Source organism: Sorex fumeus, unplaced genomic scaffold (genome assembly GCF_029834395.1).
Source record: "Sorex fumeus unplaced genomic scaffold, SorFum_2.1 ptg000061l, whole genome shotgun sequence".
Taxonomy (NCBI): Eukaryota; Metazoa; Chordata; class Mammalia; order Eulipotyphla; family Soricidae; genus Sorex; species Sorex fumeus.
In genome coordinates, this window is record NW_026606118.1 from 6,312,480 (window position 1) to 6,889,195 (window position 576,716).

The following is a 576,716-nucleotide window of genomic DNA, read 5'->3' on the forward strand; positions in this document are numbered from 1 at the left end:
CAGAAGGAACAAAAAGGCTGTTTGTAAGAGGCTGAAGGGCAGGCATCTGGCATGCTCAGGTGGACCCTGGTTCCATTCCGGGACTGCTCCGGCGCGTCTGAGCCTCGCGGGGTGGGGTATGCGTGTGTGTGGGGGTGGGGTCGGGGTGGGGGTGGGGGGGGGGGGAGGTGGTCACTTTTGCAAACTGCACCGCCGCTTTGCAGCCAGGCTCCGGGGAAGCGTTCGCAGGGGGCTCTGTGTCGGGGGCGCCTCCTCTCCCCTGCAGGCTCGACCCTCTTGCACCCCGTTCCGGCCAGCCTTAGCTGGTGCATCAGACCGCGGGAGCCAAACCCTTAAGGACGGGCAGGAACCGCGGCTCCTGGTTTTGCAAACTCTGGGCCGCGACCTCGCGGCCTCCCGCAGTCGGGCCGGGCCGAGCGTGGTCTGCGGCCGGGGGGGGGTCCCGGGCCGCGGGCAGAGCGGGGCGGACCCCCGCGAGGGTCGGACCCGTCCCCGGGTGCACCGCGGCGGAACCTTCGCGCCCGGCTCGTGTCGCTCACCCGGACGCGGCGGCGCGCGCGGGGCGGGCCCGGGCGGGACATGGAGGCGGCGGGCGGCGGGGCGGAGCGGGGGCTGCGGGCCGCGGGGACCCCCGAGGACCGGCTCTTCCTGGTGAAAGGTGCGCGGGGAGGGTGGGCTGCACCGGGCGCGCCCCGCTGCCCCCCGCCCCGGCCCACGGCACGTCCTGATGCTCGGGCGCGTCCCGCTGCCCACTCCTTGCCCACGGCGGGTCCCGGTGCCCGACCCCGGTGTCTGCACCCCGAGTCCCCAGCTCGGGGGCTGCAGGGAGACCCCGGACCCCGGGTTCTGGCAGTTTCTCGGCTTTCAGAGCCGGTTCTGAAACTGCAGCTAAGCAGCCTCTGAAACGCACGTGTGCGCTTGCATCGGTTGGGGGGTTTGGTTGGTTGGTTTGTGCTTTTTGGGGGTCCCCCTCCCCGGCGATGCACAGAGGGGTCACTCTGGGCTCTGCACTCCTGGCGGTGCTGTGGGGTGGGGGGACCCTGCGGGATGCTGGGGATCGAACCCGGGTCGGCCTCCCGCTGCACTCTCGCTCCTCCCGGCGGCGTGCCCGTAACCTGCGCCCCGCGCGCCCCATCTCTCGGCAGGTGGCCTCTTCCTGGGCTCCGTGGCCGCGGCGGGGATGCTGGCGGGATTCGCCACGACGCTGTCGGTGGCCAAGAAGAAAAGCCCCGAGTGGTTCAATAAGGTTTGTGACGCCCAGTTCCCTGCCGAGCGTTGCCTGTGCTTGCAGAGAGATGAAAGCCGATTGTTTGTTCTGGGACCAAGGACCAAAGATGATGAGATGCCGGGGGTCTGTCTTACTGCTTTCAAGAGTTGAGTTAACGGCACATCATCATCGATTCAAGACACGTATCAGTTGGGCTAGTGGCCATGTCAAGGCAATAGTGGCCTTTGGCCTTCTCACCAGTTTAACTTTCCTCTCATCGGTACACAGACTCTGAATCTCGCTTGTGCAGTTGGGTTTTTTGTTTGTTCTGAGTTTAGTTTTGTTGTCTTTTTTTTTTTTTTTTGAGGGGGGTCACAGCTGGCGATGCTCAGGGCATACTCCTGGCTCTGCACTCAGGAATGAACTCCTGGTGGTGCCCGAGGACCATATGGGATGCCGGGGGTCAAACCCAGGTGGGGCACATACCATGCCAGAGTCCTACTGCTGTTCTGTATCTCTGGCATTACCACTTGGGTCGTTTTAACCAGAAAACACCAGATACAGAAAAATAGCTTGCCACGTCCATAAAAATCTAACCACACTTTTTTGTTATTATTTTGGGTTTTTTTGTTGTTGTTGCTTATTTGTTTTGGGGTCACACTCATTCCGCAGTGATATATATATATATATATATATATATATATATATATATATATATCTCACAGTGGGTAGGGCACTTGCCTTGCACATGGCCAAGCCAGGTTCGATCCTCGACAACCCCTATGGTTCCCCGAGCCCTGCCAGGAGTAAGCCCTGAGCACAACTGGGTGTGGCTGAAATATTAGTTTTAATGCTTTTTTAAAAAATTATTTTCTGCACACTTGGTTGTTTGAAACAACCTAGTTTGTTGGTCTATCTAAACCCCCAAGTCCTCTGTGGGGAGTGGAATTACCCCAGAGCCCGACCTTTTCTGAGGTGGGGGGAGCCTGTCGGTGAGCGACTTTCAGCATCTGCCTCCGGACCCCCCCAATCCCATCTGGCCTTCCTCGCCTGCCCCACGTGCCCCAGTGGGGCTAACTCACATCTCCCCTGCCTGCCCCTGGGGTGACAATATACCTGGTGTCCTCAGAAGAGAAGCAGCCGGAGCAGATGGCTTAACGGGGTGGACACCAGGTCCAGTACCACGCAGCATCGCCCAGAACTGGGCCTGCAGTTGCCCCTGACCTCCGGGGAAGGGGACCACAAACTGGTGGGGTGTGCTGGGGGCATGGGGCGACGGGGTGTCTGGAGACCCATGCTGCGTGGGGTGCTATACACGCCTCCTGTTGTTCCGTGCCCACCGCAGGAAGCTGACGTTAGAGCTTACTCTGCCTCCCTGTGTGGGCCCAACCTGCCTCTCTGGCCTGACCCACCCGTGTCCTTCCTTTTTCTCCCACAGGGCAGCATGGCCTCGGCTGCCTTACCGGAGAGCGGGTCTGCCCTCGCCCTACGAGCACTGGGCTGGGGCTCACTGTGCGCCTGGTGCGGGGTCGGCCTCATCAGCTTCACTGTCTGGAAAGCACTGGGAGTTCATAGTGTAAGTAGCCACCGTCCCCGTGTGTGTCCCGAATGTCCTTCCCACTTCCTGTGGCCCAATGCCCTGGCTTTCTGATTTGCCCGTAGTTGTAAACTAGGAATCTGATGGCAGCGCATGGCACTAAGGTCATACTGGTTAACTGCGCCACTGCGTTCCTTGGCGGTCAGGTGTCCAGTGCGAATTGTTGAAGGTGGTGAATCTTCTAGTAGAATAAAATAATGACGGTTCATTGAGAATGTTTGTTGTCTGTAAAGCGGCATTAGTGACCACTCAGTAGAAGTGTTTCATTCGAAATAGTACTCTGTGCTGTTGACATCCATATGCATATAAACATCCGTCGAAAAATATAGTACCCAGATGTAGAAAGTACCACTAAGGAATCTTCCCCAAACAAATTTAAATTATTGAGATGATTTATGTGTAAATGCATTAGGTGTATGTGTCAGGGGGGAATTTGAAAAGCCCACGTGTGTACAATCTATACTTTGAGCTAAAACTCCCCATACTCACAGTGTCACCAAGACTCCTGGTGGGAAGGCCAGTGGCCAGATGTATAGGTTAGGGGGCGGCAGGGGAACCTGGATGGAGGTCTGGGTATGTCATGGGTGAGGGGACAGGGCTGAGGTAGACCCAAAGTGAGGCGACAGAAGGGGTCAGGCTCTCCTGGCTTGTGGCAGGGCAGTGGGTGTTGGGGGAATGGGCAGAGTGTGGTCACTGGGGACTGCTAACCACCAGGAGAACCTGGTCAGCGGGTTTCATAGACTTTGGGGAGAGGCTCAAGGGCTTTATCCGCCGCACACTGGGGGTCCCTAAAGCAGGAGCCCTGATGAGTTCTGCAAGACAGTGAGCCTCACACAGGGGTCCCGGAAAGGGCGTGTGTTCAGAGATGGGGAGGAAAAGGCAGCAGTGCCCTGGGAAGAGGGAGGCAAACCAGGTGACAGTGGGGGCCATGGGGACGCAGGTGAAGGATGTATTGGAGGCTCATGGCGGGGGTGGGGGGGAGAGTGGGCAGGGGGACACGCTACGCTGGCTGTGAGGAAGGGGAAGGGAAGTGGAGCCCAGTGCCTGGGAGAACAGGCAACTAGGCCTGAGGCTGGAGAGGGACAGGAAGGCGGGAGGGGGGATGGGGAGAGGGGGGAGAATGAACAGCATGTGAGCGTGCCCTTGGCGACATTTATAAAGACGGAAAGCGATCGGGGTGGGGGCAACTTCAGGGGGAGGTATTATCTTAAATGATTGACATTTCTACATAATTGGTTTAATGGTCGTATTTTTCCACTCCAGATATATTGATCGATGTTCTCTCCCAGTCTAAACTTTTATAGTAATACTGTCTGCCAATCATTGATTATAACAATAAAGTAGGAATTACTTAGAAAAGTTAGAAAACTGGTAACTGAAGGTTTGTGATTTTTTTTTGAAATTTTTTATTAGTGAATTACTGTGAAGTGCAGTTACAAACTTATGAACTTTTGTGTTTGCATTACAGTCATACAATGATCGTTTACCCATCCCTACACCACCACTGGTGGTTTGTGCTTTTTATTGTTAATCTCAGTTTTCACTTTGGACCAATATAAAAATCTCTTCCATTTGAGACACTGTACCTCCTCTTTTTTTTGACATCCAAAAATTATTTACTGTACTACCTTTACCACAAATAAGTTTTTTTTTTAAATGTAGGAGGACAGCTATTTATTCAGCCAGATTAAGTTGACTGAATTGAGCATGAACTCCACTTTTACTTTTTTTTTTATTGAATCACCGTGAGATACAGTTACAAAGCTTTCATGTTCCAGATTCTGCCGTACAATGATCGAACACCCGTCCTTCCACCAGTGCGCACTTTCCACCACCAGTGTCCCCAGTATATCCATCCCCCACCCCCCATCCCAGCCCTCTCCTGCCTCCATAGCAGAAAATTTCCCCAATACTCTCTACTTTGGGGCATTATGTTTTGCTCAAATTTTCCCACCACCATTCAAGCCTGCCTGCCAGAGGCAGATGCTCAATCATTTATTGTCCGTTGCTTATTCTGAATATCATGGGTGCCGCAGCCACGCGCTTCTGGAATCCTAGATTGTAGGTGGTTGGATTCCAGAGACATCTCTGTAGGGCACTAATTCATTTTGGGATTCAATTGGGCATCTCTGGACCAGGGCTGTTGGCGTGCTAAGATGGCGCCTGGAGGCACATTGTGGGGGTGACAGCCAGGCTGATGAGCAGGTGGGGAGCTAGGGAGGGACAGCCTGGTGCCTCTGCCCCCATGCAACACGGAGATTTAGTCCTGGAACCCGCATACCTGGGCCTTGCTTGTGGAAGTTCTTGGTCGCTGGGATTCCATGTGGAGTATATCCTCTATTATCAGTGAGAGATTGGCACTCAGAGAGGGTGAGTCACTCGCTCTAGATTACACAGCTTGAAACTGGCAGAGTTAAAATTTGAATCCAGGTCTAACAGTCTTTGGAACCAAGACATTCCTCCAACCTTACTCCCTTTAGCTGAGGTGGGAAATCAAGAAGATGGAAGGGGTGAGGATAAGTCAAAAGAGGTAGTGAGTCTGGTTTTGGCTGTGCTATGGCCATGTCGGTTCTTGATAACTTGGCAAGATTTTAGTGTGGGCATAATCATCAATTATGATTTCTCCTGGAATCATAATTGATGTCCCTCTGGCATTGACGCCAGCCTTCCTTTATCATAGACTATTTCATCTGTGATCTACAGGCAGAAAAAGGCTCTGGATTTAAACAATATATGAAAATCAGCATTATGTGGCGCAGTCCGTTATTTTAAAATAAATGGGGGGAAACTGGCAGGAAATGCACTTGGTAGAAATTGTGAGTGAATTCCGAGGAGATGGATGGACTTTTCGTTTTAGTCTTCTGTGTCCTAAATTCCTTTAACCAAACAGTGCTCTTCAGAATAGTGCTCTGTCGTTTTATTTATGTTGAAGATGAAGCACATATCGGAATTGTACTTGAGGGGCATGTGATACTTAATTAAGTTATTAAAAGCTTTTTCCTTCTACGAAGCGACAGTCTGTTAGCACTTGATGTTGACTGCACAGAACCCAAAGGTGCTGTTGCCAGAACTTAGTAATGAACGCTCAGGTCTCAGTGAGCCGTGTAGCCACAGCTCTATTTGAGAGGGATGCCAGGGAGGGAGCCCCGGCCTCAGACACGCCAGGCACGTGCTGTACCGCCGAGCTTCATTCATGTCCCTGAGCAGGGCGTTTTGAGGTACTTGAAGATATGAATAGTCTCGAGTGTCATAATGAATCTATCCAAATTGTCACAGGCCAATAAAATTAGGTTTATTTACATTCAATGATATGTGTGAGTTCTTGGGCTTCATGGGCGAGGCCCCTGGTTGTTAATCTTTTTGCGCCTGTGGACTGTCCTCAACCCACAGACATTCGATCAAATGCCCTGGAGAATGGATGTATTTATTTTACCGCACTGGGCAGAGTAAATGACGGGGAGAAAAATGATTTCCCAGTTGGCACTATTGGTCATAAAGATTCCGACAATCTTTTTGTGCTATGTACTTAAATAGAAAGAAAGACAGACTCTAGGGGCCAGAAAGAAAGAGAACAGGAGTTATGACACGTGCCTTGCAGCCTGTATGATCCCCTATGCCCTGCCAGGAGTGAGCCCTGAGCACAGACAGGAATAAGCCCTGAGCACTCCTAGGTTTGGCTCCAAACCCAAAAACTAATTAAAAAATAGAATTAAATAATAAAGGCTGATGTGATAGTACGGTAGAGCGTTTGCCTTGCACACGGCCAACCCAGGTTCCATCCCCAGTATTCCATATGGTAACAAGCCCCACCAGGAATAAGTCCTGAGTGCAGAGCCGGGAGTAACCCCTGAGCATCACCAGGTGTGACTCAAAAAAGTCCCCCTACCACCCCCCCTCAAAAAAATAATGAAAACAAAAGCCTGAGGTGGGGAAGAAGAGACTGCAGATATATTTCCTGCCTGTGATCCTGGACACACATTGATTGCTCAGCTGAGAAGTGTCAGAAAATGAGCCCCCAGATCCTTTTTCAGGGGCTCATCTTTGAAAAGCAGTGGTGTTTATTAGTTTGTTCAAAAGACATTTGTGCCTACCCCGAGGCAAGTTCCGGGCTGGACAGGCACCACTAGATCTGTCCGTGGCAGGCTTTGTCTGACGGGAGTTGCTTGCCGACCCTATGTAGATTCTTCCATGGTCCAGTCCTGAGGCTGGCCGGGAGCAATAAGGGTCCTTTTCAGCTCTTCACATAGCCAGGGTGCCCGGGATCTAGCGATGAACTTTCATCTTTCCCTGATAGGAAAAACAATCTGAAAATATTGAAAAGAAACAGACCAGGAGTATGTACTCAATAAACTCAGATCATTCTGCATGAGTTGTAAGTAAATCAGATCAATTCGTGTCAGACAACTGTTGGTTGTATATTGAGCTGTGTTAAATCACTAGAGCGCTAGTATAGTGGATAGGATGTTTACCTTGTATGCCCTGGGTCCAACCCCCAGCTTCCCATATGGTCCATTCAAGCACTGCCAGCAGTGATTTCTGAGTACAGAGCCAGGAGTAATCCCTGAGTACCTCCAGGTGTGGCACCCAAAAATCAACCTCCAGAATAAACTCAGTTCACACACACATCCAAAAGGGTACCCTCTACTGGCCGTCCAGGAGCTGCTTCCGTTCCCGTCTGTTAATCCACAGCGCCATCTGCTGATGTAACAGTCACATGTTTAAAATGCTTCAAGAAAACTGCATTTTCTTAGAGATGGTTTGGATTTTTACTCCATGTTTCTTTGTAATTATGGAATTTGTTTCACAAATAACTTGCATAGTACACTGGATATGAATCTTCATTTTAAACAGTGGTGTCTTGTTTAATCAGAGGTCCCAGAGAACGGACCGCTATTGACCCAAAGCAACTAAATGTCCCTGGGGTTGACACGGGATCCCCTTGCCTTGTGCACAAGTCCCTGATGGTGTTTCTGCTTCATCTAAGACTTTGGTGACACCATGCAGTCATGAACGTGGCAGCTTAAGCTTGAAAAGATTGAACATTTATTGAGTCGTGGCCCCTAAGGCCGCTGTCCAGATGTTCATGTCCTGTATCGGTGAACACAGGGCAGGGCAGAGTGAGGTCGTTTCACAGTTTCCAGTCTAGGGAAGCCTGAGTAGCAGCCCGTTGGTTGATACCAAACAACCATTCCGTGTGCCAAAGGAAAACTCTGCCCCCTGCTGTTCATAATGTGGTACTGTCGCTCCCCCAGCAATGACCTGTTAGTATTTTCCACCTCTTATTTATAGCCGGTATTGACGCTTGAAGGATTTCTAAAGAGGCAGAGCATGTTTGTGGTTAGACTAGGTTATTTTTTCCTCTCCTTAGTAGAAATGCCTTCAGGTGTATAAAAAGTTCCTATGTGATGGGAAGCATCCTCGCTCTCCGTACGTGTGGAGTGTGCTCTGTTGTTTGAGGCTGTCACCCCTAGCACCAGTCAGAAGCACCTACTGAGGACACCGACTGTGGCTTGCATCTACATGGAGAGAGATTTATGACGCCTGGTATAGTTAGGATTTGTAGGTAATAGACAGATGTTGCTTCGTAGGATCATACAATCTGTTATTATGAAATATTTCCATTTCTCCAGACACTTGAACTTAATAGCCAATTAGAAATAGAGGGATCTGCTCTCTGGAAAGAAAGATGGTGGCCACATGGGAGCCTGATGGAGAGCAGGTCTGAGCCGGGGGTGGGGGCGCGAGGATACCTCATGGGACGGGGGGCGCTCCGGCCCGTCCTTCATGCCCGACCGAGGTCACCAGTTGCCCCCCACGAGCAGCTCTCCGGCACGGCCACGGCCCCAGAAGCACAGAGACCAATCTCTTAATTATCTGACTCTCAGTAGAAATACTTGCAGGGTTAATAAATAAAATAGCAGAAATCCAAAACCATCATTTAATTCTTGAACCCAGCTGTAGAAAGCAGATCATTTCACAATGCTTTTTCAGCATGGCTGAGTTGGGGGGGGGGGGTAAAGTCTAAATAATAATGGTGCAACTTTTATCAAAACAATGAAGCTAGTCAAAGTAGACAGAGTGTTAACTAGAATTCATCTACCCCACAGACATTGGGGGGGTTGGGGGTGGGGGTTTATTGGGGTCCTTCGTGGTGAAAAAATAAGTATTGGTAAAGGGAATTGTGATTGATATTTGCATGACTGAGACCTAAACTTGAAAGCTTTGTAATTTTTCCCACAGCGATTCAATAAATAAATAAATTTTTTTAAAAAGAGAGAAAGACTAGAAATAGAGGGATCTGGGGCCAGAGCAATAGACTGGAGGGAAAATATTTGCCTTGCACACGGCTGACCCAGGTTTGAATCCTGGCATTCCATATGATCCCCTGAGCACCGCCAGGAGGAATTCTTGAGTGCAGAGCCAGGAGTAACCTCTGAGCGTTGCTGGGCATGGCCAAAAAAACCTAATACTTTTTAATTGAGGTAATTTTTTGTTGATTTTACCAGGGATAAGACATATATACACATATATGTGTGCATACACATTTTTTTAAAGAATGAAAATTTTACACTGTGTTAACAAAGATGACATTAATTTTTATGAGAATAGGTATTCACTATTAAATTTTAAAATCAATATAGAAAATTATGAAGTAGGGAAGTTTTTTCAAAATTCACAAAAATCTCACTAAGTTGTGATCACTTCCGTTCTCTTTTGAGAGCCACAGGCAAGCTGGTATGTAAACATGGCTTTGTTGTACTGCCCAGGTCCGAGCAGAGGAGCCTGTTTGCGGAATCTCCACTGCATGGCCATGTAGTTCCCTGCTGTCTATACGATTCCCTCAGTCTCCTGCCAATGGCATGCAGACAGTAAGTTGTCTTTTGTTTGGGGGCCACACCCAGCGGTGCTCAGAGCTTACTCCTGGCTCTCCGCTCAGAGATCTCTCCTAGTAGTGCTTGGGGGACCATATGGAATGCTGGGAACTGAACCCAGGGAGGGCAAGCACCCTACCTCTGTATGATGGCTGTGGCCCCAGTGATTTTTCACTCTAAAACCTAACAGTGAAGTCCAAAGCATTCCTTCCGTGTATTTTTGTCACGGAATCAGTGCTCAAGACAGGAAACATCCTTGCTGAGTCAGTGCATTTTCATGTTTCCATGTCACTGACCAGCCTCCAGAGGAAGTTCAGACAGTTTTGCTGATACCCATAACACACACTCTTCCGAGAGCCCCCTGCCCGTGGCTTCTGTGACTCTGGAATTGTTGCCTGTTGGTTAGATGGAATCAATTCTCCTTCCCTTACCGAGACTGAAGTTCCTGCTGCTGCCAGAAATTTGCAAACTGGGTCTTGCCTTCCCCCTGGGCCATCTCGCTTCCTGATTCAATCTGCTGATTTTTCAAGTGCCCCTTTTCTTTAATAACAAGATGTGTAGCTAAGACTCATGTATACTTTTCTATTTTTATTTTTATAAAGTTGTTCACAATAGTTCATTACAAATAATGTTAACACCAATTCCACCACCGTGCACTTTCCCACCACCACAAGAGGAAAGTGTGTTAAGATTGTTGTATTTCACCCTGGAGCCATCTAAGCCCTTATATAAGAGATTACAAGCGTGTATATCAAAATCCAACAAATGTGTGCTACTTTTGGTGCATCAGTGGGCTAGAGTGTAAGAGGACTTCGCGGCCGTTCTCCAGAACGTTCTGTGTTGCTCTCTTCTGGGAGCTTTATTTCACAGTCTCTGGATCTTGGCCGTTGATGAGATTATATGGCGCCGGGGGCAGTTTGTGGCGTGACTGCCAAGCTACTGGAAAACTGGGGAGCTGCAGGGAGGAGGCCAAGTCCCGTTCTGAGTGGGCTTGGGGATCTCAGTCACGGGTCCCGCATACTTGGGTTTTTCTGCAGGTTTCCCTGTAGGTGAGGCTTGTCCAAGCTCGTGGAGAGTGGCCTTGAGGATGGCTGCGGTTGGGTTCTGGAGGTTTTCGGCTACTGGGGTGCTGCTTGGGGTGGGGAGGGAAACTCAACCTGTCCTCCTCCTCCAAGGTGCCCCAGTGAAGACAGCCTGGCTCGGAGTCAGGATGTTCTGTGTTGCTCTCTTCCGGGAGCTTTATTTGATCATCTCTGGGTCTTGGCCGTTGATGAGATTATATCGTGCTGGGGGCAGTTTGTGGGTGTGATTGTCAAGCTACTGGATATACGTACTTTTCTAGAACTTGCCACTTGACCTTCCTGGCTGTCGGGTCCTAGCCAGTCGACCCTGGCACTCTGGAGTACGATCCCCCTGGTCGCCGGACTTCATCCCTATAGGAGAGGGAGTGGGAAGGGGAGAAGCCTCTGCGGACTCCTGCTGCCACCGAGAAAGAACCACGTGGAGGGGGGGAAAGCTGGTGGTCAAATCAGCAATCCGTTTATTAGCTCTCAGGGATTTTTATGCATACATTTCAGGGGCATCACATTACCCTGTCAGGCTCAATGCAGATGTTAATGATTTACATCTCCTGCTCTCAGGGCCAGGTGTATTAGCTCAGGTAGATGGTAACTATTACATCCCTCATCCTTAACAAGAGTGCCTATGTGTGTGTGGAGTGCTGAAGCCAGCCCCGGGGCCCCTGTAAACAGGGCCAGCTCTTTCTTCCAGGGGCAGGGGATTTGGTCAAAGTCTCAGGCTGGCTACTGAGACCCCAACACCTGGCCAAAGAAGGGTCCTGTCAGAGAGGTGATTTTCCTAGCCTTTCCTCTAGGACAGTAGTGGATCCCCTCTAACGAAGGTTCTCTTCTCCAGCCCTTTTGTGGTAGCTGCTGCAAGCATACTGTTGGTGTTAATATTCAGACCCACTTCCCAGTTACCTTGTGAGCGGCTTGGAGGCTTCTACTAATTATGGTCCAGTCTTTTTGACTTTTTGTTTCTTTTGGATTCACTAACTTTCCTGTATATTTCATAATAAGCACTTCCGTTCCTCCACTTTTTTTCTTACCCATTTGATCAGTGAAATAGCAGAGTAGGGTGAATGTTAGAATAAGTGAAGTAAAATTAGAAACGCTCGGAAGTTTTTTAGTTTTGAGATCTTTGCAAAGCAACTGGAGTTCACACTTTGTTCATTGGTCCCGGCCAAAGATGAAGCATAAGCCTAAGTCTCTGGAAGATTCTTTCACAGTCGTGGCAAGTCAGCGATCTGCAGGGAAGTGGGAAAGGAGGCTGGAAGGGTTCCCCGTGTCCTCACTGATCTCATCGCACTCTTGCACAGATCTCACCAGCTTCCTTCCGTGGCTTCCTCTGGTTGTCACAGCCAACCAACCCCTCCTCGCCACCCCTTACAAATAGTACTTTCTAGAATACTCAGAACGCAAGTCAGTATGCTTCTTGCCAAAACAGCCTTCAAACAGCTTTAAGCAGCGAAAAATACTTCCCTCCATCATTTTAAAAGCAACTGGAAACGGCACCCGGCATCCATTAAATTGAGGTGACAGGTGACAAGAACATCTAAGCCTTAACTCCCTGTTCCTTTGCAGCGCTCATGGGCTTGGCATGCATGTGAATGGTGGGGGGACAGTTTGGTGACAGATGACTCCCAGGGACTGTTTAAAATGGGAGAGGATGACCAATGCACTTTTTTTTTTTAAAGGAAGAATTGGGGGTTGGGACATTGTTTGGCCTGTTGCTCAGATACCTCTGACACCTACTGGTTTCAAGAGGTAAAGCAGGGTCCCTGCGTCTTTTTTCTTTCTTCTTCACTTTTTTTTTTTTATTAGTGAAACACCATGAGGTACAGTTGTAGACTTACAAACTTTTGTGTTTGGGTTTCAGTTATACAGTGATCAAGTACCCATCCCTCCACCAGTGCCCATTCTCCACCACCAATGAACCCAGTAGCCCTCCCACCCCCCATCCTCCCACCCCACCTCTATGGCAGGGCATTTCTTTTTGCTCTCTCTTTCCTTTAGGGTATTGTGGTTTGCAATAGAGGTATTGAGTGGCCATTGTGTTCCGTCTATAGTCTATTTTCAGCACGCATCTCGCATCCCGAGCAAGTCCTCCAAACATCCTTTACTTGGTGTTCCCTTCTCTGTCTGAGCTGCGTTTTCCCCCAGCACGTGCTGCCGGCTTCCAAGCCATGGAGCAGACCTCCTGGTACTTATCTCATCTATTTTTGGGTATTCATCTCCCATTCTGTTATTTTATATTCCCCAGATGAGTGCAGTCTTTCTATGTCTATCCCTTTCTTTCTGACTCATTTCACTTAGCATGATACTTTCCATGTAGAACCACTTGTTTGCAAATTTCATGACTTCATTCTTTCTAACTGCTGCATAGTATTCCACTGTGTAGATGTAGCTCTCATCTATACAATCAGTCATCTGTTCTCGGGCACTCAGGTTTCTTCCAGATTTTGGCTGTTGTGAACAGTGCAGCAATGAACATACAGGTGCAGATGTCATTTCGACTACTTTTTTGCCTCTCCAGGTCTTAAACAGTTTCTGGCAGATAAGACCTGTGTGATGCTTTCTTGTTCCCAGGCCTGACACCAGTCAGGGGTGTCCTGGGGGAAGGTCCCAGCCTTCCTCCATGGGAGGGTCACCGTCAGCGTGGTCACTGGGTCTGCCTCTTGGTCCTGGTTCTCACAGTGAGCCGAGACTGAGCTGAGCCTGGCAGCCTCCCGGGCAGCTCCCTGCAGCTTGGGGGGGCAAAGGGTCAGTGGGGTGCGGAGCCTTCCCTGGTGCTGCACCTGCTGCCTCTCGAGTGCCCTGGGAAACACTGCCCAGGCCTGCGGTGCAGGTTTTCAACCACTATTCACTTCCTACTGGGCCTGGAAATACAGTGTTTCTCCGAGGGCGTTTGACTGACAGGCCAGCAGTGGTCAGGAAGCTTTCCTGAAGCTGACCCTAACGTTACTTTCTCGTGACTCCATTGTTGGTTTTTTGCCTCGTGTGCTACCACAGCCTGGAACCGAGTTTTCCTTCTTTCTTTGCAGTTTTCCTCAATCCTAGACCTTCCCGCTCTCCCCATCCTGATCCGCTGCTCCCCACTCATACTCAGGTCTCGTCCTGCAAGGCACTCCCTCCTGGCCCCCTCACTCCCAGACTTCCCTCATGTGCATCTGCAGCCCTGCGGGGGTGTCCACTCCGGACCCCAAAGTTCCTGGCCCACCTGACTGGACACTGGCGCCTAGCTCTCCTGCAGGCCACACGTGTGCCCACCTGCATTTACCCCAGCCTTGTCCTGGGTCACTCACGGTGAACAGCAGAAGTTGCGTTAGTCACCCTCCTAAAGAGGCCCTGGTCTGGGTCCGAGCCCCAAATCATCAGACTAATTGGTTCTCCCTGCCGTGCCCCTGCAGCTCACAGCTCAGTGCTCCTCTCCATCTTCCCCATCCCTCCCTCCTCTCTTCCTGCCGCTACCCCGGGTGTTTGGGCTCCCTGGTGTCTGTGAGGACCTCACTCCTGAAACGTCTTTCAGCCTTGCTGCAGCCTGGGGGAACCTGCATCTGTTTCCCCCCCCACACACCCATGTCCACTCCTGGGCCTGGGAGAGGTGTCTGATCAGGGTGCCCACAGGCACCGTCTCCTCGTGCTGACCTCCACGATGCAGCTGCTTCCCCAGCACCTCCAAAACTGCAGCCCAGGGTCATTCCTGTTGTCCTGGTGTCCAGACCCAAGTCTTGGCTCTGTTGTCTTCCTTGGACCCCACTGAGCGCTTCCTCCGGCACCTGCTGCTGGTTACTTGCCCGAGGCTACAGTTCCCCCACGCCCCGTGTACGGTCTTGCTGCCACCAGTTCCCAGTCTCGGATGACTCCATCCAGCCCCTCTCTGGACGCTGACCTGAAGCCGAGGCAACCCGCTGGTCACTCTCACACTACCCCTTCCCTTCTCTCTGACCCGCCTCCCGCCCAAGCCCCAGCCCAGCACCATCTTCCATCCAGTCCCGCTTTCCTGCGTTCCAGCCAGGCCTGCTCGGGGTACTTCTGCTCACCAGCCCTTCTCCCCGCCCCGCTGCTCCCAGTGGATGGAGCCTGGCCTTACCCGGGAAGGTGTCTCACTCCTTGATTTAAAACCAGAGACGCCTCACAAGCCCGCCCTCCTCCCTCCACCAGACTCCTCTTGATGTCAAGAGAGGGGTTAGGCAGGGTGATACCATTTCACCGAAACTCTTCAGTGCCACCCTCGAGAACATCATGTGACGACTGGAATGGGAAGGAATGGGAGTGAAGATCGATGGTCGGCAACTACACCACCTCCGCTTTGCTGATGACATTGTTTTGATAATACCAAACATTAGCCAAGCGACACAAATGCTGGCCGACTTCGACCGTGAGTGTGGAAAGGTTGGACTACAGCTGAATCTTACGAAGACAATGTTTATGAGAAACAGCCTCATTCCTGATGCCCCATTCGCTCTCAACAGAACCACCATCTCCGAATGCAACAGTCAAGTCCTCTAGGGCCAGTATGCACTTTGCCCAGGGAGCTCCACGCCCTGCCAGTGTCCATTAGGCTTCCTCTCGCATCCAGAGAAGCTTCTCCAAACCTTCAGGACTAAGAGATGCGCCTCTTCTCTCCCCAGCTCCACTCCACTCGGGATTTTGCAACCCCCCCCCATTCCCAACCCCTGATATTCCTTTTTCTCAGCACTGTTGCTTCTGTGTAGGCCGCCAAAGGGAAGGACACTAACCACGTGTCTTTCACTAGTCAGAGACCAGCGCAGAGGGTCAGGGGAAACACACTGGGTCACATCTCACCTTCCATCCCTGAGCCCGTGACCAGGCACCAACTTAACTTCTTGTACCCAGCCTCCCCACCTTCGCAGAGATCATTTTGGTTGCTTCAACTGCAGGGATGCAACTGGCATCTAGTGGACAAAGGCCAGAGACACTACTGGATCTTCCCAGGCCGGGGCTCGTGAGACCGAGTCCAGGCCAGAGTCCGAGGTGCTGTGGCTGAGTCCGGTGTGGCCTCCTGCAAGCATCTGTCCTGCCGCGTTCTTCTGCTTCGAGCCCTGATCGGAACATGCTTCCTCTTCCCGCTGCCCACTCTCTTCTCAGTGGGCAAATGAATGTTTAACTTTCATAACCACTGCAACTGTTTTGAGTTTATAAAGGTGACATTAGTAGGGTTGCCACCTCACATTAGAAACAGGTTCTGTATATGAGTAGATCCTGTATGCCACGTTTTTTGATGAATAAAGAAGTCGCTAATCGAGAACAGTATTGGTTCCGCTGGTTAATTCTAGAGAATTAACCTATGCAGTGAGAGCCTACAACAGTAGTCAGACGCTCTTGATTCTTTTATCAGTTAGGGACATTGAAATATGCACTCATTTCATGTTTTATATTTATACTGCACATTAAAATATTTCCCTTCCCCCTTCTGAATGATTAATACAAGCATCTGTTTTACACTGCCTCAAAAGTTACAGTGCCTTTAAAGTGAAATTTCAGTTTACTGGAGCCTGCCAATTTCTCTCATACAGGTATTCGAATATCATGACTAGGATGTTAGATCCAGTACTGCTGTTGGGACGGGCGTTCTGCCTTCATTTCTACCAAGACAAAGCTCTGTGTACCTGCTCACGTCCTTTCCCAGCATTCCTTGTACTGCCAACAGAGATAAGTAATTTCAGAGGCTGGGGTGGATAAAGACCCCCACATAACGATCACAAAATTGTACAGATTATATCAGTGAGCAGTAGAACCACAGCCCACTATTTTGTTTTAAAACTATATTTTGCCTTTCAAATCACAAAGCCTTTAAACATGATTATATCCATATATGCATGCTGGCAGGTTTAAAGACTATTTCAGATCAGCTTGTCTTACCACTTTCTTTTTATTTATTATTTTGCAGATCAGGGGTTTCGTGCATCAGTTGTTTTTTAAAGCTTTCCTAAGAACAAAGCATTTAAAATAACTTGAAAGGATAAAAATATTCTGCCTCTGAGCATTTTATTGTGTTCATGGTACTGTAGTTTTTTAACATGTTATGAGGTGGAGGTAGGTATGTGTTATAAAAATAAGAAATCTTTTCATATTCATAGGTTTGTTTTTTTTTTAACACATACTTCAAGCTTGCTAAGAAACCCCAAGTGGATACCCACATTCTCCACCTCATTCAGCATTCTGGGACCATCCCTGTCTCCCATCTTTCATTTTTTCACGCTCTTTCTTTACTCAACTCAGTTTCATAGTTGCTCTCCCACCCCACAGGGGTTTACTGAATAGCCCTTTCCTGTACAAGACATGTCTTACAGGACAAGGGCACACTGGCAGATGAATGATGATGCCTTGTATGCTGAAAAAGTCCTTCATGTAATCACACGTAAACCCTGTCATGGAGAAAGGTACAGGGTCCCTCCTCACACAGGAATTTAAAACATCACTACTTGGGGGGGGGGGGGGGGGCTGTGATTCTGAAGGAAAGGGTGGCCTCTTTGAACTGGAGCCAGGGGAGCTGGAGATGGTTGAAGGAGCAGAATGACTCAGCCGAATCCTTCTTTCTTGGTCTGGAGACTTGGTCATGGTCAGCTACTGCTTCCTTTTTTCTTGGTGGTGTGACCAACAGTAGGATGGGATGGCATCAGCTTTGACAGTGCACTTTGAACCAGTCATCTGACTACAGTCTATTCCTGATGAAGAATAGGCATGGCAAGGGGAGACAGCACCAGACGGTCATTCTGCCTTTATTCTATGAGAGAGCAAGGATCTATGTTTGGCATTTCGCACTGTTGAGCGGCCCGTCTACTCTGGAGGGCCCGTGTGTCTCTTCATCTTTGTTGCCTTTTCCCTTCGGATCTGGATCTCAAGACTTACTGTAAATGAAAAGCAGCTTTGTTTGAGGTATTTTTATTTTGGATTGTGTGTGTCCTTCCCCCCCACCCCTCCAAAGTTGATTTAGTTGTGACTCAGGGGAAAGCCTGAAGAGGCAGCTGCCAGAGAGATTATATTTCTCAAGATGTTAAGGCTCTAGGAAGAAAATCTGAAGCAAGAAGGTAAGAGTATTTTGGTCCTTGAATTCCAGCCTCAAGAACACTTGTGTTAGAAAATGACTTCAACGGTCAGAGGAGTCATTATAGGAACGGCGAGCCAGGCAGCACGTGAAAACGTGCCCTGTCAGGACCAGGATCAAGGAAATGACAACTGTCCGTGTGGCTCTTGTTAACGAACCCCTCGGCCAGGGTTCATTTAAGAGTGTCCCTTATTTGAATTCCATTATATCCTGCGGCCTGGCCCAGACCGACTGCTGGAGGAGGCCACTTTCAAATCCTCAACGGAAAACCGTGTCAAGGCCCAAGTCCAGGATCCAGAGATAGTACAGGAGTGAGGCCTGGTCTTGCACGCGGCTGACCTGGTGGGTTCACTGCACAGAGCATCCCGAACTCTCCAGGAGTGATTTCGGAGCACAGAGCTGGGAGTTAGCCCTGAGCATGTGGTCCCAACCCCCGACTCCAAATTCGAAAGTGGAGGGAGAGCTCCAAATACCTGAGCCCCAGGTTAGACTTATCCGCACCTCCCTCACCCCCGCCAGACCCATCCACCCCCACACTTGCACTCCCCAATCCCCGCTAAGGTTCGTAGTCTAAAGCAGAGCTCTGTTGTGTGCTGGCTGAGGTCGCCGTTCCAGAAGGGTCGGGGCTGGGGTGGGGTGTTCTGCAGGTGGAGAGAATTCCCACCTCCCACGAGCTCATCACGGGGTCTCAGGAAAGGGCTCCCGACAGTGGTGGGCTCCAACAGCACCGGCCTGGGCCGGACTCCGGACGCACTATACGCTCTGCCCACAGGATCCAACGCTTCCCGCGTCTCTAGGGACCACGCCTGCTAGGGCTCCTGCGCATGCCCGGAGAGAAGGTTCTCGAACTGCTTACCCCTGAAGCCAGGAGCCCCCGTTTCTCTCGGCAGGAGAACGGTGCTGGAGAACGCCCTTGGCCCAGCACGAGCTGCTCGCTTCCCCTCCCCCCGCCCACCCAGGAGCTGGGGGTCCCTCCAGAGGGTGGAACCCCATTCTTCTTGAAACACTGAAAACAGGGCAACCCAGGGGCCCGGACAGACTCCTCACACGTCAGAGTTATTGACACGAATCGTGTTCAGGAACACCGTGGAATTCACTTACCAGAGGACGCCATCCATCCGCCCAGCCGCTGCCCGAGGAGAGCCCCATGCGGCCCCGACGAGGCCACGCACGCAACCGACGCCACCGGAAGCCGTCGGGGAGGCGGAAGTGACGTCTAAACGCCCAGTGCGCAGGCGCGCGAGAGCCAGCCGACCGGAAGTCCCGAGCGCAACGGCTCCTCGCCCACCCAGGAACTCGTTGGCGGGGCGGGGGCTGATATATTTTCTCCCGTGGTCTCAGCAGCTAGGGGCCATGAGCCGGGCAGCGGGAGTTGTGCGGGCTGCTGGGAGAGTGGGCACTGCGAGTGCTCGTTTCCCGACCCCCAGGATGGGCCCGGGGCCCCGCTCGCCGGCAGGTGCCCCACGCAGGGCCGCCTGGCCCAGCAGCCCCGCCCGCCAGATGTCCATCCAGTCCGAGTTCTTCAAGACGTTTGCCCGCGAGGAGGCCGAGTGTCACAGTAAAATCTCCATCATAGGCACGGGGTCGGTGGGCATGGCCTGTGCCATCGGCATCCTCCTCAAAGGCCTGGGGGACGAGCTGGCCCTGGTGGACGCCAACGCCCAGCTGGTGCAGGGCGAGACCATGGACCTGCAGCACGGCAGCCCCTTCGCGAGGATGCCCAGCATCGTGTCCGGCACCGACTACGCGCTCACCGCCCACTCGAGCCTCGTGGTCATCACGGCCGGCGCGCGCCAGAAGGAGGGGGAGTCGCGCCTGGACCTGGTCCAGCGGAACGTGGACATCTTCAAGCCGATCATCTCCAGCATCGTCCGCTACAGCCCCCACTGCAAGATGCTCATCGTGTCCAACCCCGTGGACGTCCTGACCTACGTGGCCTGGAAGCTGAGCGACCTCCCCCCGAACCGCGTCTTGGGCAGCGGCTGCAACCTGGACACGGCGCGCTTCCGCGTGCTGCTGGGGCAGCGGCTGGGCGTGCACTCGGAGAGCTGCCACGGCTGGGTCCTGGGCGAGCACGGGGACTCGAGCGTGCCCGTGTGGAGTGGCGTCACCGTGGCGGGCGTCCCGCTCCGCAGCCTGAACAAGCACCTGGGGACCAAGGACGACCCAGAAGCCTGGGGCCGCGTCCACCAGGACGTGGTGGCCAGCGCCTACCAGATCATCCGCATGAAGGGCTACACCTCGTGGGCCATCGGCCTGTCCATCGCCGACCTGACGGAGAGCATCCTCCGCAACCTGCGGCGCGTGCACCCCATCTCCACCCGAGTGAAGGGCCTTTATGGCATCAGCGAGGACGTCTTCCTCAGCATCCCCTGCGTCCTTGGGGAGAATGGCGTCACCGAGCACGTCCGAGTGCCACTCAGCACTGAGGAGGAGGCAGGCCTCCAAAAGAGTGCCAACGCGCTGTGGGGCATTCAGAAGGACCTCCAGCTCTGAACCTGCCGCCCCAAGGCCTTGGCGAAGAGACTTTGGGATAAGCTAAAATTCTAAAAGCTGGAAACAAGAAAGAGGGAAGAGTCAACCACAAAGAGAAAAGCCTCCTACCTCTATTAGCACTCAGATGCTGGGCAGTACTTTTTTTTTTCTTTGTAGTTCTCATATTACTGTTCTCTAAGAAGGTCTTTGGGGTCTGTAGTTTTGCCTTGTTTCATGTGTCTATGTGGCAATTGCCATTTGGTCTGCTATGCACTATGGGAATTCTGGTTCCTTTCATTAAATGTTACTTTACTTGTTGTTAACATAAGTATATTCATTTGATAGACTATTTATTTTATTGAATCAGTGAGAAATACAGTTACGGAGTTGTTCCTGGTTGGGTTTCAGTCACACAAGAACAATGTTCCAACAGCCAGCCTTTCTTCAGTGTATGTTTCCACCACCCATGTCCCTAGTTTTCCTCCCACCCATCCCAGCCCATCTCTGTGCTCCATGACAGAACCCCCCCTCCCCCACCCCCCTAGGCACTGTGGTTTACAAAACTGTTACAGAAAGGGTATTATATGACTTTACCTCCTCAGCTGGAGCAGTAGCACAGGGCTGGAGCGATAGCACAGCGGGTAGGGCGTTCGCCTTACAAGCGGCCAACATGGCCGACCCGAGTTCGATTCCTCCGCCCCTCTCGGAGAGCCCGGCAAGCCACCGAGAGTATTCGATATGCCAGACACAGTAACAACAAAGTCTCCAATGGAGACGTTACTGGGCCCGCTCGAGCAAATCGACGATCAACGGGAGGGCCTTTACCTTTTTTACCTTTACCTCCTCAGCACTCAGTTCTTGTTCAAAACAATCATTTCCAACTATCATTTCTAACTATTGTTGACATAGTGGTCCTTTCTCTGTTTTAACTGCATTCCCTCCACCCTTGTGGCAAACTTCCTACCATGGACCAGTCGTCTTGGCCTTCATTTTATTGTTTTGGGTATTAGTCTCATACTGTGTTTTTTTGTATCCCACAAATGATTGTGATCATTCTATGTCTGCCTCTCTTCCCCTGACTCATTTCACTCAGCATGATACTCTTCATGTCCATCTGTGTATAAGCAAATTTCATAACTTCATTTTTTCTGGAGGCTACATGGCATTTCATTGTGTAGATGTGCCATAGTTTCTTTATCCACTCAGCTGACCTCGGATACTTAGGTTGTTTCCAGATTCTGGCTCTTGTGAATAGTGCTTTAATGAACATAGGAGTGCAGATGACTTTTCTGCGTTGTGTCTTAGGATCCCTAGAGCATATTCCCAGGAGTAGTATTGCTGGTTTTATGGAAGCTCAATTTCTGGTTTTTTGAGGAATGTCCACACTATTTTCCAAAAAACCTGGAACAGTCAGCATTCCCACTAGCAATAAATGAGAGTCGCTTTCTCCCCACATCTGTGCCATCACTGATTGTTATTCTTTTTGATGTGTGTGAGTCTCTCTGGTGTGAGATGGTATCTGTTTTGATTTGCATCTCCCTGATGATTCGAGATGTAGAGCATATTTTCATGTGCCCTTTGGCCATTTATATTTTTTCTTTGAGGAAGTTTCTGTTCATCTCTTCTCATTTTTTGATGGGTTTTGATTTGTGTGTGTCTATATTTGTAGTTCTACTAGTGCTTTATATATTTTGGACATTAACCCTTTATCAGAGGAGTCTTTTTGTATCCCAGTCATCATTTTCCTTTGGGGTGCAGAAGCTTCTTAATTCAATGTAGTCCCATTTGTGTACCTTTCCTTCCACTTACTTGAAGTGTCAGTGGTATTTCATTCTTGAAAATGCCCTTAGCTTCAATGTCATTCTAAACCCAGAATTGACAACAGCCCTCCACATGTACATGAGGAAATTGAAACCAAATGAACCAGTCAGTGGTAATGACATTTCAAAATCTAGAACTTTCCATTCCAGTCACTGCCTATTAGAATCAATACAGTAAGGATTTTCTAAAATTTAACTGAAGACATACCCAGAAGCTTAAAAGTACTACTTCTGCTCACCACATATTTGACCAAAATTTTTTATGTACCAGAATGGTAGATGTCACTTGCCTTAACGTGTGAAGCCCTGAGTTTCATTCCTGGCACGACATTGCACCCTGAGCATGGCCAGATATGACTGTGGTGGCTCCCCAGCACTGCTAGGTCTCACCAAATACACAGGCACCATCGTGCTGAGAATCTCTGGGAGTGGTCTGTATTTAAAAAAATTTAAAAAAAAAAAACTTTTCAGGTACTTTCTTTTGGCAAGACAAGCATGGCAATTGTATAGAAATATCCCCTGCTTCACTTCTGCTTAGTGACTGTTGGCCCTTCCAGAAGCCCTTTTGAAATGTGAATGTGAGTCACCTCATTAGATAGATGCTCTAGAGTGTGTTGGAATTTCTAACAAATAAATCCTTTCTAATCTCCAGAACACCTGATTAATGATAAGGTACTTGGTATCCATTTCCTAGCCCTGAGATGGTCCGATTTGAGTACAGCTATGGTAGACACTGGCACTTCCTGAGCCTGAGGTCCACCATTGCTGGATATCAACACTGGGACTGGACATGGGGTTCTACAGCAGGATTCAGTACTGGGACACACTAGTCATGACTGGCTCTTTGTGGAGAGTAGTTTCTGGAATTGAGCTCTACACACCAGCCCTGCTTAGGAGGATAACCTATTCATTGCCACAGAAGTTCTCCCAGGTCAGAGGATATAGGGAAAAAGGGATTGCAGGGAAGAGAGCCCCAAGTTTGAAGAATGCTTCAGACTGAAACTGAGTTAGCTGCTGTCCAGAACCTCTTACTGCCACTGTGTCCCCTCTTTACCACCTTTGAGATCCGGTGAAGGATGGTTCACTGGCAGATAGCTGGGCTCACTGTCATGGTATCCTATGCTTTTACAAACAAGTTTCCTTCAGTGAATTCAACCTCTAATAGTTTTTCCAAGCATGTTTTTAAGCAGGGAAAAAGTTCTAATGGCCTTTGTATAGAGTATCATGATTGAGAAGCCAATACCTTCTCCAGCTTGCAGATTGAAAACCGAGAGGTGAAAAAACCAAGTTTTCATTTGTTGTCTATATAAGTGGTACCAGCTTTAAAACCTTCCATGAAACTCCTGGTTTAAAGCAACTGGGGTGGGGTTGTGGGTGGGAGAGTGACTCAAGTGATAGAGCCACTCTCAAGTTCCGGGTTGGATCCCCAACACCATCTGGCAAACCTGAGCACTCCCAGGAGTGACCCTGTAGGATAGCATAGCCTTGCTGCAGGCAACTTAGTTTACCTTAAAGCAATGTCCTTTCTGTATGGACACAGGAAGACAGTTAATATTATGTTTTGTAATATTTGATTTGACTTTGACTCCAAATATATTTACCCTTGGGCATCTGACTTAGTTGCCCTTAGTTCCTAGCACCCCAAAAGCAGGGTCCCGACGAGGGACTCAGTGGAACCAGGGCAAGCTGTGAGCTACCCTGGCATCGAAATGGGCCAGGCCAAAGCGCCACAATACTCAACTATAAGTTGAGAGCATGATCATGGACAAATGTTGTCATGATCCAGAAGTAACGATGAGATTAGGACCCTGCTGGGGTTAGGAAGACTAACCTGGCCTGAGGACTGTGGTCTGGAATATATAGTGAGATGTCCTTAGGAAGAACCAAACTTTAAATTGATATATCTCTTACTGTACTCATACAGAATGACATTGCTAGAAATATTAGAAGTAGATTTACTACAACTATTGAAGTAGATTATTAGCTGAGGAAAGAAGAAAGCGACACACCCTGTATGGGATCCCACCCATAAGTGGATCTCCTAGTAATCTGGAGTAATCTCAGTAGATGATATTTTGTCCTTGAGTTAATCTCCTGGAGGAGTGGTCTTTCCCCCTCTTTTTTGATTTGTTAATGTTCAACCCACCTTTGTATCACCACCCTATATGATCGCTATATAAACTAAGACTGTAATATCAGAAGGGGAGTGAGAAATCAGGAGAGGAAGAATCAGGGGGTCAGAGGCAGAGGCAGACAAAGAGAGTCAGGGAGTCGTTGGAGCAGGAAGCAGGCGAGGGAGCTCCAGAGAGAGAAGCAGAAGGGAAATCAGAGGAGAATGGAGAGGAGATTGGAATAAACTGCAATTGGTACCAGCCAGCCTGGCCTGGCCCTCGTTCCTTCACCTGCCCATCGCCAACAGCTGTCCAACCCAGTCCATACACAGTGGCTTGAGAGCACCGAAGATGGACGGTGAGAGAGCTGCCAGGAGAGCCTGCAAACACACAACACACATCATCATTCCTTCCGTGTGCATATAATATTTTTACATGGCCCCACAACCAAAATAAAGATGAAGGGCAACTTCCATTCCCTATTAAAACTCAAGTGTAGGTCTCTAGGCTGTAAAATCAAAGAAGATGACAGTGTATTTCTTTATCTCCCCCTCTCCAGCCTCCACCCTTCACTAACTAAATGAAACTTTGCTTGTTCCTATTAACTCTCTCCCTCTACTGTGATTCCTGATGGTGGTTCAATTACACCCTGGGAACACCCAAGTGGCTCAATTACACCTTAGGAACAAGTGAAACAGAAGAGTTGGGGAATAACATAAAAAAAAAATAGTGATGTTGAGGGCAATGCCAGATGGAGGCAGGATAGTCTCCTGGAGTCATCCCACCTCTCCCTTCTCAGCCCCTGACCAGGTTCTGGATGACTACAGAGGTGGAATGTGGATGAGTCTATTCACTTCCCAACTCTGGCTCTTCACTTACAAAGCACTAACACTAGTTCTTTGAGCCATCTCCCTGGACTTCTTTTCCCTTGTCATTTGATGACTTTTCTTTTTTCCAGTTGGAAGACTTTCGAAGTAAAATGCAATCAATATTTCCAGCAATTCCGAAGAACTCTGAATCGCCTGTTGAGTGGGAAGAAGCATGGAAATCCAAATGAGATGAGGCTGGCGAAGGTATTCCAAAAGAGCTACTACGAAAAGTGTGGCTTTGTAGACACCATAGCAGAGGACTCGGGCTGATTTCTCCATTGGTAACCTTGCAGACTTGACTGTTTCAGTGGGACACTAGAATTCCGTGTCTTGTGTTATGTGTGTGTAATTTCTGGGATGTGTAAAGTTGTTCCAAAGTTAGGAAAGCTGTTTTCAAATAACTGCTTTTCTATGTGGAGGACATTCTGGGGAAAATACTTCCATTTATGACTAACACAGATGAAACCAGGTTTTGTATCTGAAAATAATGCATAATGCATGATGGAAAATCTTTATAAACAGATTCCAAACAGCTTTAGTTCTTCAATGTGTCCACTTATATGAATTTCTTTATATTTTGGACGGTATTTTATGATTTTTTTGTATTAAAGTTTCGGTAACAATAGTGTTAACATTTATTACTGGTGTTGATGCGCAAAGGGGCTGGAGCGATAGCACAGCGGGTAGGGCGTTCGCCTTACAAGCGGCCAACATGGCCGACCCAAGTTCGATTCCTCCGCCCCTCTCGGAGAGCCCAGCAAGCTACTGAGAGTATTCGATATGCCAGACACAGTTGATGCGCAAAGTTACTGTTCATCACCAGTAGCAGAGTGCCCAGGACCTTCCACCATTGTCATGTGTTTAGTCAATCTCGTCACTGCCCCTGTCCTAACACCCCTGCCCTCCCTCCACTACTTGACAATCTGAGTTTTGTAATCCAAACCCAAAGGTTTGTCATTTTGATACTATTTCTTTGTTTTGTTTCTCTGTATACCACAGATGAGAGAGAGGCAGAATTTACCGATCTTCCTCAGGCTTATTCCACCTAGCATGACACCCTCCAGTTCTAAGTTTCCGTGAACTGTCAGATCTTATCTCTTCGTATAGCTGAAGTAGTATTCACACTTCAACCACCTTTCTTCTCAGCCTGTATTTGTCAGAACCCAGACACCTTGGTCTGATTGGTCTGCTCCAAAGTACCAGGTTCTTGGGTCAGTTCTCTAGGTTGGGCAGTGGGCGTGGCTCTGGGTTCCTGGGAAAGCTGTAAGTCAAGCAGTAGAGAGAGGTGTTCTTCCAAGCTCATCCTTTGATCCCTTATGCTCACTAGTTACTTGATGATCTCACCTTTAAATCCTGAAAAAATGCTTAGACAAGAGACCAGTTGCTTATTACCATAGTTTGAAAATGCACAGCCATGCTAAAATATATCATCGATATAAAGATACACTTTTCTGATATGTTGGCCCTGTTCCTTACTGATTAACAGTAATAGCTTTGTCTCAGTTATCACCTTTCTCTCCCTCTCTTCTTCTCTCTCTTTCTCTCCCTCTCTCCCACTCTCCTCTCCTTTCTCTCTCCTACTCTTTTCTACTTTCTTTCTCCTTTCTCTGTCTCCCTCTACCCCTTCCTCCCTCTCTCTCCTCTGTCACCTCTCTTTCTCCTTTATCTCTCTCTCTCTCTCTCTCTCTCTCTCACACACACACACACACACACACACACACACACACACACACAGTCTCATGTTGGGAAGGAGTTGGGCCACTACCAACAGTGCAGTGCCAGACATGGAACTAGGGTTGGCTGCAAGTTAAGCACGTTCATCCTTGTATTGTCTCCAGCCTCAGCTTGTGTTAAATATTTTTTACCAAGAAGTTACCAGAATATTGAGTCTCAGCACTAAGGACTCAGTCCCACCCTCCTAATGAGACTGCTGACGATGAATTCTTACCCTCATACCTATCCTTCCCTGTACCCATGATCTCTTCCAGAAAACAGAATAATTTTTACATCCAATTATACTTACTGAAGGTTAAATTTTCTTAAAGATTAGAAATACTTTAATATGATAATATGTCCAGAAAAATAACCCCTGGTCATTTTAGTATCAATTGTGCAATTTCTTTATAATTGCTTAGGCTCTAATTAGCAATCAAGTTTAATAAAGTACATTTGAAATTTATCTGTAATAATGAAACCTTTTAGTTCTAAGGAAATTTTTTAAATGAAATGTCAAGTGCATAATGTAACATTTTTCTCTGGACTGTGTTACCCTTTTTAAATTGCTGCATTGTTAATTAAACAGGTGTAATCAGCGTCTGGGGTTCATATTTAACTTGCTAAAAATCCAAGATTCAAAGAAAGGAGGTAACCAAAACTCTTGAACAATCTTTCATTTTTTTTTTAACTCAGTCTTTGCTGAGCAGAGATTTCCAACATTTGAATGAAATGAAGAAAAGAAAGCCAAAATAAACCAATTTTGTTTCCTATTATTAGCTCTAGGTTCCCCTTTATACTAGGATGGAAGCTGCTAAAACAATTTATAGCTGGAGTCTAGATGGAGGAAACCTATTGATTTTGTAAAAAATCTCCAATAGATGGGTGGAATGAGAATTTCAGCTGGCCTGGGACACTGAAGGAAGAAAGCACGGCTTTGCTTACTCACGCCAGGCTCTGCACAGAACTCAAGTTCAAAGACTCCACTTGGTGCCCTGGAAGCCTGGCTGCAGGGACAGCGAGGCACTCCCAGGGCGCCACATGGGTGTCCCCTCTCCACAGGGCTGGCACCAAAGGGCCTGAGGAGATCTGAAGACACACCTGAGTGTAGTGCCCAGCTCTCTCCAGACCCTCCGAGACGTGTCTGTCAGTCCATCTCTGCCCTTCCTTCCTGTCAGGGACAGATAATCAAGCATATTCTTCAGTCAGCTGCAGAGGGAGTGTGGAGAGAAACAAGCTCCCCAAGAACAGGCACAAGCAGGGGCTCCAGTCACGTGGTAAGAAGCAGAAATGAGATACCCAAGGTGAACATTTAAAGGAAAACAAGTGATTTGACACAAGGTGTTCTTCTATAGCCAGATACCAGTGGGTGCTGTCATTTGCCGATTCCTTTCATGCTAGAGGCATATTGTTAAATTGGTTAATGGAAAGGAAAAATGTTTAACAGATAATGTTATTCTTTATGTGAAGAGCCATCTGTGTATTGAGTTCTGAATGTTCCTGGATATGGAAGAGGGGAAGCTTTATGGAATTTCAAGTTTGCCTTCCTCACTGTCTTTATCTTGGGTAGAGTATGACAAACATAATCACATTTATCTCCTAGAGCATAAAGAGTTTTAATCACCCTATTAACCAGGATGACATTTTTCACAGACTTAAAAAGGAATAGAACAGACATTATCTCCCCATAAGCAATCCATTTCATGGAGGCTGAGCACTAGGGATTCTTTAAGGGATGGATAACACGAGCCGTTTCCAATTCCCGCAGAACCCGGCATGAAGACGGCTTTGTGAGGAGGTTGCTGCGTACTCTGCTTTACACATTTAGAACCTCAGCGTCAAAAAAAAAATGTTATTAAAGAAAGCATTGTAGAGAAAACGGGATGGGCAGGGGTGGGCAGCCTCTGAGATCTCGATTTGTTCGGGGGGGGGGGGGCATACTTATTGATGTCCTTAAGGACATATCTATGGACTCCTATTTCCAGAACCCAAAAATTGGATTTCTGAGGGGCCAGAGAGATAGAGTGCTTGCTTGCACAGGGCTGGCCCTGGCTCCATCCCGGCACCACCTGTGGTCCCCCAAGGACCACCAAGAGTGAACCCAGAGCGCAGAGCCAGGAATAAGCCCTGAGCACAGCTAGGTGTGGCGCGTGCGTGCGCACACACACACACACACACACACACACACACTGATTTCTGCACAGCCTGACCACATTGCATCACAGTCTCCATAGACACATGAAAATGAACAGTGCAGAGGTTGAGATGTGGCTCTAGGGCCCTCCTTCTGGGAAGAGGTGGCGCCAGCCACTCATTTGCTCATTTCATGTCCTCTGCCCCCTTGGTCCTCCCTCTCTCCAGCCCGTTCCTCCAGCTGATGCAGGGGAGCTTTGGGGTGTGGGCAGACACGGTGATGGGGGTCACATTTAAGTGCAGAGGCAGCAGGGAGAGCCGCTGTGACCCAGGTTCAGCCCCTTGCCCCATTAGGACCCAACTCACCTGGGGTGGGCATGCAGCCTGCAGACCCAGACCCCCACAAGCTGCCCAGGCCACTCCTCAGGCCCAGGGTCATGCCTGGTGGACAAGATGTGTCTGGGCAGAGCTAGGAGGTTCAGGCTGTTCCTCTTACAGCCTCTGTGGGGAAGGGCTCCCGGGTCCTGCAGGGGCACGCGCCTCTCCCCTCAGGCACAAGAACTGGACCATCCACCCCCAGAACCCCAGAGGCCCTGCCATGTCACTGCACAGACTTGAGCCACCCAGGCCCTTGTGCTCTGGAAACCGAACACCATGCTTGTAATTTGATTTTCTGCCTTCGTCTTCAAATAGAACCAGACCAGCCAGGCACCCTGAGTCCCCTCGGTGCTTTGGGGGCAGAAACTGCTCCCTGTTTCCCTGGGCCCCTGGAGTGCCCTTCCCAGCCCCTGTTCACTAGTCTCCCGGGGAGAAGCAGAGTGGGTGTCCCTGGTGGAGAAAAAGCCACTGACGTGGGGTGGAATAGAATTGGAATGGCAATTGAAATGGAATATAATTGAAATGGGCTGAGATGGAACAGAACACAATAGAAATGGAATGGAACAGAATGGAATTGGAATGGAACAGTCCAAAAGAAGCTGGGAAGGGCTCGGTGGAGCCCTGCATTCCAGAGGTGGAGAGTGTTCAACCCCCGGCACTGCCCCACCTTTCTGAGTGGGGTCGCCAGAACCAGGGCCCAGGGTCCTGGGGTCTCCAGCACCATGGCCTAGAGTCTTGGGTCTCCAGCACTACAGCCCAGTGTACTGGCATATCACAGGCAAGGGTGTAGCCTCCAGACTTGCAGCAGCGATCAAGGGAGAGGAGGAGGCATAAGCACCCCCTGCTCACCGCACCCCTGCTCTCTGCATCCTGCACAATGCAGGGGTCGGCCCTGGAGAGCACCCACCATCGGGAAATGGAGTTGAGTGCTTACCGGCTGATCTAGCTGAGTTCTGCCCCTTGTTCAAGCCTAGTCTCCCACACCCCACCACCTGCACTTCACTCGAACTTGGCCTTCCTTGCCTCGGCCCCAGGACTACTGGCCGGGTGAGTCCCCCAGTCCCCCAGGCTGCCCTAGGTCTGGCGCATCGTCTTCCAGGCCCAGCGTCCTCATCTGCTGGGCCGGATTCTGAGGGTGCCCCGATCAAAGGATGCCACAAAAGGACACTTCTACAGCTGGCAGGAGCCCAGCCCTCTGAACTGGACGACATGCCCTAATTCTCCCTGTGGGTGGGCAGAATCATGGGCCCCTGGTATGTGTCCATGTCAACATTTTATATACATAAGGCATCATGTGCCCAGTGGACGCCTCCATTGCAGCAGGCATCCTGGGACATCCTGTGACGGTCACACCTTTGCCCTTTTCCATCCCATCTTGTTTGCTTCCCGGGAACCCTAGTCATTCTTCTAAGCAGGAAAGATAACCGAGCACTCTTCAATTTTGAGAATAAAATCCATTTCCTGGGGCTGGAGCAATAGCACAGTGGGTAGGGCATTTGCCTTACACGTGGGTGGCCGGCCTGGGTTTGATTCCCAGCATCCCATATCGTTCCCTGAGCACCACCAGGGGTAATTCCTGAGCGCAGAGCCAGGGGTGACCCCTGAGCATCACCGGCTGTGACCCAAAAAGAAAAAAAAATCATTTCCTGGTGGCTGGAGATTTAGCCCAGTGGGTAGGGCACTTGCCTTTCATGTGGCCAAGTCAGGTTCACCCCGGATAAACCCTATGGTTCCCCCCAGCCCTGCTAGGAGTGATCCCCGAGTACAGAGCCAGGATAAAGCCCTGAGCACAACTGGGTGTGGCTGAAAAATTCTTTTTAAATGTTTATTATTATTATTTTCTACACACTTAATAGTTTAAAACAACCTGGTTTGTTGGTTTATCTAAACCCCCAAGTCCTCCGTGAGGAGAATTACCCCAGAGCCTGACCTTTTCTGAGGCGGGGGAGCCTCTCGGTGAGAGACTTTCAGCCTCAGAACCCCCAGTCCTCGCCTGCCCCACACCTTCCCCCCACCACCCCCCCACCCGGGGGGCTGAATCGCATCTCCCCTGCCTGCCCCTGTGGGGTGACAATATGCCTTGTGTCCTCAGAAGAGATGTGGCCGGGGAAAAGGCTGAACAAGTTGGACCCCCAAGTCCAGTACCACGCGGTATCCCCAAGAACTGGGCCTGAGGTCGCCCCTGACCTCCGGGAAGGGACCCACAAACTGGATGGGGGTCCCTGGGCCCGCTCCCGCTCCGCACGCTGAGGATGCTCTGCTCCGACTGCGCAGGCGCCCCATCCTGGGCCACCGCTGTGTCCCTCTGCAGAGGTGGCAGCGGCTCGGGGCCGTGCGGTGCGGACATCGGCTCTCTGCGGGAGCCGGACAGGCTCGGACCTTGTAGGCACAGTGGACACTCCTCCCGGTGGCTCCGTGTCATCCTCCAGCGGAGAGGACCGCGCAGAGCACAGGCTTCGGCACTTCCCGCTCTGTCCAGCAGAGGGCGGCCAAGCCGCGGGCCGGCGGAACCCAGTGCCCCGGGTCGCGGGGCTGGCCGCGGGCTCAGGGTCCCAGCGGTAGGGCCGGCCGCATCAGACACGGTGCCTGCAGCGCGGACTCCTCAGCCAGGTTGACCCGGAAGGGCCCTGATCACCGTGATTAGAGGTGCACAGCCCAGCTTCCAGCTTCTCCTGGGCCCGCCCGCCTGGCCACGCCCACACACTGGGAGGCCGTCCAGTGGCCACGTGGATGTAGCTCCGCAGGGCCGCAGGGGCCAGCAGGTCCCACCCAGGCGCTCAAAGCCCTGTAGGGTCTGTGCCTTCTGCAGACCCGGGACAGGGGCGGGGGCTTCTGGGGACTGGACCTGCGCCCACTGTCTCTCCGGGGTGTTATGACAACATTTTTTAGAAATGGGTTTTCTGGGCCTCTCTCAAATATTTCCTTTTTTATTTTTTCGATTGTTTAGAATGGTTTTTCCCTTCTTCCAAATAGTGTCAGGGGGCAAAGGGGAAAACAGATCAGTGACTGAGCAGAAAAAGTTCCCTGAATTCAGTTTCTGCCCCTGAGCGTCATCTCACCTGATCCCACCTCACTGGTCCCTTGTCAATGCTGAAACCCTTCCCCGCCCGACTCACCATCCCAGAGGACACAACAGCCACATACATGTTATGCACACATAGCACACATGTATGCACACCATACTCACGTACACCCAGATACAAACACCCTACACACACAGCACGCATAGATGCACATACATACACACAACAACATTCATGCTATACACACATACATCACACGTCCATATGTACACACTACACAAGCCCACCTGCACATATGAATATCATACCCATAATCATATAATGCATGTACACATAAGTACACACATCACACCCCCAGACACATGCACACACATAACACCATCCACACATTCCCAGTACAGACACTTCACACACATACACGCACACACATACTTATTCATACATGCAAACCAGATACACGCATGCAGGTATATGTACCTGCCTGCTCCCACATGCGTGCTCACACCACACACATACACAAACACACAGCCTAAGGTCCTGGTGTGTTTTCTCGGCGGCAGTGAGGTCTCTACCACAGCTGGCCTAGAGACTCCGCCTGATTCCATGGACCGGCAGGGGGACCCTTCCGATGAACTCCACTGCCTCGGAAGCCCTGGGCAAAGCCAATGGCAGTCTGTCTGTAGTAAGGAGTTGGCGTGAAGTTTGGTCCAAGGCCAGGAGTAGGCACCACAAGGGTCTGTTCTGGAGGGAGATGGGTGGGCTGTGGGCGGGGAGCACAGGGAGCCTGAAAGTTCTGCTTGAATGGCCAGTTGGGAATCTGGACAGGCCACTGTGTCAGGGAGTCCCAAGGAGCCCCCTCCCAGCTCAACTCCAGTGCCCCTGCTTGCAAGGAGACCTCCCCAAGCAGGTGCGGGAGGCAAACCCTTACCCACGAGAACCCACAACAAGCTGTGGAGTGGCCACTATCCAAACCCTCCCTGTCCCCAGCAGTGCAGACATTCTGCCCTCCGCTTTCACAAATGCCGGTCAGTCAGTCGGGGCCAAGTGCCTCCAGACATCACAGCCTCCGTGCAGCAAACCCCGCTGTCGGTTCCCGAGTCAGAGGACCTGCTCACCCAAGCCAGGCCCTCTCCTGTCCCCAGGGCTGTGGGTGATTCAAGTGGTTCTGAGTTGAGTTTTTAATTTGGGGATCACACCGGTGATGCTCAGGGATTACTCCTGGCAGAGCTCAGGGGATCGTATGGGATGCTGGGGGTTGAACCCAGGTTGACTGAGTGCAAGGCACGTATGTTTCCCCTGTCTCCACACACACACACACACACACACACACACACACACACACACACACAATCTATCCAGCCTCTGGTCCAGATGGTTTTACTGGTCCTCGTGGTGGGTTTACTCACATTTCTGACGTCATGAGGTCGCAGGCTGGTCTAGGTTGCTGGCTGAAGTCACACCCAGGGGAGCCTGCTCTCCTCCACTTTCTTCTCTGGGGGTCTTGGCAATGGCAGATCAACTGAGCCTAAACATTTAAAAGCTTTCCCAGACGGAGGCGGTTCCCCTCTGCCAATATCTCATTGGTCAAAGCAAGTCACATGATCAGCCTCTGCGTGGGCAGGCACCGTGGAATTGGAATTAGGTGTGTGAATTCACACAGGATTCAAGGGGGGATAAGGAATTGCACTCACTTTCAATCTACCACACCTTGAAAGCCTCCACCTGCCCTTCTGCCCCAGAAATAAGTTGTCAAGGAAAGCGGGTTTACTCCCAGGATTTAGACCTCTCACCCTTAGACATGGAATTCCAGAGAAAGAGAAGGCTTAATTGTGAACTTTCTCCTCCTGTGATCTTGGGGCTGCAATTTGTTTGCAGGGTATTCTTTAAGCCAAATTGCCATACTCATCAAAACAAAGGAAAGCGATCTGAAACTCTCTCTCTCTCTCTCTCTGGGTGGGCACTCTCTGGCAGAGCTGTGAACCACACTGCTTGAGAAGCCATGCAGTGCCACATATCAGAGCCAGGCATATGCCAGCCATGTGCTCCAGCCATTTGCACTATCTCCCCAGCTTCTAGAAGCCAGTTTTTTTTTAAACTTCCCACCAACCAGGAAATGACACCCAAAGTTGGAGAGAAGATTAAAACTTCTGAGTTGGTGGGCTACATAGTACAAAGTACCTATCCAGCATGTGGTCGACCCCAGTTCCATCCCCAGCACCACATGGTACCCCAAGTGTCACCCAGGAGGTCCCTGAGCACTGCTGGGATGGCTCTGGGTGATTGTGGACATGGCAGCACCACATCCTCAACTGTCACATTGATTTGCTTGTCTGGTTGGCCATGAATTGCCAGGAAGGGGCCCCAGCCCTCGTAAGCACTTCTCTGGGAGGCCTCCCTCCCCCAACAGCCCCAACTCCCAAGTTGGCCTACAACTGGGGATTCTGGAAATGTTCAGAAGCCTCTGACACTCCTCCTAGAACACCACCTTTCCAAATGACAGCCATTTCTCTAATTGCAACAATAATTGCTTCAAATGTAAAATAGCACTTATCTCCATAGAAGATCCGCCTGGGTCAGGGCAAAAAATTGCAAGCGGTGACTTATTGTCAAATGAATAGTGTTACGGTCATCAAGCCAGATCTAGGGTCTGACCCAGTGCGTGGTGGGGGCCAATTTTAAATGAGATTGGACATTAGACTCTAAACAGAAACATTTGCTATCATACGCCAGAGCTTCTGTCTGCAATTTGCGGAAGTATCTAAAGAAAAGGGTTGAGGCCCAGTTGTCGCTGGTGGAGGCGGGTTCCATGGGTCTTAACAATGGGTCTCCAGACCAGGATTTCACAAGGTTTTCGGGAGATGGAGAGGGATGAAGAACTTTTTTCTCCCCCTTTTCAAAGTCACTAAAGTATACTTATCTGCCATGTCCTGTCCTTTATTTACGTGTGCTCTGTTCCAGGAATCAAAAATTTGGCTTTAAAGAACAAAGTGTTCGTGCCCCTTTTCTGGGCAGGACTACGGGAGGGAGGGAAGAAACGTTGGTCAGACTCATCTTTTTGTCCTGCTCTTTCCTCCTGAGTTGCTGTAGTTACAGAGGAAATGAGGAGAGGAGGCCACTGAACAAGACATCGGATTGGTCCCTAGTCACAGGTACCATCCAATTGGCCAGGTCCACAAACCCTTACTGGTCCATTTACATAAGACCTAACCAATCAGAAGGGTGTTGGGGTGCGAGGGGAGATCCATAATCTATATAAACCCAGGTGACAGTGTGGGTGAGGTTGGGGATTAGGGGGTGGGTGTCATTGGGGGCACGACCTCAGGCGTGGAAGTTGCTGTTGGAGCCAAAGAGTTTTGACACTGAAGCTATCCAGGGGAGAACCACATTCCCAGTCCCAAGACCCTCGAGGAAGTCAATCTGCTGGCAGTCACCCTCCTTCCTGCAGCTTCTCAGGAGTTGTCCTGGGAAACCCTCTTTCCTCTCTGGGGTTGCCCTGGCAACAGCCCAACATTCCTGCCACAGACCCCGCCCAGAGCCAGAGACACTCTGTGATTGGCCCATGCAGAAGCACGTGCTACTCTCCCCGGCAGTGATTGGTTAGCAGAGGGCACGTGATCCAGCAAGCCCGGATGTCCTGGCTTCCGCTTAGAAAGACCTTGAGATTCCCCTCCAGAGCTGGTGTGTTAGTGGGAGAGCCCGAAGGGGCCCCAGGACTCCCGGGACCTCCCAACAGCCAGAGTCAGTCACGTATTGCCTCAGAACCCCCTCACCAGTCAGCCTGGCCTGCTGGAAACTTCCTCTTTGCTCCCCGAGGTGGGAGTCAGTCACGCATCGCCTCAGACCCCCTCACCAGTCAGCCCGGCCTGCTGGAAGCTTCCCCTCTGCTCCCTGAGGTGGGAGTCAGTCACGCATTGAGTCAGGCCGCCTCACCAGTCAGCCTGGCCTGCTGGAAGCTTCCTCTCTGCTCCCTGAGGTGGGAGTCAGTCACGCATTGCGTCAGGCCCCCTCACCAGTCAGCCTGGCCTGCTGGAAGCTTCCTCTCTGCTCCCTGAGGTGGGAGTCAGTCACGCATCGCCTCAGACCCCCTCACCAGTCAGCCCGGCCTGCTGGAAGCTTCCTCTCTGCTCCCTGAGGCGGCAGGTGCTGAAAACTCCTCCCGACCCTCCTGGAGGCCTGTTTGAGTTTGGCCACTTCTCACGCGGGGCACACCCTGCCCCTCCTCATCTGCGTAGTTTTTGGCTCTTCTCTAGCCACCACTTGTTTGGGTGAGAATGAGCATCTTTCCGCTTACCACAGTGTCCCCCACCACACAGGGACAGCCAGAAAATGCGACCCTGTCCTGCCTCGCGCTAGGGGTCAGGGGCTTACTCATGCTCTCCCAAAGGGCCACCGTTATTCTGATTTTACCTGAATGTCACAAAAGCCCAGAGAGGCCAAGAGGCTGTTCGCAAGCTGGAGAGTGACAGAAGCAGAAACTCAAACCCTCTGTGGACAACCCTGTCACACGTGGGCTGTTTCACACCGCAGCCAACCGTCCGCACTGTCCAGCCCGTCTCCCCTCTCTTTCCCTCGTGGTCCTGAGCTGGCATTGCTGCAGAGGAACCAGGGCACTCAGGGCTGCCGCAGCTGGGAGGGCAAGGAGGACTTCTGGTATCCTTGTCTCATACTGTGCCAGGCGCCACCAAAATCATCAGTGGCAGGTGACACTGAACTGGGCTTCCCTGCCCCGCTTGCCTCCAGATTTGTTCTGTTACTCACTTTAACCGGTGGCACCTTTAAAAGGAGGGGGGGTGCCTGTCACAGAGGCAGGAGGGGTGGTGGGTGGCGGGGCAAGAAGAAAACTAGGGGGGCTGGAGAGATAGCACAGCGGGTAGGGCGTTTGCCTTGCACGTGGCTGACCCAGGTTCGATTCTCAGCATCCCATATGGTCCCCTGCGCACCGCCAGGAGTAACTCCTGAGTGCAGAGCCAGGAAGTAACCCCTGTGCATAGCCAGGTGTGACCCAAAAAGAAAAAGAAAAAGAAGAAGAAAACTGGGTCATTGATGGTGGAAAATATATACTGGTGAAGGTGTTAGAAAATTATATGACTGAAAACCAATCATTAACAACCGTATAATATTACCGTATCTCACTGTGATTCAATTTTTTAAAACTTTAAAGAAAGAAAAGAAAAGAAAAAAGAAAACCAAAAATCTGGTGGCACCTGTTCCCAGGAAGAATCTTCTTGGTTCATTTTCCTGCATGTCTGTTATCATAGAGAGAAAAGAGTTCTCTTTTCTTTTGTTCTCCTCAGTAAGAACAAACCTGGAATGCGGGTTTGGTAAGTACAGTAATATTATTAGCGATAGTGATGGTGGTGGTTGATGCTGGTGTGATGGTGATGGAGTGATGCAAGTGATGATATTGCTGATGACAATGGTGTTGATGGCAGTGGTGATGGTGGTAGTTTTGTGTGGCACTGGGTACAACCCTAGTCACTTATGGCTACCCCTAAGCTTCCCACTCCTCTAACCACAGGAGAACCTTTCCGGAAAGAGTGATGCCAAGAGAGCCACAGGCTTGCCATCCCAGTAGCACCTCCTAAATCTTACTCCCATTATGCAGCAGCTGGACCAGGCCTGAGTACTCTCTCTAATGGTATTTACCAGCCCTGGGCATTTTAGCTGATAAACACAGAAGATAACGCTTCAAAAATTAATGAGATTATTATGGAAAGGAATCATCCATTGTGGCATTGTGGAGAAGTGTGGATTCAAAGGAGATGCTGAAATAGAATTTTTCATTGCACTATTTCTGGGAGAAGACTGGGTCCTGGTAAGGGACAGAGGGGCAACAAGGAACGAGAAGCCACCACCCTTCTCTGGCCTGGGGTTCCTTGGGCAGGCTCAGGCATCTCTTCTCTGCCACAGTGGTTTTCCTGCCGAGCCAGGGCTTCTCTCCCCTCAGAAGAGGGGGCCTGGTTGCAGAGACGCCTCTACACCCCATGCCAGGCTGAATTCATCTGGGGCACTGTGGAGGGGACAGGGTGAGCCCAGCCCTGTCCCAACAGAGCCCCGGCAGCCAAAAACCTCCAGAACCTGATCACTGCCATGCTCACGGTCAATCTCCACGGGCTCAGGATGAGCCCCTCATAACTGCACTGTAGCACTGTCCTCCCATTGTTCATAGATTTGCTCAAGCGGGCCCAATAATGTCTCCATTGTGAGACTTGTTGTTATTGTGTTTGGCATATCGAATACATCACGGGTAGCTTGCCAGGCTTTGCCATGCAGGAGAGATACTCTCGGTAGCTTGCCAGGCTCTCTGAGTGGGGCAGAGGAATCGAACCTGGGTTGGTCAGGTCAGCAGCATGCAAGGAAAACGCCCTACTGCTGTGCTATCGCTATCTGTTATATGTAAAATATATAAAATATATAAATCATCTAAATCACATTTTATGCCAATACAACAGAAACATGAAGCTATCAAAATTATAGCACTAGGGTCAGAGGGATAATACAGTGGATAAAGCACTTGCCTTGCACGCAGCTGACCCAAGCTCTAGCCACAACACCCCAAAGAGGCCTGAGCCCCTCATAACATGAGAATGAATCTGCTGAGAACCTCAAGAATGCAGGTTTTCTGACCGAAATCTCCAGGCTCGCATGGAGTCAGGAATGGCTGACCTCCCCACATGTCCCTGTGCTTCCACCAGCCTGGCAGTCGGGCCCATGAACTGCCTCTGGCGCCGTATAAGTTCATTAACAGCCATGATCCAGAGACTTACAAATAAATCTCAGAAGAGAGCCACCAGCTTCAGAGATGCCTCCAAACCCCAAAGTCACCCAGTTAGAAATTTAACTCCAACTCTATCACTCTATTAAAAATTTTAGAATTCCTGTGGTGTGCGGCCGCATTTGCATCTGTGCAACATCTCATACTCTGTGCCACTGATGTACCAAGAGTAGCACACCACATTTGATGGGTTGTAAAGTAAAGGCAGCCTATCTTCATCAAATACACACACACACACACACACACACACACACACACACAAGGCTCAACCTGTAACAACATGTTAGTAATCTCTTATACAAGGGCTTAATTGCTCCAAGGTGAGAGACAACAATTTTTACACACTTTCCTCAAAGGAAATATTTTTGGATCATTTTTAGAGTATTATTCATAACAAGCAATGCAAAATATATTAGTTAGCATATGCCTTTGGGGCAGGCTTGGGTGGCGGTGGGAAAATTTGAAATAATGGGGGAGGGAAGGTGTAATGATGGTGGATTGATGTTGGAATATTGAATGTAATAAATTATTATGAACTGTCACTGTCACCCCGTTGTTCATTGATTTGCTTGAGCGGGCCCAGTAACATTGTGAGACTTGTTACTGTATTTGGCATATTGAATATATTATGGGGAGCTTGCCAGGCTTTGCCGTGCAGGCGAGATACTCTTGGTAGCTTGCTGGGCTCTCCTAGAGGGGCAGAGGAATCGAACCCGGGTCAGCAATGTTGGCTGCGTGCAAGGCAAACGCCCTACCACTGCACTATCGCTCCAGCCCAAATTATTGTGAACAACTTTATAAAAATAAAATTTAAGTAAAAAGACGGTGTTTGGGGGTGCTGAAGCAGGGATGGGGTGGGCATCAAGAGGCCCAGGCAGGAGGGTGACTCACTAGCTCCCAGACCCCCAGGAGAGGTGCCCATCTTTATAGAGATTTCATTCTCCACTGTACCCCCTGCCACACTGGGAGTTAGACTTGGGACTGGAGATGTAGAAGCCCATGCGCTTCTGCTGTTTAGCCCAGTCTGGGCTGTCACTGGGGCCACATGGGCTCATCCAGCAAGGGGACTGGACTCGGACGGGACGTGCAGAGAGACAGGGGGAGGAGAAGGAGCAGGGGCAGGGAACAGAGAGGCCAGGACCTATAGGGAGCTGCAGAGCCAGCATCGAGGACAGGAGAGGGCTGAGATGGGGGGGGGGGGTGCCCTGTAAAGTGGGAGGGGGGCAGAACAGGAAGTGAGGGCTGCCTCCTGTGAGTTGTGAGCAGGAGTGCCGAGGTCTTAGAGGCACGGTGTGCTGAATTGGATCTGAAATTGAGGTGCAATCGCTAGGTGTGTGGGATTCAGGCTCCGGCAAAGTCGAGGACCCAAAGGGTTACTGTCTGTGCTTGTGCGTTGAGGGGTGTCTGTGAGTAGAGGGGGTGTGGGAGGGTGGGCTCCTCGGAGAGTGTGGCTGCACACAGAAGGACCAGAGGAATGGGAGTTTGGTCTGAGGTAGAAATGGGTGTTGAGCTTATCAAGAGCGTCAGGGCCCTCACTGGGCCTGGGGCGGAGTGGAGAAGACAACTGTCCATTTCAGAAGAGATGGACACAGTTTGGACAGACTCCGGACAGCTGCCCAGTGCCATCTTGCTATAGCCATGACAAGGCAAGTAAGCTTGGCCGGGACAGTGTGGCGTTCCCATCGTTTCACAGCACGGTTGGCCCCTGCTCTGCTGGGCCTGGTTCCACGAGTTCCTCATTGCAGGGAAACCAGCCAGGCTCTTGTCATGGTCCTCTCTGGGCAGTCGGCCTGGGGCAGCCACGGGAGCAGAGGCCACCAGGGCTATCTGAGAACTTCCCCTTCTGCTTCTTGTCCAGGCAGATTGGACCTTCCACTCAATTATTTTTCGGTGGCGGGGGCGGGAGGGAGGGGAGAGGAATACCTAGAAGTCTCAGGACTTATTCCTGATTCTGTGAGCACGGGTTTCTCCTGGTGGGGCTCGGAGGACCATGTGCAGTACCGGGAATTGAACCCAGGTGAGTAGTGAGCAAGGAGAGTGCTTCTCCTGCTGTCCTTATCTCTCCAGTCCCCAGCCAGTTGTTGACTAGAAGGTTCCCCTGCTGTCCCGGCATCCAGGGAAAGGAAACGGGCTCTCACACTGAACCGTTGGCCTGACTCAGAATCATCATGCCCTCATGATGTCCCTGGGTCTCCTGAGCACCATCTGGGAGCCACCACCCCCAAAAGAAAATGTTTGGGGACAGAAGGAAGCTCTCTGGGAAGAAATGTGGTTTGGGGGAGAATTTTCTAGGACAGTTTTTTTTTTCTTTGCTGCACTGAACCAGAGCAGAAAACCATTCAACAACTGACTCTTGAGAAATGTCCAGGCTTGTGCAAGCTGATGTCTAGGGGGCCATCAGGAGCTACAGCAAATGACCAAGTATGCTAGAAACGTTTTCCCTGGTCAGGGTTGGCCTGGAGCCTTCTAGAGGTGTTGCATGTGTTGATGCTGGAAGACGTCCTTGGCCAGTCTCCCAACATCATCCAACCCAGCTCAGAGAGGCTCCCTCACAGGCTTCCAGCATGCAGCTCTGAGGAGACAGAGCTGGGACTGAAACCCAGCTGGATGCTTTCAGTGCACATGGCCCTGGCTCCTTCATCAGATTGGAGTGGACACGTATTTGACAGGTAGGATGGACAAGCACATCCTCCACCTCCCTCAGCCTTGCTCCAAGGACAGAAACCTCAAACGTGCTTATTGACAACTCCATCCCCCTAGAGTGGGGTTCATCTCACCTTGGGGGGACCTCTAGGACTGGAGGTGGGGTGCGTGGGCTTCAACCTGTCTTGATGGACCGGGAAGCAGAGCACAGCACCAGTGGGTGGCTTCATCCTGGGCATGGTGCACACCTGGAACATGTCTGCTGCAGTTTCAGCTCCATAGCCCCTGGCATCTCCTTTGTGTCACTGTCACAACCGTGCACTGCACAGAGACACTTGTTGACTGAGCATCACCACCCCACGGACAGACTTCCAAAGTGTTCTGGTTTTTTCTTTTCTATCTTTCAGAGTGACACCTAGCGGTATTCAGGGCTTACTCCTCATGAATCATTCCTGGTGGATCCCAGGGATCGAACCCAGAGCAGCTGAGTGCAAGACACTTGCCCTACCCGCTGTCTAGCTCTCCAGCACCCCTAACAAAAGGAATTTGGGATTCTAGAAGAAGCCTTTGGATTTGAGGGTTTTTATTTGCGGGGTGGGAATCGTTTGGTTTTGGAACTATATCCAGTGATGCTCAGGGTTTACTCCTGGCTCTGCACTCAGGGATAACTCTTGGTGGTGCTCAGGGGAACACACTAGATGCCGGGCACCGAACCTGGGTTAGCTAGGTGCAATAGCAAGTGGCCTACCCGCCATACTATCTCCTGGGAACTACAAGGACTTTTGGGAATTGTTTCTAGACCATAGTGCCACCTTAGCAAACAGAAAAGGGGGCACACACTCTGCAGTATCTGTGAGTTGGGGGATCCCCTGAAGGAAGGCAAGCTGCCACTTCCTTTTGAGCCCCACTCAAGTGAATTCAATCACTTCAAATGGAACTTAAAAATACTTTTAAAAAGCTTCTTTGTTTTTGCATTTGGGGGGGTCCACACCCAACTGTGTTCAGCGCTTACCCCTGGCTCTGCTCAGGGATCAATCCTGGGGGGTCACATCAGGTACCGGGGATCAAGACCCATTTGGCTGTGAGCAAGACAAGCACCTTAACCCCTGGTCTATCTTTCCAGTTCTGGAATTTCACAATGTTGATGTGGAGCCCAATTGCCATTTCTGATTTTGTTCTGGGCATTACACACACACACACACACACACACACACACACACACACACACTCTCAGACTTCAGAAGAGATCTCAGAATCCAAATATCCTGGTTCCCTCCTGAGTCGAGATTTCTGGAATACATGATCCCCCAGGCTGGTCTGTGCCTCCTGCAACTCCATCCTCTTCCTCACAGATGCATGAGTCTTGTCCTTTGCAAAGTGCTTCTTTCATGTCAAAATTTATTATATTTCCCCATTGGTCCAGAAGTGAATTACCATTTTTTTTTAAATTGAAGGAGAGTTAAGCTGTTTTTGGACTTAATCAAGGATGCTTAATATTTCCCATCCAAGGCCACGTAGTATGTTCTTAGATAGTCCACAGAAATTTAATTTAAAATTTGCAATTGCCAAAGAGATAGTACAGCGGGCATGGCACTTGCCTTGTATGCAGTCATCTGGGTTCAATCCCTGACTCCCTACATTGTCCTCCTAGATCTTGCCAGAAGTGATCTCTTAGAACAGAGCCAGTAGTAAGCTCTGAGCATATCTGGGTGTGGTCCCCAAACCAAAAAAATATACAGAAATAAGTGGCTGGAGTGATAGTACAGCAGGTAGGGCACTTGCCTTGCACATGACTGTCCTGGGTTCAATCCCATGTGTTCCCCTGGGCACTGCCAGGAGTGATTCCTGAGCCAGGAGGAACCGCTGAACACTGCCAGTGTGACCCAAAAACAGAGAGAGAGAGAGAGAGAGAGAGAGAGAGAGAGGAGAAAGAGAAGAGAAGAGAACCTTGGATTGGATCTGTTTTTGCCAAAAGTGCAATTTAAAAAGGCAAGTGTGATCGGGAAATCCTTGTCTCCATGGTGTGGGGACATGGTGCGAGATGGCGCGGCTCCCTCATAGACAGAGAATTGTGAATTCTCTGCTTTACTCTTGACCGGAGGAAGACTATCTGTGCTCATGCACTGACTCATGAGAGCACCAGGCAGCAGGCAAGGACGTGGGCATGAAGGGAACCGGGACTCCTGTCCATTGAACAATGACATGCCCCCATGGGACCAGAGCTCCCACAGGCCTGAAAGACACCTTATGGAGAAGCCACTCCAAGGGGCTGAGCCAGAGCTGCAGATGGCCTCAGCGCAGTGCCAGGGGCTGGTGTGCAGGTAGGCGGGAAGAAAAGGAAGCAGGAGAGGCAGATGCCTGTGGGCCCAGCAGGAGGTGTCCTGCTCTCTGGGCATCTGGAGGGTCCCGGCTGACTGACTGCTTTGCTATTAACTACCCATATGGGCTTATTTGGGCAAATGGGGACAACTGTCCTTTGCTTACGAAATCCGAGAAGGGGAAGATGACCACTTGTAGACAGGTTACTTAACAAGGTGGTGGGAGTTTGGATGGTGGCAGGGTAACTGTGGCGCTGGCCCAAATGATGACAGGGAAGGCAGAAGTGACTGCTGGTGGTTGTCACGGGAAGGATGGAAGAGATCGTGGTGGCCGAAGTCATGATCATGGTGGAAATGATCACGGTGCCGGTGATGATGGTGACGGTGGAAGTGATGATGGTGGTGACGTCATGGGGGGTGGAGGGGAGAAGTGATTGTGGTGGTGACGGTTACACCAAGAGTGGCCATGAATGTGGTGGAGCTGTCCGTCCTGATGGCGGAAGTGATTACGGGAGTGGTAGGTAACAACGCTGCATCTGATGCAGGCGAGGGTGCCAGTGATACGGGTGTTGATCACAGCAATGCTGTGTGTGTTTGTGGTGGTGAGGATGTCTTTATGGCGGTGGTGGTGGATGGCAGCGCTGGCGAACCTGTCCTTAATGCAGAGATGTCCGGGTCAGGCTTCAGGACCGTTCCCAGGGCTCCTCAGCCAAAGACACCAGCACGTGGTAAGGAATCGGTTACGCTGGTGAGCTGGTGGTGGGGACCGTGTTAGGGGATTTGAGCTTGGGTTGGATGGTCCGGGGGACAGTTGCTCCAGGCTGGGTATCAGAACATTGGAGCTGGGCACGACAGGAAATCACCGACTGACACTGGGCTGGAGCAGTGGAATGGGTCAAGAGGGGAGGGTCCTCACTCATCCTGGGTGGAGGAAGGACACCGGGGCCTTCAGCAGTGCACTTCAGTTTTGTCTGCATCCAGACAAGATTCTAGAGTGTCCCCGACGGGCCCCCTCCGTGCGGGTCCCAGAGTGACCTTGCTGAGTGTCCGTATGCAGAGAAATCGTGTTTTTTTTTTTCAACAAAAGGACACCACAGTCCAGCTGCCAGCCACTGGGCCTGCCTTTCTGAGATTCATTCTCGAGCCCCAGGGTCCGGGCTCCGGTTCATCACTCACCAGGCACCTCTTTGATTATAATTGGGCTTTCCACATAAGGGGCCTATGGTGGGGGGGGATGATTGTGGCTGGACACACCCTAGTGCTCCAGATCCCTGCCGCGGGGTTAACGCTGAACCACAGGAAGTCTCTGTGCGCGGGTGAGTCCATACAGGAATCCTCCCTGTAGCAAACATCACTGTGGGTTAATCAATTGTCATTCTGGAGCCCCCCACTGTCCCTGGGAGCCCCTGGGAGAAGAGGGACTCTGAGTTATTGTGGTCTTCCAAGCCTTTCTTTCACTTTTTTCAATTTTTTGGTTTGGTTTGATTTGGGGGGCTATACACAAGAGTGCCCAGGGGCTCTTCCTGGCCTGGTCCTTGGGGAGCAGAAGCATCTCAACCTCCTCAGGACAAGTACATGTGCACCCGCCCTTTGTGCCAGCTCCCCGCTCCTGGCTTTCGGGTGCATTAAGGCAGAGCGTTGCAACCTTGGACCACATTCAAAATGGAAGAAGAAGAAAAAAGGATTTTTTTTTTTCCAAGATCAACCTGAGGTTTATAAGGATATCAGATCGCCCGGCCCAGGGCACCTTCCTGGATCTGTCGAAGGGAACGTGCCTACCTCTGGACATCTGCCAAGTGGTATGTCAGACCCAGTGACCTGCCTGCAAGTCGCCAGGCTTAGGGCCCTGCTGCTGGGTGGAAGGACACAGTCAGGAATCAAGATACAATCAAGGCAGACTAAACACCTCACCCGGGTGTGCCGGGCACCCAGACAAGGGGATAATGCAGGGCAACTGCCAAAGCCATGCTGGCTGTTACAGCGCCTGTCTGGCTGGCCATATAGCGCCCATCCTACTGGCCATCACGGCACCTTTCCCCTTGGCCATCACAGCGCTCATCTAGCTGACCCACCCTGCTGTCCCCTCTGCTGACCATCACAGTGTCCATCCTGCTGGCCATCACAGTGCCCAACCCTCTTGCGGCCTGGGGAAAATGCCCATGGGAACCTGGCACTTGTGCTTCCATTGTGCTCGCAGCTGGCAGGAGCCGTGGCATCCTGACAGGTTCATCAGCTCAGGGGTACCCCTCCCCGCTCCTCCCACCCTGCATCTTGTCCTTAGGCCAAACTCCTGTGGGGGCCTGGGCTATCTCAGCACCTGCTGGGCTGGAGAGAAAAGCACCGACTGGCCAGCAGCGGCTGCTGGAGCAGGGCGAGCCCCTGCCTTTCCCGGCTCCGTGAAGGCGGGAACTAGAGGTGTGAGACGCACAGGCTCTCATCTTCAGAGGCTGGGGGTGGGGGCCAAGGCTGGAGACAGGGGGGGCAATCCTGCTCCATGCCCCTCCCAGCGCTGGCACTTCCCGGTGTGGAGGCCCCTCCTGCTCTCCCTGTCTGACCCGCCCTGCTGGTCGCTGCTCTCACCAGAGTCAGAGGCTGCAGGAAACTCAGGGCCAGACCCTCAGCTCAGGAGCCTTCACTGAATTACATCGGCAAGGACACCCCCTTTCTCCCCCAAATAAGGCCGTGTTCACAGGTTCCAGAGGTTTAGGACATAGGTGTGGTGATGGGGCGGGGGTGGAGGACCTCCAGGCCAAGAGCCCCGGACTAGCCGAGCCCCAGGCTGCTCCTGCCGGGTCCTGACATGTCTCCCAGCTGCTCCTACAAACGGCTTCTCCAAGGCCTGTGATGGACTCCCAGCCGCCCCCAAGAGGCGCCTCCCAGGCTGTCTCTCCAGAGAGGGCCGGCCTCCTCCCGGAGAAACAAACCCCAGGCCACACTGTCCCTTTTCTGTGGCCTTACACACACACACACACACACACACACACACACACACACACACACACACACCACATTCTCTCTCTCTCATACACATACCAATCACAGACACACACCCCCACTTTCTCACACACACACTCACACCCCACTCTCACACACACACATACCAATCACACACACCCCACTCACACACACACCACTCACACACCACACACTTACCACTCACATACACCATATATACAGTACTGATACTGTACACACCCCACTCACGCCATATACACCACACACACCACTCACATACACCACATATACACCACTCATACCCCCCATTCACACAATGTACCATTCACACATACACACCACACACATCTACATACCACACACACCCCACTCACACATACCACATGTGCCCCACTCACATACCCCACACATACACACACACCACTCACACACACCACTCACACACCACACGTACGCACCACGCACCACTCACACACACACACTACTCACACATACATGCACAGCTCACAAATGCACCACACACACACACCACTAACACACGACTCACACACACACCCCACACACTCACATACACACACCAACCCCCCACCCAACACCCGCCCTCTGTTCCCCTCCTAATCCCGTGGGCAGTGACGACGCGCTGCTGGCCCGGGCGGCCCTGAGTCCTGCCTTCCCGCAGTGCTGCGGCTGTCCCCGCAGCCATTGATTTAAGAGACAATATCACTGGCTTCCAAGTTTATGAGGCAATAAACAGCCCTCGCATATTGATGCGGGCGAGGTGTTTGCTCAGCACATTTGCTGTGTGCATTTATTACCGAGAGGCAACTGTTTGCATTGCCTTGGGGGGGCGGGGGGGGCGGCCTCCCCGACAGCTGTCTGCATTCGATCCCCGCCCGCCGACCCAGCGGAGCCGGGCCAGAGGTGACCCCTCGAGTCCTGGACACGTGTCCTTCCCACCCTCTTGGGTCTCAAGGGCACCCCGCACCCCAGCCCCAGCCCCGCATGCAGAGGGGTGCGGAGAGGACGGTGTTCCCCTGGGGCCCGCCTCCCTCCTGCACACACCGCCCTCACAACAGCCGCAGCCACCCGACGCACCCAATAAAATTCCTTTTCATCTGGAGAAGCCGCCGCGATGCTCCAGCCTGAGTTGGCGCGTCATGACGATGAATCTCAGCAGCGTTTACTAGCTGGAATGCCCCGTGAATCCAAACTAGTTTATGTATAAAATATTAGGCGGGTCTGGAGGAGGTGGCCAGGCCAGTGGGGAGCGGGCGGGGGAGATTGATGGCAAACTTTGTGCCAGGCGGGCAGTCGCGGGCGCGCCAGACGGCGGAGAACAACACTTGAAAAATGTATTAGATTATCCAGGGCACAAAGCTGATTTATGGGCGCGGTAATCCCCGGCTTGCCATCCATTTCCGTAATAGAGAGAGATTAGGATGGGGGTGGTGCCGGGTGGGGGATTTTCCAGCCCAAACCCTCCCCCTCCCCCCCTCACCAGCCCCCCCACCCTCCAACCCATGATGAATCACACATTGAAATCAAGACTTAGCACATCTCACCAGACATTCTGATGCGGAGGGGGTTTGGGGTTTTGAAGGATTACCGAGTTTGGAAGCCAAACTGACTGGATGAGGAATCTGCTATTTAAATTAAAAAAAAAAAATCTAATACCACTGATCACTTAGAATCAGTTTCCTGGTGAGGAGGGGCAGGATGTCCTGGGAGATCTTCTGGGTCGGGTTTAGGACGGGAGGCACATGGGCCTGGGCATGTAGGAGCCTGGGGTTCAGCCCCTGATGCTGGTACCTGCAGCCCTTCCCGGAACAGCCCTCTCAAGGGCCGCTGGCTGTGTCCCAAAATAAAAGAAATCAACAGAAAGACAACAGGAGATGCATGTTAAAACTGGGGGCAGGGAGCTGGAGAGAGAGCACAGAGAGTAGGGTGTTTGCCTTGCACACGGCGCCAACTTGGGTTCGATTCCCAGCATCCCATATGGTCCCCCGAGCACCGCCAGGAGTAACTCCTGAGTGCAGAGCCAGGAGTCACCCCTGTGCATCGCTGGGTGTAACCCAAAAAGAAAAGAAAGTGGGGTGGGTTTCATTCTGGAAATGGCTTGGGGGCAGCTCTCAGTGGTCCGGGATACAGGGCCCTGGGGGTCCCCCCTGCTGTAAGGAACAGAGAGGCGGGGCGGGGCGGTGCTTGCACCATTGTTACTGTCCCCGGCCTGTCAGCTTGGCAGGTGTCAGCCAGCATCAGCAGGTGCCGAGTGCCAAGTGAATTGGGGGGGTGCCCTGTGCTGTCCTGGCCTTCATGAGATTTTTAAAGGAGCCTCTTGAGGTCCCCGTTTTCTGGAGCCTGCCCATTCCAGCTGCAACTGGAGCTTAGGAGCCAGAGGAAGCAGGTGCCCAGGGACCCAGCTCCCAAAGCACAGGCTGGCATCGTGCTCAGCAGGGGAAGGGAGCGGGGTGGAGAGCTGGGGGCTTTGTTTGTTTGTTTTTTGCTTTTTGGGTCATACCCAGCGATGCACAGGGGTTACTCCTGGCTCTGCACTCAGGAATCACCCCTGGCGGTGCTCAGGGGACCACATGGGATGCTGGGAATCGAACCCTGGTTGGCCACGTGCAAGGCAAACGCCCTACCCGCTGTGCTATTGCTCCAGCCCCGAGCTGGGGGCTTTGCCTTCTGTGCAAGGGGTTCCGGGGAAGTGGTCACCTGCAGGGACTGCCCCCCCACCCAGTATTTTCAACCTCTCTGGGAGGCCTGTGCCCCTTGCCAAGCCTCCTGGCAAGAGGAAGCCTGAGCCCCGCACTTGCTCAGAGCACGGCGTGGGAGAACCCTGGCTTCCCTCCCATCACTCGCCCCCCTGCAAGGTGAAGGAACTCCTTCCAGCCCTCCCTCCTTCCCTCCTTCCAGCAGGGTGTGGCACAGGCAGGGAACTCCTGTCAAGGTCCATCCGCTTCAGCATGAGAGAATGACCCAGCCTCACCTGCAAAATGCCAGCTGTCACCTTCCTGTGGGCGAGGGTGGACACACAGGGAGCAGGTGCAGAATAGGACGAGATGAGATGACAGGAGACAGAGACCCCAGAGATCTGGGGGAGAGCCTCGAACCCCCAACTGCAACAGGAGACCTCATGTAGTGCCTGCTGCCATCAGCCTCAGCACCACCCCCTGGGGCCCTCCAGTACATCCACAGCTATTTCCAGCAGCAGCTGACACCACCCTCACCATCGGCACCAACGCCCCCCTTTTCCACCATCACTGTTTGTTCCAGAAGCTGCCTGTGGGCCAAGGCCCCCTTGCTCTGGGCTTCACCATCCTCGGGTGATTCCTCATGTGAAACCGTCAGAGGCCGTCATCGACGAAAGGCCCAGGGAGGAGCATGATGCACACCAAGGGAATAAATGGCAGCACTGGGATCCAATCCAGCAGCCTGGGGTCCAGCCTCTTGACCCAGAGAGTTGGGAAAGACGGATTCCTCAGTGCAGGGCCAGAGGCAGGTATGTACACAACATGGAGGTGAGACACAGCTGGTCATTGCTGCAGGGGACACGAAACAACAAGGCAGCTCGTCCTCCTGGAGGTGTCATTCAGGACTTATATGCAGGCCACTTGCTACCCTTGACCAGAGGAACGGGGTCCCCATGCATGCCAAAACCCTGCCCCAGGGCCGTGTGGTGGGGACCCCATGCCCCTTTTCTCTGCTCTGCAACCCGAACGTGATGTGGGCACTAAAAAAACCAGGGGCTGGAGTGATAGCACAGCAGGTAGGGCATTTACCTTGCACACGGCCCGACCTGGGTTCGATTCCCAGCATTCCATATGGTCCTCCAGCACAGCTAGGAGTAATTCCTGAGTGCATGAACCAGAAGTAGCCCCTGGGCATCGCTGGGTGTGCTCCCCCCCCAAAAAAAGCAAAAATAAAATAAAAACTGAAGCAAATGACCCACCCTAGAGAAAACCCCAATCCATCTCCCCAAAGGCATTCCCGTTTTTTTATTGAAAACCTGGTGTAACTCAAGGGCTGAGTAATTCACGTGTCTGTGTTTAAACCATCAAGGCGCTTTTAGAAGAGCTATTTGAAATCTCTGTTGCTTACGAAGCTTTAAAGTTCTCCCCATGAAACGTGGAAATTGCTCACTGCCGAGGAAAAGGCAAGTCAGAGACCAAAGGCCCAGGGTGCGTCTGCGGCTCTCTGGCCCCGACATTTCACTCTACAGAACGGAACCTCTCAGCTTTTGCGTCTACTTGCAATCAGGTCTGGGGGTCCACACATATACCTCTGCCTGTCCCCTCCCCGTCAACGAATCCCAGATCTCTGGTATCAGCCTGTACCCAGGGTGCAAGGCAGTACCCCCCCAGGCACCAGTGTTCCAGAATATGGTGGTGTAGGGGGCACAACTGTCCCTGCACACCAGAGCCACGAGCCTGAGGCAGGAGTCTAGAAGGGGTGGACCCACACATTCCCTGAGCCCTGCCATGAGTGATCACTGAGCACAGAGCCAGGAGTAACCTTCAGCACCACTGGGTGTGGCCTAATGCCCCCAATTAATAATATTAGCTACATAAATAAAATGGTCAAGTATCTGATCTCTGCCCACTTTCTGCCCACTTGGCCTCCATTGATGCCTGCTTGCCTGCCCAGTCCAACTGCCCCAGTCTAGAAGGTCAAGGGGTTAAAAGGTATAGCTGCTTGACACCCATGTACCCCACTTATGATAGTAGCAGGCCCCGCCCTCTGAGACTGTCCCAGCAGCCAATGAGGGAGAGTGACCCAGCAGCCAATGAGGGAGAGTGGCTCTCCCGGGTGGGTGTGGCCTGCTCCTCCCAGGTGTCAAGGTAATTGAGGATCCAGAGGAAATAACTCAAAGGCACGGTACTTGCTTTGCAGGTGGGGTCCCGGGTTGGATCCCTGATACTGCAAGCTTCCTCTGGCACTGCTGCGGGGGATACCTCAAAAGGCACAGAGCCCTGTTCCGTTGGTCAACAGCTCCGCCGTTGTTCCAGTACCATGCTGTTTTAATTATTACTGCTTTGTAGTAGAGTTTGAGGTTAGGGAGGTTGATTCCTCCCATTTTCTTTTCCCCAAGAATTGCTTTAACTATTCGTGGGGGCTTATTGTTCCATATAAATTTCAGGAGTGTTTGCTCCATTTCTTTGAAGAATGGCATGGGTATCCTAATAGGGATCGTGTTGAATTTGTACAGTGCTTTGGGAAGTATTGCCATTGGGGGATGGGGGGGTGGGAGCGATACTGGGATCCGTGGTGGTGGGAAATGGGCACAGGTGGAGGGATGGGTATTTGATCACTGTATAACTGAAACCCAAGCACAAACATCTGTAAGTCTACAACTGTACCTCATGGTGTCTCAATAATAAAAATTAAAAAAAAAAAGGCACAGAGCCAGGAGTAGCCACTGAACATTGCTGAGTATCACTCCCTGGAGGGCCAAAAATCAGTGTCACTGTAACTTTCCTCCCATTGTTCATCGATTTGCTCAACAAGCAGGCCCAGTAACGTCTCCATTGTGACACTTGTTACTGTGTTTGGCATATCAAATACATCATGGGTAGCTTGCCAGACTTTGCCGTGCAGGCGAGATGCTCTCGGTAGCTTGCCGGGCTCTCCGAGAGGGGCGGAGGAATCAAACCTGGGTCGGCCAGGTTGGCCAGGTTGGCCAAGTGCAAGGCAAATGCCCTACCCGCTGTGCTATATCGCTCTAACTCAGGCCAAAAATAAAAGTTGAAAAACACCACAGGGACTGGCACACATAAAAAAGAACAAGAACAACCAGTGCTGGCACAGATGTGGGGAGAAAGGGATTCTCATTCATTGTTGGTGGGAATACCAATTGGTCCAGCCCTTCTGGAAAATAATACAATATAGGCATTACTCAAAAGACTAGAAATTGAGTTTCCATATGACCCAGCAATACTACTTCTGGGGCTATAACCCCGGATTGTGAAAATATGTAGCAGAAATAACACCTACACCTGTATATTTATTGCAGCACTGTTCACAATAGCCAGATTCTGGAAACAACCTGTGTTTGTTTGAGAACATACGGCTGATGAAAGAAACTATGGTACATCTACACAATGGAATACTATACAGCTGTCCTCCCGTTGTTCATCGATTTGCTCAAGCGGGCCCCGTAACGTTTCCATTGGAAACTTTGTTGTTACTGTGTTTGGCATATAGAATACATCACGGGGAGCTTGCCAGGCTCTGCCGTGCAGGCGAGATACTCTCGGTAGCTTGCCGGGCTCTTCGAGAGGGGCGGAGGAATCGAACTCGGGTCGGCCATGTTGGCTGCATGCAAGGCAAGTGCCCTACCGTTGTGCTATCGCTCCAGCCCACGGCCATACCATCCTGATCACGCCCGATCTCGTCTGCCACCATATAGCTATTAGGAAAAAAATGAAATCATAAGATTCGCTTATAAGTGGATGGAAATGGAGAGTATCGTGCTAAGTGAAATCAGTCAGAAGGAGAGGGACATACATAGAATTACTGTACTCATTTGTGGGATAAAGAAAAAAGCAACAACACGTAGTAAGAGACTAACACTCAAGGACAGTAGAAACAAGGGTCAGGACAAATGGTCCATGGTTGGAAGCCTGCCTCAAGGGCTGGAGAAGAGGGCAGTTGGGATAGAGAAGGGACCATTATGACAATGATGGTTGGAAGGGATCGTCAGATTAGGGATGTGTGCTGAAAGTAGCTAAATGACCAAACACGATGGCTTCTCAGTATCTGTATTATAAACCGTAATGCCCAAAAGGGAACGGAGGGGGAGGAGAGAGAGGGTGGGAGGGAGGGAGAGAGAGAGAGAGAGGAGAGACAGAGAGAGGGAGGAGAGAGAGTGGGAGACAAAGAGAGTAGGGAGAGAGGAGAGAGGAGGAGAGAGAGGGAGAGAGGAGAGAGAGAGGAGAGAGAGGGAGGGAAGGGGGAGAGAAGAGAGAGATAGAGGAGAGAGAGGGAGAGAGAAGAGAGAGGAAAGAGAGATATGTGCCTGCCACAGAGGCAGGCTGGGGGGGGGGGCAGTGGGTGGCGGGAGGGATACGGGGGATATTGGTGGTGGGAAATGTGCACTGGTGGAGGGGTGAGTGTTGGAGCATTGTATGACTAAAGCTCAATCAAGAAAGCTTTGTAACTGTATCTCTCAGTGACACAGTGATTCAAAAATAATAATTTTTAAAAAGGTGAGATAAGGTGAGTTAAGGCGACTTTTGATTCTAAAGCACTCTACAAAGATCAATGATCATTATGCCCCCGACTTCCTGACAATCCCAGGGACTAGGCTATGAGCCAGAAATTCGAGAAGAGCAAAAGCAATGATGGAGGATCAGGAGGTGCTGCTCTGTGGAGCCGTCCTTACGTGGATGCTGGGCGGGTACCATCATCAGCCTCTTTGCAGGTAAGGAGAATGGGCTTCACTGGCATGAGTTGTCCTCAGTGGTGGTCAGCCTGCGCGAACATGGCCACACTACCCCGTGGACACAGGCCATCTTTACGTGGCTGTGTGTGCACATGGGCTGGCCACACGTGTCTCCGTGTACGCTTCTGTCCACTTCAGCTTAACTGGCTGGGGAGACATTTCCCATCCATCCACATCCACCAACTCCCACCCCCCGCCTGGCGCCATGTAATCCCATCAACGGCCAAGACCCAGAGACTATAAAACCCAGCTCCCGGAAGAGAACAGCACAGAGTCTCCTGCCCCCGCACCTGGCTGTCCTCGCCAGGCCCCTTGGAGGGGGGCGGGTTGAGTTTCCCTCCCCGCCCCGACCAGGGCTCCAGCAGCCAAAGACCTCCAGAACCAGCCACAATCATGCTGAGACCACTCTCTACACGCATGAAGGTACCAGCAGAGGAACAAAGGCATGTGGGTCCCGGGGCTGATATCTCCAAGTCTGCTCGGATCGGGACTGAGCATCCTCCACCCAGATCCTCCAAACTCCAGTAGGCAAGGGTCACACCCACCAACTGGCCCCCTGGCGCCGTGTAATCCCATCAACGGCCAAGACCCAGAGACTATAAAACCCAGCTCCCAGAAGCGACTTCTTATTATCTCATTTTTGCTATGGACAACTTGGCAGGCTACCGAATGTAACCTGCCCACATGGCAGAGTCTGGCAAACTCCCCGTGGCGTATTCAATATGCCAGATACCAGTAACAATGATGGGTCTCATTCCTAACCCTGAAAGAGCCTTGAATATGGCACATTTTAAAATCTTAGGGCTAGGACGAAGGAGACATTACTGGGGCCTGCTTGAGGCAATCGACGAACAACAGGATGATAGTGACCACATCCTTGCAAGTCCTGCTCTGAGGCCTGGAAATAAGGCCCCTTCCGAGATGGCTGAGGGGACACGGGCATGGACAGCCATGACTGTCCCATGTGACCCTGGTCTCTGGCTTCTTCTGGGTATTGGGGGTATCTCCTGCCATCATCCCAAATTTCTGGGGAGTCCCCAGACCTTTGGGGTGTGGAGTCTGGGGCCCCTCTGTGGCCCCTGAGTTTACAGAGGATGATGGTGAGGGTGTGGCTAACGCCCCACAGACCCCATTCTGCGTGCAGCGTGGGCCAGGCTGCCTCCCACTGCACCCATTGGGGTCATCCCTGGCTTCTGCCACTCGCCACCACCCTCCAGTCTCCCGAGCGGGTGGCTCTGGTCTGTGCCCGGGTACCCCGCATCGAGTCTGTCTCCTCCTAAGCTTGTTCTGTTCCTCCCCAAGGCCAAGGTCAATGTGAGCTCCGCGTGCAGAGACACTGAAGACGCTCTCGAAGGGCTTCCAGAAACTTCTGTGACTGAAGGGCGGTACTGTGAAAGGCCCTGGTGGTCTCACACCTTCCCACCACCCCCACAGCCCCACCTCGGATGCACGCTGGTATGGAAATTTTAGGGAGGAACACAGCCACGTCACCGAAACCAGGCCTCACGACACCCTTCTCTGTGGGAGCTCATCTGGGGGAGCTAATTCTAGTACTCAGCGGCTCCCTTTAAAATATACATATCCATGGATTTTGTGTGGGGTTTTTAATTAGGCCCCGAGGAATAGACTTTCAATTTTTGGTACACTTCATTTGTTATATTAATGAGAAGCTACTTTAAATCAAGTTTCATGTTGATATTTCATTATGTATGCGGTGCGCCCACATCCCTAAAAGAGATTTACGTTCCAGGTAGTAACCACAAATACTGGCAGTGGGCATGTCGCACAGCGAAAGTGGGAAGTTTTCTTTGGAAGGAGGCAAAAAAAAAAAAAAATAGAGTTCCTCTCTCCAACAGTGCAGTTGCTGAAGGGGCTGCTTCCAGGTTTCTCCGGAGAGGCCCTGCCCGGCCCTCATCCTCCCCCTGCCCTGTGACCTTTGTACTTCGTGCCCATGGACAGGGCAGAGGCCGGCGCCACATCAGAGCTGCCTCCACCTGCTGGGTCCCAGCAATCGGGAAGGAAAGGATTTCTGCAGCTTTGGGAACTGCTGTCGTGTGGGCTCACTTGAGGATCGTACAGCCTACACATGTGCACATGCACATACACATGCTTATACACACAACTCCTACTGGCACAGAGGTGCACTCACAAGGCTCGGAGACACAGACTTACGGTGCGCCTGCATAAGCACAGTTCCATGTGTGTACTCACGCATGCACAGCGAAACAAGGCACACACATGTGAACCCACCAGGAATGCACAAGCACCCATGCAGTCATTCCTGTGCGCACACACACGCACACCCACACTCACACAGAGCACTGCTGCACACTTGACACACTCTGTACATGGACCATGTTGGGATCACGTGATTTAAACTTGATTTAAAGTAGCTTCTCATTAATATAACAAATGAAGTGTACCAAAAATTGAAAGTCTATTCCTCGGGGCCTAATTAAAAACCCCACACAAAATCCATGGATATGTATATTTTAAAGGGAGCCGCTGAGTACTAGAATTAGCTCCCTCAGATGAGCTCCCACAGAGAAGGGTGTCGTGAGGCCTGGTTTCGGTGACGTGGCTGTGTTCCTCCCTAAGGAGGAGCACCCAAGTACATGTACACGCGTGCGGGCTCACACAACACACATAAGTGCACGAGGCAGCCTACTGCATATGCGCGTGTACACGAGGAACACAGAACACACATCCACGCTCCACATCCATGGTACATACCTGCATGCCCCCGTGCTCAGAGCATCTACAAGCACACATGTGCACACGTACGTTGGCCATGGTGATGGGTCACCTCGCATGGATCCAGTCACGTGACATTTCGGCGGGTGCAGGGGGTTGGGGGTTGGGGAGTGGGGGTGGCTGCCCTGTCCTGCCCTGCCCTGTGTCTTCTGGGTCAGGCTCCATGTGGGGGGCATGGAACGGCTGTTCCCAGGAGGGAAGCACCGTCACCAACAGCAGGCAGCCAGGAATCTTTTCTGAGACACCAAATAGGTGGGGTCTGGAGACAGCCTCGACCTTGCCTGCTCGGTCCTCCAGAAGGCCACCCCCCTGGGTGCCCCATTCCCAGCTGGCAGCAGTCCAGACTCCAGAGAGTAACAGAGGCCCTGCAAACCGTCTCCAGCTGCTGCATCCTGGGCTCAAGAGAGGAGGCCTGGGGCTGAAACTAGTCCGTCAGGAACTGGACGCGATGAGATGTGCCATGGTGTGTCAGGCCGCAGGGCTGACTATTCGCGTGGGTCTCTGGCACTGGTCGAAGCCAAGCAGAGTTAGATGCACCTGAGAGGGCAGAGTGAGGGCAGGAAAGGGCCCACGGTCTGGAGCACACAGGGTTCAGGGCCAGAGGCAGAGAGGAAAGAAAGAAGGTTCTAGATGGAAGCCATGTTCCATTGCCCTCAGGCTCCCGCCCTCCTCTCAGGGAGACTGTCTTGTCCTCACTCTCCAGCCCAGTCCCCACAATCCCTTCAGACCTGTCCCCTCCGCCCTGGGACCCTCCAGCACCAGGTCCTCCACACCTCAGGGGCCCCTGTTCTTCTCCAGAGAACTGAGAAGTTGTCTCCAAGGAGAAAATTCTTCCTGAGGGAATGCTCCATCTGGGAACGCAGCCTTAGGGGCCAGTTTTCCAGAGCTGACATGGCCTGTCATGGCCCAACAGGCCTGACAGACTTGACCTGGTGTGACCTGACATGGCCCAGCATGGCCTGACATGACTGACTTGTGACCTGACATGGCCCAGCATGTCAGGTCATGACTCCACATGACCCCGTGTGACCTGACATGACCCAACATGGCCTGACATGATGGACTGTGACCTGACATGACCCAAGATGACCTCCACATGACCTGGTATGACCCGTGCAGTGTGCAGAGGTCCCCAGCCCCCTGAAACTAAAGAGGCCCCTGCAGGAGGCGACTTTGCCCTGGAGGCCACAGCTGAGAGCGGTGGACGGCAGGCCTCCCCAAAGGACAGCCACACACCGCAGCTCACATTGTCTCTGCATGCTCCTGTGAGGTATGAAGGGGGCTTTCTGGAATATTCTCTCACTTCTGAATCCTTTTTCCCTGGACTGGAAGATGGCTGACGCGCTAGGCTGAGCTTGATCCTGGCACCGCAGTGCCCCAGGCCCATCTCCACCCACATGGATCCTGTAAAGACAAACCAGTTCTTTCCTGTCATGAAATTCATACTGATCCCTAAGTTCATCATCCGGAGGCATCATTATTGCTCAGCCTGTAAGTGAATGTGTGTGTTCATGTGTGTGTGAGCGTATGTGCATGTGTGTGCATGTGTGAGTGTGAGCATGTGTGTGAGCACGTGTGCATGAACATGTGTGAGCATGTGTGCATGTGTGTGAACATATGTGGACATGTTCATGATCATGTGTGCACACGCGTGCACGAGCATGTGTGAGTACACACGTGGGCGTGTGTACATGTGTACATGCATGTGCACGAGCATAGCATGTGTACGAATGTGTGTGCATGCATGTGTGAACATGCGTGTGCACGTGTGTGCAGGTGTGCGTGAGCATGTATACACATGTGCGTGCAGTTATGCACAAGAATGTGTGCATATGTACATGAGCATGTGTGTGTGTAACTGGGTCCCTTTGTACATTTCTGTGGCAGTTTGAGCTGCTCCAGGCTGTAGCTCCCCACCGACTGCCACACACACACACACACACACACACATACACACACATACACACACACACACACAGAGCATATCCCAGAGATGCCTTCCCTGGAACCCCAACCAGTGCAGCTAATTTGATGATTCAGGCATGATACTCAGCCCTGGCAGACATGTGCAGCTGAGGAGGGCTTGGGGGAGCTGGGCGGGGCTGGTGGCCGACAAGGCCGTTTCCACAGATGAAGGGGTGAGCGCTCTGAAGCTGGGGCACGTGGGGGCATTTGGCTCATGACATTCATTTGCAGGAAAAGGGACTGGGGTCAGAAACGCAGGCAGCAGGGGAAAGGGGGAAAGTGACAGATGTGTGTTCTGTTGATATGACGATTACGGATTCATCTTTCATAAAAGGTTAATATTCCAAGATGAATTTTTTTCTGTCAAAAGAATCAGAGGATACAAACACAAACTTCCCAAAGGACAAAATATAGGTGTGTTAGGAACAGAAATGTAGGACCAGAGGGTAGGACAAGGAGGGGGGCACTTGCCTTGCACACAGCTGACCTGGGTTCTATTCCCGGCCCCCCAGGTGATCCCCCAAGTCCTTCCAGACACAATCCCTGAGCTCATATCCATAAGTAAACCCCTGAGTACTGCTGGATGTGGCCCAGAAACAAAACAACACCCACCCCTCCAAAAAAAGCAACACAACATATTCATTCTTGCTGACAAGGTATCAAACAAAACAACAGAACGAGTCTAGTGCTTGAATTTGGTGGGAAGAGCTTCCGGAAGCCTCCTGGTTGTGACTCAGAGAGCCGGTCCCCCATGGCTGAGCCTTGGTGATGTGTCCAAAGAGCTTTAAACCTTAATTAAATGCCGTCTTCCCATCCGATGCACTGCGAGGACAGATTCGTGCCCCAGGACTCGACTTTGCAAATTCACCGGACAGTCCCAAAGATTTATCCTCAAGGATGCTCACCGCAGCCATTTTTACGATAGTGAAAATTTGGAAAAGACATAAATGTCCAGCAATCAGGGACTGGTGAAATAAATGAAGCCCCAGGCAGCCACTAAGATTTAAATGTTAGTAAAATTAACGATAGGAAAAGGTTCATGATATATTTCAGAATTCACGTTACACATTGCCTATTTTATTTAAGGTGAACCTTTCTGAGTGCCGAGCTCTATGTAAATTTTTATTCTTAATTTCTAATCTCTATGCTCTGATTCTTAAAAAAAAAAAAAAAGGAAATCTGCATTGGAGGATGAGAGAAAGCAGAGCTGAACCTGCGCCCCTCACAGAGAGTCCCGAGCCACATGGTTCCCTGAGCGCCACGGGGAATGACCCCATCCCTGAGCTGGTGTGACCCCTAGACATCTGCTGGGGTGTCCGGCAGTGCGCAGGAGCTATTCCTGGCTTTGTGCTCAGGAGTGACCCCTGGTGGTGCTCGGTGACTTACACCCCTCTGTGCCCTTGCCCCGTCCACAGCCTTGTGATGCTACTTGCTGGGAAGCACCGGGCTGTGGTGGTCCCAGGGCGGGAGTGGGGCTAGGCCTTCGTGATCACAGCAGATGACCCTCCCCCGGCCCCGCGATCTGCTCCTTGGGTGGCAGAAGCTGGGCGGTAGGCAGAGGGCTTGCTGGCTCCCCACACACCCAGCACCATCCCGGGGCTCGCCGCGGCCTCATACTTGCAAGAAAGAGCTTCTGGCCACGGAGTCATGTCCAGGGCTCACCCTGCTGGCCCTACTCCCGGCTCATGTTCCTCCCAGGACACTGCAAGGTCAGCCAGGCCTCGGTGCGTTTGGCCCAACGCTGCATCTCCGAGCCTGGTGCAGATGTGGGCACGGTGCATGGCCAGGTGCCAGTTGTCCCCGCTGGGCAGACCTCCTGGAGGCCTTCCTGGAGGAGCAGGAAGAGGAGCAGGTTAGAGGCTGGCTTGCCTCTGGCATTTAAGATGGCTCAGATTTAGGGAGAACTTGCCGGTGGGGGTGGGAGATCGAACCCACTGGAACATTCCCCGCTCTGCTGCTTCTTGGGGTGGCTCCAGTCAAAGCCCAGGAAGGGGAACCCCAAGGCCTGAGGACCTGCCCGGACTGTGGGCGCCCCCCCGCCTGAGCACTGCACAAAGAGGGGGAGTGTTTTCCAGGTACCCGGGCACCAGCTCCACATAGGGGCATCCTAGGGGGGGCCTAAGTGTAGACCCCAGAGGGATAGGAGAGTCTGAGGCCATCACCGGCTTCTCCCTCTCTCTTCAACTGCCACCTTTCTGCTCTCCTCCTCCCCACCTGGTGCTAATCACCTGCTCCTTGCTCAGTACTCCTTGCTCAGGACTCCATGCTTGGTGCTCCTTGCTCAGTACAGCATGCTAGGCGCTCTTGCTCAGTACTCCCCACGCAGCAAACTTGGAGCAAGGTGTCCAGGTGCTGCAGGCTGGCAACGACCCAGGAGGGGTGGACGGTCTTACCAAGCACCCAGAGCGGGAGGCAAAAAGGAAGGCCCCGCACTTGGCAGGGTGAGGCAGAGAGCCAGGCGCAGACTGGGGGGCACCTCAGGGCCCGGCACCCCCACAGTAACCCTGAGCCCTGGGCCAGGGGAGGGCAGAGCCAGCAGGACGGACGTGGGTGTTAGGGCCGCCCCTCCTGGGTTGTTGCCAGCCTGCAGCACCCGGACACCTTGCTCCAACTTTGCTGCGTGGGGAGTACTGAGCAAGAGCGCCTAGCATGCCGTACTGAGCAAGGAGCACTGAGCAAGGAGCAGGTGATTAGCACCAGGTGGGGAGGAGGAGAGCAGAAAGGTGGCAGTTGAAGAGAGAGCGAGAAGCCGGTGATGGCCTCAGACTCTCCTATCCCTCTGGGGTCTACACTTAGGCCCCCCCTAGGATGCCCCTATGTGGAGCTGGTGCCCGGGTACCTGGAAAACACTCCCCCTCTTTGTGCAGTGCTCAGGCGGGGGGGTGCCCACAGTCCGGGCAGGTCCTCGGGCCTTGGGGTTCCCCTTCCTGGGCTTTGACTGGAGCCACCCCAAGAAGCAGCAGAGCGGGGAATGTTCCAGTGGGTTCGATCTCCCACCCCCACCGGCAAGTTCTCCCTAAATCTGAGCCATCTTAAATGCCAGAGGCAAGCCAGCCCCTAACCTGCTCCGCCAGGAAGGCCTCCAGGAGGTCTGCCCAGCGGGGACAACTGGCACCTGGCCATGCACCGTGCCCACATCTGCACCAGGCTCGGAGATGCAGCGTTGGGCCAAACGCACCGAGGCCTGGCTGACCTTGCAGTGTCCTGGGAGGAACATGAGCTGGGAGTAGGGCCAGCAGGGTGAGCCCTGGACATGTCTCCGTGGCCAGAAGCTCTTCCTTGCAAGTATGAAGCTGTGGTGAGCCGCGGGATGGTGCTGGGTGTGTGGGGGCACTCGCGAGCCCTGTGGGCAGCGATGCGAGTCCTGGTATGTGTGTGTGACCAGCCTGGCACATCGGCCTCCCCCACCACGGGAAGGGGCGTGGGGGTGTTCTCAGGGGGAAGGACGAGAGGGGCTGAGTGGACGCTGGACAGATGCAGGAACACCACCGTGAGCACTGTGGGGCTGAGCTCAGCCAGAGGTGGGGACGCAGCTGGCCGGCCAGAGGGTTCTGTCCACTTGTGTCCACTCCATCTGTTTAAAGCTGCCAAACAGCTCTAGAAAATTCCAGCCATGGCCCTTGACTGACCTCTGGATGCTAATTAGTCCCAGACCCCGAGTGAGAGGGGGGCCAGGGTTGGGGGGAATTAGGCAGGGGACGGCCTGCTAATGGCTTTTTTATTTTTTTGATTTAAAAAAAATTTTTTTAATGAATTACCATGAGGTACAGTTACAGACTTACAAACTTTCAGGGTTACGTTTCAATCATACAGTGATCAAGTACCGGGGCTAGAGATAGCACAGCGCATAGGGCGTTTGCCTTGCACACAGCTGACCCGGGTTCGATTCCCAGCATCCCATATGGTCCCCTGAGCACTGCCAGGAGTAATTTCTGAGCGCAGAGCCAGGAGTTACCCCTGTGCATCACCGGGTGTGACCAAAAAAGCAAAAAACAAACAAACAAAAACAAGCAATGATCAAGTACCCATCCCTTCCCCAGTGCCCATTCTCCACCACCAATGATCCAGTATCTCTCCCACCACCCCCACGCCATCCCCTCCAACCTACCCCACCTCTTTGGCAGGGCATTGCATTTTGTTCTCTCTCTCCTTTTGGGTTCTGTGGTTTGCAATACAGGTACTGAGTGGCAATCACGTTCGGTCTATAGTCTACTTTCGGCACGCATCTCCCATCCCGAGCGGGCTCTCTTAGCATCCTTTACTTGGTGGTCCCTTCTCTATCTGGGCTCTTTTCCCCCAGCATGTGAGGCCAGCTTCCAAGCCGTGGAGCAATCCTGGTACCCTTGTCTAACTAATCTTGGATGTAAGTCTCCCATTCTGTTACTTTATATTCCACAAATGAGTGCAATCTTTCTACGTCTGTCCCTCTCTCTCTGACTCATTTCACTTGACATGATACTTTCCATGTTGATCCATCTATAGGCAAATTTCATGACTTGATCTTTTCTAAAGGCTGCAAGTATTCCATTGTGTAGATATACCAAAGTTTCTTTAGCCAGTCGTCTGTTCTTGGGCACTCGGGATTCTGGCTATTGTAAACAGTGCTGCTGCAATGAGCATACAAGTGCAGATGTCATTTCTACTATACTTTTTTAATATATATATCTCTCTGGAATATATTCCCAGAAGTGGTATGGCTGGGTCAAATGGGAGCTCAATTTCTAAGTTTTTTGAGAAGCCTCCATACCGTTTTCCAAAAGGGCTGAAAGCTGCTGTGTGTTGGGGTGAGTCTCTCGGAGTCTCCCTGCACCCGTTCTCGTGTTTGACTCAGTGCAGCAAGGGTGGGCCTGCTGCAGAGGCAGAAGGACTCAAAGCTGCGTGCACCTGGCTGTCTCCTCTGGGGCACCCCAGAGGGGGGTGGGTGAGTCCCCCTCCCCGCCCTGACAGAGCCCTGGCAGCCAAAAAGCTCCAGAACTAAGTCACCACCATGCTCATGGCCGCTCTCCACAGGCTCAGACCAGCCTCATGCCTGAGTGAATCTGCTGAAAAACCCAAGTACGTGGGACCCATGACTGAAATCTCCAGGCTTTCGCGGGTTCGGGAATGGGTGAATTCCCCCATCTCCCTGTGCTTCCGGGAGCCTGGCAGTCACGTCCAGGAATGGCCTCTGGTGCCACTTAAGTTCGTTAATGGCCATGATCTAGAGACGCACAAATAAATCTCTCGGAAGAGAGCAAGAGGCTGCAGAGATGCCTCTGACCCCAAAGTCACCACCCAGTTAAAAAAAAAATAAAAAAAAAAACAGCTGCATGCAGGCCACATTCGACAGCGTGGGGGCCAGGGCTCTCCCGTGGGGACTGGACACACTAGAAAGGCCCTGCCCTCGGGCCCCAGCACCCAGGGCCACTGCAAACTCAGCCCTGGGTCCCTGGGGCCAGGCGGGAGGCATTTCACCCTCACCCTAAAGCCCAGCCCTGCGGGTCCCCCCGTCTCCAGCACACTGGGTCTCCTCATCTCCGGGCAGCTCTGAAGTATGTCCGTAGTATCTGGGGGCTCCCAGGAGGGGGCTGCTTCCTCCCGGGGGTCCCTGCCAACTGGAAGGGCTGTGGGAGCTTTGGGGGAGTGGGCAGAGGCCTGGCCCGGCTCCGGGCAGCTGAGCCTCCTCCTGGCCTGTACATGGGCAGCCCCAGCCCGGGCCCCCCGGGACACACAAGGTCTCCCAGGCATGGGCAGCGCTTGCCCCGCTCTCTCCTCCAGACTCCCCTTTCGCCTGAGAGCTGGATGCAGGCTGGCGTCTGGGGGAGGGCAGGGGGCACTGTGGGTCAGAGAGGTAGGTCAGCACTGGGCACACACTTGACCACACAGACGTGCACGGATACACACGCCAGATACACAGACACAGACACACACAGAGACACATCCCACATAGACAAACATAGACATGTACATACCACACAGACACACACAGACACACATGCCACATAGACACACATGCCACACAGACATATGCACGCACCACACAGACACATAGATATACACACGCAGCATACAGACACACACAGATACACAACATACCACATGGACACACAGACACACACACACACACACACACATGCACCACACAGACATATATACACGCCATAGACACCAGATACACAGAGACACATGCACACACACCACACAGACACACACCAGATACACAGACACACACCAGGTGGACACACAAAGATACACATAGACACAGAGACATACACAAACACATACACAGACACACCACAGACACACATCCCACACCACACAGACCCACAGAGATATGCCCACACCGCACAGACACACACAGTAACACATACACCACACAGGTACATACGGTGACTCCCTCCCCCACCCAGACACACCACGTGGACACACAAAGATACACAAACAGACGCAGACACAGAGGCATGCACAAACACATACACATACTGCATACCACAGACACATCCCACACCACACAGACCCCCAGAGATATGCCCACACCACAGATACATACACAGTAACACCCACACCACACACTCTCACACAGGCCCCCAGCCCCGGGTACTGCCCTCCACTGCTCGTCCTCTCCAGGTAGCTCCTCTGGGTGTCTCGGGGTCCCCTACCTGCTGCAGAGGCCCAGGCCGGGGGATGGCCAGAGGCAGTCTGAGCCCTGCCCCCTCCCTACACCCTCCGGTACCCGCCTTCCGGCCTCCTGCGCACTCAGGCAGGATGCTGGTGCTGTCCTCCCATTTACACATTGTGTCCCGGGGCTTCCCTGGGAGACTGTTGGGTTGGGGGCCTCTGTGCTTGCCAGGGGCCCACCCGCCCGCTCGGCACCTGCAGTCATACCCAAGCCCCCAGGCACCGTTTCCGAGGCTGGCCCCCCACTCTGTTCCATGTGCCGAGGCCGCCAGGCACTGCGTCTCAGGCCTTCTCTCCAAGGCCAGGAACTGCCCGGGCACCTCTGGGGTGAGTGTGTCTGTGGGAGGGACACGGGGTCTGACCTCACCCCTGCGTCCTCGCTGCGCAGCCCAGCCTGTCGGAATCCTGCCCAGGGACAATCAGGACTTTCTCTGTCCGGATCCCGGAATGCCCAGGCAGTCGTCCCAGCTGGACCCCCGGACAGGGCACATGCGCCTGGGCCAGAAACATCCCTTCCCCTTCCCTCGGCCTCTCCCCAACTCAGGCGGTCTCTTCCGGGAAGCCTTCCCAGGTCGCCCTTCCAGGTCAGGCTGGGTTCCTCTCTGGCACGGCCGGCCGGCTGCCTGTCTCACCGGTGGAGCCATGGTCCTGGGTGGGCCCACGCATGGCACTGGGCATCTGGGCATCAGGAAGTGCCATTGTGGAGTCTGCGCTGGGGGTGGCTGGACAGTGCTCAGGCCAAGCCCGGCTCGGGGAGGTGAGGCGCCCGGTGAGGGCAGGAGGCCCCTCTGAGGACGGACCCCTGCAGGCCCCTGCTTGGGTTCCCGGTACGCCTTGTTGGGGCGGTGCTGCCCAGGGCTGACTCTGGGCCCTGTGCTCAGGGCTCACCCTCAGTGGTGCTCTCGGGGCAGTGTGGTGCCGGGCATGGGACCTGGGGCCTCAGGCGTGCAGAGTCGACTCCCCTGCTCCTGAACCCTCTCTGGCCCCCGTGGGTGTTGGTCCGGGAGGTCTGTGTTGGGGACACCCCCCGGGGTGCTCAGGGCTTACTCCCGGCTCCGTGCTCATGAATCACTCCACGTGGTGCTCAGCGGACCCTTTGGGGCTCAAACCCAGGAGAGGTGCATGAAGGGCAGATGCTATGAGACCTGTCCTATGTGTCTGGCCCCTCTGGGCTTCAACCCCCAGGAAACAGCTGCTGGGCACATGGCCACAGAGGAAGCCAAGGGCTGGAGATTTGGGAGGGCGTAGATGCCCAGCAGACAGCAGCTCCACAGCGCCCCCTGCAGGGCCCTGTGCACGCTCAGGTGGCTGGGTGGGTGGTGGGACCCTGGGTGGGGGGCGTGAGCCCCACCTAGCTCAAGCCTTCATTTCATCCCCCACCAAGACGAGACGCTGCTGGCCCCTGGGGGCTACGAGGGAGGCCCCATGATCAGTCCCCTTTGTATGGTGAACTGGGGTGGGGGGCTAGTCCTTCGTTCTGACCTCATGGCCAAGAGACGTGGTGACCCGTACGTATGTCCACGGGGAGCAGAAGGCTCGTGAGCAGAAGTCTCCCTCCTCAGGAGATGCTCGGGTCCAAACAGTAGCAACCAGTCCCCTGAGATGCGCCCTCTCACCCCATAGCCTGAGGGCGCTTCTTTGGGGGGAGACTGGCAGAGTGGGAGAGATGGTGTGGATGAGGACCCCTGGTCGTCATCCGAGCAAGTTCCCTTTCATGGCGTAGAACATTCTGGAAGGCCCCGGCGGCACTGATGTCAACAGGACGGGCAGGTCAGAAGCCACAGCCGGGGTGGCTGGGGACCCCCCTTTCCCAAAGCCAGTCGGAATCTGGGGTGCTCGATGAAGGATTCCAGTGTGTCGCACAAGTCCTCTGGTCCGTGTGGAGAACTCGGACTCTGGGATCTCAGGATGTGTGGGGAGGGCCTGGTAGGAGGCACTCAGACACGTGGGTGCTCGTCCACCCTGATGGGACTTGGGGGCCCGGGGGGATTGGGAAGAACCTGTCCGGACGGATGGTGCCCCGATGGCCCCGAGCTTTCGGGGTCCTTGAGGAGAGGCCGAGACGTCTCTCGGTGAGCCCAGAATTGGCATCTCCAGGGTGACGGTCACAGAAGTCCTGCACCCTCCCCTCTGCAAGGCTGGCCAAGGGCAGAGCTGTGGGCAAACATTCCTCGGACACTGTTGGACACTCGAGGCCCATCTGGTTCCCGCTCGGGCCCCTCTGGAATTCCTCTCCACCCTGAGGGGTCTTGGGAAGCTGCTGTAAACATCCCAGGGGTCTTGCGTGAAGAAACTCTCTGGGCCAAGATATCTCCAAGGAGCAGAGTCCATGCTGGGCTTCCTCAGATTTTCAGGGAAAACCTCCAGGTCAGACGCCCCAGAGCTCCTGGGTGCGACCGTGTGGATGGCATGGGCCAGCTGGCAGGGAGACGAGGACCCTCCCGAGTCCCACAGCCAGGCCCCCTGCCCCCAGCGAAGCCCTGACACCTTGCCCCCGGGAACACAGCCGATGGAAAAGGGAGCAGAGACACAGGGCAGGGCTGACTGCCTGCCACGGGTCACCCAGAGATGCATACCCCAGGCCTGCAGAAGGAAAGACGAGGTTCCCGACCCCTCTGTGGGGACACTCCCGAAAGATGTCCGTCTGCAACATCTCCTAGATTCACCCAAGGCCATCCAGAGACCCCAAACTAAAACCCGCCAGAGTGTGGTTATGAAAACGGAAAAAAAATCTTCCCTCTGGCCAGATCCTGTAAGGGGCGGAATGCCTGTTAGAGCACCGTGTGTGTGTGTGTGTGTGTGTGTGTGTGTGTGTGTGTGTGTGTGTGCGTGCATTTGGGTCGTACGCATCCCTCCCCAAGCCCAGGAGAGGTATTGAGCTCATGCTTGGCTCAGGTCAGGGAGCCCTGGGCAGCTCCCCTCTTCCAGGCAGGCCATCTGGGTTTCAGTTCAGGGAGCACTGTAAGGGGGAGGAGCAGAAAGGAGAAAAGTCACGGGACCCTTGGCGAAGGCAGGATATTCTTCAAGAGTGGAACGTTTCTAAGAACCAAGGAAAAGCGAGCCGGTGCCAGGGCTGCTGGGAGATCCTGGGGTGGACGGGCTTCCTCGGCTGAATTCTCATCTCTGCCACAACGTGGGGCAGAGACAAGGGTTCAGGGCTCGAGTCCGTCAGTTTGCTGAGATGCTGGACACGGGGGTGTCCGGTCCCTACCATCAGAATCAGAAAGGAGCCTCATGGCGGGGGCGGGGGTGCACAAGGATCGTCTCTTGCTTCTTGGGGTTCCTCCATCTCAGCGCTAGTCCCGACCTCTGAGGTACCTCACAGGAAACGGCCAGTTCCCGCCCTTAGAGCGTGAGCGCGAGAGGGACAGTGGACCTAGACGGCGTCCCCAGTGACGTCAACTCAGCAGCAGCAGTGGGGCCCCGTGGATGGGAGCCGCGGCAGCGCCTGGGGATGGGCTGGGCTTGGGCAGCCTGTGGGACATGCTCTGCCAGTTCCTAAGTGTCTGGTCACTCTGAAGGGCCGGCATCGTGGGGGCCCAGGCAGCCTCGGTGTTTCTCTCCGGGTGCGTAGGTCCCGAGACAAGTTTGGGTGGAGAGACCTGCCAAAACCAGCCTGCAGAGTGCATGGAAGTTTCCAGAAGCTTCTGGAAAGGTCACTTTTGAGATATGACCAAGCCTTTTTTTTTTTTTTTTTTTTGCCACACCTGGCAATGCTTGGGAATTTCTAGTACTATACTCAGGTACTTGAGGGACCATATGGGATACTGGGACTCGAACCTGGGCTGGCCAAGTGCAAGGCAAGCGTCCTACCCACGGTACTGCCTCTCTAACCCAGGCTGACCAAGCATTTTTTTTTTTTTTGCCTTTTGGGTCACACCTGGCGATGCACAGGGATTCCTCCTGGCTCTGCACTCAGGAATCACTCCTGGAGGTGCTCAGGGGACCATATGGGATGCTGGGAATTGAACCTGGGTCGGCCGCGTGCAAGGCAAACGCCCTACCCGCTGTGCTATCTCTCCAGCCCGTGACCAAGCATTCTTAACTTTTAGTCCAGCGCTGTCCTCCACACACCCCAAGTGAACAAAGTTGGGTTGTATGATAACATCTTGGTCAAAAAAAATGTACTGTGTCCTGGTGTCAAACCCTCTCGTTGGTGCTGGCAAGGGAAAACAACACGGGACTAGCGGGAGGAACTTGTAGAAGCCAGCGCTCAGTGATCAGATAAAGACGAACAAAACTGGCTGGGAAAGCTGTTCTGGTGGTCGGAGCTTGCCCCGGATACTTTCTCTGCTTCCCTCAGGCGACCGGGGGTCAGAAATGGTACTTTGGGTTTAACGGGAGATGGAAGATTTCCGACGGTTTTCCCACAGGTGAATTTCAGACCCAGGCCATTTTCTGTTCACGTCAGGGCTCACGGACTCAAGGGTCACAGACTCCCCACACCCCACTTAAACAAATCATTGTTATGTGTAAAACCCAGCAAGTTTAGAAGAGTTGCCATTCACCCAACTCAAAAACAGTTTTCTATCCTCCTCAACCTCCAACACATCAGCCGTTTCGGTCGATTCACCAGCTGACCCTCGTGACTGGCAAAGTGACATTTTAAAGAAATCCAGTGCTGACAGACTCAACTTGAGAACACCATTTTAACGTACTAAAGTTTTTTTGCAACTCTGCCCGTTTTCTCTCTGTGGTGGTGGTGGTGGGGGGGGGGGAGTCCATATTTAAAGCCTGGGAATCATGTGCATTTCGGGAAAAACTCATGGAATCAAGCCCGGCTAATTTTCAGGACAAAGCAGGAGCGCGGTGTGCAAGCAGAGGCGAGGTCTGTGGGGCGCAGGGGCGGGGGGCTGTCAGTTCTTGGGCCTCTGTGGTTGTGGTTCTGGGCTGAACGTCAGGACATCGAAGCTCAGGGCTCGAGGGGGTAAACTTGGGGCAGCGACCCCAGCTCAGACCCTGATGAAAAACAACAGCCTTTCATGACGGTGTCACTCTGGACTGACCAAAGAACTGGGCTAGGTGAGCACTTCGGAGTTTGGATACACCGTTTATTCACATGTTGCCAGAGAAACTGGGATCATACTGAATTCCCTCTTACAAATCTCCAGATGTGAAGCCTAGAGCAGTAAGAGCTGTTCTCACAAGCAAGTGTATTTGAAGCATCACCAAGGGGGTTCTGATCCAGCATGTGTGTTTGGCTGCTCGGCTATGTCAGGGGACTAAGGGGCAGGAGGCTGAAGGCACCCCCTTGGGGAGCGTGGAAGGGAGAATGGTTTTCTGGGGACCAGGGGGGCTGCCTGGCTCGTGCTAACTCTCCCTCAGGCCCCTGTGAGCTCTGGGTCCCCGGCTCTCAGGGGCGGCTGAGGCACTCAGCACCCCCGAGGGGAACAGGGTGGGTTTGAGGGGGGTCTGCAGCCGTGTCAAAGAAATCCATTGTCACAGGGGGCCAGTCAGTGACCCGGGGAGGAACCGGACCTGAGGGAGGAAAGCGGAGGACGTTCATATGCCCTGAAATAGAAACGTTTGCAGTAGGCACACCACATACAATAGAACAGAATTTTTTTTTGACACCGCACAATAGAAGTATCGTACAGGGTGGAGTGAACTCAACGCAGGTTAGCTCTGAGGCACACAGAAGACAAACAGGCTAGGTCGCGCCGCTCCAGGAGGCCCGCAGGAGGGGATGCCACAGCGGGGAACGGTGCTGCCCAAGTGAGCTCAGTCACTGGAGAAAAGCCAGGGTGGCCGCCCATGCCACGGGAGGTGACCCCGACAGGACCCCCCACCTGAGGGGCTCCCACCTCATCAATAATTCAGTTGACTCTAAGACCACCCGAAGGAGACCAGAACAGGATTCAAGAACACCCGTCACAGTGCTTAACAAGATTTAATGTACATTTATTCTTAACATGTGGAACATATAAAGATTTTATACTGAATAAATGATATTCATTAAGCCAGAGGAAAAGGAGGAATTTACATCAAGTTTTTTCTTTTTCTTTTTTTTTTTAAACTACATTATCTTGAAATACAAATGTGGATTCTCTTCACTGAAAAATCTTTGAAGTTGTGTTTCTTCCTTTTAGCTGTATTTTTTTTCTTTTTTTCTTTTTTTTTTTCTTTTTTTTGTCTGGACTGGTAACCATTCCTAAATCAATCCATATGCAACCATTCCCACACCTGGATTCATGGAGCTGCTCTCCCGAAATAGAACATGACTTTATACATACAGAAACTTGTACATTACCCTCTCTTTTTTTTTTGTTTTTGATTTTTGTATTTTTTGTATTTTTTTGAGATATGGCCCTAATGAAAAAATATATAAAATAAAAATAAAAAATTATTTAAATCTACCATCACTTCGTAGTTACCACATCATGAAAAAAACCCCTAAAACTTCTGTACTAAAAAAAAAAAAAAACCAAAAAAAAAAAAAAAAACACCAAAAAGAAAAAAGGAAAAAAAGAAAAAAAAAAAAAACAACGAGGGTATGTTTCATGTACAACTTCTATATACATCACAGCCCACAGGCAGTAAAAAAAAATATTTAAAAAATGATGAAAGGAATTGTGAAGAGCTGTCATGTGGAAGGTCAAAGGGCAGACAGCAGACATGGCGGAGGTGGTCAGGAAGCAACTTCCGGCTGATCCCAGTCAGGGACGTTTTTCTCTGAGCTCAGCGCTGCACAGTTGCCGCGCCTGGCCTCGGGCAACCAAGTCCCCTCGGAGACCCCAGGGTCACTCCCCAGCTGACCGATGCGTCCCCTGGCCCCCTCTCCCTACGTCTCTAGAGGTTTCTATTGCACGGAGCTTTGGGTGATGGGATACAGTTTTTACTCTTTCATTATCTGGAGAATCACACACCTAAGAAATGAATATATATATATATTTTTTGTTTCGTTTCATTTCGTTTCTCTCTTCGCTTTTTGGCCTCAGTATGGTGACGTCCCCCCCCATCTGAGCATCTTTTTACCATGACTTTCAAGTCAATTTGCTCCCTCCCCCCACCCCAAATGCAATACAACATGGAAAAGAACATTAAAAAGGAAAAAAAAAATCCGTGAAAAACAAAAAGTGACCTTTGAATGCACTAGACAGCAACTTTGGTTAAAAAAACAAAACAAAACAAAACACCCCCCCAAAAAAAAACAGAAACAAACAAACAAAAAAAAACACCCCCCCTCCCCCGCCAAATAAAAACAACAAACCCAAAAGGATGTACTTATACACACAGACGGCAAATAGTAATTTCATCACTGTTCGAATTATTTCTTTAATTCCCAATTGGTAAATAGTGAATGGGGCAGAGGAGCAAAGATTCTTTGTTGTTGTTTTTTGTTTTTTTTTTGTAGTTGTTGTTGCTGTTGTTGTTTTTTCTCTTCCTTCTTTCTACGCTGGATGAACGAGAACAGAAAAGAGCCAGGGACCCGGGAGCCCGGGCCTCCACCGCACATGCGCCTCCTCACGGGGGTCATAACTGCCCGATCTGAAAGAGAACGTCACACACCACCGAGGCCACCAGCGAGTTCAGCACGGCCGAGATGGAGATGTCCAGCAGGCGGCCCTCGTGCAGCAGGAACTCGGAGCGGTTCTCGTCCACGCGCGCCATGGCCAGCAGCGCCTTGGCCGCCCGGCACATCATGTCCACGCTGGGCGGCTCGAGGGGCGGCGGCTGCATGTGCAGGAGGTTGTGCTGACCCTGCTGGTACTGGGCCATGGTGACCCCGTCCTCCAGGAAGCTGATCAGGCTGCCGATGCTGCCCTTCTGCACGGCTATGGCCCGGGCCGCCAGCGCGTCCCCCTGGGCCAGGTTCGACAAGAGCGCCATGGACATCTCCCGGCACACCGGGTTCTTGCGGTCCCCCACGTACCGGACGAGCGTGGCGTAGAACTTCTCCTGCCGGCTGAAGGGCGGCGTGGCCAGGATCAGGTCCACGTTATTGTCCTGGATGCTGAGCTTACAGAGGGTCTCCAGCACGAGTCTCTGCGGGGACAGCACGGAGTTGGGCCCCACCGTCGGGAAGGGGTCCTGGGCCTCGGCCGACGGGCACACCATCCAGTGCAGCAGCCCGTCCAGGACCGGCAAGCAGATGCTCTCCGTGTACGCGGACAGGTCCAGCTGCCCCGAGATGTTGGCGAGCGTCACCAGCGTGTTGTCCCGCAAGACCTCGAGGCAGTCCCACCACCACTCGCCCTTGCTGCAGGCCAACCCCTTGTCCTCGTCGTCCTCCTTCTCGTAGGTCTGCGGGGCCCGCTTCCTCTCGGGGTGCTCGTGGTGGAGGAGGATCAGCTTGCCCAGGATCAGCACCAAGCCCGGGTGTTTGGACATCTCGGCGTCGTTGCCAGGCACGAAGGACAGGCTGCGGACGATGTTGGACACGCAGATGCAGCGCTTGGCCAGGGAGTCCTGCCAGTGGGCCACGGTGCACAGCGGCGCCTCGTCCCGGCTGCGGGGCTCGTCCTCCAGCAGCCGGATGTTCCGGTGGCTCTTGGCCTGGTGGATGCCGAAGGGGGGGCCCGGCGGGGCGTCTTCGGGCAGGGCCCCCGGGCGCGCCGACAGCACGTCGTCGATGGTGGCCACGATGCCCCTCTCGGGGGCCGGCGGCGGCGGGTCGGTGCCGCTCTCGCCTCCCCCGGCCGGCTCTCTCTTCCTGCCCGCGGGGCCCGGCGGGGCAGGGGGCGGCCGCCGCCGAGGGGGGATCTCCATCTTGCTCTCGAAGTGCGTCTGGATGTGCTCGGTGGTGTCCCCGCCGCCCAGCTGCCAGTGCAGGAGCCCGCTGTCGAACTCCTGCACGCGGCCCAGCCGGGCCGAGCGGTCCACCACGAACAGGTTGTTCTTCTTGACGATCTTGATGGGCAGCTTGTCGAACTTGCTGGCTTGCCGGGGCTTCTCGGTGGTGGTGGCTGTGGCGGCGGCCTCGGGCGAGGGCGGGGTCCCCGTGCCCTTCTCCTCGCCCGGGGCCGGCTTCTCCTGGTCTTCCTCCTCGTCCTCTTCGTCCTCGTCCTCCTCGTCCAGGCAGCCCGCGTCGTCGTCCTCCCGCCCGGAAGCCTCGGCCTGACCCTCCTCTTTCCTCGCCGCGTGGTCAAGTGCTTTTTGGCTGGGGTCGCCCACTTCATACTCCATCAGGATTCCAAAAATGTCAATCAGGCATTTCCTAAAGTACTCTACTAAAAGTTCGAGAAATCCAGACAACTGGAGGGGGGGGGGTGGGAAGAACAAGAAAAAGGACAATGTCATCACGGCCAGCGTGACAGGAAAGGCTAAAAACCCCCAATCCTGGCGGCTTGGCATTGCACAGCCAGGATCACTTCCTGACATCTTAATTTTTTTGGGTTTTGGTTCGATCCGGAGAGACACACCAGGGGACGGATGTGACAGGAACTCAACCCACGGTGGCATACTTCTCACCCGCAGCTTACCTCCTACACTGTCAACCAACCCTGAAACTTGCTGGATTTTTTTTTTCACCCTTGTTTGCTCTGAGGCCACACTGTGCAGCGGTGCTCAGGGCTGACTCCTGGCTCTGTGCGCGGGGACCCTTCCTGGCAGGCTCAGGAAGATGGATGGACCCGTATGGGGTGTCGGGGACTGACTCCGGGTCGGCCGCACTTAAGGCAAGTGCCTTCTCCGGTATATACTATCGCTCTGGCACCATAAACTTGCTGGACATTTTCAGATATTACTGATAAGCTGGAGGGTTTTTTTTTTGGGGGGGGGGTGTCACACTTGGCGATGCACAGGGTTTAGTCCCTGGCTCTGCACTCGGGAATTACTCCTGGAGGTGCACAGGGGACCATTTGGGATGCTGGGAACTGAACCTGGGTCGGATGCATGCAAGGCAAGTACTGCTGTACTATCGCTCCAGCCCCTAAGCTGGAGATTTGCTCTCTGCCTCTCCCCTCTAGCCAAGTGAGGATATAGTGGTTAGGATGCCGTGGGGACATGGATTGTAGAAACTCATTTGCCCCCAGGAGTGTGTCCTATCATACAGCCGAGACTCCCTTGTCCAGACTTTATGGTTTTTATCCCGGAAGTCACAGGTTACTCCAATTTACATTCTCCATATCTCTTTGGGAGAAGATAATTCCGGTCACACAGTTGTTTAGAAACACAGAAAAACGAAAGATCAATCAGTTTAGTGCCTGACAAATGAATTAGGTTTCCGAAAATGTGATCTTACATTTCACTGCTTCACAACTCCACCTGAAAGGCCTCCCCCCACCAAAAACCAACCAACCAACAAAACCCAAAGTTGCTACTATGAAAATCAGGAATCAGCTTTTTTTTCTTAAACACGTGTTTGGTTTTAAAAACCCAATGAACAAAGAGCAAACCGACCCAACTGTGTGTGGTTGGGAGCGGTCCAGACCGTCCTAGGATGCTCAGGAGGACAGGGGGTGACTATGCTGTGATGGGGGCTCTCAGTGGTGACTCACGACTCGCCCCTCCCCACCCCAAGGCTGCCAACCTCCAGAGGGGCTTCGAAAGACTAAGGAATGCGGGGGCCCATTCTGCATACTTTTTCACAAGGAGGGATCTGTCTTTACTCTCCCCACTGAAAGTTACTTTTCCCTGCAAAGGGGCAGCTGGGGAGGCAACTGGGGCTGTGACTCACACTTCAACCTGACACAGGGTGAAGGTTTTCATGCTCCCGGTGCACCTCCCAAGGCGGGTTTTCTGTCAGAGCAGCCCGTCTGCTCAGCTCTGTGAGCTGAGCGTGATCTCCTGGGTGCTGACAAAGCCGGGGGGGCTGGTCACGGGGATGGACCCAGCCCTGGCCTCAGTGGGACCCGGGGCAGCTTCTTCACCACCAGCAGCCCAGCTAGACAGACACATGGGGGCCGTGACGGCGCTGGCTTTTGGGTTCTGACGCTTCCTTTGAAATTCTGCGACTCGGTTGACTCTTGAGCATTTTCCCTACAAGCTGGCAAGCTGGTCCCCACTTCCTATTCCCAGTGGCCAGGCAACAACCGTGGCTCCCAGAGTGGGTGTCACGGCTCCAACCCGGGAGAGACTGGGACGGCTGGGGGGTGGAGGTGGAGTGCCACAGCCTCGGGAGCACAGGGAGGCTGGTGCTGTCCCCCCCCCACCAACTCCCCCACTTAGGGCAGGCGGCTTCCGGGGGCTGGTGAGTGATTCTGTTTCTGAAACGGTGGCAGCCGGCTACGGAGCTGGGGGCGTGTGGGCGAGGAGTGTCTCTGAGCATCAAGTGGAGCAGGGGGAGGGTCTTTAAAGGGGGGCTGCAAAGGCATGTGCGGGGGAGGCAGGCTCTGGGCCTGCAGTCACTGTTTCAGCAGCTGGGGGCCAGCGGCGGGCGCTGGCCGTGAAGATCACGCTATTCTCTGGCACGCACACGCTTCTGCGGGCACACAGGTGAGCCCTGTCTGCACTCCGAGGCCCTAACCTCAGACTCCAGACGGGTCCCCGCTGGTCGGACTGCTGAGATTCCTCACGGTTGCTGTCTGCTGCACACACGGACACGGTTTCCCCACAGAGACTCTGGCACGGAGCAAGCCAGCATGCTCCACGGAGCCCCTGCCGGCCCATGACGCCCACCCCGCCCCCTCCCTTGCCCTGGCTGGCCCGTGGCTGTGGGGGCGGGGTCCAGGCTTACCTGGGAGAGGTTGAAGGTCGCGACAGTGCTGTCGTCATACAGGAGGATATTAATAGTGTCCAGAGCCCACGTACTCTCGGCCAGAAGACCTGACTTGAGCGACATCATCACACGCCAGGCCTCAGGGGTAACTGAACAGGGAGAACGGGGGCGCGTGGTGAATCGGGATGCAAAGACAGGAAATAACAGGAAAGAGAAGCGTGTAAGCGCGCGTGTGCGTGTGTGCGTGTGTGTGTGAGATGGGAAATAACAGGAAAGAGAAGTGTGTGTGTGTGTGTGTGTGTGTGTGTGTAACGGGGCCCTCAGGTCTAACACGGGTTCCGAGGAGCAGTCAGGTGCGATCTCCTGCCAGCACCCCCCTGGCTCCGCTCGCTCGGCAGATGACACTGGTGGGCACCAAGGCCAGCCTGGTGGGGCCTGGGCTGGGCGCAGGCAGAACCTCGGGGCTGGGCACCATCACGGAACATTCCGGGCCCCGCTCTTCTCCAGGTGAGCATCTCCCCCACCCCCGCACCCCACACCCCACACCGGACCGCTGTCCAGTCCACACCAGGGTCCCCGCGCACCGTGGGCGTGTGGGCGCCCGGCGGAGACGGTGGGCACGCGCTTACCGATGTCTTTTGAGGTAATCTTTCGCCTTGGTTTCAGGACAGGCTGCGAGGCCTCCACCGAGCCGGGGGGGAAGGTGATCTCCCGCCGGATGGGCGGCGGCTGCGGGGGCGGCCCCGAGACCTGGGCCGAGGGCGCCGTGGCCATGACCTTCTGCATCTTCATGGACGGCAGGAACGGGGACTTGCTCGGGGAGACGCGGCTATCCAGGGAGCGCTGGAAGGAGGCGGGGCTGGGCGCCCGGGAGATGTGGTTTGGCAGTGACGGCGGGTTCTGGTAGGGGGGCTGTGGGGGCCGCGTGATGGGCGGCATGGAGGCGGACGACGACATGTAAGGCTGACGCTGGCTGACGTGGGAAGGCCACTGGCTCTCGTGGTTGATCCTCTGATCGGGGACCATCATCTCATCGGTGCGGTTCATGCCTGGGTAGGGGGGGGCCTGTGCGGGGCCGCCGGGGCCCTGCCGGTTCTGGTAGGGGTAAGGCATATCATTGCGTGCTGCCCACATGCCCTGCTGTGGCCCGTCGCCCGAGGATGAGGGCAGGGGGCCGCCCAGCATCTGTGGCGGGAGCCCGTGCGGCTGCATCTGGCCCGGGCCGGCCATGCGCTCCCGGCCGTAGGGGTAGGGGTACTGGCCCTGCAGCGGCCGCCGCTCGGGCCCCGGGAAGGAGCCCCCGTACTGGTTGTAGAGCTCCGGCTGCTGGCCGCCGTACTGCACGCCGAACACGTCTCCCTCGTGGCGCTTGGCCGGGGGCCCGTACATGCCGTCCATGTGGCGCTTGTAGTTCTGAAACCCACAGATGCACGCGTGAGATGGGGGCGCGGGGCCGGGGGCACCACCCACGTCGGGGGCTGGTGGCTCACGCAGAACCTGCAGAACCTCCCCGAACCAGGGCCCCAGGGCTGTGCTCGCGTGCGGGGGGCACGTGGGGCTGGGGGGGGGGGGGGGAGGATTCCGGCACAGACTCGGCCTCTCCTCCGGTGTGGCCGGGCCTACAGGTGGGCACGTGGCTGGTGCTCCCCCCGGCTGAGAAGGTTCTGGATTCCAGCACCTGCCTCGTGCCCTGATGCGGGGAGGGGTCCCCAGGTGGAGTCTCGCACCCCCGCACCCCCTCCCTCCGCCCTCCCACCCCCCCGGCACACAGCCTGTTCGGGACCCACTGTCCCCGCTGGCTGGCGATTGGGAGAATCTGAGGGGTGCGCCTTGGGCCCCAGGAAGCAAGATTCCCACTTCAGAGCGCCTGTGTTGTGAGGAGTGGGACCCCTCTCCCCAGACCAAAAGCCCATTTCTTTTTTTTGTAGTCACACCTGGCCAAGCTCAGGACTCACTCCAGGCAGGGCCAGGGTGGGCCGACTGGGTGCGGGGCACGGAGCCCGGGCCCGCGGTGCGCAGGCTAGCTCACGGCCCTCTCTCCGGCCCCTCTCACTGATTTTCTTCAGGAATCTTCGCAGACCTGCCCACCCGTGTAGAAACAGCCACGCCCTGGGGGCCCGACACACATTCCTCCATCCCCGTCTTCGCCCCCCAGTCGGGCCCACCCCATGGCCTGCTTGCAGGGCCACCCTCCTGCGAGGCCACACAGTCTGCTGACCTGTGCCGGCATCCGCCACGACACAGGTTGGCAGAGGCGCTCCCCTAGATCTGGCCGTCACTTGGTCCCCCGAGCCCAGCCGCTCTGCAACACTGCCCGGGCGAAATGCTCCTTTCAAACGGCAGTTTCAGGGCTCGAGACTGGGAGCCCCAGGCAGTCAAGTGAGTCCTGGCTGAGCGCCCGGCCCTGGGCCCCATCCGTCGGAGTCTGTGTCCCACCCGGAGGGCTGGTGCCAGCCGCCTGCCACCCACTCACCTGCTGAGGGTACAGGCCAGGCTGGTGCCCTCCATATGGCGGCTGTCCTGAGGGGGGGCCTTGGCCCGGGTACTGCTGCCCGTAGGGTTCATGCCTAGAGAGAGGCATCCAAAGGGAACTTCATTTACCCAGGGCCCCTGGGGCTGGGGTGGGGGGGTCAGAGGCAGAAAGACTGACAGACAGAGAGACAGACAGACAGGGCCTCTTCCTGGGAACCGGCCAGCGAACCCATCCAACCTGGCGGGCAGGTGAGCAGGAGTCCCTGTGCCTTTGAGCCCGGCCCCACCCAGCGCTGAGCGTGCCCAGACCGCGCCCGGCCGCATTGTTCCGTGGGGTATTCACGGGCGCCAGCCGCCACTGGGGGAGTGGAAGACCCATGTTCCACAATGCTCACCCTTTTCGTGGAAGTAACTTCTCCTTTCTTTCTCATCATGAAAAAAAATGCTCGTTCTATTTTTTTTTTTTTGGAGTGGGGTGTGTTTGTGTGTGTCGGTGGGGGGGGGGGGGGGGGGATATCAGTCCATACCCAGCAGTGCTCAGAGGACCATGCGGTGCTGGGGAATGAAACCAGGCCTCCTGTGGGAGAAGCTGCATCCTCTACGGACCTCGCTCTCCAAGCCCTTGAATTTCAGTTTTTAAATCTATACATCAGGGAGGGGCCGGAGCAATAGTACAGCGGGTAGGGCATTTGCCTTGCACGCAGCTGGCCTGGGTTCAATCCCTGGCATCCCATATGGTCCCCTGAGCACCGCCAGGAGTAATTCCTGAGTGCAGAGCCAGGAAGAACCCCTGATCATCACTGTGTGTGACCCCAAAAGACCAAAAAAACAAAAAAAACAAACTTCACGGGCTGGAGCGACAGAGCCATGAATCCACCCTGAGCACCACCTAGAGTGTCCCCCCCCCAAATAAAAAAGTTTCAAACCAGGAACCACAGGGACGATGCATCTATATTTTGGACTTCAGGTGGGCCACAACTGGCAGTGTTCAGGGGCTGGACCCAGGCCTTCCGCACGCAGAGCCTGTGCCCGGCTCACTGGACTCTTCCTCCAGCCCAGAACAGCGACGATCCAAATGTGCCTCCACAAACTCGCGTCCAGGGGACAGACAGGGCACCTGTGTCCCCTGCACGAGACCCGGGAACCAGCGTGTTCCAGAGAGGACAGGGCTCAGGGATGGGCCGGGTGGTACGGTGCCCGCCTTGTGTGTGTGAGCACCTGGGTTTGAGCCCACAACTGCCCCCCCCTTGGGGCTCTCTAACAATGAAAAAAATACATTAAATGTGAAAAAAGGGTGATGGATTTAAAACAAGAACTATCTGAGTTTGGTGAGTCCACTGAACCTGGCAAGAGAGAGGATTCTTGGACTTGCTGCATTTCTAAACGGTGAGAAACAGAGAGACACAGAGTTTGACAGTCACGCGTCCAACAGCGCTGGGACATGCTGACTCTTCACAGCTAGAAGACTCTTCACTAGCTAGAAGTTTCCTTCCCTGGAGAGCAGGGAAGGAACCTGACTACCTGGATACAATCAAGGCCTAACCAGAACGCTCGCTTTTCTTTTTCTGTTTTTTGGTTTTGTTTTGGGGTCACACCCGGCGGTGCTCAGGGTCTACTCATGGCCCTGGTGGTGCTCAGAGGGACCATATGGGATGCTGGGGATCAAGCCCGGGGCCAGCCACGTGCAAGCACTCTCCCCCCCTGTGCTATGGCTCCGACTCACAAGAACGTTCTCTGGGAATGTAACCAGGGGACGGGGGCAGAGTCGCAGCCTCCCTCAGGGAAGGCTGGACACGCTGCCCTAACGGAGGGCCGGTTCTGCTCAGAGAAAGTTCTAGAGAGCTCTTCTGATGGACCTGGGAGAGATCTTCCCTGGGACCAGCCCAGAGGAATCTGTCCGTGCCCGGCGGGCAGCTCTGAACCTTTGCCCTGAGGAAAGCGAGCAACAGCCTCACCCAGCTGGTCCCCTCCGGGGGTCAGCCTGGGGGTCCAGCCAGGGCCTGCAAGCCCTGGCTGCTCCCAGGGGACGGCGAGGTCATCGCGAGCACCCAAGAACCAGGGGGCTCCTGCCACAGCACGCCCTAAGGAAGTAGCAAGGCGGTGCCTAGGAAGAGACCCCTGTGCTGGCTGGCACTGCCCGCCCACCCTGCAGAACATATCCCAGTACTCAGGTTCAGCGGGTGCGGCCCCAGTCATGGCTCCCCGTCTCCGCCCACGTTCTGGAGTTGCGGACCAACACAGCTGCCCCAGGGGCACCGGGCTCCTGGATGCCACACACAGCGGCCACCCAGGCCCCTGCTCTGAGTTACAGGAGCACCCGAGACCGCTGTCCCTGGATGTGGCCGGGGGTGAGCAGGCTGCCCGCGTTCTCCTGAGGTGTGCGTGTGTGTGCACGTGTGGTGTGTGTGCGCGCTCACCTCCGGTCGTAACTGGCTCCGTAGGGAAACTGCTGCCGCTGCCCCATGCCCAGGGCAGACATGGCCCCCGAGGGACTCTGGTTGTACACGTCCTGCATGCTGCTGGCGGGCATCTGTCCCTGCGCCAGGAAGGCCTCACTACTGCCAGGCACTGTGGACGGGAAGGGCAGGGCAGGGGGTCAGGCGCTCCCCAGGTCCAGGCCTCCGCTCACGCCCCTGCCCCCACAAGGGCCGCAGCCACGCCCTCCCTTCGCACCTCGACACAAGAGCCAGAAGGGAGACGCGGCCCCCCTACTGGCTCAAGTTAGACACGGCGGCCATGGTCATAACCCGTCAGACCTGGGAGGTGGCCAGGTGCCCAGGGTTGGAGGGTCTGACATGTGTGACCTCGTGCAAGCACAGTGGGGCCCCCAAGGACAGCTGGGGCGGCGGCAACCTCGTCACAGAGCTGCCAGGAGCCCAATCAGCCACACCGAGAAGGGGTCCTGCAGCCAGCCCCCTCCTACAGAGGATCGACACCATATACCCCCATGACCGCAGATCAGTAGCCACACCCCATGCCCGGGGAGAGCCCTGCAGTCCTGTGCCAGTCAACACCCCCAGAGCCCCATGACAAGGGCGACCCCCGTTAACTACAGCTCACCAGCTGCCGCAGAGCAACTAAGAACCTGGTCTCCAAAGGTGCTGGTCACTAGGGACAGTCAGAGTGTGACCAGGCCAGCTGAGAGAACTCAACTAACAGGCACAGGAACCTGAATCTGTTTCACATGCATGTCCGTGGACATGCTCTGGTCTGGGACCAAGCCCATCAGCATGGTGAGGCAGGAAGGGCCAGAACAGAGCAAGGGTAAGGCAGGAGGGGACTGGGACTCAGCAGGGGTGAGGCAGAAGGGGCTGGGATGCAGCAGGGTTGAGGCAGGAGGGGCTGGGACAGAGCAGAGGTGAGGCAGGAGGGGCCGGGACAGAGCAGGGGTAAGGCAGGAGGGGACTGGGACTCAGCAGGGGTGAGGCAGGAGGGGCTGGGACAGAGCAGGGGTGAGGCAGGAGGGGCTGGGGTGCAGCAGGGGTGAGGCAGGAGGGGCTGGGGTGCAGCAGGGGTGAGGCAGGAGGGGCTGGGGTGCAGCAGGGGTGAGGCAGGAGGGGCCAGGGCGCAGCAGGGGTGAGGCAGGAGGGGCCGGGACAGAGCAGAGGTGAGGCAGGAGGGGCCAGGACAGAGCAAGGGTAAGGCAGGAGGGGACTGGGACTCAGCAGGGGTGAGGCAGGAGGGACTGGGACAGAGCAGCGTTGAGGCAGGAGGGCCCGGGCGCAGCAGGGGTGAGGCAGGAGGGGCTGGGGTGCAGCAGGGGTGAGGCAGGAGGGGCTGGGGTGCAGCAGGGGTGAGGCAGGAGGGGCTGGGGTGCAGCAGGGGTGAGGCAGGAGGGGCTGGGGTGCAGCAGGGGTGAGGCAGGAGGGGCTGGGGTGCAGCAGGGGTGAGGCAGGAGGGGCTGGGGTGCAGCAGGGGTGAGGCAGGAGGGGCCAGGGCGCAGCAGGGATGAGGCAGGAGGGGCTGGGACAGAGCAGAGGTGAGGCAGGAGGGGCCAGGACAGAGCAAGGGTAAGGCAGGAGGGGACTGGGACTCAGCAGGGGTGAGGCAGGAGGGACTGGGACAGAGCAGCGTTGAGGCAGGAGGGCCCGGGCGCAGCAGGGGTGAGGCAGGAGGGGCTGGGGTGCAGCAGGGGTGAGGCAGGAGGGGCTGGGGTGCAGCAGGGGTGAGGCAGGAGGGGCTGGGGTGCAGCAGGGGTGAGGCAGGAGGGGCCAGGGCGCAGCAGGGGTGAGGCAGGAGGGGCCGGGACAGAGCAGAGGTGAGGCAGGAGGGGCCAGGACAGAGCAAGGGTAAGGCAGGAGGGGACTGGGACTCAGCAGGGGTGAGGCAGGAGGGACTGGGACAGAGCAGCGTTGAGGCAGGAGGGCCCGGGCGCAGCAGGGGTGAGGCAGGAGGGGCTGGGGTGCAGCAGGGGTGAGGCAGGAGGGGCTGGGGTGCAGCAGGGGTGAGGCAGGAGGGGCTGGGGTGCAGCAGGGGTGAGGCAGGAGGGGCTGGGGTGCAGCAGGGGTGAGGCAGGAGGGGCCAGGGCGCAGCAGGGATGAGGCAGGAGGGGCTAGGACAGAGCAGAGGTGAGGCAGGAGGGGCCAGGACAGAGCAAGGGTAAGGCAGGAGGGGACTGGGACTCAGCAGGGGTGAGGCAGGAGGGACTGGGACAGAGCAGCGTTGAGGCAGGAGGGCCCGGGCGCAGCAGGGGTGAGGCAGGAGGGGCTGGGGTGCAGCAGAGGTGAGGCAGGAGGGGCCAGGGCACAGCAGGGGTGAGGCAGGAGGGGCTGGGATGCAGCAGGGGTGAGGCAGGACGAACTTCTAGAGTCTGGCAGGGGAGCCCACAACCTCCGCTCCCTGAAGAATCACTAGTTTTTGGTTTTGTTTTGTTTTTGGGCCACAGTGCTGGCAGTGCTCGGGGCTCCCTCCTGGTGGGGCCTGGTGTGGGGTGCGAGGCCAGCGCCTGACTCACTGTACCATCGGTCTGGCTCGAGAACTCATTTCCGTACCAGGGAACAGTGCAGGTCAAAGGGAGTGAGGAAGGCTCTGGCTGCCAGGGGCGCCGGCCACGGAGCGGCTCAGGGTCACGCTCAACTCAGATTCCAACCGCGAATCACCCCCCACACGATCGCCCTACTTTCAGAGTCTGAACACGGACCCCCACACCCCACACCCCACCCATCACACAGGGCGCACCGGGAACGTTTCTCTCCAGCATCTGCTACAGCCTCGGCCTTCACCGAGCTTTGGAACCTGAGCTCCAGTGCGCCCGGAATTCCTGAGATTTCCCGGCACCATCTTTCCTAACCACAAGCAGCGCCCCACGGAGACGGTGGGTCACAGGGCTGGACTTGGCCCTAAACTGTGACATCAGGCGAAAGCCTGAAATCCAATCCCTTCTGCTAGCAATCCCTTCTGCAGAGGCCACAAACCCACATTTCTGAGCCACTTCTTACTTGCACGGGTCCGTGACACGTGGGAACACCGGAGTTTTGGGCTTCCAGTCCCTCCCCACCCTCGAACGCTTCCCCTCCCTGGGGCTATGGCCAGGCTGCCCCTGGGGATCTCTGAGGGCTCCTCCCGCCCTCTGCCACCTCATAAACCCTGCTCGGCCCTCGAGCCTGCATGCAAGCTCGGCCCTGACTCCCTCCTCCCCATGCTCACGCCCAGCCACTGACCTTCGGCTCCTACCAAGCCCCCCACCCCCGCCCAGAGCACCCCCGACTGCCCAAGGCCTCTTCCCCTCCACATGTTGGGCGGTTTGTTTCCCAAAGCGCCGAGCTGGGTAGACAGGAGACGCGTGGCTTGGGGCCGAGAACCATCAGTGACTTGCCCATGACGTGCCGGGCCTGGGCCTGGGCGTGGACCCCCCCCCCCCCGCCCCCACGTCCTCCCGCTGAGTCTATCTGCTGCTCACTCCCCAAACACACTGGGAGACCCCTGCCTGGCTGCCCTGCCATCCCCTCCAGCTCCCTAGACGGCCGGGGGGCACCCCCAGCGCCAAGCCCACGTCTGGCCGTGTGCTGACGGCAGCGACCCGCGGCGGGGGCTGTCGGTGGGGGAATCCCCACTGCCCTCGGCCTGGCCCTTCTTCTGTGCCTGAGTGCCCCCACAACGGTCCGGCCGCAGAGGGGGAGACTGAGGCCGAGAGTGGGGGTCCCAGAACTCACCTTTCCGCATCCCGCCAAAGGGGTCCTTGTTGGGCTCGTAGGGCACCCTGCCCATCACGTCTGGCATGCCCAGGCCCTGCTGGTAGGGGGCGCTCGGGGTCATGGAGTTCCGCTTGGGGAAAGACGACTCGCTGGCGTCGGAGAAGGGGTCGTGCACGCTGACGGTGCTGCTTCTTGGGAGACGAGGAACCGCGGCATGAGGCCCACCCCACACCCGCGAATGCAAGAGGCGTACCCCCAACTCCTGCAAACGCCCCCGTGGCAGGGAGACCCCCTCCCCCGCCGTCGCCACGCACCCCGTCGCGGGGCCTACCTGCCCCCTTGCATCGGGGTAATCTGTCCGTGCGGCGTGGACGCCGGCGTGGGCGGCTTCAGGTCGCCTGGGACCTCGGCCATCGAGTTGCTGCCCGTCGACTGGGGGGTCTGGGGGCCTTGCAGAGATCCTGAGTTGGCTGCGGGGGAGCGCACATGGAGAGAAAACAGGGACCTGCGGTCACCACGGGAGACCCTGGGAAGGGTGACACCGGCCACACTGGGCAGGGCCGAGCCAGGGAATTCCGGCGAGACCATCTGGAGCCCGGCTTGACCAGGGGCTCGAGAAACGGCTTCGCCGACATATTCTGAGCGGGTGTTTATCTTGGGAAGCGAGCAACAGGCAGTGGGACGTAAAGAGGGCACCAGGCCCATACACGTGCCCACGCTGCCCACCAGGGAGGGGACAAGTGTCGGCAGTCAGAGGGGGCCCGGGAGTGAGCAGGGGCACAGCACCGTCAGACCACCCACTGTGCTGTTTCAGGGGAAAGCGCAGAAACCTCGGCTCCGGGTCCGAGGCACTGAGTAGTGGAGTTGAAATCCAACGCTACAAATCGACCGAGCCTGGGGCCTTTGGACATCCTGAGGTCACCGGGTGCCAGCTGCGATGGGCATGGCACTACCCTGACAGCACCGCCGGTCACTGTGATGGCCTGCCTGTGGTCTCTGAGGGCCGTCCTCCCCGGGGCCACGGAACACGAGTCTTGGGGGCGGCCCGCGGGCTCTGTTTCTACTGCAACTCCCTCACACGGGCTTGGAAGCCAATGGCCTCTTCTTCCCACGGAAGTGCCGTTCTGGGGTGCCCCCGCTGGGAGAAACTGGCCCTCGCAGGCCTCTGGTCCTCCTGGATGGGGCTGGGCGCTGCCAAGTGCCCCGAAAATGCCCCTCATCCGGCTCTCTGCTGTGCTGGAGGCGGGAGGCCCAGACACACACCCACCCATTGCCCAGAGCAGGAGAAGCACTGGGGAAGGCCTACCGCCAGCCCGTCCTTCCCCACGCTGCCTCCCAGGGACCACCGGGATGCGCGACCCTCAATGGGGCGGAGACAGAAACTGGTTGCCCCCCTGGGCAAGGCTGGACTCTGTCCCAGGATGGGCTCCGGACCCCAGGAGATGGAACCTCACTGTAGACCCCTTGATGGAAGGCCGTGTGTGAGCCAGGTGTGGCTGACAGCTTGGGGAGGGGATTTCAAAGAGGGTTCTGGGATGGCACCGTGAGGGCATCCAGGCGGGGCAGGGGATGAGGCCACCCCAGGGCCTTTGTTCCCTTCGCATCCGCTCAGGATGCCCTACTTGGATCCTCTGGTGCCAGGCTCTGTGGGCCGGCAAGGACTGTTGGCTCGGTGGAGACTAGCCTGGGGGCCACGGCTACCCCTCTGCTCCCCCCAGCTCCCTGGGTGCCCGGGGAAGTCTCCAGACCCATTTCACAGCCCCGAGTGCCAGGCTGTTTGGGGGCCTGCACGTGGGACAGCGTCCTCCTCCCTGAGTTTTGTCATCCTCCCCCAGCCCACAGTGAGGCCGGTAGGGCTGGGCTCTGATGCTGGGGTGTGTGTGTGTGTGCGCGCGCGCGTGTGTGAGAGAGAGAGAGACACACACACACACACTCCTGTGGGGGCTCCAAGGGTCCGGCCGGGCTCCAACGCTGGTGTGTGTGTTTGTGTGTGTGTGTGTGAGACACACCTGTGGCGAGCTGAGCTCTGACACTGGTGTGTGTGTGTATGTATGTGGGTGCATGTGTGTGTGTGTGTGTGTGCGCGCAAGACACCCCTGTGGGGGCACCGAGGGGCTAGCTGGGCTCTGACGTTGGTGTGTGTGCGTGTGTGTGTGTGGTGTGTGTGTGCATGTGTGTGTGCAAGACACACCCATGGGGGACCGAGCTCTGATGCTGGTGTGTGTGTGTGCGGGACACCCCTGTGGGGGCTCCGAGGGGCCAGGGTTGGCCAGGCTCAGGGGAGGGGGCCCCGATGACCTGTCTCTGCAGGGGCTCTGCAGGCATGGGGGAGACCGGCAGCCAGGGCACCATGTTCGCCCGAAGCAGCCCTGCCCCAGGGGCGAGGGAAGGGGGTCGCGACCCACCAACAAACCCACGGCTGGCCACGGCCACTCATGAACGCCGGCAGCAGGCCGTGAACTCGCCGTCCAGTGCTCCAGAAGCGCTGGCCGTGGGGGCCGGGCGTCTGGCGGTGGTGGTAGTGGGGGTGGGGGGCCCGGGCACTTACCGGGCGAGGGCGGCTGCAGTTTGGGCTGCTTCTTGGTGTCGCCCGAGCTGAAGACCTCGGGCGGTGGCTCCTCCCCGCGCTCGATCTTGCACTCGAAGGCGAACAGGTACTGGATGTACTGCTTCTTCAGGGAGCTGGCCGCGCTGCTGGACGTGCCCACGCTCAAGCTGGTGGCCAGCTCCCGCCACTTCTTGTTCTTGTTGACCTGGGGCGGGGAGGGGGCACAGTCACGCTCCACGGCCGAGACCCCAACGACAAGGGAGCGGAAACTCCGGGGTCTGCTCCGCCCCCCACCCCCATCCCCCACGCCCTCCTCAGCCTTTACAGGGGCGAAACCCATGACATCCAAAGGCTCCCAGCAGCTCGGGCCCCCTGCTGTCCCCTCACGGCTCCCAGCCACCTCCCTGAGCCAGACGATGAACACCCTGGAGGGTGGCCACGCATGTGACCCACGTCCCCCGGACACTCAGGGCCAGTGGGACTGGGCACGAGTGCAGAGAAAGAGGAAAGGGGAGAGGGGTCCAGTGGGGCACTTGGGGTTCTGAACCCCGCCTCAGGAATGGGCTCCGCGGGCAGGCACGTGATGCCCGGTGGCACTGATTGAGCACGAGCAGCTGGCACAGCAGCAGGCTGAGGGCCCTGGCACGGGCAGGGGAGCAGGCTGGCGGCAGAGGCACCCCAAGGCCCTGCCGAGCCCCAGCAGCAGGGAGCCCCAGGCTCTGCTCACCGAGCACCGAGAGCCAGAGCAAAGTCCCAGACCGTCCACCGCAGAGATGGGGCACTCTGCGCCCGGCCCCCGGGGCGGGGAGAGAGTCAGAGAGAGTCTGTGCCAAGGACTCAGCGGGGGGGGGGGGGGGGGGTGGAGGGGTCCAGGTGCAGGGGAACGGGGAGACGGAGGGGCCTGGGTGCTGGCTGGGGAGAGGAGAGAGATCTGGGTGCAGGGGAGAGGAAAGGTGTGGGGGGGAAGTCTGGGTGCGGAGAAGAGGGGAGAGGAGGGGGAGAAAGGAGAGGTCCAGCTGCAGGGGCGAGGGGAGGAGGGGCCCAGGTGCAGGGAGAGTGGAGAAGGGAAAAGTCTGGGTGCAGGGGAGAGGGGAGAGGTGGGGGGTCCAGGCACAAGGGGGGAGGTTGGGGTCTTGGTGCAGGGGAGAAGGGTGTGGATGGCATGAAGAAGGGAGGGGGTCCGGGTCAAGCGCCCCGAAGTCCCCTCTGCTGACCCAGGCTGGCGTTGGCAGGGGTGTGGGGGCACCCTGGGCAGGGCGGCGGGGGTGAGAGCCCCGGAGCTTCCAGTGGGCCGTGCAGGCCGAGGGGTCCTGTGGGCCTGCCCATGGCACTGGACAGATGCAAGCGGGCACTGGGAGATGGAGTCTTAACTGCCGCCCGGAAGTGGCAGGGGACAGAGTAATGTCTGGCCGCTGCCTTCCCGTCCCCCCCCCCCACCCAAAGCCCTCCAGCACCGCCTACCTGGGCCAAGCCCCCGATCTCCTTGACACAGACATAGAGGCGGAACAGGTCCAGGGGCTTCTTGCCCACGGCGGGCAGGCTGGCCACGGGCGAGCCCCGCTCCTCCATGAAGCTCAGGTAGCGGTCCACCCACAGCTTCCGCTCCGGCTCGTTGCCCAGCTCGTACACCTTGGTGATCTTGTCCCCCGTGGTGGTGGATGAGCTGGACTTCTGGGGGGAGGGGCAAGGGGGGACAGGGGAGAGGCGAGAGGAGAGCTGTGAGCGGCCACGGGCCAGGAGCCGTGCACACGTTACCGCGATCACACCGTGCACACGGCATGAGGACGACGACGGGACCATGCGAGCCTGTTGACAGATTCTCCAAGGCCCATGTGCGTGACAGAGCAAACAGCGAGGAAGAGCATCTTTCCGTGACGGGGCATCGAGCCCCAGAGGCCAGGCCCGGCCATGCCCCAAGCCTTGCCCAGTCCCGCTGCCTGTCCTTGGCTTGGCCTGGGGGGGGGGGGGGCAGCATGTGTGACACAGGCTCAAAGGATCTGGGTGCGGGGGGCCAGTTTCCATGCCGGGTCTGTCCCTGGGCCCAGGGAAGGGCTCAAGGTGGTGACGGTTTTGGTTCCGTGGCAGTGTCCTAGCCGACGTCCCAGCTCTGCTGCCAAGGTGGTCCAGTCGGTACCTTTCCTCTCAGTCCCTCTCATCCACGAGGAAAGACGCTTTAGAGATGCGGGGAGGCATCCTCCCGACAAGGACCCCGGGCATAGACAGCCCGGCTCTGGGCATGGTGCCTCCAGGCCTCTGGGCCATGTCTCACAGGGCCCCAGGGGGCTGTGAGGACCCTCGGTCTCTCCTTCATTCTCTGAGACGGAAATATCCAAAGTGGCCCCATTTGGGGGCCTCACCTGGACTCGCAGGACCGGCCCCACCGCCAAACCCTCCACCCGGCTCTGCTCAGGACAGCGAGTCCCACCCCCGACTCGTGTTCTGCCGCTGGGTTTCTTTCGCGTCACTCCGGCTTTTCGTGGCGTTCTTCTGAACTCCTTCCCCTCAGACTTGCAGCTGAACGTGACTCTGCTTGCTACTGTGACGATGGCTCCTGGTCTCAGCGGCCCGGGCTCTGGGGCCAGCCGAGAAGGGGCCCAGGAGACGGGGCGCGTCCTCCGGGCCCAGGAACTCTGAGACTCCCAACTGGTTTGGTGGAAACTTGAAATTTTCCGCTTCAGAATCGCGTAAGGTGTTAACAGCTCGACCTCAACCACCTAAATAAAGGCGGCCCATGGGGTTGATGCTGATAAAGACGCAGAACAGCCGCACGAAAGAGGTGAGACCCTTCAGAGCTCATGTACGAGAGTACAACAGAGGATCCCAGCAAAGCACTGTTGGCACCGGGGTGCCCCCACATCCACGCAGAACACAAGGGGACGCCCGCCCGGGAGGCCTCACGCTTCTGTTTTCCTCCTCCTGAACCCGAGGCACGGCTGACGATGCAGAAACTGTTCTCAGTACGTTTCCATGCCAGTCTTAGACCAGGCACGACCCTGAAACTTTGTCACCGAGGGCGGCTCCTGGTACCGAAATGAACTTTCTCTGGGGGAGATGCGCGAATGGCATGTGTGTGTGGGGGGGGGAAACCGATGTCTTTCCCCCAGAGAAGAATTTGCAATAAGAACAGGAGGGGCAAGAAAAGAGTTCACACATAAAACCAGCAAAAAAAGGAAAAAAAAAAGCCAACTTTCCCTTTGCATTTCATTTGTGGAAAATCTTTGAGACGTAAAAATGAGATGTTACGTCATGGGAAAGAGCTATGAAAGAGAACAGCTACAATCGGGAGTTTTGCTTTTTTTTTTTTAGGAGACACATGCAGAGATGCTCAGGGCTGACTCCTGGCTCTGTGCTCAGGGATCACTCCCGGTGGGGCAGGGGACCATATGAGGAGCTGGGGAATCAAACCCGGGTCGGCCCTGGGCAAGGCCAGAGCCCTCATGGCTGCACTGTTGCTCCAGCCCGACAGGTTCAATTGGAAACGACCGAACAGCTCCATGGGGAGCCCCGACAGGTGGTGCCCCCCCACGGCGCCGCCCTGGACCCCGCAATCCCAAGCAGGTATACAGAGACGCTACCTGCAGCTGGACGAGGGCACAGCCTCCCTCCCACCCCGCTGACCAGCCCCACTGCATCGCCTCCACGGGGGAACCACAGGACATTTCCACGTCCGGCTTTCTTGGCTAAAGTGCATTTAGGGTGTGGTGAGCTTGCGTGGGCCTCGGGCTGCCTCGTCCCCCTAGGAAACGGCAGCCGGGAGAACAGACCCAACGAGACTCGCCACCCTTCTCGCCGTTCCCTGTGTCTCCACGCATTTGATGTCTGCGTGTTGCATGCCAGCCTCGAGACCCTGCCCTATCCTGGTGCTCAGCGGGCTGATGGGGCCTGTGGGCACCTGGAACATCCAGTTTATGTGGGGCTGTCTGTCTGTCCCCAGGGGGCAGCACCTAGCAGGCAGCTGCTATCTCTGAACAAAATCTCACCGGGACAGAAAGCCTTTGCCCAAGGTGGGGCCCCGTGGACACGCTGCATGGGGGGCGGGGGCCGGACGAGGGCAGGCCACCCGCACACACCCCCTCCATGCCCGGTGTCCAGGGCCTCGGAGGGCTCCAGCCTGGAGAAGCGGTTCAGCGTCTCTGCGTGTCCCTGTGCTGCGGGCAGCGCAGAACTGCGGCCGGAGGAGGCTGTCACGTCCTGCGCGTGAGCCTTGACCGGGCCGGAGGGTCACTCCACAGGCTGCGGGGACAGGGAAGGGGGCTTTGGAAAGTCCGGATGAGGGCGGCGAGCGTGTTCAGCCCGCGTCTTCCTAAGCTGTGCCCCCGTTTCCCGCAGAGACGTGCCAGTGCCAGTGTGCTCTGCCGGCAAACGGAGTGTCTGACTTTGGGCCCGGCTCCTGGTCACTCGCGACTTCCCCAGGGAGACTGGGCGGGGCCTTTGACGTGAGGACCAAGGGCATATCGGGAGGCTCGGCCTGAGCTCTCAGCATCCCTGTCCGCAGGAGCGTGGCGGGCTGCGGAGCCGCTCTGCTTCTCTTCCCGAGTGGAACCACATTGTTCCTGGCATGGTCGCTTGCTCCTGGCAGGCCAAGGGCCCCCCACCGTGGCTGCCGCAGACAGTCCCCGAAAAAGGTCACCGCCGCCCCACTCGTGGTCTGTCTGGGTCACACTCGCCGCAGCACCGTCGTCAGTGATGAGACGGGAACACACCCGGCGTGGCTTTTATTTCTGCCTCGGAGCCTGGATCCCGGAATCAGTTCTCCTCTCGTCTCCAGTCTGAAAACCTCAGCCGGAGAGATTCCTTTTCCGGTCGGAGCTTTTCTACCCAGAAGCTTGCCTGTCAGTTCTGAGACTTGAGGGCTGGAGCGACAGTTCAGCGAGGAGGGCGTTTGCCTTGCACGCGGTGGACCCGGGTTCGATCCCTGGCACCCCATATGGTCCCCTGAGCACCACCAGGAGTAATTCCTGAGGGCAGAGCCAGGAGGAACTCCTGAGCATCGTCGGGTGTGACCCAAAAAGCAAAACAAATAAATCATTTAAAAAAAAAAAACAACAAGTTCTGAGACTTAAGCCAGTTTACATACAGGGAAGAGAATATGGAAAAATTTGGACAAAAAAGGTAAATTAGTCATGCAATTTTAAGTATAACTCTATTGCCGAAAGATTGAAAAAAAAATGCAGTCAACAATTCATTTCTTTTCTCCCTTCTATTTAAGTAGACAGTGATGAAAGTTTCCTGGAGCTTAGCTTCTGAAACTTTGGGCTGTGACCCTATTTTTGGTTGCATAAGAGAATATGGGGGAGTCATTTAAATTTTCTTTCTAGGAACTGCTACCAGAAAATATGTGATTCATTTATCTCACGTACCTGTATGCCCAGGTTCACATAAAGATTCTCAGCTGGACAGAGGTCCTGAGTGGATGATAATCACGCGCCCTCCCTGTCCCGTTAGTCTCTGGACAGGCGCCATTTACCATTTAACCAGGGAGTCCGTGTTCCATAAACACCTCAGTCAGCGAGGAGGAATCCTAAACAATGGTCCTTTTTTTTTTTTTTTTTTTGCTTTTTGGGTGACACCCAGCGATGCACAGGGGTTACTCCTGGCTCATGCACTCAGGAACCACTCCTGGCGGTGCTCAGGGGACCATATGGGATGCTGGGAATTGAACCCGGGTCAGGTTGTGTGCAAGGCAAACGCCCTACCTGCTGTGCTATCACTCCAGCCCCCAATGGACAGAGGAATATTAAGGCCGACAGAATTTCCTTGCGTTTCTCTGATTACAGAATCTCCTTTGCGTTTCTCTGATACAGCCTACGGAAACCAACACTTAAGTTCATGAGCAGGTGTGCAGGGCAGAGTCCTTCTGTTTCTGTGGTGCGGGGGAACGGAGCCCAGGGGCTTCCCACACACGGGACCAATGCTCCCCCGCCGAGTGTCCGCCCATGATGTCATCTCCCCGTCTCCATGCTCTGGGGGTGCTAGGGGGGGAGACTCAATCTTCACAAAGCATTTCTCCGACTTTCCTGTTAACTTCCTGGGCAACATCAGGGCTGACCACGCTGGCCCAGGGCGGGTGGCCGACAGCGCCGAGTCACCGGCAGGCGGTGTGAGTGCAGATGGAGATTGCGACCCAACTTGCCTCCTCCTCCGTGGCTGCTATTGGAGCCCATGAGAGCTGCGTAGCGCCCGGCTGACAGACCTGTTCTAAGTCCCCAATGGCTTGGACATCCGAACATGGCCACGGGGGGAAGGACGGAGTTTGGGCCCAAGAATCCGACCTCAGGCATTGAGAGGTTGCCACGGGGGTTTCGTGGGCCCAAATCACTACGGCCGAATGTTGTGCACTGTGCCCCTTGCATTGATTATCAACGAGGCCCCTTTCCCGGACGAACCATAAAGTCACAGTCTTAGTTATCGGGTGTTATTAAGAAAAGTAATCAATCCCCACCCCCACCCCACCCCCGACCCCCTGAAGAAATACCCGGAAACCTGGAGCACTTACGGGGCTGGAGGGGGTCTTGGGCCAGCCCGGGCTGCTGATGCTGTCGCTCTCGTCCCCGTGGAAGGAGGAGATGCTGGCGGAGCTGGGCGACATCGGGGACGGGACGGGCAGGTTGCCAGGGGTGGGGGGCTGCGAGACCCCTTGCGAGCTGTAGCTATCCTGTGGCAGAGGAAGAGACAAGGACAGCCTGCCTTAGCGGGACAGACCATTTCTACAGACACAGGGGGTTTGGGGGGAGGGCAACGGGCAGGGCCGGGGCTGGCACACTGACACCCTGGCTGGCGGCTGGAGGAGGGCACCAGGGCCCAGGCTGACTTTCGGGGTGTAGGGGAGGCAAAGCAAGGGTGACCCCTTGTGAGAAAGAAAGAGGACGGGGCAGGGTTGGTGGCGAGGCTGGGGACCTCGTTGAGCAAATAAGGCGGGAAAGCAAAGAATTAATATGCCGTGACGGAAACGGACCAAGGCTAACCCGAAGGCGGGGCACACAAACCCAGGCGAGGCCCCTTCCGGGCCCCGCATCCCCAAAGCGGCTGTTCCTTGGGCCTGCACCCACCTGACCACTGAGCTTCTAACGTTCAGAGCCACACCATGCGGGGGGTGGGGGACGGGGTGCGGGGGGAGGCGGGCGCTGACGACACCCCACCCAGAGGCGCAGACGGGACATACCTTGGCCTTGCTGTCGGCCGGGGTGGCGCCTTCCTCCTTGCCGTCGGCCTTGAGGGTCATGGGCAACTTGGATTCCCCCGGAGACATCATATCTGCAAGACCCATAGAGGCTGAGCGAAAACAGGAGAGAAGGTTGAGGGTTAACCGCCAGCTCCCACGGAGACCAGCTATGGGGTGCTTCAGGGGACCCGCCGTTTTCCCTCGAGGGGAAAGAAGGATACGGGGATCGAGACTCCCAGCCGGCCAGCGCCTGAATTTGGGGGCACGCCACAGCCTCGCAACCCCTTTTGATGGTAGGAAGAGAAAAACCAATCATAGACTCGAGGGCCAACACAGCGACGGACGGGCCACCGGGATTAGACGCGTAACTATTCAGAATCACGCTGGCATCCAAGGCGGAGGTGCCGGTGAGGACAAGCCCAGGGGTCTGGCTGCCCCGCAGGGGTGAAGCCGGCGGCCAGGCCGGACCTGAAGCCCACCCAGGCCCTCTCTGGAGCACGTGCCTCGCTTGTCTCCACTTTTCTTTATTTTATTTTATTTTAATTTTTATTAGTCAAACACCATGACTTACAGTTGTAGACTTACAAATTTTTGTGCTTGGGTTTCAGTTATACAATGATCGAATACCCATCCCTCCACCAGTGCCCATTCTCCACCACCACCGGTCCCAGTGTCCCTCCCACCTCCCCATACCCCCCACCCTACCCCGCCTCTGTGGCAGGGCATTCCCTTTTGTTCTCTCTCTCCTTTTGGGTGCTGTGGTTTGCAAAAGAGGCATTGAGGGGAATGCTGAACGGTTCAGCCCTTTTGGAAAACAGTATGGACGATTCTCACAAAGTTAGAAACTGAGCTCCCATTGGACCCAGCAATACCAATCCTGGGAATATACCCCGGAGAGGCAAAAAAGTATAGTCGAAGTGACATCTGCACTTGTTTGTTCATTGCAGCACTCTTTACAATAGCCAGAAACCGGAAGAAACCTGAATGCCCAAGAACAGATGACTGGTTAAAGAAACTTTGGTACATCTACACAGTGGAGTACTATGTAGCTGCTAGAAAAAATGAAGTCATGAAATTTACATACAAGTGGTACTACAGGGAAAGTATCATGCTAAGCGAAATGAGTCTCAAGCTTCTTTGCTTGCCCCGGGGAAGCCCGTGATCTGCCTCAGACACGGACTTCTTTCTCTCTCCTCGCACCTTTCCAAGTAAGTTTCAATAAAAACCACCTTGCATCACACACACACACACACACACACACACACACACACACACACACACACACACAATAACCAATCACCACAGTGGCCGGGATACACCTGGCCCTTTGCCTGCTTAGAGTGAACGGGGGCTTTCCTGAGTCACAGCCTGGATTTCTGCAGAATCACTCGCCACGGTGCCCTTTTCACCGGAAACCCTTCTCTGCCGCGTGGGGAGTCATCTTCACGGGCAACTGCAGACTCGGCAACACGAACGCCGCGCTGAAGGAGGGCGCCTGGCTCTGCCCGGCCGGTACCCTCTCTGCCAGCGCAGCACAGACGCCAATCAATTCTCTGGGTCACACCGGCAGCGCTCAGGGGTTCATCCCGGGAGTCCCCCCCAGGGAGGCTGGGGACTGGAGATCCCACCTGGGCCTCCAGCATGTAACGCACGTGTTCAGCCCCTCCAAAGATCAACTCTCCTCTCTGGTTTGTGTTTTTGAGCCTCAGCTGGTGGCGCTGTACCCAGGATGGCTCTTGGCAGTGCCTGGGGGACCTCAGGGTAGCAGGGACGGAACCTGGGCCCCTGGCAGGCATGCAGTCTCACTCAGCCTGTTCAACTGTCACCCAACAACCACTGAGTCTCCGCCAACACCTTCAGGAGTGAACCCTCCACCCGGGCAAGACGCCTGCTCTTGCTGTATGCTTCCGCCAAGGGCCAACAGACACTTTCCGGGTTACAGGTTGGGGACGCACGAGGTCACAGCGGGGGCTCGGAGGGACTTCCCAGGACTGGACGCTGGACCCCCACACGGCCCTGGGGAGAGAGAGCCCATGCAACATGCCCGGAGATGTCACACGCAGATGTTTGAGGACGCAGCATGGGGAAGGGTACTCGGTAAAAGCAGGAAGCAGCCTCTGGTGTTGGGCCCCCTCCCGACCCCCGGACTCGAGTTGGCTCAGCCCAGCCACTGCCCACGCACACACAGAGCAGCTTGTGCCAGGAAAAGAGAGAGAAAGGTGCGTGCAAAGGGCCCCGCAGAGCGGCCACTCCAAATCGATTACGGCACATATTCATGCATTACTGTTGTTTTAGGAAATAATTAGCTTGAATTACAGCAGGGAGAGGCGAGAGGGCTCGGGCGACGTGGCTGGCAAGCTCGGCGGTGCTAATCTGCTAATAGCGTTAGCGCCGCTGCAGGCTGAGACCAGGCGCCCCCGCCAGGAGAGGCGGCCCGGCCGTGCCCACGAAGCCCGGCACCCTCGGGTCCTGGCTGCACGCAGCTCCCGGAGGGCCGCGGTCCTTCCTCTCCTGGTGCTTTCCCCCCCTCTGCAAGTTATTCTCAATACTTGGACTTGAAGGAACTGGAACAAAAAGCTTTTTTCAAGTGATGCAGCTGCAGAGAAAAAAAAAAAAAAAACCTCCCCTATTTGGATCAGCTGAAAGTGCTGTTATTTTTGCGAATGTGTGAAACCGAGAGAGGTCAGGGGCAGAGGTGCTTGCTCCGAAAGGAGGCTGCGTCCCTGGGCAGCGGGAAGCCGAGCACTGGGACATGCCCTCTGCAGACACCACAGGGCCTGCATGTGGTGGACCCTGGTCCCTGAGCCCCACCATGAGTGACCCTTAGGCCGGAGCCAACAACAGCCCCTGCTGGGTATAGCCCTCTCCCTCAAAAAACAAACAAACAAACAAACAAATCCCCCCCCTGCCCCCCTAGGGGGCCCCACCAAGGCCCCTCTGGCTATTCACAGTGAGGCCCGAGGGTCCTGTCAGTCCCATGACTGCAAAGAAAGCCTCCGAGTCCCAGGCCTGTGGCTTCTGGAACCCTCCTCAGTATGTGTAAGGAATCATGCCTTGCTCTGATTCTGGAAGGCGGGGGTGGGGGGTGGGCAGTGTCCTGCTCGACGCACCAGGCATGTCCGTGGACAAGGAAGCAGTCCAGAGCCTAACTGGGTCCATCTGTGTTCCTGTGATTAATGTTGGTATTTTCACCGCCTTCCAAAGCCCGCCCAGATGGACACAGCATCCACGCCCGACAGTTTCCCCAGACTTCTGCGTTCTCCTCGGCATGACACGATGATAGCAGTCCGGAGTTGGTGCCTTCAGCGTTTTGAGAGCTCAGCAAGGGGTGGAGGGCCGAGCTCTTGCACTCCCGCCCTCCTGGTGGGAACCCCATTTGCCAAGTGGTCTTGTACGTTTTTACTCTTGAAGAGAATTCTCAGTGGAGGGCTGCAGGGGGCCACAGGCCACCCCGGGCAACGGGGGCGCGAGGACTTCCTGTTTCCCAAGAGAAAGGCCAGCTCTAAGGGTGTACTTTTGCCACCTTCATCTTTGCCATCATCACTGCCGCCCTCCTCCTCCTCCTGCCCTCTGGCAGGTGCCTCCCTGTCTGGTCAGAGAGGGCAGGACAGGCCGGGGGCCACCTGGGTACAGGTGGCATGCGGGGACAGGGTGCTTGGCAGTGCCAGCCCTGGATGGCCGAGCTCTTGGGGCTCACACACTCCAAAGGCGTAGGAGGGTCTCCTGGTGTGCTGAGAGCCGGGCGCTGTCCCCCTGCTTGTCCTCGAGCCCTGCGCCCCCTTTCCTGGAGATGAGCTCGGATCCACTGAGACAAGCCCACAGCCTTTTCCTCATGCCCGTGAAGGCAGCCCGTACTCTGCAAACCGCCCCTGGTTTCTGAAGACAGACGCACACCTGTGGATGCTCACGGCGGCCGGCCCACATCAAGGGCGACGTAAAGAGGTCTCCGTCCACGCGCTACAGGCTCCAGACACAGAACAGTTCTCACGGAGTCAGGAGGAAGAAGGCCCGAAGTGCCCCGATGCCAACATGGCTTCAGGGGGCAGGGTGGCAGGTTGCGTGGACCCCACCCAGTTCACCGCACCCCGTGGGACAGCCAGCCCAGGAAACAGCTGGCGTCTGTCCTGGTGCTGCAGTGGCCGCAGATGGCTGTCCCTCTGTGGCTGCGCCTCTGCTGTCCTCTGAGACCACAGCGAGAATCAACTGCAGCCAGCAAGCCGGGGTGTGGCTGGCCTGGGCTCCAATCCTTGGCCCCCCGGAAGGGCGCCCTGAGTGCAGAGCCAGGAGCAGACTCAGCACTGCGGGCTGTGGTCCCCAGACTGGGGACAGTGCCACAGACCCCAAAAGTCCCTGGTGATGGTGCCTCGGTCTCAGCACGCAGAGCGGCCGCTCAGGGCAGTTTCCGGGATCTTTCCAAATTCCCCAATGGTGCGGCACCTGGTCAGGGCTTGTGCCATGTGCTCTAGGTGGTGGGGCCCGGCCAGCATGGCCGGACGGGCCAGCACGAGGTGCTTCAAGCGGTGCTGCTCCAGCTGTAGGAAATGCGCTGAGGAAATGACCAGGAGTTATGAGAGTGACCCAGAAGCTGGGAAGACCGTGGACTTGGGGTCCTTCTTGGGGATTCCAGACAGGGGCCAAGAATCTGGAGTATCCGCAGCCGTTCCAGACTTCTGTGCCCTTGAAAGAGGCTCCAGCCTCCCGTCTACGCAGGGCACGAGCCCGGGGCTGGCAATGACGGGAGGAAGAGGTGGTGTCCTTGCAGCCGTGCCCACGGGCTGACTGACGGGCACAAGGCAATTCTCCTTCTCCGACATGGGCACCGGGTAGCAGTACCGGGCGCAGGGCCTGTGTGAGAGGCTTCCCAGAAAGTCCCGATTGGCATAGGCAAGTGAACGCGAGGCTCCTCTGGCCAGAAGACACCCCCGGAGCAGCCCTCTTGCCCGCCCATGAAGGGAAGGGGCCGCCACCAGCAGATCCCTGGGCACGAGGATGCAGGGACAGGAGCTGGTGACAAGTCGCCAGCTCTGGCCCCTGCATGTGTTCATAGCACAAAGGGGTGCCAGGAGGCCAGTTATGGGTTCTGGCCGGCACCGCACCTCATCACCTAATGCCTGCGGTCATCAGGGATGGCATGTCCGGGTCCCAGTGGATGAGACGGACACAGTGGGTGGGAGGGGCACCGTGATGGAGGGGACAGTGCAGGATGACCCACAGACAAATCGACATGGCACATGCGCTGACTGCTCCCGCTGGCTACCGGCACGAACCCCGACCCTGCCCGCTCCCACGTTCTCCCCGTTGGAGTGAGACGCGGTGGGCAGGACGGCCCTATCGGAGGTCTTTCGCTGTGCACACGGCTGAACCAGGCCCATCCCCACAGTCGCATGCGGCCCCTGGGGCACGGCCAGCAGTGATCCCTGGGCACGGTCAGGAGTCAGCCACTGGCGCAGCTGGTGTGGCCCTGAAGCCAAAACTAACAACAGCCATACCGGAAGAGCTCTGGGGTCCCCACCCACCCCGAGCTCCATCGCCGCGAGTCCCGAGAACCGCCGGGACGGACTGGCAGGGGCACGGCGGGCATGTGGGTCGCAGCCTGGCCAGGTGGGCCGTCTCCTGCCCCCCGCTTACCTGTGGAGCTGTTGACCATGTTGGACGCCATGCTGTAGGGGGGCGCCTGGGCGTTCACCAGGCCGGCGCTGTTGTTGACGGGCTGGCTGTAGGGCGAGCCGGAGCCCATGAGTCCGCCCTGGTTCAGGCCGGGGAAGCTGCCTTGCCTGCGGAGAGAGCAGAGATGTCCATGGCACTCGGCGGTGCCCCAGCCCCGTCTGCCTCAAGCAAACCGCGCTTCAGAGCCACGGCCGGGGGCGTCCAGCTACAATTCATGGTGAGGCATGGGGGGTTGGAGGGAAGAACAATCACAAAAGCAAGCAAAACTTTTTTTTTCTTTTTGGGTCACACCCAGAGATGCACGGGATTCCTCCTGGCTCTGCACTCAGGAATTACTCCTGGAGGTGCTCGGGGGACCGTATGGGATGCTGGGAATCGAACCCGGGTTGGCCATGTGCAAATGCCCCACCCACCCACTGTGCTATCACTCTAGCTCCCCCCCATTTTTTTTTTTTTTTGCAAAACTGACTTCTAATGCTTGGAGAGGCCCGACTCCTTTCTGACATTACTAAGCATCGTTATCAAAATTGAAATTTAAAAAAAAAAACAAACTGTGGTCAAGAAATGTAACTCAAACTGGTGTGCTTGGGGGCGCTATTTAGAAACATCCCTTCTAATAAGTGTCTGTGGAAGCTCTCCCGGGCCCCCTCAGCCCCGGCCCTCAGTGTGGGGGAACCGGGTACTATGGAGCAGGCCTGACTCCCTGCACCCACACGCACAGCCCTTCTTGGGGGGGAAGGGGGACCAACGGCAAGCCCGCCCACAGCCCAGGACCCTCTTCAACATCTATTCACTCCTGCAAAGAAGTGAAAGGTCTTTCCTGCCAGGTGGGGGACACGTGTGTCAGGGATGTGCCTGGCCTGGTTGCTCCCCAGGAAACTGCACAATGAGAGAGCGAGGCGGGTGACCCCCACGAGGACCCCCGCGTGACCCGACTTAGGAGGAAAAGCCAGACACTGCTTATCTGCTCCCCATTAACGCGGATTAAGACTCCCTCTACCTCCATCAAAATGCCCTTTGACAGCTCCTGAAGTGTAACGGTGGAGGGGAAAAAAAAAATAAAGCCCTTTTGGCCCTCCCGTTGATGTCGATTTGCTCGAGCGGGCCCAGTAACGTCTCCATTGGAGACTTTGTTGTTACTGTGTCTGGCATATCGAATACTCTCGGTAGCTTGCCGGGCTCTCCGAGAGGGGCGGAGGAATCGAACTCGGGTCGGCCATGTTGGCCGCTTGTAAGGCGAATGCCCTACCGCTGTGCTATTGCTCCAGCCTTTTTGAAAGGCAGTAAAATAAACGGCATGCTGCTCTTTGGTGGAGCCGTTTTCAATGCACTCACAGCTTTCAGGGTCCAGGCTGGGCTTGCGGGGGCCTGATTCCCACCCTGGGGGTCAGCGTGGCCTGCAGGCCCCCTCCCCCAGCACCCAAAAGTACTGCTCAGGCACACTCCCACCCCCGACCAAAAAAAAAAAAAAGTTCTCAGTGCTTCAAGGCTGGAGCATTTATTTCTCTCTTCGTGCACATTCCAGGACTGTTCAGAGAGATTCTATACGACCACACAGGCCACGAAGGCTGAGAAGGAACATTCCAGAATGTGAGAGTGGGCCAGGGAAGGGGCACGGCTGTCCCCAAGGCCATTCTCTGGGTGTCTGTATCACACCACTTGCCGCTCCTGCAGGGCAGGTGATCGCTGGAAGGATGGGTGGGGGGTAGGTCTGGGTGTAGCCTGAGGGGAGGGGGCTCTGCCCTCCGTCTCCCAGGAGTGCCCTGGCCCCCGAGAAGGTGAGCGTGGGTGCTGGGCTCAGATGAGGCCCTGCCCAGTGACGGTAAGCACCAGTGAGGACTCGGACGCCTGTGGAGACCCCAAGCACCCACAAAACTCACGGAACTCTCCGGAGGAATGGGGGCCCTGTGGGGACAGGCTTTGGGTAGCCGAGAGCCATGGCCTAGATCCCCTCCACGAGGCTGCCCGTCTGTCCTTCCCCATCCCCTTGCCTGGGGCCTGCCTCTCAGAGCAGTGTCCTACGTTCCAGAAGGTCCCCCGGGTGTCTCGTCTCATCTGCGCGGGCTCAGCTGAATGGGAGCCGTGTTCGCTGACAGTGACGTGCCACCTGAGTGCGCAGAGGCCGGGCCATGGAGGCCACTGGGGTCCTGGAGGCGGGTGATGGCCACCGTTCCCAGCACACCTGCTTGTGTCTCGGGTGGAAAGGCAAACCCTGCCGGGCAGACGGCCAGCCCGGTCAGTGCCGGCCCCCAGAGATGCCCTGTGCATCACGGGAAGACCAGGGCCCACGGGCTGGGGAGACCAGCTGCCATCACGACCCCCGCGTGGGGAGGGATGACCCTGACCGGGCTCCATGCGGCCTGACTGGGCTACGTCGGGGGCTGGCACTGTGCCCGGCCAGGCTGGCCGCAGACTGACTCGAGGGACACCGGGGAAACCGGAGTCAGCGGGGACTAGACCAGCGGCAAAAACTACACGCTCAGAGAGAGGGAGGAGGACCCGGCGGCGCCCGAGAGCTCGCCTCACCCCTGCCTCCTGGGCTACACGGGTACTGTCACTAGGGAAATTCCCCCTTGACTCGCTCCGGAGATTTCTCTCTTGTTACAGGGTTCGTGGGCTGAGCACGGTGGGGAGAGGTGGGTGTGTTCTCTCCATGCCAGAACCCGGGGCGGAGACTCGACGGCCCCCATTCCTACAGCTCGGACACACGAGCATCCCACGGAACTCAGGGGCTCTGTGCAAATCTCCAGGAAGCGCCATTTATCCGTCTGCATCGGCCCTGAAGGCCAAGGCCTGGTCGCGCGGCCAATCTCCCGGGACCACGCGGTCCCCTGGCAGCTCCTCGCTGAAAAGAGAAAAAGCCGGATGCTGCTGACACGCCCCGACCCGGAGATCATCTGGGTCTGGCAGAAATGCCAACGGGAGGACGCTGCCAGGGTCGGCGAGAGTGGGTGAATGGCTGCGGGGAGAGCCCACAGCTGAGGACGCCTCCCTTCCTGGCCTGCTCTGCCGCGCCGGAGACACGGAAAGTTCTGGGGCCCAGACAGTGCCTCGAAGGGCTGGGCAGAGGCTTTGCAAACCGGAAACTGGGGGTGGGTCTCTGGTGCTGCCCGGCCCGCTGGAGTGACACTGGGAGTGAACTCTGTGCACCGGGTGAGGCCCCCAAGCCAATAGACAAACAAAACTCTTCAGCAAGCCGGGCCTGGGCTGGAGAGGGGCCCCGACCTCCCGAGCAGCGCCAGGGCGGGAGGACACGGCCACCAGTGCCTGCGGGACCCCACCAGGGCGCGGACGTCACCGCCACGGGTCGGGTAAGCGTGCGGCTGGCCCAGAGTCGGCCGCTCCTTCTTCCCAGGGAAGGAAGCTCGGCAGCTATGGCCCAGCAGGGCCAGCAAGGCCTAAGGACAGACACAGGCGCGTTTCTGGGTAGAGAGCACCTGGGTGCCAGGGGGAGGGTCCTGGGTGGGCCTGCCGGCAAAGCACACTCAGATGCCGGGGCTCGATCACCGGCGACCCCAGCACTAAACACGGCACCTGGGGCGGCCAGTGCTGTGAGTGGATGCAGGGAAAGGGAGACAGGCTCTCCAAGGGGCTCTCCCGACAGCACCCCCTCCCCGCCACCCTCCCCCTACCTTCCTACACAGGGGCGCAGGGACTGGGGACAGCAGGGCCTGACCAGCGAGCCCTGGGCTTCCACTGCCACACACTCTGCCCTTCTCGGAGAGCTGCGGGTGTCTTCTACACACACGGACACACACATGGACACACACATACACATACACACACACAGGAACTGTCACGCTTTTTGCTCTTCTGAGAGAGCTGCAGGTGTCTCCTGTACACACACACACACACACAGACACACACACACACAAACACAGGCTGCCACCCTTATCAGAGAGCTGTGGGTGTCTCCTGCACACACACACAGATACACAAACACAGGCTGCCACCCTTGTCAGAGAGCTGTGGGTGTCTCCTGCACACATACACACACACACACACACACAGACACAGACACACGGACACATACATACAAATACACACATACAGGGGCTGCCACACTTTCTGCCCTTCTGAGAGAGCTGCAGGTATCTTCTGTACACACAGACACACAGACACACACACACACACTTCTGTGCTCCCCTCTCAGCTGATTCTGCCTGCTGTCTCTCCTGCACCACCCGTCCATCAGGGTGAACGTCTCTGTCTATCTCCGAGTCCTGCAGCACCTCTCGGCCTGGTGGGGAGATGGAGTCTGAGGCCAAGCCCGTGAGCGCTGCGTTTCTGCAAGGCCCTGTCCCCCTCTCACAGAGACAGAGGCAGCCCCACCAAGCCAGCTTCCAACGTGCCCAACAGGACCTGACACAACCAGCAGTGCGGGGACACTCCTGTCACAGATGAACCGTTCAGAAAGGCACGCTGGGGGGGAGGATTAAAACCTCGTCTCCTAAGCCAGAGCTCTAAGCCCCGGGACACACATGGCTTCTCAGAGCACAGCTTCCGCGGAAGAACAACAAAACCTAAACAAGGTACAACGGGGTCTGGGCATGGCCACGTGCCAAAGAAAGAAGGTTTAAACCATGAAGGGGGGCTGGAGAGATAGCACAGCGGGTAGGGCATTTGCCTTGCACGCGGCCGACCCGGGTTCGATTCCCAGCATCCCATATGGTCCCCCGAGCACCGCCAGGAGTGATTCCTGAGCGCAGAGCCAGGAGTAACCCCTGTGCATTGCCAGGTGTGACCCAAAAAGCAAAAAAAAAAAACAAAAAACAAAAAACAAAAAACAAAACCCACGAACGAAACTTCATTCTCTCCTTTCCCGACAGAACCCTGTGCACACGGGGGCAGAACTCTGAGCTCTGGGCCCGTGCCACAGAGCTGAGCCGCCGCCCAGGGTCTTGGTAAGATTTACGCGGACACGGCGCCGGCCGCCTTCAAAGGGGGCGATCTGGGCGCTGCTGGCTGAAGCGCAGCTCAGAGCTGTTCGTGCTGGTGAGCTAACATTGATTTTCTGCCCCAGTGGAGGAGATTTCACTCTGATGAACGCCATTTAAATTCATTTTACACAGCTGCTTAATGTGGCTTGGCAAGGCAGCGGCCAGCGAGCTCTGTGGGGCTAAACAGGGCTCCTGTGCCCGAGGAGGGCAGGCCCGTGGCTTAGCAGCCGGCCAACTCTCACCCCCCACAGCCAGCGCCCCTCCCAGATGCGGGGGTCGCACAAGGAAGGAAGAGGAGAAAGAGACAACCCCCTCACCCCCCCCAGCAACCCCCATGGCCTGGTTCTCAGATTCCTTCACGTGTAGTGTAGGTTGTCGCTGTCACCGTCACTGTCCTCCCGTTGTTCATCGATTTGCTCGAGCGGGCCCAGTAACGTCTCCATCGTGAGACTTGTTACTGTGTTTGGCATATTGAATATGTCACGGGGAGCTTGCCAGGATTTGCCATGTGGGTGAGATACTCTTGGTATCTTGCCGGGCTCTCTGAGAGGGGCGGAGGAATCGAACCTGGGCTGGCCAGGTCGGCCGCGTGCAAGGCAAACGCCCTACCCGCTGTGCTATCGCTCCAACCCAACGTGTAGGTTGATGTTGGCAAAATTGTGTCCGTGGGTTCCCGTCCAGGACTGGGTCTGCAGGACCGAGCACGCGGGGGCTGCTCAGATGAACATGTGCGAACGTTCAGATGACTGAAAAGCTGCTCCTGGGCCACGCGCTGGTGACGAGCAGTGAACACACAGTTCTTCACAGGAGCCTCGGCGGCTGCTCCCCGTTTTATCTTAACCAAAAAAAACGCGGTCCGTTTCTACTAAGAAGGAAGCCCAGACAGGAAGCCCATACACTGATCCCATCCTTTATATATGCAAAGTGAGATCAAGGTGTGGGTTTTTTTTCTACTACTAAGCCACTCAATAATAATATATTCTGAACGATTATCACCTGAAAAAAGTGACAGCCTGATATTATGTGCCTCCCTCCCACCCCCCCCCCCCCCCCCCGGCAGGAAACAGAGCACAGAGATACCTTTGGGTGCTGTAAGTAATTCCTGTGCTGGAAACTGCTGATAATAAAGAGCAAAACACACACACACACACACACACACACACACACACACACACACACACTTGCAGAGAAAAGCTGGATGATCTGCTTGTATTTCGGGGTGCTGGGAGAGGGGGGTGGAGGGGTCTGGGCGGTGCTTGTTTAGCGCTGGCCGGGTGGAACCCTCAGGACCCTCATGGGCCCTGTGGACGGCTGCGAAGGGGGTGGCCAGTGACGTGGTTTCAATGCGTGTTGGAGAGGGGCGGAAGCTTCCTGTTCCCTGAGTATGTGGGGCTCTGCCCATGGGACCTAGCACTGTGCCTCTCGCCCCCCTGAAGTGGCATCCCGGGGTCGCAGGGGTGTGGGGGGTAGGGGTTTCACTTCCAGGTCGGGGTGGTCCGGGTAGCCAGATGCCCGCCCCGTGACAGCTCCCAGCAAAGGCCTGAATCCTGCGGCACTCTGCGACCTGCACGTTGCGATCTGCCTGTACTGGTCAGGCTGGTCCTGTCATGGGAGGCTGAGAGCTGCCAGAGTTGGGGTGCTGGCAAGAAAACGGGGGGGAGGGGAGCCACCTGCCTGCCCCAGACAGGCTGGGAGAAGTGGGCGACTTAAGGCATGGTAGCCTGGAGGGGAACAGAAGGACCTTTCCTGGATTTGTTCTATAACCCAGGACGAGGCCCCCATCCGGTGGGGTTCTGCACTCAGCATCGGGGCTAAGGGTCGGAGCAGACTTGGGGCCACGCGGCTGCCCGCGCGTGCAATTCTCAAAAAATAAAATAAAATAAAAAATAAAAACCAAAGAAGCAAGAGCATGGGGGCAGAGGCGAGGGAAATAAGAGCCTTGGATCTCAACTTGTTTGGGCGGAGGGAGCTAAAACATTTGACAGCCCCCTTCTTAGTCGCCCCGGCCCCCAGAGGAGAGAGCCGGTGGGCAGGATGCGGAAGGTCAGGCTTGGGACCCAGCCACGCTCCTGGCGGGCAAGGGGAGAGGCGGGGTGGGGGTGGAGGGCCGCCCCTCGCGGTCACTGATACACGAGACCACCTCAACGGCTTAAAAAGGGAGCGGCACAAGACGTTCTAATCAAATAGAATTATGCTTTAATCTCCATGGTTATCTTCTTTCCAGATTGCTATCCGAGGCTTCGTGTCAAATGCAATCAAGCACTTTCTACTTACACAGAAAATAACTTGCGCTTTATGAGTTGCAACAATGGACAATTCATTTACGCCTAAATTAGAACTTCAATTGGACCAGCCAAACCAGCCTCGCCGACAGGTTTATTAAAACATTCCCTCCAGCCCGGAGAGGTTCCCCGTTCGGAGGTGCGGCGTGGGAGTTCAGGCGCTCTTAAGTAACTGGAACGTCGGGGAGCGGAGGGGGCGGGAGAGGGGGAGAAAGATTGATTTTCACTTTTAATTCCTCAAGGGAAATTTATCACTATTCGGAGCAACCAGTGATTTTGGAGGGGTCCCTGACATTCCCCAAATAGCAGGGTCACCGGAAATGAAAACAAAAGGATTCATTTACACACACACACACACACACACACACACACACACGCGGGCGCATGCTTTTCCCTTTGACAGGTCGGAACTTTTCAGCTTTCCTTCTGCAGATACTGTATCTCTCATGTGCTTTGTTTTAAAGCACTTTCACATAGATTCAACACCTCTGAAAGTATTTTTACACGCTTCTCTTAAAACAGGCTCTCTGCCTCTCAGTGTCAGGTATGTCACTTTTAAACAGGCCAAGCCTGGGCTTTCTGGAGCTGATGTTCCAAGCCAGGATCAAACCCACACGGGGCACCCTGCCAGCCCCAGCCAGGCCTCCCACGGAAACGTTGAGACAAGCACACGGTACACACGGTCCGTGTATGTGCACACACAATGATCCTGATTCAGAAAGTTTTTTCAGGAAGGGTTTATAAAAGGCCCTCCCGTTGATCGTCGATTTGCTCGAGCGGGCCCAGTAACGTCTCCATTGGAGACTTTGTTGTTACTGTGTCTGGCATATCGAATACTCTCGGTAGCTTGCCGGGCTCTCTGAGAGGGGCGGAGGAATCGAACTCGGGTCGGCCATGTTGGCTGCGTGCAAGGCAGACGCCCTACCCACTGTGCTATCGCTCCAGGAAGGGTTTATAAATTTAAAAAAAAGGGTCGGGTGCTGTACAGTGGGGAGGGCATTTGTCTTGCATGCGGCCGACCCGGGTTCGATTCCCAGCATCCCATATGGTCCCTTGAGCACCGCCAGGAGTAATTCTGAGTGCAAAGCCAGGAGGAACCCCTGTGCATCGCTGGGTGTGACCCAAAAAGCAAAAAAAAAAAAGAAAAAAAAAAAAAAAAAGGGTTTGGGGCTGGGGGATCCTTTTTTAACTTGTTTCAGGTTTCAGCGCTGCAGAATTTTCTGTCTTAACTCGCTGTTCCTGGCATGGGCCTGCAACCATGACTTTCAGACCACCTCCACACCCTGTGCCCGTGTGGCTGTCCCCACCCCCACTGCTCTGCCTCCCATGGGTGTGGCCCCACGCAACCCCACCCCCATGGGCGTGGCCACGGCACTACCCCAACTCCCAGCCTCCCGGGCCCTGGCCAGCCTTGGCAGGAGGGAAGGTGCTCCCCAAGACCCAGTCCAGGAGCCTCCTCGTGGGAGACCCCGGGGTACCTGCAGACACCCTCCTGCCCCTCTTGCCCGCCGCACCGGCATACCTGCTCTGGGCCGAGTTGGCAGCGGCTTGCATCACCGCGGCGGCTGCCTCCTGCGCCTTCCGGTTCACGGTCGGCATGGGTGGTCCCATTCCTGGCCCCCCTTGCTGGGACATGCCGGGCGAACCGGGGGTCATGCTGCCCATGTTGCCGGTAAATGGCCTGTTCTGCATCCCGGCGGGTGGCATCCGGCCCAGGGGCATAGCACCGCACGGCTGGCTTGGCCCTTGTCCATGCATCTGGTTGTTGGCATTGATGCCCATGCCAGGCCCCGGGCCGCTGTAGCTTGCGCTGGGCACCCCGCTATATGTTGGGGGCCTGGAGTAGTTACCTAGACGAGAGAGAGAAAACCACCAATTAAAGCCTTTCACTTCACACTGGGGCTCGCGAAAATGCCTCCCCAGAAACGTGTCTGGCCCCCGCTGGGGTTGGCGCCGGGCTGCGGCTCATCCTGCCCATGGCCCCTTCCCCAGTGGGCGTTCACCAGGTGGGCAGCTCCAAACGTGCCCCTGCACCTTCCCCCAGCCAAGAACCGCCTGGGGCCCCGGCTCCACGGCAGAGAAAGGCCCGTGTGGTCCCGCGAGGTCCCACGCCCCCAGCCCGCCAGTGGGACCACACGAGCACAGTGCCCAGTCCACAGAGGGGCCCCTCTCGGAGGCTACCACACGCAGACAAGGCACCAAACAAAGGCAAGGGCGGAGGACGACAGACTCGGGAACTTGCTGGTGTCTCTGCAGTTTTCTCACCAAGTCCCTGTGATGGGTGGGACACACACACACACACACACACACACACACATATACACGAAGAGAAGCAAAGATCATCTCGCGTGCAAGCAGCTCCTGCCTGAGCACTTGTGTGTATGTGAGATGGTGCATGAGTGAGTGTGTGGCCGTGAGTGTGTGTGTGTGTGTGTGTGCACGTGGGCAGGTGCCTGCCTCCTCCCTGAGAGGCTTTTCCTTTGGGAACAACCTGCCCAGAGGGTAAAGCTTGGCCTCTCTGGTCCCTGAGGGGCAGTTCCAAGCCTCTACCTCAGTGGGCAGCGCAAGCAGACTTCACGCAGGGCCTTAACGCAGGCCCTCACCGAGCTGAGCAGCCTATACCCAGGCAGAGGGCAAAGGGCCGGTACACACACACACATACACACACAGACACACACAGACATACATACTCACACCTACGCTTTCTCTCAGAGACACTCTTTCTGATGTACACTCAGAGAGACACACACACACACAGACACACAGAGTGGAGTCAGCGAGCACCAGGGCGCCCAAGTCCCAATAAAGCATCACTTACAGTCCCAGATGGGTCCCTGTAACGTGGAGGTGGTCATAGTGCCTCCTGGCAAACTCACTCCCCGGGCAGGAAGCTGGCCCTGCCCGGTGCCCCCCACTGTCCCCATGAGCCTGATGGCACCAGGACACATGCTCTGTGGTGACTGTCCAGAGCCAGAGCCGCGGGGGTGCGTCCACCTCCGGGACCCAGACTTGGGCTTCTGCAGGGTGGAGGGGGAGGTCACAGGCGCAAGCACCCCCACCTCCGGACACGGTCCTCTAGAGCTGGGGTGCCTCCAACAGGGCCACCCGCAGACTCCGGACACCTTCAAACTCCGGCTAAAAACCCCTTGGCACACGGCGCAGCTGATTCTGGATGAAAGTCGTGGTCACTGCGGCCGTGGGTGACCCGTCACTGCAGTCAGACATTTTGCCACCTTCATACCCTGTGTGGGTCCCGCATGGGTGGCCACCTTGTGTCTGAGCAGAGACAGACTAGGTCAGGGGGCGGAAGGGAAAGGGGGTGCCGGAATTGAGGGTTCCATGACCGACGGGAGCCCACCTGAGCGGGCATGGGGAGAAGGGGCCCGGGCCTGGGGGGGGGGTGTCTGTGGACACGCTAGGTGAGGGGCAGCGCCTGATCTGCGGTGGGGCGCAGGGAGCCCCACCCCTGTGCCCGCCATGCGGCTCAAAGGAGGATGCTGGGCCCCTGTGGGCCCCTTGCCGTCGGCCAGGCAGCAAAGTCACGAGTGAGGGAAGCGTCTGAGTCCATGACAGCACAGAGTTTCCCCGTTCCCCTCTGGAAACCCGAACGACTCACGGGCGGCGGCTGAGAACCTGGGCTGGACGGCGGCCGGGGCCCTCACCCCTCGGAACACAGGCTTGGCCGGCGGGGACACAGGGACCTGGCAGGAAGCGCCCGTGCAGGGGCCAGGCCGAGCCACGGCAAAGGGCAGCCCACCACCACCTCGGCCGGCAACAGGGGCGTGAGACGCGACCTTCCACCTGCCTCTCCCATCACGGTGGGCCAAGACGCCCGCGTCCCGGCCCCCACCCAGGCCTACGGCAAGATCTTTCGCCTCCAGATAAACAGAAACCAAGCAAGGACGCCAGGAGCCACCAGAGAGGAGCAGCACGCTGGGAAGCACAATCCGTATACCGTGTTTCTCACGGCTTAGTCATATGCTGGCAGAGGCTGCAACAGGAAGCAGATGGACCCATGTGCGCGAGTCCGAGGCAGCTGTCCACCCACCTCAGCTGGCCGCGGCCTGGCCGCCAAGCGCGAGAACCCTGTTTCCCAGTGGGCCCCTCTTGGCATGGCCGCCTTGGCAACTGGTCACCGCGTGAACTTCAGGTTTTGAGTCGCCAGGTGTGATGCTCTGGGGACCCCCAGGGTCGAGACCCTTCTTCCAGGAGGGCGGCGGGGAAGGAGACCCCCGAATGGGCAACCGCAAAACCAGGGATCCCAGCTTGCCACCCACCTCGGGCTCCCAAACACTGCCCCTCCCGCGGGGAATTCTGCTGCATTCAACGGTGATGAGGAGAGTGAATGCAGCCCGGCCCGGCATTACGGAAGAAGGGTAGAAAGGCACGTGAACCACAGGACAGGCACTTTATGGGGGCGGGCCGGTGGGCTGCACGTGGCGGGGAGCATGGGTGTGTGTGCCACCTTGTCGTTTAGCCAACGGCACTCGCCTCTTTCCATCTCCCTGCGCCGTTGTGCCGTTCTGCCAGGACACTGAGCGACAGAACCAGCATAAGCTTCCTCCCGCCCTCCCTAGCCAGCCAGGACCCAGGCTGCTCACCGGGTCCACGGTCCCCCCCCTCCTGCGCTCTTGTTCCTGGTGTCCCCACTTTGAGGGCTGTGCTGACGGCTCACGAAAAGGGTGGCCCCAGCCCAGTCGCTGGGCACCGTGTGCCTGGACGCCATCCACGCAGGCGCATGAGCCGAGACTGCCTGCCTTGCATGCCTGAGGCCGGGTGCGATACGGGGGGCCTTTACGCGGGCATCTGTTTGATTTCTTCTGGCCAGAGAAAGGAGGAGAGGGGGGCGCTCACGTGAGGCAGGTTTAAGAGGAAGAAGCCCTGCCCGAGCCTCGAGCCTCCTGAAGATGTCCATCTGTCCAGCCAGGCACCGGACGTCACTAACCAGCTGCACATTCCCACAGGTGCAGGTGTGAGCGTGGCAGTCACTTCGCCAACACACAGGTCACATGGTGCTCCAAGGAAGTCCAAGCATGGAGATTTGTGAGCGGGCTGAGACCCCGAGGGAACGGTGTCCAGGCCTTTCTTCTGGGCGCTTCCGGGCAGTTGCTATAAAGGTGAGCTCCCCCACGGTCTGATTTCAGAGCAACGCAGACTCAGGGCAGGAAGTCGAGACGTACCATGATCCTTAGTTCTACTGCCCAGAGATAACCACTCACTTTATAAAAGAGGGGGTCACTCTTAGCGGCGGCTGGGGCCCAGCAAGGCAGGGGAGTGGCATGCAGTGCTGGGGATGAAATCTAGGGCTCAGCACACGTGAGGCATGAGCACTATCCCTTGAGCCATCTTTCTGGCTACCAAAGATAATTCTTCTTCCTCTTTTCTTTCTTTTTTTTTTTTTTTTTTTGGTCGCACGCAGCAAAACTCAAGGGTTGTTCCTGGCTCTGTCCTTAGGCATCACTCCTGATAATGCTTGGGGGACCATATCGGGATGCCGGGGATCGAACCTGGATGGACTTTATGCAAGGCAAGTGCCCTTCTCACTGGTCTATTTCTCTGGCCCCCAAAATAATTTTTGAGCTCTGAGGAGCAAGTCTGGTGCCATCAAGCTTCACGGAGCTCTTGGGCACCCCCTTTTCTCCCTTCCCTGGTCAGCTCTGTGTTGGGGGCTGGGCTTTTGGCAGTCAATGAGGAAAAGCAAAGTTCTTGGTTGGGAGGGCAGAGGGCAGATATGGCCATGCGAGAGCAGCAGCACAGAGCACAAAGCAGAGAGGTCCCAGGGCCATGACAGAAGACCCTGGACTTCGGGTCTCCAGCTCTCTTTCCGCTTGAAGCTTTTAGGATGATTCATGTCATTTCCCTCTCACTTCTTTCCCAATTTTTCAGGTTTGGATAAAACAGCAGGTTTTTTTTTCCCCCCTTTTTTGGGTCACACCCAGCGATGCACAGGAGTTACTCCTGGTTCATGCACTCAGGAATTACTCCTGGCGGTGCTCGGGGGACCATATGGGATGCTGGGAATCGAACCTAGGTTGGCTGCGTGCAAGGCAAACACCCTACCTGCTGTGCTATTGCTCCAGCCCCTAAAACAGCAGTTTTTAAAAGCAAAATTCACACTAAATTTTGTATCCCGATGGTTCAAACTGAGCACAAAAAGACGGTCTCAATGTATGTGTTCCTACTTCACTTTTTTCCCTGATGCTAGCAAGACAGGAACTTAGTGGTCTTTTTTTTCTTTTTTTTTGCATTTTGGGGCACAGCTGGCAACGCTCAGGTGTTACTCCTTGCTCTGTGCTCAGGAATTACTCCTGGTGGTGCTCGAGAGACCATCTGGGGTGTTGGGGATCAAACTCAGGTTGGCCGTGCAAGGCCTGTGCCCGCCCCGCTGCCTGTCACTCCGGCCCTGGTACTTAGTGTATGTCTTTAATAACTGACCAGTGTGGACTGGCATGAGCACTTCTGCGCTGGACTGTGAATCTGACTTTAAAATCAGGAGAGGGGAACCGTGAAGAAGTCGCAAACACATCAAGCGTATCACAACCTGCATCGTGGAAAGTGGCAAAAACCTGGCTGCACGCCTGCCAGGCTCATAGGGAGACACAAGCTAACAAGTGACGGGAAACCGGCACCGGCGGGTGGGTCCAGTATGCGCCACCTAACGTCTCTTGTCAGTGATGTCTGCAGACAGTCCGGGGACAGAGAGAGGGAAGACAAGCCGTGAGGACAGTCGTGGGGGGATGTGACCGGAAGCCCCTCTCTCAGGGCTCCCGCAGGGCTGGCCTGGGCGGTCACTGCTTTCGTACCCCACCGCTCCGTGGCCTCACCCTGCGCACACCCTATGAAAGGGAGCGGATCTGCTGTGTGCTGGAAAGCAGGAAAAACCCCACTCTTCAATGAAATGGCCTTTGTACGTTTACACTGTTCACAGAGTCAGTGATTCGGATCCTTCGAGGCTAAACGCAGTCTGGAGAGTTTCTGCTCGGTTCCTGGGGTCTCTGTGAGGGTCTCTGAGGCCACCTGGTGGTGCCCCCGGACCGGAGTCACATGTGTTCTGCCCCGGCAAATCTCAACGAGTGACTGGGGGCGTGAGTGATGTGGGGGAAGGCACCCGGCTACCACTGCCCCTGCCCCAGCCCTGACAGTGTGAGGAGGTGGGCATGAGCGTGCATGTGAGTGTGTGAATGTGCGTGCATGTGTGCATATGTACATGTATGAATGTGTGTATATGTAGAACACATGTGAGCTCATAAACGTGTGTAGACATGAGCGTGTGTATGCATGCTCATTCATGAGTGTGCATAAGCTTGCGTGTGTTTATGTGAATGCATGTATTTGGCACCTCTGTCAAAGTCGGATGGTCGGGGCAGCACTGATGGGCCAGTCTCTTCTGGGACCTTCAAAGGCCACGAGCACCAAGGCCACGGCACCTCACAGCTCAGACAGCATCCAGTGTTCTCACAGGTTAGACAGCGTCCAGTATACTGACAGCTCAGTGTCCAGTGTCCTGACAGCTGACAGCATCCAGTGTCCTGATAGCTCAGACAGTATCCAGTGTCCTGACAGCTGACAGCATCCAGTGTCCTTATAGTGAGGCCTCCTCGGGCCTCACTGGCTGGCTGAGTGCCTCCACGGAGCCATCTGCAGAACACACGTGAAGGCCCTCCCGGTCGTGCATTCTCTGGGCTCCTGCCTTCTCCGGAGAGCCGACTCAGGGCCGTGCGGCTGGGCTCACCTTGTCGGCTCCAGACTCGAAGCAGGCGCCACATTCATTCAGACGCCTGATCGCCAAGCGTGACTTGGGAGCTAGGCCCAGCGGCAGGTGAAAAAACCCCCTGGCCGAGAGGGTCTGACACATTGGCGACAGGAACTCTTGCGGCTCCCAGGCGGTTCGGCCCCCTTCTCCTGGAGGGGGTGCTAGCCTCCCGCGCATGAGAGGGGTGACGCGGCCCTGGGCCCGTGGAGTCCCCCTCTGTGAAGGGGACGCACAAAGCCACCTCCGAGCCTCAGACCACAGGCCCACCCTGAGGTGCTGCCCAAAGGCAGCCTGGTGATTGCCTGGCATGGGGCACCCTTGGTTTGGTCCCCGGGACCCCAGAGGGTCCCTCGAGCACCGCCAGGAGTGAGGCCCGAGCACCACAGGGTGTGGCCCCCAAACAGAAAACCCAAATAACACCAACCAGGCCGCGTGGGGCGGGGCTGGAGCGTTACCTTGGGGTCCGTACTGGCCCATCTGGGGACCGTAAGTGCCGCTGGAGTTGCTCTGTGGGAAGCCGCTGATCCCGGGGTGCAGCTGGCCGCCGGGAGAAGGGTGGGACGCCATGGACGGCCCGGCCTGCTGGGGGCCGTACTGAGCCATCGGAGCGTTTCTCTGGGAGCCAGCCATGAACCCTGCGAGGAGAAAAGGGGCAGCGGTCAGCGCGGGGCCGCGGGGAGGCAGAGTCGGGGTCCCTAAGGAGGCCTCTCCAGGGGCCGGAGCGATAGCACAGCGGGGAGGGCGTTTGCCTTGCATGTGGCTGACCTGGGTTCGATTCCCAGCATCCCATATGGTCCCCCGAGTACCACCAGGAGTAGTTCCTGAGTGCAGAGCCAGGAGTAATCGCTGAGCATCGCCGGGTGTGACCCAAAAAGAAAGAAAAAAAAAGAAAAAGAAAGAACCATCTCTAGATCCTTATCCCTGGTGTGCGTGGGGCCCTGTGTCCTCACTGAATTCTCACTAGCACCTGGGACCCTCAGGGGAGGGCCGACTGGAAGCGGGAAAGGAGAAAAGGAGTGCGGGGAGGCACCCCCAGACCCAGCCGAGTCCCCCTGAGCTGCCCCTTCCCCAAGCGACCAGGGGGCCCAAGGGCAGAGCAGGCCCCTGTGTGGTCATGAGTCTTCTGGGGGTGCCCCCGCTGCCTTGCCTGCGGCACCCCCAGTTTCCCCTGGGCACTTCCTCTCTTTTGTACCACTCTCCACACCCTTCCAGCAGCTTCTACAAGGTCCCACTGGGCTCATCCCTGGACAAAGCCTCCCTGGGGCTCGTCCAGGCCACCCCCCAGGGGGACAGTCTCACCTCCCTCTTGGCACTTGTCATAACCTCTATGCACGGCCCAGGACGGGGCGAACAGGTCATCTCCCTCCCAGAGCTTTATCCCCGGATGGCCGTGAGGGCACCTGTGCCACTGGGCCTCCTTGGGGCCCGGCAGAAGCCCCTTCCACCTGCCCACCTCAAACACCGCCTTTAGAGGGTCGGGAAACTTCTTGCACGCCCCGTGACACTGAGCATGATCCAAGGGGAGGGGGCGCTTGCAGGAGTTTATTCCCAAGGAAAGAGGAACCCCATCATGGCCCCAAGTGGGGGCAGGCCGAGAGGTCCACCACTCTGCCCATCACCAGCATGCAAACGAATGTGACTGTCTGCTTGATGCGCAGACATACAGTGGGGCAGGGAGCCCCCAAACCAGACGTATACCGGGCAGGGAGCCCCCAAATCACAGACATACACTGGAGCAGGGAGCCCCCAAACCACAGACATACACTGGGGCAGGGAGCCCCCAAACCACAGACATACACTGAGCAGGGAGCCCCCAAACCACAGACATACACTGGGGCAGGGAGCCCCCAAACCACAGACATATGACCCAAAGTACACCCCAATCTGTGCCCCTCAGCCCAGGGAGAGCTAGAACCCTCTGAAGGCCTGTCGGTACTCAGAACCTGGAGTCGGATGGGGGTATCGCCGTGTTGGGGAAGGCTCTAGGAGGATGGAGGAGGCAGGTGGGGTGGGAGTCAGCCGAGGGCCAGACGTGGTCCGGGTCACGGGCATGACCCAGGCCAGGCCCCTCAGCCCTGCTGGAGCCTGGAGAGAGGCGGGCGGGAAAAGGAAGCGGGGCTGCTCCCTTTTAGCCGCCTTCATTCATTTGTTAAGGAGAAGCCTCGTGAAATTGGCCTCGATTGGCAGCTCCCAGATAGAAATCATCAGAGAAAATGTTTGCTTTCTCAAATCTGAAAACAAACAGAAATCAGAGCACTAAAATTACTATAAATGATTGCATCTTAAGATGTTACATGAAATATTTATCTAAGGTTTACTGTGAAATTCTCAAGAGTTCCCTACAAAGTTCTATTTAATAATAAAAAAAAAAACCTCCAAAAAAACCCACTCTTGTTTCCATTCCATACAGACGGTGCGGGTTGGTCTCTTTTGGAAAACGATTGCTTTCTTCTTTTTTAGTTCAAGAGACTGATCAGAGTCTTTTAATTTACAATTTTACTTTGGCCAGCACATGCCTGGGCTGAAGGACGGTTAGAGCACTGATAACAGTCAACACAGCACATCTTTCTGTTGCGACTGTTCAATTGAATTCCAACAATTTTTTTTTTTTTTTTTTTTTTGCTTTTTGGTCACACCCGGTGATGCACAGGGGTTACTCCTGGCTCATGCACTCAGGAATTACTCCTGGGGGTGCTCAGGGGACCATATGGGATGCTGGGAATCGAACCCAGGCTGACGGCATGCAAGGCAAACACCCTACCTGCTGTGCTATTGCTCCAGTCCCGATTTCTAACAATTCTATCCTTGTGTTTGGGGCCACATCCGGTGGTGCTCAGGGCTTACTCCTGCCTTTGTGCTCCTGGGCCACTCCCGGCCTTGCTGAGGCTCACGCCCAGGTGGCCTTGTGCAATGTCAGCGTTTACCAGCTGTGTGGTAAACACACATATCTTCACACTCCCACTAACCACACAGTTTCACCCGGATTATGTGGAATGCACTTGAATATTTCACAAACTAACAAACAAGCAAGCAAGCCTGCCTACGAAGGGGAGAAGGCTGGAGGCAAATATTAGACGGGACCCGCTCCAGAGGGCCAGCCGGGGACGCAGCTGACCTCGCTGGCATGGTGATGCCCCACCCTGTCCCAACGGTTCCGTCTCCTGCTCCCGTCCACGGCATCCGTGGCCTTCCCTGGAGCTGGCCTGCATCGGGGAAGCGGGTCAGCTGAGCTGAGCTGGCCATGTGGCCCAGGCCAGGGGCACTGGGCCTTTATCGCACCGTCCTGGGGCCAAACGAGGCGTCTGGCGTGGAGCCGAGACCAGCTCTGAGCACACAAGCTTTAAAGTGGACCAGAGAACATCTCCTCGAGGGGTATGGCTGTTCTCACGTTCCAAAATCCGTTTTATAAACGGGATGGGCCGGGCTCCTCACGTCACAGCATTTCTGAAGACTCACTCTTGGGGAACGTTCACAGCGGTAGGGAGTTTGTCTTGCGCGCAGCCGGCCCGGCCAAACCGGGTTTGATTCCTCGCCCTTCTCGGAGAACCAGGCAAGCTACGGAGAGTATTTCGTCTGCACGGCAAAGCCTGGCAAGCTCCCCGTGACTTATTTGATATGCCAAACACAGTAACAACAAGACTCACAATGGAGACGTTACTGGACCCGCTCCATCGATGAACAACACAACAGGAGGACAGTGCTACATTCTTGGGGATGGGAGGGCAATTATTTAGGGACGGAGAAATGACGGCTGAGCACAGGGGAAAGAAGGAAGGCAGAGTCGGTGGGAGGGCAGCACTGGCCAGCACACAGTGGCCTCGCTTCTGCGGGAGGCCGACATCACACAAGTCTCTTCTTGAAATTCTTTTATTAAAAAAAATTGTTTTAAGCGCCATGATTTATAGTACTGTCACTGGGAGGAGCGCCCTCCCTGCTGCCCTGGGCGCTTCCAGTTACTGGCTGAGTTGGTGGCAACAATGTTTCTGCACCACACCGCCCCAGGGCCCGTCTCCTGCAGCATCCTCCCACCCATACCCGAGCAACCACCAGGAGCGATTCCTGAGAGCAGAGCCAGGAGTAACCCCTGAGCATTGCCGGGTGTGACCCAAGAAGGAAAAAAAAAGAAAAATCTCCCTTCTCCCTGCTGAGGGAGCTGGGGCAGGTGGAACGTGGCTTCCCGAGCACAGAGTGGAGGAACCCCGCAGGGCTGGGCTGCTGCTGGCGGGGTCTGGCTGTGGTCAGTGGCGGGCGAGGCTGCTCTGTCTGAGTCAGCGTCTACCTCGGGAGCCCTCCGTGGTCTCCCTCGACATTAGGAAGGAAGAGAACGCGTCCCCTCAAAGCGGCTAGGAGGCGGCTAGGACAGCCGGTGAGGAATCCCACTTGGCCTCTGAGGCGGAAAACAATAGCCCCGTTGGGCAGTTGGGGGAGTAAAGTACCCACAGGGCACTGAACACTTGGGGCTGATGGCAGGAGAGAGTAAGAAGGAAGACTTTGGAAAGCATCCTACTCAAGCGATGAGGGCATCGTGCGTTAGAAAGTGGCAGGCCCTCATCAAGTCTGCCGGAGGGGAAAGGGTGTTGCCCCATTCGCCCTCTCCTCTCTGGAAAGAAAGATGGCGGCCACATGGGAGCCTTGTGGACAGCAGGTATGAGCCGGGAGTGTGGGGGCGACTAAAACCTCATGGGAAGGGGGGCGTTCCGGTCCGTCCTTCACGCCCTACCGAGGTCACCAGTTGCCCCCCACGAGCGGCTCTCCAGCACGGCCACAGCCCCAGAAGCACAAGGGCTTAATGCAGAACCCAGCAGCTTGGAGCAGAAAAGTGAAAGGACTATGCGTTAATCCAGGCCATCATGTCTGCCCAGAGGGGAAAGGGTGTTGCTCCCTTCCGCCCTCCTCCCTCTGGAAAGAAAGATGGCGGCCACATGGGAGCCTTGTGGACAGCAGGTATGAGCCAGGGGTGTGGGAGCGACTAAAACCTCATGGGAAGGGGGGCGTTCCGGTCCGTCCTTCACGCCCTACCGAGGTCACAAGTCGCCCCCCCGCGAGCGGCTCTCCAGCACGGCCACGGCCCCAGAAGCACAAGGACTTAATGCAGAACCCAGCAGCTTGGAGCAGAAAAGTGAACGGACTCTGCATTGATCCAGGCCATCAAGTCTGCCGGAGGGGAAAGGGTGTTGCCCCATTCGCCCTCTCCTCTCTGGAAAGAAAGATGGCGGCCACATGGGAGCCTTGTGGACAGCAGGTATGAGCCGGGAGTGTGGGGGCGACTAAAACCTCATGGGAAGGGGGGCGTTTCGCTCCGCCCTTCACGCCCTACCGAGGCCACCGGTTGCCCCCCGCGAGCAGCTCTCCAGCACGGCCACGACTCCAGAACACAGAAACCAATTTCTTAACTATCTGACTTTCAGTAGAAATACTTCCAGGGTCAATAGGTAAAATAGCAGAAATCCAAAACCAACATTTAATTCTTGAACCCAGCTGTAGAAAGCAAATCACTTCACAATGCTTTTTCAGCATGTCTGATTTGGGGGGGGGGGGTAAACTCTAAATAATAGTGGTGAATCTTTTATTGAACCAATGAATCTAATCAAAGCAGATAGAGTGTTAACTAGAATTCATCTGCCTCACAGGGACGGGGAGGGGTGGGGGGCGGGGTTTTATTGGGGTTCTTCATGGTAAAAAATAAGTATTGGTAAAGGGAAATGTGTTTGATATTTACATGACTGAGACATAAACCTGAAAGCTTTGTAACCTTTCCCACAGTGATTCAATAAATAAATTAAAAAAAAAAAAAAAAAAAAAAAAGAAAGTGGCAGGCCTGGTGTGCGGAAACTGCTTCCCTCTCCGTGGAGGCGTGAGGAGGCTGTGTGCGCACCGGGCCCGCGGTCACCACGCGGCTAGCCTGGCGGACAGCACCGCTGGTTACGGGTGGAGCTCTCGGCGATAGGAGGGTCCAGAGAGGGGGTCCCCGTGGCCCTGCAACCACCAGCAGGCCCCGGGGGCTGGAGAGGATGTTGGAGACGCACAGAACTGCAGCTTTGGGTCATGTTCTCCTGGCCCTGCCACTGGCTACTGCAGCTCTGGCCCAGAGACGCAGTTGGGGCCACTCTCAGGGGCTGCCCGGATGCCTGCACAGCAGCAAGAGGAAAAGGTCTTGCCACGGGCGAGAGTGAGGGGGACAGTGGGGCGGGGGCTCTGCGGGCAGTGCCCTGGGCTCCATCCCTCCATCCTTCCTGTGCAGGCAGAGGTCGGGCGGTGGCTACAGCTAATGGCCTGTGGCAGCTCTGCTGGGCCCTGTGTCTGAAAGGGAAAGTGCTCAGGGTTTTGCTTCCACCCAGCCTGAAGACTAATGAAATCCTTGCGGCCACCGGCTAATCATTCGGCTACTACGGGCGCAGGCTAAGGGAGTCTCGGCTGGTGCAAGGCGCAGAAAGGGTTAAAGGGTCCGCTGTTGATCTGGAAAACGCTCGTTCAGACCTTCAGAAAACCACCAGCATTATTAGCATGAATATTTAACTAGGCACCACTGTGAAAATTAAAAGGGAATTCAATTAAAAGGTTTCTAAAAAAATATATATTAATTCTGACCTCTCTACATCTGTCCAAATAAATAAGCCTCCTTGAAACATTTTCACCTAATTGCTAATCCAATAAACTAGGAGGGCATTTGCGAGTTTCATTAAGCGTCACACTTTGCAGGGGTTAAAAATGCAATCATTTTCCTGTTAATAATAACGATGCTTACTTATCTGCTCGACGACTACTCCGCGCTCCCTCCAAGCCCTCTGGAAACCAGGCCGCACGTTAGCGGGAGCTATTTCCTCGGGCTCATCTTAAACTTAAGATCTTACAGAGGTGAAGAAACGAGGACAAACTGACACTTGTTAGCGACGGTTACTGTGAAATTTATTTCAGAGTTTCAGGATTATCTTAACTGTCGCTCAGCGCCTTGGGTCAAATTGACCTGCACTACTGGTTCTTCTTGGGGGAAGCGGCTTAATCGTCATTCTGCCTGCCATGACCTTATGCCCACAGAGAAAGGATCTGGGTTAAATTACAACTCTAGCACCCCCCTCAGCAAATATATTAGAGAGCTGAGCTTTTAGAAATGTTTCCACTCACAACCTGTTCCTGCCAAAGAAATGCGAGATGGGTGAGCACTTGACAGAAACCCTTGAGTGAGGGTGGTGGCCGTGTGGCCGGACACTGCTCCCACCCGCCCACGCCCGGCAGCTGGTGGAGGGCGGAGGTGAGGGAATACTCAGTGCCGGCACGGCTGTGGGCCGTGCAACATGTTGGAGAGATGGAGAAGTTGAGACGGAAGCGATGAAGGTGCGGGTGCAGGTCCCGAATCACCCACCAGGCAAACGCACGGCCCAGCCTGGCTTGCTACTGGCCGAGGCAGAGGACCGCCCAGGGAGGAGGGGGAGCGCGACGTGGAGAGCACCCCCCTCGAAGACCCTCGGTGCTCTATAGGACACGTGACATTCCAGGGTGCGGCGTTAGACTTTCTTGAGGAAGGGGGACTGGGTTCCCCTCCTCCTATATGGGGGGCTTTGGGCACATAATGGAGATGATGGTGTAGTGAATGATGTCTTGTAAGACACGACACGTGGCTTCATTATATTCTCAGAGCAACGAAACGACTGCTGTGATTTCCACTAAGGCAACGATCCACAGTCATCAGACTCTGACCTTTCTACCCAGACTGTGTGAAAGAGCCAAACTTATCCAACACAGGCCCGCTCTCCAGACGTCCGAGCGTGGGCAGCTGCCTCGCGGCCACTGTTAACGCACCGATCTCCTTCTCAGGGAACCATTCTAGGTGCACTCTGACCTCTGAACCATAAAGCGTCGATGTGCCTTTGGCGGGAGCGGTTGGGCCTCTGTGGGCCCGGGATGTGCGGCCAGAGCTGGAGGGACACAGGGAGCGAGGTGGGCAGTCCGCGGGTCCCATGGGAAAGGCCTCCCTCTGCTGTGACTCTGAGACCAGGCCAAGTGGCCAAGCTCCGCATGAGAACCCTGGCCCAGGCTTGACCTTCCCAAGTGTCCCAACCTGGCGGGCAGCTTTATAAACAGCTGTGGGGGGCTTTGGGGAGCTCTCCAGTCCAGTTCCATGCCTCAAGGCCCTAAAGGTCAGGCCTGTGTGAGTGACCCCAGCCACCTCCCCATGTCTCTCAGCCCTGGAAAACACTCAGAGTGGGCTCAGTAGGAATTGGGGGGGGGTGCTTGTGCCCATGGGGGCCCTGCAGGGCAGGCGGGGGTCTGTCCTCTTCCCCACACTTCCCCTAGCCCCACAGCACAATGCGTGCGTGGGTCCTGACCTGGAGGCGGTGTTGGTTCAGACTGGTGGGTCGCCACTGGTTTTGTGCAGTATTTTCCAGGTGGCCAGCAGGGGACAGGTCCACCCAGAACTGGGAATGCATGGGGGGCCCTGGAAGACCTGGGGTCCTCAGGGGTGGCAGAGAAGCGCACGCATGTGCCACTGGGTCGCGGTCATGCCAGCAGCCCATGACACATGCCTCTGAGTGGGCAGCGCACAGTGGGAGAGCTGGGGGCTGGGCGGGGGGGCGGCACACTCTCCGGGGGGGTCCTCAGTTACCACCAGGTTGTAAACCAGAAACTATTCCACTGTGGAAAGATAGTGCAGGGGGCCTGGGAAAAGGCACCAGGAGCGGCTCTGCCTCCTTCGTGGCCAAGAAGCTGCGGGTGGGACACGTTCTCGGCCCTGCGCCTCTCCACGTCCCACGAGGCACCCATGTGGGTCGGCCAGCGCTTCAGGGCACCGTTTTCCAGTCAGGTGCTGCTGGGACTTGGGAGTGTAAAATAACTCGGATCTCCTGTCCCTGGGACTGAACTTACATAAAGGGTTGGGGGAGGGGAGGGCCCCTGCACAAAGTTTTGAAATAATGCGTCCATGGAAAGTGAGTAACAGTACTGTAGATCCCAGTGCCTCCTGAACAGTGGTTTTAAGAATATAGCTCAATCTTGGCAGAGAAGAAAGGCCGCTGGGCGGCTCCACAGCTCCCGGAGAATGCACCAGGTCCCAAAGAGAGCCGAGATCACCGGGAAGTCCCAGATGGGGTAGGTGCCGCATCCCGCCTCCTCCAGATGGAACCCTGGTGACCATGAGCCTCTACAAGCATAGCTCGAGCATGCGGGAACCAGGACTTTTACTCCAAACCTTATACACAAAGTGATCAATGGGAAGTAAATCATCCAACGTTTCTCCCTGAAAATCAGGCTTAACTCTTATACAAACCACAACACCCAATAGGAGAGAGAGAACAAAAGGGAATGCCCTGCCACAGAGGCAGAGTGGAATGGGGGGGCGGGGTGGGTGGGAGGGATATTGGGATCCGTGGTGGTGGGAAATGGTCACTGGTGGAGGGATGGGTATTCAAAATAAATAAATAAATTAATTAATAATTAAAAAAGAATACAGCTCAATCTCTCTCTCTCTCACACACACACACACACACACACACACACACACACACACATATTTTTGGGTTTTTTTTTGCTTTTTTGGGTCACACCCGGCAATGCACAGGGGTTACTCCTGGCTCTGCACTCAGGAATGATCCCTGACGGTGCTCAGGGGACCACATGGGATGCTGGGAATCGAACCTGGGTCGGCCTCTTGCAAGGCAAACGCCCTACCTGCTGTGCTATCGCTCCGGCCCCCACACACCCGTTCTTAAGGACTATGGTTTTCAATACAGATACTGAAAGGTTAGCATGTATATGCCTTTACCGACTTTCAACACTCCGTTCTTAACCAGTGTGAGCATTTCCAACTATCATCAGCAGACTGGTCCCTTCTCTATCTTACCTACCCTCCACCCCACATGCTTGCGGTAGATTCCAACCACAGACCAGTGCTCCTGGTCTCTGGAGAAAGAGAGAAGGAGAGTGTCTACTATAGAGGAGGGCTGGTGGGGGGGGGGCGTCGTGGGAGGGAAACGGGACACCGGTGCTGGGAAATATACACGGGACAGATACTGGGACACTGTATGACTGAAACCCAACCACGAACAGGCTCTCTCCTGGTGGTTCAATAGAAAAAGGAAAGTAATCAAGTAATCACTCCTTTTAGTGGTCAGGGTTCCTGGCCCCTGTCACTGAGAGGGGGATTCTGCGTGACCGGCACGGGCTCCAGGGGTCTGGACGCCAACTGAGGCAGCACCAGGATCAGACAGAACCTAGGAGGGCCCAGTGGACACCACACTCCTGCCTGCTGGCTCAGGCTGGCTGCGGACATGGGATGTCCCTCACGACCTCAGTGGCGGGCGGGACTCTGCTCATCTGCAAACCTGAAGCGACTCCAGAGCCATCTTCTAGCTGGAAGGTCCTGGGGCTCCCAACAGAAGACCAATACTCGCCATACAATGCTATGAAACAATGAACCGATCAAACGGTCATACACACAACCGGCCATTTCTCCGTTAGGGTCCCAATCCAGATAGAACTGTGAACGGTCATTTTAACAGCTGGACCCGGGTGGGGACCCCAGTCATGGCCAGGCGTGCCTAGGGGGAGGGGGGTACTGCCTCCACACAGGTGGGCCTAGACCTTTCCAGGTCTTGAAGTGCATTTGGGTCAGATTTCACCCAATCTGCAAGAAAGAAAAGCCATCCCTTGTCACCGTTACTGTCACACGGGGGATTTTTCCAATTCCCCTGTCTGATGAGGAGACATCTTAGGCCCTTTAAAAGACGCTCATTCAGGAGACGCATAGGTACACGGCATAGGTACATGGCCCCAGGAGCACAAAGGTTGTGGCGCAGACTCACCTCTTTCCTGTGGCATTGGCGACTGACTCAAGGCGGGATGGGAACTGGGCTCGGACTGGCTCCCGGGAGGCTGAGGGGGCAGCTGGCTCCCTGCAAGACACAGAAGCAGGAGGGGACACACATCCGTTACTGCTGCAATTAACTGTGCCCAGCCACGACACAGACACACGCCGTCTTCATGACACAAAAGACACAATCCCCAGAGCCAAGACAGAGCCTGAGAGTGGAGCATGTTGGCGGGGGGTCTAGTGTGAAAGGTGCCGTGCAGGCCTGGCCTGTGTGAGGTCTGCAGGGGGGGTGGGTTCCCTGTCCCCGACTGGGCAATGCCGTGTTGCAGGGCTGTGGCCAGGAGTGGACCCGGGCACTGAGTCCACTTAGAAGGTGCCACCCATGCCCTCCCTCCCCAACGCACAACCTAGTGTGATCTTTTACCCTTCCTAGTAAAACAGAGATACGCGTAAACTGATTCATTAGCAGATGACCTGCTGCCAAGTTCAACTGCTCTCTGAGTGAGATCTCAAAACGCACGAGCGAGTCAACTGGAAGCTGGCATCTCCCGGCACGCGCTCCTTAGGCGCCTCTACCAAGACTAACGCTCGGGGCCGCTCAGAGCGGGCAGCACGCTTCTGTCAGCAATGTTTGCTCGGCTGGGAAGACAGTCCACCTCTCCAACACATCTTCATAAGCGAAGGGCTCGCCTACACTCAGGCCCCCCCCAGGAAACAAGCCGCTTCACTCCACACGCGGCGTCATTCCAGAAGGAAATAATCCGGCAGCCCCCGCGTCTTTCTCGCTAATACAGCCAGAGCATCTATTTAGCATCTATTTGATTTCCATTTATTCAGTGTTTGCTCAGTTTGCCTTTTCAAACTCCAATGTAAGCTCCCCGGGACGGGAATCATGTCTTTGACTCCTTTAATCCCTGTATTAGCATAACAAATATTTAATAAATCTCTGTTATGGCATGGCCCTTAAGCTGAGAATAAGCATGAAAGGAAAAGACACTTATTTAATTATAAGCTGAGACAGGTGTCACGTGAAGGCAGGAGACAGGACTGGGAAATTTCCCAAGGTTCTCGGCGGCGACCCTGCCCACTTCCCCCGCTCACAGGTTTGCCTGCATTTCTAGAATTAAAATATGCTTGTGTGTGTGTGTGTGTGTGTGTGTGTGTGTGTGTGTGTGTGTGAGAGAGAGAGAGAGAGAGAGAGAGAGAGAGAGAGAGAGAGAGAGAGAGAGAGAAAGGGCAGCAGAGATGGAACACAGTCCTCAAGGATGTCCTGGCACGAGGAACACACAGTGCTGTGGTCCAAACCTCTCCTGGGCTGAAGCAAGTTGTGAAGGAGAAATACACACAGGATAAGTAAGCTAGGCACACGGACATGGGGCGGGGAGTGAGGCATGCCAAGATCACACGTGCCGCAAACTCTCCCAGTGGCCAGAGGGCCGGGGATCTTCTGCTGCCCAGACGCTAGGCAAAGATGGTTCTTCCACATCCCTATGGACACTCCCAAGCAGCACAGATGGACAGGACCGCGGGTGAGACTCCTGCCCTGCATGCAGTCAGCCTGGGTTCAATCCCCAGCACCACACCTGGACTCCTGAGCCTGGAATCGCCCCGGAGCACTGCTGCATGTCTACAAAACCACCCCACGCCCAAATAGATAAATTCTTCCTCTTTTTTTTTAAATTAATTTTTTTGGCTTATTCTCAGATGCGGAAATGTTGAATAGTGAAGCATGTACTCTCAACAGAGTCAGAACAGGTAGGGAAGGACAACCGGGAGACTGACCTCGACCAGCAGGAGCAGACATATGTGTGCTTCCACACATGTGTTTCCACACATACACGTATGCTTTACCAAGCTTGTTTCAGGGGTCAACATTGGTGACCCATTTGGCGACGGACACACAAAAGGCTCTTTTGTCCACTCAGGGTCACGGGCTTCCTAGGAACCACTCGGATCTCAAGTCCGTTTAGAAAATTTACAGCGCTCCACGGCCAATACCGACTTTAAAATGTCACCCAATACCGACTTTAAAACGTCACCGGGGACTCAGCAAGTGCTCACACTGTAACCATTGTTTCTGCACGCCAGCCTGAATTCATTAGGGCCCTGAGAGCCCCCCAAAATAGTAATTCTACGTGAATACAGGACCCCAGACTTACACCCTGCCTGCCCCAGGCACTGTTCTTATGTACATTATTTCAAGTGGCAGGAAGGAAGCAGTGAGAGACGCATCTCATGAATCCCTACAGCACTGTCATGTCCAAGGAGCGTGACGGGCTGCCTGGTGCGAGTCTCAGACAATTCTTTAGAGCAGAGAGGAGACTCACTCAGTCCTCCCTGCAATCCACAAACCAGAGTTTCCGTAAGGCTGAGAGAGGTCTGCTCAAACTGTCTAGAACTCTCTGCATGCTTCCATCCCTAGTTTTACAATAAGCCATGACCTCCTTCCTCCCCAAACGCACAGGGAGAAGCACGGTCAGAGCCGGTGATGTGTCAGAAGAGGGGTTGGGGAACATAAAGTAACAAAATAGGAGACTAACACCCAAGAATGGCCGAGGTTACTACCAGGAATTTTGCTCCATGGCTTGGAGGCCAGCCACACGTGCTAGGGGAAAAGGCAGTTCAGATAGAGAAGGGAGCACCTGTATTGCATGTACTGTATGGGGTTACCGTGACTAGTGGCTTGTTGCAATGCTTCGAGCTCGTGGGGCTGTCCAGTCCTGGCCTCTCATCTCTTTCCCCACACACCCTGCACCCTTTCCTAGCATGTCTTTGGTTTCCCCCATGTAAATTCTGGTATCAAGTCACTGTTTTAGAATAGCTTACATTTAATAGTTTTTACGAGGATCACAATGCTACAAGAAGAACCAATGACTTCAATTCTATTCATCTCTTGGAGTTTTCTTGGCCCACACCCGCAGTGCTCGGGGTTGGCGCCTGACTCTGAGGTCAGGGATCATTCCTGAAGGGGCTCGTGGGACCATGTCCGGTGCTGGGGATCGAACCTGGCTCAGGGATGTAAGGCAAACGCCCTCCCGGCTATACTAGGTAACAAGTGCTCTAGCACCTTTTGTTCAGGTTTTATTTCCCGGTGGGCAAATGAAAATTTTGCACATTTTGTGTAAAATTTATTTCTAAGCATTTTATCTTTGCTACTATCATAAATGAGATTTTTTGTCCATCATGACTGATTATAAGCAAAACATTATAAGCCTTACTGTATATAAGGCTAGATTATTCTGTGTGTGTGTCACACCCCACAGTGCTCAGAGTACCTTGGGATGCAGGGGGTCAAACTAGAGCCTCTGACACGCAAAACAGACAACCATGTACCGGCTCGTCCTTCACGCCCTACCAAGGTCATGAGTTGCCCCCCACAAGCGGCTCTCTGGCATGGCCATGGCTCCAGACGCAAAAGGACTTAGTCCAGAGCCCAGCAGCTTGCAGAAGAAAAGTGAATGGACCATGCGTTAAACTACGGCACCATGCCTTCCCAGGAGGGAAAGGGTGTTGCTCCCTTCCGCCTTTTCCCCCCCTGACAGCAGGGTGGCCGCTGCCCCAGAGCTTATAGAAAAGCCAGGTATGCGCCCGCGGTGACGGGGCAACTGCAGTCTCATGGGAAGGGGGGGTGGTACTGGCACGTCCTTCACGCCCTACTGAGGTCACGAGTTACCCCCCCATGAGCGGCTCTCCAGCACCGCCATAACACCAGACACACAGAAACCAATCTCGTAATTATCTGGCTTTTTGCAGAAATCCAAAATCGCGTGACATTATATGATTCTCATAACCAGCTATAGAAAACAAAATATTTCACAGTGCCATTTCAGCAATTCTGATGGTTTGGAGGGAAATTCTAAACAATAATGTTGCATCTTTTGTCGAAATAATGAATGTAATCAATGTAGAGAAGAGTTAAGTAGAAATCATCTGCCTCACAGGCATTGGGAGGAGTGGGAGGCGGGTATATTGGGGTCTTGGTGGTGAAGAATGAGTACTGGTGAAGGGAAAGGTGTTTGATCATTGTATGACCGAGACTTAAATCTGAAAGCTTAGAAACTTTTCCCACAGTGACTCAATAAATAAATATAAAAAGGAAAAAAAATTAAGGTGGAGTTCATACCCAATTCAATTAGCTAATCAGTGGCTGAATAAATAGCAGTACTCCTACAAAAAAAAAAAAACAAAAACAAACAAACAAAAAAACCAGACAACCATGCTTCTGGTCTCAGTTATTGGGTTAGTTTTTTTGTCTGTTAAATTCATCTCTGGCTGCTGCAAAGAATTCCTTTACCATCTGAGTTAATTTATCAATGATTCTCTGGGGTATTTCAGATTACTACTATATCAATTAGAGAGCTAGCGTCATTTCTTCTGTGTCCATTCATATTTCTTGGAGTTGTCTAACTGTCCTGGCTGATATCTCAACGCTGCTGAAAAGAAGTAGAAGTCATCCTTGCCTTGTTTGCATATAATTTTTAAAAAAACAAATTCTAATGATTTCCCACCTTCTAAGATACTGCCTTTACCACAACGAGAAAGAACCATTCAAATCTATATCCTTGTTTTGTTTAGATCATAACCAGATATTGAATTTTACTGAGGGAGATGGTTTTCCTTAAATTTAGCATATGGTATATAACATTAATGGAGTTAATATTGAACCAACCTTGTATTCTTGTAATAAATCTCCCTTAGTCGTGGTACATTATTCTCTTAATGTACTGTTAAGTTTTTATTTGCTAATATTTCTATAGACTATGCTAGGATAAGGGTGAGGAAAATTTTTCTAACCAAAAAAATAATAACTTTAGGAACTGGATCAAAAAAAAAAAAAAGCCCCATCAAACTAGAGATTTTCAGGATTAAAAAAACACTGTGATTTAAGTGTTTTATATATAATAGAACTAGGGAAAAACTGGGCTACTGTGTAAATTAGCCAGTACCCAAATAATCTGAGAAATCAGCACATATCCAAGTCACACATAACATGCAGTGCGTAGACTGAGACGTAAATTATAGCTCTCTGTAATTGATAGAGTGAGGTGGTTTGGCCGTCAGTGCTGAGAGGGAACGAGGATTAGACCTCGCACCCCGCACACAAGGCCGGCCTGTAAATTCCTGAGAGAAGACGCAAGGCAAATGTAGCCCAGCCCAGACCTTCTTCAGGGAGAGCTCGTCAGACTTTCTGAGATTAGAGACTCCCCTGAAACCCTGCAGGGGAATTACCTAACACGGACACTATAGGGCCTTTGTGGAACACAGCCATGAGCAGCTCTGCCCCCTTGGGTCACGTGACAGGGAGCAACTCTGCTACCTTGGGCCATGTGACAGGGAGCAGCTCTGCCAACTCGGGTCACGTGACAGGGAGCTTCTCAGTCTCCGAACGGAATGCGCTCCCTGTCCCACATGAATGGTGCTTATCCTACAGGTGCAGAAGAGCATCCAGATGAAGTTTCTGGAGTACGAGTGCAACATCTCCTAGCAACGAGTCACTCGATGGCACAGAAGAATCTGAATCTCAGGTGCCAGAGCTTCAGATCTCTGTCCCCTCAGGAACCCTTCCCCAACCGACACCGGCTGTTTCGGGAACTTTCATTCCTCAAGAGCCAAAGAACAATGGGCTTCTCACCCATTATACGGACAAGAGCCAAGTTCCATATTTCTTCCTGCAAAACAAGTGTTAACAGTTCTTTCTCACTTCTCTATTTTTATGGGTTAACTCATCTCAAGAGAATGAATGTATGTTCCACAAGGAGAGAGAATTTTGTTTTGTTTCCTGCTTGATCTGCCAAACCAGACGTAGAGTTAGCAATATTTGTTGAGTAAATAAATGTGTGACTGATTACTCCAGAAACCAAGTCCAGATTAACAGATCCTTCTAAGTTATCAGCAATCATGTGATGTTATCATATGATTTTAGACCGGGAACATGCAAACTTTTTCTGTAAATTGGCAGACAGTAAATATTTTAGGTTTTGTAGGCCATATGTTCGCTGTCACAACTATTCAACTCAGCTGTTGTAGTGCAAAAGCTGTCCTAGACCACACATAAACAAAATAGCATAAGTAAAACTTTATTTACACAGACAGGTGGTGAGCTGGATTTGGCCCACAGGTGGTCGTTTCCTGATCCCTATTCTAAAATGACATTTTGAGGGGCCTTTACTCAAAAAAGTCAAACGGGATGTAGATGCCACAATGACCAAAACCTGACATAGGGCCTAGAAAACAGGCCAGTAATTACGGTAACATGTTCACCAGGACCCTGGCCGAGGGGGTTTGACCCCTGGTACCGCACTGCCCCCAGGTACTGCTGGAACATTCTGGCATCAGGAGGCCCTGACACTGAACCTACAACCTGCAGCCTGGCCGGCTGAGTTAGCAGTGGGGTCTGTGGGGTCCCTGGGCCTCCCTCCCGAGCGCGGGTTGGGAGGCTCCCATCAAGACTCCCAACATCAGCACATGTATTTAATCTTTTTTTCCCCAAAAAAGAGCTTATGTAAATAAACACCAGTAACAAAACTGGCTCACATCTTCAGAGCAGACCTTGTGTTGGGTGCTTCGTAGCCCTCAGTTCTTCTGTCTAAGCAGAACTCTAAGACAGAAAGAACAAGCACATTTGCAATCTTTTATATCAGTCATTGTCTTATTTCCCAACTTTTGGAGGCCAGGTCAAAAACCAACAGAACTTGGGATCTGACCAACTGTGTGGGTGACGTCCTAGCACCACTGAACGGGGGACAATCAACACGGGGTGAGAAGAATCCCCACGCCAATTCTTCACTGGGGCTGGAATTTCCCTGGATCAGATCCTTTCTAAATCACTACGGAAGAAAACCACATGGACTTTTCTATCAACAACAACAACAAAAATCAGCTCTGAATTACAACAGCCTGTGGCAGGACTATCTGTTCCTCTGTCCATCATACTGGACCAATCTCTATGTGACACTAGTAGGCAACGAAACACCCAGAAACTCACATTTGAAAGTGAGTGGTCAGAGAGTGAAGCTTCTCTCCCTTCCTCAGTGCTGCAGTTAAAACCTCACCCAGGACGCCTTCCAGGTTGGAATATTGCTGTAGCCTGATGGGGGAAAATCTGGAGTTTAAAGGGCAGACGCTAACCTCAATTTTTCCTATCAATAATCTATTATTTCCTTTCCTCCCGGCTTGCTACATCAGCTGCCTTTGGGCCAAGGGGGCCATGCGTGGCCTGCATGATACATCTTCTTCTAAAGGAAACGGGAGCCTGATTTACTCGAACATAAAAAAAAAAATTGAAGTAAAACAACACTGAGCACTTCATGATTTTTTTTCTGTAAGCAATTCACAACAACTGGCTTTTGCAGATTAGCATGAAAATGCGTTAGACCCTAGGAAAGCCAGAGTCTGGCGCTCGACTTCCTCTCAGTAAGGAATCCCAGGCAGGGAACCACGCACTGCTGCTCAGTGAGGACTCAGGCTGGGGACCGCCCAGGGCTCCCTCCTCCTGTCTAGGCTCTTTACTGGGAAACTGGGCCTGTGAATTTGTGTCCAGCAAAATGACCAGCCATGACTGTTGAATCTTGAGACGAGGAATCCGTCATCACTTTGCCAATAGTTCTACTGTGGCACGGTAGCCCTGTCCTCCTGCTGTTCATCGATTTGCTCGAGCAGGCCCAGTAACATCTCCATTGTGAGACTTTGTTGTTACCGTGTCTGACATATCGAATATGTCATAGGGAGCTCGCCAGGCTCTGCTGTGCGGGCGGGATACTCTCGGTAGCTTGCCGGGCTCTCCGAGAGGGGTGGAGGAATTGAACCCGGGTTGGCCTGGCCAGCTGCATGCAAGGCAAACACCCTACCGCTGTGCTATCGCTCCAACCCCATTCAAAGCCAAAATGAAAAATAAATAAATAAATAAACTGCACCCAACAATGCTTGGAGAACCAGGTGATGCTGTTTTTCCTTTTTTTTTTTTTTCCTTTTTGGGTCACACCCGGTGATGCTCAGGGGTTCCTCCTGGCTCTGCACTCAGGAATTACTCCTGGTGGTGCTCAGGGGACCCTATGGGATGCTGGGAATTGAACCTGGGTTGGCCGTGCGCAAGGCAAATGCTCTTCCCGCTGTGCTATCGCTCCAGCCCCAAACCAGGTGATGCTGGGGACCAAACTTGGGGCCCCGCAGTAGAGTGGCATTTGCTTCAGTCCTTTGATCACAGTTCTACTGTAAACAAGATATTTTTCTAAAATGCTGCCACAAAATCAATTTTTCCTTTTTCAGTTCTTTTCCAGCAATTAGCAACTGAACTGTCCTAACCATTCAAGAATTCTTGGTGATGTTCTAACTTAAATGAGGACTTAAAAAGTACAGTGTAGGGCTGGCTGGAGAGACAGAACAGCGAGCAGACTGGCTCACCTTGTGTGTGGCCAACCTGGGTTTGATCCTGCTAAGGCCCGGCAGCACAGCCCTCGAGTGAGCGGCTCTGACGGTACAAAGGGGAGATGGGAGAAGGGCCGTGAGCAGGGCGCGCGCTGTTCCCATGGGGACCCCCGGCAGCACAAGTAGCTGAAGAGGGGCCCCCCACCCTCCCGGGAGAGGCCTCAGACAGCCACATGCATGACGAGGACACCTTTTCGGCCCACAGGTGAGCGGGAAAGGTGGGGGTGGGATGGGCAGACCACACAGACGTTCGGACCAGGCCCACCTGGTGCAGTGTGGAATGAGGTGAGAGTCGGGGATCTAACATTAGGAACAGTTTTCTTAAAAATAAAAGAGAAAGGCTTTAAAATGCCTCGATTTTTGGTTGGCATAGAACCTATTTTGTTGTTGTTGTTATTATTATTATTACTGGCAGGCTTGGAGGACCACATGGGGTGCCCGGGATCGAACCTACATGCAAGGCAAGTGCCCTACCTGCTGGACGACTGCTCCGGCCCAGATGTTTTTAAGCTTTGGTTCACACCTGGTGATGCTCTGGGGTTACTCCTGGCTCTGCACTCAGGAATCACCTCTGGCAGTGCTTGGGGGAACCATTCGGGATGCCAGGGATCAAACCCGGGCTGGCTGCATGCAAGGCAAATGTCCTGTCTGCTGTACTACCTCTCCAGTCTCTAGTCTTGGGGCCACACCCGGCTGGTGCTCAGGGCTTGTGTCCTGCTCTGTGCGCAGCAGGCTTGGGGACGGTTTGGGGTGTTGGGGATTGAACCGGGTTCGGCTGCGTGCACAGCAAGTACCACACCTGCTATACGCCCTACCCCTGGCCCCTTAAGAAGTACTTCAGAAGGTAATGAAAACTAAACGTGCCCTATTTGCTTAAAATCTTCCCAGTCACAGGGCTCTGAGGTGTGGCATCAGAATGTGGATGTTTTGTCCAGGGGTGGGTGGGAGGGGGGGTCGGTTGGGGGCAGCTCCAGAGGCAACCCGGGAGCTGGCCCAGAGGGAGGGAGGGAGGGAGCCGTATCCACAGCATGTGCGTCCCTGTGGGCACACAGTTTTAAGAGTTGCTGCTCACCACCGGGCTTTCACTCTTGATTCTCTGGTGCACTCTCTCCCAGGGCTGGAGTACAAACTCAGTGCTGAGGAATTCCTGGGGTGGGGTTCCCGGCAACCCAGGAATGCTCTCAACAATGCAGGATGTGACCCCCCCCATCTTCTTCACACCCACCCCGTTCTTAGAAACGGCTAGCCTGTTTCTGTGAAGACAGGATGGGTTATTAACGGTTCCTTAGAGAGAGGCACCAGGCGCTCTGAGTCCGCTCCCTTCCTAGGCTCGGGGAGGGAGGGGGGGAATCCTATGGGTGGGTTCCCTGCTGCTGACATCTCCGGCCACAGTTTTTAAGGGAAAGATGGACAAATGAGCAGTCTCAGGGGTGTGTCTTCCCAAGAAGGATGGAGGCGCCCTCAGCCTGTGCAGGAAGGGGAGGGGAGCCCTCCGCCTCATTATTATAAACGCCCGTTTATATATTATAAACGCCCGTTTATTTCAAGGCAACGCGGGGCCTTGGCATCTGACTTGCCGACTTCCCCCTCGGCGCCCCCGAGTGGCAGACAGACATCCTCTTTGGGCTCATCGCGCGCCCACTTCCGGTCTGAATATCCTCATAGGGGCGTTCGCTGCAGCCACCAGGGTGGATGGGAAGGGGCGACAAGCACGCGGCGGGGGGGTGATGAGTGAGCCCAGCCCCTGTGTCCCGTCTCCCACCAGGCACTTGTTCTTGGCCCCCAGGACACTTAGGACTGGAGGACACACGGCAGAGAGGAGGAAGGGAGGGAGCCCGCCCGCTCGCTCGCTCTCCTTATTTCCCCGGCAGCGGAGGGGCCACCTGCGAGGTCCCAAAGGGCCGCTGATGGAATGGACACCTTCGCTGTCTCTCGCAAGGTCACACTCCTGGGGCTCCGGGCAGCCTTCGAGCACCAGCTCCAATGTCACTTTCTGTCGGGGAGGGGGACTGTCACCACGCGCGGTCGTCGGTGACGGCATTTATGAACATGCAGATGTGGCTGATTAGAGATTAATGCCTTTCAGGCTTGGCGCCGGCATTCCGTTTGTCTCGTGCCGAGACCAATCCTGCTCTTCATTAGTCAATGACAAGCCGCATCACCCCGACGTGGCGGAGACGGGCAAGGGTCAAGGGTGTGGACCGAGAGTAAGCGATGGGGCTGATTAGCGAGCGATAGGGTGGCTATAATCAATCAACACATCATCATAACCCCTGGCCGCGGGGCGGTTGGGGGCCGAGGAAATAAACACATCACTCCGGGGAAAACGGTTTGGCTCCTTTACTCAGGAGAGCACACAGAGGTGCGAGTCCACCTTAGGGAGGCCCGGCATGATGGCCACGGCATGCACTCCTTATTCCACATCTTTTCCCAAAGCAGAGTCAAAGGGTTCCTGGGCCTGACACGTGAGACCAGGTCTAGCTGGCGAAGCTGTGGGCCCCTCTGTCCCATCTCCTCCCCGGGAAGCTGGCCAGCTGCGCCCAGGGGAGTCACGACCTCAGGGCCTGGCCACCACCCAGTGGGGTCGCATCACGAGAGTCAGCAGGCCCGCTGTGTGTGTGGACACGTGTCGTGTGGACAAGGGCCCCAAGAGGGTCACCAATGCGGACACTGGGGCACAGAGAGCTGGGCCCAGGCCACATAGCTGGTCAGCAGGGACAACGCCTTTAGCTCCCGAGTGACACATCTGTCCAGACAGACACTCAACCCATCCCCTGAGCTGTGACCTGCTCCCCGGCCATAAGGGCTCTGCTGGCCACGGGAGCCAGATCAGGCCTTGCAGACAGCCACTGGCACAGGGTCACGCCTCTCAACCCCTCCCACCTCTGCCCCGGGCACCAAGCGCTGGCAGGAGAGCAGAGCGGGATGCCTAGGGGCAAGGGGAAAGGAAAACGCAGCCAGTCCTTGCACTGAGGCTGTGTGTGAACGCTCTCGGGCAGGCGGAGGGCTGGCGCTCCCAAACGCACAGGGCCTGCACCGACCAGGGCACGACGGCCTCCACTGGAGAGGACGTCACCCTGAACCGAATCATCAACATACACTCTTGGTATGAAGTTAGAGTAAAAGTCTCTGACCCTCCACCGATAAGAAGTGACTTTAGTAAAATACTAAAAACAAAAACAAAAACCAACAACCAAACCCTCTAGGGCATCAAGTCAGAGGAGGTTAGAGGGCTAGGAAGGAAACATAAATACAAAATACAGGCATGGATCCACATCCTAACGCGGGTGGTGGGCGTACGTGGATTCCTCGCCCTGTTACGCGTCCCAGCCACCACGCTGCATGTGTCCATGTACATGGCTATAAACACTCCACAACAAACTCTCAACGTAAGTGGAGGAAACGGCTGGCCATGCTTTCCAGCGAATCAACGGTCAGAAAACCGGGGAGCAATTCAGAGTTGGTTCTGAGAGCCAAAGGTGCTCCCCGGGAGCGGCCCGCGTGAACTCAGCACGAGTCCCATGGAGGGGAGAGCCGCGTCCCGTCTGCCGACCATGGAGGGGCTTCCTGGTGGGCCTGCAGGGATGAAGACTGAGGGACAAAAGCCAGCGGACTGGTCAGTCTTCTCCCGCTCCTTGGGAAGAAGGCAGGGGACCCACTGCGGGACAGGAGCGAGTCAGCTGGCCACATGATCCCCCAGGGGGCACAAGAGTGTTAAACCCAGAAGGTGCAGGTCCCAGGAGTGGGGCCGCGGGGCTGCCAACAGGGCTCAGGTGGGCAGAGGCCCTGGACTATGTCAGGAAGCGGCACGGCAGTCCGAGCTACAGGTTTGGGGCGGGCGTCCAGCCTGGGGCGCGTTTCAGGGACTCGTTACGCGGTGCCCGCTAAAAGGCTGCATGGGGGGTGGGGGGGCCAAGGCAGACACGCAGGCGGGTGCATGGGAGGCGGGCTGGGGTCAGCGTGACCGCGAGGAGGGCGTACCTGGAATACTGGCAGGAGAGATGGGGCCGGAGCGCGACTGGGTGCTTCCCACGGGCGAGCCGACGGGGGACGGCGACGGGCCCCCGGGGATGCCCGACAGGTGGGGGGACGCGTGAGGCGAGAACGGCGACTGGGCCGGGTTGCTCTGGTCCCCTTGGCTGCTCGTGGACCCGGAGGCACTCACGGCTGAGCTCAGCGTGGCTTCCGTCCCCGTGGGCAGGTCGTCGATGGAGCCAGACAGGTCCTGGGAGAGACAGAAACGGCAGGTGTTTATAGAGCAACCAAAGCACCACGGGCCCCGCCCAGGGCCTGCGGAAGGCGCCCCCAACTTGGAACTTGCGGCCTGGCCACCGTGGGCCTCCACGCGGCCCCCTGAGACCCTCTTCCCGGGAGCAGCCACGGGAAACGCATGGCGCGTCAGGGGCCAGCCCTCTCCCCGGCCAACCCAGAGGGCTGCAGGTGCTAGACCCCTCTCAGGCGGAGTTACAAGGGAGGGCAGTGCAGGGGCAAACCAGGATATTCCAGGGGAAGAACAGTCAAAACTCCAGCTGAACCCCGTGGTCAGAAATTCCTGCATTTTAAGCAACAGCTCGAGCGTCCTGGCCGCGAGAGGGTCACACTCCCACCGGACACTCCTCTCCCTGCAGCAAGCGCCCGGGCCCCCGGCAGCACGTCCAGCCCAGCAAGTGACTCTGACTGTGGTCAAACTGGATGCCCGCGGAACAGATGGATGCAGACGTGGCGGTCACACAGAGGTCCAGGGTCCAGGTCTCGAACCAGGACAGGGAGAGAGGGCGGTGAGAGGCAGGGGAGGAGGAGAAGGGGCCCTCTCCCTGCAGTGGACCCGGGGCCCGGAAGGGGGCGCCCTTCTGGGAAACAGATGCAGGCCTGCAGAGCACGCCAGGAACACCCAGGTACACGGCCGGGGGCGATCCGTTCCATGTGTGTCCAATGGTGCCTCGGAGGCTGAGGCTGGGACTGAGCTCCACAGCGGGGGCTGCAGGATGTGGTGAGGGAACAGACCTGGGTCTGCAGCCTGGCCCAGGGAGGGAAGCGAGGAGCAGGGAGGCCCCCGGGGGACCCCCAGCCACGCTGCAGACTGAGGGCTGGGCTCCCACCCTGCAGAGCTGGCCTGTTTACAGCAGGTGAGCAAAGGCTTCCACTGCCACTGCATCCTTTTGAAAAACAAAACAGAACAAAACAACCCATTATACAGGACAGTGGAGGGAATCTCCCCAGCGAAATGAGTGCTTCCTGAAAACACAGGAAGCTGGAAGTATTGCCCCCCCCCCCCCCCCCACGCTCAGGAAGTAGGGTCCTCAGAGCTCCCATACGAATGCAAAGATGCTCAAACTTCAGAAAGTAAAAAAACGGGACCTCCTCCACGACCCAGAAAAGACACATCAACTGGCAGCAGTTTGAGGGGACTGTGCAGCCCAGGGTGGAGAGGAGGGAAAGGCAGGGACGGGCCAGGTAAGGGCTGGGCTGACCACAGGAGGCCCTTGTAAGTTCCTTGCCCCTTCCTTATCTCCTCAGGTCCAAGGGACAGGCCAGCAGAGGCCACCAGCTGTGGCCTGCGGGTCCAAAAGAGACCCTGCCCACTTCCGCTCTGCCCGCCAGGAAGACCTCTGTAAAGGACGGCGGTGGTGGGTGCAGGGCAAGTTGTCTTTTGGGCTTCGCACAGCAATGTGCCCGGGCCTTAGGGTGGGGCCAGGCCAACCATCTCTTCGTGTACCACCTCTGGCTGCTTTGAGAGGGGCCGCCCCCTGCGAACCAAGCCTAACACCCTGATGACAGGCCCGAGAACGGCGCCCACTGGGGGGAGGGTGGCCTGGGACAGTCCTGTCGAGGGCAGCGAGGACTGGCCCACACATGAAACCGGAGGGGCATACTCACGCGGCAGGCATCAGAATAACCAGGACTACCCTCCCGCCCATGGGTGTGAGCACTGGGCCCAGGCGTACCCTTGAACCCCCAACAAATGGGCGTCGCTCATGGATAAACAGAGGGTCAGTCAGAGAAAAACTGCCAGGAGCAAAAAAAAAAATACCCTTCCTGGGACCAAAAAGATAAGAGGGTGAGAGGCAAACCTGTTTTCTCTTCAGTGATACCACACACACAGAAAAAAGCCCCAGGGAAGACAACGGAGGTGCAGCTTAGGAAATCAGGACGGAAGTTAAATAATTTTATGCTCGACATCATTAATTATCAGGGAGATGCAAATCAAAACAACAACGAGATCTCAGCGCACGCCACAGAGACTGGCACACAGCAAAAACAACCACCGGTGCTGGTGTGCATGCGGGGAGGAAGGGACTCTCGTTCCCAAATGCCGACGGGCCCAGGCTTTCTGGAAAACACTATCGGCATTCCTCAGAATACCAGAGGCCGAGCTTCCATATGACCCAGCAGTACCGCTCCTGGGAATATACCCTGGTGGCCCCCCCACAAGCACGCAGTAGAAACACTCTCCGCATGCCTATGTTCACAGCAGCACTATCCACAACAGCTAGAATCTGGAAAACAGCCCGAGTGCCCAGATCAGACGACTGGATGAAAAAAAAAAAAAAAGGAAAAAATTAGGCCCATCTACACGATGGAATATTACGCAGCTCTTAGGAAAAACGAAGTCATGAAATTGGCTTCTGCGGAGATGGACGTGGAGAGTATCCTGCTGAATGACATGAGTCAGAGCGAGAGGGAGACGAGAATGATCGTGGCTCGTTTGCAGTGCAGGAGTGGGAGGGAACTGGGGGACACTGGTGGTGGGGAAAATGTGCCCTGGTGGCAGGATGGGTACTGAGGCGCGGTATGACTGAAACTCAACCACGAACAACTTTCTGAAGTGTATCTCATGGTGATAGTTTTTTTTAATTTTTATTAGTGAGACACCATGAGGTACAGTTGTAGACTTATAAATTTTTGTGCTTGGGTTTCAGTTATACAATGATCAAATACCCATCCCTCCACCAGTGCCCATTTCCCACCACCACGGGTCCCAGCATCCCTCCCACCCCCCATCCCCCCCCATCCCACCCTGCCTCTGTGGCAGGGCATTCCCTTTTGTTCTCTCTCTCCTATTGGGTGTTGTGGTTTGCAAAAAATGACATTGAATGGCAATCATGTTCTGTCTATAGTCTACTTTCAGCATGCTTCTCCCATCCTGGGAGGATCCTCCCAACACCCTTTATTTGGTGCTCCCTTCTCTATCTGAGCTGCCTTTTCCCCTAGCATATGTGGCTGGCCTCCAACCCATGGAGCAAAATTCCTGGTACTAATCTCGGCGATAGTTTGTGTGGCAGTTTTCATGGAAGGTCAAGGTTGGAAAACTTCAAAATCCCTCTGGGATCACCAATCAGCTCCTTCCCTCTTCTCCCTTCCGACACCTCGTTCCGGCAAAGCCCACGACAGGGCAAGGAGGGTTCCTGCCGTTCCACAAGCTGCTCAGGACACAACCACGAGAACCCTACGGAACCAGCGGCTGCTTCTCGCTGCCGAGTCATCAGAACTTCACAGCCGAAGCGACGGCGAGGGAACAGGGGAGCGAGGAAAGAAGGGTCTAATTTCCCTATCACCGGGAGACACACACGAAACTTTTCCGTGCAAATGAAAGGGGAACAGTTTGCTCCGGAGACGCTCAGGGTTCCCACAAGTACAGCCTGTGAAAAACAGGTTCATAAAGGAGGAGGCTTCAGCCGGTGGCTCACACACCCGGGCTCTTTAACAAAGAAACTCTGGAACTAATACTCCTCCGGAGGACAATTCAGGCAGCGGGGTACCATGGCGATGCTTCTCTCGTAGTGCTTGCAGACCGATGAGGCCTGCGAGAAGCAGAGACCCGGGCGCAGCCCCTTTCGTCGGAGGCACCTTCACGCTACATGGCTGCCACTTATCAGAGAGCCAACAGGTCACTGCAGAGAGGCTCCCCCCAACTTTCCCGACCTGCTTCCTGCCTCCTCCTTCCAGAAGGTGGAAGGTGGCGGCTTCACACACGTCTGGGCAGCACGGAGTCCACCCTGCATCCTAGGGTCAGGAGTCCGGCCCGGATGCACGGAGCCCACCATCCTGGGCCTGAGTCTAGCCTGGACAGCACGGTGTCCATACTGCATTCCAGCAGTGCTCCCCCGGCCCCATCCTTGGCCAATGGATACCCCGGGGGTCCAGAGTCAGCTGCACAGACGTAGCGCGCTTGGGAAGTCAGTCCCCTCTAGTGCCCTGGTCGTGGTTTAGAACCGTCACCTGACATGGGAGACAAACACCGCGAGAGTGACGGGGTCGGAGCCAGTCACTGGACTGACACGGGTCCACAGACGAAGCGCCATGAAGGACGGGCTAGTTTCCTTGTCTGTAGGAACCTGTGTGGAGCGGAGTATTTCGAGCCACCCACCCAAGGCCCTGTTCTTTCATCTGTCTAGACAGCAAATGAGCTGAAAGCAGAGACTTCCTGTCTAAGTGAATTAAGTGATGCCCAGGCTGAGGGAGATGGGATGGACGGAGGGAATTCTTCCAAGCACTAACTTTTAGGATCAAAAAGTTATCTTTGTTCCAAGTTATGTGTTTCTTACTTTCGATTCAGACATGTCCAAATCACAAATCTTTACCTCTCCATAACATGTGACGCTATATATGACACCTGGCCATGAGATGTGTGAGGTCAATTGGGGAAAAAAAAATGCTTTGAGGTTAGTGTGAAATTGCTTCCTTCGTGAATGACAAAACTCTGCCCAAAGCCAGGGGGACACAAGGAAATTATTGAGTCAAAGTCCATTTCCAAAGGTTGCCAAGAACCACTTTCGGGGGGAAATAAACTTGCATCTGATTCCCTGAACTCTCTCTCCCTCCAGCAGACACTGGGAAGAAGCATTCGAAGGAGGAGTTTCAACTAATTTCACTGTACAAAATAGGCCAGACCCACAGAAAAAGCCATGTGAGCATCTGACTGCGAGCCCTTCTAAAGGAAATACTCTAATATACTTTTTCGATTGTTTATTTGTTTATTTATTTATTTGGGGTGGGGGGCGGGGGGCTAGGTCACTCCCGCAGTGCTTAGGGCTGCCACCAGGTTCTGCACTCAGGGGTCGCTCCTGGTCGTGCTCCAGGAACCAATGTTGTGCCTGGGATGGAACCCGGGTCAGCCGCATGCAAGGCACCTTCCCTGCTGCACCGTCTCTAGCCCCTAAAGATCGGACTTGCGGACACAAACGGAGGGCTGCTGCATTGAAGCTGTAGGGTAAGGAGAAGAGGGTCAAGCTGGGGGTCCTTTGGACTGAGGGGGAGGGAGACACGGCCCAGAGAGCGTGCCACCTGCAGGGAGGGGAGGGGAGGCCACCAAGGGCTGCCCACGTGTCCAGGCACCAGCTATTTTCTGGAACAGGAATCTGTGGGCATGCGGAAGGTGCAGCATTTTCAAAGATTAAAAACAGACAAACAAACAAAAAAAACACCCCAAAATACAAAGCCCAACAAACCAAGCATTAAAAAAAGCATAGAAATCTAAATCAGGAAGGCCAAACATCATAAAGAAAAAGTATGGAGAAAGAATGCGTTAGACACGACGGAAATGACAGGTGCCACTTAAGAAATTAGTAAATTTCTAAAATATATTATTTTTCAAATTTGAAAAGTGCTGAAATAACTATGGAAAAGATTTCCATAGTTATTTACAAAGATATGAGCTGGAGTGACAGCACAGTGGGTAGGGTGTTTGCTTTGCACGCGGCCAACCCGGGTCCAATTCCTCTGCCCCTCTCGGAGAGCCCAGGCAAGCTACTGAGAGTATCCCATCCGCACAGCCAAGCCTGGCAAGCTCCCCATGGTGTATTCGATATGCCAAAAACAGTAACAACAAATCTCATAACGGACACGTTACTGGTGCCCGCTCAAGCAAATCGATGAACAACGGGAGGACAGTGCGTCAGGACAGTGACAGTGCTATTTACAAAGGCATAACTATTAAGGATTTATTAAATTCTGATTATAATGATCTCACAAGTTGACTGAGTCTTCCCACTGACCAGTTATCTATCTATCTATCTATCTATCTATCTATCTAAACAAAGTGAGTTGAAGGGTATTTCTCTTAGCCTTAAAGTAGCAAACATGCCCGGAAATAAGTGGCTTGGAGTGTGAGGACCTGGGCGTGAACCCATCACAACCAACAAAAACCTGATTAGGAGCAACATTTGCCCTTAAGAAATAAATTCTTTAACTACAGATTCTTCACAGAACTTGTTGACCATGACCCTGCATTTCATCCTAAAGGGGAAAATTGCTAATTACAGAGGAGAGAGGCGGGTTCTGGGGGTTTACGGGAAGGCGCTTCACAAGACTTAATGCGGGGTATGAAACTATAAGTACGAAAGCAACTGACGAACTAACAAGATGTATAAAGATGTTGGGTTTGGAATCTGTCTCCTGGTCCCCGTTTTTATCTCTGAACGCGTCTCATAAATCTCTTACCACAGAGAAGCAATCCGTCGTCCCTTTACATCTCTCCTGGTAAAGGAAGTCCTGTTTATCTTAGAATCACAATGCTTCGCACGTACGATTTTTGAAAATAAAACTTAAAAACGAATAGGCATGAACCCTCAGGAGACATTTATTTCTTCAGTATAGGGAAATAAAATATTTTAAAATAGAGACCTGCAAATAAATTAGCAACAAAAAAAAGAGAAAGAAAGAAAAGCCAAACTAAAAAAAAAAAAAAACTCATCATTTATAAAATATATGGCATCTACATGGAATACAGGAAAGCAGGATAAATAGCAAAACTTGGTCTTTCTTTCCTTCCTTCCTTCCTTCCTTCCTTCCTTCCTTCCTTCCTTCCTTCCTTCTTTCCATTCCGTTTCACATGAACTGCAGGCACAGGCTCATTCTACAACTTTCCCCACGATTTAAAACCCTCTTCACTTTGAACTGAGTCTACACATACGCAAAAGCAAGGGAGAGGGAGAGGGGGAGAGGGAGAGGGAGAGAGAGACAGAGACACAGAGAGCGAGAGGGAGGGGGGAGAGAGTTCGTTCCCACTGCCTGTGCCAGTCTCTTCCTATTCCTGTTGACGTTTTCCCAGAATCATGGCAAAACCCACGAAATCCTTACATTACATTACAGGAAGAGAATCCTCCCTGTGACTACGCCCCTCGCTGCCTTACAGCATGTCCTTGGGCCGCCCGCCCGCACCAGGACCAGGAGCCACCCGGCCACTGACCCAGCACTCTCCTGTCCCCGCCTCTCCTGTGAGCATGACCCATCGGCCCTGATGTTACTGGGCGGGTCTCCTGGGCGCGCTCCCGGTGTACATGTGTGGGGGTCTTCTCTCGGGCTCCATCAGGGCACCGGGCCCGCCGGAGCGTCCTTTGGAGCCAGGTACCCTTTACCCTGCATCACCTCGTGCTTGATTCCCAGTGCTGTGACCGGTCAAGGGGGTTTCTGCCGGTTCCCCTGCTCACCAGCAGTCCTGGCCCAGAGCCAGTCAGAGGAGAGCAGCCGGCACAGCCCCCACCAGAGGGACGGCATCGAGCTCGTGGGCATCTCTAAAGCCACACGGCGGCAAGGACGAGGGGGCTGGACCCGCAGCCAGGAGAGCACCCTGCTTCTCTTTAGACACCTGCGTGGTAACTTTAGCCCAGGCCAGCCACGGTCACTGTGGTGTCCCGGTATGGTGTTCCTGACGTCTAGCAATCCTCTGACGTTCGTCTGGATTTCTGGAAGGAAGGGCTCTTCCGGGTCCATTCCCTTTAACACAGTCGAGGCAGCAACAAGCAGAGGCCTGGAAAGACGGTACGGGGACCAAGGCGCTTGCTTGCACGTGGCCAACGCAGGTTTGATCTACGGCACCACATACGGTTCTTCCCAAGAACCGCCAGGACTTATCCCTGAGTGCAGAGCCAGGAGTCAGCCCTGAGCACTGCTGGCGATGGCGCCCAAACCAAACAAAACGCATGACCACTGCGCCCCCCCCCCCCCCCCCCCCCCACACACACACACACGCAGAGTAGCATCTCTGCAGTGCGGGCTAGCAGAACTTGAGTTCCTCGAAGAATTAGTGACGGTCATCCCAGCACTAAATGACGGCATGGCTGCCACAGAGAGCTCGCGTCTAGGAAACAGTCGAGAAAGAAACTCCAAGCTTCACGCTTTTCTGACACAGCTGGTGGAGAGAGGCTTAGCAGAGAAAGAGTTGGGGCCAACGATCTGTGAGCATCTTACAAAGCAGAAGACGTATTTACGCTGTGAGCCAAGCCAGATCCCCCCCCCCCCCTTCCTCCAGCCCCTCTGGGCACAAGCAGCCTGGAGCCCTGCTTTGCTATGAGACAGGCAAAATGTGGAGAAAATGGGATTTTCTACCAGTGCGAAACAAACGCACTGAGATGTGCTTAAAAAAAAAAGGTGGGGGGGGTGTGCAGCAGCATCAGAACGGAGCGGGTGATGACTCAAGCATCCCTGAGAACATCGCAGATCATGCAGAGAGAAGGTAGGAGAGCGCGGTGGGCGGTGCAGGGAATGGGAAGCCGTTCCCAGCCGTGGCAGAGATGCGCGGCTGGGCTGGGCGGCCTCACCACCGTCATGTCAGCCCTGTGCACTGTCCCTGGGCCCGGAGCTCCCGTAAGCGGCAGAAGTGACCTTCAGTGGCCCGTGCCCGCCCCCTGCCTCCCCCCGCCCCAGGTGGCATGTGCAGGAACACGGAGACCCTGAGTGACGCCCATCTCTGCTCCTTATAGCCACCCACTGTGGATGACACCCCAAAACCCTCTGGGTGCATTTTCCCAAGGATGAAACGGGAGAAACACCCGCCGTGGAGAGGGAGAGTGAGGGTGAGTGAAAGGTCCCCATATGCACCCGGGGCGGGGGGGGGGGGGGACAGGGAAAACCCCCTAGGCTGAGAGAGAAACAGGGCTGAGATTCTCCAGGGGTTAGAACCGGGCCTGGGAGTAGAATCCCGGGTCCTGGCAGCCCACGAGGGAGAATTTGTGTTCCAGAGACAGTTCTGGGTGCCCGCTGTCTGGGGGTGTGGGGAAGGAGGGCTCGGGACTCGAACCCGGGTCCAGCCACTTCCCTGGTGTGGGCGCAGCAGCTCTGTCTGCCTGGCCCCGAGCTCGGGCTGCGGTGGGAACCCATCCACAAGGGACTCCCTGCTCAAGCGTCACCGTGTGAGAAGCTGCTATGGAGACCCGCCTTGTGGGGGCTGGGGGGTTGGGTGCAGGTCGGTCGGCCTCTACCAGTCAAGGGGTTCAGGCTGCCAACTGGGCCAGTGGCCCCTGAGCCAAGGATGTGATTTGGCAACTGTGATGCCTCCCCCAGCATTTGAGAAACGCAAGCTAGTAGCCTCTGCTGCAGTGCCATCAGACAGAGAAGCCAGCGTCCACTCTGCCCAAGGCGAAGGCAGAAACCCAACGGGAATGAAGTAAGTCCGACGACCACAGGAATTCAAAGCCCAGTCTCGCTCCGTAAAAGCCTCAGCCCCTAAAGAAGTCAGGTTGCCAACAACCTACAGAGCAGTTGCTTCATTTCTTCGGCACTTAAAACATTAGGTTAGTTTGCGATGCTTTTGTTAACAATCGTCTAAATGGGTTCAAATAACCAAAAAAAAAAAAAAGTTTCATATTTTCAGATTTTTGACAGGAAGGCAGAGAATCCAGATTGTTTCTTTTCCCTGGTCCAGTCCCCCTCAGTCACAGATGGAAATGCTTTGTGAAGACAACTTTTGAACTTTCAAATAAAATTCGAGGCCTGAAGACTCGTTTCCCTGAGAGTCAACAGAAGAGCCCTCGTTGTTCTTTATTTTTTTTTCTTTTTGGGTCACACCCAGCAATGCTCAGGGATTACTCCTGGCTCTGCACTCAGGAATTACTCCTGGCGGTGCTCAGGGGACCATATGGGATGCTGGGATTCGAACCCAGGTTGGCCGCGTGCAAGGCAAACGCCCTCCCCGCTATGCTATCGCTTCAGCCCCCGAGCCCGCGTTGTTCTGATTTCTGATTGTGAGATGACTGATGGAGCTGTCTAAATTCCGTGCAGGGGTGGCTTGGGGTGAACCCTCGAGCTACTGGACACATTTTTCCCTGAGAGTATGGCCCCATCTTCCAACAGGATACTCGGACAATTATTTCTCAAGAGGACTTGAGGGTCCCACCTCCCCAGCGCTTTCCAGAAACATTCACCCTAGTTACGGTGAAGATGGTGGCGAAGATGGCAGGGCGGGCAAGGTGGGCGTGTCTCCCCCTCGGCTGTGGCCCCGCTTCCAGGGCCAGCTACGGGGCCCCCCGGCGAGGCGCCACACTTCCAAGGGACATTCCGGGGCTGGAGTTTGCTCTCGGGCCCATGAGGATGGGCTTCTTCTGCCGGTCACCATGGCCCACCCAAGTGAACCACTGTGAGAAGCAGTTTCAAAGACAACATAAACTGACACGTGGGGCCCAAAAGGTTAAGATTGCACAACGATATCTTGCTCGCACGGCCAAGCCTGGCCAAGCTCCCCATGACGTATTCGATAAGCCAAACACAGTAACAAGTGTTACGGTGGAGATGTTACTGGGCCCGCTCGAGCAAATCGATGAACAATGGGAGGACAGTGACAGTGACAGTGATGTATATATATATATATATATATATATATATATATATATGTGTGTGTGTGTGTGTGTGTGTGTGTACATACATATACACATACAGTTGCAAAAGTCCCTCATTTCCCCTTCTATACCTCAATGGGAAGAGGAGGAAGTGAACTGGGCAGTGGAAACCCCGTATTGTCTAATTCCTGGAGATCCCGATCAATCTTAGGTTTGGAAACCCACCTGACTCAGATCCTGGCCACCGTTCTATAAGTGGTGGGCAGGGCTGTGGTGCCATCCTGGCCTCCTATGGGCTTCTCCATCCCTCAGAAATGGCCATGTTCCTGCTCAGCCCATACTGTGTCATAATTAGTGTTCTCTTTGGATTGGAGGGGGAGAGGCTGGAGAATCTGGGTTGGCACCACAGCCCACCCCGCTCAGCGCAGAGCCCGCAGGCCCTGGGCCCACACACCCGGGGGAGAAGGGCCTGGAAGCGTCTCCCCTCGAGGGCCAGCCGAGGAGCTGGACCCTGACCCCCGCCCCGCGCCCCCTCCCTGCTTCCTGACAGAGAATTCCTTAGCCCCGACAGGCTGACAGCAGTGCTGGGCCTCTCCTCTCGTCTCTCAGTCCTGGGCGAGACTCACTGTCCCCAAATGGAGACAATACAGTCCTGGGGAGTACTCAGCACAGCTCCAAGAAGCACCACGCGAACTGCAAGTCATCTGCTCGGCGCTCCACAGGGACGCGTGCAGCCAGTAAGTTCAGCCCCACCGCGCTCTGCGCTTGGGGCAACATGCGACGTGCAGAAACCCATGGCACGTGCAAGAGGGGTGATCAAGCAGCTGTGGCACAAACACATCTTCCTGTTCGTTCGGGGGGATTCACCAGACACTCGGGCGTTGGGCAAAAGGCACGTGAGTGATCAGTACTGGACTACGTGAAGAGCCTTGGTGGGGCCTTGAAAGGGAGGGCCACCCACACCGGCCGGCCCTCACCACAGACACTGGTCTGACCGGGCCAGCCGGGGGCATGGTGCGGCGTTCCAAGTCTCTGCTGTCACTGCAGACTTGGTGTGAAGTGAGGCTGGAGGATTCACCGTCCAGCCGCAGTTCCTTCACCCATAAAACTGATCCGTTCTCCAAGAGGCTGGGAGGGCTAAATGAGCTAAGAATTCCGTTTAATAAATATTACCTATCCTGCTTTTGACTCTGAATGTCACATAATGCGAAGATAAGTTTAGAACAGGAAGTAATGTGAAAACTCGGCATTAACAAGGCAGAAAATGAGAGCCCATCAGAATGTCAACTTAGTGGGGGGGGGTGGGGAGGGCGATGGGAGACTTAAAATTTAAAATGAGGTGATCGCCACTGAGATTTGGGGGGGAAACCAAGCCCAAGCGGAACACATGCAGGATTGAGTTAATATAAAACAGTGCCCATAGAAACGTGTGAAACTGCATCGTTTTCGTATCGGCGAGGGGTTGGGTTGATGAGCGTTCAAGAAAAATGTTAATGGCGCTTATTTTGGGGGATGATCTGGGAACTTTCTTCACTTTCACTAAACGCTGAGCGCTTTTTAGTAAAAGAAATCAAACAAAAGGGACCCCGGGGATTCTACAGAGCCACACGGCACAACTTAATGAGTAAAGTATTAATTTATTCCCTCTTTAGGCAAACAGCAAATGAACTCCTAAAAAAAAAAAAGGTGGGAAACAATCATGGCAAAATTGTATTAGCCTTTTCAGAAGAGCACGAGAACTGCACACAGAAGCACGGAAGCAAAGGGGAGACCAGCTGAGGAGGACCGAGGCACAGCCAGGCCCACACCCCTCAGATTACACACCTTACTGGGCTGAGAGTCTTAACAAAAATTTCCTCTGGTCTCCATCAGCAAGTCTATTTTTGTATATCCATTAGTGAGAATGGCTGAAGGGGAAAAAAAAAAGTTATACGCCTATTTGAGGCAAGGCAAAACGATCCATGCAGATCTTAATAATCGGTGTTTTAACTGTAACACCCAAACGGACAGAGAGAGTGAGAGGAACTGTGCCTGCCACAGAGGCAGGGGGTAGGGAGCGGAGGGGGTGGCGGGATGGGTACTTGAACATTGTAGGACTGAAACGCAATCATGAAAGTTTTTAAGTCTGTAACTGCATCTCATGGTGATTCATTTTTTTTTTTAAAAAAAACAAACATAAATTTAAAAAAAATTAGAAAAAAAATGGTGCTTTGTTAGTCAGGACCTGGCCGGGCTGATGAGCTCACAGCAAGTTCGGATGGAGAACCCGCCCTGTGTGAGCGTGGACTCCCCTCCTAATTGGTTTCTGGTACCCAAAAGTTCTGGAGGAGGGGGAAGTCCCGTGCCTGAGAAGCCTCACACAGCATCTCCAGAGTCCCTCCACGGGGCTCTCCACGCCTGACCCTCCCTCCCTGCCTCTGCCCCAAGTGACGCACCGACGCCGTCCTCTGCTTCCCCAAGGAGACGCCTCTTGCTAATACGATTCTCGACGTGAGCACATGTTCACTGGCTCCTCAATGGCAGGGGAGAGCAGAGCAGGACAGAAACTGAGCTAAGTCCGAGTGCCAGGAAAGGGCTCCGCTGTGGTTCTCTGGAGTCCCCGGGGCGAGGCCCCGCGTGCCACAGGGCGCGGGAGACAGCGGCCGTCTGCGGGCCGGGCTGTGCCTTCCCCGATCAGTCCTCAACAGAGGACAGACTTGTCTCTCCCCGCCTCCCGGCATCCCGCGCTCCTTCCTGGGACCCTCCCTCCATATCGGCCGTGGGTGAGACGCCCTGGTAAGACGAAAGGGGGACTTGGGCTCGGAGAGATAAAAGCGTGTACGCAGAGACTGGCGAGAATACCCCCACGTGAAGCAAAGGGCACAGGGGGCGACGTGGCAATCTGCTCCGAGCTGACGGAGGCCCGGCTGCGGGCCTCGGGGCCCCGCAGGGTCTCTCCGTACAGTGCCAAACTCCGCCAGTATTGTTCTGGTTAGGAAGGCGTCTCTCCCAGGAGCCCACGGAGGCAGAAGGTCATAAATAAACCCAGCAGGAGCGCCTTGTCAGTTCTCATTATTAGCGCTGCGGGCACCTGCTTGCCGGCGCGCGGCTTGCAGGCTCATTGGAGTCCGACTTCCTCCTTGAAAATCCACATGCTCATAAATAAAACGGTTCTTAACCTGGCAGAGCAGAAATACCTGGAAAGTCGGTCACAATATCTACAAGCGGGTGCGTCAACAAATGCAGGCCAAGCGGCTGCGCCCGGGCCCCAGGCCGAAGGGTGGGGTGGGGGGTGGGGGTGGTCTCGGCCCCCCACGTGCTCGCAGCCTGCAGAATCCGATCTGGGCAGGAAATAGGGCTGGGCTCCCGGCCCCCCGCCTCCATGTGCTGGAGACGAGGGGAGCACAGCTGTGTGATCATTACTGCAATTAGGAAGTGACATTCAGTGTTAACTTAATTTTGCTGAAGGTTTTTTAACTAGTAACAAAAAAAATAAAAAAAGGGAAGGCCCAAGTCAACTGGTAAGAGGAAGGGGTGTGGGCCTTCAGCCGTTCCACATGGTGACTGTGCCCGGGCGTTTGAAGACGGGCATGACCGTTGGCACAGGGGCTAATCTGCAGCTCTGAGTGCTTTGATCAAAGCCCGAGAGAGAGTGAGGTTCCGAACGGCTACAAAACAGATTTCAGTTCTCTCTCTCTCTTTTTTTTTTTTGGTCTCAGAACAGTCACTATCCCGATACTGATATAAATTCAAAAGAGGAAAGATCTGATAAAGTTCATTTTATCTACTACTAACTCCAAGCAAAATTGCACTTTTCTTCGGCAGTAAGAAAAATATACTTCCTGGCATCATCGTTTTTCTTTCTTTTTCCTTCTTTAGCAAAAGGAGGACAAAGTGATAGCCTCATTCTTAAAAAAAAAAAAATGAAAAATTCAGAAAACAAAATAGGAAATCAAAGTCCTCAGGAGTACCGCTTATCGAGACGAATCCAATTCTAGCATCACGTTGTTATTACTGCCTTCCTATTTTTTTCCTGTAACTGTAGCAGAAAGGACTGCTTTAAGCACAGCGCGAAGGAAAACCGAATCAAGTAGCAATGAACTGCCGACCATCCACCACGAAGGAAATGGACGTGCTGTTTCCTAGATAACCTTCTGCATTATCCTGGTTTTTTTTTTTTATGTAATTGCAAATTAGAAGGAAATTAAAGGAAGCTTCCTATACCATCCCCAGGAGAGAACAATGGAAGATTCCAGAGTAGAATGTGTTCTCCGGACTACGAGAGGCTAGGATCCCGTTTGTGCAGTTACTCAGGGTCCGTCACAGAATCCGGGTGAGAGGGTGCCGGTGAGTCACGGAAACAGGGGTTTCTGGAATGACTTTCCCAGTTCGCAGCCTCTCACCGGCCCCCATTCAGGGGTACCAGCGCCCCACCGCTGGGCTCTTGGCAGGGAAGATGCGACATGTTTGCTCTAGCTACTGGCAAGTGGTCTCCATCTCCGCTTGCAAACAGGACTGCCCGCAAGGAACAAAACATTAGTGGTAGAAGGAAAGAGAATCAGTGCTCAAAAAAGAGGGAATTTAAATGCCCAGAGTGGCAAGAAACTTAACCTTGGTTGGGGTGGGGAGGAGAGGGTGATTTTTCAGAGATCACTTCTTGGAAGCAGCCAAGTCCGTCACCCCATCTCCCCGCGGGTTCTATTTGCTGTGGCTACCAGTGGCCCGTCACATGGCGTGGCTTTGGTACCAAGTGGCCCAAGGCTGACCTCTGAGTCCAGTGTGAGTCCCCAGACCCTCTGCCAAGCCGGCACAGTATTGCTCCAACACGCTGGGCCCTAGTGGAGGAGGACATGAACTCCCTGGATCCCCAGACCCGACGGGTGCCGGTCCCAAACTCACCAGTGTTCCTTTTCTGCCTCCAGCAGATGTGAGGGGCTCCCATGCACCGGGGTTCCAGGGAGAACTGAATCCGGAGAGGACACAGGGGTGGGGGTGGGGGTCGCGGGCAGGGGAGAAGCTGGGCACCCCTTGAGGACAAACATGGTGAACGGCTGGGAACGGCTGAGCCAGAGCCAAGAGAAGTGCTCCCCCGTACCTTGCCTTCAAAGGGGACACTGAGGCTCTGTGCACACCAGCCCGGGCTGTGTGGTCAGAGATGGTGACCGGATATAGTTTCCTCAGTGCTAGCCTTGTCCGAGGGAGAGCACGGGGTGGGGGGGCAACACGCCCCGCGTGTGCCGGCTGCGTGTGCCGTGTGTGCAGCTGCCGTGAACGGACGTCTCTCCCCACGGTTATCATCTTGGGGTGTGCCTCGCATGTGACCCCGTCTCCAGATCCCGGGGACGGAAACAACCTCTGCACGTGTGAGCAACGGAGGTGGGGGCAGGGGGTCGAAAAACGGATCGTTCACGCTCTAGTTCCCCAGCTCCCGGGACTGCCAAGCCTGCTCTCCTCGCTCTCGTGGGCGAGGTCAGTCACGTGGGGCCCATCGGGAGGCAAGACGGTCACCCTCAGGGGCCCTGGGACACAGGTGTTCGTGGCCTGGCCGGGCAGGATGCCCTCGTCACCGAGGCCCGGGCAGTCGACCGGATCCAAAGAGAAGGCAGAAGGCAGAAGGCAGGGCGCTGGCGTGGACGCTAACTGGCGCTACATCCAACCACGAACTGAGCAAGAACAGCAAACTGCAGAGACAAGCTAGAGAAATTCTAACCCACGAGGCTAGTGCAGTGGCCTGGCTCCATGGGGCTTGCTGACGCCCGGGGGCTCTGCGCTTCCAACTCGGGAACCGTGGCATGACTAACCATGCCCACGGGAAGGCTGGGCTGGGCCAGCACGAGGCACCTTTACAGGCAGGGATGCACGGGGATCAGGGAAGAGGGGAGAGAGGAGACCAAGGAACTGGGGAGGAGTCAGACGGGAATAAAACGGGCAGGGCACCCCCGAGCGGGAAGCAGTTTCTAGACAAAGGATGGACCAGACCAACGGCCACACGCAAGAACAAAGCCGGGAGGGTGGGCCACGCCCCGGGCAGACACAGCAAATGAGCCACGGTGGGCCCGACCTGAGCCTCTCACTGGGAACGCAACTGGACGGGATCACGGGGCAGGAAGTCACCTTCGAGGGTGGCAGGGGAGTCCTCCCAGAGCCTCCTTGGAAATCCATGACAAACACCCCGCCAGGTCCCTCACCAGAGGACCCGAGTGACGCGGGTCCTCTGGAACGGGACACTTGGGATGTCCGTGAAAGTCCAAGGCCACACCGTAAGGACAAGGGGAAAGCTGGCGGCCGGGGCCTAAACGTGCCATCAGGATTAAGGCTTCACCGAGGCACTGGGAGTCTTCACTGAAAACATGATTCAGTGGAAGTTGCTTGGAAACAAATGTGCACTGGGCAGGGATGCGGCTGAGTGGTGGGCACCTTAGCTCTGGCCCCCCGCGGGGCTCCCCCAGCATGATCAGGAATGAGGGAGCAGCCCCGGAGCACTGGCCAGGGAAGTGTAAACACAATCACATCCCCTCCCCAAAGCATCCCCCAACACCCCCACCTCCAACGTCCATTCTCTGACCATGGGAGAGATTTCAGGCTATTTGCAGTCACTGGAAAACAACGACAGTAAGAAAACGAGGGCGGAGGAAGAACCTAGCGACAGCTCCAGGGGCCACTCGAGTGCTTCGAAGCCAGCCTCTGCCGTGATGGCCGTGATTCCTAAAATGTTCTCAAATAAAGAGGACGGAAATAAAGGGCTTTAGAGGCCAAGTCCTGGGACGCGGTGCCCCATGTCTGTGAGGGGGAGCCTGACTCCCCAGGGCACCCACGCGGGTGGGCCCCTGGCTCCCTGGCACCCGCCTAGTCCCCCCAGCCACACACAGTCATCGGGCCAGACGGGGGCAGACCAGAGAGCTGCTGAGCTTAAAGGGGGGCCCCACAAGGATGCAGGGGAGGGGAGGGCCTGGGCCCTCAGGGTCCTGGGACCAGATCGTGAAGGTAGAAGGGTGGTGGGGTTGTGCAGGCGAGGAGCAGCTAAGGAAGCTTCCGGAAGTCTTTTCTAGGAATCCACTCACTCTCCACGCTTTGGACTGGAAGCACTCGTGAAGGAGGAGCTTTGGAAGAATGAAACTAAATCAAATCAAATCTTCACTGTGAGCCGTGATACTTTCAGATGAAATGCTACAAAGAGTGTTTCTTTAGGAGAAAAACAGATCAAAGCCTCATGTTTTCTTTCTTCTTCTTCTTCTTCTTCTTTTTTTGTTTGCATAAAGGGACCCAGCTAAATCCATTTTCAGAGGAAAAAGAAGCCCTACAGATTCTGATAGCCATGAATATAAAAGCACTTATCAGAAATATGCAGCATTCGCCAAGAGAACAGGGTTAGCGCCCAGGCCGGCAGTGCAGGGCGATACCCAGCCCGGATGCATGACTGTTGGAGGAACAAATCTTTCCAGTCAAAGCTGGAGCTAATTCAGAGTCTAGACAGACGACCTCTCAGGGCAGTGACAGGGCAGAGCTGGAGAGGGAGAGAGACGTCGGGCCAGAGTGACCGTGGCCAGTCTCCCTGCCCACACCCCAGTCCCCGGGAAGTTCTGGAAGGAAGGAAGAGTGAGTCTGCCCGAGGTGCTGCTCCAGACCCCCGACCTGTTGTAAACGGGGAGCTGATGTTGCCAGATACATCTCACAGCTGAGTGTTCCACAGTGGATCCTCACTCGACTTTGTTCCCTCGTGCCGGCCTGGTGAGCTACTCACTGTCCTCACTCACATCTCACGGGAAGGTGGAACGAGTCACTTCCCACAGACACGTCACTCACGGCTGAGCCAACGGGAACAGGAGGAAACGCCTGCGATAAAGAGCGCCTTGGTGCTGTGGCAAAGGCACTGGGTGTTTTGCTAGGTGCCACATAGGTGTTTTCTCATACCAACCACAGAAGCCTGGGCCCGCGTCCTCACTGGGACCAGCGTGTCCAGGGAACCACCACGGCACGCGGTGGGCCTGAGTCTCCTCTTGGCTTGGGGGATGCCGGCTCCCTCGCACCCAGCACCGCGGGCTGACATGACAACACCCTCCACGGCTCACTCGCCCGCACCTGCAAATGCCGTCTGGGAGCATGCAGGGGACTGTTAAGATTCAAACACTTGGACAAAAATAAGCCCGGGGAAAGTCACCACGCAGTCTTGATGCGCAATGGGATCCTACACAGCTGCAGGAAGGACGTCTAGCAGCTGTCTGCAGCCACGGGGCTGGAACTGGAGGTGAGCAGGTCGCGGAAAGAAAGCCAGAAGAGGGCAAACAGGATGGTCTCGCTCACCTGTGGGCCACAGGACACCGGGCGAGGAATGTACTGTAGTGAAGGCGGGGCCTAGATCACCCCGGACTCCAGTGTTTAGAGAGAAGAGCAGAGGAGGGAAGAAATCAAGGGGCCAAGAAGAGACCCGGAAGACGTGGGGGAGCAGGCATCAGGGCCTCGGTGATCCTGGTGGCGCGGGTGAGAGGTACCGCTTCATATCCAACACATAGACAACAACACTCAACACATGAGACCCGAGATGCAGTAACTGGAACTCTGTAAGGTGCCTGTCACAGTGACACGGGGTGGGGAGGATCTGGGACCCCTGGTCGGTGGAGGGAAGTTCCCCCGGTGGCGAGATTGTCCTCCAAACTCCGAGAAGGGTCCGGCTGCATCCCAGCCTCCTTCTAAAGTGGAATCTCTTCCCCAAATCGCACTGAAAACACAGTTGAATCGCAGGCCCTGCGCAACCACAGCCCAGCTCCCAGGAAGAGCCGGAGGGAAGGATGAGGACCCCCCCCCCCCCACCAGCATCCGTTTCTCCCGGTGCCCCTCACAGACTCCCAGGGTCAGCAACTGAGACAAGGCCATGGCGTCGCAGGTGACCTACAAAGGCCAGCAGGATGGGGATGGATGGGGAGGAGGAGAGCGAGGACGGAGGGCAGCTGGGCAGCCAGGAGACTGGATGGGTCCCCCGGGGGGGGAGGCACACAGCCGAGCCATCAGGGAGACCCCCTGGGGCATCTCTCCACCTATGGGGCAAGTCTGGGAAGAATACAGACCAGAAACTTCGGCTCAGCTGTCCTCGGACAAAAGCAGATTTTACAGGCTCTGGCCGCGTCCAGAGGAGTCTGGCGGGGCGCTGTGAAATATCTGGCATCTCTTCTGAGGCCTGGCACAGACTGCACCCTGTGTTCGTCTGACCAGAAGAGGCAGGATCCGGCTGAACTTGTCTCGGGACCCACAAGAAGGGATCTGTTCCTCAGGCATGTGCCCGGCGCGCGGGCAGATTCCCACCATCTCGGGCCTTGTCTCGCTGACATTCCAGCCCCACTGAAACGCCGCGTTTCCCTCCCCTGGCTCTCCGGAGTGAATGGGCGGAGAAGACCTAGGGACTCGGAGTCACGATATAAAAGGCCAGTGTCCACACGCGCCGCTGGCCCCGGGTGGGGAGTGGGGGCCGGCAAAAGCAGCCCCCGTGGGTGCCAGGTCCGTGCCGGAGAGCCGAAAGGTGACTGGTTCCCTCTTCACCACTTTTGAGGCTTTTACTGTTATTATCCCCATTTAAAATTTTACTGTGGTCCCATTATTCCAACAGCTGTAAATTCAAACCGGGTGAATTCAAACTGCCAGGCTCCAGTGTGGAGGCTCTGAATTTACTGCTGGAAAAGTAAAACTATGAGGAAGCACGTGCAAAGAGATGCGGCCACAGGGTTAAGACACAGAAGGGCTCAGAGCAGAGAGGAGCCAGGAGCACCGCCGGGGCCAGGAAGGTAGATGCAGTCCAGAAACTTCCAAAAACAGAGCGTGTCTATGTGTGCGTGTGTGTGTGTGTGTGTGTGTGTATGTGTGTGTGTGTGTGTGTGTTTGGGGGGGGGGGCGGGTAGGGGGAGTAAGGGGGAGGGGAGAAGGTGTAGGCACCCTAACGAGGGGTGTTTTTCAAAGGAAAGCCGAAAATGCAAAGCCACGAGGCTGCTGGGAAAGGAACCCGTGCCCACTGGTGAACCACCTGAGCAGAGACGGGCAGAATTAACCTTCCTGCATACGGGTAGGTGCTGAGCCTACGCCTGAGGAACACAGGAGAGCCTGCTAGCGGGGGGTCCGGCCGGAATCCACAATGTGTCCAAGAAGCCAAGAGTGAGTGTGAGTATCCCATCACGGGATCTGGGATCTGAGCTGAGGCAGCAGGTAGGGTAAGGCCACGGGGAGGGCAGAAAACCGAGACACAACGGAAATGGAAGGGGCTCGGGTCTCTCCTTAGAGGTTTGGGGGACATGCCTGGGGGGCTCGGTTGGGCTCTGTGGGCTGCTTCCGGCTGTGCCCAGGGAACCAAGCGGCGCTGGGGTCTACCAGGGCCCCACATGGCAAAGCCTCCTGCATCTCCCCGGCCCTAAAAGTGCTCTGACAGCAAGTTTAAATCCAAGCTGGCAAACAGGACATGACCTTCTCACTGTGTGTGTGAATTTGTTTTCAATGAAAAGTACTAAAGAGACGTAACTATTGAGAGCAACTCAACAGTAGAAAATGGTATTTTTTTCTTCTTTCCCTACCAATGACCACGGATCTGGAAGCTTTATGCTTTTGTTAACCCCAGCATGTAAAGCACAAAGAAAAAGTAGCCGGCATGTCTGTGAGGATGAGCGCTCAGGCACACAGCCCGCCCCGAGAAGCCAGAGGGAAAGAAAGTTCTCCGCCAACGTCAGCCCTGCTCCCAAATCCAGAACCAGCCGTCCCATACCGGCCCGACGCAAGGACCCCCACCAACGCCACCTGTCCTGCTAGATGTGAACTTATCATGACTCTGTTTTGTGTGTAGCTAGACAAGGAGCTGCCAGCAAAGTTCCTGTTTCACTAATTACATTCTTTCCCAAAAGTTCACCCTGCCTGGATGTCCAGGTAATTGCAATTAAGTCAGGAATCTGGTAATTAGAAATTCAAGTGCCCTGCCAGGATCAATCCACATCCTCTTGACGGCTGCCCACAGGACCTAATTCCCTTGGAAAGGACAGAGGCTGATGGGAAGTGGCAGTGAAAATGCTGAGGAAGCAACAAGCACACGAATAAATTCCTCCCCCATCGCTCCTCCTCAGACCCCCCGTGTTGTATCTCGCTTAACTCCGACAGAGCCTTGTGAAGGTTATAAAACACAGAAGCAAAAGCAGATTCACTGATCCTCAAAAAAATTGTGCTCTCTCTTCCTCTGTACGCACAACACACACACACACACACACACACACACACACGCGCACGCGCCACTTTCAGGCCGGGAAGGGGCCTTGGTGGTCGGCAGGCGACCTAGGCAGCCGCGTGGGGTGCAAAAGGAAATTAAGAGTCACTTGTGTATTACTAATCATGCATCTGGCCCATGTAGTAATTATTCATCAATGATACCAAATGGAGCGATAGCACAGCGGTAGGGCGTTTGCCTTGCACGCAGCCAACATGGCCAACCTGAGTTCGATTCCTCCGCCCTTCTCGGAGAGCCCGGCAAGCTACCGAGAGTATCTCACCCACGTGGCAAAGCCTGGCAAGCTCCCCGTGACGTATTTGATATGCCAAACACAGTAACAACAAGTCTCACAATTTGTTGTGAGATGTTACTGGTGCCCGCTCGAGCAAATCGATGAACAACGGGAGGACCGTGACCGTGACCAATATCAAATGATAAATGAAGTCAATGATAAATCAGCCATGGAATACGCCAATACTCCAGTCTGGGGAAACTTCTGGTGAAGTCTAAGAACATAACTGGAGAGTGACCCTGGACTCAGCGCGCACTGTGATGCGGTGACTCTGGGGGTGCCTGGACACTGATGGTGCAGAAGGGAGCACCCCCAGCAGCGCCGGCCAGAGACAAAAAACAAGTTAAAAACACACACACACACACACACACACACACACACACACACACAGTAAATCATAAAAAAAAAAAAAGAATAAACATTTCCTTCTCATACAAGCTAATCTCCATTAAACTAACCATACTCTCAAACCTCACATTTTATGACATCATACTAAATATTTACAAACTCATCTGCTATGTACACAGCACAGTTCCTTCCACTCCAGAGAGGAAAACAAAAAACAAAACAAAAAAAAACCAAGCGCGTATGTACCCTTTAAACTCGCTCTAAAAAGCAACAACTCACACTGCGTTGCATTTGAAGCTGAGTCATTTCCCAGCTAATGGAGTCATTTCAGCAGTTTCTTTTTATTTCTGATATCACATCAATCTAGTAGATAACAAGCCGCTATAACGGATCACGTCAAACTCCAGCTTGTGGAACAATTTCTCATTCTCCATGCGTGCTCATGCCGTCTCATTGGACTCGAGAAAGCTACCACTGATCAATACACCCTTTGCCAAATCCAGTCTCCTCGCCAAGAGAGACTGTTGACAAATGAATCTCGGTCTGAAATGCAAACAAACAAAAGCCCCTTCCCAAGCACCTGTAGTTCTCCCTCTTGGTGTTGGAACAGGCTGATGCGTGGAGACGGTGTTCCAGCCTCTTTGCTATCGAAGCCAAGGGCCAGCGGCCTCGTCCTGCAGCCTTTCTTCCCCTCCAGACACCAAATGTCCTTTGAAGTCCCACACCCCAGACCCTTCCAGAGCCCCGGGTACCCTTGTGTGCCTCTCGACCCTTTAGGTCCTCACCAAGGATGCTAGTACATCACTGAGGGCCGCAGAGGCTTGGTCTCCTGCATCCTGGTGAGTCCAGGACATGGCACCTCTGGGCACCGACTTTCTCCTGCCCATCGCCACACCTGCTGGGAGGCACCTCACTAGCAAAGGGGGCGGGGGGGGGGGTCGGCGTCAGAGGGGCAGAAACGGATAACCTAGCCCAGGACGGGGAGGGCATCCTTCAAGACACAGGAGCTGACAGGGCTTTAGAGAAACCCGGGGATCTGCTCACACAGCCACACGGTACCCCAAAGCATGAATCCATAAATTTCAGTCTGCGAAAATGCAGGAAGTTCTGCAGAAGGAACAGAGTCAGTCATCTTCTCGGGCGGGGGCCCTCGGGCTCCCTCTGGAACGTGAGACGGCTCTTCCAGCGAGTCGTGGATTCCATGTGAGAGCATTCACTACTATCTGTGATTGGTCCTTCCAAGCTTCCCTTTGATTCTAAGCTCTAGTGCAATAAATATTTATTGCTTTTTGAAACTACAGCATTCGTCGTGTTTTCAAAATATGGGTAAGCTTCAGCCACCACTTACGTACCCATTTGTATTTGCTTTTATATCTGCTTGTTGGAAATTTTAATGCCCTGGAATTCCTCCTCTAAAAGGGCTCAAAAAATCGAGTCATAGAAATCCTAAAATAAACAATTTCCTCTACACTGTAGGTCAAAGACCCAACTCTGAATAACTTTGTAAGTCACAGAGCTTTAACAAAATTTTTGAAAGGAAAAAAAAATATGATTGCTTCTAAAGTAATTTGGAAAGAAAAACCAGTGTTAAAAAGACAAATTCAAAATACCTTTATGCAGGTATGTCATTTTAAGAGGATAAAAGAGATTTTGTTTTTAAAGGAGAACAAAACATCATTTGGATTTGTGTACATTTAATCGGGGACTTGCCCCCTCCCCCCCAGTGAATAGAAAAAAAATAAAACAAACTACTCTTTAAAAATGACGCACCAAAAAATTCCTGAGCTTCGTAAGTCACATTTCTCCTAAATATTCTCCCAAATGATTAGTCAATATTGAATGCCAAAATGACCGCTACAAAAAAAAAAAAAATACTGACTGGAGAATACTTTTCTGAGCATTTTTGTCTGCAGAGCCGCCAGGAATCAACAGACTTGACTTTCTGAACAGGCGAGCCTGGGGAAATCCCAGTGACTGGAAACCGTCCCCCCGGAAGAGCCATTCCCCCCTCCGCCCTCATGGCACACGCAGCAAGGTGCCAGCCCTCACGCAGAGCCTGGCCCAGAGACCCTCCTCTAGAGCAGAGCCTCAGGCTGGGAAAGCTCTGCTCATCACCTTCCTACCCCGCCTTCATTTTTCCTAGAACTGTGTTTTTCTCAAAAATTCAACCGAGTCGATGGAGAGAAAACCCTGAAAACCATCCCCCTGCTGATTCCAATGGTCACTGAGCCACTGGGGACACACACACACACACACACACACACACACACACACACACACACACACGCACACACACACACACACACACACACGCCCAAGAGTGTGAAGCTGTCAATGTGGCAGGTAAGAGGTTCTGCAACTGGTGTCACGGGGTAGAGGGATTCTGCAGATGTGATTAAGAGCCCAACACAGCTAACTGGACCTACAAAAGGAGGGGGGGGGGGGGGTTGCAGGGTGGGCCTGCCCTAATCAGCAGACCCCTCCGGGCTGACCTGAAGCCAAGCTGCAGGCTGGGATCCTGTAGAAAGAAGAGGGGTCTGAGTGGCAGGGAAGGGCCCGGTGTGACATCAGCTAGAAAGGCGACCGTGGGATGAGGGCTGCAGCTGTGCCCACCTGACCATGGTCCCTGATCTCACTGGCCCAGGCCCAGCCCAGGGTGGTCGGCCCCTGGGAGTGGGGACAGCACAGGGCTGGGCCGTGGTTCAGCAGAACAGAAACGCTATTGACAGCCCCTTTTCCTTCCAAAAGGAACATTCTCCTCTTTTGTTGTTGTTTATTTTGGTTTTTGTTTTTGGGTCTCACCTGGCTGTGCTCAGGGTTTATCCTGGTTCTGTATTCAGGGATCTCGGTGCTGGGTGGAACCCAGGTCAGTTGCATCCCAGGCAAGCACCTCAGCCCTGGGCTATCTCTGTCCCCCCCCCCACCCCCAAACAAATCCATTCCTAAGGCACCAGCCGGCCAGGTCCGTTGGATCCTCTGCTCCTCAAAGTTAGCTTAGCTCCTTTTATTTTTTTCCCTCTTTGGGTCACACCCTGTGATGCTAAGGGGTTATTCCTGGCTCTGCACTCAGGAATTACTCCTGGCAGTGCTTGGGGGGACCATATGGAATGCCAGGGATCGAACCCGGGTCGGCCGCATGCAAGGCAAACGCCCGCCCCGCTGTGCTATCGCTCCAGCCCCAGATTGGTTCCCTTAAGAGTCTCATCATCACAGATCAGACGGAAGGATCGTCGGGAGCACCAAAGGGCTGGAGGAGTTCATTCTCCAGGTCTAAAGCCTAAAAAAAAAAAAAAAAAAAAAGGGAGCTGTGTGCCATTCCCCTCCCCCCCGCCCCCGATGAAACGGGGCTTGGGCAGGTGAAATGGGGGACGGTTGGGCAAGACAGATGTGCATGTGTGTGTGTGCGTGTGTCTCTCCATGTGTGCCCCAGGCAGCATTCGTAGCCGATTCTGGCCCACCAGCGTGGCCCTCAGTCCCTCATGAGTAACAGGGGTGATGGGGACCCTGGTCAGGAGCAGGAGTCCCGGGCCCGGCCGGCCGTCTCCCCTCCCCGATCCTCACTTCCTTCCTTGCTGGCACGCAGGAAATGGGCTTCGTCATTTTTCACATCTCCCGTGGCAGTAATTCCGTAATCATATTCACATTTTTATTAGAGAATAACCACATTATTAAAAAACACTATAAATCAACCCCATTCAAAAAAAAAAAAGACAAGGCCCTCCCCTCGGGCAGTAGGGGTCTTAAGAGAAGCTCAAGAAAGGTCAGGAAGTTTTGGGGTGGGCCCCAGGGGCATCTCACCGCGCCCAGACGCCAGCGGGGGGAGGTACAACCGTGCCAGCACCAACCCCATCCCGTGAGGCACGTCACAGCGGGGAGACGACACGCAGAAACGCTGTCTTTTCCGTGACGCCACCTACAGCCACGCCTCCCAAACCAGGGGTCCAAGAGAAAGAACCCTTCTCAGGGACAGAACCAGCAGCAAAGGCCCGGCACAAAGCCTCACGCTTGGCTGGTGTGGGAAGGAAAAATGATACACTGCTTGTATTTCAAAAAAAAAAAAAAAACACGGCATAAGCTTAAGTAGGTGTGTCCCCGGGAATACTTCTGATGAGGGGCACCAAGACAGTGTGCACTGGTGCTGCTGCCGTCTCTCATTCCAAACCCATGGAACATTCTACTACTACTACTACTATTATTATTAATGTGATGCTTAGGGGTTATAATTATTTATTATTATTATTACTATTATTGTGATGCTCAGGGGTTCCTCCTGGCTCTGCACTCAGGAATTACTCCCGGTGATGCTCGGGGGACCACATGGGATGCCGGGGATGGATCCCAGGTCGGCCGCGTGCAAGGCAAATGCCCTCCCCACTGTACTATTGCTCCGGCCCCCCAGGGAACATTCTAGAACGTGCCAGCTCAGCACGGGAGAGCTGAACCCTGTGAAACTGCTCCCGAGTTCTTTCGATCTACGTTGCTCTGATCGTATTTATGCTCCTCTGCGACGTCTCTTTTCCTTCTTGGGAGTTCCTGCCCTCAGCGGCCTTTCCAGGCTCAGTAGCAGTCCTGGGGGTGGTCAGGGACAACTGGCCGGCTGCTAGTCGCCGTGGGTGTTTCCAGAGGGACACGAGCGTGTGTTGTGTTGAGAGGAGCCACTCCTGGAGACCGCACCCGAGGAAGACACCCGCCGGCGGCGGAGAAGCTGGAGTGTCCGGAGCCTATACACAGAGGCCACTTTCTCCATGACAGACACACACCCCGAGAGCCAACCTGGGCTGTTCCACCTGCGCGCCTTCGTTCCTTCTGCCTCACCTCCAAGCACAGCTGGGGATGAGGCTTCTGGATTGTTCCCTGGGAAAGGATGAGGAGCCTGCGGACCAGGTTCCTACGCCCGTCAAAGGGATCACCCAGTGAACACATAAAAAATCAAGATCAAGCAAAAGACTGGCAGCGGGTCATGCACGCCCCACGAGGATTCCAAGGATGCATTTTTAAATGCTTCTGTGAAAGAGACTTCCAAGGCTGCCGGTAGGTGTGGAAGGAAACCCCCCTCCCCGCTACTGCCCAGAAACCTCTCACTACCTGTCCCAGCCTCCCTGACAGCGGCAGCTTCTGTCATGAGTCACTGACACACTCTCCCTTGTTTTATCGCCCCAAATTCTCCAAGCATCAGGAATCATTTTTCTGTGATTATTAAAGAGAAACATCCAGACGCCTCTAAGCTCGTAGTCTAAGCAGATGCAGAAGCCGGAGATTCGGAGTAGCTAAGCGCTACGTGTCGGAAGAACCAAAAATACAGTATGAATTTAGGAGGCCACGAGTGATAAATACTGTTGTCTCCGATAAAAACAATTTTTTTGGCTTAACATAGAAACTATTATATATATATATATATATATTCTCCTTCTGATTATTATTTACTGAACTCTCGGCCGCATTTTTCCGTGAATATTTAAACCGATCAAGCAAGCTGCCGGGATCTCATTTCCTGGGGCTCGTGGCTCTTGGCTTGCTTTAGTCTAAGGCACATTTTCCCTTTCTTTCACTTTTCCACAAGCCATAAAAAAAAGCTCATTTCTAATTCATCCGTTCGTTCAGCTTAACCTCTCTTCTCGGCAATTAAAGCACTCGGCGCATGCCCCATCCATCACACACCCAGCTAAATAATGCATCGCGTCCCGCGCTCATCTTTTATCATCCCAAATGACAGGTATTAGCATATCTCCCCAGTCAATTACAGTGCAGCGGAATAATCACAGCATAATTGGGCGAAAGCCACTCTAATCACCAATCCCGCAAAGTCGCAGAATCAAATCTGAGTGGCAGTTCAGACAGGCCCTGCTCCTGCCCGCGACTCCAGCCAACGGGGCTGGCACAGTTCCATTTCCTTCCCCTTGAACCTTCTCCTTCGGGGAGGTCAGTGGCTCCGCGCGTCCAGCAGAGAAGGACGCAAGTGTGCGCACACGCGTGCACGGCGGGACCAGGCGGCCACGGCCAATCAGGGCACACAGCGGCCATTTCACGGCGGTGATGTCACGGCACGTGGCGAGCAGGGCTCACAGCGGGATAACACAAAGTCCTAAATGTTTTATAAAGGGTACCTTCTTGCTCCCCGAATGACGGAACTTCAAATGCCCTCAACAGGCAAGAAACAGCTTCTGAATCTCAAAATTCAGGGCCTCTCTGCTCCTTTTCAAATGACTTATTTATCACAGGAATGATTTTTTTTTTTAAATAGAATGTCTGTTGCTGGATGCTTATGCTGCCAACGCCAAGTTAAAAAAAAATACACGATGATGTTTAAGTACAGGTTAACGTAGTATACGATGAAAGAAAATGAGCTTATCCTTTTGTAGGGACGTTTAAAAATTACATAAGGCAAAAGCAGAAATATAATGCAGGAAACTGAGAAGATAACGACACACCGAAGAAACAAAAATTCACTCTTGGCGGTGCTTGGGAGGAACTATACGGGATGCTGGGGATCGAACCCGGGTCGGCTGCGTGTAAGGCAAACTTTTCCTTAGCCTCTGTACTCTCTCTCTCCCTGCTCCACCAAATTCTTTTGCTATGTAAAGGATATTCCAATTATTTTTAAGATATCCTTTTCTTTGGGGGGGATAAGTTTACTGCTTATGTCATGATACTTAATGTGTAAAGTAATAATATCGAGCCGAGGCCTCTGTCCCATTCCTGGTTTAATAAACTGCATTCTCCGGCTCCTCTCCGCTCCGCTCCCTGCAGTGTGTATGAGACCTGGGCATGTGAGGCGGGTGGAGGGGTGAGGGCGGGCGTCGGTCCCCGCAGGGCTGAGCTTCCTCCAGCCCCTCAGCGTACCCCAATAGGTGCGTCTGGAACCCCATCATGGCTCCTTTGCACGGACCCCCTACCTCCTGGTTCCAGGACAGCCCGCATGCATGCCAGGGCTGCTCAGGCCCCTCACCGGGGTCACGCAGTGCCGTGGCCTCTCTGGGCTAAGTGCGAAGCGTGTCAACGAGGACCTGTCACCGCCCCCATGGCACAAGCGAACACATTGCTGAGGGCAAAGCCTCCGCTCGGTAAGCCAACAGGCAGCGACTGGGACCCCAACCGAAGTTTGGGAGGTGCGAGAAGAGACCATTATTAGCACCGAGCAGGCAAGGCAGGGCAGGGCAGGCGCTGACTTTATTGGGAGGATTTCTCGGTTGGCAAGAACTCGGCCAGGCAATTTGGCTTGCCTTTCCCTTGTTCTTTCTGGGGGCCCCGCCCAGGGGTGCTGTAAGGGCCGTGATGCCAGGGCTCCCCACCCAGGGTTCCCATACGCAGAGCCAGCGCCCGGGCCCTTTGGACCGTCTCCCGGGCCCTGATAAACTGGTCTTCCAATACCGGCGCAAAGGCAAATTACCCGACGTCAAAAAGCCAACTGTCAAAAGCCCAGAGAAGAAGCAGCGCTTCAGACACAACAAACAGTGTCCCAGCCGCAGACTTGCTTCCAACCCCTGTTATTTTAAAATTATAATCTGGAATGTTCTATTTGCATTATTACTTCAAGAACTCTGCATATATTTTTGTTGGCATATCTCCGCAAATGTACCCACAGGATACATTACTTCACTTGTAAAATGGTAATTTTATTGCTTATTTGGGAATATCTGTTACAAGTATTTATCAGAGATACATCTGGTATGCAAGGACCAATTCAACAGGTTTTTTTTTTCCCCCCTCTTCCCCAAATGTGATTTTTTAGAAGTCATCTGCTAATAGAGTCTCTAATTCATATAAATGTGCGGCTTGGCGCTCGGCGCCCTGCACCATATTGGCACTTTCAACACCAGCCACGCTGACACTCCCGACGGCTCGCCGGCGCTGACGCGGCTTGGGTGGACGCCAGCGCGAGGCGGGCGTGGGGATGGGGATGGGGGTGGGGGTGGGGGTAGGGGGGCCTGCAGCGTCTAAAGGATGGATCAGAGCGAGGATCTGGCGGTGGAGAGACCCAAAGCGCATGCACCGGCCTCGCTGGGTGGGGCCCGGGGCCTGGTGCCCGGCTCCCCCACCCCCTGCAGCTGGGCAGGAACTGGCTCGGGCCGGCAGCTCTGACTCTGCACTGGATGTCAGGCCGCTCCCGATCCCCACCAGCCCCCAACACGGCACACCGGCCCCCCACCCAGCACGGCAAGGAAAGCCCGTGCTCATGACGGAATGCTGATCCACAGTGAAGGCGGGAGCCCCAACACGCTACACTGAAATCTCCAGCAACTGGTCAACTTCCAGGTGTTAAAAAGGACAATTCTTTAACCTCTTCACCTAACTGGCAGTTTCTGGGCTGGACCCGCAGCAGCGCCAGCCGACAGCCCTGGGGGGCAACGGGACCCCAAGGCGGGAAGCCGGGAGGTTTCCTCTCACCACTAAAGGGCATCTAAAACACGTACTGCACCTTCCTCACCTGTACTCAGGTGGAAGAGCAAGGGCGGGAAGCAAGATTACCTAACTCCTGAGAGAGAGAGAGAGAGAGAGAGAGAGAGAGAGAGAGAGAGAGAGAGAGAGAGAAAGGGAGAGAGGGAGGAAGAGAGAGATGGAGAGAGAGATGGAGGGAGAGAGAAATGAGAGATGAGAGAGAGGGAGGGAGGGAAGAGAGAGGGAAGGAGATAGAGTGATATTAATATTTTGAGTTAAACTTTTTCCTCTTCGACACAAGGATGAACAAGTAACTTAGCCATGCATGCAAGTCCCCAGGATTTATTAAGGCAGCTCTAAATGAAATGAGAAAAGGAGATTAAAGATGACAGAAAAAAAGAATTTCTCTATCTCGTCCTCCTTTTAAAAATGTTCCCTGGCCCTATTCCATGGGACGATCCGTTTGTGCAGAAAGATATGCCCGCTTTTCCCGGCCTGAGGACAACAGCGGCAGAATGAGAAGGAGAAAAAAACAAACAAACAAACAAACACAAACAAAAGAACAACTGGAAAATGGAGAGGAGCTGAGGGTTCTGAGCGACTGATACAGGAACACCCGCAGCCCGAACATGAGGTCACTGTCCACCTCAGAGCAGGGCTCGCGGCGGAAGGTCTGCAGCTGCCGGTCAGGTTCTGAGCCAAGGTGGACACGCCCCGCCCTTGGCCAAGCCAGAGTCTAGGACAGGTCCCGGCAGGCCCTCAGGAGCACTGCTGGCACCTGACCGCTGGACTCCCCTCCCCTCCCCTCCTCTCCCCTCCCCTCCTCCTCTCTCTGTCTGTGTCTCTCTCTCTCTCTCCACCACACCCAGTGGTGCTCAGGGATCCCTCCTGGCAGGGCCTGGGGCACCATATGTGTTGCTGGGGATGGGACCTGGGTTGGCCACATGCGAGGCAAGCGCACAGCTTAAGTACTGGCTCGCCAGGCCTTCTCTCTCACCTCCTTTCCCCTCGCTCCTCCTTCGCTCCCTCTCTCTCTCTCTCCCCGGCCTCTTTCCTCCTTCCCGCCTTCCCTCTGCAGGGGGCCACAACCAGGGAGCTTCTCTCAGCTCAGTTCTTGGGTGCTGTGGGTTCTCGGGGGACCCTGCGGTGCTCCTGGGCCCCTACACCTGCTCCCCGCCCACCGAGTCATCTGGCCCGGCCCACCCCACCCTGGGCCTTGGGGGCCGGCACCTGGGCCCTCGCTTGCTCCCGACTTTTTGGAATGTCACAGTCACGCCTCTAAAGACAGAAACTGGAAAGTGGACCGAGAGTGGACTGAGAAAGATACTTCAATGTAACAAAGAAAAACCACGTGAAACCGTTAACGGGAACAGTTTCCCCAATTCTCACCCGAATCAAACTGGCTTGTTTCACAAGCAATGCAAGAGCTGGAGCTGCCAGCAGATGGCAGGAAGAGGAGGAGGAGGAGGAGGAGGAGGAGGAGGAGGAGGAGGAGGAGGAGGAGGAAGAGGAGGAGGAGGAGGAGGAGGAGGAGGAGGAGGAGGAGGAGGAGGAGGAGGAGGAGGGAGAGAACTAACAAAATGGACCATCCCTGAGGCCCAGGCCAGCGGGAGGGCCCAGCTCAGAGCTCCCTGATCAGGCCTCCTCCTTCGTAGGACAGGAAATCCCCCCGAGGGACCGGGACCCACTCGGTAATCTTAACTTAGATTCAAGGGCTGCAACGGCATAGTATGAAGTGGGCATCCACTTTTCCAAGAATTTCAAACATCTTCATGCTACAGCTTAAAAATACAAAAATAAACCCAGGGTATTAGGAAAAGCAACAGGATTCAATATGTTGCCTTGAGGCTCACAAAGTCACCGTGGGCAGGGTTGGTGTTCTGGGCACTACTGCCCTCCATGGACGCCCACAGAGAGACAAGTAGAGTCACCACACACGGACAGGACCACAGCGGGCCAGGGAGACGGGGCTGGACGGAGCTTAGCAGGGGGGAAAAATAAAAACAAAAACAAAAGACCCACACAGGCATTTTAAAACCTAAGACGTGGGGCGTTTTACCCGGGGCAGGCCGAGCCCGCGAGACTCACTAAGGCTCAACTCTGGAACACGGCTGGTTACCGGCAGGTCCAGCCCAGGTAGAAAGCAAGGGAGAGGACCAGCAGGAGTGGGCGCCGAATCGCTGATTCCCTCCGACCAGAGACAAGCCGCCTTCCTCCACGCACCCTGGACGGACCCCTCGACGGGACCAGCCCCTTCCCCTCACTCTGTCTTGGTGCGGGGGGGGGGGGGGTGCGGGCGGGACGGGCTCTCGGCACATGGGCATCCCCATCCGCTCACGGAGCATTGGCTGCAGCTGGGAGCTGCACTGTGCAGAGATGCGCCATGCCTTGGGGCCTGGAACCTTCCTTTTGAGGTTGCCATGGCTGATGGACCCTTCTTCCCAGTGGCCATTTCTCCGTCTGTTATGCAGGAGGAGCTGCGGGTGGTGGTCAGTGCGGCCGAGGGGGGCCTCTGGGATGGGGCCGCGACCCATCTCCTGGCATGCAGAGACCTTAGTGACCAGGAAGCCCAGGAAGGGGCCACCTCAGAAAGGAACAAGAGCCGGAGCCGCCCACCTTCTCCAGGGTCACTCCTGTCTGGTGTGGAGGAGGAGGAGGAGGAGGAGGAGGAGGAGGAGGAGGAGGAGGAGGAGGAGGAGGAGGAGATGGAGGAAGAGAAGGAGGGGGGAAGAGGAGGAGGGAGAGGAGGAGGAGGAGGAGGAGGAGGAGATGGAGGAAGAGAAGGAGGGGGGAAGAGGAGGAGGAAGAGGAGGAGGGAGGAAGAGGAGGAGGAGGAGGAGGAGGAGGAGGAGGGAGGAGGAGGAGGAGGAGGCGCACAAGGTGATTTTCACAATGGCCAGATTTTACAGCGATGAGCCCAAATGGGACTTAAGTCACTGTCGCATCAACTGTCATTTCCCAGCTGTACAATGTCTCCATTAGTCCAGGCACCTTACGTGAAAACGCACCAACTTCTCGCTTATTTTATTCGAAGTTTTATCTACAGCTGACAAATCCCTTCATTTCCCGCCAGCTTTATCCGGCAGGTGAGAAGACTACTGCATTGTGTGGGGCACAAAGGATTCAAGTGGAGCGATTTTACCCAGAGGAGGACAAGGTCACATGCGAAAGGAGAAGAGACGTTCGCACCTGCTGACCCTGCCGGCATACAGTTGCCCCCGAGCTGGGCGAGGACCCAGGCCCAGGGAGCACCCGGCTGCGAGCACAGCGGCAGGTCCTGCGGGCAGGGAAGGGTGGTCAGGCGGCAGCCGAGATGGACAGCAGTGACAGCGGGACTCACGGAGCAAAGATACTAGCAGGTAAATCTGAACCAACCGGTTCTCCGTGTCAAACGGAACCACTTAAAACCTTCAGCAAATATGAACGAATTTGTCTGCCTTGCTTTGGCTCTACAGAGCTTCAGTAGAAACTGCCAAGTTGGCCACATTAGCCCAGATAATGGGGCATCAGAAAGAAGGTCCAAGCAAAGGAAAAGCGACGCTATGTGCAGCTCTCCCAGGGTTTTCTTTTCTGGAGGGGCCAGTGACGATCACACTTCTTCTGTCACCTATAGCACTGGAAGCACTCAGCCACACTCTTCACTGCTGACCAAGTCAAATGAACAAAGGGGACCAGGAAGGGACCAGGAGGGGACCAGGAGGGGTCTCTGAGCCTACAACTTTGCTGGTGCCACAGTCCCAAGCCGAGCTGGGGTCACGGAGCAGAACACGGAGGTATTTTCCTCCGACACACTTAACCGACCCCGGGTGACAAGTCCCACGTGGAAAGGAAGTCTGGTGTTTGCCGGATTATCTGCCTTTTAAGCCGAGACTTGCCCACAGCTAGGGTTCCTAGAAGAAGGACCCGTGTCACCGGCCACGGGACCTATAACAAATACGAGACCATCTACCGAACAAGATGAAGAGGTGCGCAATGCGGGGCGCTAAGAAGACAGCTACACTTCCGGTGGGGACCCCCGGAGGGGAGCGAGACTGGCCGGCGGGACAGACAGAGGTGGAGAAAGGGGAGACGCAGGAAGGGCAGGTCCAGTGCAGAGAGGGGTCTGCAGCGGGGCCAGGGAGAGGGTCTTCCTGGGCTCCGAACCCCCTGCCCACTCCCAGACTGCACAGAGACCCAACATGTCCCAAGTGGGCCCCCCAAGGTCTCCGTGTACCCTAGATGTGCCCCAGGGTTCACGTAAAACCACCTCCCCGTGACGCCAGGGCGACGTCCGAGGGCTGGAGAAATGCGGGCAAGCTCAGCGCACCAGCACTCGGCTGTGGCGCCAAACACAGGAACACGAGACAACACAAGGGAGCCCCCCCCACACACACACACTTTCACACATGTACGCACCACAGATCTATCTTTTGGAAAGGGAAGGGGGGTCACTCTCTAAAAGATGGACAGGAAAACCAGCACACTGTCCTGCACATGTGCTGGTCAGAACCGAAGCAAATTATATCTCATCTGTGAAACCGTAACATCCATTCAAAACAGGAAAGTCATCGAACCGCTGGTGCAGAAACATCTATTTTGAACACTGGCCTCTCAAAAGGTTTGCAGACCAAACACGAGAGGCGCATCAGAAATCCAAACAGTGATGGAAAGTTACCTCACAGTCACGAGTAGGTGGCCACCCCAGGAAATTCTCAGCTTTCAGGACATCCTTCCTGAAGGGTCCCTGATCTCTCTCAAACTCTATGAACTTCAAAAACGGGGGGCAAGAGGGCACACCCTCAAAAATCTTTTCACACACCAGCATTATCTCATACCCAAATCAAGGAGAAGAAAACTGAAGGCCAGTATAGCCGATGAAAAAGATGCAAAAATCCTCCACAAAATCTTCATACACCGAATCCAACGATTATACACATTAAAGAATAACACATCCCGACTCCTGAAATTTATATAAATGTTACACTGCAATTATTAGCTCAATGAAATAAACCTGAAAAATAAAATGAACAAATCGGAACGAAGGGAAGTTTTAAAGATTTTGCTGCTGACGGATTTACGGGGCACGAAGAGCCGTCCGGGCGGGGGTGCGCTGGCCCTCGGTGTAGCTGCACTTCCATCTGCTCTGCGTCCGCATCCTCTGGATGTCACAAGGAGCAGGGCAGCACAGCTCTCCTGGAAGGCGCGGGACAGAGCTCAGAGGGAAGAGGAGGTGGAGGCAAACACGGCAGAGACACGCCATCTCCCAGGGCCGTCCTGCTGTGTGAGACCAGGGGACCCAACGCAAGTCTTTGTGACTCCCGCGTTCACCGTGCATAAATGAGAAGGCGGAGGTGACCCGGGTCATCACATTCGGAGCCTTCAATTTGGTAAGAGCTCGTGAGAAACTGACGTGGCCCACCTCCTGCTGCTGCAGGCCCACGGGTACCTGCCTCAGTTCTTTTTATTTCTCCGCATCCGTTTCTTTGCAGGACTCACGAGAAACAAAGTCCGTCGTGGGGTGGGGGTGGGGGTTGGAGGGAGATTTCATTTTTCTGCTTAACTGTTATGACTGATGGATCTACTTTCTTGGTTGGTTTACCATCTCATCACCACATTAGTGACCCAGGACAAACGTTTATTTTGTAAAAAAACGGAAAAAACCGCAATCACACCAAACACCCTCTTGCTTGCCCCTGTACTCTCGATTTTCAACTCGTAAAAAACAGACATTTTAGTATATTTGAGCCCTCACTGAAACACAATTCGAGGGGCCAGAGAGATGGTGCAGTGGGTAGGGTGCTTGCCAAGCCTGAGCGGCCCAGGTCCAACCCCCCGACACCACCTATGGTCCCTGGAGCCCAGCCACTGAGTGACCCCTGAAACAGCCAGGAGTACGCCCTCAGCACTGTGTATGTGATCCCCCAAAACCAAACAACAACTCTAACAAACAAACCAAACAAAAACTCACTTCAAGACTGGTACTCGGCAGAACTTCCCTAACGAATCAGCCCATCCCTGACTTTGCTGTGCTGCTGCTATTCACTGTGAGTCTTGCTTTTCGAAGTGCACTTGTACCAAATTACTTAGGCACTGACCTCTATGCATAGAATCCATTTAAAAAATATATATCATTGTCACTGTCACTGTCCTCCTGTTGTTCATCCATTTGCTCGAGTGGACCCAGTAACATTGTGAGACTTGTTGTTACTGTGTTTGGCATATCGAATACGTCACGGGGAGCTTGCCAGGCTCTGCCCTGTGGACGAGATACTCTCGGTAACTTGCCGGGCTTTCCGAGAGGGGCGGAGGAATCGAACCCGGGTCGGCCCCGTTGGCCACATGCAAGGCAAACGCCCTACCGGCGGTGCTATCACTCCAGCCCCCTAAAAAAAAAAAATCAATACTACTTAAATTCAGAAAAAATTCCTGAACTGATGGAGAAAGCCGGTGTGCCTGACAGACCACCAACGCCACCAAAGATCTCCCGGAATTCCCGAGTTCAGGCCGCCCTGAGATGAGGGACCTGGCGAGGCAGTGGCATGTGTCGGGAATCAGGTCGGGTGTCGGGACAAGCATGTCCCCTTCTGGACGCTTTCACACTGAAGCCAGAACAGCGGCCACTGCTGGGGCATCCTGGGGGCTACTGCCGGCAACCTCAGTGGCTCTCTGGATGCACTCACACCCCACCAACAGGCGGCCCAACTGTCCCAAACTGTCACTTTCCCAGTGAGACCGACAAGTCCAGGCTTCCTTCTTGGGAAAATATTAAGCTTCTAGACTTGGGTGGGCGTAGGAGGAGTCAGACAAGCGTCCCCGAGGCACAGGACGACCCGCCACGGGGGTGGGACCCACAGATGCGCTGCCAACATGCCCCTTACCCCCGTCTGTGCTGCCCCAGCGCTGCGCCCGGGCTGGGCTGTCTTTGCTGAATTCCCATAGACAAGAGTTCTCAGAATGCCCCAGGCCCTCATCTTGGAGCAGATCTGCGGAACTAAAAAGAATTGAACACGCTGGAAGCCGCCAAATTACGAGGGGGGTAATTCCAATACTTTTTTTTAAGCAGTCAGACTGCTCCAGAAGCCACCGAGGTTGGTTGCACACCAAAGGTAAAGTCCCCCACAAGGGGTGGTGGCCGAGCCCGCTGACGGTGCGGTGACTCTCCTGCCTGCCTGCACACTCGACACAGGGGGCAGTTGGGAGGGGGGCGCACAGGAAGTGACCCGACCCCTCAGGCTTACTTCATACGCAATGGATGTGTTCTGCACGCAAGCTGGACACACAATGAAAAATAAAAAAATTCACAAGATCACCGGATGTTCATCCATTTGCTCGAGCGGGCCCAGTAATGTCTCCATTGTGACACTTGTTACTGTGTTTGGCATATCGAGTATGTCACAGGGAGCTTGCCAGGCTTTGTACCAAATGTTCAAAGACTACTAATAATTAGTTCCATTTATGATTTAAAATTTCTTTATGTATATTTTTAGCAGACATCCGAACATAAATAACACACGGAAGGCATAATACACGAGCTCGTCCGCCAAATAATCAGTGCTAATTTATGTGTTTACTTTTAACGGGTACTTAGGTATGATGTAAAACCTCTCGGAGCTCATACTTTCAGAACACCTTTGTTTTTCTTTCAATATTACAATGTCACTGACTTGTAACCACAGCCTTAAGACTGTAATCGTAAAATGCTAAATGGCTAAAATGGAAAGTAGTGGGGCTGGAGCGATAGCACAGCGGGTAGGTCGTTTGCCTTGCACGCGGCCAGCCCGGGTTCGATTCCCAGCATCCCATATGGTCCTCTGAGCACTGAGTGCAGAGCCAGGAGTCGCCCCTGTGCATTGCTGGGTGTGACCTCCCCCAACCCCCTCCCCCCACAATAAATAAAATAAATAAATAAATAAAAAGTAGTGGCAGAACTAGAGGGGGAAAAAAAAAACAACCCTGCAAATACTGAGTTCCGTATTTTGCAGATAAAGATGCAGTGCCTCTGGGTCAGCCAGCAAGCTCCTGGCACACAGTGCTCACGGCCCCTGCACACACCACCAAACTCTGACTTCTCAAGAAACAGAAGCGACAACCCCAACCACCCAGACCCAGGCGTGCCAGCCGCACTGAAACCAGCCTCCCGAGAAGTGCCAGGCACAGCTACCGGCAGGGTGCCACTCATGGGGACTGACGCAGAGGAGGGAAATGCCAGTGAGGAGTGTCCGTCCTCCCCTCCCCCAGCACCGCCCCTTGGCCCAGACAGCCTCCTCCACCCCCGGGGGGTCACCGGGTCCCGCTGCTGCCAGCGCCCCGGCAGCCCCAGCAGCCCCAGGCCCTCAAGAGCCCGGCAGCAGAGACGGCACGACCTGGGCCAGCCATGGAGCTGCAGCTGAGGCAGGCAGAGCACTCTGGCATCACCCATGGTGATGGGACCCCACCCCACACACACCAGGGCGAGGACTGAGTCTAGCAAACTCAGTCTCCCTCCAGGGATGTTCCTATTGAAATACAAATGTTGATTTCTGGTTCTTGCTCACATCTTCCCCAACAAAGGGAAAGAGAATACGGTCACAGAGGGGTCTTCACAGTGGTACATGTGAAACTTCTGAGGGTCTCAAAGCATCCACACAGGGAAGGGAAGGAGGGAGGGAGGGAGGGGGGGAGGGAGGAAGAGAGGGAGAAGGGGAAGGAAGGAGGAAAGGGAAGGAGGGAGAGAGAGGGGGAAGGAAGGAAGGAAGGAAGGAAGAGAAAAAAGAAAGAGAAAGAGAGAAAAAAAGAAAAAGGAAGGAAGGAGGGAGGGAAGAAGGAAGGAAAGAAGGAGGTAGGAAGGAAGGAAGGAAGGAAGGAAGAAAAAGGAAAGAAAAGAAAGACAGGAAGGAAGGAAGGAAGGAAGGAAGGGGAAAAGGAGGGAAGGGAGAGAAGAGAAGGAGGAAGAAAGGAAAGGAGGGAGGGAGGGAAGGAGGGAGAGAGAGGGGGAAGGAAGGAAGGAAGGAAGGAAGAGAAAAAAGAAAGAGAAAGAGAGAAAGAAAGAAAAAGGAAGGAAGGAGGGAGGGAAGAAGGAAGGAAAGAAGGAGGTAGGAAGGAAGGAACGAAGGAAGGAAGGAAGGAAGGAAGGAAGGAAGGAAGAAAAAGGAAAGAAAAGAAAGACAGGAAGGAAGGAAGGAAGGAAGGAAGGAAGGGGAAAAGGAGGGAAGGGAGAGAAGAGAAGGAGGAAGAAAGGAAAGGAGGGAGGGAGGGAAGGAGGGAAGGGGGAAGGAAGGAAAGAGGAAGAGGAGGGAAAAAGAAAGAAGAAAAGAAAAAGAGGGAGAGAGGGAGGAAGGGAGAGAAGAAAGGAAGGGAGGAGGGGAGGAAGGAAGGAAGGGAGGGCGGGAGAGTGACGGGAACACTGGCAGGCGGGGGTGGGGGGCTTCTCCTGCACGGGGGAGCGGGCCGAGGCCGAGCTCCGGCTACACACCTTGAGTCCGAAGGCAGTCTCCTCCGAAGCCAAGACTTCCCCCTGCAATCATAAGGAGAACAGGATTTAGGCACCGTCACAACCCCGGGGGCCCAGCCGCAGAGCCAGGGGCCAGCTGGCAGCCCAAAGAGCACTGAAGGCGCGAGCACTCACTGGGCGTCTGTGGAGTCCGGGGGGACCCACGGTCCCTGGAGGGCAGGTGTGAGCCCGGGGCCTTGATGTGTGCCATGCATGGGGCGGAGGCGGGGCCTAGGGGCCAGTACCGTGGGGGAGGCGGGGGGGGGGGGGCAAGCAGGTCTGTGCGCTTCCTGAGGGCCGGAAGTGACCATGCCACTGCTGCTGGTCGCTCCCCGCTTGCTTGGCCGGCCTTAGCGCTGGAATGTGGCGAAACGAGAGTCCCCGACACCCAGGGAAGGGCCGGTCAGGTCCGCAGAGGGCTGGGAAATCCTGGCCTCGCAGACAGCGTGCAGTCACGCAGTCACAGAAACAGTCAAGGCGCCGCGAGGGGCACATCCCAAACACAGTTACTCGTCTGGGCGACAAGGTGTGACATCCACAGCGATGCAGAGCCCATCAGCAAGGAACCCGGTATGTATGTCCCGCCCGGGGTGGGGAGGCCCAGCACAGAGGCCCGTCCCAGGTCTCTTCTGCCCAAGAGGAGTCTCCTGGGGGAAGGGAGGATGGGGAGGGGGTTCTTTCTGGCACGACCCTAACTTAGGGGGTCTGATGGTGGAAGAGGAGCCGGCTACACTCGCCCAACCTACACCACGTGGCGTGGACACAGCACTCGAGGCCAGGGAGTGCAGCTACAGTCCCCAACGCTGCCCACCGAGGCCACGGGGCACCCCAAGGTCGGCACCGCTCTTCGATCGTTACATTCAGGAACAAGAAGGTTTGCAAGCCTTCTGTTTCAGCAGGGGAAGCAAGGCCGCGTTTCTGCTGTGCCTTCATCCAGACAGATCAGCAAGGCCTTGGCTCAGCCCTCGGGTAGCAGCCTCCCACGTTCCGATCCTCCAACCTCAACTCCACGTCGAGGGATTTTGTGAGAAGGAGAACGCAGATGCAACCACAGTCCCCAGGGGTCCCCAGGGGTACGCGGGCCACCGTGTCGGGACAGGCACCTCTGATAGTGCTATTTTTAGCACATAAACAGTCTTTTCAGAATAAATATAATTCTATATGTGCAAAAAATCATCGCCAGGGGCTGGAGCAATAGCACAGCGGGTGAGGCGTTTGCCTTGTACGCGTCTGACCCGGGTTCAATTCCCAGCATCTCATATGTTCCACCAAGCACCACCAGGAGTAATTCCTGAGTGCAGAGCCAGGCGTAACCCCGGAGCGTTGCTGAGGGTGATCCAAAAAGAAAAAAAAAATCATCGCCAGAGTGAGTTCTGCATTTGCTTAGCAGACAAAAAGTGTCAACGTGGTGAAACAACATAGCCGATACTTAAAGGCAGATTTACCATCTCTGGCAACATAGTCACAGCAAGGCAAGGCAGGTGGGGAGAAAGACGGACAGGCCCTGGGCATGGGAGGGAATGGGCAGCTCCGCTAGAGAAAGGCCAGTTTCTCCTTCCACCCAATTCTCTCCAGAGAGAGCCTTGAAATCCCCATTAGCCAACGTAATTAAAGCGACTTACAAAATGCGCCCCAGCCCCCGGCACCACGGTTTAAATGCACGTGTCACTGAGTTGCGTTCCCTCGCGCTTTTCTGTTTCTGTAAGATGTCACTTTCATGCCCCGGGAAAAAGCAGCTGGTCCCCGGCAGGCAGGAGAGTGACCTCCGGCCAGGGAGAAGCAGCCCTGGCCGCGCTGGACAGGCGCCCTCTAGCGGGCACAGTGAGGAACTCCAGCCGCCGCGCCGCCGTCAGGCTGAATCTCTCCACGGACAAGGTATTTATTCCTAGGACTCACGGTTAACCAAGCTGCCGCTTGGGGCTCCTGGTGGGACGCCAGTGCACCAAGAAAACATCAGAATGACAAGAGATTTTTTTTGCCTCTGCTTCCAGGTAAGGATGGGAAAAGGAAAATTATCTGCGAGGCTTTCGATCCAAAGGATTGTGGAAATGATGGGAACGGATAGCTGCTGGCCAGGAGGAAAGAACCCGGCTGGACTTGCGGTCTAAAACGTCTGTCCACAAGCTAAATATTAAAAAAATCAGATGCTCCTGTGAAAGGTAAGTGTGGCCTAGACTGGTGGAAGAGGAACACAAATATTATTCGACTTACGAAGCCTGCTGTGTCTACCTTGACTGAGCCAAGGCGAAAACAAAACATAATAACCCCAAACAAAAAAACAATATGACGAGCAGAACCTGTTCCGCGAAGCTACAGTAGGAGAAAGCAGACACCGGCCCGGACCATCGGGGCTTAAAGGACAATCGATCTCTCCCTCCACACCCCGCCCCCCCCCCAACACGCACACAGAGCTCCACTGGTTACAAAGTTTTAATTTTATAAAACATGGAAGTTGTTTTTTCATTATCATTTTATATATTTATTTATTTTTAGTAATGGTCACTATGATCATTATCTTTTGGTAACCGGTTGGAAAAAGGAACGCTTGGGGAAAAAACAAAATCCACGCCAACCTTGGCAGCGCTCCCGTTATTATCAATTCCCCTCGTTCCCTTTATTAGCAGGCTCAGGCCGCCCGCCAGCTCAAGGACAGGCGGGCAAGGGTGGCCTGGAGCAGTGGGGGGGACACCCACAGCATCTTCCCGTGCTCCACGCTGCTCCAGCAGACTCCAAACTCACCAAGAGCCCACCTCCGTGTTCAGACCCGATAAACAGCCATGACCAATTTCACCTCAGTGTTCCAAATCGCTGTTATTCTCTCTCTTTGTTTCTTTCTTTCTTTCTTTTTTTACTTTTTGGGTAGGGCTGGAGTGATAGCACAGTGGGTAGGGTGTTTGTTTGCCTTGCACGCGGCCGACCTGGTCGGCCCAGGTTCGATTCCTCCATCCCTCTCGGAGAGCCCGGCAAGCTACAGAGAGTATCGTGCCCGCATGGCAGAACCTGGCAAGCTCCCCGTGGCGTATTCGATATGCCAAACACAGTAACATCAAGTCTCACGACGGAGACGTTACTGGTCCCACTCAAGCAAATCAATAAACAACGGGAGGACAGTGCTAACTTTTTGGGTCATACCTGGCGATACACAGGGGTTACTCCTGGCTCTGCACTCAGGAATTACCCTGGTAGTGCTCAGGGGACCATATGGGATGCTGGGAATCGAACCCAGGTCAGCCACATGCGAGGCAAACGTCCTCCCCACTGTGCTATCGCTCCGGCCTCACTTCTGTTATTCTTAATAAGTTGCGAGAATGTGATTTCAAGGTACACAGTGTGTGAAGTCATAAGGACGCTTTCCGGTGCGGTGTCCGGCCAGAGCCCAGGTGACCACCTACAAGCTGGGGACACTAGTCCAGCTGCTGGGCTGCAGTCAAGGCTGCGGCCTTTGTGTCAGCTCCTCCCTGGGGCACGGTCCCACCCAGGCAGCCAAGAGCAGGTGGGAGCTCGAGGTCTGCACAGAGCCTGCAGGAGGCCATCTGACATGCTGGTCCCTGTCCCCCGAGGTGGCCGCCGTCCCTCGTGCCTTCCATCTGGGCTGGGCCTGTGGCCTCTGGGGACTGACAGGGCGCAGCCAGCCACGCTGGGCGCCTTCCCAGGCTGGGCCCAAGAAGGGAAGCCCACACTGAGTCTCTCGGAAATGAGCAGTCCAGGAGAAGTCACTGACATGGGCCTGGGGCCCGCTCATGCGCCGGGTAGCAGCAGGTCCAAAATCACAGGGACGGCTCGGGGACTCGAGAAGGACAGGGCAAACATGGGCCCCGCAGTTCAGGACGCGGCCAGGGCTGCTGGGTCACACAGTGCCACCAACTGGGCAGGGGCGAGTCTCATGGGAAACTCAAGGCGGTCCCAGGCTGCCGGAGAGTCCTGGGGAGAAAAACTGTGACCTTAAAAAGCCCCCTCTTGGGATCACTAAGGATGGGAGATGTGCACTGAAAGCAGATAAAGGACCAAACGCGACGGCCTCTCAGTATCTGTATTGCAGACCATAATGCCCCAAAGTAGAGAGAGAGTCTGGGGGAAATTGTCTGCCATGGAGGCAGGGGGAGGGTTGGGAAGGGGGGGATACTGGGGGCATTGGTGGTGGAGTATGTGCTCTGGTGGAGGGATGAGCGTTTGATCATTGTATGACTGAAACGCCAATGTGAAAGCTTGTAACTGTATCTCATGGTGATTCAATTAAAAAAACAATTTTTTAAAATGCCCCTTCTCATGGCAAGTGGGGCCTGGGGGCTCATGGGGTGGCTCTCCCAGACCCTGCTCAGAGAGCTGCACTGGCTTTCGGGGCCCACGGCAGGACCTGGGGTCTCTCTGTCACTAGTGCGCAGGGCTCACCCAGCACAGTGCTCAGCGCACACAGACCAGCGTGAAGGAAGGAATGAGTGAAGAGTGTGCAATCGCTGGGGAGCCTGCCGGGCACCACAGTGATGCAAATAAAAACCAAGATATGCTTGTGACCCCAACTTTGATAAAGCTCATCAGGGCGCAGATGCAGACAACGAGATTTAAAAAGTCTCCACCCGGGGCTGGAGCAATAGCACAGCGGGTAGGGCGTTTGCCTTGCACGTGGTCAACCCGGGTTCGATTCCCAGCATCCCCTATGGTCCCCCGAGCACCGCCAGGAGTAACTCCTGAGTGCAGAGCCGGGAGGAACCCCTGTGCATCGCCGGGTGTGACCCAAAAAGCAAAAACAAATAAATAAATAAAAAGTCTCCACCTAATCTGACTCTTTAAAATAGCGAGATGCACGCATACACACCTGCTTCCCACACTGCTTGTTTGGAAAAAAAAAAAATCCAGAAAACAAAACCCAGCTTTAATGTATACAAGGAGGAAATGAGGACACATTAGCATTTGATGTGTAGGTTCCTCTGCTCAGATTCTTTCAAGAAGGGTTAGGTTTTTGGAATTTATGACAATGAACGAAGCGAGGCGCAGTGCTCCCACACAGACCTCTTCCTCCCTATCCCTGAGTTAAGATGTAATGATTGTTTCTCGAGTTGTATTGTACCAAGAAATGAGGACAGTAAATATTTCATCAAGAACACGCTCCATCCAGACTCAAATTTACCAAAGTGATTCTCAGAAAGATTGCAGCGTTGTGTCTGGGCTGCCCGGGGAAGTAGAAGGGAAGGCGCTGACTCTGGCCGTGGGGGTCCTGCGGGCACCAGGCCCTCCCACGAAGACCGAGGGACGGGGGCGGGGGGGGGGGCGTGAGTCTGCATACCCGGCACCCAGGAAATCACACATGAGAAAGTCAATCATTTCTACACCCCCAGTGTTTACCGAGGAAGATGACTTATGGAATCATGAAAAACAGAAAAACATGAAAAGGTGATTATTCTTTAAATAAAAGCAATGCTTTCGTATTTACCTTGATGGCATTCCATAAATCAAGTAGAAAATATATGTACTGTAAAACATTGGCAGTTGTTCATTATATACTGTCATTTTTCATGTGATTGCTTTTGGGGGGTATATTTCAAGTTAACAACCTGTTTCTTTTTAAGAGAGTCTACACTTATTCAATAAGTTCTGAAAGGCCTGATTAAAGAAATTCAAGTTTTGGTCCAGGACGTGAGGGGAGGAAAAAGAACTTCGAAGAGTACTCAGGTGGTGATTTATCTAAATTCATAGAATTGGAGATAAATAACCTCATCTTCCATTTTAACATATTCTTTTTAAGTCTATCCTTACTCAAAACTATTTCAATAAATACCTTATTATTAACTCATCGACTCAATATATAAATGGACGTAAAAGAGGTTGATTCATTCTACTGACAAAGGAATGGTCCTACACAGTTCGAAACATTCAATGCCTTAAAATAACAAGCCAATAATATAACTCATTTCTTTTTAAATGTAATTAATTCCCTTTGGGGAGAGGGAAGGGCACGCTCAGTGGTGCTCAGGGATCAGTCTTGGGTGGGATCGAACCCAGGCCAGTTGCACGCAAGGCAAGGTCATTACCCCTGTAATTTCATGAAGAAGAAATTGCTAGGTTTAACATTAACTGGACATCGCTACAGCACCCTAAAAGTTCAAAGTTGCTCAGAGGGTTTGTGTGTGCACGGCACGTGGGAAGTCCAGACTCAAACCTCATCAGGTACCATACCCTGGGCATCCCTGGGGCACCCCTGGGTGTGGTCCCTAAAGCAAACTAGCTCCAGTTCATTTGGACTCAACATATTCCTCCTCTGACACCCACAGATCAGGCCCAACTCAGAAAAAAACAAGCTGAGAACTGGCCTCTGATCTCCGGTGGGAGAGACTCGATCCCCAGAGGCCACGCCCCCCCGCCCCCCCCCCCCCCCCCACACACACACACAGGCCAGTGGGTGGAGCAGAGGGACCTGGTTTGGAGGAGGATGACAAGGCATGAAGACAAAAGGACATCTGACTTCCTGCAGAAGGAAGGATGCTCTGGGCTGCTTTCTGGACAAGCGTCACCTGCGTTGATTCCTGCCGCCCTGTCCCCTGTCTGGTTCTACATCCTGTGGCCCCCAACTCTGTCACCAAGGTCTGATGATAACAGAAACTTCATCTAATATCCTGAACCACTTCTATCAAAAGAAACGGGTTCAAACACACCGAAACCACGCATGCAGCAGGGTCTAACTCCACTGGACCAAACTGGCATGGACAGACAGACGGAGAAATAAGAACATGCAGTTGCTGTCACGAACCTTTCCCTTCCCCTAGAACTGAGTCTTGTTTCTGATGGAGTTTCTTGTTTAAACTAAGACAAAACAACCCACCTCCCCCCCCCCCAAAGCAAACAAAAAATGATTTAATTAGGTAAACTGGTAAGTGGGAAGCTAAGGAACAAGTATCAAGGGAGATTCTTAGTTTCTAGTGCTATTCATGGAGACGTTACTGGTGCCTGCTCGAGCAAATTGACGAACAATGGGAGGACAGTGCTATTCATCCAAAGAACCCAAACACCACAAATACCATGATACACCTTTGTTCCTGGCTGGAGCGATAACACAGCGGTAGGGTGTTTGCCTTGCGTGCAGCCAGCCCAGCTGAGCCGGGTTCGATTCCTCCACCCCTCTCGGAGAGCCTGGCAAGCTACCGAGAGTATCTCGCCCGCACGTCAATGCCTGGCAAGCTACCCGTGACATATTCGATATGCCAAACACAGTAACAACAAGTCTCAAAATGGAGACGTTACTGGGCCCGCTTGAGCAAACTGATGACCAATGGGAGGACAGTGTTTGTTTGACCTCTGTTCCCAATCGAAGATTGTCATATCTGCTATCCTAATCACAAAAAAATTAAAACCAAGAGCTTTTGCGTGTGCTAAGGGAAAGGGGGCCAGTGCAGGAAGTTCTGGAAAATGGAGTTGATTGCCAATAGGTAAATTAGTACATGAACCCCAAAGGCCCTGTGTCAGGATGCTACACTCGAAAATTGTTACCAGGCAGTCCCGGGTCCCATCTCAGGCGTCTAGAGAGGCACAGCCCCTGGGCAAGCTGGTCGCCAGTGCTGTGTGCAGGGAGGGCTGCCGCAAAAACAAGGGGAAGCTTACTAGGGTGGGAAAAAGTTCCAGCAGGAAATTTTCAAGGTTCCCTTAGAACAAAGTGTACGTATTGTCATGCATTTCACAACATGGCGCTTTGATGACGCTACCTATTACAAAAACACAGACGAGCACACAAGGTCACCGTTTCCATCTTCAAAATGCCTCCATTTAGAGCATATGGAATGCCCCATGTACATTTTGGTGATGCGCTCTATAGGGAAATGAAATTTTCAACAGAATTTAGCACCTGATTTTTCTTTAAAGATTTAGGCTTTTAAATAATTGGGGAGGGGCTGCAGAGATAGCATAGCGGGTAGGGTGTTTGCCTTGCATGCGGCCGACCCGGGTTCAATTCCCAGCATCCCATATGGTCCCCTGAGCACTGCCAGGAGTAACTCCTGAGTGCAGAGCCAGGAGTAACCCCTGTGCACATCTAGGTGTGACCCAAAAAGCAAAAAAAATAAATAATCGGGGAGAGGGTTTTTACGATCTGTGGGTTGGGGGTGATGGGTACTTGGGCCACGCCTGGCAATGCTCGTGGGAGAACAGATACGATGAATCAGCTCGCAAGCAAGGCAAGCACCTCGCTGTCTGTGCTCTCTCTCTGGGTTCTGTCATCGTCAGTATCATGATTATCACTATTCGTTTGGAGGGGGCTATTTTTTGAGCCACAGCCAGCAGTACACCCGAGTAGGGGCCTGGAGGGTCAGTCCTGGTGAAGCTCAGGGGACTAGAGAGTGTGGGAGACCAAACTGTGGTTGCCCATGTGTTAAGCGTGTGCCCTAGACCTCTGAGCGGTCCTCAACGCCACAGCTAGTTTTTGTTTGGTTTCTGGTTTGCTTTGGGCCCCGCTCTGGTCCTGAGGACTGAACCAACAGCTCCAGCATCGAAATCTGCGCTTCGGTAGTTTGTCAGTCCTCCAGTCTTGCATAGGTTGTGTCTGCTTTGAAGCTAAAGAGGGATCTGAGCCCAACCAAAAAAAAAATCTGTTATTTAATACACTTACATATGAATTTGGATTTGACATGAAAACCTGCAACCCAGCTTAAAATATCAAAGCTGCAGCCACTGCCAACGTGAAGAGTAGTCATACTGGTTCGGACACGAAAACGCCTAATCTTCAGATCGAAACCCCAGCCCGTACTGAGCTCAAAGTACACGCGCAAGCTCAGGCAAGAAAATATTACGCAATTTTTGGCCTGTGAAGCAGAATACCTCTTCCAGCACTACCTTCGGATACATTTAAAACCTTCTGAGTGTAGTTTCTGCAATCAGCCTAAGCAGAGCTCTGAAAAGGACCGAGTTACAGTTGTTCAGTACGTCAGCTCCAACAGCTGAAAGTTACACACGACATTTCAGTTCCTGAGCTGAGACCATATGATTTTCTAGTGGTTAAGTAGCGGGGAAAAAAAAAAAAAAGCTTGATTTTTAAGGCTGAAATATCTACTCCCAGGTCCTTGCGACACTCTCAGATAAAGCGGACCCAGTTGGAACATTCATGGAAATTCTTTCTCGATTATTTTCTTAAAGAAGTTTCTGAAGTAAACAATGTACACCCACACTTAAAAACAAACCACCTGCTTGGCAATAAAGGCGATTTAGGTCGTGATTTAAAAACAATGCTGGACAAGGATTTTCCTGTGGATAGCAGGAACAAATTCTCACCCCACCCTTTCATCCCACGGGTTTCTACTAGATAGTAATACCGCATGGAGGTGGACCTCTTTATAAAAAGAAACTGGGGGGCCCCCAAATTGAGAAACCCAGGTTTAGAAGGGGGAAATTCCTGCTCCTAATATTCAATAGCCTCAAGGCCCTGGGAGATCTTGACTCAAATCACTTTATTAATAAGAGCAACAGTGGAAAAGAAAGCATTTCAGTGCCAGAAGCTACAGTGTAACTGCTGGTGCCTGGGGTCGTGGTCAAAGGGCCACAGAACCAAGTTTCACGAGGCGGCAGCTTAGCACTGTGGACGGAGGCGGAAGGCCGTGAGATCAAGTCTTCCTGCAAGAAGCTCTTGTGTTGTGGGAGAACTCTGCGTGAGCAGACAAATCTACTCACGGAAACGTGGAGGCTGAGTGTGGGCCCCTCACAAGACAAAAATTAAGTTGAAAATTAATTCTAAAACCAAACACACAAATGTGGGAAGGTGCCATTACAAATGTACCAATTTCAATTCCTACAAATATTCTATTTTTGAAATGGGGAAACAGATAGAAGTCTTCAATAGGGAAATAACAGGTAAGTCTTAAATTAAAAAGCGAAACTAGCCTTTGAGAGAATCAGTGCCTGCGAACAGAGACACATCTTAGTTCCACTGACAACCTCAATGCAAAAATCAGTCACATCGAATATTGGCTTGAAATTATACTTAAATCTAAGAGACTTCAAGATTCCCTTGGGAAAAAAACTGTAGGAATCACATGTGATGACATCAGACAGGCAAAATAGAACTTGGAAATTTGCTATAAACCAGGCAAATACTTAAGAGAAGAAAGAATCTGCTAGGGAGGAGGGAGGGAGGGAGGGAGAGAGAGAGAGATATTACTACCCAAATAGGAGTGTCTTTCGCACATTTATTTGGGTAAAATTTCAAAAACCCCAAACTTTACAGATGTGTCTTGGTGAAGCCCGAATGTAGCCCGAGGTACCCACAGTGGCGCATTTTCACTGGGAAGCTGAGACCTGGAATTGGTTTTCCTCTAATTCATGCTATTGGGTTTGCACATTCTTCCAGGGTCGGGGAGGGCTGTGGTAATGGGACCAACAGTGACATCAGAGCACGGGTGGAGTGTCATGGGTGCTCTGGAGGTATTATGCAGTACTTTTATCAATACTAGAAACTTAAAATCCTACAGTAATCATATTATCTCAGCTATAATTAAAAAAATGAAGCTTCACATAATGGTCACATCCCACTTTGAGGCACAAACGTCGGTCATAAAATCTGCACCAAATATGCAGTGAAATGTGGTTAAGGGTCACTGAGGTTACCCGAGTTGGTTTTTCCAGCTAGTTCAAAAATAAAGCCTGGAGATGGGCCTAAAATCGCATTCAGTGTCCCATCAGTATGCTAAAGAATGCCTTCTCTTTCAATTATACATAGAATTTCTGAAACAGAAAATGAAGGTTTTCCATTCATTCAATATTCACAAAGCTAGGGAGTACAGAGAGTGGCATCTCCAAACTCAGTGACCTGAATCAACTAACAAGGCTTAGCAGAGACTGGCTGGGAGAAGCCCAGGGCTCCTGCTGTGCGGGCCCTGACCCTTCCGGGAACTACACAGGATAGGGAGGAGCGCAGGTGTGGGTCCTGGGACATGACAAACACCTTCTGAAAAAAACATCTCAAAGAACTTCGGACTTAAATGTAAAAATTTACACTGACAAGTAAGAGAACAACGATAATCCAGGTTGGAAATGTCCAGACTATATGTGAAAAACATCTTATTCGCCTATACAGGAGCAAAAATACTATACATGTTCGTCTACACTGCAAATCTAATTTTCTCTGGCACAAGCACAGAGAATTAACATTAACGTTCAAAGCCCTTATGCAGGGCCCATTTTCTAACGCTATTGGAAACGGCGGCACTGATTGATAAACTGCATTCAGAACTCGAATCCCTCTGAAAGAGCACAGACAGAAATTTCGAGAGTCTGAAATTTAAGTTGGTAAGAGCAGTGAGAGAGGAAAGGGATCTCACAGATAATACTGTCTTGTTTCGTTTTGGGGGGGGGGGCTCACACCAAGGCAGGGCCCAGGAGATGGAAGGGTCAGCCAGGTGCAAGCCAGCACCCTACCCAGACCCGGTGATGGGGTTCTTCAGGTAAGCAGAATCAACAACAGCCAGAGGGAGGGCCCTCGGAACCACAGCCCAGAGAACACAGCAAGAATATACAATCAAAGCCAAGAGGCGGGGGCCGACGGCTGCCAGCAGCAGCACGTCTCGCCTGTCTTCAGAAAGTTTTGTGCTGTTCAGCACTCTTCAAACTGTCCGCAAAGTTCTCTCCACTGTAACATTCGACTTTAAACAGATCCTAAGGTCTCATGAGAGGGAGAAAAGAAAAGGGCCAATTTTTTTTTCCCAACAGGCTCTTGGGCAATTCAGTGCACGTGGAGGAGATGCAACTCGACCAGCTCAGGCTTCTCTCGGTTTAGAAAGGGAAAAATGTGCGGCGTCGGTTTTCCCGCCAAAGAGGCCCGGGGAGCAAGCACTGGGTTCCAAGAACCAGTGAGTACACACAAGGACACCCAGAACCAGCCCAGGCAGCCCCAGGAACCGCCAGAGCGTGGCCCCGCCCCGCACCCGGCCGTCCCAGCGGGCTTCCGGGTCCGGGACTTGGGCCCCGCCCCTCACCCAGCCGCCCCAATGGGCTTCCGGGTCCGGGACTTGGGCCCCGCCCCTCACCCAGCCGCCCCCAATGGGCTTCCGGGTCCGGGACGCGGCCCCGCCCCTCCCCCTGCCGCCCCGCTGGGCTTCCGGGTCTGGGTTTCGGCCCCGCCCCTCTCCCAGCCGCCCCGCGGGGCTTCCGGGGCCTGGGATTCGAGCCCCGCCCTAAGTCCCGCCCCTCACCCGGCAGCCCCGCTGAGCTTCCGGGGCCTGGGATTCGCCTCCCGCTTCCAAGCCCCGCCCCTCACCCAGCAGCCCCGCTGAGCTTCCGGGGCCTGGGACGCGGGGCCCCGCCCCTCGGCCCGCCCCGCCCCCAGCCGCCCAGCTGCGCTTCCGGGGCCTGGGACTCGGGCCCCGCCCACTCACCCCCGCGGCCCCGCCCACCCCCGCTAGTTGCCCAGCAGCGATTGTGAGACCGGGACGCGGGCCCGCCCCCCGCGCGGCCTCCGCGCGGCCCCCGCCTGGCCCTGGGCGATCGCCTGGACCGCGGCTCAGATGGGAGTCACTCCTCCCCGATTTTGGCCCAGCTTTCCCACCAGCTGGCACTCGTTTTAATTATGCAAAACGGCTGCAACAACTCATCCAGCCTGGCAGTTGGGGGGCGATGAGCCTGGGGGGGGGGGTTGGGGGGAGGGGTGCAAAGAAAGACGCACCAAAGACGTCGAGGGAAATGTCAGCAGGCCCAAGTCTGGCAAGCGAAAGGGAGGAGGCATTTGGGGGCCAAGCCCAGGAGCTCCCGGGAGGCGGCCAGCAGCGGCCGCAGCAGCCTGCTGGCCTGGGCACGTGGCCTCTGGCCTCTAGCTCACGCCGAGTTTCAGAGGGCTTCCCGGAGGGGCCAGCCACGGCATGGAGCGAGGACCAGGGCTTGGCCTCGGGGGCAAGAGACGGTTCCCGGGGAGGGTTTGCCAGGAAGGCTAAACGGGGGTTGCCTGCTCCGCACTTTGTTCCGAGAGCACAGCCCACCCGAGCACGGTGGGATTCATCCGGGGGTGCTGCCTGGTGGGAGCCCCAGCTGCCAGGAGCTCTGCCCCGAGCTCACACGCCCTTTCACCTGCCTTCAGGGGGGCCTGCAGGCCACGGCCTGGCCTTCGTTCACAGGGGAGGGCCGGGGAAGCTAGGGGATTTCTGAGTTTGCTTCATGTTCCAGCCCCACACCCCTAACATACCCTCGCAGGGTGCTTTGTATTTCCTTCCTAGAGGTTTGTTTCTTCCTTAAACGCCTGCCAAATCAAAGCACGGGGCGTCCCACTGTTCAAGACATCCTGGTGATGGCAACTAGGAAAAACCAACGGATTGTGTTTAAGGGACACAGAACAAAAGTGGCGGCCTTGGGGCTGGAGGCTAGCGAAGGGGCCCTCTGCTCCGCTTTCAAAGATTCAGCGCTTTGGCAGGGAATGGAAATACACTGTTTGGATGACTAGTGATTAACTCAGGAGCTGGCGGCGGGGCCGGCCAGCGCAGAGCAGCACAGGGAGCACAGGCTAGTGGCACGGGCAAGTGCCAGCAAGGGGCCCGGCAGGCCCGAGCTCGAGATCGGCTACAAACACGCGTGGTTGTTTCATTTACTTGAAATAGTTCAAGTCCCGTTTTTCCAATACATAGTTATACATTTTCCCACTAAAAAAAATTTTTTTTTGTTCACGTACCATTTAAATTAAGACTAAAACTGAGGGAGGGGGGGTTAAGGCTTAAGGCTGTCTGGCGCTCAGCTGACCCGGGTTCAATGCCTGGCACCGAATATGGTCTTCAGAGGCCTGCCAGGATGGATCTCAGAGCAGAGCGTGGTGAAACCCCCGAGCATGGCCAGGGGTGGCCCCCAAACCACCCACCCAAAATATTTAAATTATACTCCTTAGGAAGTGCTGAATTTGAGTATAAAATAATAGTATTTAAAAAAAATGAAGCATGAGGAGACCCCTTTCCCGGCTCTGCACTCAGGGACCACCTCCTGGGAGGCTCGGGAGACCCTCTGGGTACTGGGGATCAAACACCGGTCAGCTGCTTGCAAAGCAGGCGCCTCACCCGCTGTATAATCTCTCTGGCCCTGAGAATGAAGCTTGTTAGAGCTTAAAAAGCAAGACTAAAGGAGAGCCTTCAAAATCCATTCTAATGGATTCAAAATCCATCAGCCAAAGGAAGCCCCAAAATTCACACTTTCACACAATTATTCTCTAAAAATTACATATTTCCTTAAAAACAAATAAGCTGTTTACTTGAGAGCTTGATGTTTTGCTACTTTTTTTTTTTTCCAAACAGAAAATTCTCTCTCAAGAGCAAATGCCTGTTATCTCCCCTCGTCCACTTGAAGTGATCCCTTTCCCCTCACGGCAACTTTCTGATCTTTGGCTGCCCCTTTGTCGCCGTCTCACTCCAGCAATTAGAGGGCAGGGAGGGACGTGGGCGCACGTGTCCCCACTGCGGCACACACGGCTGCAGAAAGGGGCAGGGAGCCCCGAACCAGGGGCCGAGCGGCATTCGCAGCAGGGTCCTGGCCAGGAAGGTAGTGGCCTTGTGAGAGGCAGCAAGATGACAGCCGGGTTCTCCACCCGGCGTGAGGAGCAGCATGAGTCGGGGACCTGCTGGTGGCACCACCAAGGAGGGGAAGGGCAGCCGGCAGCTGGACATCCTGGCCAGGGGCCTTGCCCCCAGGCTGGGGGAGAAGGGGGGGACAGTGCCGAGGATGGCAGGGGACAGATGAGCAGCTCAAGGGAGGGTGGGAGGGCTGGGTTGGGCACAGAAGGGTCGCAGGGGTGCTGTGGGGCAGAGCACTGGCGGCTCCTTCCTTCCCACCACGGGGGAACCAGAAAGGACACACTTGGGCGGCAGGCAACTCATTCTGCACCCCGGAGAGGTTCGTGGGAGGGTGGTGTCCCACCAGCCACTATTTTTTTTTTTTTTTTGCTTTTTGGTTTACACTCAGCGATGCTCAGAAGTTACTCCTGGCTCTGCACCCAGGAATCACTTCTGGCGGTGCTTGGGGAACCAAATGGGGGGCCGGGGATCGAACCCGGGTTGATCGCATGCAAGGCAAATACCCTACCTGCTGTGCTATCGCTCGGACCCCTCCACCAGCCACTTCTGAGGGGTGCTCCCGAGGACTGGGTGAGGCCCACCGAGTGCTCACCTCGGAATGGACTGGGGACAGAGCTCCAAACACCGTGTGTTCGCGCGGGAGGTATGGACCCCCACCCCCACCAGCTCCATCCTTGCCACTGACCCCTAACACTGTGAGGTCCCCCATGGGGGCAGTGCAGGGAGATAGCCCAGGCACCACTGCCCAGAATAACAACAAAACCAAAGCGACCCCCAAGTCCCGTTGTGCAAACCATCCTCTCTCCGCTCCCTCACTGTAGTGGGGGACGAGGGGCGTCAGACCTTTCGACCTAGACACGGGCAGGGGTCCCTCGGGTCCAGGCATCCCCACCCACTGATTCTCCCAGCCTCAGCACAATATTCAGCAATTCGAGATGGGAGTAACGAGGCTCTCCTTAAAACCCTCCAAACACCAGGAACCACACATCTGCTCGCATCAGCTCTGGGCTTTCCTCTCCCCGACTGCAAACTCCTTCTTTTAATTGTCCTCTTCTGTGACTGGTTGCAGAGTCTGTAACTTATATCTCTATATTCTTTCCTCAAACCTGTATCTGGGTACAGCCATTCCCCTCCTCTGTGAGTCTGCCCTTCTGAAATCCCCGTGCTTCGGTGTGGGAAGACTCGGCCCATCCTGTCAATAGAATGCACTGCCCCCGGGGTCTTACAGAGCCCAACTGGAATCGCGGTATTATTTGATGTAACTGGACCAGTGTCCACAGTCCTCAGATGGGTGCGGGAACACCACTGTGCCTTGATGTATGCCCCTCCCCCACCGAGAAAGGGAGATCTATTTGGGTAGGTGCTCAATCTTGAAGGAGGCCTCTTTTTTTTTTTTTTTTTTTTTTGCAAAAAGATAAATGCTGGAAACGGGGCATCCTACTGCGCTCTGGGCGGGACCCACTAAACAGCAGAGAAGGGAGCCCCTGAGGTCCGCTTTCCCAGGGCACAGGCGAGCACTGTCCCCTGCATCTGGCGGGCCTCTCCGGGAAGCGGAGCATTTTCTTTATCATCCGAAAAGGGGGGCAGCTATTTTTAAACTTTTACAACTTATTTTGGAATCTTTTCCCTCACTGGAAAGGTTAGTTTCCACTCTGGAGGTGGGGGGGGGGGGGGGTCTGCGGGCGGCTGACCGGCCTCTGTGCTGGGCCTCGTTTTCAGGTGCAGGAGGCTGATCTCGCGAGACCAACTGGGAGGAGGGTAAGGAGAAGAGATGATCTAGGGCAGATTCTCAGCCTCTCTCCATGCCCGGACCCCCGCCCACGGACAGGCTTCTTGTCTGGTGCTGTGGTCACCCCATGGCAAGATTTCACCTTGTGGGCCCCCTGGAATACCCTGGGGGTACACAGGCGCCCATATAGAGACCCTGAGGGAGAAATGCTCATATAGTGAAACATGAAATTTTCTTTTAGGGGAATTTTCGTTTTTGAGTCAACAAGTTTTTCAAATCATTTTGATATAATGCTATTACATGAGGTTGGTGATGGTATTGGAAAAACTATTCGATACTTTTGTGAAATGCTGGACAATGTACCGATTTGCAGCAAAAATTACAGAGCTTTCTAAACTCTTATTTATCATTTACATTTTAGGACAGTTATTTTGTTAAATATTTTGTATTTGGAACAGGCAACACATTTCTTAGCAGACCAGATATCATCCTTTGACAGATGCACTCCTCAAATAGGTGCTACCTAATTATAGGACTATTTTGGAACAACAAAAAAAAGAACTTACTTTATAAACCCCAGTTATTTTATTACTTTATTTCAGTGTGTGTGTGTGTCGCATGTGTATTTGTGTAGGTAGTGTTTGGCACTGAACCCAAGGCCTTACAAGGCAAATGTCAATGGTCATTTTGTTTGTTTGGGGCCACACCTGGCTCAGCTCTCAGGGGTCACTCCTGGAGGGGCTGTGCCAGGGACTGAGCCCCGGACATCGACATGCAAAGCAAACGCTTTACCCACTGGACAGTCTCCAGCTACCTGTAGTCATTTTAATAGAATTCACAGCCCAAAGGACCCGCATCTGTGGTTTACAGTAGCTGTTTCACTACTTGGAAGTTATTACTTTGGGGTTGCTCGACAAACGTGAAGCAGTTTCCCATCTGTCCTTTGCAAAATCTGCCATCGCCAACAGAGGTGGCCTCAAAACAGCCACATGACCTGTGGGGTTTCCACGGGCTTCTGAAGCTGGGCTGTGACATCGTATGTTTTCTGTTTGGCCCAATCTACTCCAATTAACATGAACTCAAAACAAAACTTTCGGAGGAAGGGCTGGGGGCATCTGGCGACAGTGACATGCTGGGGGCATGTGGCTAAACTTTCTATAATTTTAAAAAGAAAAACAAGGAGATTTTTTTTTTTGCTTCATAAAACATGTTTTCAAATTTTCACGTGTATTTTATAGTTGCCCCACAGCTGAGTGTGGACGGGCCAGCGTCACATGAGATGGGTTTAGGTACGGGGGGGGGGGGGAGAGCAATTTAGAACAGGGGGTGCCACTTTAATCTCTATGGGGGAGAAAGAAAGAGAAAAAAGGAAATAGAAAGAAGAGAAAGAGAATGAAAAGAAAGAGAATGAAAAGAATGGAAAGAGAAAGAAAGAAGAAAAGAAAGAGAAAGAAAAGGAGAGAAAAGAAAGAAAGAAAGAAAGAAAGAAAGAAAGGAAGAAAAGAAAGAAAGAAAGAAAGAAAGAAAGAAAGAAAGGCCATTCTTGCGTAGACAGGGGTCAGAGACAGCTTACTGAAAAGGAAGAAAGGTGCCCCATGTGGTAAGACCTCTGAGGACCGTCACTGCTCCTAAGAGTGACTCCAAAGAGTGGCCACTTGTCGGGGACATACACACTAGCCACATGTTTTCTGAGAGAAGTGATAAACTACTTTTACACCCCCTTCCTGCCGTGAGAGAGGGGAAAGCTTCCCCGGCGGGATCCATCGCCACAAAGACGAGAGCTGGAGCAGGCGGCCCTCCTGGTGTCCTGAGGGCTGCACAACTGGCCTAGTAGGACCCCCAGAGTCACCCAGAGAGGTGTCCAGTGAGGCAAGACACAACAGCAGCAAACACCCACGAAACGTGTCATCAAGACAACGAACTGCTCGCAGCTGAGGTGGGCAGTGCTGACAGAACTGGCCCCTCAGAGCAGATCTCCGCAGCTCTAGGAGTGTCTGCCTACAATGGCCCCTTCACGCACTGCCCTTCCTCTTCAGCCCACCAAGCTCTCAATGGACCCAACCACGATGAACTGACGTTCTCTGCCCTGGCCTGCAAGGTCCCCAGAGACAGAAGACGGTGTCCCCGTTTCTATGTGGCAGAGACCAGCACAGTTTTCACTCCGCAGGGGCCACCGACACCCGCTGCCAGGCGAGGGCAAGTCCACCTGGACAGCTGGCAACATGGCTCACTAACAGCTCCCTTGGCAGGGCGGGGGCTCCTATTCACTGAAGGCAAATCACTGCCCTCGGATTCGGTACTCAGTCGGTCACCCTTCTGTCTAAGGGCCATTTGGTCACTGGAGTTGAAAGCATGAAAGGGCTGGAACTGGAAACAGGCCTGGGAAGATTTCCATCTTGAAAGCCCGGCAGCTGGTTTATACTCCACGGCAAGATGATTACTAACCAAGCTTGGGGATACTCGCTACTGACCACCTCTTACCACGTGAGCCAGCAGGACCCATGTTACTCGTGACAGACCATCCGCTTCACTTACAGCTGCTGGGGGACTTGACTGATGCGGCCAATCGGAGTTCCTCAGTGACGGAAATAGAGGGCGACTGACTTATCCCAGAGAGAAATGCCATGACTGCATATTGGGTTAATGATGAGGGGGGTATGGAGCAACAGGAGTGGAACCAGAAACGCCACATTTGCCCAGAATGTCACCGGTTTGTCGTGCACGAGGGTCTGCGCTTGCTTCAATGCTGACAAACCCCAAGCTCAGACTTGGGGGCTGGGGGGGGAGGGGAAGGAAGGGAAGGGCGGCGCGTCCATCAGGCAGAGCTTAGGAAGGGCCTAGCAGTCACAACACTCCCTCAGCAGCTTCTAAAAGCCCATGTCTTCAGGATCCAGGGATGGAGAAATCAAGACTCTTCCCCTGCAGTCTCCACCTTGGGAGACCAGCACCAGCAGGCAGCTTGGGTTTCCACGGGAAGCCACGCAAAGCAAATGCCCCACACTATTGGGGAGGCCGTGATGGCACAGTGGCACGGCACGGAGCCCACACAGTTCTCTCAAGCATGGGCAGCGTTTATGATTCCTGCTGCATGATTCTGGGCTACTGATTCCACCCATGCACCTGGCTCCTTGAAGTGATTTTCTCTTGGCTTGTCACTCCTGTCAAGGTTTGTCGCTGACTTCCCTTTGTGCTGACACTCACCTTGGCTATGATGCAATCATTCTCTGGCCAGCAGAGAAAAAAGTCAGTTCACGAGAGTCCGTGCAAGTACCCCTCAACCTTCCATACACACGCAACCAAAACCTTGGGGCGATGTTTAATGGGTGCACGCACCCGTGGATGACGACACATCCTGTCTCCAATGCCAGGTCCTTCGTCTGCAAACGCCTTCTGGCCAACCACACGAAGGGCAGTGAGGATGTGCCTGCATTCATTTTTTATCATTAGGCTCAACAGAGACCTCGGCGTCAGGGCGGAAGCGATGTAATACTGAATTATGTCCCTGCCATTCCTTCCCTATGAAATGAATAATGCTGAGTCAATGTAATTCGCAAAGTATTGGATCTAAATCTTCAGGAATTGAGTTTCCGGCTCCTGGGATCAGCTGGGAAGACAAGTCACTTAGGCTGAGATCAAGCCGTGGAGGCACCAGGCACTTCTACAAGGTTATCGTCGTCTCAGGCAATGTCAGAACAGAAACCGGATGAGCCCCAGAGCTCCAAACCCTATTTAAAACGCTCACTCTCCGTCCGGGCTTCCTACTGTACACAGGCACTTACGCACGGGCGTGCTCTCTGCGCTGCGGTGCAGTGACACTCTGCGGGCTGCGGGAACTCGGGACGGGGTGTTCTTATCTCACAGGAGAGGAAAACGGAAAGACGGGTAAGCCCAGAGACGTGGCGAAAGCCACAAAGTGGTACTCTGAGAAAATGAGAACTCGGGTCTGCCCGCCCCAGGTCAGCGCTCCTGGTACAACTCGGGGCCACTCCAATTTGTATCTCCACTGGGGCCTGGTTCTACAATGGAACACTGAGGCTCGTGATAAGCAGGTCAGTGGTAGCGGGGCAGCCTGGCCCCGTGGTGGCCATCCGCTCCCAGGCCACGAGACTCCACTCATTCCCGGTTCCCACCCCGCGAATCTGCAGACAACAGAGCAGAAGCTCCCGATCTGCTGTGTCCCCAAGGCTGCCAGGCAGCCTGAGACCTCTGACCGGGCCCCGCGGGGAAACCAGATCGGGGACTGGCCACCTGGGTCAGAAGCCGTTGGTACACACTCCCCCCGTCCTCATCCCGAATCCCACATTCCTGACAACGTGCACTTGAAAATTTCACTCCCGAAGAGGTCTCTCGGGTGGAGCCCACTCTGAAGGAAGCCCCCCAGCACAGAAGGACAGGACAGCGGGCAGGGTGCTTGCCCTGCACGCACCTGACATGGGCTCAACCCCCAGCCGTCTGAATGGTCCCCTCGAGCACCGCCAGGAGTGATCCCTGAATGCACAGGAAGGACTAAGCCCTGAGCACCACCAGGAGTCCCCCAAACAAACAAACAAACAAACAAATAAAAAGGGCAAATCCATGAACTCTTCCGGTTCTAGCTCAGTGGAACCTCTCTGCAGGGCCACGAGAAACCCCACAGCCTCCTCCCCTTCCCTTCTGCAGAGTGAAGAACACCATCACCCATTTCGATGAGGTCAGGCTTCGCTCTGAGGAAAGCACCACGTGCTAAGGAGGGAAACTGTGACACAAGGGCACTGGGTTGAACATGAGCCTCGGTCAGCACCATCACGGGGCTGAAAAGTGCTGAGAGGGTGGAGAGCTGAGGGTTCCCGGGGTGCGTGAGTCACGGCGCTGAGGTCACAGAGCATGTCCGGAGCCTCCATGGCAACTGGGTGCCATGTGACCAGGTCACACTCAACTCTCAGCTGAGGCAAAGATGAGCAGACGTGGCTGGGAGCATGTTCCGTCCCGCGGCCAATCCAACGGAAACGCCAGCCACAGACTGACCTGGATGGCTGAGACGAAGTTTCCCGCAGCGTATGACAAGTTCTTCAAAAGCAGAAATAATTTTATTTATGTACTTTGTCTGATTCCATACACTCAAAAGACCGACTGAACATGCAATCTAAATCAACGACCTACGAACGGAATCTTTCACGTTTGGTTTCTAAACACCAACGTGAAATTTAAACCAGCTCTGTGCGGCTGCGGGAAACTTTAAGAAAAATTACGGATTTGGAGGTAGAACGTGGACGAGAGACATCTCGGGGCTCACCCGGGGCGAGGGACATGCTCCAAGAGCAGCAGGCGTGTCCTGAGGCTGGGGACTGCACTGACACCTCCGTGACCCTGGAATGAGCGAGGCCCCGGCCCTCAGAGGGGCGTCGGAGGCGTCCCCCATCAGCCTGGGGCCTGACCGCCAGGCAACCCGTGGGCACCCAGGCTTCATTGGTTCTCCCACACTGGAAGTGACCAGGCATCCGCGGGGCCTCCAGGGACATGAAAGGCAGCCAGCTGGGCCCTGTCTCTGTCGCCAGGCGCCTCATCGACTGACCCTCTTTGGTCACCCCGGTGCTGTGGGCTCACAGCGGGGAAGTTGGGCGGGCTCAGCTTCGGGCGGCCCCTCTGCTCTCAGACGCTCCCTCCCCGGGAGCAGCCACACGAGGCCAGCACCCCGGCCTCATTGCGGCACCCAGGAATCAGGGAGCAAGAACGTTATTCCATTTTCCAAGGAGAAAACAGCGAGATGAAAGCCACATACAGGCAGACGGAAACAGCAGTGCTCCGGCAGGCTACCTGCGCGCCAAGTTTCACCTTAACCGCCGAGGTCCTGAGTGAACCATCCGGTGGTCCCGTGACGGCCAGCAAGCCTTGACGGCATCAAAAGCGCACTGACCACGGGCCAGGCTCGGCCACACCAAGCTCCAGACCTCTGGGATGAGTCTGATCATAAAACTCTTCCCAAGTTAATCGTACTGTGAACAAAACCCCCCAAAAGAGAGAAATTAAGTTACGCAGCACGTGAAGCTAAGCCACAAGGCAGAGATCAGGTGCCTGCCTGATCAGGAGGTGTGGGCTGAGAACGAAAGGCCAAGAGCCCCCACCTCGCCTTCCCGAAAAGGGGTGACGCCCTGAGGGGTTCCATGCCCAGGTCCGGGAGCTGTTCTGCGAGGCTGGCAGCGGCTCTGTTGGCACCGGGCACAGTCCCGTGTACTGGCAAAGGGTCTGAGCCAGGTGCGTGCTCACAGAACCCAGGCAGCGGGGGAAACGGTCCCGCCCTGCTCAGAGGTAGGTGTGTGTGTGTGTGTGTGTGTGTGTGTGTGTGTGTGTGTGTCCACCATCACTGCGGGCACAAACTTCATCTCAGACAAGCCCCCACTCCAAGCACTCCCGCGCCCTTTAGCTGAGGAAGAGGAGAATTACCACAGGAAGCGGGAGAGAGAGCACAGAAGGGGGGGCACGCACCTTGCACTTGGCTGATCTGGGACCCCGTGTGGTCCCTGAATGGCAGGAGTGATCCTTGAGCTCGGAGCACGGCTGGGTGGGCCCCAAACAAGCGCCAAGGGCTTGCTCCGTGGACACCACATGGCACCCACCGTACCAGCCGGCGACTGCCACCCCGCAGCACAAAGTGAGCCCACACCGAAGCTAATGCCTCAGTTTCCACTTTCTGAAGAGATGTAGTGTGGGTGGCTGTGAGGGCTGGACCAACCCCCATGGATACGGTGACGCCCCCAAGGAGAGCACGCGGGTGCAGACTCAATCAGGGCCACCCACCAAGCCAAGGGAAGCAGGCCCTGGGCAGAGGCGGGCCCGCCCCCCAGAGCTCACAGTTCCCCATCTGCTCCGGCCTGCTCTTCTATTTCCTCCCCCTGCACAAGCCACACGTGTGTGCAGGGCCCAGCCTGCCTCAGGGTGCCCGAGAGCGTCCCCAGATGAAGCAGGAGCCCCTTGCTGCCCCCAAAGGGGGCCCAGAGCAGTCCTCGGGACAGATGCCCAGAGCCGGTGAGACCGCGGGGTGAGACCCAGGGGGACCCCTCGTGGCCGTCCTGAGTCAGGGTCACTCCGAGGCCCAGCGCCAATGCTGGGGGCGCCCCGCTGTGGTCCTCTCGTGCTGGCCCACTGGACCACGGCCTGTCTTGGGCCTCAAGAACCATCCCAGCTCTTTGCCTTCTGAAACGAGACGCGTGGTCCCCACCTGTACTCAACACGCGCAGGGCTGGACTCTAATTAGACTCATTAATCCACACTCGGTGAATTCACTCATTACTTCAAGGCCTGAGACTCAGCCTGCCAGTGAGACTCTGAACACCCAGACAGAAGGACGTCCCGGGGAATGCAACCAGGTCCCCAGAACACAGCCTGCAGCAGGGGGCCCAGAAGGGTCCACCTGGCAATGGGGAGATGGCCCATGTTAGGTTGGTGGCTTCTTTGTCACATGCCGTCAAAGTGAAGGGAGCTAGAAGCCTAGCTTCTAGCAGCCAGAAGGGCACATGCCTTGGGTTTGGGCCCCGGCAGGGCCCTCACGTATCCCTGGGGACAGCCCGGGAAGGCCCAGAACTGCTGCATGTCCCTCCTGACCCCACCGGTCACAGCCGTGGGACCTCACGCAGCTGGCCGGGAAGCAAAGTAGAGACCTGAGGGACCCACCATCACCCCCAAATCACAAGGGAGGAAAAAAATGGTACAAAGCAAAGAAGGGTGGGGGAAAAGATCAATATGTCCCTTGTTAGTAATGCTGATCTCCCAAGTGAAAGTTCATTCATAAACTCTTTGCAGAGTTTACAACCAACATTTCCTAAGCTTAGGTAGGTGTTCCTTAACTGTCACTGCAAGCCTGGTCTGGGAACTTCTGAGGTACCGTGCTCCAGAAGTACTTTGCAATTCTCCTCTTGGTTTTGTTAGGCAGGGGAAGAAGGAGTCTGGGCTTGCGGATCCCACCCAACAGTGCTCGGGGGCTACTCCTGACAAGTGCTCAGGGGACCCCGTGCAGTGCCAGGAATCAAACCAGACTCGAGAAGTGCCTTAACCCCTGTACTATCTCTCAGGTCCCACGATTCTCTAGAAAGAACTAGTCAGAATCAACTGAACTAGAAAATATACGTTTAATTCTAAAACCTGTAGGAGCTAAATGATCCCCATCAAACAAAATACTGAGACTGTCCAATGGCACGGTGGGGTGGTGGCTCAGAGATGTGCCCGGCTGCTGTGGCTGGTCAAAGCCCCAATGGACAGTGTCCCGCAGACGCCATGGGTGACCTTGGAGCCACAGGCCACTTTCTGCCGCACCATGGACACCCCAGTGAGGACGGAGCCAGGAACAAGGGGAGGCCGAGGAGAGCCCTGTGGGCACGGCGAGGAGGCGGTGCAGCCCTAGGGGCAGAAGCAAGCCACAGTGGTGGCCGGGAACGCGCAGTGACTTGAGGCTCGAGGGAGGTTGGCCCCAGTGCAAACCCTGGGGACATGCGTGCGGGCACTGCGACTCACAGAGGGCAAACCCCGGTGAGCACCGAGGCTGAGCGTACGAGCACCCACATCTCACTGACAACACGAGGGACGAGGGGGAGGAAGAGAGAGCACTAATATTAACAAAAATGAAAACCGTGGGAGAAAAATACTCCGGGAACATATCAAAACCATAATGTGTTTAATGAAAATAAAAGCGTTAGATCCCGAAACCACGGACTCTCGTCTCGCCGTCGTCTCTGATATTTATTTAAAAAATTCCAGAGCTGAGAAGCACATGTTTGGGGATTCTTTTCTCCCCTTCGTTACGAAATTAATATAAATGCAAATACAGAAAAATTGAAAGACCGGGAAAGGCGTGATAATCATTATCTTTAGCCGGAAATCCCCAGCAGAGGCAAGTAGGAAAACTCGATAATCTGAGGCCCTGCTCTGGATCCCTTCGACCCCCGCTTCTCAGACTGTGCGGGGGACAGGAGAGCGCAAAAACTTTGTTTTAAAATAAATCTGTGACTAGTTACCAATAACTGCTCATCGAGCGCACTTGTTTTCTGCGCCCAGGGCAAGAGTTCCTCAGACAGCAGAGTGTGAGCTGGAGCGATCGTGAAGCCCTGCTCCAGACGAATTCCACGTCTTGGTGAGTTTAAATAAAACACGAGGTGGGCCAGAGGGACAGGACAGCGGGGAGGGCGTTTGCCCGCCACACAGCTGAACCGGGGTTCGATCCCCGGCACCCTGCCTAGTCCCCCCAAGCACCGCCAGGAGTCAGCCTAGAGCCCTGACACAGACGCTCGCGCGCACGCTGTCTCCTGCACCCCCAAGTGTGGCCTTGGAGCCTCCGGAGTCGGCCACCCGTGAGTCAGGCTCAGGGAATGCACGCCTTTCTCGAGAGGACTCACAACGGTTCCTGTGAGACAGGAAATAACTTAGGATTCTTTTAAACATTAGCAAACGACCCAAAGAAGGCCCACCCAGTCATCCCTGGACACACAGGTCTTGGGCCGGCCACACGGGCTGGGCTGGGACATACAGGGCAGCCGCCCCGAGGGGCCACGGCCACTCGAGCTGGCCTGGCCGCCACACGTGGCTGTGAAGCCACTGCTCAGAACACAGTCCTGCCCCACCAGGAAACCTCGCTGATCGTGCCTCGCTGATTCGGGAAAGCCCAGGGCAACGGCGGGGCCTGGCGGGGCCTGCGGGTCTCAGGACCATGGCATGGTCGGGTACTGATGGTGGGCAGCTGTGGGGAGTGCCAAGGGTCCACAGAACCAGGCAGGACAGCAGGAGAAGCAGGAAGGGAGTGGGGCAGGAGACGGGCAGGAGGGATGCGGCTTCGGTCACTGGGGTCCTGAAATGCCCCTGAGAGACTGGTCAGGCACAGCCAAAAGGCAGGAGATGCCGGGAGCTCAGGGTGGCAGAGAAGGGAAACTGGGAACGGTCAGATGCGAGCCCGGCAAGCTACCGAGAGTATTCGATATGCCAGATACAGTAACAACAAAAGTCTCCAATGGAGACGTTACTGGGCCCGCTCGAGCAAATCGACGATCAACGGGAGGGCCTTTACCTTAAAAAATAATAATACATAAATAAAAGGTCTGACAAGTGACTGCTGCTCGTTTCTGCACCCAAAATGCAGGTGTCGGACGGAGCGAGGAGAGAGAGGGTGCAGAGAAGGGGGTGCTAGGCCGCCCCTAGCCCCGGGGACGCTGGAATAGCTCCCCCTCTGAGAGGTCCTGCCCCTTACTGCCTGTCCTGGGCTCTCCCTGGCGGTCACCCTGAGCTTGGTCCTTCATGCCTCTCAGAAACTGCAGATCGTCATTCTCGTTGGAGATAAATTTTGATATCAGAAGTATCAGGGAGTGGGGGAGACAGCTTAAAGGGTGGTGGGTGGGGATGCCCCCTGCCTATGAGGGGTGTCAGGGCCAATCCCCATTACCACATGGGCCCCCAAACACCACCTGGGGAGGCCCCTGACTACTGACTGGGGGTGGGGAGACCCCAACCACGTGCAGAGTGGCCCAAATAAAGACATCTGGGCACTGCCACTCGACTTTTATTTATTTGTGGTTTGGGGTCACACCCAGGGGTGCTCGGGGCTTACTCCTGGCTCTGCACTCAATACTCCTGGAGGTACTCAGGGGCAATATGGGATGCTGGGGATGGAACCCGGGTTGGCCACGTGTCAGGCAAACACTGTCCCTGCTGTGCTATCGCTCCAGCTCGCCACTGGGATTTAAACGAGGAACAGCAGGCCCCTGAGCGAACACTGTTGCCGTAAATTGATGAGGGACACTCTTCTTAATGAATTAGACCTTCTCCAATATCTGCTGTAGAAGAACAACAAAATTCCGTCAGTGAAACGGGACAGCGCAAACGGTCTCCTGAAGACACAAGGCAGAATTACTCTCCCGCCGGCAAAAGGGTGCTCGACGCACAAAGCCGAGCCAAGCGTACGCTGTAAGTTTCCGGGTTTAAGGGAACGATCATTTTTTTTTTTCTGCGAGCTTTTAAAAGACCATTTTTATCTTCTAAATTACAACTTAGGCTTTAAAATTTCAAAATCTGTGAAATAAAATTAATATTTAATCTCCGTAGTTGGTCTCAGTGTTCCTTTAAGCCTTTATGTCAAGAAATTACACTTCATTAGATCAAACAAAATTATGGTATTTTATCACTTAAATCTGTTTCTAATATTTGCTCGTGGGAGGGACAAAATGGCTTCGCTTCGCATTGCGGGAGCACGGTGGGATGATCCCACGTGCTCCCACACTGGGGAAACAGGCCTCTGGCGGGGCCGGGCGGTGCTCAGCAACTCTGGGTGTGCCCTGGGCTTCCCGAGGGCTGGGGCCATGAGTGCCAGGTCTGGCCAAAGGCAGCAGGCAGGGAAGGCACTGGCGGCCCCTCCAGGGCTGGCCCCAGCAGACCCCTCCCTTGGCAGGGTCCCTCCACCCGAGGCTGGGTTCCTCTTTCCACGGCCGCCGCAGTCACTGCCCAGTGGGACCCGGAGGCCTCCAGTGCGGATCGCTGCCCTCTCTGTGTGACAAACGACACGTTCACTGGATGCCGCCAGGCTGGTCACACCCGGGGCTCCTGCCCACACTGTCCCGTCCAGGCTGTAGCAGAACCTCGTGGCCTCCTGCTGCCCTCAGAGCCCGGCTGAGGTCCAGGAAAGCACGGGAAGCGTGAGGCTGCCCCACGGGTCCACCTGCCGGCACGGCTGCCTGCCCAGGAGAAGACGCCTGCCCCCACCTCAGCCCACGCGAGAATGTGGCTCCATGCTCTGGCCCTTGTCGCGGCTTCTCTGCACACAGGGCAGGGAGTGACCGTCCGGGAGAGCACTTCCAGGCGGACAGACAGACTTCAGCCACGGCCTCGCAATCCCAACCCACAAAAGGCCCGCAGAAGAGATTTTCAGATTTTACTGCAAGTGCTGGAGCGATAGTGGGTAGGGCACTTGCCTTGCATGCAGCTTACCGGGCCAACCCAGGTTCGATTCCTCCGCCCCTCTCGGAGAGCCCGGCAAGCTACCGAGAGAATCTCGCCCGCACTGCAAAACCTGGCAAGCTCCCCGTGACGTAGTCGATATGCCAAACACGGTAACAAGTGTCACAATGGAGACGTTACTGGGCCCGCTCGAGCAAATCGATGAACAACGGGAGGACAGTGACAGTGACTGCAAGGTGTATGAAAAGGAGGACACCTCAGGACTCGGAAGCGCACCAGATGGGATAGTGATCCGGCCCCAGGGGTGATGGTGGCAGCTGTGTGACGGAGGGGATGGTGATCTCGAGCGGGGGTGACCGTGGTACCTATGTTCTGCCCACACCAGCAAGCAGAACTTTGCAAAACAACAATTTCCGCTCTTCTGTGGCACCTTGGGAAACAACCCAAGGGGCAAGATGGGATCGATTAATAACAAGCCCCGGTGCCGGGACGGTGGGGGTTTCTGAGGGGCCTGGATGGGAATCTGGGAGCACTTTGGTGATAAGGGGAGTTACCTGTGACCACCAGACCATAGATGCCAAACGCCCACCACTGCAAACACAAGACCTCACTGTAACAAAATAAATACTGCTCAAGGTAAAAAAAAAATGTATGCTAGAAAACACAATGTATTGTTATGTGATAAAACGTAGCTTTCCAATAGCTACATTTGACATGACTTAAATTTTAATAGATTTATGTATGTTTATGTATCTCTGTGCCCAGATGAGAGAAGTTTAAAGGCAAATTAAACTATGAATTGTTCATCAAAACAGCGAAATTTAACGTGGAATTGTTTGAGAGCCAAAAGTAAAAGAAAAAGAGTTAAAAAAAAAACACTGGAAAACAGTTGAGGGATTAAATGAAACCTACCACTTTTTTCAAAATTGATATTTTGCTACATAGGGAAAATGATCTACAAATGATCATAAAATATCAAAATTTCAAAGTCACATGTTGATTAGACAGAGTTAAACATTTAACTTATGTGTCACAAGTATGAAAGAATTCCTCATTCCAATCTGGCAGGAAGAAGCTTTCCTTTGATCTGCTTCAGAGAGTGTCACATTTCCTACAGTGCAGGAGGCTCTCTGTCCCCGAAAACACAGGGTCCGGGGGAGGGAAAGGCAGGGCCTGTGTGGACTCGCTTTCCTTCACGCACACACCTGCATGGTCCAGAGGCAGCTCTGTCTGGGGGGAGTGGGAAACAGGGGGTCGAGTCTGGACGGATCAGAAAGATACTGAAAATGTCTTCTTAGTGACTGAAAATGCCATGGAGTTTTGCCGTTCACTCACTCCTAACCTGGGCATGCCCAAATAGAAATGGGTGACTGGGAAGAGGGCAAACCCACCCTAATTACTGGGGGAAAGCCCACCCAAAACCATGTTTCACAATGGTGGGAAGACTTAAGACTATGGAAATCCCTAGCAAGTAACTATGGGCAGAATCAGAATAGGGGCAACACAGGCAGTATTATTTTAGTGCTCGAAAATAAGAATCACACGGTATTTATTTTCTGTGTGACGCAACAGGAAGTTTTCCGTATACTTTCTTTACTGCACACAGAGCGGTCTCACAGAGAACACGAAAACATCTATCTACCCATGACCTTGGAAAAGCAGCCGGAGACAAGCAGGCACCGGATGCTGTGTGCCCTGAGCCACGGCATGGAAGCTCTCACGGATTTGCTCCGTCAGAGCCTCTGCAAGGGGAGGGACACACTCTGCAGCCTGGTCCCCTCCACTGGGGTCCCCGGGCCTCGTCCTCAGGGGCCTGCACTGGAGTACAGCCCATCCCATGAGCCTGCACCTTGACTTTGTCCCATTTCCTCGGAGAGGTCCTCGCCAACCTGGGCAGCCTTCTGCTTACAGCTCAGTGGGAGGCTTTGATTCTGCAAGCATCCATCCATCTGTCCATCCATCCATCATCCATCCATCCACCAATGTATCCACCCAGTGATCCATGCATCCATCCACCCACCCATCCACTCATCCACACTCACCCATCCATCCATCCATCCATCCATCCATTAATCTACCCATCTATCCATCCATCCATTCATCTACCAATCAACCATCCATCCATCCACCTATCTCTCCATCCATCCATCCATCCATCCACCCACCCATCCATCCATCCATCATCCATCCATCCATCCATCCATCTCTCCATCCCTCCCTCCCTCCCTCCCTCCCTCCCTCCCTCCCTCCATCCATCTACTCAGCCACCCACCCACCCACCCACCCACCCAGGCAACTTGGCCCCATGTAGCTCTTGGGCCGCACTTCAAGTCCCACATGTCGCAGAGCCGCTGCCCTGTGCTGGGAGGGTCACAGACACACGTGGACCATGCCCCCGAGCACGGACATCACAGCTAAGCCCATATGCGCCTTTCTGCAATGGCACCAGCCTCTGAAGGCCTTGCCTGAAGCACAGGGTCCCTTCAGACGCTGCTGGATGAGCCACACTGATGGTAACAGTGACATGTGGTGAGGAGGCCAGTGTGAATGCTAGGATCAGCCCCTCCGCATAGACGCTGCCTGGCCTGGACTTCACAGAGGCAGAACTGGAAGCTCTCCAATCCGTGTCATGCGCGAGAGTACAGGGCCAGGTGAAGAGCGGTCACTGGGCTCCGGCAGCCACTGGCCCGGGAACTCCGTGGATCTGTCATGAGGTAGATGGCCGGGAGTGACACAGATGACACGGTGTCCCGCTGCCACCCCAGACTCCCCGGCAGCGCTCAGTCCCACATGGAGAGATGGCCACCACCGTGCACAGCTGGGGGACCACCCTGGTGTGCTGAGGTACCTCAACTACTAGAAGCTTCTTTCTGAAGAGAAAGAGGCCACCACAGAAAATGCAGGTCCTGCTCAGACTGCCCTGTCTCCTGCTACGTGTTAAGTGGTGGCAATCCTTAGGATGACATAGTTTCTTTAGGTAGACAGAAAAAGACTAAACCCTCCCCCCCGAATATGCCCTATTTTCCTAGAGTGCTCGCGCTCTCTCTCTCTCTCTCTCTCTCTCTCTCTCTCTCTCTCTCTCTCTCTCTCCCCCTCCCTTCCTCCCAACCCCCCTCATGTGGTGCTAGGGAAGGAACCCAGGTCAATTGCATGCAAATGCCTTAACCCTGGTACTATCTCTTCAGGGGAATTAATTCACACCTTCAGATAAAACCTTTCCTGGGATAATGATGCCTTTACACTTAGCAGAAATAGTCCAGAGTCAAATAAGTTTATACCAATTTTCAGCAAGAGAATTTTGAGAATGAAAATCATTCCTTGGGGCGGTGGCTGCAGTTCAGCAGTGGAGCGCTTGGAGAGGGCCTGGACTTAATCCCCAGCACACACACGCGCGCGCACACACACACACACACACACGTACACATACACGCTGAGACGTAAACACACAAAAGACAGGAAACAAAGTAATAAAATGCATTCCTCGATGTTAATGCAAACATAAATGCCAGGCTCCAGAAAGAGGGGGGAGGGTTTGTGGGAAGCACACCCCGCACTGGCTCCGCCCCTGCCTCTGAACGCAGACACGGACGCTTCTCGCTCCTGGGCCCTGCTGTCGAGTCCCCATACCCGCCCTGTGCGCCTGTAGTGATCAGGAAAACTTGCCAGGAATGGAGCAGAACGTTCTGCGCGTCGGCCGAGGGCAGAGCTGGCCATGGGACGGTGACGGAGGTGCAGAGGGGCACTGCGGGCTCGATAAAGGCAGCTCATGGCCAGCCAGGACCAGGACCGGACAGGGACTGGCGGGGTGTGGCAGCCTGTGGGGCTCGTGCCCCAACGAACACAAACTCCCCTCTTCAGCCTCGAGACGCTGTGAGAGAGAGCAAGGTCATGGGCCCAAGAGGGCCACTCTCGTGGGCAGCCCCCCGGGCTCCCCTGCCGGGCTGGGAGACACAACCGTGGTCCCAGGCCAAAGTGGCGCAGAGGTGCTTGGGTGGGCGGGTGGTGATCTGCATTTGGGGCCCACAGCAGTGCTTCTCGGGGGGCTCCTCTGGCTCTGGGCTCAGGAGTGACCCCGGCAGTGGGGCCGGGATGGAACCAGGCTCAGCTGCGAGCCAGGCGGGCGCCTGTCCCCATCCCACCTCTCCGGCCTATCTCTGCTCCGGAGGGTCAATGCCAACAGTCCAGCTCCGAGGGCGGAAGGGGGGGGAGCACTTTGCCGCCCCCCACCCCTGCTCTGTCGCACCGTCAACAGATGGGAGTGCCCTAGCCCGCGGGATCACCCAGAACCCTCTGACAGGCATGGTGTGGTCACTATGAGTGACCACCGCTGTTCCCAGAGCTGCACAGCTCTGCGGCCACACTCGGATCCAACCCGAGGCAGGGACAGGCTGCAGCTTGGGACAGTGGGTCGGTGCGACGCCCCAACCCAGAAAGCTGGGCACGCACACACCAGTGGTCTCCTCCTGACCACACGACCTGTGCTGGGCTGTTCCCGAACGCTGCTGCCTCCCCGGCGGGTCTGACCTCTCTGGTCAGTCACAGCCACACGCCCTCCCCCTCCCTGCCAGCCCACCAAGACAACCAAAGCTCTTCTGGGCGAGAACATAGGGAAAAGGAGGCAGGGAAGTCACGTCGCAGGAAACTGCGTGTCAGCCTTCTCCACAGGCCCCCGAAGGCACCGTGGCCTCTTCCTGCACCCTGAGTTACAGGACACCCCAAACACGGCCCCGCTCACAGTCCCGCACAGCCCAGGCCCGACCAGGGGCTCTGCACGGGACCACCAGCCCGAGAAGAGGACATGTCGCCCCCGCACTGGCAGCAGCCCCCCACCGTGCCTCAGGGTCACGTGGCTGGGGCAGGACACGGAGTCTGAGGGCTGATGCAAGAGAGGGAGACTAGGATTCTGGCACAGGAGGAAAGACCACCTGTGGGGAGGGCGGGGGGCGGGGAGAGGGGCGAGAGGGAGGGTATGAGTATGATGTGGCCGTCGGCATGAGTGAGTGCGAGTGTGAGCAGGAGACAGCGACTGCGGAAGTCAGGGTGAGTGACACAGTGTGTGATCGAGTCTAGGTATGTATGGGTGGGAGAGTGTGAGTGTGAATGAGTGTGGAAGGCCTATGAGAGTGAGTACAGGTGTGTGTGAGTGTGTGTATGGATGAGAAAGTGATTGTGGGAGTCAGGGTGAATGAGAGTGTGGGAGTGAGTATATATGAGTGTGAGAGTATGAAAGTCTGTGTATGTGAAGGTGTGGGGGTGTGGGACTGTGTGTGTGTGTGTGTGTATGTGTATGTGTGTGTGTGTGTGCATGCGCAGCCCGGCTGGGACGCCCAGCAGAGACGCTCCAGCACCAAGCCGAGCACAATCCCAGGTCCAGCGTGACCTGGGAGCAATCACACCACCAACTCACGGAGAAGCTGGTCTGAGCGTCACCATATTGTCCACGGCCACCCTGTCCAAAATTCTCAAACCATCCCTTCCGAAAAAGCCACCAAATTCACCAACAGAAAGTCCCCTCAGAGTGACAAATGTACAACTCCACTCCCTCACGCCAAAGTTCACGTTCCTACATCACCTCCGTGGGCATTCCTTGTACGTGGCCCTTGTCAACCAGAGGCATCCAGCCAATGTTCACTTCGTAACTTAAGTGCCGCTCAACAATTGCATCAGCTATTCAGAACATGTTTGGTACAGTGTATTCTAGCTAACGGAGAACATCTGGAATTCACATGATTTTATACATTTCAGAATGTTTTACCCATATGTTTATCAACAGAAGTTCAAGTTAATCATCACAACTCAAAAAAAAAAAAAGATGACTATTTTATTTCTGGCCTTGAGGAGAGAGCCATGTTCCCATCTCTGGTTGTTTAAGGAGTAAATATTCTCACGGGTTCAAAAAAGAAAAAAAAAATGCCTACAGTCGGGAAAATCGTGATAAAGCTGCACTTTGGTACTGCTCTTAGCTTCCATGTCAGCCACTCAGAAGAATCAACATTTCTGAGGATCTTGAATAATATACTGTGATTAGGGCTTTAAGTTCCTCAAACATTTTCTTATCTGAGCATCAGGCAAACTCACATAAAATGAGGTACCGGCATCTCCCAGAACAGGAACCACTATCACCCGGAAGAGAAAGGAAATGTTCCCTGTCCCCCTATAGTGAGAACCCCAGGGCGACTCCGGCTTCCCCAGTTGCCTGCCGAGCTGCAGGGTCAGAACAGAGGCTGCAGACTCAGTGGGCCACGGCAGGGGCTGCACTCTGACCTCTGGACAAGGCTCCAGTCCACTGAGTCGCTGCTGCACCTGGCCGCTGGGTGTGTCCCCACGACCTGGGGGCACTGGGCGGGGCTCGTGTGGCTACAGCGGCTTCCGGGCATCCAGGGGAAGCTGCAGAAATGGGCGCTTCTGGACAGGAGCCACGACAGCTGCCACAAGTGTCATCAGCCCCCAGGCCAACAGATGGGCCCATTCTGAGCCGCCCGCCCCAACGGGCAAGGCCTGGAGTCCGCCGTCTGTCCGGGCGGGCGCTGGGTTCCCGTTTGGAGGAGGAAAACAAACAGAACTCACAAAGACACGCTGCAACGGACAGCCCACAGCTAGAACAAAGATGTCAAAGTCCCTGAAAACAAATGAAGCCTCTGCACAGCCAATGCCTGTGGAAAAAGACCCACAAGGAACTGTTGTGTTTTTTTTTTTTTTTTTGGTAATCATGATGAGGATGACATAAGATCACGTTCACGCTTACCAACAAGCTGGCAAGGGCATGACCACGGGGCTGAGACGCTGCGGGGAAAGACCTTCGTCTTCCGTCCTGCTTCCCTGGGAACCTGCGTCTCAGGAAGGGGCTTCAGACCCGGAGACGGAGCACAGGGTTCTCCCACATCCACGGGGTCTGTACCACGGCCCCGGCCCAGGCCTCTGTGCCCCTTACCGTAATCCCGTCACAGCGGGGCTCAGAGATGCGATTCTGGGGACTGTCCACCCTGAGTTTAGGCCTGTCAACTACATGCATGACATGCATACAGGGTCTAGGCCACACACCACACGTGCAAGGCTGCTACTGTGCAAAGAAAGTGAGGCTTAATGTTAAATGTCTGTGCTGAGGTTCCGACTCCTGGCAAGGACATAGCTTTGCAGATTTGATGCTTCTCTTAGAAGCTTTTTGTTAGACACTTTGGATTAAAATCCGCGGGTGGGCCACACACATTCTTGGCACGATACCGAGGTTTACTCTTAGCAGTGCTTCTAGGACCGTAAGTGATGCCATGAGGGATTTTTAAAGGGAGTCAGGGGGATACAACGTGGGGGCCTTACCTCCAACCCCTTAGGGTGGCAGTTTTGCCACACTCCTTCAGACACTACTTCATATTAAGAACTTGAGAGAATACACTTAAATAATCGTGTCCTTGAGAAGCAAATTAAGATTCAAAATGAGGAGCAGTTTACAAATGCCGCATCTAATTCCCAACAGAACTTCTGAGGTGCCCCAAAATGTCTTTTTTTGGGTGAAAACAGGAAATAAAGAATAATCATTATTAAAATTTCTAAAGATTGGGCCTTAATTTATTCTTGATTAAAATCAACGAAGGATCAATATTCTGGGGCGAGAGAGGACAGGGGTTAAGGTGTCTGTCTTGTACGTGGCAGGTCACAGTGCTATCCCCAACACCCCAGATGGTCCCCCAAGCCCTGCCAAGAGTGATCCCTGACCACAGAACCAAGACTGATCCCTGAGCACAGAGCCAGGAGCGATCCCTGAGCAGAACCGAGTGTGGGCCCTTAACAAACGATCCATATCCTGACAATGTAGTCATAAAATTGCCCTTCACGGTTCTAGAGCTCAAAGGAGAAGAGGAAGAGACATTCTCTGGGGCCAGAGACCCCGTCCTTAATGGCTGGCCCGAGAGGGAAAGTGCGGCAAGTCCTGTGGGCAGATGTGGGCCAGGCCTGCAGGGGGCCTGAGGCAGGGTAGGGCAGCAGCCCTCACGGGGGACTGGGGAGGGAGCTGTTGGGGGGGGGGGTCGCAGTGCTGGGTTGGGGTGCGAGCACAGCTGCAATGTGCCCAGTCCCCAGGAAAGCCCCAGTTCGTGCGAGTTGTTGTTATCTTTGTAATTATTAATCACTTCGGCTGTAAAATATGATTAGCCATGAAAAACCACTTATGACACGTAATTATGGTTAGCAAGTGCAATAGAGCAAAACCATAAAATAAAACAAAAAGTAAAGAGAACTGCCTTGGGCCCTCTAGCCAACCCATGCGCACCATGGTTGCTGTGTGCCTGTGTGTGTGTGTGTGTGTAGGGTGCAGGGGAGGGAAAGGGACATCCTGGTAATGTTCACACTCACGAAGCAGGAAGCTCAGGACCTGCCGAGCCTGCATGAACCCCGGCACCACTCAGCAAATTCCCATCACACCCTCGGCAGGCTTAAGCTCCAAACCAACGGGCAGAATCATCCCAGAAAAGATGATCAACAAGCTTAGATGTTCCAGATTACATAGTCACACACACAGGCACGCATGCGCACACACGCGCGCGCACACACACACACACACACATGCGTGAACAAGAGTCACATCACGTGGGATATGACAAAGCTCGCTGGCGTGGGGCTGGGGTCTCCACGTGTGGCGGGAGGGAGGGAGGGACGGGCCCGGCCTCTGGGCCGGGCAGCCCCTTCGCAGGAGCCATGAGACAAGTGCGTCATCTGGCCAAACGCACAGCACGACCAAGCGGGCTGGCGGGTGAAATGGCGCGCTCTGGCCAGGGCGCCTCAGCGCACCATCCAAGGAGACCTGGGGGCACGGGCAGGGGACTCGACTCTCAAGAGCTCACGGATAGCATCAGGGGACACCAAGACAGGCCGGGGAAGTCGGGCGGCCACCGCGCAGCGGCCAGAAAACGTGCAAACGACGGGGAGGCTCTTCCTATCCCCTGGACGCGGCAGCCAGTCGCTCTCACGTAGGGGGACCCGCACCCCCACGTGTGTGGGGAGCCCAGGCAGCTCTGCCGGGCCGGCAGGGCGCTTGCCCACCCCCTCCCCCTGGGCCACTCGCACTGGAGCCCCACAGTCAGCAGAGAGGACATGGTCCCGGGTGCAAGTAGAACTAAGGGCCACAAATTGGCCTTGCGCAAAGTGGCCACCGGCCCACCAGCTCGCACCAGAGCAGATGGCGTTGGCTCCCTCTTATCTGGTCCCGAGTGATGCGGGAAACCCCGCCACCGCCCTCAGCCCTCACAAGCGTCCCCGTGGGTGGAGACTGACCACGTGGGGCATCTTCTTGGCAAAGAAGGAGCCGGGAAGACAGGAGCCAAGCGGCTCTCTGGGTTGAGAGGAAAGCGGGCGTCCCCGTGTTATTTCGTTCTTACGGAGCTGACCCTGAACGATCGGTTTGAGGCTCTTCGTGTTCCTAGAGCGAGCAGACGCCACTGGGCTACACTAGCACGCGACAGGGACGAATGGAGACGTTACTGGTGCCCACTCGAGCAAATTGATGAGTAACGGGATGTCAAGTGATGAAGTGATCAAGCGATAATGCTGACATGTGTGTTTCACCGGGTCAAGGATGCTGCGAGTGCATCTGAAAGGCGGATCCCGGGGGCTTGAACCGGGATGGAGCTGTCGGAGCAGGAGGCCAGCACCTGTGGGGTCACTGGGTGTGTGAGGACGCCTGGCTGGCTCCTGGCACGGGAAGGGACCGGCAGCACCAAGCACCGAGCAGTGCCCGGCTGCCTGCCTGGGGAGCCCAATGTCAGCTCCACTCCCTCCTATCGACACCAGCCTATTGGGTGGCTCACACGCTTGAATGACGTTCAGAAATAACTAGTGAAATTTGGGAAAGTAAAAGAAAACAAACAAACAACAACACAACAACTATGTATTCAGCAAATATTAGCACTGAAAAAGTATTTTGTGCTTAATAAAAGCCAGTGAAGGGTGAGCCTGTAGGAGAGGACACCTCCGCTTCAATCGTCGGAACTATCAGCATCACCCGCACGGGCCCCTGTTAAACGGGGCTGGGGTAGGGGGGCCGTGAGGCACTTGCCTGGCACCCCAATTCTAGCTCCAATCCTCAGCACTGAGCTCTGCCACGGGTCACTCCCGAGCACAGTGCCCGGGGAGCTCCTCAGCACTGCTGTGTGTGCCTCAAAAAAGACAAACCAATAAAACAACCCCCCCCCCCCCCCGCCCCGCAGATGCACAAAAGGACAAAAGCAGAGCAGCTCTGGAGGCCTGGCCCCTGGGTGAGGGACGTAACAGGGCTTGGCTCCCGCCTCCGTAGGCAGCCCTGGGCCCCTCACAGTCACTGAAGCAGACTCAGACAGATGCTGGAAAGGGCCGGGCATGGGGGGGCACACACAGCGAAGGCCCACCTTTGGCTTGGCTTGGCTGACCCTGTGGACTGGGCTGAGCACGATGGAACTCCTGAGGACGAGGCCAGGGAGATGGGGCAGCAGGCAGGGCAGCCCGGGTTCCACCCCACACAGGCTCCCCCAAGCCCTACAGCAGAGAACCCTGAGCACCGAGTCAGGAGTCAACCCTGGCACACCGCCCGGCACGGCACAAAACCAAACCAAACCGACAGATTCTCAGGATGGTTTGTAGAGTGTGAAGACACTTAGGTATGATTTCTCTCGAGCAGTTAAGTTCTGCAACAATCTCGTGCAGATGTTTCAAGCTTTATCATCAATATGGTTTGTGTTTTTAGGCCATAAAATGTATATGCAATTAAACCTCAATGTGTGTAAGTTCTCAAACTAAAAAGAGATTCAAGACTTTGGTGGCTGTTTATATCTATAAAGCAGAAAAACTTAATGTATAGGAAACAGACCAATAAAATAGATTAACAACGAAATAACAGTCAATGTAATATAAAAATGAGTTGGCTGAGGCCATTAATGTCAATTAAACCAGCAAATGATTCATTGCAACCCACGTGCAGACACGGGGCAGACGGTTCGCTACTGGGCTTAAAGGTTTCTCTTGATTTCTTCCTGATTTATCTGCCGTCTCTGGAACGCGAACATTTCCCCCGAATTGAAAGCCCTTCTGGAAGCCCTATCCACAGACAGTAAAAAGAAGATTTTTGCCAATTAAGATCAGCAAATAGCAGGGGATGCTGCTGCATTGATTTTAGAGAGGGACCATGCAAAACCTATCACCAAGCCCGAATCATCTGAGCGACTCTCACAAAACCGCCCTCTATTCTCACTTCTCGGCAGTTCCTCTCTCTCCAAACAACTGCTGCTGCTACTAAAATTTATGTTATGGGCATCTCCGAAGAGCCACAAGCCTGAAAGCCTCCCAGAATGCTTATCAGATATAGAAGCTTTCTTCTTCCCCGCACGGTCTGCTAAAGTGGCATTTAATGAAAGTGCACTGTATTTATTCGGAAGAGAGAGAGAGAGAGAGAGAGGCGTGAACTCAGAGACACCGTCAGTTCTGACGCCGCTGCGGCCCAGCCAAGCGCCTGGCTCCCCTCCAGGGCTGGCGAGGCTGGCCCGCCCCGCGGGGCATCAGTTTCCCCCCACTTGCCTCTTCCCGGCAACACGCGTCACCGTCACGCACCCGCCCAGACTGCTGAGAAGCAAGCGGGGGCCACCGAAGCCGAGGAGGCCCAACCCTCGACGCAGGGAACAAGCGTGGTGGGGCCTGGTGGGGGTGGGGTGCAGCTCTCACCACGCCCGAATGTGCTTCCTTTCCACAGGGATGCTTGGGTACCTTCGAAGGGCAAGGACAAGAGCAGAGAGGGAGACACACAGGGATGTGGAAATCGTCTGGGGAGACTTACCCCAAGATTGGGCCACGGGCACGTGGGATCCACATAGATCCCTGCCCACCTTAGAGTGCCGCTGCTATTTTCTGCCGCCACCCACGGTACCCGTCACGGGGCCACCACGCCATGCTCCTCCGCCGCGAGTACAAGGCTGAGGTGACCAGCCCACCCCCGGCCCTTCCCAAGGTCCCAACCCAGGGAAACAGAGAGAGCTTGCGATGAGCAGGGGAGACTGAGGCAGAGCCCGGCCCAGGGGCACAGACAGAGAAGTACAGGGAGAGAAGGGAACCGTAGCAGAGACAAGGCAGGCCCAGCTCGTTAGCTGTCGCTGTGGGGCACCCAAAGTCAGTGTCGTCTGTACACCCGACATACTCAGAAACTGGGCGGAACAGGTGGAAAGTGTGGGGACTGAGGCCAGAGCGGCTGCCTGTGGTCCCCACGGCCCTCCTGGGGACAGGGCACTTGAGTGCCGGTGCACGTGGGGCAGGCCCGGGCCTTTCTGGGGAGATGACTCTCCACACTCACCAGAGGGATGCCCCTGCTCAGCTCCCCCCGCCAACAACTCCCGTCTCCCCCGAAGATACAGGTGATGCTCGAACCCGAGACGAGCCGTGGCACTGAATGCCACTCCAGAGGGTACAGCAACAATGAAGAAATGGAAGCAGGCGGGGCCCGGTGAACTGGGTGGAGACTGATGGCCCCGGGCGGATCTGATGAAACAAGTCAGCAGGGGTGGGCAAACTCCACAGAGGGGGCGTGGCACCCCTGCACTGACCTGTGTATTAGGGTAGCCACCGAGAGCGTGACCCGGGCACAGGCCCATATTAGCACCTCCGGTGAGAGTGCCAACCCTCCGTGCCCAGCGAGCGTCACAGGCTTGGGAGTGAGCCCCCGACCTGCCCTCCCTGGGGTCGCTGCAGCATCAGCAGTGGGGACGGGGAAGATGGCGGGAAACAAAAATAAGTTAAATTTTTTCTTTTTGGGTCACACCCGGCGATGCACAGGGGTTCTTCCTGGCTCTGCACCCAGGAATTACTCCTGGCGGTGCTCGGGGGACCCTAAGGGATGCTGGGAACCGAACCCAGGTCGGCCGAGTGCAAGGCAAACGCCCTACCCGCTGTGCTACTGCTCCAGCCCTACCAAGTTAAAAATTTTTTTAAAAAGAAAAGGAGTTGGAAAAGCACTAGGGGGAAAGAAAAGGCCAATTAATCCAGTGTCAGATGGAGCCAACAGGCATCCTGGAACGAAAGCAGAAATGATCACACGAGGATTCCCAGGTGCTTTCTCCCACGGCGAGTGCAGGGAAGACCAAGGCTGACCCTCGGACACAAGGCGTCACTCTGTAGCAGAGATGAAAACCCACCCGCTGGGGGTGGGAGAGGGGTCAGGCGGAAAGCCCATCAGGGTGGCACCATCTAGCAGGAAACAGCTGCAGGCATGGGGACCAGAAAGGAGAAGGCTCTGGTCTGAGACGTACTCCCGTCCTCTCTCACCAAGCCGAAGAGACTCTTGATTTACATGGAAAGGCGTGACAAAGGTATTTTTTCAAAATACAAGGTCTGAAAACTTTCCCTCCTGTTGTTCACACATTTTTGCGAAGCTACTGAAAGACGCGCACAGTGATAATGACAAGAGCTGCGGGAAGCCGGGAGAGGCAGACACATGGGCCCGGAGCCGTGGGGAAGAGGAGGAGCGGCGGGTCTCTGGAGGCAGCGGGATCCTTGGAAGGCAACAACGGTGGGTGCAGACGGGGTGAGGGACTGGAAATGCGGCGAGTGTCTCTGCGGAGGAAAGCCAGAAGGGAACCGAGAGAAGCGATCGGAGAGGCAGGTCCCAGCAGGAACGCGGCGTGGAGCTGCCGAGGAAGCGGAAGGCGCTCGTTAGATGCTCAAAGGAAGCACCAGGAGAGAGAACCGGGCAAACTTCCACTGCAGGCAAAAACAGAGAGATCCAAGAAAGGAAACGCAGAACGGGGCTCCGAGCTGTAACGAGGAAAACCCACGTGGTCTTTCTTAGCTGGGGTGGAGGTGCCCGTGGGCAGACGGAGGGTAGCGAGGGCCTCGGGGTGGGCAGAAGCCAGAGCTATGACCCTTAGCCTGCCACGGGGACTATCCTCACGATGCTCCCGTGCTTTTTTTTCCCTTTGTGACTTTTGGGCACCGCATGGCGGTGCTCAGAGCTTACTTACTCCTGGCCCTGTGCTCAGAAATCACCCCGTGGCGGGTGCTGGGGCTTGAACCCCAGGTTGGCCACGTGTGAGGCCAAGACCCTCCACGCTGCGCTATGGCTCCGGCCCGTGCTGGGTTGGTCGGCAGGGGTGTGCGGACTCAGGAGACAGCTAAGGGCTGTGGCACAAACTCGGCACACAGGACCTCCACCTGCTGCCCAGGGCACTGTTGGGCACGGAACCCCATGCAGCCCCGAAGGGTGAGTCCACGGGTACCATCAGGGCCATGCGAGAGAGCGTGTACGACTCGCTGGCTGGGGATCCCCAGCGCTTGTTCCTGACGCCCACACTTCCTGGAGCAGTTAGCCAGGCCTGGGAGCCCTCCTTTTGCTCCCACCCTCCCCCCAAACTCACCTCCCCATGGAGGCAACCACAGACAGTGTGCCCACCACCGACAGGCACGGACCTGCCCCCCACTGGAACAGCTCTGCACCACAGAGAGGGCTGGGGTAGGAGCAGGCTGCTCGCTGGAAGGGCTAGGGGTGCTCTCTGGAAAAATCCACACAGCAGAGACCTGACAGGCCATCCCCCACACAGGGGCCACACAGCAGAGTCCCCGCAGACCATCTCCCTGGGACGGGGTCCCTCGGCCAACACCACAGATGCTACGCGGCAGTGTCGCTGGGTGGCCACCGAGCTGAGGCCGGGCACCTCCACAGGAAAAGCGCTGTGGATTCCAGGGAGCACAGCACCTGGAGCACCTGGCCAGCCCCAGCAGGACGGCGACCTCGCTGTGACATGGGAAATTCTGAAGCAGGCAGCACGAGACTCTGAACTTCCAGGGTTGCTTCCTTCAAGTCTTCCCCGTGGGCACCAAGAAAGGCTCCGCTGCTGTCCCACCGGGAAAGAAGCACCGAGCGGCTAAGACCTATGGATGCAGGTACTGCCCCACAAATCTCCACGCTTCCTGCAGCACCGCCAGGCTCAGCTCAGGGAGAGCCAGGAACAACGGCCACTATCTGTGGGCGCAAAGAATGCGAGGGACACCCTCTGGTTCCCCCCCAGCCACACCTGTCACCAGGCAGGTGACTTCTCCCGCGCAGGCTCTGGAGAACTGAGAGTTGAGACCATGTGCCCAGGGCATCTCTGGACCAGCTAGAAGTGCAGCGTGGACCAGGAGAGAACCTTCTAGATCCCGGGGTGCATCGGGACCACCCGGCTCTCGGAGGCCCGCAGCTCCTCCACCAGCAAGGGTCTTGCGTGATGCAAGCAATGCTACTGCAGGGTTGGGCGCAGCCACTGAGGACCCTCCGGTATTGCCGCACACACAGATAAACACAGAAGCGTGATGAGAAACGTGAAAGTTTTCGGTCGCTCGGGTAATAAATGCACTACGGGGACTCGCGGAATTGCTCGGCTTACACACTGACACACCAGCGCTGGAGGCATTTAAATCTTCCACTCGTTAAGCCGTTCGATAACACTGAAATGGGTTTATTACTTTTGACTTTAAAAATGTAAATGTATTATCATGTGCACTTGAGTCAGCTGCCATCTGGACAGAAAAAAAAAAGAAGAGAAATTTGGAACAAACAGAGTAACAGTTTGATTCTGCTATTATAAGGAGGCCTGGGGAAAAAAACTCAGCGACAAAAAAGTGATAGATCACATTTCAGTACACCCTACTGAAAGGTACGCTTTGAGTCTCCGTAAGTGTTTCTCTTTACGCTTAAATAGAAAAAATACATAATAATTCTCTTTTGTATTATTGACCCTGTGTCCAGCCAGCAAGGGCGCAACAGAATTTGAAGCGAAGACCCAAGTCCCAGAGAAACACATGAGAGACAGAGACCCTCCCCCGACCCCTACCCCCACCCCCCACCCCCGCCCCTCGCTGTAGGATCACACAAGAACGAGTCTGCATTATCCTGGTAGACAGATGGGTACCTGATGCCAGACTAGGACCTTCCCTCTCTGTCCACGACGTGAAGACCACATGAGCACTGGGCCAACCTCACCACCCAGCAAACCGTGCATGTGGAAAAGTACACCGAGGAGATTCGTGGAAATGTGACCTTTGAGAGGTGAGCGGCAGTGTCTGACACCCCCAGGTGCTGCTCAGAGTGACCTAGAGCACCATGCTGAGAGCAGCCCTGAGCACTGCAGAGGGCAGCCCCCAACCCCCTCGGCCCCCGCTCCCCAAAGCCCATAGAGAAGAAATCTGGAGACACAATGCAGAAAGAAAAGCCCTGAGAACTTTCTGGAACTCTCCGACATACATGGTTGGATACTATGAAAAGAGCAGAGAAAAACCTGGGAGTAAAACCGACAGGGCAAAAATGGCTGAACCTTTGCAAACCCGATGAACCGAACATCCCCAGACCCCAATACGGCAGAACAGCGGGCAAACACCCGGAGCCCAGAGCTGCACATCAGCCAGTCCAGACCAACTCTCTAGAGGCCACGAGCAGGAAGACCCCGAGAAGCCGTGGGGTACACGCGCCCCAGGAAGGACAAGAAAGGGAGAAAGACTCGTCAGACCCAAGGACAGTAGGAAAATGCAAACCAAGGTTCTACAGTGAAAACATTTCTCAACTATGAAGCAATCCTGAATTTCTTACCAAAAGAACGATGATTTTGAAAAATTTATCATTTTTACAATGAAAGAATTTTAGGAAAATGGAAGAATTTAAAAAAAAACCACCTTTAAAAGACATCTGTAAGAAAGTGAGGGAAAAAAAGCAGCCAAAATCTCCAAGAGAAAAAAAACCTGCCAATCATATCTGATAAAGGATATAAAAAGAACTCTTCAAACTCAATTAGAAGAAGACATCATAATGCAATTAAAAACGAGAAACAGATTTGAACAGACAGTTCACTGAAGCAGGTATGCAGATGGCGGGCAGAGTAAAAAGATGCTCAACATCACCACCATCCGGGCAACACAGGTGGAGGCCAATGGCAGTCGCAGAACGGTCACAGAGGCGAGGGGACCCGTCCCCGGGGCCCATCTCGGTGGCAGCCTCGCCAAATCCCACCTGTTCCCTCACGAGGCAGGAAACAGCGTGTCTAAGACGGACTTGCACACGGCTGTCCCAGGCAGAACCAGACACAAAACCAACATCCATCCGAAGGCTGGGCATGCACGTGGTCTGTGATCAGTGGACACCACCACTGGACCTGGCCGTGGCGGGAGGGTGGGAAGAGCAGGGGCCCTGCCTGTCCATGCTGTCCGCTGGACACTGCAGAGTGAGGGGCACAGCCAAACATCTGAAAGAAATCATCCAGTTACGGCTCCCACGACGACGCAAGGAGACCTGACCCGTGCTTTTGTTTCCGGGATGCTACCCACCGGCTTCACACCAACCTGCCAATCCCCAGCAGAAGCGGAAAGACAGGAGATGTCTGACTGCACGTCGCCGGGGCGTCGTAATGATCCGAATTTCGCTGGCATAATGATACGCCTCGTGGAAGGAAGGTGGCAGGGAGGGAGAGTGGGAGCCGGCTGGCGTTCTGTGATGCTGGGTTTTCAAGGAACACTCTCAAAGAATTTAACCTTTATCCTCTATGATTAGGCTAAATTACAACTTCCTGTTCTCATCCAAACAGTTTGTCTTTCACATACATTAGCGAAGCAGGACTCTTTCCCTGCAAAACCACTGGATATCCAGACCCCTCGGTGCCTCTCCCGGGAAGGCTGCTACCAAGAGTGCAAACCCGGAGAAAGCAAGGAAGAAGGACGCCACCAGGACCCACGCAGCTCGGTCACCAGGAGGCTGAGAATCCAGACGCGCTTACGTGCTTTTAAAATTCCAAACCACAGACGATCCGAACCTCAGACTGCAGATCTCTGAATGATTAAAAAATGAAAGTACTCGGATGAAACTGGAATTCATTCACAGTTACAAGTGCAATATTCAAAACCTGTGTCAAGTATTTGCTCCACTTTTTGCTGTTGTTTTCATAAAATCTTGGGCTGTCAGTCCCTGAATGCACAACATCATTTCTTCAAGTCAAGTACCCTTTGGGAAATCACTTCTAAATTAGCCCAGCAAAGCGCTGGAACACCACAAAAATGTTCTATCAAAAAACTTTCAGCTAGAACCTGTGCTCAGAGCCCAGAAACTAAGTGCAACGGCCTGTCTGGGGGTTGAAAACCATAGCAAGACCAACACACCTTGCCACCAGAGCTAAAAGCTTGCTTCTCACTGTTTCTTGTGCCCGACACACCACAGAGTTAAATCTGTGAACTAATGGCCATGGAGGAAATCTGAAATAAAGCTGATGCTTTAACTACTGAAAGCTGGCAGCGGAGGCAGAACCAAAAATCAGTGGGACGGGGCCTCATTCAAGACAAACAGAAAACATGGGGCTATTCTGGAAAGTCCGAATGTGAACCAAATGGAGCATTCTTTGCTGCCCTCTGTCTCTAGTCTCTAACAGTGGGAATTCTAGGAGCCATAAGAACTAAGGTAAGTTTAAAATCAACAATAAAAAGAAACTGGTTTCACTGAATGGAAAGTAAAATGTCTAGGGAGGAAGATGAGCGACTCAGAAACTGACTAATAAAATTAACCTAGAAATTTTCCTAAAAGGCATCTCAAAGCACCAAGTAGTAAACAAGGCCAGACTCTGGAGGCAGGCTCCAGAGGCAGGCTTATTACCAGAACTTACCCAGCCCTGTATTCACCGCAGGACTGTCTGCTCAAAAGAAGTAGCTGCGACAAGAGGAACATTCTAGACTCCGCGCTAACAGGAATCACTAACCGCATGGCGATACTTTGACTTAACTTCGTTAGAAATGGATGCAGCTTGGAATTCTGGGGCTCTGGCCCACAGGTTGTGGAGCCCGGGGGGGGGGGGGGGCGCTTTCTAGAACTTTTAAAGGAACACAGTTCCTTTACAGATGCAAAACGCAGACACACTCCTGCGTTAAAATACCCCCCTCTTATGTGAGGCCCAGAATTCCCAGACACAGCGTCCGTCCGGGGCCCTCAGGAGAGGCCGTCTCGCTGCACCGCGACCAATCCTGGTTCTAACTGCCAGAGCCTGGCCACAGGACAGTGATGCCTGTGAATCAGTGACCGAGTCACCGCTGAGGGCAAAGATCAGGGGATCGCTCTGCAGGAGAGCCTCAGGGCCACTCACCTGGCCAGAGTGATCATTTTGCACCCAAGGGACCAGGTTCAAGCCACGGCACAGTATCCCCAGGAATGGCCCCTAAGAACGGAGCCAGGAGGGGGCCTTAAGTACCCGAGTGTGGCCCCAACACGAAAGAGGGGGATGAGGATGAAACTGATGATGAGCTAACCAGACAGGCGATGTCTGGCCCGGGTGAATCTGGTCTCCACAAGCGGCATTTTTCACTAGAGAAAGAGGGCCTTGGAGGAGAATCTGAGAGAGGCCCCCACGCCTCAGGTGACCCCCTAACCATCGGCCTCAGGACCTGGTGAGACCTATGTGACTCCCGACTCTCCTGACCGCTGAATGGGCTGCGGCAAAGCTCAGTGGCGGGGGACAGTTCACGTGCCCAGCGCTGCCTTCTGCTGGACACACCCTTTGGAAAACCTGAGCGTCAACACCCCAACACTGGCATGATCTGTGGTGATGTTCCTGATGTCTGCCCGGGAGCCTGGAGTTCAGTCACAGGCTCTGCTGGCCCAAAGCACAGTGGCCATGTCCACGCGAAGTGAACGCCTGGCGGAGGCTCTCAAAAACCAACAGAGGCGCGTTGGACCCAGCACCCAGTGCTTTTAAACCATTTCCCTGAGGTCAGAAAGCGAGTGCAAGTCGGAACAGTCCAGTCTGGACTCACGCCGACCGGAGCCACGGCCACTACCCAGTGCCCTGCTCACTTCCTGCCAATTACTGGTTTCCATATTTCATTACTTGTTCCTTTGGGGGCCACACTGGGCGGCAGGAATCAAGACCAGGGCAGTGCCCCACCCACTGTCCCATCTCCTCCAGCCCCAGTGATCACTGTCTGTAGGAAACCACGACTAACTAGCGGCGGGGCCATGGGCCGCCGAATCCACCAGCAGAGCCAACGGGGCTCTCCGAGGTGACACGGCAGTCATGGTGGGTGACTCAGGCTTCTTGCCCCGGACCCCAGAGGAGCCAGGCGGGAGGGCAGAAGCGAGGCCAAGGGAGAGTCTGCCTCCCCGGGCCCGACTGTCTCGGGCCAGGCACAGCACCTGCTGTGGTGGAGCCAGAGCAAGACCCGAGTGACACCCAGCACGGGCTGCGGACAAGCGCACATGCCCCCGAAATAGCCACCCTGCTCGGAGCAGGAACGGCCGCCCCGCCGAGCAAGTTCTCACCATTAGGTACGACAGATGTTCTATAACCCCAAAGGACAGCTCTTTTCAATGTTGTTTATGAATCACAGAAACTTGGCAGCGTTAATGAAATGGGATTAAAATAGTTTAGAACAAATTGTTGTTAATATTCCAAAATTTACAACATCATAGCAGATTTGCTGAGCAATCTTGATGAAAATAGTCAAAGCATATTTCAATTGCTAAAGAATGAACTGTTACATAAAACTCAAAAGTAACGCTGAGCATTTGAAATTTTCACTAATAACTGAAGAGCACGAAGCTACCTGACTAGAGTCTACCGTTTGCTACTTGACACTGAAAAATAAACATGAATTTTCTTTACAAAGTCTGAAAACTTGTGTAAACTCAGTGTCTGAAACTAGACAGTGCAAATGGCAGAAGGAAAAGACAGAGGAAAGCAGAACAAGACTACCGAGCTTTCTATGACGACAAGACGCTGTCTGCTCCACGGAAAGCCAGAATGTACCGTTAAAAGTGTGCTTTCTGAACTGTTTTAATAACGATTCCCCCCAGCCCCGGGAAGCTCGGGTGTATTAAGCTCTACCTACAGAGCTGAAGATTAAGTTGTAAAACTAGAACCACCGGAACAAGGCTCCACGAGACAAATTAACTTGCCTTTTGGGTCACCACTGTATTAAAGCAATGGCTGGATAATTATGGAATCTTACAGCCCCCCCCCCCCCCCATGTATCTTTCAATGAATGCAGAACATTCTGGCTTACATGCCTACTCGGTAGCTAAAACAAAGTGAATTCAAACTACACTGTGTTCTCTAGCTCAGTGAGTCTGAGCCTGCTGACTGGTACGAAGTTGGAAAACACTGTTCTGGCGGGCTGGAGTGTGTGTGTGTGTGTTTGTGTATTGTGGGGTGGTATTACACACCAGGCAGTGTGATGCGCAACACAGCAGGGCTTACTCCGGGCAGAGCTCAAAGAACCAGATGTGGTGCCGTGGGTGAAACCCAGGCCAGCCCGCTGTACTATCACTCCGGCCCCCCCGCTGTCTTTTGAAACTGTCCACCTTGGGGGTCAGAGCAATAGTGCAATGGGTCGGCGCTTGCCTTGCACACGGCCAACCTGGGTTGAGTCCCCAGCATCCCATATGCTGCCCGCAGCGCCGCCAGGAGTAATTCCTGAGAATTGTGGGCCACGGCTCAAAGACGGAAACCCAACGCAACCAACCAACCAACAAGACAGCATCATCCAGCGCTCAGAGGATGCAAAGCCAGAGGTGAGACTGGACCCAGCCGTGGCCCAGGCCGACAAGCGGTTCTTAGCAACAAGTGGCACCCAAACACCTTCCTGGGGGGAACTTTTTTTTTTAATGGACAAATAAAATCAACTGAGATATTAGTGAAAAAAACCGGGCATGTTTTCCCTTGGAGTCCATTTTCGATAGTAATACACAGTGAAGTCACCCTCTCCGAGCGCCCTGCAGACAGAGACCCCCATCAGAGGAGCAAACTGGCCAGCTGCGTGCATGCTTCTCCCGGGCAGTGAGGGACCCTCGCGTCCCTGGGCCCCCTCCCAGGAGACCAGCTCGAGGCACCATGACAAGAACCTCCCCTTCAGGGAGTTCTGGGGCCGCTCAGATGCCCACTTGGCCCGGTGCATGACAGGTGCAACAGGGGGTCCCCCACGAGGCCAGGAAGCCAGGGCGGGGGGCACACACTGCCTGGCCCTCAACACAAGCGCTCGCGCTGACGGGGCCCTGCCCAGGAGCACTAGCGGCCCTGGGCCCAGCATCTCCTCCTCTGGGCTTGATTTCCGATGCGGCTTCTCGCCTCGGACAGCATCATGCAAGCTTCCACTCCCCTCATTTTTGGGCCAAGGAAGCTAATACTGAAATCGCGGGGCTGTGTCCGCCCCGGGAGCACCAGGCCCGCTGGTGCTGAGGCAGAGGAGGCCCAGGCCCTGTCTCCAAACCGTTGCCCCAGAGGGAAGGCCGGGGACCCACTGAGGCGGGTGTCTCTCTGCAGGCTTGGGGGCTGCGGAGGGGCTGGTGCTGGCTGACAGGCACAAAGGGGACAGGTGACAGGGCAAAGGCCATTGGTGTTCCCGGGCCGGAAGACCCACCCAGAGGCCCAAGCACCACCGTCGAGAGCAAAGGGCCCCTCCTCTCGCTGCAAGCACGATAAATTTAGAAACTGAGCCCCCAGTTGGCTGTGAATCTTGTTTCCGCCACGCTCAAAATAGCCACAATACAATTATAAGCCAAGGTTCTCAGGAAAAGAGGGAGAGTTACATTCCCTGATCAATTCAAACAATGTTAAGGACATTCAGAAAGATAAAAAAAAAAAAATTAAATTCCACTGAACTAACAATAATGAATATTAGATATGCTTTAACCCATAACATTGGAAATTTTTATTTCATAAGTTATGAGGAAATCTAATAATATTATATTTTAAAAGGGTTAAAACAAATTTTATGTACCAAATGCATAGCTACATATTCTCTCCTTTCTCCCTTCCTTCTTACCATTCAGAAAGCAATGATAAATCAGTCAGGCGAGGGAAGGAAGCAAGGAGAGGGGGAAAAAAAAATCCTACTTCCAAATTAATCATTAGCCACTGATAAGGGACAGCTGATTTATCTTCATGACTTTTTCATACCTATTTAATGACATTTCCTACAGTGATTAGTGTCTTAATGCTGTGAATATTCTTACTGAAAAAGAGCATGTCAGTTTGTACATATGTATGTGGAAATTAGTTCCAAGTACCTTCAAAGTCTCAAGTATGAAGTACATTTTGAACAACAACAAAAATACTCTATGAGCTGCCCAACAAAAATTTTATATAAATCCCTACTATAGTTGAAGGGCCCGAGCGATAGCATAGCGGGTAGGGGGGGTAAGGCGTTTGCCTTGCACGTGGCCGACCTGGGTTCAATTTCTCCGCCCCTCTCGGAGAGCCCGGCAAGCTACCGAGAGTATTCCGCCCACATGGCAAAGCCTGGCAAGCTACCCATGATTGTATTCGATATGCCAAAAACAGTGACAACAAGTCTCACAGTGGAGTTGTTACTGGTGCCCGCTGGAGCAAATCGATGAACAACTGGAGGACACTGCTACTAAAGAGTTGAAATAAAGTCTCCCATCAAAGCAATTAATTAATTAATTAAGGGTATCATCTATATTAACAAAGAAATGGAAATGAACTAAGAGCGAAAGAAAAACAGGCCATTGAAAGTTATTTGTACTGTAACAAAATCCCCCCCCCCCCAATTTGAGCTACATACCTAAACACTTTAATGAATACTTCATTAAAGTGTTTAGGTATGTAGATCAACAAGATCAACAAGATGATCAACAGATCAACAAGATTTTTAAGAATGTCTTCTTAGAACTTGGTACATGCTGTGGGTATAACATATTACTAGAGCAATGGGACTCATAGTACCGTGGGTAGGGAGTGTCTGCCTTGCACACAGCCAACCCAGGAATGATTCCCGGCATCCTAGAGGGTCCCCTGAGCACTGCTGGGAGTGATCTCTGAGTACTAAGTGAGGAGTAACCTCTGAGCACCGGTGGGTGTACCCTTCCACCACCACAAAAAAATATGCTTCCTTAAAGCCATAAGGTAAAATTTCAAGTGAAGCCAAGAAATGGGCACTCGCATCTATCTGGCTGTGGAGCTGGCCTGCTGATGACGAATTCACAGGCACCACATGGACATGCCTCCTCTGCTCGGGGAAGCCACCCAACAGCGTACCCCAACTCCCTCTGTGTAATACAGCAAGACTTGTCGTCCTGACGCTGAAGCCAGTCAGCAAAATCACCCACTTCTGCTAGTACTGCACCAACAATCAATCATAAAAGCAGTGAACAGGAATACACGAAGAACTCACTCGGAAATGAAGACCCAAAAAAAGAATACGCACTGACCAAATCAAATCGGTCTAATCTGAGAACAATCAGAATTTAGAAAAGGGTTATGGAATTTTTTTTTTTGCATGACCTGCATTAAGCTGCACATGTGCCTTTTAAATATGGGTTTGTTTTGTTTTGCTTTTGGGGTCACACCTGGCAATGCACAGGGGTTACTCCTGGCTCTGCACTCAGAAATTACTCCTGGCGGTGCTCAGGGGACCATATGGGATGCTGGGAATCGAACCCGGGTCGGCCACATACAAGGCAAATGCCCTAACCACTATACTATCAATCCAGCCCCAAATATGTGTTGGCTAATTCAGCCAACATGAAAATTTTACTGTTCACAAACTCCCCTTCCCCAAAGGCAATCACTGAGAAATTAATTCTAATTCATGCTACTAGAAAGCTTCAGTTACAATTCATAAGAGAGAGAAAAGAAAGCTTTCCCAAGTTTGCCTTGCAATCGCTTTTGCTCTAAATTGAAGCCACTAGTTTTCTTGATGAGGACAAGGATATGCTGATCAAACCCAGTGCCCTCACCTGAGCTCAACTCTGTCATCTTCCTAAAGCTTGTATCTTACATTTAAGCTCACTCTAAGTTTTTCTGCAACTATTAATATGTATTCATAAACTGAAGCACAAAAATATTTTTACTTTTTTTTCTATTAATCCCTGCAAAACTGCCATGGAATGATCAACCGTAATTTCTCTTAATGACACACTTTGTACCATTAAGATAAAGGGAAGGCGGATGAGGCCGAAAGATAGCCGCTCAAGAAAACCAACCGTTTTTTTTTTTTTTTTTTGCAGAGGATAAACTGTCTTTGCAAGGTAGAAAACAGTGGGCTCATACTTCCCAGCGAGGTGAAGTTGAGATGAAATTTAGAAAGCAAACTGAGTAGTCACCTTTTATAATGCAACAAACAACAGAGTAAAGGTAGGAAGAGCTCCATTACTTTGAACCTTAAAATACATTTTTTTAAAAGCAGTTTTTTAAAATTTATTTTTAAATTTTATTTATTTATTTATGCCTTTTTGGGCCACACCCGTCAATACACAGTGGTTACTCCTGGCTCTGCACTCAGGAATGACTCCTGGCGGTGCTCAAGGGACCATATGGGATGCTTGGAATCGAACCCGGGTCGGCCGCGTGCAAGGCAAACGCCTGACCCACTGTGCTATCGCTATGCTCCAGCCCCCTTAAAATATATTTTAAAAATAAAAACAAGAAACTTGATTGCAGGGCCAGAGAGCTAGCACAGAGGGTAGAGCACCTGCTCGTGCATGGCTGATTCGGGTTTGACCACCTCCCCACCTTCCCTCTCCTCCTCCCATTTGACCCCCCCAGCACCAGCGGAAGTGATCCCTGAGCAGAGAGCCAGGAGTAAACGCTGAGCCCTGCTAGGTGTGGCCCCCAAAAAAAACAAAGCAAAAAAGAAAGAAGCTCGACCGCCCTTGCTTCATGAGAAAATTTAAAAACCAAACAGGGGGAATGAGCAGAGGCACTTCGGGGGTGAGGGGTGGGAGGGCAGAAGAATTGGGGGGGGGGCGGAGAAACAGGGCCGATTACACACCCGCAGAGGCATGAAGCCAAACCCTAAAATTCCACTAGACCACGTGACAGTGAAAGAATCACAACTGTCAAAATGAAAGTAAAAGTCCCACCAGAATAAATGGGGAGGAGGGAGGTGTGTGGAATGCAGGTATGGAAAACCAAAAAAAGGGGGGAGGGGAGAGAGAGAGAGAGAGAGAGAGAGAACTGGCTGACAGGGCACTGGGGACAGCCAGGGACACCCACGGGGAGAGGGCGCGAGTGTAGACGCAGAGCCAATGAGCAGACTGGACCGGTTATGAAATATTCACTTGAAAAGGAACGGAGACTTGCAAGGGAAAAACTGACCTTTCACCACACAAAACTCCTCGCATAGCTTTGAGATGAGCACGTTCCTATGTCCTCGGGTCCTGGCCGCCTCCTGCTTACTAGCACCTCCCTCAGACACCGCCTGAGTCCTCCTCAGCGCCTCCCCTCCCGGCTGACCCGCGGACCGTTTGTGCGGAGTGCACTCGCTACAGGCTGAACTCAGACAGAGCCGAAAGAAAGGTTCTCCCCCCAAGCTCTCAAAGGAAATCTTTATAGAAGCCCCCTCCCACACACACACACGGCATAAATACAACCTTATACATTTTTCCTGAAATATTTATGAAAAATAAACCTGTTCAAGGCAGAGGAGCCGTACTTCCAATTTTGGTTAAGCTGTTTAAAAAAGACGGTGTTAAAAAAAATGCATCCTCTTTTATTGCAAAATCAATAACATCAAACTAACCGTTTTTTTTTTTTTTGCATAATAGAGACAAAAGAAAAAAACACCAACACACACACACCATTTCCCATCTCCTATGGCCTACATCAGTCCGTGTGCGAAGACTATACCGGCCTGAGAATGTAAAGCCACAAATCTTCCGTGCGACCTGATCCTAATATTCCCACATCAATACCTCGGCTGGCTGGAGTCTCAGCACACGGTATAAAAGAGGTGTTTGGGGTTTTTTGGTTAGGGAAAAAAAATTAGTAAGGTTTCGGCTTCAAGAGCCAAAACAGACTCTCGGCTTCCATTTGGCTATTAGTCAAAGAAGCTGGGCGGCCTCTCCAGTGCCACCAAGGAACAGCAATAAATTCTCGACAGGAGCCCTCGCGCCTGTTCCTCGGGTGTGAAGGGAGTGGAAAGGGCTGACTCAGCACGTGCCATCCATCCATCCAAGTCACAGCCACGGCCGGCACGGGCGCTGTGACGGCTCCGAGTCTGGAGAAGCCGAAGGTCTGGAGATGAGCTAATCAGGCCGGCAGCTGCGCCCCACCCTCCCGGGGACAGCGCACCCCAGGATGGCGTGCTGGAAGGAGGCGCCTCCGCTAGGGCTTCTGAGGATGAAATCAGAGAGCGGTGGGTGCCCGGACGCGTCCTTCCACACGCCAGCGTCCCTGACTCTGCAGAAATCCGCTGGAGTTGTGGCCACCGCATCCTCCTCCTTCACACACTCCCCTCCCGCCAGCCACCAGGCAAACGTCCACTTGGGGGTTAATGTGACACCATTTCTGCAAATGAAGGAGAATTCCAAATAGATACATTGTTTTGAGGAGTCTTCCAAAACTAACAAACTCTCCCAGGGTTCTGATCTAATTTGTTTGATCATTCTTAGTAAATGCTACACAGTTTTTCTAGGTTCTAAGAACCATTTTATTTTGAACACTCAGGATCAAAAGAGCAAGAGGACAACTCAAAAATGCAGTGCTTGGGGGCTGGAGCGATAGCACAGCGGGTAGGGCGTTTGCCTTGCACGCGGCCAACCCAGGTTCGATTCCCAGCGTCCCAAATGGTCCCCCAGTAAGCCAGGAGTAATTCCTGAGTGCGGAGCCAGGAGTAAGAGCATCGCTGGGTGTGACCCAAAAAGCAAAAAAAGAAAAAAGCAGTGCTTAATTACAGGGTGGATTTAGATGTATTATTTTCTCAATCAGCAGGCTTATTCCTCGTGGATACTATACAATCACGTAAAATGATGACATACACATTCTGCTTGATAAGAAATTAGGTTTTCTTCTTTAGTTTTTGGCTTCTGGGCCACAGGCGGCTAGGCTCAGGGCTTACTCCTGACTCTGCACTCAGGGGACAGTATGTGGTGCCGGGAATTGAACCCGAAAGACCAGCACGGTAAGCTGTGCCCCAACTCCTTAGCCGGAGGTTAAGTTTCCTAAGCAAAATATAAAACAGTACACACCAGTGAGAGTCCTGTCCCTTACGAAAAATTATTCATAAATATATGTAAGGGCTGGAGCAATAGCAGAGCAGGTAGGGCGTTTGCCTTGCAAGCAGCCAACATGGCCGACCCAAGTTCGATTCCTCCGCCCCTCTCGGAGAGCCCGGCAAGCTACCGAGAGTATTCGATATGCCAGACACAGTAACAACAAAGTCTCCAATGGAGACGTTACTGGGCCCGCTCGAGCAAATCGACGATCAACGGGAGGGCCTTTACCTTTACCTTTACCTTTATATGTAAGGGAGAGATATAAGAATACTTTCTGCATAGTCTGTACGTTAATCTCAACTTTGTAAGGAATGCATATTACCTGCATGATTAAAATAACCAATAAAGCTATTTTTTATAATATCAAAACACGTGCTCATTTATTTTTATTATCAACTGCCGTATTCTAGTTAAAACCACCAAAGCTGAAATACATACGGGACATAAATTGTCATGATGGTTAAGAGCCCAGAAGTGAAGACAATTATCGGATGGTTTCACACATACACGAAACGTGAATTATTGGAGCTATTTTTAAAAGAGAAAACTTTACACGAGCAGTAGGCTTTGTCTCTCTTACTTTCTAATCCAACTCTACACTCTTTATTTGGTGCAAGAATACAACACAAGGGCTACTGACAGGTTGCAATGAACTTCTGGTTCACCTGGTCAAGAATTACGGGGTGACCCCCCCAAAAAAAAGAATGTAACAGCGAAATAAAGAGAGTGATTTTCAGACACTAAACAACGTATCAAAACGAAGTCATGTCAGCTCTGTAATGGTGGAAAGCAATGACAAAGGCAGAGCCTTTTAAAAAGTTGCTCTCTAAACCGAAAAAAAAAAAAATACAAACCAAACTAGGCAACCTTCATTTCTCCCTGGCATCATTTGAAAAGTTTAGGGGCCGGACAGATAGTTCAGCAGGCACGGCACTTTTCCTTGCTCGGCCAACCCAAGATTGATCCCTGGTGCCCAGTATGGTCCCCTGAGCACCCGCAGGAGAGATTCCTGAGTGCAGAGCTGGGAGCAAGCCCTGAGCATCGCAGAGGGTGACCCCAAACAAAACAAAACAAAACAAAACAAAGAAATGATTTGAGACAATTGCTGAAATCATTCAGACCTGGGCCTACACCTCAAGGTGGGTGCATGGGGTAGGTTGGGGTGGGGGGGGAGAGGGCAGGTGCTCTGGTCCTTGTGGGGAGCAGGGCTGCCCTGGGGAGTGGGGAGGGACTTGCAGTCTTCACTTCTTAAGGCGCCAATTTCTTAGCCTTTTCCTGGCGGAACACAGAACTTCAAACAGAGAAACTGAAGTTGCACTTCACAATTCTTTAAAGCTTTTCAACAAAGTCCAAAGGCAACCCCTTCTGCAATGAGCCTTCAAACTGGCTTTCAGCCCAGCTCAGTGAAATTCCCGCCCTCTATTCAGAAAATGTCCCCGGAGCAATTCTACTCCTGCACGGAACAGATCACCTAAATCCAAAACATGCAGGGAAGTTGGGGTGCAGCCCAGGAACCAAGTGCTTGCCCCATGCAGGAGGCCTCAGGCTCCACCCCCATCACCCCCAACCCACCCAGTCCCATCTCTGTCAGGAGAATGTGTACAGTTCCAGAACTCCAGGACTTCTCTCTCATCCAAATTCTAGTCTATCAGCACCTCTCTTGCTCCAAGGATAACTTGGGGTGCTCCCTAATTTGACAATTGCACTTCAAACACATAACATAAATGCAAAATCCAGCGGTGAAATTACTGCACTAATAGCCAAGGCTTGTTGCAAACAGCTGCCCGAGGGAAACTGACCATGGGAAACCCACCCAAATTCACGCCAAGTGCTCCTTTGGGGGCTCAGGGTATTGCTCAGCACCTGCCCCGCATCACCCCACACTGCGGGCCACACAAGCATGACCCCCACGCCCCCAACACTGTAACAGCACACACCCATGCGCACACACACACACACGCACGCACACACACACACACACGCAGGCACGTGAAAGGTCATTCCACGCAAACTTATTTTTTTTTTTTGTAAAATCAGTGCTTAATTTATGGACAAAACTCTGCCAATAAACCAAAGTTTACAGACAACATTTTTTCCTGATTGAACTAACAGAATTATCAAATGAGAATGCAATTCTCATTTACTCTGAATTAGGTTAAATCACTTTAAGAACAATCATCCATGACATGGAGGGGAATCACCAGGAATCCATCAAGGACATCTGTCACAGAGGCACCTGCCACTGTATACACACACACACACACACACACACACACACAGCCCTACTCCTGTCAGGAAAGAGAAATCTGGGCAAAGAACCTTAGGAACTGCAAAGGAAAATGCACCACTGAATCGCCCCTCCTGCCCCGCCCCCCCAAAAAAACCCTCGCAGCAGTCCTTGTGTTTGAATGCTATGTCCTTGGCTGGACCCGGAAGTGGACAATCTTTCAAGGCGAATCTAAAGGGAACAGTGAGCACGCAGGGGCCAGAGCAGAGGAGGCTGCGGCCCAAAGAAAGGCCCCAGGACGCCGGCTGGATGGCTGGAGAAAATGAACCCTTTTCCCTGAGAGTCCGGAGCCTGACTATAAGCTCCCAGGTTCAGGAATCGTCCTCCACAGGCACCCCACCCCGGCCCGTGCTCATCCTGCTCTACTTCCTCAGCAAACAGCAAACATTCAAAGCTCAAGGCTTCAAAGGATCTGTGAAATCACTCCCCACTTGTCAAGGCTCTGACTGCCTCGACCCAACTAAGCCACATACAAAGACATAAAAATCTAATGAGGGTGTGTGTGTGTGTGTGTGTGTGTGTGTGTGTGTGCGCGCGCGCGCGCGTGTGTGCACACACACCTAGGAATCAAACCCAGAGCCTCATCCTCATTCATGCACGGCTCTATCGCTACCTCCTAAATCTAAAACTCTGAACTGTACTTATTTATTTATAGGTGGTACAGTGGGATATTGAGAGAATTCAATTCTGCTCACTGATGATACATTTTTTAAAAAGCTAAGATGATACAGCAAGCAACTCAAACACACAACTTTCTTTTTCTCTCTTTCTCTCTTTCTTTCTTTCTTTCCTTCTTTCTTATCTTTCTTTCTTTCATCTTCCTTTCTCTTTTTGATTCATTCCCAGCAATACTCAGGAATACCTCCTGGCAGTGTTCAGGGGACCAGATGGGATGCCAGGGGTGAGCCTGGGTCAGCTGCGTGCAAGGCAAACGTTCTACCCACTGTACAATCACTCTGGCCCCTCAAATCCACAACTGTTTTACTTGCTAAGAATCTGTGTAATACCTTAGTGAGCTGCTAAAACTTTTGAGAAAGTATTTTCACTTTAAGACATATCCACCGTTTTTTAAGAGGTTTTACGACGCAAAACGGACACACTGTAGCAACAAACAAATGAAATCAAGCAAGGCATTTCCAACAGAGTAAGGCAATGGTCACTTCTTGGCTTTCACCCTTCACAGCTGAACTGAAAGGTGGGAGTATTAGAACCAGCACTAACAGGCCGAGCAGGGGCTGAGCCTCCCTCCGGGGAGAGAGCAAAGAACCTCATTCCCATCACATCCCGTGCCACTGTCCCACAGAACCCTCTCAGAACCCGCCAGCACAGCAGCTGCCGGATGGAAGTGTGACCCTTCAGCAGACTCCGTGGTTAGTTTAAGGGCCAGGAAAACAGTCAGTGACTTTTCCTAAGGGAAAAATTGAGATTGGAGGGGCCGGAGTGACAAACACTGCGGGGAGGGTGCTTGCACGTAGCTGACCCAGTTCAATCCCCAACACCCCACGTGGTCCCCCAAGACCGCCAGGAGTGATCCCTGAGTACAGAAGCAGGAGTAACGCCTGAGCACTGCCGGGTGTAGCCCCCACTCTGGTAAATAAATAAGTAAATACATTCATGACAAAAAATAACACAAATGCCTGAGGCACATCCCAATCTCAGGGGCCCTGGGGTTCCCCCCTTTCTGCAGCCAGGAACTCACTCATCCTAACAGCACAGAACAAAGACTCCAAGATGAAACCACCAGCTTCCGGCCTCCCACCATGCAAGGGACTGTGAGGAGCAGAGACCCAGAATGTAAGACCCCGATGCTCTGAGTCACCTGCCCAGTTGGTAGGCGGCTTAGCAGCAACGGGCCTGCAGGAACCAGCAACTCTAGAGTGAGTGTTTGGGTCATGCCACCTCCTCATCTGGGATAGAAAACCGTGTTCTTGGGGGAAATTCCGAAACACCAGACCCCAAACAGCGATGGCATCAGTTCCCACGTGGGCAGGGCACACAGGGCACAGAGGGCAGCCGCGTGCCTGGGAGCTTCCTCCTCCACAGACCCATTCGGTCCACACTGGGTTGTGGATCTCCAGATGAGCAAGGGAGAGCAGATCAGCCCTTCATGAGGAAGCGGGTGCCGCTCCCTGCACTCCGGGGCCACCAGAACCCCAGCGCAGTGGGCACAGTCACCGAGGAGTGGGTCGGGCCACGCCCAGAGTGGGCGGAGTCGGCCCGGAATGGGCGGGGTCGGGCCCAGAGAGGGCGGGGCAGGGGATATGCCTTAGGGGCGCTGGGTTTGGCTGTAAGTCACCTTTGGAGGCACCGAGTTACAAACAGGGTTACCAAACCATTACAAACAGAAAGGGCCATCTATAACCAACCCACAGCCAGGACCATACTTGCCCAGCCAGCCGCCCACTGTCTCCACTCTTCTGCGATGCAGTGTCCACAGCCATCAGACAAGAGAAAGAAATCACAGGAATCACATTGGAAAAGAAGTTCAACTATTTGCCGATAGTGATGGTGACGTTTCTATGAAACAGACACAGAAAACCGTAGACTACCAAAAGAGCTCTTAGAAACAAAAACAGCAGCAGCAGACTACAAATACAGGAAAAAAAAAAAAACTGCAGCCTTCCTAAATGCGAATAATGACCCAGAAGAAAAGGAAGTAAAGTGACAGTCCCTTTCAAAACAGAGCCCAATAAACATCAGATCAAGGAATCGATGAAGGAAGTGAAAGATTCATTCAATGAAACTCTTAAGTTAGAGTACGAGAAATAAAAAAAAATGATGCCAGAAAATGGGAAAATATTCCATGTTCAGGGACAGGAAGGATTAACATGGTTAAAGAGACCTGCCTACCCAAAGCAGCATACAGATTCTACGCAATCTCCACTCAAATGTGAAAACCTTTTAAAGGAATGGGAAGTAAAGCTACTACAATTTGTTAGGAAAGGGGAGGGGGCAGAGGGGAAGGAGAGGGCGAGAGGCAGCAGCAGTATTTCCTGACTTGAACTGCACTCTAAAGCGAGAGTAACCAAACCTGTGTGGCACTGGAATACAGACAGACTCGCAGGCCACTAGAGCAGAAATGACAGTCCTGAGATGCACCTCCACACGCATGGGCAGCTGATCCATGACAAAGGAGCTGTAAAAATGAAACTGAAACCGCATCTCAACACCGTTCACAAAGGTGAACTCAAAGTGGATTAAAGACTAGACCAGAATTCATAAAAAGACAGCCAGGAAATGGACCTCAGAGGCGCCTTCAACCCAGCTGACCACAGAGGCAAAGACAACAAAAACATGTCTTAATGGGGCTACATCCAGTTAAGAGGGGTTTGCACAGCAAAAGCAACACAAGCTAAAATTAAAAGACACGTGACCGAATGGAGACCGTATCTGCACACCATACGTCAGACAATGGGCTAATAGGCAGGATTTAGAAAACACTCAGTTCAACAACAACAAATCCAATAACCCCATTCAAAAACAGAGAGAAATGAACAGATACGTCTCCGAATTAATACAGATGGCTAGTAGGCACATGGGGAAAAAAATTCACCATCAATTATTATTAGGGAAATGAAAACCAAAACAACACTGACACGATCACCTTAAACCAGTGACAATGGCATACATCAAAGAAGCTGGAGACAACCAGAGTTGGTAGGGTGGTGAAAAGAAGCGCCATTCCCTGTGGGAAGGATGTCTTAGGCAGCCTCCATACGAAGCAGCAGGGGGGTTTCTCCCAAAAAAATGAGAAGAGAAATCCCATGCAACCCAACAACACCACCTCTTGGTATCTACCCTCCCCCCCAAAAAAATTTAATTAGAAAGGATCCATGTACACCTTTGGCCACTGCAGCATTTGGTATTATAGGCAGGCTATGGAAATCACCCAAAGGAGTGGATGAAGAAGCTGCGGTTGTGTATACACAATGGAATACTATGCAACTATAAGAAAAGATGAGATAGTGGGACTCGCCCCTAGGCAGACAGACCCAGGTCACCTGTGAAATCAGTGAGAAGATCAGACTCAGAATGACCGCTCAGACGTGGGGCTTGGGCACTGTCTGTGGGGGAGGTGTTGGAACAATGCATGTACGAAACTATCATTCAGGGCATTGTGGCATCTCAATAAAAGGAGGGAAGAACTAATAAGCATATAAATTTACGAACTTATGAACACATGGAAGTACAAAAGGGGGGGGGGTGGCAACTGTGACTCTGTGGGGAGCACAGACTCAATCACGGTATCCAATGCCCTTCCCTCAAAGAACAGGGTAGTCGGGGAATGTGAGACCACAAAACAGAGGAACAATTAAATTAACTAGTTAGCCTGGTGGAGAAGGCATGTGGAATGAAATCTTCCAGTATTTGAATACCCATGGCAGAGAATAAAATTAGCTTTATTTTACTTGGTTAAGATGGCCAAGTAGAAAGCGAATTAAGAAAATATTCCAAGTTAATAGAAGAAACAATTTTGCAACAACTTAAAAAAAAAAAAAACAACCCACAATGGTAAGCTCTCTTGAGTATGAGAATAGTCCAAGGGTGCGTTTAGAAGCAATTCAGGTATCAGGGTGAATCTGAATCACACAAAACTTTGGGTTCCCCACCACAGTAGTGACAAAAGTAATCAAAGCAGCAAAAATCTAAGCCGAAGCAGGTAGTTTAGATTTAAACTAGAGAGAATACTGCTTCCAGAGATACAGCCCTTAAAACGGTTTTTCAAAATGCCCCGGAGCTCCCCACAACTCTAAGTAATATATTCCAGGAAGAGGACAAAAATAAGGAGAGGCAACAGAAACTTGAAACAAAAGAAACGGATTGCAACAAAGTTGCTGCTGGAATTTCTCTGAGAAAGAGACTTTCCCCATTTTCATGTACACAGTAAACACTTGGGTTTCAGGAGCTTCAAAGTCGCCTCTGAAATCCTCTGCAAGATCCAGCAGATAATGGGTTAAGTCCCCAAATGAAGGAGCAGCAGAGCAAATCAGGCTGCGTGTCCGAAAAATCCTATAAAACGTTACAAGCAAAACAGGAAAGCCTGTGTTAATAATGCATAAACCAAAAAGAGGAGGGGGGGGTGAGCTAGCCGTTTAATGGAATAATGCTTTTATCCTTGCAGTTAAAACGAAATAAACCATGACTATTAATCTGGTAGGACCATGTAAAAATGTAATTTTTAAACATTCGCTAAAAGGGGATAGTTCAGTAACCACTCTAAAAACCCAGGCCTTGTGTCCAGCAGCCTTTAAACGCTAAATACCAATCTCCAGGCTGCGGAACCATTACCCACCCAGTCGCCATGGCAACGCTAACAGTGTGCCGACTTCAAAGACAAAGATGTAATTTCAGACTTCCAGCAGCCAGAGGGAGTGGTAGGAATATTCTACCCAGGCGGTGTCAGCTGATGATAAAAAGCAGCTGATGATAAATTATAAAAATATCCAGGAAGGTTAGGGCAGACCGTACCGAGCCTTCTCGGGGGCCTGGGGGAGGCTCGAGCCAGGCAAACCGGCCCGGAGACACTGAGAGTGAAACAGAACTCAACAAGCAAGAACCTCAATGGGATCAGGCTTCCCTCCCCACCCACCCACCCACCCATTTTGAAAAATGACATGGCACGGAGCCCCACCTCCTTTTCCAGGGCTCCCCAAAGAACACGACAACAGCTGCCACCGTGCCTCTCTCTGCGTGTGCCCTCCTGGGCGTGTCAGGAGTCGTGGCACCGAGCTGAGAGAACTGGGGCGCTCCCCCCCCCCACCCAGAGGAACCCCAAAGGCCAGCTCTTTTTGTTTTAAGGGGCAATTGGAACAGTTCGGCAATCCACAGATTTCTGTGACTTAAAAAAAAGAAAAGAAAAGATAAACCCACAAACGTATAAAGCTGCTGCTTGCTTCGGTAGCTGACACTGGCAGTTTTTAAATACATGAATTCTGAGCCAAGAGAGCCGCAAAAGCCGGGGCAAGTCACGTCCCTAAGACGGACAAGACACACGTGAATGAACGCCGGCGCTGAAGTCATTTCCAAGAGCCCCGGCAAGTTATGACGGCCCCTTACCCCCTGGACTTGCTTTACGGGAAGAAACATAAAACGGCCAGTGGATGGAATGAAGCTTTTTGCACTGTATCATTATTGTTTCTTTTGTTTGGTTGGGTTTTGAGGCATCGCACTGGTGATGCTCAGGGCTTACTCCTGGCTCTGCACTCCCAAAATCACTCCTGGTGGGCTCAGAAGGGATGGGATGCTGGATATTGAACCCGGGTCAGCAGTGTGCAAGGCCAGCGGCCGACCCGCTCCCACTGTACTACCTCTCTGGCCTGTATGTGTATATGTTAAAATCTCTTTCTGGAGAATTCTGGCACCGGCTTTGAGTTTCAATAAACTCTAATCCCCTCACAAAATCAACAGCACCCACACAGCTGCAGATCCGAGTGACAGGCCTCTGTCCCCTTCCCAGTCACTGCAGAAGGGCTGAAAGGGACAGAGGGCAGTGAGTGCTGCCCGCTCCTGGGTGGCTGGTCCGTCCCCGCATGGCCTACAGTAAGGTGCCAAGCGTCCCCTGGCTGGCCTGGGGCTGTGGTGGGGCGTGACCTCAGCGTTCCTCGGGCAGCAACCACACCAGGAGTTTCTCTCATATGCCCTAAGAGTCCCATCTCCAATTATTTTTTTTTTTTGTTTTTTTGTCGTGTTCAAGTCCAGCGGTACCACAGAAATAAATTTCCAATTCTGCCTTAAGAGGTACCTGGGAATGGCCCTTACTGCCGAGTCGCCAGCAGCAAAACGTTTGCCTGCACTCTGGGGCTGACACCACCATCAGCTACAATGACTCATCCTGAGCCCCAAATCCTGGCACCCAAAGATCCGCACTCTCTGCCCACAAACCCAAACACGGGCACACAACACAGCGAGCCCTCAATCAGGCAGACAAGAGATACTCTTCACAACGAACAACTCTTTCCTTGCTAAATGACTTTTCATTTGCTACCTACTTGCTGCCTTGAAAACATGTATTTTTAAATGACTGCAGGATGAAAGGAGACTCGGTAAGCTACCCTCGGAATAGAACTGCTTGGGTTTACAATTCTCGCAGAAATAGAAAGGAAACCAACCAACCAACTTTCCACGCACGTGTGGATGTGGAAGGCCTTGGTTCAGACCCGAGGCCCAGGAACCATGCTGAATCTTCTGTAATACTGCGAGGAGCCAGAAAACTCCTATCTGGGCAATGCACATCATTTATTTCCCACATTCTTTAATAGAGAATTTTCTCCTCTAGAGCCAGGAAGTGACATTTCCCCCCTTAGGAAAGCAAGCCGTTTGCTCTAATTTTCCCTTCTAACTTGGTAGTAAAGAACATAGCCTGACAACAGCTATTCTCATTTGCTGCTTCTCTCTCCTTCTCTCCCCCCCCCCCCAATTCTTTATCAGGGTCAGCGGCAGCATGTCTCTGCCACACTCGGGCTGTTGGGTTGTGAAAACCCCACAGGCCCGGAGGGAGACTGGCCCTTTGGAGCCCAACACCCCCTGCAAGGGGCCACTGGCAGAGTTAAAAAGAGACGTGCTTTTGGTTCATGGGGACGGTATGTGGAAAGAAGACTGTGACCTTATCATCCCAGTCACTGGAATACACTCCAGAGATGCCCAAACCAACATGTTTAAATTTTGACCATCTGGGTCATATGTCAGTGTTTCTCAGAATTTCAGGGCCTGAAGTGATAGTCCAGGCCTATAGGTCCTGCGGTTGCCTCTCACACGGCCAACCCGGGTTTGATCCCCGGTATTCTATATGGTCCCCAAGCATAACCAGGAGTAATTCCTGAGCACAGAGCCAGGAGTCACCCCTGAGCACCACAGGGTATGGCCCTCTCATCCACTGCCAAAAGAAAAGGGAAAAATTTACATTTCAGTCTTGGAGGCTATTATACACACTCTAGATGTTTTCCTAGTACCTGTTTTTATTTCATGCAGTTTTTCATTTGGGGGCCTCACAGGCAGAGTGAGGGAGCTCCTCGGGGCTCAGCGCCAGGACTGCCCACATGCACACGGGCACCAGCCACAGACGTGCTCCTTGGCCCGTACCTTGGGATCTTAATCGGCATCTGGGGCTGCAGGAGAGTCGGGAAGGCAAAGCCAGGGTAGGCGGTGTGGAGAGTGGGGAAGGGCTGGCATGGCCTTTGTCCCCAGAGTGTGCCCAGGGGTCTGTGGCAGCCATCACCGCGGGCGGAACCAGTTGGCTGGACCCCGCAGAGGCAGCCAGCAACCCGGCCCACCTAGAGCGTGTTCCCGAAACAGCAAAGCCTGCAGAGGTCTCGGGGGCCAGCAAGATGCTTGCAGGGGCTCCCGTCCTGCAAAATGCTGGGATGAGGTCACAGTCTTCTTTCCACGTACCGCACCCATGAACCAAAAGCACATTTGTTTTGAACTCTGCCAGTGGCCCCTTGCAGGGGATGTTGGGCTCCGAAGGGCCAGTCTCCCTCCTGGCCTGTGGGGTTTTCACAACCCCAAACCCCTGTCAGCGTGAGAGCTGAAGGGAAAAGGCTGAGAGCAAAAGGACCCGAGGTTCTGAGGTGAGTCGGGACTGGCCCCGCCCCAGATGCTCAGCTGCACCCACCCCAAGCCAGGCCTTCCCATTCGAGCCCCGTGTCCGGTTTCGTGAGGAAATGGACAGGGACGTGAACCAGCTCATCGTGTTTACAAAGATCTGAAAGTAAAGGATGTCACAGTGAAGGCGTGCAGTTTCCCCAGGACACGGGGCCGACGGAACCGCCCAGGGCTGGAGGGAGGGGCTGGCACGGTGCCCACTAACACCGGGCCTGGGGGTGGCCTGGCTACCTAACCCGCCGAGTCCGTCCCGGGGAGGACGCGCCCGGCACCTGGGTGCTCGGAGGCAGCGCGCGGAGCTGAGTCACTCTAGCGGTTCTCAGCCTTGGCACCCCCCATCCCCCCTTCTGTATTCCGGGCTTAAACAAAGTTCAGTGGGGCATCAAACTGCCTGCTTTAAATTATAGTCTGTATTTTAAAATAGAATGCATGCACGGCGCGCTCCTGAAGCTAGGGGCTGGGAGAGTTATTCATGGAAAATTGAAGGCTTGTCGAGTCAATAATCTTCTCTCACACAGTAACAATTTTCAGCTAAAATTTCTTGACCCAAACAAAGGAAAACAACACCATTCAGTTATTTTACCACCATTTAGAGGAGGCAAAAGCAAAAGATGAGCCGCGGCAAAGGGCCGAGCGAGGCCGCGTACGCAGCGCGGCGAGGGAAGCCGGGAAGGGCCGCGCTCGGCTCAGCTCGGCTCACCTCTCCCCTGCGCTTCCGAGCTCTGCTGTCAGCTTGGGTTCAGAGCAGTTGCATGGGGGCCAAGAGGCACAGCGGGATGAGATGAGCCCCTGCTGGTGCCTGGCGGATGGACAAAGTGGGAGCCCCCCCACCCCCCATTCAACTCCATTTCCCACCTAAGGAAATGGATTCGAGGTCTTACACTGGCCAGGGCGGCACCGAGGGGGTGCAGAGTGGACATAGGTGGGAGTGGTCAGCAGCCCAGGAGGCTCTGCCAGGCAGGAGGACGGGTCTGCAGTGCCCCCCATCATCACCACCCTGGAGGTCCCTCTGGTTCGGGCAGGGGCACTCAGACCTGCACCCAGGAACCCCCCAGAACAGGCCGGGCCCACACATGCCAGGCCCTCCCGCTGACACTCCAATTCAGGATGCTGCTTGCTCCCCTGGGTGCAGAGTCCCTGCAAGGGTCTCTGGCCATCGCCGAGGGGCCTGGGGGAACAAACAGGGCAGGTCCCCGTCGCACTGACAGGCCCCAGAGCCCCCCTTGGTAAAGGCAAAAAATGTGTGTCCAGACTCAGCCGTTTCCCAGGAATACCTGCATTTTTCATCCTTTTCTTAATGAGCCTCATTTATCAAGTATAGATCACAGTTATCATTCTATTATCAAAACCAATATCCTGCAAATCAGTTATGTCCCAGCCTTTCCTCATGTCCAATTTTATCTGGTGCCTATTTTTTACCATGCCCCTTCATTAATTTTGGAGGGATTGACAGCTCAATAAAATGGGTTGAAATCCGCCCCCCCCCATCACCACCCATATTTTAAATGAACATCTCCAGAATATTATATGAAAAGTTTGCAGGGAATATATTCAAATTGTTTTCCAAAATTAAATGCATTACTTTAATTAACACAATGCCACTAAAAGCAAGTATCTCAGTTATAATGAATTCAGAATTACTCATTTATTTCAATAGGACTAAAGACCTCAATTTAGAAACACTTTGCACACAAACATTTGAGTCACTGAAAAGCAAACGATAGTTCTTAAAATATTAATTTACCCAATTTGCCATACATTTAACCTGGTTTTTCCTGGAAGAACTCCAAACTTCGTAAGATCCACTGAATTTCATTTACAGAACGTGGAAGTGGAAGATTCCTTTGGAAAGAGGAAGAACGATGCGCTCTCGCTCCCACCACTCCTCACCTTACTCAGTGTCAAAAACTACTATGTCCAGAATGGCTACAATGTCACAAACACAGAGTAGCACGCCTTGAAAGTATCATTGGAGTGGGAGAACCACTTTGTGATCCGCATGGGTTCCCTCAACTGGGGCTTTTGTTTCTGTTTGTATTTCTGGGTCGTGTCCAGCAGTGCTCAGGACTCTCTTCCTGGCTCGGCAAGCAGAGACCACTCCTGGCAAGGCTGGATGGGACGACTGTGGGGACCACACCCGCGGTGGCTGCCTGCGAGGGAGAGCCTTCCCTGCCCTACTGCCCCTCAGGCCCCTCAGGCCCCTTCGAAATGAGCACCAGTCTCTTCTATGCAGGCTTCTTCTCTCTCCCACCGCCCGACACCAACAGACTAGATCAAAGTGATACTTGACAACAGAATCAACCACTGCCAGGAGAAATTGCTGAGTGCAAAACCAGGAGTAACCTCTGAGCATCGCCAGGTGTGGCGCAAACACACACACACACACACACACACACACACACACACACACACACACGAAAGTGGTGCCAGTGGTGCCTCTTGGGAGAAGCCTTCGCTCAACCCCCTTGTTCCACGGCCAGATACGGACAGTAAACGGCGTGCGCGCGCGCGCACACACACACACACACACACACACACACACACACATCCTCTGAGCCTGAACTCTGAGATAAGGTGACAACAGAGAACGGAGTTCTCTTCCATTAATATAAAATGTTTTAAATGTTCACAATGAGTTGAGAAGGATCAATCAATGGAAGACAGCTACACTCTTAACCTTTGAATGACAACCATTTAAATCAAGTTCAAGATACAAAAAAAAAAAAAAAAAAGGAAAGTAAGGAGTTCATTCAGCAGCCGTACATTTAATTCCTACCTGGTAGCTTTTAATTTTTATGAACGTCTGTCAACTAACAGGCTAAACAGTCTTCACAATTTAGTTTTCTTGGTAAACTGAGAACTTGATAACACACACACACACAGACACACACACACACACACACACACACACACTTAAAATGTGCTTCGCTAGCTTTTTCCAGTAGTTTATCACTCACCAGAATTAGACTATCAAATCTACAGACTTAAAATGTCCCGACTAGCTTGTTATCAATATTCATATATAAATATAAATATAAATATATATATATATGCTTCAAAGTACATGACCTCTCACCCTTAGTCAACATAAGTACAGAAGTATCATTAAAGACCTGATACACACATCACACATGCACGCACATCGAGGGCGCTCATGACACCTAACCAATGGCACATATGCCTGGCGGTGACACTTCTCCCACATTCTGTTTCCGGCTGCCAGTGCCCTGCTGACCAGCCCATTTCAAAGGGCGGCCGCAGCTACTGCGCCAGGCCTTGCGGAGGGCCCCCGAGCCTGTGTCCCACCGGGAGCTCGGTCTCCGCTAACTGCACACGCTCCGAGGGCGCCTTGGCACTGCCCCTCCGCAGGCACTGACGGGGTCCCGGAGGTCTGGAAGATGCAGCTCTGCCCACAGCCCACTCTTTGGGGCATCCCTTGCCCGACGCCACCTGCTCTCACGGCAGATGGAGACCGGCCACGCCCAGGGCCCACCGGCAGGTGTGAGGGCGGGGAGAGATCTGCTTCTATGGCATGGGGACTGGCCGAGGACTGCAGAGGAAGCCAAGCGGCCCTGCGCCCACCTCCCCCACGACGCAGCTGTCTGTGCGACCATTACCGAAACTGTGTTCTTACTGGTCCCAATGATATGTCTTCATGAAAGTACATGTTGCCCCGGAAATAAGATTGCCATGCTTTTAGCTTAATTATCAAGAAATGCCCCATCTTCCCACAAAGCCCAAGGTTCCCCAACACGGGTCAATCCCACTCCATAGTCGGGGGAGGAGAGGGGGACGGTGTGGCTGAGACCCGACTGCTGACACAGGCCACCAGCCTGAGAACATCGGTCAGGGCTGGCCGTGGGCACTGGACGCTGGTGAAGAACCTTCCTTTGCGGTGGAAGGAAAATCCTGAAACCGAGAGCGAAATGTGTTTTAGGGCTTTTGAAAGAAAAGTTCTATTATCTGGGTAGCATCAGGTGAGTGAAATCAATCAGCCAGAGGCCGACATACTTAGAATGGCCTCTCGCAAAGGTGAGATATAATGAAACTGCGAAGAGGCCTGTCAAATGCCTGAGAGCAGAACTGGCCCTCAGTAGGACACTTCACACTGAGCAGGGCAGAGGGGAGAAGCCAGGGAGGATACAGGGCAGGAGGAAACTGGGGACATTGGTGAAAAGTAGTGGGCACCGGTGAAGGGGTTGGTGCTGGACTAATATAAGCCTGAAAATCAGAAATATCTTTGTAACTTTGTGATTCAATTGAAAAAAAGGGGGGGAAGGAAAAAAGAAACAAAAAAAAAGAAAGAAAAAGAAAAAAATAAGTAAGTAAAAAAGTTCTATTAGGGAAAAACTGCCCGCATAAAGCACTGTGAATATTCCGAAAGAATCCCAGTCTAACAATAGGGGAGCCAAGGCCACTAGAAAAGTAACTAAGGAAAAGATGAAGAGGAAATGCCTCCAGGATGGAAATGGAGCAAGGCCCACAGAGCCCACGGGGTTCTCAGTCCGGGTCTTGGGGCGTGAAGGAAGAAGCACTCAATGTTGAGGAGGGAGAGTGAAGTCACGGTACCTTCTGAACCTTCTAAAATTAAGTTACTTTGCTTAAATGCCAGCTTTATTTCATGGCAACATCAGAGGCAGAAGGGGGAAAAACTATAGCTGGAATGCCCAAGTGCATATTCTAAGAAGACAGAGCTCTTAAGCTAATTTTTCTATCACGTGCTGCATGCTAAGCTCTGTTAATAACAGTAACAGCGAGGGCTGGTGTGTAAGTTAATGCATCTCAGCAGGGAGGACGCCGTCTAAAAGGTACAGAAGAGGAGGGCAGGACTAAGGAGCTTCCTTCCGAGATTAGGTCTGAGTACGTTAAGTGCAAAGTAAATATTGCAGGTCACGGCCCCACAAAAACACGAGGACACACACTAATTTCCTGGTCAATTGCTTGATGTGGACGAGTGGAGACCTCGCCTGCTGGAGAATGGAACTGGGCTTGCCAGGGTCTGTCCTCAAGAACTTAATGACATGCAAATACAGGCCATCACAGCCTCCAACCACGGAGAGGGGACAAACTGAGGAAATCAGGAACTGGCGGACCAAGGGAGTGTTTCGGTTTCCCGGAACTGAAAGTCAGCTGTGTAAGGAGCGTGCTCAAAGGGAGAAGAGCAGGCAGAGAGAGTCTCACAAACGCTACCAACAGAAGCAAAGGGGCCAAGGAATTAACGACTGCAGAAGCATTCCTGGTGTGTGCGCGTGTGTGCGCGCGCGCGCACACACACACACACAGACACACAACAGGAGCACACACGCAGAGTACAAAGAACAAATCTGCATTAGAACTCAGCACTCCTTTTCTAATGCTAAGGTTCTCTCCGCTTCAAAGGAGGAAGCCTGGTATAATAAATACGAATCTGAAGTGAAAACACAAAACTACAAAACTTCTCTTGCTGGCAACCAAAAAGGAAAAAAAAAAAAAAAGAGGCACTAAAATCTGCAAAAGCCTCAACAGCACACTCAGAGGCGGTAAGACACAGGCCTGCTGTACCGAGACTCAGTCACGTGGAAGAACTCAGACTTTTAATAAAAGTAACACTGAGACAGCTGCGAGGGCCACACGGAATGCCACCAACTGCCTGCACTGTAATTACTTTACACAGTCCAGCAATAGAGCAAGGCAGCATCCACATCCGAGAGAAGCATTTGCTCACCCCAGATATATAAACTTTCCACAAATGAGGCCTGGTGAAAGGACGGGACACGCTCTGCGTTCATCCACACAGCCGACTCGCAGCTGAGCCGCCGGCGGGGAGGGGTGAGTGTGTGTGTTTTTGTGTGTGTGTGGGGGGGGGGCTGCTGGCGTTTATTCAGTAACTGATAAACTCACCACAAAGCCTAGAGGCGGGCTCTCGAAAAGGGCCTACTTCCATTCAATCTGCATCCCAGTTTTCTGGGAGTGACAGAAACAGGAGGAAGTGAACAGCTGAGGGATGTCTTCTTTGAGCAATCGATCCCTAAGGGGGTGAGCAGGCGCAGGGCACAGGCGTTGCACGGCCAAGGACCCGAGTGTGCTCCCTGCCAGTGTCTATTAGGAGTAGCCCACCTGCTCTTGGGAGACAAGCAACGTCAAGAGGGGGCAGGCGGCGAGGGAGGGACAGACAGAGGTTCTCTCCAGGTACACGCAGAACAAATCCAGAAAACTTCCAATGAAGCCCTCGGTTGACATCTGAGACTGCTGACCCCTCCCCATAACCAACAGGAGAGCCCCCAGGGAGGGCCAGCCACCTGCTTCAGGACCAGGACAGAAGGAAGCCCAGCCCAGGGGGCGGCTCTTGGGCAGCTCTGAACACATCATCAACACAGAGAAACCTGCCAGGCCGGGCGGAGCTTGCTGCCTGCCCGCCCTGAGTCTAGTTAAACTCCGGAGAGCATAAGCTGACTTCCACTCACCCCAAGAACACAGCACACCAGGTTCCCATTCTCTCTCTCTCTCTCTCTCTCTCTCTCTCTCTCTCTCCCCCCTCCCTCCCTCCCTCTCTTCCCCCCCTCCCTGCCTCCCTCTCTCCCTCTCTCCTCTCCTCTCCCTCTCCCTCTCCCTCTAAATGAGGTGCTAAAGAAACAACTTGGAAGAGCAGGAAACATTCAATCCATCACCTTCTCATTCCTTCCCAGACCAAGTACCTACTAAGTAGGATAAACATCCTGCCCTGATTAAAAGGAACCACAACAAGGTCACAGTAGAGTGGGTGTTTGCCTGGCACACACAAAACCAGGTTTGACCTCCAGCATCCCCTGAGCATAGCCGGGTGTGGCCCCCCCAAAACAAACAAACAAACAAACAACCACCCCCCCCACCACCACCACAATAAATATCGCTGGCTTCCCACCACAGAAATGAAAGCTATAAAGAAGCTGGGGTTTCAAACACACAGGCAACCCACTTAGAGGCCAGGTCCCGCCCAAGGGAGGGTGGGGGGGACAGACACACCCTGTCGCTTCTCTCCTCCCAAAGGCCCGGGGCGAGTGCTGCCCAAGGGAGGGTGCTGGGCAGGCCGAAGGCCACACAGGACACTCATTACAGATGTTTCTTCTCAAGAGTTCAGAAGAAATAAGAGTACATTGAGTCAATGTAAACACATCTGGCCGTCAATGAACCAGCTCCACATTCTCGAGGATTTTGCCTGCAACACCCTGTCACTATCTTTGCTCCCTCCATAAGCATCCCGGCCACAGGGCAGCATCTGCCGCCGGAAGTGCTCGTCAGGTGACCTTTCCAATTTGAGACCACAATACTTTCCTTCGGCTGAAAAATGACGAGAGGTGATTTCTCATTACTTCCAAGTCCCCAAAGAAATGGAAGCTACCACTTGCCGCTTGCTTCCATCACTTACGCCCGCTGCCACACACAACTTTCTCTGCGGTCCACTCTTCACCTGCACACCTCTCCCGGAAGCACCAGAAAGCAGGAGACTGCAACACGCGTGGCTGCACGCACGAGGCCATCCCCCGGCCGCCAACCGGGCAGGCCTGCCAGCAGACGCCTGCACTCAAGAGGCCGCGCACAAGAGAGCCAGCGAGAGCCACCGGGGACCCGTCCACTTCACACGGTAACACCCTCAAGGTACCGACTCGCAAATGTCTCCGTACTAGAAACGGAGTCCTGATACAACTCCCCCAAGTCCTGATACAAAGCGGCGCCAACGAGAACGAGAGCTTCTTTAGCGGAAGCAGAGCCCAGTGCGACAGCGCGCGAGTGTCTTACTGGTAGACTGGATGGTCTTTCCTGTTGGATTAAGTTCAAGTCTTCGTGGTTGGGCTTTCCGGGAGCCAGTGGAGGTTGAGACCTAGTTCCATAGCCTTCCTGAGACATGTCCTAAACGAACACAAACAGAGAGCACATCGTCAATCAGTGGGGCAGCAGTGACCAGATGAAGCAAAGGTACATCAAAAACTCAGTTTCTTACATTTAAATAGGCACATGAATATACCACACATGCACGCGGGCGTATCCGTATACACACACATATGCATATGTATGTTAAAGCTTTTGCTTCTTCAGCATTTCATAAAAGGTGAAGGCAAAGAAAAAAAAAAAACAGCCTAACAGTACAAAGTAAATACCAGAGCCGAGTTTTGTAGGATGGGGACTAGCTAGGGATGCGATGGGTCAGTAAGAGCCAAACTCGTTCAAACCAGAGCAAACCCCAAGTTCAGCTCGGATTCCGGCTGACCTGCCTCTACTATTACCTGGATGAATGACATGACCGCGATCAAGGCCAACACCACCGGCTTCTCTCATGCCCGCGTAACCCACAGAGCGTGGTCACGACGCTCGCGGTAGCCAGGGGTCCCGAAGGGCCAACAAAGGCCCCTGTGTAGAATTCCACGGTCACCGGGCGCCGTTCCCTAGGAGACCCAGGGACCAAGGAAGATCCCTGGAGTCCCCGTGCGGCTCTTCCCTGGCACGTCCTGCCTGGCTTCAGTACCAGGAAGGAGGGTCACGGGGCAGAACCCAGGGCCAACGGCAGACGCACTGGGGGCCGGAGGTGTGACTGCCGAGCCCTGCCCAGTCCCACCGGGGCAAGACGAGGAGCGCTGCTCACGGAATGCCAGAACGAGCCCCCCAGGGGGTGGGGGTAGCAGAATCTATCTCTGAGTGGCACACGGAGAGGGGACAGAAGAGTTGTCCTCAAAAACGAAATGCCCTCCTGTATGCGGGTGCTGAATTAAAGAGAGACCCTATACAAGCTCGACTTGTCCCGTTAGAGCCTCAAAACAGGACTTGGGAGAGGAAGCGCCGTCAGCTCTGAGGCCCGTTCTGAGAAGCGGCTGCGGTGGTCCCCTGCGCTCACACAGACACACGGGGCATCGCACGGTCTCCGCGGCCACTGGCCGGTCCCACGGCACCAGGAGCGATGCCCACTGCTGAGCAGTCCCGGGGGAGGGGGTGCCCACATCTACACGAGCTGGGCCCATGCTGGCTGACGACAGTCACCTGTGCCCAGGCTGGCGCCCCGTCTTCGCTGAAGCTCCAACTCCGGGACCACATCCCGCACAGGCGTGGCCAGGGGGCCCCTGCAGGGCGACCTGTGGGGGACGCGTCTCTCCCTGGCCCTCTCCCCCGCCCAGCGTCCACTTGCCGCCTGGACCCCGCAGCTGACCAGTGGGGCACAGAGCTCCAGCCAGTGGCCTCCGCTTGGTCACCCGGGCCTCAGGAAGGTACCGGCCGGCTTTAGAGGGGAAGGGCCCGGCTTAGTCCCACAGTACATCCTGAACCTGGGCGCAGCAACCCACTCTGCCTATCACCCTCATGGCGCAACCCGATGACCTGAGGCTTCACTGAGGGGGTGGAGGGACCCGTCACAAGCACCAGGACCCACGAACACATACAGGGCCCCAGCAGCAGCCCGCAGTCTCGCTCTGACCGTCCGCCTCTCAAGGGAGGCTTTGAAAAGAAAGGCCCCAAATGCATCGACGCCACCCAAGCTGCAAACCCCCTCGGCACCAAAGTCATCAAGTGCGGTTGGGGACGAAACCTACGCGGAACTGTGGGTGGGTGGGTAGGTACGCAGGGGGATGGGGCTTGCCCAGGCGCGTGTTTGGACAGAAGGATTCACTCCGAGGGCAGTGGGCGCTCTGACCCCCGGGGACGGGGCCGCCAGCCACGTGGGGTGGCCTGCAGTGTGTGTGGGCTTCCCATTCTAGAACTTTCTGCATTTCCTGGGATGTGCTTATTTCTACCCCCAAGAAGTACCTGAGGGAATCAGCCATCTAAGTGATGAGGGAAACCGGGGTGCGTGCACCCCGCAGCCCATGACGCAGGAAAGGAGAGGGGGTCCCCAGCACACACATCCCAGCGGTCCCAGCCTGCTCCCGGGCGCTCCCCACCCCTCTCAGACACTCATGGGCCGCTGCCCTTGCTGACAAGGGCTGTCCAGGTGGGGACGGCAGCCGTGGAGCTCAGAGACAGGCGGGCCACCGCTTCCCTGTCCCTCACCTAAACCCTGCCTGCAACCTTCCCTGTGTCAGAGGTGAAGGGGGAGGGGAGAGGGTCCGGGGAAAGCACCGGGAGCACAGAGGAGGGAGCACGGACAACACCCAGGACGGCGCTGCCCTGGGACTTCCTCCACCAAAAGCGTTAAAGGCTGTGGGGCGCCCGTCAGGGACACTGTCTGGGCCGGGGACTCCCTGTCGCCCAGGGCAGCGTGGCCAGGAAGGAGAACAGAGGGAAGGACGAGACCCAAGGACGGTGGCTCCAGGAGAAAGGCCAAGAGCATAAGTGCTTCTGTTTTCTTTTATTACGAAATGAATTAAATATTATTATGGCAACATAAGACACTTGGAGAAAGTGCGGTACAAAATGTCAAGGACACTTTGAAAAAATAAGTCACGAAGTTTGGGAAAGAGTCCTATAATGCAAGTCCCCCAGACCTACGAGCAACAAGCAGCGCAGACGCCCCCTCCCACGGGCTCCGGCCTGAGGGGCGCTCCCCCAGGCTGCCTGTGGGGATGGGCTGAGGACCAGCCCCAGGACACTGAGCTCGGCTGTGCAGGCTCGGGTTCAAGTCCCAGCACAGTCCACGCTCGGTCACTGCACCCACACACACACACACACACACATGCTCCCCCATCACTCAGCAGAGCTCATCCTGCAGTGTCCCAAATGGCCACTCGGCTCGCTGTCACACTGCCTGGTGCTACCTGCCAGGCTCTGCTGCTGGCGTGCACTGGGATGAGCTCTCAGGTACTCGCACAGTGCTCTCAGGTACTCGTGCAGTGCTCTCAAGTACTCAGACAGGCTCACAGGTACTCCCATAGTGCTCTCAGGTACTCAGACAGGCTCTCAGGTACTGCACAATGCTCTGAGGTATTCAAACAGGCTCTCAAGTACTTGCACAGTGCTCTCAAGTACTCGCACAGTGCTCTGAGGTACTCAGACAGGCTCTCAGGTAACTCAGGTATTCAAAAGTGCTCTTGTGTGTTCAGTGCGCTCATGGACTCAGACAGTGCTCTCACATACTCAGACAGTGCTCTGTGTGAACAGTCACTGCACAGGTGAGCAATCAGTGCTCTGTCCTGCATGCTTCAGAGCTTAATAAACGTCGGCTATAGTTGAGGGCACTATCTGGATGCTCCTGAAAGAACATGAATTTTTTTACTGCACACAACACATCACAAAAAAACAAAAACAACAGGTGTTGGCATGGATTAGGGGAAAAGGAACCCACTGCTGGTGAGAATGTTGACTGGTCCAGAGCTTTTGGAAAACATTACAAACTCTTCTCAAAAATCTAGGAATTGAGCTCCCATCGGACCCAGCAACCCCAGTTCCAAGCATCTACCCTAAGGGTCCAAAGACTCACCAGCATTCCTATGCTCACTGTAGAGTGCACTGTTCACAATGTCAAAGTCTGCAAACAACCTGAGTATCCAGGAACAGATGCTGGATCAAGACACTGTGGTATAAATCCACAACAGAATACTACTTCACTATGAGAGGAAAGAAGGTAGGAAGGAAGGAAGGAAGGAAGGAAGGAAGGAAGGAAGGAAGGAAGGAGGGAGGGAGGGAGGGAAAAGGAAGGAAGGAAGGAAGGAAGGAAGGAAGGAAGGAAGGAAGGAAGGAAGGAAGATGAAATCAGGTAACTCAGTGCTACATGAATGGGCCAGGAGAGTCTTGTGCTGGGGAACAGGAGTGGCACAAAGGCGACCCCCAAATCTGGGCACAATGAACGAGGCCCATTCCAGCTGAGTGGTGCCAGGCCCGGGTGCGTGTGTGCACGCGCGCGCATGCGTGTGTGTAAATTGGAAGCCGCTGTCCATGGCAGATGGCGGGTCCACCACAGGGAGGACACTGAGGGTGGCGCCGAGCGGAGGCGCCGTGTGCCAGGGTGGACGTGGCCAGCAGCATCACCCTCCCGGGAGCCTGGAGCCCACAGAACCCAGGGGCCAGGCCCAGCTGACGCTCCTGAGGTCCCCCAGCCGGAACCACCTGGCCCCGCCCCCAGCAGCCCGACACCGGGGCCTCCTGGGCACCAGGCCTGCTGGGCCTCAAGCTGCACGGCCCAGACGAGGAGGCCAGCACTGACACCTCGGGAGTGGGTGACCGCAGAGTCCCAGTGCCTGGGTCAGTGAGAGCCAGAGAACTAGTGCAACCCCGCGGGATCGGGAAAGACCACCACAACCATTCGGAAGAAGCGTGACCAGAGACATGGACAGCGGGGACAGGGCTGACCCCGTATACGGCCAACTCGGATTCCATCCCCACCACACACGGGGTCCCGAGTCCCGCGGAGTGACCCCCGCTTGATCCCAGAGTGATCCCTAAGCGCAGAGTCGGGAGTACGAACAGAGCAACACAGGGTGTGTCTCCAACCCCCTCCTCGCTCTCACTCAAAAAATAAACAGATGAAAGCAAAGACAAACGAGGGCTGAGGGTCCCAGGACCCCTCCAGCTCCTGTCTCAACCCCACAGAGATTCCGCGTCGCACGGGACCCCCTGTGTTCTCCCGCTTCCAAGAAGTGGCCAGTGAACTGGGGTCAGTGCGGTGGGAGGAGGCCGGGGGCAGCTCGCCAGCCCCTGCACACTCCAGGTACAGCTGCGAGTCCAGTGTGCAGGGGACAGTCCTGCTCACACATGCCAGTGCAGCAAGGCAGTCCCTGCCCATACCCGCCGCCGCTGCCGGCATCTGCAGATGAGCTTCTGGAATATTCCATACACAGAACATGCTACTCACAGGCCCCATGGAGAACCTTAATGCTAGGCACGCATGCGTGGGCGCGCCCGTGTGCGTGTGACTCTCATAGATAGACAGACAGACGGACAGACAGACAGGGTTTTCCTTTCCAGTCCCCACTCTGACACACCGAAGCAGGCACTGAAAGACAAGCGAACCCAGCTGAGAACAGCAGGAAACAATCCAGGGAAAAGCCCCTCCCTCGTGTGAGATTTAAATATCAGGGAAAGAAGATTATATGAATAAACATAATGAGCCCGGATGAGGCTTGTAAATGGTGCGCTACCCTCCACTGCACCCCTCGGGCTGGCGGGGAGATGGCACCCGAGAGGGCGGCGGAGGGGCGCCCCCCCCGACACCCCAATCCAGGAAGGGGGTCCGGGACCCACACCACAGGGCAAGGGGGAGAGGGAAAGGGCGAGAAGCTCCAGGTGAGAGGACAAAATGAAGGAGGGAAGATGAAGGAGACGGGGGATGAAGGAGGGGATGAGGGAGAGGGAGGATGGAGGAGAAGAAGAGGAGGATGCAGGAAAGAGAGGATGGAGGAGAGGGCGGGTCAAGGAGAAGGGGATGAAGCAGAGAGGGATGAAGGGGAGAGGCATGAAGGAGAAAGAGGAAGGACTGAGACCCTCGCCTCCGGTTGGCCGGTGGGCCCGTGGGGTGGGAGCAGGGGCTGAGTGTCCAGTGGGCCCTGGGCTCCTGGGCTTGGAGGCACCGTCCATTGGGTTCTGGGCTCCTGGGCTGTGGGGGCAGTGTCCAACGGGCCCTGGGCTCCTGGGCTTCCGCTCCTGGGGCCTGGGCACTGCCGGGCACAAGCCCCGCCTGCACCGTGACAAATGGCCACAGCCAGCTGAGCTGCTGGCCGCACAGTCACCGGAAGGCCCCTTGACGAGACCCCAGCTGCGCCCACTCCAGGCCGGGCTGTGGCTCCCAGGCGGCCTGGCTCACAGAAAGCAAGCGACGAGTACTATGACTGAGTAAGTACTGCATGCATTATTACTAAACAAGTACTCCCGGGACGGGGACTACATAATTCCGGGCTTCCTGGCTTTGTTTTCCTGGTGTTGGATTGGGGGCCGTAGCCTGGGTAGGGAGGGGCTGGTCCTGCCGCTGGGCTCGACCCGGTCAGCCCCTGAGCCCCCGTTCCTCCTCCTAAAAAACACTGCGAGCATGAAGATGCCGAATGGCAAACCCACGCGGTTCAGACTCCCAAGTGAAACTGCGGACGTGAAAGCGACAGCCTCTGGAAGTTTCCATCGGAACTGCTCTTCCTGGCGGACAGACACGAGAAGGGGCAGTGTTGGCGCTGATGGACGGTCAGCCGCTGCCGGCCCGCCAGGGGCACTGTCCCATGCATTCGTGACACCCTCCCACAGTTCTCTTCGTTCCTTTCCAGCTGCTGTCCCCTGCCCGGCCCCATTTATTTATTTTTACTTTTTAAAAACAAAACAACGCACAACTGACTGCGCTACGTATATGAAGGGATACGGCGAGGGCGGCGAATTCTGCCCGTGCTCGAAGCTGGTGCTGAGCTTGAAGAGGGAGACAGGGTTGCTCTCCCAGGGAGAGGGGGAGCCCCCCTACAACCCTCCGGGGCTGACGCCAACCCAGCATCACAGAGCGTCAGGACCAGTGGTGAGCGCCCCGGAGGCCCTGCCCGGACGGGTGCTCAGGAGATGTCCTCTCCTTGGAGGCTGAGGAGTTCTCGAAACTTCAAAGGAACTCCCTCCAGCCACGGCTCAAAGACAGCGGCAAGCAGGGAAAGAGAGACGAGAGGAAAAGGCCCAGGCAGGTCTGCTGGCAAAGGGTGATCGCCAACCGGCATCCCAAAGCTTCTTATTCCTGCCTCTAGTATCTGAATGCTAGCTAATTAGCAACTGACGGCAGTGAGTGACCAATGTCCTCTCTGCTCCTGGTTAAAAAATCTCATGGAACAGATCACATGATCTGACATGGGGCTCCGTGGCTTAACTTGGGCCTTCTTTGGTTAATTTTCCCCAAAGTTGTCGAGCAAGACACAGCTTATAGATGGATATTGTCCTGGAATTATATATATATATTTTTTTCAAATGAACTTAGGCCAATAACTAACTGACAACAGCGGAAAGGGAACGCTCACATGGCAACTGGTCACACTCACACAGCAACAGGTCACGCCCACAGTACTTGGTGTCTCCCTCGGCTTCAGTGACTTCAGGTGACAAGCCACTGGTTCTGAAGCTGCACCCTTCCCGTTCCCGCGTCATCTCCTTTGCCAAACTGGCTGTGTGTTGTTTCAGGTGACGGTGTTCTCTGTGGAGACGGCTGAATAAGGCGGCATTTTGGGAACTGTGGGCAGGTGTGTGGCTACTCGGTCCTCGAGGGGACCGGCCTCCCACAGAGTCGTAGCCATGGGTCCCCGCCAGCCCACCTGGCACTGAGGCAAGTCAGTGCACCTTTGACCATCATCATGAAGGCTGCCTCAGGCCCTGAGCAAAGGGCAGCAGCGCCTTCCGTCCGGCCGTGGAAACTATGTCCCTGGGAGCCAAGCGTCAGCACTCAGAGCAGAACCGCCCCAGCACACGGGCACTCACTCTTCGGGGTCCCCACAGGAGGGTCCGAGAGCTCTGTCCCGGGCGGCCCTGCAGGCCAGACGAACCCTGGGCCTCACTGAAGCACCAGCATGGAGAACATTCTGGACAGAGCTGTTCCATAAAGGATGGTTTTGCTTTTCCTAACCAGCTGCTTGGAAATTTCCCCAGCAAGCACATGAGGGATTTTTTGTCACTGCTACTAGTGTGTGTGTGTGTGTGTGTGTGTGTGTGTGTGTGTGTGTGTTTTAAATATGAAAGATAGCTACACCTTGAGAAGCGTGTTACAATATCCAATTTTTCTCCTGATACTAAGATGAGACATGGATGGGGGGAGAGGATGACAGGCCTGTGCACACAAAAGCTTTGATGCTCAAGGCCACTCGCTCCTCACTCACTTGGGCCGAGTCTCACTCACAAGTAAACCTATTCCTGGGTTGCATGGCATCGAATCGTAAGACGCTCCCTACCTACTCTCCAAGAGTACCACACAACATTTGATGCTGTTCAAATAGTAGGCAACCGATCATAGAGGGAAATATGTATGCATATATATATCACTGTAGCACTGTCCTCCTGTTGTTCACCAATTTGCTCGAGCAGGCCCAGTAACGTTTCCATTGTGAGACTTGTTGTTACTGTGTTTGGCATATGGAATATGTCACGGGGAGCTTGCCAGGCTCTGCCGTGCCGGCGAGATACTCTCGGTAGCTTGCTGGGCTCTCCCAGAGGGACAGAGGAACGAAACCTGGCTCGGCCAGGCCGGCTGTGCGCAAGGCAAACGCCCTACCACTGTGCTATCTCTCTCTCTCTCTCTCTCTCTCTCTCTCTCTCTCTCTCTCTATATATATATATATATATATATATATAAGTTCACATCACTCAACCTTTAACAACACATTGGTGATACCCTAAAAAAGATCTTAAAGGCCCTTGCTAAAACAGAATAATCTCCACACTGTTTTCTCTATGGATACTTTTTTGTAGCATTTTTCAGCGGTTTTTCATAACAAACAATACAAAAGATATTCTTTCGGTTGTGCTTTGGGACAGGGATTGGGGCTTGGGATGGAAACACCCCAATATGGTGGTGGGAAGGTGTCGTGGTGGTGGGTTTGGCGTTTGAATATTAAATGTAATCAAATATTGTGAATTATCTTATAAAATAAAAAACAAAAAAACAAAAGAAATAAAAAGCATGTGGCCTGGCCTGTGGCTGTCCCCAGTCTGAGCCCCGCATCACAGTCTCCAGAGAACCCCAGGAGTGGCCCCATACAGAACCAGGGGTCGCCGCTCTCCCCCTGCAGAGCTGACCGGACTGGAGGGGGCACACAGGCAGCCGCCCGCACCACCCCTGGAGCGCTGGGCAGGGCTGGAGCAGCTGGCCCTGGCCCGGGAGGGCTGAGAGGGGACCAGGCTTCTCTGCCATGGGGACGGCGGTGCAGTCAGAACCCAGGCGCCTGGATCTGGCCTGCAGGGACGACTCAGCAGCACATGGTGCTGCTGGCTGAGGGTGACCACACGTGCCTCGAGCCCTGGACAACCCTTGGGGGTTGGCATGTAGCAAACAGGGACGTTCCTCCATCCCATGCAGAAGAAAAGGGGACAAGACTCAGCTGCCCTGACGGACACAGGCACCGGGTACCCACAGAGTGGTAGGAGGAGCCCAGCCTCAGGGGCATTGTGAGGAGGAAGGGTGGGTGCCACAGCCCCTGCCCAGGTGGAAGCAGGTGTGACGCCCAACAGACTTCCCGAGAAAGCCACACACACGGGCGGGAGAGGGAGCAGACACAGAGTACGGGGACCATGTGGGGGTCAGAGAGGCTGGGTCACAGCCCCGCGGGGTGGGGGGGATGCCAGTGGCGGGGAGGAGGCCAAACACACACCCCCATTCCAGAGCCCAAAGAGAGAGCGTGACATTTAGGATGCAGACCTGGCATCAGCGGACCCTGGTATTCGCCAACACCACAGCTCAGCCCTTGCACAGAACCCGAGGCTGGGATGGCTGAGAATGGCCGGGAGGAGCACCGGGCTCCCCAAGCCCCCAATTCATGCATGACCCCCAGTCCATGCATGCGCCTCGCTTCAATTTTGCTGGAGATGCAGCGGAAAGATGTTCCGAGGAGCACAGGGAGTGTGTGTGTGTGTGTGTGTGTGCGTGTCTGATGCCTCTCACAGAAGCACACCGCATACAAGCACTGCGGCCTCACCACTCAAACACATTCATGCACGTATTTTTAAGAAATCTCAATAAATGAATCAGGCAATGTATAAAAAAGGTGATATGCCACAAGGCAAAGTTGTTCTGGAGCACATGTTTGGTTTGTTTTTAAAAAATGAAAACAATATGTAACTTATAGTCCTCCCCCCCCGAACAAAAAAAAGAGTAGAAGAGTGTTTATCTCAAAAGATAGAAAAATACACATAAAACAAAACTCATCCGTTCGAAGGAAAAAAAAAATCTCCTAGCAGTAAAGAAATAAAGGAGCTTGTTTGCCCACTGGGTGAGCGCACCCCTTGCCCTGAGGTAACACTACGTTTGTGTTCAGACGCCAAACGCTTTTCTTATCCAAGAGGCACTAGCAGGGCAGACGGGACTGCTCTCCCCATGGCCCGGTGAGGAGCTGGTTGTGGCCCTCGATTAGAGCAGCTTCTCTGCCTCTCGGTCCACACAGAGAGATTTAACACGGAGACCCTCGACAGCTAGGGTGGAGTAGTTAAAAAAAAAAAAAAACCAAGAGACTTTGAGGAATTCTTGTCCAGCTTCTGAATACATAAAAATGACTAATTAGGTTTGAAAAACTCCTAGCTGCTTCTATATGTGTATTTCCTGTTGAATAACTGTATGCAAATCAATAACATAACAGTAGCGTCAATCAAATAAGATTGCGCCTGCAGTTGGCTTTAAATATTTTCCCGAGAAGGATATTAAATAACTAATTGCCCTGTGGTAGAACTCATCAGTGGATGCTTCATAAAGGAAGTAAGTTTTGAGCCTGGTGCCTTGAAGGAAATGACAGGCACTCAGAATCCTTAATCAAATTGGTTTTACAATCAGGGATTCATTTTCACACGCTCGAGTGAAATGAGTAATGCAATCTCTCGATTGAGTCCTTCTTAAATTTTGATGACATGACAAAACATTCTCTGTCAGCAGAGAATGTCCGCACGGCTCCGGAGGCTCCTGAGAAAGCCCGTAAGCCTACATGCCCGAACCTATACGTTATCTCTCGCTCCAAACGAAATTATATTAAAAGGTTTAAAAAAACAAATTTCCCCTCATTTAAATAAAAGGCCAAATTCCTCTGGAATAACATACATCATAACTCTGCAGGCTCCTTTATAGAATACCAAAGTTTGAAAGCAAATATGATTTTAAAAAACTTTCTATGTGCTTTTCAATCTTAGGTGCTATTTAATATGTTTTATTTAAAGTCATAAGCTAAGACTAAAACATTTGGGCTGGAGTCATAGCACAGCGCGGGTAGGGCATTTGCTTTGCATGGGGCCGACCTGGGTTCGATTCCCAGCATCCCACATGGTCCCCCGAGCACCACCAGGAGTAACAGGAGTAATTCCTGAGTGCAGAAGCAGGAGTAACCCCTGTGCAATGCCAGGTGTGACTCCCCCAACGCAAAAAAAAAAAAAGACTCAAACACCCGGGATCACGGGGCCAGAGCGACAGCACAGAGGGTGGGGTGTCTGTCTGCCTTGCATGTGGCCAACCCAGGTTGGATCCCCGGCATCCCATATAGTCCCCCAAGCACTGCCCAGAGTGATTACTGAGCGCAGAGCCAGGAGTAAGTTCTGGGCATCACCGGGTGTGACACACACACACACACACACACACACACACACACACACACACACACACACACACACGACTCAAACATCACAGGTGAGATGAATTCACCCTCCCAAGAAAGTACTTATGAACTTCTCAGAATGATTAAGATTAAGCTTTACTAAAATATAGACACATTATACATATATACACACACATACAGAGAAAGACAGAGACAGAGACAGAGAGACAGAGAGAGACATTGCTCAAAGCAACAATCTTTTCAAATGTGGACGCAGCAGCCCCAAGTGCAGTTCTAGTCCGGGGGGGCACAGGTGGTCCGCACACGCTCAGCCTGATCCTGCCCCACACCAGCCTGCCCCGAGCACTGCTCAGGGGGACCCTCACGGTGAGGGTCCACCAGCGGCAGCCCCCGTTACTGGAATAACCAAGATGAAAGCCCAGACCAATGGCACCCGTGTCCTTGGCACACACAGAGAGAGAGAGAGAGAGGAAAGAGCAGAGGGCAGATGATGAGTCGGATGGAAGGGCAGAAGCTCTGTGAACAGCCGCGGGGCTCAGAGTGGCCCCCCGGCCTAGCGGGACCCCGCGCTCATAATCCCCAAAAGATGCATCGGCGAACCAAGCACGCGCGCACAACCTCTCCAACAAATCATGGCGGCTGAAATATAGACCCAATAACCTAGAGGAGTATTTAATGAGGCTAATTTAACCCCAAACTGCTTTAATATACTTAAAAGTACATAATTCCCTTTAGTATTTTAATATATAGTCATCGAGGTGATTATCTGTTTCCAACCTAGTTGAAGAAGAACAACACTGCCCAAGGCAACTGTGTTTGGAGAAAGCCGCGCTTACCATTAAAAGAAAACACAAGCCTCCCCATCCCCCCCAATCTACAGTAACACCACCCTGCCAACTAGCGAGATGCCGAGGCGGGCGACATCGCCTTCTCAACCAAGCCTCGCGCAGGGGGAAGGAGCACTTTGGTGGAAAAGCCTCCGAACGGGACACGTGCCAGGCTGGGCAGCGAGTGGTGTCTTCGGCCACGGCTGGCGGGTGATGGGGAAGCGGTGAAAGCAGTGGGTACCCGGGGCGGCTGGGGGGTGGGGGGGCGCACTCACCTGCTGGTAGCGCTGCTGGGGCTGCGACGGCAGGTACTGCGCCTGCGGCGGGAGGTGCTGCGGCTGCTGGTTGTAGTAGGGCTGCTGGCCCTGCTGGCAGTACCCGCCCACGCCCTGCTGTCCGTACTGCGGCGGCATCTGTGGGGGGTGGACAAAGCCAACAGGTCAGAACACGCGGGACCTCAGGACCGGGCACAACCAGCATCCCTGCCCCCCACCAAGCCACGCACGGTCTCAGAGTCAGGGAAACCCAGCGCCCCCTGCCAAGACACGTGTGGCCTCAGGACCGGGCACACCCAGCACTCCCCTGCCAAGGCCCCTTGCGACACTTGTCCCCGGGCCACCGACCTCCTCCCGCCTTCCCGCCATGCATCCATCCCGGCCACGTGGAACTTTGGGTGGAAACTTGGTCTTTGCCTTTCCAAAGCGTGTGTGTGGGGGGGGGAGGGTGCGCTGGGGACACAGCGAGGGGGTCAAGGAAAGGGGCTCTGCGTGCTCTGGGACTGAGTCTGAACACTGGCACCTCACCCCCTGACCACGCCCCCTCCCCCAGCACCCCTGGGTGGCGGCTGGCACGCCAGGGCCTGGAGCCAGCTCTTCCTCCTCCTCCTGGCTACACTGAGTCAGCCCGGATGGCCAAATATTGCCCAGTCCTGGGGTACTGCCAAACACACACACACACACACACACACACACACACACACACTCACTCTCTTTTATCAAGTGAACCAGGCTGATGACTACATATAAATCTAGTCCAGGGAAAGCAACGCACCCTGACATGAAAAAAAGTCTCCGGTAAGAAAGGCAAAGACGCACGAGGCCAGCAGCCCTCCCCACACTGCCTGGTGAACAGGGTCCGGACACTGGGGCCGACGCTGTGCAGTGTCTGCAGGTGCTGAAGTGACGTGTGTTTGTCCCCCAGTGTCCACCTCTGGGTAGCATGAGTTTGCTTGAGTCCAACGTACAGCGCCTGCTTGTTCCCTGGCAACGCCAGGCTCAGGCACAGGGACAGTGAGTGCTGGTTGTAGTTTCAGCCAAGGTGGGAAAGATTCCACCACGGTCCCATCAGCTCTGCGCCAGCAAGTACACTGACGGTCGGCGAGTCTCACCCCATAGAGGATCGAAAAATAAAACTGGGGGCTGGAGCAACAGCACAGCGGGGAGGGCATTTGCCTTGCACAAGGCCGACCCGGGTTCGATTCCCAGCATCCCGCAGGGTCCCCCGAGCACCGCCAGGAGTAATTCCTGAGTGCAGAGTCAGGAGTAACCCCTGAGCATCACCAGGCATGACCCAAAAAGCAAAAATAAATAAATAAAATAAAAGTGGCCACATGAGCTCTTTAAAGGAAGCGATGCTTACACCAGGAGAGCGTTTTTCCCAGTGGAACAAACACGTAATAATGTAAACCCAAGTATTTCGCACTGGAAATTACCGCAGATATCGACAGAACTGGCCTCAATCAATCTCACCCATCTCTATGTACACGAACCCTAAGAATCCTTGAAGTCACTATTCAAGGGGAAAAGGCCTTTCTGGGGCCTGGACTTGCATGAAGAAGCAAGCCCTGAGTTTCCCCATCGCTCTGCACCCGTGTGTGCCCAAGTCGGCTTGTGTCACAGCTGAGGGGCAGCCGTGCTGGGGTGCGGGCCCCCCACTTTCTGGCTCACAGGCCCCTCCCATCCCCTGCACCCCGTACAGTGTTGGGTAGGCGTGAAGAAGGTGGCCAGTGGCAGCAACCTCAGAGTAGCGGCCGAGACCCTCCCCAGGCACCCACCCGGCTCCATTTCCGAGAAGCTGGTAGGGGCGGCGGGGGGGGGGGGGGGGCATTGCGGAGCTTCTGGGGTGCCACAGCACCCAGGGAGGCCCTGTCCCGAGCGCCGGTGAGAGGGTGAGTGGGCCAGGCCCTTCCAACGCCGCCTTCCCCTTCACAGGCCTGAGCGCCCAAGGCGGACCCACAGGAAACCAAGCGGGCCGCAGGCCACATCTGGGCTCCCGCCGGCTCCCAGGCAGCAACACTGGGGAAAGCACCAGGTTAGGGGCCCCGAGGAGGCCACGCGCTGCCACGGGGACACGGTCAGTCGCAGAAACAGGCCCGGCTACAGTTCCCTCTGCAGAACGGGGCCACTTTCTCCGAGACTCCTACTAATAATACGACGAGACACAGAACAGGCTGACCTGGAATCCTGCGCCGACTCCGCTGCTCTTACCAAACTGCTCGGAGAGTGCACGACCTCACTGAGCCTTGCCAGGGCCCGGGTGACAGACAGCATGGCGGGAAGGCATGTGCCTCGCACCGGGATGGCCCGGGGTTCAATCCCCGGCACCACATGTGGTGTCCACCACCCGCCCCGAGCACCGCCAGGAGTGATTCCTAAGTGCGGAGCCAGGAGCAACCCCTGAGCATCGCTGGATGTGGCCCAAAAACCAGAAGCGAAAATAAACTAGTACTTCCTGAGAGCCACCTAGAGTAGCCTTTTATTAAAAAATAAATAAATAAATAAATAAATAAATAAAGGAGGATCTCAGTTGCCTGGAACTAACATTAATTCTGCCATGACCGACACTAATGTCGCTACATGTGGGACTTCCCTGGCACCCTAGGGCCAGCCGTGGCTATTCTGAACCTGGGTTGACAGGCCAGGTCCAGGGACGTGGGGGTCCAGAGCCTGTCCATGCCTGAGTGGGACTCAGCTGTGCCCCTGCAGGAAGCAAGGAGCCCAGAGCCGGGTGCTCGGGCCTGGGTCCCAGCAGCACCCACCGGCCCGGCTGTGAGGCATCAGCACGGCTCAACCGTGAGGGTGGGACTCGGCCAGGCTGGAAGCAGGCGAGACTGTTCCCGCCCTGGTTTTAGGTGAGAAAGACGCCCAAGAGGGAAACGGGGCTGGGACCGAGTGTGAGGGACGCAGGACCCGGGCCCAGAGGCCGGCCCTGCCCTGTGTGGCCCAAGCGAGCCTCTCCCTGCCTCTGACCCTGGGTTCCCTGGTCCTGGGCTGGGCCGCCCTCATCCTTGTCACAAGAACCCGCGCTCCCAAGATGACCGAAGGGGCATCGGCCAGTGGACACTGAAGAAGCCTTTAGGCTACCCAGCGCGGGTGCACAGGGGGCGCTGACCCCAATGGCACGGTGCCACCACAGCCCACCCACCGTGGGAGCCCGTGTGTCTGCTCGTGAGCTAGAACCCGGAGGGAAATTCCTTCCCCGGCTTTCTGAGCAAGGCGGGCCTGAAGGTGGTGTGCCGGCACAGCCGAGCAGCTGCCCCCAGTCGAGAAGAAGCGTGAGCACTTTTGCACGTGACAGAGTGAGAAAGGGCAGCGGGAAATGGTTCATTTCAGGGAAGCCCCCGGGACCAAGAACTGGGGGGGGGGGGGGGGGGGGAGGGAAGGGGTGTCTCTGTGTCACGTTCAACGAGCGCTAGGCTGGATGGCGCCCACCCACGCGCCTTCCACGCCAACCTCCTGCTCCGATCTGGAAGGGGAAGCGGCAGCCCAGGCTTCTTGCCCCTCTGCCCTCAGGAGCCCCGGGTCATAACACCCGCTCCTCTGCGAGAATGTCCCTGCAGGTACATGCTCTCTGCCGGGGGAAGGGCCCGAGGGCTGGAGAGAGGCCGCGGGGGCCCGCCCGGCTCCATGGTCAGTCTGTCTGCACGGTCAGTCTGTCCCTCCCTTTCAGAGAGGAGCATCCGGGGTCGAGGGAACTTCGAGGTCCTGCGGTTAGGGGCTGTGACCACTCAGGGAAGGGGCACCATTCTCCAGGGCTTCACTGCTGAAGACCTACTGTGCTTCCTTGACTGTGGGAAACAGACCTAACAGGAAACAGGCCACTTGCAGCTTTTCTCCGAGTGTGCGTTTCACCAGTGTCAGGCTGACCCACACGATGGGTGTGACCCCCTCCTGGCCTCTACCGTGACTGGGAGATCACCCGGCCCGCCCACTAGCTGCCATCCCGCTATGGGTGGGTGCGGCCCCTTGGGACGCAGCATCACAGAACACTCGCCCTCCAGTGCTCACCCCTTTCACCTCCCCTCATCCCGCCTCGGCCCAGAGTCCTGCTCCCTCCCGGGCTGACCCACAAGCGCCCCAGGCCCCAGGATCCCGCTACCCATGGAGATCTCAGCAAGGCTGCGCTTCTAGGGGGCACACCGCTGGGACTGGAACCACTGGGTCCAGCCTGGAAACTTCTGAGGAAGCTCTGGCCTGTATCCCACAGCCGCTGCATGCCCCCTTCCCCTCGGCCAATGCTCCATCCCCGCGATGGCACTCACTGGTCTCTGTCCTTGAGCTCTGCCAAGGGCCCCCTGCTGAGTGCAAAGTGGCCAATCGGGTGGGGGACGCATCTTCTCGCATGCACACTGGCCGTTTGGTCCTCCTGCTTACATATGCCCCACTCCTCTGACTGTTTTTGTTTTTTTTCCTTCTTTTTGGGGGTCATACCTAGCAATGCTCAGGTGTTGCTCTGACTCTGCACTCAGGAATTACTGCTGGTGGCGCTCACGGGTCGAACCCGGGTCGGATGCATGCAAGGCAAGCAGGCCACCCCCCTCGGCCCGTTTTCAAGCGGGTTCCTCTCTGCTGTCGGTAGGAGTGCGGTGTGTGTTCCGGGTGGGGCCCCCTTATCAGAAGCTGGACTGCAGAGATGTCCTCCTGCAAAGTGGCCGCCTCGACCCTCCCTTGTATGTGACTGCTGAGACTCACAGGCGTCACCATTTGCGATACCGCCTGGCTTCCCTGCCTCTCTTCCCTAGCCGCCCATGCACTCGGCTTCCACCCAGGCCGTCACAGTCACACAGAAGGTCCAGAAGCTTCTTCCCCCCACTTGTTTCCTTGCAACAGCTTTAAAGCTTCTTTTCGTTTTGGGATCACACCCAGTGGTGCTCGGGGCTCACCCCTGGCTCTGGACTCAGGGATGACTCCCGGTGGGCTCTGAGGACCCTAAGGGATGCCGGGGATGGAACCGGGGTTGGCTGCATCCAAGGCCAACGCCTTGCCGCCGCTCCCCACCCCCGCCCTCCGCTGCCCCCTGTATTGTCTCTCTGCCTCCTAAAGTCAGTCAGCTGCAAGGCATCCAGAGTTATTTTTTGTGTGCGGTGTGGGCCAGAGCCCCACTTCTTCTCAAAAACTATTGTTTTGTCCGTGATACTTTACACACCAGTTCCAGATCCTTCTGTTCTCCTAAGGGCACGTGGTCTGGGGCTGGAGCAATAGCACAGCGGGTAGGGCATTTGCCTTGCATGCAGCCGACCCAGGTTCGATTCCCAGCATCGCCATAGGGTCCCCTGAGCACCACCAGAAGTAATTCCTGAGTGCAGGGCCAGGAGTAACACCTGTGCATTGCTGGGCATGACCCGAAAAGAAAAAAAAAAGAAAAAAAAAGAGCACGTGGTCTGACACCTTCACCTCCCAACAACAACAAGAAACATGTCCTGAGCCAGCCATGTGCGGTGTGTGTCTAAGTCAAAGGGGCTGCCAGAGAGGGGAGGAGAAGCTTCTGGCAGAAAAAGTCTAAGGGACTAGAGAGACAGTACAGCGGGCGAGGCCCTTCCTTATATGCAATGACACAATTTCACGCCGCCCCCTCCCCACCCTATAAGGTGGTTCCCTGAGGCTGCCAGGAGGGACCAGTGAGCGCAGGGCCTAGAATAAGCTGGGCACAGCCCCAGAACTAATGCAGACAACAAAACACATCATTTCATGGTGCCACATACTGCTGAAAAACCCCAGCTGACACTGATCCAAGCTGTACAAAAATCATACTTTACTTGGGCCAGAGAGACAGTACAGTGGGCAGGGCACTGCCTGGGGCCACAGAGGTAGCACTGTGGGTAGGGCACTTGCCTTGCATGCAGTCAACATAGGTTGATCCTGGCACCACGCATGGTACCAGAGCCCCGCCTGGAGAGATCCCTGAGCAAAGTCAGGACTAAGCCAAGTGTGGTCCCCAGACAACAAACAAACAAACAAACAAACAAATATACTTTACAAAATTCTGGTGTGAGGTGGGGAGGGGCAGCCCAAGTGGTGCCCGTCAGTGGTGGCACCACAAGGCCTGAGTTGGATCCCTGGGACCACAGGCTGCCTCCCCAACCCTGCCAGCGGGGCTTGGTTCAGAAAAAAAAAAAAAAGTTCTGGTGAGAGCCAAGTGGGCGAGCACATGGTTGGCCTGTGGGAGGCCCTGAGTTCTGGCCCTGGGCCCCAGCCTCCACCCTGGGATCCATCCCAAGGCCCCATCCCTGAACCTGGGCTTCATCCTTGGGCGGCACCGCAGGCTCCACCCTCAGGCCCCTTCTCTGGGTTCTCAGGCCAGGAATGGGAACGGGGCCTCCCCTCTCCCTTCCCTGTGCTCTTTTGATCCTGGGAAATCTGTGCCTTTGTCTAAGACCAAGCACACAGAGCCCATCCGTGTCCTCAATCTTTTCTGAAATGACTGTTCCCGCCTAACTATACCTAAATATAAATCTTCGGTTTGATCGTTAAGTAACGACTTTCAAGATGCTGAATGGGGAGTTTCGGAGTTTCCTTTGCAAAATCAAAACTCTACACTGCTGCTGGAAATACGAGGCGAGCTTGGTGTGTAGTCCATAACTGCAACTCACAATAAGGGCCGCTCCGACAAACAAGACAAAACAAAAACCCAAGAAACAAGAAAGCAAAGACTTGTCGCAAAGGAGAAATTCGTTGTGCCTCGTTGTGAAAATATGGAAATAAAATAATAAATGTCTAGAGGTTCAGCAACAGGGGACTGGCTTAAAAGGGGACGGAGGTATGGCTCAATAAAATATTACAGAAGCATTAAAAATAATAAATCTCTCAGAAATGTATATTGAAATGCAGGAACTGTTGATGGATTATTGAGGTGGGACTGGAAGAGAAGCAAATTACTCTGTGTGTGTAAGTATATATAATACTTTTTAAAAAAAAATGCAAGTTCATGTGTATTGCTTAGAAGAATATAAACTAAAAAAATATTAGCTACTATTTCTTAAACCAACTCTCCTTTTCATGCATCTGGAATAAACTGGAATTGTTTTTGCCTAATTTATTGCTAACTTTCGAAGCATGATCAGCAAGTCTATCATCATAATTTATCCTAAACAGAGGAACGTCTAATTTTTGTTTTTCTTTACAGGTTTGAGCCCCTCCAGATAAATTCTGTAAAATGGGAACACGAAAGGCAGCCGGGAAATCATACATTTACAACTGCTGCATTTTAGCCATCGCTGGGACAGACTCTTCTGGCTCCAGAGTCCAAGGAAAGAGAGAAGATTATTTTTCAAGCATAGGAGACAGACTGAAAATTCCCCACCGCCAGGAACACAGGCGCTCCACCACCACGGGGCTGATCTGACTGCTTGAGGAAATTTTATTATGTCAACGTGGTCACTCAAAAATAATGTGTCAGGAGGTAAAAAAAAATAAAGCTTACAAGATTAAGAACCTGCAACTGTTCCCCAGCCCACAGTCCCTTAAGCTAAAGTTCACCACGGAGACTTTTAGTCTCCATTCAGGTGCTTCCTTCCACTATCTTTACTTTAAAAAGAAAAATAAATCCTGTCCTGAGGCTCGACTCTGAGCAGGAGGGGGGAGGTAGGAGGAGAGAGCAAAACAAAACTACAATTTCCTTAAAGGACACTTCCGCAGCGCTGGGAAACTGAGCAAACCATTATCTGTCCCCAACAGTCGCACGGGGGCTGTGTGGACGCCACGCTCCTCCTCGCACGCACGGAACCCAGTGCCCAGCAGTGGGGCAAGCTGGTCAAGGGGATGCCCCCACCCCCCAGGGCGGCATGGCCAGCCAGGCGCTCCAGAGAGGCTGCACTCCCATGGGCACTGCAGCTCCTGCCGGAAGAAAATGACCCCACCATCTGGGAGGACTGCAGTCTCTCCTTCACAGCCAAGATTCTTAATGCCCACCTGAAAAGATATGTACTGTTTTCATTGGTGAGACTGCCTTAAAAAGTTCTAATTTCCCAACCTGAAACGTCTTTATTTTTTTCAGTGACTAATTTGTTCCCCTAAAAACCCTTAGCACGGACCCATAATAATAAGCACAATAGATACAACCTCTAAAAGCAAAATTATATGTATACAAATATATAAATACATGTGTGTGTATATATAGACATATCCATATATACAGTCTCTTCAATTCCTTTACAATTATAAATCACCCACAAGATTTTGCTACTTCTTCTCCGTCCATCGCGGCTATATTTAGCCGGTCACAGCCTTGGCGCAGACTAGGTCAGAGACGGGCTCTGCACCGAGAGAAATCTCGGCACGGCTGTGGGCACGGAACGCGGTGCCTCTCCTGACCTCAATTTCCAAAAGTCTAGGGTATGTCCTGAGCAGCCTTTATTCCCATTTTCGTAAATCATTACCATTCTCTTACCCATGAATTTATTTATACCCTTCTTAAATTAATTTATATTTCTAGCCCATGCTCCCTCTTGAGGCCAACAAGCTCCGGAGCGTTCCTTTCCATTTTATGAAGTGCTACATCCTGGAGTTTCCCCAAAACTCACCCCGAGCTTCATGGAGGGCACCTGGGCCCCAGCGCCCCGAATCTAATTAACCTGGGGACCCTCCAAACCAGACCCAAGATTCCTCCCTCTGGGGCCGTCCCTGGGTTGCACCCCCTGGCCGCCACTTGCCCTTGATCCTTCAAGGCTGAGGAACAGCAGATAAACACAGAGGCAGAGGGAGCCTTGGGCTCTCCAGAAGGGCCACTGGCGCTTCCCTGGACAGCGGTTCCAGCAGACACTGGAATCCGCCCCCACCTGCGTCCAGGTGTTTTTTACCTTTCTCTCCGGGTCAGCCAATCGGAGGGGATTTTGCTGAAGGACTGGCCCAGGGCAGGCGCTGGCTGGCTCAGGTGACTTCCTCTCTCATTGACAAGCAGAGTGGAACTACAGTCTTACTGTACACAAATTAACACACAAGTGTATAATTGTAGTTTGGGCTCAAGTGCCCCAATTACGCACTTTAAAGCACTTTCCTCCCGAGGAGCACCAAGGGCATTTGCCACCGCCCATCTACAAAGTCTCCCCTGCACTTCTTGACAAACACAGAAACCCCCACCCAGGAAGTCGGGCTGCCACTGGAGACCCATGCATGTGATGCTCTGGCGCAGTAAAAATCTCACTGCAAACCCAGCAGCGCCAAGGCAGGCTTAGCTCCCACGCACGTAAAGGGCACATGACCGCTGACGCGTGCCTCCCATCCCTGAACCCAGGCGGAACACAGGGGGTGCTGGAAACTGAGGCTTGGAGAAGGAATGGGCAACGCCCAGGGCCCAGGGGTAAGCGGAGCAGGAAAAATTACAGAACCCTGGGGTTGGAGCAATAGCGCAGTGGGTAGGGCATTTGCCTTGCACGCAGCCGACCCGGGTTCAATTCCCAGCATCCCATAGGGTCCCCTGAGCACAGCCAGGAGTAACTCCTGAGTGCAGAGCCAGGAGGAAGCCCTGTGCATCGCTGGGTGTGACCCAAAAAGGAAAAAAAATTACAGAACCCCCATTTCTGATGAGGAAAGAGGCGGGAGAGGTGGAGAGCCAGGAGCTACACCTGAGGCACAGTCCGCACTCCTGTCGTCCATCCAGGCCAAACCCCGGGCCATTTGCAATGAGCATCACGGGAGGCCTTGGGGCTGCGGCCCACACACTTGCCCAAAACTCGGCTTCCTGTGGGAGCAGCTTCACTGTCCCCGTCAGCGGCACTAACAGGAGCAACGTGTTCCTAGGGGTGGAAGCGACGGGGAAATGAGGGAGCGAGTCAGATGCAGCGCACGCTCCGGCCACTCCCGGTCTGCCCGAGAAGGCAGATGTGCATCTAGCGAGGGTCCCAGCTCACTGGATGGCGACCTGCATCCCCTGCGCCCCGGGAGACGCGGCTCAGGGGCAACCTGCAGCCCGGCAGGGCGGGGATGCGCGCGGAGCCCTTTCCACTCTCTCAAGCCCAAGATTCCAAACCCCAAAGTCAAAGCAGTAAACAGAGCCTCGCACACAGGGCTTCCTCTAAGATTGGGACTCGGGATGCTCCTGTTTAAAACCCGTCCCCTCCGTGTATGGGTGCCCGGCGAGGGCCCCTGCTAGCTGGGGTGGGGGTGACGGAGACTGAGCAGGACCGAGCAGGACGCCTGCCCCATTGCCTTCCGGCTAGAGAGAGATCCCAGAGCCAGCGGCCAGCAAGGGTGTGCCGGGTGGGTGGGGGGTCAGCACATTTCAGAGAGAACCTCTCCGAGGCTGCCCGAGACGGAAGGACCAAGAAGGAAACGGCTCTTCTCTTCGCAAGAACAGCCCGGTGGGGGCAGAGAGGATGGGGGTGACCAACCGAGGACAAGGACCAGGATTCTGAGATGCTGGAGAGACACAAGCAGTTTCCCGGGGTTCCGACTGAGAGGAGGGAGGGCACGCTGCAGGTCCCCACCTAGGGCTGGGCACCGAGCGAGGGGGCGCTGACTGGCACGCAATTGCATCAGTGCACAGGGGTTAGTGACGTGCGCGTACATGAGTGCATGCGAGAGTCAGTGCACGTGCGTGAGAGGACACATGCAAGTGTGAGTTTATGAGTGTGTGTGTGCCTGTGAGTGTGTGCCTGTGACTGAGTGCGTTTGAATATGTGAGTGTGAGTATCTGTGTGTGTGAGCCTGGGTATGTGTGTGAGGGCATGTGCATGAGTGTGTGTATGTGAGTGTGTGTGAGCATGTGTATGTGTGTATGAGTGCGGGTGTGTGGGTGTGTGTGTACATATGTTTGAGTGCACGTTTATGTGAGTGTGTGTATGTATGTGTACATGTGTATGTTTGAGTGCACATGTGAGTGTATGTGTATGTATGTGTGTGAGTGCATGTGTGTGTGTGAGTGCGTGTGTGTGAGTGCACATGTGCATGGGTGTGGGTGTTGATTTTAGAAGCAGCTGTGTGGTCCTGGCTTTCTTTGGTGGAAGCCTGGGGCAGGGGCAGAGAGGAGGGCAGGCCTGGGGCTGCTACCCAGCCTACAGTTCACGCTTTAGGGGTAAATGGGGCATTTCTAAACCATTCCTATAAACTTGTACGCTCCAGTGTGTGTGTGTGTGTGTGTGAGAGAGAGAGAGAGAGAGAGAGAGAGGCGATCCTTGTAATTATGCTAATGAAAATGTGATAGACCTATTTCAGATCTCTCAAAATATGGAAGTCTCCAAAACTCTAGTTTCAGAACAAAGACTTTCAGGTGCTGCAGTCCAAGTGTCCCCTCCGGCTGCGTGAGGGGACACTCGCGGCTCCCCTGAAACTGTGTGGCAGGAAACAAGGCTCCGGACCCACCTGCCCAGGCCACGAGCACACCTGGAAGGTCCCCTGCAGGGGCCGACCTGAACCAGCTGTGATGACCAGCGCGGATGGCGATAAGGAGCCCCCGGTGGGCATAGGGGCCAGCCCCGGGCATCTCACTCCTGGCCAGTGTGCAGTGCGGGGTCAGGGAGCAGGATCGTGGCCTGGGCCTGGGACTCAAGAGACAGCAGTGCCCTGAGCACAGAGCACCAATGCCTCATTGTCCTGCTGGGGCCCGCGGGGGCTGTTTTTGTGTTTGTTTGTTTTAATTTTTACCTTATTTTTGGAGCTGGAACGATAGTACAGCGGGTAGGGCGTTTGCCTTGCACGCAGCCGACCCGGGTTCGATTCCTCTGCCCCTCTGGGAGAGCCCGGCAAGCTACCGAGAGTATCTCGCCCTCACGGCAGAGCCTGGCAAGCTCCCTGTGACGTATATCGATATGCCAAACACAGTAACAAGTCTCACAGTGGAGACGTTATTGGGCCCGCTCGAGCAAATCGATGAACAACGGGAGGACAATGCTATAGATCTGGGGGCCACACCCGAACACACTCAGGAGTTACTCCTGGCTCTGTGCTCAGGAATCACTCCTGGTGGGCTCAGGGGACCAGGCGGGATCTGGGATCCAACCCGAGCTGGCCCCATGCCAGAGTAAGCGCCCCTCAACCCCGACAGGCTATAAAAGGCCGCTCAGGCTCCCCACAGAGACCTGAGGGATGAGCTTCAAACCCTTCCTCATTGAGGGCTGGGTCCCAGGGCACCTGCTCGCTGGACACAGGGGGACCCTGGGAGACTCGGGCTGGGGCTAGGGCAGGAGCACGGTATATGGAAAGGGACCCCAGGAAACCAGGGTTTGTCTAAGAGACAAGGCCAGTCCTCCAAGGGGCGGGAAAGACAAGTAGCAAGACCAAGGCGGGGCAGAGAGAAGGCACGCCAGGGAGGGTGCTGGAGTGAGCCCTGAGCACAGAGCCCTGAGCACCGCCAGGGGTGGCCCCCAAACCCAACAAGGCAACAGCGGAAAGGCAAAGACTACACAAGACAAAGACGAGGTTTTAAAAAGACTGAAACAGGGGATTTGGTCCATCTGTGCGGTCCGGCCAGGCGGACACCCTGCAGGCAGGACGAGGACGAGGTCCGGCTCCTCCCTCCCAGCCCCAGGAACCCGGGGACTGGGCAGCGTCAAGGGGACTTCCACTCTTCCACTCTGCGGCCGCCGCCGCATGACAAATGAGACTCTGGATAAAATGTCAAGGCTCCTCAAGTACAAAAATATTTCAAAGCAAATGCTTATGTAAAAAGAAGAAAAAAAGAATTTCATTTCCCTGGAGGGGGGAAAAAACCACCACCCATCTACGAAGTCTTATCCCGCTGAACAGGACGGCACTGGGGAAGAAGAGCCAAAGGACGGGCCAGAGACCCCCTGGCAGCGCCCACCCGTCTGGCAAGGGACCCCTCCCTCCGGTGGGGAAACCTCTTCTCCTCCATGCCTGCTTGTATAAGCCAACCTGCCAATAGACTCGCTGCTAATTCTGCTTGACCACAACAACATCAACAACAAAATCCACTCTCTGAACTTCGCATTCGAGGGAAAGGAGGGGCGACCCCAGGGTGGCCGCTGGGCACGGCCTCGGCTCAGAAGGGGGCTGTGACCCTCACTGACCTGCAGCAAGCCTGCGCCAACTGAGCCCTGGGACCGCTCAGCGGCACTGCCCCTGGCCCCTCACTCAAGAGGACCTTCTTGGGGATGCTGGGGGCACTGCTCCCAGGGCGGTCATGACCGAGATTGGTGTCTGTGGACACGGCAGCCGGCCGGGGAAGGCCCGAGCCTCAGTAGGACGGGGCCAGGCACTCGGGACAGCTGTGACAGGAGAGGGGGGAGCATAGACACAACACCACGTGTGTGAGGGCACAGAGGGCAAGAGCCCGCTCGGAATTCCAAAGAGGAAGAAGGGCAGGGCCCAAACTAAGAGAAACAAGCCAGCCACCTCAGGGCAGGGGGCCCATCTGGAGAGGAGGGGGTGCCCTCCCCACCTCTCCCGCTGCCAGGAAGGAGGAAGAGCTGACCACACCTGACAGGGCACTGGGTCAGTGGTGGCCCAGCCTCTGGGGCAGCTGGGGGAGGGAGCTGGCCCCCCCAGGAGCACTCCCAGCCAGAACCTGCCACCCCCTCACCATGCACGGCCCCCGCCCCCGCCCGACAGGCCAGACGGGAACACTCGCGCGGGCACGGCGCCCGCACAGGCCTCGCCAGCCAAGCTGCCACCGAGACCAGCTGGCCACGGACCGCCGCGCGCCCACGCGCCGAAACGGACACTCACACCCGGTACTTCCCATCCAGGAGGGCCCCGTCCTGTGAGGGGGGCGAGAGCAGGTGGGCCCAGGGAAACATTGTCCGTGGGGCAGACGGGCAGGTCCCTCCTGCAGCCAGGGCCCCCTAGAGGTGGCACCTGTCCCCTCCACCACGCCCGAGTGACCGGCTGAGTGGACAGAGCCGCCCCAGGTGCGGGGGACAGGTGGGGATGTGCTCTGCGGGCCAGCCTCACAGCCCGGACCGCAGGAAGCGCGATTCTGATCCGAGGTCCTGCCGGAGCATCCGGAAGGAGGGTAGGCCCTTCAGCGGGCAGGGATGGAACCGGCTCTGCCTGCCAGGTAACGGAGACCCTGCGGGGGCAGGCTGGGACACACGGCAGGAACGGGGAGAAACAGCTCAGGACAGCACGAGGGAACGACAGAGAAGGATTCTGATTCATTCCCAAGGCCACGCTGTGCACCTAGCAGATGCTTTGGAAAAAAAAAAATACTGGCTCATGAACAGTCGGCTCTGCAATGAATTAGTACATTTTATTTAAAACACAAACAGATGAGTTACCACCCAAGTTAATGAGTGAGAGTTAATTCTGTGGATTGTCCATGGGAAACTGGGAAGCCCATCATCAGGGCCTCAGCCCCTCCACGCGCGTGCACGCAGCTTAGGGCTCCTGCAGCGGCAGGACCTTCCTGTCCCCCTCCGGGGCCCACACAGGCCCCTCACACCAGGGGCTGCTGCTCACGCCACAGAGACAAGGGCCGCACGCCAGAAACTACTGCTATCAATGTGTCCTCCTGTCCCCAAGCTGACCCCACAGGCACCAGCACTGACCAAAGTGCTGAGAGTCGCCAAGGGCAGGGACCCTAGTGTCCCCTGACCATCCCTGGGAAGGAAAGGCAGAGTTAAACTCCACTGTCAGTGTGCACGTGCACACACACACACACACACACACACACACACACACACACACACAGAGTCATACATGCACACTCACACATACACAGTTACCCAGGCACACACATGCACACATGCGAACACACCCACTCACACAGAAGCACGCGTGCGGGAGCACACGTACACCACACATGTGCACACGCACACAGACACACACACACGCACACATGCACACACACAGAACACCACGAGGCTCCACGCTGCAGATGCAGCGAGTGGCAGAGCACAGCCGTGACAGGGGACAGTCTCCCTACATATGGGGAAAGAGCACAAACAGACGAGTTTCCAAAGTTTTGAAAAATAAAACCAATAAAAAAAAAAAAAAAAGCTCCAACTTCTTCAAGTATCTGCTGCACGAGATGCCAGAACTTCAAATCTGGCGATCCAAAATCTCAAATGCCACAAGCAAGCCTCAATCTGGGCCGGGTAAGCAAGCTAAAGGCTGCGCTGATGCTGGGAAAAAAAAAAAAAAAGGCAACATCCCAAGCCAGCCTGGTAGGCATTGTCGGGATGGGGGCAGATCATGAGGGCCGGGGGCAGGGGGGAAGGGGGTCCCAGGGCTGCTGCATTCGAGCCCCTCTAATAACCCCTGGGAGCAGAGCTTCGAGACCCTTCCACGTAGCCCTCTGCCGCTACTGTTCAACTTCAAAGGCATTTTTGGACAAATCAACAACTGTTTTCCGAAATAGTAAGAGCTGAAAGAGTATCTCCCAGAAGCCACTGGTGCCTTTACTCACCACCTCTGAAGTGGAAGTGGCCTGCAGGTGACGGGTGCGTCCGAAACGTGAGTCCAGGGGCTGCCATGGGGCCCTCCCTTCTCTGTCTCCACCCAAGAGCACTGTTAGGAACTCTGGCCTCTGGTCGCCCTGCTGCCCTCGGCCTGGACTTCTGTTCGCACAACCCCCCTCCCCCAGCTGCTCTCTTTCCGCCGGGCTCATGCCCCTGTGGGGGCCCAGTGCCCACAACCCCCTCCTGGGCTGCGCCACCTACCCTCCAGCACAGCACCAGCTCCGGGGGCAACTGGCCACCCCAAAGGGCGTCTAGAGGGGCTGCCTGGCTCTTGTTCTCACCTTCCGCAGCGAGGGACGCGCACAGCCCCCAGAGCACGTCTACGCACGCACACGCACACGCGCACGCTGCGCTTCTCCCCTAGCGCCAGGCAACGGCTGATGACTTCACAGAACCACCAGGAAACAGGAGCCAGAGGGACAGAACAGTGGGTGGGGCACTGGCCTGGCCCATGGCCAACCCAGGCTGGGGGCATCGTCAGGAGTGAGAGAGACCCCCCTGAGCACAGAGCCAGGAATCAGCTAGGTGTGCCCCCCCCCCCCAAAACAACACCACTAAGAAATCAACGCCTCAGCCCTCTCGCAGAAAAGCCCACCTGACTGCTTATATCTCTTGACAACTGTCAGGGCATAAAGGACTATCGAAGGAAAATAGCACAGCGGGTAGGGCGTTTGACTTGCATGCAGCTGACCAGGTCGACCCGAGTTCGATTCCTCCATCCCTCTCGGAGAGCCCGGCAAGCTACCGAGAGTATCTCGCCCGCACGGCAAAGCCTGGCAAGCTCCCCGTGACGTATTCGATACGCCAAACACAGTAACAACAAGTCTCACGATGGAGACGTTACTGGGCCCGCTCGAGCAAATCGATGAACAACGGGAGGACACAGTGCTGCAGTACTACAGTGTCAGGGCGCTGAGGTGGCTGGGGGTGAGGGTGGGGATAATACGCCCCCGGGGCTTCTCTCTGGCAGCCCACCCCCAAAAAAGCACAGGTGTGTCCCAGAGCCAGGCAGACAGCGGTCGTGCCTTTGGCCCGCACGGGTCTAATAGGCAGAGAGACTTTCCCTGATTTTTACTGCCCTGTGCTTCAGCTGAGTGACTGACTGCTAGGCCCGTGCCAAAGTGCAGGTTCCATCTGAATGACATATGGCGCCAGTCAACCGGAGCCATGTTACAACACCCACAGCATGCAGAGACACAACGAGAATGCAAAATGCCCCAGACGCGCACGTACAGCCAGAGGCATCTGTCCGCTCCATGCGGGTGGGTGTGCGTGGGGGGCGTGCGGGCCCCCAGGCCAGGCTCCAGGGCCAGGGCCAGAGAGGTAGGGGGCCTCAGTGGGCCGTCCCGGGCAGAGGCTGTGGTACCCGTACTGTGTGATGCTCCGGGCAACTTCCACAGCCCCGCAGACAGGAGCTGTGGACGGGGCGTTCTCGGGATGCCGTCCTCCCCGCGAGGCCCTGCCTCTAGGACGAGCCCATCCCCTGGGGTTGGTAAGAAAAACGGGTGTGGGCTGCAGCCTGCCCAGAGCCAGGGTCCCACTGACAGTCCCTGCCCCCCAACCCTGGCCCCCTGGCATGGTCACGTGCCCCCCACCCACACCCCCCAAGATGGACTGTAGCTGTGTGGCTAGCTGGCCCCTCCTCCTGGCACTCTCGGACCCTAGCAGGTGGGGTGGGGGGGAGCAGAGGGGACACTGGTTGCCGGAAGAACCAGTCCCCTAAGGAGGGGACTGGAATTTTCTGTGTGATCACCAACGATCTCCCCCAGCTCCGCCCAGGCAGTGAAGGTTCTCCCAGAAGAAGGCCATGGGGGTCCTCCTGCCCTGCTGCCCTGCTGCCCACTGACCTCTGCCTCGCTCCCACCTGGCGGCCCCTGCGCTCAACCCAGCAGAACCGACCAGCTCTCGGGGGCAAACCGTCCCGCTCAGTTCTGCAGCCCACACACGGGGTCCTGCCATCCCCGCGGTGGGCCAGAAGCCACAGGACAGTGTGTGGGGGATGCAGAACCACCACTGGCCATCAGCAGCCTCCTAATAGATGTGACAGTGCCGGAGCTCAGATGCTCCCCCAAACTCACTGCAATGCGGGGGGCTCGACCAGGGTCTCCCCCGAAGGAAGCAGGAGAGGAGGAGGGGGCCTGACCACCCAGCGGAGCTGGAGTCCGACTTGGAGGTTGGGGGGGCGGGCGCCTGTCTGTGGGGCCCGGCTGGCCTCACCCCTGCACCTGCCCTTCTTGCCGGCCCCATTGCCCAGTCGAAAGCAGGACACCTCAGGGGGCCCCGGGGGGAAAGGCAGAGCCGGAAGCTCAGAGCACAGAGCATGGAGCATGGGGAGCCCAGTCCCCGGGCGGCCAAGGGCTGGACTGAGATGAGAGTGGACAGCATGCAGGCCGGTCAGCGGCTCTACCCCGGGGACACCGTGTGGCTAATGCAGGAGCTGAGCAGGGCTGGGGGTAGGCATAGAAAACGGGACACGGAGCGTCTTTGGGGGAAGCAGGGGACAGGGTCGGGGACCGGAAGGGGTGGGGACGCGCTCCCATGGCCGAATGAATGGTCAGGTCCTTGGAGAAGAGATGGGCCAGGCAGCAGAGCCAAACACACTGACCCATGCCGCCCTCCCCCCTCACCTGGTGCTCCACGGCGGAGGGCACCAGCCCTGAGATCCCTGTGGAAACGCTCGGGTCCAGGGGCCCCACGGTGAAAACGACCCTGACACAGAGACTGGCTGAGGCCCCAGCCCACAGCAGGGCATGGAAAGAGCTCTGCAGAGGGCAGGGGAGAGTGAGGCAGGGCGGCGGGCTGAGGCCTGCCTCCCTCCCGGGGACCGCACGAGCTGGCTCTGAGGGACTGTGAAGGGGGTTCCTGGGGCCCCGGTTGGGCAGGGGTCGGCACAGACAGACGTCCATCTAAAGAGAGGGGCACGCTGAATGAACGCAGAGTTGCTGGCCGTGGGGCCGAGCTCAAGGCCCTGGGGCCGAGGGCGCCAGACTGGCGTCGCACCCAAGCCCAAGTTGCCACACAACAAACGGGTGCCAACACCCTCGTCCGGGCAGCCCAGGACCCAGGAGGCCACATCAGGACTCGCAGCTCCGAAAAGACATGGGCCCGGTTTCTCGGGATGGTTCCGGTGCGGCTGCGCAGAGGGAGAAAAATCAACAGGATTATCTGGGGACACGCTTCGGAGTGGCTCCTGGGCCCGGACTTCAAACAGGGCGGGCGTGTGCAGATAAACGCTTTCAAAGGCGCTTTGAAGATCCCTGTATAATTGGGCACATTCAAGGGGGACACTTCAGCCACACTGGAAATCTAGAATGAAATCTGCAACCTCCACCCGGGAAAGCAATTCTCCCAACAGACAGCATTTCGCATGCTATATAAACATGTTTTCCAGAGACATGTACAACATAGGGGATTTTCGTCGCGTTGACTGGGCTTGTTAGCCAAAAAACGTAGCTCTCGGGTAATCACCAATAGAACAGCAGCGAAACCTCGACGATACTAAACACAAGACGACGCGGCACAGTGCCATCTTTCTATCAAGAGCAAGAAAACAAAGGAAACGTTCGCCGGCAGGATAGCATTCTGGTGACTTTTTCCCCCGAGCGATTTCATTTTCAACCATAGCTCACTGGCAAAAGCAGAAGGGCATGGTGCCTGCTTAAACCCAGTCCGAGTTTGGCATCAACTTTGCGAGGAGAAGTTGGCAGGAGAAAGACTCCTCATTTTTAAAGTTCTATCACTCTCACACTAAAATGCAGAATATGAAATCATCATAATAATAATAGTAATAAAACATTAATGTGGAATAGAATCATTTGGTCATAGATGTCTTTTTCAGCTCATTCAGCTGTTATCACGACTAATAGAAATGCAGTTAGTTTTGGGGCTGGAGCCATAGCACAGCGGGGAGGGCGTTTGCCTTGCACACGGCGGACCCGGGTTTGATTCCCAGCATCCCAGATGGTCCCCCCGAGCACCGCCAGGAGTGATTTCTGAGTGCAGAGCCAGGAGGAACCCCTGAGCATCGGCAGGTGTGACCCAAAAAGCAAAAAAAAAAAAAAAAAAAGCAGTTAGTTTTGAATAAATGGCAAATGGCTCCTTAACATTCCTCGGGAACAAAGTCCACACCCGGGGTGCCCGGAAGATGGAAACAGCTGCGGGGAGAGCCCAGCGCACTCGTGAGTGTTTCCCGATGCCCTGAGGTCAGGCCACGCAGCACATCTGCTCACCTCCAGGACAGGCTTGCCTCGGCATGCCGTCCTTGGCTCAGTGTCGATCTCACGCAAAGAGGAACAGAATGGAAGCAAGCGTCTGCCTCATGGATTCAGCGAGATTCCACTCGAGGTACTCGGAGGGGTCTCTGTCCGCGTGTCATTTCTTGTGGGGGGTCACCCCTACGGGTGCTCAGCGAGCCTCTTGGTACCAGACCACACGCAAAGTGTGTGCCGGCTGCAAGAGAGACCCTTACAGACATCGTAGACTATTCATAACAAGCAATATTAAAATAAATCATCTAGCATCTGCCTGTGGGGTGGGCTTGGAGTGGCGGTGGGAAACGTTGAAATTATGTGGTGGGAAGGTGTAATGGTGGTGGGCCTGGGGTTGAAATAATGAATGTAATCCATTATTGTGAACAACTTTATAAAAATAAAATTTAAAAATTTGAAAATAAGAAAAAAGTAAAAGTAAATTAAAGAAAAAAAAAAAAAGCGTGTGCTGGGCCACTCAGTGGCAGATGTTCGCCACCAGACAAGCAACTTAAAATTTAATGGGTGCAGGCCTGGAGCAGTAGTACAGCAGGTAGGGCATTTGCCTTGCACGCAGCCGACCCGGGTTCAATCCCCAGCATCCCATATGGTCCCCTGAGCACCGCCAGGAGCAATTCCTGAGTGCAGAGCCAGGAGTAACCCCTATGCATTGCCAGGTGTGACTCAAAAAGCCTAAGTAAATAAATAAATAAACTTTAAAAAAAAAGTTTGCTTTTTTTGGGCTGGAGAGATGGCACAGCGGGTAGGGCGTTTGCCTTGCACGCAGCCAACCCGGGTTCGATTCCCAGCATCCCATATGGTCACTGGGCACCGCCAGAAGTAATTCCTGAGTGCATGAGCCAGGAGTAACCTCTGTGCATCGCTGGGTGTGACCCAAAAAGAGAACAAAAAAATTTAACGGGTGCTCTTGAGGCAGGAGGGACAGTCAGAGAGGGTAGGGCACTAGCCTTGCTTGCTCCTCACCCAGGTTCGACCTCTGGCATCTTACATGGCCCCCTGAACACCGCCAGCATCCCGAGTACAGCACAGCCAGGAGTAACCCCCGACCATCGCCAGGTGGGGCCCCCACCGAAACAAAGGGTGCCCGAAACACACAGGAAACTGCAACAGGTGAAAGGGGAAGTCATGCATCAACCAAACTCACTTGCAGCGCTCAAGTTTCCACGGCAGAACCTTCTCGGCGCCCCCCCCCCCACCCCCTCGAGCCGGGACCCCTGCTCCCGGTAGCCCCCAGGAACAAACTCCCGAGAGCCTCAGACCTCAACCTGACTTCAAGACTCAACGTGCCGGGCCAGGAAGGGGCCGAGTGGTGGCAGAGCAGATGCCCCGCAAGAGGGTGGCTCTGGGTTCAGCCCTCAGGCAGCACGCGGTGGGCCTGGGGCCCGGAGCACTGCTGGGCGAGGCACCTGCAAGGGGCAAGGAGATCGGATGGGCAGGGCCCCTGGGGGCTGGGGTCACCCTCATACAAGCTCTATGCTGGCCACCACACAGTCACCTCAGGAAGGAGAGAGGGAGAGAGCTGGGGGGCAGAGGAAGAGAGGGAGAGGGGGAGAGACAGTGACACGGAGAGACAAGAGAGAGAGAGAGACAGAGACAAAGAGAAGGAAAAAACGGGGCTGAGTTCTGAGGAAAACCCAGAGTGTCTACAGAGACCAAGGTACAGGGATCGGCGGCGGGCAGGCCCCCGCCTTGCACACGCCGACCCCGGGTTCGAACCTCCTACCATCAAGGGTCCCGTGAGCAAAGCCCAGAGCAACACCAGCACCCCTCATTTAAGAAACAAAATAAAATGCAACAGGACTTAGAATCGGGCTGGGGCGCAGCTGGGCAGGAGTGCATGGAGTGCAGGGTGAGCCTGTGCAGGACCTGGGTTCAAGACCCAGCACCGGAAATACACACAAACAGATCACGAATTACCGGGGTGGGGGGGTGGCACCCCTGCAGAAAGGAAGAGACGAAAGAAGGAAGAAGGGGGAGCGGCAGCAGGAGGAGCCCCTCCCGGGAGGCCAGCCGCGGGCGGGTTGGTTCCCTCCCAGCACCCTCCCTTGGAAGCCCGGCCTGGCCTGAGGAGCCGGTGACCAAAAGGACCTTGTCCTGCTCGCACAAGGAGCAGGTATATAAAACAGAGGGAAGCGAACACGCACTCAGCATCACCCCCCAGGACTGGGAAGGGCCTAGGGCGGGTTCCGAGAAGCAGGGGTCGGGGACGAAAGAGGGGTCCTGTGGGTCAGGCCCAAACCTGGCACACGGTGACCCAGGATCAACGCCCCGCCGCTGCATACGGGCCTGAGTCCTGCGGGGTACGGCCCCCCCAATGGGGGAAAGTTCTAACAAGGAATGACTGTCCACTCCTGAGTGGCGGATGGAGGAAGGCAAAGCGGGGAAGAAGCCCAACGTCCCCGACGGCAGAGACAGGAGGACGGACACCGAGCCGGCTCTCAGGCAAGTTCAGAAAGAGCCTGGAATGTTCCAGAATTCCAAGGCACACGGCTCTGCCTTTGCTCCAGAACTGTGACTGTGCACCAGGCAGGGACTCACTTTAAACACCCACCCGCCCTGCAGGGGCCGTCAGATCCCCATCCCTGGCCCTGCAGCTGCGTCCAGCAGCTGGTCAACACAGCTATACCCGCGGTCACAGAAATGTCGCTCTGCGTCTCATTGTAGGAACAGGTGGGTCTGCGCTTCCCCTCCAAGCCGGGGCCCATCTCCCCAGGGAGAAGGAAGCTGCAGGCTGGGGACTTGGGACCCCTCGGGCCCTCAAAGTGGCCGGACCGGAGCCCACGCGGCTCCCCGAGCAGGTGTGACGGCTCCAGTCTGTGCCCAGTGCCCTGCGGGCAGTCACTGACAAGTGCCACAGGCCTCCTGGCACTTGTCAGGAGCAGCCACGAATCCCTGAGCCTGGTGAGCCCAGGCAGGGGTGAGCTTTGTGGGCAGGAAGAAGGGAAACCAAGGCCAGCAGCCTTTGCCAGAGAAGCCGACACCCGCTCTCTGCCCGCGGCCAGCATCCCGGAGCCCGAGATCCAGGACCACCCGCGAGGGGTGAGTGGGTGAAAAAGGCGCCATTCAGGGCCACGATGGAACACATCTCAGCGACAAATCTAAGCCAGCAGAGATGGGATCTCCCTGACGACGGGGTAGGCAGAGCGCGCGGGGCGCCGAGCTCAGTCAAGGAGACGGACCAACAGCTCGCGCCTGTGTGGGACAGAGAGACACACGGGAACAGGTTCTGACAAAGGCAGAGGGTCCCGTGGCCACAGAGGGGCGTCACCAGTGTGGCCAGAGTCTGCTGGTGCACAATCACAAACAGGTCAGCCGGGCCAAGTTGGTGGCCTTGCACGTGGCAGGGTCCATCCCGTCCACACCTCATGGTCTCCCAGGCACTTTGCCGGGAGCAATCCAGCCCTGAACACAGGCCTGGGTCAGCGTATCATAGCCCCAACCTGGCTGGCCCCAACCTCCCCGTAACACGAGGGTGGGGAAGTCCCATGGCCACAAAACGCGGGGAGCTCTAACGCCGTGCGCCTTCCATCTGAAAAACGAGACTGGCAAGTTCGAGTCATTTTCAACGCCTTTACCACTGGCGCCGGGATTCACGTGATCAAGTCACAGCCCAGAGTGAGCCACCAGGGCTACGGGCCGGCACCAGAGTGCTAAGCCACTACAAGAAAAGAAAAAAAGAAAAAAAAATCCTAAAATGTGTATCGAGCCACAAAATAAACTACAGGCACAGCAACCTTGAGAAAGAGGCTAGCAGAGACCCTGTTCCCTGGTTTCAAGTGCTAAGACCAAAACCTAGGAATCAAAACGGCCCAGTACTGCCACGGGCTCCCCAGTCACGGCACTGGCGTCCAGAAGCAAACCCACCCACACACGCGTGCCTCACTGGGCACCAAGAAGAGCCCTAGGAAAGCATCCTCCTCCTCCCACGCTGACTCCGGGAAGGGCTGTGGGCGGAGAAAACGCTTCCGAGGGAGGCCAAGCTCCCCAACACGGGTGCTGGCGACAGGACCTCAGACAGGCCCCACAAGCGAGCGAGCACGTGGGTGGCATCGGATGAAAGCCCAGCAGGCAAATCCGTACGCTGGGGGAGTGACCCACAACACCTACGAGAATATCTGCAAACCGTACCATCCGGCAAGGGGTCAGTAACCCAAAAACCAGAAAGCATGACCATTAGAAACAGCCCCGGGGCCTGTCCAGACATTTTCCCGAAGAAGGCGGGCAAATACGTCCAAGAGAAAGCAAAGGCCCTCTAAACCAGTCACTAGGAAGCGGCAAACCACGACCCAACTCTACTCTGGGGGTTTGGTCTGAGAGACCTCACTCAGCCTAGCTCCAAACTAAACTGTGTGTGTGCCCTGTGCTCACAGCAGTTTATTTTGTTTTGTTTTGTTGCTTTTTTGAGTCACACCCAGCGATGCTCAGAGGTTACTCCTGGCTCTGCACTCAGGAAATGCTCCTGGCGGTGCTTGGGGGACCATATGGGATGCTGGGAATCGAACCCGGGTTGGCCGCATGCAAGGCAAACACCCTATCCGCTGTACCATCTCTCGGGTCCCACGGCAGGATTCTGTACAAGACCTGAGGATCGTCCGGTCATACAAGCCACAAACAACTCTGCTTCCCCTCCCCCAACACACACACACACACACACACACACACACACACACACACACACACACACACACACCAGTCACTCTCTGTCTCAGTGGACAGCGTGTCTAAGTGGCAAATGGCACCCAGGTGACACTCTAAACAGCACAAACCGGGAAAGCAGTCTAGTTTCAGACTCATGTCTCTGTACAGGGGAGTCTTCGCCCCGTGGGCAAAAACACTTAGATTCTAGTTGCAAAACTCTACTGAGAAAACACCCCCGGTCCTGAGCTCCCAGGCACTGCTAGGAATGCAAAGGTTTTCATGACCTGTGAAAGATACATTGTGGCCGAAATGTAGCTTCAAAGGGACATGATTCAAAACTATGAAAGCATCTTCCAGGAATCAGAGGGCACCGGCAGAGGACTTGCTGGACTCTGCCCCACGTGCCGGCTAGGCTGGGCTGGGACAGTCCCTGTTGTCCTTTGCCTCCCGCCCTGGACTAAACGCTCTGCCTTCGGGGTCAGGCGGGGTCTGGCTAGAAACTGCCCTCAGGAGCCAGGTGACTTTCCCTGCCAGAGTCCCAGTCTCTTGGCACAAGCCTGAGTGAGGCTCAGGACCGGGCCGGGCCATCGAATCACGAATGCAGGGCGCTGGGAGACGGAAAGGGAAACGGGCTCTCTCCCCCAGCCTCGCCCCTTCACTCTGAGGAAAGGCCCGGGGGGAAGGGGGGGCACCCAGGGCCAGGCGCTAGCCGTCCTCAATCCCCGACACCACATATGGCCCGACTGCCGCCCTGCACCAAGCCCCGGGAATGCAAGGTCCAGGAGTAGACACTTTTTTTTTCTTGCTTTTTAGGTCACACATCTGGTGATGCACAGGGGTCACTCCTGGTTCTGCTCTCAGGAATTGCCCCTGGTGGTGCTCGGGGAGACCCTATGGGATGCTGGGAATCGAACCCGGGTCAGCCATGTGCAAGGCAAACCCACTGTGCTATTGCTCCGGTCCCAGGAGTGGACACTTTTAGCCACAGACAGCGTGGCCGGAGGAGCCTCAGGGCGAGGACAGGAGAAGACAGAAGCAGCAGAAACCTGACCCAACCTGATCCCTGGGCTCAGGACCAGGCTGGTCAGCCCCCCTCCCCCCCCCAAATTGCCCCCCTTCTCCCTGCTGGGAACATTGCAGACCGGGGGCTAGGGGCCGCGGATCGCGTATCCACAGCTCTGCCATGGAACTTTCAGGATTAAAACTCTATCAGGAAAGGTACTTAAATACACATTTTCCATTTATGACCTAATGTTCCAAAGTTTCCATTAAGGACCTGAAGTTCTTAACGGTGCTCTGATTGTTATCCTGGCTATCAGAACCAAAGTCGTCCCCCCTCCCCCCCGCCCCCCGAAGCACTGAGTTTTGCAGGCACTGGGGTGGGGGCTGGGGGAGGGGCAAGCGTCTTCCTCAATGGACATATCTAACTCCGCCTATAGGTGACTGTGGACAAATCCACAATTGCGGGGCGTGCCAGACTACCAAATGAGCGCAAAGGAAAAACAGAACCAAAGTAAACTTTGCTGGGTGCCCCCTTTTCTGAGCGGTCACTTCTGCCACGGGCACGCTCACTCCTTTACCCTCGACTTCCAGATAAACCAAACCGGTGCAGACTCACAGCTTAGAAATTCATTGATTTGAGCACAAGGTGCTGTTAGTATTTATAAGACAAGCTGCACTCACTGCTGCTCTGCAAATAAGAAAAATTTTTTTCGCCCAAAAATGGAGCTATAGATTTCAAATAAACGATTATTCACTTTTTATAATCAGATGCTGAGGCAGTGGATGATGAAAGAACTATACTGAAAAAGGGCAATGCGCGTGCGTGTACACACACACATACACACACACACACACACACACGTGTGTGTGTGCACAACACAAGCAAGCACAAACATTTTCCAGTCTCTTGTCTTTGAAGAATTGTTAGTAGGCGAGATAGATGAAATTATTCAACCCGAGAATTTGGTCACTCCTGGCACAAATCTCTAAATCTTTACGTCCGTCTTGAAAAAAACACTGCATGTACAGTGCATATGCAATAAATCTATTACAACCACCATTTCCCCTGATAACGATGTAACGCACCAAGATGAAAAGAGACCGTTGACATCATTTTCGGTATCAAAAATGTTTCTCTGTAGCCCGGCACGTTTCATCTCTTGAAAAACTTAAAACACCGTTCCGTCCCAGGAGGAAGAAAAGAGAATAAACACATTTTCTTAAGGCTTGGCTCGAGGCTCTGATGTAAGTGCTCTCTCGGCCGCTTGGCTACTTACTGTGGCCGGCTGGAAGTCGCAGCGGGAGAGGGGGACAGTGGTCGCCCATGCCCCGGAGTATATATAGTGCAGGGCCCGAGAGACAGCTCCGGGGTGAAGGCACTTAACCTGCTCCTGGCCACCAGGAAGGATCCTTCCTCCCACTGCACTCGGCTTCCTGAGCGTCACCAGGAGTAAGCAGGGGCACCGCCGAGGGGCCCCAAAACCCAAACAAAAGCCAAGATGCCGCTGACCTGACCCCTGGGGACCCCAGGCCAGCAGCAAGGCCCGGCAGCAGAGCGAGCCGTCTACCTACGGCTCCTGCCACAGAGACCTGCACTCGGCCTTTGGGACCGGCTCAGCTCCTGTGTGTGACGACGAAACAAGCAAGCAAGCAAAAGCGTCTGTCTGCTTAGAGCGTCTTTCCTCCCTCGGAGGCAGAGCTGTATTTGGGGAGTCAAGTGAGCAGAGAGATTGAACAAAGGAGTGACTGGGGTCAGTGTCTTCTCCCGGGACAGTTATTCTCGGTCACACCCGGGGTCACAGAGACAACTCGGGGACTGGGGGCGGAGGGTGCATACTCGGGACCCCGGTTTGAGCCCAGCACTGCCAGGTCCTAGAGGGCCCCGTGCTTGGGTCCTGCCTGCTGAGTATCGCTGGGAGTATCCAGAGTCCCCTGAGTACCTCGCCACACCCCAAGACGGTTACACCCAAGGTAACGTCCTCATTCCTTATCCGGAGACGGGTGTTCAGGTGGTGTAAAGGAAAAGCATCTGCAAAGCATCCTTTGGCCACAGGCGAACAAGACGCCGGGAAGCTTCTCTCTCACCCAGAATCTACGTGGACCAGCGACGGCCGTTCCTTTCCTGCTCACGTGGCCACCGAGTGCCCTTTTCGCAGCCCGGTGACAGAGCTAAGGCTGAGTTCCCCAGCACCCCAGCACTCTCGCTCATTCCCGGCAAGGCTCCGCCACGCCCTTCTGCCCAGCAGAGAGTGGTCCCGGGACAGTCTAGCCCTTCCTGGCATGAGGCAGGCAGCTCGGAGCTCGGGGTAACATGCACGCAGCCTGCTGGGGGGGAGGGGAGGACTGGAAACGTTGGGCACACACCTTCTGTGGGTTCTCAGGTGTGCCTCAGAAGGGCGGGGACCACGCAAAGATCCCCCCTGGACACGCGCAGGTCAGTCACAGAGCTGGCCAGCGGAGGTGACAGCGAGACCCGGGGGCTGGCGGGTTGCTTCCAGGGGCCCCACACATAACCCACTCGGGAGTTGGGGTGGGCGTCCGAGGTTGGAGCCTTGGCACAGCAGGGAAGGCACCTGCCTTGCAAGCGTCTGGCCCAGGTTCGGAGCCCACAGGGCCCTACTGGGAGTGATCCCTGAGAGCAGTCAGGAATGAGCCCCAGCACCGCCGGGTGTGGCCCCCAAACCTAAAAGAGCAAGTAATAAAGGAGGACAGCTCCTGGCAATGGGGCCGCAGGCCAGACCCTCCCTGGCAACTCTCCATATGCGGGCACAGACTGTGTCCACAAGAAGCCTCCAGACCTCAGTATCGAAAATGAAATGTGCAAAAATCACATTGAAGTGAAGCAACTTCCATGACACTTGCAAAATTGACTGTGCTTTCAACTTCCAAATAGTAAAAACCACTCGGAAAAGAAAAAAAAAAGTTGGGGTGGGGGAGGAACTTTTCCATGTTATAAAAGAGTGATGACAGGGCGCAGACAGTTACCACAGCTGTTAATTACATTTTAATGTCTGCGACAATCCTGTTTATATATGGTAACCCACAGTTATGTACACGTTCACACAAATTACCAAGGTATTCCTAGAGCTCCGCGCGTCGGTCGGACCTACCCATGTAACGCGGCCCAAACGGCACGATTTTATCACATCATTCGGAACCTAAAGAGAGGCTTTGGGTAAACACAGACTTTATATCTTAGCACCCTTCCGAGGGCGGGGGGGGGGGGGGGGGGGGGGGGGGGACGGGGATGACATGCAATTTGCATTTCATTCGCTTTTCTGTTTGTGTGAAAACAAGCCCACAGGAAGCAGAACGGCCACAGAAAGCTGGGAGCCCGGCTGGCCCCACAGAGAAGACGGGAACTTCCCAGCCAGGAAGCTGGCGGCGGGTACCACTGAGGCACAAGGAGGGAGGGGTGAAGAGGGCGGGCAGGTCCGGCAGGGCGCAGGGCAGTGCCTGGACCATGGAGGAATGGATGAAAGCTGAGCCAAAACTCAGGGGCACAGTCAGGGCCTAAGTCCCAGCACCCCTGGTGATGCCCACCTGGCAGAGGGGGCTCCCCTGAAATGAAACCCTGGATCCCCCCCTCCCGGGTCACGGGCCGGTAGCCTGAGAGAAAACGAGGTCTCCGGAGAACCTTGGAAAGAACAACATGAGCATGAGGAGAGCCCCAACGGCGGCAATGACGGGGAAGAGATGAAAGGCGGCCGGGGGGGGGGGGGGGGGGGGGGAGGGGAGGTGGTTGCTGAACAGGGAGAAGGAAGGGCAATGCAGGTGGGTGTAGGGTCACCACAGTGGGTCAAGAGGCGGGGAAGGGGCCGACACTCCAGCACATCCGTGGGCAGCCTGACAGTCAGCCGAGGGCTTGCACATTTTTATTTTATTTATTTATTTATTTTTTGCTTTTTGGGTCACACCCGGCGACGCACAGGGGTTCCTCCTGGCTCTGCACTCAGGAGTTACTCCTGGCGGTGCTCAGGGGACGCTATGGGATGCTGGGAATCGAACCCGGGTCGGCCGCGTGCAAGGCAAATGCCCTACCCACTGGGGCTTGCACATTTTTAAAGGAAAATGATGCGCAGAGGCCCGGCCCCTTCTCCGTGACGCAGGTGAGGGCAAATCGGAGACATTTTTCAGCCCGGCCAGGTTAACCAGGCTCCAGCCTGAGAAAGCACAGGAGGAAGGTGAGAGGGACTACTCGGGCCCCCAGGAAGAGCCTGGAAGCCTGAGGCGATAGAAGCATCCCCCCCCCCCCCAAAGGGAAGGCTGGAAGCAAACCCGCTGCAGGACTCTCTCCTACGAGAAATGACGACGCTGCTATTGGCTGATAAATAATCTGAAGTGGATGAGTGATGAATCCCTACTTTTCCGTAAGGGAAGCCATGACTCACTCCCAGATAAGCACAGGGCCGCTTGCTCCACAGCTGACTTCTGGACGGTCCCCGGCTCCTCACGCAAATACGGCGGCGATCAAAGAGGGCGCGCGAGCCATCTGCGGGCGCGGCCAAGGCCACCGGGACCGCGGGGGACCAGGCACGCGGCCACGCGGCTCCATGCGTCTGGCCGGAAGGGCGGTAGGCATCGACGGTGGGGACACGTGGCAAACCACGGACCGGGAAAACCGGTCAAGACAAGGTTTTCTAGACACGGAGCTGGAAGAGAGGACGACAAAAGGCTGGTAGGGTCTCGGGGCTGGAGCGATAGCACAGCAGGGAGGGCGTTTGCCTTGCACGCAGCCGATCTGGGTTCGATTCCCAGCATCCCATAGGGTCCAAGTACTGCCAGGAGTAATTCCTCACTGCAGAGCCAGGAGTGACCCCTGTGCATTGCCGGGCATGACCCAAAAAAATTTTTAAAAATTTAAAAAAACAAAAAAGGGAGTCTCATAAGCCCAAAGACAAAAGACCACCCCCCAAGAATGGAATCTGGAGCGGGGGTCTCTCCCCACACAGCACCCATGAGGTAGGAATCTGCCAGAGAGCGGCCTCTCGCTTTATCACAAGCCACGAGGTGATTCATCTCCAGAAGGCAAAGAAGGGAGAAGGACACTTCCCCGTATCCCTGCAGCCTGTTCAATTACTGGAAGGACAGGAGGCTTTTCGTGGAGAGAGGGGGGTTAATTTCAGGAAAATAACAGAACTCCTTCTCGGCAGCCACTTCTCGCCTATTTTGTTAGAGACATAATTCCATCCCACCCCCATTCTCTACCTGACGAAATAAAGGACAGAAGATGCCCCCCGGGGAGAGGTGCTAGTTCTTGGTTTCTTCGAGGAACAGTCCCACGCTGAACCCCCAAACACCTGAGCAGGACCGATGCTTGGCCCAATGGCACCTCCCCCACTTAGCTCTGTGGGCTACGGCCGTAAGGGAAGACCCGAGTCACAGACCAGGGACCACAGGGTAGGCCGGGACTGTGATAGGCCTCTGGGCCCTGCAGGGCAATGCAGACTAACTGCACCCCAGGTTTTGTCCACCACTGCCTTCCCTCGCCTGGGCTCTCCCCAGACCAGGAGCACTTTGCCAGGAGCCTGTTTCTGCCCACTCCTGCCCCTGCGGGACAGTGATGATGGCCCCATCGGGAAGCACCTCTTCCTCCCACTCTTTCACTGCTCCCAGCTGCCCTCTCCCAGTCTCCTGCAGGCAGGCGCCTGGCCTGAGAGACAGCATGGTGGGCAGGGCGTGTCCCATACACTGCTGACCCGGCCAACCCGGGCACCACACAGGCAGGGCCTGGAGTAAGCCCAAGGCACAGCAGGTGTAGCCCAACCCCTCCCCCAGGCAAAGCAAAATGGGTCCCAGTCTCCCCGTCCTCTTCTCCAGAGGCACTGGCAACTCCTGGCACTGTGAAAGTTCCAGGTGGCCAGGTGGCCTCTTAACAGGAAGCCTGGGTTACAGGGTCACCACCCACAGCCCCTAATGCCACGGGCACTCTGCACACTGGCCACTGCTGAGAAACCCACATCCCAGCCCCTTCCCGGGGACCCACGCCCTGCACCTGAGGGTCCCCTTAAAAGCCCTCCCGTGGGATGACAAGGACACACGGCAGTGACAGCACTTGTGCAAACAGCCCACCCCAGTTCCCCCGACTCCCCCGCCAAGCATCACCCCAGGAGCACCTCACCCTTGGGACCAAGAAATGCCCGGAGGGGCCTCCAGGCCTCCCCTCATTACCATCCTCCGTCTAGGCCCAAACGGCGGCCAATCCACCAATAAGCAAATCACCTCTCATCAACATGTGTCAGGTTTTCAGATGACCAAAGAGTGGGCACATTGGCCCCTGTCAAGGAGATGACCTGGGGGCAGGGGCACTGCCCAGGTGTGAACCCAGGGCCCCCGCAGGATCCAGCAGAGACAGGAGTCAACGCTGAGCACTGAGCTGGAAGGAGCCCCCAGCACCACTGGGTGCGGACTCCAAGGAAATACTGAACAGAATGATTCCTGGTGCCGGAATACTGAATGCCTATAACGAATCAGCATAAACAAATGTGTAAACCATGGTGTTTAAATAGGAGAGAGAGAGAGAGAGAGAGTGTGTGTGTGTGTGTGTGTGTGTGTGTGTGTGTGTTGGGGGGGGGGAGCAGGGGAGAGTAACTTAAGCAAACGATCCCCCCCACCGTTCCCTGTCTGTTCCTAAAGAAAAGCCAGTTCACATACAGCCTACGCGACCTGGCATTCAGAGCCCATAGCCCCGGGCTGGCCACTGCCCCACGCCTCCTGCCAGCTGGGCCCACGTGCTCCTGCCCTTACCTGCTGGGCCGCCAACCGCTCCTGCAAGCACCAAAGCTGACACATTTTTCCAAAACTGAGCTTGTGTTCCATTAGAGAAACGGCAAGATGCTGGATATACGGGAGCCAATGCCCCAGCATAAAGGAGGCGGCCTGAACACGCCAGAAATGTTCTCCAGTGACTCTCATTTTCCCAGGCTAGGAAGAAATGCCAGGAAAAGGGGCAATTTCTGGTTTAAGTTCTCTATACTAATTATGACACGGAGAGGATGGAGCGCTTGGACAATTACTGATACGCTCATTAAACACCTTCGCACCAAAGACCCATTACAGAGAGAATCACCACTGCTGAAGATCACCCACTCAATGAAGGAGCTCCTCAGACAATCATTTCCGAGTAAATGAAAGAGTTAAACTATTCTCCCTAGCTTAGGATGGATATTAGAAAATTAACTCACAGGAAGGCCAAAATTTACAGTACTGGAATACGGTAGTATTATCATTCTATCTTAGTACCTTTCTATTGGCGTAAATCCCACTTTTTTTTTTAATGGCCTTCTTGTTCCTGACTATTAGAGATTATTGGTAGTTTACACTAACAGGCTTCCGTCCTGTTTCATTTCCAAATCCTATTGTGGCCGTCCACTCGAATCAAAACCAAACCAGACCAATTTTTAAAATTAAAAAAGGGGAGGGGAGGGGCATTAAAAAATAAACTACGCAAACTAGCCAAAATCCTCCCGGTAATAATATTTGTAAGTAAAACTCCAAACATCAAATGAGGCTATCGAGGAACTCCCGAACCATTCAATCCACGCTAGACCCACTCTGGAAAGTGAAATCGGGAAACACGGCATCAGAACGTGTAAGACAACGGCAGGTCTTTTGCCGGCGACAGCCCCGCCGACATAGCGTTTGTATTCCAGGAGCTTTCTGGGCGCCTGAAAGTTGCATCCACTGTGTGCCCAGCTCTTAAAATCAACCAGGGACCCCGCCCGGCAAGCCTCCCTTTAGAAACGAGGACCAGACCAAAAGGGCAGAAATGACGCCTGCTGCACACTATTATGTAACCAGATACGAAGGGTGTGAAAGTCTGGATGAAAATATTAGAACTGACAGCTTTCCACCTAGGCCCTTCCGTGCCCTCCCCAGACTGCGGGGAGCAGATGGCCAAGTTTCAAGCACATTTCGGCCAGGCCTGGGAGAACAACTCGGTGAGGGAGGAGTAACGGTACAGGCACTGGGGAGAGAAGAACCACGTGTTCTGCAACCTCCCGCTTTGCACCGAGAACAGCTTCGGCGCGGCTGACACAGAGAAGCTGCCGCATGCCAGGCTCCGTGGAAAGTGCGGGTGCAGGAATTATAGAGCTAATTTCTAACAGCTTCCTTTTCGCATTTGCACTTCAGCATGCCAGTAAGCGCTGGCATGCTCAAGAAAAAAAAAAGAAGAAAAACCCAAAAAGCTGAAAAAAAAAAATCTAAACATTATGTAAGTCACCAAACAAGGACGAGGAAGCCTTCCCGGCCTTCCAGGAGCCCGGCAGGCAGAAGAGCAGGGCACCTGGAGTCAAGGCCCAGGGCGTCACGGTGAGTGGACGGCACTCCTGACCGCATGCGTTTCCCGGCCAAAGAACAGAGAGCCGGATGCTGTCCTCCTCCAGGAAACCAGGCCCTTGGGGGTGGCCTTGAACTCTCCCTCTCCCATCTCCATGAACGGGATCCTGGGAAATACACTCCTAATGAGCGCCACGGGTGGCCCAGGACCACGACCACGGACTGGGGCCACCTTCCTGCCACTCCTGGCGGATTCCAGCTGTCCCCACCTCGAAAAGTAGACAAGCTTCCAAAGCGCCTGGAATTGGGACATGCAGAGACCCCGAAACCTAAGCTCTGCCTCTCCCGCTTCAAACCTGTACCAGCCTGGAACCGTCAGAGAACTGGGCGCCATTTCCTCAGCTGCAAATTGTCGCCAGACCCGGCACACTCAGGATGCAGAATCTAAGAAACTGTCACTAGGCCCGGTACCCTCAGAATGCGGAAGCTAACAAACTGTCTCTGGGCCCGGTACCCGAAAGGATGCAGAAGCTAAGAAACTGTCTCCCAGCCGGTACCCTCAGGATGAGGAAGCTAGAGTTCCGGGAGGTTCCTAGAAGAGAATACCTTCAAGTTCCAGGCACGGGAGGAAAAACTCCGCAGGCATGTATCTCGACAGATGGGAAGCCCACCAGCCGGGATGACTTCAAACCACATGCCAGTATCAGGTCACTGGGCCAGAGTGCAGCCACAGAACTGCACTTGCCTGGCATGCGGCCCACCTGGGATTGATCCAGCCCCCCCAGAGTGTCTCCAGAGCACCGCCAGGAGGGACCCCTAAGAGCAGAGCAAGGGGTAAGCCCAGAGCACCACAGGGTGTGGCCCCCAAACCAAAATTATAAATCAGGGGACCCTGGGGGGACAGCTGTCAGGAGAGCCTCAGAGAAAAGGAAATGCAACCGACACCACACAATCGTGCCTGAAGCTGGGGTCCCAGTTCTGGCAGGAAGGAGACCAAGTCGCCCCAGAATCACAAGGACCCTAGGGGGCAGCCACTAGGGTCCTAAGGGCCAGTCTGAGCTTGCCCCTCCCAGGCACGGCGACCGGCTCCCCACACTCCCCAACCCCGGGAACGCAGGTGCCCGCGGGCTCGGCCAGCTTCCTGCCTCCCTCCTGCTTTCCAAGCGGGTACTGCATGGGTACCGTCGGGTAAAGGGACGCGGCCGCCAGTGCACGTGGGGTCTGTGTGTTCACCGAGCAGAGTGCTGCCGTGAAAGCAAGCCCACAGCTTTCCATACGGCTGTACGGATCGCTTGGGTTAATATTCAACAGAGGCTACAGAGAGGTTAGCCTGTGCCGCGCACTAGAGATTAATACACGGGAACGTGCTGAACGCCACAGAAACCCAGCAAAGGCACTGAAGGCCCAGAATGACTCCAGAACCCGCTACTGGATCGAAAACCACCGACAGCCTGTCCTCACTCGCAGAGTTTTACTCACTGCACTTGGAAAGAGATCACAAGGCGAAATGCTTCTGTAAGACGTTTGTGAGAGAGGGCCTACCACTCGGCCGTTGTCTTAGTCCCACTTTCAGTAACCGCCTTTATTTGATGCTTCCATAAAAGCATATCCGCAAGTTTCCTGTGAATTAGAGAAGAGCCAGGCCCTTTCCTGGGTTATGGACTCCCGTCTCCAACTGTGAAGGCTTTTTGGGTTTCTTTTTTTTTCCTTGTTTCGGCCTGGTTTTTGGAACGCTGGGGTCAAACTCCAGGAGTCTCACACTCAAGGCCAAGTGCTCCACAGCGCCCAGCCCCCGGGCCTCATGGAGCCTTCCTGACAAACACACGTACCACAGGCACGGGCACACACCAGATTTGGGGCTCCGTGCAGAATAACGGGCGATTTTTGGTAAAATCTGAGCTTCACCGCCTAGCCAGTTTTCTAAGGATGAACTTGTTCCTTGGCTTAATTATTAATATTTCATCTTAATGTAACCATAAAGTGATTGTTTTACAACTTTATCAAAATCGCTGCCTAAAATGTGACATCCTGTCAAAACAGAAACTGAAACAGAATTAAGTATACAGTTTGATCAAATGGTGAGTAATCTGCGAACCAAACCCCAGCGAGACCACGACAACGACGGCACAGAGCCAGCGGAGGTCGGCTCATCTCAGCGTCACTGGCCGTGTGGCAGCCCGCAGTCTAGGGGAGCGGCCATGCATTTGCTTCCCGAGATTCTGTCGGCGAAACATCACACTTCATACAGAGTCTGCTTAAGTGCCGAACTTTTGAAAAAAAAAAAATCAAACATCAATGTGTTCATTAAATTGCCTTTTTTTTTTTTTGGCTTTTTTTGGGGAGCCACACCCAGCGATGCTCAGGGATTAATGCTGGTTCTGCACTGAGGAATTACTCCTGGTGGTGCTTGGGAGGACCATATGGGATGCCGGGGATCAAACCCAGGTCGGCCGTGCACAAGGCAAATGCCCTACCCACTGTGCCATCTCTCTGGCCCTTTAAACTTCTTTTAAAGGAACAGCCAGACCCCTCCTAAGTTCTACCGTTAATTCTTCTTTTTTTTTTTTTTGGCTTTTTGGGTCACACCTGGCAATGCACAGGGGTTACTCCTGGCTCTGCACTTAGGAATTACGTCTGGCAGTGCTAGGGGACCATATGGGATGCTGGGAATTGAACCCGGGTTGGCTGCATGCAAGGCAAACTCCCTACCCGCTGTGCTATTGCTCCAGCCCCACTACAGTTAATTCTTAATAACTCAGATAGACAGCACACTTGTTTTGCGAAAACTGGACATGATTTCCATCTCCTAGTCTCCCTTCATCAAATATCAAATACATCACGGGTCATGAACAACGGGAGGACAGTGACAGTGACAGTGACAGTCTCCCTTCATTCATTTATTCATTCATTCATCCCTGAGTGCGAGGCCACAGGCTCTGGTGGCGTTATTACAGCAGGCCTCACCTTTCACACATATCCTGGTCCCTGGGATAAGCACCCAGCCTGCCCAACCGGCCGGACCGAGTGAGTGATCATGAAAGTCATACAGAGCAGCCCCCAGGGGACAAAACTGTGTGTGGGTCACTGGAAACGGCAGGACAGGGCAGTGAAGGGAGCAGACGCACAGGCGACCACCTTACACATTTTGTTCATTTATTCTGATGGCCATGTTTTGGTTTTAATTATGGCAATTACAACAGTTAATGCGCTGTAACGGTTTTGCAAAAGAAATAAACGTGCAATACAATGAGGACCCCCCTCCCCCAAGTCTCCCAGTGTTCTGCAGCTCCCAATACAAACTCCAACACGGCCAGTGCACTCTGTGGTTCTGTTGCTCCCCAGAGTCAAGCTCCCAGTGTCCAAGAACTGGGGGATCCCCGATCACTGCCACCTACAAAGCACGGAGTCCTGAGCGTGTGGGCTCCTCCGTGCCGAGAACTCTGTCCATCCCATCATCCCATCACCTGTCCGAGCTCATGGCAGCTACTGAACACTCCCTCCAGGAGTGAACCAGATATTCCACTCCTGTGGTTTGTAGTTTTAGGATTTTTGGTTTGTTTTTGTTTGTTGGTTTGGCTTGGGGGCCACAGCCAGTGGTGCTCACCCCCTGGCAGGGCTCGGGCAACCATATGGAGTGCCGGAGATCAAACCTGGGTTGGCGCATGCAAGGCCGTAAGGAACCTTAGTTTTCTGAGTTCCACAGAACCACCAACCCCCACCCCACACCACCCCCACCCCCAATAAGAGTCAATAATCACTCAAACTCCAAAGGGGAAAAAAAAATCCTTCATTTTTAGCTCATGAAGGCAATTGTGTTCAATCCTTAGCCAGAGAAAGGGGAAATAGGGTGTTTGCTCGCTCACTTCAGTTTATGAAAGAAAATTATTCCAGTCAATTCACAACTTACTGAAGAGCCATATGTTTTGTAAAATGCTTATAACAACATTTTTACCAAAAAGATTTTTTTTTTAATTTAAAGAGGCATAGTTTTCAGCAGTTTCTGTCGCAAACACTTACAAATACCTCCTTGAACCCTGAGCTCACCAGGAGCTACTGAAGAGGGCGGCACCCTTAAATGTCCTCCCTTCCTGAGGCTGAGCACTGAGCACTGAGCCCACAGGCCAGGGAGAAGATGCTCTAGGCCACATGGTGCCCCCTCTCCATGCACTGGGCCTGGAGGTCAGATCCCTCACCCTGGCCCCCCTGCATGGGCCGCACCGGGACCCGCAGAAGGCCCCAGGTCCCAGGGGAGGCCAAGGCTTCCCTGTGAGGGAGCACAGAGGGGTCCTGAGGGACTGTCGTGAGGGCACAGGACTGTGCCCTGGTGGCGATAAGACTTATCCTTGGACAGACCAAGAGTGCCACCCTGAGAGAGGAAAAGATGAACTCTTTGCCTTAGGGCAGGGTCCCCCCAATCACCCCTAAGTGCTGCTCAGCCAACAAAACCGAGGATTCCCCAGACCATCCCAAGAGCCCTCCGGGGCCTCCAGGGACACCCCAGCTGTGCTCGGGGGACCAGGCGGTGCCAGGGTCCAGCCAGAGTTGGCCACGGGCAAGGCAATTGCCGCACCACTGCACCGTCTCTGCAAGACGAGACCGTTTTAAAGGACAGAGCTGAGGAACTCCGGTCACTTTCCAGCTAGTCTCTCGATACATCAGGACATTGGCTGACCTGAGAGCCTTCGTCCCAAGTTCTTCATTAAGATAAAGCACAGAGCTAAGGGCCAGAGAGGTGGTTCAGGGAGAGATGGTTCGCTTGCCTGAGAGTCCAGAGGAAGCCCAAAAGCAAAATAACAACAACAACAACAATAATAATAATGTAAAAAGGCAAACAGCTAGGCCTGGAATTGTGGAGTCTCAATCCTACTCCAGCGGATCCCTAAGCACTACAGGATCATAAAGCACCACCCTCTACCTGGGCCCGGATGATTCTAGCTGGCAGACCCCCAGGTATGGTCCTCAAGGTACCATGAAAAGCTCCGGGCCTTGGCGCCTGCACCAGAGATGAGACTGCAGCTAACTCCCAAGAGGCAGAAGGAAAGCTTGGGTTTTCAGTCCCGTTGCCAAACTTCCCTTTCTCCACCCTACCTGCTTCCCCGATTAAACGCGGGGGAAACACCGGTGTAAAGCACCCAAGCACGCACTGATGCTAAAGGCTCGGAAACCCGGCAAAGGGGAGTTCCCAGGCGAAGGAAAAAATGCCATTAGCTATTAATAGAGCCAGAGAGCAATTGCTGTAATTAAATCATAATCCAATCTTCCGTAGAACCCTCTTAGTCTTGACATGTTTCCTTGTGGTCAGTTTTGGAGAAGCATCTGCTAATGGTAAAATCTTTGGTGCAGAGAGAAAAAAAAACATCACATCGTGGTTATTGAGAGTCATCAGCTGTGGAGACCCATTTGTACAAAGACAGTGAATTAATAAACTCCAATCACTGGCTTTGCTTTTGTTTTTTTTTAAAGGTGGAAAGTGATTTATAGTGAAAGCAAGGGAAGGAAGGCTAGGAAGCGGGATAGAACCGCCTCTTCCTTTTGTACTTTACGTTAAAAGCCGGAAACAGAAACAAAGTAACTTTAGGGAGGCCACAGGCTTGTGAACGCCTTACTCTAATTCAAGGTCCCTATACATCAATGCCAGAGACAGGCTCCAGGCCCGAGCAAGAGCACAGCAGACGCAGTGCCTGCCCTGACGCTGCCGCCCACCTGGGCTCTAGCCCTGGCACCACAAAGGGTCCCCTGAGTCTGCCAGGAGTGATCCCTGAGCCAGGGGCAAGAGCAAGGCCTGAGTCCTCCCAGCAGGCGAAATGCAGAAAGAACTGCAGAAAGAAGAAGCAAGTCCTTGCACGCGTGCAAGCGTCCTTGCCTCCACCCCTTGCGCAGAGACGGGACAGCCCTGCGGCCCCTTTCAAGAACAAAGGTTGCCCCCCCCACCCACCCCCAACGCAGAGGGGCCGTTCTCCGCCAGGCCCCGCCGCTGACGCCAGCGGAGCAAGGTCGATTCATGTCTCTGACTCCTTCTGAAAAGCCACATCGGTTCTGAACACATGCTGGGCTTGTTCCGATCTGAGTTTTCCCCCATAAATATGCAAACACACTTGCTGCGGCAGTCAGACGTTTCCCGTTTCCCAGGTTGAGTCATTTCAACCATCTCTGAGAATTTCACATCACAAGGTGAGGCCGAGTGGCCAGAAATGATCTATCTCCAGGGCTTGCCTGCCAAAGCCAGGCCACGGTGCGAGGGCAGAGATCTCCGAATCCTGCAGGAAGCTGGGCTGGGCCCCTTGGGCAGCGGGGAGACCCCTCTTGTACACAGTCAGTCTTTCAGCGTGACTACTATTCCCTCGCCAGACAAACAAATGCGTTAGCGGTGGGAGCACGGCAGGAGCGGCCCAGCCTAGCAAGGGTGTGCCAGGGCTTCCAGAGTCTCCAGTTCCAGGGGACTCATGGCGCTGGGGGGTGGGGGTGGGGGTGGGGGGCTCACACACCACACAATCTGGAGCCAAGGAGCTCGGCCAGGGTGCCCACAGTGCCAGGTGGCCGTCCCTAACACGACCCCCGCACCGCGCAGACCGCTGAATCAACACACACGTTTTCAAGACTCCCACGCCTCAAGGAAGCATGAGGGAGGAAATTTTTACATCTTTTACTAGATTACCTGGACAAACAGCTAACATTTCTCCCAACAGGAGGGAAAAAAAAAAATGGAAGAGGAAAAAATGGCATATATATGTATCTATATGCCATATTTTCCTGTTCAATTTCTCACTCAATGAGCCCTCAAAGGCAGGTAATAGGTAAGTTTAGTGTCTTCAACCCTGCCGGCGGCTTCTCAACACGCGCCCTGAGCCCCAGGTTATCAGAACCCCAAGCCAGCCTCCCTTCCTGCCCCTTGGGTGTGGTGCTGGGGATGGAACCCAGGGACAGGAAGCCCCCTGCTCTGCACGCCAGCTCCCAACCTTTCTTTTTAAATTTAAGACAAAGTAGGAAGGGTAATAGACAATATTCTCCTCTCCCCTAAATATCTTACCGTATGTCGATACAGGTATATAATTTAAAAAAAAAAATAGATTTTATTTGCTGACACCAACATGGGGGTCGGAGGGGCACGGCCTTAGTCGATACAGGTATATAATTTTTAAAAATTAGCTTTTATTTGCTGACACCGACATGGGGTCAGAGGGCACGGCCTTAGCGGTGGATAATCAGGGGGTGACATAAGCGCCGGGGGCTCGGCAGGGAACAGGCAGTGCACAGGGGCCACCAGTTTGCTCTCAACTCAAGCGTCTTCAGTAAAGAAGAGAGAAGAGGAACTCAGTGCCCTCAGCAGCCCGCTCCATGCTTGCAGCGTTAGTTTTCTCTTATTTAATCTTCATCACTATCTTTGGGTGTAAATAACGCCTTATCTACATACTTTAAAATACTTTATCTCTACTTTGTCGCCCACCTAGTGCAAACCTCATGCTCCCTCCAGGACAATGTCTAGATAATAATTTTTATTTTGGGGGGGGGTGAAAAAAAAGAAAATTGAAACTATGGGTGGTTTCAATGTGATTTAAAGAGAGCACTGACGTCATTCTTACGTTTATATGCTCTTTGGGGTCTTCACCACCCAATAACAAAAGTAAAAAAAAAAAAAAGAACAGCCACGGAGCAGGTTAAAAAAATAAATATATAAAAACAACCTCCCTAAGACAAACAACTGATCAGTGCCTTGGAAAACAGTATTGGGAAGATGTCGGGAAAATGAGGAGGCCTCGAGCCCGTGCAGAGGCAGGGAGGGTGCAGGAACGGGAAACCAGAGAAGCCTGTGAGTGAGGCAGGACGTCAGGGCTGTAGAACAGGCCCGCGCAAGCCAGCAGTGAGACACCAAGCAGGGCCACCCTCAGCAACTCGGCCTGAGCCCTGCAGGGTGGTCGTTACCAAGAACATCCTACAGAGAATCAGAAGAATACTTGGTGCCACATCCTGCACGACAAGCACATGAGATTCTAATGCCTGTCCCCGGACGGTTTTACCGGAATAGAGGTGCACGCCCAGAGGCACCCACGCCCTGGCTTGGTTCCTCCATCCTGTGCCTCCGGAGGGTGCTGGTGGCCACGGGGTGACAGGCCTGGCTCCAATGTCCAGGGGCAGCCTATATGCGCTGCCCGAGTGCTAAGTACTAACCAAATCCTCTCAGGGATGAGGAGGAGGAAGACAGATGACGGTGTCAGGGCCAGTGCGGTGAGGCGGGGTCCCGCACGCTCCCCCCTTCCAGGACTATTCCTTCCTGCAGGCGTTTCAGTCCAATCAAAGCTGCCTGGGATCAGAAACTCCCTCATCCAGCACTCTGCACAAAACAGCGTCCGATTAATTATTGACCAACAGACACGATCCACTTATCAGAGTCTAATTTAGCTATCGTTTTGGTCGACAAAAATCAAAAAAAAGAACTCAAAGGTAAACAAGCTCACAAGGAAGCTTTAAACTAGTGAGTTTACTGCACTTATCATAAAAAGGAGGGGATTATATTCATACCAATGATAGATTGTGTCTATCATTTTAATCACTTTCTAGTATAAAAGGCAAACAAAACTTTTAAAGGAAAACTTTTTAAAAAGAAAAACTTTTTTAAAAAAAATCTTGTTCTGGGGCTTTCAACTGCAATTGAAAGATGAAAGGAGGGCTGGAGCGATAGCACAGCAGGTAGGGCGTTTGTTTTGCGTGCTGGCCGACCCAGGTTCGATTCTCAGCATCCCATAGGGTCCCCAGAGCACCGCCAGGAGTAATTCCTGAGTGCAAGAGCCAGGAGTAACCCCTGTGCAATGTCGGGTGTCAACCAAAAAGCAAATAATAATAATAATAAACAACAAATAAATAAAAGATGAAGTGAGAAAGATGATTCCATACCTAAGCAAAAACTGTTAAGGGGATTAAAAAAAAAAGTAGGTTGGCACCTCTAAATACACAATCTGAGTGGTGTGTGGAGCTGATCTGATTGGTCATTCTGTAGCCTATGAAGATGGACTGGTTTCTGAGCCTTCCTGTACACACGGTTTAACCAATCAGACAACAGAAATAGCGAAGGGGCGGGGATGCGGGAGTGTCCAAACACAGTCCTGAGGTCGCTCCTACACAGGTTTGACTTCTGTGAGCCGTAAATACAGAGCTGTAACGCTGAAGACATCTACTGGCCAGTGCGCTGTTCTCACGGGCCGTCCACCAGAAGCCAGCCTGTTTACCCGAGCAGGCTGGACACCGAGACTGTCGTCCAAACCTGCTGTGGATCTGCAACCGGGTTTCCACAGCAAAGACCAACCCAGGCCTGATCCTTGGGTTTTCTCTTGTCACAGGGAAAATCACCCAAGCTCCGCACCCTCTTCCCTAGTTTGCCTAAAGTCCTTCCCCTGTCAGGTGGCAGTCAGAGGCATTCCCTGCCACATTCCTCATGGCCCTGCAACATCCTGGCACCCAGAGAGCCCACACTCAACAACCTCGCCCAATGCACAGCAGCAGAGACCCCCAAGACCTAGGTCTGGGTACGGGACGGGACGACGCACACAGGCCCCAGGGTCAGCAGGGGCAGGGCCCACTCAGAGTCCCCCCACTGAGAACAAGAGCCAGGAGTAACCCCTGTGCAATGTCGGGTGTCAACCAAAAGGCAAATAATAATAATAATAAACAAATAAATAAAAGATGAAATGAGAAGGTTAAATAACATAGGATTCCATACTAAGCAAAAACTGCTAAGGGGATTAAAAAAAAATCCAGAATTTACACCCAGGCTCCTGATGGCCAAGGAACATGGCTTTCTGCACTAAGCATCTCAAAGCATTTCTGCGTCATTCACAAGCAGTGTATCTTGTAACCAGCAGAAGCAAACAAACGCAAAGGATAGGACTGTTTTCTCATGACCTCCCCCACCCCAAGCAAAGTCAATCATTTCCTTGGAAATGCAGTAGATCTACTCGACTGATACACCCTGGTTCGCAAAGACGGCCGTGAGTCGCTGGATCTGGAAATGGCCTGCAAACCTGCCATGGCGCCTCCACCAAATCCTGAATAGAAACTGTCTTTTAAAATGGAAGTTCAGAGGCCGGAAGGGTTATTACGGCGGGTAGGCCATTTGCCCTGCATGCAGTTGGCGGGGTTTTGATCCCCGGCATCCCGTGAGCTCTCCTGAGCTCGGCAAGATTAACCCCTGAGCACAGACCAACAAGTACATTCCGAGTGCCGTCGGGTGTGGCCCCAAGACAAAATAAATAAATAAATAGAAAAATGAGACGAAAAAGAAAACAGAATAAAATGAGTTAAAACAGAATTTTTCACATGGCCCAGCCCAGACACTTAGGAATTCACGACAGAGACTGACAAAAGCCACTCATGTTTTAGAATCAGTCGCTCCAAAAGAAAACACTGCGGCAGTTTCCGGTGGAAATTCAGTCCTACGTAAGACCGCAGCCCCCCAACACCATCCAGGTCCGTACCGGTGGGGAAAGGGGCGTGTTCCAGCAGCGTCAACAGCCTTCCCGCTGTCCCATCCTCCCATCTCCAGAGAAGAGGGGTTTCCTTCCCCACAGGGGGGCTCAGGGCCACAGGTGGGGGACCCCGTGCCCACCACCCCAGGGTCTTGCCACCACGACCCCCCACACAGAAGCAACCTCGGGAACAGACCAGCACCCCCGGCGACAGCAGAGGGACCCCGAAAACACGGCACCCAAAAGGCACCCGCACAGTGACGAGGGTCCCAGAGCCAAGGGTGACGGCCTCCCCCCTGGGCTCCCCACGGCCCCCATGTTCCAGCCCACAGAACCCACACACCATGCCTTTGTTCTTTCTTCCTATCAAGGAGACGTTCAGACGCTCTTCAGGGAACAGAAAAACACACAGAGAGAGTAAGAAGGTGGAGAAATGGTAGCAGGGCCCGACTCCCGGCTCTGTGCTCCGGGGCCCCTGCAGTGCTGGGGGCCCGAGCCCGGGTGTCCTGCGTGGAGGGCAGACCCTCAGCCCGCGAAGCATCTCCCAGGCCCAAGAGGGAGACGATCAACGGGACGGCTCTCCAGGGACAGAAAAAACACCCAGAGAGAAAAGGAGTCTCGCACAGGAGTCTAAATCTCTACTCGTCTAAACCACGCAAACACAGAGTTCCGGTTTCGCTCTCTGCCCTTAATGCCTGGTTTTCTGATACAAGCCCACGGTGCAAGTGCTCTGCACCACGCTTCCTTCCCAGGGTTAGATTTTTGGCCCCCAATTGGCAGCATGCAGGGGCTACTCCTGGCCCAGTGCTTGAGGGTGCTCCCAGCAGGGCTGGAGGCACCAGTGTCCAGGATCCTAGCCCTGGGTCCTGCCTGCAAAGTCTGGGCTCAGCCGCTGAACGATCTCACAGCCCCTGTTCGGTCTGCTTATGTCTTAGCCCTGGATCAGACACCACCAACAACTTGCGGGTGAGGCTTGGGAATTATTTTTGGTATTTTGGGCAGTCAGTGTTAATTTGGGGGAGACACACCCGGTAGTGCTCAGGGTTTACTCCTGACTCTGCACTCGGGAATCACTCCTGGCAGAACTCGGGGAACCATATAGGATGCCGGGGATCAAACCATGGTTAGCTGCATGCAAGGTAAGTGCCCTTCCCGCCGTGCTATTGCTCTGACCCCCTGGGAATGATTTTTCATGGAAATTCTGTAACATCCTTTTCTAGCTTGACCAGACTCCCATCCGCCACTTAGTAACAAGCAAAGCAACGTGCTCATGGTGGCCTTAACTACTCCAGGCTATGTCTCGGTGTTTGAGACGGTGAAAGGAAAGAGGGGGGGGGGGGGGAGGAGAGAGAGGACAGCGGGCAAGAGACTTGCCTGCACACGGCTGACCCAGGTTCCATCCCCATCACCCCATGTGGTCCCCAAACACTGCCAGCAGTGGTCCCTGAGCACAGAGCTAGGAGTAAGCCTTGAGTATTACCAGGTATGAGACAGAAAGGAAAAAGAGAGAAAGAAAGGGAGAGAGAAAGGAAGGAGAACGAAAGAAAGAGAGAGAGGGGAAGGGAGGGAGGGAGGGAGGGAGGGAGGAAGGGAGGGATATTAAATATAGTAGGGAGGAAAAAAGTTAATGCTTTCTAGGTATTGCAAGAAGTGGGGGGAAGGAAAATAAGTGAAAACGGAGAAGAAACTGGGCAACAATATAGAATTAAAAAGCATGTGCAGAAATCCCAAGGCAATTCTGGCCATAATGTAGGAAAAATGCCACTGGACACAGAAGACCAAAAATAAAGACTAAATGTCCCCGAGTTGTTGACATTTAATAAACATGTTTCTCCAGGAACCTGGTGCTCGACCAATTAGTTAAAGTCTAGGCACTGAGGCAGCGAAGTTTTCCCGGGCAGATGGCGCAGCAGGCTTTGGAGGAAGGGGGAGAAGGCGCTCCAAGGCAGCTCTTTGGGGAGCGGAGCACACATCTCCCCGAAGGCCAGGAGAGACGGGTGGGCGTCGGGGGACCTCCACACCACCCCCCGGGGCCTGCTCCGCCTCCAGGCTCGATGCCGCTGTCGAAAGCCTGGCCTCTGGCCAGACCGCACGGGTACTTCTCACTTACGGGGGCCTGAGGATGAGGCCGACCCCCGCCCCAGAGACGCTGTCTGTGGCAGAGGAAGGTCCGCCCACCAGGACGGCCGTCTGCAGGGCAGTGCCCGGCACAGGGACACTAAATGAACCGGGCACTGTGGCCTCCCTTGAAAAGACCACACGCCCAGTGCCACGAACACTGGCCAGGAGCACGGGGCGCATCCTCCCTCTTCATCCAGGCCCAGGGGCTGCAGCGCTGACTGCCGTGAGATGAGCTCGGACCCTCTGCTGCCATTCCTGGCCCCACACTGTGGGCCCACCTGGACCCCACGAAGCTGCCGCCGCGGATTAAGGCAGCGATTCCCCCCCACAGGCGCTGAATGGATCCAGGACGAGCCCCCGCAGGGCAGGCCAGTTCCCGGGAAGACCAGGAGAGCTTCCTCAGCTCCCTCACACCGTGTGCAGAGCAGTGGGGCCGCCCACCCAGGCCGTCCTTCTGTGGGGACTGAGCGGGCACCAGGCCCCCAGCTGGCCGGCTCAGGGCTTCCAGACCAGCAGGGACGGCAGGCGGCACTGGGAGACCCCCGCGGGCTTCAGAGCCGTCTCTTCTGTCTCGAAGCCCTCAGCCCTGCCCTTTCTTCCTCCAGAACGCAACAGGTAGCCCAGGAAGCCGCCGAGGAAGCGGCTGCCTCCTGAGGACTCACCCGTCACGATGCCCTCGGCCTGGACAGCCCTGCCTCGGGTGACAGCTCTTTCCTGGGAAGCTCCTCCCAGCTCGCCCCTCCATCCCCCTTCAAGGGGACCACACCGGCCCTCACTTCACACAGCCGGGAGATGGCCACACTCCAGCCCTGCCCCAGCAGGCTCCCCTGGAGAGGCCACACCGCCTCCCACTCCAGGGAGCCCTCCAGGACTAAGCGGTGCTGATGAGCACCTGAGGCCTGAGGCCAGCACACACCAAGCACTAGTCGCCGGCTGGCGAGCAAGCCTGCCCCGGGAAGGGATGTCCGTGGAGGGGCCGGAGCCATGGCACAGCAGGGAGGGCGTTTGCCTGGCACACGGCAGACATGGGTTCGATCCCCGGCATCCCGCATGGCCTCCCTGAGCACTGCTGGGTGTGGATCAAAAAACACTGACAATGAGAAAAATGTCGGTGGAGAGTCCCGGCCAAGAGGCCAGGTGGACGGCTGCCGGGCGCCGCTCCCCCTGGGGGCCCGCGGGAATCAGGGGCTTCACTTCCTCCGAGGGTGAAGCTGTACAGGACAGAACACAAGAGGACAGAAGGCAAGAGAGGTCAAAAAAACGGGGGAGGAGGAAGGCAGTGGTGATTCAAGTTTCATTCGTTCTAGGGGAGAGATGAGAGGCCGGGCAATGAAAGCCCAGCCCCTGAGGACTAGGAGAGGTGCGGGGAAAGGGGCTGGCCAGGACCCAGCGGGGGTCACCCCTTCCACCTAACCTCACCCTGCGAGGAGAAGCTGAGGGGCCCCGGTGCCCGTCAGCCTCCATAGGCCCGGGAGGGGAGGCCCAGGCGGTCCGTCCAACAAAGGGGTGCCTGGGCCACGTCCAGCAGGTGACCGCGGGCTTCACAGCACCTCCCGGGAATGCACGAGGGCACAGCGGATCGGCACACAGCACCTCCTGCAAGCTGCATGGGAGAAATGACGACGAAGGGAGATACAGAATGAGAACAGAAAACGGCCACGAAACAAAAAACAAGTTCACGGAAAGTGAAACCAGAGAAAAAACAGAATTTAAAAAAAAAAAAAATCACCGGAACAGCAGGAAAACTATCTACTGGGAGCGAGAATAACAAAAGCCAAAACAAAATAAAGGGCTGAGAGGATACCCTTCCCAGGCTACGGCCTTCCTGCTGCAGGAGTGTGAAGATGCCGGCACACCCCCAGGCTTGTACCCCAGAGAGCAGAGGAACCAAAGGCTCCTCGGAGGACCAGAAACCGCAGAGCCAGAGGCATGTACAAGACGGGCCCCAGGTGCCCCAGACAGGTCACGCAGGGGTGTGGCACCTGCTTCCGAGGGAAGAAAAGGTCCACCCCAAAACTCTACACCCTGCCAAAGGAGCACTGCCCGGGTGCAGAGAAACAGGCCTCCAGGCACCCAACTCAAGAAGCTGCTGGAGAACGTGGCCCCCGAGAGAGCAGAGACCTGTGGCAGTGGACGGAGGCCACGAGCTAGCTACGCACATGGAGTACGCTCACCGTCCGCTCCTTCACAACAGTCCGTTATTTTTACACAGCCACACTGATCCCTGAGTATTGCTTTAGCTTCGTGACCTGACAGGACAAGAGCGAGGGAAATGGGGCGGGGTGGGAGAGGGGTGGGGGGGAGGGTGTGAGCAGAGCTAACGTCTGGCCTGAGGCACTATGAACACCAAACTCACACACCCAGGCTGGGGTGAGAGTCCACAGCAGGAGTTGGAGCTGAACACACAAGGCAACGGCAGTCACGGGCGTGGGGAGACCCGTGGGGGCAGGTCTGCACCTCGAGAAGCGCGACACGAGACGGTGTACACGGACCACCACCGGATGGTCCTGTCTTAGCCTTGGCTGTGCATGTCCCCCCCACACTGCACTAGACCACGAGCTCTGTCAAGGCAAGTCCCTCTCGGACCCAGGCCGTCTGACACCCAGCCGGAGGTCCCGCCTGGTTGGCTGCTGCACGCCCGCTCTTCCAGGCGTCAGTGAAGAAAACCCTCCAAACGCCGGAGAATGCTCTCGAACTGTTGGGCCCAGCACACTGACCACACCCGGAAGGAAACGGACAGAACCGCCACCCCCGGAAGAGGGTCGTTCCCACACCTTTACGCAGAGGGGTCTTTTCTGGGTGTGTCTGGAAGGACGCTGATGCTGGGCACAGCCCGCACTCTAAGGAGCAAGTAAAGCACGGGGGTCCCGGGGCAGCCGCCGCCCACGGCAGCACAGTCGCCGATGGGACTGCCATCACCGTCACCTCCACCTCTGAGAGGAATCACCTGGCTGGGCTCACCGGCGCTCAGGGCTGCTCCGTGACTGTAATAAGCATCCAGCTCCCATCCTGCATCTCGCCCTCACCTAAGGGCCTCCTGCAGAGCTGCAAACAGGCATTCAAGCAAATACACACACACACACACACACACACACACACACACACACAAAAATGCTGCAAGCAGCCTTATTTCCCATCCGCTGAGCTGTGGGGCAGCGGTCAGAGATGGACGAATAAACAAAATGCAGTGTGTCCGCACAATGAATTGTATGCAGCCATCAAGAAGGACGGAAATACTGGCACACGCTACCACAGAGACGGACCTTCAAGGCGCTGAGTGAAAAAAGAAGCCAGACGCCAACACTCAACCATCGTGATTTCATCCCTCTGAAAGATCCAGAACAGGGTCACCTGGGAATTTCTACAGGAAGCTGAGGGCGGCAGGGTGATGGCTTCAAGGGCCAGGGCACATTCTGCATGCAGGAGCCCTGGGGTTCAGCCCCAGTACCACACAGTGCCCTGAGGACAGGGCAGAGAGGACCCGCCAAGATGGCTGGAGCCGGGATCTCGGAGAACCCCACTCACTGTGGATTACAGGAACCCGCGCTTATCCTGGGCAACAAGAAACAGCGGCGACTGAACGCCCAGAAGGAAGCACCGGACAGTCCCAAACACGTGCAAAGGCCCTGACGGCGAGGCCGGCCAATGGAAATGCCGCAGTCCAGCCACCGGGAAGCCTGCGCCACTCTCCCTTTCCACCAGTGACGCTGCTGGCTGCTTTGTCCTACTCCTCTGTCTCGTACAGTCCCTCAGAGTGCCCTTCTGCACTGAGGAGATGCTGCCCCATTCGTAAAACTTTGAAACAGTTCATTGATTATGCGTTATGTGATTGTACGTTATGTGATATTTACCTTTGGGGAAAAAAAAATCCAACAAAGCTGTGCTCCTAAGTGTGACAGACGTGGCCGCCGTAACATTCAATTTTGGGCTTGGCAATGGTCACAAAGGACTTTCCACGAAGCTAGGGCTCAGTGTCAAACGGGGCCCCTGAGTAACGTCCTATTATTCAAGAACCGAGATGATTAGCCTCTGTGAGGAGAAACATTCTAGTCTGACCAGAACCGCAAATTTTAAGAGTCAGCATCAGCGCAGAGTTAAGGTGCCAAGAATCTGATGTCCGGGGCTGGAGTGACAGGGACAGCGGGGAGGGTGTCTGCCTTGCGCGTGGGTTCGATTCCCAGCATCCCATATGGTCCCCCGAGCACCGCCAGGAGTAACTCCTGAGTGCAGAGCCAGAAGTCCCCCCCGAATATCTCTGGCTGTGATCCCAAAAGCCCCCCCCAAAAAAAGTCTGGTATTTGGCTAAAAAGCATCTGGTATTTGCACATCCCCTCTACCCCCACGCCCCGATCGAAGGCTTTCCTGGCCCCCATTCAATCCGCACAAGTCGGGCAGAGCCCTGTCTCCTGGGGGGGACCCCGCCTCCCTGTACCTGTGGAGGGGACCCCTGCCCCCTATACCTATGGGGAGAAGGGAGCAACACTCAGAAAGATGCAAGGCCAGAAGGGAACCTTCCAGAGCGAACCTGCACCCCAGCTCAGCAGCCAGCGGCCCTGCCTAGGGTCCGGAACCTGGGGCTCACGTTCATGGCTGCCCACGCCAGTTCTCTCCGCGCCACGGGCTGGCACAGCGTGTTGCGGGCACACGGCAGGCACCCGGGTGCTTGCGGTCAGCTTCCTCCCTGCCCACCCTGCGCGGGGCACTCTCGCAAGCTGCTGTGCGGCAGTGAGACACCCGGACGGGTGACACTCTGGACTGCAAGAGAACCAAGGCGGTGACGGCACCAGGACCCGAGTGCCGGTCCCGGAAGGTACAAGGGTCAGAAAACGGGAGAAGTCCAAGTGGAAAAGGCAGAAGCGTGTGCTGTGACCCCGTGAACACTGAACACGCACATATACACGCTTACACACATATACACATACACATACACTTGCTTACACACACATACACACATGCACATACATATACACACTTACATACACATACACACATACATACACAAACACAAATACACACATACACATATGCACATGCACACACATACATACACACACTTACACACATACACACGCATACACATACACACATATACACATATACACATACACATATACACAAATACACATACACACACGCATACACACACATACACATACACACATACATACCCAAACACACACAAATACACACACATACGCACATACATACATACATACACACACACACACACACATACACACATACCATCTGCCCCCTCCCTCCCCCACCCAAACAGACCCCTCCTGGGCTCCCCAAAGTGGACCCGGAGAAGTGCAGGGCACCAGGACCACCAGGGATGCAGGGCACCGGCCATCCGGGTCAGGGCGAGCGGGGAAGACAGGGACCCTAAGGGTCTCGCTGGCTGGGACGCGCCTCCTTTCTGCACCCCTGAAGGCAGCACAGCGCTCCTACCACCCCGTACCATCTACGACGCGGACCCTCTGCTCGCCCCTGACACCCCCTCCCTGCCATGGGACCGCAAACCGACAGGAGCAGGTGCCGGTGTGGCCCCCGCCGGCCGCGGTCTCAGGCCCAGGTATGAGCAGCCTCCGCGACCCCGAATTTGCCTTCTGACCCCAACATATATGTATGCATACAACGCATGCAGACATGCCTGCTCGCTCCTGCGAGTCTTCCTCTGACCCTGACTGACTCCTCGTCTGGGACACGGCACTAAGGGATGCTGCTGCCACGGCAATCAAAGAAGCCAGGGACGGAGAGACAGCACCGGGGAAGGTGTGGCCGTGCATACGGACAAAGCCAGTCATACCCCTGCCACCAGCTCCAGCCGAGTACCACGAGGTCACTCTTTTGGTTCATTTGTTCTGTGCTGGCTTGGGGGCCACGCCTGGTGGTGCTCAGGGCTCCCTCGTGGCGAGGTTCAGGGGGCTAGATGCGGTGCAGGGAGCAGAAGCCGCATTGGCGAGGCTCAAGCCTAGCCCTTCAGTGCCTGTAGTCCTGAGCCTTATCTCTGGCCCCGGGTCACTCTCAGAGCACAGAATCAGGAGGAGCTACCGAGCACAGCTCTGTGTGTGACCACAAAAAGAAACAAGAAAAGAAAGCCAAGGCAGACCCTGGGGGTGGTCTTTGTTAGTGGCTCGTGCAGGGGCCCCCTGGGCAAAGCCTGTGCCTGGTGTGCCCACCGCTCACAGTGTCCTGAGGAGCCAGGCCTCCTTCCCGAGCCCACCCACTCTCTGCTGAAGCATCTCCCGAAGCCTGCTGAGCGCACTCCCCTCCTGCCCCGGCAGAAGGCAGTTCGCTGGGGACAGCGTCCCGGGCCCTGGTCTCTCTGCGCCCACAGGCAGCAGCAGATGGGCAGTCACGGGTCTGCCTGCCCGGGGACGCGCACGCGGGCACGTGAGCACTCACAACGACTGCCTCCCTGCACCTCCTCACACGGGTCACAGGCAAGCGACGGGCAGGGGCCAGCCTGGCATGGGTGAGGCCTGTTGCCTCGGTTTCCCCGGTTCCCTCTCCGGGGCAAACACGCAGGTATTTAAGGCTCGGCAACACGGAGCGCTCACATTCGAGCAGATGCCGCTGCCCGTGGTGTCAAGGAGACTCAGTGACAGAGTCTGGGAACCAAGGAAAGATTTTTGAAAAGATGTGCCGATATGGGAATTCTTATGTGCTCCTTGGATTTTTACATTTCTGGAACACGGGGCTGGTTTTATTTTTCATCTCGTAGCGGGGCCTGAAACATTCGATGTGACAGTCTCGGCAGAGGTTATTCAGCGAGAACACAATTTCAAGTTAAATACAAGTTTTCTTAATCTTCGGCCTCTTTCCCTAGAATGAGAAGAGACCAGGCTTTACACTGGGAGTTTAATGAGAAAATGCGGGAGGATTGTTCTTTGAATTTGGAAAGCCGCTTTTATCCGAGGAAGCTTCTATTTGTTTTTATCTAAACACATTACGCGGGATGGTCTAAAGTTACAGGCGGTGGATAATGCCATTCTCCGCTGGTTCTGTTCTGTCACGTTTATATGAATTTTTATGTATTTTCCGTAAGTAGACCCAATGTTACCTCTGAAGCTTTTATAATAATTTTGTCTCGCGGATGTTATACATTTGTTTTCACCAAAGGGATATTAAATCTATAGAACAGTTTCCCAAGAGAGCAATGCAATCTCCCTCCTTCCCTTCCCATGAGGCTGGGGGGTGGGGGGGTGGGAGGGGGGGTTGTGAGGGGCTAAAGATGGTTTTTTCCCCTCCTCTGCAAAGGGTCAGTAGGCCAGATAAGTTTGGCAGCCACTGCTCTAAGTCATTTCATGCTTTAAAAAATTTTAAAAAACACACCTTTTTTTTGTCTTTAACTAGTTTTTTCTTTCCCCGTCACCCTGATTTTTCAAGTTGTTCACACTATAATAGAACATAATTTTAATTCTATTTAAGAGAAACTGATATTTTTTTCCAGAATAGACACTATCAAATAACACAGGTGGGAATCCTAGAATTTGCTTGGCTGCCTTAATAATCCAAAAGAAAACATTTATTTTAGCCAAACAATTGGAATGTTTGTCTCCTTTTAGAAACATCTGCTGCCAAAATAAACATTTGCATTGGAAGGAGTGTTTTGGCTGTGAAGATGGTACCAAATAAAATGCTTATGTTCTTAAATAAATATTGTACTGAAAAACACACAGCAAATACACATTCCCAAAGGGTGCAGAAGAGAAATGAAAGGCACACATCACAATTCCTTTTGATTTAAAAAATCTTTTTCAACCTAGAAACTCATTTTTAATTCAGCTTTTATTTAGGTTTAGAGTGATCTGTTCACCGACTAAAAAGCGAAATAAACTGTCACCAAACCAAAAGACACCCTACCGAGTGAGAGAAGTTATCCCTGCCTCAAAACTCAGGCCAAGGGCTGATATCCAAGATCTAGGAAGCTGCACAACACAATAACACCACCCCCACCCCCACCCCATCAAAAATGAGAGGAGAGCTACACAGCTACTTCTGGAAAGGAGACTTACAGATGGCCATGGCCCCAGGGAACAGAAGATTATCTGGGAAACACAGATCAAAGTCCTCGCCAAGAGGTATCACCTCTTGTCAGGGAGAATGGCCTCTATCAAAATGGCCTGAGGCAGCACCAGCAGGAGTGTGGACCCTCATTCCTTGTCCCAGAACAGTAAGCTGGGGTAGCCTCTCTGCAAAACTCTTAATTTTCTACAAAAATCCAAAACAGAACTACCAGGTGACTGATTAATTCCTCTCCTAAGTATCTAAAGAACAAGAAACTCGGAATTCAAAATCTATGCATTCCTCTCTTCAATGTAGAGCTATTTGCAATGGCCGAGACCTAATACCAATTCAAGGGCCAGTGACAGATGTGGTATAGATGTTTGTCCGTGTGTACACACCACACACACACACACACACACACACACACACACAGAGCTATGACATCCTGGCTTTGCCATAGCTCGGATGGAACTGAGTCAGGCATGCTGAGTGGAAGAAAGAAGACAAATACCGGATGATCTCACTCCTGTGTGGGATTTAAAACAGCAACGGAATAGACAACGGCCGATGGAAATAAGTGCTCGGACCAAGACCTCAGAATTGGGGGGGAAGGGCCCCCTGGATGGTGCTAAGGCATACTTGGTACTTTGTGGCAACACTATAACCCTAAAATACATTAATACTCTTGTATTAAAAAAAAAGTATACTCTTGCACGCTACTTTTTTTTTCTCTAGTTGAGTCACTGTGAGATACAGTTACAAAGCTTTCCTGTTTGAGTTTCAGTCATACAATGATGGAATACCCACCGGTGCACCAGTGCACATCTTCCACCGGCAGGCCCATATCCAAATGGGATGGCCAAGGAGCATCCATCAGGGCTATTCCAGGAGCACTGTGCCCCCCGGGTCAAGCTACAGGCAGGCTCTCACTGAGCCCCAGCCCACTCGGGGGACTGGGCCCCCATTCCCCCCCCTCAGTGTCTTTCAAACGCTTAGATCTTGGATGATAATCCAAGTTCTGGGTGTCCTGAAGGCCTTCACGACACCCATGCATTTTCAAAACCTTAAAAATGTCACGCGTTCCCATTATAAAAGCACCCAGGAATGTAAATCTCTCCTCTTACCCTGACTCCCCTTCCCTGGTTCTGTGATTCCAAGAAAGCAACAGATCAAACAAACACCTGCAACGAGGGAAGCTAACAGGGACCCGAACTTTGGATAACCCAGGCAAAGATCTCTGACCAAACAACTCAAATCCAATGGTAACACAAAATAAAGTTACATATATACTATTTCTTGCCTTTTTTTTTTCATTCAGAATAAAACCCTCATTATCCTGTTTGCTTTGTTGTGTAAAGCAAGTACAGCGAGGAATGTACAACTCCTAAAATAATCCTAACGCTATTTTTTTTTTTTGCCACATGAAAATCTTCTTAAAGCGAGTTGGCAAAGGCTCACCTGCCCGTTTACTCACAGAAGATGAAGAAAAACGAAAGCCGCAGGACAGAGTACAACGGGAAAAGCACTGACCTTGCACTTGCTCAACCTGGGTTCGCTCGCCAGAACCCAATACGGTCAGCCCACTAAGCCCCGTGAGGAGTGACCCCTGAGCACCGCCGGGTGGGGAGGTGGGGAGGGAGGGAGGGACGGAGGGAGGGAGGGGATATTAAACAAACATTTGCTCACCCATGTCCCTGGGTCCAGCAAGCAGTCCTTTGGTGTCTAAACTGACTGCTCTTCCTTCCAGTTTGATTGAGGCACCATGATTTAGAGCACCAATAACAATACAGTTGAGGCATGCAATGCTCCAACTCCGTAAGTGCCAGGGTCCTCTCCCGACGCCCACCACACCCCCTGGCAGACTTGACTGTTATTCCCGTACTGTTTCTTCATATCCCACACCGGAGAGAGGTCACTCTACCTCTGCCCTCCCCCCTTGCCTACTCTCTAGTTCATCCACATTACAGCAAATTGCACGGTGTCTAAGTTGTTTTTTTTTTTTAAATAATCTGAAACACTTGGCAGAGCAATAGCACAGCGGGTAGGGCATTTGCGAGGCTGACCCGGGTTCGATTCCTCTGTCCCTCTCAGAGAGCCCAGCAAGCTACCAAGAGTATCCCGCCCACACGGCAGACCCTGGCAAGGTCCCCGTGGCGTATCCGTATGCCAAACACAGTAACAACAAGTCTCACAATGGAGACGATACTGGTGCCCACTCGAGCAAATCAATGAACAACGAGAGGACAGTGCTACAGTGCTGATCTGAAACACTCAGGAGGCAGAATCTAGGAAGCTTCAAGATTATCCGTCCCTGTGCAGCCCTGCGTTGGCTAAAATCAGCCAGGGGACTTCTGTTAACCATCTTCAGGCTTGGATTCCAGGAGCCTAGGGGCAAAGCATTCTCCACAGTGGCATAGAAAATTCACTTCCCCTCTCAGAGCAATAAGAAAGCCAAGTAGACTAGTTTCGAGGGCGCCAGCAAAACTAATCTGCTTAGCCATGTGTCTGCCTGATGGTGGGGGAGAACGAGAAAGCGAAAGCCCACAAACCTCGTTCCAGCTAATAAATACCAAAATGATGCACTATTACCGCATCATGCTTCAAAGACCCACTCGTAAGTCTATTTCAAAACTAATCACCATACAAATCAAGAATCGCCAGGTTATTACTTAAATCAAACACCCAGTGGCCCAGTTCCTCCTGGCTCTCGGAGACAGGGAGCGAGCAGGGATGTGACCGCTGTTAGATTTCCTATAAGCACTGCCCTTCTTTCTGATAGAAAAGGCACTTAAAATTCCTATCACAGGCGTGGAATGCCCGCCAGGAATCAAACTCCGACCCCTGAGCCAAAGACAACTTACCACTCGGCGCTAAGTGGGCAACTCAATTTACAAACTTGAATTCCTGCATTTTAATCCTTTGCAGAAAAATATTATCAGCAATATTAAATGAGCTGGATTCGGCTCATTAGAGGTTCACAAAGCAAACACGGGCAGCTTTGGAGGCCGTCCAAAGCCAAGTCAGGCCCAGGTGCCGATGTTCACTCCACGAAAACGCAATGTCACGTTATCTTTCAACTTTCCCCCCTGAAGAACACCAGGAACCAGGATGACAGACAACCCAGCCGCCAATTACCGGGCCAAGGACCTGGTTTGTCAAAAACTTTCACCTGTCGGGAACTGGCAAACAAAGCAACCCACAGAAAACGCCCTCACCGAAGAAGACAGACTGAAGCCAATGAAAGTGATGTGCCCGGCCGCCCCGGCCCCAGCTCTGCCGACTCTTTTCACCGGAGCGCGGCTGCGTGGGACCTCGGCACACGCGTTCCGAACCACAGTCCCGGTTATTTTTAGTCTCTCGGATCTCAAACCTGATACGATATTTCAAGGCTACTTCCTCACCTCCATGGAAGGGTGAGAAAGCCAGAGAGATTATTGAGAAGCCGCGATTATGATGAACTCAGCACGAAAAAGCAACACATACAGCCGGGCTCCCGGCCTCTTCCCAGACACACCGTGCTCCCTTCATTATCGCCGCGATCTGGGCTTAATTAGAAGGAGGCCTTTCTTGCGCTTAGCAGTGAAATACCTAATCTAAAAATCTTAATTAAAAATTTAACTGAAGTACTTCGGTGGGTGATCATCAGTTTGTCCCTTCGTACGAATCCGTGAGTTCGGGGATTTCCAAAGTAGGTGAGAGCCGTAAAGAATTCAAGTCGAGAAGCTGTGAACACTCCGACTCTTTCAGCTGGACCAATGTGGGGGGAAAAGATAATGAATCTATTCCTGGTACTCCTTCACGCGTGGGTCTTATGCCCACGAAGCCCATGGCAGACGCTACCAGTGGGACCAACTCATTCCCATCCATTCAGAGGAAAGGCAGCGACGCGCCCACGGCAGGCCGGGAGCATCTTTCCAAAACACACTTCAAATTTCACAAAAGGAAATACGGTGGAGAGGACAGTCTGGCGCGTTCCAGCGACTCTCAGCTGCTCTCCACTGGCCTCCATGCCTGAGCACCCGACGGCCCTTCTCCTACACACAGCCTCAGGGACACCGGAGTCCCTGCCTCAGCAGCCGGCCTTCCACAGCGGATAGGGGCGACAAAAATAATCCCCATGGACTGTTCTCAGTCATGCGCAAACCACCTCCTAAGCGGCATCCCCAACCACAAAGATGTTTACTCTAGACAGCTAAACTATTGCTAGAAGACATGAATTCATGCTGCAAAGACAACCAGGGCCCAGCTCCGTGCCCACCGAGTGCGGGATGGCCAGGGTGAGGCCCACTGGCCACTGAACGCCAGGAGCGAAGGTGGCGTCCATGGTGAGGACCCAGGCCTGGCCTCCTCGAGCGTCCTCCCTCAGCCTGACATACAAAGTCTTCTCGGCCGACAGGCAGAGGCAGAGGAGAGGCCAGACCCACCAGGAGAGGCGAGAAACAGCTTCCTTCCCTGTGCTGAAAACCAGCTCCGGAGTATGACTCCACTGGGGAGCAGGGACCCCAGTGGACCATTCTCCTGGGGAAACGGGGACCCCAGTGGGTCATTCTGCTGGGGAACAGGGACCCCAGTGGGCCATTCTCCTGGGGAACAGGGACCCCAGTGGCTCATTCTCCTGAGGGAGCAGGAACCCCAGTGGGCCATTCTCCTGGGGAACAGGGACCCCAGTGGGTCATTCTCCCGGGGGAACAGGGACCCCAGTGGGCCATTCTCCTCAGCCAAATGTCCCGAGGGAAAGGGCAGTCCTGGGTGGAGCCAGGCTGGCACTGCCCCAAGCGGCTCAGAGGCACCGGGCGGGATCACAAAAGCACCCTTGCCAACACCATAACAAGCCGGGATCCAGTTTATCTTTCCTGGATTTCACAGTTCCTTGGGCCAGCATGGCTACCGCTGCAAGGGCATGAATGGTCTCTTCTGATGAACCAAACATGTGGTTCTGGAGGTAAAAAGAGGCTTTGTTTTTCTTTTAAGCAAGAAAAAGGGGGGGGCTTGGGTTTGTTTCAAATATAAAATCCAAGATAACAGATATATGTCAAAGCCTCCCATAGAAAATACATAAAGAAATCCTTTTCAAAACGTAAGGAGGAAATGCCACATTCGGAAATGCGAGCAGAAATTAATTTGGGGGGGGGGGGGGGACACACTGGAAAAACTGCTTCAAGTTGCTGGGGATGGTGGGTGGTGCCAGGTGCTTGTTGCCTCGGGGCTAGTCGGGGTAGGGGTGGGGGCGCTCAGAGACACCAGGACACAACAGCCAGCACGAGGGGCAAGAGTGGGGCTGGACACGAGGCTCGAGGACCCCTGGGCTACCCACGCTCTCAGTGACACCAGCGTCCCCCAGAGAAGCCTCTTCACAGCTCAGAATGGGACACCACAGCCCGGCTCACTCTGGGCCCCGGCTCTCTACCATCCTACACCAGTGATGACGAGTCCAGCTGCCAAGCCCTGCTGGGGACACTGGCCTCCCGCCAGACAAGCATCTGCTCTAAGACGGCCGCCCCGGGGCCCCTTGACCCTGGTTCGCTGAAAGGGGGCAGAGAGGGGCTGCATCTGCAGCTATCTGAGGGAAGCAGAAAACCCAGGAACCGTCCCCCTACCCCCACCCCGCCCCGTGTTCTCCGGCCCGACCCAGACAGACGTTAATGAGACCGGCGGCACCAACCTGCTGTTGCGGGTACTGCATCCCCCCCATGGCGCCGGGGGTCCGACCCTGGAGTGCCATCGGATACCGCTGGGGGCCCGGGGGCCCGTAGGAGCCTGCGGGGTACGGGCCGCTCTGCGGGGGCTGCGAGTGGGGGTTCGCGCCCATCCCGTAGAGCTGGGGCCTCTTCATCGCCATGGGGTCCATCGGGCTGCCCTGGGAGGGAGAGAGGAAGAAGCACCTTCGTTATTACCGAAACACAGCGACACCATCTGCAGCACAAAGACCACGACCGGACCGGCGGGGGCGGGGGGGGGGGGGGGGGGGGGGGGGAGGGGAGCATGGGCAAAACTAGATGTACACAAGACTTTTTTTTTTTTAATGGTTAGGAAGGGGGCTGGAGCAATAGCACAGCGGGGAGGATGTTTGCCTTGCACGCGACCGACCCGGGTTTGATTCCCAGCATCCCATATGGTCCCCCGAGCACCGCCAGGAGGAATTCCTAAGTGCAGAGCCAAGAGTCACCCCTGTGCATCGCCGGGTATGACCCAAAAAGCAAAAAATAAATAAATAAGCAAATGTATGTTTAGGAAGAAGGTTCTTAACAACGAGGAGGACTCCGGAGGGAACAGTTTAAGGAAAGACGGGGACGCCGGGCACAGAGGACACAAATTCCGCACGGTAGAATTTGAGGCTCAAATTCGACCGCGCAGAAACGGAAAGACGAACGTGATGCGCGCGCTAAGCCTCCTCTCTCGGGCTCAGGCAGACGGGGGCGAGGGTCAGGGGGACGCCTGACATGGAAGCACTCGGGGCGGTGACCGGGCATCATCGGAGAGAGACAAGTGACTGCGGGGCCCAGAGCGCGGGGGCAACTCCTCCGAGCACCGCACACCAGACCCCACGCGTGTCCCACCACCAGTAACATCACCTCGGAGCCAGGCCCTGGCCTTCACTCGGGGCTTGGCGAGTCAGCCCAAAGGCCGATGGCCGAGAGCGGCCAGCAGGGGGGGTCGCCCTCCAGCCCCTCTTCCTGGCGTTTCCCCCCGGCCCCCGAGGCCCTGTCCATACTGAGCTGGGGCCTGAGGGTGTCTCTGGCTGGGAGAACCATGTGCGGCGCAGGACACCCACCCAGAGGGGCAGGGGGCAGGCAGGGGAGGGCGGCGTCTGCCAGGAGCAGAGTGAGGAACTTGGGGGGGGGGGGGGGCAGCTGACGCTGCACAGGAGGGTCCATCCCAGGGGCACAGCATGGTGGTGCCCACAGAGGGCCCGGGAGACCCACCCCCGGAAGAACTGCGCCGAGCCCTGGACAGCGAGCTGGGGTCCCGCCAGTGGACTTCTCCGGGGGACTGTAAGCAGGGCGGTCCGGGGACAGAGGGGCCAGCGCTGGGGACGACCCCTTCTGCTTTACTCGCTGTGACCTCCCTCCCCAGGACACAGTGGAGACAGTGCACTGGGCATATAGTACATGCTCGCTAAACACAGCAGGAATACCGGGGGGGGGGGGGGCCGCGGGGGGGAGGGGCAGAACCCCGGAACTACCATCACGGCGGGAAGTTGGTGTGGGAGGCAGAGGATGAGGCTAGGGTGCTGCTCAGCAGACACAAAGCTGAACTGGGCTGGACAGGGGACAGCACTGCCACCCCTGGCTGCTGGCAGGTGACGAGGACCGAGGCCAGGGCTGCAGCGGAAGGGGGTGGAGGTCCGACAGGCCCCTCCTGAGGCCTTACAGTCCCAGCTGCTTCAGCCCCGGGGTCAGCAGGGGCCCTCTGGAGCCCGCACACAAGCCCCCTCATTCCCACTGTGCTGGGCCGACACCGCCAAGGATTGCACATGGTGCAGGGAAGGGGGTCAGGAGGGGGCGCGGGGGTCCCATGGGGGAGAAGCAGGTGTGGGGGGGGGGTCGTGGCTCTCACTCGAACAGGAACCACCTGAGCCCTTCCCGTCACATGACCCGCCTCACACTCAGCACACAAGCCTGCACCCTCCACGCCCCCCATCGGAAAGCTGAAGCGAGGCCCGAGAAGTCAATCTGCTCTGAATGACTCAGACAGAGCATGTGCCCACCCCGGGCCGGGCGCTGGCCTCCGCACGCTGCGCCCAAGCGAAGGTCAAGTCCAACTTCCCGCCACCCCATGGAAACCCAGGTGGAGGCCGTGAGGCTGGAACCTGGGGCAGCAAGGCTGCATCCGTGGACCCAGGCTCCTGTCACCTTCCCGGCTAGTCCAGGCTGGCTTCCTCAAACAATCCCTTGAAAACGGGGTGGGGGGGGGAACGATCACAGTGTCTCTATTTTGGGGCCACCCATAACCGGCGCGGCAAGCTCATCACTGATGAAAACTGTTTTTGCAATATCTGTCTCATCAACTGCCAGAAACCCGACAGTCCTGCTTAAAATTCAGCTATCTGTGCCCATGTCAGAAACGCTGGCTTAACCCCGAGATTCCCGGGACCTGGAAGGCGGCCGGAAGCACGCGGGTTCTGCACCTCTCGCAGGCCCCAAAGGCCTCCTGGTGGGCGCTGGGGGGGTGGGGGGGAGAACCGCGCTCAGGGCGAGCTGGCCCTCCGCCACCCCTAGTGACCTGGCTAGCGTCAGACTGTAATGTTATTCATCCACAAGGCTGCCCTGCTACATTCCTGCTGCTTTTGCATTCAGGAGGGACATCTGCTTCTCACTATCTCCTTGAAGAAAAAAAAAAAACAGACCAAACTGAACCTCCAAGTTCCTTGATGGTTTTGTTGATCTTTGGGGCCACGCCCAGCAATGCTCAGGGCTTATCCCTGGCTCTGCACTCAGGAATGACTCCTGGCAGTGCTCAGGGGGGCCATGTGGGATGCCGGGGGTCGGTCCCGGGTCTGCCGCCTGAAAGGCAAAATCCCTACCCACTGGCCTATGGCTCCGGTCCCTCTAACTGCCTTGAAAACAACGGAAGGCCAGTTTGCTTCTCTAATGCCATGTCAGGTAACATCGTCTCTGCTGCTCCTCGCCTGACATCAGCACACATGGGAACATCGCCCACCGCAGGCGGGGGGTGGCTGTGTGACGAGCCAGGGATCCCACCTCTGATACTGTCCCTCGTTCCCCACGAGACATCAGAGACGTCTCTCTCAACCCGTTATTCCACGCTGGTTTTTCCTTGCTCAGTACTATTCCATGGACACTGCAGTTTGAGTGTTAATTAAAAAAAAAAAATCAATGAGCCCAGAGCTTTGAGGGCCTCACCTCATGATGTGAGACCCGTTTGTGAGAGCTGTGAGTACCTCCTGCCTGGTGGCGAGGAGGACCGCACATCCCCCCCTTGGGGCCCCTTCTGGGAAGCCCCCCTAACTCCCTTCTCTCCCATACGCGGTGCTGCAGATACTCGGCAGGTATTCCACCGTAGCAAAGGTCAGACGTGTTCTGAGGCTAAAGCAATCATCTAGCAGGAACTGGGGGCAGGGGGAGGGAATTCCACTGCATGTCCTGACCCAGGCCCGATCCCCAGCATCCCATTTGGTCCCCCAAGCACCACCAGGTATTCCCCCCACAAATTCACCAAAAACAGTTCAAACATTTTTTTTTTTTTTGCTTTTTGGGTCACACCTGACAATGCACAGGGGTTACTCCTGGCTCTGCACTCAGGAATCACCCCTGGCGGTACTCAGGGGACCATATGGGATACTGGGAATCGAACTTGGGTCAGCCGCCTGCAAGGCAAATGCCCTACACGCTGTGCTATTGCTCCAGCCCCAAACATATTTTCAGAAGCTGTCCTGAGAACTCAAATACCCACCCACCCTCCACCCACCCATTTTGCTCTTTCTGTTTCCAGGTCACTTCTGAGATTTGAACCTGGGCCACCCATGTGCAAGGCAAGTGCCCTACCCACTGTACTATCGCTCAAGCCCCTCAAATACCCTTTCTAAAAAAGCAGAAGTTCCTTATCACCTCTGTGTGCTGGGGATCTGGGTTCAAATTCACAAGCCTTGCATGTTTTTATAATAAAGATATGTAGATTAATGCATTCATATGCAGATATCAAGGCAAGGTGACCGTCTATTAGCAGCTTCTTTATTAAATCTCCAACCAAAAACACATATCACATTTTTTTTTCCCCAGCCAAATTCCTTAAACTACAAATCAAAGACATCCCAAATGCCCAAAGTACTGCCAAAACGTGCCCTTTCTCTGTAAAAAAATCACAGCTACAAACTTGGACGAGAAAAGAGGTCAGCGGGGAGAAAGAAAACCTAGTTCCCTTCTGAATCATTATCTGCTCAAACATTCCCCCCGAAAGAAAAATAATTCAAGTAATATTCCATTACTTACGACCCAACCAAAAAACTACAAACCCAATGCAAGGAAATTAGTATTTCAACAAGTAGGAACAGGGATAAAAACCTTTCTGAAGACTGACAGTAAATTGTCACGAAAGCTTTAAAAGCTGGGAGAAGAAGGAAAGAGAGAGAGAGAGAGAGAGAGAGAGAGAGAGAGAGAGAGAGAGATGGGGAAGAGGGACAGAGACAGAGAGAGAAACACAGAGAGGGGGAGAGACAGAGAGAGGGAGAGAGAGAGAGAGACAGAGACAGAGAGGGGGAGAGACAGAGACAGAGACAGACAGAGGGAGACAGAAAGGTAGAGGGAGAGAGAAGGAAAGTGTCTGCGACTGGCAGGCTGGGGTGGGGGTGGCGGGAGGGAATCTGGGGTCCCTGGCAGTGGCGAGCATACACTGCTCGTGGAAGGACGTGTCAGACACTGTATGGTCAGACACTGTATGAGCAGCTTTGCAACTATGTATCTCTCGTTGCAACTATGTATCTCACAGCGAGAACAGAACCCAGGGCTGAGCTGACAGAGGGCAGCTGCCCACCAGGGCTGGGCGTGAGCGCATCCAGGGGTCTGCAGATGCGCGTCAGCTGCACTTTGAAGGGGGCAGCAATGTCGAGCAGGGGCCTCTGCCTCTCCACTTCCTGGCCCCAGGGGACCTGTCTGTCCCTCCGCTGTGCCCAGCCTCCAGGCCGCGGGCAGGGGGTGTCTCCGGGCCTGGTGTCTACGGGTCCACCAGAGTAGCAGAAAGGACCCCGGAGGCCCGGGGATGCCTGCTGGTCACCAGAAGAGCCCAAAGAGCCCACAACCGGAGGAACCATGGGCATGACCACCCAACGACTGCTGTCTTTCCTCGCTGCCCGGCTCTAAGGGCACCAGTGGCCCCCTGTGTACCACCGGGCGGGACCCCAACAAACCAACCCCCAAATCATGAGCCCAAGCCGCCTGCCTGCCCCCAGAAATGCTGCACGCAGGGTGGAGGCTTAGACGGGTCTCTGGCAGGGGGGCCCACCCACAGCTGCCCCCGCGTGCACACCCCCTCCTGCAGGGGCCAGGCCTCACGGGGGGCAGTGCCACCCCTCTCCCTCCGGGCAGGCGGGGCTGCTCCTCCCCCGGCCCGGGCCGCCCCCCACCAGCACTCAGCTCCTGGATGTTTGCGTCGTCTGTCATGTGTCATTTCTCACCACCCAAGTAGACTAAATCGCAATGTCCCCGGCTTTGCACTTTTCACGACTCACTTAGCACAAAGCAGGATTACAGCTCGGGGCGTAATTATTGCGCGATTCCAGTGACTCAGCAAGTCCCCGGGAATCGGGGTCACATCGAGTGTACGCTTCTCAGAAGGAAAAAGTGAGGCTCCCGGACACGCCTGCTGGGATAGGGGTGTGCAGACGCAGAGCACGACAGCTTCCAGGGTCCCGTGAGCACGGCCCGAGCAAGGGCCTGGGCTGGACCCCGGCACACTGGCCAGAAACTCCTTTTTTATTTTTTTACTTTTTGGGTCACACCCAGCGATGCACAGGGGTCACTCCTGGCTCTGCACTCAGGAATCATCCCTGGCAGTGCTCAGGGGACCATATGAGATGCTGGGAATCGAACCCGGGTCAGCCACGTGCAAGGCAAATGCCCTACCCTCTGTGCTATCACTCCAGCCCCCAGAAACCCCTTTAAATGAAATTGAAACGGGGCATCGAAGTCTCCCCTCATGTCATAAGGGGCGCGGCTTCCTCCACTGGCCGGAGGAAAGGACCGAGATTCTCAGCTGCCGTGGCCGGCCCTGACCTGAACATCACAGACCACACCAGGGGAGCCACGCAGAGCTGGGGGACACTCCTGAGCCGCCATCAGGGTCTCCTGGCTCAGGTGCACCCCGGCGACTGCGAAGGCAGATGTCTGGGGTAACGCACCCCGGGGCCAGAACCCACCCAGCCCGCAGCTTACTGGGGATGCAATGAAGTGCCCCGCACCAACTCATCCAGAACACACGCTCCATCCAGGGCTTCCCCTGCCGACAGGGCCGTCCACCCTCAGATGCCGGGAGAGGGAGGGTCGGAGGCGGAAAGGCGGTTCCGTCTCGGGCTCTGAAGCGTCTCCGACTGGGACCGTCTGACCGGATGCCCGCCTGTTCCCACCTCCAACGGGCCAGGAGAGTCTAAGACACCCAGGTACTGCGTGGAAGGAGACCATATCCCAAATAAACACCATCCCAAGCTTGGTGGACGGTGTCACTCCCAGAGTGTCCTGTCCTACAGCTGGGCTTTGGGAAGTCTTTCCACTCCAAGAGCCTTTTCAAAGGAGAAACTTTCTGCACTCCAGGTTATGGAGGTATGCAAAACAGGTGTACAGATTAAACGTGTACTGCTGATGGAGTTCTCAGGGGAGACCCAATGTTTGTCCTACAGGCCAGCAGTGTTCCTGCCCAGATGCCTAAAATTCCCTTTTCCTGATCCTATAGTAAAATTAAAAACAAAAAATAGAAACCACATATCAGGTCATACTCCACAATTTAAGAGCTAAAAACCTCTTAAAAACTCATGGAAAGACCCTCTAAGCCACAGAACCGAGAAACGACCAAAGCACATTTCCAAAAGTGCTGTGGCCGAATCCGCTGGATCCCCATTCTTGGCAAGCCTGAGGAAGGAATCCACAGGAAACAGAACCTCAGAACCGTGAGTTACAGTGTTGGTCCGGATGGCGTGTGGACAAAGCCCCCACTGCGTCTACAGCTACAGACACTGTGACTTTCCGCCTTCCAATGGCAAAATCTGCTCCTGGGAATGTTCATCCGTTGCCTTCACTCGGGAAGTGAAAAGCAAAAGCTTGCAGAGTATCTGAAGATGGTGCCTTGCTCTCTCCTGACAAACACGCCTGGCCGGTTACGATGGCAGCCTCTGCGCTCACACGGCCGCCCTGACCCCTCACCGTCCACCTCACACGGGCCACCCTGACCCCTGACCGTCCACCTCACGTGGACCGCCCTGACCATCCACACTCACAGGTCACCCTGACCGTCCACCTTGCACAGGCCACCCTGACCCCCGACTGTCCACGCTCACACAGCCGCCCTGACCATCCACGCTCACACGGCCACCCTGGCTGTCTACCTCACATGGGCCACCTGACCGTCCACCTCACACAGGCCGCCCTGACCCCTCACCATCCACACTCACACAGCCAACCTGACCCCTGACCGTTCACCTCACATAGCCTCCCTGGCCATTGGCGCTGCTACTTGGCTAACCCTAGGAAAGACACTTGTTTTTTTCCCCCTTTTCTGGCTTTTCTTTTGCTGGTTTCTCATCACCATTTCCAACAGTTAACTCTATTTCTGACCTCTGCACTGATAACAGTTCACTTGGCACACCAGTTCCCTCCCTGGCACTGGGAAAAATCCTGAAGACAAAGGCAAGGAACGGCCTGAACGCTGGGCAGAGCCTCAGGCTAACCAGTGAGTGGCCTAAACACCAGCATCCTGAGTCCCAGGGAAACTCCTGCAGAAACCCAGTGCAGGAACCCTCCTGGCCAGGCCACTGCAGCCACGGCCACGCCCCGGCCACGCGAGCGAGTGCAGCTGCCTCCTGGCACACGATCCCTCTGCTCCTGCCCCATGGAGCACCCACAGTCCAGGGTTCTGGAGAATCTGGGGCCCCGCCCTGCTACCTAGAGCCTCGAGTCCGGGCTCAGGCTTGCCGGAGTCCAGCCGTGCTCGCCCCAGCGTTGCTGGGGGGCTGGGTGGTGTCAGTAAGGGGCTGCCCGAGTTTTCACCTAGGTACAAGCTTCCTAAATCAATCTTTTTTCCCCTCTTAACAAATCAGTGAATTGAACCCAAAGCAAAACCGTGTACATGTATGCATGCATGCGCACGTACACACACTCACACACACACACACACCACTCAATAATTTAATCTATTTCCCCATCTCCCCAGCAGACAGCTAATTAAAGCAGGAATTCTGCTTTCCTCACTTCTGCAGACCGGGCACTCGGCAAAGACCCAGGAGGCACATAGGGTCTCAGGGGACACGGCCACGACGCACCCCCCCCATTGGTCGACAGGGACCAGAGGGGAGAAACGAGCCGTCCACGCCACCCCTGCTGCCTCCGAACACTTGGGTCTCCACAGGTCATGTTACCCCTGAAATTGTACCCCCAGCCAGCCAGGAATCCCACTTGGAGGCCCGGGACCACCCGTGTCCTGACCCTTCACAGTGATACCTACCGACCACCACCCCAATCCAGACGCACAGTGTAGGGGTGCCCCCCCTCCCCCAAGGAGCAGGAAGCCCTACCACATCTGAGATGCATCCAGAAAGCCATGAACTTTCTTCCCGGGCTCTTCCCTGCACCATCTCCTGCCCAACGCCCTCAGCACACGTCCTGCTGTTCGCCGGCTGTCGGTCCAGCGTGCGCCATACCCCCGGGAGGGACAGGGGATACCCGTCTCCGTCCCCGCTGGACTGACCCCAGGAACATGCACCGAGTGGAGAGGGTGAACACCAGCCCCCGGGCAGCATCTCCAGGCACCACAGAACACAGCCAGGAAACGCCCGCCTGAGTTCCCCTGGCGCTGCCTGATTTTTAGAAATTAGCAAAACCTCTCATTTGCCTAATTGCAAAGCTCCACCGCCTGTAAGTCTATTCACTGAGTAAATTACTGTCGGACTGACCTATACTTTTAAAATTAATTTAGAAAATGTAATCATTTCGTGAAAAAAACCAAAGTGTATTTTTTAAGGGTAAATTAGATGTACATTGAATATCAAAACAGTAATAGAATAGATTCCCAACTTTCCTCATATGTGTTATTCTCACAGTCCAAAAACACCCTGTGAATTATCAGGGCGTTAAACCATTTTGAAAACGTACCTGAATCTGAGCTAGCATTTCCATGCAGAAGTCCCCTTATTTCAGAGGGACACCCTACAGCATACTTGCCACGCTAACACGGATCTGAAGCACGACAATCTCCGTGCGCAAAATCCGCACCAGGCCCGCCAAGACGAAAAGGTTTGTGACGTCACACCTGTGGCGCCACACCTGTGCACGTCAAGCGCCAAAGCAAGCCGAGAAATAAAGCAAAACCACTTCAGATCCGGAGAGGAGACTGGGGTCCAGAGGGGAGGAGGGGGGGGGGGGTCCCAGGAGCCAGGTGTGTGGGGCAACAAACCACACAGGTGTCAAAGCTCGGGGAACGCGCGTGCAACACCTGAAACACATCAGCTACTGCAAACCAGTGTTTCCCCGAAAGGAAAGGAAACAAGACCCACTTGGGCCCCTGTCCTTCAGCTGTGCTGTGCGGTGACGAGAGCCGCTTCCCTTCTCCGCATGTCACTAACCCACCTGGACACACAGAAACGCCACCACTAACAGTACAGAGTTGTCAGGGAACGGGAAACAAAATCCTCAAGTTCCTGGCACATGACGACAGTCTTTTACTGGGGACAGCATTTTTTTTTTTTTAACAGAGATAATAGTCTGGTGGCATCATTACCACGTGGAGGAGCGATTCCGGGATGATCACAGAGGGAGGCGTGACTGCGCTCACCACGCCCCCCCCACCCCCCACCCCCCCGCGGCCAGCACACAGAGGACGCTGATGCAAACCGGGACTCGTTTGCCCCAAGACCAGGAAGCCACAGAATCTTCCACCTGGTGGAGCCGTGAGCAGCCACCGAGGATTATCAGATTTTGCAGAGGAGGAGGAAGCAGTGCCCCGTCTGGAAGCGATGGCAGAGAGACCTGGGTTCAGCCCCGCCCCTGCTTCTGTCTGTTCAGGCCCCAGCACCCAAAACGGTTCCCTGAGCCTGCCCAGTGTGATCCCCGAGCACAGAGCCGGGAGTAAGCCCTGAGCACTGCCAGGGGTAGCCCCAAGGCCCAAAACAATGAAATGCTGAATATTACGGAGCGACTGACCTCTCTCTGGACCAGCACTATCACCCCCCGACAGGGAGGCACTGATCAAGACCTGCTCTCCTGAAGTCGGGGTCCCAGAGCCCAAAGGCGCCGAGATGCCCTAGGGAGCCGGCAGGACCCGCTTGGGCGTGAGACGCCACGAGGCAGCGCCAGCAGGAGGCCAGGCAGGGCGGGCAAGTGTGGGTGCAGGGCTGCTCAGAGCAACCCCGAGAGTGAGGCCAGCCCCAGAGAAGGGGGCAGAGGGGCAGGCGGGGGGGGGGGGGAAGAGGAGCCCCCACGCTGCGCTGGCAGCTTCCCTGGAAACCTGAAATGGTCTCAAGATAGACGCCGAAATGCCAGCGGGTGGAAAGGGCCTGGTCACTGGACACGCGGAGGAGTCCACAGCTCAGCTGGCCGCTTCTCCAGGGAGAGCAGCAGGGACGAGCTGGCCACAGCACTGGGCCTCAGGCTGTGTGTGTGTGTGTGTGTGTGTGTGTGTGTGTGTGCACATGTGTGTGTAGGGGAGGCACACGCGGAGAGGAAGAGAGAGGGTGTGCATGTGAGTGTACATGTGTGTGCACATGTGTGTGGTGGAGGCATAGGGAGGGTGAGTGTGCGTGTGCGCGTGTGCACGTGTGTGTGTGCGTGTGTGGGCGAGAGGCACACACGAGAGGCAGAGGGAGGGTGTGCGCGTGTGTGCGCACGCGTGTACGTGCCTGTGTAAGTCTCAAGTGAAGCTGTTCCAGCCACAACTTCGGCACAAGCCTGGCTCCTCCTCACAAGGAAGGCAGGAACCCCAGAGAACACGGAGCGAAGTGAATCACCCCAAAGTGGGGTGACAGCGCCTCCAAGTGGGGCACCGAGGTCCGCCCGCAGGAGTGAGCATCCGGGGCAGAGTCCCCCGGGGGCCTGGGAGCTGGGGTGAGGCCACTCTAGCAGAGCAACACGGGGCCGAGTCCACCCCTGGCCCCTGCCGCCCGGGCTCTGAAGGAACTGCGCGGGCCGATCCTCACAGACACCCCCAGCCACTGGAAACAACACCCAACAGAGGCCCAGGGCGCCGCCACCCTCACCTCTCCAAGCTGAACGCCCCGTCCAGCCGGAAACAAAAGCGACAAGAGAAAACCACGACGCCCAAAGTAAAACATCCATTAATTATTTTAATTTAAAAAAATTGTAAGGGCTACTAAATGAACCAATTCTAGGACCAGTGACACAGTTTTTTTTTAAGAGAAAAGAAAAACAATGACACCTGCCCCAGAGCCGGGCCCGGAGACGCGACCAGGGGCCGGAGGGAGGGGGAGGGTCAGCGGGCGGCCACGTCCCCATCTCAGACCCGCCTGGACGTCAGTCAGCGCCCCAGCTGTGTCGGCCGCAGGCGCCGTGACTGTCCCGCGCACCGGCTTCTCTCCTGGCCAGTCTGGGCCGGGCTTGGCCACGCAGAACCCAGGAAAATACAAACTCCAGTCATAGCAAGATGCAGTAATGCGCTCTGGTGCCACTGCTAGGGGGGTCTGTCCAGGTAAACTGACAAGGGGGAGACAAAGGGAGAGACACAAGAGACAGAGAGAGGCAGAGAGACAGAGGCAGAGGCAGAGACAGAGAGACAGAGACAGAAAGAGACAGAGAGGCAGAGAGACAGAGAGCGGCAGAGAGACAGAGACAGAGATAGAAAGAGAGGCAGAGACAGAGAGAGACAGAGGCGAGACAGAGAGGCAGAGACAGAGACAGAGAGAGGCAGAGAGACAGAGAAAGACAGAGAGGCAGAGAGAGAGAAAGACAGAGATAGAAAGAGACATAGAGAGGCAGAGACAGAGAGAGGCAGAGACACCGGCAGGGCAGAGAGAGATAGAGAGAGACAGAGAGAGGGTGAGGCAGAGAGAGCAGAGAGGGAGTTACAGAGAGACAGAGAGACTGAGAGGCAGCAGAGGGAGAGGGGCCGAGGGTGGAGGCTTCTCCCGGAAGGCGGCGCGGCGGCCGGTGCTGGGTTTTCCTCCAGGAAACTGTGTGGCTGGGCAGTAAGAACAACCCGGGACTCTCACGTACAGGCGGCAGCTCAGAGCCACCACAAGGTATGCTGGTCATATATCCATAGCATTTATAGCAAATTATTAATCAAGTCCCACCTGAAACAATTTGTTAAATTGATTTTAATCACTGGGCCTCTCATGTGAAGCTTTGTATAATCAGCATTTCATTTACAAAATTAATTGCCTGATTGATTCTCGGGAGGCAGTTGCTGTCATTACCCTGCTGTCATAACTCCTGAGCAGGGTGTCACAACAGCAGACTCTGACAGTCTGGAAAGCTATTTTGGAAATGAGTGAGGGGAGAGAGGGATCGGGGAGGGAGACGGCACAAGTCCCCTCGCCGCCTTGGGCCGGAGAGGAAGACGAACTGGTGGTCCCCAGCAGCGACACTGTCACCAACCGCCTTTTCACTCAACCGTGAACCCGGGCTCAGCGCGTGCAGGAAACCCACCCTTCCCGTCCCCCGTCCCCCGGATGCTGGAGCTCGCGGGAACTTCCGGTGCCAAGACGCAGGTCACTCACTCTAGGGGCTGGCCACACGGTTCGCCGCCCACGACCCTCTCAAATGAGGGAGGAGGGAGACGCACGGGGCGGAACGTGAGTTTATGGCCGACACCAAAAACACTCACTTGAACAGATCCAGGAGGACAGAGCACACAAAAGCCTGCATTCAACCCCTCTCCTTCTACAATATCCTAGTATCTGGTATTGCCGGAGAGACAGAGACCTCTGTGAAACTTACTGCTCACTATTTCATATTTAAAAACCCATTGGTAACTGATGGGCCTTCACCCAAAACCTTGTCATCATAACCAAATCACAAAAATTCAGCTGAAAAGGACCTTCCCTGTGAAAGGTGGGTGTTGGGGGAGGAACTGTATTCCAGTTCGCAAGTATCATCAAAAGTGAGACTGCATAATCCACACACACTTTCAGAACGCCAAGAAGCATCCAGCCGGTCAAATATTCTGGTGGAGCTTTTGGGGGGGGGGGGGGGGCGGGAGCAAGTAAAGTGGGCGGCGGGGCAGGAAGGGCTCAGGCGTGACCCTAGCGGTGTCCGCGACACTGGCACCTGGTCCTTCTGCCGGGGTGGCGTCCTAAAAGGGGACCCGGAGAGCACTCAACTCCCTGGGCTATTTCGGCACAGATACCCCACTCTGCGGGGGGCCCCCAGCAGTCCCCCAGCCTCGCACACAAGTAGGTCCGGCTGCCCGGCGTCTTGGCTCCTTTCAAAGGCACTGCCCAGAACACGGAAAGGGGCGCGTCTCAAGCAAACCACCCCCCTCACGGCACCACGGTTCCAAATGAGGCCTCTCCGAAGTGGATCACTCTGAACGAAAGGCCCCCCTCCACCCCCTGAGACGACCAGATGTGATTTACCTTCCTTTCAGCACACCGGGCTTGGAATCCCAGGGATGGGCCAAGAAAGATCACCGCACAAATACGCTCTCCTCTCGTGAGCGAAGCGTTTGGTTGGCTGACGGGGCAAAGAGAGCTAACAGGGACATTGTCCCAAGTCCCATCAGCCATGAGAGATTCGGGGCTGGGGTGCAGAGGCAGAAGCATGCATGCTTGGGGTGCGGGCTCGAGGCAGAGGCTCCCTGACCTTCTCAGACCAACTTTCACCGCCCTGCCAAGAGGGGTGGTCTCCAATGTCCCCGGGTGGGGGGGGGGGGGTACGGGATAAAGTCCCCGCTAGAGTTCCAGAGAGAACTGCGTAAGACGTGCCAAAGCTCAGTCCTCAAGCTACATGTGCGATAACTGTTTCCAACCTAGGAGGTTGCTGATGCAAACGCCTCTCAACGTAACCCCTACAAAAGAAGGGAAGAAAAGAAGCCGGACTCCTGGAATCAGGTGCAGTTCCCAGTTCCCGGCCCTGCCATGTGCCAAAAGCGGTTCAGAGAGGAGTCTCAGGGCCAAAAAGAAGTCGGACGAGACACTCAGGGTCCTAATTTTCTATCTGGAAAAGAGGATTCTGTGACACGCCACGTCAGAGAGGGGCCACCCACGGTCACACACCGGCAGGGAGGGCCTGCTTCGAAGCTCCCGGAGAGCACAGGGAACTCTAAGGCCAGAGATCTTGGTGTGTCCAGAGGGGAGAGGAGGGAGGAGAGAGGCTGAGGAACCCAGGGTCAGCTGCGATGGGAAGCAAGCGCGCTCGGAGGCCAGCTGCACCCGCTCATTCCTTCAACACAGTTTAAACACAGCAGATACGAACGCTCAAGGCAGAGAGGGACACGGAAGACAGTCCTCGACTGCGAGCAACAGGCCGACAACAACAGGAAGTAAGAGACGGACACAAACAAACCCCGATCTGACGCAGCCTCAAAGCGCCATGCGGACGAGGATAAAGAAGAAGATTCACCAGGAATGAACCTGCAAGAAGGATACAAAGACGAAGAGCCAGAAATATCAAGGCACAGACAGAACAGACACCGCCACTATTTAACGAGCACTTAGAGGGAGCTGAACACGTCACAGTCGGCACGAACAAGCCAGACGGCAGAAGCCCCACAGAGTTGGTTCCACCAACCACCACTTTCACTCTGGAAAAAAAAAAAGCCATCTCCCAAATAAGGTGCCTTTCCCCAGGTCAACTCTAACTATTCCAGAAGTCAAGATTGAGCTTAGCCGGCCAAGTGCTCTTGGGGAAACTGTGGGAACGCCAGAGACCCTGCTCCAAGATACCCCAAGCAATAGCCCTTTACATGGAAACCGAGTCCCAGCCAGGCGTACTGTCCCAGCCCCCAGGGGACTCTGCATTCGGAGGCGGAGCCCATGGGCAGGTAAGGGGCTCCAGGACGAGCTAAGGAGGAGCTACCATCTGCCAGAGAAGATAAACGGCAAGTGCCCCCCTCCCTGCCTCCCTGGCACCCCGTCTGTGTGCGTGGCAGGTCCCACGGGGGCGCGGGGAGGAGGGGACAGGCCCAGAGCAGAGCAACAAGGTAAAACCAGCATCGCAGGCACCAGCTCCTTGGAACCCGAAACTCTGGAGCTAGGAGATGCTGCTTCCGACCTGACAACTGTCAGGGTCACTCCTGGGAGAGCTCAGGGGACCACATGAGGTCTGGAAGTCAAACATGGTCAGCCAAGTGCAAGGCAAAGGCAAATGTCTTCATCCCGGGTTCTCTCTCCAGCCCCTTTTGTTTCACAGTTTGCATCTTTGGGGACCACACTGGGCAGTACCCAGGGCTACCCCTGGCTCTGTGGCCTCCCAAGCAGAGAGAGGACTGAAGCCACGGCCACTGTGTCTGATCTCCAGCAGAAACAGCAGCAGGTGACATGGGGGGGGGGGGGGGCTCCCGAGAGCCTTGCCCGAGGCAGTGCCCAACCCCTGAATGTGGGCCAAGCCTGTGACTGGCCTCTAACCAAGAGAGGACGGCAAAGGTGAAGAGATCCTGGTCAGGGGACCTTCCTGCGACCCGGCAGGCTCCGACTCCTGCCACAGAGCAGGACTCGTGGGATGCCTTCCAACAGTGTCCTGAAGTCATTACGATAAACTCACCCTCTCATCTGGGACCGCAGTGACCTCAGGGGAAACTTCTAATATCTACAAGTCTTCCCGATGTTAAACTAGACCCGGTCCAAAGACAGACCATCAGCGCTGCAGGGCCCTCTCCAGATGCAGCCACGGGAGCCGGAAACACGGGCGCTGGAGGACCCCCTCCAGACAAAGCCCAGTGCAGGCAGAACCCAGTTCTCAGTCACCACCCAGGGCAAAGCTTCTCACCCGCTTCCCACCCGGGCCCCCGGGCAGTGTCCTCCCTGGGGCCTCTGGTCAACTGCCTGAGCCCCATCCAGCCGTGGCCCCATTTGTTCAATTTTCACCTGTGGGATGACAGGAGCCCTGCAGCCCCCAGCTGGCCTAAAGCACCTAAAACAAGGCCAACCGCTCGGCTCCTGAAGCCTCAATTCCCTCCTCTCTAAAGCAGAGTTTCTGAGAAATGGGTTGACATTCTAGACCCTGGGACGGAGCAGAATGTCTGCATACAGAACATACATGACGGTCAACACTGCCCAGACGGCCAGGCACGAGTGGGCCCCAGCACCCCTGGGGATGATCCCTGCAGCACTGAGCTAAATCGATGATACGGAAAATAAATAAGATAGATAAATAAATGAATAAATAAATAAGAACCATTTGAAAACATGCTGGAGAGGCTAACTGAATTAACAACACTGAGCTTGAAAGCGCCAGCCAGCCAGTCAGGAAGAGAGCTCGCTGGCCGGAGCATAGCCACACACGGGACCACCAGGGCTGACGCCCAAGAGCCCCACCAGGAAGAACCCCGCACAGCCAGGAGGAGGCGTAGGCGCGGCCCGTGGGGCCCAACCTCTCCGTCCACCCCCAACAAACGGGACAGTGATCAGATGAGACAGCACCACCATGACCTGAGTCGGCATGGCCCAGAGTGTGCACAGCTGCGCCATGCAGGCGGGAGGTGCTGGGACAGGCGCCGTGGGTCTCGGTGCTGCCCCAGAGCCTTCAGTTCCGGCTTCCGGCCACACAGACAGCAGCCCCTGACCCCCTCGTGCAACCCAGCCTGTGACAAAACTGACGTCAGTGCCTTTGGCCCCGTCCACAGGGCCTGGACCTAGCTGCCGGCCTCCCTCCAGCTGGCTCTGCCTGGGGGTCACGTGACAGCCGGGACCAGCTCTGCCCCGGTGCTGGGCTGAGCACTCTGCAGAGGCTCTGGGACCATTCCGAATGAGCCAATAAACGAGGAGACGGGAGCCCGGCTGTCCCCTCGGTCTCGCCCGCAGGTGCGACGGCCACGTTCTCGGCTCCCGACAACTGTGGCAGCAGCCGTGGATTCACAACACTCACCTCCGCGCCGCCGCCTCGAACCTAGTAATTCCGTATAATGCAATTGATTCACTAGTATCACTTTACAATTCTGATGAGGTTTCTCTCAAATCCTGTTTATTAAATTGCTTCCTTTAAGCATGCACAGTTACTAATTTGTTTCCAACTGAATCAGGTAGCATATGAGAAGATGACGCCGCCACTGAAAACCGGCACTCCAGGCACTGGGGCTCATCTCCATTTCCCAATTAAAACCGGGCTCGCATGTATGTTACAACTGTCCCGGCTCTTTCTAACTCGGAAGCACCAACATATCCCTGGTTCCGGGGTGAGAGAGACGTCCGCATCCCACGACACCGCCCTGTGGCCTAAAGCCCCGCGTCTGTCAGCCCAAGCAGGCAAGACCAAAGGCTCACTGGACACTCCTGTGCCAGTGGCAGGTGGGCAGGGGACACGGGGTGAAGGTCAAAGGGCGCGGGCGGGGGGGTGAGTAGGGGGGCAGGTGGAAAGGGGTCAGGAGGACCGGAGACAGGGACAACAGGCAGGGAGCAGGGGGCCGGGCGGGTAAGGGAGCAGGGGGTGGAGGCTGGGGCAGGGAGAGGGGGTAGCAGCAGAGATAGGAAGCAGACAGGTAGGGGCGAGGGGGCAGGGAGCAGAGGAGCAGGAGGCAGACAAGCAGAGGGCAAGGGCAGGACCGGGGGCAAGGGTGGGAGGCAGATGGACAGGAGGCAGCAGGGCAAGGGGAGGGGGTGATGGGTGGAGGGCGAGGGCAGGGATGTAGGGAGCAGGGGGGCGGGGGCAGGGGTGAGGGGCAGAGGCAGGGTGACAGGCAGGGGTGAGGGGCGGGAGGGCAGAGTGACAGGGGCAAAGGTGAGGGGGGCAGGGCGACAGGGATGAGGGGTGGGAGCAGAGGCAGGAGTGTAGGGAGCAGGGGGGCAGGGGAATGGGCAGGGGTGAGGGGCAGGGGGCAGAGGGCAGGGGTGAGGGGCAGGGGACAGGGCGACAGGGCAGGGGTGAAGGACGGGGAGCAGGGTGATGGGCAGGGGTGAGGGGCGGGAGGGCAGGGCGACAGGGACAGGGGTGAGAAGCAGGGGGAAGGATTGTAGAGAGCAGAGGGGCAGGGGCAGGGTGATGGGCAGGGGTGAGGGGTGGGAGGGCAGGGCGACAGGGGCAGGAGTGAGGGTGGGGGCAGGGAGCAGGGGTGAGGGGCAGAGGCAGGGTGACAGGGGCAGGAGTGAGGGGCAAGGGCGGGGGGGGCAGGGGTGTAGGGAGCAGAGGGGCGGGGGACAGGGTGATGGGCAGGGGGCAGGGGTAAGGAGCAGGAAGCAGAGCGGCACCCACAGCCGGAGCACTGAGAGGCTGAGTCCCTGAGCCCGCCCGCAGTGTGCGTGAGGGGCTGACAGCAGAGGGCCGGCTGCAGAACCGAGGGTCTGGAGAAATCTCCAGGAACTGTTTCAGTCTCTCAGTCCTGGGACCAATCTTAATGACAGTCCTGCGGATACAACTGTCTCGCACGCACGAAGGTTTTAAGGTTTAAGGTTTTCCTGTCCAAAATCCAATGACATAAAAAAAAGAAAAGAAAAAAACCTTCACACGTTTGAATCAAAGACTTGCATACCTCTCAATGCTTAGCTTGTTTCACTCTTAACCAAACCCTACCCCCCACCCCCCCTCCACCCCCGCCCCAGGCCCTCCGCACTCACAGCAACCACAAAGCAAAAAGCGGGAGGAAGACGCCGTTCGCATCTTCGCAGCGGATCACAGAAGGGCACACCTGCAGCGTAAGTTCTTAGCAGCAAGACAGACGTTCTCCTGTCCAGCCGAACGCAGGGACAAGGACAGGAGCACAGAGCGGCGAGACCTCCAGGGAGCTGCCCCAGGCCCGGCACCCGGGCAGGCGCCAAACTACCAAGAAGGCCCCGGCTCTATCCAGAGCGTACCGGGAACCCCGATTTTCTGCACAAGGGAGGCTGCCCTGTAGGTGACAGGCACCTGGGACAGGCAAAGGGCAGAGCCCTCAGCCCACAGGGACCCCTGCCCCCACACCGACTCCTTTCTAACCAGGGATTTTTTGACTTAACAGCAGAAACAGAACTGCAGTTTTCTCCAGACATCGAGGAAGGGGGGTGGGGGGGGTGGAGCTGGAGGGAGAGCCGGGAGCTGGCATCAGAGGCTAGCAGGGGTGCGACCAGGGTTGGCCGTACGCGAGGCAGGCACCTTAGCCCTCGTACTATCTTTCCGGAACAGTTTGAAAAGGGAAATAAATGAAGCAGGAGAGGGGTGGGCAGGAGGAGGCGGGGTACATTTAAGAGCATATAGTTCAGGCCGGAGCAATAGTACAGTAGGGAGGACCTCTGCCTTGCACACACCCGACCTGGGTTCAATCCCTGGCAAGCCATATGGTCCCCCGAGCACTGCCAGGAGTAAACCCTGAGCATTGCCGGGTGTGATCAAAAAGGAAAAAAAAAATGAATAAACTTCTGAGAAACGGACTTTATGAGAAATGGACTCGTTCCTGACGTTCCATTCACTCTCAATGGAATGAACATCTCCGAATGCAGCAGTTATGTGTACCTAGGTCGAGAACTCAACATAATGAATGACCTGGCACCTGAGTTGTGCCGGAGGAAGAGAGCAGCATGGAACGCCTTCAAGAGCGTCGGAGAAGTAGCTAAGAGAACGAAGAACCTCCGGCTCCGGGCACATCTCTTTGATTCCACTGTTCTTCCTGCATTAACATATGCCTCAGAGACCTGGGCCCTACGCAAACAGGATGAGAATGCTATTCGGGTCTCCCAAAGAGGAATTGAAAGAGCCATATTTGGAATATCACGTTTCACTCAAATGAGAGAAAGAATCCGGAGTTCCGACATCCGTCGACGATCAAGAATCAGGGACGCTGTCTCATTTGCCAAGGTGTCAAAAATCAGATGGGCTGGTCACGTAATGAGATTTGGAGATGACCGCTGGACTAGAGCCGTTACCAACTGGATTCCACGAGACGTCAAAAGATCGTGTGGCTGCCCACCTATGAGATGGTCAGACTTCTTCGTCAAGACCCTGAACGATCGGTTTGAGGTTCTTCGTGTTCCTACAGCGAGCAGACGCCATTGGGCTACATAGCACGCGACAGGGACGAATGGAGACATTACTGGTGCCCGCTAGCGCAAACTGAGGAGTAGGGATGTCAAGTGATCAAGTGATACTTCTGGGAAGGAGAACCAGCACAGGGGAATTTATGTATACTCAGTGTAGGTTATTCTTGCTATCTGACTCTTCTGTATAAAAGCACATTCGGTGAAAAAGCCAAAGAGCAGAGCACATTCGGGGGTGCAGAGACGCTCTCCTGGCTGACCACAGGGAGTGGCCCTGAAACAGCGGGGGCAAAGCTCAAGAACTGAGTAGCCAGCACCACCAAGTGTGGACCCCAAATTAAAATAAGGTGGAAAATATATGTTCATATGCTCCATTTCTATGTAGCATTGTAGCACTGTCTTCCCATTGTTCATCGATTTGCTCGAGCGGGCCCAGTAACGTCTCCATCATGAGACTTGTTGTTACTGTGTTTGGCATATCGAATACGTCACGGGGAGCTTGCCAGGCTCTGCCATGCGGGCGAGATACTCTCGATAGCTTGCCGGGCTCTCCGAGAGGGGCGGAGGAATCAAACCTTTGTTGGCTGGCCCGGCTGAATGCAAGGCAACCACCTTACCGCTGTGCTATCACTCCAGCCCTCTCCAACCACTCCGAGAGTATCCCAGCTGGACAGCAGAGCCTGGCAAGCTCCCTGTGGCATATTCAATATGCCAAAAACAGTAACAAGTCCCACAAAGGACGTGACTGGTGCCCGCTCGAACAAATCGATGAGTAACGGGAAGACAGTGCTATTCCATTTCTATAGCACAGAAGCACTGTCCTCCCGTTGTTCATCAATTTCCTCGAGCACCCACATTCAAACTGGAGTAAGCCAAGGTACAAAAGTGTCGCCGGGGTATATTTTTAAGTGAAGTGGGATTTTAAAAGAAAGGACGAAAGGAGAACAGGAAACCTCGAAGAAAACGTTGGAGACGGGGAAGATGTGATAGAGCCCGTGGGAGCCTGGCAGAGGACACAGGTGACAACTGAGATGCAGAGACCCAACCTGGGCCCACAAGGCACACTCCCAAGAGCCTCACTTCCTCCCCGTCCCACTCACTCACCAGGAAATAAGAGCTCAACCAAGTTCCTGGCCAATATTTGGGGCCTCCCACATAGAATCTGATTTCGTGAACAGGACGGGACAAAGCTGCCATCGTATAAATTAGGATGCAGACGGCAGGGAGGGCGCTTGTCTGGCATGCAGCCAACCCAGGTTGGATCCCTGGCACCCGATATGACCCCCCCCACTCCCGGCAAGCACTGCCAGGAATAATTCCTGAGTGCAGAGCCGGGAGTGGAATCACTAGATGTGGCCTAAAAAACAAAATAAGTAAATAAATAAATTAGGATGTGCTCTGTTGGGCTGGAGCGATAGCACAGCGGGTAGGGCGTTTACCTTGCAAGCGGCCAATATGGCCGACCCAAGTTCGATTCCTCCGCCCCTCTCGGAGAGCCCGGCAAGCTACCGAGAGTATCTCACCCACACCACAAAGCCTGGCAAGTTACCCGTGACGTATTCGATATGCCAAACACAGTAACAAGTCTCAAAATGGAGACGTTACTGGGCCTGCTCGAGCAAATCGATGAACCACGGGAGGACAGTGACAGTGACAGTGCTCTGTTAGATAGCTGCATGGAGGGTTTAAAGTCGGGGGCTGAGACTGCACTGGCTGAAGCAGGGACACGCGCTTTGGCTGGGGCCCCAGTTCTATCCACGGCACACAGGGCCCCCGGCACTGCCCCGAGCACCAACAGGGAGCTCATCCACCCAGTGAAAGCAATGCTTTCTATCCGCCCAGCAGGCGTGCCTGGGGAAAGGGCGGAGGTGGGGCCCACATGTGACTGGGCACCTTCAGGGCTGGGCAGGAGGTTCCTGGGAGTCAGGGCCCGCTGCACGCAGAGCAAGCACCTCCCCCGCTGAGCCGTCACTGCAGCCCCCAATGCATCTAGTGTTCCCTTCCGTTTTTCTCCCACCAACCTGCAGAAATGGGGGGAAAGAGGGAGCCGGAGCGGCCTTGGGACGGGGAAGCATCTTTCTGGGAGACACCTGGTGTGTGGCAAGCACCTGCACGGCCTTCGTCTCCCGGCCTTGGGGCCGCCCCGCCTCCCCTCCCCGAGAATGCAGCATCGACCCCAGAGACAGAGAGCACTGCCTGGGTGCAGCAGCCCCACACAGCAGGGCCGCGCGGTTCTCGGTCTCCAACAGCCAGAAGCCAGGATAACCCTGGGCACTACCAAGAGGCCGGCCTCTGCTAACGTCTGCCTCGGACTCCTGTCACTGCTGAAGCACTGACCGTGAGTAGGGCTGCCTTGGCACTGGTTGGTTTTTTATTGGGGGGTTGGGGAGAGAACACCCCGGAGATGCTCAAAACTCACTCAGATCACCCCTGGCAGAACTTGACGGGCCACATGAGGTACCAGGGATCAAACCATCGCTACAACTTACACCTTCAGACAGGCTGGTGCCAGGGAGCAGAGCTACAGTGCTCTGGCTTCCACACGCCAACCCCAGTCGGACGCTGGTACCACCAGGAGTGGACCCAAGCACAGAGCCACGAGGAAGTCCTGATCACAACTGGGCGTGCCCCCCCCCCCCCCCAAAATATGCCAAACACAGTAACAACGAAGTCTCCAATGGAGACGTTACTGGGCCCGCTCGAGCAAATCGATGATCAACGGGAGGGCCTTTACCTTTACCCCAAATAAATAAATAAATAAAAAGTTACCCATTGGGGGGGTGGGGGGAAATGCATAAAAAAAATTTAAGCAGTGAATCTAAAATTTTGAATACAGACATTAATGCTGGAGCGATAGCACAGCGGGTAGGGCGTTTGCCTTGCAAGCAGCCAACATGGCCGACCCGAGTTCGATTCCTCCGCCCCTCTCGGAGAGCCCGGCAAGCTACCGAGAGTATCTCGCCCGCATGGCAGAACCTGGCAAGCTCCCCGTGACGTATTCGATATGCCAAACACAGTAACAATTGTCACAATGGAGACATTACTGGGCCCGCTCGAGCAAATCGATTAACAACGGGGTGACAGTGACAGTGACAGACATTAAGTAGACCTAATGCAATCACGTGGTAAGACATACAAATCTCAAACCATTATGACGGAAGCGGAAATTCTCATCCTATCTTTTTTTTTTTTTTTAGTCCTGGGAATTAGAAACACACAGAAAACGATACTCGGGCTCATTAAAACATAAACTCACCTAAGGGGCGGGGGGTGGGGGGGAAGGACCACATGGTTAATAAACAAAGACCACAGCCAGCAACAGGCACACGGGACGGTGCTCCCAGCATGGCCACCCCAGGCGGGACGGGAAGGTGGACTAGCGAAGTCAGCCCCGGGGGAGGGGAGCAGCTGAGGAATGAGAACTGCACGGGGAGAAAGAAGAGGGGCATGGGAGGTTGGGGGTTTGAAGGCACTGGCTGGAACACAGCTGACCCCCAGCACGACCAGGAGTGATCCCTGAGCACCAGACACGAGACTACAGCAAAGCCGGTGCCTCTGTCAAAGTGAGCACAGAAACGGGGAAGACAGACAGACAGACAGACAGGCAGGCAGACAGACAGACAAGACAAAGGAATCAACGAGGCCAGCAGATCCGAAGGAAGGCAGGGGAGCACACTCAGGGTCCCTCTGTGAAGGCGCTGGCCGGGACAGCCTAAGCAAGACCCACGGCGCCCCCCACAGGCAAGGACCAGGAAACACAGAGAGAGGCCTTCCCGGGTACCCACGCACGTGGGCTCTGGCCCACAGAGAACACGCACTGCACCTCCACGGACAGGCCGAGGAGAGGCGCAAAACCACGCACGCTCACGGGAAAGCTGCGTCATCTCTTCCCAGCTGGGGCGCGGCGTGGCGCAGGGGATGCTCAGACGCCCACCAGGCACATCACAGCAGCAGGGGTGGGAGCCGAGGGAGGGAGGGCGCGTGCACACACAAACACACGCACGCACGCACACGGACACACGACCGAAGGACACGCGCCCGGCCGGCTGGGGGACTCTCTCTCCGTTTCCTGTCCTGGGAACAAGATGCACGGGAGAGCAGAGAAGGTGCAGTCTTTATTGGGGGGCTGGGGGGGTTGGTTGGTTTTTCTGGTTTTTATTTATTTATTTATTTATTTATTTATTTGCGGTGCTGAGAACTGACCTCAAGCACTCATGATCTTAGGCCGGAGAGATAGCACAACGGGTACGGTGTTTGTCTTTTAAACGTGGCTGACCCAGGTTCGATCCCTGACACCCTGTATGATCCCCCAAGCCTGCCAGGAGTGCAGAGACAGGAGTCAGCCCTGAGCACCACTGGGTGGGGCTTGAAGGGGGGAAAAAAAACTCCAAGATCTTACAATTGCAAGGCAAATGCTTCCCGCACTGGGCTACATCCCAGGGCCCTGAAATCCCCTTAAAATCTTTCTCTTAGGGCTCAGGATGCGCCTCTGCGGCGGAGGAGGCCTGAGGCCAGGGGCTGGGGAGACGGTGCAGCAGCGACGGCACTTGCTTCCCTTGGGCCAGGCAGGGTCCATCTCCGACACCCCATATGGCCCGTACGTGGTCCCCCACACTCCGCCAGCAGTGATCCCTGAGGGAAGGGCCAGGGAAGGCCCCCCCACCTTCCAGGGAAAGGAAAGATCCTGGGTTCCACAAGAAACAAAACAGAAAAGAACAACAAGACAACCTTACCTTGTACTGACCCAGAGGAAAACAAGCCAACGCCTAGACGTGCCCTCGGTTTGCTGAACACTGCGTTCGCGAACTGTACACAAGCCCTGCCTTAGTCATCCGGGCATCTCTGGTTGAGACAAAGGTCAGAGCCGGCGCAGGCAGTGGGAGCTTTTGGCTTTCCTATAACAAACCGCTTCTAGGGTCGGGGAGCAGGCGCTGCTCTGGACTCAGTGCTCAGGGATCACATCTGGCAGCGCTCAGAGGATTATATGGAGTGCCAGGGCTTGAGCCAGCAGGGTCAGCCGCGTGTAGGGCCAGTACCTTAACCCCTGGACTTTGGTTGGCTCCAACCACCCCTTTCTAGGGGGGGAAGAAAACAAAAATCAATTCTTTAGAAACATCCCGGAACAAAATATGAAGGAAAGAAAAGTCAAAAATCACAAGTCCCAGCCCTGAAGTCGCTGATCATGGCGGGGCTGGCTCTGTACCTGCATGCAGGCTAGAGGCTGCACCCACAGGGGGGTTGGGGGGGGGGGGGGAGATTCAGAGCGCCGCGCAGTGAGCCGGGAGAGCTGATGGTCCAAGAACCACCAGCGCCCTCCCCGCAGAATGCAGCTCCCACCAACACGCAAGACCTATTTCTGCCTCTTCTGCCGATGACGCGGAGTCAAATGTTTGCAAACACGAAGTCTACGTCTCCTAACGCAGCGCCTGCAGAGCGGTTCTTAATTATTCCTCTTAGCAGTGCGGTGTGCTCTAACACTTTCCACGGGGCTGAGATCTTCCCGGCACACTCTGAGGTCCTCCGGTGCAGCCAAGCTGTGAACGCTCGGGTGGGAGAGGCGGAGAGAGGCGCCGCTGACACGTTGCTCTGCTCGGCTCACACCTCCGGCGGCAAAGCGCCACCGCCGAGACACAGTGGGTGCCACGACCATTCCATCGTCTCGCCATCCTTTTGACAATTTGCCTCACGCCTCATTTGCTATGAAGAGTTAAAATGTTTCAGTCAACCTTGGGAAGGCCGGGAGGGTTTCCGCCCCCCACCACACAGTGAGAGGCAGAACCCAGCCAGCAGGCCTCAAGTTCAAGTCCGACAAAATCCAGCACTGTGCTTCAAACGCAGAGAGAGAGAGAGGCCACGCGAACCGGCCCCCCACAGCTGCTCCCGGGAACGAGGAAACCAAGGCCAGCACGACAACCTATGTGGGGGGCCGAGGCAGCCGCAGGGGGGGACGGTCCCACCGCCAGGGAGAGCCCCAAAGCCCCACCCCAGAATAGGAAGATGGGCTGCTCCCACAATCCTCAGCGCAGTGTCACCACTTGCGCTGCTGACAACAAAGGTGATTCGGGGAACTGGGATGCTTCGAGGGGACCCCTGACCCAAGCCCTGCCCCCCCCCATCCTGGACGCTCTGGGCTGCAACGGTCACTGGCTGACCTCGTCACACATGTTCCCAACGTGACAGGCCGGAGAGCTGCTGCAGTGCAGTGAGCTGTGCTCCGGCCTTGCATACCGCTGACCCAGGTTCTGTTCCCCAGCACCCCACAGGGTTCCAACCCAGTCGCCCCGGGAGTGATCCCCGAGTGCGGAGCCTGAGCACTGCTGGATGTGGCCCCCAAAATGGAAAGAAAACAAATGTCTCCAGCAAGGGGAGCACCCTCGCCCATGCTGTCTTGTGCAGCAAACGTTCCCTCAGCCTGGCAAGGGACCCCTCCCTTACTGCCAGTGGGAATGTCAACTGGTCCAGCCCTTTTGGGAAACAATTCGGACAATCCTAAAATAAAAAAAAAAAACTAGAAATTGAAGGGCTGGAGCAAAAGTACAGCAGGTAAGGTGCTGGCCTTGCACATGGCAACCCGGGTTCGATCTCCAGCATCCCACTTAGTGGATCCCGAGCCAACGCCAGCAGTAATTCCTGCATGCAGAGCCAGGAATAATCACTATGTACCACTGGGTGCGGCCAAAAACCAAAAAAAAAAAAAAAAAAAAAAAAAAAAAAAAAAAAAAGCAAAAAACAAAAAACCTAGAAATTGAGCCTCTATATGCCCCAGCAATTCCACTTCTTGGCATCTACCCCAGGGGCCCAGAGTCTATTCAGGAAAGACATCTGCACCCTATGAGTATTGCGGCACTATTCATAGTAGCCAGAATCTGGAAACGAACCAAGTATCCAAGAACGGATGAGCAGATAAAGAAATGATGGCACACGGACACAGCGGAATACTATTCGGCCACAAGAGAGGGTGGACCCACGCGGTCCAGGGGAGGAGGGGAGGGGCACACTCAGGCGCAGGAGGGGAAGAAACATCTAAGGGAGTAATAACTGCCCCAAGGAGAGACACTGAGACCCGGTCTTGAGCAGACCAGCAACGGGGCAGGGGACCCTCCTGCACGGTGGTGGAGGGAAGTCGCAGGACTGTTACTGTGATGCATGAGACGAAACCAAGTAACCAAATCGAACCCCTGTGCCTAAGGGCAGGGGAGGGAGCAGGTGGAGGGCACCTGCTTGTATGTGGTGCCCTGGGAACCATTTCTGGCACCAGAAATGTAAATACACGGTAAGTACACATACGAAAACTGAACTTCATGTGACTCCTTTTATTGAATTTTAGAGTCTGTCTGGACGGAGCGATAGCACAGCACGTAGGGCTTTTGCCTTGCAGGCAGCCGACCTGGGTTTGATTCCTCCGTCCCTCTCGGGGAGAGATCGGCAAGCTACTGAGAGTATTCCACCCGCACGGCAGAGCCTGGCAAGCTCCCCGTTGGCGTATTCGATGTGCCAAAAACAGTAACAAGTCTCACAATGGAGGTGTTACTGGTGCCCGCTCGAGCAAATCAATGAACAACGGGAGGACAGTGCTACCGTGTCTACGGTTGACGCTTACAGTGTGCCCCACAGCTCCAGTCAGGGATGGGGACACCACACCTGGCCCGGTCCTCACTCGCTTCCTCACTCTACACTCACTCACATAAACGCTCATGTGCTCACACACTCACCGACACAATAGATATCCTCACACACACTCACATACTCACACATCCTCACGCTCATGCACACTGACATCTGTGCACAGAACCTAATACATTTACCCACTCACACATTCATCACACCCTCACACTCTCCTCCTCTCACATACACGCACATCCTCACACACACTCATCCTCACACACACATATATGTACATACATAACACTCACATACATACACACAGTCACATACAGTGACACGCATACATAGACTCACACACATCCTCACAGGCTCACACACGCACAATCACATCCTCACACATACACATACATAGACACTCACCTCCCACAATACACACATACTCACTCGCACACTGGCACACTCCCACTCCACAGTCTCACACTCATACACACACACACATACACACACTCGGGTGACAGACCGCCCTCACCTCAGTGACACACTCACACCCCCCACGGGCCAGCACAGTGGTGCCTCGTGGCACTCCACAGCCGGTGTATAACCGACTATCCCACAACAACCATTTCTAGCCAGCGGGGAAGCAACTGCTCTGGGCGCCCGGAGAGGAGGAGGAGGTGACCTGTGAGCCTGGGCACCGCCCTGGAAGCAGCATCTCTCAGAGAGCACTTTGCGGGGGAGGCGGCGGCCCCAGGGCCGGGATGCACGCACCCTCAGGCCCACACTGGCCAGCGCCGCCAGGAGCCCAGAGGAAGAACAGAAGCTGCCGTGACACACGCCTCGGTCCCTGACAACCACGACGCCAGAGACGACCCTCTCCCGCGTGTGTCCAGGGACCCCAAGGGCAGCCCGGCAGGACCTGACTCGAGCTGCCCCTTCTCATGGTCCCAGGAAAGGGCAGCGTGTTCGGGGACGGGACATGCCATGCGCTGTCGCTGTGGGCTCGGCCCTGGGAATCCGGCCAGAGTAGGGGGAGCTCAGGGCAGCCCCTCCACGCGGCCAATGTGCTCCGGGGTGGGGGCAGGAGGCAGGCACCCACACCCCAGCAGGCCCTGCGCACTGGAGCACTGTCCAGGGCGCACTGAACACAGCATGCGGGCATGTGGGGCCAGAGCCTCTCCGTGAGCGTGGCTCCTCACTCCCCCGCGGCCTCCTCAGTGCCTTCCTCGCCGCCCCTCTCCCCAGCCCACCGTAACCCGTGGCACCCCAGTGACCTCGAGTCAGTCCCTCAGCAGCATCCCCTCTTCTCTACACCAGTGTACATGAGCAACCCGGGAGCCCCGTTCTCGTGCTGGGATAGACATACCCCCACAGGCTCAGTGGTCCCTCCCCGCCCCACCTCTGCACCTGCCAACAGGCCCCTCCATTCAGCCGTCTGGCGCACAGTCCCGGGCCAGTTCCAGTTCCAGAAGTTTCTCCCGGTGGAGCTGGGCCAAGAGCCTTGCCCCCCCCCACACACACACACTCACTGCCTCCCCCTCCTGCCAGCTTTGAGGGAAGGAAGACAAGGAGGTGCCACTGGCCGTTCCACGCACATCAGGGCCGAGGCCACGTCTCATCGCTGTCCTGGGACCCGGCGGTATGGGCGGACCACCAGGAAAGGACACCCACAACCAAAGACACTTCCTGGACAAGGTGAGCCTCGTCACCTGAGCACACGCAGCCCCAGTCACCGAGTCACTGACTTCTCTACACGTCCAGTTCCCCACAGTCCCCGTGTGTGGCCAGGCCTCTCCGACGAGCCAAACAGAGGATGCTGCCCAGCTGGAGGGGTCTGCTCTCCAGGACCCCAGTCTGAGGACAGCCAGGCCTGCCCGTCCCTACCCTGCCCATCCCAGGGCCACCGGGTCAGCAGGCATCCCTCCAACGCCGACTGCCAGGGGGAACTGCTGTACCCAACGCCGAGACTCCGGCTAACATCTCCGACTGTGCAAAAAAGGCAAGTGACCGAGGAGAACCAAACGGCCGTCCGTCTGCCTGAGGAAGAGACAGCTGTCCTCCTCGGCGTCAGGGGTCAAGTGGCCGAGCATGGCGACAGCTATTTCTGAAGGCTCCCAGGCAGTTTGCTGAAGACACAGCAAGACCCTGGAGAGAAACCTCGGACGGGAGGACGGACAAGAGGCAGGGGTGAGCTGGCGAGGCAAAGGGATCTTTCACCCCGGCAGCCACAGGCAGGCGTGGGCAGGGCTCCCTCAGACACGGCCCGTGCCCCGTGCCGGCCAAATACAACTCAAGGTCCAGCACAAGTGAAAACACAGGCCATTCTTTTTTATTTGTTTTTTCCTTCCCGAAGAAGGCGGCTCTTAAAAATAGACTATTAGGCATTGGAGAGACAGTGCAGCATGTAAGGCTTGCCATGCACACTGCTGACGCGGGTTCAATCCCTGGCACCCCACATGGCCCCCAAGCACCACCAGGAGTGGTTCCTGAGCAAAGCCAGGAATAAAGCGTAAGCCCTGACCACCGCCGGATGTGGCCCACAAACAACAACAACAACAACAACAACGAGGCTGGAGCGATAACACAGTGGGTAGGGCGTTTGCCTTGCATGCAGCCGACCCGGGTTCGAATCCCAGCATCCCATATGGTCCCGAGCACTGCCAGGAGTGACTGCTGAGTGCAGAGCCAGGAGTAACCCCTGAGCATCGCCAGGTGTGACCCAAAACCCCCCCCCAAAAAAAACCCAACAATAACAGGAAAAAACATGCACTGTTGATGCATTTACTTGAGATGGATTAGATGTACTTGGTAATCACTTCAAAAGTGACAAATTCTTGATGAAAGATTTTTTTTTTAATCAAATAGTATTCTGAGGCAAGAACCAAGGGAGGAAAGTCCACACTAAATCCTCTGCTGAAAACAGCATCACGCAAATGTGCCACTGGAACAGATTTCAGCCTTGAATTAAGGAACAAACAGGAGAGAAAACTGCGAAACTGCAAACACGGAAAACAGCGAAAAGTGAACAGAGGCAGAGTTTGATCTCGGTGGCTCAGCCTCTGGCGACAGTGAAGCTTGTTTGTTGATAACACTGGGTTGTCCTTGCTCCTCCGGTAGGGCACCTAGGTTTATTGAGTTACTCCCACAACAGTGCCCCTGAGGCACACCCAATTCCATCAGGCACTCCTAACCTATACTGCTTTTCTCTTTCCTTTATGTCACTTGCATGGTTTAGCAATGTCCCTTTTGTAGAGACACAGGAAGACAGTTCATGCTATGCTTTGTAACGTGGGAGTTGTCCACTGTCCACTGTCCTCCCGTTGTTCATCGATTTGCTCGAGCGGGCCCAGTAACGTCTCCATTTTTTTAAGACTTGTTGTTACTGTGTTTGGCATATCGAATACGTCATGGGGAGCTTGCCAGGCTCTGCCGTGCGGGCGAGATACTCTCGGTAGCTTGCCGGGCTCTCCGAGAGGGGCAGAGGAATCGAACCCAGCTCAGCCGGGCTGGCTGCACACAAGGCAAATGCCCTACCACTGTGCTATCACTCCAGCCCAAGTGCTGAAATATTCTATGTATGTGTGTTGGCATAATAACATGGGAGTTAACTGACTCCAAATAACATTTACTCCCGGGCATCCATCATATTTACCTGACTTAAGTCTCAGTTGCCCTTACTTCCTAACACCCCCGAAGGAAAGGTCCCAACAAAGGGACCGGATGGACCCAGGGGAAGCAGCAGGCTCCCCTGGCATAGGAAAGGGACAAGCTAAGCACCATAAGAAGTATAATGAGAGCATGGTCATGGAACAAACTCTGTCATGAGCCAAAAAGAAGTAACTGAATAAGGACCCTGCTGGGGTTAGGAAAGACGAACCTGGCCTGAGGACAATAGTCTCGAATATATAGCAAGGGGTCCCCAGGAAGAGCCACCCTTTACGCTTAATACATCTCTTACTGTGTCCATACAAAACGACTAGAAATATTAAAGGTAAAGGTAAAGGTAAAGGCCCTCCCGTTGATCATCGATTTGCTCGAGTGGGCCCAGTAACATCTCCATTGGAGACTTTGTTGTTACTGTGTTTGGCATATCGAATACGTCACGGGTAGCTTGTCAGGCTCTGCCGTGTGGGCGAGATACCCTCAGTAGCTTGCCGGGCTCTCCGAGAGGGGCGGAGGAATCGAACGCGGGTCGGCCATGTTGGCTGCGTGCAAGGCAAACGCCTTACCGCTGTGCTATCGCTCCAGCCTTTTGGCTAAGATCAAGTGTAGTATCAGAAATATTATAAGAAGGAAATCTAATATAATTGTTGAGATGGATTACTAGCTGAGGAAAGGAGAAAGCATTTCACCCTGGATGGAATCCCTCCCTTGAGCGGATCTCCTAGTAATCTGGAGTGCTGAACCCTCAGATGAGATTTTGTCCTTGACTTAATCACCTAGAACGTCCCCTGAAGGAGTGGCTTCACCTCTATTTGTTGCTATGACAATGTTTAACCCCAGCTATGTGTACCACACCATTCACGATTTCTATATAACCATGCTGTAAGGGGTAGGAGAGATAGAGGACTTCGAGGTCTACAAGGAGACTAGGATGATGGAACTATGATGACTGGGACTACGACTGTAGTTGTGCTGTAAGGGAGAGATCGGACTACTATGGGGAGGAGAGAGAAATAAACTGACCACCAACCAGCCTGGGCCCAGTTTCCCTGTTCCCTGGTCCTTCATCCATCGCAGTGGACCAGCCAGGGGAACGGCTCTTGACCATCAAACGCATTCCTTTTGAAACTCACAGCTGAATTTACACGGCTGCTCTAAGGCACACTGAGGAGCCAATGGGGTTTTCTTTAAGCTATGAAATTGGGTTTTTATTTACAATTTCATTGAGGGGGTTTTTGTTGGTTTGGTTTGGAGGCTGTATCCAGCAATGCTCAGGCCGGCTTGGGGGACGCTATGTGGTGCCAGGGATCAAACACAGGTTGCCTATGTGCAAAGTAAACTGGGTTGCTTCCAAGCACAGAGCCAGGAGGCAGCCCTGGGCAATGCTAGGTGTGACCCCTCCTCCAAAAACGATACCCTTCTGAATGGGGGGAAATAAACACCGCACATCATACAAAGGGAAAACGGCATCTAAGATACATAGAGCATTCAAAGCTTCACTACCCCCACGGAAAACAGTAACTATCAAAAACGGAGAAAGGATATGAACAGATACATCCCCAGAGGATAGGATAGCCAGCAGGCATATAAGAAAGTGTTTCGTGTCACTTATTAGTAGGAAAATTCAAGCAAAAGAGTCCTCATCACACACCAGTGAGGATGGAATCTATCAGAAAGACTGGAAAACAGCTGGTGGTGAGAAGGGGCCCTCGTGCGTGTCGTCTGGCTCAGCCTCGACGAGAAGCTGTATGGAGACTGCTAGAAAAGGCAGGAACAGCTTCCATACGGCCCAAGAATTCCAACGGCTAGGCATCTACTCCAAGAAAAACATCGGAAACACCTGTTGACGGCAGCGCTCGGTACAACAGCCAGGATATGGCCACAACCCACATTTTCGGTGACGGATGAGCAGATAAAGAAGCTGTGGCATGGACACACACAGGAAGACTACGCAGTCTAGAAAAAGGTGAGAGGAGCTGGGTTTGCTGCCGGGGGCTGGAACTACAGGACAGGCTGTTGAGTAAAGCCAGAGGGAGGAGGACACGTGCGGATGGTCGCACCCGGCCACAGGATGGAGCAACTACAGAAGGGAACAGAGGGCACTGAATGATGACAAACCCTTGGCCTTGGATCACAGAACTGTGCCCACCAAGCAGTGAGGGAGAGAGGGAAGGGAAGGGAGAGAGGCGGGGGAAGGCGGGGGCTTGGGCACCTGGCAGTGGTGGTGAAGATCTGGTAACTCTGTGAGACAAAAGCATGAGTGTTAACACCGCTGTAATCTTTAGAAACCGAAGCTATCGTAAACTAAGAGCCAGACAGTACAGGGGTTAGGGCAAGAGCTCTGCAAGCAACCCCGGTTCGATCCTCGAGCCCCTATTAGTCCACTGAGCACAGCCAAGAGGGATCTCTGTGCGCAGAGCCAGGAATGAGCACTGACGACCGTCAGGTACGGCCTCAAGAAGCCAAAAGTAAGAATTCAAAGTAAAATGAAATCAAATGAACTCACCTCCCTGTGCTGCCTGAATCCAGCCTCCCTCCTCTCTCCTGGCCGCCACCTGCTGCTTTCCTGCCCTCAGCCTGTCCTCCCACAGCCCATCCTGTGCGTGTCCAGACTTCCGTACAAGTGCCAGTGAGGCGCTGCCTGGTCCGCTCCTACCTTCCCGCCTCCCATTTGATGCCTGGGGCCGCATCCCCAGAAACCCAGTCGCAGCCACACATGAGCAGGAGACTCTTAAGTGCCTCCTGGCTCATTAACAGACATGCCACAGCCTCCCACGCACCTCCACGCAATGATGCAGCCTGCGAGAGGCAGATGGTGCCATCGGAAATGTGCCACAGCTAGTGGCGTGCAGGTATGGGAACGATCAGAGCCAAACACCTACTGAAAACACCTCTGTGCTCTATAAGAAGTGAATTCTACCTCAGCATAGCAGAAAATCTCACTCGTCCAAGACCTGGGGAGGCAGAGGGGGTTGCAAGGGCCAACCACAGCCTAGCTTGCATCTGGACCCCTAGGCCGGGTGCTGGCTCCTCCCCTGGGCGTTCTGAGGGGCAGCCGGGTCAGGGAAGTCTTCCAGTTGTGGAAGGAAGGCGGGCAACAGCACAGCCACCACACCTGGGCGCTGAAGGACCTTCTTCACAGAGCAAAGGGCGCCGCCTGGCAGGACGGATAAAAGGGCTATGAGCTACGTGCCAGGCGAGGCCTGTGCCGGGCACACGACGGGGCTCTGAGCACATCACCCTGCTCGAGGCGTTTCTAAAATGTTCTCTGAACCTACCGAGGCCTAAACAGGAGCAGCGTATTTGCAAGGGTTTGCCCAGCGGTGCCCACCCAGAAGAGAAGCCATTCACTGAAAGCACGAACAGTCTCCAGGCCACCACGACTACGAGGCCCGCACGTGCATCTCTGCTCCCACCCCTTCTGCATGCGTGGATGGAGCAAAGAGTCCTCAGGCAGGGCTCGCATCAGCACCAGCTCCTCCCCAATCAGAGGCCCCGCCTCTTCCTGACTCCGCCCCCAACCACAGAAGCCCCGCCTCTTCCCTGGCTCTGCCCCAACCAGAAGCCCCGCCTCTTATCTGGCTCCGCCCCCAACCATAAAGCCCCGCCCCTTCCCTGTTTCCACCCCAGCACAGAAGCCCCGCCTCTTCCCTGACTCCACCCCAACCACAAAAGCCCCGCCTCTCCCCTGACTCCACCCCAACACAGAAGCCCAGCCTCTTCCCTGGCTCCGCCCCCAACCACAGGTGCCCCCCCCCCCCGCATCTCCTTAGCTCCGCCCCCAACCACAGGTGCCGCGCCTCTTCCCTGGCTCTACCCTTCCCTTCATTTATTTCACCGCATGGGTGAACCAGCACCACCTTCCTCACGGCACAGAGGCTGAGAAGCCCAGAAACCAGCCCTGCCAACCAGGGACCACGCCCCTCTGTCTGCTGCGGGGGCCACCGAATCCCACGCGGCCCCACATTCTTCATGATCGTGGCCAGCTAGGTTCTCTACACTGCAGTTCGGCGTGTGGAAGGCAGCAAGTCTCCCTACGGGGCGTCCAGTTGCCTGGCTCTCCACTCGGCGTGCCCACACGCAGCTCACTCCCACCCGCGCCACCACCCACCAGGACACCGGGACCCACGCATCCCCGTGCGGCTCCACTGCTTTGACCAAGAAGCCGCTTGGAAGGCCTCTCCAGACCCATTTTTATGGTAATGAGAATGTTCCTTCTGAAGAGCATATCAAGTTAGGACTGTTAGAGACTTTGTTTTACTTTCGAGTATGTTTACTAACAAAGATAAAATATTCTTTTGAAACTTGTTTTCATTAATTAAAAAAATAATCACTGCATGTTACTTTCTTCCACCTTTACCATACTACAAGCTTGCACCCGAGTGAAGTTAACTCTGTTATCACTTAACCAGATCGGCACAGGGGCTGGAGGGATGGTACAACGGGTAGGGCACTTGCTTTGCATTCTGTGGATCTAAGTTCAATCCCCAGCCTCCCATATGTTCCCCTGAGTATCACCAGGAATAATTCCTGAGTGCAGAACCAGGAGCAAGCCTTGAGCATCGCTGGGTGTGCCCGCCACACTACCAAGAAAAAACTTCAAAAGTTAAAAAAAAATTTTCAAACCTGTAGGTCTGTAGAGCACAGAAAGCAAGAAGCAGGCCAGACCTTTACCTCTCCAACTTCCTGACAACAGCTACTCTTCAATGGCTCATTGGAACTAAATTATATTTTAGCCCAAGTCCACCCACAAGAGTACACAATTTTAATCCTCAAGTATGGTTAACAGAATTTCAAATTTTAGGTGTGAAAGGAAGAGAAAGAATAACACAAAATCTATTACAAATGCCCTAATCAAACTCTTTGTGTTTTTAAAGAACATTGTTCAAAAACTCCTCCATGGCTCAGTTTCTCTGATCTGTAGCTCCCGATCCTTCGAGTCACCATATCCCCAATGGCACCGAATCTCTGGAATATCTTCCTCCTTCGCCAGGGAGAAAGCCTGCCAGCCCCGCTGCCTCCCGGGGTTATCTGTCCACGTTCCATTTGAATCCAATTTCCTTGCATTACCTCTGCCCAGGTCAGGGATGAATGGCTGTCAAATTCCCAGGGGAATAAAAAGAAAAACCCTTTCTTCCTGAGGCAGCAAGTTTCAATTCACAGAGCACACGGCTAATCTACATATGTGAAGGTCACAGCACTTCAGTGGAAGAGGTTAAGAATGAACAGCGCACGGAAGGAGTTGTCTTAAACATCTTGGCATGATGCCCAACAAGTAAGATTGTTGAAAAGCAATAGATAGCTTCTGGCAGCAGCAAGAGGAAAAATATTTTGATCATGTGACGCGGTACACACCACGGAGTATATTTCATGTGTGAAACTTTGAGCGTCCCTACAAAATACCCCATATGCAAATCAAATCCAGATTTCGGCTTGACTGCTTTAAGCCAAGCGAGTACACCTCCCGCTCATAAAAGACATTTATAGGAAAAGTTCCGAATGCACCAAGAATAAAACTTTCACATACTGACAACCACTTGGCTCACGTCACTTAAGAGCTGATTACAACTTCTTTACATTAATTTTTCAATGAGCCATGAAACTACTTAAGACCAGGAAGGAATATTCAGAATTTAAAAAAAAAAAAATTTAAAAAGGAGACGTCTTCCTTTAAGTTATTCCAGTATAGTTGCCTAGAACTGATTTTCTCCATTCTCCAACAAGGGCAACAAGGGCAAAGTACGGGATGTAACGTGCAAGGCAAGAAGGAAAAAAACAGCCGAAGAGCTGTTGGTGGGGTCTGTCGCTCTAGAGCAGCGCAGAGTGAAAGTAAAGCGCGGCGGCGGCGGTCAAGTGCGTGCCCGGAGGAGCCCGGGGAGCGGCGCGGGCCAGCGGCGGCTCCAGGTGAAAGGGGAGAAGGCCGGGCTTCCGGAGCCGCGCGGGCCGGCCTCTTCCTGCCTCTTCCTGCCGCCGCGGCCTCCATCCGGCCGGGCCGGGACAGGGAACAGCGGGCAGCAGGGAACGGGAGGCGAGCCTGCCCGCTGCACCCCCCGACCCGCCGCCAGGTTGCGGCAGTCCAGAAGAAGCCGCCCCTCGTTTGTGACACAGAGAAAAGTCACTGGAGGACTCAAAAAAAAAAAAAAAAGAAAAAGAAAGAAAAGGGAGAGAGAGGAGGAGGCCGGTTACTCAAACAGCATTGCTAATCAAAGGGAGCAAGGGAGCGGTCAGGTTTAAAAATCTGAGCAGGGGGGGGGCTGGAGCGACAGCCGACAGCAGGCAGCCGACCCGGGTTCGATTCCCAGCATCCCATAGGGTCCCCCAAGCACCGCCAGGAGTCATTCCTGAGTGCATGAGCCAGGAGTAACCCCTGTGCATCGCTGGGTGTGACCCAAAAAGCCAAAAAAAAAAAAAAAATCAGAGCAGGGAAGAGATGGCTCCAAGGGCTGGGAAACATGCTCTGCATGCAAGAAGAACCCCAGGTTTAATCCCCAGCACCGTATGAGCCCCCCCTCCAAAAAAAAAACCACCAGGAACAATCCCTGAGCACTGGGCTGGGAGTAAACCCCCAAGTGCTGCCAGGAAATAAATAAATAAATAAATAAAAGCTCGCCCACCATCTCATCTATTTTCCCCCTCCTAATACACGCTTAGCAATCAGTGCTATACAGTGAATACCCCCGTGCTTAACATTCAGGGGTAGTCTCTGCTTCATCTTGACTTGGAACAATACCCTACACCAAGGTCACGGGCAACGATGATGAAACCGAATCTCTCAATAATTCCCGCAAGATTGCCAAAAACCCTTTGAATTTTTTTCCTTACCAGGAAAAAAGAAAGAAAAACACCTTTAAATGATTGTTTAAAATAAACAAATCTTTGTAGAAAACTACAGCAGACATTTTAGAAACGTCATCAACTGCTTCCTGGCTTACTTTTCCTAAATGCCTGGCAAAGACCTATCAGGTCAAAGTGTGTGGACCAGAAATCAAACAGTGCCCCGCGCTGAGAGGAGCAGGCGTTTCAGTTAAGGCCTTAAAGAAGGAACCGGGAACACCTCTAACCCACTGAATGCTGCCCCTGGCCTGTGAGAAAGTGCAGCCCTTTGTTACTCTATTCAAAGTGCCCTATGCTTAAAGGCAATAATGTATCGGTGCCTTATTTATACTGTTGGCTTCCCACAATTCTGGGAGTCCAGGATTTTTTTTTAACCCCTTTAGCAATGAGGGAACTTAACCGCCTCAGAGAGGGATACTAACTCGCCTTAAGCCACACAGTAAGAAAAGGCCCAACCCTGCAGGGCCTAGTCCCAGCACTCAGCCCTGGGACTTCCCAACTCCTGGCCTTGGCCAGGTCTCCAGTCTTCCAGTGCCTGTCCCGGCCCAGTCTAGCCTCTGGCGCAAACACTGATGAGGAACCAGCTTGCTCAGGGTCCGGGCCCATCACAGAGCCCCCGTCAGAGTGCCAGAGTGGCCAGCACAAGGCAGGCGCCCTGCAAAAAAGTGGGGAGTGCAGATCCCGCAAGGATGACCCAAGAATACACTAAGGGGAAGCTCAAGGAACCCAAGAGTTAATCCCAACTGATCCTTTCAAGTCTCCTTAGGAGAAAAAAGAAATCACCCTTTTATGCTACAAAACGCAATTCTTGAGGCTGTGACAGCACCTAGGGGTCATCACCACATGCTGACCTTCCACATCAAACAGGAGGCAAGGCCCAAATCCTTCCCAGGAAAGGGGGCTGGGGACAGGGTCCCCAGGGATGCATGACACCAAGGCCTCTTCGGTGAGTCTGACGGGATGCTCTTGCTGCACGGAACTGCAGAAGGCGAGTGGAGTTGCTCCGTGTTAATTTTCACTTTGTGAAGCACCAGGAGACCATGATGATCCGCCAGGGGAAATTATGGATCATATATCATATTTACTCACTGTATCTTACGCACCAAGTGATGCTCTGTTAAGTTATTTATACTTAACAGGTCAAAAAATTCATAACAGAATTTTTTGTCCCTGGTATTTTTACAAATGCCAGTATAAAAATCTGCCCTTCTTGGGGCCAGAAGGATAGGCGTTTTTTGCCTTACGTGTGGCCAACCCGGGTTCGATTCCCAGCAACAGCTGAGAAGGTCCCGGGAGCCTCCACCAGAGGTAACTCCTGAGCCAGGAGTAACCCCTGAGCATCACTGGGTGTGGCCCAAACCCCAAAGCAAGACACTTGCTCTTAGCAATATACTCTTAGCAATATACCACCATACTAGCTCACACTAGCTCGAGGCAGATCGAGGCAGATCTTGAGGGCTTGGATTTGCCCCTCACTGCTGACCAAGAGCAGCAGTAAACCCTAACCGCACAAGGGACCGAATCTAAGTTAGATATGATACAGAACTAAGTTGGTTTTGTTCTCGGTTTATTGGGGGCAGGGGGGGAGGGTGTCTCCCAAGTGGTGCCCGGGGAAGCCCCTCCCCAAGGGAGCCAACTGTTGGGGGCCTCCAGACCACACCCAGCAGTGCCTGGGGCCTCTGAGGCACAGTGTGGGGTCAGTGATCCAATGAGGGGGGCCCCAGCAAGGCAGGCACCCTCGTCCCCCGCCTGCCTCCCCGGCCCCCAGAAGCCAGCCATCTCACTCAGGAAACTTCGAGTCCACCTGCCAATCTCTAACCTGAGTTGAACATTTCCGAAACCTGAAGAACCAGTCTCTGCTGCTGCTGACCATGAAAGTGGAAAGAGGGGCGAGAGCGCCGGACTCTGGCCAGAGGACGGGATGAAGCAACCGCGCTGGGGCCCAGGCTAGTGAGGGGAGCACCCGCGCGGCCAACCCGGGCCAACCAACTCCTGTTCACCGAGTCCCAGTCCATAGGAAGCCGCGTTCCGTGAGATAAATTACGGCGGAGCTCACAAAATCCGTTTCCAGAGGTCTCCGCCTGAACCCGCGGAGCAGGCCTGGGACCCAGCGAGGTTTAATAAGCTGCTCGGTGGTGCGGAGCTGATTAGTCACTGTATTTTTTTTCCCCCCGAATTCAAAGCAGCACGGGATTCTGCAGCTGGGAAGGACCAGGGGTCACCTAATTGATGGAGGCTGAGGCTTTTCCTTAACCACACCCTGCAGTGGGGCGGGGAAAGGCCTCGCGCGCGCGGGCACCGGTGCTCCCCCCTTCCCGACACCAGTGGGAGGACGCGAGGAGCAGCATTCCAGGAAATGGAGCCGGGGCCCTTCGGAGCTCCATCTCGGAGGCCAGAGGCGCGGAGACCGACCGGGTCAGAGCCCACGAGCGTCCCATGCCATCCGGGGGGCCCCCTCCTAGGGTCTGATTTTCTCATACGGCCTCATAATCACAGAAAAAAACTAATATACATCCAACACGCTGGTTCCCGTAGAAATATGTCTGCTTCCTCCCAAAGACACTTGCTCAGCAGAAGCAATGTTTTACATTTCTATTTCTCCCAGGTCATTTATAATTCATCGGGTAAAGTGAATTTATTATTTAAAAAAAAAGCAACTGGAAACAGAAAAATCTGAGGGATATTAAAATGGGTTTATAACTTGAGCCATGTAAATACATACATGCTCACCGCACCTCAAATTTCGCCTACGATATTTCCCAGGTATTGGAGACCAAAATCTAGAAAAATTCTAGAATCGTCACTCATTTCAGTAGAAGGCTCTGAAGTCTGGTAAGCGGCTTGAGAGGCTCATCACAAAAAAGAACCAGGAGATACTAAGAATTCTGGAACAGCCTCCACTAATCATCGATGCCTCGCTTTCTGAAAGGTTTATTTCAGGACCCAGAAGCAGTAGCTGAATTTACTCCTCAGCCAGCATACATTATCTAAACAGTTACCAAAAATACTCCAGCAATCTAAGTATCTTCCTAAATCTGAGCAGACTGTTTTAACTTTTTTTCCAAGCGGCTCTGTACTGTAGGAAACTGAGAAAAAAAGGACTATTCTATATAAATTTCAAAGTGATAATATTTTCCTCCATTGAGTTATTATTCTCTGTAGTGGATCTATATTTTGCTCTGGCACCGAGCCAGTAATTGATTGGGAGAAATGGAAAAGAGTCACTAGCACACATCAGCTACAGCACAACAATCTACAATTATTTGTTTTGCTAAAATTTGCCCCTCCCATACAAGCACACACGTGTGCATACACACACACACACAGACACACACACTCACGTGTGCACCTAACCCACAGGGCTGCGACTTGCACTGTTTAAGTGATTCAGCTCTAAGGCAGGGAGGCCACAATGCCACGTGCACGCACATACAGGCAGACGCCACCAACAATGCAACCCCAAAAGGCCAAGAACAAGTGACTGAGACTCCAGACCCTGGTTCCCATGCCATGTGTGTTTTGGGGGTGGGGGGCCCCCGCGCCACATTAAGAAAGTGGGTGCTTGGTCAACACTTGCCAACAGGTCACGGGAGCCCACGTGTAGCACACACCTCTCAGCACACACAAAAGCACAACGTGGACGCCTAATGCCATCATTGCTGGCTCCCCCCACACGAGCTCTTAAATCACCGTTTGTTGTGCCTGTGCCCCGCAGGGAATCTGGCTGTGGAGCAGCACCAATCACAGCTTTTTAGCGCAACCCATGTTACAGGCATGCAGCTCGTGTGTTCAACAGGACAGCAACCCAGGTGAGGCGGCTTTACGGCAGCTTCTAAACTTTCAAGGGATGGGCCGGAGTGGGAATACAGCAGGCAGGGCGCTTGCCTTCCACACAGCTGACCAGGGGTAGATCCCCAGCACCCCACAGGATCCCCAGAATCCAGCCAGGAGTGATCCCTGAGCACAGAGCCAGGAGTGATGCTCTGGGGCATCACCAGGTGTGGCACAAAAAACAAAAACAAAAACAAAATAAAATTTAAATAGGTCAATCATCTTGATTTAGAAATTTCCCCACGTACAAACAACAGTTTTGCAGAGGGCTACACATTACAAACAGGAGGTGAGAAGCAGAAAATTGGGACAGAAAATATTCTGCAAAAGGAGACAGTCAACTGGATTGGTGCAGGGAGGGGGAGAGTCGGGATGGGAAGGGCGTCCAGAATTTAGAACACACACACACAAAAAAGAAAAGCAAATCAGCACGGTAAGTGATTTCCATAAACTGGAGAATAAAGATACCAGATTTTCAGAAAGGCTAAAAATACAGACAAGATATGAGAAATAGAGGAGGAAATGGTCAACCCAGCAATCAATTTCCCACCATACTAGCTCACACATCCCAGGTTTCTCTCCACAAAGTGTCCCAAATCTTTAAGAAGAAAGACTCCAAAAAGCTGCTCAACTTTTAATGACATACTGACAAAGAAGTAAGGGTTTCTACACAATGCACATTTGCAAACCAACAAAATCCGGGGAAATTACCCTAAATTTAGGAATTGGGAGGAAGGACTAAAAACAAACAAACAAACAAAAACACCATTAGCATTCCTATGGCATGTGTGAAAACTTTACCAAAAACAAACCCCCCCCCCCAAAAAAAAAAGTTGGGAGATGTAAGCTTGCCATTAAAGTGACTATAAAGGAAGATCACTTTGGCATAATATGCACATGACAAGCAGTTTTAAAGCTTGACATAACAGGAAAAGAAAAACACCCCCTACCCAACTCCCACCTTCAGTCTGGGAAGACAAGGAAGTTCTAAGAAAGGCTGGGCTGGCCACTACAGTAACAGGTCCCTGATGATGTACCTAAAAATGATCAAGGTACCGCACATGTATTATGTATTACCACCATTACATATGTAAGTGTACAGAGACACATGGGCCTCTGTGGCCACACATACAGGGACACAAATTTTAAAATGCAGGCGAGGATTTTCCTCTGCATTCCATCAAATATGAGTTCCCTTCCAGGGTCACCTACTGAGGAATGACTTCCGGTCTGGTCCTCCGGTTTCCTGCACCAAGGCCAGGCCCTGAAAGCGCCCTGAAGGCTGCCAGCAGAGGCCAAGTTCGAAGGAGACTGCAGCCAGTCACCTCTGGGGCCCGCGGGTGGGTCAGCCGGCCAATGAATGGGGCACGCAGGAGAGCCCAGAGCTCCACTCTCTGGCCCAGCAACACGGATCACTTCAGAAGCAAATGGACCTCCTCACTGGTTCATCTGTCAGACTCGGTAGCCTTCTAATATTCTTGGCATTCCTCCACTCGGAAGTGGGTTTGAAAACTGCCGACTGGATACTATTCAAGTAAGAAAAATTTAAGGAAATCCTTTTCTTAGAATTACTCCGAGTTGATTTTTGAAAATTAAAAGTGCCTGCCTGCAAGCTTACTATGGAAACACATTTTTTTACTTTGAAAAATCCGCGCGCTCAATGAATCGCCAAGTTAAAACTAAAGCGTGCATCTATCAACGCTGGGCAAAATAAGAGGACACCAAATGGTAAACCTGGGAAGGCCCCTAAATCATTTTTCTTCCCATTGAATCTCCCAGGGAAAAACAGCAGGAGAGCGTACCAAGTTTTCAGGTCAAAATGAATGGACTCAATCGCCCAATTACAGTGAACAGGGCCATTCGGTGTTGTCTAAACAGTCTTGAGGCTGGGGAGAGGCAGGATTGTCTAACAGGCCCATCCCTACAGGGTCAGAATCCACTGGGGGTGGGTGGGGGCCAGAGCAGCTCCTCACCAGGCGGGGGCCTGGGGTCCCTGCACCTGGGGTTCTGTTCACCCACATGGCGTCTGCTCCCATCTCCCCGCCTCCTGCACCTCTTGCCAAGCCCCATAATCCGAGGCTACCAGTTCCCAACATGCTGGTGGCCCCTACCTACACCCGGCATGGTATGATGTCCTAACCGTTTGCCAATAACCGCTGTGAAAATCTCAACGTTGCCCCTCCCACCCCGCAAATTAATGGCACTTTAATTTTATCAATATTCGTTCTGAGCCTCCATTTAATCCGCTGTTTTAAGTTAACCCACTGCAGCTCTTTATAAAACAGCACCTGCACCTCAACAAATCTATGCCCAGTGACAAAATCAAAGTGCCACCTGGGCTGTGAGTTCTTCCCACAGACGCGGATGCAGGCACACTGACCCACTGGCTGAGCCAGGCCAGACAGAGCAAGGCTTGGGGTGGGGTGGGGGGGGGGGGGGGGACTAGATTTAGGGCACAGGCAAAAAGGTAACATAGTTTCCCATGCTGCCACACACCAAATAGAGGTCTCTAAACCAGACCTGGAAAGAAACAGCACAATCTCTGGCAAACCCACTCACTTCCTTCCTAGGAGAGCACAGGGTTAAAGAACTCAAGCGGTCCCAGTTTCAGCTTGTTGGCATATTTATCCTAGTGAAGTCAGTCAATTCCTATCATGACATAAGTCTTTTTATTTTCTAGATAGTCCCTGACCGCAAATTATAAAGTAATAGTTTACTAATTTAAAAAAAAAACTGAAAATTAAGCTTCTCCTATAACAAACCTGTTTTCTTGAAAACGTGTCTGTGCCTAATAAAACCACAGTAACCAAATGACTTCAGATCATCTTCCTGTACCCTGTCTGACATTTTCAAAGTCAATTCTCAGGCCAGAATGAATGCTATTTTTTTTAATGCCGGAGTGAAGATGTTATTCTCCAAATGTTAATGAAAGGGACATACTATTAAGAGGTGGTAGATACATTAGTAAAAGTGTCCAAGTGCGATGCGAGTTATTTCTAAATCCATAATACTTCTAATACTTCTGATGCAATAGGATGCTGAGAAAAATGGAACAAGTACAAAAAGCCCTGACCAAAAAACTTACTCCTAAATATAGACTTTGAAAAACAAAGAAATACAGGATGAAGGTTTCTCTTTACACCAAGCGAGGGAAGAACGGGCTGTTCCCTAGAATCTGCTCAATTTAATGTTATTATAAATTTAAGTGCTAATTATCTTAAAAGAGTGGTTGCTATATTATACACACACACACACACACGCACACACACACACACACAGTGCATTAGTACCCAAAAAGCAAGACCTCCCCCATAAGTTAAAAACAGTTTTAAGTCACCCATCACTCCACCCCCGAGAGCCCAGGTAAACAGGACTCACTTCAGCCGTTTTCTTTTTTGTTTTGCTAATGACAGGCCTTCCCAGGAAAGTCCAGTCACCAGATCCAGCTCCCCTACCGGAGAGCTGCAAGCCTGGCAGCCATTCCCGGGAAAATCTATCGATATAAACCGCAAAAAATGTCTTTACAAGATTTCTAATATCAGTGAGGGTAAGGTTTCTTCTCGGGGAGCAGGGAGTGAGGAGGGGCCCAAGAGTCTCCGGGCACGTTCTACAGCGAGCAGGAACCAGTTCGGAACTTCCTGCTTCGCAAGCAGGCCAAGTCACTTTTCTCTCTATGGTAAATGAGGGCTCCTTTTTCGTGACATACCACGTTTATACTTTATAAAACTCGAGTTAGGCTAGGATATTAATGGGACTCAGCCCGACGGTGATCGTCTACCCTCGGTTCTGGGAAGCCTTCGGTATTTCCCTTGAGACTGCTGAACCTGCACACTTTTTAATCTCCCCTAAATTCCAGAAATAAACGGTGACCTTAAAAGATGTCTCGCTTCACTTTTTAAAAAAGACCCTCTCCCGACCACGCAGGCGGGTTTTGTTCCCTGCCACAAAGGCTCTTGCCACCCAAAATAAGCCGTTTGCTAAAATCAAAAATGAAACTAAGTGTGCTTAAAAAAAAAAAAAGCACAGAGAAAGGGCATCATTCAGCGTGACTTAACAGTATTTTACGACCTACAGTTATGGAGTGATTTAATATTTTGTACACTAGGATTATTAGTATAATTATCCTGCCAAACACTAAAGAATACTAGCCTTCAAAAACAGATAACAACAACAAAAAGACACAGCCCCCGTGTTACACCGTACCTAAAAGAAATCTGTAAATGTGGGTCATCTGCTCGTCACTTTCCTTCCCCCTCAAAAGTAAGAGCTATTCCCAAGGGTCACGCTGAGGACATAATGGATTCCCTCTCATTCCAAGAAAACAAAATACTCACAATGATTGGTACCATTAAGAAATAATCCTCTAAAGTAACACGGACCTACATCTGCTTCCATCATCAGCCCTTCCTACTTGACAATGATGTGAATTCTAAACTGCTCCTTTAAAAGAAGGCTGACAAAGCAAATCTTTTTAAAATTAAGTGCGCAGCGAGTTTATTTACACAAGCTGGTTCACTAATGTTTTTTTTTTCCTTTTTCACTGGTGCAAAACAAAAATTGAAACTGCAGGTTTGCCATCGGGAACGGGGACACAGATTATCATCCAAAGTAAAACTCGTCTCCCTGAAGATTTGGATGGCCTCGTAGTAAGCTCCTCAGCAAGGATTCTCAAGATCATCTGTTAAATTCAGCCCTACATGCACGCAGACAAGTCTCTCCCATAAGATTATTATTTAAATATACCTGGTTGAAATAAATGGGCTGAGTAAAAATATGTTTTACAGCCACTATAATTCCCTGCTCATAGATTATAATTTTTAAATCTTCCAGAGCATTAAGATGCCTAGGAAAGAAAAATCAAGAGACGCGCCCAGAACAACTTGCATGTAATACAGTTTCCCGGATTCAGGACGCAGTTCAATTAGGATTCACTTTACCTAAGCCAATCAAATAATCAACAACAACAACAAAAAAATATGACCGGTGACATTTCTATAGTCTTCAATTCAGATGCACATGTAAAATCAAATTATTTTTGGTATTCTGCAACAGCCACTTTTCCCCCAACTAATGCTTTCTGCAGAAACTACTACACAGCCTTCTCACCTGCTTTTTTAAATTTGTCAATTCTAAGTAAAGCTCCTCAACACCCATCTTCAGAGAATTATTACAACACAACTGACGAAAAACACAGCCTTAGTCTTGTTATACAGCTATACAGCATCTCCTAATTTTCACGCAACTTTTAATTTCACATCACGCTACATCTTGCTCACAGGATTCCAGCTTTTCCCTGCAATTTTTTAATGCTCTGACTCAATTTTTTTCTATGAAGCTATCCTGACATAATTCCATTTTCCCCCCTCCTAGCTTCATCTGTAAAAGGTGCTTCCGACAAAAGCATTTACAAGTCCCAACCCTGGTAAAAAAAAAAAAAGGCTTGGTCTAATTATTTTTCAATTCCCAGATCCTCGCCCTACAATTAAAGTCCGCGAGAGACTCAACGTCTATATTCTATATCTATATATCTATTGAGATCGCCAAAGACCTCGACTTCTTCGTCCATACCCACTACACTGGACAAGGCACCGGCGGGCTTTCACGCACCCCACCCGGCTGATTAATAACCCATGATTCCTAATAATTTAAGCTTTACACCAGACGCAACCTTCCATCTGCCGGTAAGGGAGCTCCGTTATTATTTGTGGCAAGACATTTTTTTTGTGTGTGTGACTTGTACTGCTCAGCACTTCTATTTACATCAGCAGTGCTAAATGCCCAATGGTGAGAGGGGAGCCAATCAGATGGCAGATTAGATGTCAACTCAGAGGCAGCTGTCTGGAGACTATTACAGCCAGTTTACCTCCACAATTCAAATTCCAAACCTTGCAAAGGAGATCGAGTCGGTCTTTAGGCTCAGCCGCCGAGCGAGCGGGCGAGCGGCGGCCCGAGTGCGGGACGCGGCCCGGCCACGCCGTCGGGCTCGGGGTGGGGTGGGGGCGGGGGGGGACGGCGGAGGCAAGGAAAGGCCGAGAAATGCCCCCCGGGCGGCCCCGTTTCGCCCACCCGCCGCACCCCCGCCGCGCCCCACGCCCGCCGCCGCCGCCCCGTCCCCGGCCTGCTCCGGCCCTGGGTCCGCGGCGAGCGGGGGTCTGCGTCCCCCGCGGTCCCTCTGCACGCAGCCCGGCTGAAGGTGACTCCTTCCCCGGCCCGGCCCCGCCGCGAGCCGCGAAGTCACGGCTCTTTCTCCCCGGGGTGGGGGGGTGGGGTGGGGGGCCTCGCTGGAAGCCCGGCTCCCCGACCTGCACGCGGCGCGTGGCCAGCGGCGGCCGCGCTCCCCCTGCCCGCGACGCGTCCCCCAGTCCCCAGCCCGCCGCGGGTGCCACGCACGGGGCCCGCGCTGCCCACAAGGCTCCCGGGCCGGGCCGGGCCGGGCCGGGCGCGCGGGGCTCCGAGGGGCCGGCGCGGGCCAGGGCTGGGACAAAGTTCCTCCTCCGGCTCCCGAGGGGGGCGAGCGAGCCGCTGCCGGCCGCCCGGGCCGGGAGGGGGGTCCACGCCGCTCGCCCGAGCCCGGGGGCTGCTACAAAAGCGGCGGCCCCGGCGCCCCGCGCGCCTCCCCGCAGGGCCGGGCCCCGGGGGTCCCCCGAGCGCTCGCACGCGGCCCGCACTCCCCGCCCCCGCCCCCAGCCCCGGGGCCGAGCTGGGGTGCGGGGAAGGGGGCCGGCCCGGGGCGCCCCCCATCCTCCTCCTCCGCCTCGTCGGCCCCCCACCCCCACGCCCCGCGAGCGCTCGGGGCGCCCCCCACCCCCACCCGGCCACCCGGCCACCCTACCCGGGGCCCGGCCCGGGCCGCGCGGCGGCGGCGGCGGCGGCGAGTTCCGAGGGGCGGCCCCCCCGCCCCCCACCCGGGCCGCCAAAGTCGGCGGCAAGAAAGAAAGTGCAGCTCGCGGCGCGCTCGAGGCCGCCGCGCGGCGGAAGCAGGCCCGGCCGGCGCGGGGGTTACCTGGGATCGGCCCAAGGCCGGGCCGGGGGTGCCGGGGCTCATCGCCGGGTGGCTCCTTTGTTGCGCGGCCGCCCAGGCCGGGCTGGCGGCGGCGGCGGCGGCGTACGGGGCGCCCATGTCCTTGCCCAAGCCCATGCCCGCGGCCGCCTGCTGGCCGCCCGCCGCCGCCGCCGCCCCCGCCGCCGCCGCCGCCGCCGCCGCCGCCGCCGCTGCCGCCGCCGCCGCCTGGGACTGGGGCTGCTGCGACGCCGGCGGCGGCGGCGGCGGGGCCGCGCTGGGGCTGCTGTAGTCGGGGTAGCCGCCGCCGCCGTAGCTCCGCATCATGGGGCTGGGCGACGTGAGCAGCTGGTTGAGGGTCGGGGTGGCCCCCGACGGGTGCTGGTTCTGCCCGGCGAAGCGCTGGAAGCCCCCCGCCGCCGCCGCGCCCGCGGCCGCCTTGCTCAGGCTGGCGGCCCCGCCGCCCCCGGGGCCCATCATCATGCCGCCGCCGCCGCCGCCGCCGCCGCCGCCGCCGCCGCCCTGCTGCCGGGGGGAGCTCAGCGCCCCGAAGCCCGCGGACGGGCCCCCATAGCCGCCGCCGCCGCCGCCTGCTGCTGCTGCTGCCGCCGCCGCCGCGGCCGCCGCCGCCACAGCTCCCGCTCCTGCTCCTCCTCCTCCTCCTCCTCCTCCTCCGCTGCCTCCTCCTCCTCCTCCTCCTCCTCCTCCGCCTCCGCCTCCTCCTCCGCCTCCTCCGCCTCCGCCGCCGCCGCCGCCGCCGCCGACGATGCCGCCGCCCGCGCTCGGCCGGCCGAAGCCCGGGAGCTGCTGGCCGGGGCGCGCGGGCGCGTGCGGCGGGCGGGCGGCGGCGGCGGCGGCGGCGGCGGCGGGCGCGGCGGGCCTCAGCGCCGCCGGCCCCGGGCTTTGTTGTCCGCCATGTTGATCAAAGCCAGGCCCGGCGCGGCCGCGGGCCCCGCCACACTCATCACTCAGCTCGGGGCCGCCCGCCGCGCCGCCGCCGCCGCCGCCGCCGCCGCCCCCGGGCCCCGCGCTGCAGCCGCCGCCGCCGCCGCCGCCGCCGCCCGGCCGCGCGCGCCGCCCGCCCGCCGGCTCCGCGCCGGGACCCGGGGGCTCGGGCCGGCCGTCCCGGGCGCCTCCGTGGTGCCGCGGCGGCTCCATGTCGGGCCCGGGCGCGGGCGCCGGCGCCGAGCCGCCGCCGCCGCTGCTGTCGCTGCCGCCGGGGCCGGGGCGCTGTGGCGGCGGCGGGCTTAGCTGCTGCTGCCGCTGGAGTGCGTGCTGGTGGTGCTGGTGGAGGAGGAGGTGGTGGTGGTGGTGGTGGTGGTGGTGGGCATGGTGGTGCGGGTGCGGGTGGTGGTGCTGGTGCGGGTGGTGGTGCTGGGCATGCTGCTGAGGCTGCTGCTGCTGGTGCTGGTACTGGTGCTGGTGCGGGTGGTGGTGGTGGTGGTGGTGTTGGTGTTGGTGGTGGGGCGCTGCGGCGGGGGCTTCGCCAACGGGTTTCAGTTTGTGGTTGGGGAGCAGCCCCGTCTCCATGGCCGAGCCCGGGCCCGCCGAGGAGGAAGAGGAGGACGCCGCCGCCGCCGCGCCGGAGGAGGAGGAGGAGGAGGAGGTGGAGGAGGAGGACAGCGCGGCGGCGGCGCCGCTGCTGCTGCTGCTGCTTCTCCTCCTGCTGCTGCTTCTTCCACCCTCGGCCGCGGCTCCCCTGGCTCGCTGGCTGGCTGGCGGGCCGGGCCGGGCTCAAGGGGCGCCCGGGGTGCCCGGCGTGCCCGGCGTGCGGGCGCACAGGGCTCGGGCCGCCGCGCCGCGCGCCCCCGCCTGCAGCTCGCGGGCCCCGGGAGCCGGACACGGCCCGGGAGGCGCCCGCCGCTCGCCGCTGCCCGCCCGCGTGGCCATGATCGCCGCGGCGTGGCCAGGCCAGGCCGGCACGGGGGTGGGCCTGGGGTGGGGGGGGACACACAATAAAGGCCACTTTTTCGGAGCCGGGCGGCCCCTCCCGCGCGCCCCGACGGCACGTGGAACGGGACCCCTCACCCCCACCCCCCACCCCCACGACCCGCCCGGCGGGGCCCGGGCCAGCTCCCCGCGGGCTGCTGGCTCCGTGGCAAGTTTTTAGTGTCAAGAAAACTTTTTTTTTTTTGCTTTTGCTCATTTTTCCTCTCGGACCCGGATCTAGGCAAAGACCTGGCCGCCGCCGGAGCCTAGGGGGCCCCCCCGCATGGCACGAGACGGAGCCGAGCGGGGCCCCGGCCACGATCGGCCACTCGCTCGCTCCGAGGACTCGCGTGCACAAGCCAAAACGCGGACTGGACTCGGCCCGGGCCAGCCCGGCCCGTCCGGCCGCTGCTGCGTCTCCCGCGGCCTGGCCCACCGGGCGCCCCGCGCGCGTGTGTCCGCACGTCTAAAAAGGCACGATGCAAAGGTGGAGGACGAGTCCGAGGAGCAGACAAAAGAGGGAGCGGGCCGAGAGCAGAGTTGGGTGGGGGAGGGTGGACCTCCAAGGGGGCTTGAGGAGGGGCCGCTGGAGACCCCTGGGGGGGCCAGGGCGCAGGCCAACCGGTTCCCGAGTTATGTAACGTGCCCCCCCCCCCGCAGCCTCTTCTGATGGCTACTCTGGGGGAGCTTTGCCGCGCACCCGCAGGGACCCCCAGCAAATGCTGGGCTGCACCTGCCCCAGAGATAAGGTGGCTTCTGCGGACACCTTATCTCGGATGCTAAGTCTTCTGGACAAAAGTTCACAATCTTCCGGAAGGAGCCTTGTTGGGTTGTTGGGGGGGGGGTGCGGTGGGGGGAGGTGTTTGGTGACTTGGATTTTTTGAGGGTTTCGTTTTGTTTTTTCCCCACCGTCCTGGGCACTCTGGGCCTCTCTTCTCCAGAAAACCCTGGCATAGATTGGCACAGAGCGGTGGGGTCAGCGCCCAACAGCTTGCACGTGGAAATTTCACTCTGGGTGCCCGAGGAACCCCAGCTAAGGTCCATCCCTCTCTTGGCATTTCCAGAGTGTAAGTGCTCAACTCAAACCCTAGCTCACGTCCAGGGGATGTGAAGGTGAACGACCCATGTTACGTTTAACCAACATCCCATCCATAATACATAAATGGGTCCAAGCTGACCCTAGAGTGGAAATATCTCATACTCTGTTCTACAAAACAAAATACTCAAGCCTTTTATCACTGTCAGATGGTTTAAAGGTGCCCAGGACTGTTACCCACCCAGGAACATTTAGAATAGCTTTAGAGAGCCAGACTTGTTCCAAGCCATGGCCCTGCTGGAGTAGTGTGAACTCTTTTCATCAGGAGAATGTCTCTGAAACCAGAGCTTTCAACAAGTTATAACAGAAACTAGTTATTTTTGCTTGCTTGACCAAGTGTAAAAATGTTACAGCACTGAATAGGGGAAAAAAAAAGTTGGGGGAAACTGGTGACTAATTTGGGGGGGAGGGGGGTATAGGGGTGGGGTGCCCGGCCATTATAGAGTTTAGAAACAACAATTTGCAATTCTATGCAAACAACTAGAACAGGGGTTATATTATCACGTGTAAGGGAATAGTACAACCAACGGTAAGATGAATTCATGCCAAATCATTCATCAGTTTTTGCCAAGAGAATACTACATCTTTGTTAGTGAGCCTTTTTGACATTTTCTCCTGGATTTTCTCCCTTTATGTATTCAAATACATCCTAATTATACACGTTACGCCACATAAGTTGAATTTTTAAGTTTTTTCACATGCAAATATAAATAGATGTCTCTTTTGTGTAAGGGTATATGTAGATAGATTCTAAAATCACATCTTTATGCTTTTAGATGTTATAGTCATGCTAAATATACTTATATAATCATAAAAATGTGTATTTTCGAATTGACAAAATAAATCAAAAATCTATTCAAGCAAAACCCTATCTTGTGGCTTATTTTCACAACTACCCCTATAAAGGTACATGAGTCACATTCAAGTTCAGCTCTGGGCCTTAAAAGTATCCACCACCCCCCCTTATAAATTCCCACCACCACCACCGTCGTAAGAACCATGAAACAAAACACAAATACATAAGTCGAAATTCCTCTTGATTCCATTAGCTTCAGAGAGTCAACTAGAAGATTGGAACCAAGAGCCTATGAAATGTAAGGCCAGCACAATGAGGTCTGCCTGCTCCCCAAGGCGACACATGCCAGCTTCTCCCTGCTGGCCGATGCCACGCCCCAAGCCGACAGAAGGCACTGCGGTCTGCACCAAGCACCACACAAAGCCAGCAGGACCCGGTTTTGTCTCTTAAGCCACAGAAAAGACTAACCTAGCTTTTCCAAAAGCTCTTTGCTGAAGACCAGTGGTGGTCTCGTACTTATCATTACCTTCTACTTATCACCATCATAGGAAAACAAAATAAAAGCCCTAGACTTGCCGCTAGAAACCCAGGGTTTAAGAAACAAAACGGCACTTGTCCAGGGTCTCAGAAAGTGACTGAGTAAGTTCACCAGCCCCGCTAAGCCCGCTGAGAGCTGGAAGTGAGCCTTGAGGATCCTATATGCAAATTCAACTTGACCGTCGTTTCTTGATGCGTCCCAGAAATCAGCGCGCATTCATCCTAACTGATGAGTTCCCTCTCTTTACCCCTCTTGTCTAAATTTCTGTCCATAAGGTCCCCTTGGTAAGTGACTGGAACTGCAGCGAAGCCCCAAGGGGTTGTGGGCCCAGCCCAGGGCCCCTGCAGAGAGAGACCTACCACCCTCAGGCCGGGCTGCCTTCCTGTTTAGCCAGAGGATTACCCATTATTTTGTTAAGCACTCCTTTTTGGCTACAAAAAGGGTTGGGGAGGGGGGTGGAGGGGGCCCACACTATATGAAAATATTAATATTCAAATGCAGCTCCTTTTGAGTAAGTTTTCGGGTGCTGAATAAAAGGCTCTTCAACTTGCCCACTTAGCGAGGGCTGAGCCAGATGGCGGCTGAAGAATACCACCGTTCTGTTCTTTTCTGCCTCGCCCGTGGCCCCTCACACTGTTTGCTTCCAGATTAGCCTCCTTGTACTGTTCTGCTTATTTATTTGATAACTGAAACTATCACGATTCACTACCCATCATATTTCTCCGTATTCTTTACGTAATTTGGAAGCAATTTAGAATAAAGCCCTGTCAAGGTTTTACAAATAAGGACTATTAAAGAATAAGGCTCGGGATACTTGCTTTCCTTTTAGATTTATGAGAAATGCGGTGAATGGAGCTAATGGGATTTCCCTACTGATCTTGGTCAGGGACTTTAAACAGCACTAAACAATTGTCCTTTTCACTTCTCCGATTTAGATGTTAGCCGTGAATAACGGAGGAAACGCAAGTTATGGGCTAACGCATTTGATTTGAAACAACTATGCAAATTAACAGTGGCCCTTGCGTTTCGGGTACAAACATTTAGGTTAAAAAAAAAAACACTAGGCAAAAATAAATTTGTGCATTGGACTCACTAAAACTATTGTGCTGGAGATTATAAACTTTAAGGGGGGGGGAAACTATACTTTTTTCATCCAATAATTATATCGAGAATCTGCTTTCTGATACTCTCCGAGAATTAAAAAAATGAATATTATCTTGCTCTTGTCCTTCATAGCAGCAAGAAATAACGACCCTAAAACATATCCAGAACTGCCCTGAAACTTCTTGGAGGATTTGGCCAGATAAGAATCAAGCTCAGAGACAGATGGGTCAAAGAGCCTGAGCGCATGCTGAAGGCCTGGATTCCGGCCCTGCTACCACAGGGTCCTTCAAAAGCTCAGACCACCCACGTTTTTTTCACCTCTGGCCCTGGAGAGAAGTCGGCTGGACTTCCAGAACCGTAAATCGAAGTTAAGCCTGTGGTCTGACTATAAACAACTAAACATCAGACATCCGCAGTTTTTCCCTCCAACATACCTGGAAACAGTACACAGCAGTGAAATAGACATTTCAATGCGTTTTAGAACCTGGTATTTATTTGCTCGGTCACTGGACGGTCCATATTTTGAGTGATGTGCAATAATTATTTTTCATTACAATGTAGTATATCACTTTTAGACAAATGCGTGCCTTGTCTTCATGCCATCATCGAAGTCACTCATTGAGCACCGAGAGTGGATTTCAGTATTGTCTTCTATGATTTTATTGGGTCATAGAATCTTCTTCCTGGTGTCTGACATGAATAATCTGCCACATAGGAAGAGGAACATTCTAGGTCGCTTGGCTTGATGTTCTCCAGGTTAAATACGTGGGTAAAAAATATATTTGAAGCTCTAGATTCCAGGCACCCACCGCTTTTCAAATATGTTCATTCTGCTCCCACTTATACAATAAGGCCCCCAATCCAACTGCTTCCACTCATTAGAAAAAAATCCCCAAGAGATTTTTCTCTTACTCCAGAGCTAAGAAGTGAAATGTCGTGTTTCGGTGCAGCTTCAGCACCAAGACACCCCACTGAGAACCACTTTACCCAGGCTGTGTCATTATCGTTTCCCTGCCTGTCCCAGGCCTTCATGTGACTTCATATTGTCCTTTTTTTTTTTTTTTGGTATGATTTGGTAGGTTCCATCGGGAGTCTGGGAGTGTTGAAATGCCTTCCCTATAAATAAATAGCACTTGTCTCTTCACCTCATTTGTTTTGGATTTAGAGAAGGTTTCTTGGGGCGGGGGTGAGCAATAATACAGGGCTTAAGCTGCCCGCCTTGCATGCTGCAGACCCCAGTTTCTATCCGGTCCACCACAGAGGATCTCCCAAGAACTGTCAGAGGCCCTTCCTGAGCACAGAGCCAGGAATAAACCCCTCAAGTACCAGTATTGGCAGGAATGAGCCAAAAGCAGCACCAGGTGTGACCCAAAACTTTAAATATATATATATATATAAATATATTATAATACAAAGGATGCTATTTGGAGGACTAATAATCTCAGTCTTCTGGAAAGATTTCAGTGACTTAGTAAGACTTTCCTGAGTCTCTCATCTGTGATTAATTGCTCCAACAGTACACATAAACTTCTAAACTAAGACTACTTTTCAAGCACAATAAATCCCAAACAATAACTCATGTACATTAATGTAGTGCTTTCATGATTTTTATTTCACCTGTTTATATTCCAATTGCTTTGTCCCTGATTCATTAAGAGAATCCCTGAGCCTCTTAAAAAGTCAGTGACTGAGAGTCATCGGATTGTCATGATCAAGACCAAAAAACTTGGCTCTGTCGGTGTCTTTCTTACCCAAAACAGCACTTCCGTTTGAGAAATTTATTTTCCAAGGTGATCTACTAAAAAGCACAAGTTAAACGACACAGTACAGGGGTTATGGTTCTTGCATTGCACACAGCCCACCCAGGTTTGATTCCTGGCGCCACATACGGTCTTCCAGGTCCCACCAGGGTTGATCCCTAAGCACAGAGCCAGAAATAAGACCTGAGCGGCACCGGGAATGACCCAAATATTCGCCCACACCCACACGCCCCTCCCCCCAAAAAACTCTGTGACTCCTGGGTGAGCACCACCGCTTGGGATGTACTAGCTCTGAGACCAATGCAACACCACCACCAGGACACTCCAGGGCACCACAGCTAGCTACAGAGTGACGGCCACACTGAGTCACAGGGCCAGGCCTGCATGTGAGGCTGTACCTGATGGGATTGTCACTGCTAACGAGTGTCCTCCCAAAGTTTGGCACTCAAGGGGCAGCTGGAAAGTCCAATCAGTCGCTCCCTCATTCATTCCTTCATTCCGAGGTCACAGCAGGAAAGGGAGACATGGAATTCAAATGCATTGAGTGTGTCAACTCGATGTGGATCAAAGGGCCATACTAATAAGACATGTCACTGCAAAGGGACACCATGCAAAGGAAGGTTGCAAGGTTCTAGAAGGAAAAGAAAGGGACGCCTGTGGGCAGGTGTCCCTGGGGAAAGATGGGTGGAGCTAGAAACTGACAAATGAGGAGAAATCAACCAGGTAAAGGAGAGAAGAGCGGTACAGCCTGCAGGAAGCCAGGGGGGTGCAGGGATGGGGGCCACCACGCTGGGCTGGCCGGTGGGGTCCAAGCAGAGCTGGGAGTCCAAGGGCCCTAGGAAGAAATGGCGGCACTTAAGCAGGAACAGAGATCAGAGCTGGGGTGTTAGAAAGCCAAGGAGTGTGGGGAGGAGAGGCAGAACCACAGTAAATGGGAGTCGGCACGAGGGTCCAGTCTCAGGAGTCCACCTGGGGGTCTCCTGGGCTAGCAAGAGCAGCTTTGAGCTCTCCCAACTTTGACCCAAGCTCCCAGTATGATGATATTTTGGACATGGTATAACAGGATAGGAATTTGTTTATTTTCACCTTTACATAAAGAAGCAGGTAGGGCGTTTGCCTTGCACGTGGCCGACCCAAGTTCGATTCCTCCGCCCCTCTCGGAGAGCCCGGCAAGCTACCGAGAGTATCTCGCCCGCACGGCAGAGCCTGGCAAGCTCCCCGTGACATATTCGATATGCCAAACACAGTAACAACAAGTCTTGCTTTGTCGTGAGACGTTACTGGTGCCTGCTGGAGCAAATCGATGAACAACGGGAGGACAGTGTTACATAAAAAAGATCAGTCTCCAAAGGCAATGCCCTGGAGTGTGCTTTTCACAGAGTAACTGGTTCATCTTTGATGAATTCATGGTGCCCTCCAGAATGTCTGTCTGTTAGGTCACAGGTTTCAAAAGCAATAATTCGATGAACATCTTTTCAGCTTGTCATGTCTCGCTAGGACTAAAGGTGTCACCTCATTTGGCACCAAAACCAGAGTCTGATTTGAGGTTCTTCATCCGTTCCTCTCCTAGCTATCTGTCAGCGCAGAGCAGGGTTAAGAGAGAGAAGAGAGTGAATTTGGAGATGGGGGTGGCAGTCAGTGAACTGACTCCCCAAAGTTCAATCCTTAATAATGTTCAGAGGCCGGCAGAAGAGATAGTACAGAAGAGATAGCAGTTGCCATTTTTTTGGGGGGGGGGGTCACACCCGGCGATGCACAGGGGTTACTTCTGGCTCTGCACTCAGGAATTACTCCTGGAGGTGTTCAGGGGACCATATGGGATGCTGGGAATCGAAACCGGGTCGGCCGCATGCAAGGCAAACGCCCTACCCGCTGTGCTATCTCTCCAGCCCCGCTAGCACTTGCCTTGGGTACAGCCAAAGTAGGTTCAATCCCCAGCACCCCATATGGTCCCCGGAGCCCTGCCAGGAGTGATCCCTGAGAGCAGAGCAAGGAGTCAGCCTGAGCACACCAGGTGCCTCTCCAAAAAAGAAGAAAAAATGTTAGGTGGGGCTGGCAAAGGGACCCAGCAGTATTGCACTTGCTTCTTACACTGGTCTCTGGGCTTTATTCCCAACACCGATACTAACAGCAGAAACTGAAGGATTGTTGGAGTTGCACTGCACATGTGCTCCTAGCCCAGGGGCCGAGTGGGGTACTGTAATGCAGTCAGAGCCTTGCCCAGTGCCCGCATGTCAGGCATCAGCTGGCATCTGTTGGAAAGGGGGTCAGCCGCTCTTGCTCATGCATGTAGTACGGCCCTCCAGGAGCAAGACCTCGAGGAGATGACAGGAAGGGACCCAATCTGACGAGAGAAGAGGGCGAGAAGTCTGGATGGCCTCGCCACTGCTTTTTCTACCCAAAGCATTGTGCGACAGCTAGAAACTCCACTTCCTCCACCTCCCACCTGCCCGCTCTTCCCAGCCATCTGTCCCTCTGGTTTCCTCTCCCATCCCCCAGCTCCCCACCACACTCTGAGGACCCAGCTCTGCCCAGAGCGGAATCTGAGACCTAGAGTCTGAGGCATCCGTGCGGAGCAGCCGCGGGCCACTCCCGGGCGATTCCAAGGCAAACATTTGGAGCTCAGCACCCTCTCCTCTCTCTGTGAGACAGAGGCTCCTTTCATTGTCGTGGAGACAAACGAACTGAAGGATGCAAGACACCTCCCTGGGAAAGAAAGACAAGCAGCCCCCTTCCCTGGGAACCCTCTGTCCTGTCGGGTTTGGCTCCTGTTCCCTGGAAGGGGGCGTGGAAAGGGGCAAAAGGCTGGGCAGGGCGTGATGAGAGTTCTCCTAGGCTGGAGGTGACTCTCTGCCCCACCCAGTGCCAGCCTCAGAGTCGACCAGCTCCCAGTGGGCAAAGGAAAGAGTGTTCCCAGGGGACCGCATTGAGAGCACCCAAACATGGCGTCCTGACCCTTCTCTTTGCCTACCCTTTGAGGGAAGGGCACAGACCTAATAAAGGGGACCCTGTGGGCATCTAATCAATTCTCCCATATCTCTCAGCAGAGCCTCAGGCTCTTCCCAAACACTTCCTGTGTCCTCCCTGTTTCCCAGAACTGTCATCAACAGGGGCAGAGAAGTCAGTGGCCCACCCTACTGTCTCGACTCAACTTGATTTGAGAGTTGGTTTGTTTGAAGCTTGGGGGTCACCCCTAGAGGTGCTCAGAACTTAGTCCTGGCTCCGCACTCAGGGATCACTCCTGGCGGGTCTCAGGTACCATATGGGTTGTCGGGCACTGAACCAGGATTAGCTGCATGCCAGGCTAATCCTAGTTCCCAGCTAGCTGCTAACTGGTGGTGCTATTGTACCACCCACCCCCCGCCAATTTAAATTATTAATAAAAGGGAAAGGAACTGTTCAAATGTCCTCTCTAGCGAAGACATGTTAATACCCCGCTGTGCTCAGGGCATCCTGCGATCACAGTGCTTTTTGGAACTTGTAGCATATCTGACTTTCTTCCAACACAGCACACTCCATGCTCAGGCGTGTGGTCCTGGTCTGTGGCGGTTTCACACGGTGCGTGTTTACATACAACATGATTTCCAGCATCTCTGAGATTGGTTTCCCATTGACCCTGGGAGAACAATGCAAATATTCACCCTTCGCTTAAAGCGTAGTAAAACTCCTGTGGTTTTTGAAACCAGACCAAGAACACATGCAGAAAAGCCCATGGATTATTTTAAGTGAACTTAACTTTTAAAAATCTCATTAGCTTTTCACCATATGCTGTTTGGTTTTCATCTCTGGCATGGGCTGAACTAGGGAAATAGACCCATCTTCTGTGGGATGATGAGAAACAAATGGTGAGGGCCGAGAGGGGCGGGACTGAGAACAAGGTGAGTGAGGGGGCTCAGGAGAAAAGATTGTTAGTGGTCTCTGTTCCTTAAGCCAGGCCCAGCAGGACTGTAGTAAAACCTCTGGCACCATACAAATAGCGTTGCAGGCTTCTCCACCCAGACCCTTGCTGACGTTTTCACAGGAAGCGGGGAGATGATAGAGGAATTAAGGTATTAAGGTGCATGCCTGGACCGTGACCGTGACCAGCCCTGTTGTTTTTTTGGTTTGGTTTTTTTTTTTTTTTTTTTTTTGCTTTTTGGGTCATACCAGGCAATGCACAGGGGTTACTCCTGGCTTTGCACTCAGGAATTAACTCCTGGTGGTGCTCAGGGGACCATATAGGATGCTGGGGATCGAACCCCAGTCAGCCATTTGCAAGGCAAACGCCCTACCCGCTGTGCTATTGCTCCAGCCCCCAGCCCTGTTTTTTTAGAAAAAAATATTAATTTATGTTTTGTATTTTCTTGTGGGGGCTGGAGCGATAGCACGGCGGGTAGGGCGTTTGTCTTGCGGGCAGCCAGCCTGGCCAAGCTGGGTTTGATTCCTCCGCCCCCTTGGAGAGCCTGGCAAGCTACCGAGAGTATCTCGTCCACACGGCAAAGCCTGGCAAGCTACCCGTGATATATTCGATATGCCAAACACAGTAACAAGTCTCAAAATGGAGACATTACTTGGGCCCTCTCGAGCAAATCGATGAACAGTGGGAGGACAGTGCAGACAGTGCAGATTTTCTTGTGGGTGTTTAGGGGTGGGCCACACCCAGCTTTGCTCAGGTTCACTCCTGGCTTTGTGCTCAGGACTCTCTCCTGGTGTGGCTGGTGGAACTGTACACAGTGTCTGGGATTGAACTCTGGTGGGCTGTGTGCAAGGCACATGCCCTATCCTCTCTGCTGTCTTTCCAACTCGTTTTTAATTTATTTTTTAAAATGTTGCCCCATGGGGTTTGAGAGATAGCACAGCGGATAGGGCATTTGCCTGGCACACGGCCGACCCGGGTTTGATTCCCAGCATCCCATATGGTCCCCTGAGCACTGCCAGGAGTAACTCCTGAGTTCAGAGCCAAGAGGAACCCCTGTGCATCGCCAGGTGTGACCCAAAAAGGAGGTAAAAGGTAAAGCCCTCCCGTTGATCGTCGATTTGCTCGAGCGGGCCCAGTAACGTCTCCACTGGAGACTTTGTTGTTACTGTGTCTGGCATATCGAATACGTCACAGGGAGCTTGCCAGGCTCTGCCGTGTGGGCGAGATACTCTCGGTAGCTTGCCGGGCTCTCCAAGAGGGGCGGAGGAATCGAACTCGGGTCGGCTATGTTGGCTGCGTGCAAGGCAAACGCCCTACTGCCGTGCTATCGCTTCAACCCAAAAAGGAAAAAATATATATTGCTCCACTTTCATGGAGGTACCGTGATTTACAATATTGCGAGTGGCACCTGCACGTGGACCCCATTCCAGCACCAACCTGCTAGCAGATTGTCCGTGTACCCCGGCAGTGTGTTCCCCGAGCCCTCTCATCTGCTACTCACCCTCCTCCCAGTTTAGTTGTATACACCAACCTTTGCAAGTTTGGGGTTTTCTTGGGGGGAGGGGGTGGAAGGGCGGGGAACATCCAGCGATGCTCAGGGGTTATTCCTGGCTCTGTGCTTAAGGTTCACTCCTAGTGGGACTCAGGGATCAAACCCTGATTGGCCTCGTGCAAGGCAAGTGCCCCACCCTCTGGACTGGCACTCTGACCCATATCTGTCACTGTCCTCCCATTGTTCATCGATTTTCTCAAGCGGGCCCAGTAATGTCTCCATTATGAGACTTAGTTTTACTGTGTTTGGCATATTGAATACGTCACAGGGAGCTTGCCAGGCTTTGCCGTGCGGGTGAGATACTCTCGGGAGCTTCCCGGGCTCTCCAAGAGGGACAGAGGAATCGAACTTGGGTCAGCCATGTTGGCCGCTTGCAAGGCAAATGTCCTACCCGCTGTGCTATCACTCCAGCCTGCTGACCCATATACACCCACCTTTTTTTTTTAAATTTGAAGACTGTGTTGTCAATGTAAGTATGATTAGCACAGCCTTTATAAAGGAGTCGTTTGCCTGGATGGTGCATTCCAGACTTTGGCTCTGACCCTCTGCTGATTGGCGTTCGGGTGTGTCTCTTGTGAACGGCAGAATGTTTCCAACCCTGGTTTGATCCCTGGCTCCAAGGACCACATGGTCCCCTAAATATCATCAGGTCTCTCTGCCAGAACTTCTGCTTTTTTGGGGGGCGGGGGTCACACCCGGCAATGCACAGGAGTGAGTCCTGGCTCTGCACTCAGGAGTCACTCCTGATGGTGCTCAGGGGATCATATGGGATGCTGGGAATCGAACCTGGGTTGGCCACGTGCAAGGCAAACACCCTACCCGCCATGCTATTTCTCCAGCCCCACTGCCAGCATCTCTGTACAGCAATGCAGCCTAGGGCCCTTGGTCAGAGACCAGGGAGGGGGTCCAGGCCTGAGCAATACTGGGAGGCTCAAAATTCAATTGATTTGGGGGGCTGGTGAAGTATTACAGTGGGTAGTGCACTTGGCTTTCACAGTGCCAGGGACCCGCACAACCCACATGGGGGTCCCCTGAGCCCTGCCAGGAGCACCATTAGGGATGGCCCCTCAAACCAGAGAACAAACCAACTGTATTTAATTTGAGACCACTCCCAGCAGTGTTGGGGAGACCCCAAAGTGCTCAGGTTCAAGTTTACATTTTGCAATTTAATTAACCACTAAATATTCACTTTGCATCTTTTTTTCCTTTGGTAAGAATGAAATAAGAGCCTATATGTAAAACATGTAACATATTGCCTGGAATTCAAGAGCTAAATTGTGTCTGTGTGCATGTTGCCATGCTTTCTAAATAGAATGTGTATCTGTTGCGTGGTTTGAGGAAATCCAGACCCACACCCCAAACATTTCTCCTGTCACCTCGTCACAATGTCTCCAAGAACAAACTATGAATCTATTCCCTTTTCTCGAGTCTCTGGACCAGTCAAATATCAGTGTGGTCTTAATGGGTATCCCCTAAAGCGTGATTAGTCTTTTCGACGTGTGTGTGTGTGTGTGTGTGTGTGTGTTTCTGATTTCTTCTCGAAGGCCTGCTTTGAAGCTGGAGAGAAGAGAGGATGAGAAGGATGTGGGTACCAGAGAGAAGATGAGACAATGCTGAGAGCTGGGGTGTGGGGGTGGGGTGGGGCTGCCAGTCTCCCTGCCAAAACAGCCCCCATCCACCCCCACCCAGTACTGGGCTGGGAAGGAAGACAAGCCAGCCACCAAGGCACGGTGTCCTTCGGTCCAGCCTCCTGAGGCTTGTACCTCCTCAAGACTCTTCCTAAAGCTGAAATCCCAAGCTTTGAGTCCCATGGTGGCTAAAGACAGCCCCCCGCCTCCACACACACACAAACACCCCCTCCAGCCTCCCCTGTGTAGCAGGCCAGCGAGAGCCTCCAGCTGTGAAGTGGGTGGCAAGAGCCTAGAGAATCAGCCTTACCCATGGTTGGGGAAGGAGAAACGGGAAGGGAAGGGATAAGGGGATGAGGAGCAGAGATGAAAGATGGAAGGGGAGGAGGAGGAGAGAGGAGGGGAGAGGAAAGGGCAAGGTGGGTGTGAAGAGCCCAGAGTGATGGAAGGAGAACAGCCGGAAGGGCTTGGACGCTATCCAGACAACGCTGCTAGGAACGTCAGGATTCCCCAGGAAACAATGTTGCAAATTGTGTCTAACCTTTGATACATTTATCCCTGTAGGCTAGACCGTTTTATCAGTGCTGGATAACTCAAGGGAAGAGTTGAGGGTCAGAAGTTGAGGGTCAAGGTGAAAACTACAATAACTTCCCTGCTAATCCGGTGTGAATAAATCGTCTACCCCACCCCCACCCCCATGCCACACACCCTTATCTCCACTGGCCCCCCACTTGATTGCCATATTCTGATTTCTGCCCCTTTGGGGGGGCAGGGGGAAGGGTATGTGTTGGGGTGGGGGTGAGGGTATGAGTCACATCTGGTGCTTGTGAGTTACTCAGGGGCTCTGTGCTTGGGGATTTCTCTCTTGGTCTCTTGAAGAGCTTCATCTATGGTTTCTAATGCTTTTGTCCACCCCAAAGCTTCACAGATGAAACTTTCCTAAGAATCGATGTCCAGAAACACACACAGACACGGACACAGTGTTAAATGACTTTTGGTTCCATCAGCAAGTTTATTAGGTCGGAGGGAGGGGTATTCAGACCATCTCAATTCTTCTAAATGCCAAGAAGGAACAAATAAAAAGACCAGGGAATGTGGTGGCATGGAAATGTTCAGAACCTGGGATTACGTTCCACCTGAAATCAGTGCACAGGTTTTGAGATGTTGAGGATGCAAATGCACCTGTGTGGCTTCTCTCAAGTCTACAGCTAGTTGGCTGTGGCGTCTCCTATGCCTCTTCTCTTTCTTCTTCCTTTGCCATCATCTCTCCCCACCCCAAACTCCATCCAGCCTCTCCCCTAACCCGGCGCTGGGGCGCCTTCTTTGCATACACAGTTGCTGGGCTCCGCTGTCTGTTTGGTTGGTTTTTTTTTTTTTTTGCCTTTTGGGTGACATCTGGTGATGCACAGGGGTTACTCCTGGCTCTGCACTCAGGAATTACCCCTGGTGATGCTCAGGGGACCATATGGGATGCTGGGAATCAGACCCAGGTTGGCCGCTTGCAAGGCAAATGCCCTACCCGCTGTGCTACCTCTCCGGCCCCAGGGCTCCCGCCGTCTGGACCCCACTGGGGCCCTGAATGTCACCCCCCATCCAGAGCGTATCTCACTCTTCACCTGTTCCCCCCAACAGCCCTTTTGGTCCCTTGCCCTTGTGCCCTCCCCTTGCTTAGTAAAGAGCTCCTTCTTTCAAAGCCCACGTCCAAAGTCCGTTCTCCAGAATCTTGCCCACCTCAAAGCCAAGAGACCACTTGAGCACGTGGTGACTTCAGCCCTTCTTCAGGTGGCTGGTAAATGCTGGCGGGCACATATACCTGCACCCTAGCCTGCGTGCCAGGCTCTCAGCAGGAACTGGGTTTTGCTGGAGATTCCCCAACCAATGGACAGCTGAGCTCCTGGTCATGGTTCCCACATGGCAGCATCATCTGCTGTCCCCTGTGTGGGACCCGCAGAAGGATGCACGGGAGCTGCTCATGCATTTTCTGAACACTCCCTGTTTGTAGGAATGGTCCTTAGTAAGCATCATTCTACAGTGACAGGCACTTGGTGTGTGGCATGGTCTCTCTGGGCCGGGCACAGGAGCAAGAGCCTGAAACCACCTAGCCCTTTCTTAGGGTGTGGCGGAGGGTGTCCCCATACTCTTCTGGGAGTTAGAGACTCCCCATAGCATGAACTCCTGGGGAACCTGCTGACAAATTGGAGGGCTTTTCATGGGGGCTGGGGAGGCGGAAATCATTGTGGGTGAAAAGTTCTCTGCTCCGTGTAAGCAAGAGCCAGGCATTCACTCCAGGTAGATTTCAGATTTCTGGAAGGGTGTGTGTGTGTGTGTGTGTGTGTGTGTGTGTGTGTGTGTGTGTGTGTCTGCAACAAGGTGGAGCAAGGGTGATTATGGTTTTTTTAAAAAAGGTTTTAAAAATTATTTTTTGGGGGGCTGGAGCAATAGCACAGCAGGTAGGGCGTTTGCCTTGCACGCAGCTGACCCGGGTTCAATTCCCAGCATCCCATATGGTCCCCCGAGTACTGCCAGGAGTAAGTCCTGAGTTCAGAGCCAGGAGTAACCCCTGAGTATCGCCGGGTGTGACCCAAAAAGCAAAAATAATAATAATTATTATTATTTTTTGGTTATGGAGCTATACGAGATGGTGCTCAGGTCATCCTCCGGGCTCTGCACTTAGGGATAACCCCTGGTGGGGCTTAAGGGGTGCTGGGGAACAAACCCAGGTTGACCTAATGCAAGGCAAGGGCCTTAACCCTGTACTATCTCTTCAGCTCCAGGAAATATGGTTTTTGTGGAGAGGGGTATACAAATAACTTTTTTTGTTTGGTTTGGTTCTGGGGCCTCACTTGGGAGTGTTCAGGGGTTATCCCTGGCTCTTCAGTCAAGAATTACTCCTGGTGTTGCTCGGGACACCCTATGGGATGCTGGGAATCAAGCCCGGGTTGACCATGTGCAAGGCAAACACCCTCCCCGCTGTACTATTGCTTCATCTCCCAACAAATAACTTTGACTAGCCCTACCCTTAAGGGTGCAGGAGGAAATGGGGCCCACTCATCAGTGCTCAGTGGCTATTCCTGCCTCTGTGCTCAGAGAACTTCCCTGGTGGTACTCAGGAGATAATACATAGTGCCGGTGATAGAACTGTGAACCGCCACATGGAAGGAAAGTGCCTTAACCTCCCTGCTGTTTCTCAACATTCTCACCATGATTTTTTTTAAATTACAAGAGAAAATGCTGTTGTCAAAATCTCTTGACTTGATTTTCATAGAGCTGAAGCTTCTTCAAATTATTCAAGATATGCAATATTTCTTTGTGTTACCAAAAATAATTTGCAGGCCAGGAGTCAGTTCAAGAGCTAGGGTGTTTGTGTGTGTGTGTGTGTGTGTGTGTGTGTGTGTGTGTGTGTGCACAAGCATGCACTTTACATGCAGGAATCCTGGGTTGATCCCTGGCCTGCATGGTCCTCTGAGATTGCTGGGAGTGACCCTAAGAACCCAGCCTGGAGGAGTTCGTGAGAATCACTGGGTGTGACCCAAACACAAACCAAAAAAAATTAGCATCTCTGATCTGCACCTAGGCTAATCTTAGATGAGACAGATACTCAGATAGTTTTCCCCAGAGACTCCGGTTTAACTTTGATTTTTTTTTTCCATGCAAGTATGAAATGCCAGCTACTATCTGACATGCAACCTTTGAATGACATTATTCTATTAGGATCTGATAGAACTTCTTTATTTTTGCAGAGGGTTTTTGGGGTTTTTTTTTTTACATTTTCATCAAATGTGCACATACATTATGCATGTATCCGTACCTCTGCCATATCTACATATGTTATCATATATAGTAAGAGAAGCAAGGATAGTCTCAAATAATAAAGCATGACAGAGTGGGGTCTTCCCTGGAAGTATAATTGGACTTTCATTAGACATCACTCTGATGATTTTTCCGCTAGCCTGGTGACAATTTGTCTGGCCACAGGCTCTGTGGTGAGGCTGGGAGGATAACTTGCCTTCATACCATCTCTAGAGATCCTGTGTCCGGAAGGAGCCCTTCTGGGAAGCTTTGGTGATAGTAAGATCACCCTGAACAAGGGCCCAAGATGGCTCCCAGTGCTGAGTGACTGCTTTGTATGCAGGAGGCCTCGAGCTAGTCACCTGGGGTACCCCGGGAGGGATCCCAGAGCTCAGAGCCAGGAGTGAGTCCGGAATCTGCAGGTGTGGTCCCAAATGAAAAAGCAAAACCATCAGTTCCATCAGCAACTGCACCTCCAAGATCTCGTCTGCTGATCCCTACTGATCACAAGGACATTCAAGGGCATCAGGGCCAGGGTGGGACAATCCTACCAGTTTAGGATGTTTTACAGAAAGGAGATGTATCCTGAATGTTGTCCCACATGTCTCTTGGCTCTGAACAGCTTCCTTGTGGCACCTCTCCTGCTTGTCCTTGTTCCTCGTCTGCTAAACAAACTTCATGCATTTTTTTTTTAAATGCATCTTGAGCGAAATGACTCAGAAAGAAAGGGATAGACATAGAAAGATCGTATTTATCTGGGGAACATAAAGTAACAAAATAGGAGACTAACACCCAAGAATGGCCGAGATTAGTACCAGGAATTTTACTCCATGGCTTGGAGGCCAGCCACACATGCTAGGGGTAAAGGGAGCTCAGATAGAGAAGGGAACACCAAATAAAGGGTGTTGTGAGGATCCTCCCAGGGTGGGAGAAACATGCTGAAAGTAGACTATAGACCAAACATGATTGCCACCCATTGCCTCTTTTGCAAATCACAACACCTAATAAGAGAGAGAGAACAAAAGGGAATGCCCTGCCACAGAGGCGGGGTGGGATGGGGGGGGATGGGGGGTGGGAGGGATACTGGGATCCGTGGTGGTGGGAAATGGGCACTGGTGGAGGGATAGGTATTTGATCATTGTATAATTGAAACCCAAGCACAAAAATTTGTAAGTCTACAACTGTACCTCATGGTGTCTCACTAATAAAAATTAAAATAAATAAATAAAATTAAAAAATGCATCTTCAGGGGATGGAGAGAGAATCTAGTAGGCAGGGCACTTGCCTTGTACATGGCCAACCTGAAATTCAATCCTTGGTACTGCATATGGTCTCCTGGGCACTGCCAGGAGCTATTTCTGAGTGCAGAGCATGGAATGAGCCCTGATCATTTCTGTATGTGGCCCCAAACCCAAGCAAACAAACAAAAGAACTGTGTCCTGCCACATCCTCCCTGTCACTACTGAGGTGGAAGGTGGAGGTGCTGGCCTTGCGAGTGGACAGGGAGACATGACCTTTTCAAACTCAGAGAGAGGTCAGCCTGTTGATAGGAGGACCCCGTTGGCTGAAGTGGTTGACAGAAGACTGGGAGTCAGGAGGTCACAGGGGACAGAAGGGCTAAGGTCTATGCAGTGCTCAGCACCCAGGAGTAGTATATTTTAGTTATTTATTTGGTGACAGGCTTGGGTCACACCTGGAGGTCTCAGAGCTTAGTCCTCTCTCTGGGCTCAGGGTTTACTCTTGGCAGTTCTGGGGAACTCTATGCAGTGCCAGGGCTTAATCAAACCATATTCGGCTGCTTACAAGGCAAATGCCTTAACCCCTATACTATTTCTGCAGTCTCAAGAATCCACAAGGGTTTTAAATTCTTCCTCTTACCTATACCAGCCAGGCTAAATCATCCAAAATACTAGACATTAGAATTTCTAAGCCTGTATTATTATAGCAAACTCATCTTCCTACTTTAGAATTAGATTCTTTTTTTGGTGAGGAAGGGAACTCCTCTGCTCAGGGCTTACTCCTTGGCTCTGCACTCGGGGATCATTCCTGGTGGGGCTCAGAGGAGCAAATGTGGTGATGAGGATTGCTTGCTTGGCCGCCTGTGAGACAAGGGCCTTCCACTGTCTGGCCCTAGACTTTCTTTCTTTCTTTCTTTCTTTCTTTCTTTCTTTCTTTCTTTCTTTCTTTCTTTCTTTCTTCCTTTCTGTCGTTCTTTCTTCCTTTCCTTCCCCTCCTCCTCCTCCTCCTCCTCCTCCTCCTCCTCCTCCTCCTCCTTCTTCTTCTTCTTCTTCTTCTTCTTCTTCTTCTTCTTCTTCTTCTTCTTCTTCTTCCTTCCTTCCTCTCTCTCTTTCTCTCTTTTTTTTGCAGTTTTTTTTCATTGAATCACCATGAGATACAGTTACAAAGCTTTCATGTTTGAGTTTCAGTCATACAACGATCGAACACCCATCCCTTCACCAGTGTGCATTTTCCACCACCAAAGTTCCCCACCCCTCCCCCTGCCTCTATGGCAGACAATTTTCCCCCATACTCTCTACTTTTAGGCATTATGGTTTGCAATACAGATACTGGAAGGCTATCATGTTTGGTCCTTTATCTACTTTCAGCACACATCTCCCATCCCGAACTATCACTCCAACTAGATTCTTTCTTGAGCCTTGAATTACAAACATTTCAGCTCACTCATACTTGTGAATCATCTAGGGAAAAGTATGATTTGAGTCCCAGGATTTTAGAATGAATGATCATGTGATTGAATGATGTGACTGATGTGACTGATGCCTTCTCTCTCGGTCAGACCAATGATGTTGTACTTGATCTTTCGCGCTTGTACCATAAGGTCCTCGATGGATGCATCCAATGCCAGCATATGTGCATTGAAAGTGCAGACAGTCATTTTTGTCCTTCTTCATTTTGGCAGCCTAGTTCGGCCTTGAGATTTTATCAGCCTCTCCTTCCTCATCCTTCTTAACGCTGCCGTATTGGTGACTTTTTCAGGGTCAGGGGAATGAGACTCTTTGTATTTACTGTTTTTGGCATATCGAATATGCCACAGATAGCTTGCCAGGCTCTGCCACGTGGGCAGGATACTCTCGGTAGCCTGCCAGGCTCCATGAGAGGGGATAGAGGCTTTTAGGGCAGCCTCTAGTCACCCTTGCAGGTGTTCCCATGGTTCAAACCATATTTGAACACTATCAAATATGGTGCGGTAATCTTGGAAGATGGGTATTAAGTGTCTTATGATGCCCACAAAGCGTCCTGGAGTGTGACGGTGGCTGGGTAGTGGAGGTAGTGGAGGTCTGCTGGTGAGGTATTTATCTGGTACCGGTAGGGTGGGTCTTCCATGTGTAATCCCTGGGTCGCTGGAGGTTGGTGGAAGCAGACAGGGCAGGGTAGGGTGGGGATTCTGTGTTTAATTTTGTAATAATAATAATCACTGTCCTCCCGTTGTTCATTGATTTGCTCGAGCGGACCCAGTAATGTCTCCATTGGAGACTTTGTTGTTACTGTGTTTGGCATATCGAATACATCATGGGTAGCTTGCCAGGCTCTGTCGTGTGGGTGAGATACTCTTGGTAGCTTGCTGGGCTCTTCGCGAGGGGTGGAGGAATTGGAAGAAGAAGAAGGAGGAGAAGGAGAAGGAGAAGAAGAAGAAGAAGAAGAAGAAGAAGAAGAAGAAGAAGAAGAAGAAGAAGAAGAAGAAGAAGAAGAAGAAGAAGAAGAAAGAAGAACAAGAAGAAGAACAAGAAGAAGAACAAGAAGAAGAACAAGAAGAAGAACAAGAAGAAGAACAAGAAACAGGCATAGGCACACTCGTGGTAGACAGAGCCTTGCAAGCATGAAGCCCAGGTAGGTCTCTGGCACCAGGCACCCACCCCCGCCCCAGCACTAGGGACACCAGCAACCCAGACCCCCAACAATTTTCCTCACATACATGGATATACATCCCATCATCCCCCAAGTCACACCTGTCACTCCCAGGTACCCCCAGAAATAAACACACGCAAATACCATTAGAAAATGAAAACCACGGCCATTTGGAACTTTATCACAGCCCCAATCTCAGGGATGCTTGAATATTAATCCTAGTTAATACAAGGATTGAGGAGTAAAAATGGGGTGAAAATAGAGACATGCCTCTCTACTTTTCTATTTTGAAGCACAAAACAACGTCTATTTGTTTACTATAGAAGGTAGAGTTTTTCCTCATTGACAACATTTGTTGCTTAATTTATTGCATTTTCTTCAAGAAATAAAAAGGCATTAAAATATTCATGCTTTAGAATAAGATTCATTTTCCTCATTTAGTCTGAATTTATGAAGTTTTACGGTAGTGCATTCTAAAGTCAAATATAAAATAATTTAGAACTTTGTGTGATTCTCCCAGTGCTTAGCATAGAAAATGGAGAGTAAAATAATTTCTGTACTGTATGTTAATATGATGGCCTAATCCCATTTTCATTAAACTTTCTTCTCAAAATTGAAATCATTTTATAATCAATTTTCAAATAATAAGTCTTATATATTCATTGTATAAAACCTAAAGGTAAGGCTTTAATAGAAAATTATAATCACCTGAAATACCATTCAATGGAGGGTATTTATTTCAATGTGAATGTAAATTTGGGTGCAAATGAAACTTATACTACAATGTCTGGGTTAGGAACATGGGAGAGGGGTCAGATATAGACACAGACCCCCAGCAATAAAAACAGATTTTTTTCAGATAAAATATAATGAAACAGGGGCCAGAGAGATATTATTACCATGGTAAGGTGATTCCCTTGCATACAGCCAACTCAAGTTCAATCCCCATTATCCCATATGGTCCCCCATGTGGCTCCAGGAATAATTTTGGAGTACAGAGCCAGGGACAACCCCTGAGCACAACCCCAAAACAAAAATTAAAAAACAAGGAAACTGGGCTTGTAGAACTCCTGGGAATGGCATTAGGTGTTGCTTCCTTGGGAAACAGAAGAGGAGCTTGGGTTATTCAAGATGAACATGTGGAACCTAGAGGTAGAATTAAGGAAAGGCTCTTGAAAACTGGGTTGGTCCATAAAAATGATTCTTATTATTATTATTATTATTATTATTGAGTCACCGTGAGATACAGTTACAAAGCTGATCATGGTCGGGTTTGAGCCATACCGTGTTCCAACACCCATCCCTCCACCAGTGTACATTCCCCACCACCTAGTTTCTCTCTCATAATCCTCCCTCCAGCCTGTCTCTATAGCAGGCACTTTCATTCTCTCTGTCTCTCTCTGTCTCTCTCTGTCTCTGTCTCTCTCTGTCTCTCTCTCTGTCTCTCTCTCTCTGTCTCTCTCTCTCTCTGTCTCTCTCTCTCTCTCCCTCCCTCCCCTTTGGGACATTATGGTTTGCAATACAAGTACTGAGAGATCATCATGTTTGTTCCTTTACTTGTTTTCAGCACGCAGTTCTTATCCAGAGTGATCATTTACAACTCTCTCTGTCATGGTGGTCCCTTATCTATCCCAACTGCCTTCTCCCCTGGCATTTGAAGTAGGTATCTAATGATGGACCAATCCTTCTGGCCCTTGTTTCTACTGTCCTTGGGTATTGGTCTTATATTATGGGATTTTTTTTATATCCCACCAATGAGTGCAATCTTTCTATGTCTATCCCTCTCCTTCTGATTCATTTCATGCAGCATGATATTCTCGATGTCCATCCATTTACAGACAATTTTTATAACTTCATTTCTTCTAACAGCTGCATAGTATTCCATTGTATAGATGTACCATAGTTTCTTTAACCAGTCAGCTGTTTTCCGGTAACCAGTCATCTGTTTCCTGATTCTGGCTATCATGAATATTGTGAATTGTGCTGCAACAAGCATAGAAATGCAGATAGAATTTCTGCTGTGTGTTTTTGGGCCCTTCGGGTATATTCCCAGAAGTGGTATTGCTGGGTCATATGGAAGCTCAATTTCTAGATTTTTGAGGAACGTCCATAATATTTTCTAAAAAGTTTGGACCAGTTGACATTCTCACCAACAATAAAGGAGAGTCCCTTTCATCCCTGCTGAAAACTGTCTTTAACAAAGGAAGCCACCACCAACAAAAAAAGCAAAAAATTTTGTAATCTTCAAAATATAGACATCTCAGATGATATGCTTATGCAAACAACAAAATTCAAGTTTGGTCAAGGCCCATGCAAAAGTCTGGAATCTTTGCCGAGAGAATGGAAACCTACATCACTGTCACTGTCATTGTCCTCCCGTTGTTCATCGATTTGCTTGAGCGGGCCCAGTAACGTCTCCATTGGAGACTTTTGCTGTTACTGTGTTTGGCATATCGAATACATCACGGGGAGCTTGCCAGGCTCTGCCGTGTGGGCAAGATACTCTCGGTAGCTTGCCCGGCTCTCTGAGAGGGGCGGAGGAATCGAACTCGGGTCGGCCATGTTGGCTGCATGCAAGGCAAATGCCCTACCGCTGTGCTATGGGGACAAATTCATCCTAAGGGGTTACAGGACCTCCTTCAGACCAGACTCTTGCTATTGAGATGAGCTCACTCCAGGATGACAGACCCCTTCCCCAAGGAAGACCTATCCAAAGATGCAGGAATCAACAAAATCAGCATCCGAAGAAACAGCGATAATCGAAAACCCCAAAAGACAATCACTATTACAATGTTTAAAATTCTTAGACGAGGGGGCCAGAGTGAAGCATTTGCCTTGCATGTGGCTGACCTGGATTTGATCTCCGATATCCCGTATGTTCCTCCAACACAGCCAGAAGTGATTCCTGAGTGCAGAGTCAGGAGTAAGCCCTGAGCACTGCCAGGTGTGGTCCTCAAACAACAACAAATTATTACAAAAATTGGGGATGACTAGAGCACATACATGTGCCCAACATAGCTTCCATCCCTGGCAGCACTTAGCTTCTCACCACATGACCCCCTCAAGACCACCACATGACAGCATCACATCCTGGGATCTGAGCCCTGAAATGCTGACCCCGGTGGCCAAGGGTCACTGGGAGGGGCCCCTGGACCTTTGAGCACTGCTTGGGAGGCTCTTCCCTACCTCCCTAAAATAAATGAAAATTATTAAAGGGGTGAAAGAAGCAACTGAAACAACAATGGACTGTAAAAGACAATCTGAGAGGAGCGTGAATGAGCAGATTTGAAACAGAAGCCAATTGGAAGTAAAAGATTAATTTATTGACATTTTAAAAAATGATTGATGACTGCTTAAATGATAATGTGAAATATTTTCAATAGATGTGGATAAATCATCCATGACACAATACTGGAAGCAAGACGGAAGTGTGGAAGAGAGGTTCCCTACGAGGGGTTCCGTGGGAGCGACTCCAGAAAGGAAACAGTGAGGTGTGTCGTGTCAACGCCACAGAAGGCTCACTCTCAGACACATGCATTCTGAAGAAACCTAAACTCATCCAGAGGTTGTGATAGAGTGAGTTCAAGAGAGGTGAACAGACTAGATGGAAAATCAATATACATTTTTAATGGAAATTTGCATGTTTACTTCAAAATTTTGAAACCCATTAGCATAAAGTTAATTACAAGCATTTCCTTATCGTTTTTTTAGTCTCTGTTGCATCTGAATTTAGAACATCTTTATTGATTTAATGATATTTATCTCTGGCTTTTTTTTTTCCTGCTCAAGCAGTCTTTCCAGAATTTATCTACCATGTTAGCCTTTTCAAAAAACAATATTTTGGCTTCTTTGTCTATTATTTAACAAGATTTATATTTAACTGATCTCGTATTTATAGATACCACAATATGTCTTCTGCATAAGAAGCAGATGCAAGATAAGAACATATGCATATAAAAACAAACATTGATAAGCTATATGAGATCATTAGAACTTATACCTGTTCATTCCATCCTATACAAAAGTCAACTCCAGGTGGAATTAAGGACCTCGAAAAACGTACATAATACAAAACTATGCAAGTTTTAGAAGTCAACAAGGGGATGGAGAGAGGGTAGGGGTGAGGCACCTTGCATGTCCCCAGCTCTGGTTCGTACCCTGGCACCACGTGTTTCCCCAAGAATCATTGGGGGTAGGTCTGGTGAGCCCTGAGCACCACTGGGATAGCTCTGGTGGTCCTGGTGGGCACTGCAGCGCCCAGGCAGTCCCACATCCTCAGGCGCTAGCATGGAACCGCCAGCCTGGCTGGCCACGAGTCGGTCCCAGGAGCTCTGTTGCATAGATAGGTTCCTCCAATGTGAAAAAATATTTTTATGATCTTAGGGACATCTACTCTTTGAGAGGTGCCACACTAAGCAGGTACTCGAGGTCTACTCCCAGCTCAGTGCTTGGGGGATCATCCTGGTGATGCTCAGAGCACCGGGCAGTGGAGGAGAGTGAACCGCGCCTCCCACTTAGAGTCTGCGCTCAGACTGTTGAGCTGTCTCTGGCCCCAGGGATACAAGGAAATCAAAATTCAAATCCTAAAGGAAAACATGGATAAATTTGCCTCCATTAAAGGTAACATTTATCATGATTCCATAATGATAATCAGGGCTGAAAGGTAGAACAGTGGGTAGGGCACTTTCCTTGCACCCAGCTGACCCAGATTCCATCCCTGACACCACATATGGTACCCCAAGGCCACCAGGAATGATCCCTGAGCACAGAGCCAGGAGTCAGCCCTGAGCACTTCCAGGTGTGACCTCCCAACTAAACAAAAACCACCAGAAACGAAAACACATTAAGACTGAAGTCAGGATGGGAGATGTGTGCCAAAAGTAGATAACGGACCAAACATGATAACCTCTCAGTATCTGCATTGCAACACATAATGCCCAAAGGTAGAGAGAGATTATGGGGAATATTGTCTGCCATGGAGGCAGGGGGAGGGTGGGAAAGGGGAGGTATACTGAGGATATTGGTGGTGGGGAATGTGCACTGGTGGAGGGATGGGTGTTTGATCACTGTGTGATTGTAACCCAAAAATAAAAGCTTATAATTATCTCACGGTGATTCAATAAAATTTAAAAAAAAAAGAATGATGTGACAACTGCAGACTTGGGGGCAATATTTGCTAAAGAAATCCTAAAAGATTTATTTTCTGAATGTGCAAATAATTATTACAAATCAGTAAGGAATAAGACTACCCAAGTATTAAAAAGAGTCAAAGAGGGGGCTGGAGCAAAAGCACAGTGGGTAGGGCGTTTGCCTTGCACACGACTGACCTGGGTTCGATTCCCAGCATCTCATATGATCCCCTGAGCACAGCCAGGGGTAATTCCTGAGTGAAGAGGCAGTAGTAATGCCTGAGCAATGCTGGGTGTGACCCAAAAAGAAGAAAAAAAAAAGTCGAAGAATTACACAAACTTGTTATGGGAAATTAAACATGGTGGCCCCGGGTCATTGAGCTAGTATGGAGTGAAAGCACTTTGCATGTTGCTGAGCTGGTTCAATTCCTGACACTTCGTGGTTCCTTGAGTATGGCCAAGGAAAAGACCAAAACAAACCAAAGAGAGAGCTGGCAGTAAACTCCCTTCCCACCCCCCACTCAGCTGGGTGTGACCCTGGTTCCATCCCTGACACCAGATGGTCCCTGAGCATCACTAGGTCCCTGAGTGCTGCTGGGGTGGCAAGGAAAACCAGGCATCTGAGGTCTAAGCAGCATTGGTCCCTCACGTTGAACCATCAGTTAGGTGGGAGGAAACCACCCCCAGGGATGCCCAGACCTCGTAAGCGCCCCTCTTTTGGGAAGCATGTCCCCACCCCTTCAAAAAAAATGATCGAGGACTCTACAAAGACACTTTTGCAAGATTGAAAAAGGGACATCAGAGCTCAGAGAGCAGCTTGCTGTTCCTCTCAGATGACTCGGAATAAGATCAGGGCTAGTGAACTGGCATTGGTGTGGGAGACAGAACAGCCCAGGGCAAGGCGGGATGTCACCGAGCACGAAGTCCCTTCTCTCCTGTGGCTGCAGCTTCCAGAAGCTAATGAAAAGCTCAGTGCACCAGGAGGCTGCGGTGGGCCCTTCCCTCCGCGTCCAAGAGCAAGAACTCAGGGTTGATGGTCAGAGCGCCTGTGGCAGACGTGGGGCAGAGCTCCAAGCAACCAAGCTTGAGCAAGAGGCGAGAGGAAACCAGGAAAAAGGGAAGCCCAATGTTCACACACATTTCTGTAGAAGAAAACCCAAACCAAAAATCCAATGGATGCTGGTTTGGGGGGATACTTAGAGCTATCACAATTTGGGAACACTTTTTTTTTCTCTTTGGGTCACACCCGGAGATGCATAGGGGTTACTCCTGGTTCAGAAACTACTCCTGGTGGTGCTTGGGGACCATACGGGATGCTGGGAATCAAACCCAGGTCGGGTGTGTGCAAGGCAAATGCCCTACCCGCCATGCTATCGCTCCAGTCCCCTGGGAACACTTCTTAGGGAAAGCATTTACAGCAAGTGCATATCAGGACTGGAGAACAGCAGGGAGGATGTTGACCTTGCATGCCGCCAACCCAGGTTCTATCCCCGGCATCCCATATAGTCCCCTAAGCACCACCAGAAATGATTCTTCTTCTTTTTTTTAAATCAGAGTTCTTTAATTTATTTTTTAAAATTTTTTTCTTTTTGGGTCACACCCAGCAATGCTCAGAGGTTACTCCTGGCTTTGCACTCAGGAATTACTCCTGGTGGTGCTTGGGGGACCATATGGAATGCCGGGGGTCGAACCGGGGTCCGCTGCGTGCAAGGCAAACGCCCTACCCACTGTGCTATTGCTCTGGCCCCCCAGAAATGATTCTTAAGTGCAGAGCCAGAAGTGACTCCTGAACATCACTGTATATGACTTCCTTTTTATGCAAACAAACAAACAAACAAACAAACAAAAGAAACCCCAAACTAACACCCTCCAGAAAGTCCGCTATGAGCATTCACAAGGACTTCACATGAGACTACTAACCACAAGTGAAAATGGAAATCGCATCTAAATGCTGCAAATCTTCATGAACCCCAGAACCCTGCCACCTCCTTCAATTATGGTTCCTGTAATCCCAGCTCCTCTCTCATGCATTTTTGTTGATTTTGCACCTGGAGGTGGTTGGGGGCTACTCCAGACTCAGTGCTCCGTGGAGGAGACATGCAGTGTGGATCCAACTTGCAGCACTCACATGTAAGATGTGCCCTCAGCCCTCTGAGTCAGCTCCCTTGCCCTCCAGCACACATTTTATTTATTTATTTATTTTTAATTTTTTATTAATGAATCACCGTGAGGTACAGTTATAGACTTGCAAACTTTTGTGCTTGCGTTTCAGTCATACAATGATAAAGTACCCATCCCTCAACCAGTGCCCATTTTCCACCACCAATGATCCCAGCATGCCTCCCTCCACCCCCACCCCATCCCCCCACCCCCCCACCCCACCCTGCCTCTGTGGCAGGGCATTCCCTTTTACTCTCTCTCTCTCTCTCTCTCTCTCTCTCTCTCTCTCTCTCTCTATCTCCTTTTGGGTATTGTGGTTTGCAATAGAGGTATTAAGTGGCCATCATGTTTGGTCTATAGTCTACTTTCAGCACACATCTCCCATCCCAAGCGGGCCCTCCTAGCACCCTTTACATGGTGGTCCCTTCCCTATCTGATCCAGCACACATTTTATTCCTTACATATTTATTTGGCTTGGTGGCTACTCCCAGTGGTGCTCAGGGCTGACTCCTGGCTTTGTGCTCAGGGTTCCCTGGCGGGCTTGGGGAACCATCCGGGGTGCCACTGATTGAACCACATCAGCCGTGTGTGAGGCAAGCACCCCATCTGCCATACTCCCACTCCAGCCTATTCCCTACATATCTGAGCTCCGTGCTCTTGCCCACCCCCATGAGGTAATCACCAACTTTAAAAACTTCCCTCCTTGGGGCTGGAGTGATAGCACAGCGGGTAGGGCATTTGCCTTGTATGCAACAGACCTGGGTTCGATTCCCAGCATCCCATATGGTTCCCCGAGCACTGCCAGAAATAATTCCTGAGTGAAGAGCCAGGAGTAACGCCTGTGCATCGCCTAGTGTGACCCAAGAAAGCAACAACAACAACAACAAAAAACTTCCCTCCTCTCCAAGGACATCGGCAAGTGAAGGCGTCTTCTCAGGCAGCGTGGAACATTTCTATGGACCTGTATTCTATTTTAGAGAAGATTTTCGTGGTTCCACTGTAGTCCCTGGAGCGGGAGGGTCTTCAGAGAGCTGCAGCCTTTGGGTCCCACCATCACCCTCAGTCTTGCACTGGCCCCGTGCTTCTCCTATCCCCTACCTGGCCAGGGCAGCACTTAGCAGTGAGTTGGGCCAGGAAGCCAGGTGGTTTGCTCCTCCAGAGCTGAGCAGAGAAGGTCTCAGAGTCTTTTTGGGGATCACTCTGGCTTCTTTGATTTTGGGTGGGGGGAGAAGGGCTTGTGCCATGCCCAACAATGCCCAGGCGTCTGTCTCATATCTGCTGGGATGTTCTCCCAGAGGTGCTCAGAGAACCACGTGGAGGAGGGGCATTGAACCTGCGTCTTCTGCATGCAAAGCATTTGCTCAGCCAGGTGAATATTTTGCAAGCCCATTCCTCCAACTCTCCACGGGGCTGCAGCTTTCTGCTGGAATCAGAGCCTTGGGAAGGGCCATCAGGTTGAGGGTCCTGACGCCGAAACACGAGCTTCATGTTCATCAGTCTTAAGCTGAGAGACAGTGTTGGAGAACAGTAAGAACGGTCTTATCATTAGAGGAACCCTTACTTCTCGTGCATAGGCCATAGGGAGTGGACCCCAAATCTCAACAGGAGAAAATATAAAGATGGTTCTTACATCTCTGGCCCCCCCACCCCTTCTCCAGGGCCGGAAGCCCTCCCTCAGAGAACTGGCACCCTATGTGGTCCCCTGAGAATTGTCAGGAGGGATCCCTGAGCACAGAGCCAGGAGTAAGCCCTGAGCACAGAGCCAGGAGTAAGCTCTGAGCACAGAGCCAGGAGTAAGCTCTGAGCACTGGCTGGTGAATTCTTGTTGTTTTCTCCCATCAGCTTGATCAGAAATGAAGCTACGGTTTTCATTTGATTTTTAAATCTCTTTTTTTTAATTTTTATTAGTGAAACACCATGAGGTACAATTGTAGATTTACAAATTTTTGTGCTTGGGTTTCAGTTATACGATGATCAAGTACCCATCCCTCCACCAGTGCCCATTCTCCATCATTTACATTTTCTTTTTTTAAACTTTTTGTTAGTGAAACACCATGAGGTACAGTTGAAGATTTACAAATTTTTGTGCTAGGGTTTCAATTGTACAATGATCAAACACCCATCCCTCCGCCAGTGCCCATTTTCCACCACCTCGGGTCCCAGTATCCCTCCCACCCCCCTCCCCCTCATCCCATCCTGCCTCTATGGCAGGGCATTTCCTTTTGATCTCTCTCTCTCCTTTGGGTGTTGTGGTTTGCAAAAGAGGTATTGAGTGGCAATCACGTTTGGTCTATAGTCTACTTTCAGCATGCTTCTCCCATAGAGAAAGGAGCACCAAATAAAGGGTGTTGATTTTTAAATCTTTTATTCCTTCTTGTACCTTTCCTACTTCCCTCCACATTGTTTCTGAATTACAAAGAGAAAGAGTATTGTTACACGTGGGATCCACGTCAATCCTTACAATAGAGGCTAATTTGGGGCAACTTTGTACAACTAAATGAGAAGACGAGCTGGAGAAATAGTACAGTGGGTAGAGTACTTACCTTGCATGAGGCAACCTGGGTTCGAGCTCCAGATTGCATGTGGCCTCTCAGCCCTGCCAGGAGTAATTCCTGAGCATTGCCAGGTGTCCCCCTCCACTCAAAAAAATAAAAAAATAGGTGAAAAGAATAAAAGAGACAATAATAGCATAGGAAATCAGAGAATAGATACGAGCTATCAAATAACTTTAGTCATTCTATGTGGTATATTTGAAATTTTAGGGTAACCTCTAAAATAAACAGAATATATATCTTCCCGGACCCTGAAGGCAACAAGAGAGAAAGTCTCAGTGATGCCAATAAAAGGCAGAAAAAAAAAAACGGTAAGGAAAACTAGGACAAACATAGCACAGACGGAGCAGGGCAGAAATAAAGGTAATATCAGCAATCCCAGTTAAGTGTGAACATAAAATGCAAGTGGAAGAGCCCGAGGTCATCTGAATTGAAAGGCAAATCACAGCTCTGCATTCTTAGGAAAGACAGTGGCTGCCCAGGTTTGAAGTAAAATGACGGCGAATGTTCTAGGTAAATAATAAACATATAAAAATAGGAAAGGGGATGGTGAAATAGAATTTAAGGCCAAAACATTAAGTAGGAGAGGACCTGAGGCTGGGAATTGCACTTGCATGCAAGCGTGCGGCCCAGTACTTACACACGGCACCAGCCCAGCTCCACCAAAGTCACTCCTGAGCAGTGAGAAATGGAATAATTTGGGGAAGTAGAGAAAGAGAGTACAGGGTTAGGATGCTTGGCTTGCGTGTGGCCCACCGCAGTTCAGGCCTTCGCACCATTAGGAGCGAGCCCTGAGCTCAGAGTCAAGAGTACAAAGAAAATACAAAAATCCTGCTTGTGGGAGACTGGAGAGATAGCCCAGGGAGCAGGGCACTTCTTCCGACACCCTGGTTCGATCTCTGGCACCCCATCTGGCCCTCTAAGCACCACCAGGAGTGATGAGCATAGAGGAAGCCCTGAGAAGCATGGGGTGTGGCCCTAAGACAAAACAAAATCATCATCATCATCATCACTGTCACTGTCCTCCTGTTGTTCATTGATTTGCTTGAGCAGGCCCAGTAATGTCTCCATTTTTTTTTTTTTTTTGGAGATTTGTTGTTACTGTGTTTGGCATATCGAATACGTCATGGGGAGCTTGCCAGGCTTTGCCGTGCGGGCGAGATACTCTCGGTAGCTTGCCGGGCTCTCTGAGAGGGCCGGAGGAATCGAACTTGGGTCGGTCATGTTGGCCGCTTGCAAGGCAAACACCCTACCCGCTGTGCTATTGCTCCAGCCCAGGGTTATTATTAAAAAACTTTATATAGCTTTTAAAATATTTTATATATAATATACATATATGTGTGTATATATATGTGTGTGTATATATATACATATGTATATATGTATATATATGTATATATGTATATATATACACACACACTAAATAGGGCCAGGGAAATGACTTAGTGGCAAAGCTCATGTCTTTTCTGCATGGGACCCATATATGGTCCTTGGCACTGCAACACATCGTGATTAAGATGGTGAAATTCTCGGGCCTTCTTAGAGTCAGGTTAGGTGCCTCCCCCACCTCCCTGTACTTCTGGAACCCTTGGTAGCCATGCCCAGACCCCCGCTGCTACTACTGTTGTAGGCTGCTAGCCTCTAGCCCTGTACCCTTTTAAAACCTTTTGAGATGTGTTCACACATTTTTGTTCTTTTGGCCAGGGCGGCATGGTGGGACTGGGGGGCCCGCTGGGAGTGGAGGGGACGGGGCGGGGCGGGGCAGCCGGACCCACCTAACTCCCTGCTGGCTCTGTAGCTCATCCATCACTCCTGGCCAGGCCTAGGGGACCGTATGTAGTGGTGCTGGGGAGATGTCACTTCCACCAGCCACATGCAAGCGTGCAAGGCAAGTGCCTGGCCTGCTGGACTGGGATTGGGGCTCCACCTGGCTGTGGCCCATGCCCAGTTCTGTGCCCAGAGCTCCATCTTGGGCCAACTCCCAGCAGTTGGCGGGGAAACACAGGGTGGCAGGAATCGAACCCAAGCCTCTTGCATGCCAAGCATGTGCTCCTCCATTGAGTCACCTTTTTGGACTGACCTGCAGTAGTTTTTAATGTCTGTTCCGTGTTCCATATCCACTCTGATTTTAGCTTTCTTTCTTTGCCGTTATTGCCAGATAGGCCAAAAATAAGATCACTCATTTTATATTATTGTAGCACTGTCCTCCCGTTGTTCATCAATTTGCTCCAGTGGGCCCAGTAACGTCTCCATTGTGAGACTTGTTGTTACTGTGTTTGGCATATCGAATACGTCATGGATAGCTTGATGAGCTTTACCATGTGGGCGAGATACCCTCAGTAGCTTGCTGGGCTCTCCGAGAGGGGTGAAGGAATTGAAACTGGGTCGGCCAGGTCGGCCACGTGCAAGGCAAATGCCCTACCCGATGGGCTATCGCTCCAGCCCGAGGATTGCTAAACCCTAAAACAGACATTACCGTTCATGTTTTTTGTTTTGTTTTGCATTTATTTGAGGGTCACACCTGGTGGTGCTCAGGACTTACTCTGACTCTTTACTCAGGAATTATTCCTGCCAGGGCTGGGGGACCATATAGAGTGTTTGGGACCGAACCCCAGTTATCTGTGTGCAAGGCAAGTTCCCTGGGGCAGGTTTTTATTTGCTTTTTCTTTGTTTCTTTGTTTTTAAGTTCCTTGTTCATTTTTCTGTAAAGGTATTCTATTTTTCTTACTACTTTTGAAAGGCTGGAGCGATAGCACAGTGGGTAGGGCATTTGCCTTGTAAGTAGCTGACCCGGGTTCGATTCCTCTGCCCCTCTCGGAGAGCCCGGCAAGCTACCGAGAGTATCTTGCACGCACGGCAAAGCCTGGCAAGCTACCCGTGACGTATTCGATATGCCAAAAACAGTAACAACAAGTCTCACAATTTGTTGTGAGACGTTACTGGTGCCCGCTCGAGCAAATTAATGAACAATGGGAGGACAGTGCTACAATGCTACTTTTGAAAGATTATATACTGAGTACTTAACCCTTTGCTTTCTTACATTTATCAGTTTTCCTTTAGTTCATTATTATAAAATTTTATACGGCTTTAAAAAAATAAAGTTGGAAAATCAGGATCTCTTCCTTTTTATTTTGATGTTGTTTCAGAAAATCTTTGGTATTGTTTCAGAAAATCCTTTGGCAGATGATAAGCAATTTTGCCTGTAATATTCTTCAGTATGTTTATGTGCGGGCGAGATACTCTCGGTAGCTTGCCGGGCTCTCCGAGAGGGCTGGAGGAATCGAACTCGGGTCGGCCATGTTGGCTGTGTGCAAGGCAAATGCCCTACCGCTTTTGTTTCTTTGGGGTTTACAGTTGACAGTGCTCAGGGCTTACCTTAGCCCTGCACTCAGGAATCACTTCTGGCAGGCTCAGGGACCCTGTGGGGTGCCGGGAATTGAATCTAGGTGGGCCTCAAGCAAGGCAAGTGCCCTACCTGCTATACTATCTCTCCAGTGCTTTATGCGTTCTTTTGTCTTTATTTGACCTACTTAGAAATTACTAATTGAATCTGGTATTTATTTAGCTACATGGTAACAGTCTCCATTTTTATTCTGCAGTCTTTATTGCTTTATTCCCAGTCATGCCTTATTCCCTGACACAAATTGCTACCTCTAGGGAGAGGCAGAAAGCTTACTGAATGAGACCCTGAGTTTGACTCCTGATATCACATGCCCCCACCCTGAATAGCACTGCCAAGGGTGGGACCGGTACCAAAAAGCATCTCTAGGAAAACCTACCTTCTCCTTATGTTCCTAGGTAATTTTTTGAGCTCCCAGTTCTGTTCTGCTGACATATATTAAAGTAAAGTAAAGTAAAGTAAAGGCCCTCCCGTTGATCATCGATTTGCTCGAGCGGGCCCAGTAACGTCTCCATTGGAGATTTTGTTGTTACTGTGTTTGGCATATCAAATACATCACGCATGGCTTGCCAGGCTCTGCCATGTGGGCAAAATACTCTTGGTAGCTTGCCGGGCTCTCCGAGAGGGGCAGAGGAATCGAACTTGGGTCGGCCATGTAGGCTGCGTGCAAGGCAAACGCCCTACCGCTGTGCTGGAGCGATAGCACAGCTGACATATATTATATATATTATATATATCTTATTTCCATTGATGTGGAGACTAATGTCATATCCTTATAAAGCTAAAAACACCAGTTGGGGTGGTTGGAGGTTTGCGGATCACACTGGTAGTGCTCAGGGTTCTTACCTGTATCTGTTCTCAAGGATGCTCCATGATGGTGACTGGGAGACCGTAACTGGTGCTGGGGGTTGAACAGGGATCAGTCACATGCAAGGTGATCATCTCATACCCCGAACCACCTCTCTTTATGCCTGGAACTATCTTTGGTGGGTTCTCCTGGAAGTGCTCAGAGGCCACTCTTGGCTCAGTGCTCAGGAAAAACTGTGGGCTGTGCTGACAGTGTCAGTCTAGGGCTCCTGGATCTGCTGCAAATGCTCCAGCACTTTGGACCATCTCCCTCATCTAAGCATTCATTTTTAAAGTTTTGGTGTTGTCTAGGATGGAACCTAGGGCTTCACACATGCAATGTAAGTGTTCTAATACATCCCTGGATAGATTTGTTAGGGTTATATATATATAATATATACAAATATATATATAAAATAAATATATATATAAAACCCTAACAAGTCTATATATATATCTCATGATCACAATCACGATCATCCTGTTGCTCGTCGATTGCCTCGAGCAGGCACCAGTAACGTCTCCTTCTTCCTAGCCCTGAGATTTTAAAAAAGCCATTTCAATGCTCTTTTCAGGATTAGGAGAATGAGACCCATCATTGTTACTGGTATTTGGCATATTGGGTATGACACGGGAAGTTTGTCAGACTCTGCCATGCAGGCAGGATACTTTTGGTAGCCTGCCAGGGTCTCCAAAGGAAAAATAAGGTAATAAGATGTTGTGCAGCCACAAATGTGGCCACGCACTTCCGGGAGCTGGGTTTTATAGTCTCTGCATCTTGGCCATCGATGGGACCAATCTGGCACTGGTGGCAGCTGGTGGGTGTGACGCCTACCTACTGGAAGATGGGGGGTCTGGGTGGAGAAGGGCCAGTCCCAATCCGAGTAGACTTGGAGACCTCAGCCCCAGGACCCACATATATCTATATCTATATCTATATCTATATCTATATCTATATCTATATCTATATCTATATCTATATCTATCTGGGGTAACACCACAAATGTTCAGGGGTGAGTCCTAATTCAGCACTCAGGAATTACTCCTGGCCATGCTCAGAGGACCACATGGGATGTCGGGGATTGAATCTGGGTTGGCTGCATGCAAGGCAAATGCCCTGCCCCTGTACTATCACTCAGGCCTCACTATTTCTTTTTTATTTGCCAATGGAATCACGATAATATTTTTTCTGAGCTCTTACCAGACTTTGGAATGAATCTGGTCATTAAGTCTCTGCTACATATGAATCATTTTGGTAAGAATGAAAAAAAAATCATGGAAATTATAAAAAAAAAATCATAAAAGCAGCCTTCGCCTCCAATCTGCTTAGCCACCACCAAAGAGAATTACGATGGCACTGAGTTGCCACGGAGGCACAATGTAAAACGGAGCTCAAACTTTCCAAAAGTTACTTATTGGGAATACACTGCTCTGTACTGAGGCTCTGCGAAGTTGGCTGGGGTGACAAATGGCGGTAAGAGCAGAATGGGATTGATCTGGGCAGGAAAAGAGAGGGAGAAAGACTTTGCAGATGGCAGGGGCAGCATTTGGATTGGCGAGAGCAAATTATGAGGTTGAGTTGCATGTGTGCTGGGCTCACAAAGATAACGTGCGTGTGCAATAATTTGTAACAAGGGAAATTAGGGAGAGGGAGCCAGTGGTTAGAAAACCTTTCAGCAGAGATTGGCAATACGGATTTGACATGAGCCAAACTGTGAACTTACTCGAGTGTCGGAAAATGGGCTGGAAAAATCAAAATGGTATTGAAGGGAGGTAATTTCTGCTTCAATGAACACTCGAGTTTGGGTAATTAATGGTCGCCTTAGAGAATTGGTACAATCATTTGTTTTGGAATTTAATTTATTTACTCAATACTTTTTATCGCTCCCACGAATGGGGTGCCTAGCATTGTGCAAGCATGAAAGTGACTTTGTTCGTTTCCCCAAGTCTCTTTTTACAAGGCCTTCACGACAGATGTCTAATGACACCACTTACAAAGAGGGAGACACTCCCCAGGTACTTGTGTACTTTGCTCCACAGAAATTTAACTGCCCAAGTGGATGTGTGATTGATGTTATTCAATGATTAATGCAGCAAACTCGCTACTTTACCCTCGGCAGCAGAAATCTCCATTTAACCCCTTGGGATATGTAAGTGCCTCATTTCTTGAGAAACTACAGTGAGATTAAGGCGAAGGGAAGGCTTCACAAAGCAATTAGGAAGAGGGCAGATGAGTCCGCCCTCTTTATTCCAAGGCTGATTCAACCAAGATACTGCTACGAACATAAACTTTAGCCCACAAGAGTTTGCCAGCTCTAATTAAATAGTAAAATAAAAGGAATGCATAAAATAGCCCTCAGGACAATCTATTTCTCTCCTTCTGGCTTGATTTGATTTTATTTTTTCCCCCCAGTGGGTTGAGTCCAAAGGCAGAAGCTCTCACTGAAATAAGCGTTTCTAAGTGTCTCACAGTTGCTTTTCCCTCTGCAAAAGGCACTCTCCTCTAACATGAATATTTTATTTTTTCACTCAACGTATAACTGACATCTACATGATGTGAAGCAAAATACTCGGGGTTCTTCTTGGTGCCCCTGAAAGAGTCAGTTGAAATGGGATCTCTCCGACAAAAGAGACTTTCAAAATATTTGCTTCGTTTGTGCTTTTAATTCCTCTCTCCTCTCCTTGCTGTGTAATAGCTGCTAAGTGAGACAGTACTGAGAGAAAAACAAAACGGCCCTAGTACACAAGTTTAGTTTACCCCCACCCAAAGTGCTTTGATTTTATTTTGTTGGAGGGCCACACCCAGCAGGGCTCAGGCTCTGTTCCAGGCTCAGAGGTCCTGACATTTTTCAGGGTGCTCTTCAGTGTGGGGTTCTGTTACTGGAGCGTTTCGTACATAAAACTTCCGGCACCATGTGCTCCATCAGAGAGAGTCTCAGTCTCCTTCCACTTCATTCTCCCGCCTACCCGGAGGGAAGCTTCCTACTGAAGAGCAGTTCGCAATTTCTGTTGCCTTTGTGCACTTGTTATTCCCTTTGTGTTTCTTTCTACCCCGCACATGAGAGAGATCGTTGTGTGTCCGTCCCTCTCCTGACTAATTTCACTTAGCGTGATACTCTCCAGATCCACTCCTGAAGCTGCAAACTGCACATATCTTTTCTTATTGCTGAGTAGTATTCCACTGTGTATCTGCACCACAGTTTCTTTATTCACTCATCTGTTCTTGGACACTTGCGTTGTCCAGATCTTGGCTACTGTGGAGAGAGCTGCAATGCATATATGAGTGCAAATGTCTTTTCTGAAGAGACTTTTGGGTTCTTAGGGTAGGTGCCCAGAAGTGGAAGTGCTGGGTCATATAGGAGCTCAGTTCTTAGTTTTTCTGAGAAGAGTTCATATTATTTTACTAAAAAATACTGGACCAGTCAACATTCACACCAGGACTGAATGAGGGTCTCTTTCTCCCCACATTCATACCAACAATGGTTGTTTTTGTTTCTATATCAAGGAGGAGTCTCCAAGGAGGACTGAAAAAAGGGGTCAATAACTTCCTTTTTTTGGGGGGGGGGAAGAGAGGGGTCACACCTGGCGATGCTCAGGGGTTACTCCTGGTTCTGCGCTCAGTAATTACTCGTGGTGGTGCTCAGGGGACCATATGAGATGCCGGGTATCGAACCCAGGTCAGCCTCATACTAGGCAGACCCCTACCTGCTGTACTATTGCTTTTTCTTAACATTGATCCTCTTCTTGGATTATAAGCCCGTCTGTGGTGGTTTTCAGATGTGACACTGAAACAAGGTATTAGATCTAGGTAAAAACAACTCTCCCCATCAGCTATACTCTGTTTTGACTTGGGACCACACCTGGCTGTGCTCAGGTGCTATCCTAACTAGTTGGTGCTTGGGGTCAGATTTGGCAGTGTTCAGAGGACCATGTGGTGCCTGGGATTGAACCTGGACATGTGCTTAGCCATCAAATTATCTCTTTGCCTCACATTTCTCCCCTGGATTTTGGGACCTTGTGGTGCAGGGGGGTCTAACCCAAGCTTCCTGTCTGCAAAGCCTGGGCTCAGCCTGCTAAGCAATATCTCCAGCTTTCTGGATCACATTTTTACAAAAATATTATGTGCAACATCAACAAACAAATAAATACGTTTAAAAAGAGCACAACAACAAAATGATAAGAAAGGAGACAAATAAAAGATGGCAATTGATGGTGATTCAATTAAAAAATATGGTACGGGGGGCTGGAGTGATAGCATAGCAGGTAGGGTGTTTGTCTTGCACGTGGCCAACCCGGGTTCGATTCCCAGCATCCCATATGGTCCCCTGAGCACCAGCAGGAGTAATAACTGAGTGTGTGAACCAGGAGTAACCCCTGTGCTTCGCTGGGTGTGACCCAAAAAGCAAAAAAAAGGTATGGGACCAGAGGGCGAGGGAGATTGCTCAAAGGACTAGAACATAAGTTTTGCATGTAGCAGTTCCGGTTGCCATCCCTGGCATTACGTGGTTCTCTGAGCACTGCCAGAAGAGACCCCACAGCACTGAGTCAGAAGTAGTTTCAGGGTAACACCAACAGTATCCCCTCCAAGAAGCAAGCAAGCAAGCAAGCAAGAAATGGTACAGCACAGAGGATACACAAGGCAAAAGTAATTTTCAGTCTCCCATTCCCACTATCTATTCCAAAGCTTCTACAGAAAATATTTATTTTAGACCAACAGGACTCTATAATAATTTTCTTTAATTAATTATTTTTTTCCCTCATGCTGGAAGTGAAACCCAGGCATACAGAAGGCAAGTGCTCCGCCAGTGAGCTCCTCTCCCAGCCATGACTTGCCTTTTTGTGCACAAAACAGTTGATCTTGAACGATTTTTTCTGGAGCATCGCTAGCTCTCATTCCTTCCGTTGAACATCTGCAAGCAAGCACAGACGCGTCTTAGTGGGGGAAGCAAATGAGACTTACCTGACGGAGCTGAAGCCAGAGTTCGGCGCTTTACAAATGTCGTGGCCCTGAATGTCCCATTCCTATGAGTAAAGATGCTATAAACTTCTACACGGAATTGGAAAACCAAGAGATGTGTTGTTTGCCAGAGACAGATCCGCCTGGTTTCTGGAGAGCTACTCTGCCAAAGGAGTGAAAAGTAGGAAGTGGAGGAAGGAAAGCGTCTTCAACAAATGGTGCCGGGAGAATTGGTAGGTCTCATGTGAAAAAACGAAGACAGACCTCTTTCTAACACCATGCACAGAAGTCAAATAAAAATAGATTAAAGATCTTGATTTTAGGGGTGGGAGGGATGCTGGGACCCGTGGTGGTGGAGGATGGGCGCTGGTGGAGGGATGGGTACTCGATCCTTGTATAACTGAAACCCAAGCACAAAAATTTGTAAGTCTATAACTGTACCTCGTGGTGTTTCACTAATAATAATAATTAAAAAGATCTTGATATTAGGCTGGCATCTATAAATGATGTTGGACAAAGCATGGGCAGGACCCTTCATGACATTGAATCTAGAAGCATCTTCAGTGATTCAATGCCATTGGCCAAGCGAACGGAAGCAAAGGTAAAGGAATGGGACTACATCATACCAGGAAGCTCCTGGACTGCAAAAGAAGTGATGGCCCGAATAAAAAGACATTCCACGGACTGGTAGAAAAGATTTGCTCGTCTAAAATAATCTAGAAAAGGGATAATATCCAAGATATATAAAGCACTGATAGAACTCTGCAAGAAAACAACAACCAAACCCAAAATAAAAAAGGGGGGGTAGGGTGTAGGTAAGAGATAAACAAAAATTTCCTCAAAGAAGAGATACAGATGGCCAAAATGTATATGGGGAAAAAAAATGCCTGGTATCAGTCATTACTGACCAAAATGATAATGAAGTGTCACCTCACACCAGAGAAACTGGCACACATCACAAAGATTAAAAACAACCATTGTTGGAAGAAAATACCTTTTTGAAAGGTGACTAAATTGTGAGAAAAGATTGGTTTTTAAAATAATTTTAATTGAGGTAGACATTTAATGTCCTAATCATTTGATATTCAAATGATACTGATATTTGACTAAAATATATTTCTAGAAAACTTTTATACTATAGTCTGCCATGGTCCAAAGGTATTGCTCTTTTTATTAATTAATTTGTCTAAAGTAAAGAATAGTATTATGGCATTCAGAGTACGGGTACCTATATGTAATTCGGGACATGTCATTATTTCCTTCAGTTGTGATTTATCTGTATCTTGTAATGGAAATAAAGGTGTTGTATGTAAGATATTATAATCTAAAGAGCCTGTTTCAACCCAGAAAAGGCATATGGAGCACCGACCTACTTGCCTTCTTTGTTTCTGTATTATCTATTTTCATGAGTAATATTTGTTCAGCTAAAATAAAATTATGACTTGCAGCTTCTGGAAAAAAAAACATTGTTGGTGGGAATGAGGTGGGAAGGGAGTCCTCATCCACTGCTGGTGGGAATGCGCATGGTCCCACCTTTTTGGGAAAATGATGTGGACTCTCCTCAAAGCACTACGAATCGAGTTTCCAGATGATCCACCAATTCTTGGCATTTTCCCCAAGAGACCAAGAACTCTATTTGTACTGGTATGTTCATTGCAGCACTATTCACAATAGCCAGATTCTGGGAACAGCCCAAGAGTCCAAGAACAGATGAGTGGACCAAGAAACTGTGGCGCATACACTTAACAGAACGTGACTCAGCTTTAAAAATAGACAAAACCATACCATTGGCATCTACTTGGATGGATCTGGAGAGCATCGTGCTGAGTGTCATCAGAAGGAGAGGGACAGACACAGAGTAGTTTCTCTCTTATGTGGGATGTAAAGAAACAGTAAAAAAGGAACAAACTCAAAGGCAACAGAAATGGAGACCTGGCCGGTCTCTGCAGGGGGCACGGGAGGACAGGGAGCGGGCGGAGGGTGTCATTCAGTCCTGGTGGAGGGAAGCGACACTCTCGAGGTGGGGGTGGTGGTTTTAGAACGCTTTTTTTTTTTTGCATGGAACTAATGCCACGATCGATATTGCATCAATGTTGCACATCGCTGTTCCTAAAGTAAAATTATAAGGGAGAAAAGATGTTATTTAAATTTTCAAGTAAAATGAACGTGCTAAAGTGGAACGGATCCTGCCAAATTGCTCTCTCAAAAGGTTGTGTCTGTTTATACTCCCGACGATGGTACGGAAACTGCAGCAAACATTTTCATTCCTGGCAATACCGAAAAAAGGAAATTCAGAAGTTTTTTCTTCAGCTGAGCTTTATACCCAGCAATGTCAGGGGGCCACTTCTAGCTCTGCACTCAGAAATTATTCCTGGCGGTGCCTGGGGGCCCATATGGGGTGCCAGGGATCCAACTGGGCTGGTCTCCTGCAAGGCAATACACCCTACCCACTGTACTATTGCTCCAGCCTCCTTCAACCCATCTTTTTTTTTTTTTCTTTTTGGGTCACACCTGGCAATGCACAGGGGTTACTCCTGGCCCTGCACTCAGGAATTACCTCTGGCGGTGCCCGGGGGACCATATGGGATGCTGGGAATCGAACCCGGGTCAGCCGCGTGCAAGGCAAATGCTCTCCCCGCTGTGCTATTGCTCCAGCCCCTTCAACCCATCTTTAACTCCACATCTTTACCAATCAGACTTTACATGCGACTACACTGCTTGTCTGTTGTTTAAGTGGGCTTGCCTACTTTTTTTGTTGATATGTAAGAACTCTGGGCTATTAAGATAAACTACTTGTCATCGTGCTATGCGAAATGAATCAGAAAGAGAGGGACAGACATAGAAAGATTGCATTTTTCTGGAGCACATAAAGTAGCAAAATAGGAGACTAACACCCAAGAATAGCTGAGATAAATACCAGGAGCTTTACTCCATGGCTTGGAGGCCAGCGGCACATGCTAGGGGAAAAGGCAGCTCAGATAGAGAAGGGAGCACCAAATAAAGGGTGTTGGGAGGATCCTCCCAGGATGGGAGAAGCATGCTGAAAGTAGACTATAGACCGAACATGATTGCCACTCAATGCCTCTTTTGCAAACCACAGCACCCAAAAGGAGAGAGAGAACAAAAGGAAATGCCCTGCCACAGAGGTAGGCTGGGATGGGGGGGGGGGGGGATGGGGGTTGGAAGGATACTGGGATCCGTGGTGGTGGAGAATGGGCACTGGTGGAGGGATGGGTGTTCGATCATTGTATAACTGAAACCCAAGCACAAAAACTTGTAAGTCTACAACTGTACTTCATGGTGTTTCACTAATAAAAATTAAAATATATATATATTTCTAATATTTCTAACAGACATAAAAAAAAAAGAAAAATACCTGCCCAAAATCTTGCTGAGCAGAAAAAAAAGGTGTTAGACATGAGAATCTTGTTCCAGACATAAGTCTAAAGATAAGTAAAGACTGGAGACTCCACAATCAATGTTTGGTTTTTGAAAAAGAATAAAAATTTGCATGAAGGAAAAAAAGATAAACTACTTGTCATTTGCATTAAAAACGTGTAATAAGGAGCTAGAGAAATAGTACAGCTTTTAGGATACTTGCCTCACAAGCATCTGACCTTGGTTTTATCCCCAGGACTCCATATGGTCACTCAAAGCCCACCAGGAGTGATCCCTGAATGTAAAACTAGAAGTAAGCCCTAAACCACTGGATATGGTACTCATGCAACAAAAACTCAAACAACAACAACAATGAAGTGTGATAAGTAGGCAAAATAGGTATTCTGTTTTATTTATTTGTTGTTTTGGATCACACCAGGAAGTACTCAGAGCTTACTCCTGACTAAGTGTTTGGGGTCCCTAATGGTGGGGCTTGAGGATTGAACACTGACATCCTGAATGAAAAACCATCTCTCCGGCCCGAACATTCTACTCTATTTTATTTTATTTTATTCTTTTACTTTTGGGTTTTTTGGCCCACACCCGACTTTGCTCTGTACTTACTCCTGGCTCTGCTCTTAGAGATCATTCCTGGTGAGCTTGGGGGACTGTATATCAAACCCAGGTCAGCTGCATAAAAGACCAGCCCCCTACTCACTGTCCAATCACTCTGGACTGGACCCCGGGCATTTGATTTTATTCTATTATTTATTTTTCAGTAAACATTCCATTTTAAAAGGATTTTCCTGGTCTTTGCAGCTGAGTTGTCACATAGAGCTTTATTTAAAATCATTTCTAGGGGCTGGAGAGATAGCACAGTGGGTAGGGCATTTGCCTTGCACACAGCCGACCCAGGTTTGATTCCCAGCATCCAATATGGTCCCCAGAGCATGGCCAGGAATAATTCCTGAGTGCAGAGCCAGGAGTAACGCTTGTGCATCGCTGGTGTGACCCAAAAAGCAAAAAAAAAAAAAAAAAAAAATCATTTCTATCTGACCAAGAAGATAGCTCAGGTGAAACAGCTTAAACCTAGCAGGAGCAAGGCCCTGAGTTTGATGCCCTGAGTCAGTGCTCTGAGTTTGGTCCCAAGTACCACGTGGCGTCTCTGGGGTATAGTCCTGGCGCCCCCACACCCTGCTTCCTCAGTGCCACAGACATGAACTATCAGGCCTGCATCGCTAGCTGAGCACAGCTGAGGGGTGACCACTATTAAGCAAACAGAAAAACTTCTAGGTAAGCCTCTCATGAGGAAACTCAATTTAATCAAATTTCCCAAAGCAAGATATTCATTCTTTTTTGGCTCTTAAAAAACAGAATTACTTGATGTATTTTTTTTATACTTAGTCATACTTCCAAAAAAGCTTTGTTTCAGAAGAAAAAAAATGGAAGAGGGGCTGGAATAATAGTAGAGTGGGAAGGGCATTTGCCTAGCATGCAGCCGACCTGGGTTTGATTCCCAGCATCCCATATGGTCCCCTGAGCACCGCCAGGGGTAATTCCTGAGTGCAGAGACAGGAGTAACCCCTGAGCATCACTGGATGTGACCCCCCCCCCCCCGAAAAAAAGGAGGGGGAAATTGGGGAAGAGTAATGGAAAGTCAAAGGATAATGATGGTCAGCTTTGTGTCTCAAGGAATCTTTATTTATATTTGTTTATTTTTTATTTTACTTTTTCATTCCCTCTTGGAGAGCCCGGCAATCTTCTGAGAGTATCTCGCCCGTACGGCACAGCATGGCAAGCTCCCCGTGATGTATTCGATACGCCAAACACAGTAACAACAAGTCTCATAATGGAGACGTTACTGGGTCCGCTCGAGCAAATCAATGAACAACGGGAGGACAGTGACAGTTACAGCTTTTTCATCACACCTTGCGATGCTCCTGGGATGCCGGAGACCCAAGGGGATTGAACCCAAGGCAAATGCCCTATCCACTGTACTATGGCCCCGGGCCTTCAAGGAATCTTTAGAATACAGCAAATTCAGAATACCAGGCATAGAACACTCACCAGGTGCTCAAGTTTGGCTTGGAACTGAATTCCTTCACCATTAGAAAAAAAAAATCCATTATTTCTCTTATAAGTCTTCCTTTTAAATTTATTTTTTCTGGGGTGGTTTGATTTGGGCTGTGTTCAGGGGCTATTTGTGGTTCTGTGCTCAGAAGGGACTCCTCAGTGGTGCTCACGGAATCATATGTGATGTCAGGGATTCGAATCAGGCTTGCCCTTGAGAGGGAAGCTCCTTCCACCCAGCACGCTCTTTGACCCTGCATGTCCTGTTGGGAGACACATTCCAGTTTCTCTTTCTTCGTCCATACTTTCCCAAATGATCTCACATGTCTTCTGCAACTTTCTATTTTTCAGGGAAGTAAGACAATTTAAGATTTACTCACTGTCAGAGACAGAGCGATAGTACAGTGGGTAGAGCGTTTGCCTGGGAGGCTGACCCGGGTTCAATCACCAGCATCCCAGATGATCCCCTGAGCCTGGCAGGAGAGAGATCCCTGAGCATAGAGCCAGGAGTCAGCCCTGAGCTCCTCCTATGTGGCCCCCAAACAAAAAGCAAACAAGGCAAACAAAAAAAGATTTACTCACTACTATCACTTAATCACTTAACTTCCCGTTAGTCGTCGAGTTGCTCGAGCGGGCGCCAGTAACGTCTCCATTTGTCCCTGTCGCGTGCTAGTGTTCGCTCCGGGAACATGAAGAGCCTCAAACCGATCGTTCATGATCTTCACGAAGAAGTCTGACCATCTGGTAGGTGGGCGGCCACGCGGTCTTTTGACATCCCGTGGAATCCAGTCGGTAACAGCTCTAGTCCAGCAGTCGTCTTTAATTCTCATTACGTGACCAGCCCATCTAATTTTTGACACCTTGGCAAATGAGACAGCGTCCCTGATTCTTGATCGTCGACGGATGTCGGAACTCCGGATTCTTTCTCTCATTTGAGTGAAACGTGATATTCCAAGCATAGCTCTTTCTATTCTCACTATTATAAATCACCACAAAATGATAGAAAAGTCTCCAGTCACATGAAGGTCACTAACTCATTTGAACCTCACGTTACTGAACTAAGATTTCCAATGTTCCCCCAAGTGTTTTCCCCTAAAAAGTTATGAACTGTGACCCTTGATGCAGTATCTAAATCCTAAAGGCTTATTTATGAAAACTGAATTTCTTTGGTTTTCGAAAATCTCTGAGCTTCCCATTGTTCTATGATCAGCCCCTAGAACTTTACAGGCTTAGAATTCTATTGGAAATAAAGTCATCATAGTTTTCAAACCATTGTTTCAGGTTCCAAATTGTTTTGCAGTTTAGTGGTTTAGTTTTAAAAAATTATTTGCTAAGAAATTATTTTTTAGATGAATACAAAATATATAACATTGAAGGTATAGTAATGAAGTGACTGAAATCTGATATCATTAAAGGGACACAGAAAATTGTGTAGTTTAGATTCATATTTTTATTTTACCATTTATTTATTATTTATTTGGGCTGGAGTGAGAGCACAGCAGTAGGGTGTTTGCTTTGTGTGCAGCCAGCCCGACCGAGCCGAGTTCGATTCCTCCGCCCCTCTTGGAGAGCCCGGCAAGCTACCGAGAGTATCTCGCCCGCACGGCAAAGCCTGGCAAGCTCCCCGTGATGTATTCACTATGCCAAACACAGTAACAACAAGTCTCAAAATGGAGACGTTACTGGGCCCGCTTGAGCAAATCAATGAACAACGGGAGGACAGTGCAATACAGCGCAATGTATTTATTTATTTATTTTGCCATACAGACTGTGTTGAGGGCTTACTCCTTGCTTTGTGTTCAGGAATCGCTCCTAGCAGTGCTTGGGGAGCACTGTGGGATGCCAGGGATGAACCTAGGTTGGCAGCATGCAAGGCAAGTGTCCTCCCTGCTGTACTTTCTCTGGTCCGATAGGTTCATAGTTTAAAATTACTTCATCAATACAAGTAAAGTGAGGCTTATTTTTCACTTAATGGGTTTCAGTATATTTATCATCATGTTATACTATTATATTAATATTTATTTTCCCCTTTCCATTGGGGCAAGGAAAATGGCACATTTTTTTGTTTGTTTGTTTGACTAAGTAGAGGAAGCAGATAAAATAGGTCAGAAAGGGCCAGAGATAAAGCATAGAGGATAAGGATCTTGCCTTGCATGCAGCAGACCTGGGTTCAGTCCTCCAAACCGCATATGGTACCCTGAGCCCTCTTGAAATGATTCCTGGTTGCAGAGCCAGGAATGAACCCTGAGCACTGCCAGGTGTGACCCCTGAACAAAAACAGCAGCGACAACAAAAATGCATCAGAGAAGAGGCAAATTCCCAGGCCAAGGACTATTTAGAGTTGGTATTTACAGACCGTTTCTTTATGGAACAAATAGCTGTAGGACAGCTATTGATATTCATTTGGATAAAAGAACGGAATTTAATTTTCTTTCTCTTTCTTTTTTTTTTCTTTTCGGGTCACACCCAGTGATGTTCAGGGATTATTACTCCGGGCTCTGCATTCAGGAATTACTCCTGGTGGTGCTTTGGGGACCATATAGGATGCCAGGGATTGAACCCAGGTCAGCCACGTACAAGGTAAACTAAACACCCTACTTGCTGTACTATCACTCCGGCCCTGAGTTTAATTTTTAAATTCATCCATCCTATTTTTTGTTGTTGTTTGTTTCAGGACCAACCCCAGTGGTGTTCAGGGGCCATTTTTAGTTCTGTGCTCAAGGTTGTCCAGAGTGCTGCTCAGTGAACTGCATCGTAGGAGGATCCCAGCCTGGGCTTGTCCATGCAAAGCATGCACTCAGCCTGCTCAGTTCTTTGCAGTCTCCGTGGCAGATTTTAAAGGAAAAACTAATTTTTCTATCTGCACTTTCTTTGCTAGACTCCATTATTCAATATTTTAAGACCATTCAGGCTGTTTCTTTCTTAAATCATGTAAGCAATAAATCTGTGATACTATGTGTTTAATACTTCATACTCATGAGAGAATACTACTATCTTCAAGCGTCTCAATCCTCAATGTCGGTAATTTTCCACTGCAAGGCTGCGCGCACTCACAAGCGTACTTGAAGTGAGTCTCTAGATGCTGCCGAGAGAAAGTAAAATCACTTGGCAAGTCACTTCTGACTCCAATAGCGCTGGTTCATTTGCATCTCGGAAACTTATTTGCATGCCGTTAAGGATGTCACAAGCGCATCTCTGATTTATTTCACCGAGAGCAAGAAAGTAGATGATGATAGTAGGTTTAGGAAAAGCACTTTGCAAACAAAACATAGTTCTCTGGTCTTGAGATGAGACAGAAACTGACAAAATTTTCTCAGCAACAGTCAAGAGGCAATAGAAAATTACTTGTTTCTGAAATCAGTATTATAAATAATCAGATATAATGATACATCAAATATCTTAAAATTAACTCTTTTGTATATATTGCAGTGGTAAAATATTTTTTTTTTAATTCAACTCATGTCTTAATGCAGTTTGTGTTGCTTGAGTCTTTCTATCAATACTACAGTCATTTTAGTTTCCCTTGCAATTATTATTTTGTTATTAAATCCTAATTTTACCACCTTGTGAACAGAGAATTTGTTCTACATGAAACCAATTTTTCTATTATTGATTGAGATTCCTTTGTGGGGAACATTAAAATGGTTGGCTTTTTCTCAAACGACGAATATGCTTGTTTTTGTTTTGACTGCTTGAAAATCAATATACGTCTGTAATTTTAAGACTTCTACTCACTCTCGAGCATTCTCATAACTTTCCTTTGGAATATTATTGCTCTCATTCATCACCCTCTGCCCACGTTTCCCTGAGACATCTCAGGTTTATATGGAATAAGTCTTTACCTTTTAGCTTCCACAGCTCCGAACCTCCTCTTTCATGCCTTTCTCTTTTAATAATTCATGCTGGGTAATTTCCTCATGTGTATTTTCCAGTTTGCTAATTTTCTTTCTGGGTGTGTCTAATATGCTCGCCATTTCACCTACCCAGAGAGATTTTAAAGATCCCAATTTTTATTTCTAGACCTTCTGCTTTGCCCCCAAACTTCCCGATCTTTCATTATCCTATGCTTCACTGTGAATCCAGTTCCTCAAAGAAAAAATTTCTCATTTTGCATATTTTTACTTTAAGTTTAATATTGACCGCATCCACTGTGTTGTGTGGGGAAGTGACATGAGGTACTTAGAGTGAGGATGGGTGGAACTCCGGGCTGCTTTGTACTTGGCACCCACCATTGAGCCATGTCCTGGCCCCTTGTTTTACACCATTTGGATGGTTGTTGATTTTGTACTGTCAACAGCTATTGTGTTGCTAATTGCTAACTCAATCAGCTTCTCTCCACTCCATTATTTGGTTTTGGGGGGTTTTGAGCCATACCTGGAGGTGGCTGGTTGTGACTGGTTCTGGAGGTCTTCGGCTGCCGGAGCCCTGCCACAACCATGCTGAGACCACTCTCCACACGCATGAAGGTACAGGCAGAGGAACAAAGGCATGCGGGTCCCAGGGCTGAGATCTCCAAGCCTGCTCGGATTGGGGCTGAGCATCCTCCACCCAGATCCTCCATCTTCCAGTAGGCAGGTGTCACACCCACCAACTAGCCCCCTGGCACTGTGTAATCCCATCAACGGCCAAGACCCAGAGACTACAAAACCCAGCCCCCGGAAGCGACATCTTACTATCTCATTCCTACTTTGGACAACCTGGCAGGCTACCGAATGTAACCTGCCCACACGGCAGAGTCTGGCAAACTCCCCGTGGCATACCCAATATGCCAAATACCAGTAACAATGATGGGTCTCATTCTCCTAACCCTGAAAGAGCCTTGACTATGGCACTTTTTAAAATCTCAGGGCTAGGACGAAGGAGACGTTACTGGGGCCTGCTCGAGGCAATCAACGAACAACAGGATGATCGTGATCATGACCTGGAGGTTCTCAGGGCTTACTCTTGGCTCTGAACTCAGGGTCATCCTTGGTTGTGCTTGGGGGGATCTTAGGGGGTGCCGGGGATCGAACCTAAGTAGAACTAGTGTCCTACCTGCTGTACTATCTCCCTAACTCTCTACTTTTCTTTTTTTCTTTAAAACATTTTTTGTTTGTTTTTGCTTTGGGGCCACACCCAGCGATGCTCGAGGTTACTCTTGGCTCTGCACTCAGGAATTACTCCTGGCGGTGCTTGGGGGACCGTATGCTGAAATCAAACCCGGATCAACTGTGTGTAAGGCAAGTGCCCTACCCACTGTACTATCTCTCTGGCCCCTTTTTTAAAAAAAGGGATATTTTTTTTTATTGAGTCATAACGTTATTCTTCCCCCCACTTCTTTTCATAGAGAGACTCTGCTTAGACATTGAATCAGTTAGATTTCTCCCGCTATAGCCCTTGCCCCGAAATTTACAATTTAAACCCCTAAGTGATGACCTTGAGACACTGGGCCTTGAAAGCGGGGTGGAAGGATAGACCAAAGCTCTGGGCCTGGGCAGGAGTCACTGCACTGCCCCCCCCCCCCCAACCCTGCCCCCGCGCTGCCCCCTGCCTGCTGGAAAGGGGCCCCGAGCAGCTGCAGATGTAGCCTCCAAACCAAAACGAAATAGGAGGAAAGAAATGCACAGAGGAGGTCTAAGGGTGGGGCCCTAATCCAACAGGACTGGCGCCCTTCTGAGCAGTGAGAGGGACCCCTGGAGAGGCACGCAGAGGGTAGAGGCCCTGGAGGTCAGGCCGGAGGCAGTTAGGCCTCCAAGGCTTCCAAGTCCAACTCCAGCCTCCAGGCCTTTGGGTGAGCAAAAATTCCTTTGCTCAGCGGGATTTCCTTAGGGTGAGGGAGTGCCCACAGCCCTTACCTCTAGGCAGATTCCCTGGATATTCCTGCCCGGGGCCTATTCTGATGTTAATGTATTGTCTTCTCCAGAACATTCCAAGAAAAGGGACTTGTTTTTTTTTTTCCCTCTCTAAGCAAGAGCTATTCTTTCAGACTTGCCCGGCCTGTCTCTGTGGATGGAGATTTCTCTGGGAAGCTACTGTCCCTCCCCTGGCCTGGGCCCGCTCTGGAGGGGGGTGTAACGTCCTCTGGAAGCACTTGGCTTCTGGGGGGACAGACCCTGCTTTCCTGCCCATCGAATCCCAGGCCCAGCGCAGGCTCTGGGTCTTCCTTGCGCCTTCCCCAAAGGCCTTTCTCTGCCTAAACCCTCCTCAGATGCTGAACTTTTGTTTGGATTTTGGCTTCTTGATTTCTTCCTGACTTCCAGAGAATTTGGTTTTTGTCACTTCCATGGAGCGATAGCACAGCGGGTAGGGCGTTCGCCTTACAAGCGGCCAACATGGCCGACCCGAGTTCGATTCCTCCGCCCCTCTCGGAGAGCCCGGCAAGCTACCGAGAGTATTCGATATGCCAGACACAGTAACAACAAAGTCTCCAATGGAGACGTTACTGGGCCCGCTTGAGCAAATCGACGATCACTTCCATGGATTAGTAATAAGCAGGGAGCCTGTCTCTGCCACATTTATCTACGGTGTTTGCTTTCTGTTCTAGAAGGTAAATTTTCCTTTTTGCAAAAAATAAAGGGGTGTGTGTGTGTGTGTGTGTGTGTGTGTGTGTGTGTGTGTGTTATTTGGAGCTTTTTTTAATTAAAAATGTTTTTGGTCTGTTTTTGTTTGGGGGACCACACTCAACGGTACTCAGAGCTGACTCTTGGCTCTGTGCTCGGGGTTCACCCCTGGCAGAACTCAGGGAACCATATGGGTTGTTCAGGATAGAACCAGATCAACCGCATGCAATAAAGTGCTTACCCACGGTGTTATCACTCCAGCCCCTTATCTGGAGCTGTAAAATACTGTGTCAATGTTACTGAAAAAACCGGGGAGGATGATTATGCAGTGGTAGTGACTGTATGGTGAAATAGGGAGAAGAAAATGTGTTAGATTGCATTAGTAAATGTTTCACCATTATTTCTCAAAAAAATTTAAATTATAATTTAAGTAACATGGTTATAATAGTGTTAAATTTATAATGTTAATATACGGGGCTGGAGCGATAGCACAGTGGGTAGGGAGTTGCCTTGCACGCAGCCAATGTGATCAACCCGAGTTCGATTCCTCTTCCCCTCTCGGAGCGCCCGGCAAGCTACCGAGAGTATCTCGCCTGCATGGCAAGCTACCCGTGACGTTATTCGATATGCCAAACACGGTAACAAGTCTCACAATGTTACTGGGCCCGCTCGAGCAAATCGATGAACAAGGGGAGGACAGTGACAGTGACAGTTAATATACAAACTTAAACACACACACACACACACACACATATTCCACTACCACAATCATCAAATAAAATTCTTTGGGGATAGTTGGGCCATACTGGGCAGTGCTCAGGACTTACTCTGGACTCAGTGCTCAGGGATCACTTCTGGAAGGCTCAGGAGAGCATATGTGGACTCTAATGAGTGCGAGCTTCCTGTGAGACAAATGCCTTAACCCTGTACTTGTCAGTTATTTTATTTTATTTTGGTTTTTGGACCATATGCTGGCACACACACATGAACTGGAGAGATAGCACAGTGGGTAAGGCATTTGCCTTGCAAGTGGCCGACATGGCCGACCCGAGTTTGATTCTGCCACCCCTTTCAGAGAGCCCGGCAAGTTACCAAGAGTATCTCACCTGCACGGCAAAGCCTGGCAAGCTCCCCGTGACGTATTCGATATGCCAGACACAGTAACAACAAAGTCTCCAATGGAGACGTTACTGGGCCCGCTCGAGCAAATCGATGAACAACGGGAGGACAGTGACAGTGACAGTGATACCGGCACACAGCCTGCATGCCACTGACCCAGGTTTGATCCCCTGCATCATGTATGATCCCCTGATACCCACCAGGAGTGATGGCTGAACCAGAGCCAGAACCAGAACAAGACCTTACCACCGCCAAGAGTCACCTAAACTTAAGAGAAAAAACAAAAAAAATCTCGTGATATGAGACAAAAAGTATAAAATGTTTATTATATGATAGCACAGCGGTAGGGCGTTCGCCTTACAAGCGGCCAACATGGCCGACCCGAGTTCGATTCCTCCGCCCCTCTCGGAGAGCCCGGTAAGCTACCGAGAGTATTCGATATGCCAGACACAGTAACAACAAAGTCTCCAATGGAGACGTTACTGGGCCCGCTCGAGCAAATTGACGATCAACGGGAGGGCCTTTATCTTTACCTTATATGAAGTTGAAAGAAAACATTTCACCTGCATGGTTGCAAAGTCACTGATACCTCCATTGGCCTTTAATTTTTTTTTTTTTTATTCTTTTTGGGTCACACCCAGTGATGCTCTGGGGTTACTCCTGGCTCTGTACTCAGGAATTACTCCTAGCGGTGCTCGGGGGACCATATGGGATGCTAGGGATCTAATCTGGGTTGACCATATGCAAGGCAAACGCCCTACCCGCTGTATTATTGCTCAGGCCCAATGTTTGGATTTAGACCAAATTGTATCTCCTCCACTTCCTCTGTGAGAATCCTAACAGGAGGGGGTGGTATTTGGGACCCTGACTTTGGGAGTAGGCAGAAACAGAAGAGCCGGGATAGAGCCTGGGGTTCCTAGCTTGGTTATCAACGGAAGAGAGAACGTGATATCCTGGCCACTGGGGTCATGGGAGGGCTCAGAAACTACACTCTCCTGTTTGGGTCTTAGACCCCCCCACCCAGCCCACCCCAGGGCTGTGAGAAATCAGAGTCTTTGCTTTACTCAGCCCACAGTCTTTTGCTCCAACAGCCTGAGCTGGCCCCGTATACGCAAATACTGTGTTGACACCTTTAGCTCAATGAGTGTTAGATTTATGTTGGTCCCACATAATTACCAGAGGAGTCGTTGGTAAAGCTTTGTGATTCCCCCAACATTCAGAGTACTTAGTCAAGTTTCTGAAACGCATTTTTCCCATGTGAGAGGTCCGGACTGAAATGGACTTTTAATTCAAAGTCATTTGATGTTCCTCTTGGGTGCAGCTAGCTAAGGTTGGATTAAATGGATGCACTCAAGAAAGAGCCCAGGACATCAAGCTGGGAAGGGGGTGGGGGTGGGGGTCTGGATGATCTTATCTGGGCATGGCTGATGGGCCCCAGGCCCCAGGCATGGGCACAGACAGATGGACAAAGCATGCACGGGTCATCCGTCCTTCCAGCGTCCTCCGAGCTGTGTTGCAGGTAGGAGGAGGCCGAGGAGAGGCCAATGGCCCCTCTCACGAGGCTGCAAGGCTCCTGGTAGAGACTATTATCTAACAGAATCATCCGTGAGGGCTGCAGTTATCATTACTAGAGCACCAGGGTTTGGGCTCTGTTACAGACGCTCATGGAAACGAAGACTTTTTGCTTTTCCAGACTCTTCCATGACAGTCCCGACCTCACCAGGAATTAATTCAAGGGGTCCTTCAGAGTCCTCGGAGCTTTGGAAGGACTCATGCTCTCCATTCCCTTTGCCGAGCAAGTGGTTTGGGTTTTTGTATGCCTGAAGTCAAAAGGCACTGCCTTTGTACGCAGAATTGTTTTTATTTAATTTATGTAGGCTCTGTGATTTACAATGAAGGCAACACTCATGTTTCAGGAATGCAATGTCAACACACCATACTTCCCACCACAGGTTTTTTTTTTTATTTCCTTTTGGTTTTTGGGTCACACCCAACAGTGCTTGGGAGCGACTCCCAGCTATGTGCTCAGGGTACCTTGTGGTTTGGGGGATAGAAGCCGGGGTTCTTGCAGGCAAAACATAAGCTCAGGCTCTTTGAGCCATCTCTCTAGCCCTCAGATTTCTTTTAAAAATAGTTGTCATTGGGGCTGGAGCAATAGCACAGCGGGTAGGGTGTTTGCCTTGCACACGGCTGACCTGGGTTTGATTCCCAGCATCCCATATGGTCCCCTGAGCACTGCCAGAGGTAATTCCTGAGCGCAGAGCCAGGAGCAACACCTGTGCATTGCCGGGTATGACCCAAAAAGCAAAAAAAGAAAAAAAAAGTTGTCATTGGTTACTATAGATGTGAGATAGCTGCATTAAAACCACAATCGCCAACACTATTATAAACATATGAAGCAAACTATAATAATTAATTAGATCAGAACAATATGTCTGCTTAGGAGGTGGGCAGGGATGGCAGAGAACCTAGGGATATTGGTGGCAGGAACTTAACACTAGAGGTGGGTTTGCAGTTGAAACACTGTGTGCCTGAAACTCTATTATTAACAGCATTGCAAATTGCCGTGCCTAAAAAAAAAAAAAAGAAATTAAACATTTATTCCTTTCTCGAAACATAAAATTGAAATAGTTATCTGGGTCTGGAGAGATAGGCTAGGGATAAGGTATTTGTCATGCATGCAGTCAATTCCAGTTAAATCCACAGCACCAGTACTGTGTATCCACCAGTGTTTACAATTGAGCACAGAGTCATGGAGTCACAAGTAAGCCCTGAGCACTGCTGGGTCTAGCCAAACCCCAACATAAAATAAAATAAAGTAGCTCTCTGAAACCTGTCTTCTCCAAGAGTGGTTTCCGAATTTGCCTCTGGCCATTCCTTGGTGGCTTCTCCAATGCAGGGTCTTGGGTCCCTCCCCAAGGCACTGAAGAAGACCCAGCAACTTAAGGGCAGGTTGAGGGCTGTGCCCTGCATTCTGCCATGATCGCTCAGAAGCAACATAATGCTTTTTTTCCCTAGGAACCTACCCACTGGGGTCTTCTGATATTCTCAGAGCTACAGGGAGCAGCTACAGGCTCTTTTTTTGCCCCCCTGGGGAGAGGCCCTAAAATGTAATGGTTTCCATTTTGAGTTAGTGTGAGCGTGGCTTCACTCACTCCCATCGTGGGGGATGCAAAGAACCACTTCCTTTCAGGTCAGCGGCTTTCCCCTCATCAAGTTGTCCTTCTTTCACGGAGCAGGGGCTTGCCCCCACTAATTTATTTATGACGACCGTTCTTCTGTTTAATAGGATTATGCATCCTCCCAATATTTACAGCAATTAGACTCACCTCACTGTGGGTCGTGTCGCCGAGTCCTGGGCTGTCAGCCTAGGTGATTTTAGCCTTGTCTCCGTAACCAGCTCTGACAACCAAAACAAAGCAGCAGGCGAACGACACGAAGAGAATTAACAGGAAGGAAATGGCGATGACAGAAGCCATAGGAGTTGGGGGGTGGGGGGGGTGCCCCTCTGCCCGCCGGATCCACGTGGACTGGTGGTGTCCCCTCCTAGGACAGAGGACGCGAGACAGTCTTCAATTCCATTCTTCGGAAAAGTTCTCAGATTCTTAAAATAAGCCCGAGAAGCATTAACATTCTCTTTCTAAATCTAATCTATTTAATTTTATTGGAAAACATTTACATAGCTCATCAGTCGCCTCTCTTGTATTGAGAAATATTTAGCATGCTGTAATCATGGGAAAGAGAGATTTAGATTAAATGCTGCTTTTTATTACTATTCAATCATCGTAAGTTGTTCACTTTTTATCTTTTTCGTCAACAGATTTCAAAGGTGGGAAAATATCTTCATTTACAGACATACCTGTATTTATCTCCTATTATAATTTCCATTAGTGTCGGCATGAGATTTATTCCCGGTGATAACCCACAAAGTAAATGCGAATCTCCTAACACCAGATGCTAATAATAAAGACGAATGCCTCCAATCTCTTAGAGATGTTATGAAAATAAATTAGATAATATTTACAGGGGAATTTGACCTTACTAGAGATAGTATATAAATAACCTGTATATGTAGTATATAAATTTAAAAAAAATAAAAACCTTTAAAGAATAAAAAATTTGATTCACTTATAGCCAGATGGATTTGACAGTACCAAATTATGCCCTGAATAAAGAAAACAGGGCTAGTAACCGTGGTTTGGGTGGATGTGAATAAAAGCCAAATACTGACAATGCATTCCAGCTCTGGGTTGAAACCTCAGGTATCAGTCTGGTTATGCACAAAATGAGCTCTTTGTCTTTTTCTGTGGGTCTGTCTTTATTATCCTTGGGATACTGGTAAAGTCGTACACATGCCAGAGCAAATTACCAAAATCATTTAAAACCTTTTCCACAGTTAAAAAAATATAAAAGGGTTGTTAATAAAGCTGGGAAAATTTCAAGACGTATGTTAAACCCAGATTCTAGACAAACTTCTGACATCAACAAGAGATGTGGGCAGGACAGCTGTGGGCAGAAAAGGAAGGACTCGTAATTCTTACAGATTGGAAGCCCAAGTTGTCGTCGCAGGCCTGAGGAAACCAGTATATCAGTATTAGTATATACTGGTATCATTTTTGGTCACAGGAATCCCCTAGTCCCAGAGATATGTTTGGGGGAGGGAGGGGCGCCCACCACCTCCAGCATTACTCAGGGGAAATTTTCAGCTGTGTGCTCAGGAGCGACCCCTGGCGGGACCCGAGGGACCGTACGTGGTACAGGGGATTTGAACCAAGTCATGGGCCTTACCAACTCTCCAGTCATGCCACCCGTGCTGTTCAAACATCCTGCCACACTGCCCAGATTCAACGACTTCAGATCCTTCAGCGTTCAGGGGAGGGGCTACCTGTTCATGAGAAGAGGCGAGACTGAACGCTCCGCCAGGGTAGAGCCCAGCGGACACACACCTCACCCCTTCCTTTCTACATGCCCCAAGTATCCTCAGAGCTCTCCCAGCTAATTCCTCTTCCACGTTCGCTCTCTGATTCGGGTGCTCTGATGATCTCAATGGGACATTTGTGGAAACTGGCTTAGAGAACTTCCAAGAGAATGCCCCAACCTGCTGCTCTGGACCCCCCCATCCTTCCAGGCTAGGACTCAGCACCATAAAGTACCCATTTGCCATAAAGAATAGGATTGGCAATGATTTTAGACCATGTTTGAGCAACTGCTGTCTTCTTTATTTATTTATTTATTTATTTATTTATTTTTTATCGAATCTCTGTGAGAGAGTTACAAAGCTTTCATGTTTGGGTTTCAGTCATACAATGATCAAACACCCATCACTCCACCAGTGCACACTTGCCACTACCAATGTCCCCAGTATTGCCGCCCCCCCCCCCCCCACACACACACACCTACACCCGGAGATGCTCAGGACTTACTCCTGGCTCTGCACTCAGGAATTGCTCCTGGCAGTGCTTGGGGGACCATATGGGATGCTGGGATTGAACCTAGGTTGGTGGCTTGCAAAGCAAACGCCCTCCCCACTGTCCTAGTGCTCTGGTCCCTAACTCGAACTATTTAAAAGCATCTAAAAACAGGACACCAGGCGGCTGAAGGAGGGTTAGAGCGGCTCAGCTGGGCTTAGGCATCTGGTCACCAAGGTCCACGCTCGCTGGCTCAGGCGCTGTTGAGCCCCTATCCCTGACCACACAGTGACCTACGCAGGACCGCCTTTCTGCAGGAACCAGGGGGCTGTTCCGAGCAGCCAAGTTCACATGCGTTGCTTTTCCAAGCGGGACTCGCCTTGCAGACGCGACTGACTGTGCTCCGGAGGGGGAAGCGGATGAGTGACAGGTGGGGAGGACACGGAGTCCTCGGCCCGGCTCAGCTGGGAGCCGGAAGGTGGCCTCACTGCAAGGCAAGCGGACGGTGGTCCAGCTGGACCTTCTCTGTGCCTCCCAGGTTTCTCACGCGGTGCGGGGACCTGGGTCTTCTGGGACCTGAAGCGGAATTTCATCCTCGGGGGATGTCCTTCAAGTCCCGACATCTGTCCAGCACGTCCACGCGGCCACACTCCGTTGGCCGGCCCCAAGCGGGCCCTGCGCGGTTCATTTTAATGGAAAATATTCTTAAAGCAAGATTGATGTGTTTTCTCTCCCCGGAAAAATAGAGACGGGCTCTGGGCTCATAATTGAGCACTCAGAAGCCCCTCTCCTCATTAACATGCCCTCCCTAATTGTGCCTCTGTTTGGGCACTATCAAGGGCCTTGACACGCTCCCATTCATGCAGTGGTCTCACTCACCCAAAGGAAATTAGGAACAGCCACGAGCCTCTTTTTACTGACACAGAGACAAAAATGCTAATGACCTTAAAATATTCTCAAGTGTCTATGTCTGGCAACCTTCCAGGCAAGACTCAAAAGTTTTTCGGCCCCCTCCCCACTGTTATGTGCCAGTTATAAAGAAAGTTGCTTCTGGTTTACGTTCAAGCCTATCCAGAAATTCGTTTGGGGCCATCAGTTGAAATCTTTGATCTGGGGTCCAGAGTACTGGTGATATAGGTGAGGTGTTTGCTTTTCTTTCCAAGGTGAGGATTGCCTATTTGCAATGAATTGTGTTTTTGCAGTGTGTGTCGAGGCACTCAGGAATACTGGCAGAAAATAAAGTCTGAAAATGTATTTATTTTATTTAAACATATTGACTGATTACCATATAAGATGAATGTTTTCTCATAATGAATGCTTTAAAAAATTTTTATAATGAAATGGATTGAACCAAGTTATTTTCTGTAGCATTTCTTCCTTTTGGGTGTTTTGTTTATTTTTTTATTTTCAGGAATCACTTCTGATAGTACTTGGGGACCATGTGGTGTCAAGGGATCAAATCTTAATTCAACAGAAAATTAAGGCCCCCCCCCATGTTCCCTCCTCCCCACACTCGCTCCCTGGCTCTTAACAGTGGTTTGAAAACAAGTGCCTGTCCAAAAAAAGGATAAAATTCAGTGCAATTTACTAAATTATGATATCGGGATGACTATATTTATATAAAGACTCATCTTTTCACCATTCATGAAACAAATATTTATGCATTTATTGAGAGTACATTATTTTCAGAATGTTTTGCTAAACTTTATATGCATACATACACACATATGTGTAGAAAAGTTTTTATTTTTGAGGGAATGGTAAAATCAAAATCAAGTTGGAAAGAATATACATTCACATTAAAGTTTAAAAACATGGGGCTGGAGCAATAGCACAGCAGGTAGGGCATTTGCCTTGCATGCGGCCAACCTGGCTTCAATTCCCAGCATCCCATATGGTCCCCTGAACACCGCCAGGGGTGATTCCTGAGTGCAGAGCCAGGAGCAACCCCTGTTCATTGCTGGGTGTGACCCAAAAAGCAAAAAATAAATAAAGAAATGAAAATATAAAAAAAAAATAAAGTTTAAAAACAGGTCCTGAACTCTGTGGGCTGAGTTCAGACTTTCCCTGTATGGGGCCTGGGCTCTATTACCGACACCACATGGTCCCCTGAGAACTGCTGGTTTGTTCCCTTCCTCAAATGTTTAAAAACAAAGAAGTCGAGGGGCAGGAAAGAGAGTACAGTGGGTAGGGTACTGACAGGGGTTCCATCCCCGGCATCCCACATGGTCCCCCGAGCACCATCAGGAGTAATTCCTGAGTGCAGAGCCAGGAGTAACCCCTGAGAGTTGCTGGGTGTGGCCCCCAAACCCAAACCCAAACCAAAGACAGAAGTTAGGTAACAAAGAAGAAAAAGAACAAAAAGAGGCCACTATCAGTGTAAGGTGAAACAATAACTAAGGGTCACTGTCACTATCACTATCCTCCAGTTGTTCATCGATTTGCTCGAGCGGGCCCAGTAACGTCTCCATTGTGAGACTCATTGCTACTGTGTTTGGCATATCGAATACATCACAGGGAGCTTGCCAGGCTTTGCCATGCGGGTGAGATACTCTCGGTAGCTAAGGGTAAAAAAAAAAAAAATCCAAAACACAAAACCAAACCAAATGTCAAGATGATTAATAAGATAATCAAGCCAGCTCCCCCTCCCCCCCTCCCACCCCCACCTTGGAAGACGAGCAAATTATTTGAATAGACAAGTCAACAATCAAGTTCTACTAATAAGCGTGAGAAGAGATACTCATACTTATTGGCCCTGATTATGCTTCTAGCCCTGTACTCGCCAGCCCTGGGCAGTGGGCAAACACTCCAGAATAGGCACGTGCCAGCTCTGACCGGTGGGCAAACACCCCAGAGCAGTGATGCAGCACCACAACGCACCCTGTGGGCAGGCTCCACCGGAAGGAAGGCTGGCGGAGAGTCACGGTGAGGAGGTGCAGAAGCTGGAACATGCTGGAACATAAAAAAATGAAGCAGTCATTTTGGAGAAGAGATCAGCAATGACTTAGCCCCGTAAATAAGCTCACTGTAAGCCCAGCAACTCTCTCTTGGGAATCTCTCTCTCTCTCTCTCTCTCTCTCTCTCTCTCTCTCTCTCTCTCTCGCTAAGTAATGCGAACAGTGGTCCAGACCAGAGAGATTAAGTATGTGAATTTTCTTAGCAGCATCTTTCAAAACACGAAAATAATTTGAATGTCCACTGGCTTCTAAAAGGGTGTGCAGAATGCGGTAGACTTATAAAATAGATTACTACCCAGCATTAAAAAAAGAATCAAGGACTGAAACATTTTATGGTTATTTTTTTTTGGGGGGGGGGAGGAAGCACACCTGTCAGTGCTCAAAGCTTACTCCTGGATGGGGCTGGAGAGATAGCACAGCGAGTAGGGCGTTTGCCTTGCACGCGGCCAACCCGAGTTCGACTCCCAGCATCCCTTATGGTTCTCCGAGCACCACCAGGAGTAACTCCTGAGTGCAGAGCTAGGAGTAATCCCTGTGCATCGCCAGGTGTGACTCCCCCCCCAAAAAAAACAAAACAAAACCAAAAAAAGCTTACTCCTGGCTCTGTGTCCAGGAATCACTCCTGGTGGGGCTCAGGGAACCCATTGAGGTGCTGGGGGATCAAACACAGATTAGTAGTGTATAAAGCAAGCAGCATACCCTCTGTGCTATCTCTCCGGCCCTTATAACAATAATATGGATAGATCTCTAAAACACAAGCTAAAAGAAACAGGTCAAGTGCAAGAAAACTCCATCGGTATTAGTGTCTGTGTGATAAAATGTCGAGGAGAGGCAAATTCATTTTATTTTGATTTGGGGACCACATCCAGCAGTACTCTGGGGCTTTTTCTAGCTCAGAGCCAAAGGCTGCTCCTGGCAGTGCTCAGGGGACAATGCAGTGCCAGGGCTCAGCCGGTGAAGCTGTGTCACTGCATCTGCCAGGAGGGGCCAATCCACAGGGGAAGTTAGCCCAATGACGGTTTCCTGAGCCGGGGGGGCTGTGGATAAAGGGATGGAGTACATCTGGGTAGGAGGGAGCAGCCTGGGGTCCCGGTATGTGAAACGCCTGCTGCTGCACCCATTTTCTGAGATTCTCCAGGCCCTGTACCAAGTGTGGCTGTGTTGTGTTAATTAGAGCTCGGTGACACTCTTAGAGAAACGACCAGCTAGGGGGGCTTGTGTTTTCACAGGAGTGGGTGGACGAGGCCAGCGGAACTTTCATCTTTGCTGCCCAAACCTAATTCCATTGTGTGTCTCTAGCCAATGACGGACATGGGGCACTTCACAGCCAGCCCGGAGACTTTCAAGTGCACTTTGCTCTTCCCGCCAGTTTTGTGAGGCGGGTGACCAGGTGGCATGCAATCAACCGTAGGCACTTCTCTCTCTCTATCTCTCTTCTTTGAAATGTTTTATTTTGGGGCCGAACTCACTGGGGCTCAGAGATTATTTCTGGCTCTGGGCTCAAGGGTCACTTCCGGTTGTGCTCAAGCCCATGTGAGATGTTGGGGATGGAACCTGGGTCTCCTGCATACAAAGCTAGCGCCCTTTTCTCTGTTCTCTCTCTCTCTCTCTCTCTCTCTCTCTCTCTCTCTCTCTCTCTCTCTGGCTCTGCTTCTCTTTCTCTTTAGCTTTGCTCTGAGAAAACTCTTAAGCTTTGCAGCGAGCAAAAGGTTGAAAACATGTGTGCACCCTGGGGCCTTGGGGGTGTAGCTCAGTGGTGGAGGACCCCCTGGCATGCGTGATACCCTGAGTTCTATTCCTGGCATTGCCCCACGTCACTGCGTGGGATCCAGGCATGTTCTCTGGCACTGCCACGAAGCATGTGACCCGAGCATGGTAACAACAACAACAACAGCAACAACAACAACAACAACAAAGTCCCTCCATAGTCAAGGCCATGTGGGACGATGTCATTAGAACAAAATGGATTTTACACATAATGATTGCTTGAGCACCAGCAAAACTTAAAAAAAAAAAAGATAACTGTCCCCCATCTGCCAAACTGTACTAGGAATTAGATATCCTCTCTCTCTCTCTCTCTCTCTCTCTCTCTCTCTCCACCACTAGAAACTCATTACAGATCAGCCATCAGCAATAAATTGTTGGGGTCACCTTCTTTCTCACACCCGCCCCTTGTCTGGCTGCTTCCTCTTGCTGGGCAATTCTTGTTCACCTGAAAGCAACTGTCCTTACTGACACTGGGCTGCTTGGAACACATGTGTGACGCCGTGCACAGAGCTACTGTTGCGTGGCAGAAGCAAAGCTGCCATAGAACCCTAACTAGAAGGAAACTAGCACGTTCATCTGGTTCATGGTAGATCTCTCTTTTTTTTTTTTTTGCATCCCTCCCCCCCCTCCACCCCAGTCACATCCAGCAATGCTCAAGGATTCCTCAGGGCTCTGCACTCAAGAATTACTCCTGGTGGTGCTTGTGGGACCATATGGGGTGCTGGGGAATGAACCCAGGTCCGCCCACATTCAAAGCAAGCGCCTTACCTGCTGTACTATTGCTCTGGCCTCAGTTCATGGTAAATCTTTCTTGAGCGTTTCTCTGCAGAGCTCAAGAGGAACTTAATTCCAACTTAGACTGAGGCAGAGAGTGATAAAGTGTGACTGATAGTGCCCAAGTACCTATTTCATCATACAATCATTACACCCTATTTTTTTTTTTCAATCATGGTGGCACTTTGAAAAAGTTTTACACAGGGTCGCAGAGATAACACAGGGTGGTTAAGGCACTTGCCTTGCATGTGACCAATCCCGGTTCAATTGCCAATACCACATATGAGTCCCCTGAGTTGGAGCGATGCCTGAGCACAGAGCCAGGAGTAAGCCCTGAGCACAGTCAGGTGTGACCCCTAACCCATGGCCCCCAAATTTAAAAAAAAAATAAAGAGGCTCTACAAACATGCCTCACTTCACTTTGAGGGCAAAAGAAGTCATAAAATTGGCAATGATGGTATGGTAAAATGTGGCAAAGGAACAGACTCTTTTATTAAAGGCCACCGGAAGCTCATGGCCTTTTTGCCAACGGCCTGTGAGTTAATGCAGCCAGCCTCTGAGGCAGCCACTCCCTGGTCTCTGCTCAAGGAATTAGGTGTGAAAGTGGTAGCTCGGTATCAAACTTCTCCACGCCCATGTTCCACCCTCCTGATCTTTGTGACAAAGAAGGTCCATGTGGCACATGTGACAAAGATGGGCACCTGCGTGTTCTTTGGGTCCTTGCTGGATCTAGGAGGCCTTTGTAGACCAGATGGGGTGTGAAAAGATGCTTCTGTGAGCTTTGATTGAACACAAGCCAAGCTGATCTCTAACAAAGTGTGGACCAGAAGGGCCTGGTCTAACGAGAAGTGGAACTGCTGTGGCAACTTCTGCCCTGAGTGGATTTTGATATTTTCCAGTTGCAAACATTTCAGATGAACGTATATGCAACTTTACATAGAGATGTGAGAAAAACGTGCCATTGGGAGAAAAGGGAATGATATTCCAGTTTTGGAATATACCTTCGGGACCTTGGAGAAGTCCTTGAACTTCCAGGACCTTCTTGTTCTTGACAGAAAAAAAAATAATTTAGGGTCTTTGGAAGAAATAGTCTCTCAAAGTCCTAATTGGCATTGAACCATCTCTCTCTCTCTCTCTCTCTGCTCCTATTTTTCTACAATGTGGAAATACATGTATAAACAACTTCATTGAGATCATATGTATTTTCTGTGCTATCAGGACTTAAAATAAAATAGAACTTAAAATTCAGAGGCAGAGAATTCATTTTATGCATGGTCATAAAATTCACAAAAATTTGCAATGATAGGACAGAGAGATAATACAGCAGACAGGAGATTTTCCTTGCGCTGTTTACTGGGGTTTGATTCTCAGCATCACATATGGTCCCTTGAGCCCCACCAATGGGGTTCCCTGAGAAAGAGCCAGGAGTAAATTCTAAGCGCTTCTCGGTGTGACCCCCACACAGAAAACAGACAAAAAAATTTGCAGATAAAGCTAAGATGTGGTCATTAGTTGAGCAGTATTTCACAAACACACACATGCACCATGGCAGGGGGAACCCATGTGATCTTACTGTCTTCCAGTTATCTTCTTTTCAATAATCTCGGACCACTACATGAACTTTCAAATGTCCGAGAACTCTTATTGGTGCTTTTATGGCCAGTGACCGCTCCGGTCACTCCACACTCCCATTTTCTTCCCCTTTTCATTTTTATTTATTTGGCTTCTATTTAACACTTTGTTGAAAAAGAGTCCTTAGATAAACACAGTTAAAAAGCAACAACAAAAGGCACCATGTAACGCAAAAGATTTTGCTTAAATGCACTGATTTTGAAAAGCGTTTCATTATTATATACACCACTTAAAAATATCCCTCTGCAAGTTTTTCCAGCAAAAACCAAAGGTTGAAAAATTAACTTCCCACTTACAACCCTTTTCTAAGGCTATACATGACATACTGTATTTAATCTTAGAGCCCCGGTACAAATCATCAAATACTTTAATAACTATACAAATATTAATATTTGATACAAGAGATCTCCCAATGCTAGATTGATGCAGTGCTAAATGGAAAATCCTGTTTAGACAGTTGTAAGAGAAAGGAGAGTGTTTAATAAAAACAAGTTTGATAGGCTTATTATCATAAAACTGATAGATATTTGGTGTAATTTAATCTTTGGCAAGAAGAATGTTGAGAAAAGGAATACTCGGTAAGTTAGATGAGCCTCACATTTTCCCTTCAGTTCAATTCATCTCATTGACGAATGGTCTTTTGGTCTGATGCTTTTTTGTACCGCGATGATTGGCTTTTAATTTTTATTTTTTAAGAACACATGTCAGTGTTCATTTGTGAGGGGATAAGTAAATTTCCAGTCTTCTTTGAATGTCACTGGGTTTCTAAATTAACTCAGGTAGAATAAAAAACAATAGCATCTTTGGATTATTTTCCCCCAGACCTTGAATCCACTTACCACCCAGCTAGTTTCAGTCTACTATTGAGAGTCTTGGAGATAAAGAAGAAATGATTTTAGCCAAAGGATTTTCTTGTTTTGTTTCCCTAAAAATCTATTTCCCCCACAATCAGAGATGGGTTTAGAGTCTTCTGTAATATACTTAGGGAACCGCTGAGATAAAGCACTATTAAAAAAAAAAACAAAAAATAAAACACTATCTTGGAAGAAAGCAGCTAAGGGCCCATCCCAGATGGCACCCGTGAGTCTGAAACGGGAGCAGGAGAAGCAGCTGGAGTCCCTGGAAAGACCCTGGGGGAAGGTCCCGGAGGACCCCAGGCAATGCAGACACCGCCTCCTCAGCCCTGGGGTGGGGGGGGCTTGTGTATCAACCAGGGCTCTGGGCCCCCGTACTCAGTTGCTTTCCATCACTGCACAAAACTGAGTGGGAAGCCCTGGACCTTCCTTCTGTTTCCTTCCCACTGGACAACCTCTGCTGTGTGGAAGCTACACTCTCCGTGAAAGGCACGAACCAAATCAAGAGGCTCATTCTAGATTTGGGGGGTACCCTCCCCCGTCCCCCTGCGCTCACCGCCCCCCTTCCTGGGGGTTGTTGGGGAGCACGTAGATCTTGCTGATGAGCACATGGCTGTGATGGCTGGAGTTGGTTGGATCCAGGCCACCTGATTCTGTTGCTCTAAATTGCCCTGCTGCCTCAATCAACAGAAAATCCCCGCCCTCCTGGGGTTTCTGAGCTTCCCTCTGGGGGGGGGGACAGGCCCGTGGGGATCAGGACCCCACCTGGCATGCCCCTGCTGGATTCAAACCTGCTTAGCTGCTGCTGCTGCTGCTTAAAGGCAGAATCAGAATCAACAGCGACCACCAACTCTGGTGACACTCTGATTTTTAAAAGAATCGTTTCTAGACTCTCTCATCAGAAATATAAAAACACGAGTGAGCGGGGACAATCCGTGAAGATAAGGAAAGCCAGCATGGGAAGAATTCATCAATCTAAGTTAGATTTGTGGGGAAGGTTTGCTTGGACCCGTTTCTGTTGCTGGAAGCCTAAGAATTCTTCCTTTGCTACGGGGGTGGATCTTGGATGCGTTCTTTTTCTTTGAATATTGTTTCTCTTTGAGTTTAGAAGTTGGGTTCCTAAACATGGTGTGTGCGTGAGTGTGTGTGTGTGTGTGTGTGTGTGTGTGTGTGCGAGTGTGTGATGTGTCCACGCACGTGTGTGTTTGTGTGTGTGCGTGTGTATGTGTGCGCGTGTGTGTGTGTGCGCGCGCGCATGTGTGTGTAGGTGGTGTAGGGTTGGGGTGGGGTGGGGAGCACAAGTATTCCAAGCCTGTTGCCCAGAATTCTTTCTGACCTCCTTCCTCCTTCCTGCACCCGCCAAGCAGCCCTGGGCAGGCTGCCGCGGGTTCTGCCCCGGCTTGCTAACAAAGGCAGGTCTGCACCAGGTTCTCTGGTGGCAAGCCGGTAGGACGGCTCTGGGGACACGGGCGGGCGCTTGCCGCTGCCCAGGAGGAGAAAGTTCCACAAACAACCGCCGGATCCCTCCACCCAGGTCTTGTTACACCTGGTTTGCAAGAGCAGATCGCTTAGCCAACCTCAATAATCCCCGAGAAACGCCAGGGCAGGACCTGCATTCCAGCTACCTTTGCCCTAATTTATGGAGGGCTTGAACAGGAGAAAATCAGACTTGGAACTCCAACTCCTCTGAAACTTTATGATTCGGGTGGATTACCTGCCTTTGGGGCCCCCAAAGAGCACTGAAGTTAAAGTGACAACACACACACACAGACACACACACACAGATACAGACACACAGACACACACACACACACAAACACACACACACATTATCCCAGCGGAACTTTGTGATTCAAGTGGATTACCTGCCTTTGGGGCCCCCAAAGAGCACTGAAGTTAAAGTGACAACACACACAGACACACAGACACACACAGATACAGACACACAGACACACAGACACACACACACAAACACAAACACACATTATCCCAGCGGAACTTTGTGATTCAAGTGGATTACCTGCCTTTGGGGCCCCCAAAGAGCACTGAAGTTAAAGTGACAACACACACAGACACACAGACATACACACACAGACACAGCCACAGCCACACACAGACACACAGACACAGACAGACACACACAAACAGACACATACACACACACACACACACACACACACAAGCACACACACCCGATCCCAGCGGCTGAGCGTGCCCAGACCCGGCCCTGCTGGTTCCCGGACCCTATTAATTTGGCAGGAGGAATCCTTTTCTGACGGGTAGGGTTTCACCTCCCGTCCTCCTCGACAGCCCTTCCGGGGGTCTAGAAAAAAAAAAAGCCCAGCAGGGTCAGCACGGGGAAGAGGAGGCGAGAAGGAGGGAAGGTCAGAGGGAGGAGGCAGGAGACCGGCGAGAGGCAGACAAAGGACAAGCGACTTCTGCTTCAGGCACTGAAAGGCGCCTTTAGGGCAGGAACCCCTCCCACCAGCAGTGGGGGGCTGCCCGGGAGGCACTGCCCTCCCCCAGGGAGGCGGGAAAGGACTCGGGCCTCTGTCGGCCGGCCGTGGGCGGAGGCAGCGAGTCCGTGTGGGGTGCCTGGAAGCCGGCCGGGCTGAACCTTGAATTCGCTGGGACCTGCTGTTCCTGCTGCGGCTGCGAAGAGCAGCTCTGGGTGTGCCGGTTCCCACAGATGCAGCTCTGCAGGCTACACCGAGGGCTGAGCCGGGCCCACAGGGAAGGAGCCGGCTGGGCCCAGGCCAAGGCCAGGTGGCCTCTCCGCCTAGGAGAGGAGGCTGGAAGCGTCCAGGCTTCTCTGGAGGCCCACCTGTGTGAGCATGAACACCTCAGCCACGCGCGTGCCCTGGGAACCCGTCTTTGTCCCTGTCGTATGCGAGTTTTCTGTGCTGGGGAATATCCCCAGCTCTGTGTCGGGGGTCACTCTCGGCAGAGCCTGGTGGACTGTGTGTGTCGGTAACAGAACCTGGATTTCCTATGTGCAAAGCATGTGCTGAACTCCGCCATCCACACCCCCACCCCCCCAATGAATCATTTCATCTTGTTCTTCTTGAGTTTTGTCTGGAGAGAGAGAACCCAGGTCTCATGCTCGGGGAGCCTGTGGTCCCAGGTGGGCTAGGCCACATGCCTGGGCCTCTGGGTTAGCAATCCCGAGCCTCTGTGTGTGTGTGGTTTGTGTGTGCGTGGTGCGTGTGAGTGGTTGTGTATGTGCGCGTGGTTTGTGCACGTGTGCACGGTGTGTATGAGCATATGTGTGGTGTGTGCGTGTAGGGTTTGTGTTTGTGTGCATGGTGTGAGTGTGTGGTATGTGTGTAGTTTGTGGATATGTGCATGTTGTGTCCATGGTGTGTGTGTGCGTGTCTGCGTGGTGTGTGGGCATGTGTGTATGTGCATAGTGTGTGCATGTGAGTGTGTTATGTGCGTGAGTATGTCTGCGTGGTGTGTGTATGTGTGTATGTGTGTGCATGTGTATGTGTGTGTATGTGCATGTGTATGAAAGTGTGTGCGCGTGTATGTGTGTGTATGCATATGTGTATATGTATGTGTGTGCATGTATGCGTGTGTATGTGTGCCCGTGTGTATGTATGCGTGTGTGTGTATGTGTGTGCGTGTGTGGAGGGGAATGGGGTGCATCGGGAACCCCAAGCTCCTCGTTGAAGTGGGGCGCGCAGACCCCCGTGCCCACGTGCTTTGGGTGGCGGCGGGTGTGTGCAGAGGCTCTGGCCTGGCCCGGTTCTGGTCCTCCGGCAGTGTTTATGGCGCGGGCGGGAGCAGGGCTGTCAGCGGGGCAGGGTCAATGAGTCCCTGGGCTTGGTGGGGCTGGACTAGTTCCTCCTACCCTCGGCTCCACCCCAGCCCCGCCCCACAACCCTCCTGGGGGGCTCCCCTTGGCCCTTTATTCCCCCCGCCGCTGGCACCCCCGGGACAGGAGGTGCCGTCCCCGCCTGTTCAAACACGAGCTTTGAACCCCCAGATGGATTGGGGTGACTGGAGTTCAGGAAGGACGAGAAAGCTGTCCAAACGCCCTCTGCTTCCCGGGCAGCTCAGGGTCCCTGATTGTTCCCTGCCCCCTTGATTCTTGCCTACCTGGGGTCTGCACCCCAGCCTCACCCACTCAAGACGGGGCACCCCCTAATTTCTCCTGGCGGGGTCGTTGGCATTTCCTGGGCACAAAGTGTTTTATACTCACAATTTAAATGGTGTTCGCAAGCTCTGAGGAAGTGCAGAACCCAGTTGGCTTTGAGGGTGCGTAAGGAGAAATGTGGCAGGCACCTAACGTGCTTGTAGCTAATTAAAAGAAATATTATTATTATTTTTGTGGTGGTGGTGGTGGGAACCAGGGTTGGACTCCAGGGCTTTCTAACAGGTAAGGCAGCTGCTCCATCCTGCCCCCACCAACGGCTCTCTTCCTTGAGGGTTTGTTGAGTCACACCTGGCTGAGCTCAGGGATCACTCCTGGCGGGGCTTGGGTTGGGGGGCGGGGGGGGGACCACCACATAAGGTGCTTGGAATTGAATCAGGAGCAGCCTCATACTGAGCAAGTATGCCTTAACCACTGCGCCATCTCTCTGGCCCCCCCTTTTTTTCTCCCTTGTAACTTGGGGGCCACTTCAGGCTCAGTGTCTACCCATAGTGCAGGAACCGTGTGGTTTGCAGGCTCAAGTCCGAGTCTGCAGCATGCATCCAAAGTGTTTCTTCCAATTATCTTCCTGGTTCCTCAGTACTTTTTTTTTCTTTTTCTTTCTTAAAGAGCGAGTTAATTCTGTTTCATTGACAAGACTGTTGGACACCTGCCAGGCCAAGGTCGTAGTCACCCAAGGCTGTTCTGAGTCACAGAGTTCCCCTAAATTTAGAATATGCCGAAACAATGAAATGACTTCTGCCCTGGACAAACGTGAGGGCTTTTTAAAAGCTCCTCTTTCCAATTATAGAATATTTTTTTTTTTTAGGCAACGGGTTTTCCCCCATGTAGTTGTGTGAATCTCTCTCTCTCTCTCTCTCTCTCTCTCTCTCTCTCTCTCTCTCTCTCATTTTGGTTTGCAACCTCACGTAGTGGTTCTCAGGGCTTACTCCCAGCTCTGTGCTCAGCAATCATTCCTGGCAGGGACTGGTTTGTGCCAGGGATCAAACCCAGGTTAACCAAGTGCAAGATAGTGACCTTACCTGCTGCACGATTTCTTCAGCCTGGCTGTCTGAAGTTTAAATAAAAATTGAGTAATAATTGCAAGGATAAAACAGTCTCATTAAAAAGCAGTCCTGTTTATCTGCAGAAATGAAATGTTCTGCTTTGGAAATCTTGTTTTTGCCAAAAATAAAGATGTAGAAATATTTTAAAACTAGCCCCGAAGTGCGTGATTGCAACTTCAATTAATTACAGTCTAGAGATACACTTCATTTAAATTTTTCATTTCATGATACGGATGCTATTTTATTGTGAAACATTTCAGGTGCACCCCCTCACACCCCACACCCCCCCCAGAGAATTATATAATGAACATCTGTATCTTGGAGTGAGGGCAAGAGATAAGGTATTGCTGGCATCACTGTTGCTCTGCCCACCTCCTGGGTCCCTCTTCCCAATCTCTTTTCCCATCCTCACCTTCTAGTAATAACCTTAACCCTGAATTCTGTGTTTCTCATCCCCTTGTGTTAATTGTCCTTCTACTTGTGTATCTCTCTACACTCAAACTGCATGGTACAGTCGTTTTGCCTGCACCGACCCTTTGGCTTAGTGGTGTTGTATTGTGGGGCCCTTTCTGCCAGCAGCAGGTGGGCTACTCCACACACACCTTGTGGTCTCTGCACCTTGATCAAAGTAGCTCGGCTCCCTCCTTTTTAACTAGTCAAGGTTTGGACAGACCTTCTAGGCTGGGTTTCTCCTTCGTCTCTCTCACCATGTGGCTTTGAACCTTCCTGAGTTCTTCTCTCCTGGAGAAGGTTTCAGGCTTTAAACATACCAGGCACAGTCTTGCTCTCCAGGGTAGATGCAGTGTTAGTTTTACTGCAGAGACATCAGACCGATTGCAGAGAAGGGGATGGAAGGAAAAGACATTCCCCATCTCTCCATCCATAGAAACCCATTTACTTTCCCCGAGTGATGGGCCCGTATTGAACCCGGGTTTGAGGGGCCACAGCCCACATAACAGTGAGAACATCTGATCAAAAAACCATCTGGGGGTGATGTTCAAGCATTCAGACTTACTTCTCTGTGACATATAAGTATTTAAATACACACCAGTACATGATGTCACAGATTATATGTGCACGTGTAGGTGTATAATATATGCACATTAATATTTACAGCTTGAAAACCATGGGGCCGGAGAGATGGTACATGGGATAAGGCTTGTCTTGCATGTGACTGACCCCAGTTCACTTCCTGGCACAGGTTATGGTCCCTGAATCCCTCTAAGAGAGATCCCTGAGTGCTTAGCCAGGAGTAAGCCTTGAGGACTTCTGGGTGTGGTCCCCAAACCCAGCATACCCACACACAAAGTAAAATCTTGGGGATCCTTATATGAAAAATCTGACATTACATAATGATTATTTCACTATGTCACCAACTATTCATTTGAAACGTGGACTGGAGCTGGAGAGACAGCTCGAAAGATTGAGTGCAAGCTCTGTGTGGATTTGCTGCATTTGGCCACTGCCAGGAGTGGCCCCTGAGCACAAAGCTGGAAGTAACCCCTGAGCACCACCAGGGATGGCCACCAAACAAATAAGAGTGAAAAGTAAAGACCTGGATCAGGGGGCTGGAGCAATAGCACAGCGGGTAGGGCGTTTGCCTTGCACGCAGCCAACATGGCCGACACAGGTTCGATTCCCAGCATCCCATATGGTCCCCCGAGTACCGCCAGGAGTGATTCCTGGGTGCATGAGCCAGGAGTAACCCCTGAGCACTGCCGGGTGTGACCCAAAAAGCAAAAAAAAGAAAAGACCTGGATCAAAGAGACAGCTCAGAGGATTGGACACGGGCTTTGCATTCAGGACACCTGGAATCTGTCCCTGGATGCTTGTGTGCTCTGAGCACAGAATCTGGAGTAATCCCTGAGCACTGTGTGGTTCGGGACATTTGGGTACATCTCAAAATACGATAACCTAACCAAACAACATCGTTTTAATGGGAGCAAATTAGTTCACTGTAGGAATAATTCTTAGTTTATGTAATTATTCACCTGTTAAACATTTAGATAGTAATTTCTTGCTCTTACACAAAGTGCTGTAATAGAGAGCAAAGTACTTGTAAATTAAAACATTTTGATGCATCTTCATCATGGGAGTTTAGTGGCGTAATCAGTCCTTTTGTTGCTGGAGCAGCTAAAATCTTTAAGGATAAAATAAAAACCTTTAATTTATTTTAATTATTTGATACTCTTCATGTTAATGCGTCTTATTCCATTCCTTGGCTGTGTAGTCTTTTCAACAGAGAAACGTAGCAAAACTGAGCTGTCCTCTCCACAGTGGGTGGCGTTCGGGTAGTTCCAAACTTTGGCACTCTCAGAATGCGGGAGGGTCAGGCCGAGCTCTGTGGCGTCTTGCTCTGCATGCATGAGGCCAGCTGGGGTGGGGGAGGGAGGCCTGGGGAACTGCTATGTGTGGGCTCCTGCCAATTAGTGGGAGCGCTTCCCTACAAGCTCGCGTCTTCGGCTCCAACCACCAATAATCAGTTCGTGACTGAGCAGCGTAGTTCAATTTTCCAAGTCTTAACTTACAGCACCTGGGAAATGAAACCAACAGCGGTAATAATGGCCAGATGCTGAAGGCGAGCGACAGAGCAGAGCCTGGAGTACTGCACTTGAATGACCTCAGTTAACAGCCTCATTTCACGCCCACATCTCGGGTATGTACCTTCACTCCCACTTTACAGGTAGTTAAACCGAGGTAGCAAGTCTTCAGTGAGGTGCCCAGATCCCCACCCCAAACTGGCATGTGCTTTTAATCAAGCCGTCTCCGGGGACATGGGGGGCACTCTCAGGGGTTCTAGGCCCACCAGCCCACGACTCAGTGCAAAGGCCTGAGGACATGGTGTCGCTTGTGTCTCTCAGGCCTGACACTGCTGGGGGTTACCTGAGTTGGACAGAAATGGGACTGGATCAGCTGTTTTGAGCCTCTGTATTGTTGCTCTGGCCCCTAGAATCACAAACACGCAGGCTTTGTTCCCAGAGCCTGGGCCCCCTTAAATAAATACTTTTTTTTTTTAACGTATGTTAATTGTGACCCCTGGTGTCTACCGAGCCATGCCTGGCAGTGCTGGGGTGATGGGGCTTGGACGAAGGGGATCAAACTCAGGACCTCACCCTTGCAAGGCATGTGCTTCAATATTTGAAATATCCACGTGCTCCGCTGGGTTTGGGGGACACACCTGGCGGTGCGCGGGTGCTATTCTTGGCAGGTTGCTTGAGAGTTTCTCTTGGCTGTGCTCAGGAGAATATCTGAGCATCAAACCTGAGCTTCCTGCTTGCCGAGCATAAACTCCAGCCTGCCAACCTCTTCTCCCTCTGTCCCGGTCTTTGCTCTTCGAAGGACTCTTTATCATACTTGCTTTTACTCTTTCCACTTCTTCCTTCATAAGTATTTCAAAATGATCACATCGAAGAAAGTTAAGACTGTCGCATAGCATACAGTCCATTTTATATGTATAGAATGCATATAGTGTCTATTGGGCTGGAGCGATAGCACAGCGGTAGGGCGTTTGCCTTGCACGCAGCCAACATGGCCGACCCGAGTTCAATTCCTCCGCCCCTCTCGGAGAGCCCGGCAAGCTACCGAGAGTATCTCGCCCGCACGGCAGAGCCTGGCAAGCTCCCCGTGACGTATTCGATATGCCAAACACAGTAACAACAAAGTCTCCAATGGAGACGTTACTGGGCCTGCTCGAGCAAATCGATGAACAACGGGAGGACAGTTACAGTTATAGTGTCTATTAATTATAATTAATATCTCTGCTATCTATTCTTTTTTTGGGGGGGTCACACCCAGCGATGCATAGGGGTTACTCCTGGCTCATGGTCTCAGGAATTACTCCTGGTGGTGCTCAGGGGACCATATGGGATACTGGGAATCGAACCCAGGTCTGCCGTGTGCAAGGCAAATGCCCTACCCACTGCGCTATTGCTCCAGCCTCTTCTGTTAACTATTCTATACTCTGTTTTGTATATACTATATAGAATGTACTTAGGGATAGAATGGGTGGGATAGAGATTATATACATGTATTATGTATTTTACTAGATCTGACTGTGTGTGTGTGTGTGTGTGTGTGTGTGTGTGTGTGTGTGTGAAGATTAAACTCAGGGTCTCACCCATACAAGAAGAGCACCCTATCCCTGTACCACACCCCTGCCCCCTCCCCTACAGTTTGTTTTTTCTGTCTTCGACCCTTGAGATAGTTCCTTCCTCAAATCAATTTGTGTGAGAGTCTCTGTAGTTTAACATCTTCATCAGCCCTTGATAATCAGATGGGGTGTGAAGTGGTGTCTCGTTGTGGCCTGACTTTGTATTTTGCTCATCGTTGATGAGGCTGAATTGCAGAGAGCAGTCTTCCTCCCCCACTCCTGCCCCTTCTCTGCAATGCCCGTTCCTTTCTCTTACCCATTTTAAAAAAAAGCGGTTTGTTTGTCTTCAACACTGTTCTTTTCAAGATGGAAACTGGCACGAGAAATTCTCCCTGTAACCTCTAGTTACTCGGTGGCCTCCTGAATAAATGACCCATGGAGAATGAAGCTGAACACAGAGGAATGCTTTCCCCCAAAGTGATTACTTGGAAATTTGGATTTCAAAGGTAGAAATGAAGCCTACAGTTTCATGCTGAATAGCAAAATATACCAATACTTGTAAAATCTCCCAAGATAAGTAACAAAAATAGCAGCGGTGCTATATTTAAGAGAGATGAGTTGGATTCGTGTCCTATTTCCCACCTGTCCTATTTCCAGGCCTCGGAATCTAAGTGATGAGATGCTTGGAGGAAGAGCTCCACGCCGGCTGCCTCTGTGTCTGTCCTGTGGACAGTGAGTGGACTTCAGTCATTAGTGTGCCCGGCCACTCCATTTTCCCCAGGAATGAGCACGGAAAATCAATAGTGGGATCGTTTAATAATACTCCATAGACTTGAAAAGAGCCTGTTAAGAGGGGGTTTAACCCGAAATAAAGGAACTCCAGAGAAAGGTGTTCCTGCATCTGATGTAATCTTCCTTCGACTTACAGAGAGCTGTTTGCAGGCCCGTGCCATTGTGTAGCTGGAATGAAATCCGTGTTGGCTGGTCATCAGGATTTCTCAGAGAGGGCAGAAGATGGGGTGTGCCCGCTCATTCAGGGGGCCATCAAAGACGGTTTGAAAAGAAAATTAAAGTCTAGCTAATAGCATCTCCACATACAAATGTGGGTTTGTACTTTAGAGCACAGTGAGATGAGGCACTGCAGAGGCTGCAGGGGCTGATGTGTGCAGGAGTCCTGGAAACCTGTCCCACGTGGTGCCTGGCCCAGCTGGGAGTGGCCCCCAATAAAATAAAAATCACTGCGCCCCAATTTACAGCATTTAAAAAAATTTTTTTTATTGGTGAAACACCATGAGGTACAGCTGTGGACTTACAAGTTTTGGTGCTTGGGTTTCAATTATACAATGATCAAACACCCATCCCTCTACCAGTGCCCATTTTCCACCACCACAGGTCCCAGTATCCCTCTCACTCCCCATCCCCCCATCCCACCTGCCTCTGTGGCAGGGCACTCCCTTTTGTTCTCTCTCTCCTTTTGGGTGCTGTGGTTAGCAAAAGAGGCAATGGGTGACAAGCATGTTCGGTCTATAGTCTACTTTCAGCATGCATCTCCCATCCTGGGAGGATCCTCCCAACACCCTTTATTTGGTGCTCCCTTCTCTATCTGAGCTGCCTTTTCCCCTAGCATGTACGGCTGATCTCCAAGCCATGGAGTGAACCTCCTGGTACTTATCTCGGCTATTCTTGGGCAATTTACAGCATTTTTGCTTCTGATCTAAATGACTAAAAAGAATCAGAATATGCTCACAGATGGGACTATTTACAATCCCGTGTCTTACTGTCCTTAAGACTTGCCTATTTTGTTTTCTTTTCTGGGCGCAATCCCCAGCTCTACACTCAGGGGTGACTCCTGGCCATGCTTAGGGAAAACAAATATGGTGCCAGGATGGAGCCAGAACCCAAGGCATGCAAGGCAAACATCGTACGTTCTGTACTATCCCTCTGGCCCCTGGATATTATTTCTAAGATTACAAGTGTAGGACAGAGAGTTTACTGTGTTTCATTGCTGTTCTTCCATCTAGAGTTTGGTTTCTTTGTTTGGTCTTTGGGCCACACCTGGTGATGCTCAGGGCTTACTCCCAGCTCTACACTCAAGAATTACTCCTGACAGTGCTCGGGGGACCATGTGGGATGCCAGGGATCAAATTTTGGTGAGCTGTGTGCAAGGCAAATGCCTTACTTGCTGTACTACTGCTCCAGCCCAGGAGAGTTGCAACTCCCTTTGGGGTTGTCTAACTTAAAAAAAAAAAAGAAAAACAAAAGGTTTAAAGGGTCAGAGAGATATTGCAGTGAGTAAGATACTTGACTTGCATGTCCCTGACCCAGGTTCAATCTCTGGCATCACATCGGGTCCCCAGAGACCCCACCAAGAACGATGCCTGAGCACAGAGCCCGGAGAAAGATCTAAGCATATTTGGGCGTGTCTCAAAAACAAAAATTTGTCTCAAGATAAAACTTTGAATGGTGCATTATCAGTAAATGACTTGCATACCTATTTTATATACTTATATGTCTGGTGCTGTGTCAATATTTCTCAGTAAAGAAGGGGTTGCAAATGGAACTAATTTAAGAAATCCTGCTTTTGATATTAAGTTTCTTTTAAAAAGATGCTTGTGTTCAGGGGCCAGAGCAATAGTACAGCAGGAGGTCGCTTGCCTTGTACGCAGCCAAGCCGGGTTTGATCCCGAGTATCCCATATGGTCGCCCTGGGTATCCTCAAGAGTGATTCCTGACTGCAGTCTAGGAGTAACCCCTGAACATCACTGGCTAGGTGTGACCCCAAACCAAACCAAACCAAACCAAACCAAACCAAACCAAAGCAAACCAAACCAAACCAACAAAAACATTCTGTTAGGGCCCAAGAGGTAGCACTGGGGTCAAAGTACTTGCCTTGCATGTGGCTGACTCAGTTCAACTCCCAGCACTGCATACAGACCCCCGACTCCACTGGAGTGCCCCTGAGCACAGAGCCAGGTGTAAGCCCTGGGCACCGCCAGAAGTGGGCAAACCCCTCCCAGGCCCCATGATTCTATTTTTTCTTGATTGTGATGGGTACATGCCTTTATCAAAATTAAACAGCACAAACATAGGCAACACAAATGCTTTTTATAATATGTGACTCACATCTCAATACACAAAAGGGGTCGGGAGGAAACGACATTTCAGAGTTACCCTTGGAAGGGCATGACAGAGGCCGTCGTGGACAGCCCTCAAGGTGCTCCTAACCCCTGCATCCCTGAAGGGTTTCGAGAACTGACACAGATACTGGTGTCTGCGGGACAACCTTCGCCGTCAGGCAGAGAAGAACAAAGAGCGCTGGAGAGATGGCGCCAGGGGTGGGGGCAAAGCTCGAGATCCCCTGGGCAGCGCTGGGTGTGTCCCCAAACCCCAACAAACAGGAACAGGCAAGAGAGCAGGGATGAATGTGTAATTGGCATAAGCTTCACAACAACAACAAAATCATCAAGGCTGCTGGAGAGACAGTAGAGAGGGGAGGGTACTTGCCTTGCACATAGTCAACCCAGGTTTGATTCCCGGCACCCCATATGATGCCCAAGCACTACCAAGGAGTGATTCCAAGTGCAGAGACAGGAGTCAGCCCTGAGCACAACCTTTGTAGCCAAAGCCCAACCCAAATAAAAACACCCCATGAACAAATTTTCCCTGGGGTAGCCCACTTTCTCTGCGTGCTGGCTAAGCTGCGGGGATGGGGGTGGGGTTGCAGCTTGTGGGGTGTTGTGTGAAGATGGGGGAAGGCAGAAAGAGTCCTGCTGGAAAATTTCTCCAGTTCTCTGTGTGCGAGTGAGAGGGGGCGGGGCAAGGGGACCCTGGTGGGTGCTTCTCTGTTTTATCTCCTTTCTGCTTCCTTCTGCTTCCCCCTTCTCCTTTACCTCTTCTTCATTTTTCTTTCCCTACTTTCTTCTTCTCCCTCCTCCTGCACTCTCTTCATCCTCTTCCTTCTGTTGTCCCTCTTTCTTCTCCCTCCCCCCATTTTCCGTAGGGACTTGGGCAGACATCAGTGAAAAGAAGAACCTCTTCAACTCAAACCATGTTAGAGTTGAAACATCACTGGGGGGTCATGAACCTTCCAGACGTTTACCTAGAAGTATTCATTCTCCACGATCACGATCACGACCATCCTGTTGTTCATTGATTGCCTCGAGCAGGCCCCAGTAACGTCTCCTTCGTCCTAGCCCTGAGAATTTTTTAAAAAGTGCCATATTCAAGGCTCTTTCAGGGTTAGGAGAATGAGCCCCATCATTGTTACTGGTATTTGGCATATTGCATACACCACGGGGAGTTCGCCAGACTCTGCCGTGTGGGCAGGTTACATTTGGTAGCCTGCCAGTTTGTCCAAAGTAAGAATAAGATAATAAGATGTCGTGCGGCCGCGAATGCGAACGCGGCCGCGTGCTTCCGGGAGCTGGGTTTTATAGTCTCTGGGTCTTGGCCGTTGATGGGATTACACAGCGCCAGGGGGCCAGTTGGTGGCTGTGACCCCTGACTACTGGAGGATGGAGGATCTGGGTGGAGGATGCTCAGCCCCGATCCGAGCAGGCTTGGAGATCTCAGCCCCGGGACCCGCATGCCTTTGTTCTTCTGCTGGTACCTTCATGCTTGTGGAGAGTAATCTCAGCATGGTGGTGGCTGGTTCTGGTTCACTCTCCACATATTGGAAAACCCCAATCTAGTTGCCATTTTGCCTCCAGAGAGAGATGTCATTAGTCAAGTGGTTCTTATTTGTGATTTTTTAAAATTGAATCACCGTGAGATATATTACAAAGCTTTCATGTTTGAGTTTCAGTCACACAATGATCAAACACCCATTCCCCCACCAGTGCACATTCTCCACCACTATGTCCCCAGTATACGCCCCCCTTTCCAACCCTTCCTCTGCCTCCATGGCAGACAATTTCCCCCATACTCTCTCTTTACTTTTGGGCATTATGGTTTGCAATATTTGTGAATGTTTTAAGGAAACTAGATTTGTCTGAAAACATATACTAACCTCTATCAAATGTTTAAAAAATCTTTAGAATCACATAATCCTTTCTTTGCTTCTAATATCAATTTTCCTTTTGCAAATTGATTCCATTTCCCTCCCAGAAACCTCTGCAAAAACTTCTGCAGTTGCCCAGTGTACTATCTCTCTGGCCCCATGCATAGCCCATTTCTTTAGAATTGCTATTGGATCAAATCACTCTTCCTTCTTCGTTTCTCTCTTCTTTTTTATAGAACAGAAAGAACTATAAAGGCTGTGGAAGCTCCTTTATACTCTGCTGTTTTCTTTTTCAGTTAGATTTTTGTTCATTCTGTTTTGGGGCCACCCTGGGAGGGCTCAGGAGCTCCTCCTGGTGCGGGGTTGTGGCTTCTGGCCATGCTTGGAGTGGGCATGTGGTCCTGGGATGGAACCCGGTCTCTGGCAGGCACAGCACACACCCAGTCCTTTGGGTTATCTCTCTGGACTTTCTTTTTCTAAAAAAAAAAAAAAATTATTTATTTATTTATTTATTTTTATTAGTGAAACACCATGAGGTACAGTTGTAGACTTACAAACTTTCGTGCTTGGGTTTCAATTATATAATGATCAAGTACCCATTCCTCTACCAGTGCCCATTTCCCACCAACACAAGTCCCAGTATCCCTCCTACCCCCCATCCCCCCATCCCACCCCACCCCTGTGGTAGGGCATTCCTTTTTGTTCTTTCTCTCCTTTTGGGTGCTGTGATTTGCAAAACAGGCATTGAGTGGCAATCATGTTTGGTCGATAGTCTACTTTCAGCATGCATCTCTCATCCTGAGAGGATCCTCCCAACACCCTTTATTTGGTGTTCCCTTCTCTATCTGAGCTGCCTTTCCCCCCAGCGTGTGCAACTGGCCTCCAAGCCATGGAGTGAACCTCCTGGTACTTATCTCGGCTATTCTTGGGTATTAGTCTCCTATTTTGTTACTTTATATTCCCCAGATGAATGCAATCTTTCTATGTCTGTCCCTCTCTTTCTGACTCATTTCACTTAGCATGACACTTTCCATGTAGTACCACTTGCATATAAATTTTATGACTTCATCTTTTCTAACAGCTGCATAGTGCTCCATTGTGTAGATGTACCAAAGTTTCTTTAACCAGTCATCTGTTCTCAGGCACTTGGGTTTTTTCCAGATTTTGGCTATTGTGAATAGTGCAGCAATGAACATAAAAGTGCAAATGTCATTTTGACTGTACTTTTTTGCCTCTCCGGGGTATATTCCAGGAGTGGTATAGCTGGGTCAAATGGGAGCTCAATTTCTAATTTTTTGAGAATCATCCATACTGTTTTCCAAAAGGGTTGAACCAGTCGCCAACCCCACCAGCAGTGAAGGGGAGTCCCTTTCTCGCCACATCCACGCAACACAGGTTGTTTTTGTTCTTCTGGACGTGGGCCAGTCTCTGTGGTGTGAGATGATATCTTATTGTTGTTTTGATCTGCATCTCCCTGATGATTAGTGATGTAGAGCATTTTCTCATGTGTCTTTTTCAATTCTTAATGAGAAGTTTTTCATTGACTCATGATGGGGTTACAATACTCTGGAACTGCAGGCGCTTGGATGTGTATATGTAAATCTCATCATGACCACCATCCAAGTCCCAGAACCACCTCCTGACACCTCCACCACAGGACCATCTGTCTCCCTATCCTTCCTCAACCTCTCCCTCTCCTCTGGTTCCAACCATCATTCTGGAGTTAACACTGTTGCTTTGACTGGCATGTATGTTCCATGTGGACTCATAGTCCATATGCAGGTGAAACCACCTGATAAGTACCTTTTATTCCCTGACGTGTTTCAACCAACATAATCACCTCAAATTCCATCCCTTTTGTCCCCAGAGGCACAATTTTATCCCTCTGACCAGGAGAGTAGTATTCCACCAAGGAGACAGACCACATGGCATCTGTGGATGGACAGTTCGGTGGCTTGCCTATATAGAGGATGTCCACTGGGGATAACCCCGCTGTGAAGAGAGTGGTGTGAACCTCCTTTCAATCCTTGATTTTAGATCTGTGAATAAAACCTATGAGAGAAATTTCTGGATCAGCTAGGATTTCAATTTTTAGTTTTTAAAGAACTCTCCATACTGTGTTCAATACCAGTCTCCACACACAGAAGTCATTATTCAATTTATTTTAGAAATAAATTAGGTCCTGTTTTTTCTTTTTCTTTTAATTTTTCTGAGCTACTCCTGGTGGTGCTCAGGGTTTACTTCTGAGTCTGTGCTCAGCATTCATTCCTGGTGGGGCTCAAAGGGCCATATGGGGTGTTGGGGATCAAACCCAGATTGGTCACATGCAAGGCAAATGACTTACCCTCTGTAATATCACTCCAACTCTTCTTTTCTTTTCTTTTTTTTTTTATGATTTATTTATTTATTGAATCACTGTGGGAAAAGTTACAGAGCTTTTGGGTTTAGGTCTCAGTCATGTAAATATCAAGCACATTTCCCTTTACCAATACTTATTTTTAACCCTGAACCCCAATAGACCCCCACCTCCCACCCCTCCCAATTCTTGTGAGGCAGATGAGCTCTAGTTAATACTCTATCTACTTTGACTAGATTGTTTCGATAGAAGATGCACAATTATTGTTTAGAGTTTACGACCCACCCCCCACAATCAGACATGCTGAAACAGCGTTGTGAAATGATTTGCTTTCTACAACTTGGTTTAAGAATAAAATGATGTTGCGCGGCTGCAATAGCAGCCGCGCGGTTTTGAATTTCTGCTATTTTACTTATTGACCCTGGAAGAATTTCTATTAAAAGTTAGATAGTTAAGAGATTGGTTTCTGTGCCCTGGAGTCGTGGCCGTGCCGGAGAGCCGCTCGTGGGGGGCAGCTGGCGACCTCGGTGGGGCGTGGGGGACGGCCCACAAAGCCCCCCTTCCCATGAGGTCCCTGCCGCTCCCGCCAGCCCCGGCTCAAACCTGCTGTCCACAAGGCTCCCGTGCAGCCGCCATCTTTCTTTCCAGAGAGGAGCGGGCGGGCCGGTCAACACCCTTTCCCCTCTGGGCAGGCTTGGTGGCGCGGTTTAACACATAGTTCATTTGCTTTTCTGCTCCAAGCGGCTGGTTCTCTGTCTCTTCTTTTCTTTTTAAACTTTGTTTAAACACCGTGGCTTACAAAGTTGTACAGAATACTTTGTTCAGGGCATTCAGTGTTCCAACACCAATCCCTCCACCAGTGTGACCTTCCCTCTACCATTATCCTCAGCTAACCAGCCATTTTTCAATCCTGTCCTTTGACAGGCACAAAATAATCCATTTTATATTTCATGTTACCACAAAATGGTAAGTGAGATTACCAAAAAATAGTTCAGTCAAAGAAAGTTTGTGAAAATTGTTGTATCTCACAATGGGGTTATTAATGTCATTGTCTGAGAATTTACTAGTTGAACCTTCTGTGTTACTGTTTTTGCTTAGCTTAGTTGGCTTTTATGCTACTTTCCTGTCTAATTTGCTATGCGCTCACTGAACTTTCAGTTTTGTGGAATTTGGAGGTGTTGCACAGCCGCATATGCAGACGTGCACTCCAAGAGCTGCAAGGTCTCAGCACGTGGGAATTTCATTGGCTTGATGTCTCTTCAGAGATTCGATGGGAAGCAGTGAAGTTGGGCCATTTGTATGGTGGTAGCTGTGGGCTGTGGGTGTGATTGCTGAGGCTTTAGCAGGGCAGAGACTCAGGCCGGGTCCCTCTTGAGGGAACCGCAGAGTTTTCAGCCCCAAGACCAGTGTACTGTGAGTTTCATTGGCTTGGCTTGGCATCTCTTCCAAGATTAGTGATGAAGCTGTGAATCATAGCTGAGCCGTTTATACTGTGGAACATGGGTGTGGCTGCTGGGGCTTCGGGAGGGTGGGGGCAGAATATGTGCCCTCACTCTGAGAAGACCCCGGAGTTTTCAGCCTCCAAACCTCTGGAACTTTCTTCTGCTTGGCGTCTCCTTAGAGATTAGTTGGGAAACAGTGAAGTTGGGCTAGGTGTTATTTTCTTTCTTTTTTTTTTTTTTTTTTTTTGCTTTTTGGACCACACCCAGTGATGCTCAGGGATTACTCCTGGCTCTGCTCTCAGGAATCACTCCTGGCTGCGGTTGGGGGACCATATGGGATGCTGTGAATCGAATCTAGGTTGGTGCGTGCAAGGCAAATGCCCTATCTGCTGTGCTATTGCTCCAGCCCCTAGGTATTATTTATTTATTTATTTAGTTGCTTTTTGAGTCACACCCGGCAATGCTCAGGGGTTACTCCTGGCTTTACACTCAGAAATCACTCCTGGCGGTGCTCGGGGGATCATATGGGATGCTGGGAATCGAACCTGGGTTGGCCACGTGCAAGGCAAACGCCCTACCCGCTGTGCTATTGCTCCAGCCACGTAGGTGTTATTTTCTTAAGCATCATCTTTTCAGGGCCAGGGATGTGGTTTGGTGAAGGGCATGCCTTGCTTGTAGAAAACCTGGTCCCATTACTTACACCACATACACGAAGAAAAAGAAGAAAAATGAGAAGAAGGAAGGAAAAAACATGTCAACTTTTAACCCCTTTTGCATTTTCTCTTTTCTTCTCTTTTTTGAATTTTTCCTTAACATTCATTGAACTTCTGTGATCTATTTTCCACCCAGGTTGGCTGCCTACAAGGCAAGTGCCTTACCTGCTGTCCTCTCTCTCCAGCCCTGATTTTCCATAGTTCTTAACCACAATTTCATTGTTTCTTTGTCCCACATTTGAGAAATTGCCACACATCTGTCTTATGGTTTATGGATTTTTCTTCACTGTTGTCTTATCTCTGCACTACCCTGTTTGTTGAATTTTCAATATCACTGACTAAATTTCATTTGTACAGACTCAATTTGGTTTCTTTTCAATGTTGTTAACTCTGTTTTTATATTGTCTTTATTGTGGTTTCTGTGCCTTTGTTGATATCGTTAGTCATTTATAGCTTTCATAGTATTCTTTTATGATCAGTTCTGTGAGTGCTGAATCTGCCATTATATATCTTAAATTTTATATGATGACTCTTTTTGGGCCAGACCTTGCTGCACTTAGTGATTATTCCTGCTTCTGTGCTCAGGGGCCACTCTGGGAATATAGGAGACCATATGTGTTGCTGGAGATCAAACTAGGATTAGCATATGCAAGACAAATGTCTTAGCCCTGTACTATCTCTTTAGTTCCAAGGTCTGTTTATTTACCTCTTTGTTTTCATGTTTTGTTTTGTTGGTAACCAATCCTTATAATGCTTGAGAGGTCCTTCTGGAGGTCCAACAACTCGGCAGTGTTGGAGGCCCATGTGATGCTGATAAGAAACTCAGAACTCTCACACGCAAAACGTTTGCTCAAGCCCTTTGAGCCCCTTCCTGCACGTCCTCTGCTATCTCTCTCTCTTTTTTTAAATTTTTATTAGTGAAACACCGTGAGATACAGTTGTAGACTTACAAATTTTTGTGCTTGGGTTTCAATTATACAATGATCAAGTACCCGTTGCTCCACCAATGCCCATTCTCCACCACCACTAATCCTAGTATCCCTCCCACCACCCATTCCCCCATCCCACCCTACCTCTGTGGTAGGGCGTTCCCTTTTGTTCTCTCTCTCCTTTTGGGTGCTGTGGTTTGCAAAAGAGACATTGAGTGGCAATCATGTTTGGTCTATAGTCTACTTTCAGCATGCATTTCCCATCCTGGGTGGATCTTTCCAACACCCTTTATTTGGTGCTCCCTTCTCTATCTGAGCTGCCTTTACCCCTAGAGTGTGCGACTAGCCTCCCAGCTATGGAGTAAACCTCCTGGTATTTATCTCATCCTCTGCTATCTCTTGATTCACCTCAGTGGTGGTTACTCTTTTACAACCTTTTGTTTGCTTGATTTTGGACCATACCTGGAGGTGCTCGGGAATCATTCATGGCAGTGCTCAGGGATCATATGGGGCAGTGGGAACTGAACCCGGGCAAGCTCCTTTTTCACCTGCTCTACTACTATTGCTCCAGCTACTGGTTCACATCCTTTCACTTCCTTTTTAAAAATAGGGTCCATCGGGGCTGGAGCAATAGCACAGCGGGTAGGGCGTTTGCCTTGCACACGGCCGACCTGGGTTCAATTTCCAGCATCCCATATGGTTCCCTGAGCACCACCAGGGGTAATTCCTGAGTGCAGAGCCAGGAGTAACCCCTGTGTATTGCCGGGTGTGACCCCAAAAAGCAAAAAACAAAACAAAACAAAAAAAAATAGGGTCCATGGCACCAACAGCCTTGGTCCAGAGATACAGAAGCGAGTCCCAGAAGGCACCACAGCACCAGAGATCTCTCTGGGTCCCATATCGAACCAATTTTACCGGGGCACCCCAGATGGAGCAGGTGCAGCCTCTCTGCCTACTCCAGATGGAATCTTGGCGACTAAGAGCTTCCACGAGAAAGGCCCAGGTATGTGGGTTCCAGGACTAAATTTCCAAACCGCATGGTGACAGAGGTGCTGGACTGTCCTTCTCCGGCTCTCCTCCAGCTTTATGGTCTGGCTGTCATGCCCAAGAGCTTCCTCCAGGCTCCATCTTAGCACATCAAGAGCCCTGGTCCAGAGACGCCCAATTGAATCCCCAAATGGATTAGTGCCCCACAGAGAAGTATTTGGAACCCAACCATTTACATTTACATTAGGATTCCAGAAGCCATGAGAACTCTCATGATATTCAAAATGAGCAATGGGAAATAAATTATCTCGCATCTGCCCCTGGCAGGCAGGCTTGAATGGTGGTGGGGAAATTAGAGCAAAACACCATGCCCATAAAGTAGAGAGAGACGATTGGGGAAATTGTCTGCCATAGAGGCAGGGTGAGGACTGGGATGGGGGATGGGAGGATACTGGAGACATTGGTGGTGGAAAATGTGCACTGGTGGAGGATGGGGGTTCAATGGGTTTGATGGGTTCGATGGGAGGATGGGTTGTATGGCTGAATCTTAAACATGAAAGCTTTGTAACTGTATCTTGTGGTGATTCAATAAAACTAGGTAAAGGTAAAGGTAAAGGCCCTCCCGTTGATCGTCGATTTGCTCGAGCGGGCCCAGTAACGTCTCCATTAGAGACTTTGTTGTTACTGTGTCTGGTATATCGAATACTCTCGGTAGCTTGCCGGGCTCTCTGAGAGGGGCGGAGGAATCGAACTCGGGCTGGAGCGATAGCACAGCGGGTAGGGCGTTCGCCTTACAAGCGGCCAACATGGCCGACCCGAGTTCGAGTTCAATAAAACTAAAAAAAAAAAAACTAGAGTCCACGTTTATCATTTCCGGTGGCACAGGGGCCACTCCTGGAGATGCTTGATCTGACAGTAAGAAGAGTATGGCTCAGTGCTCAGCCCAGAGCACAGGGTGGGAGACTATGAACACCACACCCAGTAGTGCTCAGGGGTCACCAGAACCACGTCCAGTGGTGCTCTCAAAGCGAGGGTGGATCAGAGTCTCATACAGGGGAGGCATGAGTTCACACTGTATTTTTTTCTTAAAATATTTTTTTAATGGTATCACCACGGATTACAAAGTTACAAAGTTATTCATGGGGCTGGAGCGATAGCACAGCGGGTAGGGCGTTTGCCTTGCACGCAGCCAATCTGGGTTCGATTCCCAGCATCCCATATGGTCCTCCGAGCACCGCCAGCATCAATTCCTGCTTGCATTAGCCAGGAGTAATCCCTGTGCATAGCCGGGTGTGACCCAAAAACAAACAAAAAAAAAAGCCAAAACCCAAAAAACAAAGTTATTCATGATTAGTTTCAGGCATTCAATGTTCTAATGCCAATTTCTCCGCCAGAGCCCCTGACTTCCCTCCTGACCCCCAGCCTGCCTCTATAAAGGGACTTTTCTTTGCCTTTCCCCTGTTTTTCCCTTGTAGGCACCGAGGTTGACCATACTATTACTAATGGGTAATAGTATGGGTATTGTGCATGTCGCTTTACCTCCTTTCAGCACCTGGTCCTAGTCTGGAGTGACCAGTTCCTCCTGTCATTGTCCTAGTGAGTCCTCGCCTGACCTATCCCACTACCCCCCACTCCCTCCAACTGGCAAGCTCCCTACTAGGGACCAGATCTGCTCTTCGTTTCTATTGCTTTGGGGATTAGTTATTCCCCTACTATGTTTCTTTATGTCCCACATCTGAGTGGGATTATTCTGTCTCTGTCCCTCTTCCTCTGACTTCTCTCACTTAGCATGATGCTTTCCAGATCTACCCATATATCAGCAAACTGCATGACTTCATCTGTTCTTACAGCTGAGTACATCCATTGTGTAGATGTACCATAGCTTCTTTATCCAATCATCCATTCTTGGGTACTTGGGTTGTTTCCACGTTTTGGCTAATGTGAATTGTAATATAGGAGTGAAGATGTCTTTTCTGCATTGTGCTTTTGGGCTCTTTGGGGTATATTCTTAGGAGAGGATGTGTTGGGTCAGATATAAGCTAGTTTTTTTTACATATGTTCATATTATCTTCCAAAAAGGCTGGAATAGCCGAAATTCCCACTAGGAGTGAATGAGGGTTCCCTCTCTCTCTACATCTACACCAGATCGACTATTCCTGTTCTTTTTGGTAAGTGTCATTCTCTGTGGGGTGAGAATGATATCTCATTGGTTTTTTTTCATTTTTTTAATAATTTTATTTATTGAATCACTGTGAGAGCAGTTACAAAGCTTTCACGACATGGGGTCTCATTGGGGTGGAGAGGAAAGAACTGGCTCCACCCCCATCCCGTGTGGCCCAACATGTCTCGTCACTGAGGGCCCAAACCTGACTGTCCAATGGCCTCTGGAGGATGGCAGCCACCAAGCCGCCAAGGGGGAGCAGGCGGAGGGACAACACCCTTTCCACCCTAGGGTGGCCTGGCGACATTAACTTACTGTGGGGTCCGGACACATTTCTGCCAAAAGCTGCTGGGTTTTGAGATTTGTTTCTGAGTCTTTGGGATCATGGCCATTAAGCAGCTTGATCAGGAGCCATAGAGGCCACTCGAGGGTGACGATGTGGGGTCTCATTGGGGTGGGGAGGAAAGGACCGGCTCCACCCCCATCTGGTGAGGCCCTGCGTGTCTTGTCACTGTGGGTCTAAACTGTCCAGTGGCCTCTGGAGGATGGTGGCCACCAGGCCACCAGGGGGAACAAGGCCAAATCACGAAACCTATTCCCACCTGGATTGGCCCAGCACTGGTAACCCACTTCAGGGACCGGACGCGTTTCTGCCAAAAGCTGCTGGGTTTCGAGATTTGTTTCTGAGTGTCTGGGATCATGGCCATTAAGCAGCTTGATCAGGAGCCAGAAAGGCCGTTCATGGGAGGCAACGTGGGTGTCTCGTTGGGATGGGGAGGAATGGGCCGGCTCCACCCCCATCTGGTGAGGCCCCGCGTGTCTTGTCACTGCGGGCCTAAACTGTCCAGTGGCCTCTGGAGGATGGTGGCCACCAGGCCGCCAGGGGGAACAGGCCAAGTCACAAAACCTATTCCCACCTGGATTGGCCTAGCGCCAGTAACCTACTGCAGGAACAGGACGCATTTCTGCCAAAAGCTGCTGGGTTTTGAGATTTGTTTCTGAGTCTCTGGGATCATGGCCATTAAGCAGTTCAATCAGGAACCAGAGAGGCCATGCCTCCAATGATATCGCTGAGCCAGAGCTGGTTGGTGGGTGTGTTTCCCACATACCTAACTTTTGGCCGTTTACTTTCTTGGTAAACTTGGCCCCAAGTTTTTGGGGTCTGGCCAAAGGCACAGCAATTTTGGGGTATCTGGAAGTCTGAAGGCGCCATCAGGCTGCTGATGCACTCGCCTCACAGGTACAGATTGACCTGCTGGCAGCACCATACCCCCTGATAGCTCATTGCTGTTTTGATTTGCATTTCCCCACTGCTAGTGAGACAGAGAATTTTTTTTTTCATATGCCTGTTAGCCATTTTGACTTTTAGCCAAAATGACTTTTGAATTTTAGCCAAAATGACTTTGAGGATTCATATCTGTTCATCTTTCTCCCCATTTCTTGATGGCGTTGGAATTTTTTTCTTGTAAAGTTCTATTATGCTTTAAATATCATGGCTATTAACCCTTTATTGAACGAGCAGTGGGTAAATCTTTGCTCCCTGTCTTTGGGCTGTCTTTGTATTCTGATTGTTTCCTTTAAGGTACAGAATCTTCCTAATTTAATGTAGTCCCAATTGTTTATCTCTGCTTCTATTTGCTTGGTCAGTGATGTTTTATCCATAAAGATACTTTTAGCTTCAATGGCATCTGCCTATGGTTTCCTCTATGTGTCTTATGGATTCAGGATTCAGGGCTTTAATTTATTTTGGCTAGACTTTCGTGCATGGCACTTGAAAGAGTTCAGTTCATTTTTTTTTTTTGCATGAAACTGACTAGTTTTCCCAACATGGATCACGATCATGACCATCCTGTTATTCGTCGATTGCCTCGAGCAGGCCCCAGTAATGTCTCCTTCGTCCTAGCCCTGAGATTTTTTTTTAAAAAGTGCCATATTCAAGGCTCTTTCAGAGTTAGGAGAATGAGACCCATCATTGTTACTGGTATTTGGCATATTGGGTACGTCACGGGGAGTTCGCCAGACTCTGCCATGTGGGCAGGTTACATTTGGTAGCCTGCCAGTTTGTCCAAAGTAGGAATGAGAAAATAAGATGTCATAATAAGATGTCGTGCAGCCGTGAATGCGAATGCGGCCGCTCACTTCCGGGAGCTGGGTTTTATAGTCTCTGGGTCTTGGCCGTTGATGGGATTACATAGCACCAGGGGGCCAGTTGGTGGGTGTGACCCCTGCCTACTGGAATATTGAGGATCTGGGTGGAGGATGCTTAGCCCCGATCCGAGCAGGCTTGGAGACCTCAGCCCCGGGACCCGCATGCCTTTGTTCCTCTGCCGGTACCTTCATGCTTGTGGAGAGTGGTCTCAGCATGGTGGTGGCTGGTTCTGGAGGTCCAACACCATTTTTTTTTAATTTTCCTTGCTCCATTTCATAATTTTTGCTTCAATATCAAAGACTAACTGGACATATACCTGAGGATCTATCTCTGGATTTTCAATTGTATTCCATTGATTTTGGGGTCTGTCTTGACTCCAGTACCACACTGTTGTTTTTTTTTTTTTACTTTATTTTTGGTTTTTAGGCCACACCCAACAGTGCTCAGAGGTTATTTCTGGCTCTACAGTCAGGAACCATTCCTGGCGGTGCTTGGGAGGGACCCTATAGCATGCTGGGAATCAAACCCGGGTTGGCCACATGCAAGGCAAGTCCTTTACTCGATGTACTATCTCTAGCCACTACCATGCCATTTTAATTACTACTGCTTTGTAGTATAGTTTGAAGTTGGGAAAAGTGATGTCTCCCATTTTCATTTTCCTGAGGACTGCTTTGGCCCTTTGCGGGGGTCATAAAGGTGGGTTTTATCGTCCCATGTGAATTTCAGGAGTGTTTGATATATCCCTTTGGAAAATGTCATGAGCATCCTTACAAGGACTGCAATTGAATCCGTGTAATGTTTTGGGGTATGTTGCCATATTGACGATGTTAATTCTCCCAATCTATAAACAGGGGAGGTGTTTCCATCTCCTTGTGTCGTCTCTTATTTCTTTAAGTCGTTTTTGTAGTTTTCATTGTAGAGGACTTTTACCTCTATAGTTCAGATGATTCCTAGATGCTGCTGGTACTGAGGTACAGCTGTGAATGGGATTTTAAAAAAATCTTTCTCTTCTATTTCATCGTTTGCATAGAGGAAAACTTCTCTGACAATTTCTTTGACTTATTGCTTCTTCATCAGAGTTGCCTTACTGAGCGATAGCACAGCGGGTAGGGCGTTCGCCTTACAAGCGGCCAACATGGCCGACCCGAGTTCGATTCCTCCGCCCCTCTCGGAGAGCCCGGCAAGCTACCGAGAGTATTCGATATGCCAGACACAGTAACAACAAAGTCTGCAATGGAGACGTTACTGGGCCCGCTCGAGCAAATCGATGATCAACGGGAGGGCCTTTACCTTTACCTTACCAGAGTTGCCTTCCTGTCCCTCTGGGACCCCAAAGTTTCTTATGTTATTCCTCTTAAATTCATCCCACCTTTCTCTGTTCAGCTGTTCATTAATTTTGAAGGTTTTCCCCATCTTCTGCTACTGTCTGGAGGTTTTCTGCAGCTCATCTTGGGGCTCACTGGTTCTGTCCTCAGCAACTCTTACTGTGCTGCTGAGGCTCCCGGTGAGTTTTTCATTTCACCTCCCAAATTCTTTAGTTCTGTCACTTCTGCTTGTAGCCTTCCAGTTTCTGCTTTCATATCCTCTTGTGTTTTATTGGTGGTCTGTTCCACTTCTTCTTTGAGCCCCTTAAGCATCTTCCACATTTCTTCTCTAAAATCTCGATCAGAAAGGTTACATAGTTGGTGATTACTGGTGAGTCTTTAGGGCTACTATTTTTGCTCATTAAGCATTGTTCATTATGTGTTGCTTTCCCATTGTGACTTTCGCAGTTTGGAGGTGAGTTGTCATCTAATAGGTCACAAGGGTGTGATGTCCATGGATGCTTTTTGTGAGGTATGATGAAGAGAAGCATCATGCGGCTACATTAATGACCATGTGCTTCAGAGAGGTCCTTGCCCTTGTGGTTTCTGGGTCCAGCTCCTAACCTACACTACTTCTTATTAGGGTGCAGGCAAAGCTAACTATTGTGACCTAATTCGGAAGGTTTTCTTTTCTGGATTTAACAGGAAGTTGGGAATGGGAAGAGCAAGGATAAAATCCGTCACCTGTGCCCTTGCATTCTGGGTCCTTGTCTTCCAGCCTCTCCATTAGGTGGGACTTCCATCTCCTTCCTGGTTCACGGGGGCAAGTTGGCTTCCTACCCCGCGCCCAGCCTCACTGCTAAGGCTCAGGATGGAAAAGGGAGAAACAGTCTCCCTAGAAGCAGCAGGGAGGGAGGGATGCTCCCAGACAGGTAACTGAACCATCCCAGGAGCCCTATTTGTTGCTGAGGTGGTCTGACTACGGCTGTGTTACAAGCTGCAAAGCATGGACGCCTTGGCCTTGAGACTTCTCTTCCTTTGCCTTGAGACTCCTCTTCCTTTGTCTGTTTGGGATTCCCTTCCCACTCCTCTCAGCTTCGTTTCCACCACATCACCTTTTGTTGTTTAGTTTTTAAGCTTAAAAACACTTTCTTGAAATGTGGGCCATACCTGGTGGTTGCTCAGAGACGTTTCTTAGCTCTGTGGACAGGACTGAACCCAGGCAATGCTTAAGAGACCACGTATGAGCTGGAACTTTGGGCCGGAGATGCAAACCAGGGCTGCAACTGCAGCAGTGTGCAAAGCAGGTGACTTACCTTTTTTTTTTTTTTTTTTGCTTTTTTGGGTCACACCTGGCACTCCTGGCTCTGCACTCAGGAATTACTCCTGGCGGTGCTCAGGGGACCATATGGGATGCTGGGAATCAAACCTGGGTTGGCCGCGTGCAAGGCAAACGCCCTACCCACTGTGCTATCTCTCCAGCCCCAAGGTGACCTACCTTCTGTGCTATCTCCTGGGCCCACGTTGTCCACATGCAATTCAGCAGGTCTGTACGTTTGTGTACTCTGTCGTGATGTGTTAGAGGCATTTCATCCCTCTCAACAAAAGGGCTTGAGCCCTTTTCCATGCCTCACCCGCAGAAGAGCGACAAAGCCCCTACAAGGGTGAGCAGCGCCAATATCGGGGCCCCCAATACAGTACCTGCTTCATCCCCGTGAGCCCCCTCTAAAGCTCAGAGTGACCCCTGACCTTGCTCCATGTCTTTGGTGTCAAATACTCACACTGGAGGCTCTCTGCAGAGAGACACTGAGCTTGGTCTTGAGAGCAATATTGAAACCCCTCACCTCCTGGGCTCTGTAGGAATGATGCTCAGAGACACAGTGCTCCAGAAGCTTAGCAGAGGGAGAGAGGGAGGGGCGTAATTGGGCTCAGTGTCCTTAACCTTTCCTCAGTGACCCCGAGTATCGAGTATCGGCTTCTTGGTCCACTTTGCTCCCCCTGCTGCAGACTCACACGGCGTCCCCACCCCACACCCTGCATCCCCGTCCCGCACCCAGGGCCTCTCTGTCCCACTGCAGGCTCCACAGGGCCTGTTTCGGCTTGTGCTCGCTCCTTTGACTTTCCCAGCAGCATCCTTGCTCTTGTCTTTCATTTGACACAGTCCTCTAATTGGCTGTTTGCTCCCTTTCTCGCTTTTCCCTTTGTTTTTGTTTTCTGGTTCCTCCTGCCACTCTCTGCTGAGTGGTGCTTAGGGAGTTGGTGGTGGTGGTGGTGGTGGGGGCTCTTCCTGGTGACATGTGGCTGCTAGGACTGGCAGCTCAGTGCCAGAGTCCAAGAATGTGAAGCCGCTCAGAGTCCGCAATGTTGGACCCCAGGACCACACCTGGAAGTGCACACCAGGGGTTTCTAGGCCTGCACCAGCTATGCTCAGGGTCCTTCAGAGCTTCATGGGTGATGGGAAGGAGGGCTTGTGCTGCAGGGGATTGAACTCAGATTGCAGATGCCGTGCACCCTATCATCGGAACTACCACCCAGCCCCTCTCTTTCCTGTTTAAGTACTGCTACAGAAACATCCGTGTTCGTGTATCATCATTTTGACCGAAGCTAGCTAAATAAATGGGTATGCACACTTTGGGATCTCAAGCCAGAAACTCCTGCTATATGTCCTTTTGTGTTAGTTTTTGGTTTTGCAACACTCTGGCAATGCTCAGGACTTACTCTTGGCTCTGGAACCAGGCAGTGCTTGGGGGACCCTAGGGGTTCTGGGGATCAAACCAGGGTTGACCTTGTGCAGGGCAAGTGCCTTACCCGCTGTCCTATCTCTCTAGCCCTGTGCCTCTTATTTACTTAGTGCTGTGGGTCAGTACAGAAGACAAGAAAAAAAGAGCGAACAAACCAATCATCAGTGACAGCGCTGCAGTCAGCATGTGCCCGCTCTCAGGAGCCCATTGGTAAAATTTCAAATGTGTTATGAATTGGGCTGGAGCAATAGCACAGTGGGTAGGGCGTTTGCCTTGCACGTGGCCAACTTGGCCGACCTGAGTTCGATTCCTCTGCCCCTTTTGGAGAGCCCGGCAAGCTGCCGAGAGTATCTTGCCTGCACGGCAAAGCCTGGCAAGCTATCCGTGACATATTTGATATGCCAAACACAGGCAACAAGTTTCATAACGAAGACATTACTGGAGCAAATCGATGAACAATGGGAGGACAGTGCTACAGTGCTATGAACTGGTTAATGCCACTCTTGCAATTTGAAATTGACCATGGTAGGATCACTTCTATCCCCCAACCATGAGTCTACCAAGAGCATCATTGAGTACAGAGCCAGGAATAAGCCCTACGCACCTCTCCCCAAAATGTGCCCCTCTTCCCCCCAGAAATAGACAAAAACAAACAAAGCCCAGAAAAAGTAGAAGAGAGCCGTGGAGGGCAAAATAGAATAGTACACACACTCCAGCTGCTCAGGACACGACAGCAGATCTGTGTGGGCTGGAGTGGTGAGGATGCTTGGCGGGGAGGACGAACCATACTCATAAAGCCTGGCTGGTCTTGGCAAGGCGGAAGGGGGTCTCTGGCTCCGCAGAGCCGGAGCTTGAATCCCAGCCCTCTTGCTCAGTGACCTGGGTGGTTACTGAATCTCTCCAGTAAGCATAATGACAGACAACACTGATGGAATCTTTGTTATGGGTAGGCATTCTGCTAGGTGTTTTACATAGATTAAGTTAATCCTCAATTTCATCTGCTGCAGTATGCTGCCGACCTCAAAGAGCTATTCTGAGTATTCAGCGGTAATTCGTGTAAAGAGCATGGTACAGCACAATCTCCATAAAATGAGGTTTTTACTGGCACATTTCTTAGGGAACACGAGCTCTTTCTGCATGCCTATTTTTCCGATGGAGCTCCTAAAGGGGGCTGAGAGTTGGCTTATGGGAAGGGATCAGCCAGGGGTTTATCTGCCAAAGGGCGGTGAGCACCAGAGCACCGAGCACATGGGTCTGGGGGAGCTGGATCTGAGGCTAGACCCCAGGAAGGGGAGTCACTTGGCGGAGAAGGAACAGCTAAATTTGTCTACAGGGGACAGCCAGAGAGAATGTCACGTTTGTGTGATGGGGATCAGGGAGCCACCATACTTTCTCAAAAGGATAGAGATGTGATGAGAGCAGGATTTTAGGAGATGGTTCTGACACCGGGGCTTCTGCAGAGTGAGCCTGAGAGGGGATTGTGCTCTAAGACCAGAGGAGATGGGCATGGGGGACAAAGAAAGGCCAGGCAAGAAAGAAAGGCAGCTCCAAAGTGGGGTTCAGGCCTCAAAGAATTTTGTGAAGTGACAATAAAGAATCAGATTTTATAAGTGAAGAAGATAAAACTATGCAGGCACAGGATACGAGCAATCAAAAGCTGAACTTGAGAAAAAACTGGGATTTTTTTTTTTTTAACTTTGGAGGGGATCATACCAAGTGATACTCAAGTGACCATCATGAGGGTGCCCGGAAGGGATGTGGGGTCTGCTGCGTGCAAGGCCTTACTCTCTGCATTGCCTCTCTGGCCATAGGCCTGCCTTTAGCTTTGCCCAGGCTGTCAGAAGTCTTCCTGTGAAACCCAGACAGAAGCTTCCGCATCATCCACATGCCTCCTTTTCCTCTCCTTTACTGTCCGGGGGCCCAGTCATGTCAGCCAGTTCTGAAATGCAGCCTCCCGGACAGCTTTGGGATACGGCTCCATGTCTGTTATCTCTGTGTTCACCCGTGTTGACCTTACCAGGAGCCTTCCACTTGCATTCATGGAATAACTCCCTAACTTGTTTTCCAGAATCTAATTGGGTTTCTCTCTCTCTCTCTCTCTCTCTCTCTCTCTCTCTCTCTCTCTCTCTCTCTCTCTCATTTGCTTTCGCACTCATGGTTACTCATCTTTTCAAAACACAGACTGGGTCACATTCCCTCAGGCCCCATAAAACCCTTTGTAGCTGTCAGAATGGGTTAGGAAATGCCATCCTGACGCCCCAAGCCCAGCCCCCAGGTCTTTTTAGTTTCCCAGGGCTGCAGGTCAATGCTCTTTCCTGGCCCGACAGTGACTTTTCTCCATGGAAACTTCACTTTGGAATCCGAGTGGATGAGCCGCCGCTATGTGAACTGTTTTGGCTGTGGCAGGCACGGTCTGAGCAAAGGAAGAGTCTGTGGGAGTTTAAAGTGGCTAAGCACAGGTTTGATATGTGGGACTATCCAGGTTCAATCCTCACCACTGGATGGTTCCCGAGTGCTTGGGAGTCGCCCTTGAAGCATGGCTGGGTGTGGCCTCCTGACTTTCCCAAAGACAGTCTGGTATCTGGTCCACCTGACTCTGCCTGGAAGGGATCAGCACTCTGCTGCCCGTGTTTCATTGACCAAAGCAGGTGATGGAAGTACTTGTATGTCCAACAAGGAGATCTGCTTAGTCCTGGCACGGAGTTCCCCTGGCGGAAGTGGAGCCAGAATGTTCAGTCACCAGAGATACAATCTGCCATTCTTTTCAGTGATGTTCTTGTTTTCAGGGCCAAACCCAACCCCCTTTCCTAAGCCCCTGTGGACCCCCCACAGGGCCAGAGAGATGGTTCAATGGGCTGAGAGCAGGTTTTGCAGGGAAAGGTGTGGGTTTGACTCCTGGCACCACACGGTCTCCTGAGCACTACCAAGAGTGACCCCAGAGCAATGCTCCTGAGCTTCTGGTGTTATTGTTTTTGCTTGTTGAGTTCAGTTGGCTTCTATCTTGCTTCCTTTATTACTTCGTTGCTGTGCTTCTACTGGGATTTCAGTATGGGGGGGAGGTTGGAGGTGTTGTATGTGTGCGTATGTGGCCACATGGTTCGGAATCTTCAGGGTCTGTCAACTGGGATGAGTCTGCAGAGATTCTTAGTGAGGCCGTGGAGTTAGGTCATTGGCATGGCATCTGCAGTGGGGTGTGGGTGTGACTGCAGAGCCTTTGGCAGAGGGGGTTACTTGGTCCACCCCTCTCCTGTGGGCAAGTTTTCAGTCGGGAGATCAGTGTGTCCATGAGGGAAATAGATTTTGACTACTGATCTAAGACCAAGTTTAGGAGTTAAAAGGGATGAATCAAATGTCGTTTCACTCTGAGAATAAGTGTTTTGATGACCTGAGCATCGGCACTAGAAGTGGTCTGTGTTTTTCCAAGTAAAGACCTGATGATCAGGTGTGAAAAGTGTCAATACACACTCTGTGAAGTTCCCCAGCTTCCAAGAGGCTCAGTCCATTAGAAAGCAGAGAGAGTGAACATGGAGACAGAAAAAAAAAAAAAACACCAGGCACCAATGACCGGCAATGTGGCTGTGATGTAGAACACCACCAGCTAGTGCATTTTCAGACTTTTCATGGGGAACTTAGGTCACACCCAATCACAACTTCATCAATAGTTAATTGCTTTAAATAATGGCCTATGGATGTACCTCTTTCAAGGACCAAAGGAGTCGAATGCAATGTAATTTATAAACAGCCACGGAAAGCAAAATATTCCAACGCGACAGCACTCTGTCATTTTACATAGTGCTTAATCGATGATGGAGCTTACGCTTTGCATGAGTGAGGCCCAAGTTCAGTACTGCACAGTCCCCTGAGTACTCTCAGGAGTGAACCCGCCCTGCACAGAACCCAGAGTACCTGAGCACCACCGGAGTGGCCCCCCAACTACATCCAAACAAACAGAAAAACCCAACAAACGATTAGCACTTAATATTAGAGACAAGTACTGATTACATTTGCTTATGCACATAGGTTTGTCCATGCAGCAAATCTCTGATGATAGGGACAGGGAAGCCAGGCACTCCAAGTTTCAGCGTTTGGGACATTGCGTACTGTGCTTGTGGATTTGGGGACGCCAAAGAGCAGAGACAGTAGGATCTCTGGATCAGAGCCTGGGATTGAACTGACAAAGTTACCTGCCTCACACTTCCAAGTCAGGCGCTGGCCCCTGGGCTCTTGGCCCCCACCTGGAGCAGACTTTCTAAAACACTTCGCTGCTTTTACGTTTTGACCAAAGTCAATGATGCCTGATTTGTTTGACACGGGAAAATAAAAATATGGAAGCGTTTATGATATGCTCCCCTAGAGTTGATGGTGGCAATGAACACTGTAGTCACGGTAAGACAACATTAAACAAGGCTAAGGAGAGTCACACAACAGAATAGAGAGTTTTCTTGAAGAAGGAGCACTTTAGAGATGTTTTAGTAAAGGAGTAGGCTTTCCTCCATGGAAGGACACAGGACAGTCTATGAATAGGGCCACTTCCTGTTCTAGATCTGGTGAGATGTTCAAACTCAAATATAGCCAGCATAATGGACATGCCTGGCATGTGACTAACCTGCCCTCAATTCCTGATACCCCACCAGGAGTGATCTCTGAGTGCAGAGTAAGGAGTAAGCTCCCAAGCCCCGTAGGGTGTGGTTGCCGAACGAAACAAATCCAGCAAAACCATGGTGGGCTAGCCACGGTCATGATGGAACTCGGTCGGTGTTCAGGAAGATGTGAGAGCCACCAGGCAGCAAGTGAACTCCAGTGAGGCTCTGCCGGAGAAGGGAATGAACTGGTGTGTCCTCTCCCCTCGTCTACTCCTGGCACACCCTCCTGATCTTTAGGCCCACCCCCCTCCTCTGAACCTCCTTCACACGCTGGCCAGAGAAAGTACATTTGTGATTGTGGGAACAGCCATAGAAAGAGAAACCAGGGCCCAGAGTGAGAGTAGAGTGGGGAGGGTGCTGACAAACACGGGTTCAAACCCCAGCACCCCATGTGGGCCCCTGAGCCCTGCCAGATGTCACTCAGGAGAAAGAAATAGAATATAGAATATAAAACCAGATATTGGGAGGACTCTCCCAGGATGGGAGAAGCATGCTGAAAGTAGACTATAAACCAAACATGATTGTCACCCACTGCCTCTTTTGCAAACCACAGAACCCAAAAGGAGAGAGAGAGAACAAAAGGGAGTGCCCTGCCACAGAGGCAGGGTGGGATGGGGGGGATGGGTGGTGGGAGAGATACTGGGATCCGTGGTGGTGGGAAATGGGCACTGGTGGAGGGATGGGTATTTGATCATTTTATAATTGAAACCCAAGCACAAAAATTTGTAAGTCTACAACTGTGCCTCATGGTGTTTCACTAATAAAAATTAAAAAAAAATATATAGAACCAGGAGTGATAGCTCAGCGGTAGGGCATTTGCCTTGCGCACAGCCAGCATGGCCGAGCCAGGTTCGATTCCTCCGCTTCTCTTGGAGAGCCTGGCAAGCTACCAAGAGTATTCAATATGCCAAACACAGTAACACAAAGTCTCACAATGGAGACATTACTGGGCCCACTTGAGCAAATCGATGAACAACGGGAGGACAGTGATAGAACCAGAAATAGCCCCTGACCACGAAGCCAGGAGAAAGCCCTGAACACCACTTGTGTGAGCCTAAAAATTGAAAGAAAAAAAATTTACTTTTAAGTTCAAGAAATCATGATCAACCCAAACAGCTGCGCTGCGCTGTGGAACAAGGAGGCGGATGGTTCCGTTTGTTGTGACAGGAGCAAACAGAAGCTTTAGCTCAGAGAGACCCTGAACAGCCCTCCCTGGGCTCCCAGGCCTGCGGGGCCCCTTATTCACCCCAGCCCCAACTTCTAGTCAATGTCTGCTCCGGCCTGGATCAGCTGGGGCTGAGCAATTTATGGTGAGATTTTGCTGGAACACTGTAGGCTCTGCTGGTGTAAGGGCAAGACTGTGAAAAATGGTTCAAAACGGAAGATTGGAACTGTGTGGGGGAGCTTAAAAGCAAAGCAGATATTCCATTCCCCCCCCTCCAAGTTATAAAAAAATGCTTATGAATAAATGGGAAAAGTGCATGTCTAATACATAAAACGCAAATAACAGGCATCCGCATGGAGCAGAATTGCCTTAGAATGAAGAGCATTCATTCCATCATTTTAAAACTTGTCTTGGGACTAACTTTCATAACATTGTTTAAAAACAATGCACTTTTGGGCTTCCAAAGGGTGAGCGTGCAGGCATGCAGGAAGCCTGAGTTCAATGCTCAGCACTTCACAGTCCCCAAAACCCCCATAGAAGCGGTCCTGAGCACGAAGCCTGGGGACCTCTGAGCACTGCAGGGGTGTGAACAAAACAAAAACACACAAAGTGCAGCAACAGCACCATGATGGAGTTTGTACACACACACACACACACACACACACACACACACACACACACACACACACCAAGGAGTATATGAGGCCACAGAAAAGGTCTGGTTAGGAAGGCAAGACTCATTGTCTTCACTTTGTTTTCCTTTTATTGAGTCTTACATAAACCTTTTCATTTTATTACTCTTAGTTTTTACAAGAGTCTCCCTTCTATTAAGAAAATCCTGGGGCTGGGGCTGGGGCTGGAGCAATAGCACAGTGGGTAGGGCATTTGCCTTGCATGCGGCCGACCCAGATTCGATTCCCAGCATCCCATATGGTCCCCTGAGCACCACCAGGGGTAATTCCTGAGCACAGAGCCAGAAGTAACCCCTGTGCATTGCCGGGTGTGACCCAAAAAACAAAACAAAACAAAAATACTGGGACTGGAGAGATAGTGCAGTGGGTTGCCTTGTATGTGGATGACCCGGGTTTGATACCCAGCATCCCAGATGGTGTACCCTGAGCACCACCAGGAGTAATTCCTGAGTGCAGAGCCAGGAGTAACCCCCAAGCACCGCCAGGTGTGCCCCCCAAAAACAACAAAATAAAACCCCCAAAATCCAATGTCTGACACTGTCTACACAGTAAAATCATGAGGCCAACAGCCTGGGACCATCATGAACAGAGATTGGAGCTCTGCTGTCCTGGCCGCTCACCAGAGGTCTGACCCCTGTGATTCCACTATTTCTCGGGCGGTGATGGCATAAATGCAAGAGCTCAGCAGAAACTCTTTTTCGCATTTTGAATCAGTGCAGTGTTTTTATGCACTGTATTGAATCCAATCAGTGATGTGACAGGCTCCCAACGTCACTGTCAGCTGGCCTGGTGTAGAAGAGAAATTGGCCCTGCTCTAGACCAACATCAGGAAGCTGAGTGCTTTTCAGGTACGGGGGCTAAGCTCAGATGTTGGGTAGAGCATGTAGGAACAGTCATTTTCAACTTGTGACATTTTCAATGTAATGACGGGTTCATCAGAGTGTAACCCCATCATGAGTCGAAGGAGATCCGTGGAGAATACCACGGGCTTCACCGCCCTCGTAAAGATGAAGTGTTCTAAGAAGTATGTCTAACCTCATTTAGTATGCCCTTTCGTATTTGCAAGATGCCTAGAATTCCCCTAAATCTGCAATATTATCGCGACATCCACGTCAAATTAAAATAAAGTCCGTAAAAGACAAAAGTAGCTTCTCTTCTTGTCTCCTGCCTCTGTTGTTCTTCCATCGAGTCAGCTGTCAGCTGCGCCCAGAGCAGTTCTGAACACATGGTCCTAGATTTCGTCAGCTTTACCCGGGGCCTCTGTCTCATATTAACTCATTCATTCAAACTCATTTCTGAACGCTTTCAAAAATGCTTACCCAGTGACTCTGGCCTGTGCCCACAGAAACTCCAACCACTAGGGAATTAACAAACACGGTTAATCTTGTGAGAGAAAAATATGCTTATGAATGTAATTAGCTTGGGTCTGTGATTTAGTAAATGTCTCCCCTGCCCCTTCAAAATTGCCTCTCTGTTGGTGAGAAGGACAGTTTTGCCAAAAAAGGACAGCAAGTGAACAGCGTTTCAACTTGAGAATGAATTTTATTTTGTATTTTGTTTACTGGGCCACACCTGGAGGTTTCGAGGGCCACCCCATGCTCTGTGCTTGGGGTGGCCTTCTGGTGGTTCTTGGGGGACCAGCCAGGGCTGGCGCTTAAGCCCAGGCCTCCTGCATGCAAAGCCTGAGCTCAATCCATCTAGCGTCTTTCTGGGCCAGGACTGATTTTGTATTCTGGGTTTGGGTGGATTTTAGAAGCCAGTAATTCTCCCTGAATCTCTCCGATTCCCCTAGGAAGGAAAGAGAAACCTAAGAAATGGTATATAGCCACTGTGTTACTTAAAATGACGAACAAAATAATTATAACGGAAGATAGTGTTTTGGTTTTGTTTTGGGGCCACACCCAGAGTTACTCAGGGGTTACTCCTGGCTCTGCACTCAGGAATCCCTCCTGGTGGTGCTTGGGGACCATGTGGGATGCCGGAGATCGAACCTGGGTTGGCTGCATGCAACACAAACATCTTACCTGCCATACTATCACTCTGGCCCCTGAAGAGAGTATTTTGGTATAAATGCTGTTGATGTTTGTTGATGTTTGTCCAGCCACCACCATGCTGAGACCACTCTCCGCACACATGAAGGTACTGGCAGAGGGACAAAGCCACGCGGGTTCTGGGGCCGAGACCTCCAAGCCTACTCGGATTGGAGTCGAGCATCTTCCACCCAGATCCTCCAAATTCCAGTAGGCGGGGGTCACACCCACCACCTGGCCCCCTGGCGCCGTGTAATCCCATCAGCGGCCAAGACTCAGAGACTATAAAATCTAGATCCTGGAACCGCGCAGCCGCATTCGTGGCTGCGCGACATCTTATCAGAACTTTTTTTTTTTTTTATGACATCTTATTGTCTCATTCCTACTTTGGACAAACTTGCAGGCTATCGAATGTAGCCTGCCCACAGGGCAGAGTCTGGCAAACTCCCCGTGGCGTACCAAATATGCCAAATACCAGTAACAATGATGGGTCTCATTCTCCTAAAGAGCCTTGAATATAATCTCAGGGCTAGGATGAAAGAGACGTTACTGGGGCCTGCTCGAGGCAATCGACGAATAACAGGGTGATGAAAGGAAAAAATGAAATGATGTTTGTCCTGATGCAGAATGGTTTTTATAGGGGCACACCCAGGTGTGCTCAGGGAGCCAGATGGTACCTGGGATGGGACTCAGGGTCTTATTTCTGGAAGGATGTGTTCTCCCACTTTAGTCACCTTCCCTGTTCCTGACAAACGTGCTTCTTTTGTTTTTGTTCTTTGGGCCACACCTGGTGGTGCTCAGGGGTTACTCCTTGTTCTGTCCTTGGGCAATCACCCTTGCTAATATTCAGGGGATCATGCAGTACCTGGGACTAAATCTGGGTCTTGTTGTTCCAGTTATGTACTAATGTAAATACTGCAATAAGCATGGTAGTGCATATATTTTTGAATTAGGTACTTGTATATTTTTTGGTTGAATATCCAGAATTAGTGCAGTCTCCTGCCCCCGCGCCTGACTGTCCTCGCCGCCAGGGCCCCTTGGAGGGGAGCGGGTTGAGCTTTCCTCCCCGCCCCGACCAGGGCTCCGGCAGCCAAAGACCTCCAGGACCAGTCACCACCATGCTGAGACAACTCTCCGCACACATGAAGGTACTGGCAGAGGGACAAAGTCATGCGGGTTCCGGGGCCGAGATCTCCAAGTCTACTCGGATTTGGGCTGAGCATCCTCCACCCAGATCCTCCAAATTCCAGTAGGCGGGGGTCACACCCACCAACTGGCCCCCTGGCGCCGTGTTAATCCCATCAATGGCCAAGACTCAGAGACTATAAAAACCAGCTCCTGGAACCGCACGGCCGCATTTGTGGCCGCGCGACATCCTATTATGACATCTTATTATTTCATTCCTACTTTGGACAAACTGGCAGGCTACCGAATGTAGCCTGCCCACACGGCAGAGTCTGGCAAACTCCCCGTGGCGTACCCAATATGCCAAATACCAGTAACAATGATGGGTCTCATTCTCCTAAAGAGCCTTGAATATAATCTCAGGGCTAGGATGAAGGAGACATTACTGGGGCCTGCTCGAGGCAATCGATGATTAACAGGATGATTTGTGATTTGTTGTGACCCAGAATTTGTATAACTGAATTGTAATAGAATGTCTATTTTGAATTCTTTGAAAGATCTTGGTACCACTTTCCACTATATTTGCACCAATTGACAAACCAATACTATATAAAGATTTTCTCATATCTTCTTCAACATTTGTTCTTTCTATCTTTGGGCTGGGGTGATAGCACAGTGGTAGGACATTTGCCTTGCACGCTGCTGGGCTGGCTGACCCAGGTTCGATTCCTCCACCCCTCTTAGAGAGGCGGGCAAGCTACTGAGAGTATCTCATCTACACCGCAAAGCCTGGCAAGCTACCCGTGATGTATTCGATATGCCAAACACAGTAACAACAAGTCTCACAATGGAGATGTTACTGGGCCTGCTCGAGCAAATTGATGAACAACAGGAGAACTGCTACAGTGCTATCTTTGGAATTGTCATTCTTGTAGAGGTGAGGTGATAGCTCATTATTGTTCTGACTGGCATTTTACTAATGAAAGTAATGATGGACATCTTTTTATGTGTCTATTATTCTTTGAGAAGTATTTATTCAGATATTATGTTCACTTTTATGGAGTTGCTTCAATGTTTTAGTTTTATGAGTATTTTGTATATTTTAATTAGTTATTATCTCATTCTTACTTTGGACAACCTGGCAGGCTACCAAATGTAACCTGCTCACACGGCAGAGTCTGGCAAACTCCTCGTGGCGTACCCAATATGCCAAATACCAGTAACAATGATGGGTCTCATTCTCCTAGCCCTGAAAGAGCCTTGAATATGGCACTTTTTAAAATCTCAGGGCTAGGATGAAGGAGACGTTACTGTTGCCTGCTCGAGGCAATCGATGAACAACAGGATGATTGTGATCATGTATATTTTAATTAGTAAACTAGTTAAAGGTAACAAAAAATTGAAAAGTAATTCTGGGTCTACGGCATGCAAAGCATGTACTCATCCTGTTGACTGATCCCTCTGGTCCCAACAGAGAAAGTTTGTTTTTCCTTTTGACATGCATCAAAGACAGCAATCTAGGCAAAACATTCTGCTGCATTACTTTCTTTACAACTATAAAAAAAGTTTGGTGAAATAAATCATGGGATCACTAACATCAATGGATGCTTATACTATGTCCTGTATTACTCAAGATTTTATAACTCCTCCTTTTCTCATCCTCTACTCCTCCTCCTTTCCATTTTTTCCCTCTAAAACCTTACTATTTTTCCTACTCAGAATTGTCCTGGGTCTGTCTTGTTTTTCTTCATCTATGGATGTGAAAATTTCTCATAAAAAGTCTGTTGCCCCTGGTATTATCCCTCTTAGAAAGGAGCATCTTTCAAGTGGGCAAGTGGGAAATATGCCCCAATTTTAAGCCCAGAGATCATTTTGTGAATACATTGCTCTGTTTTTGCTTTAGCTGTTATGCAAGAGAAACTTGGTCATTGATTTTCTTATTTTGTCTGTGTCTTTGCTTTTCGAGGAATATTGTCCACTTCAAAAACCACCTCGCATTCCTTAGTCAATGCACTCACGAAGACAAACAGCTGAGCTAAGAGTAAAAATACTCCAGCCACTATGAAAATCTGCAAGAAAGCACAGTCCCAGAGAGGCGTCCTTGTCTGTGTTTACACTGGTACTGAGCTTAACAGTATGCTGTTAACTCAACATAGAGCTATGCTTTTTGAAAACAATTCAAGTTCAAGGGCATCCTGTTTATAGCCAATCATGTTCCAGGCCTCTAAACCATTTGCTCTAACAATCCAAACTGGCACGTAAGTGAAAACTCACCCTGGGCAGCGTAAATTTACACCATTAGCTGGGGACTCACATCCCTTGCGTTGGGGAACGCCAGCTCACGGTTAAGTGCGATTCACAACTTTCGACTCTAGGAACTGATGGACACCTTCATATTATTATTAAATCCAATTGCTTTGCAATTAACCCAATATGACACCTATACAGATAATTCAAATAAAGAGCCCCGTATTCTGCAGGAGACAATCAATAAAGCGAAATCACTGCTCTTGACGGTATCAGCTTTGGGCTTCATACTCTAGCCCTGCGTTTTTCTCAGGCCTAGGCTGTGTACCCCCTACTAAACCACAGCTACTGGAACTTTCAGCTGTTGGTAATGCCCCATTCTCACCAAAGTGAGTGCTCACACTTGGCTGTCCCTACCCCATCCTTACTGGATCATAACATGCTCTAGTCAACCTGGGTTGCACTGTATCACACATAGCTGAAAAAAAAAATGGAATGGGGACTTCTTCCCCAGAGCAAGAAGTTATTATTTAATAAGTTATTATTATTATATACGTTATTATTATTATTTCTTAATAATGAGAAAGAACATACATAGTCTCGCGGTTGATGAATAGAAGAATCCTGAGCGAAGGGCCAACTCTTGTTGTCCCACTTATACCAATGTTTTATAATGAGATGCCAGAGAGTAGAAGCAGAGCCCGAGAGTGGCCTGCCAATTATTCTCCTTGTTATTGTGATTCTGTGGCTTTATTATTTGCTTTATTGAAGCCAATGGAATTCACACAATAAGGCCTGATCACAAACAAGCTTTCAGAAATGTTACAACCCTCTTATCCTATCACTTTCTCTTGACATGTCCTGCCAGGGTGTTTGTGAATCGTGAGCAGAGACTCGGCTTCTGTGTAGACTGTGTACTTCTTCCCTGCGACCTCCACTGGCCCTGGGTGGACATCGGGAGGGGATACTGACTCCTAGTCAGTCGCCTATTACTGACACACTATTTGCTGTCCTGCCTTGATGAATCCCGGCTCCTTATTTTAAGAAGACTGAACCTGACCCAATGGAACCTTTTGGAGAGGTCCTGACCAGAGCGTAAGTGTCCCGCAGCTCTTTGGATATTTGCTTCCCAAGAGAGACCAGCTCTGTTATAATATGTTTCCACGAGGTCAGTTTCTTCTCCTGAAAAGGAGAACTGAACAAAAAATATGCCAAAATTACTCTTTTTTGAGCACTAGACCTGGGTGACTGCAAACAATGACTTATTTAGTACTCTAAGCTGTGCCTGTCCTCCATGAATCATGCTGTATACATAACGGTGATGAAAATGCTCAATTTGAAATTTCCTCCCCAGAGGAAACCAGGGTGGTGAGTCACGGTGTCCGGGCTGAGTGTCCTGGGCTAGCTAAATTGGGAAGCCACAGGTTAAAAACGGAGTGGGGAGGGGACTGGCAACAGGAAAGCAACGGTCACCAACCCCAGGCAGGCACCAGATGGCCCTTTCTGCCGCTCTCAGCTGGCAAAACCTGCCACACAGAGGTTCTGTGCTTTCTTTCTTTTTTCCTTTTTTTTTTTGGTGGTGGTGGTGGGGGTCACACCCAGCAATGCTCAGGGGTTGCTCCTGGCTCTGCACTCAGAAATTTCTCCTGGCGGTGCTTGGGGAACCATATGGAATGCTGGGGATCGAACCCGGGTTGGCTGCATGCAAGGCACACACCCTACCTGCTGTACTATTGCTCTGACCCCAAGGTCCCGTGCTTTCTCCCGCCCGCCTTCCCCCCAGAGGAGCTGCAGGCAGAGGAAGCAGAACATGGAATGGACCCCCGGGTGGTAGGAAGGAGGAAGGCACGCAGAGGTGGAGCTGAGGAGGATCACAAGAGAGCGAGGGGAGCAGAGGCAGGTGTCCATGGGCTGCCCGTCAAGAAGGAGGCCTGGGACTGGAGCAAGAGCACAGCGCGGAGGGCGTTTGCCTTGCACGCGGCCAACCCAGGTTCGATTCCCAGCATCCCAGATGGTTCCCCGAGCACTGCCAGGGGTAATTCCTGAGTGCAGAGCCAGAAGTGACCCCTGTGCATCGCCAGGTGTGACCCAAAAAGCCAAAAGGAAAAAATAAAAATAAAAAGGAGGCGTGAGGCAGAATGGAGAGACAGCCTGGAGCTGCTGAACTCTGACTGGTGCCGTCAGGGCCTCAGGACCTGTGCACTGGGGGGAAGGCGCCACGCCCTAGTCATGAAGCCATGGTTGTCATTGTGAAAGTATGTGCGCAGTGCTCGTCCTCACGCAATCTCAGTGTCTCCTCCCCAATCTGAGATGTGTGGGTGCGGGGAGGAGGCCCGGGAGACGCGGGAGGGACTCCGCAGAGACAGCCTGTGAGAAGAAGGCGACCCTGGATGACAAGGCTCCCCTTCTGCTTGGGTGCTCAGGGCTTACTCCTGGGTCTGCCCTCCGGAATCATTCCTGGCGGGGCTGGGGGTCAAACCCGGCTGGGCCGCGTGTGAGGCAAGTGCCCTCCCCAGCCAGCGGCCACTCTGACCCTGCTTCTGTCAGCTGACGGAGGTGGCAGAGATTGAGCCCAGAGCCCTGGGCAGGCGAGGGGAGCTCTCTCCCGCTGAGCTGCACCCCAACCCTGGAGAATAAACATTCCCTGCGAAGTCACAGATGGAATCTATTCAGAACTCTGTAGCACTGTGGCACTGTCCTCCCGCTGTTCATCGATTTGCTCGAGCGGGCACCAGTAACGTCTCACAACAAATTGTGAGCCTTGTTGTTACTGTGTTTGGCATATCGAATACGTCACAGGTAGCTTGCCCGTCTTTGCCGTGCGTGCAAGATACTCTCGGTAGCTTGCCGGGCTCTCCGGGAGGGACGGAGGAATCGCATGCAAGGCAAACGCCCCACCACTGTGCCATGGCTCCAGCCCATTTAGAACTCAGTACTTGTTAAACTTTGGGCCACACCTGGTAGTGCTCAAAAATTACCCCCGGCTCTGTCCTTGGGAGTTGCTCCTGGTGGTGCTCAGGGAGCACCTCTGTGGCTCTGATGATACTAATCTGAATAAAAGCCTGATGTAGATTGGGGGTGGGGTGTGCTATACCCAGCGGTGCTCAGGATCTACTCCTGGCTCCGTGCTCAGCAGTCACTCTTGGTTATACGTGGGGCACCATATTTTGGGCCAGGGATCAAACTGGGGTTAGCTTGAGCAAGGCAAGTGCCTTAGCTCCTGTGAAATCTCTCTGGCTCCCAAGGTTTTTGGGCTTGGGAGGTCATACCTGGCCTTGTTCAGAGGTTATTCCTGGCTCTGCACTCAGGAATTACTCCTGGCAGAGCTTGGGAAACTGTATGAAAAGCTGAGGATGGAACACAATGGGTCCGTTGTGTGCAAGACAAGCAGATTACCTGCTGTACTGTCTCTTCGGCCCCTCCAAAGTTATTTTATTATTGTTATTATTATTTTGCTTTTGGGGTCACACCTGGCGATGCACAGGGGTTACTCCTGGCTCTGCACTCAGGAGTTACTCCTGGCGGTGCTCAGGGGACCATATGGGATGCTGGGGATCGAACCTGGGTCAGCCACATGCAAGGCAAACGCCCTACCCGCTGTGCTATCGCTCCAGCCCCTCCAAAGTTATTTTAAACTGCTTAAAACGTACACCCCAAAGGCCCTAGAGACAATCACAGAGTTGTATGGCTAGATCATCATCATTCATCTCTGGAACTGCTCTCCTCCAAGGCTCGTGCCCTTCAAGTGATGGTGGAATACAATAGTCATCACTGTCACTGTCTTCCCATTGTTTATCGATTTTCTCGAGCGGGCCCAGTAATGTCTCCACTGTGAGACTTTGTTGTTACTGTGTTTGGCATATTCCGATTAAATAGAATAGTTGTACTGAACACTGATTCCCCTTCCTCCTAGCCCCCACCCCTAAAACCCCTCTTTGACTTTTCTTGTTTGCAGTTCTTTGATGGAGGTGTCACCCCAACAGTGCTCAGGAGCCTGAGGGCCATTCTCGGTGGTGCTCAGGTCTGACAGTGCTCTACCCCTTGTGTAGGCAGGGGGCAGGGCAGGCAGGCTCATGGAGCAGGAGGAAGAACGCAGGGTCAGCACACGCAGGGCATGTGTTCCACACATGCGTTCCTGAGCCCTCCCTTCTGCTTTCTGTCTCCCGGGATTTCACCACCATGGCCCGGCCAAGACCAGCGCTTCACGTGTTGTTTTATGTTTGGTGCGTGTCACAGATCCAGTGTTTACAAGGTCCATGCATGTGGTAGCCTCTCCTTCCCTGTAAAGACTGAATAACTTTTTCTACCACCTATTGTTGATCTGTGCTTCTGTTGATGGCCACTTGGATTGCTTCCACCTTTCGGCCCTTGTGAATGATGCTAGGAACCTTGGAATACAAATACCTGCTTTAATCTCTGCTTTCAGTTTTTGGGGTATATACCCAGAAGTGGAACCGCTGAATTATGTGTAAATCTGAGCCATTGCCATGCTGTTTTCCATGGCATTAACACCGTTTTACAGTCCAGCTTCTCCACATCCTTGCCAATAATCCTCCCTCCCTCCCTCCCTCCCTCCCTCCCTTCCTTCCTTCCTTCCTTCCTTCCTTCCTTCCTTCCTTCCTTCCGCCCCGACCTCTCTCTCTTTACATAGCAGCTCTCTTTATCTATTTGTTTATTTCTCAGGGTCCCATCTGGGGATCTTCAAGGCCATTCTTGGCTCTGTGCTGGGGTATGATCTTTGGCAGTGCTTGGGGACCATAGGCGGTGTTGGGGGCCACAAGTGCATTACCCCTAGTATTATCTCTCTTGCCCAATCCCAGTCATCTAAATTGGTGAATTGTAGCTCAGTGGGGATTTCAAGACTTCACATTTTTCAAGCCACCATGCTGTCTCTCAGAAGAAAGAAAAACTGATAGCATGCCCCCAGTCTCACCATTTCACTTGAGGTTGGAGCTGGTGGCCTCCATTCAGGTCTGCACCCAAGCCGATCAACTTTCCCTTGAACACCAGTGAGTTACAGAATAGGCCATGCTGGAATATCCCCTTTGATCTCCAGACACCTAAAGAACATCCGAGGATTTGGCGTCGTGTACTGAATTAATCTTTAAGGGCTTTGCCCAAGGACCCTAAAATAGTTCAGAAAACTATGCTGTTCTTTGCACATTTAACACTTGATGTTTATCATTTTATCATAAATTTAAGTGGTTGCAAAGAATATAATCTGGGACATATTGTAAACATTGACACATTAAAATAAAACTGTTACATCACTGTTTTAAATGCATCCAAATGGAATCTAAATCTGATCCTAGTTACCCACCCTCATCCTTTTAAGAAACGGGCAGGGAGTGAGCTCAAAGGACTGGGATGAATGTTTTGAATGCTGGAGGCAAGGCAAGGCATGGTGGGCCAAGCAACGTGGGGCGCAACACCCCCGAAACAAGCTAGGGGTGGCGGCAGAAACACACATGTGCACACACACAGAGCACACACACAGCACACACACACACACACTCATACACACACAGCACACACACACACTCATACACACACAGCACACACACAGCACAAATACACACAGCACACACACACACACTGATACACACAGCACACATACACACAGCATACACACAGCGCACACACACACACACACACACACACACACACACCACATCACACACACAGAAAACAAAATAAAAATGTTCAAAGCCTGGATTTTACCAAGCAAAATTCTTTTATTTTCTTTCCTCTTTGAAATTTCACTCGCGTTCTCCTTTCCTTCAGAATTTTATGCTAATGTAATATATTTATGATTGAATATATTTTCCCGAGCATCTCATTTATCTGTCAAATATATGTACGAAAATTAAAATTTATACACTTTAAAATTCCTGGGATCTAAAGCTCTAAGTATTTTCTGGATTGAGTTAGTTAAATTTCAAGTATTATACAATTGATCAAAAACAACTCTAAATGAGGAGAAAATTTGGATAAATGCTAACATTAAAAAGTAAGGTTTTATTGGCAGTTCACATTTCCTCATAGGACAGAGACTACTGTTCTTTCCTCAGACGTGATGTATATCATGGATAAATATTACATTTTGCTAGAGTGACAAAACTGGTTAGCACCCATTCTATTTCTTGATTTTTCTTTTTCACTTCCTTTTTTTGGGGCTTGGGGGGGTTGTGTGTGGGGAGTACATCCAGCAGTGCTCAGGACTTATCTCTGTCTTGTGCTCTGGGATTATTCCTGGTGGGACTCAGGGGACCATGCGTGGTACCAGAGATAGAACCTGGGTTGGCTGATGCGAGGCATGGTCCTGTCGCTCCGGCCCCAGCACCCGTGCTACTTCTTACTGAAGTGTCCTTCAGTTTGGGGAAGTCCTGACTTCTCTGCCCTGAATCCGATGTGATCCCTTGTCAAATATTAGCTTTACTGATCATCTGTTGGCAGCACTGCTATTTCCTCCTTCAGTTTTGCAAAGTATGACACGCTGCCGGGCTTGCTAAGGCTAGGACTGGGCCCCAGTCTCCCCGGGGTTCTGTGGGGTTCTCTCACCCCAAAGTCATGTGCTGAAGCTCTAGCCCAGTACCTGCCAATGTGACCTTATTTGGAAGCAATATATTTGGGAAATAAACCTAATTAGCTAAGATGAAGTTATTAGGTGGCCCCTAAACCATTCTGACTGGTGGCCTTCTAGAGGGGACATTGGGACCCCGGTGCCACGCTAGTGCAGAGGATGTGACATTCTGGGGAATGCCAGTCTCTCTCTCACCAACCCAGGTGAGAGAGAGGCTGGCATAGTCTCCACCGCTGCCTCAGGAGGATCCAAATCCAGATACCTTGTCTTGGAGCTTTCGTCCTGGAGGCCCTGAGATAATCAGGTAATGATATCTTTCTGTTGTGTAAGTCGCTCATTTGTCCTTCGTGTCATAGCCCTAGCAAACCTGTCCCCACTCTCAGAGCCATCCCCGAGCCCCTCTCCCTGCACTGGCTCACCCATTTTCCCTTCATTTGGTGTGCATTAGGGCTTTCTTGGGGTGGGGGGCTCCCAGCAGTGCTCAGGGAGTGAGGGACCATTCCCGATGCTCCCTGACTAATGGGAAGTTGGATGCTGGGTCTGGGGCACCGCTAGAGGTGCTGGGGCTTGCATGAGGAACGCCAACTGCCAGGACAGGGAAGCCCAGTGGGTTGGGGCTGAGGGAAGGGGCCATCTCTCTTTTGCCAAGAGAAGAAAGAGCCTCTGAGAGCGGGGGTGGGGGCAAGGGTGTTTGGCAAAACGCAGCTGTTGAATTTGAATGCCTACAACCTGGCATGCCCTGTGGTCCCCTGAGCCCTGCCAGGAGTGATCTTTATTATTATTATTATTATTATTAATTTATTTATTTATAAATTTTTATTAGTGAAACGCCATGAGGTACAGTTGTAGACTTACGAATTTTTGTGCTTGGGTTTCAGTTATACAATGATCGAACACCCATCCCTCCACCAGTGCCCATTCTCTACCACCAAGGAACCCCGTATCTCTCCCACCCTCCCATTCCTCCTCCCCCCCCCCCACATCCCATCCCCGGAGAGGCAAAAAAGTACAGGAGTGATCTTTGAACGCAGAGCAAGGAGTAAGCCCTCAGCACTGGTCGTGTTCACACTCAATATCTGCTGCATTCCTGCAAAATGGCCTTTTCAGCGTTGCCCTTCAGCGAGTCTCAGACCAGACCCTCAGGCCACTGGGGAGCAGGGGTGTCACTTCCAAGGTGATTGCCTGGAGCCAAGTGTCAGTCAGGGACAGGGAAAAACTGTTTTGTGGGCGTCCACTTGTGGTGGGGACGGTTCTGGAGAATGGGGTATCTGCTGGCCTGGGTGCGGAATTCTGCTCTGGGGACAGGCAGAGGGAGGGGTTGCCGACCAGACAGGAGTGACCGCCATCTGTTAAACCAGACCTCTGCAGAGCTGCAAGAACGGGCCTGCAGGGTGGGGCTGCGGCACAGACATGGATGTGAGAGACTTTGCAGGAACCAGTGGCAGGACGAGAGTGATGCCTTGTGTCTGGAGAGTGAAATCAGAGCACATGCCCTTCCGGAAGCTGCTGCCAGTTGGCATACATGAACCCTAAAGTACTCTGCGGGCCGAGAGAGAGGACAGCGGGGACGGTGCGTCTCTTGCATGTGGCCGACCTAGGTTATATTCCCTACTGCATATGGTCCCTCAAGTCCTGCCAGGAGTAAGCCCTGAGCACTGCTGGTTGTGGTCCCCCCCGCCCCCCCCCTCCCCCGCCCACACACGCTTAAAAATAAAGTAGCCTGGGCTGGAGCGATAGCACAGCGGGTAGGGCATTTGCCTTGCACACGGCCCACCTGGCCGACCCAAGTTCGATTCCTCCGCCCCTCTTGGAGAGCTCGGCAAGCTACCGAGAGTATCTCCTCCGCACGGCAAAGCCTGGCAAGCTCCCTGTGATGTATTCGATATGCCAAACACAGTAACAACAAGTCTCACAATGTTACTGGGCCCGCTCGAGCAAAATCGATGAACAATGGGAGGACAGTCACAGTGACAGTGGTGAAGTTCTGTTCGTTCATGTCTCATGACTCTATTTTGGGGGGTTACACCCAGCAGTGCTCAGGGCTTACCCTGGCAGGGCTCAGGACTTGGGATACCAGGTATGGTAAAGGCAACCTCTCTGTGGCCCTGGGTTCCACTCTCGGTGCGGTGAGGGCGCCCTTCCACTTTAGCCCGAGGAGTGGACTCCAGCTAGTGGAGACAGCACTGCTGGCCAGGCCTTTCCCAGCCTCCCCGTCCCTCCCCGGTCTGCAAAGGTGCTCACGTTCCCCTGCTGAGCCCCGCTCTGGAAGGGATTCTCTGAGGGACTCCGGCTTTCTGACCAAGCACCCTACAGGGATGATTCCTCTTTTCTTGGTTTTGTTTTTCTAGTTTTGCTCCTCCCTGACCACGTGCCAATGGAAACAAAGCTTCCTAGCTTCGGAAAACCCGATTTTCCACCCCCTACATGTTCTCCTTCCCTATCGAAGTCAGGAAGCATCTAGAACATTGGAACTACATGCCCAGCACGCTTATCTTAGAGGCTGCTGCATCTTTGTACCCAGAGGAATGGGGAATTGGGTTTTCCGAGGAGGCACTGGTGGCAGTTGGTGCCAAAGTCAGCTGTCTAGAGGGTGCTTTGCAGCTGCTGGTCCTCAGGCCGGGGCTATGTAGAAAAACATCCCGCCTGCAGCCAACACCTGATCCCGGGCACCAGGTGAAATCTTAGTCAGGGATTGGCCAAAATGTTTGTGGACTGGTACAAGTCTGCAGACTGTTGGCTAAAAGCATGCTGTGGAGGCTGTACAGAGCTTGGTGCTCATCTGGCATGCATTCCACCCAGATTAATCCCCGGCACCACTAGAGCCCGAGACCCACCAGGATTGAGACCTGAGCACAGAGCCAGGAGTGAGCCCTGAGCGCAGAGTCGGGAGTAAGCCCTGAGCACAGAGTCAGGAGTGAGCCCTGAGCTCAGAGTCAGGAGTGAGCCCTGAGCACAGAGTCAGGAGTGAGCCCTGAGCGCAGAGCCAGGAGTGAGCCCTGAGCACTGCTGGGTGTGACCCACCCCCTCCCCTCCCCAGCCCACACCACCACGCATCACATTGGCATGAACAATGAGTGCTTCACCCATGACCCCAGGGATCACTGGCTCCTTCCGGTTCTCTATTTCTTGGGGGGTGGCGGGGGTGGGAAGGGCACTCCCAGAGGTTGGTTCCTGGCTCTGAGCTCAGGATCATTCTTCGAGGGGCTCAGGGGGCCCTCTGGGGCTCCAGGGATGGAATAGGGGCCGGCTGCAGGGGAGGCAAACCTGACCTGCCATACTCCCCCTCCGCCCCCCCCCCCCCATCAGACATGCAGCCCCTCCTTCCAGAGGACTCGGGTGGTTCTGTGGACAGTGTCCTCCTGGCCGCGAGGCTGAAAGCCCCGAGAGTGACACCTCACCCGAGGTATCTCTCAGGGGACACCTCATCAGCCTGCTGACTCTGCCGCAGTTTCCACGTGTAAACACGTGTGTTTATGCACACGACGGCGACACCTGTCCAGTGGGAAAGACCAGGAGACCCGCTCAGCTCTGACGTCTGCTCCCTGCTGACACGCGGGAGAGGCAGGAGAGTGAGTCCCTAATAGTCCCGAGGGTATTCACGCGCGTCCCAGGCGCTGGCTGCTGTAGGGAGGGGGTCTCCCCAGCAACCCGTGGCCTGGGAATACCCACATCTCTCTCTCACAGATGTGCTCACCGTCCCCTTCCAGAAAAACAGTCTTCAGCACTTCCCTGAAAACCTTCCCTCTTCATACAAAGAAAGAGAATGTGCTCCCCTCGCACTCCAGCCGGGCCCCAGGACATTCTCCCATCATGGCCCACTTGGGGCAACACTTTTATTGTGAAGGAAATGGAAACTCACAGTGTAGGTTACACAACCCGAGTGGCTATCTGTCAGCAAGAGCTGATGAGGCTTTGTAACAAACAGCCCCCGACTCTGAGGGGCTTACTCCATCCACCAACGTGCGCTCTGCACCCTGGCCGGACACTGGAGTGTGTTTCCCTGGCCAGATGCTGGAGTGTGTCTCTCTGGTTAGATGCTGGAGTGTGTGTACCTGGTTGGGCCCTGGAGTGTCTCCCTGGCTGGGCCCTGGAGTGTGTCTCCCTGGCTGGGCCCTGGAGTGTGCTTCTCTAGCTGGGACTCAGGCAGTCAGAGCCAGTGGTCACAGCAGATGCAGGAAGAGAACCTGGCAAAGCGGTCACTCATGACAGCCATTCCTGTTGTTTGCTGGAGACTATCAGCAGACAATGGGATCAGATCTTAACCCCCTAGCTCTGGTGCTTCTCTTGAATGCAGAGGGAGGCTTGGTTTCTTCTCTGGCCATGAGAACTTGCCCGCCCCGAGGCCCTTGGAGTTGGGAATGTTTGTTATAGACTTCTCAGCCGTTTAGATAAGAGTTCTGGGCTGCATGGCAGCTCTGCAGGGAGCTGAGAGACTAAGGGGTCCAGAAAGGCCTTGAAGTGTCTGGGGCAGGACAGAGGAAAGAGACTATCCAACCCCCAGGTCAGGCTTCTAGAGTCCCCTTCCCCGCAGGAGGACACGGCGCCGCACGCATGGCGTGAATGACGCAAGGTCTAGTTTCAGACCAAGAAAGTTAAAACTGAGGCCAGGGAGAGGCTCAGTGGGCTGGAGCCCAGGCTTCGCACAGGGGGAGCCTGGGTGCCGCCCCCAGCACTGCATGGTCCTCGGAGCACCGCTGGGAGGGAAGCTGGAGCATCACCAGGTGTGGCCTCCAAACAGGAAAGGCAAAAACTGCTCATTGTGAAACTTCAGGCAGGACTTGGAGAAAATGAGAATCACTAACAATCAAAACAGAGATAAAGACAGAGACAGAGACAGAAACAGAGACAGAGAGATAGAGAGAGAGAGGAGAGAGACGGAGACAGAGAGAGACAGAGAGGAGAGAGAGAGAACAAGAGAGAGAGGGAAAGAGAGGGAGAGAGAGACAGAGAGACACAGAGAGACACAGAGAGACAGAGAGACAGAGACAACCAACGTCTCGGTCTAGCATGGCAGGATGACTCAGAATTCACATATAACAATTGACTGTGAACATTTTCCCAATAAAGTCACTTTGATTTTTTAAATTAAAAGCTTTTTTTGGGGGGGGGGGTTTGGCCACACCCAGTCTTGTCTCTGAACTCTACCTTGGCAGTGCTCAGGGGACCGTCTGCAATGCAGCAATTGAACCAGTCATGCCTGCTGCAGGTGCTAGGAAAGTGCCTTAACTTTCGGATTATTCCTCTGGCCTAGGATGCTTTATTTTAATGGCTGAATAATATTCTATGCCCTGTGCTGCAGTGTGTCTAAAATTTGCTAATGACCAACATTTTCCTGGTATTCAGTGTTATCGCTGTATCCTTATTTTGTTTCTTTCTTTTTCTGTTTTTGGATTACATCTGGCAGTGCTCAGAAGCTACTCCTGGCCCTGTGCTCAGGAGTCTCAGCCAGTGGTGCTCAGGGAACGATGTGGTGCTAGGGACTGAACCCCGGGCCTCCTGCATGCAAAGCCTGTGCTCTGCCCACTGAGCCACCCCCTTGGCGCTTTCTTCCTTTACAACTTTCAAAAAAAATCACTTGGTATTTATTACTTTTTATATTTTGCGGACAAAATATAAATGGGTCTCATTCTCCCAAAGAGCCTTGAATATAATCTCAGGGCTAGGATGAAAGAGACGTTACTGGGGCCTGCTCGAGGCAATCGACGAATAACAGGGTGATGAAATGAAAATGAAAATATTTGGGGGGGGGAACAACCACACTCGGGAGTGCTCAGGGAACCACATGGTGCTGGATTATCAGACCTTACAAGTAAGCAAGTACCTTAATTCTTGTGCCATCTCTCTGCCTCTTGCTCCGTTTTTGGTGGGGGCAGGTTTGGGCCCTACATGGCAGTGCTCAAGGCTGACTCCTGGCTCTTCGCTCAGGGACCACACCTGGCCAGCTTGAGGGACCAATGTCACCCACGCACAAGGCAAGCACCTTGCCCCCTGTACCATCTCTTGGGGGCCCTGCAGTCCTTTCTTAATAACAACATCAACCTTCTCATTTTTCGTTGGGTGCCTTCAGGGATGAGAGAGAGACACATCTCCCCCTTTCCTCCCTCCTCCACGGAGTGCCCCCCCCACCCCCAGGCTCTTGCGTATGTCGGTCCTCAGAACCTGGGGCCAGGGGCTTTCCTCAGACATTTCTCTTGGATTTCATAACCCTTTGCTGAAAATCCCCTGCAAATGACTCTTTTCCCCTTTTGACTTTTGTTCTATTCGGTATAACCACTTGTATCACTGCCATCCCGTTGTTCATCGATTCACTCGAGCGGGTACCAGTAATGTCTCCATTCGTCCTAGCCCTGAAATTTTAGCAAGTGGCACATTGGAGGTTCTTTCAGGGCTAGGGGAATGAGACCCATTATTGTTACTGGATTTTGGCATATCGAATATGTCAGGAGGAGCTCGCCTGACTCCGCCCTGCCGTGTGGGTGGGATATTCTCAGTAGCCTGCTGGGTTTTCGGAGAGCGAGAACTACACAATAAGCTTGACCTAGACAAGCTTCCAGGAGCTTGGTTTTATAGGCTCTGGGTCTTGGCGGTTGATGGGATTAACATGTCGCTGGGGGCAGCTGGTGGGTATAACTATTGGTGGGTATAACTATCTAGCTACTAGAAGATGGGGGATCTGGGTGGAGGAGGCCCAGTCCCAATCCGAGCAGGCTTGGAGATCTCAGCCCCGGGTCCTGCACACCTGGGTTCCTCTCCCGGTTCCTTCATGCATGAGGCTCGTCTGAGCGTGTGATGAATGCTCTTAAGCCTGGCTGTGGCTGCCTTCAGGAGGTCTTCTACTGTCAGGGCTCAGCTTGGGGCTGGGGAGGGAAACTCAACCCACCCCCATCCAAGGGGCCCCAGTGAGGGGCAACTAGGTGGGGTAGGGGGGGCAGGAGACCCCCGAGGGTGATCACTGGTATAACCACACTCTTTAAAATTAAAAAAAGAAAAATTGTGTCATGATGGTCTGAGGGCTGGCGATTGCGTCCTGGCGATTGCGTCCACGCTCCTGCCCACTGCAGGGCCTACGTGAGACGTGTTGTGCTTCGCGTCTTCCATCAGGTGCTCAACACTCTCCTGGGGTCCGGGTCCCCACCCCCCACCCCCCTGCTCCCTGCTCTGTGCGGGTCCTCTCTTAGGGAGGGCCCGGGCTCCGTCCTGGGCCCCCAGGTCCTCTCCTCGCCTGCCCGCGGGGGTCCCCCTGGGCGTGCTCCGGGGCGCACAGCACGTGTCAAGCACCAGCCCTGCAGTGTCCCCGGGGAACCTGGGGGGGTGGGTGGTTGGGGGGGAGGGGCCCTGGAGCAGAGGGGAAGCGCGGGAACGCGGGGAGAGGCCTGCCAGCGGGGGTTGACTTTATTGCTCCTTTTTCCTTATGCAACACCCCCCCCTACAAATTCCCTCCCAGGAAAGAGCACCCCCCCCCCACCTCCAGGGCCCCGTCTTTTGACCCTTAGCCTGGGCACTGTGGGGGGGGGGGGTCAGCTGGGACCCCTAGCCCGGACTTCCAGGAACCGACCCCCGTGTTCCGCCCTTGCACTGGAAGCAGCCGCGCTGCAGACCCCGCGCCGAGCCTCTCGCGAGCGGCCGGGAAACGCGGCTCTTTCCAGAAAAGGCTCCGCCGGGGAGGGTGGGGGGAGGCAGGGAGGCAGCGGGCGGGCCGCCAGCGGGCGGTGCCGTAAAGCGGCCCCGACGGGGAGTGTCGCGCGAGCGCCGAGCTCCCGTCCGCGCCCGCCTGGATCCGGCCCGGGCTTTACCGCCCGCCGCCGCCGCCGCTGCCGCCGCCGCCGCCGCCGCCGCCGCGCTGGCCGAGCCGGGAGCTGGCGCCGCCGAGGCCGCCGCGGGCCGCGCGTAGGAGGAGCGCGCGGGAGGGGCGCGCGCGCATGCGCAGCCCTGCGGGTGGGGGGGCGGGGCGGGGCGGCCGGCGCGCCCGGAACCCTCGCGCCGCGGCCCCGCCGGGAGCCGCCCGGAGCCGCCCGCGCCCGGACCCCGCGGCCGCGCGCCTCCCCCGCCGCGTGCTGCTCCCCGCCCCGGCCGCCCGGGCCGACGCCCTTGGCCGGGCGGGCGCGCGCGCTCGGGGCGCGTCCCCGCCGCCGCCGCCGCCGCCGAAGTCGGGCGCGCGGGGCGGGGGTGCGGGCGGGGGGCGGGGGGGCCCTGCCCGGGGCTCGGGAAAACCAGGCTGACGTCAGCCCCGGGAGCCGGGGAGGGCTCTTTTGTTCTCCCGCGTCCCCCTCCCCGCCCCCCACCTCGCGGGCCCTCCAAGGCAAAAAAAAAAAAAAAAAAGAAAGAAAAAAAATTTTTTTTTTTTTTTTGGAGGTGCAGGAGGAAAGACAGAAAGGAAAGGGGGGTTAAAAAATAAGGAGAAAAAAAACTGGCTGTGCAAAGAGATAGCTTCCATCAGCGCCCCAGCTCGGGGGCTGTTTAATGAATGCATGGAGCCTTTTGATCCCCCTCGCTCGGTTGGGTTCAGTAGTGCCGGAAGGTTAGTTGCATATCCTGTGGTTGATCTGAAATTCGATCAGCAGAGGGGGCACAGAAAAGAAAAGCATTTTAATGGGAATCAATAGAGGATCATAGGTCCTGGAAGGAAATACGTGTTGATTAAAAATGCCACGAGATTAAAAAATGTTCAAGACTGGCTAAAAAAAAAGAAAAAGAAGAAAAAAAAAGAAAAAGCAGAGAAGGAGAGGGAGCGGGGGAGAGAGAGAGAGAGAGAGAGAGGGAGGAGGGGAAAGGGAAAAAAAAACCCCTTAGCAATCTATTTTCTGTGTGTTGCTGCCAGAGAAGCAGTCAGCAGACCCGCAGTTTGTGTAATGCTTCAAGCTACAGCGGGCAAATTTAAAGCTGTATGCTCAGAACAACATAATAAATACTTATTGAAAATGCATTTCTGTTTCTAAGCGGGGTTCACTCATGCATTATACAAAACACCTAGGGCTGCGGTAGCGAGACTCTCGGGGACAAATAAGGTGTGCTGTGACACAGGTTCTTAAAAACTAAACTCTCTGGCTTTTAGCAGTTGAGAGTGAGAGCGCACACACACTCGCGCTTGAAAAATTATTATGATTATTAAAAATGAAACAGCTTTGAAGGATACCACAGGCTGAAATAATCTGAAGCCTGGAAAAAAATGGTCATGGAACAACAACAAAAAAAATCTGGTTGCCGGGAATGTGAGGAGAAGGGTGCAGTGGGCACCATCGGCAGATAGCGTATTGATTGGGTTACAGAGTGGAAAATTATTGCCCTGTGGGTAGAGAAAGTGATCAACAGTGTGATAATTAAAAAAGAAAAGCCAAGTGCAGATGGTTGAGGGTTTAGTTACCTAGGACAGTGTCTGAGGAAACCCATCTGAAGGCAAAGACACAGGTATACACCCACAAGGGATTTGGGGGGTATCTTGGTGGAAAGGAATCAGTAACCCCCATGTATACAGGTTTAACAGACCGAGTTCCTTGGGGATTGTGAGATCTTCACAGCAATATGCCGCTGCCACCTTCCTGTTCACCGCCCCCAGGTTCCTTCCTTCTTTCTACCCCAGCTGTGCTGTCTTTCTTCTCTTCATTCAACCTCTGAAGCTTGAAGGACCTAAGACCAGAGGGTGGGGCTATGGCTTGGCTGTACCTGGAAGGGTCTAGGCTCCATCCCTGGCACTGCCCGCCCACCCCATCTCTTGACCCCCTTCCACCCAAAAGTGACGAAGAGAATCATTTCCTTCGGATCCCCCCAATGTTTGACTTTAGTAGTTTGACGAGAGCAGCATCTGCCCAAATGGAGGGTCTGTGGTTCTCATCTCCGTACCTTTGGACACCACTGGTTTCTTAAAGTGCTCCCAGGGAGGGCGACACAGCTCTTTTTCCATGCCTGCTTTCCACGGTGTGGTAAGGCGTTTGCTTTGCACACAGCCAGCCCGGCCGAGCTGGGTTCGATTCCTCCGCCCCTCTCGGAGAGCCCAGCAAGCTACTGAGAGTATCTTGCCCGCACGGCAAAGCCTGGCAAGCTACCTGTGACATATTCAATATGCCAAACACGGTAACAACAAAGTCTCACAATGGAGACGTTACTGGGCCAGCTCGAGCAAATTGATGAACAACGGGAGGACAGGGCTACAGAGCTATCCTGGGAACTCCCTGGTCTTTGGGAAGGCTTTGGGGATGAAGTTGTGTGTGTGAAGCACACGCATGTCTGACCCCCTGGGAGCCAACCCTCCCCTGTACCATGAATTCCAGTTGCCGTGGGAGTGAGACGCGTGGCTTCCAAGACTGGATTCTGAGAGTCTTCTTGTTTGGGGAACATGCTCTGTGGTACTCGTGGGTTGCTCCTGGCTGTGGCCTGGGGGGTGGGGGTGGGGCGCTCCTAGTGGTGCCATATGGTGCCGGGGACCAAACCCTGTCCTCCCGCATGTGACACATGTGCATGGCCCATGGCGCCATCCCTCTGGCCCTTAGGCTCCAAGAATCTTGCTGCTCTGGCCAAAGTCTGCCGAATGCTTCTTCCTTCAGGTCCGGCCACATTCTTCTAGAAGCCCCTGTAGGCAAGGCCACCCAGAGCGCACATCCTGATAGCAAACATTTGCTCCCAGCTGAGAGATAAGTCAGCTGCCGTGGCAGTGAGTGGCTGTCTGGGAGGGCCCGCCCCGACCTTCCGATTTCCCCCCGCTGATGATGAGTGGAACTGCAGGAGACACCAAGTAAGAACTGCCCTGCTGAGGCCTGTCAACCTACACGGGATAATAAATACAGAAAAGGAGCCAATTCTGGCCATTCTTACTCCCTTGATTTTGAAGTCACAACTCAACATGTTTGCTAGCTGTTTGAAGTCTTGTCCTTCCTCCAGTCCTGGCCTTAGCCCCTCCCCCCCCAGTTTTCCTCAGACCCCAGAGCTCTAAGCTGCCGGCACATGGGGGGCACAGAGTGTTGTCAGCCCTTTCCCGGGGACTCAGGGTCCAAGCAGGGGGGGGGGGGATGCTTTTTCTAAGGAGAAGCCACTTATGCACTGCTAAGGCCTGGCATCGCATTGAGTGTGGAACCATCTGTTGTTCAATGAAAATATTGTTTATTTTCCATAACATCCACTTAGGAGGGAAGGAGAGCTCGCTCGGGTGTGAGTTAACTCAGAGATTCCTCCCTCCCTCCACCAGCTTCTTTCCAGTGTATTTACACCTTTCCGAGGATTTCCCAGCGATCTGGAGGGGACGTTTCTTCTTGTGCAGGAGCCAAACGAACAGATCTAGTATCTCACTCGAGACTTCTGGTAGCGTTTTTAAGGTTGGTAGATCTCACGGGAATCACGCCTCCTCACCCCTGGACTGGTGCCCACCCGGGGCCCTTGCTGGAGAGTGAATGATAGTTGGCAGGTGGGAGGGGGAGAGCAGAGTGGGGGGCTTCGCTCTGAAGCCCACGTCTTCGGGGGTCTCAGAACCAGGAGACGCTTCTCCTCCAGCACGGCTCCTTCAGCCTCGGAACGGAGAGAGGGTGGAAAGTGAGATGCATGAAGAAGTAAGATCAAGTATACGACTTGAGATTTTTTTTTTTGATAGTGAAATATTGGGGTGACTAGCTTATTTCAAACATTGAATAAACAGCGTAGTTAACAGCAAGAAAAGAAGTCCCTGTGTCATGAAGGTGATGACAAGGCGGAGTTGGACACAGAGGCAAGGTGAGGGCAGCCCCCTTAGAGACCAAGTCACTTGCATTAGACCCGGGGAGAATACTTCCAGTTGCTAGTTTTATTATTTTTTTTACCCCCTCTGACAATGAGTAGAAATTGTTCAAATAGATTTTTTTGTGGGGAGAGGGCATTGCCTTTGGCCACACCGTCTGTGCCTGAGGCTGACTCCTGGCTCTTTGCCAAAGGATCACTCTTGATGGGGCTGGGAGGGCCATATGGGTGACTGGTGGGGGGTTATCAAACCGGGGTCAGACATGTGCAAGGCAAATACCATGGCTCACCTGCTGTACTCTGTCTGTCTGTCTGTCTGCCTGCCTGTCTCCCTCTCCTACCAGCCCCAGATTTTGATTTTTTAATATGAGGGATCTGGTTCAATTTATCTCTTTCCCTTTTTGCTGTTACAGTGTACGCACACATGGGCTCACTCGGGCTCGCATCCATTTAGTCCTGGCATTTGTAGATCGTAGCAAACAGATCTTTTAAAAAAGCTTGCTGGGGGCTGGAGAGAGAATACCGTAGGTAAAGTGCATGCCTTGCACATAGCTGACCGGGGTTCAATTCTTCGGCATCGCATAATGATCCCCCCGAGAACAGCCAGGAGTAATTCCTGAGTGCAGAGCCAGGAGTAAACCACTGAGCATTGCCAGGTGTGATCCCAAACCAAAGTGTATGTGTATCCTTACACAAAATCAACCTGCACAAAGCCTTTTCCCGGGGTAGCTGACTTGGCTCCTTGCCATGGCTCTTTTCAAATCGTGTCTCTTCTGCATGCAGTATTTACATGACCTTTCGGGACAGGAGCTAGAGGGGCACTGGTGTGACCTCAGCTTGCATCCCACTCCTTGCTGCCATCTCTGACTTGGGTTGGTGGAGCCTGGATCTTGAAGTGAAACCGTGTGTGTGCGTGTGTGTGTGTGTGTGTAATTCACATAACATAGTATTTATATAACAATACATCAAAACTTTTTTTTTTTCTTTTTAGGTCACACCTGGCTATGCACCGGGGTTATTCCTGGCTCTGCACTCAGGAATTACTCCTGGCGGTGCTCAGGGGAAACATATGGGATGCTGGGAATTGAACCCGGGTCGGCCGTGTGCAAGGCAAACACCCTACCCTCTGTGCTATTGCTCCAGCCCCGAAAGCATTTTTTCATATAGTATATTTTATATATATTTACTAATACATTTACTGATTATTTCAGGGCCTGGGGTCACTCTCAGAGGTGTTGGGGGCTATTTCTGGCCCGTGGCCTGTGCTCAGGAGTTACCCCTGGCCATGTTCAGGGACCTTATATGGTACGGGGAATTCCAGAGAGGTGTGAGAGGCAACATCTTAACCCCTGTACTCTCTCTGGCTATATATATATATCTGTCACTGTCCTCCCATTGTTCATTGATTTGCTTGAGCGGGCCCAGTAACGTCTCCATTGTAAGACTTGTTACTGTGTTTGGCATATCGAATACGTCAAGGGGAGATTGCCAGGCTTTGCCATGTGGGCGAGATACTTTCGGTAGCTTGCCGGGCTCTCCAAGAGGGGGCGGAGGAATTGAACCTGGGTCGGCTGGGTTGGTCACGTGCAAGGCAAATGCCCTACTGCTGTGCTATCGCTCCAGCCCATATATATATATATATATATATATATATATATGTATGTATGTATGTATGTATATGTATATATATACATACATACATACATATATATTTACAATTTAATTTTCATTGATTTGCTTTTCACAGGGGCTGCTTCCAGTGATGTTCCAGGGTTCCAAGCCATTCCGGAGATACTGTTCGGTGGTGGTAAATGGGGGACGTGAGGTCCTGGAGACTGAACTTAGGCCTCACACATGCCAGGCATTGCTATCTGCCCAGCTCCTAACTTTGTATTTTACCTCGATCCGTGTTTTTCATTCATGCAGGCAAGCATCCTTTCATTAAAGAAACATGCATTCCATCTATTATCTGTCTCTTACATGCCAGACACAGTTGGGGTTTCAAGGATGCGCCCGGCAACCATCTCAGTTTCCCAACAGCCTCTGTTTCAGCACCTCCGACCCGCTTCCCGGGAAATCAGGCCGTTGCCAGCAAGGAAGCGGAATCTGCTTTGAAAACCCCAAGGGCAGTAGTCGGGGAGTTGGGGAGAGGGGGTGCGGCAGAGAGCCTGACCCAGATAACTGACAGGGAATTAGCCAGGTGGAGTCCGGGCCGTGAGAAACGTGGGCAGCAGGGAGATTGGCACCGCGAGTGCTTTGACGGTGCGTGGAGGTTACTAATTGTACCCTGGGATCTATAGAGACAGCAGACACGGAGATGCTTAAGCTAGTCGTGATGCTAGGAAACAAAACAGGGCTGGAGAGATGACTCACCAGGCAGAACACGTGCTTGGCACGCAGCATCCCAGGCCCACACGCGTCCCTGAGCACTGCTGGGGGTGACGCCCCCACCTCACCCTCCAAATTAAATGGAGTAATTAGTGTAAGTCATCCTCACCGTGTCACCTGGGAAGCTCTGAGCTGTTTTTACAGACGATTTGGACCCAACTTTCACCTCTAGTCCCCAGCCATGGGCTCTCCTCTGAGGGTCTCAGCCTCTGGAGTAGGAATTGGTGCCTCCAGCTACCATTGGACTTAAGTGTCTTTTTTTCCTTTTACTTTTATGGTTCATTGTGCCTTTGGGGCATTACGTGTGTTGATTATGTTCCATAAGATTTGTTGTGTTGTTCTCTCTCTCTCTCTCTCTCTCTCTCTCTCCTTCTCTGTTTTTGGGCCACACCTGGTGATGCTTAGGGGTTACTCCTGGCTCTGCACTCAGGAATTACTCTTAGTCATGCTTGGGGGACCCTAGGGGATCCTGGCACTCGAACCCAGGTCAGCCGTGTGCAAGGCAAACCGCCCTCCCCACTGTGCTATCGCACTGGCCCTGTTTGTTGCATTACCCTACTCGTACCAATACACTGAGGACTTTGCACTTATTCTGCAGGTTCAGCGTTTTAATTTCACTTTACGCTGTGATTGTATTTATTATTTTATTCACTTAAAGTGTACTGCGTTTATGTTTTTAAGGGGGCAGTTCGGTGCCATTACACCAACTTCTTTCTCCCTGAACTCCACGCCTCCTCCCACTTCTGCCATCTCCCTGGAATCTCTCCTCTTGGTCTCTTTGGGTCAAAAAATCCCAGGTATCTTCTACCATTATTTGACATTGTTGAGTTTTTGGCAGAATGACTGTTAGCCTTGAGATGGTGCTGGAGAAAGATTTTATAAGATGAGTTACTGAAATTTTAATACATTTAAGTGTTCCGCGCACAGTTTTAATTTTCTGCAAATGTGTAATTTATTCTGAAGCTGGCTATAGCAATGTGTTTTAAACCATCATCCACGGGGTCAAAAGTTTTGACCCCCAGTGAAGCCTATATAAATCCGGATTAGACTGTTGAACAATTAGAGTGGCGTCATAATACTTTAGGTTATGAGATCCTATCTTGAGTCTAATTTGATTGAATTGTCCTATATGTAAAGTTAAGTGTCTTCTAGCTAAAAAAAAATATTCCTTAAACTCAGTATTCCTTAGCACAGCTCTGTGACTGATTTACTTAATTCAGGGAAAAAAGATGACTAATATTATGATGTATTTTAAGACTCACTCATTTTACACATTTCTGAAGATAGTAAAAATAATGTCCTATTTCACTCACAAATGTCTGAGAAATAACACTTCATACTCTCCTGCATAAAAATGTCTTAACCACTTATAGCATTTTTTTTGCTTTTGTTTTGGCCCAAACCCTGCAGTTCTTATGAGTTTCACTTGGGGCGATGCTCAGAGTTTGCCTCAGACAGTGCTTGGGGAAGTGTGCGACATCAAACCAGGCATGTGCTCCAGACTTTGAATTACCTCCCGCCACTGGTTGCTTCTGTTTATTTACCCTTAGTGACTAGGATTGAATCAGGGCTTGTACAAGGGAAATACGTAATACGTAAGCTTTACCACTGAGCTACATCCTAATCCCCCAATTTTTTTTTTTTTGCTTTTTGGGTCTCACCTGGCGATACTCAGGGGTTACTCCTGGCTCTGCACACTCAGGAATCATTCCTGGCGGTGCTCGGGGGTCCAATGGGATGCCGGGAATCGAACCCAGGTCTGCCACATGCAAGGCAAATGTCCTACCTGCTGTATTATTGCTACAACCCCTCTTTTTTTTTTTGCTTTTTGGGTCACACCCTGCGATGCTCAGGGGTCACTCCTGGCTCTGCATTCAGGAATTACTCCTGACAGTGCTTGGGGGAGACCATATGGGATGCTGGGAATCAAACCCAGGTCTGCCACATGCAAGGCAAACGCCCTACCCGCTGTGCTATCGCTCCAGTCCCTCCCCCAAATTTTTACCTCTCACTCTTGTTATTTCCAGGTCCCCCATGCAGTGCCCAGGAGATTTGGGACCACTCCTGGGGACACCTATCCAACAGGAGGGATGATTCAATGCCCCGGGGCCCTTCAGGGTTCTCCTCAGAAATAGTTGGGGGTTCTTGGGTTGGGAATGTGGATGGTTGAAATACTCAGCACCAGGAATCTGAATTCAGGGGCTCAATCATCCACACACGTGCTCCAGTTCTCTGGGATATCTTCTAGTTGTGGCTCTCAAATTTAAATAGTGAAAGTGTCTCTGAGGAATAATGATAGGAAACTATAGCTTGAATTGTCCCAGACCTCTGCAAAAATTACATTAATTGATATTACAGGTATATGCTTAAATATAAATTTACTGCCAAGTTATCTACACAAAAACTTAATAAAAATTAGATGTTGCGATAGAAATAATCTCTCTGATGGAAAACTTCAGAATTTCCTAGCATTGTGATTTCAACCTGATGTCATCTCCACTAGAATGATATGGTTTGAGAAAGGCCTTCACTGTCAGAACAAATTTCTTTACAGGGAATCCAGCCTTTAGGTATCAGAGAAGACAGAAGAACCTCATTAATTCTCACTTTGCTAATCCATAAACCCTATAATTTTCACAAAAATTCAGCAATATCACTTTACTTCACAGGATACATTTTATAGCCGCGAGCTCTAAGCAAACCTCACCTCACTAAGAATTCATTACTTTTGCCAAGTATACTACAGGTCATTCACCAGCTGACTATCATAAAGAATTATGACTAAACATTGATCTAAATAAGCTAGTATAGCAAATACTTTGATTCCAAATTCAGATGTAAAAGAATCATGTTATGCACATATTTCCATATTTCCATACATAAAATACCTATTATAGGGCAGATTGTTATGGTAATCACCCCGAATGAATTATATGCCGGTGTATTGCTGTCCCTCTGCTAATCCTTCAGTTAGAATGTGGAGTACAGGCCTTTCCCGTTCTTTTTATTTTTTTTATTTTATTGAATCAAGTTCGATTCCTCTGCCCCTCTCGGAGAGCCCGGCAAGCTACCGAGAGTATTCGATATGCCAGACACAGTAACAACAAAGTCTCCAATGGAGACGTTACTGGGCCCACTCGAGCAAATCTATGATCAACGGGAGGGCCTTTACCTTACCTTTACCTATTGAATCACCGTGAGATAGTTACAAGCTTTCATGTTTGGGCTACAATCACACAATGATCAAACACCCATCCCTCCACCAGTGCACATTCCCCACCACCAATATCCCCAATATAACTCCCCTTTCCCATCCTCTCCCTGCCTCCATGGCAGACAATATTCTCCATATTCTCTCTCTACTTTTGGGCATTATGGTTTGCAATACAGACACTGAGAGGTTATCATGTTTGGTCCTTTATCTACTTTCTGCACACATCTCCCATCCTGACCAATTCTTCCAGCCATCTTTTTCTTAATGACCCCTTCTCTATTCCAGCTGCCTTCTCCCCTTTGCTCATGAGGCAGGCTTCCAGCTATGGAGCAATCAACCTGTCCCGTGTATCTACTATCCTTAGGTGTCAGCCTCATGTTATGTTGTCTTATACTCCACAAATGAGTGAAGTCCTTCTATGTCTGTCCCTCTCTTTCTGACTCATTTCACTTAGCATGATACTCCCCATGTCTATCCACTTGTAAGCAAAGTTCATGATTTCATCTCTCCTGACAGCTGCATAGTATTCCACAGATATACCAAAGTTTCTTTAACCAGTCATCTGTTCTCGGGAACTTGGGTTGTTTCCAGATTTGGCATTGTGAACAGTACTGCAATGAACATATAGGTACAGATGTCATTTCTACTGTGCTTTTTTGCATCCTCGGGCTATATTCCCAGAAGTGGTATTGCGGGGTCATATGGAAGCTCAATTTCTAGTTTTTGAAGGACTGTCCATATTGTTTTCCAGAAAGGCTGGACTAGTGGGGCCTTTCCCGTTCTTGCCTGTGGGCTAGCTTTTCAAATGAGTGAGGCAGATACCACGTGGGAGCCTCTGAGACTAGTTTTGCGGGGGCTTTGGCACTTGCGTTTTTCTGGTTTTGGATTTGAGCCACACATGGGTGTGCTCAGGGATCAATCCTGGTAGTGCTCAGGAGCATTGGTGGTGCTGAAGATCAAACTGGTGTCACTCACCTGCCAGGCCCACCCCGGAACCTCTGCACTGTTTCTCTTCCCCCCTGGAGCCTCTGTCTTGGTTCACCTGGGACCCCAGGAGTGCCATGCGGTGCCTGAATCCAGGAGGGATGCAGGAGAGATCCTGGTTGTTGCTTGTTCCTGCCAGCTGGCAGCTGCCTGCCGTCTGGAGCTCAAAAAAGGACCAGCAGAACTCCCCGCCCAAAACCAGAACCGTGGGAAGAACAGTCCTTGGTGGGTGCTTGAGATGCCGGAGAGAAACAGCTGAGAGCAAGCTCTGCACGCTGGGGCTCTGGGCTCCTCCCCCAACGCTGCGTGGTCCCCCACGCACTGGAGCTATCTACGGGAGCTGGGAGTAGCCCCCACGCAGCCCACCGTGGGACCCAAAGCTGAGGAGAAAGGAATTGTTAAGCGCGGGGATTCCTCTAGAGAGGCAGGGACGAGGGTAGTCAAAGCAGGAGCACCGGAACAGTGCTCACACGCCCTCTGAGCACTGCCAGGCTGCGTCCAGAGCACTGAGCCTGGAGCAAGGCCTGAGCACTGGGTGTCCCCCAGAGAAACTAATAGGAACACATGGAGCGTTGAGACCAGGCAGCCAGCGGGAACGAAGGGGGCAGCAGAACTGAGTAGAAGTGGGAATAGCAGACGCGGCGTTGCTGCGTTGGCCAAGCGGGTGCCCACGTGACTGGCGGCTGAGACGGAACCCGGGGACACTGGCCTGGCGCAGACTGTCCCAAGTATCCGGTAGGAGCTTGGCTGCTGGGAACGGGGACAATTAAGGGCGCAGAGAAGTGGGTTAACCCCCCCTCCCCCGCCCAGGTCCTTAATGTTATAAGCAAATGGTAAGTCCAAGAAACAATAAAACTTAAAAAAAAAGTGCCCATTCGTGGTTGTTTTAAATTTATTTTAATTACTATATTTTTGGGCGTCTGGCTTACTCCTGGCTCTGTGCTCAGGAGCCATGTTTGGTGCTAGAACAGAAACCAAGGTCAGCTGTTTGCTAGGCAGATGCCTTGCCCATGATATTAGCTCTCGGCTGCTGATAATTATTTATACCTGGAAAGAGAAAGATGAAACAAATGGCAACATGTTATGTTCATTAGACCTTATTAGAATTTCTTATAATGAAGCTTATAACTTATTTATTATAATAAAATTTAGTCTAATAAAGTTTACTCTAACAAGTCCATTAGAATTTAGAAGGAATATTGAAACACAAGGACTTTTTAAGTTAGGGAGCAAAACTATTTCACACTTAGCGTGTCTCCAGTCACCAGAAGATTCTCAAAACAAGAAATTCCCTCGAGGTAAGCAATGAGTCAAAGGTTTCTAAGACTCCTAGAACTCTGGGCTGGAGCGAGAGTACAGTGGGGAGGACATTTGCCTTGCACGCAGCAGACCCGGTCTTAATCCCTGGCATCCCATATGGTCCCCCGAGCACTGCCAGGAGTGGTTCCTGAGTGCAGAGCCAGGAGTAACCCTGGAGCACTGCAGGGTGTGCCAAAACCAGACCAACCCAACCAAAACAAAAAGAATTCCAGAATCCCGAGGGCATTATCCCATAACAATCTGACATGTCTAGAGTGGAAGGAGGTTTGTCTTCACAGGAACCGTGGATGCACCTTTTAGACTTGAAGAGGAATGAGACTGAAATCAGTGTAACAGTCATCGGAAATCCGCGGAGTTTTCTGAAAGTATCGTATTTATAAAAGCATCGCCATTTTGTACTGAAAGTTCAAAATACATGGGAAGTCTCTGGACGCCACACTTTCTTGGATTTGTTAATATTATTATTATTATTATTATTTTTTGGTGGGGACAGAGGATTGTGCTACACCCAGCAATATTTAGGAGCTCTTTTTGGCTTTGTGTTTGAGGGGTCATTATTGGTAGTGCTCGGGGGAACACATGTGGTGCTGTGGATTCAAACTGGGCTGGGCTGCACGCAAGGCAAGCAAGCACCTTACCTCCTGGACTGTCTCTACAGGTCCCAAACTTTTATGGCAAAAATAAGAAATTGTCCCAGTTGCAAAGGACGGTGGTTTCAGGTGATTAAAAGAGTCCCAGAAGGTGACACCTTGAATCTGGAGCAGAGCCAAGAGCAGGGAAGATGCTACTTCATAAACCACCCCTAAGAGCTCCCAACAGGGGAACATTTCCTGTTCCCAGAAGAAATATATTAGTGGCTGGATTTCAGAATTGGTACAAATCACCACAGATCTGTGCCTCTGTTTTTCTTCTTTTGTATTTTGCTTCGGGCCATACTCCATGGTGCTCGGTTGCTGCGACCAGCTCAGGGTCTCCTGGAGATGCCCAGAGGACCAAACCCTGGTTCCAGAGAGCAAACCCCAGCTTTCCGCCTGCAAAGCAGGTGCTCAGTCCATTGGGCTCTCCACCAACCATCCTGTCTTAAACAAGGGGATCTATTGTACCCAGCTTTGTTCTTTCCTTCCACGGCGTGTTGGTTTTGTGGGGCTTAATGTTGCCCTTTGAGTTCTCAGATCTGTAGTGCAGCTAAGAACAAAGATCTTTGCCTCGGTGGGATCCGGTATTTAGACTTTATCGCCATGGACTCCTGAGCTCTGAGGCTGTTGCTGAGACTCGGTGAAATTTAGGGAGATTTTGCTGGTGAAGGAGATCTCCGTTTCTGGAGCCAAATCGGGAAGACTGATCCCATGTATGATAACCCCTCCCCCACCTCCGTGAATCATGCATTCTCTGCCGGTGCCTCCTGGCAATGTATCTTTGCTGCTCTTGCCATCAGGACCCGGAAACTAGATCTATTTCCTTTTCCCATGACCACAGACTGACCTTAAAGGCTTCCCGGGTTGGTTGTAGAGAGTTGGCACAATGGGGAGGGGCTTGCCTGGCTCACTGTATGTACACTGGGGTTTGATCCCAGCTCCTGTACGGTCTCCCAAGTACGGCCAGGAGTGATTCCTGAGTGCAGGGTCAGGACAGATCTCCTCCCCCACCCCTGCAAAAAAAAAAAAAGACTTCTTCCTGAGCCCCTTAGAATATAGCTGAAGTGTCGTGCAGGCAAGAGTTTAAGAGGTGTTGGAGCCTATGCTTTTGCTGTCTTGGACATCTGTGAAGCCCGGCTGTGGAAAACCAGTCTAAAAACGAAGAGAAAGAAACAACGATTGCAATTTCTTTGATGGACCAAGCCCCAGAAGCTGCACCAGCAGATGTGGCTCTAGGTCAGCTCTGCTGAGAGCGACAAAAACCTGGTCTGGCCAGACACAGACTCAAGAGGAAGAATACACTGTTCTGAGCCACCAGATTTGGGGGTGGTTAATTGGACAGCAGTAGTTAATTGATAAAGGTTGTTGGCTAGCAAGAGCCAATAGACTTAGTGCTCTTGGCATGGAGAAGAATTCCTTTGATAGTGCTTGGGAGATGGCTCAAAGGGCATATCCCAGCTTTGCATGTGGCCCAGCTTTGCATGTGGGAGCCCTGGGTTCGACTCTCATACAGGATGGTCCCCTGAGCACTGGAGGGTGTGGCCAGAAAATAAACCAAAACCAAAACTAGGAAGCCTTTAGGAGAACAAAGCCAGCGTGTCCCAGGGCCCACTCAGTTGCCGGTATTTACAGCATTAGTCTCTGAGGCCCACTTTTGCCATTGGCAAATGCTGCAAAGGTTTTGTAGCTAATGTTATCTGAGTTAAATTTAGCTCTAGCACTGGCTAATTTCTCCTTAATTAATAAGTTTTACGTTTTAGGCATATTTTCGGTTTAGAGCAAAATCGAGTGGAGAGAGAGGCATCTGTATGCACACAGATGTATACACACATGCACACACACAGGCACATAAGACACACACACACATACATAAACACACATAGGTAGAACCTCCCCAACTATTCATACCCTGAACTACAGTGAAGCATTAATTACAGGTGATTAACCTACAATTAATCAATGACACCTCATTATCATGTAAACGTCCAGGTTTGTTTTGTGTGTGTGTGTGTGTGTGTGTGTGTGTGTGTATTTTTTTTTTTTTGCTTTGTTTTTGGCTACACTTGGTGATGCTCAGGTTTGCTGCTGGCTCTGAACTCAGGAATTACTCCTGGTGGTGCTTAGGGAACTATATGGGATGCTGAGGATCGAACCCAGGTTGGCTGCGTGCAAGGCAAATGCCCTCCCCTCTGTACTATCACTCCAGCCCCTGCAGACCGGAGTTTACATGAGGATTCCCGCTCATCCCTTCCTGCCCCTGGCCCTTCTCTGGCAACCACTAGTATTTTCATTGTCTCCATTCTTTCACCTTTTGGAAGTAGATTGTACGTAGACATCCACACATTGGCTTCTTTCATTAGTGACATGAATTTCTGTTTTCGGGGTGGAGGGCATCCTCAGTGGTGCTCAGGAGGCTGGGGGCCCCCTCCCTGAATTCTCAGCCACTGGGCTGGTCATTCAATGCAGAGCCCTGGGGATGTGCTGCTCCTTGGAATCTTCATTCCTGAGCCACCACATGGGTGTTTGGGAGCCTCTGAGGCTCTCTGTGCTGCTCAGGGGAACAGATGGTTCTGGGGGTTGCATCAGGTTCTCCACATGCCAGGCATATGTCCTGACTCCTGTACGAGCTCTCTGGCACCCACATACGTTTCTTTTAGATTTTGTTTGTGGGGTGCACTTTCCAGTGTTGCTTGGGTCTCAGGATCACTCCTGGAGATACTAGATCTCAGGGTCACTCCTAGCCTAGTGGTAATGGACAGACCATGACCACACTTAGGGGTGCTCAGGACATCATGTGGCACCAGGAATCGAATTGTCAGGGGTCTCATGTGTGCAAAGCATGCACTCAAGGCCTTTGAGCTAGCTCCCTGGCTTAGTCATATGTATTCCTTTTTCTCATGACTAGATGCCTCATTTTTTTCCTTTAATGCTGAGTAGTATTCCAGCGTCACCTTATACTTCAGTTTATCTACTCACCCACTGGAGAATGTCTTGGCTATTTCTAAGTTTTGATAGTTATGAATGTTTTGATTGAATACAATGTGAAGTTACTGAAGTTTTAAATATGATGAAGAACAGTGTAGTAATGGCTTCTTTTGTGGGCTCAGCCATTGGCGATACATCTAAACAGTCATTGCTTCCTATGCCTCAGGGCATTGAGGTTTTCTCATCTTCTAATTGCCTCATATTTTGGCAGTTTATATTTAAGTCGATGATCCATGCTGAGTTAATTTGGGTGAAGGATGTAAGGTCTACGTTTAGATTATTTTATTTTTTTTTGCAATGAATGGCTAATAGTTTCAACGCTGTTTTTTGAAGAGTCTTCTCTTTACTACACTATGGAGTCTTTGTCCTTTGTCAAAGATCACTTGATTTTATTTATTTCTGGAGTTTCTCTTGTAGTACACTGATCTGTTTGCCTTGTCTTTGATTTTATTTTGAATACTGGTGATGCTCAGGGGACCATATGGGATGCTGGGGATGGAGCCCAGGCCAGCCACGTGCAAGGCAAACACCTGACCCACTGTACTGTCACTTGGGACCCATCAATGTCAAGCTGTTTTAGAATATAGTAGCTTAATATTAATTTTTTTGTTTGTTTGTTTTAGGCCACATCCAGGGATGCTTGAGGCACATTCCTGTCTCTGTGATCAGGAATCACTCCTGCTGGGGCCGGAGGACCATATGTGGGATCAAACAGGGCTCAGTTGCATGAAAGGCTTGTGCCTTGCCCCCTGTCCATCTCTCCTGCCCTGTATTTACTTCTGAATTCAGTTAGTGTCAGTCCTCCAACTTTGTTCTTTTCTTTCAGTATTGTGTTGGCAGTACTGGAGAGGGTTGGGTGACGCACACAGGAGATTGAGAGTTTGTTCTCTGGCACTGTGGTCATGTGCACAGTGAGATCCCAGCAGCTCTGCTGTGTGTAACCCCAGCAACTGCAAGCAAGGTCTGGCTGATGCAGCCATGGGCTTGTGAACACCAGACTAAGGAAATGCAAATCCCAGAGGCCACATGGCCAAATGTGTGAGCACTTCAACCTGACGTTAAGCCTGGCAAGTGCCACCACCAAATACTGGAGTATTATTATTACCAAGTGTGTGTGGGAAGACCCTTTATAGCAACGACAAAACCGTCAGAAGGAAGGCAAGGGAAAAGATACTATGGTGGCAATTTTAGATATTTTGTTTCCCATATAAATTGTGGAATCAGTTTATCAATACCCCCCAAATAAAATGCATTTTATACCAAAATAATGTTTTGTGTTTTTTTTTTGGGGGGGAGGGGGGTGCACATACCCAGCGATGCTCAGGTCTTACTCCTAGACCTGTGCTGGAAATCACCATGCTGGGGAGACCACTGTGGTGGAGTTTTGACCAAGATTGCTTTGAAGTTTTGGCGGGGAAGCAGTCTCTGGGCACAGGGGATGAGGTGCTCAGGGAACCATGCAGTGTGTGGGCTTGAACTAGGGCCAGCTGCATGCAAGACATGTGCCTTAGCCCCAAATACTATTTCTCTTGATTCTCAAGATTGCATTGAACCTACAGATCATGTTGGGAAGAAGTGAGGTCCTGACAGCATTGAGCCTTCCTCTCCATGAGTATAAAATAGCATCCCATTTATTTAGTGCTTCTTTGATTCGTCAGAATTTTTGTTTGTTTCGGGTCACACCCTACAGTGTTTAAGATCCGCGCCTGGCTCTATTGTCAGGGCTCACACCTACCAGTGAGTCAGGGACCATATGCAGTGCTGGGATTTGAACCATTGTCACGGCCAGCCGTATACAATGCAAATGCCTTAAGCTCTGTACTGTCTCTGTCCCACATAAGAGTTTTCTTTTGGAGGATTCCCTTGTAGTGCTCCCTGTGGTCGTGCCCTGTTGGTCAATTCTTGGCCAACCAGGCTGGCGTTTCAATGCAAAAACTTGAGAGGTTATGGTGCCAGGTGCTTCCAGGGCTACACTCAGTCTTGCTAAGGTGGGTGGTGAGGGGGGTGGGGTGCTGGATATAGAACCAGGCTTGGTTGCATGCAACAATGTGTCTTTAAAAAATTATTGAACCACCTTGAGATACATAGTTACAAAGTTGTTCATGATTAAGTTTCAGGCATGTTCCAACACCTGTTCCTTCACCAACACAAATTCTCCACCATCACTGTTCTCAGTTTCCCTCCCTTCCTTCCCTCTATGGCAGACATTTAGGCACTGTGGTTTTCACTGTTAACACTGAAAGAGAACGATGTATGTCCCTTTATATCCTTTTAGCACCCATTTCCTGTCCAGATCGATCATTTCCAACTATCATTGTCATAGCGGTCTTAACTTCTCTGTCTTGACTACAGTGAGGATATGTTTTAACCCCTGTACTATTGCTCTGGGCCTTTTGAAAGTTTGTGTTGGGGGTGAACACATAAATAACTTTTAAAATTTAATTTGTTTAATTGTTGGTATATAAGGAAGTCAAACACACACACACACACACACACACACACACACACACACACGCCAAACATTAACTTTTGTGTAGTAGTCTTTTATCTTGCCACCTTGCTCTAATTTCTTGTCAGTTCCAGAACTTTTTTTGTCCCCTCTTCTGGGTTTTCTATATAGATGAACATGTCATCTGCAAACAAGGACAGTTTTCCTCATTCCTTCCTAATACATGTGTCAGTGGTGAGGACACATTCTGAGCAGTATGTTGTGAGATGATTTTGTGGTTTTATCAATGTAAAACACAATCACAGAAACCTACACGGCATGGCCCCCTCATCAGGCAATAGGCAGAGTCGATTGACCTCCACCACAGACGAGCCCGGTCACTGAGCAGAATGTCGCAGGGCCACCCACGACCATATGCCCGTCTCTGGTCTCATTGTATAATCTGTATATCCATGGGAGGTTCCAAAGCAGTAAATGACACAAGAGCCTCATAACGGGACATCCTGGCCTTCCACAGGCAAAGCACACGCCCCACCCAGTCCATTGAGTTATCTCGCTGACCCCTATCACTTTCCTTTTTACTTGAAGAATTATTATTTTGTTGGCTTGTTTGCTTTGGGGCCACACTCCATGGTGCCCAGAGTTTACTTCTGATTCTGTGCACAGGGATCACTCACTCCTGGAGGTATTCAGGGGACGGTATGTTGGATCAGCTACATGCAAGGCAATGCCTTCTTCTTTTCACTATCTCTCCAGCCTGCCTTCTTAGCTTTTTACCCTTTGACCAAGGACTTGTCACTGTCACTGTCACTGTCTTCCCGTTGTTCATCGATTTACTCAAGAGGGCCCAGTAACATCTCCATCATGAGACCTGTTGTTACTGTGTTTGGCATATTGAATATGTCACGGGGAGCTTGCCAGGCTCTGCCGTGCGGGCAAGATACTCTCGGTAGCTTGCCGGGCTCTCCGAGAGGGGCGGAGGAATCGAACTCAGGTTGGCCATGTTGGCCGCCTGCAAGGCAAACGCCCTACCCACTGTGCTATCACTCCAGCCCTGACCAAGGACTTAATTGTCCTAAACCTCATAAGAGACCATAATCCTTATATGATATGGTCATTGTGAAAATTAAACCGAAAAATGTATGAACGACATTTGAGCAGGTGTGTTTAACTCAACTCTCATCTCCGTAGCTCAGCAAATAGCTCTTTTGCACAGTGGGATCGAAAACTGGGCTGGGTGCTCCACAGAATATCCCTTTATCACCATCCTGGTGCTCCACACCTTTCTGAGTGACTGGGTGGCGAAGGCCCATCAGCTTGGAAGGTTCCTGACCTCCTTAGCTCGGATGGTTCCTGACCTCCTGTCACTCCCAGATAACTGTTTGTGTGTCCACTTCTGCTGTACCACGTAGCCTTCATCCCAGGATGGGCACAAGCTTCTGCCACTTGGACAAGAGGCTGCACGTGAACCATGCAGCTAAGTGACAGTGACAGGGCAACAGCCAACGTGGAGCAGTTTTTGAAGAATGGAAAAGACTCTTGACTTTCCCATTGGTATTTAAGCCGCATTCTAAGCCTCAGAGAACAATCAGTGTCAGACGCATTATCTCCGACTCCAAAGGACAACAGAAGATCATGTGGTCTGCCGTTCAGTCCCACATTCTTCTGGGTCACGTTTTCGATTTTTTATTTTTCTCACGACTTGACCATATTGTGATTTTTTCCTCCAGGGGGTGGACCTCCAGGCCCCTGCCTATTTCCTTGCTTGGCTCTGATTATGTGGGGTTCTATTCTAAGCCTCTGACAGACCGTCGACACATAAACTGTTTCTTTTTAAGGCTCTGCACGTCGCGCTGGGTTTCCGTTCATCCTTCTTCTTCTCTGGTCTCAGACGGTGCTGAGGACAGACCCGAAGATCTCTCTAATCTTGGGAATTAGGTTTAGATGACAGAACTGGTGACTGTAGCAGCGTCAAATCACACAGACTTGGCAAATCCAGCCTTGGCCAGCACCCCGAACCCCCCACATCTCATCCCCCCAAATGATCTGAATGGAAACCCAGGCCGCCTGATTCCGAGCTGGTACTTGCTGCAGGCATTGCTATGTGATACATTCTGGTGTTACTTAACCCGTAGGTCATTGTCATTTAAGGGACAGCTTTGCTTCTTCCCCAGAACACCTAATAATAAGACCCTCTGTCGTCTTGGGAAAGTGCTGTCTATATTTTGGTATTTTTTTAATTTGGAAAAAGAAACAATAATAACAACACGTTCCGTCCTAAACAAGCTGCGACCACAGGAAGCTAACTCCGTGTTCATATTATCGTGACAGCCAGTGTAAGTCACAGGATATTTCAAGATAAAAATGTCTTTTAAAAATGACCGTCTGGCATTTAGCCAGAGCCTGGTGCTTATTTTGCGACTTTTGCAACCGCTCCTGGCGTGTGCTCTGAGCTTCCCTGGGAGGCTGCAGGCTAGTCCACAGAATTGAGAGACACGGTGGGGGGTGGGGGGGAGGGTGGTTTCCGTTTGGTTATACACGCAGTCTTTTACAGCGGTGGTTCCAGACTGGAAGGACAATACCAGGTTTAAGATGCTGGCCTTGCATGTGGCTCACCCTGGTTCCATCCCCGTTACCACATAGGACCCCCCCCACCCCGCGAGTGCTGCCAGGAGTACTCCCTGAGCACCATCCAGAAGACAGCCCTGAGCACTGTGCGGTGTGCCCTGCCACTGCCCATCATGATAGCATCTCTCTTTTTTGGAGAGATGTCAAGGTGCAGGTAAGAGGTAAAAACTTCTGCTGTAGAAATGGATTTGGCTGCAGGCCTGGGTTGAAAGGGAATTGGGACAGAGCTCTGGGTTGCAGAGAGCCCAGTGGCTGGCGCCTTTAGGCTGGCCGTGTGTGTGTGGGGGAGACACTACATGGCCTTTGTTTTGTCTCTGCCCAATGGGCAGGGGCAGCAGTTGGCAGCAGGGTGGGAGGGTGGAGGAAGCGGCCACTCACCCCCTTGGGAGAATCCCAGATGCTCAGGACGCAGGCTTCTGCCTGTAAAATAAGAAATTTGGATGCAATGCTGTGTAAGCTCCCTTTCCTTTGGACAGAGTGATGATTCTATGAAATTACGCCCATTCGGTCTAAAAGCGGAATGGAAAACATTCTGGGTGTGTGCGTGAGAGAGGAGTGGATTGTAGAGAGATAATGACAGAGGGCACTCCCGCTTGCCCTCTGCCCACCGCCGTTCCTCCCTGTCTTGAAGGGCTTCATCCTTGGGGACTGCTCTGTGCCCCGTGGGGAGTGGCTTTACAGAACCGAATGAAGGACGTGAAGGACAATCAGTGAAATGCTAATACTCTGGCAGGGCCACGGGTGGAAAGGGACCCTCACCGGTTCAACTTAGACTTCATGCCTCAGGGGCCAGTGGGGACTGGGGTTCGGGTGCTTGCCTTGCATGCAGCTGGCCCCAGTTTCCACCCCGCAATGCCTACAGTCCTCTGAGCACCACAGAGTGGGGCCCAAACCCAAACGAGCAAACCAACCAGAGTCCCGCTTCAGGGATGAGCTGCCAAGGTGACGCTCCTGGGCCTGGAGCAGTGGGCGGGCACCAACTCTCACACCTGTCTCAGAGAGTCTCGGTCTCGGGAGTCCCCAGGCGCACTGGGGACTGAACCTGGTGCTGTGAGTGACTCGGGCCACACCCCCATCAGGCAGGCAGGAGCATCACTGGAAGGGGTTTTCAGCCTCGTGTGACACGGAGCTCAACCAAACTCTGCAGGGGCCTTGGGCAGGGGCGGAAGTGCCTATGTGCTCCTGTGATACCCCTGACCCACATGCCGCAGTGAAGAGGGCGCAGCCCCCATGAACTCAGGGTGAGCACCTCAGCCCTAGGAGGGAGCACGAGTGAACTGCCCCGCGACAGTGAAGGGGGCAGAGAGGGGGAGGGAGGAGAGAAGACAGAAAAACCTCAGCCTGGCCCGGCCCACAATCTGCTCTCCCTTCCTTTCCTGGCTGCTCTTTCTGCTGTCAGAGGCAGGCCTTGGCGAGTTAGCCGGTGCCTGGACACACTGGCCAGACGAATGACTAGCAGGAAGAATGACTCTGCGAAGGGACAGTAGCCTGGAGAGTGTGGAGGGGAAGCTGGGTGGTGGGGGGTGCTGGCCTCTCGGGGATGGTGGGGACCCCTCAAAGGCAGGACTGGTGCGCAGGAGCTCACTCCCCTCCCTCCCTCCCTCCCTCCTTCTCCCCTCTCTCCCCCTGTCTCCCTCTCTCCCTCTCTCTCCCTCTCTTTCTCTTTCACCCTCCTTCTCTCTCTCTCTCTCTCTCTCTCTCTCTCTCTCCTCTCTCTTTGTCCCTCTCCCTCCCTCTCTCTTTGGGGAGATGTGCTTGGGCCACATCTGGCAATGCTCAGGGGTTACTCCTGGCTCTGCACTCAGGAATTACTTCTGGTGGTGCTCAGGGGACCATATGGGATGCTGGGATTCGAACCCAAGTCGGCCGCGTGCAAGGCAAGTGCTCTACCCGCTGTACTATTGCTCCAGCCCCTCACTTCTCTCTTCTGGGCAGTGCTTGGCGGAGGTTTGGGGCAGAGCAGGGGAGTCAGGAAGGCTTCTGTCTGGCCTTCCCCGAGGCTGTGAGAGTCCACTCTTCCTGTTACGGACCAGCTGACTTTGGGCAATGACGTACTAGGTATGGGGCAGCCATCTTGGGTTTCTTTCCTTTCACCCTAGAGTGGGCCTTTGCTGACGGGATTCCCAGTGAGCAGTGTGCAGATTGCCAGGGTCAGGGGTACAGAGACCACCTCTGCGGGTCCAGGTCGGTGCTTTCAAAAATACCTGGGCGTTGGCCCCTGACTCGGCAGCTCCTCCCCGCCCCTACTCTCCCCACTCTCTGGGAAGGAGGGACCGGGTCTTGTCTGGGTGACCAGGGCTCAGAGCCACCAACGTCAGCTCTCTCATTCCTTGTATTTGTGCAGCAAGCAAGGCCCCAAGAAATCAAGGAGTTTGTGTGAAGGTGTCGCACAGTGACAGGCTGTCATTCCCTTCAGAAATACAGGCGTGGAGCCGCAGTTTCTCAGGACTGACAATGCTCGCCGGCCTGATTCTGTGTTGCATTAAGTGAATTCCAGCTAACGGATGACATGATGCATGGGGAGTAGAGAGATGGGGGGCTCTGGAAAGGTGGATGACGGGAATTCCAGACGTGTTTCTTAGTGAGCCACCATGCCATACAGACCACACATGTGGAACAAGGAGCCTTCCAGAGCCAGAGAAGGTGGGCACTGGCCCTGCATGTGGCTGACCCTGGTTTGCGTCTCTGGCACCACATGTGGTTCTCGGGCATGACCAGGGGTCACTCTTGAACGCAGCCAGGAATAACCCCTCAGTGGCACTGGATATGGCCTCAATCAACAACACCCCCGCCCCCCCAGCCCCAACCCTTAAAAATCAGCAAACAGAACACGACCAAACTAAACAAGGAAATTTCCAAAGGATCCTAAATAAGGGGGCTGAGAATGATTGGTTTGGGGTCACAGAGGGGGATGTCCCTGACTCTGGGGTACAGGAAGACCCATGCTGTGACCTGCTGCCTTGACTGGTTTTTCTCTGGCTGCTCTAGTATCATCATAATGGGGTGCTTTCCTTTCTTTTTTTTTTTTATTTTATGAAGGTCACAAGCATCCTGTTGTTCTTCGATTTCATCGAGTAGGCACCAGTAACATCTCCTTCGTCCTAGCCCTGAGATTTTAAAAGAGCCATTTCAACGCTCTTTCAGGATTAGGAGAATGAGACCCATCATTGTTACTGGTATTTGGCATATTGAGTACAACACAGGAAGTTTGCCAAACTCTGCCATGCGGGCAGGATACTTTTGGTAACCTGCCAGGTTCTCCAAAGGAAAAAATAAGATATTAAGATGTCACGTGGCCGCTAATGCGGCCGCGCGCTTCTGGGAGCTGGGTTTTTATAGTCTTTGGGTCTTGGCCGTTGATGGGACCAACCTGGCGCTGGTAGCAGCTGATGGGTATGACGCCTACCTACTGGAAGATGGGGGGTCTGGTTGGAGAAGGCCCAGTCCCAATCGGAGTAGGCTTGGAGACCTCAGCCCCGGGACCTGCATGCCTGGGTTCCTCTGCCAGTTCTTTCATGCATGAGGCCTGTCTGGACGTGTGGAGAGTGGTTCCAGCATGGCCGTGGCTGGCTCTGGAGATCCTCAGCTGCTGGGGCTCTGCTCGGATGAAGTTCTTTTATGAAGTAGTTCACAATATTTATTTACATTTAATATTCAAACCTATATTTCAGGTGTTTCCATCCCGAGCCCCCAGTCCCTGCCCCCAAGCAGAACCGAAATAATATAATATTTCCCTCTAAGATTGGTTGCCTCCTCCTTTTAATCCCATCAAGTGTCGTGTGGTACCCTTGGAGTATGGGTGGTGTGTGGTATGAAGTGTCACGTGGCCACGAATGTGGCCGCACAGTCCAGGGAAAGGTTCACTCGTGGGTGAGGCTTGGCCTGAGCGTGTGGAGAGTGGCTATGAGCATGGCAGCAGTTGAATTCTGGAGGTTTTGGGCTGCTGGGGTTGGGTCCCTTGGGCCAGGGAGGGGTTTCACCCTCCCCTCCTCTGAGACACATGGGGGTGCTTTTCACCCCCCAGGAGAGGTCTTCTTGATTAAGTCTTTCACTGCATTAGCAAAACCAGCACTCACTATAAGCCCCGAAAAGGGATGAAGAGTCCACTCCCACTAGCAGTGAGAGGAGGCGACAGGATCTTGGAGGACAGCGAAAGACCCCAAAAAAGACCTCAAAGCCAGCTTCTGACAACTCAGTGGAACCCAGCCACCTGCCCAGTGACACAGACTGCAGGGATAATGGTGCCTGCCCGGGACCTTTCCTTGTTGAGCTAATGAGAGACCCGGTGCAAATCTGCTAGAAGCCAGGAAGATGCAGACTATGTGCCTGGGTTGGGCTCAGTACCTCTTCTCATTTAGACCTTTACAGATGCTGGGTCTGGGGTTGGAGGGGTCACTGAGGCAGTTAACAGACCACAGATCATCGTGGGCAGTGGTTGGCACCATCAATATTTTAGACCACCTGCAGGAGAGTTAGCCATGGAAAGGAGAGACTAGAGCTCGATGCTGGGCCTGGGGTGGGGATTCATTCATTCAAGACACATCTATCAAGTGTTTACTTTTTATTCTACTAAGAGATGGGCAGTGTTTATTTTAGATACAACCACGGTCACGGTCACGGTCCTCCCATTGTTCATCGATTTGCTCGAGTGGGCCCAGTAACGTCTCCATCATGAGACTTGTTGTTACTGTGTTTGGCATATCAAGTACGTCACGGGTAGCTTGCCAGGCTCTGCAAACCAGAGAAAACAAATCAAAAGTAACGAGCTGGACAGGAGAGAATAAATGCATCTCTCCTTTTCTGCTCCCAAATGCTGAGAGGGGAAGCCGTGTCTAAAATTTTGATCTGGCCCAGAGATCATGTGTCTCTTTTGTGAAGTGAGGGAGGAAAACTGTGCAATTTTGTTGGGGTGGGGGGGCGGGGCTTACTCCTGGCTCTGTGCTCAAGAACTACTCCTGGTGGTGCGTGGGGAATCATTTGGAATGCTGGGTATCAAACCTGCGTACAAGGCAAATGTTCTACCCTCTATGCTATCACTCTAGTCCTGAGGTGATATTATTTTAAAAGGACAATTATAACAGATAGTATCCCTGTTCTCATATCCCTACTGGTGGAAATATCTGTGTGTAATATGCCAATACCACCTCCACTCTCAGTACCACCAACATCATGAATACCACCACCACCACCTCCATCAGCACCACCACCACATCAGTACCACCACCTCCATCAGCACCATCACCCCCATCAACACCACCACCTCCATCAACACCACCACTGACACCTTTACCATCACCACCATCAACACAGTCACCACCAACATCCACCAACACATGCAGAGTATTCGGAATCTCGAGGAGGTGAGATGAAGAGGAAAGGTGGGAGGTGCTTTTAAGTAAGGATGCTGGAGAAGACGCTGAGGTGTTGGCCTTGAGGGAAGTGTAGGAGTTGGCTGTGTAGGAAGTGTGGAGCTGAGAAGAGCAGAGAGAGCAGGAATTACGAGGGATAAAGGACTTGCATCAGGCACTGACCAATTCCACGAGCAAGGTCAAGAGAGGACTGGCTGGCTGTCAGCTCTGGCCAGTCCCGGGGGTGGCAGCATTTGAACTGAGCCTTGAAGGACTCCGGGGTATTTCAACATGCTAGAAGGCTGCACAGAGGGATCCGAGGGAACAGCCGTGAATTCTCAGGGAGTCACGGGCTGCCCCAGGAGGGGCTCGCTGCCATTTGCAGGGAAGAGGAGGGGAGATTGTGGGTAAAGGTGTAGAACTGGGAATTTGGGACACATTCAGGGAATGAGAGTTTGACCGGACTGTTGGTTATGTTAAAAAGAAAAAAGGTGTATGTTGAGGAACTGGCCATAAAGGCAAAGTTCCTCGGTTTGGAAGCGTGGTCTTTACTTTCCGGAGGAGATGATGGATTCCGGAGGAGATGATGGAGATGATGGACTGTGAAATGTACATGGGGAACCTACTCCAGGAGGAGCAGACTGGGCAGTGGGGGGTGGGGGAGGGAGCATGCAGGTGGGAGTGCGCTCTTCCCTCCAGAGTTGATTGGGTTTGACTGTGGGCTGTTTATCGGCATGGAGAGGTGAGACTGTGCTGGTGCTTGTCCTCTACTTGAGTACCTCACACACACCTGGCTGTGGTGAGCCTGAAATCACACGCAGGGCTGGAGAGTACAGGCAATAGGGCTGCCAGGCTTATACAGTGGAACTGCCAGGATCACCCTCGACATACGGGCTGGCACCGGGGATCAAACTCAAGACATTAATTATGCTTGCAAGGCAGGAATGAACTATCGGCAACGAACTATCCCCACAGCCCCTCGCTCCAAAGATTTGGAGAGCTCAAAACCTTCTGCTCACTGCTTTGGCTTTGAAGGTCACGGTGGCTACACAGTTGGCGCTGGCCTTATGGTCAAGTTTCCCCTGGGACCTAGTTTACAGTGAATTTGGTGATCCAGTGTCAGGACGGAGGTTCCCAACGTCGGACCTGGCCTGCAGAGAAAAGCCACTCAGGACCTCTTCAACTGCTCAACCTCCACTCATTCCGCACACCCCAGCAGCTCCCTGGCCAGCGCGGGATGGAGTGGGAGAACCAGTCTGGCACCAGGAGCCTGCCCTGCGCCCGGCCCCTGAGCCTCTGGACAGTTTCCGTTAAACGTTAACTCAGGAGTCTTGGCACCACTACTCTGTTCACTGCAGAGCCGTCTTTCCCTGTGGTCACTGTGTGTTTCGTGAAGCTGACTACACAGGCGGTCAGTGGTCAGAGTCCCTCCCGCATTCCTGCGGAGCTTCCCAAGGGCCCAGTCTGCTCAGTTGTACCCACGGCTGAGAATTTGACACACTCAGAAGCATCATTCCTGCACCCAGGTCACTGCTGGTCTCTGAGTACTCTATTATTATCATTAGTCTCCAGTTAAAAACTCTTTAGTCACCATGATTTATAGCATGTTCACGAGAGGGTGCCACACGTGCATTGTTCCAATCCCTTACCCTCCACCCGAGTGGCCGCCTCCCTTCCACTGTCTCCAGGTCCCACCTGACCACCACCCCCCACCCCCGCCGCCATCTTGCCATAGTAAACTCTGTTCTGTAGACCAGAACTCAGGTCCCACGCTGGTGGTGCTTGGGGTGGGAGATGGGTGCTAGGATCGAGTCCAGAGCCTCTCACATGCTAGGCATGTGTGTGAGTTATGGTGTGTATGACACCTCTTCATGAGTTGCACTTTGCACCTCAGCTCCCAGGACAGAGGCTGAGTGGAAGTGAGGAGGGGGCCATCCCGGGGACAGTCAACATTGTGCACAGCTCTCTCTGAAGACAGGGCACAGGCCTCCGGTAGGAAGATCTGGTGACAGCACCTGTTCTTGCTCTGTGGGGCCTTCCCTTCCCTTCTCAGTTGTTCCAGCAGCAAACACGACTGCATCATGTGTCCCTGAGGTTGGCCCGGAAAGCCAGGGGTGAAATTCCTAACCGTAACAGAGCTCCCCCCGTGGAAAATCTTGAGAACTGCAGCCTGAAGAGGTCTGGGCCATGCTCCAGGGTCATTCCTGACTCTGCTCTCAGGAATCATTCTTGGCAGGGCTTGGGTGACAGCATGGGGATGGGATCAAACCCAGATGGACTGCTTGCAAGGCAAGTGCCCTACATGCTGGGTTGTCTCTCCAAAGCCCACTCGCTTAAAAAAATGCAATTCACCCAACAATGCAGTGCTTTTTTTTTTTCTTCAAATTTTTATTAGTGAAACACCATGAGGTACAGTTGTAGACTCACAACTTTTTGTGCTTGAGTTTCAGTTATACAATGATGGAATACCCATCCCTCCACCAGGGCCCATTCTCCACCACCACTAATCCCAGTATCCCTCCCACCCCCTAGCCCCCTATCCCACCCTGTCTCTGTGGCAGGGCACTCCTTTTAACAATGCAGTGCTTTTGACCGGAGATCCTGAAAGGCTGCAAATTCAGTTTCCTTTATGTTCCAGCAGGATTTGGGATTATTTTTTCCTTCCCTCTCCCTCTTCTCCCCCAATCCTTGCCTAGAGAAGGCTCAGAGCTCCTTGTAGGGCATTTCTAGGAACTGAGGGCTTTTCTTGGACTTGAAACTGGGAATTGGATCCCCAAACTCACCATTTTCTTTGGATCAGTTATTTAGTATTCTTAAAGGCAGGCAACCCAGTTATACACCATTTCCACCCATATCTTTATATTTTCACCACACTAGCAGACCGGCTCAATCCTTCCGAGCCTTGTCTTCTGGACCCTTGATTACAAATGTTACGAGGGGATACTTTAGTGGCCATCTGGGCCCCTGTGATGAGGTCATTTAATGCTTTGAAATCAAATCAGGTCAGAGAACCAATTCTGCACCGATTTTAACAGTTTTAAATGGGATCACTCATCTTTCTTTGCGGGTGGGGGTAGTCACCTTTGGCAATGCTCAGGGGCTAGTCCCTGGGGACCCTCCACGGTGCCAGGAACAGGACCTGGGTCTTCTGCACGCAGAGCAGGCGCTCCAGCCCTCTGAGCCATTTCCCCAACCCGAATAAATCATCTTTAAGAGTCTAGTTCCCTGGCCCCACTTTCAGTATCCATAGCTACCTCCCATAAAACGGAATCGAGGCAGAACCGCGGGGATGGGCAGAGCCTGGGGACTTCTCTGAGTGATCAGCTCCCATCAGCAGTGGAGGCTGCGTGGAAATAGTCCACGCATCGGGGGCTGGTGGGGGCAGTGCTGGACATGGAGCAGGAGGACAGAGGTGAGCTGAGTGCTGGGCAGGCAAGAGCAGCCCCATTGGGACCTGCCCTGCCTGGCGTCTGTCGCTTCCGGCCTCCAGCCAGGACAACCAGAGCCCCTTAAATGTCAGTCTCTCTGCACGCCCCTCACCTCCTCAGGGTCTGGTTGCCTCCAGCTCCCCCCCTCTCTTTTTTTGGGGGGAGGTGTCACACCCTGCATGTTCAGGGGTTATTCCTGGTTCTGCACCCAGGAATTACTCCTGGGAGTGCTTGGGGGACCATATGGGATGCTGGGAATCGAACCCGGGTTGGCTGCATGCAAGACAAGCGCCCTACCCTCTGTGCTATCGCTCCAGCCCCTCCCCCCACTCTTGGGGGCCTGTGACTTCCCTCCCGCCCACCCCCTCCCTGCGCGGCAGGTGCTTTCCTCCCAGCCCAGAACCACACAGGTTAGGAAATTCTGGGACTTGTCGTTCAGCTTGGCCCTGTTGCCACATTACAAAATGCCCACAGGGGAGCTTTGCAGGGGTAGGAGCTGAGTGTTATGTCCCAGAGTAAGTGGGAGGCGTGGAAGGGCACAGCCGGTAGAGACACAGGAGGAAGGGCTGGGGGCAGGGGGCGGTTGTGTTTCCGGATTTGCTCAACCTCACAGAGCCTCTGGGCCGTATCTAGGGGAAAGTGCCTGGGAATCAGAGCCGCCTACACGTCCCAGCCACGTGGCCATTGCAGAAGAGTTGGACAGTTGAAGGAGGACAAGAAGGGGCTAACTGTTGAGTCTGGGCATTTGAAGGTCTTGGTCTTCTTTTTGGGGGGCCTTGGGGTCTCAGCTAGCTCCTGGCAGTGTTTGGGTGACCAGGCGTTGGGGACTTGACCTGGGAATCCTGACTGAAGAACGAACACTCCAGCCTGTTCATCTAGCCCCTACGCCCTTGCTTCTGATTCATTTATTTTTCAATTTTTGTTTGTTTGGGGGCCACACCTAGTGATGCACAGGGGTTGCTCCTGTCTCTGCACTCAGGAATCACTCCTGGTGGTGCTTGGGACACCATATGGGATGCTGGGAATAGAGCCTGGGTTGGCTGCATGCAAGGCAAATGCCTTACCCAAGGGGCTATCTTTCTGGCCCCTTTGCTTTGTATTTTTCAAATTTTATTTATCTTTGATGGACTGGAGCAATGGCACAGCGGGTAGGGCATTTGCCTTGCACGCAGCCGACCCGGGTTCAATTCCTCCACCCCTCTGGGAGAGCCCAGCAAGCTACTGAGAGTATCTTGCTCGCACAGCAAAGCCTGGCAAGCAACCCGTGACGTATTTGATATGCCTAAAACAGTCACAACAAGTCTCACAATTTGTTGTGAGATGTTACTGGTAACTGCTTGAGCAAACCTATGAACAATGGGAGGACAGTGCAGTGCCATTTATCTTTATTGATTGAGGTCCTGTGAGGCTCATGATGGTTTCCTGTGTATTTAATCCAACACCACACCCATCACCGTATTTCTGTTTTTTTTTTTATTAGTATTTGGGGAGCTCCCCTTTTGGTGCTCAGAAGGCCCAGTGGCGCCGCTGTAAATTCTTGGCCAACTGGGCCATCGGCTCAGCACCAGGTCATGGGGATGTGATGCTGTTCAGGCTGCAGCACCAGAGAGGTTCTGGGGCTTCTTGCTGGCAGATCATGTGGTACTGAACTGAACCCAGGTTGGGTCCCCTGACCACTGAACTATTTCCCTGAGCTTTTATTTTAAAAATTGTCTTGACTGGGGCCAGAGGGTTAGTGCAGCTGGGAGGGTTCTTGCCTGGCAAGCGGACACCCCGGGTTTGATCTCTGGGATATCTAGCACCACACATGGTCCCCTGAGCACCACTAGGAGTGAGCCCTGAGCAAGAGCCAGGAGTAAGCCCTGAACACCGCTGGTGGGATTCAAAATAAAAAACAAAGTAAACCCTCCTAAATACAAATTGTAATGTGGCAGATAGATAGTCCAAGGGTTAAACGGCTTGTGTGTGTGTGTGTGTGTGTGTGTGTATAGCACTGTAGCACTGTCCTCCCATTGTTCTTAGATTTGCTCAAGCAGGCACCAGTAACGTCTCCATCGTGAGACTTGTTGTTACTGTTTTTGACATACAGAATAGGCCATGGGGAGCTTGCCAGGCTCTGCCATGTGGAAGGGATACTCTTGGTAGCTTGCCGGCTCTCCGAGAGGGGCGGAGGAATTGAACCTGGGTCAGCCATGTGCAAGGCAAATGCCGTACCCTCTGTGCTATTACTTGAGCCCACATACATACATATATACTATATACATATAATATATGCTATATATAATATATATGGCTTTTTAAATGTGCGGCCACACCCAGCATTATTTCTGGCTCTATACTCAGCAATTTCTTCTGACAGGCACTCAGGGAACCATACGGGATGACAGGGATCGAACCCAGGTCAGCCACATGCAAAGCAAATGCTCTCCCCTCTGTACTATCATTCCGGCCCCAAAGGGGCTTGTCTTGCAAAAAGCTTACCCCGGCACCACAGAGGACTGACCACAGAGCTGTGAAAAACTGAGCACTGTCAGGTGTGACTCAACCTCTTCCCCAATTTATTGAACTAATATTCTTATTGTTACATGGCCAAGGGTTCAGGGCACTCTGGGGTGCTGAGGGTGGACCTCGGGACCTTGTGCGTACTGAGCGCGTGTTCTGCCATTGAGCTCTGTCCTGGGCCCAGGAGGGTCATCCTATGGAGGGACAACATGGCTTTTGCTGAAACAGAAGAAAACCAAGAGAGTGGAGAAATACTGAGTGTGGGGGGAAGAGAGAAGAAGCAATGGAGAGTTTCAAGAGTGCGCTCTTGCTTGGATGTGTCCCCTCCCGGGTGGGTTCTCCTGGTCTCTAGTGGACTCAAATTGGTCCCCAGACCAAAGGAGATTCCCAGAGGTTGGGTCTTGGTGCAATTTTTAGGAAAACAATTCCCTGCCCTAAGTTTATATTTCACACCCCCCCACCCCCCTCAACGGGTCCCCTGAGCTTCTTACATGACCTTTCTTTTCTTCCTCTACCCCTTTGCCAGGGCTGCCAGGGCTTTAGCATGTGGGTGCAGAAGCTCTGAGTCTTCTAATGCATGGCATGGTGCCGGGCACCCAGTGGGCACTGGACAGAGGGGTGTGGATCCAGGAGTCAGATGTGCAGGGGTGGCCAATCCCAGTTCCCAGGCTGCAGGTGACAGTTCACCCCCTCTTCATCCTCATCGTTAAGTGAGGAGTGGCAACACCTGTGTCAGAATGATTTGCTGTGACAAGTGGAGGGTTTGAGCGCGTAGGCACAGCTGGGGACTCGGCAGGGCCAGAACATGCCGTGATGAGTGGCTGTTGCCAAATATGTATGTGTGTGTGTGTGTGTGTGTATGTGTGTGTGTCTGTGTGTGGGCGGGAGCGGGGTTTAGGCGGGGGAGATGTGATGATCAAGACAGACTTGGGAGAGTCTTATTTATTGATTTATTGGGTCATATCCGGCGATGCTCAGGGGTTACTCCTGGCTCATGCACTCAGGAGTTACTCCTGGCGGTGCTCAGAGGGACCATATGGGATGCTGGGCATCGAACCTGGGTCAGCCGCGTGCAAGGCAAACGCCCTACCCACTGTGCTATGGCTCCAGCTCCAACTTTATTTATTTTTAAGGCCATAGCTGGCTGTGCTTAAGTCCTGACTCTGAGCTCAGAGACCACCCCTGGATGGGCCACCAGGGGACTCTATGAGGAGCAGGGATTGAATGTGGCTTGACCGTTTGTCCCCCAACCCATGCCCTTCACTCCACAGCTGCCCTATAGCTCTGGACCTGGTTTTTCCAGTGCATCCACTTAGAGCCCGGTTAAGGACCCTTTTCCCGGGTGGGCGTGGCGCGTAACTCCCCACACTCAGAATTCTCTGGGGGAGGGGGGGACGTTGAACATTGTAGGTCTCTTCCCTCCCCACCCTCACTGGCTTGCTGAGCTTCGCTTTCTGTTTTATTGTTTCCGCTGGCAGCCAGGGGAGCCCCCGCAGCTGGAGAGCCGGCAGGCTCGTCCCTTTCATCTCCTGGCGGTGCAGTTTAGGTGGAGACGCGGGGGACAAGGGGCGCCTTGGGAACGTGACCTTGTGCAGACCTTGGCGGCTCGAGGCCGCGGCGCCCTCTAGAGGCAGGGCCCGGGGCGCCGCCGTGTCCCCCCACGCCTTGCAGGGCATAGGTGGTCCAGGCGCCCTTCCCGCCGACCTCTTGAGCAGGGTCAGTTCCAGGAGGCGTGGCTTTAGGGATTCGCGTGGACTTGTACAGCTCCCCGCGCGCGGGCGCCAAGAGGCATTCCTGGGGCTGGGATGAGTCTGGGGTGGATGGTCTGGCTTAGAGGTGTGTCCTCGTGCCCCCCGGGAGGCTGGGGAGTGCTCCACGTGGGGGAAGGCTGCCCATTCTCTCTGGGAGAGAAATTTAAAGACCCGGTTGGGTTCACATGTTCCTCCCAGGGCCGGGGAACATCCATGTATGGTGCTTTTTTTCCTTCTCTCTTTTCTTTTCTTTTCTTTTCTTTTCTTTTCTTTTCTTTTCTTTTCTTTTCTTTTCTTTTCTTTTCTTTTCTCTTCTCTTCTCTTCTCTTCTTTTTTCTTTTCTTTTCTCTTCTTTTCTTTTCTTTTCTCCTCCTCCTCCTCCTCCTCCTCTTCCTTTTCTTCTTCTTCTTCTTCTTCTTCTTCTTCTTCTTCTTCTTCTTCTTCTTCTTCTTCTTCTTCATCTTCATCATCATCATCTTCTTCTTCTCCTCCTCCTCCTCCTCCTCCTCTTCCTCCTCCTCCTCCTCTTTCTCCTCTCTCTCTCTCTCTCTCTCTCTCTCTCTCTCTTTTTATTAGATCTGCTGTTTCTCCCCTTGGTGATTATCCATAAAAACACCTTTTCCTATATATATCACTCCATCCCGGGTGGATGATGCCCTTGCTTCTTTCTTTTTCCATCAAAGCCAAGCACGGGGATTTTTTTTCCCCTTATGAAACCCCCCTTCTTTCTGGCGGCATGCATGGCTCTTCCCATGGTACTTGGGAAGAAAGGGGAAAATATTCAAAATCATTTCTTTCTGTTCTTGCTCTATTCAGGGGTGGCAGGAGAAAGGGGTGGTTTGAGACACAGATGTGCTCTGCTTTAAGTTTTTTTTTTGTTTTTGCTTTTTAAAAAGTGGTTTTTATTAATGTTCTTCATGGGCCCTGATCCTGATCAGGAATAGTTATTTTATTTGTTCTTCAGCAGCACTTAGCATTTATTTTTTTTTTGGTGAGGGGTGCACATTCAGCAGTGCTCGCAGGTACTCCTGCTTTGTGCTCAGGGGTGACTCCTGGCGGTACTTGGAGGGCCGTATTTGGTGCTGCGGATTAAACCAGACCTGACACCTCACAGAATGCCTCGCATGTAGTAGGTGTCTGATGAATGTGGACATACTCGCCCTCACAGAGAACAATCAAATGCAAACTGAGCACCTATTAATCTACATGTAAATAAAACCCAACGTTTGAGGCTACACTTCTCTGCTTCCAAAGCGCTCTTCTAGGCGCACTGTTGCATAAATCAGTCTCGACTTTGTGCAACCCCAGAAGAGAGTTATGGAGGAGCAGGAAAATCAAACCGGTGCTTTCTTAATTACAGCACTGGTTTCAAAGCGGTTATTGACCCGGGCCATTTCATTATTTGTCTTTCTGTCCATCCATATATCCTCGTGTCTGAGCCAGCCAAGAGGTCAGCTAGGAATACAGGTAGAAATATGGAGCCTTTAACAGTAACTGATAAGAATCAGAATTGATCTGAATCTCTGTGGCTGGCGTCCGTTCCCAGCGCCACATAGAGCCCCACCAGAAAGAAGCTCTGGGGGTAGAACTCTTGCCTGGCGGCTTTGCTAATATCTTGTGCAAACAAGGGATATGCTTTTACAAGCATCTTCGATGAAATGGAGGAAAATAAAAGGTGGTGGTTATGGTGGTGGTGGTCGTGGTGTGTGTGTGTGTGTGTGTGCATGTGTGAGCACGCGTGTGTCTGTGTGTGTGCGTGAGTGTGTGTTTCTCTGTGTGTCTGTGTGCATGTGTGTGTACGTGCGTGTGTGTGCATGCGTGTGTGTCTCTCTGTGTGTGTCTGTGTGCATGTGTGTGTACGTGCGTGTGTGTGCATGCGTGTGTGTCTCTCTGTGTGTGTCTGGGTGTGTGTGTACATGTGTGTGCATGTGTGTGCGCATGTGTGTGTCTGTGTGCATGTGTGTGTATATGTGCGTGTGTGTGCGTGTGTGTGTGCCTCTCTGTCTGGGTGCGTGTGTGTACATGTGTGTGCATGTGTGTGCGCATGCGTGTTTGTCTCTGTGTGTGTCTGTGTGCATGTGTGTACGTGCGTGCGTATGTGTGCGTGTGTGTATCCTTCTGTGGGTGTCTGTGTGCGTGCGTGCATGTGTGTGTGTGTGTGTGCGTGTGTGTGTGCTCGCGTGTGCCGGCTCTGGTAAAAACAAGTACCCATTTCTTAAAAGGAAAACTCATTCCCTTCTCCCTGCCAGTGCCGGCTTGCTGATGGAAGGGAGAGGCGCATTAGAGGAGCACATTTGTGTGGGGGAACAAGGTCATGCACTTATCGGCGTTCGGCTGCGTGGCATCAATATTGCAGACAAGGAGAATCCGCCGGCCGCCCTCTCGCCTCATTCCGTGCACCGGGGCTGCAGCACATCCATTTCCCTGGCCGCTGCCAGGGGCCTTCGCAGGAGAGCAGAGGGGCTAAGCCTCGGCGGCCAGGAGGAAGGATGTGACCTGCAAGCCTCATTCCAGCTCAGCGTCTCCCCAGAGGGGGCGGTGGGAGAAAATCTCTCAAGCTCTTCCCGGGCACGTCACTTGCAAACTCTCCTCCCTTCCCTCTGGTGCAGGTCCTGGCACCCGTGGCCTCTTCACTCACAGCATTCGTGGCCGCGTGCCACGGCCGCTCCTCTTACCCACAAGGGGTGTCCCAGCGGGTAGGCATGCTGGGCTGCTCCCGTGGTCTGCCCTTCCTGCTTGCACACCCCCCAGTCTGACAGCTCCCAGATTTAAAGTGTTGTCCTCGTTTGGGGGTAGCACTCTCTCTAAGATGTTGCAAATTCAGGCTGGAGTGATAGGACAGTGGAGAGGGCGTTTGTCTTGCACGCGGCTGACCCGGGTTCGATCCCCGGCATCCCATATGGTCACCCAAGCACCGTCAGGAGTAATTCCTGAGTGAAGTGCCAGGAGTAACCCCTGTGCAATGCGGGGTGTGACCCAAAAAGGAAAAAAAATATTGCAATCTCTGTTTTACTTGAAGGATCTCTTCCCGAGCATGCTGGATGTTCAGTGATCTGCAGTGTGGGTGGTTAAAAACATTTGATTTTAATTTTTTTTATTATTTTTTTTCCCTTTTTGGGTCTGGTGATGCACAGGGGTTATTCCTGGCTCTGCACTGGCGGTGCTCAGGGGACCATACGGGATGCTGGGACTCGAGCCCAGGTTGGCCAAATGCAAGACAAACGCCCTACTCGCTGTGCCATTGCTCCAGCCCCAAACGTTTTCTTTTTAAAAGAGTCCTTTGGGGTTCAGGAGTGCCAGGGTGGGGTCTGTGGCTTAGTTGATGCAGCCCTTGTACAACATCCTGGGTTTGATCCTGGGCACCACATGACCTGCTACTCCCTGAGCACCACGGGACGTGGCTCCTCTGAGACATAAAATACAAAGACAGGCTAGACCAACGGATTCATTTTGTTTCATGTATGATTTGGGTGGTGCTGGGGCGCGCACACGCTAGGCATGGGCTCTTGAGCCTTGTCCCCTCCCCATGCTTGGTCTCAGTGAGGTGTTGCAGAGATGAACCTCTTGGGACACTTGTACACACATTTTTTTCCCAGCCCAGTTTCCTACTGTTCTTCTTAGCTGGTAGTGACTTCCAGAACAACCGGTGTTGTCAATGATGGTGACTCGGGTGTCGTGGATGCAGTTGGTGCAGGAATCCATGGAAACTGGGTGGGGACAGGTGTGTATTGGTCCTCTCTCCCTCTAGGTTCTTGCCCCAACTTTGGTCTATTGTCTTCTGTCAGTTTAAGCAAATGATCTTGAGCCTTTCTTTCCTCTTTAAAAACAAACTTCCTTTGTTGTTGTTGTTGTTGGTTTTCTTTTTGGTGACACCCCACAGCACTGGTGCTCAGTACTTACTCCTGACCCTGTGCTCAGTGATCGTTCCTGGTGGGGCTGGGACCATATGGGATGCTGGGGGATCGAACCCAGGATGACCACATGCAAGGCAAGTGCCCTCCCTGCTGTCCTGTTGCTCTGGCTCTGTTATTGTCCACTGATAATGGCTTCCTCTTTCCTTCCCTTTTCTGGTGCTGCAGTGACTGAGTGGTCACACGCATGGTGGTGCTGGTGGGAGCTTGTGTTTTCATTGCTGCATGCCACACACCTGATGGGGCTCCACAGGGACATGGAGATGGCGCGTTGCTGGGTGCCCACCTGCTTCCACTTCCACGGAGCTGCATTATGGTTTGTAGACCTGCCTCACCCCCTCCCACAGGTGTGCTCATTGCCAACAAACTCTCCTCTTTCACATCCTCTGCCTGGCAGTGGACGTGTCTCAGAAAGACACTGGCTCGCATGGACTACAGTCTTACGTCCATAGGTCAGAGCGAATATTCACCTCTCTAAACACCTGGCAAAGGAGTCTCTCCAGGACGGAAACAGCCACCCAACAGTGGCAGAGCTCCATGGGTGCCCGTGCAGATTGTGCCCAGAGTAAGGTGCTTGATCTGAAAGGAGGAAGGAGATGCCCACCCACTGCCATCTCAGCAGCCCACCTGCACATCTCAGATCCTTTATGTGCTCCTCTGCCCTTTCAGGCGAGGGCTACCCTTTGGCTGACATCCCTGGGGCTGTTTTGGAACCAGAAGAGGGATTCTTCTCTCTTCCAGCTGCATGCCAGCAGCTCAGACTGTGCCATCCCTGCAGACCCACCTTCATATCTCTTGACCGCATCACCACTCCACTGATCACACTTGTGCTTTCTGTCCCTGCGTAAAGACGGGCAGCAAAGGCAAAGAAAAATGCTCAGCCGAATCCCTCAGAAACTTGTGTGGAGGGGGGGCAGGGAAAACTGACACCATCATTATAGCAGGAGCAGAGCAAATCTCTCAGAGAATGACCTTAGTGATATCAGGCTGAAGATGTTTAATGAGTTCAAGGAAACTATGGCACAGGTAGTCAACAAAGCACAGAAAATTTGAGAATGGAAATGAGAAAACTGCAAGTAGAAATGACAGGAATGAAGAACATGTTAGCATATATATATATATATATATATATATATATATATATATATATATGCTATAGCACAGCGGTAGGGCGTTCGCCTTACAAGCGGCCAACATGGCTGACCCGAGTTCGATTCCTCCGCCCCTCTCGGAGAGCCCGGCAAGCTACCGAGAGTATTCGATATGCCAGACACAGTAACAACAAAGTCTCCAATGGAGACGTTACTGGGCCCGCTCGAGCAAATCGACGATCAACGGGAGGGCCTTTACCTTTACCTTTACCTTTATATATACACTCAATATATATATATATATATATATATATATATATATATTCAATAAAAGATCTGAGCAACAGCAGAGAGATAACAGCCCTGAGGAAAAGATTGAAGTGCTCTAAGATGAGATGCAGGAAACCTCTGAAAAACAGAAGAAGATGGAAAAAAGTCTGACAAGAAAGGAACAGTACATCAGAGAACTATGGAATCAGTCCAAGAGGAACAATAGAAGGATCATTGGAGTCCCTGAAGAACAGGAAGGCAAATTCAATGAAGAATGACTAGTTAAAGAAATCATAGATAAGGATTTCTCAGAGTTGAGGTGTGCAGGCAACGAGATCCAAGAAAGGGTCCCAGCGAAAATTGTCCCAGTAGAAAAATTAGAAAAAAAAGTAGAAAAATTCTAAGATACATCACAATCAGAATAACAAAAGCCAAAGACAGAAAAATGAAAGCAGCAAGATTGAGAAAGGAACTTACATCCAAAGGAAAGCCCGTAAGACCCGCGGCTGGTCTAACAGATGCGACTTGAGGAGTCCCAGGACAGTAACAGGACATAACAGAACTAAACAAGACATAACAGAAACTAAACAAGACAAAACCCAAAGCAAGACAAAACCCCCAAAAAAACCCCAATAAAATAAGCACCTCACCAAGAATACTCTGTCCAGTTACGTTATCAGTCAGATGTAAGGAGTGATACAGAGATTCATGGATGGGCACCAACTGAGGGGAATTCACCGTCTTGAACCCTGTTTTGCAAGAAGTGTTTAAGTTGCTTTTTAAAAAGACAAGACAAACTTCTTGACCCTTTGTCATTGAGTATAGCACTCGCTCATGATGTTTATGGTTGCATGTTCTCTACTAGTTTAAAGGAAGGTCTGTTTATTACTAGCTTGCTAAGGGCTTTTATACTGCTTTAAATAATGAGTTAACATTTCATTTATATCGAAGGTTCCATATTTTTTCAGGTCATTTAAAACACCTAGAGAGTTTTTATTACAGCCTTTTATTTGTTAATGCAGATATTTAAGCATTATCTACAATATAATATTTATAAAACAAGGCCAATCTTTACTTTTAAGACTAAATCACAATTTTATACTTTTATAGGAATATTCATACTTTCCCTTAGAATTTTTGGGATTCTTACTCTTACTAAGTTGTTTATTTGTAAAGTAAAGTAAAAGTAAAGGCCCTCCTGTTGATCATCGATTTGCTCGAGCGGGCCCAGTAACGTCTCCATCGTGAGACTTGTTACTGTGTCTGGCATATCGAATACATCACGGGTGGCTTGCCAGGCTCTGCTGTGCGGGCGAGATACTCTCAGCAGCTTGCCGGGTTCTCCCAGAGGGGCGGAGGAATCGAACTCGGGTCGGCCATGTTGGCTGCGTGCAAGGCAAATGCCCTACCGCTGTGCTATAGCTCCAGCCCCTTGTTTATTTGTAGGATTCATTTATTTCATGTAAATTTTAAAATGAATCAACATAGAATTATTCACACTATTAATTTTTCTTACTTTATTTAAACACCGTGGTTTACAAAGTTGTTCATGATGATTTGTTATAGGCATTCAATATTCCAACCCCAAGCCCACCACCTCTGTCACCTTCCTTCCACCATTGTCCGCATTTTCCCAACCACATTTAGCCAGACCCCATCCCAGGCCCACAATAATTTATTTTATATTGCTTTGTACTACTAAGTGGCTAATGGAATGGTCATAAACAATTTAGTGAAAGAAAATTTGTGAAAATTATTGTATCTCGCCATAAGGGACATTAAGTCCTTTCCAAGCTGTTGTTGCCCTCTGCGTATTGTTAGTCTGGAGTAGCTGGCTTCTGCCTTCCCATCCCATCTGGTGTTCTTCGACTGGGATATTAGTATTGTAGAGTTTGTAGATGTCTGTGACTGCAAATGTGGCTGCGTGCTCCAGAAATTTCAGAATATTTAACTGGACAGACTGTCTGGAAGCATGGACTCAGCTGTTGGAGTGTGCTTCCAGAGCTTTGGAAGGGTGGGAACATGGCCCGTCCCCTGTCCTAAGATCACTCTGAACGTCTCAGCTGGGAACAGGTAATCGAGAAATTTTTGTGGCTAGTTGATCTTTTCTGAGATTCATTTATGTGTCTCTGAACAGGGCCGGTAGCAGAGCTTACGTGGCAGTGGGGGTGGGCTGTGGGTGTACACTGTAGCACTGTCACTGTCCTCCCGTTGTTCATCAATTTGCTTGAGCAGGCGCCAGTAACGTCTCCATTGTGAGACTTGTTGTTACTGCTTTTGGCATATCAAATATGTGACAGGGAGCTTGCCAGGCTCTGCCATGCGGGCGGGATACTCTCGGTAGCTTGCTGGGCTCTCCCAGAGGGGCGGCGGAATCGAACCTGGGTTGGCGGTGTGCAAGGCAAACACCCTACCTGCTGTGCTATCGCTCCATTAATTAAAATTTTTTCTATTAAAAAAAAGATATACAGTTTTTGAAAGAAAAGTATTAACTCACTAATTTACAATGTTGTGACCTTTCAAGAATTTAGCTCGACAATCTCTATGTGTAGGTGTCACCCGGTCCACAATATATTTGTTTTGAAAGGGTCTCTCTCTTATGTGGTGTTTAAGGAAACACAGCCAGGGAGTGACAGTGCTCAGAGGCATCAGAATTGGAGATGTTGCTCCAGGCCTGAGCTTGCCTGGGGCTGCAAAGGCAGGGCTGGGATGGGTCCTTGGGAGACTGTGGAGGGAAGCAGCTTCTCATGCGACAGTGGGTATTGGAATTGTGTATGTAGGAAAAGTATCACTAGAAACATTATGAACCCTGGGACCTCAATAAAAATGCTTAAAGAAAGAATGAATGAAAGAAAGAAAGAAAGAAAGAAAGAAAGAGGAAATTCGGGGAAAGTGGCCTTTCGTGGAGTGACCTCTGTTTCACCTGCACCACCAAAAAGGAAACCAAAATTAATTTATGGGATAGTTCCTTCTGTGCCATACAAAAGAAAAAAAGTTTGGGTTTGGGAAAGCCTCTGCCCTACGGGCATGGTGCCATGAATTCAGTCCCCAGCACCAGCAGTTCTGCTGTTTGGGGACCCGCACCCCTGCCACAGTAGCTTGATGTCTCTGCAGCCAGACAACTGGTGGCACTGAGGCTGAGAGCAGACAGGGTCCTGGGGCTTTCCTCCCATGAAGCGACTGTCTTATTTTGCCACAGGGTTGGTGGGAATAGCTGGCTCCCAGCAGTTGTCTCGCCTTTCATCTTTTGTTTTCTTTTTTTCTTTATTTCTGGTGGGCAGGGGAAGCTTTGGCCCACACTCGGAGGTGCTCAAGGCTCACCCCTGGTGCGGATAGTGACTGAACATTTGCTTAAATTGACAGAAGACAGTAGACCAATGTTTGGGGCAGGAACCTAGAGGGAGAGAGGACCAATGCACAGTCTTCATCACTCTGAGACACAGTTCCCTTACTCTAGAGCGTCTCAGAAAACAGCTGACCTCTCGAGCTGACATCCTTGGGGGGGTTTTGTGAATAAAAGATAGATTCCTGGATAGCAGCCCCATGCCCTGGGGCTGTGCTCAGGCAGCATCCTTGGGGGAGGCCTTGGCTTCCACCTTAAGCAAAGTTCCTTGTGCATCTTTTCCTATTAGAGTCTGAGAACCCAGGCTGGAGAGCGAGTGCAGAGGTAAGGGTGATTACCTTGCACACTGTTGACCCAGGTTTAGTCCCTGGCACCGACATTGTACGGTCTCCTGAGTACTGCTGGGAGCACCTTGGGAGCACAGAGGCAGGAATAGCATCTCCCTCGGGTGGTCTTTGGGAAAACACTTGGAAGTCAATTTCTGCTTCTGCCATTGGCCTGGCCCAATCACAGAAGACCGAGTCTCCTCTTCTGTGGAACCCGGACAAGTGGGTGTGCCTAACTCTTGGGATGTTGCAGGGCCCTGAGACATCCTGGGCTCCCCTCAAACAGGGCCTAGAAGTAGTGTACATGCTGTTTACAGCCTATAATGATTCTTCCTGTGTCCACCCTCCTCTCCTTCTCATCTCTCCTTCCTTCCTCCCTCCCTCCCTCCCTCCCTCCCTCCCTCCCTCCCTTCCTTCCTTCCTTCCTTCCTTCCTTCCTTCCTCTTCAATTTCTCCCCAACTAGCTAGTAGAGCAAATATTAACATGCTGCTGATCTCTCCTTTTTACTTATTTATTTAGTTACACCATGGGTTGAAAGGCATCATACATGGAATCATGTCCTGGCTCATTAATTAATTAAAGACACATTTTAAAAAATTAAAAATATGAAGAAAATAATTTAAAAAATCAAAGTTATTTTAGTGACTTTAGTGGCTTCCAGTGCTATAAAGTTTTAGACATGAGTCCCCTCTGTGGGGCCTTCCACCATCAGACAGCCCCTGACCCCTCTCCTCCCACCTCTCCCCCTCCTGATCTGTTTGCCATCCTAGTTTTCAGAGTGATTCTGCTGTGGCTCTTTAGTTTATTCGCTTTGTTTCCTGTGTTGTATGGAGCAGAGATGCCCTTTGTCTGTAATTATCTTTCATGTTCTGACTTATTTCACTTTGCACCTCAAGTTTCTGAGAGGTCCTTCTTGCTAGCTGAGTAATAGTTCTTTTAGCATTTCCCATCCAACTTCTTTGTTTGGTCATCCATGGATGTTGATCCACGTTTCCATGCTAGACTGTAATCCTGTGTTTTTGGGGTCTTCTCTAGTAGCGCTCAGAAATTCTGGGGTGCCCCTTCCAGCAACTTCCTGTCTAGTACGTGAGCCTGACAGATCCGTGCTGGGCTTGAGTGGTGCTGTGTGCAGGACCTCACCCTGCGTGCTGGGAATTGAACTCAGGGCATACACAAGACATATGCTTCAGCCCTTTGAACTCTCCAGGGGCTGTAATCCTTAACCTTGGACGACTGATCCAAGACCCCTTTCCCTGATGCAGATATTTTGGTGCTAAGATGTCAGTGATGTAACTAACTGTGCAATTCCCGTGTAACACACATGCCTTCGGAACCTATGCTGTCAGAGGGAAGGGTTGAGTGACTTTCTTATATTTGTCAATATCCGAGATATCTTATACTGGTTGACAAATTATCTCGGGGTGAATGAGTTCATGAGACCACAGCTTTTGGGGTCTATGTGGTGGAGATGGGCCTCATTATGGAGCCCCCTGATAGCAAAAGATTTCAGGGTGCTCATTCTGTGGTCTTGGGTTCTGTAAACAGAAGGTTTTCATTAAAGGGAACAGAGAAGAGAAGAGAGTAAAATCATTTGGGCAAATAGCAGGGAACCGATTGCTATGGATATGCACTGTGGTCCTCTCGCTCTTCCTTCCAATCCAAGCCCCCAGGCTCCCCTCCCCTTGGAAGCACAAACATGTTTTTTACAGAAAGGAAGACCTGAACTCTTCCCTAGGTGCTGGTTTCCGTTCGCCTTGCGTTTCTCTTGGACAGGGATGCTGCATTTCCTTGCTCTTTTGAAAGGGAGATTTGTCCTTGGTTCTAAAGATCCTGTTCGATACCAGGCACTCAGCTTCCACCACACTGGCTTCTTGCGTGCTTGCTCTCGATTCTCCTCCAAACCACATCATTTTCTGCCACTTCTTATAAGGCAGTCAAGCTGGTAACCATATTTCAATGCTGCCTCCCAGCCACCAGATAGTGGCCATGACAAATGATGGCTGAAAATAGAAACCAAAAATGGGCAAGTGCTTCCTTCCACCTTTCTGCTTTCCTCACTATCCCCAAACTTTTATTTTGTTCTTCTGATTCTATGTCACTGTTAAAAAGAATAGTTGTACAGTAATCTATACCGTGACATTTTGCAGTTCTCCAAACACACGGAAAAGCAAAAACTTAATGAGAAAGATGGGGAATAAATAATTTTTGTTTTTCTTTTTGGGCCACACCCAGCAATGCTCAGAGGTTTCTCTGGACTCAGAAATAGCCCCAGACAGTCAACTGGGAATCACCTGAGTTGGCTTCATGTGAGAGAAACACCCTAACTACTGTACTATTGCTCTAGCCCCTAACGTTTGAGGGTTTATTTTTTAAGGGGCGGGGTTACTCTGGATGTTGCTCAGGGCTTAGTTCTGTCTCTGCACTCAGGGTCACTCCTGGTGGTGCTCAGGAACCATGTGGGATGTTGGGGATTGAACCCGGGTCTGCCTTGTGCAAGGCAAATGCCCTACCTGCTGTGCTATCTCTCTGGAAATAAATGATAGTTTTAGCTAGCTTTCCTTTTCTTTGTTATGATGACAGTGACAGTTCAAGGTTGTGTTCACTAGTCTGGGACATGGAAGGTTAAGTTATCTGGCTAATGATTTGGGTGTATGTGAGGGGTATTCCTGGATGAGATTAGCATCCAATAGGTGGAAGAACTTGCTAGGCTGGTATAAGTTTTTGGTTGTGGAGCCAGAGACATAGCTCAATGGGCCCAGGGAGGTTTTGCAGGTTGAAGGTCGAGTTACAGTCCCCAGTACCACATGGTCCCCTGAAGGCTGCCAGGAACAAATATAGAGTACAGAGCAGGGAGTAGGCCCTGAAAATTGGTGTGTGTCTCCCAAAACCCAGAGGAAAATCAAGTAAAATTTTGTCTGTAAGATGACTAGACCGGCAGAAGCTGGTATGAGGATCTGACGTAGAACATGGAGGCTATACGTGACAACTCTATAGTGTTTCGTTGAAACTTGCCAAGGAATTAGAACTTAAGAGTTCTCACCAAAATAAACAAATAGAATATGTGGGATCACAGATGTACCCATTTATGTTGATTGGGAGAAAACTTTTCTCAATGCATATAAGTGTCAGACCTGAACACCTGAAGAACCTGCCATCAGTACTCATCAATACGCTGGCTCAGCTCTTCACACGCTACCTGTCTGAATGCAAGGTTCCGTCCCAGTGGAAAACCAGCAGGACCGTACTACTGTTCAAGAAGGGAGACATCCATGACATTGGCAACTATCGCCCGATCTGCCTATTGTCTGTCATCTACAAGCTGTTCACTCAAGTCATCCTGAATAGGACTGGCAGAACACTAGATGAAGGACAACCATGCGAGCAAGCAGGGTTCCGCAAAGGATTCAGCACCATCGACCATATCCACACGGTAACCAAGCTCATTGAGGTTTCTCAGGAATTCAAGATGACGCTCTGTCTAACGTTCATTGATTTAAAGAAGGCCTTTGATTCTGTTGAGACGGAAGCGGTCATTGAAGCCCTAGCCAATCAGGGCATTCAAGCCCAATACATCAAGATCCTCTGTGAGCTGTACTGCGGATTCACTACCAGGATCTCACCATTCTACAAAGAAGTGATCGTTGATGTCATGAGAGGAGTGCGGCAGGGTGATACCATTTCACCAAAACTCTTCAGTGCCACCCTCGAGAACATCATGCGACAACTGGAATGGGAAGGAATGGGAGTGAAGATAGATGGTTGGCAACTACACCACCTCTGCTTTGCTGATGACATCGTTCTAATAACACCAAACATTAGCCAAATGACACAAATGCTGGCCAACTTTGATCATGAGTGTGGAAAGGTTGGACTACAGCTGAATCTCACAAAGACAATAGTTATGAGAAACAGTCTCACTCCTGACGTTCCATTCGCTCTCAACAGAATGACCATCTCCGAATGCAACAGTTATGTGTACCTAGGTCGAGAAGTCAACCTGAGTTGCTCAGGAGGAAGAGAGCGGCTTGGAACGCCTTCAAGAGCATCAAAGAAATAGATAAGAGGACAAAGAACCTCCAGCTCTGGGCACATCTCTTTGATTCCACTGTTCTTCCTGCATTAACATACGTCTCAGAGATCTGGTCCCTACCAAAACAGGATGAGAACGCTGTTTGGGTCTCCCAAATAGGAATCGAAAGAGCTATGCTTGGAGTGTCATGTTTCACTCAAATGAGAGAAAGAATCTGGAGTTATGACCTCCATCCATGGTCAAGAATCAGAATCAGGGACGCTGTCTCATTTGCCAAGTCGTCGAAAATCAGATGGGCTGGACATGTAATGCGATTTGGAGATGACCGCTGGACTAGAGCCATTACAGACTGGATTACATGGGATGTCAAAAGACTGCATGGCCCCCCACCTATGAGATGGTCAGACTTCTTCATCAAGACCCCGAACGATTGGTTTGAGGCTCTTTGTGTTCCTAGAACCAGCAGATGTCATTGGGCTACACTAGCATGCAACAGGGATGAATGGAGACATTACTGGCACCCGCTCAAACAAATCAATGAGTAATAGGATGTCAAGTGATCAAGTGATAAGTGTCAGATCATCACATATGATTTGATACATGTGTGGTCATCACGTACATGCACGACCATTATTTGTGATCTCCATGTAAAACTTTAAATATCTCACAATTTTATTTAGGATCATACTTCTGTGAAACTAGAAAAAAAATCAGATCCACCCAAAAAAGAGACAAGACCTTTGAGATTTAAACCAGATAAGCAGCTTATGTGGGGCCTCATCTAAGTCTTAGAGGCCTGAGTAGAGCAAAGGGCATGAGGCACTCAGCCCGACTGGCATGAGAGGGCGTGCTGGTCTCCCACCATCAGCTTGCTGGGGCATCAGACCTTCTGCTTAGTTGGGAACATTGCTTTCCTGCGTCTCCAGCTAGCAGATGGCCATTTGTAGGACGTCTCAGTCTTAATAATGGCACGTGCAGATTCCTTATAATAAAGCACGTTACCCTCTCCTGTTGGTTCTGTTTCTCTGGAGAATGCAGACAACTTTCAGGGTACAGATCATTTTCTCTTTCATTAAAACCGTCCCACGCCCCTACATTCATCGGAGTAAAGTTCATTAGTCTAGGGATGTTGTTGGCTCCTGGATCTGATATCAGGGATAAGACTCAGATGCTGGGCCCTTGAGTAGGAGGGATCGTACTCTGTGTGCAGGAGGCCGTGAGTCATCAGGACACCAGGCCTAGAGGGCAGAATTTAGTGCCAACCTTGAAGGTGTTTTCTAATGACCTGCTCCTGGCATTCAAGCCTGTTCAGCTCCCTCCCACAGTGCCCTGGGGTTGGATTATGCCAGCAGGACCTGGGGGCAGTGGTGGCGTGTGCCCGTGAACTTAGGCCGGGCACAGTTTGGTGGTTTCACTTTTTCTCTTGGGTCACTCCGTCTGGAGGTGGAGGAAGGAGGGCAACTGCCAGGTTATGGGGAGGCGCCAGGAATGCAGTGTGATCCACCTGGCAGGACTGAGTACTTGCCTAACAGCCAGTCCTCTGGCCAGTTTGGGTCGTGAGCACTTGCAGAGGGTCCATCAGCCCCAGTGAGTTTTTGGGTGAGCCTGTCCCGACCACCCTGCTGACTACAACCTCACCCCAGCCAGAATCCTGCAGAGAAACTGCACTCACACCTCTGACCAACAGAAACTGTGGGAAAGGGACGGGAGAGAGTTCAAAGCGCTGGGTCCCAAGGCTTTGCCCTGGGGGAACCCTAGGAGAGAATCTCGCCTCCACTTGGTTCCCAGAACACTGCCAGGAACAGCCTCTGTGAATTATGGGGTGTTCTCCTCACCAAAACAAAACAACCCTCTCTCTACCCATTCCGCAACCTGTGGAAGATATTTATCATTATTTTACTTCATTCAATTTTGAAGTGATTTTTTTTAAATCGAATCTCCGTGAGATACAGTTACAAAGCTTTCATGCCTGAGTTTCAGTCATACAATGATCGAACACCCATCCCTCCACAAGTGCACATTCTCCACCACCAAAGTCCCCAGTATCCTTCCCCTTTCCAACCCTTCTCCTGCCTACCTCCATGGCAGACAATTTTCCCCAATTTCCTGTCTACTTTTGGGCATTTTGGTTTGCAATACAGATACTGAGAGGTACTGAGAGGTCCTTCATCTACTTTCATCTGCTTTCAGCACACATCTCCCATCCCAAATGATTTCTCCAACCATCATTGTCTTAGTGATCCCTTCTCTATTCCAGCTGCCTTCTCCCCTAGGTCATGAGGCAGGGTTTCCAACTATGGGACAATCTTCCTGGCCTTTGTGTCTACTGTCCTTGGGTGTCAGTCTCATGATATGTTATTTTATATCGCACACCTGAGTGCAGTCCTTGAAGCAATGTTCCAGACAGTAATAGAGAATACCATAATAGTTCCCAAACCTTCTGGAGCAAAGACATGATTCCGCTAGGGCTGGGACAGTGTGGGCTCTGCTGTTTGGTGTTCACCATGTCTTGCTATTATCTTCCAGGTGAGATTTCTTTGCATAAGTCATGTAGGCCGCTTGCCTGTCCATTAAGGGTCAGTGACAGCTGTGACCTATTATGGTACACTAAATGTGAATGACAGAGAGAAGCCAAAGTCACCACCCTCACATTGTGGTCACCTGTTCTCCCCTCCCCCCACCGTAGTAGGTGACCTCTTATGCCCACTGTCACTGGGGTGCCAACACCAACCTGTGTCTCACACAGGGTTGGATTAATAGCTCTCTGGCTTTTTTTCATGATAGAGACCTACATAGAAGTCTTTTGTGTTTGGTTTTGCACCCCAAGGCTCATCTTAGATTTGGTCCACTTCGGAAGTCACTGGGTGGCAACCAGGGTCACTGCACCACGGCCTGTGTCTGGAGAGACGGTGCTCTGAGAACACGACTCCCCTCATTCATTTGGTGCATGTGGGGGTGTTTGTGCCCGGATGGCAACGCTGAGCATGAACAAGGGAGATGACAGGAACTTCGAAGCCTAAACTGGGAGCAGGAGAAATGGTACAGCGAGTAAGGCAATTACCTTGCATGTGGCTGACCCAAGTTTGATTTCCTCCACCTCACAGACTCCCCTGAGATCAGCAGGAGTGATCCCCGAGCAGAGTCCAGAGAAAGCCCTGAGCACTGCTGGGTGTGGCCTATACACATAAAAGCTGAAAAATCCCAACAGAAAATTTAAACTGTTTACTACTTGGGCCCTTTAAGACATCAATGCTGGCAAGTACCACTGGTGGCCCACACTTGAATGTGGCCCAATTAATACAAATTGCAGTGCTGGCAGCAACCGGAGCCTCGTTTGCTTTAGGAGAAGCACAGAGCTCAAGGGGCCCCAGAGGCCGAGCGTCCCCTCACACCCAGACAGGCCCACGTGGAGCCGAGGGGGTCACCTGCAGACCTCCAGGAGGAGCATTTCTGTGTGTGCTCTTGGCAGGGCTCTGCTGGCTGAGGCGCTGGGTCTGGCTTTGATTCTTCCTAACAGCCGGCATCTGAGAACTCCGTAGCAACTTGAATTTTTAGAAAAACACCAGTGATTTGGCAATAAGAATAATCCTGCTGACTCAACGGCATTTTATGGGATGCCCCGTTAGCCTCATTTCTTTCTTTCTTTTTTTTTTGGCTTTTTGGGTCACACCTGGCGATGCTCAGGAATTACTTCTGGTTCTGCACTCAGGAGTTACTCCTGGCGGTGCTCAGGGGACAACATGGGATACTGGGAATTGAACCTGGGTTGGCCGCGTGCAAGGCAAATGCCCTACCCGCTGTGCTATCACTCCAGCACCAGCCTTATTTCTTTACACCTACACCTCTCCTAGTGGACAACGGCTTCTTCTTCTTTTCTTTTTTTCTTTCTCTTTTTGGATTTTGGGTCAAACCTAGAAGTGCTCAAGGCTTACTCCTGGCTCTGCACTCAGGAATCAATCTTGGTGGGCTTGGGGGCAGGGGGGACCATGTGGGATTCCAGGAATCGAACCCATGTCGGCAGCACGCAAAGCAAGACCCCAGTTGGCCTCAGAGGCTTCTTTCTATGCTCACAGTCTTCCCTCTAGTACCCTTCTGTCCTCTCCTGGCTCTGCCCTGCCCTGAGGTCCTGGCGTGATCACTGCTGTCTCATCCCCGGCTAGCCTGAAGGCCACCTCTGTGCGTAGTTGGTCTGAAGTGGCCTTCCCACACCCCCACCACTCTCAGTGATCACTCTGGATTATTTTCTCATGATCCTTACCAAACAACTGCAATGGTGGGAGTGATGTCAAATCATTATCTTCTAGAGAACAGACTTTGAGCACCGCAAGACTCCAAGAGGAACTCTTCAATTGTTTTGTTTGTAGCTATTTCCAGGGTGTGGAAATAGTTAGAGTGTCTGACCCAAAGTTTGACTCTTTGAGGTTGAACAGGAGGAATTCCTGACATTATGCGGTGTCTGTCAGAGGCTGTGTAATGCCCTATGTCTCATAAATCATGCAATTGCCTGGTTAAAGGTTCCGTCTGAATAAGATGTTTTTAAGCCCCTGGCTCTGGGTTCCTTAGCACTGCCAATTAGGTCAGTGTTTAATCCAACCAATGGATTAAAAGAGAAATTTGGAGAGTGTATTTGTTGATACCTTTTCAATGGAGCATATATTTTTAAATTCCCTTCCTTCCTTTCCCCTTCCTCACTTCCTGGCCTTTGGGTTTTGTTGCTGTGGCTGATATGTCATCTTTCATGCCCAGGGTAGAGACACTGGTTTCACACTCAGGCTGTTCTATTAACTGTGTCGCTCCGAGAATAATCTTTCCATTTGCTGCTCCTGCTCACTGCTGCACGCTGACTCATTCCCCCCAGTTGTTTGTCCGCTCGGAGCGTGAGCTCATTTCTGCAGGGATTGTTCTCTGGGGTGACCAAGTTCCTCGCTGGGCGCTCACAAACATCATCTTGTTTTCCATTGCTCTGCCTGGCCCACAGGGTTTCAGGGGCTCTGCACCCTTTCAAAAATCTTTAATTATGGTAAGATACCCAGAACAAAATTTAGCATCTGAACAATGCTGTTTTTTTTTTTCTGACTTTGTTTTGAATTTTGGGCCATACTGGCTGTGCTGAGGGCTAGATCCTAGCTCTTCATTCAGAGATCACCCTTTGGCAGGGTTCTGGGCACCATATAGGGTGCTGGGGATCGAACCTACGTTGCCTGTTTGCAAGGCAAATGCCCTACCTGCTGTACTATCATCCTGCATCCCACCCCATTTTAAACTATTTTTGAACTTTCAGTCCAGTTGTGTCAAATATGTTTACATTACTGGGAAAACAATCTCCAGAACTTTATCATGTTGTAAAAGTGAATTCTATACCTATTTCCTCCCCGCTCCCCCCCCCCCCCCACCCAGTCCCTGCAGTCACCGTCCTACTTAATTTCTTTGCTTGTGATTACTCTGGATTCCTCTTTTCAGTGGAATAAGTCAGCATTTATCTTTTCGTGATCGCTTTTCTTCCACTTTGCTCATTGACTTCCAAGTTTTACCTTATGCTAACACGTGCCAAAATGTCCTGCCTTTTTAGGGTTGGATCATGTTTACTATAAAGTCTAGACCCATTTTGTTCTTTCTTTGGAGGGTGGGGTGCGCATTTCAGCTGTGCTCAGGGCTTCCTCCTGGTTCTGTTCTCAGGGTCTACTCCTAGCAGTACTGGAGGACCATATGGGATATCAGGGATCAAACCTGGGTGAGTAAGACAAGTAAGGCAAGCACCCTTCCTGCTGGACTCTCTCTCCAGCTTTGTACCACATTTTGTACTCATCTATCCATTGATTGACATTTGGGTTACTTCCCACAGTTCGGCTTCTGTGTTTTCATGAACAGTGGATGCAAGACCTATTTTGTTTTCCTGTGATGGGTGTGTGTTTTGGGCCATACGTGCTGGTGCTCAGGGCTTACTCCCAGCTCAGGAATCAATCCCGGGCGGGGTCGGGAAACCATATGCAGTGCAGGGGATCAGACCCTGACCAGTGGCATGCAAGAATAGCAACTTACCTGCTATACTATCTCTTAGGATAAATACCAGGCAGAATTGTGACACCAGTGTGAGCATTCATTTCTCAGTTGGAATCTCCTCCTGGCAGGAGTGCAGATGTATATGGAAGGCGCCCTGGTTCCGGCTTCTGATGGGTAACTCCTGGCAGCTCCCTCAGCATGCCAGATCGCAAAGTGAAGGCCAAGTGCCTGGCTTCCGTGTCACACTGTCGATTATATTTCATGGCTCTTGGTTTTATGCAGAAGCTGTTTCTGCTCCCTGCTCTGTATAGATCCGTTTTGTTTCTCGTCCCAGTGCAGGCATTAAAACTCCAGTCCCCATCCTTCCAGGCTCTATCTGTTGGATACCCTGTCATCTCTTTGACCTCAACTCCCGTTCACTCCTTTTTCCTTGAAATGTTCCGACATTGGGGATTTTCTTACGCTGTTTTTGAGTTAGGTTCTGAGTTAAAAATAAATTTAATTTATCCAATGTTTTCATATACTTGTACACTCTTTTAGGACAGCTTGGTCTGTGGTGCCCCTAGACATGTATTTACTCATTCAATATTTTTGGAGCATTTATGACCTGCATAATAATAAGCCTAAGATGACGAGTAAATCCTCTGAACTCCTGTAACTGGGGAAGATGGTTAATCATCGTGTAGCAAGCGGTAAAATATAGATGCTGCTTGCAGTTGGGGCAGTGAAATCCGTTTTTAGCTTGGATCCCAAACAAAGTTTCTCTTCCTCCAAAGCTGTGGAATTGGTCCCTCTTTGAACTGAATTATTGTGGGAAAGCCAGGGGCAGAGAAAAGGGATGGAATACCCAACATGAAGCAGCCCCGAAACCCTGAGAAAGCTATTCTGTTTTAGTAAGTCATAGCAGGTGCTTTGGGGATATGTGTTAAAGGCTGAGTAGTAGGGACATTGTTCATCCATATTTAAATGCTCATGGAACAAGCACATATTCGTAGACCAAGAATTCTGCAAATAGGTTTAAGGACAAGGAGACAAGGAAGTATCTACTCCAGAACACCTTGACATTGGAAAGGAAATCACCATGGCCACAGAGTGGAAGATGAACAGAATTTGGATAATGCAAAGAAAAGCTCCAGCCCAGAAAGAGGCTTTTATTTCTATTGTTGGTATTATTAGGAAGATGACCCAGATTGTTTAGTTGTCAATAATCTCTTATTGAGGTGTGTGTTGAAGTATATTTCTAGTGTTTTTAGGTTGTTGCACAGAAGAGTATCATTTAAATGAAGACTAAGACATACACGGTACTCATTTTGTTTTCACCTGCAGTATATGCCTGTGTGCTGTTTGTAGGTGTTGAAAGAGCACTTTGAGGTAGGACAGGAAACAGATTGTTGAAGGACCAGGCTCTTCTCCAATTTTGCATGCTACGTGCTGAGTTTTCAAAACCAGGAAGGAGACTGTCCCATAGATCATTGTTCAATAAGCTTGCTTCTGTCTAATTGCTGGCGATCAGCAATCAGACATGATATGTACATATAAAATACAACAGCCACGTAGTTACTTAGATATGATCATTAGCCCCTTCTCTTTTGATGAGGAGATGAAAGCTTAGAGAAAATAATTGGCCAAGATCATACCATCAAGTGGAGAAGGAATTTGGTGAGGATCTTTCTTCCCAAATAGTTTTTTTATTATCACAATTTATGTAGTTTTTTTCAAATGCTTTAAAAACTATTATTACTAGTTCATATTATCACGTGACTTTAATTTGTTACATTTGTTTAATTTGTTACAAATCAATGGCGGATTACATTGATTAATGTTTGTACCATGAACTGCCTTGCGTCCCGAGGATGAGCCCCAATTGGTTTTGGCATTAATTTAAAAAATACATGGCTGAATTTTATTCTTTTAATATTACGTTAAGAATTTTTTGCATCTGTGTTCATGAGGGACCTTGGTTTGTGGTTTTCTGTTTTGTTGTTCTTTTTCTTGTTTTGGTGTTAATGTAACACTTGTTTCATAAAACAAATTGGAAAGCATTCTCTCCTCTTCTGTTTCTGGAAGAGATTATGTAACATTGGTGTTAATTCTTATTTAAGTGTTCTGTACAATTATCTAGTGAAACCATCTGGGTCTAGGGATTTCTCTTTGGGAAATTAAAAAAATGATGAATTCAATAGGGTTATTTTAATATTGGGTGAGCTGTGTTTGTAATTTTGAGAAACTGACCCATCTTACTAAGCTGATGAATTTATGCATGCAGACTTATATTGCTTTGTTACCTCTATCGAGACTTCCTGTCTTTTCACTTGTTTCACATTTGATTATAGTTGCTTGCTTGAAACGCTTTCATCATGGCTGCTGTAAAATCATTGTCAGAGAATTCTAGCATCACTGTCATCTTGGCTTTGGCGGTTATTGATTGTCTTTTTTTTTTTTTTTTTTAGATTTTCCTGGTTTGGGAATGATGAGTTCTTTTCAAGTAAATCTGGATGTTCTCTTATTAAGTTGTAGAATCAAGATCTATAGACTCAAGATCCAACTTATTTGTTAAAAAGAAATTCTCTTGTGTTGCTATTGTTGCAATGACCTGTGTCCTGATTGGTGCTGCTTGCACACTTTGCTTGGGGAACTCACGTACACTTGTGTGGTGCTGGAGATAGCACACTTTTCTGTTTCCCTAGGAATCCCAAGGGGCAGAGCTGCCTGGATTACACCTGGCATGTGAGGTGGAGGTGGGGACTTGAACTCATGGTCTCCTGTCTGCAGGGCAGGAGCTGTTGCTGAGTCGTCGCAGGCCATGTGCCTTTGTCTTACCCTTTTTGTTTCTCCTCCCTTTCTGGTTCTTGCTGTGGCAGGAGGAAGGAGACATGCTGGGGGTGAAGATGAGGAGGGAGGGAGGAGGCAGGCATCTGACATCAGGGACTGGAGAAAGGGGGCCATGTGTGGCCACAGAACAGACACTTGCAAGCGTCAGCCTGCTTCCAAGGCAGACTTTCTGTCTCTGTCTCTGTCTGTCTCAGTCTCTCTCTCTCTGTTTTGCAATACTGTTACTGAAAGGGTATTATACATATCACTTTTTTTCTTTTATTTATTTTTTAAAATTTTATTTTTGTAAAGTTGTTCACAATAATCCATTACATTTAATATTTAAACACCAATCCCACCACCATTGCACCTTCCCATCACCATATTTTGAATGTTTCCGCCCCAAATCCCAAACAGTGTCCCCCCAAGCAGAGTCAAAACAATTAATTTTGTATTGTTTGTTATGAATAATCTGATAAAAATGGTCCAATAAAGTTTCCTTAGAGGAAAGTGTGTGAAGATTGTTGAATTTCATTCTGGAGTGATTAACCCCTTGGATGTGCTACTCTTGATACATCAGTGCTGTAGAGTATGAGAGGAATTGTAAAATTTAGAATGATTAAACAGCAGGTTCACTGACGGGTGAGGCTCATTTGAACCTGTGGAGAGCAGCTGTGATCAAGGTGGGGATTGAGTTCTATATGGTTTTCGCTGCCTGGGATCTGTTGGGGTGGGGAGGGAAACTCACCTGCCCCCCTGAGTTGCCCCGGTGAATACAGCCTGGAACGGGGACTGAATGTTCTATATTTATGCATATCACTTTACCTCCGTTCAGCACTCAGTTCTTTTCCAGAGTGATGATTTCCAACTATCATTGTCATAGTGTTCTCTTCTCTGTCCTAACTACACTCCCCCTCCACTTTGTGGCAAGCTTCCTATCATGGAACTGTCCTCCTGACCCTCGTTTCTACTGTCCTTGGGTATTCTTCATATACTATTTTTTTTATATATCCCACAAATCAGTGCAGTTATTCTATGTCTGTCCCTCTCTCTCTGAGTCATTTCATTCGGCATGATACTCTCCATGTCCATCCACTTATAAGCAAATTTCATGACATCATTTTTCCTAATGGCTGTTTAGTGTTCCATTGTGTAGATGTATCATAGTTTCTTTATCCAGTCATCTGTTCTCAGGCACTTGGGTTCTTTCCAGATTCTGGCTATTGTGAATAGAGTTGCAATGTAGATTGGACTGCAGATGGATTTTATGCATAGCTACAAACATTATTCTTGTGTCCTGAACCACAATGTTAGAACTGGGCTCCATGAACTGACAGTAAAAGGTTTTGTCTATGAAACTCCTCGCCCTGGATGTGAGGGGCACCCAACCCTGGACTCTTTCTCTTCTGACCATCCCCAAGAGCTCCCACATGACATTCCTAACAGCACACCACTCTGTATCCTGAGCGAGATTTTCCTAATAAAGATTAACTTCCTGTATCTTCACCCATTCCCCCCACATCCCACAGACATGGCCCAGGACTGGGTCACCCTCTTGCAAAGACTCACTACAACCCACAACAGAAATGGCCATTTGAACCGTATGCTAAAACGTCTCTTTAAAACCCAGAGTGCAGGGTTGGGGATGGGTAAAGTTGAAAGCTGAGGAGAGCAGCCAGCCGCCTCCTCAAAGGATAAAAATCTATACTCGTCTTAAAAGCCGTATACAGCCCCGAATTTCTCGTCTCCTTTTCTATAACAGGCCACTGGACCTCCGTTCCTGGCCGTGTCAGCCTTGATGGGAACCCACCCACCCCCACCTTCTCCCCGAACATTGATTGCTGACTTCCCCTGACACCCCATCACAATCCATTAGTCCTGAAAACTGACAAGCCCAGCCACTACAGCAGCAAAAAGGCTCGTTTGAAAGAAAATATCGAAGGCACCAACTCAGCCCGGCTGCCAGTACCCAGGGCACATAGCCCGCTGCTTCCCTGTGGCACCTTTGGCAAGCCATCCTCAGCACCTTTGCCCACAGCCAGCTGGCCTCCCGGGCCGGTGGGGGAGAGCAGAGCTTTGCATTCCCTCGCCTGTCGGAGCACTTGGGGGTGCAGAGCATGGGAAAGGAGCAGACCAAGTGAATTTGCTGGTGATGCTGCAGAAGGGGGTGTTGCCGGTGGTGTTTTGCATAATCCAGCGTGGGGTGGGAGGGGCTTCATGGGACCAGCTCCGGCGAATTTCCCTGGGAACCGTGGCAGCTTTTCCACTCCGTGTCTTTTTCTTCTTTATTTGTATTCCGCAGAGTGAGGCAGCGGCTGTGTCCCCAGAGTCAGCCACGGCAAGAGCAGGCCTTCCTGTGACGGCAAGCTGATTGCTCAGGGGACGCCGGTGACAACTCTGGATTTCCAATAGACCTCGAGTTTGCAGAGAGGGAAGTTCAGCAAGGGCAGCCAAGTTGTCAGAAGCTGAGGAGTCGAGACACAAGGCGAATCTAACTTGAGTTAAAAGGCTGGCGGTGGGCTGGGATAGAACTCAGCGAGCTGGGCGCATGCTTTGCATGCAGGAGCTCTGCAGGACCGCGGTTCAATCACCAGCACCGCATGTTCCCCCGAATGCAGGCCAGGAAGTGGCCCTGAGCACTGCCAGGTGTGGCACAAAAATTAAGAGGGGAAGCGCAGGTTTGGGGGCAACTGCACAGAGCATGTCATTCAGCGTCTTGGTGGGCTCTCGGGCTGCAGAGCGAGGAGGCAGCGTGAGCTGGTGTATGAAGCCTGGATCACGTAGGGGGTGGCACCTTTTGCCCAGAATAAATTTGTAGTTGGGATGGGAAGAGAGTCCTGATGAGACCATGAGCTCCCTTCTCCAGCTGGCCTGTGCCAGTCGGGGTTGACCCATGTGCCCCTCAACCTGCCACCTGCTTTGTGTCTTTCCAACTGTGATGGGTTTCTAGGGGGCCCAACACCCCTGGGTCTGGGACATCTGAGGTGTTGACCACCCATTCTATCCTATGTATCCTATGACTGGGACGTGCCTGCCCATCTGTTGTCCAATGGTGGGTGGTCTCTCTTGAGGAACCCTCCACGCCGCCCCCCCAGACCATTCCTTCTCTTCTCTCTTCGGCAGAGATGCCAGCAGTGCCGATGGCCTCCCTGGTTCAGCTGCCCGGGACTGGTTTCTTCCTTCAGCGTGGGTGGTTCATGGGAGGGAGCTGACCGTGGGCTGACTGGAGGCCTCCATGGGATGCGGTCCCCATACCTGGAACTGCAGCGGTGGCACACGGCTCCATGCCGGCTTTTTTCCTCTGCAGGGGGCTTTTTGTGCTCCGGGGGTGCTGCAGTATGACCCTGTGCTTGACTGTGAAGACCTGGATCATGCTTCAGAGTCCAGAGTTGTCCAAACAGCCTCTACGAATTTCAGCTTCCTCTGAGGGGTTCAGGCCATCTCCCTCTTCTCCCTTTCGTGCCCTTTCCACTCCACCCACTCCTCCATCCATCACCCTACCTATTTCACCCCAACCCTACTGCTCTAGCCCCCTCTCTTCCATCCTTTCCCACTTCATCCTCTGCACTCCACTTCATGACCTTTTTACTCCATCCTTGTCTACTTACGTATCCTTTGCATTCTGCCCCTTTCTGCTCCATTCCCTTTCATTTCTACTTCCATTCCATTCCCGCCACTGAATTTTCCTTTCATTTTATCCCCTTCCACTTCATCCCTTTCACTGTACCTACTTTTATTGCAGTACTCTGCCCCCTTCTAGTAAGTGATACATCCCCTTCTATGCTATCCCTGGCCACTCTGTCCTATCCTACTCTGTCCTATTCTACTCCATTCCCTTCCACTCTGTATCCTTCCATTCTATCCCCTTCTACTCTATTCCCTTACACGCTATCCCTTTCCACTCTGTTACTTTCCACTCTGTGCCTTTTCACTCTAGCCCCTTCCACTCTAGCCCCATTCTACTTTATCCCCTTCCACTCTATCCCCTTCCACTCTATGCCCTACCACTCTATCCACTTCCACTCTATGCCCTTCCATCTATCCTCTTCCACTCTATTCTCTTCTGCTCTATCCCCGTCCACTCTATTCCCCTCTGCTCTATTCTTTTCCACCCTGTTCCCTTCCACTCTGTCCCTTTCCATTATGTCCCCTTCTACTCTGTCCCCTTCCACTCTAGCTCCTTCTACTCTGTCCCCTTCCACTCTAGCCCCCTCCACTCTATCCCCTTCTGCTACATTTCTTCTTATAGCAAAATTATGTCAAGCAGGTATAAAATATATTATAATTGGTATTTTATAGATGCTAGCATAGCCCAATGGTATCTGTTTGTTCTAGGAACATGCAGAGCCTCAAACCGATCATTCAGGGTTGATCAACCGGGATGAATGGAGACGTTACTGGCACCCGCTCGAGTAAATCGATGAATAACGGGGATTAAGTGATAAGTGATAAGTGATTTTATAGATGAGACAACTCATGTACATTTCATACTGAGTTCCTTCCCGGGAATAATTATTTTCTAAAGAATTATTATTGCCTATCAAAGACACAGATAGTAATTTCATTAAAAATGTTAACTCCACATGATTAAACTAGTCTTGACACGGACAGACGTTCTTCTAGTCCACGCCATCACAGCAGAGACAATAATTTGTCTCTGAAGAAACAAAAATCGAGATCTTCTTTATGAGCGTGAGAGGGTGGGAGAGAAAGAGAAGAGAGAGAGAGAAGGATGGGTCTCAGTTCCACAGGTCAGCTCCTTTGGTGACGATCAAGAGATGAATTTAAATTGGTGGTTGACTGACTGATGGTGGGTGAATGGAGACTGGAGGAGGCGTACATGCACCATGGAATACCACACAGCTCTAAGGAAAGATGAGGTCTTGCAGTTCACTGCAGTGTGGATGGAACTGGTGGGTCTCATTTAGAGCCAAACAATCAGAGGGAGAAGAACAAGTACTGGATGATCTCACTTACCCGTGATCTACGAAGAAACAGAACAAGAAAAGTGATAGTACTGAACAGTACCGGACACGTCCTTGGCTTTGGATTATAAAAGTCATATTACCGAGCTGGGGGAGGGGGAGGGGAGCGGAAAGGAAGAGACTAAAGGGAACAGAAGGGCAGTGGTGAAGGGCCTTGGGCACTTTGGTGGTGGCGAAGGGTTGTAAGTGTTGTTAAAAGCATCAGTCTTTACATTATTATAAATTAAGTGACACAGAATAAAATCGTGGTTAAAAAATATCAGATCAAGGGTTCATTTCCTCTGTATTCTGCTCCTCCTTACGTTGGGAGCAAAAACTTAAAAAGGGAGCCAGGAAGTATGCTTGTGTCTCTGTTTTGGTGCATGAAAAGCAGAAAGGAGCAGGAAAGAACAGGCAAGAAGGACTTTGATCAGGGTCTGGGGACATCTTCGTGGCTAATGTGCTTTGCCTGCAAGTGGGAGGCCACGAGTTTGATCCCTGGTGCTGGTGGGTGGCAACACAGGTAGGTGGCAACACCCCAAAACCCGCATCCCAACCCCATCATCACAATGGAGCAGACTGGTGCCCCTCCCCAACCCTCTCTCCCCTCATCATTGTAGCCACAGGAAAGGGAAGGGAGAGCCCAAACCATTTCAGAGTAAATCAGCTCCAACCTGGCGCGGCACTTTCTCTAGCTGAACAGCCCGGACGTCGTTATTTACAGGTGGGCCATTAGGTTGCCTGTACTTGGGGCACAGGTGAAGGGCTTACAGAGAGGAAGTCCCTGCTAACTGGAAAAAGAGGACTTTGATCTTTGACTTCTAAAACCCAAGCCAGGCTGCACCCCACCCTGACCTGGACACATCAGGGACCCCTTTCTGTTCGGAAGGTAAGATTTTCAGAGGGAGTGGGTGCTGGTCACTGTCACTGTCCTTCCGTTGTTCACCGATTTGCTTGAGTGGGCCCAGTGACGTCTCCATTGCGACACTTGTTACTGTGTCATACCAAATACGTCACGGATAGCTTGCCAGGCTTTGCCGTGTAGGCGAGATACTCTCGGTAGCTTGCTGGGCTCTCTGAGAGGGGCGAAGGAATGGAACCTGAGTTGGCCGGGTGCAAGGTAAATGCCCTCCCTGCTGTGCTATTTTTGCCCCTCAAACAGAGGGAAATACCAGCCAAGCAAGCCTGGGCACCTCTGTTGCAGGCACAGCCTTGCTAGCAGGCTGATTTTTCAGGATGCAGTGAAATGTTGCACGGTCCATGCCCATGGACGGGATTGAGAAAAGCCGGGTGCCCTGGGTCTTGGCCAAAGCCCAGGAAGCCTGAGCGAGGAACTGGCAACATGGGGAAGAAACGCATCATCTGAGAAGCCAGGGCTGTCATCGGGGAGAACGAGCTCTTAGCGCGAGGTGCGGCGCCCGGCTCAGACCCTTGCCTGCCCCGCTCCGCGCACTCGGCACATTATTGCCGCTTCCCGGCCTGGCCAGGCGCCCTTCAACCTCGCAAATGGCCATAAGGACACAGCCCTCTCTCGCAGAGAGTCCCTGGTCAAGCTGCAGCCTCGCCGCAGGCAGCCTGGGGCTCCCCACACTGAGCCGGGAATTCAGGGCGCTGCATTTCTGGGGCGCCTGATTTTTCAGGATGCAGTGAAATGCTGCTCCCACCCTCCTTTGCCCTTTCGCCCCGGTGCTGTGCTCTCTTGCTTCTCTTCTTTTTCTCACGCCCGTTTCCATGAGCCTGCAAGGGGTTTCACTGACTCCTGCTTGGCCATGCCTGCCCAGTGTCTTCCTGTCCCCGACAGACCCCACCCTGCCCTTTCCCTACCCTGGGTTCCCCATGACCTTATGGGGTCGATCTCCTAGTGATTGCAGGTCACCACGGGGAACAGTCATGAGAAATCCAACCACTGAACATCTCCCGTGTGCCACGCGTTCTGCTCCCGATTCAGTCCTGAACGAGGAACTGTGATGCGGTCACCAAGGAGGGGCCTAGAACACACCCAGCCTGTGTGTTCTCGAATGAATGGGGAGTGAACCCCGGAGGTGACTCAAGCCCTTACCCATAACCAGAACCCTCCAGGATCTTTCCAGTCTGGGGTCTGCTCAGACGAGGACCCCAGCCCTTACAGTCGTCTAGTCTCTGCCTCCCTCCAACCTGGCTTCTTGGTACCCCAAATACCCCCTGACTACCTTGGCATTTCTGTCTCCATAAAAAGGCCCTCCCGTTGATCATCGATTTGCTCGAGCGGGCCCAGTAACGTCTCCATTGGAGACTTTGTTGTTACTGTGTCTGGCATATCGAATACGTCACGGGGAGCTTGCCAGGCTCTGCCGTGTGGGCAAGATACTCTCGGTAGCTTGCCGGGCTCTCCGAGAGGGGCGGAGGGATTGAACTTGGGTTGGCCATGTTGGCTGCGTGCAAGGCAAACGCCTTACCGCTGTGCTATCGCTCCAGCCCTATCTGTCTCCATAAATGCTTTGAAATGTCTCTAGCTTCATCATTGCCAGGAAGAAGACATGAGGTCTTTCTTCATAGAGCATGTTTTTATTTATTTATTTATTTATTTATTTATTTATTTATTATTTTTAGTGAAACACCATGAGATACAGTTGTAGACTTACAATTTTTTGTGCTTGGGTTTCGATTATACAATGATCAAATACCCATCCCTCCACCAGTGCCCATTTTCCACCACCATGGATAATATCCCTCCCACCCCCATCCCTCCCATCCCACCCTGCCTCTGTGGCAGGGCAATCCCTTGTGTTCTCCATAGAGCATGTTTTCAGTTTTTTTTAAAAATAAGATGTACCTTTAGTTTTATTCAATGAATTTATTATTGCTGTGCCAGGGATCGAACCCAGGACCTCACAGGTGCCAAGCAAGTGCTCTATTTCCCCAGGCCCATCTTTGGTTTACTTTGTCATTTATGGGGCACAGTGGTGGCTGGTAAAATTTTCAGATAGTCCATCAGCTGCGGCTAGAGTTAATTAATGAAAGCGCTGGTTTATCGCGGTGCAGGAGATCTAATCAAGGATCTCTCGTGCCAGGCAGGTGCCCTGCCCCTGAGTCACACCCCGTGAGCAGCTTTGTTGTTTGGTTCTGTTTTGGGTTTGGGGCTCAAACCTTATCGTGCCCATGCCTCACTCCTGGAGGTTGGTACTCAGGGCACTATACACGGTACCAGGATTGAACCAGGGTCGGGCGTATGCAAGGGAAGCCCCTGACCTCTGGACAATCTCTCTGGCCCCTCAACTGAAGTTCCAAAAAGACTTCAAAGCAAGTTTGCTCATGGCCAGAAGTTAGATATATATACATATATATCTATAATTATAGTGAAGTCTAGAGCTAAAAATCATCTACACCTGTAGCTAATTATATCTGTGAATTAAGTCTATAGATAGCCACTTATATCTAAGTATACTGAGTGAGATAGAATTCTATAAAAATTTGATTTGGACTTTGTCCGTTTATAAGCACATTTCTCTCTCTCTCTTTTTTCTTCCTACAATGGACTGTGAATTACCTAAGGACTGGGTTCAATTATAATTTGGATCTGAAATAAATGAAGATAATTCCACATTCAAAAAAGAGATGGCCATTTTAAATGGCTATTCAGATGGATTCTTCTGGCTGGTTTATGCACTCTCTGAGTGGAATCAGGTATTTTGATTTGATTTGTGAAATCACTGTTTTTGCAACGTTGTAAGTAAATACAATCTTATTTAAAATGCACTGGAAGGAAAGACAAATGGCTAATTAACATATGAAAAATGTTCAAACTTCTGAGTATCAAAGCAATGTAAATTAAAAGAACACAGACGTTTTTATCTATCAAATTGGCAAGTTTAAAACAGTATTATACTCAGAGCTTGAGAGGATGAACATTTGTTGGGAGACTGCTTTGGCAATATGTTTATATATTTAAATGTTCATATCTTTTGTCTCAGTAATCCTATTTCTGGGATTTTGTCCTAAGGAAATATTGAAGTATTTATGATGCAACATTATGTATAGTATGTACAAACGAAAAACAACAGAATATCTAAAATCAGAGTGCAGGGAAATTATTGTTGCTCTCTTTTGTCTATGACATAGAGACATTTGTGAGAATGCTATTTATACATTCTAAATATATAATAAGCATTATTATGTAGTTTTATATATTATAAATGTATTTACAAAGATGGGCTGGAGCCATAGCACAGTGGGTAGGGTATTTGCCTTGCATGCGGCCGACCGAGTTGGATTCCTCCTTCCCTCTCGCAGAGTCCGGCAAGCTACCGAGGGTATCTCGCCTGCATGGCAAAGCCTGGCAAGCTCCCCGTGACGTATTCAATATGCCAAACACAGTAACAGTAAGTCTCACAATGTTCCTGGGCCCTCTCGAGAAAATCGATGAACAACGGGAGGACAGTGCTACAGTGCCGTGCTATTTACATAGACACGAGAAATATTCATAATATGTTGAATGATAAAAAGCAAACTACTACCTTATGTCTTACATTGACATTTATACATTATACATATTTGGTGTTTGGACCACACTAGCTGTACTCAGGGTTTACTGCTGACTCTGTGCTCAGGGATCACTCCCACCTGCGCTCGGGAGATCATATGGGGTGCTGGGGATGGAATTGGGGTTATCTGTGCTTCAGACAGGCCCTCTGCCCACGCCAACCTCCAACGACCAGGCTAAAGCCCTGGATACACAATATTATAAATCAATGTGTATACATGTATATGGAAATAAAATTAGAAAGCATTCCAGTTTTAACAGTGGTCGTGGATTTGCAATTTTCTCTGTATGTGTCTGCCCCCTCCCACGTCACACCCTCCCCCCTTCCCCGGGTTCTTCTAAGGAAAAGCCTATTTGTAAGAAGCACTCAGCATAGTTTTTTTTTAATTATTATTTTTTAATCTTCAGCGGGAACTTCAGGCAAGACGTCAAATCCAGTAGCGGTGGAAACCTCTCTGGTGCGCAGAGAGCAGAAGCTGGAGCTGCCTTGGACCAGAAGGTGGGGGACACGGGCCGCTCTTTTGAGCCGGCGGATGCAGAGTGGTGAGGTTGTGCGGGCACCTTGGAGACCGGGGGAGGGGTGGTGGTCTCCCGGGAAGTTGACGCCGGGTGGACATGGGGCAGCGGGTGGACCTTCAGGCTGCTTCAGGAAGCCTCTCAGAGTATTCTGGAAGCTGAGGAAATGTGGACTCTTCAGGAAACCAGTGCCCAGCCCTCCCCTGCCCTGCTGGGGCTTGGGACAAGAAAGACCCTGCAGGTGAGCTGCCTTGGGGGACCTGGGTCTTCTAGGAGCGGGCACCTCCTCCCCAGCGGGAGGGCGAGCCTGACCCCTGCGGGTGCGGAATGACTCTGAGCGTCAAGTAACTGTGTCTGGAACCCAACACTATTATTTATTTATCTGTTTATCTTCCGGCCGCACCTGGCAGTGGTCAGGGGTCACTCCTGGCCCTGTGCTCAGGGGTCCTCCTGGCGGCGCTGGGGGTCCCCAGGCTGTGCTGGGGTTGAAACAGGCTTCCTGCAGGACACGCCCCTTACCTCCTGAACCATCCCTGCGGCCCAGGATCTGTTTTTAAGAAGAAGCGCGGGAGGGATGCGCTCTCGGGACCCAGAGCAACGCGTCTCTGCGACCAACCACCCAAGGCCTTTCTTGGTGTCGGCTGTTTGCGTCTGCTGCGTGTTGGGCGTCAGGCAACTGCTGTGGCTTGGGGGGAGGGTCTCGGTTCCCACCTCCCCTGAAGCTCCCGAGCAGAAGCTCCAAACTGACTCCTTGGCAGAACTCGGCCGCCTGGTTTCTCTGGGCGCCAGGAGCAAAGCGAGTCAGGGGCACAACCAGACCCATCAGGTCCGTGGGCTGGACGCAGTGCTCCAGCGCTTCAAACTGGGGTTCGTTAGCAGGGAGAAGGGAGGTTAGCTCCGCAGGACGAACTTCCAGGCTAAAGGTAAGCCCCACCATAAAAACGCGTATTTATAAAAGGGAAAATGAGTATTAAAAGAGACAACCTGGGTCAGCGCAGCTGGCTCAAGGACTTAGCGTGTGTGGCACGCTGGAGCCCGGGCTCATCCCTAGGGGGTGTGGTCCCCAGGCGATGCTGCAAACGACCTCAGGCGTTGTTTTTGGAGGAGGATGCCCAGTCCCCTGCCACTCCCCCACGTGGTACCAGCATTGCTGGTTGCAGCCACAGAATAGACAGGAGACCTCTCCAACGTTGAATAAGATAAAATCTTAATTTTTTGTTTATCTTAAGCTCTCTCTCCAGGGTGAAGATTTTTAAACACTGCTTCTCCCCATGTTTGCTAAATCTTTACCTTGTATACATGATACAAGATACAAAATGTGAAAGCAGCCATATTAAGAATAGTGGGGCATATGTACACGCGAGGGGAAAAGGTAGCTCAGATAAGAAGGGAGCACCAAATAAAGGGTGTTGGGAAGATCCGCCCAGGATGGGAGAAGCATGCTGAAAGTAGACTATAGACCGAACGTGATTGCCACTCAATGCCTCTTTTGCAAACCACAGCACCCAAAAGGAGAGAGAGGGAGAGAGAGAGAGAGAGAGAGAGAGAGAGAGAGAGAGAGAGAGAGAGAGAGAGAGAGCGCAAAAGGGAATGCCCTGCCACAGAGGCAGAGTGGGATGGGGTGGGTGGGGGGGGTGGGAGGGATACTCGATCATTGTATAACTGAAACCCAAGCACAAAAATTTGTAAGTATACAAATGTACCTCATGGTGTTTCACTAATAAAAATTAAAAAAGAAAATAAAATAAAAGGGGGAAAAAGAATAGTGGGGCGTAAGGGAAGAGGAGCCAGGTATTTTGGAAATAAAAAATACAGACACCCAAATCAAACAACAACCCCTATAAATACAATACTGACGTGGGCATAGTGAAGAAGGGGGATGGAGATCTGGGTGTGGAGAAGCCCCAGATTCCCCACTGGCAAGTGAGAGATGAGATCAGGAAACTTTACAGTTCCCTGCGCGGGGAGGAGTGGGGGGAAATCTCTGTGATTATGAGCAGGGAGTAGCAGTTTTTATTTTTTATTTTTCAATTTTCATTTCCATTTAATTATGAGAGATTCTAAGAAACTTTTAAAAAATTTTAATCTCCATTTTCTCATTTATTTTTAAATTGAATCACAGTGAGATATGCAGTTACAAACTTGTTCATAACTGGGTTTCAGTCCTACAGTGTTTGTTCCAGCACCCATCCCTTCACCAGGATACATTTCCCATCACCAGTGTCCCCAGCTTCCCTCCCAACACCTCCAGCCTCCTCAAGTGGCAGTCACTTTTCTCTCTCTCTCTCTCTCTCTCTCTCTCTCTCTCTCTCTCTCTCTCTCTCTCTCTCTCTTTCTGGCACTGTGGTTTACAATACAGGTACTGGAAGAGTATCTTCCCTTTACCTCCTTTAAGCATTCAGTTTTTGTTCATAGTGATCATTTCCAACTGTCATTGTCATAGTGGTCCCTTCTCTATCCCAATTGCCCTCTTCTCCCCTCCTTCCCCTTGTGATAGCTTCCAACCGCAGACCCGTCTTCCTGACCCTTGTTTCTACTGTCCTTGGATATTAGTCTCATAACTTTTTTTTTAAATATCCCACAAATGGGTGCAATCATTCTATGTCTATCCCCCTCCTCCTGACTCATTTCATTCAACCTGATACTCTCCATGTCCATCCATTTATAAGCAAATTTCATGACTTCATTTTCCCTGGTGCTCACATAGTATTCCACTGTGTAGATGTACGTAGTTTCTTTATCCATTTGTCTGAATAACAGTTTTTAGAATGAACTTTCCCGGGGGCTGGAGTGTTAGTACAGTGGTTAGGGCACTTGCCTTGCATGCTGCCATCCCAGGTTCAATCCCCAGGACTGCAAATGATCCCCCGAGCCCAGACAGGAATAAACTATGAGCACTGCCAGAGGAAGCTAAAAAAAAAAACCCAAAAGAGAGTGAGATTTCCCCTTCCCTTGTTGCCATAGTGGGCTGGTGACTGCATGCTTGGGAGGAAAACTGTATGATCAGAAGCACCAGAACTGAGTCCACAGTATCATGTGTACAAGGTAGGCACTAAGGCCATCTAGGTATTCTTAAAAGACTTAGCAAACTTGCAGAGAAGCAGTGTTTGAAAAGCTTTAAGCTGGAGAGAGAGTTTGATGCGCTGAGGCTATGCTTTGAATGCAGGAGGCCCGGGTTCAATCTGGCACTGCACAAACTCCTGAGTACTGCTTGGAGTAACCCCCTCCCCCACCAGGCATCAGGATGGGAGGGACCCCTGAGCAATTCAACACACACACACACACACACACACACACACACACACACACACGACTAAAACTTTTCTAGAATTAAAGGTAGCCACAGATCTTGAAATGAAAAGGGCATCTTACTTGTTAAGCGGAGCAAGCAACTCACACCTTGACACATTACAGTAAAACTGCAGAATGACAATAAAGAAATAAAAGACAGCAGAGAAATGCAGACTCTTGCAAAGGAATAAGCCATCAGACGGAGGGGAGGCATCTTATTTTGATTTTTAAAATTATTTCTTACTGAGGCAACATGGATACGCAAGTGGGGAAATGTTTGTTTTAGGACCAAAGCCAAGATGAATCGCCAATATCTCTCCCTGTTGACTCTGGGACCTTTTCTCCCAATTGGTACAGAATCCAAGGTTGGGCTGCTGGCCACAGGAAGGCTTGTCTTCAAGAGACCAGAGTTGTCAGGAGATAACCAAGTTTATTCCAGAGCTTGAGCTGATTATGGCCTTGTCCCCAAACCATCGGACTCTCAAGCTGGGTTGGTGGGAGACATAAGCGGGAGCAGAAAAGGCTGGTGAGCGGCAGGGAACTGGGCCCGAGGGTGGCCTGTGCTGCTGACCTCAGTGAACATGATGGTGTTAGTGGGACACACAGATGTGCAATACCCTTGGGGACAGTGGCCTTTTCTGTCTCTGGGGTAGATACTGGTCGTTTGCTCTGTTCTCTGTTTTGTGGTTGGCTCTGAGGTGAGCACCAGATGTATGGTTTCTAGCTGACAGTTTATGCCATGTGCACCTTCAGCCCTTCTCCTTAGTTTTGTGGCCAGTCTTAAGATTTGCTTTTACAAATTTTGGGCTTCCCAAGTGGTGGTGTTCCAGTCCCACCAACCAGTGTCAAAAGTGCTTAAAGGAAAGCACTAAACTAGAGATTCTTACACTTAGCTAAATCATAGTTTCGGAGGAGGTATAAAATAAAAAGCAAACAAAAAAAACCAAAACAGAAAAGCTGAAATTATAAACCTAAAAAAGAAGAAACATTTTCAACATTAGGAAAGGCAAATTTGTATCTCAGGATACAAATCAGCATGAACACCGACAAAACTGAAAACTTGAACATTTTCTTAGAACTTAGGTCTTTCGTTCTTCAAAGGTACTATTAAGAAAAGGAAAGCTATGGACAAGAGAGAGAGAGAGAGAGAGAGAGAGAGAGAGAGAGAGAGAGAAAGAGAGAGAGAGACAGAGAAAGAGAGAGACAGAGATAGAGACAGAGACACACAGAGAGAGGTGAGAGAGAAACAGAAACAGAGAGACAGAGAGAGATAGAGAGAGGTAGAGAGAGGGAGGATACAGGTACCCAAACCTGGGGGATACAGGTTTGGGTACCTGTATCCATTTTGCCTTGCATACCACAAACTCTGATTTGATCCCCAGCATCACATATACCACCCCTTAGTACCACCAGGGGTCACTCCTGAGCCCAGACCAGGAGCATCCCACAATGTGGTCCAAACCCTCCTATTCCCTTTTCTTCACCAACCAAAGAGAAAAGTTAGTGGAAGAAATATTTGTTGCACATATGTCTGACGAAGGTTTTGCATCCAGAATACATAAAGAACTTTCATAATTCAATAACAAAAAGACCAACAATCCAACACAAAATAATAGAAAAATAATTGACAAATACCTTTAGAAGAAGATAAATGAATGACCAATAAACACATGAAAGATATATAGTATGATTCGCCACCAGGGGAATGCATAAATCAAACACAGTGGGAAACCACTATTTATCTATAGAAGTGATAAAATTAATGAGACCATCAATTCCAAGTGTTGACAAGGAGGCAGGACAAGTGGAACTCTCATGCATGTGACTGAAAATAAAGTTGGTGCAACCACTTTGGAGATCTGTTTAGCAGTTTCTAAAAATGTCATATGTTTCTTTCGATGTGATATAGACATTTGCTTGTGGGTATTTTGCAAAAGAAAATACATGTTCAGAAAATACATGTTCATTGTATAGCACATGTTCAGGCTTATTTTATGCAAAAAAAAAAAGTTCAAATGTTCATAGTAGGTTTAATCACAGTAGGCCAAACCTGGAAATATCCCCGAATATCTACAAAGTGGTACATGGATAATGGTGAGTTAAACATTATGTGGAGCATCACAAAAGAAGCAAACTATTGAAACACAACGACATGGATAAATAAAGCATGCTGGATGAGGGAAGTTGGAGACAAAAGTTTCCACACTGTTGATTCATCTACAAAAACAATAACTATATTCTCATTGACATAAGGCAGATCTCTGATTGACCAGAGATATGATATATGGAAGCATGAATGGGCTGCAAAGGGGGTACCTGGAATCTTTGGGGAGTGATGAAATTATCTGTACCTTGTTTGTAGTGCTTTTTAAAATGAAAAATAAAAAAGCATTTATATATAATTGAGCTCTTTTTTTTTTTCTTTTTGGGTCACACCCGGTGATGCACAGAGGGTTACTCCTGGTTCAAGCACTCAGGAATTACTCCTGGTGGTGCTCAGGAGACCAGTTGGGATGCTGGGAATCAAACCCAGGTAGGCCGTGTACAAGGCAAATGCCCTACCCGCTGTGCTATCGCCCCAGCCCCAAATTAAGCTCATTTAAATTAGTAGTTATGCAAATGATTCTTAACTAAATGTAATAAGGAAAGTTACTTTTGACCTAAAAATAGTTTAAATTAGAAACATTATATAAGATAAAATAAATTATTGTTATCATTAACATTGTTTTTATTATTATTAGTCACATTTAGGGGTGTTTGGGGGGACCAGGCAGTGTTGGAGACCAAATCTGGGTCTCCTGCAAACAAAGTGTGTTCTCAGCCCATTAACTACATCTCTGGTCCGAAGAAGTTGTAAAGTACTTTGGATGAGAGAAAACAAATGGGTCCCAAAGGATTGTAAGATATATTGTAAGATATATAGTACTTCAATAAAAAAAAATACTGAGGACCTTTTAGTCCTAGGTAAAGCTCTGTGTCATGGGGACAAACAGTATAATGCAATTATTCTAACTTAAAAAAGGCATTTTTATTATGAAAAATGAAAATGCATGAAAATGCTAATATTAAAATTTTCTAAAATGTACATAGGAAACTTGATGTATTTTTGCTTTAAACTCACTTGCATTCCAAAATGCTTGTTATTATTAATCATTGCATACCGTTTTTACTTAATCATTCTTGTGATGGGGATTGGGAGATGGAGCAGCAGTTAGGGTGCTTGTCTAGTCTGTCCCCTTTATATTTCTTAAAATGTATCATGAGGAAGAAGTTTGATCATTGTGTGATTCTAACTCAAACATGAAAGCTTGTAACTATATCTCACGGTGATTAGGGCTGGAGCGATAGCACAGCGGGTAGGGCGTCTGCCTTGCACGCAGCCAACATGGCCGACCCGAGTTCGATTCCTCCGCCCCTCTCGGAGAGCCCGGCAAGCTACCGAGAGTATTTGATATGCCAGACACAGTAACAACAAAGTCTCCAATGGAGACGTTACTGGGCCCGCTTGAGCAAATCGATGATCAACGGGAGGGCCAATTAAAAATAATGTTAAAAAAAAAGTATCATCTGCAGTTTTTAGGAACTGTGAGAGATAATACAAAGACTAAACATACAAGAATGCTATTACATTCATGACCTTAAGTTCTATCACAAATATCTTAGGATTACAAAAGCTCTCCCTATTCCATGCGCCTTTTAAGTGTTTGTTCTTCCATCTCGATTGGAAAGCATATACATACATTACATAGCTTAAACTCTTCGGTAGATTATCTCCAATTCTTTGTGCTTTGGGCAACTACTGGTTTCTGATGGCCTGATAGACTTAGGGAATGAGAGATCTGAATAAGGCTGGACTTGACCCGCGTGGAACTTCTATTTCCGTGGGAAGTTTTCTCCATGACTATAGAGTTTCTGTCATATTGCTACAGAGACGGGATGAGGCTTGCTCCGTCCGCTTTGATTCAAAGTCAAGCAGAGGCATGGGCTTGTGTTTTCTATCCCCCCTAAGATTCAACTCGTGCTAGCCTGCACTCCTCAGACTGGAACCCTAAACCCCAATTTCCTGAAAGGTCCTTTTGTTTTCAGAGAGTTGGTGGAGGGAAATGTAAACAGTATTCTATCATTCCTGGCACACACAGTGTCTCATTCCTGAAAATTTATGAGTAAACTCACAACACCTCATGGGTGAGCAATGGCTGTCTTCACAGCAATTTGTAATGAAATCATGTCATAAATCACCGGGGACTGGCCAGCGCCCCCCAGTAAAATATCCATGGCTCATGTGTTAAGATGGGTCCTGTTTATTCCAATCACAGGATGTGAGAACTGTGGAGAAAGCAAGAGAGAAAAAGAAAGTTTTATCACCTCCAGTCTGCCATATTCTCTATAAATTGGTTATAAATACACCTAAGTTGCTTCATTACAACATGATAGATTGTAACAGCAACTCAGAAGGTCCATTATATAAATCATTTAAATAGAGATTCAGACAATTTGAAAAATTCCCATTAATTACCAGAGAGTCAGTAATAATAACACTGAAAGAAGTCCAGTTTACCTTGCGCTCGGGAACAGAGACTCTGGAAAATGCAGAGCGTGACCTGCCGGGGCAGAGAAACTCATTAGTCATGTGACGGCTGTTTAGTTTTACATTTTGATGGGATGAGAATTGTCAAATGGGTAGATTGTGATGGATCTTTTTACGCAAAGAGACTGGGAGGATCTTTGGCCCTAGAGAGTGTCCGAGATTGTTCGTAGTCTGCCCATGTTTTCAGAAACACCCAGAGTTGGTCCCACAGTGGGTCCCTTTGGAGCCCTGAGCTGTGTTAAAGGCAGCTGCAGGGACCAGGAACATGCTTGGCTGGGTTTCATTTTTGGCTGTACATGGTATAGTGCTGGAGGCCCCCATCAATGTCTAGGACTGGACAGCACCAAAGCATCACCGAGCAGCCTTGTGACTCCGAGCTGAACCAAAGGCTCTCAAGGAGTGAGAAAGACCAGGGCGGGCCCACAGACCTCTGAGGCTCTGCAGGGGAGGCTCCCTTCCCGCTGCCCCCTACCAGATAAAGGCAGATGTGAAAGATAAAGCACCGTTTTAGTTTTATGTGTTTGTTTCTCGCCCTCTTCCCTTCCTTCTTGTCTCTGGGTGGCTCACGTCAGTACCAGCACTTGTATACTGGCCAGGTGTCGCTCTCTTTCCAAGAGTGCTTACAATATTTTGTTTCTTGGTTACTTGATCTCCAGCGCCTCACATCACAGTGGCTAAGCTTTGGTGTGTTCTCGAGATAGCCAATGAGCTGTGTATTTGGTGCCAACTCTCCGTGTAGAAATGCGTGTTCTTCAGCCCAGCAATTTCTCGGAAATCCACCTCTCCACGCTTGTTTGCCCCGTGGGTATTATTCTGAAACTCCCCTGATTTGGATATTAACCTCTGTCCTGTTTCGTTCCTTTATGATTTGTTTCTTGACTATCTCTTGGTTCTTTTGCTCTCTCTCTCTCCTGCACTTTTTTTTTTTTAAATAGATTTTACTTAGGAGACTAACACCCAAGAATAGCCGAGATAAGTACCAGGAACATTACTCCATGGCTTTGAGGACAGCTGCACACGCTAGGGAAAAAGGCAGCTCAGATAGAGAAGGGAGCACCAAATAAAGGGTGTTGGGAGGTTCCTCTCAGGATGGGAAATGCGTGAGGAGAGTAGACCATAGACCGAACAAGATTGCTACTCAGTGTCTCTTTTGCAAACCACAGCACTCAAAAGGAGAGAGAGAACAAGGAGGAATGCCCTGCCACAGAAGTAGGGTGGGATGGGGGGTGGGGGGTGGGAGGGATACTGGGACTGGTGGTGGTGGAGAATGGGCACTTGTGGAGGGATGGGAATTTGATCACTGTGTAACTGAAACCCAAGCACAAAAATTTGTAAGTCTACAACTGTACCTCATGGTGTTTCACTAATAAAAATTTAAGAAAAAAATAAAAACAGTGGATATAAATAAAGAATATTTTGTAATTAAAAATAGATTTTACTTATCAACACTACTGAGTATTTTGGGGTCATTATTTATTTATTTATTCAAAATAAACCAAATACCCAATTTATATCTTTTGGTATATTTTGGGGGCGGGGGTACTCAAGCTACTGTCATGGGGCCTGGGCGCTCCTCCTGGTGGTACTCGGCCCAGCTGTGTGGGCCTTCTAGGGAAAAGGACCTGCTTGAGTCCAGCGTGGCTGGCAGGGGGCCACAAGTAATCTAGTCCTAATACCACAGTGGCACTGACTTCACTAATCATATGCCTTTATCACCAGAATTCTTTCATTATCCTCAGTAGAAACTGTGCCAATGAAACAGTTTCTCCCCATTTCCTTCTCCAGTTGCTGGACCACCACCTTACTTGATGTCTCTAGGAATTTGTCTCTAGGATAAGTGGAATCCCACCTTATTTGCTCTTCTTATGTCTAGATTATTTCACTTAACACAGTTCTTTCAAGCTTAATTCGTGTTGCAACTGGTATCACCATGCTATCCTTTGTATCACTATATCACTGTCATCCTGTTGTTCATCGATTTCCTTGAGCAGGCACCAGTAACATCTCCTTCAGCCCTGAGATTTTAGAAAGTGCCACATTCGAGGCTCTTTCAGGATCAGGGGAATGAGACTCATCATTGTTACTGGGTTTTGGCATATCAAATATGCCACAGGGAGTTTGCCAGACTCTGACGTGTGGGCAGGATATTCTCAGTAGCCTGCCGGGTTCTCCAAGAGTAAGAACTAGATAATGTTTTATTATTATAATAAATAATATAGAGCTGGATTTTATAGTTTCTGGGTCTTGGCCGTTGATGGGATAACATGGCGCCGGGGGCAGTTGGTGGGTGTAACGCCTACATATTGGAAGATGAGGGATCTGGGTGGAGAGACCCAATCCTGATCTGAGCAGGCTTGGAGATCTCAGCCCCGGGTCCCATATGCCTGGGTTCCTCTGCCGGTTTCTTCATGTGTGAGGCTCATCCGAACGTGTGGAGAGTGGTCTTAAGCATGGCTGTGGCTGGTTCCGGAGGTCTTCGGCTGCCGGGGCTCTGCTAAGTCCTTTGTAAGGACTGAATAATGTTCTTTGGTGTGCATATACCAGATTCTGCTAATTTATCTGCTGATGAACACTTTGGCTCTTTTCATCTATTGCTCTTTCAAATAATGCTACGAACATGCTTTTGAATATTGACTTAGGATTAGAATTCCTGGATTCACATAGTCTATGATGACTCTGAGGCTGCCACTGTTAATGAGCAGTTTCACACCCCTACCAGCTAAGCAGGAAGGTCTTAATTTCTCCATATCCACACCAATATTTGATATCCTCTCCCCCTCTTTTTTTTAAAAAAAAAATGGAGCGATAGCACAGTGGGTAGGGCGTTCGCCTTACAAGCGGCCAACATGGCCGACCCGAGTTCGATTCCTCCGCCCCTCTCGGAGAGCCCGGCAAGCTACCGAGAGTATTCGATATGCCAGACACAGTAACAACAAAGTCTCCAATGGAGACGTTACTGGGCCCGCTCGAGCAAATCGACGATCAACGGGAGGGCCTTTACCTTTACCTTTACTTTTAATTTTTTTTTTTTTTTGCAGTGGGTGCACACCTGGTGGTGCTCAGGACTCACTGCTGGCAGGGCTTGGAGGATCATACGTGGTGCCAGGGATTGAACCCTGGTTGACCACATGTAAGGCAAGTCTTACCTATTGTACTCTCTCTCCAGCCCTTATAATAGCAATTTTAGTAATATCTCATTGTAACTTTGATTTGTGTTTTAATAAAACTTTTTAAAAGCTGTTGCCAATGCAACTGTTTTGGGATTCAATGTTCCAGTACCAATCCCATCAGCAGTGTCCGAGTTTCCCACCCATTCCTAATACCTGCCCCCCTGGCAGGCAAAAAAAATTTATTTTGTATTGTTTATTACAAAATAATGGTAATTACAAAAATGGTTGATTTGTTAAAAAATTGTTCAGTAAGAGAAAGTTTGTGAACATTTTTATACCTCACAATGGGGTTATTAAAGTCATTGTCTGAGATTCTCTGAGCTGTTTTTGTTGCTAGCTGAGCCTTTGGTATTAATGCTTTTGCTTATTGAGTTTGGTTGGCATCTATGCTGCTTTTCCATTTGCTGTGCACTTGCTGGGCTATCAGGAGTGTGGAATTTGGAAGTGTCACATGGCCATGTGTGTGCTCACACAGGCAGCTCTGCGTTTCAGGAGTTCTAGGATCTGTACAACTTGGGTGATCTCAGCCCGCTCCCCGTCCTGAGTTTTCAGCCTGTGTGCCTGTGAGTTTCCTTGGCTTGGCTTGTCATCTCTCCCGAGACGAGGGGAGACACTGTGAAGTTGGGCTGTTTGCATGGCGGTGGCTGTGGCTATGGGTGTGCCAGGGGGACTTCTGCCAGTATAAGAGGAGGGGAGGGGAGCAGCTGTCCACTCCCATTCAGATAAGACTCCAGAAAATTGGGATTTTTTTTCTTGATAACTGGTGCGGATTTACATTTTTTTTCTTTTTTGGGTCACACCTGGCCATGCACAGGGGTTACACCAGCCTCTGCACTCAGGAATTACTCCTGGCAGTTCTCAGGGGACCATATGGGATCCTGGGAACCAAACCCGGGTTGGCTGTTTGCAAGGCAAACGCCCTACCTGCTGTGCTATTGCTCCAACCTCTAATTTACATTTTTTCATGACTCATGATGTTAGATATATTTGTTGGTGCTTATTGGTCATTCGTGTATAAATATTGGTTTTTGTATCACACTCAGTGATACTCCAGATTACTCCTGAGTCTGCACCAGGGATCACTCCTGGTGGGAATGGGAGGGACATATGTGGTACTAGAGATTGAACTCAGGTTGGCAGTATGCAAGGGAAGTGCCCCAGTCATTGTACTATCTTACTATCTCTCTCTCTTCCTCTTCCTCCTCCTCCTCTTTTCTTCTTCTTCTTCTTCTTCTTCTTCTTCTTCTTCTTCTTCTTCTTCTTCTTCTTCTTCTTCTTCTTCTTCTTCTTCTTCTCCTCCTCCTCCTCTTTCTTCTTCTCCTTCTTCTCCTCCTCCTCCTCCTCCTTCTTCGAGAGAGAGAGAGAGAGAGAGAGAGAGAGAGAGAGAGAGAGAGATGCCTGTTCAAGTTTTTTGCCTGTTTTGAATGGGAATGTTTACTTTTTTTTTTGCTAACTCCTTAAGTCTTAGGAGTTATTTATATACATTTGATCTTAATACCTTATCTGAGAGACAATTCTAGAGATTTTTCCCCCCTTACTCTGTGCGTTGCTTTTTTTTACTCTGTTGATAGCATCTTTTGATGAACAAAAGTATAT

General features: G+C 52.2%; 3 protein-coding genes across 4 annotated transcripts; 2 read left to right on the forward strand and 1 right to left on the reverse strand.

Annotated features, from left to right (window-relative positions):
- Nucleotides 1-559: 559 nt before the first annotated feature.
- TMEM242 (transmembrane protein 242) lies at nt 560-27,395 on the forward strand. The gene is made up of 4 exons (XM_056125927.1): nt 560-658; nt 1,146-1,246; nt 2,646-2,783; nt 25,171-27,395. Exons 1-4 carry the CDS (start codon nt 580-582, stop codon nt 25,267-25,269), a joined length of 417 nt encoding a protein of 138 aa, XP_055981902.1. The 5' UTR covers nt 560-579; the 3' UTR covers nt 25,270-27,395.
- LOC130034421 (L-lactate dehydrogenase A-like 6A) lies at nt 19,189-20,302 on the forward strand. 2 transcript variants are annotated; one of them, XM_056125926.1, is made up of 2 exons: nt 19,189-19,534; nt 19,700-20,302. In XM_056125926.1, the coding sequence occupies exons 1-2, from the start codon at nt 19,235-19,237 to the stop codon at nt 20,300-20,302; spliced, it is 903 nt and encodes a 300-aa protein (XP_055981901.1). In that variant the 5' UTR covers nt 19,189-19,234. The 2 variants fall into 2 exon arrangements, with proteins under 2 accessions (XP_055981901.1, XP_055981900.1); XM_056125925.1 differs by having other exon boundaries at nt 19,189-20,302.
- A 45,810-nt stretch (nt 27,396-73,205) lies between the features above and the next one.
- On the reverse strand, nt 73,206-377,061 carry ARID1B (AT-rich interaction domain 1B). The gene is made up of 21 exons (XM_056126314.1): nt 376,979-377,061; nt 375,907-376,621; nt 326,865-327,059; nt 267,068-267,205; nt 254,597-254,707; nt 139,606-139,849; nt 127,193-127,282; nt 116,852-117,031; nt 110,166-110,493; nt 101,383-101,528; nt 95,755-95,864; nt 95,089-95,247; nt 90,054-90,263; nt 88,593-88,797; nt 86,376-86,514; nt 86,063-86,235; nt 82,328-82,478; nt 79,912-80,005; nt 78,068-78,851; nt 77,457-77,587; nt 73,206-75,034 (listed from the first exon to the last, which is right to left on the reverse strand). The coding sequence occupies exons 1-21, from the start codon at nt 377,059-377,061 to the stop codon at nt 73,313-73,315; spliced, it is 6,108 nt and encodes a 2,035-aa protein (XP_055982289.1). The 3' UTR covers nt 73,206-73,312.
- Between the last annotated feature and the right edge of the window lie 199,655 nt (nt 377,062-576,716).

Bases quoted from the DNA above. Each gene is read 5' to 3' on its own strand.
- TMEM242 (XM_056125927.1), top strand. From the start codon at position 580: ATGGAGGCGGCGGGCGGCGGGGCGGAGCGGGGGCTGCGGGCCGCGGGG. The intron at 1,247-2,645 runs GTTTGTGACGCC...TTTCTCCCACAG, and splicing joins GCCCCGAGTGGTTCAATAAG to GGCAGCATGGCCTCGGCTGC. The intron at 2,784-25,170 runs GTAAGTAGCCAC...TCTTTTTTCCAG, and splicing joins AAGCACTGGGAGTTCATAGT to TTGGAAGACTTTCGAAGTAA.
- LOC130034421 (XM_056125925.1), top strand. From the start codon at position 19,235: ATGGGCCCGGGGCCCCGCTCGCCGGCAGGTGCCCCACGCAGGGCCGCC.
- ARID1B (XM_056126314.1), bottom strand. From the start codon at position 377,061: ATGGAGCCGCCGCGGCACCACGGAGGCGCCCGGGACGGCCGGCCCGAG. The intron at 376,622-376,978 runs GCGCGCGCGGCC...AGGCGGAGGAGG, and splicing joins GCGGAGCCGGCGGGCGGGCG to AGGCGGAGGCGGAGGAGGAG. The intron at 90,264-95,088 runs GTAAGTGCTCCA...CCCTCCCCCCAG, and splicing joins CCAAGACCCCCTCCAGCCCC to AAGTCCAGCTCATCCACCAC.